The 576716-nt window shown below is 39.9% G+C and overlaps 6 protein-coding genes, 2 long non-coding RNA genes and 1 other non-coding gene across 15 annotated transcripts in view; 6 read left to right on the forward strand and 3 right to left on the reverse strand.

Annotated features, from left to right (window-relative positions):
• The first annotated feature begins 74427 nt into the window (after nt 1-74427).
• On the forward strand, nt 74428-247327 carry Rnf180 (ring finger protein 180). Of its 4 annotated transcripts, none has more exons than XM_076916232.1 (8): nt 74428-74488; nt 99283-99414; nt 118641-118736; nt 120351-121307; nt 124203-124238; nt 195973-196198; nt 216349-216474; nt 246342-247327. In XM_076916232.1, the coding sequence occupies exons 2-8, from the start codon at nt 99283-99285 to the stop codon at nt 246539-246541; spliced, it is 1773 nt and encodes a 590-aa protein (XP_076772347.1). In that variant the 5' UTR covers nt 74428-74488; the 3' UTR covers nt 246542-247327. The 4 variants fall into 4 exon arrangements, with proteins under 4 accessions (XP_076772347.1, XP_076772346.1, XP_076772348.1 ...); XM_076916231.1 differs by lacking the exon at nt 74428-74488 and adding an exon at nt 74518-74686; XM_034523231.2 differs by lacking the exon at nt 74428-74488 and adding an exon at nt 74786-74978.
• LOC117724093 (small nucleolar RNA SNORA17) lies at nt 149558-149683 on the forward strand. The gene has a single exon (XR_004608777.1). It is a non-coding gene; the product is annotated as a small nucleolar RNA SNORA17 (small nucleolar RNA).
• A 3754-nt stretch (nt 247328-251081) lies between the features above and the next one.
• LOC117723670 (mannosylglucosyl-3-phosphoglycerate phosphatase-like) lies at nt 251082-300566 on the reverse strand. The gene is made up of 8 exons (XM_034523232.2): nt 300112-300566; nt 283570-283721; nt 273211-273791; nt 271815-271962; nt 270216-270381; nt 254041-254188; nt 252800-252986; nt 251082-251551 (listed from the first exon to the last, which is right to left on the reverse strand). The coding sequence occupies exons 1-8, from the start codon at nt 300300-300302 to the stop codon at nt 251367-251369; spliced, it is 1758 nt and encodes a 585-aa protein (XP_034379123.1). The 5' UTR covers nt 300303-300566; the 3' UTR covers nt 251082-251366.
• A 23918-nt stretch (nt 300567-324484) lies between these two features.
• Rgs7bp (regulator of G protein signaling 7 binding protein) lies at nt 324485-424765 on the forward strand. Of its 2 annotated transcripts, none has more exons than XM_034523425.2 (6): nt 324485-325350; nt 326281-326447; nt 391182-391312; nt 406816-406963; nt 409888-409958; nt 419254-424765. In XM_034523425.2, the coding sequence occupies exons 1-6, from the start codon at nt 325186-325188 to the stop codon at nt 419343-419345; spliced, it is 774 nt and encodes a 257-aa protein (XP_034379316.1). In that variant the 5' UTR covers nt 324485-325185; the 3' UTR covers nt 419346-424765. The 2 variants fall into 2 exon arrangements, with proteins under 2 accessions (XP_034379316.1, XP_076772349.1); XM_076916234.1 differs by lacking the exon at nt 324485-325350 and adding an exon at nt 325555-325604.
• Nucleotides 424766-448582: 23817 nt separating this feature from the next.
• On the forward strand, nt 448583-454351 carry LOC143435093 (uncharacterized). The gene is made up of 3 exons (XR_013105082.1): nt 448583-448816; nt 452201-452292; nt 452456-454351. It is a non-coding gene; the product is annotated as an uncharacterized LOC143435093 (long non-coding RNA).
• A 32253-nt stretch (nt 454352-486604) lies between these two features.
• LOC143435094 (uncharacterized) lies at nt 486605-506835 on the reverse strand. Its single transcript, XR_013105083.1, has 3 exons — nt 506702-506835; nt 487006-487111; nt 486605-486742 (listed from the first exon to the last, which is right to left on the reverse strand). It is a non-coding gene; the product is annotated as an uncharacterized LOC143435094 (long non-coding RNA).
• Nucleotides 506431-522924, forward strand: Shisal2b (shisa like 2B). Its single transcript, XM_034523651.2, has 3 exons — nt 506431-506921; nt 511607-511764; nt 522728-522924. The coding sequence occupies exons 1-3, from the start codon at nt 506731-506733 to the stop codon at nt 522859-522861; spliced, it is 483 nt and encodes a 160-aa protein (XP_034379542.1). The 5' UTR covers nt 506431-506730; the 3' UTR covers nt 522862-522924.
• A 2668-nt stretch (nt 522925-525592) lies between these two features.
• On the reverse strand, nt 525593-547736 carry Srek1ip1 (SREK1 interacting protein 1). The gene is made up of 5 exons (XM_076916237.1): nt 547547-547736; nt 538228-538275; nt 532790-532933; nt 531066-531138; nt 525593-528147 (listed from the first exon to the last, which is right to left on the reverse strand). The coding sequence occupies exons 1-5, from the start codon at nt 547557-547559 to the stop codon at nt 527964-527966; spliced, it is 462 nt and encodes a 153-aa protein (XP_076772352.1). The 5' UTR covers nt 547560-547736; the 3' UTR covers nt 525593-527963.
• Nucleotides 547737-547958: 222 nt separating this feature from the next.
• The window catches only part of Cwc27 (CWC27 spliceosome associated cyclophilin), a 190297-nt gene continuing 161539 nt past the window's right edge, over nt 547959-576716 (forward strand). For 2 of the 3 annotated variants that reach the window (XM_076916236.1, XM_076916235.1), the window contains exons 1-10: nt 547959-548222; nt 553692-553788; nt 557198-557310; nt 559667-559810; nt 561467-561565; nt 562152-562255; nt 564091-564160; nt 569119-569198; nt 570022-570055; nt 573797-573948. In XM_076916236.1, coding sequence (XP_076772351.1) covers nt 548181-548222; nt 553692-553788; nt 557198-557310; nt 559667-559810; nt 561467-561565; nt 562152-562255; nt 564091-564160; nt 569119-569198; nt 570022-570055; nt 573797-573948 — 935 coding nt within the window. In that variant the 5' untranslated portion in view covers nt 547959-548180. The remainder of the gene's footprint in view (nt 548223-553691; nt 553789-557197; nt 557311-559666; nt 559811-561466; nt 561566-562151; nt 562256-564090; nt 564161-569118; nt 569199-570021; nt 570056-573796; nt 573949-576716) is intronic. The other variant, XM_034523350.2, reaches the window with a different exon arrangement.

The following is a 576716-nucleotide window of genomic DNA, read 5'->3' on the forward strand; positions in this document are numbered from 1 at the left end:
CGTGTCCTTACAGAGAAAATGTACTTGGGAAGAGGAACACATGAGACAGAATAGCTTCCTGTCCTCCTTCCCTTTCCTGAGTCTTCTTCAGAGAAAGTCACGGCCATGAAAGTCGCCTTCCTGCCATGGAACTCTGTTCTGTTGGGCACTGTCATAATGTGGACAGGTACAATGTGTATGTATTCTTTCTTACCGTAATTCATTTGTGATAAAGGATTAAGAGCCATCCACATTGTATATGGCCTACATTAGATTGTCAACATACGCCCTATATATTAGTACATAAATTCTGTGAATATACTATGATTTATTTTCCTGTTGATGGGCATCTATGCTGCTTCCAGTTTGAAATATCTTAAATGAAGCTGGTGTCAATACTGTTACACAAATCCTTTGCTGCACCTCTGATTTAACAGGTCTGCAATAAGGTCAGGAGCGGTGACCTAAGCTTAGATTGTCATGACATATGAGATTTTTTAATCTTCATTTCCACAAAATGTATATTTTCTATATTTTAACATTCCCACCAATTTATGAAAATGTTTGTTATCCCATACCCTTGGCAATATTTCTTTTGATCAGCAATTTAAAGTTCATTCAGTCTAAAATATGTATAGTGGTGTTACATTTTAATTTTTATTTCCATTATAAATAGTGATATTGGCAAAAAAGAACCTAATAAAAGACAGGGGTTGGGGATTTAGCTCAGTGGTAGAGCGCTTGCCTAGCAAGTGCAAGACCTTGGATTCGATCCTCAGCTCTGAAAAAAAAAAAAAAAAAAAAAAACAAAATAAATAATGATATTGAATTGTTTCTTTTACTTTTGAGATCATAATATAATTACATCATTTCCACATTTACTTTTTCCCTTAAAACCCTCCTATATACGCATTCATACTCTCTTTCATACTCACGTTTTCTTTTCATTGTTATGTGTATATATGTGTATGTATATTTTAATTTGTTTACTGATTGCTAACATTCTTCCACTGGGAAACATTTGTTGTTAAGAATCCTCTTTCTAACAACTAAAGAAAGTGTCAATAAAGTGTGGAGGAGACCCAAGAACAAGAGAGACTTTTATCTAGCTATATACTTGACTGAGGACTAAGATCTAGAAGACATGAAGAACTCAAAACACGAAGACTAAATAAAACAAATGACTCACTCAAAAATGGGCTTGGGATCCACACAGGAAGTTCTCAAAGAAAAAATAAAAATGGCTAAGAAACGCTCATCATTCCTAGAAATTGGAAATTTGCAAGTCAAAACATCTTGGAGATTTTATCTTACTCAAAATGGTAAAGGTCAACCAAACAGATAGCAACAAATCCTGAGGGGGCGGAGAATGTAGGGGAAAAGGAACTATCATTCACTGCCCTTCTGGAATATAAGCATGGGTAATTCTCAAAATACTAAAATTAATCATACCATATGATTTACTATATCACTCCTTGGCATATATCCAAAAAACTCAACATCCTATTCCACAGATACTGCTTAAACATGTGCACTGCTGCTCTACTCAAAATAGCTAGGAGATTGAAACAATACAAAAGTCCTTCAACTAATAAATAGATAATGAAAATATGGTACATATACATTACAGAATGTGATTCAGCTGTAAAGAAAAATTAAATCATGAATTTTGAGGTAAATGAATGAAACTAGAAAAGATCATAACAACTGAGGTGACAGAGATCCAGAAAGTCATAAGAAAACATACTGTTAACTATCTACCTAAAATATTTCATATATACATATATACATATACATACATACTTTTTTTTCTTATCTGAGCTGACAAGGCTTTCCCTAGGAGTTATAGACTAACAAAAACCGGATACCACATATGAGAAGCCCTTCTTTGAGTTATTGGTCAAGGTTGTTCAAGAGACTCCTATAACATTCTAGGCTATTGCTATTGCCCCTGGTTGCTCTACAGACATGGAAAGTAAGTCTCTATTGCTAAAGTGACCATGCATTTCATTCACAAGGTCCAGAGGATCAAAGCTGAGTCTGATTTGAAAGCCTCCTTCTTGAGGACTATCTCTTAATGGTGTTAGAAGGCACCAAGCAAGCTTCTAAATGTGGGACAGAACCAACAATGACTAGTGTGGCACAATAACCCTAAGGGCACAAGGTCGGTTATGTTGGACCACTTCCTTTGGGAAAGATGGCAGAGCCTATTTAACTACGTGGGTTGGTGTGTTCCTTTCTTGGCTTTGAGGCTTATCAACTCTAAAAGATATATAAAATTTAGACTCGTTGGTTCTCCGTAACTTGGTAGTGTCCATCAGCTCTCCAATTGGACTAAAGACCTGTTGACCAAGGCAAAGGTCATGCCTAGAACTGGAAACCTAGTCAGCTACTCAGGGCTAGTGAGGTCATGGGTCTTGGAGGAGGATCTACAACCACTTCTTTACCAAAACAGTGTAATCCCTTTACATACACTTTAAATATTTATCTTATACCCACAGGTAAGTGTAGGTCTCATCCCTTCCTCGGGTAAACTTACCTTTGTACCAGTCAGATCATTGCAGAAAAACAGAACAACTCAAAATGTGAATGTGCACAACAGCCCAGTTCCAACGGATGCATCTATAACACAAACCCTTCCCCTTCAGGGCTCAGGGACCATTGCAGAAGAGGAAGGAGGTGGGAAGACTGTGAAAGCCAGAGGAACAAGTAGTTGTTGTGGGATAGTGTTTCCTAGGAATGTCAGGAGCTACACCCATAATACCACACCAGCAAAGGTCCTGAAATGAAATGTGGCATACTAAACGTGGAAGTGGGAAGAGGTTTGAAGTAGACATTTTTAACTATTTGCATGATGACAAACAAAGTTTCTGTAATGAGAAACAAGGAGGCAAATAAGCACTTAGAGACAAGATAAAATTTAAAAAAAAAAAATTCCCATCAGAAAGTGAATGAGAAAGTCTTGGTCTCTGATACTGCAATCCTTAACGTCATCAGCTTCCTTAGATCAGGAGTTTTGCCCTTGAGGCTGGCAAATTCTTAAAATTAATCTCCCCCCTCTGGAAATAAGTCTAGTAGCTTTCTTGCCTTAAATATTCCCTTAAGATGCTTAACCATCTAATTCTCTTTGTCCTTATGAAAAAAGAAACTGAGAACAAATTGGATTTTTTTTATTTTTTTTATTATTGATTAGCTACAAAAGCAATAGGTTTATTGAACTAAATAAACTGCCATCTTTTGCAAATAAGTGATCCGATATAATTGACCTCCCACAAGAACTAACTATTTTGCGTTGTTACTCTGATCTAGAAATCAGGGCCAAAGGATGGACAGCATCAAGGAGCTATCAATGCTTGACAATCATCATAATCAAGTCACATGGAGCAAGCTGAACTGGAATGGGCTGGTATTTTCTTCTTGGGTAGCACTTGTTAATTAGCTTTTCTTTTTGTTAGACCAAGATGTAATATTAAAATAACAGTTTGGTCGTTCTGTAGTCTAATCCCGACGTGACAAGTACATAAGCTTCATTAGCAGGGCTTTCTGTGTTTACTCTTGTGGCCTCATTAGGTCTAAATATTGTCAAGTGTCTACGTATTAAAACAGAAGTTGAAATAATTTATTTTTATTACTTGACTGCATTTCTAAGCATGGGAAATGAGTGCTAATTAGTTAATTATATCAAGACCACGTCTGAGACTAAATCCAATAATGTCCTGTTGTTTTCCACGATCTCTCAGTAGCTTCCCATCTTATCTTAAGCCAAGAAAGCTCCATGTGGTCATTATCTGTGAGGCTCACTATCAAATCACCACACTTTAGAGGTCAAAACCACACATATTTATTTATTACACCTGTGCAGGTCACAAGTCCAATACAGTGTCGTCAAGCTAAAATTAAGCTCTTGATAGTTTTGTGTTTCCTTCTGGATGGTGAAGGGAAAACTCCATTTCCTTGCCATGCCAACAGTGTTGATAGAACTCAGATACTTAGAAAATGGATATTCTCATGTTCTCTCTGTAGGTCACGAATCATTTCTGACTCCTTGAGACTAGTGACATTCCTGGGCTCATAGTCACCTTCTTCCATCTTAAGAGCCTATAACAGAGGCTTAGTCCTTTTGTACTCTGTATCCCTCCTCTATTGTTTCATCTCTCTAACCACAGTCAAGGCAATTTGTCTACTTTTATAGACCCATGTTATTGTGATGACTCTGCTCATCTCAATGCTTTGACCCTAACTGCATCTCTACAGTTCCCTTACTATGTAAGGCAACTTGGGCATAGGTTGGCATGATGAGGGCATCAGCATGGGTTTGCAGATGAGCTGTTCCTCTACCTAGGACATTGCATAAAAGCAGCTTCGTCTTTCAGGGGAAGGGGAATACATGACGAAGAAAGAGTTTTAAACCTCTTAGAAAGCATTCTTCAAACTACTAAGAATATTATATATCATTGAAATGCTATGAGTAACAGAGGAACTGGCTCAGTTGGTAAACTGCCGGCCTTATAAGCATGAGGACCTAAGGTCAGGTCCACAGAACCCATATAAAAGCTGCCTGTGAGGATGCATATGTAATCACAGCGTGGGAGTTGGAGTGGAACAGAGACGAGATTTGTGGAGCTCATCGGGCACCAGTTCATGTGGGTTCAGTGAGAAATTTACCTCAAAATATAAGAAGGCTGGCATTCAAGGAAGCCACCCACTGTCAGTCTCTGGCATCAACACATAAGTACTCATGACATTTCATGCACATGTGCACACTCATAAATACATGAACATATGTCTCCATCCACACATGCATATCTACATATTATGTACACATTACTAAAAAAGATCTTATGAACTTGGCAACTAGCAAACTTCATAAATTTTAAGGTCTTCTGTTGGCAAGACAAGGAATTTGGTTACAAAAGTTTTTTTTACTCAAAATAGTACAAACAACCCACGAAACACATTATTTTGTGCTTAATTTCAATTTGAGACTGATATTCTTTTTATAGACTATATATCTTATCACTATGCCTAAAACCTTTATATCCTTACCATATTAACACAAAAATATACTACCCAAAGACCTTAGATATATATCAAGTATATCACCTTTATTTTACAAGAGAAAGAGAGAGAGAGAGAGAGAGAGAGAGAGAGAGAGAGAGAGAGAGAGACTCATCTTTGAAAACTAACTTCTGTGGATTTTCGTGGTACTTGTGCTGTGAACTATACTAAGTATACAAAAACCTTCTTGTATTATGCCCACACCCCCATAGACTTCTCTTTGGGTTTGTTTGTTTTTGTTTTGCAGCTGATTTGGCTTCCCTAGTCCCCTGGCCAACCAGCTGAGTGTTTTACTACTGTTTTGCACAATCTAGTGCATGTGATCCATGAACCAAACTGATTTTATATGTTTCCTTTTGATACTATGCGTTGTCTTAAATTTTTGAAAACCTACCTTTAATATGCATTTTGAAATGCTTCATCTTCCCTTCTAGCCCACCACCCACCAGTGGTAGTAGAAAAGAAAGGTAATTAGGATACAGGGGAAGTAGACCTGTTTAGAAATTGTTCTTTGGAGCAAATCCCATCTCTGTTGTCAGGAAATCAGCAATTCAGTTCACAGGAGTCAGGAGCAGCAACTTCCACAGATACACCAGCAGTCCGTCTCAGTAGCATCAGGATAGGAAACACAAGTCAGCATCTACGGCACTACCTAGCAGAAACAGTCAGGCCTCAGCCTAATTGGCATGAGTTAGCAGGAGCAATTACACTAGGATAAGTTCTTTGCCGTGCCTCCCTCAACAAAGTGAAGATGAGCAAAAAAGAGAGACAAGGAAGCATTGAAAAGCTATGCAAGCCTCTGTCACTGTCTATTGAGTCCTATGTATACACCCTCCAAATATCATGTGTCCTCCATGCATCTTGCCTCACCACATCTTGCCTTAACACATGAGTCTGTCTCAGCAAAACTCTACATGAGTCTGTATCAGCTGACATCACTCTGCCAATCACCTGGAGTCCGGTGAAGTGACAAGAAGCCACAGAACACCACCAAAAGTATTTTGGTGTGTTTCTCTCTATGGAGTTCAGTTACATAATGCAAGGCAAACCAATACATGTATGTTGTTAATGAAGAATGCTTCATCAGAATTCTTTCACTTGTTTGCTTTAAAAGCATCCTTTCACTTGTTTCCACTTCATCAAAACGTTCCCTCATGTGTTTGCACCAGCAAAACACCATCTGACATAATTGACTCTCCAAAGAAACCAGAAGTTTTCACTTCTATGTGCTTTAGGGACATAACTTCCATCTTTTAGTGGCTCTAATAATCTACGTATGGTGGATTGCTGCTAGCTACTACTAACTTTACAATACTGCCTAAGTCCTCGGGGCATTCTAAGAGTCTTTAATGAAATAAATATAGTTTTTTGAAGGACGCTGAATAACCTTGTGTCAGAATTCTAGGGCTTTCCCCTGACACTCTTCTATTAGACTTGTCATGGTTAAGATAAAGGTTGTATCTTTACTACTATGGATATCTCTAATACCACAGTCCATCTAACCCAAAAAGAAGAACTTGTGCTGTACCATGACCATTTTCTTGCCATGGATGTCACTCAAAATGAGCACTGGTCCTGACATGATTTGTTGCCACAACACTAATGGTCACAGTGCTATTCTGAAGTTGTATTTCAGAGAGCATTACTAAGCATTTTTGGTTCTTTTTACAGAGTAAAATACAAGTCACATCGTTAAAGCTTTAGCTTTGGAGAGAATGTCTCATGAGTCCATGCATTGAGCTCCTAAAACTCACTGGTAACAGCTGCCTGAATGTTGTCGGACTTTCTCCTACCTCATACACATAGGCTTAGTAGTACATCCAGGAGATTCACACCTTATTGTTCATTAGTTTCTTTAATTTATTGCCGGACAATTATTTGATAGAAGCAAAATTCAGAAGAATTTTTAACCTCTCCAGTCCCCTTCAGATTATGTTTACAATGTGTAGAAAAGCTAAAATTTACCTAAAAGTAGAATATAATGTATGCTTTTGATAAAAAATAATAAAATTACTTGTTCTTCTCATAGATATGAAATTAATGAACTCACAATATCCAGAGCTATAAGCTACGTAGTAAAGGTTTCACTGAGAGCTTCTTGGTGATCTGCTTTTATAAGTTTTGGAACATTAAATTAAAACATTGTGTCATTAAGGCCATCATCATTCCTGCATCTTTTTAATTTATGGTGTTAGAAGTTGAATCCAGAGCTATATGTTAAACACACATGACCATCTATACTCTAGTCTTCGTGTGTTCGTTCTTAAAAGGTACACATATGCTATATACACATGCTGTATTTACATTCGTATGAATCCCGTGGCACACTGATGTAATAATAACTTATTGTAGATATGACGTTTTTAGAGATTTAGTTCCTGATTTTAACTTTTCTAATTGTATATTTCCATTAGCATAGAGAAAAATCTCTCTCAAATATTCAAATTTTACAGTCCCATTGGTGAAACAAGTGACTTTTTCAGTGTTCTTTATACTACCAGATGGAAACCTAGCTACATGCTGTACTATCTACAATGGTGACCTGAGTGTATGATATGCTGGCTCAATAGTGGCACAAACATTATGGGAATAACCAATAACTACCTTGTTCAATAACTATCTTATTGAATTTAAGGCCTACTCAATGAGATGGAACTCATGTGTCAGACATCCAAGAATCTGGAATTAGGTCCTAGACCTAGAAGAAAACCAAATACTATTGTTCTGCTAGAGGAACATAGCAGTAAAATATCTCCCAGATATCCCTGGTATTATATGTTCTCATATGGTTGTAATGTCAACCATGTATGAGTTAAACACATGTCCTCTGGGATGGCAACCTCAACCCTAGCGCAGAAAACTTACTAAACAGCTATATTCTTTCACCCCTCTAGGGAAGGAAGACAAGCTGGCAACATTAAAATCCCTACTGTTATATGCAATTCCTATGAAGGACTTGTTGGGAAAGGGTAGGATCATAAAAGACTTCACATCTGATGCACCAGTAATTAAAATGGTACATTATACCAGTTCTGTACACCAGAATGCTGTAAGGCTATTAAAACTATTTTCACAGTTTGGAGAAAAAGGAATAATTCTGAATTTTTACCTGATATATTTCTATGGGAAAGTAGAGCTCCATATCACACCTGCTGGCACAGCAGGCCTAATACAATGTGACATAGAGACAGAAATGACAGCCAGAATTGTGCCTTATTCTCTGGCCAAGATGTCCTAGATTTGCTAAAATTCTGAGCCGTGTAGATCTGGAAAGTTCACAAAGTGCTGACTCCCTGGGGATGCAAATCTTTCAGTTGAGTCACAAAGAACAAACTGATGATCAAGGAATTGGGAAGTTCAGTTGAAGGTCAACTATGCAAAAGTTATCAGAATGGTGTCAAGAGACCCCAAAGTACACTGAAGACTCTCCCCAACTTCAAACACAGATATTTAATTTGGCTTGCATATCTAGCCACTTACACATTTCTCTTTAGAACATTACTCATTTAGAAAAAAATGGGGCAAAATCAAAACAATGTTTAAATATTAATTTAATTACCATAAATGTCAATTCTTGTTCTAACAGTTGATATCTGTTAGTATTTTGCTTCAATTCCAATCCATTGTGAAACTGTGCAAAAGTTGCTGCAATGATATGCAGACAGGTATACACTAATATTAAATATTCAATACAACATCTGTCCATATATAAAGCTACATAATCAATCATTATGGCTCTATTGAGCACAGTGGCTCACATACAAATAAATAAAGCTTACCAAATACTGATAGCCTTCTTAAGCAGTTTTTGGGTAGCTACAACAAGACAAAATGCATCACCTTTAAAAACTGTAGAGAAGTCAGATATATGTGTGTGTGCAAGAGGCAGTATATTAGGTACAGGCTGTATTTCTGGATTACAATCACAGCAAGTTCCTTAGTACTCTGATCATGTTTGGAAATAACCATTAGCAGGGATTGTATGCAACAAAACCTAAATCATCTCTTTATTGCTTCAGGTCTTCAATTGATTATCCTTAAGCAAGTGATTAAGTCCTTTGTTCCTTATCTCCTCCCTTGCGAAATAGGATGAAGATGATGTCTTAATTGGAAAACTGACTTATAAATGGAAACTAAAGGACATGAACTCTGAGCAGACAAAATCATGGCGACCACTTTAATCATATCTGTCTTCAAATATCTGAATGTTTGACAGATGAAAAATAAACTGAAAATATTTTTGACATTTCAATGACATAAGAAGAATATCATTAATGCATAAAAGGCATAGAAAGCTTACTCTTAATTAAGCCAAGGAAGAACTTTAAAGTCATTGAAACTGCCAGGAGTGAACAAGATGCATCAAAAACCAAAAGTGTCCTATCCAGATTCTGCTGTGGATTGGGTGAAAAACAGTGGTAGAGAAACTCTAAGGTTCTTTCCAACTCTTAAGTAACATGATACAATCATACGCATAGTTGCTGAAATATTCAACTGTTCTTGTGCCTTTAAAGATAGTGGTAATTCTTCAAGTCCTCTGTCTGGCATATAAAGGGAAAAGATATAAATTTTTGACCAGCTCCTTGGTTGTTATGGTAACAAGAGAAAGGGACATAGCAGAACAGATTGGCTAGTGATTAGAAAGTTCTTAAATAGCAACTGCTGTAAACGAAGAAAAAGCTGAAAGCAATAGCAGAATCCAAAGAGTGGTATGCTTGACCTGTCATTTTATGATGGACCAGCAACATGAGACATACAACCCATAAAGCAAGACAAAAATGCGAACCTCAATGTCTCCCTAAACAAAAGAAGGTGCACTGGGCATAGTCATGTGTGCAATCTTACAAACAGGGTTATTAAAAGAATTTTCTTTGAATAAATCAATTTATTTTTTAACACAGTGATTCACAAACAGTATCTTTGGATTCCAGTTAAGTTAATATTTAAAGGAGTTGTAGAGAAAACCAGGCAGCGTGCCTGCTGACCATTGCTTCTCATTCTGTTCCCCCAGACCCAATTCCCCATTCTCATCCCCAGCTCTCCAGCAGAAAATATGCTGCAGCCTCCTTTTAATCTCTGGCTCCATCCCCAAAGGACTACAAAGTCCTTTTCCAACCTCCCTTCCCCCAACTCAACCCAGTATCCCAACACCACCAGGCAATCCCTGTGAACACAGCAGCTGAACAGAACAGGAAAACAGACAACACACAGGCATCATGCTCTCTGGAAATCCAGAGAGGAAACAGAAACCAAGGAACAAATCATCCACCCAACAAAGTTAAATCCAAAACTCATCACCTAGAACCAAATGCAAGGATGCCAGCATAAAAACACAAATAACTGAGGAAACAATATGTTTCCACTAAAGTCCAGTTATTTTACTATAGCAGATCTTAAATAGTCCAACATAGCTGAAGCAAACAATAAAGAAGATGAAGGAGGAGGAGAAGGAAGGCATTAAAAACAACCTATGAAGATGATAGAGGTCCTTAAAGAGAAAATTAATAAATCCCTTAAAGAAATGCAGGAAATCACAAACAAACAGTGGAGAGAAATGAACAAAAGTATCCAAGAGCTGACAGTGGAAATAGAATCAATAAAAAAAAAACTGAATTCTGGAAATGAAAAATTTAGAAATTTAAACAAGAACTACAGAGGCAAGCTTCACTAAGAGAATGAAATGGATACATCAGTCAAAGAAAATATTAATTCTAAAAAAAATTCCTGACAAAAACATCTGGGAAATCTGGGACACATGAAAAGACCAGATTTAAAAGTAATGGGGATATGTTTCTGGGTTCCCTGAGGGACAAGCCTGACTGCATAGGGGTTGATGTCAAAAGTATCCCCTCTCCAGGAAAAAGACATCGGGACAGGTATGGCCTTCATGCCTCACTGGACAGTGACAGGAGGACCAGAGCCATTACAAGGTCCCCTTTAATTACTGGAGGTCAGGCCTCTATCCCCACCTTGGCAAGATTAGAATCGCCACAACTCTTCTATATTTGGAGAAGGGAGGAGATGTCAGGGGCAGCCCTGCTTATACACTTAAGGCCTAAAATCAGCCATAAGCCTAAAATCAGCAATAGGCCTGGCATACATGCCTACTAACACAAAGTCTTGGGTCTCTATGGAAAAACACTGAAACAGATGTCTATAAACTATTGTAAACAGGCAGCTTTTGTAGAAATCTAACAGCTTGAGTAGTTATAGACCTTGTAAATAGGCAGCCTTGGTGGATAGTACCAACTTAGATAAGGACAAGTGAAGCATAGGCAGAATCATAGTGACCTGACCCCTGAACCTTCACCCAGCTGATACCCTGTTCTGAAAGATATCTGTACTCCCCCTGAATATCTATGCTCCTGTGTCATCCCCTTCCCCACATCCTGCATTTTTGTGTTTATAACCCCTGTTAAGTAAAAATTATGATTTGATAATAATAAAAAAAGAAGAAGAAAAGAAATGAAAAGAAAAGAAATAACACACAGTGTCCCCCTGGCTCTGCTGACTTAGCTTCTGACAATCCATTTTCTTGTTCTCAGAAATACTTTGAATTATAAAATGTTATTGTGGTTTTTGTTAGTATGCTGGGTAAAATAATTTTTTTTTTATTTCATTTTAAATTTCAAAGTTTGTAGTGACTTAAAATGTCCTTCAACATAATTATAGGTCATATTTATTTTCATATTGTAAAATGCAAGTTAATCTGTTGAACATTTTTTTAAAAAATGGATTCCTTTTTGAGAATTTCATATATGAGCATTGTATTTACATAGTTTTTTTCTTTCTCTCCTTCCTCCCACTCTTCTCAACCCCCAATACTTTTCAAATATATCTTATTTAAGTATTGTTCATATATGTATGTATATATGTATACATGTATATGTATGTATGTATATACAGATATTGATAAATAATGTGTTGGGGGGGAAAAAGTAATGGGGATAGAAGAAGAAGAATCTTAGCTCAAAGGCCCAGAAAATATTTTCAATAAAATCATAGAAGAAATACTGAGCTAGGTGGGTGGACCCATCTCTCAACTGGGGGCCTATCTACTGGTGGTCTCTTCAGCTTCAATCTACCCATTGTTGAGCATTTTGGCTGACATCATCCCCACTGGGTCCTAGGAACCTTCTACATACCTGGTATCTGTGACTTTCTAGTGGTCCCACCCCTCCCCCCATTCCCAAACCCACACTGCTGCATATTTTTATTCATTCTCCCAGCCTTCTGGGCTTCTCACTTGTCTCCCCCTATATAGAATCCTGCCCCCTTTTTCCTTCCCCTCCCCTCTCCCACCCAAGGTCCTTCTCCTCTCTGCCTTTCATGATTATTTTGTTTCCCTTCTAAGTGGGATTGAAGTGTCCACACTTTGGCCTTCCTTCTTGTTAAGCTTCATATGGTCTGATTCTTATTGTGGGTGTTCTGAGTTTTTGTGCTAATATCCACCTATCAGTGAGTACATACTATGTGTGTTCTTTCGTGACTGGGTTACCTCACTCAGGATAATATTTTCTAGTTCTATCCATTTGCCTGCAAAATTTGTTAAGTCCTCATTCCATTGTGTAAATGTACCACATTTTCTGTATAAATCACTTCCATTGAAGGAGAGCTGGGTTCTTTCCAGCTTCTGGTTATTATAAATAAGGCTGTTGTGAACATAGTAGAGCATGTATCCTTGTGATATAGTGGAACATCTTTTGGGTATATGGCCAGGAGTGGCATAGCTGGGTCTTCAGAACTGTTTCCAATGTTCTAAAGAACCACCAGATTGATTTCCAAAATGGTTGTACCAGCTTGCAATCCTACCAACTATGGAGGAGTGTTCCTCTTTCTCCGAATCTGCTGTCACCTGAGTTTTTGATTTTAGCTATTCTGATTGGTGTAAGGTAGGATTTCAGGGTTGTTTTGATTTACATTTCCCTGATGGCTAAGAATGTTGAGCATTTCTTTAGGTGCTTCTCAGTCATTCAAGATTCTTCAGTTGAGAATTCTTTGTTTAGCTCTGAACCCCATTTTTAATTGGGTTATTGGTTTTCTGGAGTCTAACTTCTTGAGCTCTTTGTATATTTTGGATATTAGCCCTCTATGGGATGTAGGATTGGTAAAAATATCTTTCCCAATCTGTAGGTTGCCGTTTTGTCCTATTGACAGTGTTCTTTGCCTTACCAAAGCTTCTCAGTTTTATGAGGTTCCATTTGTCAATTGTTGATCTTACAGCCTGAGCCATTGGTGTTCTGTTCAGGAAATTTTCCCCTGTGCCAATGTGTTTGAGGCTATTTCCCACTTTCCCTTCTATTAGATTCAGCATATTTGGTTTTATTTGTTTCTGTCTAAAGGAAGTGCAGAGACAAAAATGGAGCAGAGACTGAAGAAAAGGCTATCCAGAGACCACCCCAACTTGGGATCCATCCCATGCCAGACACTATTGCTGATATCATGCTGTGCTTTCAGACATGAGCCTGGCATGACTGTCCTCTGAGACAAATTTGACTGAGAAAAAAACATATACTTATAGTCAACCATTGGACTGAGCCTGGGGACCCCAGTGGAAGAACTGAAAGAGATAAAGGGGATTGTAACCCTACAGGAAGAACAAACATATCAACTAACTGGATGCCTCAGAGCTCCCAAGGACTAAGTCCCCAACCAAAAAACATACATGGGCTGACCCATGGCTCCCACATCATATGTAGCAAAGAATTGCCTTGTCTGGCCTCAGTGTGAGGGAATGTGCTTATTCCTGTGGAACCTTGATGCTCCAGAGAAGGGGGATGCAAGGGGGTGAGGTGGGAGTGGTTAGGTGGGTAGTGGGCACCCTTTTGGAGAAAAAGGGGAGGGGAAGTGGGGTGGATTGCTCATGGAAAGGGGACTGGGAAGGGGGACATTTAAAATATAAATAAATAAAATAATTTTAAAAATCATAAAAAAATTCCTAACCTAAAGAAGGTTGTAAAGGTACAAGAAGCATACAGAACACCAAGTAGATTGGACCAGAAAGAAGTCTTTTGTCACATAATAATCAAAGTACTAATTGTACAGAACAAAGAATTAATATTAAAATGTTCAAGGTAAAATGACCAATAGTATATAAGAGCAGACCTTTTAGAATTATACCTGACTTTTCATTGGAGACCCTGAAAGGCAGAAGAGCCTGGACAGATATGCTACATACTCTAAGAGACTACAGATGCCAGCCCAGACTATTATACCCAGAAACACTTTCAATACTCATAAATGGAGAAAATAAGATATTCTATGATAAAACCAAATTTAAGCAACATCTATCTACAAATACAGCCCTACAGAAGGTTCTGGAAGGAAAACTCCAACCTAAGGAGGTTAACTAAACCCAAGAAAGTACAGGGAAATAATGTTATACCCAACAAAATCAAAAGCAGAAACATTCGTACACAAGCACACACACACACACACAACTCCCACCACCACCAACAGCAACAAAATAATTAAATCAACAGTTATTGGTCACTTATGCATCTCGATATCTATGATCGCAGTTTCTTAATAGTAAGACAAAGACTAACAATGAATGTGAAAACAGGACCCATCCTTCTGCTGCATCCAGGAAACACATCTCAATATCAAGAATAGACATTACCTCAAGATAAAGGGCTGGAAAAAATATATTCCAAGTAAATAGATCTAAGAGGCAAGTTGCTTCAGCCATTTTAATATCTAACAAAATATACTTCAAATCAAAACTAATTAGAAAGAGATAGAGAAGAACAGTGCATACTCATGAAAGGAAAAATGTACCAACATGACATTTCAAATCTTATCATCTATGTCCCAAACACAAGGTCACCTACTTTTGTAAAAAAAAAAAAAAATTACTACAGCTTAACTCATATATTGACTCTTACAAGCTGATATTGGAAGACTTCAATTCCTACTCTTAACAATGGACATGTCATCCAGAAAAAAAAAAAAAAAAAAAACTAAACCAAGAAAACCTGGAGCTTACAGGCATTATAAACCAAATGGACCTAACAAATATTTACAGAACATTTCAACCAAACATAAACTCTTTCTCTGAACCTCATGAAACTTTCTCCAACATTGAGGACATACTCAAAATACAAAGCAAGTATCAACAGATAAAAGAAAATTAAAATAACACCCTTCATCCTATCAGATCACCGTGAACTAAAGGTGGATATCAACAACAGAAACAACGGAGAGCTTACAACCTCATGAAAACTGAACTGAATTTAAAAATAGGTTAAGATAGCATTTATTTAAAAAAGAAATTAAAGACTTTCTAGAATTCAATAAAAATTAATCACAACTTACCCAAACTTATGGGATACAATGAAAGCAGTGCTAAGGGGAAAGTTTATATCACAAAGTGCCAAAAAGGGAGAAATCTCATACTAGCAACCTAGGAGCAAACCTGGAGCCTGAAAGCTCTAAAACAAAAAGAAGTAATCAACCCAAGAGTAGTAGAGATCAAGAAATAATCAAACTGGGGTTTGAAATCAATAAAATAGAAACAAAAAATACAAAAAAAAATCAATGAAACAAATAGCTGGTTCTTTGATAACATCAACAAGAAAGTCAAACCTTTAGCCAAACTAGATAAAAGGCAGAGAGAGAGAGAGAGAGAGAGAGAGAGAGAGAGAGAGAGAGAGAAGAGAGAAGAGAGAAGAGAGAAGAGAGAAGAGAGAAGAGAGAAGAGAGAAGAGAGAAGAGAGAAGAGAGAAGAGAGAGAATATTCAAATTCACAAAATCAGAAGTGAAAGGGGGGCATAACAACAGACACTGAGGAAATCCAGAGAATTGACAGCATACTTTAAAAACCTCTCACTCTTTTCTCTGTCCTTGGGCCCCTTTTCATCCTAGTGGGTTGCTTCATCCAGCCTTGATGTAAGGGTTTGTGCCTAGTCATATTTCATCTTGTTGTACAGTGGTCAGTTGATATTCTGGGAGACCTGCTCTTTTCTAATCATAAAAGCAGAAGATATAAGGCATGGAGAGGTGGGGGGCTGAAAGAAGTGGAGGGAGAGAAGACTACAGTCCTTATGTATCATATAGATAGATAGATAGATAGATAGATAGATAGATAGATAGATAGATAGATAGATAAGCAAGCTCATGGCCAGATGGTTTTCGTATAGAATTCCACCAGAATTTCAAAGAAAAGTTAATACCAATACTCCTCAAATTATTCCACAAAATAGAAACTTCATGGTATTGGCATAAAAAACCAGATATATTAATCAACTGAATCTGACTGAAGATCAAGATATAAAACTGCACACCAATGGACACCTGATTTTTTATTTCAAAATCAGAAATACACAGCATCTTTAACAAATGATGCTGGTCAAACTGTATGTCTTCATTTAGAAGAATGGAAATAGATTCATAAGTATCACACTTCAAAAAACTCAAGTCCAGGTGGATCAAAGGCCACAACATAAAACCAGATACACTGAACCTAAGAGAGAAAAAAGTAGGGAAAAACCTTGAATACATTGGCACAGGAGAAGAATTTCCAAAAAGAACACCAATAGTGCAGATACTAAGATTAAAAATAAATGAAACTAAAAAGCTTCTACAAGGTAAAAGACCATCAATAGGACAAGGCAGCAGCCTACAAAGTGGAAAATATTTTTACCAACTTTATTTTCAATAGAGGACTAATATCCAAAATATATTAAGAACTCAAGAAACCAGACATCAAAGAAAATACAACTAATCCAATTAGAAAATAAAGTACAGAGTTAAGAAGAGAATTCTCAATTGAAGAAACTCAATTGGATGAGAAATACTTCAAAAAATGTTCAATACCCTTAGCCATCATAAAAATGCAAGTCAAAACTATGTTGAAATTCCATCTTACACCTGTGATAATGGCGAAGATCAATAATACAAGTGACACTCATGCTGGTAAAGATGTGAAATAAAAGAAAATTTATCCATTGCTGCTGGGAGTGTAAAGTTTTATAGCCACTATGAAAATGTAGCATTTCCTCAGAAGGTTGAGAATCAAACTACTTCAAGATCCCCCTATAGCACTCTTGGATATATACCCAAAATATACTCCAACCTACTACAAGGACACTTGATCAGTCATGTTCACTGATGCTCTACTTGATAACTAGAATATTGTATTAACTAGAAACAACCTAGATGTCCTTCAAAAGAAGTATGGATAGACAAAATGTTCTACATTTACACAAAGAAATATTAATCAGCTGTTTAAAAATGACACCATGAAATCTGATGGCAAATGGAGAGAACTAGAAAATAATCATCATGAGTGAAGTAACCCAAACCCAGAAAAATAAAATGATAAATATGGCATGTATTTGCTTATATGTATGTAGTAATAATCATTAATTAAATGATAACCAAGCTATAATCCATAGACCCAAAGAGGTTAGGTATAGACAAAGGGCCCAGGGTGGACACATGGATTTCCCTGGAGTGAAAAAATTGAATATATTTTACAGGTGGGCTTGGGGGCAGGTGGCACAGGGAAGGGATGGGTGTAATAGAGTAAAGGGAGAAATGAGAATTGAGGGGCATTTGAAGGTTGGTATGGAAACTTAGTACAATGGAAACTTGCTAAAATATATGAAGGTTTCCTCATAATGGGGATATGGAGTCCCTATTGGCCATCTCTTGTTATTAAACAAGGCTTCCAGTACCAGGACTGAGTTACATTCAGTTGAGTTATTGGCCAAGGGGATCACATGAACATTCCCAAACAACTCAGGCTGTTATTAAGACAATGAGTTCCTCCTACACATCACCCTTCCTGTTAAAATAACACTTTTCTCTCAAAATACAATTAGAGCATACTTATTCCTATTTGTACCAGTGAGGTCAAGATAGTCCTAATACCCAGTCCATCATTTTGTTGACTAACCAGAACCTCTGTCATCTCTCTTAACTAAAACACTTAGTTTTGAACCTGGCTTTTTTCTTGGCTTAGAATAAATGTCAGCTGAAAACCTTCCACTCAGATCTTTTCTCTCAAAGGAAATAGCCAGAATTGGCTATGAGACTATAGGTCTTCAACCCTGTCAGAAATCTAGAATGACTGAGTTAACTGAAATTATGGGAAGCACAAAGCATAGCTTCTAAAACTTAGCCAATTTATAGAGACCGCTGAACACCTGAAGGAGCTAAGGGGTAAGGAGTACCGAGAGGAAGAGATGGAGTAAGGAGAGAAGATGAAGGAGAGGAGAAGGAAGGTGATGAGAGAGAGAGAAAGAGAGAGAAAGAGGGGGGCATGGAGGCAGATGTCCACGTGTCTCCGCCAGTCAAAGACAGTTTATATATCTAGGTTGGGTATTGGTTTACACTTCTGATTGAGCATTACCAAACGTATAAAGCCTTTGACTAACACTTAAAAAAAATTGTATAAAAGCAAAAAGGAAAAGGGAGCATGGGATAGGTGTTTTCTAGGGAGGGAAAATGGGGAAAGGGGATGGCATCTGAAGTGTAAATAAAATATAAATTTTTTAAAAAATGAAAAAAACAATAAATAATAAATAATAAAAAAATTTTAAAAAGACAATGAGTTGTTTTCTGCAAACTGACAGGGGGATCCATTTCCAAGGACAACACCCATACAACCCATTAAACATGGTGAAATCCAAGTGGTGCCTGTGTGAAGCTTTCATACCTACATTTTAAAGTCTTTAGTGTGGGAAAGTACTCTGTAGTCTAGCAAAGGAGAAGCATAAACACCAACCCAGCCAAAAACCTTTGACCAAAAATGTCCTGCCAACAAAATATTACATGGCAATGATTGCACAGAACTTGTGGGAGTAGCCAACAAGCATCTGATTTGACTTACGGTCTAGTTTAAGAGATGGAGACCATACATGACACTGCTTGGATGACCAAGAATCAGAAACTGGATACTCCATAGGCCTATGTTAAAACGAAGCACTGCTACTCTAATACAAAGAAAAAAGTATCAATAAAATGACTCCTAATGATATTCTACTACATCATATATCAGTGCCTTAACAGTCACCATCAGAAAAGCTTTCCCTGGCAGAAGATGGGAACAAATGCAGAGACCACAACCAAACATTAAGCAGAGAGAGAGTCTAAAAGGTAAGTGCTCACCAAATCTCTCTCCTCACAGCTCAGGAACCCCACAGAAGAGGAGGCAGAATGAGTGCGAGATCCAGGTGGGATGGAGGACATCAGGAGAAGGAAGCCCTTTAATCAATTAAGCAAGGCTAGTGTGAACTCACAGAGACTGGATCAGCAAGCACAGAACTGACATGGTTCTTCATCAGGTCCTCTGCATGTGTGTTATAGCTACTAGCTCGTGTTTTTATATAACTCCTGACTGTGAGGACCAGTGAGCCTCTGACTCTTGAGTCTTCTCTTAGGACGTGTCTCCTTCTGTTGAGTTGCCTTGTCTAACTTCAATATGATGGCTTTTGCTTTATTTTATTATGTATTTTGCCATGCTTGGTTGTTATCTCTTGGAAGCCTGTTCTTTTCTAATGGGAGTCAGAAAGGAAGTAGATCAGGAGGGGAGGGGAGGAGGAACTTAGAGGGAAGGGAAACTATAATCAAAATATATTGTATGAAAAAGAACCTATTTTTAATAAAAGAAAAAATGAAAACAAAAGAATATATATGTACATACATACACACACATATATATATTATATATATATATATATATATATTATATATATAAATCAAAGGAGTTGAGCATACGTTCAGAAGCCATTTCAAAATCCAAGTATAGTGGCTTGATAGTGCTCTATGAGTGGAGGCTGATGCCCACCCGTGGTGAACAGTGTTCTTGTACAATCATTTCACAATGGATTGGAATTACAACAACTTTCTGCTTAGGAAGAAGAAACACAGGTATCTTTGTTCAGGCAAACACATACATTGGCCAATATAAAACACAAATCTAAATAATGTTTAAATGGGTCAAAGTCATCTGGATGATAGGAAAAAAACAAACTATTTTAACTTAAATAAAAACTAAAATTATGCTCATTTGAACATAATTGTTATTAAGTTCCCGTTTGAATAAACCTTTGTGCATATTTAATTATTTTCTAGATATAAAAAAAGAAACTTAACTAAATTTGAAAATATCCTGAGGCTGAGTAGAATGATTCCTGGATTTACTAAAATCTTATACAAAATTGACGCCCATCTAATTTTGCTCAGGAGCTCATATTCCCAGCAGATTTTTTCAAGGGACTGTGACCCATTACACATATTTATTAGTCCCCATGGCAATCAACTAGCTTCTGAAATGTGTACTGTAAATTCTATACTAAACCCCTAATGTTTCTATAAGGCGTAGGAAAAATGTCTGAGGATAATTGCTAAGAAGTCCAAGCATGATGTGTTTTCCCAGTTAGTCACATATGCTTATAGTGGCCCCAGACAGATATACTCTTCCTCTTAAATTTAGCACAAGGAAGCAGAATTCAAATTGGTTCTTGTTACAACATTACCACTCGCCATCAGGGGCCCCACTTTAAGTACTGAAAAATTGGAAACCACATTTCTGGACAAATTGAATAAGGCCCAAGAAGAAAGTCAATGTATTCTTGCGACTTAATCCTAATAATATAAGATATATCTCTGAGCTAGCTTTTCCTGCAGTTTACCCTCCTCATGGTGTTCAGAAGAGCATATAGATCATTATAAACAGAGGCAGAATGAGAAACCATGAAGAAAAACTTTACATCTGTAAATTTAGATTTATAGACTTTTTGATGAGTCCTCTATTGTTGAAAATATCTATTTTTTTCTCAAATTACGTTAATTCTCCTAGTTACAAAAATGGCTGAGAAAGGCTGGTTGATGTGGGCTCAGCAAAAAGAAAAAAGCGCTTGTCATCAATCCTTATGACCTGAGTTCAGTGCCTGGAATATTCTAGGGGCAAGGAGAGAACTGGTTCCTGCAGGTTGTCTGCTAACCTCCATACAGGTATTTCTGAGTATACTTGATCCTTCTCTCTGTGTGTATGTTTCTCTGGCTCTCCTCTCCTCTCCTCTCCTCTCCTCTCCTCTCCTCTCCTCTCCTCTCCTCTCCTCTCCTCTCCTCTCCTCTCCTCTTCTCTTTTCTTTCTCTCTCCCATTCCCTCCTCTCTGTTTTTCTCTCTCAGGTATACACACACACACACACACACACACACACACACACCACAAAGTAAATGTATAAAAAGAAAACTCTGGGAAATGGAAATAAATCTGTCATGTACCAAGATACTACAATTATCAGAGAAGTATATACTCCTGATGCATATTGATGTTGATAAATGGAGCTGATAAAAATAGTTACCTATTTCTATTTCTATAGTTTCTAACAATAAAAATTCACTTTCAAAATATCTGTGGTCAGTTTCTCCAATCCTTTGAGCGCAGGATAGACTTCTTAACCGTTAAGAATGGCAAGGTTGTTGTCTTTTCTGCCCCAGAATTTTCTGTTCTTGTTTCCAAAAACCTTCTATTAAGAAGCTGGGCTTCCATCCTATGAAAAGCCCAGGCTACAAGGGTTATTCACATAGAAGTTTCACATGCCCCCTAAGGCATGTGATCTCAGTTCCAAGTGTGGGCCACAGGCTCATCTAGCTGACCTTTCTCAGTCTACAGAGCATAATAATTCTGCTTCAATCCATTAAGGTTGAGGTAATTAAGGTAAGGTTGAGTGGGAAGAGATAAAATAATAGGCACATGAAGCAGGGCTTTGTGAACCACTGTCGATCACAGTTTCCTGAAGCTGACCTCTAACTCTTTTAGGAGTGACAGGAAAACATCCTGGACACCAAATTTAACTTGAAGATTAGAGTTAAGGTGAAATAATATTATGGTTAATCCAAACAGTATCACAAGTTCTGTGTTTGTGTATGAGGTGTGTGTGTGTGTGTGTGTGTGTGTGTGTGTGTGTGTGTGTGTGTGTGTGTTGGGTGATGTTGTATGTGTTCCTTGTGGCTTTTGTAAGAATTTTTGAAAAACTTGACAATTTTAAACAGCAGAACTTTACTCTGCAGTCTACACATCTAAAGATAAGGTGTTTTTTTCCCTTTTTTATTGGATACTTTATTTATTTACACTTCAAAAGCTATCCCCTTTCCTGGTTTCCCCCTTGAAAAATCCTGATCTCCTCACCCTGCTTTTATGAGGTTACTCCCCCACCCACTCACTCACTCACTTCTACCTTTCCACCCTAGCATTTCCCTACACTGAGGCATCGAGCCTTGACAGGACCAAGGACGTCTTCTCCCATTGATGCCTAACTACGCCATCCTCTACTACTACATATGCAGCTGGAGCCATGGGTCTCTCTGGTTGGTAGTTTAGTTCCTGGGAGCTCTAGAATATCTGGTTGGTTGATATTGTTGTTCTTCTTAGAGGGTTGCAAACCCTTTCAGCTCCTTTAGTCCTTTCTTTAACTTCTCCATTGGGGACCCCATGCTCAGTTCAATGGTTGTCTGTGAGCATCTGTCTCTGTATTTGTCAGGCTCTGGCAGAGCCTCTCAGGAGACAGCTAAATCAGGCTCCTGTCAGCAAGCACTCTTGGCATCCACAATAGTGTCTGAGCTTGGTTGCAGTATATAGGATTAATCCCCAGGTGAGGCAGTCTCTGGATGGCCTTTCCTTCAGTCTCTGTTCCACACTTTGTCTCCATATTTGCTCCCATGAGTATTTTGTTCCCCTGTCTAAGAAGGACTGAAGCATCCACACTTTGGTCTTCCTTTTTGAGCTTCATGTGGTCTGTGAATTGTGTCTTGGGTGTTTCAAGATTTTGGGCTAATGTCCACTTATCAGTGAGTACATACTATGTATGGTCTTTTGTGGTTGGGTTACCTCACTCAGAATGATATTTTCTAGTTCCATCCATTTGCCTAAGAATTTCATGAATTCATTGTTTTTAATAGCTGAGTAGTACTCCACTGTGTCAATGTACCACATTTTCTGTATTCACTCCTCTGTTGAAGGATATCTGGGTTCTACCCAGCTTCTGGCTATTGCATATAAGGCTACTATGAACATAGTGGAACATATATCCTTGTTATATGTTGGAGCATCTTCTGGGTATATGCCCAAGAATGCTATAGCTGGGTCCTCAGGTAATACTATGTCCTATTTTCTGAGAAACCATCAGACTTATTTCCAGAATGGTTATAGTGGCTTGCAATCCCACCATCAATGAAGGAGTGTTCCTCTTTCTCCACATCTTTGCAGCATCTGCTGTCAACTGAGGTTTTGATCTTAGCCATTCTAACTGGTGTAAAGTGGAATCTCAGAGTTGTTTTGATTTGCATTTCCCTGATGACTAAGGATGTTGAACATTTTCTTTAGTGCTTCTCTGCTATTCGATATTTCTCAGTTGAGAATTCTTTGTTTAGCTCTATACCCCATTTTTAATTGGGTTATTTGGTTCTCTGGTGTCTGATTACTTGAGTTCTTTGTATATATTGGATATTAGCCCTCTATGGGATGTAAGATTAGTAAAGATATTTTCCCAATCTGTAGGTTGCCGATTTGTCTTATTGACAATGTCCTTTGCCTTACAGGAGCTTTGCAATTTTATGAGGTCCCATTTGTCGATTGTTGATCTTAGAGCATAAGCCATTGATGTTCTGTTCAGAAAAATTTCTCCTGTGCTCATGTGTTCAAGGCTCCCACTTTCTTTTCTATTAGTTTCAGTATATCTGGTCAGAGCCATGCTGCTTCACAGGTATGTCCAGCCTGTGATTTATGGGCTCCATGCACCACAAGATAACAATCAGTGTAACCCAACACAAAAATGTACTTAAAATGTTATGAGATTTTTGTGTGATATTTTTGGACCATAACTAAGTCTTAAGCATGAGTGTTTGAGATGACCAATGTCTGTCAGTCTGTCAGAAAGTTGAACAAATGATCAAGTTAGAGACACCCTTTCCTTATCTCAGCCAGGTTTAGTTACTGTGTGCCTTTACTGGTGACTGGTGTCCTTACATATGACTGAATCACTCCAGTCCCCTGGTTTCTTGTTCTCTCTCTCTCTCTCTCTCTCTCTCTCTCTCTCTCTCTCTCTCTCTCTTTCTCTCTCTCCACCTCTCCCTCTCATTCTATCTCCTCAGTCTCTCTTTACTTCAAGATTTCAAGATTCTTAGCTTTATATGTCTACTAAAGACCATTTTCCCATATTCCAGGAATCTGATAGCAAATTAGGCTGCTGTCCTTCTGCTGGTCACATTTGGTGTAGGAATAGGGCTCCCATCACCCTTAAGCATGTGATATATAAACAGTGCTCATCAAAATAAATCAACTGTGCCAATGCACTGGAAAGTTTCAAAAGCAGATGGTAGTTAGTGCTCTAGTGTGAATTTTCCCTGTCTGATTAATGATCAAATCTGATCTCATCTCTAGACCTGCCTTTTCCATTCAGCTCTTGTGCCCGTAGACTACATGACAGAGGATTTTCCATGATCTTACCCAGGTTAAATTCCTCTGATAATGCAGAATGACTTTGTGGTGCTATTTTGGAATTCTTCTAGCAAATCAATTATGTTGGCTACACATTCAGTGATATTCAGCCATTTTCTGACGTTTGTTTGACAAGCTCCATATAATTTCCAAATGTGTGTCATTAATTTCTTCACTTAATTTTTTTTCTTTTACCTTGCTTCAGTATTATCTACTATAATAGCCTAAGCCTCTTTATCTACCCTGCAGTCTCTAAAGGAGAATATCTCAAAGGGAAATCGCATAGCTCAGAAACCCTCACTAAGATATACAAGAACTGGTCAGGTCCAGTGAGAACTATATTTGTCCATAGCATTGGCAGTTGGTGTATCTGCTGATAAATGCACTGAACCCCTCAAGTGTGTTGGTTTGGCAATGGTTACTTGTAGGCTTATGCCTTATAAATTCAATTACTACTGTTTGAAAGTACATAAAATCTAAGCCAAGGATTAATAGATAATGAATTCCCTTTGCCAAGTTACAATCCACTGAGTACTTCCATTGATCAAAAATGTTAGTTAAAAAATTTGTTATTTAACTTGCTCATATGTGTGTTTTTGTGGTGTGTGTGTGTGTGTGTGTGTGTGTGTGTGTGTGTGCATGTGTGTGTGTGTGTATCACTTAAAAGGGGAATTCAAGAGTATATCTATAGCCACAAGTCCGTGGTTTTATGTTAAAACACACTCATAGATGTAAGTCCAGCAAAAAAGAGATCACAAATTTGAGAGAAAATGGACAGAGGAAAAGGAAAGGGTAAAAGTATGCAATTATTTTAATTTCAAAATTTAAAAACTATGTTTTAAAAACAGAGAATAAGGTGTATCATAAAGTGAAAATCCTGTTCCCTAGACTTGGGGAAAAGGGCAAAATGAAAAGATAAATGATAAGTCATGAGGATAATCTTTAATGAACATGATAGCACAAATACCAACAATTATGCACTATTGGTATATTTATCTCTTTCTCTGTCTTTATTTTATTAATTTTGGTTTTGGTTATGGGGTTTAAACCTGGGACTTGTGCATACCACCTACAACACACACACCTTCAGTACCTTTTCAGTCTGTAGACCATTTTAAAGGGGGGATTAATATTGTATTATTCCTTGATTTAGCCAGGGGTAAAATATTGGATCACATAAAATAGTATCTGTCTTTATTCTGTGGCTGTCCTTGGAAATGACAGTCTTCAGCCTTAGATGCAATTGAGTCATAATTTACAATCTATGATAGGTTACTTAAAATGAGAAATAAGATGAAAACAAGAAAACTAGCCTTCCTCCGAATTACTCACTGAGGGACCAAAACTCTGAAAGTGTAAAGAAGGGCAAGCCAAATCTACTTAACATAAAGTAATGAGCGAAACACTGCTTTCAGCATCCCAGTTAATTGTTCAAACTGCTCCTGCAAATTAAATAAATGCATTGTCGCATCTGGTTCTTTAATAATGAAATTCCATTAGTTACTGAGACAAGAGGAAAGACCTCTGCATATCCCTTAGTTGAGTTCACTTGTGGACCAAGCATGAAAACTTTTCCATTCCAATTGCTTAAAAGTCAAGCAATTTATCAAATAATAAATAGCTCATGGAAATGCCAATACCAGTCAACAAAGAACAAGATTTCTGTTGGTTCCAAGAGGAACAGATATTGAGCACAATCTCTGAAAGGGGATTCGCTCCAGAGGAAAGACTACTTTCTCCATAGAAACTGTCAAAAAATCACTGCCATATTGTAACTGAATGTAATAGGTTCACTTCATGGTGAGTGGAAAACCAAGTAAAGCCAAGCAATACAAGAATAAAAACATGTCTGTCGCTTGCAGCAACAAAGGAGGGAAGTGGAGATTATTTTCAATACAGTATTCTTCCCAAGGAAAACAACCAAAAAGATTTTATTGGAAAACCTAGATAGATAGATAGATAGATAGATAGATAGATAGATAGATAGATAGATAGATAGATAGACAGACAGACAGACAGACAGACAGACAGACAGACAGACAGATAGATAGATAGATAGATAGAGGAAAGGTTCATCATCACAAGTAGAGGTGGGCACATACCTGAGCATCCTCACATCTTGTCACATCATATACTCAGATAGCGTGGCAGAAATGAACACTTCTGGGTAAAATCTTGGTACTGTACGGAGCAAAACTACTCTAGGTCACCTAAAAATCATAAGCCTATGGAACTTTCGACTAACTTGGTAAGTTTCTTTTAAGGACCAAGTCAATAACAAAAGTTTTTTTAAATTAAAAAAAAAATAAAGACAATGGGATAAAAACATTGGAGATAATTTGACATAACTGATATTTGAAAGGGCAAAGCAGGTTCATTCCAAGTGTCTGTTTGGACTCTCTCTCTCTAGTATGTGAAACCATAATAGGAAGTACTATAGATATACACATCTTTTTAAAAACCACTTAATGTTAAAAATAATTTCAGGTTTTCTATACTTCATAGTAATTCAAGTATTTGTTATCATTTAATGTTTCTTGCTTTTTCTTTTTTCTCTTTGAAATAATATTCTCTTTTGTACCTAAAATATTATATGCACATAGCTCAATTTTTAGTAATATGGATTTTTAGAATTCATTGTTTTAAAGAATTAAAATCATAAATTTAAAGATTCAAGGCATTTCTTTATATTTCTCATTAATGTGAAGGAATACTTTGTTTTTATCTTTAATCAACTGTGTTAATATACACTAGTGTGCATTAATTAATGAGGGTCAGTGTGATATTTCTACACAAAAACTCAGCATCTCTTACCAAATCCCCCCTCCTCATCCATCCTTTCTAACCTTGTGGCAGGAATTCCCTGCCCATTGTATTTGCAGTACAGCTCTGCCATTAGATAGGGAAGAGGGAGGCGGGGCTAGGGTTGGGAGGAGAGAAGAAGAGAGAGAAGAAGAGAGAAGAGGTGAGATGGCAGCCAATGTACATGTCTCTAGCAGTCTCGAGTAGTTATTCATATCAAAAGGTTAGGTAATTGGGATAACACTTCTAATTGTGTGGCCATCTTGTGGATTGAGTCTTTGCTGATATTAGTTAATCTTTAAGCATTAAGAGTCATTTCTACCGGGTACTGGGAATTGTTATATCTACTGCATGGGGGTGGCAGAGTTGTCCCAGGAGCCATGCCTAGAGTCATGGAAGTCATGGAGCTGATCGGTGGAGGCAACAGCCATGCCAACATCTACTGGGGCCCAGGCTGGTGTCACTGGTCAGTGCCGCCTTTAATGTGGGAACTTAGAGCTGGAACATGGTGGCCAGGCCAGGAGCTAGCCAGACGCTCCTTTTTTTTTTTCTAATATCTCCTGCTACATAACCTCTGTCAATCACTGTTCTGCTTCCAGGCTTGTCTAGACTTGTTGAACAATCAAGTGGGACCCTTAGACCCTGTGGAGAGGACTGAGATGTGTGAAAAAATAAGGAGGCACAGCAAGTCAAGAAGTCTGATCAAGCTGGAGAAATTTTTATTGTTCACACAGGTTATATACTCTAAAAACAGCATATGGGGAGGGGTAGGAAAGGAAAGAGGGCTTTGCAGGTGGAGGAAGCTGGCTGCAGCTGTGGGGTCTAACTAAGTTATTCTTACAAAGCCTTTCTGTTACCAGGGGCTCTAAAAACATCTATCTAGCAGGATGTTGGCTAAATCTAGAGATCAGGAGGAAGGGTTACTAAGTTGGGTTGCCATGAGGCCTTGTTTGAAGTTCTGAGAACTGACAAGTGAATCAAGGAAGGAAAGCAGAAAAAAAATAGATAAAACAGCCAAGAGTGAGTGTTTGCCAAGAGTAAGGCCTTGCCATGGCTTCCCATACAGGCTGACTTCTCTCAGCATAGAGGTGAGAAAACTTACAGTATTTGCCTTTGTGTGTCTGGCTTATTTCACTTAACATAAATTCTTCTGTCCCATCAATTTTGCTACAAACAACAGGATTTCATTCTTCATTTTTAACTCACTCATGTTAATGGGCACCTAGATTACTCCTGTGTCTCACCTACTGTGAATAATTTAGGGGAGCTATGGACTTCTGGATAAGATGGTGCCTATGTGAGACCTGATGAAAGGATTGTGGTAAAAATACAAATTGACTCAAACTCTATTAAATAGGACTAAAGGTAAAAGAATAAAACTTGGTAGGATTTTCCCACAAAGGAAGTACCCAAAGGTGGCCACTAACCTGTGCCCATTGTACCACACTATTCACACTAGGAATCAGCAATAGCCGCAAGGAATGCTAGTCTCTCAGGACACAGGCACAAGAAAAGTGAACTACAGAGACCCTCATCAGACTGTGGAGATGTGGCCATGAGCTGGACACACCATTGGTAGAAACAGCCCCAGCAATCAAACTGTAGAAAAAGACAGAAATATAGCAGGAGAACGTGAGCTAGTGATTGTGGGCTCCTGACCCAAAAATCTTTACTTGGACCAATGTATTGAAATGCTTCCCTTGTATTTTCTTCTGGTAGGATTAGATTCACATCTGATGCTTTGGTCTTTGATGTATTTGGAGCTGTTTTTGTACCTGGTGAAAGATAGTTATCAAGTTTCAGTCTTCTCCGTGTAGACATCCAGTTTACCCAGTTCTTTTTGCTCAAGAATCTACCCTTTACCCAATCAATGATTCTGTTATCTTAATTGTAATTCAGTTAGCTACAAACCTGTGGCCTCTTATTTCTGTAACCTACATTATTACATTGGTCTCTGGGTCTGTTATATGACCATACCGTGCTGTTTGGGTTATCACTGCTCTATGGTCACTTCAAAGATCTCCTGACATTTTGAAGACTGGTTTTCTCCGTTGCTTTGGTATTTGTGGTCTTATAATTCCATATAAATTTCAGAAATATTTTTCCTGGCTCTTAAACACTTCTGGTGACACTTTTGGCATTAATCGATTAATTAACTTACTTTACATCTGTATTGCAGTTTCCCCACAATGCACTCCTACAGGTACTGCTCCCCATCTACTCCTCTTCCTCTTCCTCTTCTCTTCAGAAAAGGGGAGGCTTCTCATGGATATCAACCAGTCCTGGAATATTAAGTTGCAGTGATACTAGGTGCATCCTCTCCTATTGAGCTTAGATGGAGACAGTCCAGGAGGAGAAAAGTGCCCCAAAGGTAGGCAATAGGGTCAGAGACAGATCCTGCTTTTGCTGTGAAGAGTCCCACTTGAAGACAAAACTACACAACTCTTCCATACATGCAGAGGGCCTAGGTAAGTCCCATGCATGTTTCCTGGTTGGTGTTTAGCCTCTGTGAGCTCCCACTGGGCCGGGTTAGTTGATTAGTTCATCCTGTAGGTTTCCCTGTGGTGTCCTTGACACCTCTGGCTCCAACAACCTTTTTTTTTTTCACTCTTCTGCAGGATTCCCCAGCCTCCCCATGGCATTTAGCTGTGAGTACCTGCATCAATCTCTATCAGTTGCTAGGTGAAGCTTCTCTGTTGACAATTATGTTATACTTCTGTCTGCAATTATGCTGTAAGTTTCTCTCCATTTAATTTGATATTGGATACTGGCTTGCTGTATATTGCCTTTATAGTGTATAGGTATGTGCCTTCTAACTCTGATCTCTCCAAGACTTTTATCAATCAGGGTTGTTAGATTTTGTCAATGTTTCTTCAGCATCTAATGAGATGAGCATGTAGTTCTTTCAGTTTGTTTATATAGTGGATGTCACTGACAATTAGATGGAATTAAAATTTGAACCTGTTGATCTTTGTGTTAGTATTGACATTTAACCAGATTCACTAATGTGCTGTCTATAGGAATGAAAAGCCTATTGCTTTCTTCTGTCATCTTCAGTCATTTTTACCAGTGCTTGTCATTTTCATTATAGAGGACTCAGACTTCCTTATTTTTACTTGGAAGTAAAAACTATCTTTACTTCTAGGGTTTTGTTATTGTTTGGCTTGTTGTTGGTGATGACTTGGTTGTTTAGTAGCTATTGTGAATGGAATGGTTTCAATGAATCTTCTCCTCATAGAAAAGTTATTGATTTTCATATGTTAATTCTGTAACCTCCAGTTTCCTTTTTCCTAGCAATGTTTTGTTCTGGCCTTTGGGTTATTTTATATATAGAACCATATCATCTCCACAAAGAAGAAATTGGCTTCCTCTCTTCATATTTGGCTGACTTTTTTATTTCTCCTTTCTAATTGATTGGACCAAAATTTTTAGAACAATATTGGATAAAAGATATAGAGTATAGAGTAGGTTGTTGGGGGCCGACTTTTAGCAGAAAGCGGCTATCAGCTTTGCAGCCATCTTGAGCCATATACCCTGACATGAGACTTGGATTACAATAGCCTACAACAGCTGAGCACACTCCGATAATCTTGGTTTAGATACCTTGGGTGTGTGAGATTAAAGGTGTGTAACTTAAGAATATGACTTAGAAGTGTAGAGATCAGATTTAGAGACAAGACCTAAGGGCATGATTAAAGGTGTGACCAAGAGGCATGGCTTAGAAGTGAGACATATAAGGCAGACAGAAGACAGAGATCTGATAAACAGAGAGGAGAGAGAGAATTAGACAGGAATTAGGGATTAGGTAGCAGGCACTTGGAAGAACTTGGAACTTGGAGGCACTAGGGACTAGGAACTAGTGACTAGGAACTCAAGACTTGGGACTTGGAACTAAGAAGAGAGACTGAAGAATAAACGAGATTGAATCATACCCTGTCTGGTCTCCATTCTTCGAGTCCATCCTCACTCTCTCTCTTGCTGAACCCTGACCCACGGACCAGAGCGGCAGCTTGGGCCTGGATAGAGTGGCCGCCCCAAACATAGGTCGGCCCAGGCCTCAACATTTTGCTCGGGTCACAACATTTTTTTGGCTGCCCGAACGTGGGGCTGATGCGTTTCTCAACAGTAGGTATGCTCCCCTTATCCATGACATTAGCAGAAAAACTAAGGCATGCATTTCGCCTTTCCCTGTAGCAGGATATTCCCCCCACCCCCACCCCCCCGCTACATTTTACAATAAAGCTCAGTAATTTGGGAGGAGCTAATGTGGGAGGAGTAAGGAGAGGAAGAGGAGAAGGAAGAGGAGGAGCTAGGAGGAGAGGGGAGAAATGTGGCAACCATGGAGAACCACACATGGGTCTAGAACAGTCCTGGGTAACAATTTATATCTTAAGGTTAGATATTGGGAAACAACTCTAATTGTGTGGGCATCTTGTTAATTGAGCATTATCAAATATATGTATCAATTGAATAGCCATTAAGTATTAAGAGTATTTATTCTACCAGGAGCCACAGGCATGGCAGGTATTTTCTAGGGTTCAGCCAAGCTTTGTGAAGATAGTGTGGTGGTGAATTGACATAGCCATCTCCCATGCTGGTATCTTGTGGATGCCAGGGCCTGTGCATCTGGCCGGCCTGAGCTAAGGTCTTGAGGGTCTAGTTTTGGTGCACGTGGCCTGAGCTAAGCAGAGCCACTGCCACATAGATAATTGGCCCATGCAGTGGCATTTTATAATTATTAGCCAAAATATTTCCCCATTAAGAATTTTTAAATATTAAGCCATTTTGCCTTTTTTCTATCTGACTTTTGTTACTTCTTTCCCTAAATTTTGGTTTGGATTTCTCACTATTTCCTAAGTCCTTGAAACATGTTTTAAATACTTCAAATGTTTAAACATTTAAAACATTTTCATCTGAAAAAATATTTATTTATTTATTTTTCCCTAATAAAGACTTTACATTTTCAAATTACGAAGTATTTATTGCCTCTTACACAGTCTAGCGAAATCACCATACACTAGTGAAAAGAATAAGAATTCTGAAATCATGAGATGAAATGTTCTGTAAATGTCTATTAACTCCATTTGATTTATAATACAGTTTAAATTTAAAGTTGTTTTGTTTACTCTTTGTTGGAAAATAGGCCCAGTAACAAAATAGCTTGTTGAAACTCACTACTGTTATTACAATGAAAATTATCTCTCTATTTAGGCCTAATAGTGTTTGTTTTCTAAAATTGTCCAGCACTATTTATATATAGATTTATAGTAATTTTATGTCCCAGTTGAATTGAGCTCCTGATCAGTCCATAATGGCTTTCTTGATGTTTTTTTGTGCTTCTTCTTCTTCTTCTTCTTCTTCTTCTTCTTCTTCTTCTTCTTCTTCTTCTTCTTCTTCTTCTTCTTCTTCTTCTTCCCCTTCTCCTCCTCCTCTTCTCCTCTTCCTCTTCCTCCCCTTCTCCTCCTCCACTTCCTTTTTCTCCTCTTCCTTCTCTTCCTCTTTCTCCTCCTCCTTGTTCTTCAAGTTTACTTTGTCAGCTCTCAATACAGTTAATTCTGCTGAATTTACATTTCCATCTACTTGAATATCATTCTGAAGTCATTTTAGTTAATTGGATTTCTTGAAAGCAAGCACCTGGCCTCCTTATTATGTGTTACTATTGCCAGGAGGCTACTATGCATCTCCTCACCCCTAAGATATCAGTGGACTCAGCTTGTTCATCTCAGCCTCCTCACAGATAGGCCTTTGACAAGGTTTACAGTGCTAGGTATATATTCCCTCCCATGGAGCAAGTATAAATTCCAATCAGTAGGTATTTGTTTATCCCAAAAAGTTTTGACACTATTATACCAATGGACATATATTGCATGCAAGGTCAATATTGTTGCACTCAGGGTCCACAGTTGGGTAAGGCAGTTAATGACTACTCTCCCCAGCTGCCTATATATTATTTTGTGGTACTATGAATGCTAACTACCAGGAACAAAACTTCCATGTTCATTTCTTCATGTCCAGCATCTAAACTACTTACTGTCTTTACCAAAAGGTATTACCATCTGGATCGAGAGTAATGAGAACAGCTTACATCATCTGGAGAGCTTCTTACAAACAACTCAGGGGTGTATTTCACATCTGTCACTAGATTTCATTAAAAAAAAATCTATGGGGTATAGGAGCAGGAGGGCCAACCATGGAACACTCATGCAAGGTACCTTTTTTCAAAATATCATCATCACTGTCATCACATCATCACATCATCATCATTATTATTCATATTATTTACTTAGCTTATGAAGAAATGTGTTTCCATTTGGAATTTTGATACATTTTTAAGTTTGGGTGAATCTACTCTTCTCATTCCTTCTTCATACCAATCTTACATTCTCCTTATTCAAAATTTCCATGGCTAATATTTTCATTCTTCTCTCTATTTTTATACCATGTATATTTTAGTATACTTCTTGCTTCATATCTCCCCCTACCTCAAACTATGTTTTTTTTTCTTGCTTCATGGTCTCAACAGACATTCATTTTAACTTACGACATAAAAATGTGATGCTATGATCTATATACACAAGTATACAGAATAATATATCGCGTTTGTTTTTCTAAGTTTGGGTTATCTCATCCAATACAATGTTTTCCAAAATGCTTAAATGTTTATGGTTCACAGTATGAACTATATCTGCAAAAAAATCTCAGTCACATAAAATCATAATGTTCCTTGGCCAGAATCATCTACTGATGCAATCTCTACTAGTAAGCACAGCCAAGCTCTTTTACTACCAGGAAACTAAGACTCATCTTAGTCCTTAGGCAAGAAAACCTAAGCTTAGAATTGCCTTATCTAGAGTCACAGAATATTGATGCACAGACTAGAGAAAAATAAGAGAGTTTACTATAAAGAAAAGATGATATACTTTAAGGATCAAGGTGGACACACCAGGAGAACTGGGTACTTGAAACTTTGTCCATTTAAGTTTTCTTGATGTAGGCATGAGAACTGCATTCTGTCCAATATGACCTTAGCCATGAGCATAAATTTGTTTTCCACTTCTTTAGGAACAACCAAAAAAAAAAAAAAAAAAAAAAAAACTTAATCACAATAATATACTGTTGGTATCAATTGTCCAATCAATTAAAAATAAACTGTATGGACCAAAGCTCAGGATGGGTGTTTGAAATATATAAGCACATTCAAATATATAAGCACATTTGTTACATTTATTCACCTTTTGACTTATGTTCACTTTGGTCCAGGAAAACATAGGTGGTTTATAAGTGTGATCAGTTCATTCTCTGAGTTTAAATAAGGTTTACGCTTTATTTTCAACTGAATAGCAACAAACTTGTCAACATATTACCATGCAAAATTTTAAGGTGACTGTTCTGAAACCTGGCTCCTTTCCTAAGTCCTTAACTCGTCATCTGTTCCAACATATTGAAAAAGAAAATGGCTCCTACCAGTAGGACTTGTTTTCTGAAAGGTTTCAATTATATGTCGCCTTTACTGTATTCAGAGAGCCATCATACCTTTCTGGAGCAGTGCTTGACAGTAACTTTGTTGACGGTGATTTGTTTTGCTTTGTTTGGGGTAGAAATATTTAAGGGGGTGGTGTAGGAAGGAGAAGCGATGGGAGAAGGATAACAAAACTAATGATCCATGAAAGGTCACACGGAAAGCTGATACTCGGCAAGTCAATCAAAAGTTAAAATTAAAAGCCCACACAAAAATATTTTTGAAGGGGGGCATCCCGCACGTGGATAAAGCTGATCACAGAAACTATAATGTTTTAAACATAAAATCCTGAGTTAAATGTGGGCTATTTCTCTATGGATTACTGGTTGAGGGTGGGGGTGGGGATATCCCTGAGGCTCTCAAAACAACACAGGAAAATTCCTCTTCTGTTGATACCCCTACCAGACTAGCTGTCAAGAACCTATTGCTAAAGACAGCACATGACCTGCTCATAGCACAGAAAGTGATCAAGCTGCAACTGGGATGGGAGTTTTCTCCATATTGGCTGGTCCTCATGGTACTAGAAGGTACTATGTGGGCTGCTGAGGAAAGCTGCCAGTGACGGTTTTAGTATGCTGTGGACCTGGGCTCTAATGTGTTCCACTAGCCACCTAATATAAACCCACTTGTTAAGATGTGGAGACTGTATTATGAGGGTAACCAACCCTTTGCTGATTAGATTTAATATCTTCATCACAGAAAAGACTTCATGTCGGGTACTATAAACCTGATCAAAAGCCTGTACCTAGGGAGAGTCTCACTGCTGTTATTTTGTAAAATGGGCTTGATGTGCCTATTAATTTGCTCTAAAGAATTATGTTTATGTCCATGGATTAGCAATCCTAAAAGATCCTAGTCAAAAATATTTGATGGGTTGGGTTGGGTTGGGTTGGGTTGGGTTGGGTTGGTTTGGGTTTGGGTTGGTTTTGGAGTAGTCAGTAGTAAATGAATACTGCTCATCTGTAAACAGCAGGTATATATCACTTCTTCCAATGCTCAGGGAATATCATCAAAGGAGGAACATAGGAGTTGCAGAAGCAAGGCAGGCAGAGGTTGGGGGTGAAAAGGTCCAGAATGGTTGAACTCACAGGAGCTGTTAATTTATGACAAGATTTGCACAAGACTGGAAGAACAACATCCTGTCATGGAGGGGGAGAGGTCTCGTGATGTCTCACCTCTACTGAAGTTTTCATGCAGGTAATGATTGACAGCAAAAGGAGAGCAGGGATTATTCAGTGGTGTAGTCACTGGCAAGGTAGTCATGCTCCTGTAAATGAATAAATGAACCTGCTGAAACTCACTAAGTCACAAGAGAGAGAGAGAGAGAGAGAGAGAGAGAGAGAGAGAGAGAGAGAGGAAGGAAGGGAGGAAAGAAGAGAAAAAAGAAAAAAAGAAAATCATTAGAAGTATAGACTAGCTGGAAACAGGCAGGAAAGAATCAAGGAGACTGAGTAGGGTTGAAGAGGGTAATGAGGCATAAAGGTAACCAACATACATCGCAAAAATGTCATCATGAAATCCATTATTATATATAACGAGTATGTGCAAATGTCAGACTTGAAAAAAACAGCTTTAAACTTCAACAAGAAGCAAACATGTAGATATTAAATTCTCATGTGCAGGAGGAGCACTGATAAGAACAGAGAACAGCAATAGTTGGGACCAAACAACGACCCTGGGGGCTGAGTGACCACTCCCATTGCCACCAGTGAATGTACAGAGGAGAAAGAAAGAAATTAACAGCCTCATCTACTTTTGTTCACCATCTTCTTAAAGATAGTCTCAGGACGCTCCTAAACATTCTGTCTGTAGGGAAAAAGCTACTACCTTTGGGGGTATAGAAGCTGTAATATCTATTACATTTTTTGAAGCATTTAAGTGTGTGTGTGTTCTTTTTGCAAATATAGCAAGCATATTCAATATAGCCAATATTTTCAGTTATTAAATGTGAACTTAAGACCTACACTTGGCTAGAATAAAAAACAAAGGGGTTTTTTACAAATTTGTTTATATTCTGTTTGGGAAATATGTATAATAAAAAATTAACAAGAAACTCCTACAAGGTAAAACAAAAGTATTCATATACACTAGTCCTTCCAAAGACACACTGAACATCAAGTGGTGTAAAGATTATAGAAAGGATCTTAGTTCCACCCTAACCAAGATTACCCCAGCATCCTTAGTCCCACCCTATCTAAGATGCCCCAACATCCTTAGTCCCACCCTAACCAAGATGTTCCAAGATCCTTTCACTCACCTTAATAGTTTTCTTTCCCACTTTCTCATTTTTAGCTCACAACTCAAACCATTACAAACTGGTTTTCATTACTAGTCAGTCAAGAAAAGCTGGCTCAGGATAATCTTTGTGCACTCCAATTTCTATTTTAATCCTGGATCTCTCTCTCTAGAGACCTACTTACCTTGACCTCCCTCAAAATTCTGATGCCCATAAACTTTTTCTAAAACCTAATCTTCCTTATCTACCAACTAAACACACTAGGTATGAAAACCAAACACCTTGGAATAATTGCTAGCACCCAAATCTTAAAACCCAAATCTTATGATAATTGTTCATTAATGAATGTTGACATTTTCCAAATTGTTATTATGTCAAAGATAACCCCTGTTATTGACTCTAATGCTCTATGTGATTTGGGTCCTCTACACCTCTCCACTCTCACTCTGCACACTTTGGTTCCACTTAATGCCTCCCTTCCAGCCACACCAGCTCTCTTTTAACCCACTCCTAGAATAGGACATTTGACAAGCTATTCTTGTCCTAATAAACTTGTTTCTGCTCCCTCAGACAGCTAATATCTTCACATGTTCAATTCTCAGTAATGTCATATAGATAGGACATGGATATGAAAATCATAGCACAGCCTGTAATAAAAAGGGGAGAATTCTAAAAGTCTTGACCTTTGGGCTGATTCATAAAAATAACTAAAGTTCACTTGAAAAAGAAGAAAACATTCTTGGCAAGAGAATGACAAGAAATCAGTGGAATAGTGATTGGAATGCCAACTCCAAATGGAACAAATTTTTGAATTGGAGAATTAAAGGGATCTATCAGCCTACATTCAGCTAGAATAGTAAAACACAGTTCCTATAGAACTGTAGAAGACTCAAGAGCAGACAAAATCGTTAGATTTATTTAGAGTACATGTTTCACTGTCACTACTTACAGAATATAGAGTAAGACCTCATTTCCCTTTCTCACGATCAAGTGTCCTATGAGTCCCAGACTCCAAAATAAATTAGTTGCCTTTAAAACAGATTGCTGTTTGCCTCTGGCAGGGTGTATATACTACAACTCTCATGGAGCCCAGTAGTTTCTGTCATACCCTTAAATGATACTGATGCTAATAATTTAAGGGTCACACTCTGAGGTCACACCCTACCAGACAACCTCACATAATAAGCTAAACATGAAGCCATTCAAAAGATCTTACTCTAAAATGTATGAGGAGGAAAAAACTGAGACACAGCAATACCCCGTGAGTAACCTAAGAAGCATTTCTATTGATCTTAGCAGCATCGTCTTTGTTGTTTCTTGAACTACAATGTTATAATTTCCTAATGTCTCAATTCTTTATGATAGAAAATCACTGAGCCAATTACACCCCAAAGTCCTCCACAGTTCCTGGCTGTTCCAATCCTCTGATTTAGCTTCTGAATTACAGTTTGTTAAGGTTTTTGTCCCAGGGCACTTTACTCTGTGAATAGACATTTTTATACAATTAAGGGGAACAGCCTATGGGACTCCTAAAAGGGCAGGAGTTAGTCAAGAATCGTGTTTATATCAAACAACATGGGATAGTACAAGTTAATCACACAGCGAATGAAGAGTAACTATCAAGTAAATATCACCAGATGTGACTACCTAGAGTAACTTCAGGAACCAATAGAGTAAAAGCAAACCATTGCAGGTAGGAGCAAAATGAAAGGGAGAAACAGGGGTCTTTAATTAGGGTAGGGGAGGAGATAAATATAGAAGACAGGAAAAAGATCTGAAAATGTCATAATCTACTCAAAAAAACCAAGGGTATGTATATAATATGTACTATAGTTACTTATTACTATATGTACATACATAAGTCAGTATATTCATATATAGTTTAATTTAAATGGTTGAATTAGGGGAATGATAAAAGAAGCTGAAGAGAGGACAACCCCATAGAAAGACCAGCAGTCTCAAGTAACCCAGACACTTGGGAGCTCCCAGACACTGAGTCAACAACCAGGCAGTATACACAAGCTGGTCTGGGGCCCCTGACACACATATAGCAGAGGACTACCTGGTCCGGCCTCAGTAGGAGAAGACACGCCCAATGCTCGGGAAACTTAAGGCCCCAGTGAGAAAGGAGGTCTGGTGGGGTGGGAGCATCCTCTCAGAGATGGGGGAGAAGGAATAAGATGAGAAACTATGCGAGGGAGAACTGGGATGGGGGTCAACAGCTGAACTGTAAATAAAATAATAATGATAATGATAATAAAAATAATTTAGAATAGCTCGAAACCTGCACAATCTAGGTGAACAGCTTGTAAATTTTTTTTTGAAAAAAAAAAATTCTCCTATGCAGTTGCAAACCCATTATTCCCTGGGAGTTCTGGGGTGTGTGTGTGTGGGAGGGGGGATTGGTTAGTTGATATTGTTGTTCTTCCTATGGGGTTGCAACTCCCTTTTAAAAAATGTGTAGCCCAGGCCGGCCTCAAACTCATGATCCTCCTGCCTCTGCTTACTTCAGCAAATCCTACAGGTATGTGCCACCACAACCAACCAGACCCCCAAGAGCACCCAGGGACTAAACCACCAACCAAAGAGTACACGTGGAAGAACCCATAGCTTCAGCCTAATATGTAGCAGAGGACAACGTTTTCTGGCATCAACAGGAGAAGAAGTCCTTGGTCCTGTAAAGGCTCCATTCCCCAGTGTAGGGCAATGCCAAGGTAGTGAGGTGGCAGTGGGTGGGTGGGAAGGGGAGCATCCTCATAGAAGCAAGGGAAAGGGGATTGGAGAGGGGAGGGGGGACCTGGAGGGGAAACTAGGAAAGAAGATAACATTTGAAATGTAAATTCATAAAATATCCAATAAAAAAAAAGAAAACACATTTCATTTTGGCTATCTTTCTCCTAGAGCCATAGACTAACAAAAGCCCCAATACCAGACATGAGATTTTGAGTTATTGGTAAGGGAGTCATTTGAGTTATTGATAAGCTAAAAGGCTCCCATAAGTTTATAGGTTATTGCTATTACTTTGGTTTTCATACTCCCATCCCCTCCCCAGAGGTGGAGGATAAGTCCCTATTGCTAAGACACCATTCATGTTAAACACAGAACCCAGAAACTTGAGGAAAATCTGACCTGGAAACTGCTTGTCTGAAAACTCACTGTCCTAGTACCAGAAGGAAACAACCAATAGCCCAACCCACCTATGATGCGTATAAACTACAATACCCAGCTCAGCACAGTGACAGCATGAACATAAAGGTAGCAAACTTACCTTGGCCATAACCAACAGCTCCTTAATTGGATGTAAGGCCTGCTCAACAAGAAGTCATGCCTAGTCCTAGAAACCTAGCCAGGTACCCAAGGCTAATGAAGTCATGGATCTTAAAGGAGAATCTCTAACTGTCACTTTACTAAACCAGCATAATCCCTGACTACATTTTAAATATATTCCTTATTATCTACAGATACGTGTAATTCTTACTAGTGCATCAAGGACACTTATCTTTGTAGCAGACTGAGACGATTATAGAAAACCACACAATGAAAATGCAGAGTTGTGGAGTCCAGTCTCAACCGATGTATCTACAACACAATGTCTGCACCTGAGGTCCAGGACTCATTGTGTAAGAGAAAGTGGAAAGACTATAAAAGTCAGAGAACAGGAAATTTACTATGAGATTGTGTCCCCTTAAAAAAAAAAAAAGTCAGAGAAGATACACTCGTAAAGTCTCACCAACATGGCTGCCTAAATATGACCTGAACAAGTATGACATCAACAAGCATGATAAAATGGAAGCAGGGGGAGCTAAAAGGCTGCAACCCTAGACATGGAACTACAGGCAACTAAGGGATTTTGAGAGTGAAAAAATTATCTTCCCTAGGGCAAAACAGACCAATTGTTTATGCAATATCAAATGGTCAGCCCTGAACACACACACACAAATTAAAGAAAAGTAGGCCCTGAATTTGGAAGAGAGCAAATCAGAGTATTTTCTGAGGTTTGAAGGGTGGAAATGGAAGGGGGAAATGATGTTATTTATTGTAGTATAATCTCAAAAACTACTTTAAAGTCATCAAGACAAAGATGTACAGTTTGCTAAGATTTCGGAATATTCAAATCCTTAAAATCTCAATATTTTGAGGTGCTTTTCTAAATGGTTGTATTTATCTAAACACAATTTGATTTGTGTTACTTTCACTTTGCCAAATATCGAAGACTTTCCTCTTTGCCCAAATTCTTCATTAGCTCAGAATCCCACAATGACATAACTATTCAAGCACTATACAAATTATAAGTGACATGAATAGTATATGTAATATTTATGAGAGTCAATGTATTTTCAAAGAAAACCAGAAAGTCTCAACAAAATTTTACTTAAATAAATTTTCTTTTAGCTTATGTCTGCTCCAATTGGCTGTTGAGGAGCATCAGATCATTTTGTTTTTATACTTACCTATTAGATACTTGGGGCTTACATAATATTCAATATTTTCTCTGTGTGTATTGATTTTCTGTCCCATTAATGCCCTCTAAGTAACTATCTGTACTGTTTACATTAAATTGAGAGATTCTAAAGAAGTGGCATTAAATGTATTACAATTCTAAACTGGTAGAAGTTACTAATGGGCTGGGAGAATGGGTGAGGGAACACAAGATAGATAACAACAGTTCAAGAGATATGGTGTTGAAGTTAATTTTAACAGCTTATATATTAAGAGGGATCCACTTATCTGCCAGTAGAAAGCCGTATGCATTAATTGATCTCTGTTTGTCATGTATGCCTACCTTTAATTGACCCCTTTATCTAATAAGATTTCTTTGTTAGTTTTAAAGTCATTCTCAATGTGTCTTTGTTATTTTCTCCTTAGCCTACAAACAGAATATCTTTTTTCAAATCACACACTCAAAAATATGAGAAGAGGAAGAAAAAGAAGAGGAAGAAGGAGACGGAGAAGGAGAAGAAGGAGAAGGAGAAGGAGAAGGAGAAGGAGAAGGAGAAGGAGAAGGAGAAGGAGAAGGAGAAGGAGAAGGAGAAGGAGGAGAACTAGAACGAGAACAAGAAGAACAAGAACAAGAAGAACAAGAAATAATTTGATCTCTTTGTGAAAATTCTTAGAGATTACAAGTGATATAATTTCACCTAACCTGGGTTGCCCAGAATATGACAACCCTCAAAAGTAAAAGATCTATGGGCCCAAGGTGGTGACTGGAAGCAGAGGCCCAAACACAGGTTAGTATAGTCTCCCTCTCCCTTCCTCCCTGGGCAATTCTTTGTGTAACTGCATTCTCTCCTACCCTAACAGTACTTTCCCCATGGAGCAGAGTCTTGCTCTTTAATAGGAAAAGAAATTCTTCCAATTCTGAAGTAAGAGACTTTGAGGAGTAACCAAATTGACACTGGTCAGATGGTGTGCCTTCCCTTAAAACTAGTCATCAGCAAAGGTGCGTACTATCATTAGTCCAATGTAAGCCCATACAACTCATGCTGACTACGGTGTCTGAAGGGGAAGTCCTAGTTAATAGTTTTCCTGGATGTATTATTGGTAGACACATGAAAAAGTATAGACATTTTCCCAAACAGAAACAATGCATTTGCTACTGTATAGATTACTATTTGAGTGTTAGAAACCACTCCAACTTCAGTGATATAAAACCACTATTAACCTTCTTTCAACCCAAAAATAAATATATGTAGTAAATTTATGGATTAGGACATGATACACTAATGTAATCCTAGAAACTTCAGAATATTTTAAATGTATATCTCTTAATATATAAACATTAATGAAGACTACAAGTAGCAATATGTACAGATTTGATGCCTGGACCTACAGCCTATGTTTTCCTTTCAATCAAAACTAAAATTGGCATCCTGTTGCTATTAATAAAGAAATGATAGCTGCAGAGAGAACACTGGCAGAGCTGGCGGCTACCTAGACATTGTTTACACCATGGTGAACTCAGGGGCAACAAAAACCACCTGTACATGCTCTACTTGGACATGTTCAAAAATGAGGTCAGAGAGTCAAGAATTAGTGGGAACACTGAGACCAAGGGATTTAAAATGGGTTTGTTGTTATTAAATTTAATTTCCAGCCCGTTTTAATTTCCAGCTTTCCTGTTGCTTGCTTATGACCTTCTTATTACCATGTGGAACACAATAAATATTCAAGCATTTCTAAAGAATTATTTCTTGGCTAACCGAATGGGGAAATTTTCACTGGGGTGCCCATGAGAGCTTCAGCTTCCTTCCAGTTTACAAAATGATATTAGCAAATAACTCATTCTACAAATAACAAATGTCTGTTGAATCAATAGACTATCCCAACAAAAAAATAAACCAGGGAGTGGGGCGTTGTTGATGTTGTTGCTATTGCTTGCATGTTTATTTGTCTGTTTGGCTTCCAGTTCCAGAGAGTATAACCCATGGGTCAGGAAAGGCCTGGGGACTCGGGTGTGAGGGTTCATGTGGAGTCATGAAGCAAACATCACATTTTATCCACACATAGGAAGCGGAGAAGAAAGTAAAAAGTAGGACCAGGATACAAAATCTCAAAGCCCATCCCTCAGCCCCAGTTCCACCCCAACCCCATCCAACTAATGTACTTCCTTCAGCAAGACTCTACCTAGTAAGGATTCCACAACCTTCCAAAACAGCATCACCAGCTTGGGATCAAGTATTCAACCACAGGAACCGATAGGGGGTGGTTCTTATTCAAGTTACAAGACCAAGACCAAGACCATTTTAAAGTAATCTAATATATTAAAACAAAAAAAAAAAATAGCCCTTGTGAAGATTAACTCTGTTCATCAGTACCTTACCAATATTAAGAGTTTACTCATTTATGGATCTTATTTAAAACAATAACATTTGAATGGTCTATATTAACTTCCGTTCCTTAGTACTCAGATGTTATACTTCATACCTTTGTAAGGGTAGAAATATTTATCTGATATTTTATATCTACTGTTATTTAATACTTTGTCATTAAGAAAGAAACTGGGGCCGGGCAGTGGTGGCACACGCCTTTAATCCCAGCACTTGGGAGGCAGAGGCAGGGGGATTTCTGAGTTTTAGGCCAGCCTTGTCTTCAGTGTGAGTTCCAGGACAGCCAAGGCTATACAGAGAAACCTTGTCTCAAAAAACAAAACAAAAAAAAAAAAACAAAACCAAAAAAACCCTGGGATAATGGACTGTGACTGTCTTTCGAGTCCTGGCTTGGGCATCTATTAGATAGGTATAAATGCTTTATGAAACTCTAGAACAATAGTTCTCAAACTTCCTAAAGCTACAACCCTTTAATACAGTTAATCATGTTGTGGTGACCCTGAACCATAAAATTATTTTGTTGCTACTTCAAAACTGTAATTTTACTATGTAGAGTGAAAAATTATAAAGGCCATTTTATGAAATATGTGTAGATTTTTCCTCCTTACAGAACTCGGAACTGAAAATAAGTTCAGGCCTTCACATTCCAGGTGAAGGACACTTGCTGGATTACATTCCCCAAGCCTCACCCAAGGTAGGAAGGCATTCCTGACTACAGATAAAGATGTTATCACCTAGGTGGGGCCATAGCCCTATAGCCGGAAAAAGTGACTCTAGATCATTTGGGCTAGATTCTCTGAAATGTTCCACTGTTCTTGGTTACCCCTCCCTTGGTCTTCCCAGTGCTATGTTCAAAATTTGTAAAACAACCAATCATGTGTAAGCGCGCGAAAATGCCTTCCTCCCCCCACCCCATGCTATAAAAGACCCTTTATCCCACCACACGTGGCCAAAAACCCTGCTCTTGGAGCTAAAGAGCTTGTCGTTTTTGACCGCCGGCTCCTCCCCTAATAAACCTCTGCTGATTGCATCCAGGTATGGTTTCTTGTGATTTTTGGGTGGTCGCGATTCCTGAGGCTTGAGGAAGGGTCTCCCGAGTATGGGGGTCTTCAACTACTTTTGTTAATTGTAGTGTAAATATCTGATATGTAAGATACCTGATATGTGACCCCAAAGGGGTTGAGACGCACAGGTTGAGGACCACTTCTCTAGAGGTTAGTATTGAAATGGTTTTTGAACTCTTCTACACATTACAATCACTTAAGATACTGCCTTTGTATTTTTAATTTCTTTTAGCTTTTCCATTTGTAACATAATTAAATCATCCTGACCCGCAGGGGCAAGGTCACATCTACAACAACCAAAGCAGAATGGCTAGGGTTAAGAGCCAATTTCCACCCATTGGGAAACCTCAAGGTCACTCCACAGGGTCAGCCATGAGGTCCTTTCAGCTCTTGAGTTCTATAATTCTGTGGCTTATCACAATGGATGAAGTATTTGAGAAACAGTCAACAAGAAGGAACTATAGAATTTCTTAGAATATGTCTAATCCTCATTTGTACCAGAAATCAAGAAACTCTATCAGATACTTCAAGATCAAATGTGCACTGTAGATGGTGACTGTCCAATAGACGACAAGTTTATCTCATTCTGTGAGATACTCACTGGGGTAAATGAGGGGCAAATAGGCACGGTTATTTTATATTATTCTCCTGCCATCATTGGCTCTCTATATTTCTCTCTTATATCTATCTTCTGCCTAAAGAAATTATTAAGTGGAGTCTATCCAAGGTTCACATAAGATCTTGTGACTTTGTGGACTCTGTAATTTATTTTGCTCTTTTGATAGATAAGGTTGAAAAAAATGTCATTTGGTCTTGTTTTGGGATAATCAGTTAACTAATTGATGAGTCTTTAGTATAGAAAGAATTACTAATAGTGTTAAGACTGCTAAATTACAAGTCAAAAAATGCCTTTTCCTATAAATGCGTAGGGCATACATTATTGTTTAGAGATACACAAACAAACACAAATGCACGCACACACACACTTGCAGACATGCATATATGTACATGCACACAGCCATGTATGCATATGACTTTATTTTTCAGACAGTTATGTAATCTGGCCTTTCTCTTAGGTACTTACTGGTAAATCAATACATTATAATCATATGTAAGCAGACCTAAAGATGTGGATTTATTCACGGTTGATATTTCCATGAGACCTTTAGAGTATATAGTTTCCAGTACAATGTATCTCCAAGCAGGATATAACTGAAATGAATATTCTAGAATTATTTTGAAAATATATATTAAAGTTGCTGTATGCTTAATATGGTGGGTTTCAAGATGAGAGTTTAAATTTAAGGGTAAATGAGCTTCATTAAAAAATAAAAATTTTAAGCTAAAAACTTAAAATGGACTGTATTCAAATGAGTTTGCCCTCTTAAGAATTTTTAAGGAGTTCATGGTGCTACCATAAATCAAAATGTTTGTGTGAGATTAGGAATACTGATAAGAGGAGGCCATAAATGGGTAGAAAAAGAAGATTGTTCAAATACAAGAACAAACAAAGTTTAATTTTTTTTTGTTTCCTAGCCTAGGGTTTATGTATTCTTGCCAGAGCAGCAGAGAGAAAAAATGCTACTCTTGAGAACAGGTGTCGAGGTAGAAATGTGTGCCCACCTTCCAAACAGACAACCACTGTCTCTAAACTAAAAATCACCTAGTTAAAGTTAAAAATGAGAAATCTCAATGAAACCTTTCTCTCTTTCTCTGTTCTGCTATCACAGAAAGTTAATTAAAAAGAAAAAAAGAAGAGCCAAGAGAGAATTTAGGACTCTTCTTCAAGAATACTATACAAAATTAAGAATTCCAAGAAAACCAAACAATATTAAAAGTCAGCATTAATAAGGCTAAGAGATAGCAATGAACACTTTGAGAGCACACCATCTGTCTAAAACAGATTCTGTTTTAGAGAATGCATTCTCATTAGTACCTTTAAGACCCAACATAAACATACAAATCTGTTGTTGCTTTCTCCACTCTTCAAATGCCGAAAACTAGAACAACAGAAACTCAATCACTTGTCCCAAAACACACTTGCCAAGTGATGATACGTGTGAAACAAAATCCCCAGATGAGGAAGGAAGAATGAATTGTAAGCAATTAGGCCTTGGTCACATAGCATCTTGGCTCCCAAAAGACGACAAGTGTTGATCATAGAACTGTTATTACCTGTGGTCATGCAATAGTGATGTTTGCCGAACACAAATTATGAAGACTTGTATCACTCCTGTTAGCAACCATTTATTGAATTTCCTACTCTTACTGAAAGAAAGATGAAAGAAAACCCTGCCACCGTGCAGAATAGACTACTCCAGACCACACGGTTCCAAGGGGCGGGGGGGTAGGTTTATTCAGGGGAAAGGACAAAAGTGGGGAGACAGTGGGGGAGATAAGAAGTTAAAGAGAGCGAGAGTCCGGGGTACTGCCTGTTTTATATGGGCGGTGACGTAGTATCTCCCAGGTACAGGTGAGGGAGCCAGGTGGATTCTGGGAGCGTGTACCTGTTGCCTCAGCAACAATGTGGGAGTCGCCTAAAAGTGATGTCACTGGGTTCGGAGGCTGATACCAACATACCAACACTTACAGTCTCTGATCAGAATGCTAGCCTGTGCTTGCTCATCAAGTATGCACAATGCCTCAACACACACCCCTGAGCTGCAGCCACCCTTTCCCACGTCTCCCTTTTCTTTCCTTTGCCAAAAAGAAATATCTGAAATCACAGAACTTGTCCTTTTGGTGTCACCTTTTGTCTACTGGCTCAAATATGCAGGTCATGAGAGCACAGGACATTTGCCTACTTACTGTGTGCCTCTGAACAATTTTTGACACAGGGAATTTCCATAGAGATCTCTTTATAAACATTTGGCAAAGTACTAGTTTGGATGCCTGCTGTGTTCAATTTGAGCTCCTTGGAACACAGAGGCTTTAAGGTACTTTTCCATTAAAAAAAAATTATTTAGCAGCTAAAGTCTTGCATTATAAATAACCAATGGGAATAAAATTTAGAATGGTTAGCACAAAACACACAAAAGGCACACAAAATTCCTTGGTTCATGTTTGCTTAGAAACAGGTATGGGACTAAAGCAAGGCAGTTCATTGCTGTAATGCTTAATTAAAAGGCTCAACCAACACCAAGGAAGCACACAGCTAATCTCCCAAATAGATTTTCATTTCAAATTAGTACAGGAACCAGGAGGCTCAGCATGAATACATTCACAAAATACTTTGATGTGCGGCTTGTCAATGCGCAACCATGAAGAATGAGAGCTGACAGTTCTTCAAATAAAATGTTTTGGCTGACTGAAATGATGTTAAATAAAATAAAAACCTTCTTACCTATTCTATATGTCCCCAAAAGAATAGGGAGACTTTCCTCACTTTATCTAATGCCATATAGACACAGAACAGCATTAAGCAATAATAATATCCAAATAATATATGTTACATAATAATATGCAAATAACATTATGCGATGTTAATTTATTCATGTAAAAATGCCCCAGCTGAAAAGCCTTTCATTGTGTTCAGAATAAATAGTATTTATTTGTAGGCATAAATTTTTCTCAACCTACTTTAATAAATGTCAGCCTCCCATCTAGCCCATCACTCACCAGAGGTAGTGGAAGATAAAAGTTATTAGGATACAGGGCAAGACCTGGTTAGAAACAGTTCTTTGGAGGCTAGTCAAATACTTGTTGTCAGGATATCAGCAGTTCAGTCCAGTATGAAACTCAAAATACGAAATCAGCAGCTGCAATCCAGTCCAGTTGGCAGTCACTACACATGAACGAGCAAGGGCAGTTCAATCCAGAAAAAAACTGGATTAAACTAAAAGAAAATTTTATGGGTCCCATGAAAAATAGATATTATAGATTCTTTCTCCCTGGCCGAGTAGCTAAAGTTGCCCCTCTGGTTTGCCTACCAGAGGCCAGTTAATCCCTAAACAAAGAATGTAGAGTTACAGGACAATGGGCTACCGAGCCATCCCAGGAATGAAGATAAGAGATAAACATCCGCCTGCAGGTGAAAGATAGAAAAATCATAAGTTGATCCCCTGAACCCTACTCTTAAAAGCAAAGACATAAAAACCTGTAAGTCAAACACTGTGTTGCCTCAGTCCCAGGAAATTAGCTGACCATTTGAACAGATGGCCTTAACTAAACAAACCTTAAGATTCATGGTGTCAGGATGCTATGGGCCCGAGATTAGCTTGGCCGGGCTTTGAACTAACAGCCCTGAGACAGTTGGTGCCAGGATGCTAAAAGTTTGAGATAAGCCTGACCCCCTTGAACTGGAGCTCATGATATATAGTGTGAAACTAGTTCGAAATAGCCAATTATAAAGTGACACACCATCTATCTTAGGAATTTGAGATCAAATGTATCGATGACCTAGTGACCTGTTCCCCTTCCTTCCCCCTTCCCTAACTCCACTCTCAGCCTTCCCCCTTCCCTAACTCCACCCCCACCTGGTTTGTAGATTCCCCCTTAAAAGCTGTAAACTTCTTTTGTTCTTTTGCTGAATTCCGCTGCCCCTCTGCGGGCTGGAAGGAAAGACAGCCCTGGCTAGCCAGTAAACCTCTTGCGATTTGCATCAAGTTGTGTTTCTCGTGAGTGATTTGGGGTGCGTCTGCAGTTCTCCACGGAGGATCGGTGAGGTCCTTTTCATTTGGGTTTTACACAGGAACTGCTCCCTGCCCCCATGGACCGGTTTGGCCAGATGTTCAAAAATTGGAAAACAACCAATTGTGTGTACCCTTGAGAAAGTTTCTCCTTTTCCCCACCCCGAGCTTATATTAACCCTAAACCCTGGAGCCACGAGGTCGATGCCCCTGTCTCCTACATTGAGACACGTGTCGGCCCGGAACGTTCCGCCATTAAACTACCTCGTGTTCTTGCAGCAAGTTGGTCTTCCGTGTGTCCTTTGGGTGCGCGCCATCCTGTGACTCGAGTGGGGTCCCCTTTGGGGGCCTCCCGAGCCTTACAAAACCAAACAGTCGGAGCCACAGAAGTGGCAGGAAGCTACAGGAAACTGACAAGATGTTCTTTGGCAAGTTTATTTCTATGGTGTCACCACAAGCAGAGCTTAGCAGCATGATATGAGGCAAATCAATACATGTGTGCCATTAGTGAAGAATATTGAAGAGGAGCAAAGCAAACCAGTGCCCGAATTCCTACTGTCTGTTGTTGGGTCATATTTATAGCCCTTCTGAACATCATGCATCGTTTCATGTGTTTGCTAAACACAATGTTTTGTGTAAGCAAAACATCCTTTTGCCTGTGTCTGCTTCGGAAAAACATTCTTTTATGTGTGTGCCCCAGCAAAAGATCATTTGACACAACTGACTTTCCAAAGAAATCAGAAGTTTCCACTTCATTGATTCATTTAAGATTTATTTGGAACTTCTGTAGCTGCCTGCAGCTACGAGTACCCGGTTCTCCTGAGAGGAAGCCTGGGAATGAACGGGAATGGAGGGCAAGAGAAACGTGGGGCTGAGACAAAGTATTCTGATCAAGGCCCAAAGTTTATTTTGCTTTCACATATAAAGGGGAAGCCCCGCCCCCCAGAGTCTCTTCTGGGTTCAGCCCAGGGGCTGGGCAAGGAGATAGCAGTCCGGGAAGGTGTCAAGGCTGGCTCAGCAGGCAGTCCATTCTTCTTAGCTCAGGTAGCAGGCTCCAAGGTGCCAAGGCTGGTAATGCAATGCCTCTCCTAGGTCCTACTATTGTTTGGTCTATTGTAGTAAAAGGCTTGCAGGCCTGCTCAGGCTTTGGGGAAGGGCACAGACTTCCTATGTGCCAGCATCTGTCATCAAGCATATAAGTAAAGCACATCCCACCTCCTCTGAGGCAGGGACTGTTTGCTTGCTTGGTAAAAAGTGCTGCAGTTGAGGAATAAAACAAAGCATGATGAAAAGACACAGAAAAGGGAGAGTCAGGAGATGCTCAGAGATATCACGAAGGCTTCTTAAAGGGACCACTCCTTAAATTGAGTCTTAAAAAATATGTAAAGAACATTTGTGGTTGAACATGCAGCTGTGGGAGCCAGGCATGGCAAGTACTCCAGGACACCACCACATTGGCACAAGGATTCATGGTTCTCTGGCTGCCGATAACCACTAATTGTGTCTAAGGGAGAAAACGAAGTGAATGTGATTCATAAAGGAGAGAATGGTGCTGTGTGAAAACTATCGACCACCGAGTGACCTGTGCAAGCTATCGATTCATGATAGTTCAAATAGATTAAAGTAGGGGCCAAAAGCTATCATACACTGCAGTGGAAATGCACCATTGCAATCAAAGTGACTCAGGTTTTACTGAGCATAATTCTATCATATTAAATCAATGTAGGTCGCAAACTAACTATTCCAAGTAAACCCCCACTCTTTTTTCTACCACTCACCCTCTCCCCCTCACCTTCCTACAGACACCTCAAAGCAGCTCCAGCTTTCCGGTTGTTCAGTCATCCCGACATCCTTCACACCTCCTCATCCAATTCACCAGCAAATCTTCTAAAATGTATTACAGATTGGACCATATCTTATTAGTTCCATCCTGCATGCTGGACCTCGACTATTATTGTTTACCTAAGTCTCGTTTCCTTTGCTTGTCTCTTCTCACTCCTGCAGTCTGTTATTCTTACACTCCTCAGAGTGACTGTTTTTAAGTGTATTACACTAGTTTTCTTCTTTGTTCAAAACTCCCCATTCGCTTCCAGTTTGATTCAGATAAATACATACCCATAAATATGTTTCTGTGCTCATCTCTGTGGGTCTGTGCACATATAAAGAAGCATTCATGCATACATGTGGGCCCTTCCACGCGTAGCTCTGTGGCCTATGTCTAACCATGCCTTGTGTGACAGTTTACACTGTTATTGTCTTCAAAGACTTGGCTCACAACCTGTGGTGTTATTAGAAAGTGGTGGGATGTTAAAAGATAGGAATATATAAGAAAAAAGTTAGCCATTAAGGGCATGCCAGCCTTTCCTGCTTCTCTTTGGTTTCTGGCCACCATTAGTAGGGAAGGTTCTTTCAGTTGATGACCTTGTCATCATATAGTACTCTGTGACAGACCCAATAGCAACAGGGCTAAGTGAGCAGGGACTGAGGTGTCTAATACCATGAGCCAAAACAAACATTTTACCTTACTAGGTGATTTATCCCTGGTGTTTATGGCAGTGATGCAGAGATTGCTCACACTGCCCGAGTTTTTCTCCTCCGTTGCTTCAGTGATTTTCACATGCTTGGTATTCCTTCAACATACCACACAGATGCCCACCTGTGTTCACTTTGCAACTTCCATCTTGCCCTTCTGGTTGCAGAGAGATCCTGTCTACGCTATTCTAAAATTTGAATTCTCTCTCTTGCCCTGACTTTATTTCATTTTCATGCACTGCCTGGCTTGTCACATCTTTTCTTCATTTGTGTATTTAACTCTTTCTTCCCAACCGTTTGAAGGGAGAACTGTGTTTTGGCAGTTGCCCTCGATGCTTTGTGTACAGTGCATGCAATGTTTAGCATGTAAGACATGCTCATTGGGTGTTATAATTTGTATGTGTTGAGAGATGATTGGGAGCCAACTGGGTCATTAGGGCTCTGACTTTGTCAGATGATGCATTGATTGTTTAAGTTACTCTCTAAATTCTTCTGCTTCACATTCTAAAATACTCTTCTTGTTGCTCTTGCATAGTTTACTATGGCCGTCCCACCACATATGGATATTGGACAATGCAGATTTGGCTTGTGAATGCCAATTTTTAATCTTTTAACATTATTTTTAATTTTTTAAATTAACTTGCAAAATAATAGGTTCCCATATGGGGTTTTCGTATCATTTCTGTTAGTATTCTGTCTAAACTCCACCTCCCCAGTTACCTGGCAACAGCCAGGTATGCTCCTCCCCACAGTTACCTGGCAACCGCCAGGTAGGCCGATCCACTATAAAAGGGGCTGCTTGCCCCCTCCTCTCTTGCTCTTTTCCTCTTACTCTCTTACCCTCTCTCTCTCTCTCTCTCTCTTACCCTCTCTACCCCCTCCCCCACCTTCCTCTCTCTCCATGTGGTCATGGCCGGCCTCTACTTCTCTTCTCTCTTATCTCTTCCACCTTCCTCTCCCCACCTTTGCCCTATCCCCTGAATAAACCTCCCCCCTCCCTTGGAACCGCGTGGTCTGGAGTGGTCTGTTCGGAGCTGCAGTCGGACTTCTTAAAAGAACTAATAATTTCCATCTTGATCGATTCTCACATTCCTTTTCTCCCCCTTCCTTCCCATTCCTCTTTCTTCACTTCTTTTCAGTACATATTGGTTCTGTATTACTCCTCCCACTTTTTCCCTTTTAAAATATGTCACTGAGTTTAATAAGTGTTGCGCTAGCACAGGTGTGTGGTTATTTAACTTATCAATGGCTTCACCCCTTAAAAACAGTAACTTTCTGTCACTCAATTAGTCATCAACTGACTAAAAACTTAGCTAAGAGAGTGGACTCGGGAGCCCCTCCCCCACCAATGCTGTAATGTGGCTGGGCTCCATCTTGTGCAGGTCTTGTATAGGTAACCACAGACATTGTGAGTCCATGAGTGCAATGGCTGTACCGTGGCCATAAGACAGCACTTTATCACACCTCTCATCCACTAGCTCTTACATGCCTCCTGTCTACAGTAACCACTGACCATAGCAAAAATAAGATTCCTTTGCCAGGACTGAGGGCAGCAGTAACCTACAGTCATAAATGTCCAAGAGGAGAGGGGACAGAACTTATTGGTATAAAGGATAAAAGGAAAAAAACATAAAATAGAAAGGGTTAAATTGGTGTGAAGGAATGGTGGGCAAGGTACACTAGGTAATTCGGGAAGGAATAAGTAACACAAAAGGTATTTAAAAGATTTAAAAGGTAGTTTGACAACATATCTCTTACTGTGTAGATGTTTTGCTTTGTTTTTAAATTCTGCAACACTAAGGATTGAACTCGTGGTTCTCCCTTATGCTAGAAGGTGCTGTATTGTTGAACTATTTCCCTGACTCCTTATTTAGTTTTCCACTTGAGACATAGTCTTACTAAAGTACACAAGCTGTCCTTGAACTCACAATGTAGCCTATATTGAAAGCCTCCTATGTTATCCTCCAAAGTAGCTAGGATTGCAAGCTTGTCGCCATTATTAAGTATATTAATAACACTCAACAAGAGATACCCAATATCACAGCCTCTGTTTCTCCAAATGTTCAACATCTTCCAGGGATAGTATCAAGCAATGAATTCCTTTTCCCAATACCTCATGCATGATGAACTAAAAAGTCTTAGCAACGGTTTAATTGCAGGATGCCAAGAACAATAAATTTTTTCTTATCATCCATGCAATCTCATCACTGTTATCTAACTCCAGAGCAATATAATATAAATGACCTAACAGAGACACCCACCCTTATAAACTAAACATAGTTTAAAACGACATTTTGGTCTGATAAAATGTAAGCAAACAAGGACACGGGCCTTATTCCATTCCCTGGACAAAAACCCTGACATGTTTTCTGGTGAGTTTGCTAAAAGGGAAACAATGCAAGGTTAATATTTTCAGAATATTGTTATAATCAGAATAATTGACTATTTTAATGGCTTCTGGTACTTTAGAAGTCACTAAGGGAAGTCTGAGAAATACAACCATATAGTTTTTAAATATGGTTAAAAAAAAAAAAATCACTGACAAATTGACCCTTAAAGGATGTGGCCCTGGCTAATGACTCACTTTAATTTGATCCCAGAGTGTGTTCTGGGGCTCAACTGAACCACAGGATTGATCTCACCTTGAGATAAGAGATTACATCATGTGACAGTTAGTCACTGGTCAAAGTCTACTCTGCCCTGGGGGAATGCAGTGGGGGTGTGATCTGGGCTCCAGGAAAATGATGCCTATTTTACTGCAGAGTTTGCTTTAGGGAAGAGAAGTGAGTCTCTACTCTATAAGAGAATATGAGCCTGTTGGTTCTTAGGCAACAGAATACCTGTCAGTCAGACCAGACAAGCAGCAACAGCACGTGAGGCATTAAGAGTGTGACTCAGTGACACACTCTTAAACGTTTTTCCCCTTTGCACACAAGCTTCTTTGGAAAGCTAATAAGATTCGCCCAACAAAAAAGTAGACATGCACATGGCTGTTCGTACGTAAAGTTTGGCAGATAAACTAAAGCAAGCATATGTAAACGTACGTTAACTAGTGTGTGACTTGTCCAAATTTATATTTTAAGTTAGAGCAGAGTCAGTTGGCCAAACAACCTGTATTGGTTGCTTTCTATTGCTGCAATAAAACAGCATGACCCAGAGCAGCTTATAGAAGGAAGGGTTTATTTGGGCTTACTCTTCAGAGAGGGTATCAATGGTGGCAAATGATGCACAGCAGCCGGTAATTGGAGCAGGATGCTGACTGGCAATATCTGTCACACAGGAAGCAAAGAGAGCAAAGGACAGGTCAGCAAGACTGCGAGCTCTCAAAGCCTGCCTCCCCTCTGTCCCCCATCCCACACCCCCCCCAATCACATTCTTGCTCCAACAGGGCTCCATGACTTCTTCCAAACAGCATCACCCACAGGAGACCAAGTGCTTAAACGTGTGAGTCGACGGAGCAGATTTCTCATTCAGATAACCAAACAACTCACGTTCTCAACAGAAAAAATATTTGCTGAAAATAGTTTACAACTTGTTAAAATACTTAAAGTATCAGAGCAAGAAGGAATATGAGAGACTCTTGTTACATATTCACTGGTGGGCTAAAGTCATAATCACATGGCTCGATTTTTGCATTTAAATATGCTGTTTGTACTTTCCAAACAATCATATAACACTACGTAGATTGAACTACTGGGGTTAGAGGAAAAGACAAGCAAGAACATAGAAGGGCCTTATTTTCCGAAGCATATACATTAAGGTATTTTTTCCTTCTTATGAATTAGAAGTCTCTAAAGTATGATGTGCAAATGCAGTTTTTAAGGATGTCTGAAAAAAAAATAATTTCTGCCTTCTCATTGGTGGTGTTCTGTATGACATTATAATACAATGTAGTCAATGATAACAAACAAGGAGGCTTTGCTTTTTATGAGCTTTTCGAATAGATCTTATTCTTTTAGATATTGTTTAGTGATAGGATATTAACTAATATTTTCTTTTTATTTCATTACCATTTGTGTGAGCACACACACAAACAAATGCACGCCACATTGTACACGTAGAGGTCAGAGGACAACTCTATGGAAACAGTTCTCTTCTTCCATCTTTATGCGGGCTCCGGAGACTCAGGTCATCAGGCTCACAGGGCAAGCACCTTTCCCTGCTGAGCCATCTTCCCAACAGTTGACTAGTGTTTGAAATGGCTTTTAGTTGTCAAACACCTTGGGAGTCACCATGGAAAGACTAAGGAAGAAGACAATGTGATTTTACAATGTGATAGGTTCCTACCATTAACAAATTGAGCCCTTTGAGATCCTCATGTCTCTAATTTCATACTTGGGCTCAAAGTAAACAATTATTTATTTATTTATTTATTTGTTTATTTATTCTTTTAAATTTACATACATATGTGGAGTAAATTCTGGTCATAACTATCCCCTTCCCCCACCGCTCTTACTGTTCCTCACTCTTACCACTTACCCCACGTTTCTCTCCATTAAGTCCTCACCCCACTTTCACATCTTATGTTTCACCTTGTTTGGTTTTGTAACTCACTGGGTTTAACCGGGACCACTTGAGTGGACATTATCCACTGGAGTCTGAGGAACTCGCCAGTGGCTACATCATGGAAGATAATGACTACCCCTCCAGTAGACCTGGATTGCTATTAGCTCCTAGGTGGATCCTGTGAGCCCTTCTCTTACCTATGACTGAGAGTTTACCAGTCGAGCCTCCTGCGGGTTCTATGGAAACAACTGTAGCTGTTTCGAGTTCTTTGGTGCCACAGACACCCCATGCTCATAAACCGTGGTTCTCTCCACCCATCCCCCATCATTTGGTTCTTAGGTTCTTTCTGTTCCCTCTGCTACTAGGTTCCCAGAGCTGAGGAGGAGCTCATTTGATGATGAACACTCAGCAGTCACTTGTTCTCCACACCACGACAAGTCCTGAATCTCTATATTAATTTATTCACTGAAAAAAAACAACCCCGAAGTGCCTTTAATCAAGGCTAAGAAGAGTACTGATTCACATGGATAGACAGAAAGATTTAGGAGGCAGGTTGACATGTCCATTCAGGTTTTACGCCGAGTGTCAGGACCTCCCCAGCAATGGCCTTTGACGAGGTTCACAGTAGTGGTCATAAACTCCCTCCTATGGAACAGACTTCAGATTCAGGTTTCAAACCTGAATGGTTACCTCCACAATAGTTGTGCCACTGTGGTGCCAGTGTGTACCTCTTGCCTGGCAAGTTAGTATTGTAGCATGCCATGTCTAAAGCTGAAGGATACTGTTGCTGACTTTTCTACTCCAGTGGTCTACATAACTTCCTGCACTGTAAAGGCTAGCTAGCGGGGAGGAAGCTTCTAGCTCAGTTTTATCATGGCTTCTCTGATTATGCAACTGAATACTGTGATGCTCTTAATGATGGTTCTTGCTATTCAGCTTTGATGAATAATCAATTTTAATGGCCATAATCTGTACAGTTTTGGCTGCCACTTGGGATCTTCATGACCATTTCCTAAGGAAGTGTCCCAAACCTGCCACTGGAGTTTTTGTGAATTAGCCCATGGCTTCTGAGATCAACATGCACAATAATTCCATCCAAAATCTTTTTAAAAAATTATATCTTTTAATTGGCTTATAGACTAGTGGGTTTCCTGACTTCTTCAGGAATCTTTAGTTTTAGTTAATCCTTACCCTGCACCCTTTCATCTCTCCCACTCCTACCTTCATCCATGAGTAAGCCTCACCACACCCAGCATTTCCTCCTTCTCTTCTCATAGTACATGTGTTTTACCATGCCCACTGTCTTTGACTCCCGGCTGGTCTTGAACTCACAATCATCCTATATCACTGTCTCAAGTGGTCGGTGTACAGTATATACCAGCATCCCTTGCCTAAACATGCATATTTCCTTACCACCTAGTCACACTATCATGCCATTATTATTTAAAAAATAATTACAATTTTAATGCTGAGATAAACACCTTGGAGTTAAAACGTAAGATACTGTTTGTTGAAAGTACAAAGAGTGCGTTCTTCCACAGCTATCTTCCATTAAGAAAACATGTTTTCTAATACTTTGGAATACATTTTCAAAATGTATTTTCTCTAGCCCAGTGAGCAGTATCTTATCAATTTGATTGTGGCCATTTCATCTCGTCCCCAATTTCTATACCATGTACTTCCTTTTGGCAAAATTTTCTATTTGATTTCTTTTATCTCCCTTTTCTCTTTGTTCTCCTTGGGCTCTTTTTCAATGGCAATGTTAATGCAGAAATGAAAGGTTTCTTCATAGATGCACATCAGAACATGAACAGGATTTGTAAGAGGATTTCCCTTAGCATGCCTTGACCTAAACTATGATAATACCTGTAAAAAGTTAATTTGGAACAAGAAAATCAGTATCAATAAGCCTTTTAAAATATCAAATTCCAGGAGCTGGATAAATTGCTCAGCACTTGGTGGGCCTAGGCTGGCTTCTCAACACTCATATGGTACCTAATAACCATCTACAACTCCCATTATAGGGGCCCCAAACCATCTTCTGGTCTCTGTGGCCACTGCATGCATGTAATACATAGACATACATGTGAGCAAAACACCCATACACATAAAACAAAATAAATAATCTTTAAAATTAAAAAAAAATCTGAATTCTGATTGAATCCACTTATTAATAAAAGCTGGAGCACCATAGAATTACTTGGAACTACTTTATGCATTAATTAGTCTTGTCACCACTGTGACAAATTAGAAATGAGGGATTATTGACCTTGGTTCATGGTATTTTGCCTCCATGCCCTTGAAAAGGGCATCATGGTGTTGGTAATGGTGGTGGTGTGCCACAGAATGGTTATTCACAACACATAGGCCAAGAGAAAAAAGACAAGACAGGGTAGAATGGTGTCACCTTTCACTGGCATGCACCACTGAACTACTTCCTTGGATAAAGCACAACATTACTTGCTATGAACCAAATATTAAGCACATGCCATTATACTTGGGGAAGTTTTATATTCAAACCACAGAAAGGCACTCAAATGGAAGATTAAACTAGTAATGAAACAACAAAGCATCGTATTGCTAGAATTTTGTTTATTTTCAATTTTGATTTACTTTTACCTCTTTATGGGTGTGTTTGTGTGTGTGAGAAAGAATATACACATGTGGGTGCATGTGTGTTTGTATATATGTGTGTGCATGTGTGTGTGTGTGTGTGTGTGTGTGTGTGCCTGTAGACATTCAAATGCCAGGAGGGCATAAGATCCCAGAGAGCTGGAGAAACAGGTGTGTTGTGTGTTCCCATTTTGATATGTGATATTAGATCAGAGCTCGGGTTCCCCTGTCTACACAGCAAGTGCTCTTGACCACTGAGTTGGCTCTCCAGCCCACAATGCTTAACAATAAGCTGTTTCCTGAATTGGATTATATTTTGATTTCTGAAAATTTTTTTCTAATTCTGAGATTTAATAAATCAATAGTTAAAGATGCTGATGACAAACTAAAAATTAACCAGTCACTCACAATGATTATAGTCTCTTCAGTAAACAACAAGAATTGGAAAACAGGTGTGAGAGTACAAGTCCCTGCCATAAATCTGGTTAGCAGATGGAATGAAGACTAGTGTAATGACCACATCTACACAGACGAGACAGTAGGCAGAGATGAGTGTGACTAGCCTGTGCTGTGAAGTCAGTGCCACCCGAGTCCTTTCTTTTTTCAAGGACTTGACGGAAAGAAATACTTACGCAGTGCAGATAAACAAATATTCCCATTACAATTCTGTTTTGATGATCTTGCAATATTAGAAAATAACTGTCTCCAAAACTGCTTTTGCAGGGCACGATGGAGTCTTCAGATCTAGGGCCAGGTTACTCAAGACATCATGACCTTCTGGAATTTGAAGTTTGTGAAGGTGACTATGCAATGTCTTCTGATGATCTGTATGCTTTGGAGACAACTGCTGTAGTGACAATTCTGGAATTTTGTTTTCTTAAAAAAAAAAACATAGAAATACTATAAGAATATGCTTTCATTTTAATCCTAGGAGTGAGGATGTGGGGCTGCTTCGGGCTGTCCACAGCAGCTGACTATGAGGTGCCTTATGCTCTAGCAGAGGTATGGTTTTGCCAGCTGCAGATAGTTTCTGAGATCGTGTGGCACTTGGAATTCTGTGAGCTTTTCTGAGGATACGTAAATGCTAGGGCCCCAAGAGGTGAGGCTGATGGTTGTTGGTCAGTCAGGGGGTTGATTGCAGATTGTTACTAGTTCTGCTCAAAGAAGAAACAGGAAGAAAGAAATTATATTTAGTGATACCTCTCTCACTCTCACTTTCTTGCTCCTGCTCTCGCCTCTCTCTCTCTCTCTCTCTCTCTCTCTCTCTCTCTCTCTCTCTCTCTCTCTCTCTCTCTCTCTCTGTGTGTGTGTTTTCCTATCTAGTGATAGGGGTTAAAACTGGGGAGGGGATAAAGCATTGGAAAAGAAGAACTCACAAAATAACTAAGACCAGCTACACACTAGCAACACCAGTGAAGAACCATTTCTCGAATGTATATTCTACTAATCAAACACCATGGTATCTCTCAAAGTTATGTGTTAATGGCATTTGAGAAATGTGATCTATGCAAAATGGTTGTGCTCTTATGAATGAATTAACATTCATGGATTGCTAACTGATGGCACAGGTGGCATAGTTACAACAGTGAGCTATCTCCGGCATGCTTGCACTGCCTCACCATACATGTCCTTTGTTATACTGAGGAGATACCAGCACCAGAACCTTAGAATTTCCAGTCCCTAGAACTGTATGTCAGATAAACTTCTAACCTTTCTAAATACTTTACTCTGTAATGCGCAGTTACAAACCATCAGACTTACCAAGGCACTGACACACATAACTAGCACACTTTTTCTCCTTGCACAGAACTTGGTTACTGGTGTTCTTCCCTTCTCACTTACCTTTTTCAAGAACTTGATTTTATGCAATAAAACAATGTCAAAACAGAGAAATGTTTATCCATAGCCTGTCAGCCAATTCCTTCCACTTTCTTAATTCTCTGGGTTTCATAGTTCATATCTGCTCCATTTCCACCTGTCCCTGATCTTTCCTTTAGGAAATAGCCTCTCTCTAGAAAAAAAATATTATTTCCATGTGCTCTTCCCTGGGATGGCACAGAGGACTTGAGAAAGTGGCCCAATGTATGTATGTATGTATGTATGTATGTATGTATGTAATGTATGTATGTATGTAATGTATGTATGTATGATTTTATTTGTTTCCATTTTAAATGATATCCTCCTTCCCAGATACCCCTCTACAACCCCCCCCCCATCCAATACCTGTCTCCCTCTCCACTTTGCCTCTATGAGGGTGCTTCTCTACCCATTCCTTCTTCACCTTTCTAGCATCTCCCTACACTGGGGTATCAAGTCTTTCTCCCCTCTCATTGATGTCAGGTAAGGCCATTCTCTGCTGCATATATATCTAGAGTCCCATTTTTTTTCTGCTTAAAAGTAATGGGAGAAACATTATAAATAATCCAGGGTGAAAACAGTCATAATCTCCCATTACCTTAGAAGACAGACACTGGCTCCTGGAGAGAAATCAAGATGTAAAACTGTAAAGAACTGGATAAATATTACATTGTTCTGCAGAAGACAAAGAAGGTGAGAGATGAAAGAACTGGTGGGAAGAGTGAGCTGGGAAGCCAGCAGCCAGAGGAGCTCTGCAGAGATTAGTGACCCACGGAGAACACAGAGGAAAGTCCAGAGGTCGAAGGACACAACCCACGAAGGGATAACCAACTGTGAATTTAATTTCGCTAAGATTTATTACTATTATTATGAGAGGGAGGAAGACAGTGTGTGTGTGTGTATGTGTATGTATGTGTGTGTATGTATGTGTGTGTATGTGTGTGCATGTGTGTCCATGAAAGCTAAAAGATGATGTCACATCCCCTGAAGCTCAAGCTACAGGAGGTTGTGAGGTCCCTAAGGAGGATGCTGGGAACAAAAGCCAGGAGCCATGTCTTCACCCTTATCCTCTAGATTTTTAAAGCAAACTACTATGCATGGCATAATGTGACCATTAAAGAATCCACAAGAACTACAGAATGTGGTGTAGTTGGCATGCTTAATTTCCTGTGAAAATACAGAAAAACCATGGGAAGGGGAAGAAAGTTGGAGTTTGGGAACTAGAAGGGTTCATACAGATCAAGGTTTGAGTTTTAGAGACAGACATTTAAGATAGCATACAGGAAAGGAAGGGCATGGAGCTACACACTTTGTATGAGAAAACTCACAGCTTTGTATGGGGCAGGCACATAATCCTCAACAGGGACTGCCTAGCTTTTCTGAAGAGTGCTAAAAGCATATGGTTGGCTTACAGTCTTCTTCCCTTACTTGTTCTGCAGCGAAACTTAAAACATTTGGTGCCTTGAAAATGTGTTATTTCTTCATTTTTTTTCAATTATATTTTTAGCTATCCAATTTCATCTTGCAGGTGTGTCACATCAAAAGCACGTAGCCAAAATGAGAAATACATATACGCCAAGAAAAAATAAGATAGAATAGCTGGGCTGCTAAATGGAAAACATTCAGATAACCTAGATACAGGGTCTCACCCTGGCTCAGACCGGCCTAGAACTCACTATGTAGCCCTGGCTGGCCTCAAAAGTGCATAGTCTGTCTGCCTTGGCTCCTGACTATTGGAATTACCAGTGTGAGCTATCACATATGGCTCCAACAGCTCTTGCTTAGGACGTATTATCGCCTATCTATTGGTATCAAAATAGGGTAAAAATCAAGGAAGCATCGCATTAAATTTCAGAAAACAGAAAAAATTAAGGCTGGGGTCCTTAGGCTAGTTAAGAACTCAGGCCAAAATGGCTAACACACTCAAATAACAGAACCAGGTTTTAAAATATTGTTAAATTTGTTTCCAAAACAAAACTAATACCATGGTTACCAGCAATGAAAACTGTCAGTCATGTGTTTGGATTCCAGACTTCCTTTGTTTCTTGTCCTGTTGCTGAGATACAAGACTCTGATGAAGTAAACCTAAAGGAGAAAGGTTTACTCTAGCTCAGAGTACAAGGAGCAGCCAAGGCAGCAGGGGCTCGATGCAGTTAGTCACATCACATCTTCTGTCCAGAAGCAGAGAGAAATGAATGAATGGCTATTTTCTGTTCCCTCAACCATTTATATAGTTCAGGATCCCAGCCAGGGAGTGGTGGCACCCACAGCAGCAGGGTCTTCCCTCCTCAACTACTGCAATCAAGATACCTCCACTGGCATCCCTAGAGGCATCTCCCGGGTGAGTCTAGATTCTATTAAGTTGACAACACAGACCTGCTTTTCCACATGCCTGTGTGCCCTCCCTTTTCTACTGCCCTATAAGATCTTAGGCTTCATTTCTACCGTCTAATACGCCATCTTCCTTTTAAAAATCTGGCTCTCTTCCAATGTCCCTTATTTAATTGTAATGCTTCTACAATCTAGTCAGTTATTCAAACCAGAAGCAATGTGGACATCATAGATATCAGCTTTCCAGACCTGGGTCTTTCAAGTATGTAAGCAGCTCTTTTTCTGTCATCACCCCAATATTCTTTCTCCTGACTACTGGAGTAGCCACTAGCTGGTATGCCTGACTCTATCTTTAACTTTACTCCATTAGCTTTCTTCACTTTGGTTGGAATAGTACTTTTAAAACACAAATCCTACTAAGTCCATTAAGTTGCTTATATACTTCAATGGGTTCTTACTACTTTAGACCCAAAGGCAAAATTATCTAGCCTACTTAGTGAAATTCTTAGTACATTGCCAATCTCATATCACAGTATTCTCATTCTGGCTGTGTGTCAGTCTCGTTTATTACACTTATCATTTATGACCCAGCACCAGATCTTGGCATAGTCTCTGTCATCTCTTCAATACTTTTAGCCACACATTTCACCAAATTGCCCACTCTCTTTCTCAGGTACAACCCAATCATGACCATATTACCAAAGGCTCACTGAGATCCCACATTCAAATCTCATGTATTTTCTCTTATTCTCACATTATACATGTTTCCTTGACTTTACATTCATGTGGACAATTATTTGGATAGTTCCTATAATATAATACAGCGTGACTTTCACGGGAATGGAAATCATTCTTGCTTCATTAATCCCCAAATTCTTCGGTACCAGTGCAATATCTGGTAAATATTGACTTAACATATGTTTAATGACAAAAGGTAACTTTCTAGGGATTAATGAAATCCTGTGATTGCTGAAAATCTTAGTAATTCAGTTAATTTTCTCTGAGTAGATAGTATGTCCACTATGATTGAAGAGTATGACTGCCAGGAGAAAACTATTGCAGTGTTAGATAACATAACATGAAGAATCAATTCTTCTCAAGGTTGGGAATCAACCTAACTCAAGACTCAGCTATATCCCTCTGGGCATATACCCAAAAAATGCTCCATCCTACCACATGTGCTCAACCATGTTCATAATATCTAGAAAATGGAAACAACCTAAATTTTCCTCAATAGATGAATGGATAAAGAAAATGTCATATATTTACACAATGGAGTATTACTCAGCTGTTAAAAAGATGACATGAAATTTGCAGGCAAGTGGATGGAACTAGAAAAATTCATCCTGGGTGAGATAACCCAGGAAGATAAATACAGTATGCACTCACTTATATCTGTTTTTTTAGGTATTAAAAAATGAAAGCCAGCTACAATCCAGAGTTGCAGAGAAGTCAGGTCTAGAGGAAGGGACTAGAGAGACACATAGATATACCTGGGAGTGGGAATAGAATAGATTTTATAGGTGGATTGGGGCAGGTCAGGACACAAATGGGAAGATCAGGTAGGGAGGAAAGATGGGGAGAGACAGCTGGAATTTGAGGGCTGGTATTGAAACCTAGTACAACTGAAACATCCTAAAATATAGAAGGCGATCCAAATGAAGCCTCCAAATAAGGAGAAAAATGGAGTCCCACTGCTTATCTTTTGTCACCAAATGAAGCTTTTGATACCTAGACTGGATTATATTCAATTGAGCTGTTGGCCAAAGGGGTCCAGTGGAAATCTCCAAATAACCCAGGCTGTTGCCAAGATAATAGATTGTTCTCCTCAAATGGGTAGCAAATTCTTATTGCTGAAGACAACACCCATACAACTCACTGAACATGGACAAGTCAAGCTGATCCTTACCTAGACCCTTCACTCCCGTCTCCTAGTGTCTTTGGTAATAGGAAGGTCCTCTGCAAGCTACTAAAAGAGAAATGTGAACACCGACCCAGCAAATTAAAGCCTTTAATCTACAATCTGTCCTGCCTGCAAAATATGTTAGGACAATGGTGACACAGAGCTAATTTGGAGTAACCAACCAATAATTGACTTGACTCAAGGTCCACTCAGTGAGATGGACCGCACATCCAACACTTCGTGAGTGACCAAGAACCAGAGACTAGATAGCCCAGAGACCTAGGGTAAAATCAAATACTACTGGTCTAAAAAATTAAAAAGTAACAGTAAAATGACTCCTAATGATATTCTCCTATAATCATTCATCAGTGCCTTACTCAGCCATCATCAGAGAAGCTTCCTCCACAGCAGATGGGAACAAGTACAGAAACCCACAGCCAGATTTTAAGCAGAGAGGGAGAGAGGAAGGGGGGGGGAGGGAGAGTTTAGAACACATGCTCTATTTGTCTGCATCAAATCCCAGCCCTCAGAGCCCAGGCAATCCTAAGAAGGAGGGGGCAGAATGAGTGAAGATACCAGAGGGGATGGAGGATAAGGCCCTCTAAATCAATTCTTTCCTGTCTGAGTTCTCCAGGAAGGAACTATCTTCCTAATGTCTAGTACTGCCCCTCTCCAAATTCCCTATCTTACTGGTTCAAGACACAAAGCCTTATCTAAATCTCGGGGCCTGAGATTCCCTCCTTTTCTCCTATGAGAACATAGTCATACAGGTGACCACTTGTGACTTTTCAACCCCAGATGAAGTAGAAACACAGGTGGCCACTGCCAGCTAGGAAATGTGGCGATTAGTGCTTCCTACTTCTCTGTGACTGTCTGATGATCTCTAACTGCACCTCATACTGGAAATGGACCACAATGATTTATTTCTTAATAAATAAAGCCACTAACGATGGCGGATGATTACTAAGTGGTAAGTATATGCCAGATAACCTTTTAAAGCACTTAACTTGGAAAAAAAAAAATCACCCAGACCTCATAATAACCCTGTAAGTGTCACTGCGATCTCCCTTTGCAGATGAGAACACAGATTATATACTCGAAATGGCAGAGTGGAAGCCAAGTGAAGACATGTTGGCTTCAGAGATCTATGCCTGTGCTATTGTGTGCTTCTTAAGGCAAATCCAGAGGCATTCCTCACTCTTCTTAGCCCCCTGGCTATATTGGATACCATGTGTTATATTTTTACAACTCTCACCGTCCTTTAATACAACTTAATTTTAGCTTAAAAAATATTTTGCCTTGCATCTAGAAGTCACTCTGACGCTAAGGTTCTCAACATTTCTCCTAGTGACTTCACAATTCAAAATATCACCTCTCATGAGGGTACTTACAGAAAACAAAATACTTTCCCCAAAACATAAGGATTGTTGATTTCGAAACAATGTACAGAGGAAGTCTCTGCCCTTCCCAAAGCAGAACAACTGCTCTTCAAAAGAAACCTTCCTGCTTTCTCCTCCCACACTTTACTCTCTTCGAATGGAATATGAAATCAGTTCTGTGCAAGAGAGGTAATGCCTGATTATCACATCAGAGAGAGCAGCACCAGCTGACTCTGTCAGTAGGTTTGATTTCCATGAATTTACCTTCCCATATTTTGTGTCTTTGTTTATTATGATCTAGAGAATGATCTACATTAAGTCATTTTGGTTTTACTTTTGAAAAAGTGAGTTTACTAACTATGCAGTAAGCCAAATAGGAAAAAAAAAAAAAACAACAAATAATATAGATGATTCATTAGATAGATGGATAGATAGATAATAGATAGATAGATGATAGATAAGATAGATGATAGACAGATAGACAGACAGATGGTAGATAGACAGACTGATGATAGAGATAATAGATAGATAGATAGATAGATAGATAGATAGATAGATAATAGACAGACAGACGGACAGACAGCAGAGCATCATCAAATTGGGTGCTCAGAATATCTAACATAAGTGGGAAGCCTACTGGACTTCACAGTAGAGAATACGGGATAGAATGGAGTGTCCCCTCAAGTTTGGCTTCCAAGTGAAAGAATGAGTAACAAACACTATCAAACTGGACGCTGACAACATCCAGCAGAAACTGACTGGGAAAGTTGAGGAAGACAGCCAGAGAACTTGAGTGGGCTGACTTCTGTGGCTGAACTTCCCAAGACGGAACCTTCCATCTTCCAGCTTCTCCTTTTCATGACAGACACTTTTTCTCGTCATGGGATAAACTATAGTAACATCTGCTGAAAATGGTTTTTTTTTTTTTTTTTTTAGCTGCTCTCAAGAGCACAGTGATTTTACTCTTGGGTCCTTAAGCTACACTCCCTTCCTGATCAAAGAGTTAGCTAGTGTCCCATTCCAAGCCAAGGGGCCCTGGAGGGCACTTTGAGACAAATATTCTTGGGTCTGCAATGGAGGTGGTAGCAATCCTACCTCCTGACTCAGCAAACCACTGGTGACAATTTAGGAACAAAATGTCTATTACTCAACTGTTTAAGCCTGGAGCTTTTGTCCTTTGTCACATCTCTAAAATTTATTGTTCTTTGCTGAAACACCATTTAAAACAGGTTCTTACACAACAGTCTTGAATTGCAATTGCCTTTCTCTTAATCTGTACACTGTACCTATAGCTTAACAGGTTTTGTTTGTTTGTTTGTTTTGTTACTCTTCCCTTTGTTTCAAGAATCTGTCCCAAGTGTAAACTTAGGCGTTGGGAAAATCTGTATGTCCTACCCATCAATACCATTACAACAAACTTCTTATTTGGAACTTCCTGCTGTCTGCAAAGCAAGTAAATACCCTGCTAGGGACTCAAATAATATTGATTGTGCCACATTGTGTTAGGCTTATAATGAAAGTATTATTTTTTTCAGCTTTGGCTAAAAAATTTAACAGAAGACAGAGGCTATAAAATTCAAGACAGGGGTTATCCAGGAGCACTGGATAGCACAGTTGCTATCACCTTCAATATCAGCTACCAAGACCCCACTCCAATGAATTCAACCTGTAGTTTCACCAGATATGTTTTTGCTGTTGCTGTTTTTGTTTTTCCAGACAGGGTTTCTCTATGTAACCATGGCATTCTCTCTGCACACCAGGCTGGACTCAAACTCAGAGATCTGCCTGCCTCTTCCTCCCAAATTCTGGGATTAAAGGCCTACCACCACCACCACCACCACCACCACCACTACCACCACCACCACCACCAATACTTGGCCAGAAAATATTAGGTTTCCTTTCATGTCAAGATTCCTTAAACAGTGTAACAACTACTTATAGTAGTTTAGATTTACATTGTATTACAAATTGTTACAAATCTAAAGGTGATTTTAAATTTGTGTGGGATTGGGGCTAGAGAAGTGGTTCAGTGGTTCTGAGCATTTGCTGTGCTCTTGCAGAGAAACTGTCTTTCCAGCATCTACTTCAGGTGATGCACAATCAGCTGTAACTCCTACTTCAGAGGATCTAACATCCTCTCTGGACTCCCTAGGAACCTTGACTCACAAGTGCATACTACCATACACATACACACTATGTATGTATATATGTATGCATGTATGTATATATATGTAAATACATGTATACATACATATATATACATACATGTATATATATGTGTGTGTATATATATGTGTGTGTATATATACACACACACACACATATATATATGTATACATATATAATATTTTTAAAGTCTATGGTGGCAGGCTTGGTGGCATAAGCCTGTAATCTCTACTTTGGAGACTGAGACTGAAGGATTGCATATTAAAGGCCTGTCTAAGCAAATTAGTGAAACTGTCTCAAAATAACACAAGCGAAGAAGGAAACTGGAGTTGTCGCTTGGTGGTAGAATGCTAGCATGTACAGGACTTTAGGTCCAATCTCTAGAACTGTAAAAATTAATAGTATATAGGGGATATATGTGGAGTACATGCAGATACTATACAATCATGTACAAAAGTTTGAGTTTTCCCAGATTTGGATATTTGATGGAGCCCTGGAACACTCTATCCTGGATATTGATGAATGACTATCCAAGGACTATTAGCATATATAAACTTTAGGGTCCTTAAGTAGTCAGCCACTATATTTGATGAGATGTGAGGTTGTCAAATATTTAGATTTCAATAGTCTAATATCTAAAGCGCATTTGCTTAGTCTATGTCTAGTAGTCATAAGGTTGAGTTATTTCTGCCCTTTTGCTAAAGAGTAAGATGTTTCTCCTAAACTATTGGAAAATCAGACTTTGGTGAATTTGTTAAGATTTTTGTCATAATGTTTATTGAAGGAATGTTTATTCATTGTGGGTTAAAAGGGATGAGTGATTGGCACTTGGAATGTTTAGTCCATCATGTCAGGGAAGTCCTGGGAGCAGCCCCTGGAGGCAGCTGGTCACACTGGATGCACAGTAGGGCAGCAGGGTGAATGGGTATGCTCAGCTGACTTTCTTTTTTATGGAATCTGAGACCCCTGCTCAAGGAAAACTCATTCAAGAAGGATCTTATCCTCTCCATTAACCTAATCTAGATAATTCTTCACAGACATGCATGTCCGCTTATTGATTCTAGACTCTACGCTGTCTAGTTGACAATCATCATTAACCATCTATGGAACAACCATGTAGCTAACCAGAAGGTAGCTACATCACCAAAAGTCTCTCACCCCAGCATAGTGACATCATGGGAGCCCCCTGCCCAGCTTGCAAATAATAGTTCCACGGAAGGGTCTGCTGTCCAAGCAATTGTTCTGTGCTTCTCTATCTGGGGAGAGGCCTACTCAATTTTCGTTAGTGTTCTGAGCCTGGTGCGTGGCATTAGCTCCAGAATCTTTTGAACCTTCCTCTTCTTCCAGGAGGAAGTGTGGGAATTCAGAGGAAACAGTTCTTCTAAAATTCAATCTGGGCATCCTGTGCTTAGATCTGAAACTGTCAGTCTATCATTTATGACTATTCTGTGACATCATGGTTGAGCACCTACTTGATTTACATTCCTTAAACAGAAAACATCAAGACATTAGTCTCATTTCTTCTTTCAGGGCTTTTTTTCTTCTTTTTTTCAAGGCCTGCTAGGAATTCTTTGTAAAGAAGGGATTGTCACTTCAGCTAGATAATCCATCTTTACTTCCAGAAGGTGTCTGTGCTCCACCTTTCTGGTTCTTTTACAGGGCTACTTCCACCAGGGAAAGTCTGTCCCTCCTATACTTCAGAATACTTTGAAGTCACCTGTTGTCTCCTCTCTGACTTCACACAGAGAATGGTTTTGTTTCTAAAGACAGATTGAATTTACCTGGGTAATTCACAAAAGAGATCTCTAGCCTTAATTACACGAGTAAAATCCCTTTTGCTTTATAAGACAAGACATTTACAGATCCTAGGACTATGATAGGAACATTGGGTAAGGGGGCTGTCTATTTTGTCTGCCTCGTTTGGGATGTGACTGTCAGTGTCCTTTTGCCATAACCTTTACACCTTGTTACACACCTATACACAGAGTATTGGGAAGATGGTATAAAAGGATATTGAAGACCTTGAAATTGTGAAATATTTGTAGCACCCCATTTCATCAATTTCAATAGCTTGCAAATAACTTCCCACAGAACTTACCTTTTACTGTTGTTTTTAGAAGTCCAGTGCCACTTTGGTTTTTGAGTCTTCACTAATGTTCTACCTTTTTCCCTTTCTGCAAGCTGTTTGGGTTTCTTCAACACATGTTATTTGAAGTTTCACAGTTAATATATTTTGGCTTGGATAACTTCTGTCTACCGAGCTGAGAGCTTGTGCATTGTTGTCCTCCAGCTCTGAGACCCGTCGTCCAGGTTTTTTAATTGTTAATTATTTTTCTCTGTTTGATTTAATGGCTCTAGCTACTTCAAAATTCCTCACTTAGTTGCCCTGGACAAAATCTACAGCACAATACTGAAAAGGAGTACAAAGAATAGATGTTCTGGTCCTATTCCTGACTGTAGTTAAAAGTGGCCACTCTTTTATAAGTAAATACGGAGTTAACAATGGATGTTTCACACATACTCTTTAATATACTGAGAACATGTCTATCAGTTCCTTATGTGTGATCACAAAATTTTGTCAAATGTTTTGAGACAGGATGTGAGAAAGAGGAGACCAAGGCCCCAAGTTTTAGGTGTGTGTGTGTGTGTGTGTGTGTGTGTGTGTGTGTGTGAATGGATTTCTGCTCCCAGCAATAGGCAGTAAGTCTCCATTTCTTTGTGGCTTTTGTCAACAGCACTGCATTTCATTTTCTCTCAAATGTTGCCCATTTCCCCCTACATGTGGCTGGTCTCTGCATACCTGTAAGGCTAGGCTAGTGAGCATGGATATCCTTTGGTAGCTGGTCTGATGCAAACCTGCAGATTTCTATATCCGAGTTACAGCACCAGTGAAGTGTTTATAAAAAGATAAAGAGAGTATGTTCTGTGGGTGTGTAGAGAGGTACAGGGAAGGGGATGTCTCAGTGGGCCCATGTAGAGTCATCTCTTCCCTTGAGGGACCAGTCACACACAGGTATAGTATAGAATAGAGTTTATTGAGGGCATGGGAAGGGGAGCCAGGAGGGTAGTAGAGGCAGAGGCAGAGGCAGAGGCAGAGGCAGAGGCAGAGGCAGAGGCAGAGGCAGAGGCAGAGGCAGAGGCAGAGGCAGAGGCAGAGGCAGAGGCAGAGGCAGAGGCAGAGGCAGAGGCAGAGGCAGAGGCAGAGGCAGAGGCAGAGGCAGAGGCAGAGGCAGAGGCAGAGGCAGAGGCAGAGGCAGAGGCAGAGGCAGAGGCAGAGGCAGAGGCAGAGGCAGAGGCAGAGGCAGAGGCAGAGGCAGAGAGGCAGAGGCAGAGGCAGAGGCAGAGGCAGAGGCAGAGGCAGAGGCAGAGGCAGAGGCAGAGGCAGAGGCAGAGGCAGAGGCAGAGGCAGAGGCAGAGGCAGAGGCAGAGGCAGAGGCAGAGAGAGGCAGAGAGAGGCAGAGAGAGAGAGAGAGAGAGAGAGAGGTAGAGGAGCAGAGAAGCAGAGAAGCAGAGGAGTAGAGAGGTAGAGGCTAGCCATGACCATGTGGAGAGAGGGGGAAAGGAAGGGGGGACAGAGAGGCAAGAGAGTAAGAGATTAAGAGATTAAGAGAGAGGAGAGGGAGCAAGCAGCCCCATTTATAGTGGACCAGGCCTACCTGGCTGTTGCCAGATAACTGTGGGGAGGAGCATACCTGGCTGTTGCCAGGTAACTGTGGAGGTGGACTTTAGACAGAATACTAACATTCCCCCGTTTTGGTTTAATTAAAAAAGAAAAATTAGAAAAAGGTGATGGTGAAGCAGGAATAGGGTCATCGTAATATCTGGATACTTCCTGCTGGCATTGGGGGTGACGTGTCTCTAGGGGGAACACAGAAGAATGGGTATGGGGGTGTTTTTCCGGTCTTAGGAGAGTTGGCTGCTTCTTGCTGTCCAGGGTCTATGGAGCCCATCTGAGGATAGGTCAGAAGGAACAGGTCCAGTAGAGGCAACTGTGTGTGTGACAGGAGATGGAGCATCTGGGGGTTGCTTCTCTGGAGCTGTTCTGGATGTGCCTGGACTTGACAAGGTGTAGGGAATAAGTACATTTGGGGGAAAGAAAATTTTTCTAAGATGTAAATTTGAAACCCAGAGGGATCCCACCCTTTGGAATAGGTAGTAAGTAGAAACTTTAGGCTGATGTACTTATCTGGATGACATCTATTTGGTCCGTGAAAGGTAGATCTGAGTGGGTTTCCTGTAGCTTATAAGTTTACAAAAGAGATAACAACATAAGTTAACAACACGAGCAGTCTTTAAGATGAACCTTTGTTGGATTGTATAGTGGCATGTTTTATTAGGGGTAGGCAAGTTTATAGGAACTCAGATAATATTAGGACAGTGGCATAGCAAGAAGAGGAAATATGAAGCATTTAATTGATGGCAACTGAGTTTCGATAATGAGGTAACAGATAATATCTGTGAAAGCCTAGCTGTCAGTGTAGTCAGAAGTCTGAGAAAGAGTAAACAATAATCTACCAGTTATATATTATTTTAAAAAATGACAGAGTCCACTAGCCAACACCCACTCTTACCCCAAATCAGTAGTTATGCAGAAGAGATCCAATCCCTGCCTGCTATAGAAGGAGTACACAGACATCTTCAGAACAGTAGAAATACAGAGGGAGGGGAAATCACTGGGCAAGACACACTAACCCCCGAAAATCTCCAGTGCCCCATATAGTCAGTGGTCTCCCCAACTCTGGGGTCCCCCTCTACCCAAGAAGTCTGTAATAAATGCTGACAAACACTTCACTTGGCTGTTTTGCTGTCTGTTGACTCTTGAGTAACACAACAGCTTTCCCTTCATCCGTTGAGTATCATTTTTGTTATTGTCCTTTAGTTCATTAACATGGGGTTCTATATTACTTTTTGGTTTGTTGTCATACCAACCTTGGACTTGTGAGGTAAACCATGGCTCATCACATGGCATCAATACCTTTCTAGTTGCTAGGTTCCTTTGCTAGTATTTCATCGAGGATTTTTACTCCCCATGAAACATGGGTATGTTGGTCTTTAATTTTTCTGTGTGACGCCATTAACTTTATTGTGTCCTTCACATTGAGACTTTTTGTTGTTCTGTTTTGGAGGCAGGATCTCATGTTGAAGCCCAGGCTGCCCTTCAACTATGTGTCATTGGTGGGTTTTTAAGTCCTGACAATCCTCCTTTTTTTGGCCTCCTTAATCAGTTTCAGGTTCCCAAGTGTGAGCATCATGCCCCACATTGTTTTTGTCGGTTGCTGTATCACTTCCCAAAAGAGAAATCATTGAAAAGCCAAGATGAGGCACTTCAGGCAGTGAAAGCAAGATATATTTTGGGGGGGGGGGGTTCCTCCTACTTCCATTCCGTATTCCTGAAGCCAGTTTATCAAATATGCTTTGCATATTCGCAATCTTTTGATCAGTTGTTTTAATTGCTCCGAACCTAAAGTTTATAGACTGGCTTGTCAACATTTACTAACACGGGGCCACTTCACTTCCTGAATAGCACTCAGGATTCACCTGGATACCAACTTGCCTCTCAGTTGTAATTTGCCAAGAGTCAGATATCTTTAGCGGCTAATCTCAGTTGCGCATGAGTGGAACAACAGTCACAAGAAGGTAAGCGACAGAGACACATCAGGAGGGAAAACTGAACCCAGGTAGTGGTGGTTCCACCTTTAGAGTCAGGATGAGGATGGGTGGCCCAGACGCCTGCTGATTCTAGCTGGGAACAGCCCCAGTATGTCGCTAGAGTCCGCACTCCTTCAGAGGAGCTAGGTGAAGACCGGGAGACAAGCACAGACTTTTGTTGCTCGGGTAAGGGGTTGAGCGGAGGGGGGGAAACTTTCCCACGGCCCCGCAGGGCCGAGCGAGCGGGGCCTGCGCGGCCGGCGGGTCTACGCGGGGTCAGGCTCGGCGCCGCCCACGCGCGGCTCGTGGGAGAAGGGGAGCGGGCGCGCAGGCGGATGCTGGGCGCCGAAACCCAGGCCACGGGGTCGGGCTGCGGGAGCAGCTCCAGCGCTTTCCGCGGGGTTTGTCTCCTGCCGCTTCCCGTCTCCGGAGCCGGCCTCGCCGTGAGTGCTGGGAGCCGGGCGGGGCGCGGACGCAGGTAAGGACCGATCTGGGCCTGGCGCGGCCCCGGGGCCCGGGCTGGACGCACCGCCGCCTCCCGCCGGCCCCGGGCGACGCTCCGAGGCTCAACTTTCCCACCTGATGCCCGGGCCTGGGCGGCCGCGCGGCTGGCGTGACCGGGGTGGGGGGCTAGAGCCGGGTGGGGCGGTGGCGCCGGGGGCGTGGCGAGGAGCCGGCTGGGTGGGAGCAGGGGCCGAGCTCGGCGGCTCCCCCGCCAGGCTCCAAGCTGCTGGGCGGAGGCGCACACCCCCTTCAGCGCCCGGCTCTGCACCGACCCACTTTCTTTTGTCTGGTGCATTTCAGTCCTGGCGTGCCAGCTGCTTTTGTTGCAGCCCTGAGTCGGGACCGTGCAGACTTTCTGCCCCGGCTGAGGTGGTGAGCGAGCTCTGAAGTACATCTGGACCCCTTGGAGCCAAAGGTCCCCGGGGGTGGAAGTTATTATGAGCATGGTAATTAGCAGTAACATGTGGCTGTTGCCTTGAGCTTTTTCCAGATAACCCTCAGTATTTTTGTAGCTTCTAATAGTTTTAAGTGCACCCGTAAGAGCGTTTATTAGGTAACTTCAAAGGAGCATGGTGTGGGCAGGTTACTTATTATCCCATTTTATAGATCAGACAGCTGGGGAACCCAGGAAGAAAATTGATTCTATCAAAACGAAGCAGGCTTTGTGGAAGCTGGTATTAGAACTTGCCTGACACAGCTTTGCCTGGCTTGATCCCGGTGCTCTCTCAGCCTCAAGCAGAATTTAGTGCTAAAAGAGTGCCAGGTGGGTTTTGTGCTGGCTAGTTTTATGTCAACTTGACACAAGCTTGGGAAAAAGGAAACCTCAACTGAGAAAATGCCACTACTGGATTGGCCTGTGGCAAACCTGGTGCGTTTTCTCTGCCTAAGTGGAACAACACTCTGTTGATGATCGATTGATGTGAGAGGGACCGCGCATTGTGGATGGTGCCACCACTGGGCTGGTGATCCTGATGCTCTAAGAAAACAAACTGAGCCAGCCAAGAGGTGAAAGCTAGTAAGTAGCACTCCTCCATGGCCTGTGCTTCAGTTCCTGCCTCCAGGTTCCAGCCTTGAGTTCCTGCCCTGATCTCTGTGGATGATGGACTACAAGTTGTAAGATTAAATAAACCCTTTTATCCTCGAATAGCTTTTTGGTCATGGTGTTTCATCACAGCAATAGAAACTCTAACTCAGAAGCTTCTCTTTTATTTTACTCTTTGCTTAAAAAAAAAAATCTATCTTTTAAAACAAAGTGGAATTCTTTTAGACTCGTGTAATAGTATCCCTGAAAGTAGTCATTAAAAGTCTGAATAGTTTCCATTGTTGTAAACCATTGTAAGTCTTTATATAGTGCAAAAAACCTTTGTCTTGCCTATCTTTTTCTTTCCCGTATAAGTGTGGTACCCAAAGTGATGCTGATCATGGCACAGATCCCCAGCGTCAATAAATGTAGCATGAGCCAGGCTGCTAGCTTACTATTGAACATTTAGGACAATAGTCATTTCTGTGAAAATCGACTTATACAGTAATTGCATCCATATTAGATTATTTTCTTATCTCCCCACAGCTATCCACAGTTAACCAGTGTCCCTAGGGTTTGCTTTTAAATTGTTTTGTCAATAGATCTTTTATTGCTTCATCTTCCTCTCATTTATGTTCTGGTTTTCAAAAGGAGGGGTTTCTTCTAAAAGTGAAACACACTTTCTATATAGTGTTAGGTAGAACATGTATGAGTGTGTTTAAGGACAATCCTCAAACTCTTTTTAATAAGTACGTCTATATTCCAGGCAGAGATTTTTTTTTCCAGGCAAGTGATGCAGTGAATTAGTAATCATTTTTAATAGACCTCTGTGATCATTTGTGCTACTCAGACCTGAGTGACAGTGCTTTGTTGTCACATGCTGCCTTTTCACCAACAAGCAGAAAGCTAAGCATTTTTTACTTGAATTTTGAAAACTGTCCCACCTCCCCAAAAATTGTACAGGACACTTTACTTAGACTTCCTTTGACCACCTCCACTCTGCTGTCTGTACAAAGCTGTCTGGAAAAAGGGAATAGTTAGAGAGTGAAGTCATAGTTAGGAAATCATTTGAGCTGGGTGGGGAAAGGCTGGTTTTCCTCTTCATAGTGTGACTATGCAGTCATTACATTCTTCTCTCCCCTACACATGCTATATGTTTTAAGCCTTCAAGGAGATGACCACCCAAGGAGGCTAAAAGTTTGCTGGAATAGGGCCACTGCTATTCAAAAATAGTTTGAATCTTTGAGTCATTTTGCAAGCAACCTAAAGCATCGTGATACTTAAGTATTTGCCTTTGTAGTTTGTTAAATCAAGACACTGGCTTGGCCTGAGCACGATTTTCTTTGCTGAGTTTTGAGGAATGGGTTTGGCATGACTGCCAAACTAAGTTCTACCTTCGATAGTCTGTAACTATTCAAGATAGTTAAAGGATTTCCCAATAAATATGAAGGTGATTTAAAAACAAGTTAGGCTTGGGGATGTAGTTTAGCGCAAGCCTATGGCACACGTGAGCTCCCACGTTCAAGCCTCAAAACAGCCTAAATGAAAAATGTTCAGTAATGACATGCTTAGAATGGAGCTGCCTACATCCTTCCTAGAAGGCTGCATTAAAAGGAGAATGCTCACTTGTAGTTAAATTCTGTACCTGTGCACAGCTACATAGTGTCAAACGTTTGGAAAAGAATTAGTTTGCATTGTAACCTGTTGCTTACCTCTGGTTTAGCTCATTGACTTTCTTTTTTTTTTTTTCTTTTTTTTTTAGTTAAAGTAGAATTTGTTTACAGAGATCACGTATCTTACCAGAACAGTGTTAGGTTGAGAGTGTATTTCACATAGAAGCTTGAAATTCATATCAATGAAACTGTAATTTACTGTGTGATAACTTAGGACCAGAGTCTGGTTCTACGTTATACTTTCAGTCTTAAGAGCAAGATGCTTCATATCTCAGGGCCTATCAGAGGGGCTCAGTCTTAAGAGTGGCATCCTGAACACTTTATTTAATACCTCTTAGCAGAGATATTTGTTTTCTTATGTTTTTTCAGGATTTAAATAATGATAAGTATATTGTGTGTATTATATACTGTCTATTTGTGTGGCTGTGACAAAAACAGAGGAAACTAGGTAGTTTACAAAGAGCAGAAATTTCTTACACTTCTAAGAGATGGGAAGGCAAGAGCAGGTGCCAGCAGCTTTGCTGTCTGCTAAGAGTCCGTGTTCCTGCCTCTAAAAGGATGGATGTATCCTTCTGGATAAGGTGGAGGGATAGAAAGGGGCCTGGTCTAGTCCTCTCCAGTCTTGACAAAGTAAGTTGAGGAATTAAAACTCTTCTAAAGCACAAGAGTGAGAAGGAAGTGATGGTAGGACACAGACGGTTCTTCAGTTGGGAGGGCTAGCCCTGTATTAGCTTCTGCTGCATGGTATGGGGTGCTGATAAATACAGACCAAAAAGCTCCATTCTATCCCCGGTGAAGTTCTCCCTACATGACTGGTCATCTTCCACTCTGTAAACTGGACAAATAGCCTTCCTTCGGCCTCTCGGCTACTGCTTCGTAATGTGGGAACTGCTCAATTATTATTAATCTCTTATGCTCCCAGAAAGTTCCAGGAGGCAACCAGGCAGCAGTGGGCTTTGTGTGGGTGACACAGACTATTAGGAGACCAGGTACAGGCAGAGCCCTGGAGATAATATGAAGCTGGTTGTAATTTGGGCTTTTTGTTTGTTTATTTTTGTTTTAAATTGTATCAGTTCTTCTCAGGTGGAAAAGGGTAGGCAACAAAAGGGTACAAGATGTCTCTTGTGGATAACAGAGCAGACATCAGAGAGACAGTTCTAGATGACCTGTTAGATGCAGTAAAAATGGTCTGGCTGTTTTCTGTATCAGGCACCTCCTAGACAAAAGAGCTAGGCAGGTGGGTAGGAAGTGACTGATTTTTTTTCACACATGTTGTCTGATACCAAGTCTGGGCAGATTTCCTTCTCACTGAACTTAAGTACCTATCAAAGTCAAAGAAATCGAGCAAATGAAAAGACATCCTTGGAAATGCTGCAGGACAAAGAAAGATTATCTCAAAAGGATATGGCACTGATTTCATAGCTTGGTTGGTCATGGCTTCTCCAATGACTACTATGTTCTGTATCATTAGTGCTCAGGTTTCCACAAAATGTAGAACCTTTAACTTCTTCATTACTTTTGTAAGCTAGACATTTGGGTATTATTTTAAGATTTTATGTAATTAAAAGATAATTACTTTGAAAAATATTTTTGTTTTGCAAATAAATCAATTTGATTTCACAAGAGCACAGCATGCTCTTTGAGTCCTCCTTTCAGCCCTCATGAGAATGTGTTGACTAAAGATCGTGCTACTTAATAAGAACTAGACTGAAAACAATAGCTAGTTTTTAACAGTAATATTAACCTCTTCATGTTTTATATTTGAGACTTTAGTTTAAAACATATGGAAGACATACCACTTTCTGGCATTGCTAATTGAAAAGAGGAAAAATAGTGTATTTTTTTAATGGAGATTAACAGAATTGTAAACAGCTTTAATACATTCAGTGGCACATAGTCATCAAAACAGAACGTCATGAAACCCGACTTGTGCTATACTGGTGTCTCTAGAAACAGTCTCCGGAGCATGTTTTTGAAGCAAATGAGATCAGCTTCTTTTGGTGACATTTGCTAACTTTTGGTGACATTTGTTAACTTTATTCCGGTGATGCCAACAAATGATGGTAATAAACTGCTCTGAGCAGACTAAGACCAGGATGACTTTGGTTTTGTCCTGCATGTGCTTGCTTGCTGATTCATTCATCAAATATACTTGCCAGCTGTCATATAGGACAGCCAGCTCCCTGTTTCTGTGAGTTCCATCCCTTTAGATTCATTTAGAGTATTTGGGAGAAAGTGTCTATTCTGAACTGGTGCAAACTTTTTCTCATTGTTATTTACTAAAGCTATGTAATTTAACAGTTGTTCACATGACATTTATATTGTTTCATTATTATAGGGAACCTATAATTTATCACATAAAAGAGAATATGTGTAGATTACACATATATGTGATGGCATGCTCTGTGAATTGAGCATCTTAGTGTTTTGGTGCCTGCTGGGGAACCTGAAATTACTTCCCTTCAGATACCAAAAGGTGAAACCACTGGGGAGTCTGCACTTCTGCAGAAAGAGCGAGCATGGAAGCAGCAGTTAGGAATGTGGTCAGTATTTAGAAAAAAAACCAGAAAAGGCATTTGAAGAAACTAAGAGAAAGTCACATGTCAGTTTAGGAATATTTGTTCCCTGAAAGAAAGGGCATTTGAGCAGATTTGGGCCAGGATAACTTTGGTTTTGTCCTTGGAGGCTATGATAGCATTCCAGAGTATAAGCTTTCCAGGGGCCTGGAGTTGCAACACAAAGCAGAGGTGGAGTGGAAGAACAGACAAAAGGGTAAATGGCTGGGCTGCAGAGCAGGTGGCAGCCAAGCAAGGGCAGCTCCTACCTGGTCAGCAGAGAACTAGGAAGTCTCTGGAACAGCAAAAGAATGCAATCCTTTTTGCATCTTTTTTTTTTTTTTTTTTTTTTTTTTGGACATTTTATTTATTTACAATTGAAATGTTACACCCTTTCCTGGTTTCCCTTCTAGGAACCCCTCTCCCATCCCCCTTCCCCTGCTTCTATGAGGGTGTTCCCCCACACTGGGGCATTGAGCCTTCCCAGGACCTAGGGCCTCCCCTCCCATTGATGCCCGACAAGGCCATCCTCTGCTACGTATGCAGCTGGAGCCATGGGTCCGTCCATGGTTGGTGGTTTAATCCCTGAGAACTCTGGAGGGTGTCTAGTTGGTTGATATTGTTGTTCTTCCTATGGGGTTGCAAACCCTTTCAGCTCCTTCAGTCCTTTCTCTAGGTCCTCCATTGGAGACTCCTTGCTTAGTCCAATGGTTGGCTGCGAGCATCTGCCTCTGTATGTCAGGCTCTGGCACAGCCTCTCAGGAGACAGCTATATCAGGCTCCTGTCAGCAAGCACTTCTTGGCATCCACAATAGTGTCTGCATTTGGTGTCTGTATATGGGATGGATCCCCAGGTAGGTCAAGCTCTGGATGGCCTTTCCTTCAGTCTCTGCTCTACACTTTGTATTTGCTCCCGTGAGCATAAAGGACACTTTATATGTTCAGTGTGGAGAATTAAAATGCTTCAGATTTCATAACACAAAGCTTTGATGGCTACAGCCATAATTTCTGACCCAGCACTTAGAAGCTTGCACATTTTATGGGCTGAAATATCATCTTTGATCTGGCAAAGAGGCATCTCCCCCCACCCCCGTACCTCTTTGAAAGTGCTAATGAGGAAACTCTGACTTCTGTCCACCTGGATCTCTACTCCTTATTTCTGCCCTTTCCCCCCAGGACACTGAAAATCCTTTTACTGAAGTTTTCAGGCCAAACTCTGAGAATGGTGGTTATGATTCTGAGTGACTTCATCTGTCATTGAAATTAGTTTTTCTCACAGTGCTTAACAGAAATAGAAACTTCCAGATATTATGATATGAATGAGTAAGCTACTATTAAATACCATCAAGATGCACAGATTAATTTAGAATAAAGGAGGAGAGATCCCTAGGAGCTAAAATCAAGGAATAGAGGAGATGGCTTATAGGACATAGATATATGACATTAAAACTACCTAGATGTGGGCGTGGAGTTGTCTAAGGACTTGCATTTTAATGTTGATGCCTTCAAGAGTTGCAGCCTTGGGTACACATGATGCTGAGACTCCTAAGTGAATCCAGAACAGAAAGGGAACATTCTCATTTGAACAGTCGATTAGGGATAAAAAAGTAATCAACAGACTAAGAGGGATTATAAAGAAGTCTGTGCTGATCTAGTTTTCAAGTGGGAGTTGAGAAAATGTCTCATCTAAATATTCTATTTATCAAGTTTGATTTTAAACCTCTTGTATAAAATTTAAATCTCACATTAAAAAGGTTGTTATGAGTTCTGTATCTATCAGCCATCTTTAATAGTTATTACCCTTCTGTTTCTTCTTTTCTACTGTATATAATTTGCTTCTACATTATTTACTTTGGTCTGAAAAATACTTTAATATTCACCTCCAGTCTGAGGATCTTTAAAGTTCATAGTGACAATGTGGTATGTTATACTCAACAAGATTAACAGTTTTTATTACCATCCACTGTATAGTTTATGTATGATATTCTCCAGTTATGTGTAAATATCTATTTTAGAATGTATTTGTTTGACTAAAGGTTACAACAAGTCTAGACACTGAATTTGATGGCTCTCTTTTCTTCCATCTCTCAATTTTCTTTTTATTGGTGTATTATAAATTTAAATATAATAATTACAAATCTTTGTGGAATTCAAAGTGATAAAGTGATAATTGTGCATATTGTAGATGACATGCAGAATGTGTAGTTATAAATACTATGTATGTGAACATTCACACAATACACTATTGTTAACTGTATTCATGGGACTATATAATAACTGTAAAAATGTATTCTTCCTGTCCATATCCCTTGACCAATAGGTATATCTCAAGTTTCTCTTCCCTTGAAAAAATGTATTCATTGAGAAAAAAAAAAAATCCCAACTCTTTTATCTTTTCAATTTTTCTAGATTCTGGATTTGGGTTGTGTCATTTAACTTCTTCCTGTGTTCATCATATGGTACACAGAGTCATTTACATATATATGCACATGCTTGAGGTGGTTTAGATTTATTTCAGCTTTTAATTTCTAACGATGCTTTATGAATGGTGCTGAAATTTGCCTATTGCACATATAAGTAGGCACGTGATGGTTGATTTTATGACCAAACTGTATCCCTTTGTTGAAGATCCAACTCCTGTTATCTTATAGTTGGATAAAGGACCTTTAAAAAGATAACTACATTGAGATTTGTTTTGTAGAATGGCCCTATTCACATCCAGTGTCTCTACAGAGAAAAGCTGTACAATTACACATCAGGTAACATCACGATGACACCATGTGACATCAGACAGACATTAGTCTGTCGCATGAATGATTGCAAATGAAATTACATTTGATATTTCTGCCTCTTCTTTCATTGCCCCAAAGAAAACATTGGCTGTAGTTCTCTCAACTCAGTAGCATACACTATTCATTGTGTAGCAGACATCTTGTTGTACTGCAAGGTACAAAACAGATGTGGTACTGCTTATGTTCCTTGTTTGGAGTTACAGGTAGAAGGAACAGCAGTGTACAGTAGGGCCTTAGCTGGTGACACAGCGATGCATGCACTAACCAGCAGAGTAGAGAACAGATGATCTGCCCAAAGCCAGAGTGAACAGTAGCAGAGCTAGGAGTCCTAAACACTCTTGAGAGGACGGTGGAATTAACAGGGAAACAAGCTCAGGTTTCCTGCCTTGCCAGTTAGTCTTTGGTCTACTTTTTAAAGAAGGCTCCATTATCTAGAAATACCTTCAGTAACCAAAAATCTTCTGTTCTGTGTTGCAAAAATAAGTCTCTTACAATTATTCTCTTTCTTCTGAGAAGAGCACTGCTAAAGCCAGATTAGTGACTACCTGCTTCTGCCTTCTCACCTGGTTCTCTTTGGCCCATTAGAGATAATCTACTCATCAAATATAAATGTGGCAAGTTTAAATAACTATTAGCTTTCGGCTAAACCCATGCTTCCTATCACTTCTATATCCTTAATATAAAGTGAATGGGATTTAGCCTGTATCTCTCCGATAAATCACCTGAGGGGTCTCTGTGTGTGTGTGTGTGCGTGTGTGTGTGCGTGTGTGTGTGTGTGTGTGTGTGGTGTTAGGGGGCTTCATTTCATGTCATACACGGGCCTTCACTTCACTTGGTTGTTTCCCTGTGAGAGTCTTTAAATTGCCTACTAACTTACAACCTGTATTACCGTTGTATGCTGTCAGAGGACACATCTTGGATATTCTTTGTATTCCTTGACAAGATAATAGTTGCTGAGGAAATATGTATTGGATGGATAATTATTTGTAGCCTAAAAACATCATTTATAATTATCCATTTCCAGATTTTTGAGGAACCTTCATATTGATTTGCATTGTGGCTTCACCAGTTTGCACCCCCACCAGCAATGAATAAGAGTTCTTCTTTCTCCGAATCACTGCATGAATGTACTATCTTTGTTTCTTGATCTTGGCCATTCTGACTTGAGTTAGAATTGTTATGCCCATAGATCAGCAGAGGGTAATTAAAACAGAGTTCACAACTGGACAATGTGCAGTAAGTGAGAGACTGTGGAACACTGAGTTCTCAATGAGACATCCTTCCCCTCAAGGCTCAGAGATCTATGAGAAAGAGAAGGGAAGCTTTTAAGAACAGAGGTGATGGGTGCCTCCAAACAAACATCACCTTCCAAACACAACATGATTGGTATACATATAAAATCACACAGACTGTGACAGAACACACAAGTCCTGCCCAGGTCCAAACCAGACAAACTACCAGCACTGAGAAGGGGTAGTGGACACAAGAAGCTATCTGTCACTGATACATGTGAGTAGGGGGAAATTGGTTTTCTCAAGCTCCATGCTTGGCCAACATAAAAATATACGCCACGATTTGTTTGTGTGCTTTCTGTTTTGTTTTGCTTTATCTTATTGAAGTCTTTGTTTCGATTCTCTTTCTTTTTTTGAGAGACAGAAACAACCTGAGGTTAAGTAAGTAGGGAGGTTAGGAAGATATGGAAGAAGTTGGGTGAGGGGAGAAGAATATGATCAAAATAGATTGTATAAGATAGTTTTAATGAAAAAATAAAATTCATCCAGTAAATGACACAAAATGTTATTTATTTATTTATTTTATTGGATATTTTATTTACATTTCAGATGCCATCCCCTTTCTCCAGTTCCCCTCCCTAGAAAACCCCTATCCCATGCCCCCTTTTCCTTTTTGCTTTTAGACAATTACAAAAATGTTTAATGCCAGTAACAATATGGAATAAATCTAGACTTGGCTACAAAGATTTTATTATAGTATAAATTTAATATCTAAGAAGCAGACTCCATTCATTCTCTTTATAAGCATGGTGTCTTGAGCAGAAGTACAAGCACTGCCGTAATCAATACGTTGTATTCAGTGCTTAAAGCATGGCCTTGTAGCTTCTGAGTTTTCAGACTTCTTGGTAAGACACTTTAACTTTGTTTTGCTCCAGATTTTCTTAATTTTCATTATTCCATTGCTTACGTGTCATATTCATTTAACAAGTACATCCTTTATTTTACATTTATTTGCTCACCTGTTAGTCAAAAGCAATATTTCTTAATTGAAAACATTAAATACTGTGGAAAAGAAAACACAATTTATTCAAATGACAACATTTCAATAAAAACATTTGCAACTGTGCTGGAATTGTGCACAGAATAGTTATGCAATATAGTGCAATTCGTGTTAGAGATTTAGGCAGGCAATGTTTTGATCATTCACAGAAAAGAAATTTAAGAATCCAAAGACACACAGTTTGCATTCTGAGATATTTGCTGTCTTTCAGTTTATGTGACTCTAAACTTGATAGATGTTAATGCTAGATTCTCCTTAATTTTTAAAAATTTGTAACAGTTAATTATCATCAGTAACAAACATTGACAGCAATAAAATGTATTCATTAAAACAAAACTTAAGATATCATATGGTGATGTTATTATTTTGGGTGGGAAATGTCCCCAATTGGCCTACGTATTAAACATATGTCCCCAGCTGGTAGTGCTGTCTGGAGAGGTGGTGGATATTTAGGGGGGTGGGGTATAGCTGGAGTGCACATGAGTACAAGTACATACACACTAGTTTCAAAGACATATTTTAGTACCTCATTAATTTTGTACATCATACTTTCCCTATGTAATATAGTCTATGAAATGTGAGAATATGGTTCATATTCACCTGGTGGCTTCACTCTTCTCTGGGGTCCACTTCTTCTACCAGAGAGTAACAGCAGCTGAAATGAAGAAAACTAATCACAGTGTGGAGTTTGCAAAATGTTTGCATCTCTTCAGTGAAACGTTATAATCTCTAATGGTATCACCTGGTACGAAAAACAGGGGCCTATCAAGACTTAAGTGCCTGAGCTGCAGTGGGGGTGGTTATTATTGAGAAGTAGTTGTCAACTTCAGTTGAAGTTGATACAGTCTGAGACCCCATTGGACAGAGTAGGAAATTCATGAAGTTACAAGTGTCAAGTTCCTATAATTTTTTTCTCATTGTCTTGATTTCATTTCTTGTGGCTGTGATAAAACATTCCAACAAAAGCGACTTAAAGGAGAAAGGGCTTATTTTGGTCCACAGTTTCTGAGAGAGGCAGGGAAGACAAGGCAGAGAAGTCATGACAGGTGCCTGGAAGCATGTGGTAGCAGGAGGAGTAGGCTGGCTGATGATAGTGCATCCACATTCGGAAAGCAAAGAGACCAGGAAGTGGGGTCATACTCTGAAGCCGTCAGGTCTTGTCCTAGTGACCCACTTCCCACATCCAGGATCACCTCTTCCCACCCTTCCCAAACCACACCATCGGAGTGTACAGCACCAAGTGGATAGCACATGAGCTGAGCAGGGAAACCTCACATTCAAAGCACCACACTTGCTAGAGTTGGTTGTGAATTGTATAATGCCTAAGAACTGAGGAATCCCAGGAAGACAGATAAGGCACAGGACAGATGCAGAAGAGGAGCTCTGTGGCAATACTGTAGACTGGGTATGTTTTCTCCTCTACACAAGTGGCGGTACTTTATAAGAAGACATTTTTGACTGTGAATATCCAGGAACCGTTAAAGTTGCCTTCATCAGTTTCAAACCCACAAGTGTTGAAGGCCAACAATTACTAAAGAAGATTAAGGTCTCTGTAATTCAGGATTTAGACATTTTTAGAGTTAATAAATTAGAGGCTTTAGTCACTGAAGCTCCTGTGCCTAGAACTGCAAAACTGGCAGTTTGGAAATAGCCCAATTCGCTCTCCTATCTGTGCAGAAGTATTTGATATCTTTGACTTAGTGGGAGCCAATGTACAGGGGAGCTTAGGTAACAAGCCAGCTTACACTAAATAATTCATGTGCTAAACTATTTATTGAACTAAGTAGGAGCCATAAAGTCTAAAAGAGCCTAGGCATAACTAAGAAGCTACCTCCAGTTCTACCTAGTAGATCAGTTTCAGTTTTGTTAATTTTTTGTTGTGAATTACTTAGGTTGGGGTGCTCTGCACTGCAGTTCTTCTGTGGTCAAAACAGACACCAGGGTTCAAGAGCACGAGCATGGGCTGCCATCTCACTAATTTTTACAAAATGACCTTATCAGTATAGCCCATTCCCAGCAGAATTATTATACATAATGTTCTGTCCAGAAAGCAACCACTGGTTCAGAAGTCTGTTTTTGCAAAGCATCTGTGGACTGCTCCTTAAATTCATGCATCCCATATAGTGAGATCTCAATAGCAATAAAAAAATTATACTTTTTAATATCTACAGAGTAGATACTTTCTCCCATTCATGGAGACCTTCCAATCATACAACTTTTAGGAGATTGAATAGCCTACAGGATAATGCCTACAAATATATCATAGTGCTTGTAAGCAAAGATAAATATATTGATCTGTTTAAAAATAAAAATTGGTCAGCCATGGTTGTGTGCATTTGGAGTCCTGGCTACACTGGAGACTAAGGCAGGAGGCTTGTCTGAGTCCAGAAGTTGAAATCCAGCATAAGCTTGACAGCAAAACAAAGAATGAAAGAAAACCCTCAAAACCCAACAAGGAAAAATAGAAATGGTGTTGCTCTGCAGGACTCTGAACTGAACAAATCACGTGACCGTTTTCTAAGTTACTATGCCTTACTTTTTTTTTTTTTTTAACATATTTACCGATTTCACCTCACTTGATTTCAAACTTAGTTTTAAAGAAGTGTATTGGTAATAAGAAAACCCCAAATTTCTTCATATGGAATTATAACTGAGCCAATGTTGACATTTTTTCCGTAGAGTGAAGTAATAGGGAGGCAGACAAAGAATTCAGCTTCTTTATGGGGGCTGTAATTGCAGGGCTCAGTGTTACAGAAAATTACAGGCTAAGCTGTTCCTAATGTTTTTTCACAGAGACTTATTTGTCCTCTTTAAACATTTTGAAGGATATAATCGGGCAAGGGAATTTGCACAGGCAACACTTTGGGGAGATCTACTTTGTGTTAAGTATCAGTTCTCAAGTTTTATTTCTAAGACCCCTTTAAGCACTGAGGTAATGTTAAGGCGCGGCTTGCCTTTCTCACCACTGCATTCTCACTGGAGACACAAAGGCAGCAGTTGGTAAATAGAACCACAGGCTTGCGGCCTTCCTTTCATTCTCTACTGCCAAGGCATGCAGTTAGTTATGGTTACTGCTGGTTTCACTTATTGTTAATCCTAAGTATGTTTTGTGGTAAAGAAGGTAGGAAGAACTTGCAAAGCCCCTTTGCATTTTACTGCAAGCTGATCAAACTGGAAGAAAAGCCCTGTGTTTCAGTTGAGAGCTACTGTGCAGCCTGCCCATCGTGAAACATGTTTACTAAAATGACCAGCAGGCTGCATGTGCTCAGACACGAACATTCTTCATACTCCTTACATGTCGCAAAATTTGATCTTTTAAGTTAAGATGAGACTCTCAGACAACTTGGATTCATCACTGTGACCTTACGAGCTTTACTGTTGTCCTGTAATTAAAGAGTACTCTCATTGAGGTTGATGATCATTTTCATGAGTGTAACTTTTCAGTATTATGCCACTGATATGTTTAGCATTGGAGAGCTAAAACTCTTAGAATAGTGTTTCCCAAATACGCAATACGTTCAAGAAGCATCAACCATTATACCAGGACCAGGACCGATAGCGATGTAAGCAGGAGCCAGTATATGTGTGAGTATGGGTACTGTGTATTAAGAAGACCATAAGGCTGTGTGGACTGCTACCTGCAGTCTTTGGACAAGATACTTACATCGTTCCCTGACTTGCTTAAGCCAGTACTATAGTGTCTCGGGTGCTGAGCCGGAGGTGGATTTGGGTTTATGTCTAACACATAGGTTGTCCAAGTCTGTTCAAAGACTACCCACTTTGTTAATAAGTTGAGCTTCAGTGTTTCATCCTTCCTTTTAACATGTCATTGGCCAGAAGCCATCTCACTTTTATAAACAGATTGCTAGCAGATAACCATCTGCTGCTTCCCCTTTCAAGTTCAGATAAGTATAAACACAGCTAGACATCTTTCTCTTAGTACCCTCTTCTCCACAGCTGAAGAACTTCAGTTTAGTTCTTCCCACTCACTGGTCAAACACAATTAATAATTAACCTTGGGAACAGAAGTGTAAGGAGCCATGGAGTATGGACTGATCAAACTGAGAAGAATTAGAGACCGTGAAATGGTCTGCCCTAAATGAGACTTATATCACACCCTTATTTCTAAGAGATCATTGTGAAAGATTGTAAGAGCCAGGGCTGGTGGATGACAACAAGGAAACAGTGGTTTTCAAACATAGTAGGGCCTTTATACATATGAATCCACAGCAGTTGTGACCACAAGCCCAGCATGCACAAGCTCAAGCCAGACAAAACTCCAGCCTGGAAAGGTGAGGTAGACATGAGCTCCTACTCTTAGCAATGGAGCTATAGGTAACTGATTGATAGCTGCTGAGAGAGGGGTGGTTCTTGATAAGTCACACATGCTTCAGTGGATGGCTACATAACAGCTGTACTGGCAGCAAAAAAGACACTGGATGGAGTAAAAGCAAAGTAAAACAAAACAAAAACACAAAGTTGAATGAGTAAGGAAGTGGGGCATAGATCTGGGACACTTGGGGGAGGGAAGTCCAAACAAATATAGGCTTCTTATAACTTGACACTTCAGATCAGTGTGTTTATATTATTTATTGAACAGATCATCTGATTCCATGAAAAGACAGAGGGAGTGTGAGGAGCTCTCATCTGTGTATTGTTTGTCTGAATTCAGTAAATATTTGTTGTGAGTTTTTAGGGTCAGATACTGCATTTGATTATGTGTGTGTGGAATGAGTATGCCTTTTAGTAACTCGAATTGGTAAGAAAAGCAGAACTAAGGTGATACTATTTGGCTGCTTCTGTGGAGATGCCCAGAAAGAAGAGGGGCTGAATATTCCTAGAGTCCACTGGCTACATTTGAGATTGACCTCATCCTTAAAGGATAACCACTGTTGTCCCAAGGATGTCGTAGGAAAAGAAGATGCTATAACAGGAAGAGGCTAGGAATTAGAAAACATTGTTTCTAGGGAACTATGCAAGTATTTGTATCCAAAAAACATGGCCAAAAATTATGGGGAAGACAGTAAGAGAGAATTACACAACTCTATCAGAAGAGGTCATTGGTAACAACATGATGACTATAATTTTGACTTCATAGCTTTTGCAGTAATTTTTAATATTTAAAGATAATTTTAAATTGAAGCTTTAATTGCAAGCTGTAGATTCAGAGAGAGGGAAGGTAGACAAGAAGTCCTATCCAAGGAAATCTTGGCAAATATATTGCTAGGAGAGTTGTGACATGATCATCTTTAAAGTCTACCCTAGAACTGTGTAAGCCAGTTACAAAACAAAACTTCTGAAAACAGTCTCACAATGTTTAAGTTTATGATTTTGTGTTGGCCCACAGGTCAAAGCATGGACATATGTGCACCATCCTAGTTGTCATATTTTGCCAGTTGTTTAGCTTTTTGTAACCTTATCACATGTATAGATAAGTTCCACACGGCCAGTCACAATCAGATACTGAAGAGGTCTCTCAAATGACCCTTCGTGCTACCAAAAGAGCCTGTTACAGTTGGGTTTTGTTTGCCTTTTCTTTTACTTTACACATAGTGGGGGCTTAGCCATTCTATTGCTGTGAAGAGACACCATGACCAAGGCAAGTTATAAGAGAAAGCATTGAAATGGAAGCTGGCTTACAGTTTCAGAGGATGAGTCTACATTCATTGTGGTAGAAAACAGGTGGCCTTAGGCATCCACAGCACTGGAGCAGTAGGTGAGAGCTGAGAGAGGGGGAGAAGGAGACTGGGCCTGGCATGAACTCTTGAAACCTCAAAGCCCAGCCCTGGAGGCACACCTCCTCTAACAAGGCAGAATCTCCTAGCCCTTCCTAAACAGTCCACCAACTAGGAACCACACATTTAAGTCTCTGAGCCTATAGGGTTCATTCTCATTCACCACTGTCAGTATCTTCAGCCTGTAACAGATTATCTGTTGAGCTTATTAAATATGCAACTTTCTGCATGTTACCTAGAAACATCAGATTCTCTTTGGTTGTGGCACAGTAACATACAGTTTAATACTATGCTTATATCATATCTGAGAAGGTGACACTGACATCTTAAATGATGAGGAAAGAGCCAGCTCTTCCAAATCCTGGGGTGGGAGATAGAATGGTGCTGCCCAGCAAGACCATGCTCCCAGTCATGTCAGTGAAGCCACACTATAGTAGTAAAAGAACATGCTGGGAGAGACGATTCACCTCTGGTGCAATGCTCACCATGCAAACATGGCTTGAGTTTTGATCCCCACTACCCATGTGAAAGGCCAGACATGGTGGTATATGCTTGTAATCCCAGCCCTGAGGAGACAGAGGCAAAGAAGATCGTGGGGGGTTTTCTGGCTAGTCAGTCCAGCCTAATCACTGAGCTCCAAGTTCAGAGAGAGACTCTGTCTCAAATAATAATAATAATAATAATAATAATAATAATAATAATAATAATAAGGCAAGAGGCAGGTAAGATGTTTCATTAGGTAAGCCATCTCTCTTTATGACTGATAACCTGAATTAAATTCCTTAAAGCCACATGATATAATGAGAGAGCTGACAATATAAAGTTTTACTTTGACTGGAATATGTGCTTTGGTACACACATGTCCACATATGCATGCACATGATAATAAATACTGCCTTAAACAATTAGGCAAAGGGCAATAGAGAAAGAGACCTGATGTTGACCTGTGGTCTCCACACACTCATATACATACCACTCTGCATATACTACATAGACAATCATGAATTCCAACTAGTTGGGAAAAGACAGGTTCAATTAATTTTATAAGATGCTCTACTAGTATATTAAATTTTGATTATATAGGTAACACACATTTAAAAATATATTTCTCATTATTTTTACTATGTCTTCAGAATCTATTGTATGTTGTTAGCCAATATGGATTGGCTACATTTCAAATACTATGTAACCACATCTGATTAAGTAACTATCTGTAGATTTACACACATTTATTCTTAATGAACAGCCAGGACAAACATCTCCCCCAGAGCAGACTCTTAAAAAGATGTTCATGTGACATCTGGACATTGAAAATACTGGCCTACATCTTTGGAACATGATCAAAACTGGATGTATAGATTTAAAAATCATTTATAGGGATGAGTCATCACAATATAATCTTCAGTAGTTGTCACTGAGCACTTGCTGAAATCTATTGGTCTTTATGTGTATGGCACTACACCTTAGGACGTGGGGCAGGTGACTATCTGACAGGGACCTGAGTATCCAGGTTTGGAGACATATAAGCATATGTGAATACTTTCCAACTTGATTCTGGTGTGAGACTTCCCTGAGAATCACAAGATAAAGGAGCTGGGGATACAGGAGGCTAAGGATATGGAGGGGAAAGAGAAGCATTTGGGGAGTTAGACAAGGCTTACTCCAACAATGCAGAAACAAGAAGAGGGAGCTTTTACAGATCACAATCTTTGTCATTGATGTTTTCAATAAAGTGATGTGTGGCTATAGTGGGTTCTGAAGATGAGTCAGTTGATGGAGGCAGAACTATGGCCTGACAGCTGGAAGATCAGAGCTGTGTTAACTGGCAGAGGGTTGTTGAGCCTCCCAGGTGCGTTTGTTGTTGTTGTTTTCTGTGTTTGAAAGCAGTGTCTCTCTACATAGCCCAGGCTGGTCTAGCACTCACCTTGTGACTTAGACTGTCCTCAAACCCTCCATCTGCCTCAGCCTCCCAAGTGGCAGAATTTGATAATTTCTCATCATGCATAACTCACGGCCCTGGCATTCCCCTATACTGGGGCCTTCACAAGATCAAGGTCCTCTCCTCCTATTGATGCCCAATAAGGCTACCCTCTGTTACATATGCAGCTGGAGTCATGGGTTGCTCTATGTATACTCTTTGGTTGGTGGTTTAGTCCCTGAGCTCCGAGGCATCTGGTTTGTTGGTATTGTTGTTGTTCCTATTGGGTTGCAAATGCCTTCAGCTCCCTCAGTCCTTTCTCTAACTCCTCCATTGGGGACCCCATGCTCAGTCCAATGCTTGGCTGCGAGCATTCACCTCTGTATTTGTCAGGCTCTGGCAGAGCCTCTCAAGAGACAGCTGTATCAAGCCCCTATCAGCAAGCACTTCTTGGCAATTTCAATAATGTCTGGGTTTGGTGTTCCAAACATGAATAATATGGGATGGATCCCTGGGTGTGACAGTCTCTGGATGGCCTTTCCTTCAGTCTCTGCTCCACAATTTGTCTCCATATTTCTTTCTAAGAGTATTTGTTTCCCCATCTAAGGACTGAAGCATCTAAACTTTGGTCTTCCTTTTTGAGCTTCATGTGGTCTGTGAATTGTATCTTAGGTATTCCGAGATACGGGGCTAATATCCACTTATCAGAGTGCATATCATGTGTGTTCTTTTGTGACTGAGTTACTTCATTCAGGATGATATTTTGTAGTTCCATCCATTTGCTTAAGAATTTCATGAAGTCATTGTTTCGAATAGCTGAGTAGTACTCCATTGTGTAAATGTACCACGTTTTCTGTATTCATTCCTCTGTTGAAGGACATCTGTATTTTTTTCCTGCTTCTGGCTATTATAAATAAGGCTGCTATGAACATAGCATGTGTCCTTGTTATATGTTAGAGCATCTTTTGGTATATGCTTAGTAGTGGTATAGCTGGGTCCTCAGGTAGTACTATGGCTAGTTTTTTGAGGAATTGCCAGACTGATTTTCAGAGTTGTACCAGCTTTCAATCCCACCAACAATGGAGGAGTGTTTCTCTTTCTCTATATCCTCACCAGCATCTGCTGTCATCTGAGTTTTTGACCTTAGCCATTCTGACTGGTGTGAGGTGGTATCTCAGGGTTGTTTTGATTTGCATTTCCCTGATGACTAAGGATGCTGAACATTTCTTTAGGTGCTTCTCAGCCATTCAAGAGTCCTCAGTTGAGAACTTTTTGTTTAACTCTGAACACTGTTTTAAATAGGCTTATTTGATTCTCTGATGTCTAACTTCTTGAGTTCTTTGAATATATTGAATATTAGCCGTCTATCAGATGTAAAGATCTTTTCCCAGTCTGTTGGTTGTCGTTTTTTCCTATTGACAATGTCCTTTGCCTTACAGAAGCCTTGCAATTTTATGAGGTCCCATTTGTCAATTCTTGATCTTAGAGCATAAGCCATTGGTGTTCTGTTCAGGAACTTTTCCCCTGTGTCCATGTTTTCAAGGCTCTTCCCCACTTTCTCTTCTATTAGTTTAAGTGTATCTTGTTTTATGTGGAGGTCCTTGATCCACTTAGATTTGAGCTTTGTACAAGGTGATAAGAATGGATCAATTTGCATTTTTCTATATACTGCCAGTTCAACCAACACCATTTGTTGAAAATGCTGTCTTTTTTCAACTGGATGGTTTTAGCTACTTTGTCAAAGATTAAGTGACCATAGGTGTGTGGTTTCATTTCTGGGTATTCAGTTCTATTCTGTTGATCTGCCTGCCTGTCTCTGTACCAATACCATGCAGTTTTTTTTTTTTTTTTTTTATCACTATTGCTCTGTAGTACAGCTTGAGGTCAGGGATGCTGATTCTTCCAGAAGTTGTTTTATTGTTGAGAATAGTTTTCGCTATCCTGGGCTTTTTGTTATTCCAAATAAATTTGCAAATTGCTCTTTCTAACTCTATGATGAATTGAGTTAGAATTTTAGTGGGAAGCGAACCGCCGGTGGCTCGGCCCTTAAGGCTCCCGCCCGCAGAGGGCGCCCGTCTCTTGGTCTATTTTGGAGAAGGTACCGTGAGGTAATGAGAAGGTATATTCTTTTGTTTTATGGTGAAATGTTCTATATATATCTGTTAAATCCATTTGGTTCATAACTTCTGTTAATTTCACTGTATCTCTGTTTAGTTTCTGTTTCCATGATCTGTCCATTGATGAGAGTGTTGAAGTCTCCTGCTATTGTTGCGTGAGGTTCAGTGTGTACTTTGAGCTTTAGTAAAGTTTCTTTTATGAATGTGGGTGCCCTTGCATTTGGGCATAGATATTTAGAATTGAGAGTTCATTTTGGTAGATTTTTACCTTTGATGAGTATGGTATCCTTCCATATCTTTTTTGATAACTTTTGGTTGAATGTTGGTTTTATTTCATATTAGAATGGCTATTCCAGCTTGTTTCTTGGGACCATTTGCTTGAAAAAAATTTTTCCAGCCTTTTATTCTTAGGTAATGTCTGTCTTTGTCACTGAGGTGCCTTTCCTGTATGCAACAAAATGCTGGGTCCTGTTTACATATCCAGTGTGTTATTCTATGTGTTTTTACTGGGGAATTGAGTTCATTGATATTAAGAAATATTAAGAAAAAGTGATTGTTGCTTCCTGTTATTTTTGTTGTTAGAGGTGGAATTATGTTTGTGTGGCTATCTTCTTTATGGTTAGTTGATAGAAGATTATTTTCTTGCTTTTTCTAGGGAGTAGTTTCCCTCCTTGTGTTAGAGTTTTCCCTCTAGTATCCTTTCTAGGGCTAAATTTGTGGAAAGATATTGTCTAAATTTGTTTTTGTTTTGGAATATTTTGGTTTCTCCATCTATGGTAATTGAGAGTTTTGCTGGGTATAGTAGTCTGGGCTGGCATTTGTGTTCTGTTAGGGTCTGTATGACATCTCCCCAGGACCTTCTGGCTTTTATAGTCTCTGGTAAGAAGTTTGGTGTAATTCTAATAGGTCTGCCTTTATGTTATTTGATGTTTTTCCCTTACTGTGTTTAATATTCTTTCTTTGCTTTGTGCATTTGGTATTTTGATTATTAGTTGACAGGAGGAATTTCTTTTCTAGAGTTCTGGAGTTCTGCAGGCTTCTTGTATATTCATGGACATCTCTTTCTTTAGGTTAGGGAAGTTTTCTTCTATGATTTTCTTGAAAACATTTACTCTCCCTTTAAGTTGGGAATCTTCACTCTCTTCTATACCTATTATCCTTAGATTTGGTGTCCTGGATTTTTGGGATGTTTTGGGTTAGGAGCTTTTTGCATTTTGCATTTTCTTTGACAGTTGTGTCAATGTTTTCTAATGGTATCTTCTGCACCTGAGAGTCTCTCTTCTATCTCTTGTATTCTGTTGGTGATGCTTTCATCTATGACTCCTGACTGATCTCTTTCCTAGCTTTTCTATCTCCAGGGTTATCTTCATTTGTGATTTCTTTATTGTTTCTATTTCCATTTTTAGATCCTGGATGGTCTTGTTTAATTCCTTCACCTGTTTAATTGTGTTTTCCTGTAATTCTTTAAGGGACTTTTGTGTTTCCTCTTTAAGGGCTTCTACCTGTTTACCTGTGTTCTCCTGTGTTTCTTTCAGGGAGTTATTCATGTCCTTCTTTATCATCATCATGAGATGGGATTTTAGATCTGAATCTTGCTTTTCAGGTGTGTTGGAGTATCCAGGGCTTGCTGTGGTGGAAGAACTGGGTTCTGATGATAAGTAGTATTGATTTCTGTTGCTTATATTCTTGTACTTGCCTCTTGTCATCTGGTTATCTCTAGTGCTACCTGTTCTTGCTGTCTCTGACTGGAGCCTGTTCTTCCTGTGATCCTGGTTGTGTCAGAACTCCTCAGAGTCTAGCTGTGTCTGTGATCCTGTGATCCTGGTGTGACCAAGCTCCTGAGATCCTGCTGTGTCAGAGCTCCTGGAAGTCAAGCTTTCTCTGGGTGTTGCAGGGATGGGTGGGAAGCCACAGCCCTGTGGTTGCTCCTGGCACAGGTACAAGCTGGAAGGAATCTATGCCTCTGGCTGGGCAGGGGTTTGTTTTTTCCTGGTTCCTGTGAGGGTCCCAGTTATGCTGGATGTTGGGAAAGATTTTGTGGCCTCAACTGTGATCTTGAGTGGGTTATGAGCTTCATGTGGTCTCTGAGTTGTATCTTGGACATTTCGAGCTTCTGGGCTAATATCCAACTATCAGTAAGTGCATACCATGTGTGTTCTTTTGTAATTAGGTTACCTCAATCAGAATAATATTTTCTAGTTCATCCATTTACCTAAGAATTTCTCGAATTCATTGTTTTTAATAGCTGAGTAATACTCCATTGTGTAAATGTACCATATTTTTTTGTATCCATTCCTCTGCTGAAGGACATCTGGGTTCTTTGCAGCTTCTGGCTATTATAAATAAGGCTGCTATGAACATAGTGGAACATATGCCCTTGTTATATGTTGGAGCATCTTCTGGGTATATGCCCAGGAGTGGTATAGCTGGGTCCTCAGGTAATGCTATGTCCAATTTTCTGAGGAACCACCAGACTGATTTCCAGAGTGGTTGTACCATCTTGCAATCCCACCAACAATGGAGGAGTGTTCCTCTTTCTCCACATCCTCGCCAGCATCTACTATCACCTGAGTTTTTGATCTTAGCCATTCTGACTGGTGTGAAGTGGAATCTCAGTGTTGTTTTGATTTGCATTTCCCTGATGACTAAGGATGCTGAACATTTCTTAAGGTGCTTCTTGGCCATTCGAGTTTCCTCAGTTGAGAATTCTATGTTTAGCTCTGTACCCCATTTTTAATAGGGTTATTTGGTTGTCTGGAGTCTAATTTCCTGAGTTCTTTGTATATATTGGATATTAGACCTCTATCAGATGCAGGATTGGTAAAGATCTTTTCCCAATCTGTTGGTATCTGTTTTACCATCCCTGACCTTAAACTGTACTAGAGCAATAGTGATTAAAAACAAACAAACAAACAAACAAAAAACCCCTGCATGGTATTGGTACAGAGACAGGCAGGAAGATCAATGGAATAGAATTGAAGATCCAGAAATGAACCCGCACACCTATGGTCACTTAATCTTTGACAAAGGAGGTAAAACCATTCAGTGGAAAAAGGACAGCATCTTCAGCAAATGGTGCTTGTTCAACGGGAGATCAGCATGTAGAAGAATGCAAATTGATCCAGTCTCATCTCCTTGTACAAAGCTCAAGTCCAAGTGGATAAAGGACCTTCACATAAAACCAGATACACAGAAACTAATAGAAGAGAAGGCGGGGAAGACCCTCGAATACCTAGGCACAGGGGGAAAAGCTCCTGAACAGAACACCAATAGCTTATGCTCTAAGGTCGAGAATTGACAAATGGAACCTCATCAAATTGCAAAGCTTCTGTAAGGCAAAGGACACTGTCTATGGGACAAAACAGCATCCTTTTGTGATTCTTAAAAGCACTGTAATGACCTTGTAGATTTTCCCTTGAGCCTTAAAAAATCAATAATGAAAGACATACAGCATTCCAGAAAGAAAATAAGCTTGTAATCACTGCATAATGCATTATTATAATCAGTATTAAATGGAAGTTTCTATGTCTGACATTTTATAAGGCGCTTCTTGCTCAAGACACAGTCACTAGCAGATAAGGTATCTGATTCATCTCACAAAACCCACTGTTGAGGTTATCTCAAAAGCTTCTGTGGGGCTCTTCCATGTAGTAGGACCTGCCCATGGTGTATGATGGGATTTCATAGAACATAGCTTCAGACTCCCGGGTATACTTTGTTCTTGACAGTATCAGTTTGGGACCTCACAGAACACTGCAGCTTACATTCATAATGGGCAATGTGTGAAAATGGGTTTTATTTAGACTACAGAAAAGACATGTCCACTCAAGTGCTCTAGGAAAAGAATTTATCTGTGGAAGACTAAGGGATTCTGACTCACAGGACCAAATTTTTTAAGTGTTTTGGTTATCACCCAAAATACCTTTATCAGTGCTTGGAATGTTGAAATTCCCTACATAGGCTTCATCCTGCCATGGAGCCCTGCAGCTGGCTGTGTCACAGAGCAGCCCCAGACACCAATATTTGGTCAGGACACACGGTAGAGGAGCTAGGTGTCTAATACCACAGTAATAGATGCTTCTTAAACGTCTACATATAACTGCCACTGTAAGGATTTGCAAATCAAAGTTCTCCTATGCAGCCTATTATTCTAACAATCATTATCATTCCCACAGATGAAAAGAAGCAAAGAGTCAACTACGCAGAGCAGTGAGGAGCAAATAGGTGCCCTTCATTGTTGGAGATGTAGAAAATGCATTGCAAGTTCTGATTGCTTCATGAGTCCTCTTGAGACTCAAGTGGTTGAGGTGAGTTTTGCTGACTTCAAGAGTTTTAGACTGTACAAACATTGGAGGCACACCTATTCGTGCACACCTACTCTGCCACACCCGAACATATATCAAATACCTTTTTTGATCTGGTATACTTCAGTGGATGAAATCCTGAAGCTTTTCATGCCAACATTTTATTGGATATAATTTGTATAGATTAAAACTAAACTTGCTTACAGCTTGATAAATTTAATTAATTTTAATATGAATAAGTTCAGGATATAAACATTCCCATGACCTGAGAAGTCTATTTTGCCCTCTTTCAGACAAGGCTCTCCCACTCCAAGGTACACACTACAGAGCTGTCTCTGTAGGCTGACATCATCTATCCTTGCCTCCTTTCAAATGAAATAAAATGGCATGCATTCTGTTTGCTTTGCATCTGCCCCAGTGTCAGATTTCACAGTTTCACTTACATGTGCAGCAGTTTGCTGAATTCTGTGTCACTATGATTGTGACAGTTACCACTGTTTCCTGCTGAAGGACCTCCATACTTACTCGTTTTTCAATAATCTGTGCTTATCATCATCTTAGGCTATGGAAATCTGTGTAAAGCCATCTCTCTTATTTTGTCATTTTTGGAATGTGTTTGTAGATGAGAATCTTAGTCACAGGGCAGATATGCATTAAGTTTTTAAGAAATTGCTAATCGTCTTCCAACGTGAGCATTCCAATAGCAGCGCATGAGGATTCCAGGTGCTATCCTAATTTCATGCCTGCGGTCTGTCCACTCAGGCCAATGAGCAGCAGCACGTCCTTAGAATCAGCTGTTTATTTTTATGGCAACTAATGATGGGGGTACCTTTCCATTGCTAATTGATTCAGAGCCATTCAATAGTCAAATTGTTTATATTTACATTATTTGCATTTTCTATAATTTATTCTTCAGAGTAGCCCTCTGAGGAAGATCATCTGTTACCTCTGCCTTAAGTGTAAGGAGACTGAGACACCAAGGGTAAATAATGAGTCCACAGTTTGTCTAGGCAGTGAGCCTGAACATCCCGGGACACACTGGGATACGGCGTGGAAGGAAGTGATGCAGAGTGAAGACCAGGCTCTAATGCACTGGAGCTTTAAGGTTTACAACAGGCCCATGTAGCCTAGTCTGTTGAGTGCTGTGCTAGGAGTGGGGGCAGACTGCACTGGAACCTGCACCAGTGCCTGGGAAAGAAGCTTCTTAGAAGAGAGACTATAAAAATATATAGACATACATGTGTACACAGATTTTTAGATATTTCAAAAATGCAATTTGTGAACTGTAAAAATTTACTCATTTTAAGAAATATAATCCACTAATCTTTACTTATTCAAATACTACCATCAAACAGTTTAGGAACTAAGACCCAGAAGTTTGTCATGCCCATTTTTCCTGCCACTGTCCCCAGCAGCTTCCAGTCTGCCTTTCCTTTCTGTGAATTATTAGTATAATGTGTATTCACAATTTTAAAAAATGTATGTAAATTTATTAAAAATATGTGTAAACAATTGAAATTATCTTATAGAATAAAATATATTTATATAATAATTAAGCATATGTTAATATTACATATACTAAAATATATCTGGTTATGCTGCTACTGGAGAAACACAAAATATTCAGAAGTAATAAATAAATAATAAAACATTTTAAGATTATGGACAAAAGACACCACCTAGGTAATCTGGCCAGAAAGAATATGAACAGATCATCAAAAACGTAAAGGAACCACATGACTCAACCATCATTAGAACAAATATCTATTGGTCATGTTTATGACAGGTAGATGATGGAAGAGTCAAGCCATTTATTTATTAAATAGTTCTGAAGTGAGTACTGGAGTGTTCCTTAGTTCTCTTTCCTAAACTCCTACAATCTGAAAGCTACCCTGACAACTCTCCCAGCTGCAGTAAACACTGGCCACAGTGTCTTTGTTAAAACCAATGTGCAGCTGTTGGCTCCCACTGAGTCTGTGTAAAGGACTTAGGAGTGTTTATGCCACCTCTACAAAAATTTAGGAGGCTGCTTTCACACAACAGCATCCTCTCGAGTTCTGTGGTTTTCCAGTGTATGCTGAAGGCAATGTCAGGTCATCTAGCTCACCCTACAGCATGTATCACTGATCAACAGTACTCTTTTCAGGCTCTGGCTGTTTCTCTCTTCATTTCCACTAATGGTCCATCCTAGATGTCACATCTGCCTCTCTCGGCACTCTTTCTGTTTGTGATCTTGCATTTTTTACATTGAACTGATATACATTCTGGGCCCTATTCTCTCTTGCTCTGTACACATACTGACAGCTGTCAAATCTATAATCATGGTATCAGCAAAAGTAAACAATGTTGAATAACTCATGAAGGTCACATAGAACACAATGGTGTAAGGATTTCCATCTAGTCAATTTAACCAGTCGTAAGCTTCTCAGGGTCGTATGTTGATGCTGTGGTGGTACTGGATCTGGAGGTGAGGCTTCTAAGATAATTAAGGGGAAATAAGTCATAAGGATAAGAGGAATCCAGCAGGACTGAAGCTTCTAAGGCAAGAGAGACTGTATGAGGGCCAAAGGAAAGGTAGCTGTCTGCAAGATAGGAAGCGCCCTCCCCAGAGCCAGACAGCTGGCACCTGACCTTGAACATTTAGTCTCTAAAACAGTACAAAGGTACATTTCTGTTGTTTGGGTCCTTCTGTTTATGGAGTTTTATCATGTCAGCCTAAGTAGATTGTGCCCCCCACAGGTCCTATTATAGGCACTGGAAATTTGAAGACAAACAGAAGAATGATCTGTCTTTGTGAGGTTTCCAAGATTTATCATTCACTATAGTACTAAGACCATGTTAACATAATCATAGTTCTTTTAGAATTATATATCCATTATAATGAATATCAATAATTTAAATTTCTCCTTTGATATTGGATATTTAATTTTTACAAACCATAAAAATGTTAGATATTATTCACTCAAAGAAGTGTTCAATTATTATCTGTAGAATTGGCAAAGAAAACTTATAGGGCATGGTAAGAGTGGGAGATTGGCAGAGTGCTGGGCCTGTCTGCGAGGAAAAGCTTCTCTTAGGTACTGAGCAAGACAAGGCAGTGCAGGACAAAGAGCACAGAAACCTTCAGCAGCAGCATGGCATGTTCAGAGTTGCTGAGGTGTGTCCACAGAACGTTTTGGCACTCAGGGTTAGATGTGAAGCTGGAAAGATGGGCAGCTACCAGCTTTTATCTCAAACCAAAACGTTTGATCTGTGCCACAGATGAGAAGTCTCTGATAGGGTGTGACTGACTTGGCCTTTGAGTTTTAAAAGGGTCATATTTTTAAGAGTATAAAGCGCAGATGGAGGTATCTCCCTTACCCCCTTGTTCTCCCTCTCCCTTGCTCCACCCTCCAGATCTTTTCATTAGAGCTTTACATTCTTGAAATAACCTTTTCAGGATACACATAAATAAAACAAAACAAAGATAAGGAATCCAAAGAAGTTGGGGTCTTTTAAATTTGTAACCCTTTAAATATTTAATTAAAAACAAGTAACAATGCTAAATGATAGTCTTGCAACAGCGTTTGTCCCTGGGTGTACACAGCTGCAGTAGTTAAACAATTCAGGTTATTTATTTTTAATAAATTTCCTGAGATACTGTTATTGCCTACACTTGAAGACTAAGTTGTAAACATCTGTCAGAATATTATTTAATGATAATAAATCATCAACATTTAAACATTCAAACCATACAGTGTTATTTAAAAAATTGAGTCCCGTACAACAGAGAAAAATAATACACATCCTGTATGGACAACTAAAGCCATCCCATGGTCAGAAAGTAAACTGTAAGAGTGGTGCACTAGTGCCCCCTGCTGCTTGAATAAATTATTTTATGTATAAATGTGGAACTATCTTCCTGCCAGCTCAATATGAAACACACAGCTTAGTTGTGTATTTGTTTTTTCTCTCTGCCCTGTAATATCTCACTCGACATAATCTCTCTAGTAAGATTTTGAATTTTAGTGAAATAACCTTGTCTAGCTTGTAAGTTCCTTATTGGCAATGAGATAATCTAACATGCTGTTAGAAAGGCTTTTAGCTCCCCTGGTCAGGCTCCTTCTGAGTCTGTCATTCTTTTAAGTTTATTATGTGGTTGCTCAGAGTACAGAATAGTGGTCTTCATTATCATGCATGCACACACCACAGTCCTTTTCTTGTACTTGCCCCATCGGTATGCTTTGACTTTTTCCTCACTTTAGTCGACTTTACCTCCTGAAAACAGTCTTCATTCAGCTTCTATGTCACAGAGGAATGTACATGTGCCTGTATGGGCATATGCGAACACACATACACAGATAAACAGACACATGTGCACACACACATGCACACATTACACATATATGCATACATATACACGTGTATGTACACAAGGACATATATGCACACACATGCACACACGTGTACACACACACACACCTCTAAATTTGTTCCTCTAATATGTAAGAATAGCTGTTTAGGCAAACATGTTTGGTTTATATTAATAGTTCTGAAATAAAAGTGGTTTTGTTGGAATGTCACGAAGCAGAAATAGCTAATGGAACTTCCTTTCCCAAATCTACTTTTTCATTTAAACTAGTCTGTTATTTTGGTTAATGTAAAAGTAAATTTTAGGTTTGTTTTTTGGTGAGTGTTGGAGAAAATGTCAACACTTTAAATGTACTCGGGGGGGGGCGGAGATGCAGTACATGATCCTAGAAGCTGTACCATTTACCTGCTGCAGGAGGTAGCAGCTGGAAATTCAGTGTCTGAAAACAGAAACCCTGAAGCTGGACTGACTGGATGCAATCTTCAAATTATCTTTCAGTATGTGACCTTGACAAGTTGCAGAGAAGTGGCTTAAATGTCCTTGTTCTGCCTAAAACAGTTCCTGGGGATATGGAGAGTATAACACAAGTACTTGCTGCTTAATCAGAATCACAAGAACATGCACTGTAAAGCTTCCCCTGTGGACAGCTATGGTTTTGATATTTGATGATATAGGAACAATCAAGAATCATGTACAGACTTAACAGTATGTAGTGGTTTCTCGGGATTATGATCAGTATTATGTGAGGAATATTATTGTCCATTTATAACCTTAGATGAAATAAGAAATTACTATAGTTAAATGACACATGAGCACTTTGTAGCAAAGTTCCTGACACATTAATAAATCTCCTTACTAGGTGTGTGGGGTCAATGCTGTATCCAGTGATTAATAAATATCTTCAAGTTGACCACCATGAACTCCTCACTTTAAAGTTAATAATCTGTCAGTTAAATCTGTCAGTTAAAGTTAATAATTCTTTCTGTCAGCATGGAATTTTTCTTTCATCTGTTCCTTCTCTTCTTTCATTTTATTCTTTTTGCTGATATGTAAACAATCTTGAAAAGCCGGAGCAAATTCTGGACTTCATCATGAAGAGGTGATCATATTTGTCAATTCCAATTTGCTTTAATCTGTATGAGGGTTTTGAGAATTTATTAGCTGTACTGATCTGTACAAGCATCACCATCTAATGGGAGGAGCCCGAGCACTGGGATGTGTCAACCTGCTCTCAAACCTTCACACCTCATCGTTCATTTGTTCCAAAGGCAGAGGATTTAGGGGAAACTCTACTGTTGGCTTTGGCTGAGTCACTTCCAATAGACTTTCCAGAATTGTTATAAGCAGAATAAACTTTGATTTACTGGATTGTAGCCATATAGAAGCAAATGGGTAATAATTCCAATTTTTAAATGAAAACCTTCTTAACAGTGTAGAAAAACAAACAAAATCACATGTGCTGTTATCCATGTACATTTTGATAATCTTCAAAGACAAAAAACCAAAAACAAACAAACAAACAAACTTCCACACCGAAGTGACTGGGGTTGGTAAAGATGACAGTGACTGAAAGTTACATGGCAATGCTGAGCGGGTCCCTTTCTTCATCCAGCATCTACCTGTCCCTGTATTCCAGGCTCTGTCCTATGAACTGAGGGTGAAATGTTTACTAAGTATCCATTCCATGCAGCTTGCCTCTCAGTGAGATTTAGACCTAGCAACTAAAGAAAAGAAAGGTCACTACTTCAAAATTTGCATTGAGAATTTTCAGATTACATATTCTTTCCAGTATGGACAAAATAAAATTATTCTTAAGTTGTTATGATATGGAGAAAATAAAATTACAGTCATCTTTCATATACATGGAAGACTAATTTCCAGACCTCACACAAATGTAAAAATGTACAGATGCTCAGGGCCCATAGGTAAAATGTTTGCATGTAATTTTGTATATCCTCATATATATTTTAAGTTATCACTGGTTGACATATGATATTGTTTAAGAATAATTACTGTTCACGCAGATGCATTTTGTTGTGAATTTTCTGGTTGATTGGATCCCTAGATTTAGAGCCAATATATATATGCAGAGACTAATTTGCATAGAAAATAATAATATATTTGGGAATGTATGTAATTAAAGATGAATTTTTTTCCTGGAAGAATATATTTGTAATAATTATAATCCTATGGATACTAACAGGAACCAGTAGGAATATTTGAAATCTAGAGCAAAGTAAACATTTAGAAACATTTAAACAACTGCCAACATTTTTTTTTTTTGCTTGTGTACTTCAAGACTGACAGTAGCTTTCTCAAACTCCTTAAATATTTTGGTGTTATAAAGGATTCTCAGTTTTATGATTTGTGCAATCATCCTAAACTCCATGTGACTTGGAGGAAGGCAGCCTACAGTGCCTGAACAGTCACTACAAAGCTTTCAACATCAGAGCTCAAAGTGCTGGAAAAGGCAGGTGATACAGGCACACAAAACCAGATTCAAAAATTATGTATTTCAGGATTCTTAACCTCACGGTGTGGAGAATCATTAAGTAATACATTTAGTGTGTAGGCTTCATGGTTAGGAAGAAGTAAAAACTTGAACATCCAGGTGCCTCTCATGCTGGTGACATGAGACCCATGTCCTGGGAAACACCTTTCTGAGATAGCCCTTCAGTAGACTCATGATCTTGACCCAGATTATTTTCTTGAGTGCTACTTGTACTTTCTCCAGAACCTTCCACAGGTTGCTATTTAAGGGCTGCAGAAAGTCACACCTACAGATTTCTTAAAGTTTGAAGTTCTAGAATTATTAGTGATTGAACAATGCTAGAATTTTCCCCAAGGGTCAGGGTGGGCAAGCATGGTGGCACCTATAATTGTATTATGTTACAAGTTTAAGGGAAATGATTCAGATGCTTTCTTGTTTTTATGCAGTTTGCTTGCTATTGAATGAGCAAGTAAGGACCCACTGTGACTTGAAGTGCTGCTCTCAATAAAGTTCCAGCGGTGTTTTCCTGAGATATTTGAAAGAACCTACAGGACTTTCTGCCACAGTGGTTTTAGCCTGTGACCCACCAGCCTGGTGTGGAGGGACGAGCAGGGTATTCAGCAAACCTTATAGGCTGTCAGCTTGGAGAACTTTGCTAGGTCAGTCAGGTCTCAACATTCTCTTCTCATCTTTGGGACTGGATCAGTAAGAGTAACCACTGTTTGGTTACAAAGTCTAAAGAAGAAAACCCAAGTAGGACAGTCTCTACTGCTCCCAGCCCCTGAAACTCCCTTTTCTGTTATCTTTGTTATCTGTGAGAAGTTGGTTCCACATAGATAGCACAGGTGCTCTTGTGCACATGCAGAAGGGCATAGTATTTGCATATAACCTATTTCTATCCTCCTGTGTATAAGATCAACTCCTCAAATTAGTTCTCGGTCCTAATTTTATTGCTCTAATAGGTCTTGCTCTCTCGTAGCAGAATTCTCAATTGCATTTGAACTATTCTAATTGTTAAAGGAAGGAGTTACTTGCTTATCTTTTATGCAGGTTCAGTCCATTGTCGCTGAGTTCTGTGTTCTGGGCCCCTTGGCAGTGGAAGTGTTCTACAGGGGTTCCTCCTATTATAGCAGACAGGCAGACCAGCTGGAACCTTCAAAGTCTTGCCACCATCCAGTAACCTACTTCCTCCTGAAGTTTCCAGTAGTTCCCCCCCCCCCCAAAAAAAAACCCAAGCAAACAAACAAAAAACAAAAACAAAAAAACCCCACCAGCTACAGGGTGCCAGAGTTGAGCATAGAGCCTTAGTGCAGTTTGTGCCCCCCTCAGCCCACGTTCTTTTTGAATGTGAAATATAACCATTCCTTCTCATTAACTCCAAAGTCTTAACTTGGTCCAGCCCACTTCAAATTTCTAAAGCCTAGTCTCATGTAAATAAGATGCAGATGAGGCGCATGCTTTCTCCTCCAGACAGGAGTCTGTGAAATCAGTATATACCCTGGGGTTTCTAAGACACAATGGCCAGACAGGCATAGGAAGGACAGTGTCATTTGAAAATGAGGAAAACAGACTGCTGATCCCACGTAGGTGTGAAATCCAACAGGCTGAAGGTGTTGCCTTTTTACAGGGAAACACTACCTTCATTGACTCTGTGCCCCCAGCGAGGATCCAGAAGCTTCTGCAACCCTTTTAAATCTCTCTATATATGTATGGGTCTGTGGTTTCAAGAGTGAAGCCACTGTGTGGGCTTTTTATATCTGTATAAGTGGTCCAAGAGTGGCCCTACTGTGTGGGATTTTATATCTGTATCGGTGGGCCAAGAGCAGTCCCACTGTGTGGGATTTCATGTCTGTATTAGTGGTCTACGAGTGGCCCCAGCCCCGTAGAATCTGTCTATGATGACTGACAGCACTTCCTCTTAGCAGGTCACATCCTTTGGAATCTAAGTGGAAAAAGCCTTGGATTCTGTGATTACCACACAGACATCAGTGAAGTTTACAGCTTGTACCTTCCAGAGCAGCAACCAGGGCTGCACAAGGGCCCACTGGATCCCTTGCAGCAGAATGTGGGGAGCAGGGACCTGACAACAGCAGACGGACATTTGGGTACTTCAGGTACCCCTCTGGACAGCTTGTCAAGGTCCTAGCTGTTGGCATACAGGCGATTCCACCAGACTCCTTCCAGGACCCTAGCAAGGGCTTACACCATCACCTATGGCCATCACCTGCCCTGGCCAGGTGCTTCAGGTGTGGACTGAGTATAAAAGGACCACAGGGCACTTCAGCTCTCTGTCCCCAGGAATTCCCACTGAGCTTCCTCTCCCCTTTTCTGTTCTTTGTGCCCCGTCCTTTTCTCTGCCCTCATGGCTCTGCTCCTGTCTGCCTGTCTACATGTCCACTCATCTGCTTCTGCCCCTTCCCAGGTCACCACTCCCCTCCCTTCCTCCAGTAACAGATCTTTTGCATGGTTTAATTTCTCAGGGGCACACCTTGGCATGGGTCACCATGGTACCCCCTCACCACATATTTTATAACACTAGCTTGTCTTGAAAACCCTAAGCTGCTTTCAGCATCACTCTGTCATTGTGTGCTGAGGAAAACCCATTTCCCTCTATTCATAACAGTTTCCTTATAAAAGGTTACTTGACCCAATCCACGTCGAAGCAAGGTCCGAGGGTCAGTCAACAGAGGAGAGAGAGATGGGGGGGGAGGGGGAGAAAGGAAGGAGGGAAGGAGGGAGGGAGAGAGAGAGAGAGAGAGAGAGAGAGAGAGAGAGAGAGAGAGGGGAGGGGAGGGGAGGGGAGGGGAGGAGAGGAGAGGAGAAGAGAGAGAGGAGGAGAGGGGAGGGGAGGGGAGGGGAGGGGAGGGGAGGAGAGGAGAGGAGGAGATGGAGGGGCAAGACGCAAAGAATGGAGACAAGACAGGGTGTGTGATCAAGTCCCCCTTTATTGAAAGGAAATCATGGGTACATATAAGCAAAAGCAGGGGAACACAGCTGAAGACAGTTTACCACGTGTGCCTTGCAACTGGGCCACTAAACAACAAAACAAGATATGTGAGAAAAACAAGATGTTTATCAGAGTGTGCTCAATTGTTGTGAGCTGTTGAAAAGCAAGTCTCATGTCAGGGTATATGGCTGGAGATGGCTGCAAAGATGATGGCCGCTTTCTGCTAGGAGTTGGCTCCCAACAGTTACTTAGACACACCTTGGCGATTGCTCCCAAACATGGTTTACAGTTTTTACATGGCTAGGCTGAGTGTTCAAACTCACCCCATTCTGCTTCCCTTGAGTTCTGAGTTTTGCCTGTCAATCGTTTCCTTTTGCTGTAGTCACCGTGTGCAGTTAGAGGGACCCAGGCAGCGTTTTGAATACTTTGAAGCTTACATACTCCCCCCCCCCCCCCCCCCCCCCCCCCCCCCCCCCCCCCCCCCCCCCCCCCCCCCCCCCCCCCCCCCCCCCCCCCCCCCCGCCAAACATCTCAGTTTGTCACACTTTAGGGAAGCTCTGACTTCCCTAAAGTCCTATGACTTGGGGTGGTCAAATTCTTTGGCACCATCCCCCCCCCCCAAGAAGAGCTTTTGGTAGTACTTGTTGGGGTTTTTTAATTTAAAAAATTTTAATTAAAAAATATAACAAATCAAAACAACAACAAAACCAGGCTCCTAATGGAGCCTATATTAGCCTCAGGGACTGTCTTCCTGCCTCAGACACTTCATTGCTGAGACTCCAGGCCCTCTCCACCAGGCCCAATTTACAAAATTACCTTTGCTCCCATTTCCAATGACGTTTGTGCCTTGTTCCTCATTTCAGCCGAGTCCTCATCCAGACGGCCTTGGGACCTGTTTTCTATACCACCTGTTAGCCTGAAGAGAGAGGCCTTGGGCCTTCCTGCAGTTCCTTTCCTTCTGAGCCTTCCCCAGAACTACTTTTACAGTTGATTCACAGTAGTCTAGACCTTTCCAGCATGCCCTTCAAAACTGTTCCAACCTCCACCCGTTACCCAGCTCACATGTTTGTTGATAGCTACACCATTCTTGTCAGGCACCAGGTTTTTATATTGCTTCTGTTTTCTACCATAATATAAAACACCACACAAACACAGTATAACTTAAGGATTCATTTTATTATTTTTAATTATGTGCATGTGTGGGTCTGCATGAGAATATGTACGTGTGAGTACGGTCACCCACTGAGGCCAAAGCCATCAACTCACCCAGATCTGGAGTTGAAGACAGTTGTGAACTGCCGAGCGTGGCTGCTGGCACTCAAATTTGGCCCATCTGTAGGAACAATTCTTTTTATTAATTGGATATTATATTTACATTTCAGATTTTATCCCCTTACCCCATTCCCCCACCCACCCAAGAACCTCCAATCCCATCCCCCTTCCTCCTGCTTCTATGAAGATGTTCTCCCACATACCCCCCCCCCCACTCACACCTCCCCACCCTCGAATTCCCCCCCCACTCAGTGTCCAGCCTTCATGGGATCAAGGATCTCCTCTCCCACCTATGCCTGACAAGGCCATCCTCCCCTACAGATGGAGCGATGGGTCCCTCCCTGTGTGCTCCCAGGCTGGTGGTTTAGACCCTGGGAGCGCTGGTTGGTTGGTATTGTTGCTCTCCCCATGAGGCCACAAACTCTTACAGCTCCTTCAGTCTTCTCTCTAACTCCTCCATTGGGAACCCTTGATCAGATCAATGGTTAGCTGTGAGCACCTGCCTCTGAATATGTCAGACTCTGGCAGACCTCTAAGGAGACAGCTATATCAGGCTCTTGATAGCATACACTTCCTGACATCCACATCAGCATCTATCTTTGGTGACTGCACATGGGTTGGATACCCAGGTGGAATGGTCTCTAGACGGCCCCTCGTTCAGTTTCTGTCCCACACTTTGTCTCCATATTTGCTCCCTTGAGTATTTTGCTACTCCTTCTAAGTAGGACCAAGGCACCTGCAGTTGGTCTTCCTTGTTCATGAGCTTCATGTGGTCTGTGAGTTGAATCTTGGCTATTCTAAGCTTTTGGGCTAATATCCGCTTATCAGTGAGTAAATACCATGTGTCTTCTTTTGTGATTGGGATACCACACTCAGGATGATATTTTTTAGTTCTATCCATTTACCTAAGAATTTCTCAAATTCATTGTTTTTAATAGCTGAGTAATACTCCATTGTGTAAATGTACCATATTTTTTGTATCCATTCCTCTGCTGAAGGACATCTGGGTTCTTTGCAGCTTCTGGCTATTATAAATAAGGCTGCTATGAACATAGTGGAGCATATGCTCTTGTTATATGTTGGAGCATCTTCTGGGTATATGCCCAGGAGTGGTATAGCTGGGTCCTCAGGTAAAGCTATGTCCAATTTTTGCAATTTGATCAGGTCTCATTTGTCAATTCTTGATCTTAGATCTTGATCTTAGAACATAAGCCAGTGTTCTGTTCAGGAACTTTTCCCCTATGCCTTGGTAGTCTAGGGTCTTCCCTACCTTCTCTTCTATTAGTTTCACTGTGTCTGGTTTTATGTGAAGGTCCTTTATCCACTTGGACTTAAGCTTTGTACAAGGAGATAAGAATAGATTAATTTGTATTCTTCTACATGCTGATCTCCAGTTGAGCCAGCACCATTTGTTGAAAATGCTGTCCTTTTTCCACTAAATGGTTTTAGGTCCTTTGTCAAAGTACAACAATGGAGGAGTGTTCCTCTTTCTCTACATCCTCGCCAGCATCTACTATCACCTGAGTTTTTGATCTTAGCCATTCTGACTGGTGTGAGGTGGTATCTCAGGGGTGTTTTGATTTGCATTTCCCTGATGACTAAGGATGTTGAGCATTTCTTAAGGTGCTTCTCAGCCATTTGAGTTTCCTCAGTTGAGAATTCTTTGTTTAGATCTGTACCCCATTTTTAATAGGGTTATTTGGTTGTCTGGAGTCTAACTTCTTGAGTGCTTTGTATATATTGGATATTAGCCTTCTATCGGATCTAGGATTGGTAATGATCTTTTCCCAATCTGTTAGTTGCCATTTGTACTTTGGCAATATGGCCATTTTTATTAAATTAATCCTGCCAATCAATGAGCATGGGAGATCTTTCCATCTTCTGAGATTTTCTTCAATTTCTTTCTTCAGAGATTTCAAGTTCTTGTCATACAGATCTTTCACTTGCTTGGTTAGAGTCACTCCAAGATATTTTATATTATTTGTGACTATTATGAAGTGTGTCATTTCCCTAATTTCTTTCTCAGCCTGTTTATCCTTTGAGTAGAGGAAGGCTACTGATTTGTTTGAGTTGATTTTATATCCAGCCACTTTGCTGAAGTTGTTTATCAGGTTTAGGAGTTCTCTGGTGGAAGTTTTAGGGTCACTTAAGTATACTATCATATCATCTGCAAATAGTGAAATTTTGGCTTCTTCCTTTCCTATTTATATCCCTTTGACTTCTTTTGTTGTCTAATTGCTCTGGCCAGGACTTCCAGTACTATATTAAATAGGTAGGGAGAGAGTGGGTAGCCTTGTCTAGTGCCTGATTTTAGTGGGATTGCTTCAAGTTTCTCTCCATTTAGTTTGATGTTGGCTACTGGCTTGTTGTATATTGCTTTTACTAAGTTCAGATATGGGCCTTGAATTCCTGGACTTTCAAAGACTTTTTACCATGAAAGGATGTTAAATTTTGTCAAATGCTTTCTCAGCATCTAGTAAGATAATCATGTGTTTCTTTTCTTTGAGTTTGTTTATATAGTGGATTACATTGATGGATTTCCAAATATTGAACCATCCCTGCATTCATGGGATAAAGCCTACTTGATCATGATGGGTGTTTTTTTTTTTGATGTGTTCTTGTGAGAATTTTATTGAGTAAGTTTGCATCAATATTGACAAGAGGGATTGGTCTGAAGTTCTCTTTCTTTGTTGGTCTTTGTGAGGTTTAGGTATGAGCATAATTATAGCTTCATAGAATGAATTGGGTAGTGTTCCTTCTGTTTCTATTCTGTGGAATACTTTGAAGATAATTGGTATTAGGTCTTCCTTGAAGGTCTGATAAAACCATCTGGTTCCAGACTTTTTTTGGTGGGGAGACTTTTAATGAATGCTGCTATTTCTTTAGGGGTTATGGGACTGTTTTGGTGGTTTATCTGCTCCAGATTTAATTTTGGTACCTGGTATCTGTCTAGAAAATTGTTTATTTCATCCAGATTTTCCAATTTTGTTGAGTATAGGCCTTTGTAGTAGAATCTGATGATTTTTTTTTTAATTTCCTCAGTCTCTGTTTTTATGTCTCCCTTTTGAGGTCTGATTTTATTAATTTGGATACTGACTTTGTGCCCTCTGGTTAGTCTGGCTAAGGGTTTATCTATCCTGTTGATTTTCTCAAAGAACCAGCTCCTGGTTTTGTTGGTATTTTGTATAGTTCTTTCTGTTTCTACTTGGTTGATTTCAGCCCTGAGTTTGATTATTTCCTGAAGTCTACTCCTCTTGAGTGTATCTGCTTCTTCTTGTTCTAAAGCTTTCAGGTGTGCTGTCAAGTTGTTAGTGTATGCTCTCTCCAGTTTCTTTCTGAAGGCACTTAGGGCTCTTAGCACTGCTTTCATGAAGTACCACAAGTTTTGGTATGATGTGTCCTCATTTTCATTAACTTCTAAAAAGTCTTTACTTTCTTTCTTTATTCAATTCTTGACCAAGTCATCATTTAGTAGAGTGTTGTTCAGTTTCCATGTGTATGTTGGCTTTCCATTGTTTTTGTCATTATTAAGGACCAGCCTTAGTCCATGGTGATCTGATAGGTTGCAAGGGATTATTTCAATCTTTTTGTATCTGTTGAGGCCTGTTTTGTGACCAATTATATGGTCTACTTTGGAGAAGGTAACATGAGGTGCTGAGAAAAAAGTATATTCTTTTGTTTTAGGATGAAATGTTCTTTAGATATCACTTAAATCCATTTGGTTCATAACTTCTGTTAGTTTCTTTGTGTCTCTGTTTAGTTTCTGTTTCCATGATCTGTCCAATGCTGAGAGTGAAGTGTTGAAATCTCCACTATTATTATGTGAGGTACAATGTATGCTTTGGGCGTTAGTAAGGTTTCTTCTATGTATGTGGGTGCCCTTGCATTTGGGGCATAGATTTTCAGAATTGAGAGTTCATCTTGGTAGATTTTTCCTTTGATTAGTATGAAGTGTCCTTCCTTATCTTTTTTGATTACTTTTGGTTGAAAGTAAACTTCATTTGATATTAAAATTGCTACTCCAGCTTGTTTCTTGGGACCATTTACTTGGAAAATTGTTTTCCATTCTTTTACTCTGAGGTAGTGTCTGTCTTTTTCACAAAGAGGTCCATTTCCTATATGCAACAAAATTCTGGGTCCTGTTTATGTATCCAGTCTGATAGTCTACTTTTTTATTGGAGAATTGAGTCCATTGATATTAAGAGATATTAAGTAAAAATGATTGTTTCTTCCTGTTATTTTTGTTATTAAAGGTGGAATTATGTTTGTGTAACTATCCTCTTTTGCAGTTGTTGGAAGATTACTTCTTTGCTTTTTCTAGGTTGTAGTTTCCCTCCTTGTGTTAGTGTTTTCCATCAATTATCCTTTGAAGTGCTGGGAAGATATTGTGTAAATTTGGTTTTGTCATGGAATAACTTGCTTTTTCCATCTATAGTGATTGAGAGTTTTTCTGGATATAGTAGTATGGGCTGGCATTTGTGTTCTCTTAGGGTCTATATGATATCAGTCCAGGATCTTCTGGCTTTTATAGTCTCTGTTGAGAAGTCTGGTGTAATTCTTATAGGTCTGCCTTTATATGTTATTTCACCTTTTTCCCTGGCTGCTTTTAGTATTTTTTCTTTGTTTTGTACATTTGATGTTTTGATTATTATGTGACAGGAGGTATTTCTTTTCTGGTCTAATCTATTTGGAGTTCTGTAGGCTTCTTGTATATTTATGGACATCTCTTTCTTTAGGTTAGGGAAGTTTTTCTCTGTAATTTTGCTGAAGATATTTACTGGCCCTTTAAGTTGGGAATCTTCGCCCTCATCTATACCTATTATCCTTAGGTTTGGTCTTCTCATTGTGTCCTGGATTTCCTGGATGTTTTGGGTTAGGAGCTTTTTGCATTTTGCATTTTCTTTGACAGTTGTGTCAATGTTTTCCATGGTATCTTTTGCACATGAGATTCTCTCTTCTATCTCTTGTATTCTGTTGGTGATGCTTTCGTCTATGACTCCTGACTGATCTCTTTCCTAGCTTTTCTATCTCCAGGGTTGTCTCCCTTTGAGATTTCTTTATTGTTTCTACTTCCATTTTTAGATCCTGGATGAGTTTATTTTCTTCACCTGTTTGGTTGTGTTTTCTTGCAATTCTTTAAGGGATTTTTGTGTTTCCTCTTTAAGGGCTTCTACCTGTTTACCTGTGTTCTGTACTTTCTTAAGGGAGTTATTTATGTCCTTCTTAAAGTCCTCTATCATCATCATGAGAAGTGATTTTTAATTCTTAGTCCTGCTTTTCTGGTGTGATGGGGTGTCCAGGACATTCTATGGTAGGAAAACTGGGTTCTGATGATGCCAAGTAACTTTGGTTTCTGTTGCTTATGTTCTTGTGGTTGCCTTTCGCCATCTGGTTAACTCTAGTGCTGCCTGCACTCACTGTGTCTACTGGAGCCTGTCTTTCCAATTATCTTGCTTGTGTCAAAACTTTTCAGAGTCCAGATATCTCTGTGATCCTGTGATCCTGAGCTCCAGCTGCTCTGAGTGCAGTGGCTCCTCTAGGATGTCTCAGGATATGGTGTCTTCACAGGAGCAGACCAGCTAGGTGTCTGCCCGAACCACAAGGACCAAACAAGGAGCGGAAGGGGAGTGGTATCCCGCAGGGGTGGGTTTTGGGTGCCTTGTGGGTTCTGAGCGCCCCCTGCTCCCAGTTGTAGCTCTAGGGCGTAGGGTAGTGGGAGAGTGTTCTTACCTGCTGCTCCGAGTGCAGTGGCACTTCAAGGATGTCTCAGGGTATGGTATCCTCATGGGAGCAGACCAGCTAGGTGTCTGCCCCAGCCACAAGGACAAAAAGCAAGGGCTGTAGGAGCAATTCTTGTTCACCACTGAGCCATCCTTCCAGCCTGGAGACCTGATGACTTAAAGTGGAAAAAAATCTTAACTCTTCTAGAAGCTAGGAAATACAGTATCCAGGTCCTACACATTTGCCTTTCTACTGAAAACTCCTTTATTTACCTGAAAATTTTGTCAAATTTTAATTTTAAGGTCTGTAATTTGGGGGCTTGAAAGATGGCTCAGTGATTAAGATCACTGGCTGTTCTTCCTGAGGACCTGAGTTCAGTTTCCTGCACCCACATGCCACCTTACAACTGTCTGTAACTCCAGTCTCAGGGGGCCTAACACTCTCACACCAATGCATATAAAATAGAATAAATTATGTTTTTTAAAAATCTAAAATTTTCAGAAGGATAGTTTAGGTCAGGCCTTTAATGGATACTATTGAGAAGATCTCTATTAGTCTGTCATCTGTTTACCCATGTACACCAAAGGGCACATGCTTCTTCCCAGCTAAATGTGGCTAGAGGTTTGTCTTCAAATATAGTTTGGCAGACTCCTCAACAGGACCTGGTTTCTGCAAGTATTTCTGAAACTGGTCTGAGGCTCGGTCCTGGTTCTCCTGCCGCCTGAGTTCTGGGTGTCATGCACAAGCCACAGCTCATTCCTGCTTCTCCTGCCACCTGAGGTCTGGGTGTCAGGCACAAGCTACCACACTGAGCTTGCACATGGTTGTTGATCCCAATAAGACTTAACTAATTAATTAAAATTATTTGATTAAACTGAAAAACCATTGTTCTCTATCTTCCCCATCAGAAAAAATTAAATTTTACCAATTTGCAGTTTACATACTTTTTGGACATGTACCTTGAGGAATCGGGAAATATTATCAGATCAAAATACATAATAACAAACAAAAATTATTCAGGTTTTAAAAATATTTGCAAAAATCAATTTAATTATTAATTTAAGAAATACTCTATCTTTTATATATTACATGGCATGGTAGGAGGATTGATTGGATATGTACCAGCTATACAGTATTGAAACCATTAATGGTCTTCCTTTCTGCCTGTATTTCCCTATGCCATATCAAGAAAACGAACTGGTTTGCATTTCCTTGGCATTCTTTTTGAGGAGCTATTAGAGAGCCACAAGTGAGAGCACTGGAGACGGTTCCTACCATGGTCTCCCCTTTTCTAACTTTTCACTTACTCAGTAATATCCTCCTCATATGTTCATGCATTTCACTGTCCCTATTGCAAGGCTCTCCTCTTTGACATAGAAAACTGGGAAAGCTGCCTTCTACAAGCTGAGCTAGAGTTTAGGCATCATGGTTGAAGTTTCCTTAGACAGCTGACAAGAGAGTGGTTTGGCAATTGTAGAACTATTCAGTGTAAAATCTGACTCTAAGAAGTGGTGTGTAGGTAGGAGCCTTGCACTTTTTCTGTTCCTCTTAACCTACATCTTCATGACCATTCACAGAGTGAAATACAAACCTAGATTTCCTTAGATCCCTTAAAGTTTCCAGGCAGTAGTTTGAAGGAGAGAAACTGAAGCCCAGAGATGTAAATTTACTAGCCTGAGGTCATGCACCTAATCAACATATAAATCTTCACCTTGGTCTGCTGACCAGCTTTCTCACATGATGGGAAGCCATTATGTCACAATTATTTATCACATTCTGCACAGCTACTTTAGACCTCTCTGCTTAAATTTTTGTTGATCTTGTACAGGGGATGTGCTTTTATGGTTACCAACTCTGGAATTTAACATGCCTATCCATTGAGTGTCTACTCTGTGACCCTTTGTGCTCACAGGTAAGGGTGTTCCTTTCCTGCATAAGGAAGATAACTATCACATGAAAGTCTTATAGCCTGTGTTACAGGGAGTCGGGATCTCTTTCCCAGCTTTGATGACTTCAGGACAAAAGGCGGGAGGAGAGCCAGAGGCCTCCGATTCTGCTGGCTTTCAGCATGTCAGATCATGTCATTTCTCTGTCTGCCAATCATGTTTATTGATGGTCTGATAGAGGATATACATGCTTCTTTATTTATTGACAGTAGAATCCAAAGGAAGTCAGAGACTGAAGGATGGAGACAGTTCCTACAAACAACACTATTTAATGTCATACACAGATCTAAAAATGAGGCATTCACTGACAGTTTTTGAATCACAGGTAGTTATTTCCTGAAAAGAAATTTGATCCTAGATTTTGATGATGGAAAGCAAGGAAAGAAGGCAATATATGTTTGATTTATAACCAAAATGGGGTTTTTAATTTATATTCTTTTAATATGGAAATTGAAATAAATTCTGAAATGATAGCTGATAATATCCTTTTTTCCATAACAGGACAGACATGAATCAGTTGATGCTCAAAAGACTTGTCATCTGTGGCACATGAATATAGAAGCCCTTCCAGAGTGGATAAGCTGCCTAGTACAAAAAGTAAGTTAGTTTCTTGGTTCCAGAGTAAAGTTAAGAATCCACACTCTTCAAGCTACTTATGTGCCCTTTTCTTTCTTAGATGAGTTGTTTCGAGACACGGGAGTGATTCTGTTGTTCTCGATTACAGTTGCCAGCTTGTCCGTTCTTTCTGGGGCATTTCAGCACTTTTCTGTACCACTGTGCACCTGATATTTCCAGCCTCTAAATGTGCTCCCTGATACTAACCTGGTTTGTTCCATTTCTGTTGTTCTTTGTTTTCAGTGAGACATTGCCTAGCAACTGGCAACTACCGTCCATCTTCTTGCTGCCTTTCTCTTCCCTCTGCTTTATATGCCTGTTTATGCAGACTCATGCACACAGTATTCCATATCACTGGTAAATATGCATGAGGATACAACAACACAGAAATACATCATAGCACACACACACACACACACATGCATACACACAGAGACACATGCACAAATATGCCTACAGTTAGCTTTCCCTTTTCTCGTTAATTTCTGAAGCATCCAACAGAATGTAAACACTGTAGAGCCAGAACATTTTACTCTTTGCTATGCGGTATGTCCTTTGCATCCAGAATAGGCTGTTATGTCAAGTAAGTGAGATATCTTTATGCTTCCATCATATATACACACATTTAAAGTAAGCTGGATAATTAATGTCTCTTCTGCCATAATGAAAATGGAATTCTGCTCTAAGTGATATTTAATGAAATAGTGTCAGAAAAAGAACTCTTTTGTTAACTGCTTTAGGTATTTTTGTTTATTATGTTCTAGCTATTTTATTTTGAATTCTTAAATTGTCTTGGAAACTATAAGTAATCTGACCTTTGAGAACCTGTAATTAAATTTTTCCACTGAGTAGCTTATGTTTTTGTTTTAAAAGTGCCATGTGGTGGCTCTCACTTGAATCCATGCTTATATTTTGATTTCCTGGGAACATGCTGGCATCCTGCTTCCAAGTGTCCTGAACTTCACAGAATAAATTACATCCCTACAGAGACCCCACTGTCTTTCTTGACAATTTGAAAACCAGTTTATTAATTTCTAAATCGAACATAGAACTACGCCGTCTAAGCCAGGCGATCGATACCTCTCGGATGCGTGTAGACAGCCAGGGGGCTCTTCATTCTGTTGGCTGATAAAGTCTCCTCCCCTGTGCTTGGCATGCAAGAAGTGAATCAGAACAGACACTTTTCTGTGGGATTTTACTTGCAAATGAAGCTCCCTAGACTGATTTGCTTCCTGGTTCCATGGAGTATTTTTTCTTCCCGTTAGTTCACACTGTATCTGTATTCAGCCTATTGTTCAGACACTTTCTTTAGGAATTCTTGGTTGTTCAGATAGGCATGATTTTCAGCATGCATCATTCCAGACGTCTGTAGCTAGTTGCTTATCTCTGTTTACTTGGAAGGTTTGTTTGCATTTGTCGTTCTGTCTACTAATCAGAAAAAAAAAAAAAACAAAACAAAACAGAAAGCTAGCCTTTTCAGTAACAGAAAATATTCATGTGATCGGCTTTTTTTTTTTTTTTTTTTTTTTTTGTAAAATCATTGGCTGGTCACTTCACAATGAAAGCATTGTCTTTATTTCCCTTTACTACCTGTAGGCCCAGTGGACAGTTGGGAAACTGAATTGTCCTTTCTGTGGGGCCCGATTAGGGGGCTTTAATTTTGTCAGCACTCCAAAATGTTCCTGCGGCCAGCTTGCAGCTGTACATCTCTGCAAGAGCCCGACTCGTCAAGCAGCACAGGCAGGCAGCCTAATGAGACCAGCGCAGAAACATTTGCCACATTCGGGAGTTCCGTCAGGTTGTGATAAGGAAACTCTGCTGACAGGTGGTGGCTCCAAAACCAAAAACCATAGGCTTTTAAGCATGGCTCGAAACAATAACGGCCTTGGAAGACTCACAGAAGCGCTCTGCCTGGAGGTGCGAGCGACGTATTTTGAGATGAAGAATGAAAAACTGCTCTTCAAAGCATCAGACCTAAAATGCCAGTCTTTTGTTCCTCAGCCTGACACTGGCAGGTGCGCTTCAAGAGCTTCTCACAGAAAGTCACACAGTTTGGACCTGAACATCAGTGAGAAGCTGATTTTATTACCCACTTTGTATGAAATGCATAGTAAGCCTACTGCCTATCCCTGCCTAAATGAAACAGGGCCCATTGACCTTTCGGGCTTGGCTTTACCATGTAGTAAAAAGAGCTGCTCCTTTCAAAAGCCACCTAGTTTTGATCCTGATATGCTGCTGCACAGACTTTCAGTGGCTCCCCATGAGACCCAGGCACAAAGGGGAAGAGAATTCCAGTGTGGCCTAGAAGCTTCTTCAGTCTACTCAGATCATGCTAATGCTAACAGCCTGCCATTCCTGATGGATCTGCCCTCAGCGGGGAGGAGCATGCTGGAGGCCTCGGACCAAGAAGAACACCTCTCCCCTCTGGACTTCCTGCGCTCGGCCAGCTTCCCCTTGGGCACCATTAACCACAGGCTGAACAACAGAGAGAGGAGCAAGTTGAGGACTCTGAGGAGGCAGCAGCGTCGGCGTGAACGATGGCTACAGAAGCAGGTAAGCACTTTGAAATCAGTTTAGCAAGTGTTCGTAAATACTGGGGCATGCGGAACAGAGTACATATGAATGTATGCATTCTAAAATCATAGTTTTAAGTTAGAGATGATGTGTCACTCTGTGTACACGTAATAATTATGCAGCCATCTTGTGCTTGGCACTATGTATATGTTTAGAATGAGCACTTCGTCTGTGCTTCATCTAGAGCCCCCCTGAAGCTTTCCCCAGTTCTGCTAATATATTAGAAGCCACTTACCTTAGGATTGTGAGACTGGATGATTTGTCCCAGGTATTTTAAATCTATTCCATGTTTGGATTCTTTGCTATGGTTTTATTTCAGGTTGAGTTTAAACGTAAATGTATCTTTCTAAATCTAATCTGATAACAATTCATTCATTTTGTATGGTATTTATTTTAATTTAATATTCAAGATACTGCATTTATATGCTCATATGGTCAGGACATGAATAACTCTACTGAAAGTTGAGACATATCTGAAGAGGAATTTTTTCAGACTGACATTTGTAGCAGAGCTTGATTCTTTAGCATTTGAACTCCTTGTGTGCCCCTGGCAATATTATCGTGGCTCTGTGTATGAAAGCAAACAATAATATTTATCTCCTGTGGCAACCAATTAAAGTCAGTGGGTGACAAGCTGTGGAGTTTGAAAGTTTGGGAGCTAGTATAAACTTTTTTTGAAGATTACCTTTTTTGTTTGTGTATTAGTCAAAGACAGTAGTTCTGATTAGTGTGTTCTACATTAACAACATTCTAAGTAAGACTTAAAGAAAACTGAAGCTGCTCAGGTGGACTCAGTATGATCCTATTCATAGACTCAATAAAATGAAATTACTGCGGAGAGTACTTCAGACAGAGTAAGTAGGATTCCCTTCTTCAGTTACATAGCATAATTGTAGGCATTATCTGTTGCATTTTTGACTTGTTGCTACTAAGAACATCCCAGTTTCTATTATTTGTAAGTGATAGCCACATATGCACTATAGAAATGAGTCTGCTTTTGTACTGTTGCCCATGGTAAGATCTTGTGAAGCTATAAAATTAAAGTGTTTATGGAGAAGTTTATTGGAGATGGTCATTCTTCAGATAGAATACCTTCAAAACAATGTGCAAGGCTCAGAAATAATTCTTTTGCAAGTAAGAAATGTTTTAAAAATTGTGAAAATTTGATTTACTATATATCAATGATATATGCAAATGATACCACAGTTTGGGGAATTGATTTAATTCTTTCTTCTGAAAATCTCAGATATATCATTAATTATTTCTAACATACAATGTTACAGTTTAGAGAGAAGCAAGTACAGAATAAAGGATTGAATTTTTGATAGATGAAAGTATTTCTGTTCATTTGTGCTAGTATGGTCAGCACTGAGGAATCTGAGTCAGACGTGCTACCAGTCAGTGTAGCGACTAACAGAGAGGATCCTAACAGACCTCTCTGGTACACACTTTGCTATAGACAGGCAAGTGCCTAGTATATGTTAAGCAGAAAACCTGTGAATTTATGATGCTCACATACCATTGTCAGAGCTAGAAACAATGATAACTTCATAAAGTGTGTCTCACTGATTCAAACAGAAAGATGGATACTAGCAAGAGTTAATAACTGAGATAAAATAATGGCACAATTTGACAAATCATCTATATTTAATCAAGATTCATTCCATGATCATTAATCAAATGCCTGCTTGAGGTGGCAGGAACTTGAGTAGTGACATCCATACAAACAACTCTGTTTTTCTTCTTTGCTGTGCAGGAAGGAACCCAGAGATGTGGCCTTACTAGGTAACTTTAGCACCTCTGAGCCATGCCCTGGGCCCAGATTCTTCCCTTTCCTTTTTTTTTTTTTTTTTTTTTAAATTAGAAAGTCACATACACAAAATAATGGTTAACATTATTAATAATTAAAACTCATATTTTCAGCGAAGTTAATAGTTTTGCCACTGAGGTTTAAAGAGACTGCCATAGGTACTGCATTGACCCTGTGGACCTCTCTATTGGCATGCTGACAGTCGCCCTCTCAGTCTGTAAATTCAGTGTCTTGCCACTTTTTCGTGTTCATCTTCAGTTTTTCTCAAAAGTGTTTTGGGTTTTTTTTTATCATTGAAATCTTATTAATGATATTTGTCAGAGTTTCAAATAATTGGTTAGGAAAACTAAATTTCTGTCACTTGACATTTTAAATGAAGCATTGTTTAAGCTAGAAATATTTTCATAGCATATACCATGATAGAAACAGTGTTAATATTTTACCCAAAATCTTATAGACTATTGCTTTCAAGAGAGAAACTACAGCCAATTGGATAGAATTGCTGCTCTGTTCAACAAGCGTGTATTGGCATGGTCTTTGGGGAAAGCATGGAACTGTGCTGTATTCAGCTACCAAATGTCCTTCCTTAATTGTCACGTATTAAAGATGTACTTATTCCAGGCATATAGGTCTCTCTGATGAAAATGTGCGTTTAGGCTCGTCTCACACATAGGCTGTGGGCATTCAGAGCAGTCCTTTGTCACGCATGTCTTTACCCATCCTTAATCCACGAGGATTATTAATCTATTCTCTATTTATCTGTTTTAACCTTCAATAATATTATAAAAGTGTGATGTAGAAGTAGAATCACAAAGCATGCACTTTGGAGACTGATGTTGTTTACTAACCAAGCTTGTCTATGATATTCTTCGGTTTACTCCAGGAATCTCTATCTAGAGTGCATTCCTTTCACTGCTCAAGAGTATTCCGTTTTGTGAATGAGCCATGATTTCTCCAGCAGAAAAACATGAGTAGCTTGTCTCAGGTGTTAGCAGCTAGGAGCAGAACTATTGAAAACACTGATGTACATAACTGAATAAATTAATATTTTTTTATTTTTCTAGGGTAAATACTCAGGAGTGGGATTGCTGGATCATATGGTAAGTACATATTTAGTTATACAAGAAACTGTCAGATAGTTTTCCAGGGTGGCTGCACTGTGTTCTGAACAGCTGAGGATGGGATTTCTCACATCTGTGCGTCCTTGAAGCTAGACAGCTGGTGTTTTTTAACTCTTTCTGTTTTGGTCACTCAAATACTGTGTTTACTGGTGTCATGCTTTGGTTGTAATGCACCTGCCCCTTAGATTTTATGTGTATACCATGTTAGGAAGCATTGACAGTATTACTATATTACTAAAAGTCTTAGTATAAAAATTTAAATAAGATTTGTATCAAAGAGAAACTACAGCGAACTTTCAGTAATTCTATTCAACAAACCTGAGTGGCATCTTCTTCAAATGTGTTCAAATATGTTCATTTGTACAATTCTCTATAAGCTTGAGGAGAATTTTATTACAGTTTAAAAGAAAAATATTTGGGGGTGTGCAAGCAGTGAATTTCAGCACAACCTTCATGAGGAAAACAGAGGAAAGAAGGATAAGCCAAAAGTGCTAGGGAAGCCATGCTTGGAGAAGAGGTAGATGGAGAACAGGAAGCTAGGCTATTCTTTTTTCTGATTAATTCAGAAAATTGGCAAGACCTTTGAAGCTGCATGTCTCTGGCTCTGTAACAGGCTGTGCTGAGGGTAGAGAAGAAATAGTGCCTCATTAAAGGGATAATTTTTCCACCTGTCTCTTTAGCAGGGTTTAAGGTGAGTCCACATTCTGAGAAGTTGCTGCCTGTGAGTGGTCGCATGGCCAGGGGACAATTGTATTCTCTTAACTAGAAGGAATTTTTCCCTACTGCTCTTTTGTTGCTACTCTAAGCAAAGCGATAACCCTAACATCATTAAAGAACCAGAGCACGGATCAAAGCCCCCGGCACCCTAGGCATCTCTGGCCTCTGCAGAGGATGGGGCTGCCAAGAACAAGGACATTTCTGGTTTTTATATATGTTTTAATTTGATTATTTCTTTCCCAATCAGTCTTGAGAATTCTTTATATATTTGGTCACAAATCCTACATTGGATATGTGATTTATAGGATAATAATATGTCTTATTCTACCCAGCCTGGTTGTCCTTTCATTTATGCTTCATTCAGTATTTCCCTGGGAAGCAAGCTCTGTGTCTTGAAGTCCAGCTTCTCAAATGTAGTTTTTAATGACTCTGTTTTGGATGTAATTGTATATCTGAAAACTCTGGATAGCTTTAGATTATAAAGACTTTTCCCCCTATGTTTTCTCCTGAAAGTTTTATACTCGTATTAAGAATCATGATTTATGTTTAACTGATTTGTTTAAATATGTCCAAGTGTTGCTTTTAGTAGTGGTTGCTATTGTTTCTGCACCATTGATTGGAAGTACCATCCTTTCTCCATATAAATGGCTTTTGTGGTTTATTGAATATCAGTTGGACATGTATGTAACTTTCTGTTCATTTCCCCTGCATCTCTGTTCTGTGAAAGCTGACCTTTTTCTACCAAAGCTTCATAGTAAACCATAAAGTAAGATTCTGTGACTCTCCCAATTTTGTTGTTCCTTCTAAAATTTAGTTCCTTTGGTTTCACACAGGAAATTTAGGATGAAACTTCACACACACACACACACACACACACAAAAACCTGTTGGTTTGATTGAAGTGCTACATCTAGAGATCAACTTACGGGTCACACAGCGTTTGCTGTAACTCTTCTAGTCCATGAACATAAAAGGCCTCCTACACACACACAGACACACACACACACAGACACACACACACACAGACACACACACACACACAAACACACCAGATCTTCATGTTTTCATTAGTGTTTGTAGATTTCAGTGTTCAGAACTTACAAATGGTTAGACTTACTTTTTATTTTTATTTAAATTATACATTTTTAATGTTTAATACTGTTTTGGTTTTGACTTTGCATCTTGGAATTCAGAGAGTACAGGTACTTTGACATCTCTTGTCAGGTTTATCCTTAATTAATTCGCTTTTAATGCTGCTTATAATTAGAGATTTTTAAAATTCAATTTTCAATTCGGATTTCAATTTCTAGGTATTGGTTGTCATGAGCAGAAATACAATGGTGTTGATCTTAGGTTCCCCATACCTCCTCACGTTCAGAACCTTACCAAAATAATTCAAAGCCAAGGGTGCACATTAAAGAAAGGGAGATACAACCTCATTGCAAACTTCTTGATCCTCTGACTCTTAGATCCACAATGATCTGTGAGCCTAGGTGGGAGGGTTGTATTGTGTCTGTTGGGACATGGCTCTAAAACCCTGCATTTTGATTGTTTGTAGTTTTGTGTCATGGTCTATGTCTGTTGTACAGAGAATAAAAAAAAAAGAATACAGAGGAAGAGGAGACAGAAGAAGAGAAAGAGAAGGAGGAAGAGGAGGAGGAAGAGGAGGAGGAAGAAGAGGAGGAGGGGGAAGAGGAGGAAGAGAATGAGGAGGGGGAGGAGGAGGAGAAAGGGAAACGTGTTGGGACAAAAATCCTCAACAAGCCAGGCTTATGCTCTCATTATCCTTTCTTCCTTGAGTGTCTTAGGATGCTCAATTCCCCAAGGGCAAACTGTGACAAGTATACAGTGCTATGCTTCTAGCAAGTTCATAGCCTTAGTACCTAAGGCTTTCATGAGAGATAGACAGGTACGCATGTATCTTCTACACAAATATGCCAAAACTTCAGATGCCCAAAGGGTAGCAAGCATTCTGCATTAATCACAGCTAAGGATCATTAACACTACACTTATCAACCAACATATTGGGAGGCCTGCAAAATTCAAAATTCAAGCTCTTGCATAGAAAACAAGACTAACCTTGTAAGTTCATATAGGCCTGCTCTGTTAACTGTTATTTGCTTATAGAGTTCTGGGATGAAGTTCAAAGATGAAAAACGCATTTCTCTTCATTACACAACTATGCACGGTTGTAATACATCTCTCCTGATGTTGAATCAATAGCACTGTTCATTGGCTGTTGAGTTGCTGTTCTCAAAAACCTCCACAAATGCAGCAGCCTAGGACAGTGATAGAGGTAGCTTTGTGCAAATGAACCTTTTGTTGAGGTCAAGGTATTGGTGGGGTCCCTGACAGAGTGCTCTTTGCTTGTTAAGTGTTCACAGGCTTTCCTTCATTGGCTTATGGTTTATCTAGCAACATCAGTGCTGCAATCTTCCATTTTTTATTTGCATCTTCTTTCAGACACTTCTTAAAAACTAAAACCATTAAACGTATGTGTATGTGTGTGCATCTGCCTATCACATGTGTATGGATCCTCACAGAAGCCAGAAGAGGGTGTTGCATTCCCTGGAGCTAGAGTTACATGCAGATGTGAGCTGAATAAAGAGAGTGCTGGGAACTGAACTCGGGTCCTCAAGAAGAGCAGCAGCACCCTTACCAGCTGAGCCATCTGCCCAGCCCCTCTCTGACACGTTCCTACATCCCGACTTTACATTGGGAACATTCAGATCATCCAGAGTGACTCTGTCCCCATTTCACTTCATATTCCTTAAAAAAAAAAATCATAATTTCCAGGAATTAGGAGCTAGACATATCCACAGTGGTAACTACTCAGTATTCTGCTTCCCTCGCCTTGCTGTGGACAGATACTTTCCTGAGTGCTTTTATTTCATTTCATCCTGGCCCCATTTTTATGAGGTAATTTCTGTTATTATGAACATTCTGGGCTAGAGAAACTGAGGCTGAAAGAAATTAAATAAGTTCTACAAGCCCACCCATACAAATAAGAGTTTAGCTGCTGGTGAGCTAACCCAGTGGGTGAAGGTATTGGCCATTAAACCTATTGACCTGAATTCTAGTCCATGTACACAAAGGGTAGAAGGAGAGAACTAACTTTGGCAAGCTGTCCTCTGACTTCCACACATATGTGGTGGCATGAACACACAGAACCAAACTAATAAAATGTAAGAATTCTTAAAAAGTTCTTTAACCCCCTTTCTTCTCCCTCCCCCTCTTTTTGAGACAGACTTTCATTCTATAGTTCTGGCTGGCCTGGGCTATGTAAATTAGACGACCATCAAATTTGTACAGATCCACCTGCTCCTGTTGGGATTAAAGGTGTGTTTCATTACACATGGCCTACTTCATCTTTTTTGATGGCTGAGAAAAGCATTTTATTTTCCTATACCTATATTCTTCAGCCATCCTATCCTTCCTTTAAATAATGCTCACTTGCTGGTTTTCTCTGTTGGAAACACCACTCTTTATGGAGACCACAATAATGAATAAAATACCATTCTCCCTGTGGAGACCCAAGGCAATGAGGAAGATATATAGATAGTTAAGGCTGAAATTATACTTACCGTATAACATTGGCCAAGACCTTAGGATGTAGTTGAAAATCCAAGAACACAAATAGATGAAATACCAAAGCTAACTGGGAAGAATATGCAAATATAAGGAAGTTAATTACAGAGGAGGAGGGGATAGTTGATGGCTGATGGGGAAATGGTGATGCAGTTGGCTCTGTGGGTGCCATGAAGCTGCTGGTCCATTCTCAGCACTGCACCCAACTTTACAGCTGAAGTTTGTTGAACGGATGCCCATGGATAAATTGGACTTATGTGTATCTCATGCCTAGCCATGGTGAATGACTTAAGGGAAGAAACTAACTGGTTCTTAACCCTGGCTGCAAGTTGAATTCCCATTAGGAGCCTTAGAAATTACCAGTAATTTTCACTATAAAGATTATGTTTCAGTTAGCCTAGAGAGTGTATATTATCACTTTGCATATTCAGGCTGCTTTCCCGGACTTGGTATTGGCAGGATGAGTTGATTCAGAGCAGGAGGCGCTAGAAAAGTGTGGTTCCAGTGATGACACGGATGACACCGGCATTTCCTAAGCTGTCCTGGAGGCACAGCATGCAGCATTTGCTGTGCTGGCTGATTTATGTGAACCATTAAGTCACCAGACAATAAGGAAGCTCCCAGAAGGGCAGGTTTATCTAAGTGAGCATCTTCCTGCTCAGAAACCGGGGTGGGAAACAACAAAGAACATCAGGAATCTGGATGATCTTCCTGGTGGCAGATGTGTTACGTGCCCTCTCCAAAATTCAGCTGCTGCCAATGAGGCAAGTTTAGAGGTCTCCCCTAGCAGGAGGTTAGGCCATGAGATCTTCCACATTGATACAGTTCTTTAAAAGCGGGTGCACATGCATATATGCTGAGGCAGGAGGATTGTCCATATTTGAGACCAGGCTGGTCTACATAGAAAGCACCAGGCTAATCTAAGGTACACACCTAGACTCTGGTCTTAGAAATAGCTTTTATCCCCAAACATGACCATCCAAATGTGAGCTGAACAAATATGACACCAGTGGTCGTGCCGGACTGGATGAAGAAAAGCCCATGAGGTCCCAACCATACACATAAAGTACAGGCAGCTGTGTAAACCTGGGCATAGGTCCTCTCCAGGGACTCACCCATTTGTTTTCAGTAATGGTCAGTTTTGAAACCATACATACAAGTAATATCATAGTATTCAACAGATTATATTTAGTTATGTGTATGTGTATACAAAAACATCTATGTATGCAATAACAACCAGTGGAAAAAGAGGCCATGAACTTACAGGAAGCAGGGTAGATGTTTAGGGATTTCAGAGGGAAGGAAGGGCAGGAAGGAATATTGTAATGGAATGATGATCTCAAAACTAAACAAATATGTTTTTAAAATCCAGGAAGCAATAAAAATTACACACATACACACACATACATACACATCACACATACCACACACACATACCATACACACACCATATACACACACATACCACCTAACACATACACTACACACACACGCACGCACACGCACACACACACACACACACACACACACACATTTGTTTCTTTCTTTCAGCATTTGGTTAGCTTGTTTTCCAAACCTCCTACTTTCTGCCAAGTGAGGATGAAGGCAGGAGGCCCTCATCAGACCCCAGACCAGTGCCTGGATCAGGACTTCCAGCCCTCTAGAATTATGAGAAATCATGTCTTATTCTTTATAAACCATGCTGTCTCACATACTGTGCTAGCCACACAGGCAGACTAAGACTCTGGATTCTTTGTGAGGTTTGGAAGGCTAGTCAGTGAGCTAGCCCCAGACACTGAAGCTTTATGCTGTTCAATGAGCGGGGCATGCTCATGGCTTCAGCTCTTTTGACCTTGTATGGCTCCGGGAACACTGCCTTATGTTTCCATTCTAAGTCTTTGTATATGGCTTCACTTGCCAAATCAGCCAAAGCAAAAATATGCCCATTTGAGGTTCTCACTCACTGACCTATTTCTCCCCTTATACCTTTAGGAAGTCTGGGTGCCTTCCGGGATAATAGAACACCCTAAAACCATAGAACACCATAGGACACATGAGAGGTGTAAACCTTTTAAAGCCACAGCCATTTTCTGAGAATGCAGCATTGTCTTAATTCAACCCTCTTTAAGCCATGTCTCTTCTGGGAAAAAAGTTGTCACCCACTCTTCTCACAGGTGAAGTCAGCAGGGGAACAGCAACCATGGCCCCTCATTGCCAACATTCTGGGAACATCGCTTTTGGTTGTGTTCAACTGTAGTTGGTATCACCTGGAGATATATATAGAGATAGAGATAGAGATAGAGATAGAGATAGAGATAGAGATAGAGATAGAGATAGAGATAGAGATAGAGATAGAGATAGAGATATCTAGAGATATCTAGAGATATCTATAGATATAGATATATATATCTATAGATATATATATGTATTTTTTTTACAAAAAATATTTTAAAGTTAATTTTTAACCTTAAAAGGAAGATAACCATGTTATACAAACTGCAAAAATAATCCCTAAAGAAATTAAGTGTAAAAATAAGTCATTTAGATGCCAAGTTTAAGAGAGTGATTATCTACCTCTGAAAGATAATCTGGGTTGTGATATAGAGGGCTGAAACTCTTAATCACGTTTTGTTTCCTAATGCTAGGCAGTGCTATCACAGACACCATCTTTCCCATCCATCTTGTTTGTCTGCTGTTTTATAAAGCATTAATTAATCATACAGCTGTAATAACATCATGTCTATTTAGTCATTACTTTGCTGCAGAATGTTAGATCACCTGCTTTTGTTCTCCATGTAAAGCCGAAGGGGAACTATAGATCATCCAGGCAAACACTCTTGTATGGACGGAGCTTAACTTTTTAAAAGTAACTTTGATTCATCCCTTGACAGTTTCGTATAATGTACTTGGATCATATTTAATTCTCATTCTGCTGTCTCATGCTCCTCTCCCTCCCTCAGCACTCAGCCCTCTAATAATGACCTTCTAATATGTCTTCACAATAAAAATAGAATATTTAATGATCCATGATAAAAAATTTTTTACTAAAATAATTGTGAATCTGTGCTACATTTTTAGCTGCAATTCAGCTTTTCAGTTCCATTTGAGTAAAGTTTTAGTTTGTAAAGGCGAAATTAAACACCAGAGGGCACCAAGTCTCTTGGAACAAAACAGACTCATTGCTTTGCATGTAAGACTTTCATGTCCTAGAGTAAACTGTGGAGTGGTGTATTGTAATCTCTTGAAGATTAAAAACGATGAGATTCCATCCTTTGTAAGACAGAGTTTGCAGAGTCAGTTATAAGTCCCTCCGGTAGTATCAGCTAAGATTCTGCCTCTGCTTTTCTTCTCCCATTTTGCAAAGGCATTTGTTGTCCCTTTGCTCAGACGGAAAAAAAAAAAAAAAAAAAAAAAAAAAAGAGTTTCTTTGGGTTAGTGTTTGTAATACTTTTACATATATTTAAGTACATTGTTGGGGTTTTCAGTTTGAGGTATTATTTGCAGTTTCCTGGATAGCAGCCCTACTCCTCAATTCAAAATAAGATCAGTGACAGGCCGTGTGTTTCATTGCAGAGTAAGGTGTGAGAAGAAAGTGAAATAACATGAGACAGGAGGAGCCGTTCCTTTGACATGTGTTCGTCACTATTTATTCATGCACTTGGCAAACCATCCTCCCCCCACTCTTGAATAAAGTGGTGCTTTCATCAGTTTCCATCACAACAGCAAATAGCTTCTTTCCATTCGTTACATATTTGTCCATTAAGCATTTAACACTATTCTTGTGTCATATGTTAAATTAGCTCTAATGATTAGATGTTCCTTTTATCTTCAGTCACAATGACTTATAGTCTGTCTAAGCTGTCTTCTGTGAAGCATCATCATCACCCAGCAGAATAAATACAACACATGTATTTTAAGGTAATAAAACTACTGGCTCCTTCTACATATTTTGAAGGTGAATTTGTTTCTTATTACTGCTATAATGAATTTTAAATTTAAAACAAATTCACTGTTTTAAATACACAAATGAATTTGGCTTCTGGAAGTTAGAAGTCTCAAATGTGTTGAAAGTTGGTCTCATTCTGCAAAAGTAAAGGCATTATCAGGGCTACATTTCCTTACAGAGGATCCAGAGGATACCCGTGTAGAGTATATACGGGTGCCTCTTTGTACCTTTCTAGAATCTGTCTGCATCTTTGCCTATGACCATCACTATCTTCAGACCCAAAAGGCTAGTCTGGCCATTTCTGGTTTTGATTCTTCTCTTTTCACCTTCCCTGTTTGATGACCTGATGATTGCTTTGCCTCTTCCAATTACTCTACAGCAATCTCTTTAAGAGAGGGCAGTTAGCAACCATAATCCAGTCTTTAGTCCTAATTCCCCACTGCCACTTAGTGTGCTCACGGGCTTCAAATATCAGGATATGTGTATTCTCTGTGGGTCCTGTGATAGAATTTTTTCAAGTAAAGAGAGCATTAAAAAGAAGAGCTAGCCATGAATCTTGATGGCTTTTAGATAAATCGGTATTTTTCTCTGAACTTAAAGAGAAGTTTTCTAAGAGTTTCCAGAGCTATGATTCATTAGTTTTATTTTTATCATTACTATGCCAGAAGTGATGAGATTGATCCATCTATACGAATATACCCAAAGCCTGTATACATTTGAGTGGGGGATCTCTAGGTCAAGAAAGACAAGAAAAGGTTTCATGGTCTTTGGATAGAGAAAGCTGCACTAGAAGGCTGCTCATGTAACCAACTAAGTTCCTTGACTTCCTTTCATGATAGACTGTGGGTTACAAGGTAAAATAACCTCTTTCCTCCCCAAGTGGCTTTTGGTCATGGTCTTTTATCACAGCAACAAAAGGCAAACCAGGCCATAGATGCCACGAACTTGCCTAATACTGAGAAAGAGCTCATCCATTTGCTTCGTTAGTTCTATGGGTTCTATCTACATGGGGAGATGAAATCACTACTGCTTGATTTGCAGTTACCCAGTTGCTCATTTAAAGTACTATTGGTCATTTGGATTTGAGAAACTGTTTAGGTCATTAGCCCTGTGTCAGTTTGATCATTTGGTTTTCAGATGTTTAAGTTCTGAAGTTCTTTATATATCCTAGATATTAATCCCTTGTCTGGTGTATAATTGGCAAAGGTTTTTATTCCGATGATTTTTTTCTTTGCTGTGCAGAAGCTTTCCAATTATTTTGTTATCCCATTTGACATTTTTGTCATTATTCCATATGCTATTCAAGTCCTTTTCCAAAAGTCCTTACCTCTGATTGCATCATAAAACATTCGCCTATCTTTTCTTCTAGTGGTTTTAAGGTTTCAGGTCTTACCTTACTCGAGCCTTCTTGAATTTGCTTGTTTGTTTTGCAGAGTCAGAGATAGAGATCTAGTTTCCTTCTTTTATGTATGTATGTATGTATTTTTCCTAATCATTTGTTAAAGAAGCTGTCTCTTTCCCAATGTATACGTGTGCTTTGTTGCTAAGTTTGTGGACCTGTACAGGTTTATTTCTAGGTCTCCTGCTGCATTCCATTGGTCTGCATGCCTGTTCCTATGACTGTACCATGATGCTTTCTTTCTGTTTTTGGTTTTTGTTTTTGTTTTAACCATGGTTCTATGTAGTAAAATTTGGCATCAGGAGCTGTGTTGCATCCAACATTGATCTTTCTGTTAAGGATTCCTTTGGATAATTGGGGTCTTTTGTGTTTCCATATTTTAATTTTGTTTGTTTCTAGCTCTGTGAAGAATGTCATTGCCATTATGCTTATGATAATATAACTATTTTCACAAAACTAATTTTGCCAATCTGTGAACATGGGAAGACATTCTACCTTGTAGCATCTTTTCCACAAGTATTTGAAGGAATTAAAAGGAATTAAAAACAGCATTATCTGACCTAAAGGAATATTTGGTCTATTTAGAGCATTAAACTAGCCAGTTAAACCAACCACCATTTTCCTTTTAACTGAAGTCTAATTCAGAACAAGGCCCTAGCTCTCCTCCCTCCTGTGAAGGCTCTGAGAAGTAGGAAGATGGTTTGAAAACATGTTTGGGACTTATGAATCTTAAGGAAAAAAAAAAACCTAAAGCATATCCCAAACATATAAGTAGAAAAGTACCACATGCTGATAGAAAAGCTACAGGAAGTTATCCAGAAACCCTCTACCAAGATCATTGGCGATGGCGTGAGTAACGAAGAGATGTTTCCATGGAGACAGGACAGACAGCCTCCTGTTAGAAATTGCCATCTGAAGCTTTCATGGCTAGATGGTTTTCCACAGCTTGGCTTCACAGACAGGCTAATTTACTTGTTAGGAGTGGATGCAGCTTGTGACTGTAAATTGAATCCAATGTTCATTGACCATTATGCCAGGGTCCTCAAGAATCAAGTGAGGTTTAATCTGCTTGTAGTCTGTAAGTGAACAGCCATCCTAAATAGCAGTACATCTGTTTACAACATGGCTTATTGAATATTTTATTTCCAATTGTGAGACTTCTCTGGAAAAAAAGAAGGCTTGTTACAAATATTACTCTGCTGTTCATTGACAATTGGCTCTGTCATCTGAAAGCTCTGGTGGTAGTATACAGTAAAAGTTGAGTAGTTGTCATGCCTGCTGCCCCATCAAAAATTCTGCAGTGCATGGATCACGGAGTAGTTCTGACTTTCAAATGTTATTGAAAAGAGGTATTTATTTTGTAAGTCTGGAGCTGCCCTAGATAGTGATTCCTCTGAGAAATCTGGGCAAAGTAAATTGAAAACCTTATGGAAATGATTCACCATTCTAGATTCTGTTAAGAACATTGTGTGATTCATCAGAGGAGGTAAAAGATAACAACAGTAACAGAATCTCAGAAGAAGTCAATTCCAACTCTTGTAGATTATTTTGAAGGCATCAAAACAAAAATGGAAGAACCAACCACAGATGTAATGGAGAATCAGCAAGACAGCTAGACTTAAAAGTGGAACCTGGGGGTTCTCAGTTACTAACATCTCATGGTAAAGCTGCTAAGGAGTTGCTTCTTATGAATGAGCAAAGAAAGTAGGTTTTATGGTGACTACTCATGGTGTCCAGACCATCCACAACAAAGAGTTTAGAGTATCACATAAACCTACTTGGTAAGGCACTGACAAAGTTTGAGAGGATTTAAAAATGACCAAAATAGACACAATGCTGTCAGGCGTAAGCACATGATATAGTTAGGTGTCTTGTAAAGAGAAAAGTCAATCACCCTCCCTGACAATTTCACCATTCCCCCTTTTAATTATTTCTTTGTTTTTAGCAAGTTACTGTTGCCACTTGCATTATCACTAATACCACCCTGTTTAGGAATCCCATGGACACAAAACCCTCTGCCAGCAAAAAGGGATCTGGCTGCTGAAGGTTCACACAATCATTAGCATTAGGAAGGAAGGAAGAAGGGAAGGATGGAAGGAAGGAAGGGAGGAAGGGAGGAAGGGAGGAAGGACGGGAGGGAGGGAGGCAGGGAGGGAGGGAGGGAGGGAGGGATATAGAAGAGAGAGACGTGATATATTTTCATCCATGTTTCCTGAATCACAAGCCCCAGAGTCCTTGTTATATATTTTTAAGATTTATTTTTAAATTATCTGTGTATATGTATATGTGCATATAGGTTTGTTCACATGTGATTAAAAGTGCCCACAGAGCCAAAGAGAAGGTGTTGGATCTCCTGGAACAGGATTACAGGTGGTTGTGAGCCACTCAGCATAGGTGCTGGGAATCGTTCCTCTGTAAGAGCACTACATGCTCTTAATGGCAAAGCCACTTCACCTGTCCCGACCCTTATTGCTATTTTCAAAAATGCTAGAGCAAGGCATGAAGAGAAGGGTCAGCACCTGAGAACACTTGCAGCTCTTACAGAAGACACAAATGTGATTCAAACATCCATGTGGCAGCTCACCATCACATGTAACTCCAGTTCCAGGAGTATAAACATGGTGCACATACATACATACATACATACATACAGGTAAACAATACAAAATTAAAATATGAATTGGAGTCAAAGGGGATGTAGAACACCAGAAGAACATGAGCCACTAAGTCAACTAAGGAAGCCTCATCTGGGCTCACAGTGGCCGAAGCAGCAAGTATGGCATCTGTGTGGGTCTGTACCAGGTCCTCTGTGTTGTTGTTTTAAGAAGAAGTCCGACCGCAGCTCAGAACAGACCACTCCAGACCATGCGGTTCCAAGGGGGAGAAAGTTTATTCAGCGGAAAGGGCAAAGGTGGGGAGAGAAGAGAAGTAGAGGCCGGCCATGACCACGTGGAGAGAGGAAGGGGGGAGGGGACAGAGAGAGGGTGTAAGAGTGGGAGTAAGAGAGAGAGGAGGGGGCAAGCAGCCCCTTTTATAGTGGATCAGGCTACCTGGCGGTTGCCAGGTAACTGTGGGGAGGAGCATACCTGGCTGTTGCCAGGTAACTGGGGATGTGGAGTTTAGACGAAATACTAACACTCTGCATATATGTTATGGCTTTTAGGTTGATGTTTTGTGGAACTGCTTATAGTGGGCATGGATGTGTCTCTGACTCTTTTGCCTGCCCTTGGGATACTTTTCCTCTTATTGGGTTGCCTCATCCAGCCTCAGAATGAGGGCTTTTACCCTGTCTTATTGTATCTTGTCTTGTCCTGTTTGGCTGTTCTCTCTTGGAGGCCTGCTCTTTTCTGAGGGAACTGTGGGAGAATTGGGTAGGGGGGAGGGGGAAGGGAAGGGGGCGGTGAGGACAGGGTTTGCTGGGAGAAGTGAAGGGAGGGGTAATGGTGGTTGGGTGTATGAGAGGAGAATGTATCTTCAATAAAAACAGAGAGGAAGAAATAGAATAAAAGTATTCTTAAAAATACTAAAACGGGTCCTTTTGGCTGGGGCAGACACCTAGCTGGTCTGCTCCTGTGAAGACACCATATCTTGAGACATCCTAGAGGAGCCACTGTATTCAGAGCAACCAGTAAGAAACCTCTCCCACTACCCTACACCCCACAGATACAACTGGGAGCCTGGGGCACTCAGGACCCATCAGCCACCTAAACCCTACCCCTCCAGAATACCACTCCCCTTCTGCTCCTCCCTTGGTCCTTTTGGCTGGGGCAGACACCTAGCTGGTCTGCTCCTGTGAAGACACCATATCCTGAGCCATCCTAGAGGAACCACTGCACTCAGAGCAGCAGGATTTCAGGATCCCAGAGGCGGCCTGCGTCCCAGGAGTTCTTCTACACAGGAGCTCAGGATCACAGGATCACAGAGACATCTGGACTCTGAAAAGTTCTTGTAGGTAAAAAACTGGCTGGGGAACCACAGGGTTCCTCACACCAGGCTGTGGGTAGTTGGCTGGGAATGCTCTGGGTTCCTCCAGCGAGAAGTTAGGCCCGGCTGCTCACTAAAGGCCTCTCCATGGCTCCTCAAGGCACAGCCCCAACACAGGAGGAAGTCCTTGGGTTTCCAAAACCAGTATATTGGCTTGGCAGATGGAGGATGGATCTGGATGTGCGCCCCTAAAACCCAGGGTGGACCTGTGTTAAATAGGGAAGGGAAGTGGGGGGAAGGGGCTGGGAAGGAATGCCTAATTGGCTCCACCCTCTGGCTTTCAGGTACTAATAATTAGTATGTAAATCTCTCTAGGGCCTGGGGCCTGTTTATCATGCCCTCCTGTGTACATGACTGAAGGGTGAAATTGGAATGGAGATTAGACCTCATGTCAGGCCCAAAAAGTTCTGACACAAGCAAGATAAATGGAAAAACTGGCTCCAGTCAGAGACAGTGAGTGCAGGTAGCACTAGAGTTAACCAGATGGTGAAGGGCAAGCACAAGAACATAAGCAACAGAAACCAAAGTTACTTGGCATCAATCAAAACCCAGTTTTCCCACCATAGCAAGCCTTGGACACCCCATCACACCAGGAAAGCAGGATTCAGAATTAAAATCACTTCTCATGATGATGATAGAGGACTTTAAGAAGGACATAAATAACTCCCTTAAGAAAGTACAGAACACAGGTAAACAGGTAGAAGCCCTTAAAGGGGAAACACAACAATCCCTTAAAGGATTGCAAGAAAGCCAGACTTCTCAACAGAGACTATAAAAGCCAGAAGATCCTGGACTGACATACAGACCCTAAGAGAACACAAATGCCAGCCCAGACTACTATACCCAGCAAAACTCTCAATCACTATAGATGGAAAAACCAAGATATTCCATGACAAAACCAAATTTACACAATATCTTCCCAGCACTTCAAAGGATAACTGATGGAAAACTCCAACACAAGGAGGGAAACTACAACCTGGAAAAAGCAAGGAAGTAATCTTCCAACAACCGCAAAAGAGGATAGTTACACAAACATAATTCCACCTCTAATAACAAAAATAACAGGAAGCAACAGTCATTTTTACTTAATATCTCTTAATATCAATGGACTCAATTCTCCAATAAAAAAGTAGACTATCAGACAGGATACATGAACAGGACCCAGAATTTTGCTGCATATAGGAAACGCACCTCTTTGTGAAAAAGACAGACAAGTACCTCAGAGTAAAAGGATGGAAAACAATCTTCCAAGCAAAATGTCCCAAGAGACAAGCTGGAGTAGCAATTCTAATATCAAATGAAATCAAGTTTCAACCAAAAGTTATCAAAAAAAAAATAAGGAAAGTCACTTCATACTAAAAGGAAAAATCTACCAAGATGAACTCTCAATTCTAAACATCTATGCTCCAAATGCAAGGGCACCCACATACATAAAAGAAACTTTACTAAAGCTCAAAGCACACATTGCACCTCACACAGCAATGGACAGATAGATCATAGAAACAGAAACTAAACAGAGACACAATGAAATTAACAGAAGTTATGAACCAAATGGATTTAATGGATATCTGTAGAACATTTCATCCTAAAACAAAAGAATATACCTTTTTTTCAGCACCTCATGGTGCCTTCTCCAAAATAGACCATATAATTGGTCATAAAACAGGATCAACAGATACAAAAGATTAATATAATCCCTTGCACCCTATCAGATCACTATGGAGTAAGGCTGGTCTTTAATAAGGGAATGGGGTAAAGGTATAACATCTGAAATGTAAACAAAGTATCCAATAAAAAAATACTAAAACAGTAATTGCTCCTTGTCTTCCGGTTTTGTCCTTTTGTTCCTGGTCCTTGAGGTAGCCCAGAACAGCTTACCAGCAGCTAAAGTAAAGGTTCTTTCTGCCATGTTATGCTACTCAGGTCCCAGGGAGCAGAATCTATTTTTATTACTATAAACTAAACAAACTGAAAATACATTCTAATCATCTCTGCCTTTCTGTCAGTTTGTTCCATAAAGACATCCTGTGACTTATCATATCTGATAACAAATCATAAGACCCTACATTAGAAGAGGTTCTGCTGTAGGGAATATTTTACAGAGGCCAAGAAAAATCTGGACCCTTCAGCCCAGATTTCCCTGCTCAGTATTTTAGTTTTAGACCGTGGCTTTTCACACTTTTTTCACCTTCAACCCTTTTGGCATGGGAAAATTTTACTTGTCTCTCTCTCTCTCTCTCTCTCTCTCTCTCTCTCTCTATATATATATATATATATATATATATATATATATATATATCTGTGTGTGTGTGTAAATAAATATTTACCAGTAATAAATAATAAAGAAATTTATTTTAAAATAATTTTTGGAATACACATACTTTTCCCATTTTAAGGACAAAATAGTAATTAAATTTGTTTAATTATATATAAGGTATTAAAATTTAAAGTAATTACTTCATATACATATAAATTTATTATTTATTAAGTATGAAAGAAAACACACTAAAGAGATGGATGTGCTTTTACATCTTGAGTAAAATCTGGACTGAATATTTGATTTTTCATGATGTATAACACACTAAACACTTTTCAGAGTTGATTACTATTTTAGTTTGATAATTGCTAGTGTTAAGAACACTACTTTCCATAAATACTTGGTATAAAATAGCACAAGTATGGTCAGGGCCATTTCAGAACTCATTGGAAATACTATGTAAATCCTAATACAAATTCATTTAACATGCTTTTCATAAAATTCAAGTCAGCTATTCAAAAACCAATTTTAAAATTAAGCATTCTAACACAATAAAATCCAAAGAGATATTAATTTTTGGAACTATTCTAGTTAATTCTAATGTATAACCATAATTTAAAACTTTTTTATAAAATTATTTTTATTTATGTATGTGGGTTTCTTGTCTGCATGTATGTATTATACACCACATGCATACATCATCTGCAGGGACCAAAAGTAGGTGTCAAAATCCCTGGAACTGGAGTTACAGATGGTTGTGAGCTACAACATCATGTTGGAACCAAACCAGGGTCTTCTGGTGCAGCCAGTGATCTTAACTGCTGGCACATCTCCCCAGCTCCGGAACAGTTGAGTTGTTTGTTCTAAAGTCATATTACTTATCTCTTAATGTTAATAGACTACATCAGCCAAAGATCAAAGGATAGAAACTGATGAATGATTGTGAACCTTCTTAAATGTAAAGACTGACTTCAAAGTTAATACTTTAACTTTGGAACCAAAGAATGTTAACAATATGGCCAATAGACAGCAATGGTCGTACCAACCAAAAAAACAGAACTTCTGTAAATCATGCTGTGTCCCAGGTACTGCTGTGGTCCCTTTAGCTATGTGACTCAATGTAATCTCAGACATCCCAATAAACTGTTACTCTATTATGGCTATTTTAGATATGAAGTTGGGTGTCTTGTCCTATGTCACCCATCCAGTAGGTAGCTGGATCTGGGAGTCAAACTCATACTGTGAGGCTCTTCACCACTGTGATCTGTCCTGTACTTTCATTGTATCTCATGGTTCTTTTAAGACCTGCTATGGAACCTGATAATGTGTGAGAAAAATAGCATTGCACATCTTAAAGACATGGCGTGTATTGGCAAACTACTATGTGTCTCTGGTTAAGTTTCCCACAATTCAGTGAATCAGCTACTCCATCTAGGTTTTAGTTAAATCTTCAAAAAATATTAAAATATATTTCTTTTAGGCTTGATGGTATGACCAAACTGAAAAATATTTATATAATGTGTACTTTACATAGTGAGATACACAATCATTGAAGCTCTCATTGTCATGAAAAAATATAAAATGAAGAATATTGCCATTTAAGATTTTTTTTTTTTTTTTCGAGACAGGGTTTCTCTGTATACCCCGGGCTGTCCTGGAACTCACTCTGTAGACCAGGCTGGCCTCGAACTCAGAAATCTGCCTGCCTCTGCCTCCCAAGTGCTGGGATTAAAGGCATGCGCCACCACAGCCCAGCTTAAGATTTTCTAGACGGTATTGGCAGGTATATTCTAGTAGCTGTAGGGTTTTGTGGTTAATCAAACAGAAACTTTCAAAGGAGACAATAGAAACCTATAACTTATATAATGTAGATAGAAAGAAATCATATAGACGGTTAATTTGAAATGTTAATACTTTCTGAATCACACAGTTTAGGCAAAGATCTGGAGCTGGTGTGTTACAAAGTTGAGACAACATATGTAGTCACCAGGTCATCTCTAGGACATTCTACTTCAGTGGACTACAAAAAGTTCCTCAGGAATGTCCATTAAGGAAAAACTAAGAGGGTTTCCTGGGATTTTAGTGCCCAGCAATGAGGATGCTCAAGAAACAGTGTGTCTTAGGAAGTGGCTCTAGGGTGATTCTTGATATCTTTGATAAACTGCTTAAGTGTCTACATTACATGAAGCCATGTTGCTCTCTAAGAGCAAGAATGGAAGCTTCTAGTATATGAACATGTTTTTATAGATAGCTGTCTATCAGAGATGAGAGATTAGGGAAGATGTGACATCATCACACCACTACCTGCATGTGCTTTTCCTTTGATGCCACCTCTACACCTTCCTACACCTGCTGCTCTCCCCTGTTGCTTCTGGGATTCCTACCCATGGAAATAGTACCTGGAATTCTTTTCATTTTAACACTTGTTCATGTCTCCCAGGCAGCTTCTCTAGGTAGCCTCTTCTTTCTTCTCAGTCTGCATTAATAGGCAACAGCTCCAAATTTATTCCTTTTTATTTCTTCAACCCAAATCACCTTTTCTATAGTTCCTGCCTGATAATTACACAGATTGCCACTCAAGGACCTTGCTTATCTGGTATTAATTGTATCCAACAATTTCTGTATGTAATTTATAGTCTAGCCAAATTGGATTCCTTTTAAACTTTTTTAAATTTATTCTTCTCTCATACATTATATCCTGACCCCAGTTTCCCCTCCCTCCTCCTCTCCCAGTCCATCACCCCCACTACCTCCTTTGTCTCCTTGTCATCCACTCCTTCTCCATTTCTCTTTTTAAAGGGCAGCCCACCCCCCATGCATAGCAACCAAGCATGGCATATCAAGTCATACCTCCCCTCGTATTAGGGCTAGACTAAGCAACCCAATAGAAGGCAAAGAGTCCCAAAAGTAGGCAAGAGTCAGAGGCAACTCCCACTCCCACTGTTAGGAGTCCCACAGGAATGCCAATCTACACAACCATAACCTATGTTCAGAGGGCTTAGGTCAGACCCATGCAGGCTCCATTGTTGTCTATTCAGTCTCTGTGAGCTCTTATGAGCCCAGGTTGGTTGATTCTGTGGGTTTTCTCGTGGTGTCTTTGACCCCTCTGGCTCCTACAATCCTTCCTTCTCATCTTCTGCAGGAGCTCTACCTATTGGTTGACTATGAGTCTCTGCATTTGTTTCTATCAGTTGCTCGATGAGGCCCCTCTGATGACAACTGAGCTAGGCTCTAATCTATGAGTATAGCAGAATATCATTAGGAATTATTTCATTGACTTTTTTTTTTCTTTTGCCACTCTTGTTTGGTTTTATCCTAGGTCTCTGGGCTATTCAGCCTCTGGGTCCTGAACCTCCATGTAGTAGCATTGGTAGGATCCCTCATATGGCATGAGTCTCAAGCTAGATGAATCACTGGTTGGCCACACCTACAATTTCTGTGCCACCCTTATCCCGGCACATCTTGCAGGCAGAAAAAAAATGTAAGTTGAAGGTTTTGTGGCTGGATTGGTGTCCCAATCCCTCCACTGAAAGTCTTTCCTGGTTGTAGGAGATGGCTGGTTCAGACTCCATCTCTCCCATCACTAAGAGTCTTAGCTGGGGTCACCCTTGTAGATTCTGGGTCACCCTCCATCTTCCCCCCCTCCACCTGATCCGTCCTGTCCCTGTCTCCACCCACACCCAGTCCACCCATGATATCTATTCTATTTCCCCTCCCCAGGCCCTCTTTGAGTCCACTTTGTTACTGAGATTCTCTGGGACTGAGGATTGTAGCATAGTTATCCTTTACTTTACAGCTAATAGCCACTTATAAGTGAGCACATGTTTGTCTTCCTGATACCTATACATTGTACCTATACATTGAATATTTTCACCTCTTAGGTTTCTCCCATGCTTACTTGTCTGGGTAATTCTCTCACACCCAGAGTGTGTTCTTAAAATGCATCTCAAATATTGGTGCCTATATGTATATAAGCATTCTTTCATGACATCTTCATCTCCTGTGTAGATAACAGTAAATTATTGTGTTCTTGGGTATGACTCTCAAATATGTCCTGTTCCCTCTATTATTTATTTCTGTTAAGTAAGGGAGAATTTCTCAAACTAGGTATCTTTCAGCCCTCCTTGGATGTCTAACATAGTGCTTAGGATTTTGACAGCCAAAAGAGAGATGTTACATGAGTGGATACAGTGTGTGGATACAGTGTAGGAACTATTTCCCAACTGTTTGTGAAGGCAACATACCGCATAGTGACAATTTTGATGAATTCATTTATGTACGACATACTTTGTGTTAATCTAGCTTTCAGAAAATTTCAGAATTGTGAGAGTCTTAAAGCATGTGCCATATGACAAGTAAAAAAAAAAATATCCACAGTTTTGAAATGGAAGACGTTCAGGAAAAGAATTTTTTAGTAAGTTAATGGATGGTATGACAATTCTTACACTTATCTCTTCATTTCTATTTCTGATTAGCAATATGTTAGGGAATTATTGAGTGAAAACAGAAAGAAGTTTACCAAATTTTGTTTGGTTTTTGTTCTTGTCTTACTAAAGTTCATAAACTGTTACTTTGTTTCTAACCTGCACCCTGTCCTTTAGCACTGCTTACAGGGTTGTCCATTACCGAGTATTTTTCCAACACCTATGGGCCTGATATAACAGTTTATTTGTTCACCATCCGGTTGGTCAGTAATGTAGACTAGCATATACTGGTCATTCCTTCTTTTGGTCCTACTCATATTACCACCATCAGCTGGTTCAGAAGGTCACAGGTCAGGATAGCAGTATTGCTAGGCAATTTAGCCTCCATTTAACGAAAATGAGAGTGCAGCTGCCTATGTGAATATTGCAGTCACAGACTGTTAAAGTAGGAAAGAGTCACTTCCTGGTCCTCCGGCCCTTACAATCTTTGCACTCCCTCTTGAGAAATATTTCTTGATTCTTAGGCATTTTGCAGATGTATCCATTGGGACTTAGTGCCACAACTTGTATTGTGGTTTTCTGTAATTTATTTCCTCAATTTCAGAGTGAGGTTTCCTCAATGTGGGGTCACTACAACACTTAACTGTGGACGTAAGGCCAAAAACTTAGGGTGCAAGTAGGGATCATTCTGGTGTAATAAAGTGGTTGTAGCTTCTTCTCAAAGCTGACGTCACTAGCCTTGGATAGTTGGTTAGGTTCCCAGTAGCAGGCAGGATTTCTCTCTGGTCGATCAGGTCTTCAGTCCTATTAGAGAGATATTGGTCACCACCAAGGTATGTGAACCACTGCTGTATACTTAGAGTTATTGTATCATCTCATTAGTTGTGGTTCACAGGTGTCATAGCTGCGTAAGACCCTTGTTTGCTTCCCTCCCTTAGAAATTTTCATGGGGCCTCCTGGTAGGTAACATGAAAGCTAGATCTCAGGCAGGAGGTATTTAGGTAGTTCCAACTCAGATTCTTCTGGGCCCTGTGTCTGAAGTGAATGGTGTCTCCAGCAAAAGGAACTTATTTTACACCTTTGGGAGTAACCAAAGACAATAACAATAGCCTGTAATGTTTGAGAATTGAACGTCAGAAGCTATACTTATGAAGTCATACCAGCATGACTGCCTAAACATGACCTAAACAAAAACAACAACAGACCTGCCAAAATGGTTGAAGGGAAAGAGCATGAAGCCTCAACCCTACACAAAGAACTACAGGTAACTAAGGGATGCTGAGAGGAGAAGAAATAGTTTTCCCCAAGGAAGAGCACACCAATTGCTTATCCAATACCAAATGGTCAGCCCTGAAAACATATACATACAGGTAACATTAAGCTGACTGAGCAGCAGGATGGATATATATATATATATGAACATATGTATAGTCGTGTAACAGCAATCAATGAAAAACATTACAGACTTGAAAGAAAACAAGGTAGGCTATAAGGATGGTTTGTGGAGAGAAAAGGGAAGGAGAATTGATATATTATAACCCTCCAAAGAGGAAAAAACTACGAAAAATAACCCAGTATACTAAATTCTCTTTCACATGGAATTGAAACTCCGTGATTCAAATAATTTCCCAGCATTAAAAATTCCCAGAACTGTTTCGGAAAGCAAACTGGGCACAGCTTGCGGCCAGGGAGAGCTGACATAGTGCACTAGGAAAGAAGCCCAGGTAGACAGAATCGGAATTTCTAGTGCTCATACAAGGAACCCAAGCCAGGGGAACCTTGCTTTCTTCTGTTCAGTGCTTTACTCACAGAAAATGAGAAAAAAAATGAGATTCCTGACATGTCTGTTCCTTACGATGTGTCATTTAGTTTATAGAGAATTTTCCCTTTAATTAAAGCCTAAGAATTTCTAGTACTGTTGGTTACAACAGTGTGAAATTACTCTTTTTCTATTTATTTACTGTGCACAGGGTACCACAGTGCATACATGGGGGTTGGTTCTCTCCTTCCACACAGGGATTGAACTCGGGTTTCCAGGTTTAGTGACAAGTTTCTTTACCCACTAAGCTATCGCTCTGGCTCTGCTGTCTTTTCTAAATGACAATTGCCTTTTCTCAGAATACTAATATTACTCAGTATTAATAATTTTTGTCAAAAATATTCCTTGAGTGACTAAGGATGTGACTTAGTTTTGCTTGTCACATAAGCATGAGGACTTGAGTTCACAAGCCCAGCACCTGCATAAGAGCCAGAGAGGAAGAGAGGAGTGGAGACAGATGGGCTCCTGAGGCTCACTTGGCTACCCAGGCTAGCAAATCCACGAACTCTAGGTTCAGGAAGAGACCTGTCTCAAAAAATAAGGAGGAGAGCAATCGAGAAGGGCACCCAATATTGACCTTTGACCTTCACATGCATATGCCTGCTTGTGCATGCCTACCTCGTTGCCCACAGCTCATGAACACATGTCATACACTCACAGACAGACAAGCATGGATACACATACAGACTGACAGAGACACACTCACACACCTTGAAAATGTTGTAATATAGTTTTATGTAACACGCAGACACACACACACACACACACACACACACACGCACGCATGCACACACGCACACACACGCACACACACACACACACACACGCACATATGGCAGGCCATACAGTTATATTACAACCATAAACAAAATTGAGAAGTGAACAACAAAATTTTACAGAGCTTTGGAGTCATCTTAATGTTTTTCTTCGAAACATCTGATCATGCATTTCTATATAACAAAGCACTTTTTCCTATATAACATGGTACATTTTCCACTTAGCAGAAAATACATACAGAACTAAAGACAGTCACCCTCAGGACAGAGTCACCTATAATTTTGAGATGATGATTATTCTGCCGAACTACACAGAACTCCAGAGAAATCTAAGATAGGCAGCACAGCTGGGGAAATCCGTAATATTTTTCCTAGTTGTTCTGTGAAATGTTTAGCACCACTTGCTAGAAGCATGGCAGTCTTTTGTAATTCTATTTTCCATCCTACATGTAATTAATTACCACAGTCATACAGTTGAATATTAAATATTTGATTCCTTCTTCCTTCAACCTGCACTGTTTTCATGTTCAGGGACAAAATTCAAATCTTACTCAATCCTTGAATTGTAGCTGATACATCTGTTATAAGTCATGCTTTAAATCTGTGGCTCTTTGCCTGTGGAGGATGTTGTACAAGTTCATTCACATGTCAGCTCACCATGTCTCCTGTTGTGTCTGTCACCTGCCATCATATCCTTCTCCAAAAAGCTCAGTTTTATCTACATTTCTCTCAGGTCCCTAAAACATACGAATATTTTCCAATATGTAGTTATTTCCCATATTGGTTTATCTACTTTATAGCCTCCATTTAAGAACTGTTTCATCCTTCAAGATTCATTTTAAATATTAAACTTCAAATAACTTACCTAGAAAAATTCACTTGATTCTGACACCTAGACTCTGTAAGATTTGTGTGAGTACTTCAATAAGGTATGATCCACTCAAGCTCAACAAGGTCTGTCATTTCATGTAATATCTGATAGGAAGCAATAAAATCTGAGTTTGAAGATTTTATTAAAAATTGCTTGTGAGTCATACATTCTCAGTAATGGAATCACCATTGAGAACAAGTCAAGTGGAAGGAACCCGTTCTAGAGCACAGAGGAACCTTCTCAAACAGAATCACTCATTTACATTCCCACTGTTCCAAGTGTGGTTCCATACGATCAACTCATTCATTTCAAAACTAGCACTAACTTGAAGGAAAATTTGGGTTTTTTTCTTTGTTTATCAAACTTTTAAAATATTACATTTGGCTTTATGCACTATACTTTTCCTTAAAAACATAAATTAAATGGAAAGCCATTCAGAGTAATTGGGGTTCTAAAAATGTTTGAGGAATAAATATCCCAGACAAAGTAATGTGAGGTTCTCACAAGTTTGCCTTAGGAAATTGGCCAGTGGGCAGCCTGAAGACACACACTCACTGTGAGCATGTGACACAAAGCTGCACCACTCCTGGTGATCAGCCACACCTGTTAGTCACTGTAGAGCAAATGCACTCCCCATGGAGAGAAGCCACACAGCAGGTAGAGTACTAAGTAACACACAGAAGCCACACAGGGTTAACCCTACACATGGTGGTTGATGGGTGTTAGAGGGTTAACCCTATACGTGGTTCGTGGGTGTTAGAGCACAAACACACCCGAACTGCCTTTCTGTCCATGCACACTGTCCTCGTCTGTCTGAACTTAGAACCTCATCGTTTTGCCTACTTTTTTCCAGATTTCCACCACTTAAGCCCCCTACTATTTGCCCTGTGGGCCACTCCCAGTGATTTCTGTCTACAGTCTTTGATAATATTTTTTTACTTCTGTATTCTCATAGGGATGAGCTTCCAGCCTACTTTAAGGATAGATGGGTTGTGCTTTTCAGCTTTCTAATAGATAACTTAAAAAAAAAAAGTATTCAAAAATTAAGCTTAGGTAACTTGTCAGCATGATTTCTTTACTGGTATTTTTGTTCCTTTGAGACAGTTCTAATCCCCTGCCTCAGCTTCCCAAAGGCTGAAATTACAGATGTGAATTTCCACTCCCAGCCAAGTATACTCTTAAACCTTTTTTGAAAATGAACATTATTTTCCCCTTTTATTAAACATAGACTCTTTTTTCATACAATATAATCTGACTACAGTTTCCCCTCCCTCTACTCCTCCCTGTGCCTCCCTCTCTCCTCTCCCCCCAACCACACCCCCTTTCTGTCATTCATTAGAAAAGTCTATGGAGAAGAAAACTGTTGAGCTCTCATGTGTTACTGAAACACTTTAAGATGATATTATGTACAAAGGTGATATTTGAACAACAGGAGGTGTTTATTGTTAAGCCAGCAATACTAAGGGGTTTAATTGTTTGTGGCCCTTAAATAAAAATATGTAAAAAAGTAAAGCTACCCCTGCCCATAGAGGCATTTGCAGGTATGGCTGCTGTGTCACATGTACACCAGTAGGTGGCAGAGAGGAGAGAGACTGTTTACCCTCAGAGACCTATGAATATTTAAATGATAAGTAGCCTAACGTTCCCTGAAAAAAGCAGGCTGAGACAACCATTAGACCAGCACCAGGGAGCCTGAACAGGGAGCTGTCCTGCCAGACCACAAGTCTGGTGCCAAGCAGGGCTTGTGGGTGGGGGACAGACTAAGCTCAGGATGACCCCCGCCTGGCACCATAATGCACAAGCAGGGCATAGCACTCCTGAGACCAGTCCTGACATGACTTCAGACACTGATAGACCCTGGGTGCTGCTAAGAAGAGCGTAAGTAGTGGAGAAATGGAAGGAAATAGAAGGATGTAGGCACAATGAAGAGAGGCAGACCTGGAGACTTGAGCGTAGTAAGGAACACCCTGATGTGAGTAGCTGGGGATGCCACCTGGGACTGTGATGGGTTTCTGGTCTGTGCTGCTACTGGAGATGACCTCTGTGTCCCTGGACCTGAAGGAGCAGGAGTCTGTTACCACCAAAAGACCAGGCTGATGCCCTTAGTCTAGGCTGTAACCCAGAGACATGTTGCTTTCTGAGGGCAGTAACTGGCCCTACCCCTCACCTGGGCATTGGTAGGAAAACTGGCCGAGTTCATGAGAACAGGAGACCTGACCCCACCACTATCAGCTGCAGTAGAGAGATCAACTGGCACATTTCGGGAGTTGTAGGTGAGCTGTCCTGAGGATACTAAGGTGGGAGAGCTGCACCCACCACTCTTCTCCTGTGCAGTAGTGCGGGTGAGAGAGAGATACCCTACTGTCTCTCACCCCTCACCATCTGTGGCAGGCAGGAGACCTGGCCCTAGGGTCATGAGAACCGGAAAGCTGGTCCTGCCCCATGCTCTCCCTGCTGCACTTGGGAGAGCTGGTCCTGCAGCTCAACTGGGAAACACAGTTAAAGCTGACCCTGGTGACGGAGTCCTAGGTGAGCCTTTTCCAGAGGCATGTGGAAGAGCTGGCCCTGCTAGTTATATGCCATACAGTGATATGGGTGAGGGAGACATGCCCCTCTCATCCCTTGCCACCTGCATGCTACAGCACTCAGAGGAGCAGGCCCTGCGCCTCACCTGGGCAGTGTAGCCCTGGATGTGAAGGTTGCAGTGAACAGGCGCAAGGGCATGAGTGTGGGAAAGTCACCCGTGACTCTTGACTGTTAAGTGGTGTCACACTCAAGGGAGAAATTCCCTTCTCCCTTCCCTTGTTGAGAGTAGAAGAACTGAGAATGGCCATGTCTGTCACCAACTGCAACACTTGGGAGAACAGGCCCTGTACCTCCCCTGGGCAGCAGGGCCCAGGGTTTACTGGTGAACCATCCCCGAAGGCAGGAGAGCTGGTTGGCTGACCAGCTCAACTACCTCTGAGACCCAGATTCTTGGTTTTGAATTGACCCACCCCAACATTTACCCCATCAGTGAACTGCTGGAGGTCATGAAAGGACAGGTTCTAACAGATCCAAAGCTGCAGGATCTCCATGGCAACAGGCTATCCAAGAGGAGTCCCAGTGAGGATCCAGTATTGATAGAATAGCAGGAGCCAGAGGCTCGAACCAGAGGCTTCCACGATGAGATTTTTATTTTTTTTTCTCTGTTGGGGGACAGATTGCAAGGGTGAAGGGTGGATACCAGGGGAGGGGGAGAGGAGTGGGATTGGGGTGCATGATGTGAAATTCACAAGAACCAGTACACTTTTAAGAACATGGAAAAAATTAAATATATCTCAGAAAGGTAAAATTTATTATATATAAGTTGTTTAGAAACAACATTTAGAACATTTAGAAGTATTAGCAAGGGACACTTAAATCACTAAGGAATTAGACATAAGAATATTCATGAATTCATTTGTTTCTGTATACACATACTTCTTTATGCAGCTAACAGAAGAACCATTTTCTCCAGTGCTTTCCCACTCACAGATGCCCACACTGGTATTAAGCCACTTGGTTTTAAAAAGAACATTGAGACCATTAAACATCTTGAAGTACAGCTTCGTTATATACAGCAAACTTAATTGTAGGTTTTAAACTTTTGCAGATCACTTTATCTTTTGGGGGGAGGGGCATGTATACATAGCACGTATAGAGGTCAGAGGTCAACCTCATGTCAGTTCTTGTTATATTCCTTTTTTGAGACAGGATGTCTTAGTTGTTGGTACTTTAGTTTCTGTGTTTATATGGACTCTAATCTTGTCAAAGAAGGAGCACTGCTGTGCTCAGATTTGTAGGAACTCTGGAGATCTGAACTCAGGTTTTCATGCTTACACACCAAGCACTGCCCCCATGTCCTCCCAAAACCTGCGCGTCCTTTGATATTATGTGTAGGAGCAGAAGTGAATACAGAACTTTATCTTCACTGCTCTGTAACCTAACAGACCGGGGTTGAAGCACACTTGAAAGAGGCTGTTGTACCTGGCTGTCACACAGCCCCCAAGGACTGGAAGTTGTCTTGACAATCCTTCAACATGGAAGTCTGGCAGTAGATCAAGCCAGCAGCATGCTCTGTGGGAAATAAAGGGCAGAAAAGGGGGAAATCATTTTAAAGGGAGCAAGTATTGTGGGGAGCCTGGAAACAGAAAACCCTGTTGTCACGGGGGGTGGAGGGTGCAGACTGGAGTCAAAAAATGACTGGAGACCTGGAAGAGCAACCAGGGCAATGGCTCTAGGACTTCACTTCCCTAGAACACTGCTAAAAACTAGGGGACAGACATCTAAAAGGCTTAAGCAGCACATTGGGAAGCCTGGCCAGATGGCAGAGAAAGAAACACAGCTCCAGTTACAGTTGTATGACATAGACGGTTGTATTACATAGACATACTACCTAGTGTTACAGCATGTAGATTGGTGTTGCTCTGACCCTAGGGCCTAAAGATGTTCATACATTCAGTATGTCTAAGATTGGCTAAAATAAGAGTCTTTCTGGCCTTGCCATCCTCAGATTTTTGTTGTTATTTGTCTTTCTAGCACAGAGGTACATGTAGCTTAGGCTGGCTGCATTTTAGAGCGATTACTATTCTTGGCACAGTACGGATACCGAGACAAGATTTCTGTGGATTAGAAAATCAGAAAATAGAGCACCAAGGCAGTCTGTGGAGATCTCTAAATAACAGTATCTGTAGAAAGAGACCTTAGTGGAATCAACCTAGAGTGGTTACATCAGTGCCCACTAATGACATTTATTTCAAACCTGAATTACCCAAAAGCACACCATTCAAATGTGTCAAGAGGTAGACAGCAGTGTCTGTGGCGTGCATGTACACACAAGACTCTCAGGAGAACTGGCTGGGCCTCAGCCTGCTGTAATTCACACAAAGTTTGACATTATTAACTGATAATCTGGATTGTTTTAGAAAAACACACTGCACATAAATGGAAACTTGCTCATGTTATCTTGTCAAAGGTGTCACCATTTCCTCAGAAGCAGGGCCTTTGGCTGCCATCCTAGCTTGTTCGTAAGTGGGCATAGCCATGGTAAGAGACAGAGTCCTTTGGAAACAACTTTCCTTTGATGTTTACACAATTTTGTTATGCTCGTTTTCTAAGAGCACAGCCTGAAGTCCACTCTGATGACAGATTCTGAAGTCTATGATCATTTTTCCTGACTGGAAGTACAATGTTGCATGGTAAATATCTCAGCATTGACTCATCATGCTTAAAGGAACATCATAGCAATAAGAAACATTCATAATGGCTATTGTTCTGTCCCACAGCCTGGTGACAACTGTCATCCCTTGCTTTGATTCAGGGAATTTGCCCGAGTACAGGTGGGATGATACTATTTGCCTCTGTGAGATTACCTCACTTAGTAGAATGTCCTCAAGATTTGTCATTTGGTTGTGCTAATGGACCGGGCTATTTATCGTCTGTGCAATATGGCAAAAATAAACAGTATGTCAGTGAACTTTGAGATGTCTTTCAGACCCTGCGTTCATCTCTTTTGGGTATAAATGACCAGAAATGGAGTTGCCAGCTTTCATTCTGTAAACCTTTTTGAGGACCTGCAGTGTCTGTCCCACTCTCCCTGTCACACAGCAGTGTATAAAGCTCAATTTTCTCCACCTGCTGACCAGTATTTGCTGTTCTTTTATAATCGCCACCCAAACAGCAATGGGGTAAAATCTTCCTGGGGCTTTTATTTGCGTTTTCTTGATAGTCAGTACTGGAGATTTTCTCTATGCACTTGCTATTGTATGTCTGTAGAAACAGAAATTGTTTTCTGCCCTTGGTGTGATTAGGTTTCTATTGTTAATTATTGAGGTGTAGGGGCGCCTTACATAATTTATAGATTAGCCTATAGCCAGATGTGTGGTTTGCAGATATTTTCCTATCGCACAGTTTGTCAGCTTGTCTGTTGATTGTTTCCTCTGTTATGTGGATTATTTTCTCTGATTAATTCCACTTATTTGCTTTTGTCTCTGTTGTTGTTGTGACTGTGAAACCATCAGCAAGGAACCCCAATAATTCTGATTATTTTTTTTCTCATTCTTAAAAAGCTGACATTTTAAATTTTTTAGATTGATTTTACAGTGGTGGCAGTTTTTATGGGTGTTGTAGGGGGGTTGTTTGTTTGTTTCATGAGATCATACTGTTGACTTTTCTACCAGTTAAACATAATGGAGGAAGACATATTTTAGGGTCATTTTTTCCTATGTAGTCCAGTTGTCCCACAGCATGGAGTTGTAGGAATTTCATTACTAGTCTACTTTGTACTCTGCTATCCAGAGTGGAGTTCATGGACATAGGACACTTGAGAACTTGCTGGAAATGGCCTGTCGTTATCCCATATCGACCATATCATTATATGTCTGCCTATATGTTGTAGTGTTCATGCTAATATATCTCACAGGTGGCTCATTGGCTATGTGCTGCCTTTGTTTCCTGCTGTTTCTGATCAGTAGACAGCTGACTTTGTTATTGGTAGCAGTAGCTTTTGTTGCATGCTACATTTTTCTCAACCATTTTTGGGGGAACATTGACTGTCTCTCTGTCTCTGTCTCTGTCTCTGTCTCTGTCTCTGTCTCTCTCTCTCTCTCTCTCTCTCTCTCTCTCTCTCTCTCTCTCTCTCTCTGTGTGTGTGTGTGTGTGTGTATGTGTGTGTGTGTGCATGCCTGCCAAATGAAGAATGGAGTGGTCTATCAGGCAATTGTCTCAAAGCATTGTGCCCCAATTGAGTTAAAAGCTGTTTTATTGATTGTGGTATTTTATAGCTAACTGAATTATTAATTTGACTTCATTTGGCAGGTGGAAAGTTTTAAACCCAGAGATCTTGTGACACATCGTGCTCTCTGGCATAGATGTCTTACCTTTCTCCTAAAGATATGCTAGTGCTGGTGAATGTTTTATAATCTACCTGCATGGATACAAATACATAACCATTATCTTTAAAAACAGACATCCTCATTTGAAAATGCTTATTTTGTACAATCTTTTTTCAAGGAAAACAAATATGCACTCTAAATGGGGAGCATAGTGAGAGTGCTGCTTGGCTCCTAAGTATTTGCCAACCAGAACCAAATGCCTTCGTAGGCAGGAAGTGCTCGAGTGCTGTTCACTCATATGCAGGTGTCTGCCGGGGCCGACACTCAGGAGCCAAGCAGATCTGAGTGCGTTTCCTTGGCACATTATTTCTTCTCCATCCCCTCTCCTTGTGCAGGGAGATGGATTCAAATTAAAAGAGACACTATATTTTTCCACATTAACCATCAGTATACCAACACAGCAGCAGCATTTCAGACTCTGCTTTCTATAGGATGGTACCAGTGTTGTATAGTATGGCATATGTAGGAATACTGTACAAATTATATTCTATTTTTAGAGACTTAATAAACATACCAGTATAACAAAAGCTTCCTTGGGTGTGTCTGTCTCGGGGTCTGTTGTCTTCATGCAGCTGAGTATACCCATGAATGCAGACAGACACAAAATTGAATATTTACTTTAAACATTTTGAGATTGGTGTGTGTGTGTGTGTGTGTGTGTGTGTGTGTGTGTGTGTATTATTTGTTGTTATTTGATTTTTTTTTTTTTTTTTTGGTTTTTGAATGTGAGCTTTTTAGATTATGTCAAGCCCCCACAGCAGAAGGTTGAACATATCTGCTGGTGACCTTCAGTAAAGTTGGTGAGTTCTGATTTATCCAGTATTTCTACCACTACGTATGATAAGCCTTCTGAGTCAGTCATATGCATGTTGATCAGAACATATTTTGTTTGTAATAGACTAACATGACTTTGAGGCTCTTCACTCCTAAATGGAGTTATTGTGCATGCCGTCCTGAATTGGTACACCTGAAAAAGCCCGTGGTTTGAATTCCCCAATACAACTGTGACAAAGCTACCTCAGTGTTAATGTGGAACTTGCTATGCAGCCAACGCTAGCCTTCAGCTCACTGAGATTAGAGAAGTGAGGTAGGACATCACTACTTTACAACCTCTTGGCAGTAAGTACTATCGAAAACCTAGCTTTACTGCAGTGCATTGCCTTCTGTGATGCCACCAGTGACCTCCTGTCTCCTCACTGTATGGACCATACCTTCACTGATCCCTTGAACACACTTACTGTGGCTTCTGCCTCCCACCTACACCACTGATATCCTCATTCATTCACATTGCTATCCAAATATCCCTCCTTACCTCGCTTAAAGGACCCAAACATCCTAATGCGTTTCTCCTTAAATCCTAATGATCTGCTATGGTCTTAGTTAAGGGTAAAGCAGTGCTGAGATTTTCTAGAAGTGGTTTCCAGTTCTTCAGTAGAAGAAACCCACGCGTTTCATCCAGGTGACTTCTCCTGTATGCTGACATGTGTTCCTCCCATGTTTTTCCCCTCGCTGTTCCCCTCCTCTCAGCCAACTATCTCTGTGCATTGTCTGCCAGGAGCAAATATAGTTCCACAGAAATCAAAGACATACAGCAGTGCTTCTGGGGTTTCATCTTTTGAATACCTTTTAAAATCATTTTGTTTTTAATTCTCTGTGGAAATAATATTTCTGAAAGAAAAGGCCCCTGAAGAAAGCTCTTGAGCTTGGACTTTTGATAGGAAGGGTTCTGAGGGAATCCAGTGACAAAGGTGTGACATTAGGTATAAAACTAGTTCAATGAATTAAAAATTCATTGGCCATCTTGATCTAAATAGCAAGTTTTAGGCTAGTTGAAGCTACATAGTAAGGCCCTCTTTCAAACAAACAAACTGAGAATGAAAGGTATTCTGATTGTGTTGTAGACATTCACATCTGTTGCACTACATGTTCTGTGTGTCCTCTTACCTGGGGTTTGAGAAGGGACACAAGTGAATGTGAACGTGTGGGAGGCCTGTATCTACCTACTCTGGTCATTGATATTAAAGCAACAGGATAAAGGTCAAATGACAGCTGAAAATCCCCAGGAGTCTAGTGTAGGAGGACATGGGAGGGGTTGGAGAGGGAGAAGGGGCAGTGGGATGAAAACACATTGTACTCACGCATGGCAGTCTCAAAGCTTACACCAAAGTTTAATGGTGCTGATAGGAAGCAGGGCTGGTGGCCGTTTCCTGCCTTGGACCCAGGCTTCGTGCCTTGGATTCAGGCTTGCATTAGCAGCCAGCCCTCTGGCCCTCAGGGTTGTAGCCTCAGACTACATGTTGTGCCAGATTTTCTTGGTTCTGAGGCTTTTAAGACTTTGAGCTCCCTGGTTCTCCAGCAGGCAGATGGCCTACTGTGGGTTTTTGAAGCTTACATAATTGATGAGAGGCAGAGAGAGAAAATGCATAAACAAGAATTAGTGTGGCTACATACCTTTTGAACACCTGAATATCTTCTCAAATTCACTGAAAGTCATTTAGTCAGACTGAGAAGAGATTCAAGATTGAAACAAAAATTAGGGAATTGTGTTTGCTTCATTTCTAGGCAAAGGAAAAGAATTTTAGTATCTGTGAAATTGCTAAGGAAAATATCCAGATATGAAGCATATGGATGATAGCTCCACCTCAGTTGTGTAGCTTTGAGTCAGTTTCTCAGACAAGAAAAATGCATCATTGATGTTCAGGACTCCTCATAAATAGCTAAAGGTCATTTTGAGAAGACTAGAGGAAAGTGACCTCCCTCCCATAGAAATGCCATCCCAGTCTCTCTCATCCCCAGCCAAGGAAATCATGGATACCTTCACAGCCACCAAGGAAATCACGTAAAAGCTTCCAGTGCAACCCTAGGACAACACAGGAAGAAAGGATACACCAGAAAGTGTGTAGACTGGCCTTTTCACGTGTCTTCAAGTTCAGGGTCTTGTAGTTAGTGTTAGCTCTCTGCTGCATTAGTACCAGCCCCATTCCAGTCTGAGACAGAGTGGTATGGAGTGAGCTGACATTTGTGTGGTAGAAAGACCAAGCAAGGAATGTAACGTGCTATTAGATGATGGTGGTGGGCTTTGGACAGTGATTCTCAGGACTGGGAAGATATCCATAGCTACATTTTCCATTCTTGTAGTTTTACTAAGCCCTGACGCCTGAGGTGATACCACTTGGACAACAAAACAATGGGCTTCAGATTTCTACATCAACTTGTTTTCCAGCTCGTACCTCCATTAGACTAAATCCATTGGTCTTTGGCTCTGGTCAGTGCTCCACAGCACAAAACTTCTGACATTTCCTGAAGGCATACTGGCCACAACTGGCCACAACTCATCTGTGCCACTGACATCTCCTTTCTATGAGATTTTCCCAGGGGGTGGGGGGGACTAGTTTATGAAGACTGGGATAGGTGTAGACCTGCTCAGATGAACAGAAATCAATTCATAGTTCAAGGGGTAAAAGCAATCAGGGAAAAACAGTCTTTCTTCAAGTCTTTCTTGAGACAAAACCTGTATCAAAACAAAAGAATGGTCTGAAAAACAAAACCAAATTCTGTATCTCAAGGAAGTAGGTAAACAAGAGAAACTGAGCCCACAGTCAGAAGGAAGTAATAAAGGTGACTATAGAAACTGTTGAAAAAGAGACTAGATCAGCAGTTCTCAGCCTATGGGTCACAACCCCTTTGGGATTGAGTGACACTTTCACTCAATATCAGATATTTACATTATAATTCATGGCAGAAGCAAAATTATGAAGTAGCAATGAAGTAATTTTATTTGGGGGGCTTACCACAATATGAGGGTAATATCAAGGGTCTCAGCATTAGGAAGGTTGAGAACCACTGCTCTAGGGAAATAGTTACAGAGAATCAAAAATGAAGAGGGGATTTTTAAAGCAAATCATTTCTTGGAGAGGAAAAATAATTTAAAATTGGAACTGAAAAGAAGACATAATAGATATAACACAACATTATAAGAAACTTACATATTTTTCTTATATTAAAGTTTTTAGATAACATTTAATAACATCATTTGCCCCTTTCCTTTCCACCCTCTGACCTCTTCTATGCCCTACCCTTCTTTAATTGATTGCCCTTCTCTCTGATTATTATTGTTACATAAATATGCATAAATGTATAATATAACTTACTGAGACCATTTAGAGTACATTGTTTATATAACATTCCAGAGCTCACTACTCTATAAACATTTATATGCCAACATTTGGATAGGTGTCATGAAGTGTACACACTCTTTGATGCATGTACCCTACCAGGACTGGATCATAAAAAAAGAAAATCTAAACAGACTAATGAGAAAGGAGATTAAATTACTTATAAAATGTCTTAGACATAGACAAGACATCTGAACCTAATTGGCCCCACTACTGAATTATTCCAAACACTTAAAGAAGAACCAATGTCAAAAATAATTTAAAAGTAGGGACTATTACATATTCACTTTATAAGGCTAGGTGATACTAAATCAGAAAATACAATGTCTCTCATAAACCCACAGGCAAAATGTTGAGCCGTGAAAGGGTGGCTTGTTTTCTGGTAGAGCACTGACTAAGAAATGGCCAGGGACCCTACAAAGGACGGAATACATTTCGCCAACGCTCCCAGAGTCCAGGCTCCTGACACATGGCAAAGATGTCCATTGACCCGCACCGTCCAGTCACGTAGGGCAATGCCCCTACCAGCCCCTCCACAGGTAGAGGGCTTGACTACAAGCCTCAGGCCCTAGAGAGATTTCCATATTAATGAGATATTTAAAGGCCAGAGGGTGTAGCCAATTATGTATTCCTTTCCCAGACCCTCCTCCCCCCTCCTTCCCTATTTAAGTCAGGTCTGCCCTGACCTAAGTGGGGGATACCTCCAGATCCATCTATATCCCGCCATAAAAATAAACCCTTTTGGAACCATGGACTTTCTCGTGTCTTTTGGGGCCCACCATGAGGAACTGTGGAAAAGGTCTCAACAACCAAGCCATATCTAATCTCCCCTAGAGAACTTCTCTGCATTCCAGCCATGGGGACCACATGGGGGCCAGCCCGCAGCCCCCAGTCTCTGTTTGTCTGCTGCCCCCCAGTGGCGTGGCGTCTTGGGGCTGAGAATAGAGACCACCAGCCTCAAGGTCCACTCAAGAGCCCTGTGCCCCACCTGGCAGTGGTGGCGCACGCCTTTAATCCCAGCACTTGGGAGGCAGAGGCAGGCGGATTTCTGTGTTTGAGGCTAGCCTGGAGAGAGTCCCGGGACAGCCAGGACTACACAGAGAAACGCTGTCTCGAAAAACAAAAACAAAACAAAACAAAACAAAACAAAAAGAGCCCTGTGCCCCCACGGGACTTCAGATTGAGTAAGAACTCCCCACGCCGCACCTGCCCAGTTCCTTCGAGGAGTGAAGTCAGTCAAAGATCCCAAGCTTCTGCTTCTCTCTGGAGGCGTGCCTACACCTGCATGCCCACATGCAAGCTAAGCATCCCCACAGCAAAATACTTAATAAAATACTTGCAATCCATATAAAAACATTTTTAAATTTTTCTTCATGGTCAAGTGGAATTAATGCACTTAACTCAATAAACATAGAATTATAAATGGAATAAAATAAATGCAGATACCAAAAAAAATGACAAAATTCATATGATCTTTTCACTGTATGCAGAAAACTGACCAAGTAAGCATAGTTATTTTAAAGAAACTCTTAACACAGTAGATACAGAGCAAATGTACGTCAGTTTAACACATGCTAGATAATAACCCAGTACCAACATTTGGTAGGTATTATGGTTTGATCCCAGGGCCACATGAATACTAAACTAGCACTGTGTTCAAAATAGCACTGGAGGTTTTGCCCAGAACATTAAAAACACCCTGTTTACAAAGGAGGAAATGAAAGTGTTCTGTTTATAGACTGCTTGATCTTATTCACAGAAAATTTTTTTATGCTACTTTCCCATCTTAAAATAATAATGAACTTTGTAAAATGTTAGGTCACAAACATTAAATGACCAAGGTGTTTCTGTATACTAATAGCAAATCAGCTAAAAACCATCAAGAAAACCTCACTGAAATAGATACAAACAACAAAATGAAATAGTAGGAATAACTTAAGTGAACAGAACCAAGTATTTCTATATCAGTGAAAAAAATGAAAGAATCTACAGATAAAATGGGATGATAACCAATATTCAAAGTCTAGAATGATCAATATTATTAATATGTCTGTACTAACCCAAGTCTTGTACAGCTCAAAGATTCAGTGAGTCCTCGTGATAACAGATAAGCAGCACTAAATTCTGGATATGTACTCGGTGGTATGAGCCAAATACAGGAAATCAAATAGACCTGAACCCCATTTCTACCAGATTCAACTCAAGAGGATAAAAGACTTCACTGTAGGACTTGAGAGTTTGCAACTTCCAAAAGGAAAGAGAAGAAGGCAGGTGTCCTGGCACACCTGTAATCAAGCATTTGGGAAACAGGAAAATGATAAGCTTGAATCCAGGCTGGGCTGCAGGGAAGATGGAAACATAAGGTAAAATCACTGGTGTTCTTCCAGGTGTAACATCTGGATAGAATACTAAAGTGGAGGCAATGGAAACAAAGTATCTGTCATTATTTATATTATTTTATACCAAGCTTGAAAAAGAAATTATTGGTACCATAGAGGAAACAATATGCAGGTGGAACAATAGCCTGTGAATGGGAGAAAATGTTTGCAAACTCCATATGATGAGGTGATATCTGCAGTACCTAAGGAATGTTAACAACTTAATAGCAAAGCCTTCCCATTTAAACAATTGTCAAAATAGGCATTTCTTAGATGAAACGCAAATAGCTAACAAAAATGTGAAAATTGAAAATTGATTAACATAATTATTAAAGAGTCAGAGTAGGCTGCTGTAAATAAATATTACTTTATATCTACTAGATAAAATGTATTAAGTATTGGCAAGGAAGTGGAGAAAAGGACCCTTACAAACTTCTGATGGAAATGTAAATAGTATATCTGTTATATAAAACAGTACAGAAGCCCTCTAAAAATTACAAATAAAACTACCATACTGTCCAGCTCTTGTGTATAACTCAGCAAGTTGCACCAGCATGGCCATATTTATTACAGCACTATTCACAGAAGCCAAGATATGAAATCAGTCAACTTGTTTGTCAATGGCTAGGTGGACACAGAATATTTTGGGGCAAGAAAGATGTCTCAGGAGTTAAGACCCTTGGCTGCTCTTCCAGAGGATCCAGGTTTGAGTCCTGGTGCCCACAGTTAATAGCTGAGTGTAACTCAAGTTTCACAAGATCCAGTGCTCTCTTCTGGCCTACTTGAGCATCAGGCACACACACTGTACATAGACCTATATGGAGATCAAGCACCTGTGCACTTAAATAAGTAAATAATTTTAAAAGTAAATTAAGATAATATATTTTTAATATATATTTTATATATAATATATTCAGCCATTTAAAATTCTCAGTGAAATAAGCTAGACACAAAAAGACAAATACTGTGTGATTTCAATCATGGGGTATCAAAAACAACTGATATCATAGAAGGTATTGAATTGGTAGTATCTGAGTTGTTGTAGGTCCAGAATGTTGAGGAGTCAGTGTATGCATGTTTTCAGGCACAAGAAGTAAGCTAAAGATAGCAATTGCACAACACAGCCACTATAGTTAATATACTGTGTTCTTGAAAAATGCTAGTGTGGATGTAAATCATCCTCAGCACAAATTTGATAGCTACACACTAGCTAGATACAGTCATTCATCAAAGTTTATGTGGTTTATACATGTGTACAATAAATACACAGAATTTCATTTAAAGAATAAAAATAAATGTTAAAAGTGGGGCTTGAGGAAGTGGCAGATATGTAGAAAAGCCATCTGTTTTAGTGCCAGCTGCAGAGTTGTATATACAAAGAATGGTGGTGGGGAAGGCTTCCCTGAATTGAGTAGTCCTAATGTGGAAAGCTTGAAAGTCATATACTGCATCTGAGAGGAGAACAGTGGGCTGAAAGGGGCTGCACGGCATTGCAGACTGGTGGGCTGGTGGCCAGAGGCCTTATAGGTGCGCGAGCTTCATCACTAGATTCTGGGAAATACTGATGAGAACAGGTAGTTCTCTGGGCAAGTTAGTACTTACTGAAGACAATATTGACAGACAACTTCTAGGAGCCCTGCACCGCTACCTCTCTTATCCGCAGATGGTTTCATTCTGGGACCGTGCTCACTAGTAATCAGTCAACACAAATTTGACTCCATGACTTGTTTGTTTGCTTTTGTGTTTGTCTTAAGAGATAAAAAACATGAGGGATGGGTAGGGAAGTAAAGAAAGGTCTGAGGGATTCAGAGGGAGGAAAGAATATGTTACTTTGGTAACATTTTGTAATGCTAAAAAATTATTTTTAAATAAAATAAAATTAGTACAATGTCTCCTGAGGTCTTTCCCATGATGTCCCAAACCCTTCCAGGATTTGTGGCCATGGCTGAAGTAGATTCCTGGCCTCACTGAGATTTTTGGCCTCTTGTGGGCCAACCTGGTGAAATACTGAACCTTATTCTGTCTGTTTCTTGGTCTATTCAGTGACCCAGGGTGAGCTCTGTAAGCACTTCCTGAGGTCATGGTATGAACTTATCTGAGGCCTGAGTTCTCCTTGCTACTGCATGTTAGAGTCAGAGGATAGTTTGGACCAAGCATCCCCAGGACCACTGAGATGACATTTACATGAGAGAAGCCGAGACCTAGAATCTTCGAAATTAAGTGGAGGTAGGAGGGTCAGAAGTCCAAGGTCATCATAAGCTACATAATGTGTTCCAGGCTAGCCTGAGCTATGAGAGTCTGTTTCTAAATGTGTGGGTGTGTGAGTGGAAAGAGAGAGAGAGAGAGAGAGAGAGAGAGAGAGAGAGAGAGAGAGAGAGAGAGAGAGAGAAAGACTTATCCCTTCCCTTAAGAGACTGGTAGACCCATATTAATGATTTATTTTTGTTTAAATTGTAAATACTCATTTTATGCTTTCAGGAGATCAGAATGTTCCCGGCATTTTGTGATATTCTTTTTGTAATATTTTGTATTAAAAAGCATTTATGACAGTTAAGCTACAGAAAATAATAAGTGAGAAGTTGAAGACAAGTGTGAAATTGAAGGAAAATAAGAGAAACTCTAAAGTAGGAGGAAGGTCCCAAGGGAGGGAAAAAAGCCAACTTTCTTCTCTGTTACAGGGCCACAGCACAAACTGGACAGAGATTGACATAATTTCTATTGAGATTGATTTGTTCTCTAGACTGTTATGGGCTGAGCCAATGGAGGGTCTATGTACTGCATGCATGTCCCCCTGACTCAACAGTGGCTATGAGTATGTACAATTCACGTGCTGGGTTGGCTCTGCCTCTGACTCAGGCTGTGTGAGTTCCAACCGTGATTGTTTGGTCACTTGGCTGCCTTTGCGGCTCTCCCACAATGCTGCTGGTTCAGGTGCTGTTACTTAGACTAAGCCGTCTTTGCTCCCACATTTAGGAGTCGCCATGCTCCTAAGAGGTAGCTGTATTTGTTCCTCATTAACTCCTTGTCAGTGCATGGTCTGCAGACTTGGAGGCTTTCTTGGATGCAATCTGTTAAAATTAGTTGCAGATATAACAGAGAAATGGTGCCCAACATATTCTTATTAGGAGGGATCTAATGGAAGCTGGCTAGCCAGCCTACCTACACTGACCTTGCTTTTTAGAGTTTCTGTATCTTATCAGATTTGCTCACCTATCATACCTTTATAAAAGAATAAGGGAAATGAATAGCTGGGTTGGGTGCGGTCAGGAGCTGATACACAGTTACCCTGGACTGTATCAGAAGAGCATCATGACCATCATTGGACCTTGAACTGGAAAAGCATTAGAAAGTGACAATATGTCATAGGTGACATGGTGGACCTTAGAAGCTTCCCTTGAATCCTTGAGAAGACTTAATAAAGATATCTCACAAGCTCCCATCCCATGGGAAGCTACTGACACTTGGTGGATGCTAGGGGAAGGAGAGTTGGTTTTCTCTAGGAATATAGTTCCTGGTAGGTTGACCACACTTCAGACGATGCCCCCAACATATGTGCATGTGAACAGTACAAATTGGACTCAGCAAGGAATAAAAATATTTTAGGATAAATGTTGATACAATGTCAAAAATTAAAAGAAGTAAAATTAAAATAACTAGTAAAACACTATATAAAATCAAGCAAATATTAAAAAATAAACTTTTAAAGAGGACATGAAGTTGTGGGGGATAGGGTTTGAATCTGAGAGGAGTTAACATGATCTATTTTCTGTCTTTGTGTTTGTCTCCTTTATAAACTCAGTGCATTTTAAATTAATTGCCTCCCGGGCAATAACCTTAGAGGTTAAGCAGTTCAGCATGGCTACGAAGGGCCAAGACTTTGGAATCAGGATTCAACAATTCTGTTGAATGTTGGCTCTTTCAGTTATTAGATGACAAGTAACTCAACACCTCTGGATTCTGCGTCCTGATCAGCACATTAGAAGTAGCATTACCCACTTTGAAAGGTTATTTGGGAGCTTACTATTACATAACACACTTTAATTTTAGAATAGACCTTATGTACAGCAATCACTTGATAAACAGCTATTATAATTAAAATTAAATTTTATTCTGTCATAACTTTGCCCCATCACTTGGTTGGGCCATCTCTTCTCAGGACTTCACATATTCTTAATGACTTCACTAATAGTAACATAAAAAGTATAACTGAATATTTAGACATTGGGAGCTTAAAACTAGCCCCAAGTTTTCCACTTTATGGGAGGCATTTTAAATTTAAGTTATATAAAATATGTCAATAATCAAGATTATGAGGGACAGACACTCTTAAGCTTCAAGCCCTCCAGTGCCTTTTAGAGAACTCAAACCTTAGGCCGTCTCCCATTAGCTCTGTTGAGGGAGGTCACTGTGATGGGTTGGGTGCGGTCAGGAGCTGATACACAGTCCCCCCAGACTGTATCAGAAGAACATCATGACCATCATTGGACCTTGAACGGGGAAAGCATTAGAAAGTGACAGTGTGTCAGAGGTGACATGATGGGCCTTAAAAAGCTTCCCTTGAAGTCACTATGATGTAGTAATTGGGTGACTGAGACCTGGTAACAAGATAAAAGTGAAAGGCATAGAAGGGATATTTTACCTGTCATCCATTTCTTTCAGAGACAGGCACACTGATACTGATGATTTGTTTCTGGCAATGTACAGATCTTTGTACAGGAACTGTTTACTTAAGGTCTTCAGTTTTGTTTAAATTGTAAATACTCATTTTATGCTTTAGAGAAATCAGAGAAAGCCTCTGGCATTTTGCAATATTCTTTTTATAATGTTTTATATTAAAAAGCATGCATGACAGTTAAGCTACAGAAAATGAGTTTATCAGTGAACTCTAAAATTAAATTTTGTAGCAACAAACTTACAAGACAAAGCTGTTGTAAACCTATAGGGATGGTTTTTAATATCGCCCATTTTTCTTATGTAATCTTTTTATTAGGCTATGTAATCAAAATAGATGTAACTGATTATAGAGTATGGCAACCTTTAAGCATAAAACAGTGCGTTTCCCCCATATGTAGAAAGCAATGGCAAACATTAATTCTTATGCTTTTCTCCAACCATTAATAATTAAGTGTAATTTCCTGGATTCAGAGGTCCATAAGGGAATACAGAAAGTCATTTGGCCAATATACCTGCGCCTCTTGGTACGATACTTGATATCTCGGTCTGTAGGGAGGAGAGCCCACTTAACAGCCGGCTCCAGTTGTACATTTTCCTATGAATAAATTATGTTCTCCATATTTCTAAAGAAAGGTCATGATTGTCTTAATCAAAACATTTTGAATTTTTTTGAAATATTAATCAGCTTTAAGATAAATTATAATTCCTAGCATTTTTAAAATCTTTAAACTTTACCTGTTTAAAAAGAAAAAAAAGTTGACATTGAGTGAAGCTGAAAACTCATGGTCTATCACACTCATGAAGCTCCTTCCACACAACGTGCTCTGACTAAGGGCTGAGAAATAGAGAACAAGACAGAGTTTGTCCGCTGGGTCCTCAGGGACAGCCGAGGGGGGATAGAGGCTGCGGAACACTGCCATTTAGTGAGGTGACAAAGGAAGGAAAATGGAGGCACAGTGGACTCTGCAGCAGGGAGAAGGCTCAGAAGGGTTTTAGTAGTGGGTATTGACTAGGCGGTTTCATATTGAGGAGAAAACAGGAGCCTGCAGCCTGATGTGCATTCCCCACAGTCTGTTGTAATGTTGGTAGAAAGGTGAATAGGGGGACACTTATGACTGGCAATTCAAATGGAAAATTTTGCAGGGGACACGACCAAATGACCATTTTATTTAAGATTAAGTTAAGATAAAGTTAAGAATAACCTAATAAAGCTGTGCACCTTAAGTTACTCAGGCAGAAACATGAGGCGTGAGTGGGAGGAGGGAAGAGGGAAATAAGGCTTAGAGTATGGGAAAATTACTTAGAGCAGAGGCGCTCAACTCTTCTAATGCTGCGACCTTTTAATACAGTCCCTCATCCTGTGGTGACCCCCCAACCATACAATTATTTTTGTCATTATCTCATAACTATAATTTTGCTATCGTTATAAACCATAGTGTAAATATATGATATGTAGCATATGTATATGTGACCCTGTGACCCCCCCTCAAAGGGGTCATGATCCACTGGTTGAGAATCAATGATTCAGAAGGTTATTATAGACATTCTAGTAAGAAATTTTGAGAGAATAACCAGTAAAATGACATGAAAAACAAGAAATCTGAGAGTGCCCAAGCAGGGCATGGTACAAAACAGTGGTCATAGTTGACAGAGGGAGAAGAATGGGGGCAGGGGGTATTGATAGACCCCTTTAGGGTACTGTCTCCTTAGATCACAGAAGCAGACAGTGGAGCTAGGTTGGGAGCCTGTGGACTTGTGGTTTGGGGCGTGTACAGAGACGGATACAAAGTTTGGTTTTATATTTAAGTACCAGATGCAATTCAGAGAAATCTTTTAGGTAGAAATTGACTAAACACAGGTGACCAGTTCTATGGAAGGAGCCCAGGTAATATGCAAAACAAAGAGTTGTAGACGCACCTTGAGGAAATAAGGCATGGACAAGGCAGAGCCTGACAGAGTGGGCTGAGATTTAAAGTAGGAAGGTGTGTTGTTTTTTGTTTGTTAAGTGATGACAAAAGAGGATGGCAAGGAAGGAGAGGGGCTTGTGTAATAAGGTGTGTTAATGGGCGTGTTCTTGCTTACTTCCCTCCTTGAAGCTTGTTTTTCTGGCAGGTAGATCTGTGACCCAATAGGTAAGGAGGGAGCTGACCAACCCGCTTCCTTGCGTCCTGACAGAGATGCTGCAGGAGCAGTCTCCTGGGGGTGGCTGTAGAAGGAAAGACTTACAGGCCAGACACTGAGAGAGGAAGGTGGAGGCCAGAGAGCACTGGGAAGGCCCAGAATTCGGCAGAGGGCATGATGGGAGGTCTGTGAGAGAACGGTAATGGTGGAGAAAGCACAAGAGACAAGTATGAAGAAGAGCCGAGTGCTTCTCTGGGTTCTTGTTAAGTGGGTTCTGGTGGTTATATTTCTATTTTTTCCAATAATTTATTTTTTATTCACTTTACATTCCAATCACAGACCCCCTCCCTCCTCTCCTGCCAGTCCTGCTCTTACAAATCTCTCCCCTTGTTACCCTCTCTCCTTCTCTGAAGAAAAGAGGAAGCCTTCCTTGTGTACAACTCCACCCTGGGACATCTAGTCCCAGCAGGACTAGACACATCCTCACCCACTGAGCCCAGACAAGACAGTCCAGTTAGGGGAAGGGAGTCCAATGACAAGCAACACAGTCCCTGCTCCAGTTGTTAGGAGACCCACATAAAGACCAAGCTGCACAATGTGCATAGATCTAGCCCATCTATGTTTTGTGTTGCTGCTTCAGTGTCCGTGACCTGCCCCTACCCCAGAGCCCAGGTTAGTTGACTCTGTAGGTCTTCTTGTGGTGTCCTTGACTCAACCCTCCTGCTTCCTCAATTCTATCCCCTACTCTCCCATAAGACTCCCCGAGCTCCCTGATGTTTGGCTGTGGCTCTCTGCATCTGTTTCTATCTGCTGCTGGGCAAAGCCTCTCAGGATACAGTTGTACAGTTGTGTCATTAATAGTGTCAGGGGTTAGCTCTCCCATGGATGGGTCTCAGGTTGGGGCAGTCATTGGTTGGCTGTTTCCTCACTCTCTGCTCCATCTTTATTCCTTTGCATCTTATAAGCAGGACAGATTTTGGGGTTGGAGGTTTCGTGGGTGAGTTGATTCTCCCTCCCTCTATTGGAAGTCCTGTCTGGCTACAGGAGGTAGCCACATTAATCTCCATATCCCCAGCTGCTAGGAGTCTTAGATAGAGTCACCCATAGACTCCTATAGACTTCCCTTCTCAGGCCTCCACCTAGTCCCAGAGATGCCCCTCAGTGATTTCCATTCTCATCCCTACCCCTCTCACACACACTCCTTTCCTCATATCCGATGGCCATTCTTATTCCCTTTCTTACCTTTTCCTCTCAATCTGGTTGTGACATCTATCAGTACCTTCCTGTTCCTCCTACCCTCAGGAGCTAGATTATAGATGATTACTGCTGTGTCTGGCAAGCCTTTCTTCTTTAATGTATGTTTTGGTAGTTCTTAGAGAATTTTATAAAACACATTTTGGTCATTTTTCACTTTTTTTTTTTTACTTACTTATTTTACATCCTGTTCACTGTTCCTCTCCCAGTTACCTCCTCCCACAACCCTTCCCCTCACCCCCTCTCCTTCTCCTCTGAGCTGGTGGAGACCCCCCCCCTGAGTATCCCCCCAACCTGGCACATCAAGTCTGCGAGGCTAGTCACATCTTCTCCCACTGATGCCAAACAGGGCAACCCAGCTTGAAGAACATATACCACATACAGGCAGCAGGTTTTGGGATAGACACCACTACATTGTTCAGGACCCACATGAAGACCAAACTGCACATCTGCTACATATGTGCAGAGATGCCTATATCCAGCATGTGTAAGTTCTTTGGTCGGTGGTTCAGACTCTGAGAGCCCCAAGGGTCCAGGTTAGTTGACTTTGTTAGTCTTCCTGTGGAGTTCCTATCTCATAGCTCTTTGGGGGGCTACAATCCTTCCTCCTATTCTTCCATAAGAATCCCCAGGCTCCATCTATGTTTGACTGTGGGTGTCTGCATTTATTTGAGTCAGCTGCTGGGTGGAGCCTCTCAGAGGACAGCCATGCTAGACTCCTGTCTGCAAGCATCACAGAGTATCATTAGTAGTGTCAGGGATTGGTGCTTGCTCATGGGATGGGTCTCAAGCTGGGCTAGTTATTGGTTGGCCATTCCCTCTGCCCCATCCCTAGTCCCTGCATTTCTTGTAAACAGAATAAATTTTGGGTCAAAAGTGGGTGAGTTGGTTCCCTATGACTCCACTAGGGTTCCTTATAGGAGGTGGCCTCTTCAGGTTCCATATCCCCAATACAGCCAAGGTCACCCACACATTGATTCTTGGGTACCTCCCTTGTCCTAGGTCTCTGTCTTGCCTGGAGATCTCCCCACTTCCCCCAACCCTGCAGTAGTAGATTTCCATTCATTCTCCTGGCCATCTGACCATTCAGCTTTCCTGTTCCTCCTTACTTCTGATCCTGAACATCCCCATTCCACTCCCCCTCTCTTCTCAACCCAGTTCCCTCCCTCCATCTGCCTCTTATGACTATTTTATTCCTCCTTCTAAGTAAGATCAAGCATCCTCACTTGTGCCTTTCTTCTTATTTAGCTTCTTTGGGTCTGTGGAGTGTAGCATGGGTATCCTGTATTTATGGCTAATATCCATATACATGTCTTTTGGGGACTGGATTACCTTACTCAGGATGATATTCCTAGGTTCCACCTATTTGCCTGCAAAATTCATGATGTCTTTGTTTTTAATAGCTGAATAGTATTCCATTGTGTATCCATTCTTTAATTGAGGGACATCTGGGTTGTTTCTAGTTTCTGGCTATTACAAATAAAGCTGCTACGGAAATAGTCAAGCGAGTGTCTTTGTGGAATGATAGAGTATCTTCTGAGTATATGCCCAGGAATGGTATAGCTGGGTCTTGGAGTAGAACTATTCCCAGTTTGCTGAGTAACAACCAAATTGATTTCCAAAGTGGTTGTACAAGTTGCACTCCCACCAGCAATGGAGGAGTGTTCTTCTTGCTCCACATCCTCACCAGCATGTGCTGTCACTTGAGTTTTTGATCTTAGCCATTCTGATGGGTATACGATGGAATCTCAGAATTGTTCTGGTTCCCATTTCACTGATTATTCAGGACTTTAAACATTTCTCTAAGTGCTTCTCAGCCATTTGAGATTCCTCTGTTGAGACTTCTCTGTTTAGCTCTGTACCCCATTTTTATTGGATATTTTATTTTTTTTGCTTTTTAGATGCCATCCCATTTTCCCATTTCCCCTCCCTACAAAACCCCTATCCCATCCCTCCTCCTCCTTTTTGCTTTTATACCATTTTAATTACATGCAAGTATTAAGGTCAGTTCTAGGTTGAAGAACTCGCATATAATAAATGCAAATAGTAAAGGAACGAGCAAGGCAATAAACAAATAGTCAAAGAACAAGCAAGGCAATAAACAAAGTTCCATGAACACTCCTGTGATCATTGTTTCAGGAAGACCAAAATATCTGAGCCTACTTCCCTTTTTAATTGGGCTATTTGACTTGTTGGTATCTAAATCTTCCCCAAGCCATCTGTAACTTCCTTACTTACCAAACCTTATGTATGTTCTTTTTTTAAACCCATCAAATCTGGTTTGTGCTGCCTAAATATGTATGGATACTTGGCCTTCTAGTGGAGCAGTCAGCATCTCAGGGTTATGCTCCTAGAGTAGACAGACTCTCTCAGCAGCTCTCAGTGGCCAATAGCTACTGCTAGGCATGAGACCTCGTGCCCAGCATTTCTCTGTACAGGGGTTTTGTCTTTCTTGGGCTTGCAAAGATTTTGTGCATGATCTCACAGTCATAGGAATTCATAGGTGCAGCTGACCTGCATATTAAACAGATACTGTTTACTTGTAGTCATCCCCTGTCTCTGCTCTTACACTTATTCTGGCCCCTCTTCTATAACAATCACTGAGCCTTGAGATGAGGACATAAGGTATTTATGTTCCATTTAGGGATGAACATTCTGTAGTCTCTTATTCTCTGCACCTTTTCTAGTTCTGAATCTCTGTGTTATTCACCATCAACCACTAATGGAAGTTTTTCTGATGGAAGGTGAAAGATGTATGCATACCCATATTGATGGGCATAATGATAAGTCACTAGGAATCAGGTTAACATCATATTTTTTTGGCGGAATAATAGCAACATGTTCGCTAGAGCCTGTGGCCTGTCGAGCCATAGGCTCTTGGACTGACAATTGTGCTAGAAGTGGATTTGATCTTGTGGGACAGGACTAAAATGCAGTCAGAAAGAGGGTTGTTATTTCCATGATGTTCTTGCCACTGTTGCACTCTTCCACTAATGCATGGGAGCATGGTTTATCAGGATAGTTGTTACCGTACCTTACAAGGGTCACTCCTGGAAAACTCATTATTGCTTTTCTCCTCTGGAAGCATACTCGGTACTTCTGGCACTATGAAAGCTCACCAGTAGGAATGGAGCTTTTAGGTCAGTACCAGCTTGATATCATGGTGTTCTATTACTTGAATATGTGGTATCATCAGCAAAAGGATCTTACTGTCATGTTTTGGAGGGTAACAAAGAATCTTGGCAATAGCCTGTAATATTTGGGGGCCTTTGGGACCTCAGTTGCCAACAACTCCAAAAGAAATAACCCATTATTGGCAGAGGAGTTTTTATTTGATTGCTTGTGGTGGTCGAGCAGGGACAGTATCACTCCATTATCACTCCATTATAGGGTGAATCCATTTTAACTCTTTTGTGTGTGTGTGTGTGTGTGTGCGTGTGCGTGTGTGTGCGTGTGCGTGTGCGCGCGCGCGCGCGCGTTTTCACAGTAGTAAGATTCCATATGACTTTTTCCTGAAAAATCAGTTAGTGTTATTTAATCTCTCTACCATGCCTTCCCTTCTTCTACCCTAATTTAGCCTTTCCTGTTCCATTAATCTGCTTTAACCCTTTATAGCACTGCATTTTGTTCCCCTTTGTTGAATTTCTCTCACCATTGCCCCTCAGCATTTCTTGATGCTGTATGCATTTGAAGTGAAATTCACTTATCTGACTATTCATAGTTGATATTCATTCTTAATAGCTGAATACTATTCCATTGTATAAATATACCACATTTTCATTATCTATTCTTTCTTCATTTGATAGATATATTGGCTGTTTCTATTTCCTACTTATTGTGAGTAGAGTATCAGTAAATATGGATGAACAGATGTCTCTAAAGTCGGTCTTGGATATATGCCCAAGAGTGATATAGCTGACTTACATGGTAGATCTATTTCTAAATTTCTAAAGAACTTCTACACTGATTTCCATAGTGGATTTACTAACTTGCACTCCTACCAGTAATAAATTAGTGTTCCTTTTTTCACATTAACACTAGCTCTTCTGTGGTCATTAGTTTGTTTTGTTTTTTCCTTGGCCATTTTTATTGGAGTAAAATGAAATTTTAAAGCAGTTTTGAGTTAGCTAAAGATGTTGAACATTTTTTATAAAGGTTCTCAACCATTTGTATTTTTCTTTTGAGTCTACTTTTGTCTCTGTTTACTTTCACGTCTCAAGTCTTAATTGTTTTTTTATGTCTTTAGTTGTTTGACTATTCTAGAAAATAATCTTCTGTCAGATATGTAGCTAATAAAAATTTTTGCCAATTGCGTAGGTTGTCTCTTCACTCAAATTATAGTGTCCTTTTCTATACAGAATCTTTTTAGTTTTGTGAGGCACCATTTGTTAATTGCTGGTCTTGATGTCTGTGTTATCAGGACACTGTTTAAGAAAAGCTTTCACTATATCAATGAGTTAAAGGATATTCCATTTATTCTCTATCAGATCTTATGTTGAGGTGTTTAATTCCTATGAAACTGAGTTTTGTTCATGGTGAGAGCTAAGAATATGGTTTCATTCTTCTACATTGCAATCCTGTTTGACCCAAACCATCTGATGAAGATGTCACTTTTCTCCATTGGGTATTGTTGCACTCTTTGTCAAAAGTTAGGTGAACGTAGGTGGATAGATGTATACCTGAGTCCTAAATTATATTTCATTATTAATCGCTTCAAAATATGAACTAAATCTTACCAAGAAACTGAAGTACTGATATGATGAAAACTTTACGACACTGAAAAATGAAATTGAAAATGGGGTCAGAAATATGGAAAGACATTCCATGTGCATGAATTGGTAAGATTAATATAGTGGAAAATGGCCACCCCCTCCCCCCATAGAAGCAATTTACAGATTTTAATGTAATCCAACCAAAATTCCAGTGTAATTCTTTACAGAGATTATAAAGCTAATCTTAAATTTGATATAGTAACACAAAAGACCCACATTGATCCTAGAAAATAAAATAATGGCTGGGAGTATTACCATCCTAGATTTCAAGTTACACTACAGAGCTAAAAACAGCATGGTAGTAGCATAAAAACAGACATACTGACCAGTGATTTAGAGAATTTGTTGTTGTTTTGTGGAAAAGATTAGCTTCAGATAACTACCTTAATTATAGCATGTTAGCTCTATTTCACCAAGGCTTCCTAGAGAACTCGGTCAATATTTTCTGACATTTGCCACAAATGTAATTCATATTTTTAAAATCATTCTAGCTTTATATTTTATCTCACTTTATGGTTGTGAGATTTCTCATAAGATTTTTATAAAAAACCAAACACTGAAGCACAATGGTTCATGTTTGTGGTCCCAATAGTGGGAAGCTCAGTCAAAAAGGGGGGAGGGGTAAAAAAAAAAAAAAAGCAAAGAAAGTCAAACCATGCCACTGACAAAAATGGAATCCTTTAATAATCCTGTTCCTAGCATAATATCTTTACTACTGTTTTGGCATTAGGACCTAATTTTTTACATACCTTATATCAACATAATTTTATATGCACTCAAAATAAATGTATGAACATAGTTCATGTGTCCATATGTACCCAGGTAATTCACATACCATAAATATTTATTCAAATAGTCATTTTGCCTAGTAGTCCTGATTCATAATCCTGTAGACTGTCTTACACACTTAGACCTTGTGGTAGTTTTGCCAGGTAAGTGACCTAAGACACAAATTCTACAGGCTATGAACTATCCATTTTATGATTATGAAATTATTTAACACTCTCCAAATTTAAATTTTGTCTCTAATTCACATTATATTTGCTTTAGAGTTAAAAAGAACAGACATTCATTTGAAGTTAATTATTTCATATTCAAGAAATCAATTAATATCTAGTTAAGAGTCTTGGCCTCACTGTAAGTGATATCTAAGTAAACTTTTAGGTCTGTTTTCAGTTCCTACCTTTGAAAATTATCTTAATTTAACATTGTTAACATATCAGTTCTCTCCAGTATGGTTGCGTCTATGGGCGTCTTCTGTTGACTGCTTCTAAGATGAGATACATTGTTACAGAGTAGAGGCTTGGGATTGGATGAGATACATTGTTACAGAGTAGAGGCTCTGGATTAGATGAGATACATTGTTACAGAGCAGAGGCTCTGGATTAAATGAGATACATTGTTACAAAGAAGAGGCTCTGGATTAGATGAGATACATTGTTACAGAGTAGAGGCTCTGGATTAGATGAGATACATTGTTACAGGGTAAAGGCTCTGGATTAGATGAGATACATTGTTACAGAGTAGAGGCTCTGGATTAGATGAGATACATTGTTACAGAGCAGAGGCTCTGGAATCAAGCCGGTTTAGGGTGGAACACTTATCCTGCAGCTAGCTGGATGGCAAAATCAGAATTTTAGATGTAAAATGGTAGCGACAGGACCTCCCTAAAAGATGTTATGAAGCCTGTATTCGTTGTAAAGAGTAGGCACCCACCCACACTCCTCCTACTCTCCATTTCCTGGTTCCGTCTCCCCTCTCCACACTGCATTATGGGATGAGTTGATCTCAGTTGCCCTCCTCTTCCCCCAGTGTACACTGAATGCAAACTGTGTCAGCAACCAAGTAGGGAAGAGCAGATAGAAACTGTATCCCATTGATTTCATACAGACTTACTTAAGAATATGAAGAAATAGCAGCTTTAGCCCTCTGGTTGTTACAGATCACAAGTCAGTTCCCAGATCTCTTACCATTGTGCTCCTGTCCACAGGCTACTTAGGTAGAACAAACTCTTACTCGCTAATTGTACCATTTTACAAATCCCTAACACCAGTCTGATTTACCCATTAGGTTTCAGAATATTGTAAATAATTTATGTGTCATTTAGAGCATTTTCTTTTCTGGGGGAAAAATAAAAAGGCCTCACTCAGACACAATGAATTTGTTGGCTTCTCCACCCCTTCTATTTATCCCTGAATACACTGTTATCTGATTAAATGTTGTAAACATATGCTCTAAATAGCTGGTTCTTTTGAGCCTTTTATAGGTGATTACCATTTGGAAATGAAGATCATCCAAATGAGGACAAAGGCTGTTTATTCAGAGTTTTTATAGCTGAGACGTCAGCCCATTAACATGTTTGGCAGATGATCAGAGGCAGACAGATGAACAGGAAAGCAGAGAGTCAGAGATGGCCTCAGGTGCACCTTGACTGGAAGCTGCTGGTGTTGACCCAGGAAATCTCTAGGAGGGCTATTGGTAGAAAGAGACATTCTAAGTGATTGGTTAGCGGTATACATCTGCCTGCTTTTGGGTCATTCCTCAATTGGAAATGGGGCCAAAAATCAGGAATGCCTGTCAGTAATCAGTCTGTGCCTTTCCAAGGCCAGTCACCACAGGAATTACTGCTTGGATTTTTGGGCTTGTTGATGTGGGCAGTGTTCCTACTCCTGTCTCTGTTCCTTCAGCTTCTCAGCCATTCCCTTTCAGATATGAAAGTTCTGTAAGATTTGCTCTACTTCAGCATTATTAAGGAAAAGAAATGTGAAGTCATTCATCACATTAAATATGTTCTTTTGGGTCTGGAGAGATGGCTCGGTGGCTCAGGGAGCTTGTCCCTGTTCCAGACAACCCAAGTTTTGTTTTTGACATCCACATTGGTCAGCTTACAAATGCTTGTAATTCTAGTTCCAGAGGATCCAGCACCTTCTTGCCCACTTGGGCACTTGAACACACATGGCATATATACATACATACAGGCACATAGGTTTCACATAAGTAAAAGTAAAAATAGAGCTCTAAAAATATGTTTCTGTTCTTTTATCCTGCAAATATACTTATTAGAAATATTCTAGTAAATGTATTTGATGGTATCACATAAACAAAACAAAATAAAATAACAGAAATTGATATTTAGTGCTGTTTGCTCGAGAGTAGTCCTTATTTTTTCTGAAGAACTCTGATCTCTGCTGGACAAAAACGTCATCTCTATCTATTGACCAGCACAGCAAATATGCTATTGAAAAATGGGGAATTTTTGTCTTATTCTTTTATAGGAGTCTCAGAAGGGAGGAAATTGGTTTTCTGGCCCTGTTGACTCAGAATAGCACACAAAACCACAATCAGATATCATCATTCTGTACCCACATGTTGCTACCAACAGCTTTTGTCAGGGAGCATTGCTTTCAATGGCTCACTGCCTCCAGAAAATGCATTTCCCACATCTCGTGCATGCATACATTGTTCTGAGTCAAGGACATGAATGGGTCATGAAGGAGAAATAAGGAACATGAGATATTGGTGACTCCAAAGTAAGATTGATCACATTGCTTTTCAATTACAAACAGGCTGAATACACAGTATGTAGGGAAATGAGCATATATTTATAAATGATCTCAAATGACAGTGTTGATCTGGTGAGAGAGAAGTTGGGTACAAGGTGATTTATAAAGGCAAGCTTCAAGCAGCATGTCTCACAGAATTCATTCCCATGCGTATTAATGCGATACAAACACAATGAGGAAGATATATTTAGTTTTTCTTATGTCACAGATAAGGGGGCATAAGCAATAGAGTCATTTATCTTGGGTCACTCACCTAACAATGATGGAACAAAGCTTGAACCCAGGAGTCTTGGCCATGTAGTCCTACTGACAGTGAAAGAAAGACCATGGAAATATGTCATGTTGTTGCATAGGCAACATGTGCAGTGTGCTGTTCCCTACCTGGAGATAGACCCTTAGTTAGACTCTCAACTTTTTAGAGAACAGCACAAAATTGCTTTATGGTGTCCCTAAGATGGCATGCTCATTTCTATATACAAGCACAACTGCTAATGACTTTAAAAATCAGAAAGCAATTGCCCCTACCTGTGTGTCAAAAATGGTATGTAATAGATACTGAACTGTTGATAGTCCTCTTTGACATTGGTTAGTGGGATCTCAGTGACTTGCTTACTGGTATTAGATTTGCGTAACTGTTTTCCATTCTAATTTTGGTGTTTTTATATGACTGAAGATTACACTTTTTAGTTAAAATAATTTGTAAGACTTATTGACCAGAAGACAAAGCTATGTTGTTATTGACCTCAGCCAGTATCATCTCTGTTCGCAGAAACTTCTCATGAAGTGTCATTATTTTATATATACCAAATGTTTCTCTCACATTGATTTTACCTTTGGTAAATATTACATCTGAGTAGTAATCTCTGTCATATTACTTACAGGAGATAAGTTACTAAGGAGACACATTATTTTAATCAAATACCTAGGGAGATTAGAGAAGTTCTTAAATCACCCATTTCTTAAAGTTCCTGCCTTCTTCCTTTTTATCACATTCAAAAGTAAGTAAAAGTAGTCAGGGGGAATTAGATTAGTAAAACCATAAGACAGCCAGTGGTCCCAATGCCTGGGCTCTGTGCTGGGTAACGTACAACACCCACTCATTCTGCATTGCCCTTCCCACACTCCAGAAGTGACTATTCAAAAACTAGCATCTATCCTCCTCCATTTGAGCCTACTAAAGAATTTGGAGAAATGTATCTCTTTCCTCCTACTGTGTCTCTGTCTAAACAACTAATTAAGATAAATTTTAAATCTATAGTTTACTGGAAATAGACATTTTAATCATGAAAAAAACTTGATTAATTAATGTCTATCATCAAAGCATTTGGAAAGCTGATCAGGAAGATTGTCATGAGTTCAAGGCCTACCCAGACTACATAGTGAGTTTAAGGCAAGCCTAAGCCATAATGGGAGATCATGTCCCATAAAGCAATAGAAGTAATAAAAACAACTCAGTTAAAATTACATTGTATTGTTTAATCAGTCTACATAGGTGTCTTAGGGTTTACATTGCTGTGAAGACACACCATGACCAAGGCAACACTTATAAAGGACGGTATTTAATTGGGGCTGGCTAACATGTTCAGAGGTTCAGTCCATTATCATCAAGGTGGAAAACACAAACACGGCAGGCAGTATCTTTGTAGACACGGTGCTGGAGAAGAGCTAAGCGTTCTATAACTTATTCTGAATACAACCAGAAGACTCACTCAGGCCAAACGTGAACATATATATGAAACCTCAAAGCTCACCCCTACAGTGATATACCCCCTTCAACAAAGCTACCCATAGGTCAGCAAGGCCACACCTCCTAATAATGCCACTCCCTAGGCCAAGCATATTCAAACACATGAGTCCATGGAGGCCAAATCTTTTCAAACCACTACAACACACAACATTAATTTTCAGAAACACAATGACATTGATATATGAAGTCCTAGAGAATTATCATTTATTTTATAGCTCTCAGGTAGAAAATTTATTTTGACATCAAGTAATTTATATTGAGAATTAAGAATCTTAGCCAGAGTCCCCCAATACTTCTATGTGAGAGACAAGTGCTTCTTATCTTTCCTTTACTCTATTTTCTCTCTCTATTTTCTCCCTAGGCCCGTTTGTGGTCTGTGGATGATACCTCTACCCACTGGAAAATTCCCACAGCCATGTATATGTGTCTGTAGAAGCTGCTACCTCAAATATTTCATTCCCTGGGGTCCCAATCAGTATAAGACTAGGATGTTCATATGATGGACATAAAGTAGCATTAAAAACATTATATTCGATAGACTAGGTCATAAGTACTGGCTCTAAGACTTCTATCTCTGGGATGCTAAAGAAGTATCTGCCTGACAATCAGTTTGGTGGCAGGCAAGATGAGATAGCAGGTGTCAATGAGGTTCTCTTTCTTCATCTTAGTAGAGGACACCCGTGTTCAATTTATTAGAACATGTTGTCCATTTTTTAATTATCTCTATGCAAGTTACATTACAATAAAAAGATCAGTGTGCAAATAAATCTCTCTCAATATCTTCTCCTAATTCCTAGATTTGCCAACAATATCCATGATATAAATGCTCCCACAAAGCCTGATTTCAAACTACTAATGTAAAGTGACAGCTTGAAAAGTGAGGAAGAGATGTGTGCATTTGCTGCTTCCAGTTCACTGTTAGACAAGCATAATATGTACTTAAAAGACAAGTGACAAGTGATGAACATGTTAACTGCAGATTTTGCACGACTTATTCCTTCTTAAATGTTGGGTAGCAGCCATGAAGTAGAAAAAGGAATTGACAAAATGGCTTCACAAAGACAAGAAGCAAAACTAACATTTTAAAAAATGTAAAATAATTCATATTCAGCTTTACAAATTGGAATTTTCATAATCTTGGTTTATGATAAAATGTCATCAGTCAACACTTTTATTTTAAGGTATTTTACTCACAGTAAGTTGTGAAGCATTTGATAAACAACCCTCTGCTCAGCCTAAGAGCTGAAACATTCTTAGTCATGTGTATTTTATACTTTATTTCAGGTTGAATCATATACATGGTACAGTTAATACATTTATTCCTTTTATTTTTGGACTTTACATACACAACTCAGGGTCTGGGATTAGTTGGACTTATTTTTGGTTACTCTGATTGGTCTACACCACTGTTCTAGAATAGTCTCTTCATTTCCTACATGACTTCTCGACCCATTGCTGCTATATTGGGCTTGTTATGCTTTAATTGTATTTGTTTTTTGTTTTGTTTTTTTTTTTTACTTTGGCTCTTTGTGTGTTTTCTTTTTTTTTTATTTAATTGTATTTGTATCTCACAACTTGATGGACTGTAAATGATCCCTGTCACTTTTTCTATCATTCACATTATTTGGCAATCAACAATATAGGTCAAAAGTCAATGCTGTAACGTGTCAGCATCACACAGAAAATAGTGCTAGAGGATTCTGCAGTAGGTACCAGGAAAAGGATTCCTAACAAAGCAGACCCAAAGGCAACACTGAGTTCTTGTTTGAACCTCAGATGGGCTCCAAGATTGCAACAAGTAGCACAATTATAATACACAGGCACCTCTTTTTCTAATTATCATGATACTATATGATTGGATGGAATAAGTATTACTAAGCTAATGAGCCTAGACTATTACAGGCTGTAAACAGCAAAAAACATTTGAGTCCTCATCAAAAAGACTGTTGTTCACTCTTCATAATTACCTCATAAAATTCTTATCTCCTGATTTTCCTGAATTATAGGAAAAGATATAAGATATCCTATCTAATGAAACTTTGAAAGAAAAATGCGCCATTTTAATTAACCTTGCAATAACTATTAATTTTTAAATGACCACCATGTTTATCTCTAGTATCAGTTTTCTGAATTGATTCTTTTAGACTCACAAGGTGATGGGGCAAAACTTCAAGCTGAGCTATTGAACTGATCAAGGGGTTCCCAGTGGAGGAGGTAGAGAGAAGACTGAAGGAGCTGAAAGGGTTTGTAGCCCCATGGGGAAAGCAACAATACCAACCAACCAGAGCTCCCCAGGGTCTAAACCACCAGCCTGGGAGCACATAGGGAGGGACCCATGACTCCACCTGTATATGTAGGGGAGGATGACAGTGTCCTGCATAGGTGGATGAGGAAGTCCTTTGTCCAGTGAAGGCTGAATGCCCCAGTGTGAAGGAAATCGTGGATGGGAAGGTAGGAGGGTAGGTGGGGGGGCATATCCTCATAGAAGTAGGAGGAGAGGGGATGGGATGGGGGGGCTCCTGAGTAGGGGGGAAATGGGGAAAGGGGATTACATCTGAAATGTAAATAAAATATCCAATAACAAAAAACCCTTCAAGCTGTGTCTTTGCTGCTGGCTTGTATCATTTCATCTGTTCATGATTTTAGTTCCTATGTTGTTTTGTGTTTTTCCTACACAGCAATCAAAGGATCATAGCGTTATTTATATGTTGAGCTCAAACCACAGTACTAGTGTTCACAGTGTATCTTCAGACAGCCAGATTAAAACTTCAGAAGCAATGAAATGTTTCAGTCAAGCCTTTACTCCCTGTTTTGATACTCAAGATGTTTCAGTTTGAGGCACTTCATTTTCTACTCAAGATTTCTAAACATCTTACAGAGAATTTGAGTGGGGGAACATGAGCCTCTTTGGATATCTTCTACTGACATTTCTATATCGACATTTTTGATCCTGCCATCTAATTGAATCTTTAACTTTTAAAATCACAGTATCTCTTGTACATGGAGAAAAACATATTAAAGATTTAGAAGTTTACCCTTTAGGTATTGGCTGATTAAGGGCTAGAGACACGGTTCATTGAGTAAGAACACTTGCTGTGGAAACAAGAGGACCCATGTTCAGATCACAGCACCTATGCAAAAGCCAGGACTACTACACATGCCAGGAACCCCAACACGGGGGAGGCTGAGACAGGCACATTCCCAGAGCTCACTAACTCCAGCTTCCCTGTGATACCAAGTCTCAAAAATGTAATATGGAAAACAGTAGAGGAAGATACATTGTCCCTAGGCTCTTGATGGTCATTCATGGGATCACATACCTGCACACTGAGTGTATAACACACACACACACACACACACACACACACACCATACAACACATGAAGAAACTGTTTGAATTATAGAAAGAACAAATGTGTTTCTATCCAAAGCAAAATTTACTATAGCTCTTGCTCATTTTTCTGTAAATTCTGTTGCCAAAAAGTTGGTCCAGTTCCTGTTATCTTATATTTGGACGACAGAAGAGGAGCCTTTGGGAAGGTGGCCTGCTTGTCATCCCTCTCAACTTCTGTCAGATACTTGCAGAGCTGGCAGCAATTCCTTAAACACCCTTCCTCAAATGTTCCTCTCACCAAGCGACACTTCATAAACTGATGGTACATAGCACAGCAGCATCGCTCTCTTATGAGGGAACTGCCAGCTCACAGTCACGTTATCTCTTGGTACTTGCTGTAACAGCTCTGCCATGCAGTACACACCTGTCTGCAGCACTTTCCATGACCAGTCTCGTCCATCCCATTCTTGTCTTGTGTTCTGCTTGCCTTCTTGCTGGCCTGTAACTTCCTTTGATGAGTGGTTGCTGAGATCCCATGTAACGGCAGATTTGCTGCATCTTTCTCTACTCGTTTTTATTTGTTATTTTTTTTTTTTTTTTGGCATGTCTTACTATTTTTATGCTGTCTTAATTTATGTATTCCCCACTTAAACTGATCACATTTTTTTCTATCATAATTTTAAAGAGAAAATATGTGATGCCTTTGTTCTCCCTAAAATTCCCTGTGATGAGTTGTCATGCCAGCTGCAGCCCCCATGTGGCTAATTTGATGTACCTGTTCTGTGTCTCTTTATGACTTCTAAAGCACTGCGGTGTCTTTTCAAGTGTTCTTGTGTGCTCAGGTAAAGGCCTGAAAAGGGTCTGTTTCGTCTGTAATGAAAGAGTAAGTAATTCTCACAGTCCCTCACTGAGGTCCCAGGGTGTTTGTCTGAGGTGAACTGTGCTTCAGATCAGCCCCACTGTGCTAACCTGTGCAGCGCAGACTAGGTTTACATGAGCCTTTGGGACAGTGGGTCGCAGCCTTCCTAATGTTGTAACCAACTCTTCAATACAGGTCCTCATGTTGCAGTGACCCCCAACCATAAAATGGTTTTTGTTGCCAACTGTAATTTTGGTACAGTTATGAATTGTAAATATCTGATATGCAGGATACATGATTGTTCAGTCCCCAAAGGGGTCACAACCACAGGTTGAGAACTACTGCTTTAGAGACTATGATTGGCCCCTAGACCATTCCTGGCTTTATTATCAAACGTCAACATTTATTTTTGAGTTAGGCTGGTTTTCTTGTGAAAACCATGTCACAGGTACTGGCATATATATTAAGTAATGACCTACTATATAAAAATTCAATTTGGAGCACAGAGGCAGCCACCGTTTTCATTTATTGCAGGCATTTCTACAGGAACACTTTAGTCATTTATGGCCTGGCTAAAATCCATGAGTGAGATAAATTCTATGCATAGTTATTGGTAAGAGTTACGTCCTCTCCTCACTTTGTACCACAAAACAAAAAGCAGCTCACGCTTTCTTATTGGGATATGAAAGGATTTATATATTTCACAGCGAGACACAGGAGATATGGATCACTTTAGAATAAATCAATAAACAACTGAGCTTTGCTTGTCTGCAGTTATAATGCTTTCATCTAGGAGTGATGCTGATGATGACCGGGCCTGTCCCAATGGTATGAAGTTAAACCGAGAGCTTTAGCAATGTCAGACTTCACATGAAAAGGCATGGTCGGTCATTGTCCTCAGCCCTTCAGATTGTCAGTAAAAAGTAGGGAGGGGAAAAGGAGCTCAGATGAATAGTGCTGTTTTCCCTTCCTGGTGCAGCCTTGCCGCAGTGAGCAAATTGTAAACTATTTCTAGGTGTCGTGGGCTCTGTGTGCCTAAGACCCTAAAGAGGATGTTTTGCATAAATGAGACCATTTGACTCCTACATTTCCAGAAGATGTATTGATATTATTCTAATTGTGCTGATGGGTAAATGGACTCAGAGATTAAATAATTTGCCTAAGATCAGTCCATCAAGTGAGAAAATGAGGAACTCAGTTTTGCCTTTCTGAAGCAATATACTTTTAAATATTTAAAGCACTTATTTCTATTTCTTACCACTAATGCTTTGGTGGTTTTCTTTTTTCTTCTCCAAATTACATTTTTATTTACTGAGGAAAGCATATAACTCCAAAATCCTTTTCTTATACCATAAATGCATGTGATGCTAAATTTACATAATTTTGATCAATATAAAGATACTAATAAGTTAAGACCAAAAAATAACTGAAGTATTTTTATTTACTTTCTCTACAAAGATACCAACTTACACCTACATGTTCATATCCCAACTCCCAGGAAGCTGAGGCAGGAGGATTTCCATGTGTTTGAGACTATATCTTGGGCATATTGCAAGTTCAAGACCAGCCAGAGCTATGTCCCCAATCTCTGTCTCAAAACAATTTTTAAAAAGGGAAAAAAAGCAACCTGTAAACTTCTTTTAAGGCAATTATACTTTTCTCATTCATACTGGAGTTAAGAGACAAAGACAGGATTAAACCATAAAATACTTAATTTCCAAGAATCAGATATGGGCTGGCACCAAGCCTAACATTTCGAAATTTATCCCTGGGACCCACATGGTGGAAGGAGAGAACCAACTCTGTACCTTGTGTTACACACGTGCCCACATAACACACATAATACACCAAATAAGTAAATATATGCACAAATAAAGATATAAATGCCAAAGGTCACACATCTCATGGGACATTTTATGTGCTTAGTTAAATTTCATATGATTATTGATCACCTGTTCTTGCTGGAATCAATAATAAGTAGGCAAATCAGTAACTACAGATTACAACAAAAACTGATCTTTGGTGTGAACCCTGAATTATTAGATAATTTTACATAAAAAACATGAAGGAAGACTACAAAGACAGCAGTTAGTAGAGGTTGCCATGCAAGCATGAGAACCTGACATTCAGTCCCTCACATCTTCATTATATGCCAGATGCACTAGGGCACCCTAATAATCCTAGCAGTGAGGAGGATACAGGTGTATCCCCGGTGCTTGCTATCCAGGCAGTCTAACTGAATTAGTGAGTCCCAGGTCACAGGGAGAGCCCATGTCTCAAAAACTAATGTGTATAGGACCTGAGGAACTTGAGACTATATCTTGGGCATATTGAGGTTGACATCAGGCCTTTACACAAATGCACTAAACACATATATGTGCCCTCAAACATGTGCTTCCCAGGTTTAAACACTGTTCCTGTTTTTTTCTCAATATAGTGCCTAAAAGGAAAGTTAGATTGTTGGGTGTGGTTATGTACACCTTTGATCTCAGTACTCAGGAGGCAGAAACAGGTAGATCTCTGTAAGTTTGAGGCTAGCTTGGTCTATGTAGTTCCAAGACATCCAGACCTCTGTAGAGAATCCATGTTTTTTTTTTTTTTTTTTGAAAATGAGAAAAGGAGTCTTTAAGACTTAATATTAGTAAACACTAATCATTTTGTGTATATGTAAAATCATGTATAATATATGTTATCATTAAATATTATATGTGTGTGTTATTGTAATTCATTCAACATTGAGCAAGCACTGCCTAATAGGATATGTATTTGGAGTAATGTTTCAGGACTACACAGGAACAATGAGGGACTTATTTTAGAGTTGCCTCTTTTTTCAGTTCAAGGCTTCCAAATTAGAGGGACTAATTCAGCCCATGCCCCAATAATGTACACTAGAGTGCAGATGAACGTTCTGGAGCCTCTTTATCAAAGCCAAAGAGGCCTTTGAGCCACATTGGTCACACCAAACACCCTTCTCACTTGTTACACTCAGAAATAAGAGCTTTGATTTATGTCTGCAGTGTGTGTGTGTGTGTGTGTGTGTGTGTGTGTGTGTGTGTGTGTGAGAGAGAGTCAACCCTTCATCTATCACTTTATTCACCCAGCCCTGAAGTGAGACTTCCTGCACTGAGTACTTCTCCATATTCATCAAAAGTAGGGGTTTGCAGGTGATATAAAAAAACTCTTATAGTTATTTCTTAAAATATGTAATTTTTGATGGCTGTTATGGAAGCTAGCATATGTTAGAACTCCCAAACCATCAAATTTGGAATATATATATGCAAATTTAAAGTCATATTCTAAGACAGAAATATAAATTCTTATGACACAACAATGACATTTGTAAAAGTTTACATTTCTTTAAGAATCATACATTTAACGGATTCTGAAATATGCATATTTAAAATAACTTCCATATGCTGTTTTCTTAATCATTCCTATTTTCTAATAAACTTAATAGCTAAGGTCTTTCCGTGGCATACTATGAATGTTATGTCAGTCTTATAAAATGTAAAGTAGCTTTTGTGAAGAGGTTAAATAATGTAGTGAAAAGAATTTTCTCTGAGTACTAAGCATTTCCTATAGAGCTGGGATTTAAGAACTGTGATTTTAATAATTTTAATTAAATATCTTCCATGCAAGATATAGAAATAATGCATAATATGTATTTGTTTGGTCAAATAACTTCTGTCTGATCATACTTCTTATGTGGGCTAAAAAGTTAATCTTAGTCTATGTAGGGTCAACACTCCATCCCCCTCAGCCTGTGTTTTAAAATTTCTAGTGCTTTCCAAGTATCAGGATGTTGGTAGAAGAGATGAGTAGATGGCCTGACTGATGCCTATTGAATACTCATTCTCCCAGTTCAGTGTAGTACCTTCCTCATGCTGTGGCCAGACAACCCTTACTATCCTCTCAGTGATGCCTGAGAACCATCCTCCGTTATTCCTTACTCCCCTACACATAAAAGAACTCTGGAGCCTTGCTTTCTCTGTAATTCTGAAGATGACACCTTGGGTTTTCCTTGCCTATGCAAGTCTTGGCAGTATTCAACTTAGAACTAGAAGTATGATGATCATGTAGAGATCTACTAATATCTTGCCATAGCACCTCTGTGTAGTGTGTGTTCAGTGCAATGTCTTGCTGTAGCACCTCTGTGTAGTGTGTGTTCAGTGCAATGTCTTGCCATAGCACCTCTGTGTAGTGTATGTTCAGTGCAATGTCTTGCTGTAGCACCTCTGTGTAGTGTGTGTTCAGTGCAATGTCTTGCTGTAGCACCTCTGTGTAGTGTGTGTTCAGTGCAATGTCTTGCCATAGCACCTCTGTATAGTGTGTGTTCAGTGCAATGTCTTGCCGTAGCACCTCTGTGTAGTGTGTGTTCAGTGCAATGTCTTGCTGTAGCACCTCTGTGTAGTGTGTGTTCAGTGCAATGTCTTGCCACAGCCCTACAGCATATTTATCTTGTGTGTGTTGAATGCAAAGGGACAAGAAGAACCTGACAGAGATCCTGCAAATCCACCACTTGTGCTGAGAATAGTACATACACTTTGAAAATAAAATGCTACATGGTTTACCAATTTAACTTCTTTGTTAACTACATCCTGTGTATTATCCATTCCTTGAGACTCCAAAATATTATCTGCTTCTTCCCAAAGAAGAGAGAGGGGTCATGGATTAAAAACTGAAAACAACAACAAAACCCACCTTGGTTCATATGTATATGTTTTGTATATATGGGTAAGGAATGAGGCAAGGGAGGAAGCCTGTAAGCTTTAGAAGAAAAACGACAAGACCAACAGATATTTAGTCTTTGTCATGAGATGTGATATACCGTGACTTAGGAGGAGCTGCACTGATGTTTTCTGGAGCCAACTGATAGATTTTTTTCAGAGGTGGTACTGAGTGGTGTTTATCTCCTAGTAGAATCCCAGTAAGACCTCTTACCTACCTAGTTATTAGAAACAAGACCTTTTATTTATTGATTGATCTTCATAAGAAATTGAATATATCATCTCAAAAAATGTGAGCTTAAGATACAATTTATTTAAGACATTAAAGAAAAAAATCAAAAATGTTCCTTATACACTCAATGTTACATTCACTTACTCAAGTGAAGATTATGTCCGGCTGACTTTTTTAATGTCTTAAATCCCCAGTGCAACAACTCATTTTTCAAGTCCTTGAAATATTCAAATTAATCATTGCCCCTTCCTTGCACTTGGCTCTCACATCCCTTTTTCTTAAAGATTTGATTTTAGGGGTGTGTGTGTGTGTGTGTGTGTGTGTGTTCTGCACACACACACACACACACAGAAAGACAGAGACAGACAGACACAGACACGGAGACAGAGACAGAGAGAGAACAGCTGCCTGCATAGTCCAGAAGAGGGTGTTGGATCTCCTGAAACTGTAATTTCAGGATGTTATGAGCTGCCTGCTGTGAGTGCTAGCAACCAAACTTGTGCCACTGAACACATTGTAAACCATTGAGCTATCTGTAGTCTCTGTGATGTCACTGAGCCTAGTTACAATGGCTGTTTTAAATATTTCATAGGTGTCTCAAGCTGTTATTTATTTTTTTTGGGGGGGGGGGAATCTGCTCCTGGAGATCTCTATGGTCTTTGGAGAGCATTGTGATACCTCAAATCTTCATGTATTCTTTGTGTTCCCAGGAGATATTTGAATCTCTAGCAACTCAGACATCTCTACTTATAGAGTTTCTGACTTAGTAAATGACCTTCTTCTGAATATATGCCTTACAATGTCTATTATACAATATTAGTTTTAGTCTACCTGAGTATATTATGGTCTTTCATAAACTTTGTTATGATTAATGACATTGGGCACAGTGTATACCATGAGGATAGGTGGATTTCTAAGTAGCCCAAATACAGAGAGGTAGCTCATTTCACAGCATGGCAACCATATACATTCTGGGCCATTTCTGGGTCACATGGTATGATACCCTTTCTCAAAGCAAGGCTACTATGCCAATTTCAGGTTATCCACCTTGGTGGGCTACAAGCCTACACAGATTGTGAAATTCATACAGTGCAGATTGCCAGCATCCACGATGAACAGTATCCTGGGCCTTTCTCTGACTCATAGCCCTACAAACAGGAGACTCATTTTACCTCACCCAAAGAACCAGGCTGACAAATACTATGTGTTTTGCTTCTCTTACTATACTGTTGGCTCAGTTTTCTAAATATGAAAACACACCAGTCCCTCTCCTGCTCATCTTTGATGGGTTCCACCAATAAGTCATTTCAGCATGTAGCTATATACCTGTTACTTTGGTTTGTTTTATGAAAGAGGTGGTTTGTGTTGTTTATTCAGCATCTTGAATCTCTCTTTTAACATCTGAAATGTAAATAAAATAACTAATAAAAATTAATTTTAAAAAATTCTGAACTATAAACACAATGTGTTGCAAGTGACATCCTCCATAAAGAAATATTTAGTTGAATATTTATATATTGTATTTTTATATATATAAATATTTAGAAATATTCAGAACCCAAGGGGCATTCAAAGTTTCTAATAATCTTGACACATGCCAGAAAGAATATTTGCAATATTCTGTCTAATCTTAGCTTTTTTTTCTATTTGATTTCCATTATCACATGCATCAGTAAACATACATTATTTTCAACATATGCCACCACTTTAAACATAGCCACAGATACTAGAAGCTTGTCAAACTAATATATGAAGACACATGTTTGTCTCTTACTGACTTTTACCCAAGGGAATTCATAGAGAACACTGCATTTAATCTAGAAAGGGTTTACTGGACGCCACTGTTGACCCCTGGGATTCTGCATTGAAGGGTTGGACAGTTGTACAGCCCATTTGATCTTTGATCCAGATTGGCCTTTGTTTCGTAAACATTTTAAAGTATCTTATTGATTGAGCATGAGAAACAGTTGTCTTCTCTCAATGTTATTAGTTATGGAATTTGTAAATGTGTTCTATTCCTCCTTTCATGATTGGGATCATCTTTTTCCTGAACTTATCTTTTCCTTTTTACCATGTCACATGAGACCCACAGCAACCAAGTCACATTAGTGAGTTCTTCCTAAGTCTGCTTTGCTCATTGTCTGACTCCCAGTTTATCAGAGGTGACAGTTTCTCTCAAATGCATTCCAGGGCATAAATGAGTTGTCACATTCTAGTACCTAAGAGCAGTTTACTCACTCCATGAATGTGCAGCACCTTAGACTGTGTTGTAGCAGTACATCAGTTCCTGAGCCTGCTTTCTGTTCATCACTGCCAGTGTGATAATGGACTGCCCTAATTCCCAGTGGCTACCCACCACAGAATTCTGTCTTCAGTTACCTGTTGTTCTCTGCTGTGTTTTAGTGACATTTCGGTCCTCATATCTAGAATGATAAGGCAGCCACTGTTGGTGACCTGGCAGAATTTTAAACATGACACTATAGAAACTAATTACATATGTTTTTTCATTTTTCTTAGGGCAAAGTAAGTATACAGCCACGCTTGATGTCCATGAGTGGACAGATTAATTTCTTTGTCAGATTAGAAGCATATAACTGGATGTCTGGAAGCCTCTTCTACCCCATCCATGCTGCACTTCCATAAGCTACAATGTAAAGTTCTAGAGTTGTGGGAGTTGGCCAGAACTCAGCAAAATCCATTAAGAGCAGTTGCATAAACATCACCGTCTACTTTCTATGGGGTCATTACATTTACTCACAAATTGTAAGGTATTTAATACTCAGTTTGAAAATCTAAAAGTGAGGGCTAGTGATGTTTTCTGCAGGTAAAGGTGCCTACTACTACTCATGATGACAAGAGTCTTGGAGCCGAGGCAGGCTTCACACAGTGGAAGGAGAGACCCAACTTCTCTACGTGGCCTGCGGCCTGTGGCATACATGTTCTCATACAAAATAAATAGGTTAATATAAAAATTAAACATTTAAAAACATAAAAGCTATTTGAGAAAAAATATTGCATTGATCAATATATCACAGTATAATGTAGATTCACTAAGGAAAAGTGTGTATATTAAAACTAGAACCTAAACTTTTCCTAACTGGGGAAACTATACAACAACCAGCTTAACTATACAGATGGTTTTTTTCATTTTTTAATTAGATATTTTATTTACACTTCAGATGCCATCCCCTTTCCCCATTCCCCCCCCCCTTAGAAAACTCCTATCCCATGCCCCCTTTTCCTTTTTGCATTTATACATTTTTTTAAAAATGTTAATCATAGGCTTTATAAATTTGGTATTGTTCAATCAGAGGTATAACCCGCTACCCAACCTAGATATATCAACTATCTTTGACTGTTGGAGATACATGAATATCTGCCTCCCTGTCTCTCCCCTCTTTCTTTCTTTCATCACCTAGCTTCTCCTCTTTTTCTTCTCCTCCTCTTCTTACTCCTCCTCTTCTCCTTACTCCTCCCACCTTGCTCCTCCTACATATCACCCTTCCTGTTAAAATGAAACTTTTCTCTTAAAATACAATTAGAGCATAAATATGCCGATTTGTACCAGTGAGGTACAAGATAGTCCTAATACCCAGTCCATCGTTTTGTTGGCTAACCAGCACCTCTGTCATCTGTCCTAACTAAAACATTTAGTTCTGAACCTGGCTTTAGGATGAATGTCAGCTGACGACCATCCACTCAAATCTTTTCTCTCAAGGTAAATAGCCAGGATTGGCTATGAGGCTATAAACTATACAGATGTTTGTTTGTTTGTGTGTTCCACTTTTATTTACTTTGTGTGTGCTGTAAGTCAGAAGACAACTTATAGGAGTTGGTTCTCTTTCCACCATGTGGGTCCTAGGGAACCAAACTCAGGTCTCTATGCCTAGTACCTTTACCAGCAGAACCATTTCACCAGCTCAATGGGTTTCCTTTTCAATAGAAGGAAAATCTGTAGAATTTAACAAGTACAATACAAAATACATTTGGGGAAATGAAGTAAATTTAAAATAATAATGATAAACACACGTGTGTGTGTGTGTATGAGACAATATGTATTTATTACCTTGTTTCCACTAAAAAAGTAAAACCAGGCAATAGGTAATGTAATTCAAACTATCTATAAATCACTAATAAAAACTCTCAACCCTGAATCAAAGTATAGGAAATTTTTCACATAGTTCTAGTTACCCCCACCAAAGACTATTTGTAGGCAATAAAAGATAATTCCAGATATTTCCCATCTAGCCTGATCCAAACTTTCAAAAGTCTCAACACAAAACTCTAAATATCTTGCATAGTTATTACTCATTTAGTAATGGTCACTACTTATTTAATTAATTAATTTGGCTTAAAACATGAAACTTGTAGTATTTCACAAACAGTCATGTCTTAAAAAGATTTACCTAAACTATGTTAACATTTGACATAGCTGAGGAAGTGGTTCAGTGTTTAATAACATGTACAGGTCAATTCCCAGTACCCACATCAGTTGGCCTCTACTGCCTGTAGCTCCAGCCTCAGGGCTCTGACAGCTCTGTATTTCTGGTCTACCTGGAAAATGCTGCTGAGAGATCATGGGAAAACAATCCAGAAGGTGTCTTACATATGGCTGCACCCGAGGCTGCTAATGCTTGTGCAAGGAATCCCCACCTTGTATTAAGAACAGAAGGCAGGTTATAGTGGGCTGAAGAGAGGGTAGGAAGTAAGGAAGTAAGAAGCAGAGATTACCTACAACATGGTGAATCTCTTGGAAGTTTCACTATTGAAAGAGAGAAGAGAAAGTCAGCCCGAGCTAAAGAGGCAGGGGTTGGTTTTATTTATTTATTTATTTTCACATTGGTTTGGGTGTGAAGGTTGTGGAATGCACACAGCACATTCACTGAGAGGACTGGGCTAGCTAAGAAGAGGAGTGAGCAGCAGGAGTGAAGGCAACTGTTTGCTCAAATGAAAAATAGAACTGCTCCCAGATAACTTTAAATGCCTTTGTAATAAATGTGAAAGTAAACCAGCCTTGAAGGTTTAAGACTTTTTATCATAAAGATTTCTAATGCATCATGATTTTATCTACAGGCTTAATATAGCTACAGTAAAAATTTCAGCTTTCAAACCATGACATGACAATGTAATTCTAAACTGTACATAGTCATGAAAATTATCAGAAACAACCATAGCACTGTCAAAAGTAACAGTGCTATTATAGGATTTCGACAGATACTGAGTCATACTCTAATGTTGTAGATTATGATTATGGAACAAAACATACAATATATTAGTGGTTTGAAATTTAAAAAAAGAGAAAAGAAAACAAGACAGACTCCTACTGGTAAGGTAACACTTCATTGTAGCACACAAATGGAAATTGTGGGGAAAAAAAAGTGCAAAATCAATTTAGCAAGAGGATGCTACTTGTCTGTAAGGTTCACCATACATAAGAATCATTCTCAGATATATACTATCTTTAAATAATACAAAGTGTAAAATAATGCTAACATAATGACCCTGGAAAGGACAGTAGTTCTTAAATAAATACAAAATGGAAAAAATAAAATAAAAATGTGGTTCAATTAAGAATGCATTCCATCAGAGGATGACACTAGAAGGGGGGAAAAGGCAAACTAGAGGAGGGAAAACCATGTATAACACATTTACTCAGGACCAACAAATAACTTGGTTAAATAAAAATGTACCCATCCCAATAAGAAAAGGCAAAATTCAATTAAAAATAAATTAGCTCAACCTCAGCTGTATTCTTTTATAAAATGAGAATGACCATGGAAAATAAACATATTTAGATAAATAATAGCTTTATACCATGGTGTTATTGCAGCACAAATCACCAGAGGATACTTGGTACTGCAACACAAATACCATAGCCTGGGAAATATATAAGGACAGCGGTGTCTTATACTTTTGCAGGCAGGAAAGCTCACCATGTAGGTCCTAGAAAGGTCAATGTCAAATGAAGGCCCACTCCGCAATGCAATCCTCAGTGACAGAAGAACGGAAGAAGGAAAGAAATGAGTTTCGTTCCCCAGCCTATATCTAGGTTGCTAATCCAGTTCCTGAGAGTTCTGGCCCATGACTTTATCACCTGTGCCTCACACCTTCATGCTGTTGCACTGAGGAATGTTCAGTAGAAGCTTTCAAGAGATGAACATTCAATGAGTAATTGAGGGTTCAGTTGTTGGTTTCTGTTCATTTGTATCTCAAGCCTCTTTTGTTTTCTGTACATATCTACATCTCCCTGTATATTAGAGCTATTTAATAAACCCAAAGTCCATTCAAATATCACTCACTGATCTCACCACTGTGAGGAGAAAAGAAGTAAATTTTGTTTTTCCCTGGACATATCCTAGCTTGAGAAAACCCTCCCCAAGGCTTCACCAGAAATGACAGAGTCTGGGGCGAGAGAAGATGAGAGGAAGTGATGATGAGGAGGGTGGCCATGGTTTTCATCTATTAAATTTGGGCTAAATGTTTGCAGTAGCTCACCTGGTCTAATCCCCACAGCTTCACAGCTTGGGCAACTCTGAGGTAAAACAATAGGGTCTCTTCCTCTACACTTTACACACTGCCTCTCCCAAAGTATTGCATGTGGGAAGAGAAGAGGTTCCTCATATTTCCTAGCCACAAAGCTAATCCCATAATCACCCCACATTTCTTTACCAAGTCTATGTGCCGACATTCCCTTAACTTTGACACTTTCTTGGATTCAAGCCACATAAGATGTAAGGGGAAGATTGGGAAGGGTTCCAGGTACAGTGTGAGCAGGGAGAGACCAATGAACATCGTGAGATGATGCCATGGTAACACTCTGTAACTGATGACAGTCATCATTCTGGTTGAGGGTGGGGAGATGTAATCCAAGTGCTGGTAGATGTAACCCTTAACTAGTACTGGTCAGAATCACAAGTGTACTTAATATGCCTAGGTAAGTATGGTTTGGCGCTTACTTTTATGTAGAAATACGCGAGAATAATTGAGGCCTCTGAATTTTCGTTAGTTTTCTGGTTTTTTTTCTCACTTTAACAGATCACACTTCTATCACTTAGAACATGTTACAGAAACAATACTATAGGCATCTCATAAATATTTTAATTTTAACAAAACATAAAGTCACCTCTCTCAGGGAATCCAGCCTCATCCTAAACTAAGACAATGTTTCCCTTGTGTGTTGCAGACCTTGAGTAATGAGATGAGTACAGATGAGGAGACTGAGTTCCCAGAGGAGAAGGACAGCTACATCTGTGCAGTGTGCCTGGATGTGTACTTCAACCCCTACATGTGCTACCCCTGCCATCACATCTTCTGCGAGCCCTGCCTACGGACTCTAGCCAAAGACAACCCCGCAAGCACTCCATGCCCGCTGTGCCGGACAATTATTTCTAGAGTCTTTCTCCAGACAGGTAATGTTCCCTTTCATTATCATAGTCAGTAATGTTTTCTGATTATCTCTTGGTTTTAACTCCAAAGGCATCATATAAATCATTGTGACATCAGTGAAAATCATCCATGATGATTGTTGCTCTGATTTATAAAACAGCGCTTGCCCAACTAATAGTGCTATCCCAGAACCACAGGTGAAAGCAGAACTTCCTTGCTGACCCCATCTCTGCACTCAGATCCTGCTAAGCACCCCAGCCAGCTATTGTTCCGTCTCTACAGACACCTCCATGGTGACAGGGATTCCATCTGAAGCAAAAGTAAAGACTTTAATAGAAGTTTTATTCCCTGAAATAAATCAAATGGCCCACCACTCATCTGAATGAAGCAGTGAGCTTGGATACCCCAACCTAGCCAGCTGCACAAAGGCTTGCAGTCTCTCTAATCGAACAGTGATGTAAAAGTAAAGGCACGACCCTCTGATCTGCCTAGTGCAAGGAGACTGTTGCAGAATGACTGCACAACTCATGACCAATAGTGTGCTTACCAAGAGTACACAAAACTACCCAGCAGAGACGTGTGTCACCGCCCAAGTCTCTCGGCAGTTACTCCTTCTTTCCTGGGAACAGAACCATCAAAAGATGGAAAGAGGAAACTGCCCTTAAGAGAGCAGAGGTTTACAGGATGCTCCACTCTCTCTACATTGTGACTGGAACATTGATGTGGGAAGAAAGGGTTCTGTTGTCATAGCAGATCTTGACTAGAGTGCCATGAGCTAACAGGTGAGGGAAAGGCATCTTATCCTCAGAGTTACCATCAGCTACCAAGAGCTGGTTTGGATGGGATGCAGCTGTTTCTTATGTCTACGTCACAGACTCTCACTAAACACTGTAGAGTGTTCAGATAGATCTTATCCATGTCTTCTAGGATTTTGTTTAATACAGATAGCAAGTATAAAATGTATTTCCTTCATGCATTAAACCAATAATAACTAAATTCTCTTTTGGTTTGTTTTCAGAATAAAAATTTTACATTTTTGTTTATTTTCAAATAGTTATTCTAAAGTAAGTCATTTTAGTAATATTAACAGTCTCTTTAAGAGGAAACTATGAATGCTTTTGTTCTGTTCATTTATAGACTGAAAAAAATAGAGTGTCCTTCTTACTACTTCAAAATATTTGTGATAATTTATAAGATGTGTCAATGAAATACTAAGGTAAGGGAAATAGAAGTTGAATGGAACACAGACTACATACAGGCCCAGGTGCAGATGCATACGCTGGGGGGTTCTCACAGTAACTACATGTTAACATAAGCTGTGGGGTCCTCACAGTAACTACAGGTTGATGGAGTTTTAAATGTTCTAACACATAACAAAAAATGCAAGTAAGTGTTTGAAGAAGTGATTTTCATGTTCCATTAAAAGGAAAATATGAATTTTTAAGGAAAAGCAAAGGAGTTTCTTCTAGCACTTAGTCCCAAGAAAAACTTCTGCGTGACTTCTCTGGAACATATAAAGAGTAAACAGTGTCCTCAAAAAATCCTCAGAAAACATAGCATCAAGACTTCTCTTTGTTGCTTTTGGTATTTTCAATAAAAACCTGAGGAAATAAGAGTATAAATTCGAGAAAGCCATATTGCTAATTGCTAATATAATATGGCTCAGTTTGCTTGTTAAAAATTTCAGGTAGTAAGCTCAGGCTCACCCGTGTTCATCCATACCATTTCATTACAGCGTTTAATGAATTTCTTACCACAATATTGTATGTCATTGTGTCTCTGTGTGTGTATGTGTGGGGGGGGTGCACATGGGGTGTATGCATGTCTAAACTTTTGTCATTGTTACCCAAAATGTGAGATCATGTGAACAATATTTTTAATTTCTTTCCTTGTTTAACCTAAAGTCCTTGTGTTTCTTATAATGATATCATGTTTTACTTAGCCCATTTACTTTTATGGAATATTTTCACTTTTTTATTTATAATTGTATTACATTAATGGCCCACACGGATAAATGTTTGAATACAGCACAGAGTGCTTCCTTATGATGAACTTCCGGAAGCAGGGGTAGCACTTAAACTCTTGTTTTAATGTAGCCCATGAATTATCAGTAGCAGCAGTGTGTGGGGGCTTGCTGTCTCTGCAACCTTGGTCAACTAGTTTTCTGCTTTAAATTACTGACCATAAGGATTCTTTTATATTTCATGCCACTTTTTGCCATATGTGTCATTTAACTTTATTTTTTGGTTACGATATTTTACCAGTGTGCCAAATATCTAGATTTTGGTTTGGTTTGGTTTTCTCTTTGGTAGTATCAAGTGTTTAACCTTTGTTTGTTAATTCTTGGGTAATAAAAGTCCTACCAACTCTACAAGTTTATAAGCCTTCCTTTTACCTTCCTTTTTTTTTTTAAGTCATATTCTGTTCTCATTTTCCCACCTTTCCTGGGGCGCTTGACTTACCTGAAGATAAAGTACCATTTTGCAATCCATAGGCACAGGTCCCAGCAACACTTAACAAGCCATTCTCTCTGTGCCAATGGAACTGTCTTCCCTTGAAAAGCAGCAATGAGTCCTCGCACAGTCTTCTTGGCAGCCGTTCTTGCTACTGTGTCAGGAGCCATTACCTCACTTCTAATTACTTTAGTATTTATATTTAAAAATTCAGAAAGTATAAATTAATTTGAGGATCAGTGATATTTTAGTGGATATTTTATAATAGTGATTATTATAGTTTGTCACTTTTCAGTAAAGTTCTATAATTCCCTTCTTAAAGGCTCTGCACAGTTTATATCCACTTTATGTATATGTAGTCATTGGTTGCTATTATAGCATTGATTATTTTCTCTTCCTTCAGTTTCTGCTACTTTTATTTATAATGTTAGGAAAAAGTCACCTAGTCTTGGATTTTTCTCTTCTTGTCATCTGACTTAGTGTTAGGAATTATTTAGTAATAAATTAATCATAAAAATTACTTAATGTTATCATTCTGATTGTGACACACTTTTGTTCATGTCCAAAAAGACAAAAGAACAGTTCTTCCAATGTTTTTTCTTCTCATCCCATCGGACAGAACACGCACTCATTTGTGACTGTGGCCAACAAAATAGATTACTAGGAAACACAGGATGGGGCTTGCTATTGCCAGATCTTTCTGTGCCAATGGGGATTGTTATTGCCAAAGGTTAAAGTAGAAAAGCTGTCCTTTATAAACAACTGAAGATACTACACAATAAATAAGGGTCTCTGGTCTCATACTTATGTTTGTCCAGTGGGTAGAAATAAGATATTCATTCCAGATTTATCCCATAAAGTACTCTTTAGTAAAATGATGTCTTTACACTTGAACTATAATTATATGTTCTTGGATAAATCACTTAATGTTAGCTGTGATCTTAGTGCACTACTTAATGCAGATAAAAGTTGAAAGGTTGAAGTAAGATACAATGCACAGAAGAAATGACAGAGGCATCAAGGTATGCTTATACAGACAGGTATGAGGATAGACTGTTAAAAGTTATTTTTAAAAAGTTATATTTGTAATGGTTCTGTCAATTGCTAAGTAGTATCCATAAGCTCCTTCTTTCTTCATAATTTAACCTTAAGCAGTGTGCCCTCCTAACACACACCAATGGGTCTTGGTAGCAAACCCCATCCTGTGTTTCCTAGTAATCTATTTTGTCAGCTACAGTCACAAATGAGTGTGTGCTCTGTCCAATGAGATGAAAAGAAAAGACATTGGAGGAGTTGCTTTTATTCTTTTTGGACATGAGCAAAGGTGTGTAACAGTGTTACCCATGGTAGACATCTTCTGAACAAATGGGGAACCAACCTTAGTATTAAGATTGTAAAATGGATGTCAGAGCTGAGAAAATATGTGAAATGTGATTGTAATGGCATTGTTGAACCACGGAGTCAAACAAGCCTGAAGTCGAGCTTTAGAGTTCCTATTATATGAAATAATACGTTTGCTCATTAGCTAGTGCAATTTTAATAGATTGTCTGTGAAGTTCCAACTAAAAGTAACATAACATGCCAGGTATAATAGTGCAATCTTTTAATCCCAGCACTCAGGAGGTAGAGGCACTAAGATCTTGGGAGTTTGAGGCCAGCCTGGTTTTCAGAAAGAGTTCCATGACAGCAAAGGCTACATAGTAGATCCTGTCTCAAAAGACAAACAAACAAAAAAAAAACAAACCCACAACTGATAAAATTATATTAACTATAAAGATAACCAACTTAAAATTATGGTTTGATACATAAAAATTCATTCAGGGTGAGGAAGACAGTCAATATTACTTTAAATTAATAGAGAAATAGTAAAGTAGATGTGCAAAGTGGTGGTGTGATACCAGTATCTCCAAACCTCTACCTGCACAACCATTTAACTGATAAAAGTATTTTTAAAATTAACCTAAGTACATAGAGCAAGTGAGGAAAGGTTTACTTTAAAATATCTACTAAATTTTGCCATTGTTTGGCTAGGAAGGTGGTCCAGTGGGTTAGGAGAACTTGTAGCTCTTGTAGAAGACCCGGATTCAGTCACCAACACCCAAACTGTGGCTTGTAATCGTCTGTAACTCCAGTTCCAAATAATCAGATACCTTCTTCTGGCCTCCGTAGGAATCAGGTGGAAACACCTGTCCTAGATTAATCCCAGCACTCAGAAAATAGAGTCATAATACATACATATCTAAATAAGGAAACATAAATATAAACATATATAATACAGACAGGAAAATGCAAGTAAATAAATAGATAAATAAATAAATAACCAACAAACCATTGAAGACAGTCAAAGGGAAAAAAAAGCAACAAAAGGTTTTGATAAAGTAGAGTGAGCGTTAAAGATGGATAAGTATTCACTAGGGTACAGCACCCAGGGAGCAAACATTCAAAGGAAATGGATGAATTAGACTTCATCAGAGGTTTAAAAAAAAAAAAAAAAAAAAAGCTTCACTTTAAAGTAAATGCATCACAAATGAGGATCTTCTCACAAACATTCTGACTAATAGACTTGAGGTCCATGTAGAGAGATCCTGTAAGTTCTCAGGAGGTGGGAGTATCTTGACTATTGCAAGGGGATCAAAGAGTCAGTGCATCTACTTTACAATCACTCACACCTCCCAGCCCCTTTCCTGTTCACAAGACACCCTGATCTTGGAAGGAAAGCCCTACCTGTGTTCTAATATTTTTCTCTTCTCAGCCAGCCTTCCCCTTTTAACTCTCCCCCCTAGCTCTGATTCAGCAGAATTCAGTATACATAAGCAGATAAAAGAAATTGAAGTGCATTGAAATCTCTCAACAAACAAGAAAATAATATTTTTAACCTGAGACTTTAAGCATTAAAGACAAATGTGATACTCCATCAGAGATGTGTTAGCTGTCACAATAAGATGCTATTTGCTTCTAGGCAGCAGGGCAGAGGCAGAGGCATCTGTAGCTTTGGGGATAGTCCCAAATAATTCTCAATTATTCTGTGTCTGTCTGACCTTCTAATGTCCTACTAGACTCTATCCAGAACATGCAGCTTATCAGCAAGGCTATCACACTTTTTAATAACCTCTCTTTACTGTGACCATCTGTGATTTGCCTTGGTCATGTCCAAATTTATGAGAAGGTCATTTCAGTTTCTCCAATTCTACACCAGCAATTCTGGTCTATTAATTCTTATGCTGATGTGGTTCTGGTTCTGCTTCTATTTGTTCCTCTGGGATTCCTTTTTTCCAACTCATATTATAGATTGATCTCTGCCTCTGAAACCCATATGGATTCTCTATCAGGAAGACTATGTGACTGTGTCCATTTGTCTTCTAGTGTAGTCACTCCAAAGATTTAATCTATGGAAATGAATATTCTTATTATAAAAACTGAGAATATATACACAATACTTAAAGTGTGGTTTCTCAGAGTTCTGTCATCTTTGTACCCTTTATAAATTTTACTCTGTCCACATATTAAGAGAGATCTTTTTTTCTACTTTTAAGGAATTTTATTACCAACATAATTGTTAAGTATTTATTTTAGCCTCATCCTTAGCAATATGTCTGTGAATTTATGGATTTGATATTCTAGCTTGTATCTTCTAATATACTTTATATACTTTAACATAAGTGGTAGTTATAAATATTCAACCTTATCCAGAATTACTTCAAATGTCATTAATGACATTTGACTCACAAGTATGGAGATTTACCTCTAAAAGAAAACCCCCCAATACACTTAAAACCCCTCCTAGTAGTGAGCTAAGTAGGAGTAACAGATCACCCACTGTGGCATCTTCTGTGATGCCTAGGCTGTGTCTTCCTCCTGAATCAAATAACCATGTCTCCTAAGGCTCTCAAGGAGCTGCAGCTGCTGATGCATAACACTGCATTTCTTCAGTTTCTTGAGCTCTTCTCTAACACTTGATATTTCAACCACTGAAGTGCATTGCTTTGACTGCTTTACAAAATAGTGTAGCATAGTGTGGTGGGTCAGTCCTGTACGCATAATTTGAGAGCCTGAGATAGAAGAATCACTGTGAGTTTCTGGACAGGCTAGACTACACAGTAAGCTTCAGACCCACCTGGGGTACAGAGTAAAACTTTGTCTCAATCACCTGAAATAACTAAATAGCTTAAACAAACACTAAGTGAGAACTTAGAACTAAGTGAGAAAGGAGAATGAAGTAATTTTTTTACATAGAAGACAGAGAATTCTGGATTTTGCTAATGCCAAGGCTTTCTATACTAATTACCTCTGAGAGACTACTAATGTATCCCTTCCCATAGCTTTCAAAAGCATTGTCCCAAAATGTAATTTACAACAGCATATGACAAATGTCACAACACTATGACTACTTAGCATCTTCTCAACAGCATTCTAGGAGTCAGTTACGTTATACTGAGCTCAGTTACGTAGACATCCTTCTGGCTTTTTCACCATGGGCAAAGTCGGTCACCCTGAATAAAGCTGAAAATAGTTTTCCAGAGCTATCAAAGGATTCGGTAATCCAAAATAAATATAATTGTCTGAGGCAAAATGTTTGGTTAAATGTAATATTAAAGAGTCTTTTTCCATTATGTAAGTGTACCACATTTTATTTCTCCGTTTCTCTATTGAGTGATATCTAGGTTGTTTCCTATTTCAGCCTGTCGTGAAGAGAGCAGCACTAACTATGGTGGAGCAAGAGTCTCTGTGATAACATGAAACATGCTCTGCCTATATGTTCAAGCTGGATCCTGTGGCAGGTTCATTTCCAGAGGAAACAGCCACGCTGATTTCCATACTGGCACTCGCTGCAGCAGTGGGGGGTGGGGGTGCCCCTGTATTCCACATCCTCTTCAGAATGAGCCATCACTTGTTTTATTGACCTTAGCCATTCTGACAGGTGTAAGAATCTCCAAGTAGTTTTGATTTGCAGTTCCCTGATGGCTAAGGATGTTAAACATTTCTTCAAGCGTTTCTCAAACATTTGAGGTTTTTTTCTGTTTAGATCTTTACCTCCTTTTTAGTTTGGTTATTTTTTTCTTAATATTTGATTTTTTTGAGTTCTTTATATATTTTGTGTATTAACCCCCCCCCAGTTGATTAGATTAGATCAACTAATTTACCAATTAGTTGGTAAAAATAAAACAAAATATTTCTCACTGTAGTTTGTCATGTCATTCAAATGACAGTATTCTTTGCCATGCAGAATATCCCATTTGGTAATTGTTGATCTTAGTGCCTACAATGTTCTGTTCAAAAGTCTTTTTCTGTTCCAAGGCATTCAAGGCTATCCCTCGATTTCTCTTCTGTCAGGCACAGTGTACCTAGTTTTATGCTGAAGTATTTGATCCATTTGGAGTTGAGTTTTGTGCAAGATGTTAAATATGGCTCTTTGGATTTTTCTTACATACAGCCATCTGTGGGGAGCTGACAGAAGGTGGCTATCATCCTTGTAGCCATCTTGAGCCATATACCCTGATAAGAGACTTGATTACATTAGCCTGCAATAGCTGAGCACACTCTAATAACATCTTGCTTTAGATACCCAGGATCTTCCCTTGGGTGTGTGAGACTTAAAGGTGTGAGACTGAAGGGTGTGACTGAGAGATCAGATTTAGAGACAAGACCTAAGGGCATGATTAAAGGTGTGACTTAGAGGCATGGCTTAGAAGTGAGACATATAAAAGGCGAGAGGCAGACAGGAGAGTTCAGAACAATTTGGAGTAACAGAGAATCAGACAACAGATTATTAGGCACTCGGCAGTACAACTTGGAACTAGGAATTTGGTTAGAGAGTACAACTTGGAGTCAGTTATTAGGCATTAGGTATTAGGCACTTGGCACTTGGAGGAAGAACTTGAAATTAGACATTAGGCACTTAGCACTTGGAGAAAGAAGCTTGGAACTTGGAGGCACTAGAGACTAGGAACTAGGGACTAGGAACTCAAGACTTGGGACTTGGACTAGGAAGAGAGACTGAAGAATAAATAGGATTGAATCACACTCTGTCTGGTCTCCATTCTTCGCATCTGTCCTCACTCTCTCTCTTGCTGAACCCTGACCCATTGACCGGATTGACCGGAGCAACTTGGGGCAGTGCAGGCTCTAACAGTTTAGTCCCCAAGGCTTTTGGCAGTGCGGGTTTCAATATTGACAGAACGGTCCGAGACATTTTGGCCTCCAAATGTGGGGCAGCTCGGGCTGCAACAGCCATCCAGTTTGACTAGTTCCATTTGCTGAAGACACTTTCAAAAGAAAAACATAAACACCAAGCGAGCCACAAACTCATATCTAAAATGATGTGCTACCTGCAAGATATGCAAGAGTAGCTGACCAATCTGTAATGTGCTCCACAGTTTGTGTGTAGTTTGTTTGTTTGTTTGTTTGTTTGTTTTTGTTATAGTTAGTCATTTTTTAAATTTTTTAAATATTTTTTTAATTGTTGGATATTTTATTTACATTTCAGATGTTATCCCCTTACCCCATTTTCCCCCTGCCCAGGAACCCCCTATCCCATCCCCCCTCCTCCTGCTTCTATGAGGATGTGACCCCCACCCCACCCCCACCTTCCCACTCTTGAATTCCCCCCACTCAGTGTCCAGCCTTCATGAGACCAAGGATCTCCTCTCCTACCTATGCCCGACAAGGCCATCCTCCCCTACATATACAGCTGGAATCATGGGTCCCTCCCTATGTGCTCCCAGGCTGGTAGTTTAGACACTGGGGAGCTCTGGTTGTTTGGTATTGTTGCTCTCCTCATGGAGCTGCAAACCCTTTCAGCTCCTTCAGTCTTCTCTCTAACTTCTTCATTGGGAACCTCTCATCAGTTCAGTGGTTAGCTGTGAGCTCTGCCTCTGAATGGTTTGTTTATTTATTAGTTTGTTTTGTTTAGAGGGTGAGTGGTGTTTTGCTTTCTTGGTTTGGAGCAGGTTTTATTGTTCTGGGTTTCTGTTTATTTTTTTGAGAAAGAATTAAAAGTTGGATGGGTGAGGAGGGGTAGAGAATCTGCAAAGACTTAGGGAGGAAAAGAATATAATCAAAATATATTTAAGAAAAAGTCTTTTCCTTTAACTTCCTAACTAAAGGGTTAACGTATCATCATACCAACTCTCTCTATTCTGGTACACCATTACATTTAATTATATTATGAAAACCAAATATTGTGGTGGCAAATGCTAAAAGGAAAATGTAAGCAAAATGAAAAATTTCAACAAAATTTACCTTGCTAATGACAAGAACTCCTAAATATAAAAGTTCTGCTAAACATAAGTTGCTCACGGTGATGACTATGATATAAGGTCTGTGGCTCCATTTTGACAAAATGATAAATAAACGAATATGGACTTATTTTTGTCCCTGTTTTGTGTCTCTTCAGGCTGAATACTCAGCTGCAGAATGGTACTTTCCAAAGCAGATTTAATCATGAGAGAGTGGTTCACAAGGAAAATATGAAAATCAAATTGAAATTCACTTGATGAGCATGTATAGGTTAGGATTTGTCAGAATTGAATGAGAGTCCTGCTGGCTTTTTTTCCCAGCATGCAAATTCCTTTAGACTCCCAGTTAGTGGCAGATTTTCAATTTGCACATAGTAAGAACTCCCAAGGCCTGAAGAACTGGCCCCATGATTATACTGTTCTGTCTTACCTTGTGCATTTCTGTGATTGAAACTGGTTATTTCCCATTGAATTTAGACCTTTACAACAGACCAAGCTTTCTCTACCTTGTTGACACTAAACATTTTGAAGTGTTCTAAATATATGCAAAATGCATTTCAATAGGAGTGTTAGAATCCATTTCAAATGGAACTTTCTCACCCTTCTTGAAGAACTATAAATAATTACTGCCCTGAAGTCCTGAAAATAGCTTGGTAACAGCTTGTGAATTTTCATTGCTTTTCAACAGTGTGTCTCAGTGTCAAACATATTTACCCTTCTCCATTCCTGTGTGAAGGGGGAGGGGACCTCAAATGTGCAATGTGCTTGACATAGCATTTTAACCCAACCTCACCCTTTCCACTGTTAAACAATACAAAGAAAATTGGATTATATGCCCTAGAAATAGTAAAAACATTCCAAGAACACTTCATAAAGCAGTGATTCTCAGCCTTCCCAATAATGTCACCCTTAATACAGTTCCTCATGTTGTGGTGACCCCAACCATAAAATTGTTTTTGTCACTATTTCATAACTGTACTTTTGCTACTGTTATGAATCATTCTGGAAATATCTGGATTTTCCCATGGTCTTAGGTGATCCCTGTGAAAGAGTCATAGCCCAAAGGAATCATGACCCACAGGATGAGACCTGATGCTTATGGTATTAGTAAATCAAAGGAAATAGACTAATGATGAGTTATCAGCAGCTGCAGAGAACTATTTCCTTAGAAATCTTCTTTTTACACCAACAAGCACTCACTGGGATTCTAAATCTGATACTTATTTATGCCTTGAAAATACATAGTAATGTACAGTCTATACATCAATCTCCTGGAACCAAATCATGCCTGTGAATAAGCATACTGGCCCCTGCAGTGATTAGACCTCCACGGAAAGAAGGTACCCTAGTCATGCAATTCCAAACCCTTGGAGAAGTAGCCTGAGTATTAGTGTCACAACTTTTGCGTGCTCCCTTTCTGTCAGGTATTCTTTTGTACTGTGTTCTTGAAAAAAAAAAAGAAAAATTATGTATCACACAAATAGAACTGAGATATGAATTCTGAGAGATAAAGTTTATAATAATAAGAAAAAAGTAGAAATGAATTAATAGAAATAGATTAACAAGAAATTTAATAATCTAAATGAGATACCTAAATACATATCTTGCAGCATTTTAAATAAGAGTCTAATACTAGTAAGTCTATCTAATGGAGTCTGCTTTGCATTTATAACCTTGCCCTCCTCCACATGTCTTAATAAGATTCCAGGGCGACACCAGAATCGGTGTCGTGAGAACCCTTCTTTTACTCGATACAATTGAATACAGGCTCCATAGCTTTAACTTCTACAGTTAGCAAGATGCCAGAAACTATGCTTAACATATATTTGCTTAACAATAATGAAGTGTTTAAATATTAAATTACCAAATACCAAGCCTAGAGCTGAAATCAAAGTGAAAAGCTGGCTGTGTGGCTTAACCCTATACTACCAGCACTTAGTGGGCAGAGGCAGGCAGATCCTATGAGTGTGAGGCTAGCCTGGCCTACAAAACAAGTTTCAGGCCAAACAAGTTTACAGAGTAAGACCCTGATTCTAAAAAACACCATATTGATGTAATCTGTGCTCCGAAATTAGTTTATTACATCTATAGCTGCCCCTTTCTAATTGTTAAGGAAACTCAATCGTAATGGCCTTTATAATGACATAAATTCTGGCTATATGTAATCCTCAAATATATCAAGAAATGACAATTCCTTTATCTTACCTGTCACATTTATCATTCGTGTGTGTGTGTGTGTGTGTGTGTGTGTGTGCGTGTAGGCTACAGATTGATTTTGCATGGCTTCTTCAATTGCTATCCACTTTATTTTTTTGAGACAAGGGCTCTCCTTGAACCTAGAGTTCTCTGATTGGCTGATTGGCCAAGCAGGTGGGCCAGCAAGCCCCAGGGATCCAGCTGTATATCTCTAGCACTGGGATTAAAACCATGTGCTCCTAGATCCAGCTGTTTGTGTGGATGCTGTGGATCAAACGCAAGCATCAATGCTTCCATGACAAATACTTTACTGGCCTCTTTCCCATCCTGTCAGTCTTTGACTTTATGGAAGCGTCTCATGCTACAGTTTCAGTGTTATTGCCAACACATTTAACTTATGACCAAGGCGACTTATACAAGGAAGAGTTTGTTTGGAGCTCACGGTTTCAAAGGTTAGAATCCATGACCATCATGGCAGGGAGCATAGCAGCAGCCAAGCATGGCACTGGGGAAAAGGCAGAGAGAAATGAGAATGATGTGGGCTTTTGAAATCTCCTCTAACAATGCCTTTTAATCCTTCCCAAACAACTCTCCCCACTGAGGACCAAGTACTCAAATATATGAACCCATGGGAGCCATTCTTATTCAAATCAGCACACATGGAAAGAAAGTATTTTACTGACTGTGCCTTCTCCCCAGCCTCTAGTAACTACTGGTTTGTAAATAAAAGCATGACATGCTACAGTTTCCACTGGTATTTCCATGGAGTTTAACTGTCTCATCTGAACAGATGAAAGATTTCAGTATTGTTTAGTACATTCAATAGTATCGTATATTTTATTTGTATTATTATTATTCTTTAATAATTTTTTACAGTCCAGTTATCCCCCTTCCAGTCTGTCCTCCCACAGTTCTTCATCCCACTCCTCTTCTCCCATCTCCAAGAGGATGTCCCCGCCCTACCAGACTTCTCCACTCCCTGGGGCCTTGATTCTCTCAAGGGTTAGGTGCTTCTTTCATTGAGGCCAGACCAGGCAATCCTCTGCTGTATATGTGTCAGGGGCCTCATATGTACTGCCTGGTTGGTGGCTCAGTGTCTGAGAGATCTTGGGGGTCCAGATTAGTTGAAACTGCTGGTCTTCCTATGGGGTCTCCCTCCTCCTCAGCTTCTTCCAGTCTTTCCCTAATTCAACCACAGGGGTCCCTAGCTTATGTCCATTAGTTGGATGTAAGTATCTGCATCTGACTCTTTCAGCTGCTTGTTGGGCCTCTCAGAAGGCAGCCATGCTAGGTTCCTGTCTGTAAGCACACCATATCATCAGTAATAGTGTCAGGCCTCAGAGCCTCCCCTTGAGGTGGGTCACAATTTGGGCCAGTCACTGGACTTCCCTTCCCTCAGTCTCTTCTCCATTTTTGACCCTGTAGTTCTTTTAGACAAGGACAATTCTGGGTCAGAGTTTTTGACTGTGGGATGGCAACTCCACTTGGTGCCCCATCTTTCTACTGGAGGTGGACTCTACAAGTTCCCTCTCCCCACTGTTGGGCATTTCATATAAGGTCCCTCTCTCTGAGTTCTAAGTGTCTCTCACCTTCCAGTCTCTGGTAGATTCTAGAGGGTCCCCCATATCCTACCCCTCGACGTTGCCTGTTTCCATTCTTTCTGCTGTCCCATAAAATACGTTTTTTAAAGGAAAAAAAGGTAGGGCTGTGCTCTCCAATAGGTAGTAGCAGCTGAAAGTAACACAGATGATTCTGTCACTTCTCTCCTGTCTCCGGCTTGTTCTTGGTGGTTTTCACATGTTATTTTAAGAGATATAATGTTGGATGTTCCATTTGTTGTTGCCTCTGCCTGAATTTTCAAGCTTAAATGCCATTGAGATGAAATAATACATATCTATAGGAGAATAGCATCCTTGGATAAGGGTACTACTCAGGTTTATAGAAATGTAAGGTAAGACTTAATACATTTAAATACTATTACAACCAAAAAGAACTTAAGGTCATTCTACCCAGTGGCTATCAACTGTGAATCAGAATCATTCAAGGGACTTGTTAGAGAGAACAGACTTATGGCCTACATACACACAGTGCTGACCCACACTATCTGGATGAACATACCTTTTTAGCAAGTGTCTTAGTGATTTTGACACCTACCCAGGCATTTTGAAAGTGCGTATCTAATACAATATCCTTTAGACAGAATTAGATTTAACTAATCTCTATCCCTAAATACATCATCAAAGTACCGGGCACATAGTAGATCAGAGTAAATTTCTGTTGGAGATTAGGTGGGAAGGAGATATAAAAAGCAGCTTGCTGGCTGACTGAGAACCCCACAGCTAGAAAGCACTAAGCCCAGCTCTATCTTGGCCCAGCAATAATTGTAGCAATGATTTCCTGATCTTCTCTTGTCTGTATGTCTTTCTATTCAAGCATAGCAAATAAAGTCATCCAAAATGATTAGTCTCGCAATATCATGCTGTAGGCACACAGGTACATGTACAGCTTCCATTGCAATAGATCTTGCAAATTATAATAATTGCCAGAATCATACTGTTCTTCATTTGTTTATCCTGAAAGTTATCTAAGTATTTCACTACACTGATTTTTTTAAAGCTGTGTGTTAAGTTCGTTTAAGCCAAAAGTGGAATAGCATTGTGGGGTTCATTTAAATCCAACATAACTCAAACACTAAGCCAATGTAGATGACAAAAATTTATTGTAATCAAGCTGCTACTGACCAATCAGGGCCATATAATGAACTTGAGAGGTGAACTGTGACCCTAAAGAGAAATTGCACAGCATATTTAAAAAATGAGACCACAAATCAAGGAGGAGAGGGGTAGGCCGTAGCATTGTCCAGTCATATTTTGACATAGGGGTTGACCAACAGAGTTTTCACCAATCAGGATAGGAGTAGGTTACTAGGAAGATGAACTTAGTTTGTCCCTACCAGGGGGATGGAGAAGTTATCCTTGATATGCCTGGACTCCAACAAGGACAACAGAAGCTGGTCAGCTATTGGGAAGTCCCCAGCTCCCCTAGGACCTGGGACCTTGAACTTAGTTTCTCACTATGGTTAAAGGGAGTCTGAAAGTGAAGCATTCTGAATGAGTCTCTTGCACTTGATCCAGTAGTCACTCAGGCACCATTACTGATTGTACTTTTCCCATCTCCTCCTAGAAAAAGCTTCTGACTGGCTTTTGCATTTTTTAAATCTTTTTTTTCCAGAGTTCAATTACATTTCCAAGTAAGAGCGAGTGTGTTTGTATCTTTGTTTACTACATCAACATTCTAGAACTTGGTAGAGGGGGTAATAATAAAAGTTCTTGAGTTAACAGCACTCCTCTTCTTAGTTTATGTTGTCTGTATCCAGGAATTTTTATTACCTTACCACCTTGGTCTACTTATGAGGGCATTTAGAATGTTGAGTTATTTTCCCTAATGGTCAATACAATATCACTTATCAGATACTTTATTGTGGGGCAGAAATCTCGAGGGCGGGGGGAAGGGAGGGAGTCCGGCAACAGAGTCTCAGGGCGGTCCGGCACCAGGGCTTCCCACACCACCAGCGGAGGATCCCACATTCACGCAGCTGTCGGTGGGCTGGCCGGGCGGCTGCATCGGCAAGGTTCCAGGGTTCCAAAAGCTGGGAATCAGGCGGAGAGACCATGGACACGTGGAGTCCGGTTTTCCAAAGCTTTTATTGTTCATGGCATGGTGAATGGATGCAGGTGTTGTGTGCTTCCCCCGCCAAAGGCCAGGGGAGACCAGTCTTATAGAGAAGGGAGAAAGGGGAGGGAATAACTTAATTAGCTATGCCCCTGGCCTTTTGATAATTCATTAATATTTAAATCTCTGGAGGTAGAGACTTGTTAATCACGCCCTCTACCTGTCCTACGTGACTGAAGGTAACAGGTTAAATGGAGTTACCTCGTCCAAGGCCCAACATCCCACCCTCTTTTCTTTCATAAAAGGAGGGGCAACTCTGTGTTAATTAGAGATGTGGACCATGTGGAAGTAGTCTGGAGTCCCAGAGCGCGGGGAGATAATATGCCGTCCCTGACAGGCAATGTCCTGTTGGGTCTCCTGGCTATCTCAAACCCAGCGCTCTATCAAGGGGGCCTAGGAACAGGGCTAAACATCCTACCGTCCCTAAAAGGGTCTCCGGGGTTTAAAGCCCGTTCAACCAGGCTATGTCCAAACCATGTCTTCACAGCCCAACATCTCACTGTTTTTAGTGAAAATTTTGGATGAGGTGGTCAAAATAAAACACTATGAAGGCCAGAGGGTGTAGCATAACTAAGTCAAGGGTAATGGGAATTGAGGGTAGGGTTTGGAAGGCAGGGAATCATTGAAACAATTAAATACAGATTGTACAGTTTGAGGGTAATGACATCTGATCAATCTAAATAGACATTATGTTTTCCTCACTAACATGTAACTTTAGCTATGTGACTTTGGCAAAAGAGTTCATTTGTAGCTGGAAGGTCTGGATCTGTCTTCTGTAGTGAGTATCTCTGGGTTCTGGTGTGCATCTCTGGAGCCTGGTGTGGGTCTCTGGATCTCAGCATTTTCTGGGGTCTTCAGTCAGATGAGATGATTGGAAGAAGGCAGCTTGGCAGGTTCCAGGAGGTGGCACTGTCACTGGATCTCGGCGTGTCTCTGGAGTCTGCAGTCAGATGAGGTGGCTGGGAGAAAGCAGCTTGGCATCTCAGGCAGGTTCCAGAAGATGGCGTGGACTCTGTTGGATCTGTGGGTATACCTGTAGGATAATCACAGCTGGGAAGCAGCATCTCCGGCAGGGAGATGTCTGTAGGCTGGATATGGAGCATTAAATTGTTTGGGAACAAGCACCTTATGGCCTGTCGTTAAGATCCTGGAAAAGCAAAGGTGTTTGAGGAAATTTAGTCTTAGAAGGTATCTTGGATAGCTGAGGGAGAAAAACAATGTTAATTTTGTATCTGGGATTGGCAGCAACAGTTTGCCTGTAAAAGAAATTAGTTGTTAATTAAGACTCAAGATATGGTGATCAGCACGTTCACTTAACTGTGGAAGGAAATTAGATGGCTTTTAAACCTTGAAGAAATTATAAAGGTTGAAAAATAATGTCGGACATCTATCACGAGTATTAGAGAGAAAAGGCAGCATTAAAATAGAAAAAATAACAAATTTTTGGTTGAAAAAACACAAGCATTGTTGTTCTTGGTGTTCCTGTTAGGAAGAAAAGGAAACGTTTAAAAAATTTTGGTTGAAAAACATGAACGTTTGTTGCAGGTCCTCCTGTTGGGGAGGAGCAGTAATGGCGGGTTTAGAAGCAGTGGGGGGAGGGGCCTAGCTCTGCCATGTGGCGTCTGGGTGCTCTGGCAGAGAGGTTCTGCATTCCCGCTTTTCTTTTTCTTAACTGGTAAATTTTAAATGTAGATAAAAGTAAAGGCCAACTTTGAAGAAAAGTTTAAGGCAAGCAAGAAGCATTGAGGAGGGCTAAGAGTCAGAAAAAGTGAGAGTCTGTGTCTATGGGAAAGACATGTGGAAGTTGGATTGGAGTCAGCAGCTTTGAAAGAAACTGGCAGGCAGCACAGGGGGCAAGGGGTGCAGGCAGGATTTTATATCTGCTGCTTCAGGCAAGCTGGCTGAGCTAAGTAGCTTTAGTCAGCTGCAAATGACTGAGGGTGAGGGGAAGCATAGGCTGGCTAAGGAACACAGGGCTGGGTAGCAAGCAGGGTTCTGCCCTGTTGCTTCAGGCAAGCAGGCTAAGCCAAATAGCTGTAGCCTGTCGCATATGACGGGGGAGTAGGGAAAGAAGCTACCTGGCAGGGCGCTAGGGGCTAGAGTTTGGAGTTGGCGATTTTGAGAGAAAGAGAGAGAGAGAGAGAGAGAGAGAGAGAGAGAGAGAGAGAGAGAGAGAGAATGGTCTCAGCCGCGAGAAGGAGTCTCTCAGCCAAGGGAGTCTTAGAAAGAGGGTTACAGCAGGTGCTGTGGCTTGAAGGACAGCTATTAGCTGTGAAGGAACTCCCTCTGTGGAGCTGGGGGGATGGGAAGAGTGGGGGGCTAAGAAGCCGCTGCCATCTTGTCCTTGAGCTGGAGAACACATGGGGAGAGAGACCTAGTTCTTTTGTATTAGGCAGGGGTTAGACTATAGCTAAGAATCAGAGAAAGAAAGAGGGGGTAGGGTGGACAGAGAGAGATGTTACTCACGGTTTTTGCAGACACCAGCGGGGGGCATTTGTGGAGCTGGCTCTGCGCACGTTGTCCACCACCTGTGGGAAACAATGTAGGCCTGTGCATGGGTGCACGAGTGTGGGTCTCTGTCGCTGGTCTGCACTGTCCTTTGTCAGAGATAGGGCTATTGTAGAGGAGCAGGGGCTAAGCAGGGCACTCACAGTGCGCAAAGCAGACTCTGCCGTAGGAGTCTCTCGGTGGGAAATCTCCGTTTTGGGCCCAAGCCTCGGAGATGGGTGGGCGCGGCAAAACGGGAGAATGTGGGGGTCGTATGGGCAGCAGATCCATACGCCGAGATTGGCCTCCATCTGTGGTCTTGGAACTCCGGCAGAATGGAGGCAGGGAGCACGTGGGGCGCGCTGAGAGAGGACCAAGAGACTTCACATCTCGCAGGAAGTATATTTGCTTAGCAGATTCAGCCAGGATTTTTCTTGTAGATGCATGGGTGGTCGTGCCCCACATTGGGCGCCATCTGTGGGGCAGAAATCTCACGGGCGGGGGGGGGGGGGGGGAGGGGGGGGTTCCGGCAACAGAGTCTCAGGGCGGTCCGGCACCAGGACTTCCCGCACCACCAGCGGAGGATCCCACATTCACGCAGCTGTCGGTGGGCTGGCCGGGCGGCTGCATCGGCAAGGTTCCAGGGTTCCAAAAGCTGGGAATCAGGCGGAGAGACCATGGACACGTGGAGTCCGGTTTTCCAAAGCTTTTATTGTTCATGGCATGGTGAATGGATGCAGGTGTTATGTGCTTCCCCCGCCAAAGGCCAGGGGAGACCAGTCTTATAGGGAAGGGAGAAAGGGGAGTGAATAACTTAATTAGCTACGCCCCTGGCCTTTTGATAATTCATTAATATTTAAATCTCTGGAGGTAGAGACTTGTTAATCACGCCCTCTACCTGTCCTACGTGACTGAAGATAACAGGTTAAATGGAGTTACCTCATCCAAGGCCCAACACTTTATTTATTGGAAAACTATGCAAATTAAAATCATTAGCCCTGGAGGGTAATGTTAGAAGTCATTGATGACTTCTGTTATCCCTTTCATAAGTGTGAATGGCACAGAGGTGTTAAGATGGTGATAATTCCTCTTCACCAGGAGATAGTTGTCTTGACTGAAGGGCTGTTCACTGGCAATGGACTGAGTAGACTGTTGGAAAACACATGTACATTTCTGCAAGAAACAACACAAAGATCCTCACCCTGAAAGCAGTTAGACTTTTTAAGCACATAAAGGACAAAGAATGAAGGAGCCATAACAAGCCCAGCTTACATAAATATAAAGACTAAAAACGTCTGTTTTCCTAACTCCTGTGCTTGAACGATTGGCCCACAGCTATAGATTCAGGAACAAGCTGGAGTTGCCGCTCTCGTACGCAGCATGAGTTTAAATGTAAACTTGTGAATGAGTTTTGCTTTTGCCTTTCTCGAGCATCAACGTAAGCCAGTGATAGGTCAAATAGAAACAATTGTATGCAACTGGAATAGGCCAAGGCTTAGAAAGACAGGGAAAGAAAGCAAAGAGGTGCCAGGTCATACATGGGGTCATTGGGGATAAAGATGAAGGCAAGCAGTTGATGGAGGCCCTGGCTGTTTCTTGTATTGACTGCCCTCTCCAGTACAAGCCTCTCCAAGGAGAGCTCCTGCTTGGAGAAATCAGACTCTGGCTAGGCCTGCCTGCCCTTGTGTGGCTCTGTGGCTTTCAGGCTGTCTGTGTTTGAAGGGAAGGCCATACATAGCCTCTGGTTGGCCTGTTAGCCCTTTTCTGCTGTCTGTTTATTTCTGTTCTTCAGTGTACAACAGTCCTCTTGACAACAGTCAGTCTGTGCACCATCACCTCATTGTTCAGCATGGCTCCCAATGCTAAACATGTGTTTTGTATATAAGCATAGTTTCAAAGCAGCATCAAATAGGAATCTGGGTGACATACTTGGGATTTTTAAAATTAAATACATTTTTACATTTACAGACTTACAGAGTTTATTATCAAAATCATATGATACTGAATTACATTCTTGCTACTTAATTCACATTAATGATCAAAACACTGTTTTCTTTCATTTTACTCTAGAACTGAACAATGCCACAAAGACATTCTTTACTAAAGAATATTTGAAAATAAAACAAAGCTTTCAGAAATCCAGCTCTGCGAAGTGGCCCTTGCCGAGCTGCAGAAAAGGATTCCATCTCTTTGGAGGTAAGGAAACCAAAGACCACAGCTGTCTGATGGGTCTGTCCCCACAAGGGCTCACAGCTGCTTCCTAACTAGAAGTGCTGCTTGGGCTCAATTTCCACATCGGTCACTTTCAGGAATTTTGGTAATAATGTCTATGTTAAAAGTCCCGAGTACATATGAAGAAAAGGAGGTCTATACCAAAAAATAATTTTCATGTAAAAATTGATATGTACCTAATTATGTGGACATAACAAAAATCAAATAAGCTAATATGGAAGCACAGTATAAATTATAGCTAATGGCACTATATAAACAAAATGCAAGGTAATCTCTGACCTCTGCTTCAGTTTTGAGAATGTGTTATTGCATAGACATGCAATATAAACATGAAATATAATTTAGTCTTTTATAAAACTGTTATCTGACAGAACATGAACTACCATACAGCAATAACAGACCAGAACAGATGCATGCAGAGTTTGTAAGGTTGAGGCAAAAAACAAATTGTATGCAAAATCTATTGCATTTGAAGTGAAGGTTTTGAGCACCCGCTGTAACCCTCCACTGGGCGGCGGCGGCGGCAGCTGCTGCTGCTGCTGCTGCTGCTGCTCCTCCTCCTCCTCCTCCTCCTCCTCCTCCTCCTTCTTCTTCTTCTTCTTCCTTCTCCTTCTCCTCCTTCTCCTCCTCCTTCTCCTTCCTTCTCCTTCTCCTTCTCTTCTCCTTCTCTTCTTCCTTCTCCTTCCTTCTCCTTCTCCTTCTCCTTCTCCTTCTCCTTCTCCTTCTCCTTCTCCTTCTCCTTCTCCTTCTCCTTCTCCTCCTCCTCCTCCTCCTCCTCCTCCTCCTCCTCCTCCTCCTCCTCCTTCCTTCTCCTTCTCCTTCTCCTTCTCCTTCTCCTTCTCCTTCTCCTTCTCCTTCTCCTTCTCCTTCTCCTTCTCCTTCTCCTTTTCTCCTTCTCCTTCTTCTTCTTCTTCAGAATTAAAAAGCATAAAATGAAAGAATAAGAAGTCTTCACATCTAGTTGCTTCTATGGGTGGACAGTACAGCTCAGCCACAGTTTTCTGTACACAGACTGAAGGTCAACTTTCTGACCTGGCTTAGAAGACAGCCCCATAAGGCCCCTCTGTAGACCACAACTTGTTTTTCCACATTGACTGTCTCAGTTCCAAACCATCCCCGGTCTCCCTCTGTATCTTATGCATCTAACTTTTCCTCGGTTTGTCAGACACTGGATAAATAATCAGTTGATTTCCACAAAACTTAATTCTTAATACATTTTTGTGGAGAAACTTCAAAGCAGCTTTATTACATCACCTGACTTAAGAAATACATCACTGCCACCAGTTCGGCCAAGAGATAGAAGAGCTGAGAGGCCAGTAGCCAGCCAAGTACAGCAGCAAGCCAAGAAAAAAGAACCAAACTTTATGTCTCCAGTAGCATAAACAAGAGTCCCAAACCACAGGAAATGCCCATTTATCTTTCCTCTATAGAACAGTGTTGTGTCCAGGACCAGGTAGGACAGAGACAATATGGGAGTTGGCTTGCTGTTGAAAGAGCCCAAGACAAAAGGTTCCAGCAGTTTGTGGATCCTAGGATCAAACAGAGAAAGGAGTTGGGAGGGAAAAATTAGATACTGAGACATAGTAGAAGTAGGGCAAAGTATCTTCAAACTAAGAAAGAAAAGAGAAGGGGAGGGGAGGGGAGGGGAGGGGAGAGGAGGGGAGGGGAAGGGAAGGATTCAACATTCCTGCATGAAAGCATTAGCATCTGGGTCCTGGGACCAGACTGCCAGTCCATACGTAGATTATACTGCACCACTGTCACCAAGCCTCCCACACAAAGAGCAGCTTTCTGCAGCGAATGCAGCAGGCGAATTCTCTGTAATGGCCTAAGGTCAGAACTGAAAATCCCTGCACAGAATCATGAACTGCACCTCTAAACCACAGAGCATCTCCCAAAGCACCTTCTTTATCCTCTTTCCTTAACCTCCTTATCCTGGAAGGGGAGGGGGTGGGGAGGTGGGGCTTTCACCTGTGGGTCTTAGGAATCAAATCCAGGTCCAGGTCGTCATGCTTGGCTGTGGGTGCCTTCAACTGCTGAACCATCTCAGTGACCCATATTTGTCATTTTATGCCAGAATGTATTATGTATATATAGTCAGTGTTATTTATGCTAGCTTTTACACTGTCATTTTACGCCAGAATACGTTATATATACATATATATGTGTGTGTATATTTATATGTGTGTATATATATACATACATATACATATGTATATGTAATGTATATATATATATATATATATATATATATATATAAAATCAGTGTTGTTTATGCTAGCATTGATAACCAATATGTATATTTATTCTAAACTTGCTTTGTCATTCACTCATCATTTGGTTTCTGAAATCGATCCATTTCAGTAACGAGCTCTGTTCCTGAACTGTAGCCAGTTCTGTGGACATAGCAAATGTGCCCATCCTCTAGTGAAGGGACAGTAGAACGCCCAGCGTTTTGTCATTCTTGGCAGCACTGCTATAAATGCCTGCATTCTCCTAGGTCATAAGAGCTCCTCTAGATTAGGGGCTCAGAGCAGCCTGATGGTCACATGACAGTACATCTGCATTCAGTCACCTGCATCAGTGTCCCTATGTGGCTACCCTGGCTTGCCACCATCTCTGTCCGCTGCATTTACAGTTTTCAGTCTTTTAGATTTTATTAGTCTGATACCTATAAAGTAAATTCTCACTGGAAGTTCTGCAGTTTTGTTTATTTTTTTTTTTTTTATTTTATTTGAGTGTTTTGCCTGCATGTGTTGTCTTTGCACCACATGTGTGCCTGGTAGCTGTGGAAACCAGAAAAGAGACTTGGATTCCCTGAAAGTGAAATTGCAGGCAGTTTTGAGCCACCATTTAGTTGATGGGAATGAAAGTCAGGTTATGTGCAAGACCAGCTAGCACTGCATACAAGCTTATGTGCACACTGCATGTAAGCATGTGTGTGCTTGCGCATTGCTGGCACTGGTAACCCAGGCCCTTCTGCATACTAGGCCAATGTCCTACAACTGAGCTACATCATCAGGCCTCTCCCAAGTTTAAATTTGCATTATTATAATTGTTGGTGGAGGCAGGTTACAGCTTTATCCTCTTCCATATTGATCCTTGAGTTTCTTCTTTGAGGTCCTTATTTCCTACTTGTTTACTATTGATTGGTTTTGCAATACTATCTGCTACTTTTTCCACTAATTATATTAATGGGTACAATCATAATCTAGCTTTATGTTTTTCAATTTATTGTATCTTTCAGTGCATTTTAGTTCTTTATTTTTGTCCTTACCTTTTTAGTGTATACTGTTTTTAAAATTACTTTCTTTTCCCTGGATCATTAACATTTTTTTCCTTTAAATGTTTTAGTTTTAAAGAACTAAACTTTTTCTTACAGATAGAAATCCAGTTTTTTATGAGTTTTGATAATCCTTCCTGCCCCCACTTATTAAAAACAATTCATCACTTCTCCACTGGTATGGAATATCATACAAATTTCCGTGTGTGTGGGTTGGTTTCTGGAGCTTGATTGGGATTCGTTTGTCTGTCTGTCCCTATGCCAATATTGTACTGTCTCAAAACTAAAATTATTATGTCTTAATGTTCCCTCTTCTAACTTGTGTTCCTTCAAGAGTTTATTGGCTGTTTTTCATCTTTTGCTCATTCAGATAAACTTTAGAATCATTTTTAAAAGCTCCATGAAAAATTCTGTTAAGCTGGAGGAATAGGGTACTGCTATTAAATACCTAAACTGTGCTTGGGCTATGGTGGAGCACTAACCTAGCACACAAGAGGTGCTAGGTTCAGTCCCCATACTGTGGATGGACAGGTAGGTAGGTAGATAGATAGATAGATAGATAGATAGATAGATAGATAGATAGATAGATAAACAGACACAGATACATTGAAAGGCAACAGCAATAACTTCCTACCCACTAATGCTATGGCCCGTGTCTTCCTATAATCTTCCTGTAATCCATTAGATGACTTTCTTATTTCACTCTCCTGTAATCCGTTAGATGACTTCCTTATTTCACTCTCCTGTATACAGACGACTTCCTCCTGAATGTCCACGTCTTTGGCTTCTCTGTATTTGCTTTATCATTGGTCTCTTCCCTGCTTTTGAGCAAAGGCTCAAAAATGCAGAAAATGGCCAAACTCCTCCCCCAGGCAATGCAGCTCCTCACTGCTAGGCCATGCAGTCTCCTTTCCTTTCAACTCCCTCCTGCCTCCTGTCCCCTTCTTGTCACTCAGCAAGCCCATTGTACTGGGTTTATTTAATATTTACTTTTGTTTATAGTCTTATATAAGGAATAGTACTTTTTCTTCATACACTGTTTTGTTGTTGTTGTTGTTGTTGTTGTTGTTGTTGTTGTTGTTGTTGTTAACAGAAAGGGTGCTGTATTGCATGTTTCCCTGGATGTTCTGAGCCACCCTAGTGTGTTTCAAATGTGTGACTCCTCGTTAGGCCTGTGTTAAAGTGTGCATCTGTCAAGTTCCATCAGTGTATTCACTCACTGGAATCTAGCACTCCCAGCCTGCTGCCACTAAAAATTACACTTCACAGAATATTTTAGCGTAAACAATGAGAGTATTTACTGATGTGTAGACTTGGGAGCAGCAGTCTACATCACAGAGTTCAAATCTGCCTCTGCAAAGAGTGCTGTCAGTCCTCCTGAATGGCCAGGATGATAGCTCTAGCTAGCATTTGAGAAAGCCAGGGACTGGGACAAATGACAGCTGTTGGCAGATGAGGCCTCAGTCATTGCTTTTGTTTGCATTTTGTGATTGCTAACAGTTTGAGAACTGTTAAAGTTTGCCTCTATCTTTGGAGAACTCTTACAACTATTTTGTTTATCTTTCTAAGCAAGCTGGTTTCTTTTGCTTTTGTTGTTGTTGTTGTACTCATTATCAATTTTAATATTCCTCATTGGGTAGACACTACAAATTTATTATCACATTTTATCATTATATAAAAAGTTGTACATGTTACCCTTCATTGTAAGAATTCTTTACTTTGATGTAATTAAATCCATAGTGTTCTATCATTTATGCTGTAGATTTTAATTTTAAAATTCTGTCTCATTTCAAGATCACAGAGATTCTCCCTTAGATATTTTTTCTCTCTTTACTACATTTTTCTTTTTAGCTTTTATGTTTATGCTTTTTTTCTAGAGCTGCCTCTTATACTCTATTTTCAAGGAGTTCACATCATCTTTTAAAGTGATAATCTGTTTCCCCCTAATATTTATTTTACAGTATTATTGGATTTTAAGATTATGAACTGTTGTTTTATAAAAATATAGTTGAATATGAGATAATTTCTTCCTACCTAATAACTTGGCTAAATTTTTTAGTTAAGTCATCAGGCGCTTTCAATAAGACACTTCTATGGTTATCTTTAATAGTGATAGAACATCTTGAAATCTAGTGCACTTACATTTTTCTGTTTTCTTGCCAGATTCTATGATCTGGTACTCCCATCTGATTTTAAACAAAACAAACCAAGAAGAGAAAAAAAATAGTGCACCACCCAGATTTGTAAAGGGCCATGCTAAATATTTACCACAAAGTGTAAGTGTGTTTGGAGCACACACGCCTTGCGAGGAAGGCTGTCATCTCTCCTCTCTCCTGCTTTGCCAATAATGTTGCATGGAGTTTGAATTCTGAGACTTTCATTTGTGCCTGCCTCATGAAACACACACACAGCTTATTAAGGAATGTGTTCATCTTTTCCTATTTTCAAGTTTATTGCAATGAAATTATTTCTATACTTTAATCTCTCTCTCTCTCTCTCTGGTAGCTATATATCTATAGCTAATGCTGTCGTCACATTATTTACAAATGCTTTTTTTGGTTCGTTTAGATTACCACTTCTTACTGAGTTATTGTGTCTTTGCTTTGTCACTTATTGCCTTCTGCCTAACTTTCCCCTGCTCCCGTTGGACTCACTCTTCTTCGTGTTCTTTACTGAGATGATTCAGAAGGCATTAACTTTTAACCTTTTCACTGTATTATTTTAGGGCATAAATTTTACTGTAGTGTAATTTTTGCCCTTCATTCCTAATTACTTTCACCTGAAATCCCATGCACTTAATTGGAATTTTGTACAAAACAGGTTCATATTAGACAAGTTGGATATGGTCTTAGAGTTATACCACACAACTCTGTATCCTGTGCCACCTGTGCTGTGTGAGAAGGCTCCCTAAGAAGTTACAGTCCAGCTTCATTTATGAATTTGGTCTAGAAAGAGAGAGAAATGGGGTAGGAAGAGGGAGCTTGGGAGAGGGAATAAATATTCCTACCTGTAGATCTAAATGTTAATGTTGCAGTGGGAAAATATGACACTGTCGTAAATCTCCTAACCACGGCAACTCACAGCAACTATTTTGAACTCATGCAGCCATAAAATCAGCTCACATTTTCCGTCATTGACACATTTCTTTGTAGCTTATGAAATAGTACGCACTGAGCAAGCAGACATCTTTTTAATCACTTTCTTCTCTCAAACATACACTTTGTGTATTTGTATATATAACTGATAATATTTCCTGAAAAAAAGGGAAATACTCCAGTAAGTGTAAAACAAAAGTTTGCTTTATCAAGTCCAGCTGCACATGGCTGATAGCCATAGATTTCCCGGTGAGGTACCTTCCATTTCTAGGCAATAGTGTCCCACCTTAACAGTGTCCAACTGACAAGGTTTCGGTCATATTAGGCTAGTCCCCAAGAAAACAGATATGGGGGGTGGGGGGGAAGAGATGTTCAAAATGATGCATGTACTTCTGTGTAACATACACACATATTTGGGCAAACAAAAGCTATCTGAGAATTTGTATTAAAATCTCCTCACCACAAAAAATACAAAGAAGCTCCATATTGAATTTTTACTAATTATACTTAAATGAAATAATTTAAAAACAACAAGCTAAAATTTAGGATCCCATGCCCTGATTTTATTGGCCACAATAAAATGTTCACATAAAATGTATGACAGATGTATCCATTTCTCAGGAAAGCCTGGGGAACTGTGCTATTTGGTGATTAGTTGTTCTGAAGGTGTTAGATTGTATCTACAAGAACAAACATGTCCTGGGTAAAACAAAGAAAACCCACACGGAAAAGATTGTTTGTCAGTAATAGAAAACAGCAGCACATGTGCTCGGTCAAAAAAGCATGAGTTTAAACATAGGCTAGAAATCCCCTTCTCAGAGGTGCTTTGTCTTTTAGCTGAAAGGCACAGCTGCCTTTACAGCTACTCTAAACAGCAACAGCCTTATTCATGGGAACACTGTGGTGAAAAACCAGGAATCCCAAAGGTCCCTTCCTTTCCTTTCTATTCTGGTAGAATCCGGTTCTGTTCTTACCAGAATCACATACATTGACATTTTTCCTTAGGAGCCAATACCACAGCAACACCCGCGTCATCATATGCTACTTTAGAAACGAGTCAAGAGATGGATTTCCACTCTTATGTAAAATTCTGATGGGTTAGAGTGGGTAAAGTAGCTTGACAGTCGCTGCATATATAGCCTCAGCTATCACACTTGGAGATAGACATCTAGACTCTGCTTGTCACACGGGTGACAGGGAGGTCAGCACCTTTCGGAGGAAGCCGTTCCATTTTAACAACTCTACAGATGAAAGTCTGCATTGAATTGAAATCTGCTGCCTCACAGCTCCCTTTCTTTGGCTCATCTGTCTCACTGTAATGTTCTCCTATATGACTGTTCTTCCACACACAGACCCATTCAATAGCCCGAGGGTGTTCCTCTGGCTATTCCCACGGATTCCAAGAGCCAGTTTCAGAGATGTCAGAGAGGCAGAAATGATACCAACTGGATACTGATAAACTAACTGTCCACATGAGGCCTGAAAGTGGTAAATGAGTCACAATGCATCCCTCAGAAGAGATGTGAAGGGCTAGCTCACATTTATGCATGTGACTCCCATTCATTTTCAAAGTTCTCATTGTAATTCTTGTATTGGGCCATTAAATGCGCGAACTGTGTATAAAGCTAAATAATTCAACTAGACAGTGAATTTAAAATGAAAGCACTGTTTGTTTGTTTCTATCTTAAGCTTATAAGACATATACATTTTAATATAATTGTACATTTTATATAAATATCTCTTCATAACTACGACTTTGAAATTTTCCAACAAGATTTTAGTCTCTTGACCCTTGTCTCCTTTTTCCTCCTTCCCCTCCCACTTTGTCCACACTCAGTGGACACACTCACTCCTCCCACTTTGTCCACACTCAGTGCACACACTCACCCCTCCCACTTTGTCCACACTCAGTGCACACACTCACAAGTAGTGCACAGCACACGCACTCGGAGAACCCGCCCGTGCTCTGTTTTACATTTATAGAATTTGCACGGATACCTATGAAGTTGCATATTGATAAAAAATGCTGCCTGAATTTTAAAACAGTATATAATGCATATTTGCTTACTTGTGTGTACACTTCAAAAAATATACACGTTAACCACAGACCTCTGGAATTAGCACAGAAAAACAAATTATGATGGGGAAAGTTAGTATTGACCGTGGCCCGTGGTTCATAGTTCTAATACTATGACCTGAACTAATGCTTTCCCTAAGCTCCATGTAGAATCCACACCACATGAAATGGTCAAATGTATAAAATTCTGATGAGTAGGTTATTGAACCTCTGATGAAGGAAAACCAAGGCAAACATGAATTCATCATATTCAAGCTCAAACAATAACTGTTGATACCAATAGGCAATGTTACTTGGCTTAAAAAATACTTTATAAGTATTCAGGTTTTCTAAAGCTTTCCAGTATGAGACTGCCCTACTGCAACAATGAAGGAGATATGCACTGGGAAATATCCGGGGAAACATGCACGTTCCTGGAGGTGGGGCTTCAGTGAGCTGGTTGTGGATGCTGGGACAACCTGACAGTTTCTGGGAGCATGTGCTGTATTTTATGTTGCAGTCATGGTGTGCAGAATACGCACGTGTGTGGTTGTAGGTACTCAGCACTGGCATGTGGAGATAGGCAAGCAGCAGGAAGGTGCCCTGAGGGTACAGATGGGTCTCTGCTCTTGCTACCAGTTATTCTGGGTGTTGTCTTAAGCTTTTACCAGTAATTAGATGAATTATGAAGCGTTATGGAAACGTATGAGCCCCCTTATGTGCTGTGGACCTGTGACATGTTTGAGATGGGTGTGCCCTCTCCTACTCCAGCACTGGAAGAGCAGCAGTCACATGTTCCACAGGAACAAGGACAGCACTGGTAGATGAGGCCTTATTAGAGAGATGTGGGCCCAGCTTATGAACACAAAACCAAGGGCAACTGCAAGCCTCGGGGAAGAGCATGGCAGAAGCTGAGCCCTGCACTGCTGGTAATGAACAGTGGGAACTTGTGTTTCTAAGTAGGATACGGTTAGGGTCAAGGACGTCAAGCCATCGTTCTCAGTGCCAATGCTGAGAAAATGATAAATGCCAAAATACACATTTATAAACAATCCACCAGGGAACTGTGGGGTTCATTATGAGTGGAAGTTCTGGTACAGTGAGAAACACCCCCACATTGAGAGATGACACCCACACCAGAAAATCTAAGGTTGCTTTTTTAAGGTATACATCACTGTGTATATTTTGTGTCTAGGAAATAACTGGGGATCATTCTTGCCACAGGGTGAGAACTCTGTAGCAGTGACACAAGTCTTTGGGGCTTTTGATAACTATATGGACTTTCCCCTCTGACTAGAAACCAGACACAAAGCCAGTTTCCTCACATCTGCTGAGAGCCAGGCCAGCTCTAGAAGCCTGCTCAAAAAGCAAAGTAACTCTCTTCCAGTTTGACAATTTAGGAATCAAATCATCCCTAACCTGCAACAAAAACGCAGTATGAATCCTCCTTAAAGTTTCTCTATGTTGTCAACCTGTGAAGGATGAAAAAGTAAAGAGATGCTTTGCCCTGGAAATCATGACCCTCAGGTGAAAGGAGCTAAAGGGCCCTCAGCTGTCACCCAAACATCTCTGGGACCTGTGCTCAGGAAGAGGTCACAACACAAAGACAGAACATACAAAACAATAAAACAGAACCTAACTGAAGATTCCCTACTGTTCCACGGTTAGAATAAAACCACATTAAAGCAATGAAATCACTGTAAACTCAGTGGAGGTCATGCCCATGAGGTACTGGAAGTCAGGTGCCAACCAAGTCTAATGAAACATCCTACTTCAAGCCCAACTTTGCTTATTAATTAATGGACCAGTGATGAGCAGTTCCACTGCATCTACCTGACAAAAGAAAGGCACAGTTGTCTCTGGAGAAAAATAATACTAATTGATTTCTGTGTGTCTCTATTACAATAAGTAAGACATGAAAGAGCTGGGAGAAAACGACTAACAAAAGAGAAAGCACAAAATTAAAACTGATCCCTAGAGTCCACAGCTGTTGGGATTAGCCAACCAGCACTTTAAGATAACTACTGGGAAATTAACCCTTCCTTACACCATCTCCTGGTAGTTTGCCAACACAAAGGCAAATGGGAACTATGTCTATCCAGGCTGTGTTCTCTAGTCCTTTTAGAAAACACAGTGCTGTTCCTCTGACTGTGTGCTTGCAGATGTATTAGTGTGGTGATGTTGGAGGTGTCAGGAGAATGGGCGCAGGTAAAAAGGAATGCCTCACAAATTTTACCTAGAAGGCTGTTTTTATTGATTTTTCAATTTTTTAATATATAAAGTTTATGAAAAATGTGTTAGGTTGAGCAACAGTATGGATGGTACATAATGTGTTGTTGATGTCCCTAAAGAAATAAGACAGGAAACAGTATCCAACAAACTCAGTGTCAAAAATTTCCAAAACCTGACAAAAGACATCAACATTTGTGGCTAAAATTCAGCAAGCCATACCCAGGGAAGGCATGGTCAAGCTGCCAAAACAGAAAGACAAGAGTCCCAGAACATTCAGCAGTGTTACCCTGTAACAAAGTAAGGAAGTTGACTGACCCCTAAACAGAACCCATTGCCAGAAAACACTGAATAAGATCTTTAATGTGCTATGCCAAATGAGAACAAAACCATACCTGCTGACTGTCCAAGCTGAAGTGAGCACCATTTCAGGTACCCAGCAGACCTGCACTCACCTGCAGGGGCATTCACAGCAGTGGGAGCCACTTCAGCTAGAAGCAGGGGACTTCAGCAGGAGGGAGGAGGAAGCAGAAGGTGGGTTTAAGTATGTGCACAAGTTTCCCCTTTAAATTCAGCTGCAGCAATATCCACTGAGGTGAAAACACTGGAAACCAAACCTATATAGTGACAGCCAAGGCAGTCAGTGAAGTTTAACTGCTGTAATGGTCTCATAAAAAAACCAGTTCACCATACACTGTAGTGAACCAGATTTGCACACTTACTGCCTATAATGATACAAAGAAAAGTGGAGGTAGGCAAGTAGAGCTTTATATTTTATGAGAAGTTTATATGTCCACTCCCAAACCTGTAGCTCCAGTCAGTCAAGCAAGTCTTGGGTAAAAGGCATTCTACCCCGTATCTGAACAGTAGCCTCAGAACTATTACAAGGGAAGTCTGAGAAACTTTCACAGCCAGTAGAGCTAAGGAGACACAATGACTAAATACAATGTGCCATCCAAGCTAAAAGCACGTAACTCTATACCAGCAGACACTAGACTATAGATTATAACAATGACATGGTAATACGGGCCCATTAGTTGTGTCTTGTAGTGCCCAAGAATGAGATATTACTAATAAGGAAAACCAAGTATGGACTAGGTGGGATCTCTGCACTATCTTGTGATCTTTTGTAAACTTGAAGCTGTTCAAAGTTTAATGTTCATTAAAAACCACAGCCAATATGGAGAAACTGGCAATAAAGTGTGATTAACCCATCGGAAAACACTGTAAAACGGTATGGAGAGCAGGAACAGCAAACACGAGCGTCAGATTAGAGGAGCCTATAGGGAGCTATTTATAAGACTATCTCAACAGAAAGGTACAAAAATATTGACAGTAAGCAAACAAAAGGGAACTATGTGCACGTGTGTACAGACACACACACAGAGCAATGTAAGGTTTCCCCAGGGAGAGGAATAGGCAATCTGATAGGCTGAACTTTAAAAATCAGTGGAATAAAACTATGGTTTGGGCCTCTGTTCAATGTCTGCCTCGGAGTAGCATGGTCTTCCGCTTTCCTCCTGTTTCTTATACTGAAGCAGATGCCCTCGTGTGCCCTCCATGGGTCTAAATAAGCCTTTCAAAAGCCAACCCTCGATTCTCATCTTTTTCTGCCTGTCATGGATTTCAGCAATAGAATCCCCTCGTCCACTTTCTCCATGAAGCTGGATTGATTATGAGAACTGGGAGCCTGGTATGTGAGCCTAATCTTACTCTAGACAGAGTCTACAGAGGAAGCAAGAAACCTCTTGCTTTTTATTTACCAAAAGTCTTACATCTGTAGGTCTGCTACTGATTGTCCTTGCTTTAAAGCAATGCTTGTGACTCACTGGGCTAGCAAGCGATTCTATAGGAGATGTAATACAGCCTCTAAAGTGTAGTCTATAGGCGCCTAGGAGCCTCACGGAGAATCATGGAGGATTGTCTGAGTCCACCTGCCTTGTTTTCAGACAGTGAGAGCACGCCATCAGACATGCCCATCTCCAGAAGTCTGTGAAGGTGCTGTCTGGAACGCTACAGGGCATTGTGGAACTCCCCGTATATGGCCACTGTCCACTTTGTCTTTTCCCTGGATACTTCTGTGTTAGCTCCTTGGTCCTGAGGACAACCTCCCCATGATGGAACGTAACTGCCTTTGACAGGGGTGCTCCTTGGCCCACATGCATTGTTATATCACAAAGCATCATGATAACCTGAACCTTTCTACGAGAAGAAAGACAAGCAAGGAAGAGCTAGTCCCTAAAGAAAATGAATTTTAAATGTATTTATTATAGATACATAGAAGAGATGTGGTCTGAAATTTCTTAAGCTATTTATCACTGGAAAATCTATTCAAGATTTAATTAATGACTTGAAAATTGGAATTGCTTTTTAAAGCCTGGGTCACTTCCAACCTGGAACACCCCTGAGACTTCTTCTGACACATGCAAAAAATAAGAAAAAAGTACATTATGAACAATTTGATGTCCTCTATCAAAGTGAAAGTTTGAGCAAGTATTCGATATGCCACTCATGTTATTGCCAAAAGCCCACTTCTGTTCCTGAGCCATTAGTTCTTATACATTTGTGTGTGTGTGTGTGTGTGTGTGTGTGTGTGTGTGTGTGTGTGTGTGTGTGTGTATGTGTGTGTATGTGTTATAAATTTGTTTTAGGACCAATAAAATCCTAAGAGAATTTTTACTAATTTTTTTTCTGGCAGGATATGATTATATTTGTGTAGTTAAGGTATTTTTTTTCAAATGGGATAAAATAATAATCAGCTTATAAGAAATCCTTAGGAAACGTAAAATGTCGGTTTTGTCTCAATCAATACAGTGGACATTTCACTTAATAACATAGATAAAAAGCAAAAGCTCCCAGGATGGAAACCCATCAGCTTTCATGTTCTTAAGCCAGAACCTCCGGAACTGGGCAAAACAAGACAAGTCAACTGATATGAGATAGAACTTTTAATCTCATCTTGGAAATTTTCAGAATTCCCAACTGCCTTTACTTGAAAAGTAAAGTTTTTCTTTGTATGTTGTGTGTGCACACATGTATGGAGGCCAATCTCAAGGTCCCTTTTCCAGGAGCCATCCATCTTGTCCTTTTGAGACAGTATCTGTCACTCAGGCCTGAGCCTGGGGCTCATCCATTAGGCCAAGCTGGCTGGCCACCAAGTCCCCAGGCACTCACTGGTCTCTGCTGCCCCAGTGTGGGGTAACAGCACCATAATTAGCTCTCTACATGGGGAACAGACTCGGGCCTTCATGTTCATGCCACAGCTTAACAATTGAACTGTCTCCCCATACATAGACTTCCCATTCTTTGTCACATGAAGAAACTGAAAAACTAAGGTTTTATTATTTTCTTTGTTGGGAAAAAACTCTCTGATTATGTTTCTATTCTTTCATTACTTAGACTTTAAATGAATCCTAGTCCTTAGGCAAATCTCAGACCAATTAAGTCAAAAATCTCTGGAGATGAATCCCATCTTAGATTTCTGCTGCTGATGTAAACTAGCATGATCTAAAGCAACATTGGGAGGAAAGGTTTATTTCACATATACTTTCCATCAATGTGGGGAAGCCAGAGCAAAGACTAAAGCTGTCAGGAACTTGGAGACAGCACCATGGAGGGGCGCTGTTTATTGGCCCACTTGCATGAATGGCTTGCTCAGCCTGCTTTCTTATACCACCCAAGACACTCACTGCCTGGAGTTAGCACTACCCCACAATGAGTGGATCCATGTACATGAAACATTCATCAAGAAAGTGTCCCACAGGGTCACTTATCAGCCATCTCATGAAGGCATTTTCTAAGTTGAGGTTTCCTCTTCTTTCTCGTATCAAGCTGAGAGAAAAAAAACCCACTAGCCAGAGCAGGTCCCCAAGTCAGTATTACTTAAAGCTCCCTGGGTGAATGCAGGGCAGCAGGATTGGTATACATGACTCTAAAACCAGGACTTGGGACTATGTGACAGAGTAGAATTGGAAAGTCTGAACAAAATGATCTTGAAAGATCCTTTTTGTTTTTTAATCCTCTGACTTTCAGATGGTATCATGTGAATTATTATGAAGAATGAAATTAATCAGAGGGAATATGATGTTGTACAGCAGTCAACAGTGGCTGATCTTACATGAAAATGTTAACTATATACTTATATAGAAGCCTACTACAGTGGTACTTCATAGTCTGTGGGAGTTTCACATTTGTTTTGGTTAGAAAATAGGAATTTAATTAAAAGTGCAATACAATTTTGAGAAATTTGGAATCTCCCAAATTACAGTTTAGTACACACACTGAAAACACCATGCTGGGAAAGAATGTTATGGTATCGGAGGAGTGCTTATTACTGTCAGCAATGCTGTGTCTAATCATTAATTGTACTTTCTCTTTTTTGCATAGAACACTATTTGTGTATTTTTACATTTTAAAAATTTTTGCATTTTTATTAAACATAGTCTTTGATAGTTTAATACATGTGTGTAATACATGGATGTAATATGTGTATGTAATAATTCTGGTCCCATTTACTCCCTATTCCTCCCATATCTCTCTTACCCTTTGCAACCCTTCTGTCTCCCTGCAAATCTCTCTCCTACTTTGTGCATAACCCACTGACTTGAACCAGGGACATCCACATGAGCATGGGATGGATCCCTCCACCGGGGCATAGGAGACTCACGAGGGGCTCTATCACTGAAAGCAGCAGGTCTTCCTCCAGCATCCATCCAACAGGTCCCCATGAGCTCCCAGCCTTGTCACCACCTGCTGCTCTGAGTTCATGGGTTCATTCACCATGTCATGTCTGGAAGACAGTAGAAGAGGGACAGAAAGATCTGTCTGTGCTGAGCCAGATGATAGAGAGGAAGTCTGTGAAGTGCTGTCTGCACTACTAAGCAAAAATCATTAAGACAGAACAAAGTGTCTTAATAAATGGCCATTAGGGTAGTCACAAAAGAGAAAAAAAAGTGCCCCCCCCCAAAAAAAAAGTAACAGGTGTCAAGGAAAGCGAGGCTTCACTTCTCCCTTTGGAAATGTGAGATGTGCAACACCTAAAGAGGCCGCCCCTCCCAGAGCTCTGCGCCAGAGAGCTGCCGCCATGACTTACCACAGGACACTTCCAGGTACTTCCTTTGATTCTGCAGTGACTTATGGCCTAAAACAGAAGAATAACTAAAGGAGAGGTGTACTCTCACAAATTTCAACAACTACTATGGTATGAGCTCATTAAATTTTATAGGGTAGTATGAAAACATTTGAAAGTCCATAGTGTACTTTTTCAGTGAAACTCACAAACAACTCAACACATTAAAACTTGAAGTCTTTACCTTACCGTGTACCTTATGGTTTTCATCACTGAAACATGAAATGTTAAGTGCAGAAAACCCTCACAGGTCTGCTGGAAAGGAAATGGTTTTTATTAACAAGGATTTTATTGTACATCATGCTTTAAGTTTTTTAAGGTTGTACTGTAATAATGATTCCATTAATAAGTAATAAATATCACTATTTGGTAAAAAAAAATGGCTATTTTGGTAATATGAAAAATGATAGTACTGTTACTGGTTAAAATACATGTTCTGCATTTCTGTTGTACCAAAATATTTTAGAGGTGGACTAAGCAGAACCCAAGGTTATGGGTAAATTATGGGTTTTCTGTTACAATTTGAAAATATTTACTTCATGTACCATTCTAACCAAAGAGAACATTAACATATTCCATTTAAGACAGATTTTCTTTTGTTAACTTTTCTGATCTAAATAAGGCCGTAATTTCTCAAAACATTCCAAAAAATTTTGAAATAACTTGAAATTTTGAATCCACACTGAAATAGCTATTATCCTTTTTTAGTTATTTTAGCCCATATTTTTAATGTGGTAAGTTGTCAGAGTTCATACACATCAAAAGAGAGCAGATAAGTAAAAATCACTTTAAATGAAAATTACACACATACACACACATGCACACACACACACATAAACTGATAGCTCTATATGTGGCTCATAAGCGTCTTTTGATAATCTGGCTGTCAAGAGAGCACTGATGTTGAGAATTCTATGCCTGTAGAAAGAGGATATCAGGGAGTAATAATGCTTTGACTCAAAATCTGAAAGAAAAAAAGCATTCTCTCCAACTGGCAAAAACGTTGCATCATAAATTGAGTTGTCATTGAATTAGCAGAGCCTGACTGTTTTAAATATTTCTTGTTAGTTTAGAATTTAAAATACTTAACTAGTGTCAGAAAATCATTGCATACATCAAAACAGGAGAAAATACATTCCTTTTTTACTTTTACCCAGCTATCTAGATTATAAAGCTAAGTGTTACATGATAATCCTGGGGCGAGTTTATCCACCATCCTAATATTTTATATTTATAGATGTAGAATTATAAAAATTATTTTAATTTAAAATGGATCTCACTGCTTTGATGATGCCTTATGTAAGCTATGATATCCAAGATAGATTTGTCAGTAGTAAGCTTTAGTTATAATTTAATGCCCCCATCAGCCATTTTCTGCTTACTTACTCATCTAGTTAAAAAAAATACTGTCAAACAACTGGCCACTCCACTGTTTCCAGAGCTCTGCTTATTTGTCACTGCTCACCAGTGCTGCTAAGGTCCCAGTACTGCCGAACACTGGCACATCCAACCAAACGGAAATGCCCCCCCCCACCCCCCAATATACCCACATGTCTGTACCAACACCTTTGGGTGCAGCTGAGGCCACAGATGGATTAAAACGTAAAGTATGTTACTCGTCCTTTAAAGGTCACAAGAAATTTTAAATAAGACAGATATGTCGGTATGTATTCTATATATACATACACAAAACTGGGGCTAAATACAAATTTGATTTGAAAAAGCAGTGTTTTGAATATTTTTGCATGAGATGTACTGGTATCTTTCTTGTAGCTATATCCCAACTGAAACTACCATTCAAAAGTAATCCATAGTAAGCTAGCCAGACTCAAGCTTAAGACCTTTCTTGATTTTTAATGTGTAAAGTGGAGCCTCCCTGAGAGGTGAATAATTTTCTGAAGGTTACAATGACCCAGAACATTCTGTTCCAACATGCATGGGTTTTTCTTGATAAACTAATTCATAGCACGGTACACTTTGGTGTAATTTGAGTTGAGACCTTGGGCTAAACTTTCTGTCACAATTTCACCAATAAACTTAAAAGTTTAACATATAATTAAGTGGTTATAAGTAGAAAATTTGATAAGATCCACTTTATTCTGTATTCAGTATTAATCAGAGAGAGAAGTAAGCAAGCAATTCTTAGAGGAGAAAGTCATTACGTTTTACTGTGTGAGGAAAGGTCCTCAAGTCTGACTATGAAGTGGTTACATTAAAACCTTCTGAGTTGACACTGTAACTAATGACTGAGTGTCTGCCTAGTGTGTGAAGGCCATAAGTTCAATGCCCAGGATTTCAAAAGTACAAAAAGGAAAAGAATAAATAATAGGCCCACCTATGCGGTATACTTAATAATGTTATGTAAAACAAATAGAAAAACGCTGGAGATATTTATCTAAATCCTATAAAGCAATTGCACTAATTAACACTAACCTCACTCTGTCATTGGTTCACAACCTTCCTGATTCTGTGACCCTTTAATTCTGTTCTTTATGTTTTGGTGATCCCAGCCGTAAAGTTACTTCATTTCTACTTCATAACTGTAATTTTTCTTCTGTTCTGAATCATAATGTAAACATCTGTGTTTTCTGATGGCCTTAGACAATGCCAAAGGGATCACAGCCCACTAGTTGTGAACCATTGCACTAAATGATTTCATAATTTTTATTTCATTTTTTAATAGAAAAAATGTACTTCTGGCATTTATCATGTTTACTCTAGAAGGAAAAATAAAAATAAATTATAGCTAGCATATTGTGGTAAATTTTATACAGATTATAAAATCCTAGATTGTATAGAAATGTAAACATAGTATCATGCTATGTTACCTAGTGGAACAAGAATTATATTACTCCAAAACTAAGGAAAATACTAAAATACATAGACCCACATATATTTCTGGTGTAATATAAAAGTTAAACATTTGGCCCTGCCATAAATTAATTCTTGATGCATTTTAAAAGATTGAAATTATCTAAGTATCTGCTTCAAGCACAATGGAAAACAGCTAAGAAAAAGAAACATTTGATTACAGAACAGAAAACAAAACCCTCCACGTACAGATGACATAGCAGATGTATATACACAGTCCTGGGTAGTTAAAACCTGCAGAAGCTAGCGAACAAATTTACCAAGATCAGTTGTAACTGGGTGTGGTAGCCCAAGCCTGTAATCCTAGCACTCAGGAAACAGAGAAAGGCAGGAGGATTACAGGTTTCTGGCTAGTCTGTTATACTGTGAGGTTTGAGAATGCAAAAAGGTTATTGAAAAAGCTATTCATACAGTAGTATCTAAAGTAATAAAGTACCTGAAAATTACAAGATTGCTGAAAGACATTAAAAATACAAATTAATTAAAAATTATGTGAATGGGTTAAAAATGCTAATATGATATATAAGTACTACCCCAAAGCTAATCAGTCTCAAAGTTTACAAATTCTTACCACAATTTGAGGATTCCTGAGTAAACAAAGAGGGAAAAGGTCTTAAGCCGGTTAGATGGCTTGTGGGACAAAGGTACTTGGTGCCAAGCCTGATGACCTTAATTCAAAGTTCAGTGCCCTGAACCTACATGGTGGGAGGAGAGAACCAGTCCCCAAAAGTTGTCTTCTAACTTCAGTGAATGTGCTCAGCCTTGTGGGTGCACACACGTGCACACAAAATAAAGAAAGAAATAAAGAAAGAAAGAGGAAGCAACTTTAAGTAAAGAAATATAGTATTATCAGTTTCAAAACTTACTATAGAGGTATAGTAATTGAAACAGTATGGTATGGTCATAAGTAAAGATAAATACATTAGTGGAAAAGAGAATCTGAAAACGTGCCATATATCTATAGACAGTTGGTTTTGACTGGGTGCTAAATCCATTCAGCAATGAATAACTTTTTCAGCAAAGTATGCAAATTAATACAACTAATCACCTATGTTATACTACATTAAAGAAAATGAGCTATGCATTGTCTTTGAGCTATCAATGACAAAAGTATAAACAATCACTGTGTGTCCATTAAAAATTAAATTAAATATTATTAAACATTAACTTCAAATGGAGTAACAGCCTGAGAATAAGGCATAAATGTCATATAGTTCTGCAAATAAAGCATAAGGCTGAAGCTCTAAGATCAGGAGACTTCAGATACACACCAAAAGAACAAGCAACAAAAGGTAAAATAAGTAAACGGCACTTCACCACAATTAGAATTATGTATAGATCACATTTATCAAGAAAATAATAAAGGCAATATGAGAAAATATTTGCACACCCCACAAGCAGTTAATATCCGTGATATATAAGGAAATATAACTCAGTAACCAGAAGGTAAAAAATAAATCAGTTTTGAAATAGGTCAAGGATTTGAATCAGCACTTCTCCTAAAGAGCCATGCCAGTGGCTAACTTGTATATTTAAAGCTTCTCACATCATGTATTATTATGGAATTAATTCTGGAATTTGAAGCTACAAGATGATTTGGGCATGGTAGGATGGCAATATCAGTTGTAAAAGAACATAAGAAACCCTGGCAAGGGGGAATCGAAATTCTTGTACCTTGCTAGCAAAGAATAAAATGGTGCAACTCACCATAAAAGCAATTTGGAAGATCCTCAGAAGGCTGGATGCCATGACTCTACAGCTCTACTCCTGCATATACACAACCGAAAGAATCCACACAGGGGCCACAACAAGGTAGCTGCATGACAGTGTTCATTACTCCATTATCCTCAATACCACAACGGTAGTAAGAAACCAAGTACCCCTTTGCAGTTTGATGGATAAACAAAATGTAGCATGGTCACAAATCTCATGATCCCACCCATATATCTTTAACTCTGGGGACTTGAAGATGAAGATGAGGATGAGGATGACATTTGAAATGCAGTTGCCCTAACTTTTCAAGTATATTAAGCAAGCAAGTCTATACCTATTTGTGACTATAAATACCTCACTCCACCTCCACTAAGCCCTACTTCTGTCAGTCAGCCTTCCACACACAGAAATCCTTACATAATGTGAACGATGCAGGGAGGTGAAACCCTTCCCCTGCCCATCACACATGGCAAACGGGGCATGTCTCCTTCTGAGTACTAGTCCCAGGGCTCTGTAAAGAGCTTTTTCCATGAGAACTATAAAATGCCTCTTCAGTTTATTCATAGTAAGATTCCTCCTCTGTCACTGCAGAAATACATTTGAAAGGCTTGATTTGGGACAGGCTTCAGTGAGATGCTAATGGCCTCCCCTGTTCTCTGAGGCTTGTGCTCATGAGCAGGCACCCACCCATTCACACAACAAATACAGAAAGTCACTGAGACCACACTGTAGGCTGCTGACACTGCAGAGAATCCCTCGAAGGAGCTCTTTATAATCCTTGACAGAAAAGATGAAATGGAACCATATTTTGTAAGGGAAAAAGGTCACGCAGCCTTGTTATGTAAGATATGAGAGTCATCATTCAGAGGTAAAATTCTTTTTACAAAATAGAATTTAAAAGAAACAGTCACTTAGGCTTTTGGAAACTTAGTAGTTTTTATACTCCTTCCAAACCTAACAGCAACTTGCAAATGTTTTAAATGGGTCTCTCTTGCTCCTTGATTTCACTGAAGTTCATTTCATTAAGATTGTTTTTCTCAGAAAATAAAACCAGTCAGATTCTGGTAAGTTAGTTCATATTATTTGTTAGAATTCATATTAACACCAAAACACCACTCCCTGGACTGCAGGCTGCTGTGCTCCACGCCAGCCATTAGGACAACCTAGCAGCCTCTGTCTGTCACGTGACTGGCTGCTGCAGTAGAAGAGACCCCCTGCAGCATCTAAAACTGATAAAAAAAAAAAAATCCATCTAGAAGCACCCATTTGTTCTTTGCAGTCATTTTAAAAGTCAAGTGACATACTTGTGCCTGGCTTCCAGTGGTAAAGAAATAAAAATAAACCCTGTACTCAGAACAAGACTAGAATATTCGTGAAGGATCCAAAGTAAATCCTAGCCATGAGAAGTTTAGTTCAGTTTATGTGAATGTATATAATAGGGTAATATTAATTATTACAAATATGACTCAAGACTAGAAAACATTATGTTAAATCAACTGGTGTTAGGTTTTTCCAAAATCTCAGCACAGAAGAGAAGGAGATATGAAGTCGCACCCCAACACAAGAAGCTATTTGTAGCTGCCAGCTGCCAGGAGAGGAGACATCAGTTTTCTTTGCTGCAGCGACAATGGGTACATCAGCCATACTCCAGTGCAGGTTTTGTGCTCAGGAGTGGTTGGCCAACACAGCCAGTTACCATGTTGTTATTTGATGAGAGAGAAATAATATTAGCTAGACAGGGAGTGAGGTGGGGAGAAACCAAGGAAGAGTTGGGGGAAGAAAAATAATATGATCAAAATATGGTGGATGAAATTATTATCAAAGAATATGTTAAAACATTATTTTAGAAAAAGAGCATTGTCTCTGCACCTGGGCCGACTATAAACTCAAGTAGTTTTATGGGATACATTTACTAAACTTTCAAGGATTCTAATTTTATGCAAACTGTTCCCACAGCTAAAAATCGATTACAAGTTTTCGAGTGTCAGAAATGTTAAGCCTTATACAAGTTAACAAGTTATTTAACCAGTTTCATGAATATACTTGAAGTACACAAGACTTCTGGGTAGTGACAGATTAGCCAGAGTGTCAGACTTTGTGAGGGATACCTGAGCCTCCTGCCCACAGGTTATCTCACAAAAGAGCAGACACGGTCCGAATATGTCACGGGGTGAGCGGCATGGGATAGTACTGAGCTTGTGAACCTGTCCTTAGTAACAAGCACTAAGTGTTCTGTGTTCCAAAACTAAGCACACCCACTCTCTGCCTAGCGGGAACACGTTATCTTGCACAACTGTTTACTAAATAAACATCATTGGAGGGATCGGCCAGAATGCAGACAGTATCTCTGCTTTCCAAGTATGTTGACACACAGCAGTAGATAGAGAAACCTCACCTGATCACAAACATATTCTGCGAAAGCTGTAAAGATGTGATACACTAACCAGGCAAAACCAGGAAAGCATTATCAGCAGACATGTTTCCTCTTTAGCATGAAAAGCTACCACATGAAATAGTAATAATGTGAGCCTTTAACAATCAGTACGGTATTGATACTGTGTAGAAAGTTATGATTTACAAATAAAAACATGGGGTTATCGCTTGAGTAGACTTTGAAGTGTTATCCAACATTAAGAACTAGAGAGTATCATGGAAAGTAAAACAAGCCACACAGAGAAAGACAAAATACCATGTTTTCTTTCATAGGTTACCCTGTGTTTTAATTTTTATATATGGAGGATATGGGTAATAAAACAAGAAAAGGACCATGAGAGGGAAAAAAAAAATCTTAAGGCAGGGAGACGGCTCTGTGGATTTATAAAGCACTTGGCACATAAATGCAAGAATCAGAGTTCTGATCCCCAACACCCAACTATGTCCGCAGTACTTGGGGTGAGGGCAGGATCCCAGGACCAAGCAGGATAGCTGACTACCCTGATAATCCTGCTCTGCTTGGTGAGAGACCTTGACTCAGTCAGTGAAGTAGAGAGCACTCAGGGAAGGCACTCAACAGTGACCTTAGGCTTCCACAGCGTGCAAGGCACTTGTGTGCCTACACACATGCAGACAGGCACTCACACACATACTGTAACAGTTAAAAAGAAGTCTCAACTGAGAGAAGTGAAAAAGCAGGCAACAGAATGTGTGCAACAGGAAAACAGAGAGGACTGTTGGTGGGAGGGAGGGAACCAGGGAGAGGTCTGTAACATGGGGCATAGGGTAAGGAACACAGTGGGAAGACTGACAAGAACATCGAATGAAAACTGCATAACATAACCCATTTATAATACATACTAACTTTAACTGCATTAGAAAACTATTCCACACTAGAAAAATCTTGAAGAATCTAGCTGAGTTCATCTTGTTAGCAGATTGAGGTTGGGGAGGAACTGTGTCGACATCCAAATAGACACAGAGATGTTATTTTGAGTTGATAGAGTGTACATGATACTGGCGCCCTGGAGTCGGTGGTTTAAAGCCCTCCGGGGTGCATGAACACGTGTCTCCATCTTGTTTACACTTTAATACAGCATAGCTGAAATACATGCACACATTGGACCCTAGTGTAAACCATGTATTAGGATCAAGTAATTCTCAACCATGGCTGCACATAGAAGTTTATGTTGTTTATGAAAGTGAACTCCAGATTCAGAATCCCCTCACTCCACTGACACCAATCCAGACATATTTCCAGAGTGTCAGGATCATAGATATTAAAGTATGTGTGTTTTCATCACCATGCATTTAGAGACATTGACTTCTAGACGATGTCGTTTATATGGGGGCAAAGCATGGTTCCTGAAACAGAAAAGACTTGTAACTATTACAGTGGTTAGTGGCCCTCAGAAGCAGATCCCTACCAGATGAAATTCTGAGCCTACTATTTAATTCATCTTGCTAAGGAGAAACTAAGGTTTTAAATTTAAATTAATTTAATTTACTGATTAAATTAATTTAAACTAAATCAAACTTTTATCCACTGAGGATGATAATTTCTAAGAAATTCTCAGTGTTCAAGACTGAACTTCTTTATGGCGGGCACCATATCAAAATAGTTTTAGATTTTTGCTAAATTATAATTTATATACTCTCTGTAAGATGTAAATAAATTGGTTTTACCATGTGATATTCTGGCAGTCTTGTTAAGGTTAGCAACTGACTTAGAAAAGAAATCAACGAATCTGAAGAAAAATAGAAACCATTTATAGCTAAGAATAGTGAGATTTCTGATTCAGAAAAAAATGATATACAAAAGGCAGTGCAGGTTCCTCCTCTGTTAAAACCATGAGTTTTACTGAATGTTCTTTGTGGACCAGCCCTATGCTGCTATTAATATGTGTTAGTTCATTTCATCCTTGTACTGGACATGGCATTTGTATTTGTGTAGCCATCATTGTCTAGTGGAGACTGCATTAAACACGGAGGTTTATATTCTGACGTTTTCTAATACGATCTCATAGTTTACTTACTCCTCTGGAATAACAGTATCTGTGAAGTACTTTTTACACCAACTTTGATTCAGAAATGGCCACTTAGAAATTTCAATGAAGGAGTTAGGGAAAGGACAGAAAGAGCTGAAGGGCTTTGCAACCCCATAGGAAGAACAACAACATCAACCAACCAGACCCCCCGGAGCTCCCAGGGACTAAACCACCAACCAAAGAGTACACATGGAGTGATCCATGGCTCCAGCTGCATATGTAGTAGAGGATGGCCTTGTCTGGCATCATTGGGAGGAGAGGCCCTTGATCCTGTGACGGCTCCATGCCCCAATGTAGAAGAATGCCAGGGTGGTGAGGTGGAAGTGAGTGGGTGGGTGGGTGGGTGAGTGAGCACCCTCATAGAAGCAGAGGAAAGATAGGTTTGCAGAGGGGAAACCAGGAAAGGGGATAACATTTGAAATGTAACTGAAGAAAAAAAAAACTTAAAATGAGAGAGAGAGAGAATAAAAGAAATTCCAAGGCTTATAAATTCCCACTCACTCTCCCCTTGATTAAAAAACATTCAAAGAAAATGGAATGAGAGTGGATACTTTTTAACATCAACCCCTATGCAGTCAGGCTTGTCCCTCAGGGAACCCAGAAACATATTTTTAACTTTTATTTATATTCCTTTGCAGTGCTTAGCCTCGCAGCCTAAGCAAGAATTCAGATCACCAGTCAGAGGGGGTTCTGGGTGGCCCCTCTCTGCTTAGTCTAGGGGCTGAAGTCCCCTCTTTTAGGTTGGGTGGAGATGGGACCTGGGAACGCCCTGGATAGAGTAACAACCTCATCTTGAGTCTTGTGGTCCTCCATAGCTAACTTATGATAATGTATCTGAATAGATTTTGCTATCAGATTATCTATCTGGGTATGGCCCTCATGCCTCACTGGACAATGACAGGAGGACCAGAGCCATTACAAGGTCCCCTTTAATTACTGGAGGTCAGGCCTCTATCCCCGCCTTGGCAAGATTAGAATCGCCACAGCCCTTCTATACTTGAAGAAGGGAGGAGATGTCAGGGGCAGCCCGGCTTATACACTGAAGGCCTAAAATCAGCCATAAGCCTAAAATCACCAATAGGCCTGCCATACATGCCTGCTAACACAAAGTCTTGGGTCTCTGTGGAAAAACACTGAAATAGATGGCTATAAGCTATTATAAACAGGCAGCTTTTGTGGAAATCTACCAGCCTGAGTAGTCATAGACCTTGTAAATAGGCAGCCTTGGCGGATAGTACCAACTTAGATAAGGACAAGTGAATCATAGGCAGAGTCATACTGATCTGACCCCTTAACCTTCACCCAGCTGATACCCTATTCTGAAAGATATCTGTACTCCCCCTGAACACCTATGCTCCTGTGTCATCCCCTTCCCCACATCCTGCATTTTTTGTGTTTATAACCCCTATGTTAAAAAATAAAAATTATGATTTGATAATAAAATAAAGATAGAAAAAAAGAAAGAAAATGAAATGAGCCAGCCAGTGGTCACTATCCAGTTCACACATAAAATTATCTCATCTAATCTGGTGCCCTGCATTGTATCTCTCCCACTGTCTCCTCCTGCTCCCTTCCAGAAATGCAGGATGTAGGCACACAGGTGCATGGTAACGCTGATAGGCTGGTAGGGTGGAAGCCAGTATCACAGCACACAGGTCAGCTGAGGCTGCCTGGGAGAGCAACACGTGGACCACTACCCATCATGCATCAGTTCTTGTCCTGTGTCCACTCTTGCTCATGTTTTCTGGCATTAATATCACTAATGCAATGCATATTAATGACATTAGTTATTTGACCAATGTACTTAAGTTTTGACTCACCTACTTGGAATCTGAATAACAGGCAGGCCTATACAGCATCCTTCTGGACCAAGGAAAAGAACCCACATCTTTAATACTAACAGCAATTTCTAAATAGCAGTGTTACTTGACCTCTAGCCTGCATGGGTGAAGAAGCTTGAGAGAGGTAATATAAACTACTTTGAGACTTTCTCCTGGTGTACTTGGATAATATTTGAGTGTGAGAATATGTGCCCCACCTTTTTTTCTTTCTCCTACAGTACTGACTTCAGCTTTGAAAACAGGAAGGCTGCTGAGACTGACATTCTCTTATCTCGTGATAAGGTCCACAGGCTGAGTGCACAGCAGTACAGCTCATCTGAATGAAAAAAGATAACACATATGTGCTTACCCAAAAAACAGAAAAATTAAATTAAGAAATATTTTATGTCTTTGAGAACTTTGTACAGTGTATTTTGACCAAACTCACACCCCCACATCCCTAGTCATTCAGCTTCTTGGCTGTTTTTTTTCTTTTATTTAATTTATTTTACTGGTTATTTATTTACATTTCAAATGTTGAGCCCCTTCCTGATTTTTCCTCCTCAAGCCCCCCATACCAATGCCCCCTTGCCTCTATGAGGGTGTTCTTTCACCTACTCACCCACTCCTGTCTCACTACCCTAACATTCCCTTTATGCTGGGGCATTCAGCCTCCAGAGGACCAAGGGCCTCCCCTCCCATTGGTATCAGATAAGGCCATCCTCTGCTACATATGTATCTGGAGCCATGGACCCATCCATGTATACTCTTTGGTTGGTGGTTTAGTCTCTGGGAGCTCTGAGTGGTTCAGTTAGTTGATATTGTTCTTCCTATGGGGTTGCAATCCCCTTCAGCTCCTTCAGTCCTAACTCTTCCATTCGGGTCCCCAGGCTCAGTCCAGTGGTTGGCTGTGAGTATCTGCATCTGTATTGGCCAGATGTTGGCAGAGCCTCTCAGGGGACAGCTATACCAAGCTCCTGTCAGCAAGTGCTTCTTGGCATCAGCAATAGTGTCTGGGTTTGGTGTCTTCGGATAGGATGGATCCCTAGGTTGAGCAGTCTCTGGATGGCCTTTCCTTCAGTCTCTGCTCCATTTTTTGTCCCTGCATTTCCTTTAGACAGGAGCGATTCTGGTTTTTTTTTTTTTTTTTCTTTTAAGCCCATCAAGTCCAATGTGTTTGTCCAGATAACTCTGGGGACGGGGCCTACTACTCCTGGAGCATGGTTGGCCTCTGAGGATCACCACACTTAAGGAAGACTGGCTGTCTCTCTCCCAGCACTTACTAGCTGCTGCTAGCTGCTGGGATAGGAAAAAATATTTTCATAAAATTTAATGAGGCCTTACACCAGAGTGTGCACATGGCATGTGATGTTAGGGAAGGAAAAGCTAGAAGTTTGACAATCCAGAAAGGCTGACTTCATTACTTTGTTCCGTTTCCACGGGTCACAGGTTGCAATATATTGAAGGTGACACATTCACAAAGGGACTTAAACAGAGTCCTATAAATAAGCCTGTTTGATTGCTAACAATGCAAAAAAATTGACATCATCCCAATTAAGCTCCTTGTAGTCTACAAAAGTTAATAATTAAAATTATCAAATGAAATGATCGGAGGTCAGATAAAGATGATTACAAATTATCTAAAACCTGCCCGAATCTCACTCTAAAGCATACCCTATTTTCCCTTTAACTGGTCCTTTGCGTTTTCAGCCTACATACTACAAATAAGTATATAGCTTAACACAAACAGCAAGCAAGAACTGTTCCCGATTAAAGAGGTTAGGCTTTAAATAGCCATGCCAAGAGCCAGGTGAATTCACCCTTGCTGTCTGAATTAGCACCAAATCTAGAGCAGGCCACTTCACATACTCAGTCGCTACAGATGAAGAAGCAGAGTTTGCTTTGAGCTGGAGCCTCATCTGACCTTGACCACCCATCACTAGCAAGTGCCAGAATTTTTTTTCCATTCAATCAAATAGCATATTTTACTGCCTTCTCTTATAGTAATTAAGCAATAAACAAATAAATAAAGTATGCAGCAGCTAAGCAAAAATAGTTAATAGTGAGGTATAGATCTTTTTAAATGTTCTTTTTTGTAAGCTTAAATATTACAAATTGGCTCTTTAGAGTTTACTTCTCTGTTGCTATGGTAAATAGTGTAAACAGAAGCAACCCGAGGAAGGAAAGGGCTTATTCGGCTTACAGGTTACAGTCCATCACCCAGGAAAGCAATCGGGAACCTGGAGGCTGGAACTGAAGCCCAGCTCGTGGATGAATACTGTGTACTGCTTTACTGCCTCTGGCTTGCTCAGCTGCCTTTCTCATAAAGCTCACACCCGCCCACCATGTGTTGGACTTTCCCACATCAATTATCAATTAAGAAAATACCTCAGAGTGATGGCTACAGACTAATTGATCTAGATGATTTCTCAAGTGATCTTCCCTCTCTACAGGCATGCCAAGCTGCAAGTTAGCCATCACACTGGCCAACCAACAAAAGAACATTTCTGTTGGTCAAGTTGAACTAAGGCACCGGATACTTAGCTAGTAAATGCACCCAGAATTTCCCGAGATGTGGCATTTCTCAGAAATGTATCAAGGGATTATATTTTTTCCACCAGCCAATCCACTAAGAGGGCCCATACTTTGAAGAATATGAAAATCAAAGCTAATATTCTCCGTAGAGTGCCAACATGTTTATCCAACTTACTCAGGGCTAAAGCATGAAATACATTCTCATAGAACTTTGCTCAGATAAAATCATTAAGGTGGAAAGCAGTGTGGAAGTCAGCTGGTATTCCAGGATACAAACAATACTTCCAGCAGCAGGTTGTGGTTACCGGAGCTTAAACTTACAAAAATTTGTATGTGAAAATAATCTTGACAAATTATGTCAGCCGATGCCAATAAGAAGTTTCCAACCCAGTGCTATGAATAATGTGGTCCAGGTCACTGAGCCAAGTGTGTCTGCTGCCCTGCCCTTTATACCCCAAACTGGGATTTCTCACAATTGTTCATTATTGAAAAAACAACTGTCAGATACCACCCAATAAAGAAAGCCGGGATGGGCTTTGTCAAGCACTGAGATACTACTGTAGCTGTTTTTATAATCAAGTGCCTGAGCTGGAAAGTGATTTTCCTCCGCTGTCTCCTAGGATTCCACAGGCATGCAGCCCCAGTGACTCGGAGGCAGTTCCCACACGGTGCCCACAGGATGGACTATCTGCACTTCGAGGATGACAGCCGGGGATGGTGGTTTGACATGGATATGGTGATCATCTATATTTATTCAGTGAACTGGGTCATTGGATTTGTTGTTTTCTGCTTTCTTTGCTATTTTTTCTTTCCGTTTTAGGAATCGGCACACTCCACTATAATTGAACAACCATAAACGTAAACAACAATAGCTTGAATATTTTGGAAGTGTGCTTCAAAGTTTTTATAATGTTGCATTATAAAAATTGTTAGTGTTTATAGAAAGCCTGAGGATAACGGATTTATTTATTAATTTCTTTCATGTAACAACCTAAACTTTATTCAAGAGCTGATCTCCCAGCCATTAGAAACAGTGCACTATTAATTCCATACTTTTTACTTTAGGACTTGGGGCTCTAATTTCACAATGTCATTTTTATACTTACTATGATTGTAAAGACTGAGGTTTTACCTCCATTTAAAAATAGTAAAACATAGATGAATAATTTGGATGGATACCATCATTATTACTAAGACGCTTAGTCAAGCACTATGTATTCTTAGGCAAATGATGTGCGTTAAAGATAGACCATATTCTCTGGGAACTAATCAAGCAGGGTATATTACATTTTGATTTCTGAATATCTCTACTTCTGTCTCCTATTACCAAAAATCTGACTATCCTTTTGTAAAGACTTCATAGCTTTGGTGCAACATTTTTAACTATTGTAAGAACGAACTATTCCATGCAGTATGACTAACACCCAATAGCTATGTTAGAGAGCCATATTAACACTTTCCAATTTCAGAATGAATCACTTGAGGAATAACAAATCTGACTTTTAGTAACCTAACTGATCAATGCATGTCCAAACTGTAATTAACCTGGTGATTCATTTAACTAGAAGGTTGTCAATGTGCAATAAAGAGTGGCTTTTACATTTTTTATTGTTGTTATTTGACTTAATGTGTGGAATTAGGAGTTGCCAAAATAGGGTTATGAATGTATATAAAGAAAAGTGGTATTTTATTCTCTTACAGTAGTTATAGTTACATTCTTTCCAAGAAAAGAAAATCTGCTCACAACAGTGTGAGCAGGAGATGGAGAAGGTATCTGGATTCAAAGTGAAAAAATTAAGCAAAGAGACATAAGCCAATGTGTTCACTCAGACGGGTATTTTTTTTAAATATTAGTTCATTAAAATTAGTTTTTTAAATATTAGCTCATTAATAGTAATGAACTGCTAATCCACCCTTTCTGTCTATCATGCAGTAACCTGACAATAAAAAGTGTGACTTGTGGCACTAATAATACCACCACTGTTCAAAACAGATACGCTGCCCCAATTTAGACTGTAAATTGCCAAAAATAATATAAGTTGCTGATTATTTCAAATAAAAGCATTAGACTGATAGTGCAATTTTCTAAGAAATGTGAAAGTGGTGCAGATTATTCTTCTAATACTTATTTCTGTTTTCACATTTAGAGTTGTGAAAAATATGATCAAATATATCAGACCTTTCAAATCCAGAAAACATAAAATACAATTTACAAAGAGAAGTATGTTTTTGTTTATAAATTAATATCTATAATCACTTGTGTTATTGATAAAAATAATGTGGATCTGGGAAAACATCATTCCTCCCACAGTACATGCATTGGTCAAACAATTGAAAGACACATGGGGACGATATTTTAAGAACCTTGAAACCAACTGTAGCTATTTTCCAAGCAATTCCTGGTTTATATGCCCTAGAAAATAGGTCTTGATTCATTCCTAGATTGTTTTCGAAGTTTTTTATTATATGCAAATTAAAAAATAAGAAACAATAATAATATTCCACAGAAAACATTCATTCACTTTGTCTCTGACACTTTAGTTATTGTTTTATACCTGTGACCTAAATACAAACGTCTACATGCCTGTCATAACACTAAAGTAATTAAATTTAGAAAGCAATTATAAATCTCTAATTTTACTTTAAAATAAGTTTACCTTTTATACAACTGGAGCTAAAAGCTACAAAATACTAAGTATGGTGCTTCCCAGAGCTACCACTTTCTAACAGGCCAGATAGGCCCGTTATGTCACTGAGACACTGAGACACTGAGACCCGGAAGAAGCACGAGAGGACGGAATGTAAGTATGCTCCTGTGTCTTTAGCTTGTCTGTTAAATGCATGGCATGTGTTCCCTTCTATCCCAGTTCAAGCATTTTAGCATCTGCAGGAGATAGAGCACCTGAAATCTTCCAAGCAAGACAATGATCACTTAACCTATCCCAGAAGTTCTCCAACTCCTGCCTTCCTTTTATCTCTAGGTAGAACAGCCAGTCTCCCCTCTGGTAGGTGTTTGCTCCCTTCTGACCTCCAGGAACCCAGCTAAGGGTAGCCTCTCTTCCACACCTCTGGCTGGGTGACTCCATATCCAGTAACATAATGACCTTCCTTCTGCATCCCAGTATACAATAACACCAGGCACATCGGCAGCCATGTTCAACAGGCCATTGTCTCTCTAGCCCCATAAACTTAACACAAAAACTCAGTGTGTTCCTTTTCAGCATCTTTCATATGATCACATAAAATTTCATTTTCCAATAAAGAACTGAAGAAAGGAAAAGAGAAATCCTAAATCTAATGAAATGCAATGTTTGTCCCAGTGATATTAGTTTAAAAGTTCATCACTATGATTTATCACCAACAACAATTTCTGTTTCTACAGAGCTTAATAACTCAGCATCTTAATTTTAAACATGTTTGGATGTTCATAATAATACCTGAACTGAGCTACATCTCTAAATACTTTAAATAATTTATTTTTAATGAGAATTTCATGTATACATATAATGCATTCTGATTAACTCTTAATCCCCATTCCCTTCTTCCAGTTCCTCCTCATCCCTTCAAACGTTTTCATCCCCATTGTTTAAGTCCCTTTAGTGCTAACGCTGTGTGCATGAGTATTGGGCCACTGCATCGTGTCTAGGTTCTCAGGCCTACACTGAAGAATACTGACTCTTCCTCTCCCAGAAGCCATCAGCTGCTCATAGTTCTCAGTTATCGCTGTGAGAGTCTCACCTCCGCCCATGCTGGCATCCTGTCTGGATGGCTCTAGTGTAGAACTTGTCCAGTCGCAGCCTCTGTGATGTCACATGTGCAACAAACCTGTCATGTCAGAAAAACACAGTTTCACTGAAGTCGTGCACGACCTCTATCTCACAATCCCTTTACCGCCTTTGCCATGGTAATTCCTGAGCCTTGAGAGGAAGCAGTATGCTAAAGATGTCCCACTTAGGGCAGAGCACACTGCCTTATTCTCTGTCTTTTAGTCTCTGAACATGGGCCATTTGTGGGCTTTCAATATTAAGCACTATCTACTGCACAAAGAAGTTTCTCAGATGAAGGCTGAGAGAGGCACTAATCTGTGCTTATAAAGGAATTACTTAGGAGGTGGCTTAATACCCATGTCCGTTCATAGAGCAATAGTGGTGGGTTCAGTTTCAGAAATTTCTTGGTTTCTTATTGTTTACATAAAATCAAAATGACTTGTGATGATTAATGTTAGATGTAAATTACATGGGATTTAAAACCATCCTAGAAGCAAATCTCTTGATATGTCTATGAGGAATTTTTCTATAATACATTTCTCAAGTGGGAAGACCCGCCCCCAGTGTGGGTGGCATGATTTCATGGACTGGAGTGCCAAAACAAAATACAAAGGAGAATGGGAGTTGGGAGGAGCACTTGTCTTCTCTCTGCCTCCTGACTATGGTTGCAATGTGACCAACAACCCCCTCAGACTCCTATTACGGTGAACTGTACCCTGGAACCATAAGCCCAGATAAATCCTTCCGTCCTTAAGCTGATTTTCTCAGGGTATTTTAGTCACTGAAGTGAGACAAATAATTTAATCTGTTACTTTTGGGAGCAAATTTATCTACTCTTATCTTCTATTGTCAGAGATAACTAAGAGGTGATGTATGTTCGAAAATTCACTTCTGAACACAGTGAGCGCCCAGCGGAACAGAATGAGCTGGAAGATGAGAGCTGGCTTCCAGCTCCTTCCTTCCGTTACGTAAACTTTCACTTACCTTAGCCGTGTTTCTGTGAAGAGCTTCTGTGACTACTGCCATGCACTAACATAAACGCCAACTGAATGTTCCTTTTACTTCCCACAAATTAAAAGAAGGCATACAGAGTCTTCCAAAAACAGAAGTGATTTTCACCCTAGATACATAGCTCTTAACTGAGAAAATGACAGAAGACTTAAAGATTGGAACTTTTTACTTACAAACATAATTTTTAAAAACGGTCAAAGAAAAGGTAAATTTAGGAAGTATCACCAATGAGTTTATCAATAACAAACCAATTGTGAATTTGGTTGAGTCTGGTTTTAGCTAATTTGTAAGTCTATGTTAAATACTGTAGTACTACTACCCTCTCTCATTTCACTACGGATGAAAGGATGCTTCCGTAGGAACAACTGTGAGTACACTGCGTAAAGCCCATGCGTTCCAGTCATTAATATGAAAGTTCAGTACTTTACCAAGAAGATATGTTCAGGTGCTGTGTTACAGAATTCCAACAAGGTCAAACGAGTTAAAATTAACCAATAGTGAAAGGATACATATATATTCATTCATTCATTTGGACAGAAAGTAAGCACTACTAAGAGAAAAAAGTTACTATACAAATAGAATCTGTGAAGAGGTAAGCATGAATTTCATTTAATAATAAACACTATACTGTCTACACTTTAATCACAAATGTTTGTGTTTCTGGCCCAACACAATGAAGAGTCAAAAGTTACAAGACTTGATAAAAATTTAAATAAAAAGAACATTTAGAGCAATATCCCCAGAATTATCATCAATTCTAGAATGATACAAGCAATCAAGATTCTGTTACCATGCCTAACACTGCTAAAATTGGTCCGATTCATCTGAGCACTAACAAACCACACTAACTACATTACAATATTACAGTTAGTCAGAATCAGAAGTCTCGTGTGCATTGTCACTAATGGTGGGAAAAGTTCTCAGGCCTTGCTGTCTTGCAGTTCTAAGTTGGTGCAAATGTTCTTTCATGTCTGGAGAAATATGGAAGATTCTCCCTTCTATGCCAGGCACTGCGATTACTCCTGATGGTTCATCTGTTTCTTCCTCAAAGGCTAGAAATACAATAGAACCAGTTAAAATACATGCTCACCAAATAGATGTTCTTAAGTCATAACTGAAGCTTTATTAAAGTATACAAATTGAAATTTATAAACAGTAGTGAAATTTTGTTTCTCCATCATCACAGTCAGAATTCATCCATGAATAAAAGTACATTAAACATATTATGAAATTTATAAGCAAAAATGCATCAATTCATTTTGACTTTTAAGATATTTTATACTTAAATAATAAATGCTTGAGGAATTAGATATGCTTACCTTCATTTGGACATTATACAATGTATGCACATATGGTAATATCACATGATACACATGATACAATTTTATGTCAGTTTTTTAAACCTTTAAGGTATTACTACATATTATCTCAAAAGGTTTTACTTGATAATTATATTTTTAAGTTTTTTAGAATTTTGTATGTGAGTACTATATTTACATCATTTTTATCTCTCTTTCCATGGCAACTCCTCTCATCCCACCACCCCCTCTCAAATTCATGATACTTTTAAATTATCATTAAATATATGGCAGGTGGGCTGGTGGGTTTTACAGCTGAGCCTATTTAGTGGGGATCATATGTGACAGCTGTCATTTTGCTTTCCATTTTACATTTTGAAAAATAATTAGACAAAAAGTATGGCCAGTGTATTAAAAGAACTCTTTTGTTTGAAAAAAAAGATAATTCATTTTACTTCCAAAGGGTGTAATTATAACTTCTAGAACTTGGATATATTTAGGAATATAATTATTTATCAAAGAATCAGCCAATTATAAAACTAACTATGATTTGATAAGATTTGCATTGGATTGTTGTTAAAGTGACCTTAGAAAAAGAATTAAGTTTCTAAACTCAATAAGTGGGGATCTGTATGCCAAGGCACAGCATCTATCAAGTAGGACAAGACACAATGTTTAATTGGACAGAAGTAAGCAAATTTGGCAGGTTATAATTTTTTCATCTGGATTAGAAGGTAAATGCTGCAAAAGTAGTTGAAGATTGTGAAGCAGAAACCCCTGAAAAGGACACAGTCTTCTAGACCGACTCTGTTCTCCATAGCTTTGGAAGCCTGTGAGGTCCCTGTGACTATGCTCCCTGGCATCTGCCATGTCACCTTGGAAAATAAAGGTCCATTTTTATTCTCTTCATATGTCCACAGACACCAGGACGCCCACCTACAGACTGGAGTCTAAGAAACAGTTACTCCAGCAGCAGCACATGAAACGCGACCGTCCTGTCACCTGTGAGGGATGGCGACTTGTTTGTCGTCATGATCAAACTCATCCGATGGCCTGAAAGACACTTCTTCCTTCCTTGCAAAATTTTTATTGACTCGAAGTGATTCATGACGATTGTAGACAGCACCTGTGCGGTCTCGGGGTCAAATGTTCTAGGGCAACTTCTAAACATACTGTAGCCGTCCTTCCCCTGAAATGCCAAAGCAGAACTCAGGTTCTAAGCCAGTAGTAATAAATACAGCAGACATAAATTTTAAATTTATCCCAGTGTTGAAAGTAATTCCTTATCTTTGTGCACAATGACATTTTCTTAAACCTGAGTGAATATAATTGTCCTACTCCGTAAATCTAGACACAGAGGCTGTGACCCTGCAGTGGCAGCTCAATTGTTTAAAGGCCTTGGGAATAGGCCTCTACAGTCTCCAGAGGTGGGAATGAAATAGTGTTAACAAAGAGGGCCATTAGAATGATATTGAAGAATCAAATCAGAAGTGTGTGTGTGTGTGTGTGTGTGTGTGTGTGTGTGTGTGTGTGTGTGTGTGTGTATGTGGTTTTTCAAGATCAGGTTTCTCTGTGTAGCCCTGGTGGTCCTGGAACTCATTCTGTAGACCAGGCCAGCCTCAAACTCAGAGATCTGCCTGCTTCTGCATCCCGAGTGCTAGGATTGAAGGCTTATGCCACTACTGTCTGCTCTGATCTGAAATGTACTAAAGGGCTCTCAGAAGTATAACACACAATCAGTGCATCTTACAAAGTTCCTTACACTTGGTACTCCAGACCAAATAGAGGCAAACACACCAAATTCACATGTAAAATCCTTAAAACTTAGTCATCTACATGTCATTCTGAGTAACATAGTAAGATATAAATAATTAAAATATATCTAAAATAGAAATACTAATTGTTTTAGGACTATTTATCACTAAATTTGAGTTTAGCCGTCCATTATAGCACTTTGGCTATACAATTTGGCTACACTTGCTAGTCATTTAGGGAACAGAATTGATATGCATGGATTTTAGAGGGCCTGCATTTTTAAATCTTGATAATAGTAAACAGTGTAATTGTGCTTGTGTACCATGAGATAAAACTAATTCAATTCATGAATCATAAAAATGCAATGGAAACGTATTATTTTCTAAGTGTCTGAATTCATGAAAGGAAACTTAAATGTGTGTGGGCATAAGCATGTTTATTAGCACCAATCAGTTTTCTTAAAACATTTAGAAAGAAACCAGTCTCACATTTGCAATGTATTCCTTAACGGCCAGGAGATAGACTTTCTTTTTCTGTAAGTACTGTCCCTGAACTTTCACAGTGTCTCTTAAGACTCGATGTCCTGGTTCTGCATCTGGATCAAATCCAAATTCTATCCCAGCAACTTGAGGAAACCTGAAATGTAAAAATGACTCCTTCTCACATGGGTCTGCAACATACTAATGAGAAGTGAGAGAATGCCAGACTTGGTTAGCATCTCCCCTTACTCTATGTGACAGGCAGGATGCACACAGGCTATGAGCAATCTGAACAGAACTTGTCAAGTGAACTTTGGTTTCAAAAAGTCAAACACTAAAAGCAACTCTAAGTAATTCTATCCTTATTTCCTTGATGGTAAAGAGAAACTTTGAGAATTTCTGTTCTCCTACAACTCTGAATTCCTGTGAAATCACTGCCTCAATTTCCATCCTGTTACTAAAGGAATACAAAAATAAAATAGACAATATACATGTATCTTCAAAGTGCTGTCTAACTACAGCCCCTCATTAAGCTTCAGAATCACCTGACACTCTATTAATATTTACCATTACTCCCATCTTTAAAAATGACTCTCTGGGATTGGTAACACAGACTGAGGCAGGAGGATCACAAATTCAAGACCAGCATGGATTACAATGTGAATCTGAGGTCCTTCTGGGAAACTTGGTGTGTAGGTCCTGGCTCAAATTAAGTGGTTGGGGGTGGCTGGAGCTATAACTCAGTGCTAAAATGTCCATCTTAAATATATGAGGATAATGAGATTTTTCTAATACAAATCCATGCCGTGAATACTATCATATATTGAGAATCAGCCTTTGAGCTAAGCTAAGTGCGAGTGCTGGTTTACAGAATGGTTCTAAGTAGGAGACAAATGACTCACCCAGCAGATCATTTTAAACAGGCAAGCACTGGCTGGGAGAGGCAGATACAGAGGGACCTAAGCCAGCCTTAACTACTCTTCTGCAGCTGTCCTCTCTGCTCTCCTTAGCCTTTGAAGAAGCTGGAGGTAACCCTGGTGATAATCATTCCCCCTGCCTGCCTCAGTCTACTCCTGCTTTCTTTCCCTTTCATGCTACATCTGTCTGTTCCTTTTAGGTGTGTTGAAAAGCACCACCTGGCCTGTTCTGGTGTACCAATCTGTACCAGGTTCTAGGCAAGCATCATTTCAGTCATAAAACAGTATGATGAATTAGCACAATTAATACTCAGCATAACCGTGCTAGGACTATAAATACAGATATATAGGAATCCCCTAATAGTCCTTCTTCTGAGCTTTGATATAGTGGGAAATCGCTAAGCAAAGCACCAAGACTATTATAATAGGGAATAGTGACCGATGATGACAAGGAGCTGGTGTGGCTAAATAGACACCAACCCTGAAAAGAAGAATGAGGGCTTGATAAGAGCTCAAGGAATCAGAAACAAAGCCAACATTCTTCTCCATCTTCCACCAATTTAAGAGGCAAACAGAGGCAAGAAAGAACAGAGAAAGAGGAAAGGGAGAAGAGAAGGAAAGAAGAAAGTATATTAATTAATAGTAGAAGAAAGGATAAGAGGAGAGGAAGGGGTGACGGAAGAAGGGAGAGAAAGCCTAAGCCATCTTAGGTTCACTAAAGATGTTTACACAATCACAGTTTGCAACCCGTTGTGAGTCAGCCATGAGCAGACCACACCCACCACCCTCTGAGTCCATCACTTCTGTGCGGATGAATGGGACAATAAATCAATAAATGAGGCTTCTGAAAAGTAAACTGTCGGTCATATGTGGTTCCAGAAAAAAATGAGGATCTGAGAGACCATTAAGCTGATAGTAAATTTACTAATTTTTTTAAGCCCAGCAGATGCAGGAAGGAGCATGTAGGTGGAAAATGTCAAAGGTCATCTTGTTCTGTGTGCCAGGAAGGGAGAGGTAACCACTAAAACTCAAACAAGGGTCTTGACCCCCACACTCAGCCCCAGTGCAATATGGCAGTGGTGGCAATAGGCGCCTTAAGAGCCAGAACTGAAAGAGAGCTGACTTGCTTTGTCCATCTGATTGCCAACTCAGTTTGACCCTCAATACAGGGTACTTGAATAAGGCCATAGGACTGCATAGTAACTAAACCTTTCTTTCCGACTAGACCAAAATGATGATCCCCAAGGACTCAAGAGGCTTAAAAGAGATTGACTGTGTTAAAGCTCAAGAAAGCAAACCCATAATGCCACTTGCAACCTATGCTTTTCCTACATTAATGATTACACAAGAGTCACTCTGAAAACTGAACAGATTGACTCGATCTGGAGTCAAAGACTGGCTCCCCTGTAGCACCAAGAAGGATGCTAAGGACTATGAGACTACACATAGACCAACATCTTAACCACAGCCCACACGACAGGGCTGAACCCAGGGGCCAGAGGCTAACCTGGTTACTGCCTACTGAACGACACTGTTAACACTGTCTAGAGAACTGAAGCAAGACCCGAGGCTCACAAAATAGTACTCGAAATGTCTGGAGGAAAGTCCAAAAATATTCCGGAAAAGAAGAGAAACCAGGGAAACACCAAAGCTCAGGGAGACAGGAAGCCAATGCTGAGATAAGACATACACTGAAACTTTTGGGAATATAAAGCAACTATTAGAAACATACTCAGGCAAGCAATCAAACCATTCTTGAAACCAATGGAATAGTAGAAAACATCTGCTCCAAAATATAACATAAAAGAGAATCAGGAACTGAGGAGATGACTCCAGCCACACAATCTTGAGGGCCTGAATTCTATCCCTAGACCTCAGAGCCCATAACATCAGCAAGTATGTGTAACCCAAGTACTTTGGGGAATAGACAGGTAGATCACTGAAGTTCACTGACTAACCAAACCAGTGATCTCCAGGATCAATGAGGGACCCTGTCTCACAAAATGAGATGGACAGTGACCAAGATGGACTTTGAGCATTGACCTCTGGCCTCTGCATACATGCACACCTCAAAACACCCCCCTGACACACACCACACATACCTAAGGAGGATAAATCCAATAAAATTTTGACTTGAAAATAAAATTAAAATTCACTGGGCAGCCTCAATAGCAGAATATAGATTAATGTTAAAAGTCATGAACTAGAAAAAATACTGATAAAGAATTTTTAATCTTTTTACCAGAGAGGAAAATATTAAATAAATAATAATTAATGAGGTTTCTTGTATCTTTAAGACTAGAACCCAAGATCTAACTATGTCATCTAAATTTCAGAAATTAAATAAAATTAAATTAATTAAACAGTGAAGGAGAATCTCACAAATTCAATGGAAGACATCAACAAAATCTAAGCAGAAGCAAAAAAATCTGAGCAACACAGAACCAGATGCATTAGAAATTACCACTGAAAATAGAACACAGGAGCAACTAGAGAAGACAATGCTTTGCAAATAAATGAAAAATAATATGAAAGAATTTATTCAGTCCAATGGGGAATGATAACAAAACGTAACAGAAATAGAAAATAGCTGGGAAAAATAGAGTGTTCTCTTGAATTCTTTAATGTTTAATGTTTGAAATGAAAATTTAAAAAACTGTGTGGAATAGCTTCTACAGACAGACCACAGCTTTCTTAGGGGACCCACATGGAGACTGAGCTGCGTGTCTGCTACATATGTACCAGGAGCCTTGGTCTAACCCATATACGTTCTCTGGTTGGAGGCTCAGTCTCTGAGAGCCCCCCAAAGGTCCAGGTTAGTTGACTCTGTTGGTCTTCCTGTGGAGTCCTATCTCCTTCAGGGTCCTGAATCCTTCCCCCAACTTTTCCATAAGAGGTCCAAAGCTCCATCCAATGTTTGGCAGTGGGTCTCTGCATCTGTCTCAGTCAGCTGTGGGGTGGAGCCTCTCAGAGGACAGTTATGCTAAGTTCTTGTCTGCAAGCATAACAGATTATCATTAATAGTATCAGGAATTGGTGTTTGCCCATGAATAGGTCTCAAGTTGGGCCAGTTATCCCTACACTGGGAATCCTACCTGGCTACAGGTGGCCTCTTCAGGTCCCATATCCCCACTGGTATGCTTCTCAGCTAAGGTAAACCACATTGACTCCTGGGAGCCTCCCCTATCCCAGGTCTCTGGCACATCCTACAGATGTTTCCCACCCCCTAAGCATCCATTTATTCTCCTGGCCCTCTGACCCTCTCTCCTATCTCTCCCTACACCTGATACTGACCCTCCCCATGACCCCTATCCCCTCTCCACCCAGATCCCTCCCTCCATCTGTCTCCTATGACTATTTTATTCCCCTTTCTAAGTGAGAGTCAAGCATCCTCTCTTAGGCTTTCTTTCATGTCTAGCTTCTTTGGGTCTGTGGAGTGTAGCATGGGTATCCTGTACTTTACAGCCAGTATCCACTCATCAGTGAGGACATACCATGCATATCCTTTTGGGGATGGGTTACCACACTTGGGATATTTTCTAGTTCCATCCATTTGCCTACAAAATTCATGATGTCCTTGTTTTTAATGGTATTTCATTATGTTAAGAACCACATTTTCTGTACTCATTCTTCTGTTAAGGGACATCTGAGTTGCTTCCAGTTTTTGGCTATTACAAACAAAGCTGCAATGAACACAGTGGAGCACATGCCCTTGTGGTACGGTGGAGTATATGCCCAAGAGCAGTATAGATGGGTCTTCGGGTAGAAGTATTCCCAATTTTCTGAGAAACTGCCAGATTGCTTTCCCAAGTGGTTGTACAAGTGTACACTGGACCAGCAATGAAGAAGTGTTCCCCTCACTCCATTTTGATCTTAGGTGTGAGATGGGATCTCAGGGTTGTTTTGATTTGCATTTCCCTAATGACAAAGGATGCTGAACATTTCTTTACATGCTTCTCGGCCATTCAAGATTATTCAATTGAGAGTCTCTGTTTAGTTTTGTATTCCTTTTAAAAATTGGGTTATTTGGTTTGGTGTCTAACTTTTTGAGTTCTATGTATATTTTGGATATTAGCCATCTGCTGGATTCTCAACTGGGCTGCACTGTCTGGCCTCAGAGGGAGGCCAGACAAGATCAGATATATGGGCATCTACCATGAGAACAACAAAATGGGGTGACAAATCTGTGGTGACAGACAAAGGGCATGCTAGACAAAAGTCACAGAACACAAAATGAATGAAAAAACAGAATCAAATACAAAATAAATACTAAATATTTAAACATGCAAAAACAAAAATAATTTAGTAGAGTCAGAAGGTTTTAACTCACAAATAGAGAAATTATGAAACTAAATATAACCCACAAAGTGTATTCTATAAGTTTCTAATTTAAAGAACAATGACTGGCATAATTTAAAAATAACTGAATACACAAAAACAAACAATGCAAAGACAAATCAAAGAAAACAACTGGGTATATTATGCTCACAGTATATTTCAGAGCAAAGAGATGAGGAGACAAAGTAGGAAAAGGGAATACTATTTTTTTCATAGAATAGGCAGCTATGTATCTTAGGCTTCACAAGCCTCTGTTACACAAATCTAACTCATTATAAATTAAGTCACAGAAAACACCTAAATGAATATGTCTGGCTAAGAGAAAGCAAAATTTATTTACAATAATAAAGAGACAACTGATCTAAACAACAACAAAAAATACTATAGTTTTTTGACCCTTAATCCTTTACCTTATATAATTAGTGGCCAACTAGTTGATATGGCACAACACTGAATATATATGTACCTAAGAACAAAGCTTCAAATACCTACCCAAATTGAACCAAAACCTAAACAACGGAAAAAGAAACCCAAGTCACGACTAAATGAAGCAGTCCACATTCCTTACTAAATGTTATAGTTGCTAGAAAACTTGCAAGCATTTAGAGGAACAGAAATATTCACCACCAATTTTTGAAAGTATATATTAGAGTATACATGAAAATTTAGCCAAGACCGTGAAACAAATGCTCTAATATTAAAGAATGGAAATCCTACAAAATATGATTTCTGGGTAGAAACTAGAAACCAATGGCAAAGGTAACAAGAAAATCTTAGAAACTTAAATGTGTATTTATAAATAACCCATGGATAATGAAGAAACTATCAAAGAAAATTTAAGTGTTCTGAGCTAAAAGGGGTAAGAATACAATATATCAGCAATCTGTATAATGACACTAAAATAATGCTTATAGAGAAATTTGTAACACTGAATGTTTGTGTTAGAAAAAAAAAATGAGCCTTATATAACTGTCTCCAGAAAGGCTCTGCTAGAGCCTTACCAATACAGATGCGGATGCTTACAGCCAACCATTGGACTGAACATGGAGACCCCAATGGAGAAGTTAGGGGAAGGACTGAAGGAGCTGAAGGGGTTTGCAACCCCATAGGAAGAACAACAATATCAACCAACCAGACCCCCTAGAGCTCCCAGGGACTAAACCACCAACCAAAGAGTACACATGGAGGGACCCATGGCTCCAGCTGCATATGCAGCAGAGGATGGCCTTGTCGGGCATCAGTGGGAGGAGAGCCCCTTGGTCCTGTGAAGACTGAATTCCCCAGTGTAGGGAAATGACAGGGCGGTGAGGTGGGAATGGGTAGGTAGGTGGGGGAGCACCCTCATAGAGGCAGGGGAAGAGGGGATGGAATATGGGGTTTCTGGAGGAAAAACCAGGAAAGGGGATAACATTTGAAATGCAAATAAATAAAATATCTAATAAAAAAGAAAACAATGATCTCAAAGCTGTACTACCAGGAGAACAATAGAAAGGGGGTGACTAATCTGAGGTGACAGGGGAAGATTATGCTAGGCAGAAGCCACAGGCTATTGGAGACACAGGTTTGAGACAGCCTGTGCATCAGGAGGTAAAAGATGGTTTTCTTACTAAACGAGAGAGCAAAAGTACAGATTACATATGACAGGTGGCTTGGGTTTGAGCTAATTTGAGAATATGCCTCCAAAGTACTTAAGATCATTTGCTGTGGGCTACAGGGAACTCTTATGTAATTTTAAGCAGAAGCATTCCATGAACTACTTGTGTTTTTGGAAAAATAACTGGTACATTAATATGTGGGGAGTGCAGTTCCATGGAAGGTCTACTGGAAATAGACACAGAGATGTTTCTCAGGTATAATTAACTAATCAAATTTCAGATGGAAGTTGATTAGTTTACATGCAGAGGTATTGTCAGAAACTTGATTAAATTTAGATGCAAAGGTATTCTGAAATATCTTTAAATTACATAAGAAAAAATATCAACACTTGGGATCAATTAAACTACTCTCCAAATTATATATCAGGCTCAGCAGACTCTGACTAGTATTGCTTATCTTATATGTCTATCTGTTAACGTCCATTTCATGTTCAGGGCCTAATAATTCATCTCTCCATATATATACCTATTTATTTCCCTGAAAATCATTTTTTCTACCTCTAATTCCATTTATAAGCAGGCTAAAAATCATTGTCTCATCATTGAATTTGCCCACAGGCAGACAAGGCTTTATCATACTGTCCTGGTTAGTTTTTTGTTGACTTGACACAGACTACGGTCATCTGGTAAGAAGAACCTCAACTGAGATTGGTCTGTGAGTGAGCCTGTAGGGCATTTTCTTGATTGATGATTGGTGTGAGAGACTCAACTTACTGTGGGCAGTAACACCCACCCCTGGACTGATGGGCCAGGATGCTATATAAGAAGGCAGGCTAAGCAAGCTATGAGGAGCAAGTCAGCTAGAGGTATTCCTCCATAGCTTGCCTCCAGGTTTCTGCTGAGAGTTTCTGCCCTAATTATCCCCTCAGGGATGAATACACAATGAATGAACTCTTTCCTCCCCAGACTGCTTCTGGTCATGCTGCTTTTTTTATATCATGGCAATAGGAACTCTGAGATACATGTTAATTATAAGAATATGATGGAGCTGAAGACAAATTTGGGGTAAATTTACTTGCCTTGAATTGAGAAAGAAAACACTGGAAGAATGAAGGGGCATTGTTCAGATGAAGACAAGTAAGAAGTTTCATCAACTGTTTTCCAATAATAACAATCTTATCTTATTAATGTCATTTAACTTGAAATTTTATTTCTGCATCAATAAATAAAACCATATCATTTAGCGTGTACTATATGATGTTTTAAAGTAAATGCACTTGGCAGAGTATGCAAATTGACATGTATTACCCCACATAGTCACTGTGTATTAAGCACAGTCAACTTTCATCATTCTTTAAGAATACAATGTATCCTAATTAATTGTGGTCATCATGCTATACGATAAGTCTCTGGAACTATTCCTCCTATCAACTGTAATCTTATAACCCTGGACTAATATTTCTGCACTCCAGCTCTGGCAATCTCCATTCCACTCCATAAATAAGGTAAGATTTTGAGGCTCCCTCTGTAAGAACATGTAAGTCAGTAAGAATGTTTTTAAGAACCACCTTTACCAAAGGGTAAAGACAGAGATGCATCTGAAGAAGAGAGACAAATGGCCAATAAGCAAATGAAGAGCTGGTCAACATCGACAGCCCTCAGAGAGATGCCAACCAGCATCACAAGCCCCTGCTTCATGTTAACTGGGACAGATAGCAGGGAAGGGAAGAAGTATTGGCAGGGAAGTGGAGAAACTGAAGCCTCTAGGTGACATCCTGCTGGGACAATGTTAAAGCAGTGCAGTCACTTTGGAAAACAGCCTGTCAGGTTCCATATGACTCAGCACTTTGAATCCGACATGTACTGGATACCTGAGAGCCCAACCAACCTTACACATGGATTTTCAAAGCAGCAGTGTTTATAATGGTAGAAAGATTTGAAGTGTCCATCAACTGATAGATGGGTGAGTGTTATTATCCACCCATGAGGTGTTACTCAGCGATAATAGAGATAAGTACTGATGCAGACTACAACATGGATGAACCTTGAAAACATGCTCAGTGAAAGAAGCTCTTAAAGGGGTCACATTACAGGACTGGCTGCTGTAAGTGACATACCAGGTAACCAGGGAGATTAAAGGAGACTATGCTTGCTCAGAGCTGAGGCTTGGGAAGAAAGCAAAGCAAAAGTGACTGGCAATGAGCAGTTCCTTTGGAGAGTGATGAAATGTTCTTGAATTGATTCTGACAATAACTGTACAACCCCAAAAAGCTAGGAAACAACTGTACAGATTGAGCGAATGAATAATATAGTATGTTAATGTTCATATACATATTTTAACCAAATTTGACATAGTAATTTATGAAAGCAAAAAGTGTTTCTCTGACTTCTTTCTCCAGAGGATTTCTTTCATATTTTTTCAGCTTATATTCTTGCCACTATAGTACCCTAGGTGTAATATGACAATACCTAGATTATAATATTCTCAGATACCTGCTTTAAGGCTATGACACAAAGTAAAGGCACCCACGCATCTAAGTCTACTCCCCTAGCCTCATCTAACTAAGAATTCGAGTGAGATCTGGATATGAAAGCTAAACAGCAAAGCAGTACTTTATTTTCAAATAATCTAAAGGAAGTGAAAAACTGGGTTTAGGTACTTAAATACTGAAATTCAGTAATACATAAACATACGTGCATGTAACTAAAAATAATACTGATTTTTTAATAATGGCTTGCTTTTTAGGTACCAATATTTTGTCACTCTCAAAATCCTTTAGTAAAAATAAGAATTAGACTTGTGGCTGGGGCAGACACCCAGCTGGTCTGCTCCTGTGAAGACACCATATCCCGAGACATCCTAGAGGAGCAACAGAACTCAGAGCAGTGGACACCATATCTGAGACATCCTAGAAGAGCCACTGCACTCAGAGCAGTGGACACCATATCTGAGACATCCTAGAGGAGCCACTGAACTCAGAGCAGGGGGCACCCATATCCTGAGACATCCTAGAGGAGCCACTGCACTCAGAGCAGGGGGCACCCATATCCCGAGACATCCTAGAGGAGCCACTACACTCAGAGTAGTGGACACCTACCTGGTCTGCTCCCGTAAAGACACCTTATCCTGAGATATCCTAGAGGAGACACTGCACCCAGAGCAGCAGACACCTAGCTGGTCTGCTACCGTGAAGACACCATATCGTGAGACATCCTAGAGGAGCCACTGTACTTAGAGCAGCTAGAGCTCAGAATAACAGGATCACAGAGACATCTGGACCCTAAGGAGTTCTGAAACAAGCAAGGCAGGTTCCAGTCAGAGATAGTGCAGGTAGCACTAGAGTTAACCAGACTGCGAAAGGAAAGCATAAGAATGTAAGCAATAGAAACAAAAGTTACTTGGCATCATCAGAACCCAGTTCTCCCACCATAGCAAGCCCTGAACACCCCATCACATCGGAAAAGCAGGACTAAGAATTAAAAATCACTTCTCATGATAATGGTAGAGGAATTTAAGAAGGACATAAATAACACTCTCAAAGACTTTGAGGAGAACACAGGTAAACAGGTAGAAGCCCTTGAAGAGGAAACACAAAAATCCCTTAAAGAATTGCAAGAAAACACAACCAAACAGGTGAAGGAATTAAACAAAACCGTTCATGATCTAAAAATGGAAGTAGAAACAATAAAGAAGTCTCAAAGGGAGACCACCCTGGAGATAAAAAAAAAAAAAACCTAGGAAAAAGATCAGGAGTCATAGACGCAAGTATCATCAACAGAATACAAGAGATAGAAGAGAGAATCTCATGTGCAGAAGATACCATGGAAAACATTGACACAACTGTCAAAGAAAATGCAAATGCAAAATGCAAAAAGCTCCTAACCCAAAACATCCAGGAAGTCCAGGACAAAATGAGAAGACCAAACCTAAGGATAATAGGTATAGATGAGGGTGAAGATTCCCAACTTAAAGGGCCAGTAAATACCTTCAACAAAATTATAGAAGAAAACTTCCCTAACCTAAAGAAAGAGGTGTCCATGAATATACGAGAAGCCTACAGAACTCCAAATAGACTAGACCAGAAAAGAAATACTTCCTGTCACATAATAATCAAAACATCAAATGAACAAAGCAAAGATAAAAATACTAAAAGTAAAAGAAAAAGTTAAAGTACCATATAAAGGCAGACCTATAAGAATTGCACCAGACTTCTCATCAGAGACTATAAAAGCCAGAAGATGCTGAACTGATATCATACAGACCCTAAGAGAAGACAAATGCCAGCCCAGACTACTATACCCAGTAAAACTCTCAATAACTATTGATGGAGAAACCAAGATATTCCATGACAAAACCAAATATATACTATATCTTCCTACAAATCTAGCAATTCAAAGAATAATTGATGGAAAACTCCAACACAAAGAGGGAAACTACAACCTAGAAAAAGCAAAGAAGTAATCTTCCAACAACCGCAAAAGAGGATAGTTACACAAACATAATTCCACATCTAATAACAAAAATAACAAGAAGAAACAATCATTTTCCTTAATATCTCTTAATATCAATGGACTCAATTCTCCAATAAAAAGACATAGACTATAGGACTAGATACATAAACAGGACCCAGAATTTTGCTGCATAGGTGAAACATACCTCTGTGAAAAAGACAGACACTACCTCAGAGTAAAAGGATGGAAAACAATCTTCCAAGCAAATGGTCCCAAGTAACAAGCTGGAGTAGCAATTCTAATATCAAATAAAATCGATTTTCAATCAAAAGTAATCAAAAAAGATAAGGAAGGACACTTCATACTCATCAAAGGAAAAATCTACCAAGATGAAATCTCAATTCTGAACATCTATGCCCCAAATGCAAGGGCACCCACATACATAAAAGAAACCTTACTAAAGCTCAAAGCATACATTGTACCTCACACAATAATAGTGGTGGATTTCAACACTCCACTCTCAGTAATGGACAGATCATGGAAACAGAAACTAAACAGAGACACAATGAAACTAGCAGAAGTTATGAACCAAATGGATTTAAGTGATATCTATAGAACATTTCATCCTAAAACAAAAGAATGTACCTTCTTCTCAGCACCTCATGGTATCTTCTCCAAAGTAGACCATATAATTGGTCACAAAACAGGCCTCAACAGATACAAAAAGATTGAAATAATCCCTTGCACCCTATCAGACCACCACGGACATTTTGTCTTTAATAATGACAAAAACAATGGAAAGCCCACATACACGTGGAAACTGAACAACGCTCTACTCAATGATGTCTTGGTCAAGAATGAAATAAAGAAAGAAATTAAAGACTTCTTTAGAATTTAATGAAAATGAGGACACATCATACCAAAACTTGTGGGACTCCATGAAAGCAGTGCTAAGAGGAAAACTCATAGCCCTAAGAGCCTTCAAAAAGAAAGTGGAGAGAGCACACACTAACAACCTGAAAGCTTTAGAACAAAAAGCAATTACAACCAAGAGGAGTAGATGGCAGGAAATAATCAAACTCAGGGCTGAAATCAACTAAGTTGAAACAGAAAGAACTATACAAAATATCAACAAAACCAGGAACTGTTCCTTTGAGAAAATCAACAAGATAGATAAACCCTTAGCCAGACTAACCAGAGGGCACAGAGACAGTGTCCAAATTAATAAAATCAGAACTGAAAAGGGAGACATAACAACAGAAACTGAGAAAATTAAAAAAGTCATCAGATCCTACTACAAAGGCTTATACTCAACAAAATTGGAAAATCTGGATGAAATGGACAATTTTCTAGACAGATACCAGGTACCAAAATTAAATCAGGAGCAGATAAACCATCTCAACAGACCCATAACCCCTAAAGAAATAGAAGCAGTCATTTAAAGTCTCCCCACCAAAAAAAGTCTAGGACCAGATGGTTTTAGTGCAGAATCTTATCAGACCTTCCAGGAAGACCTAATACCAATTCTCTTCAAACTATTCCACAGAATAGAAACAGAATTAGCAGTACCCAATTCATTCTATGAAGCTACAATCATGCTCACACCTAAACCTCACAAAGACCCAACAAAGAAAGAGAACTTCAGACCAATCTCTCTTATGAATATCGATGCAAAAATACTCAATAAAATCCTTGCAAACCAAATCCAAGAACACATCAAAACAATCATTCATCATGATCAAGAAGGCTTTATCACAGGAAGGCAGGGATGGTTCAACATTTGGAAATCCATCAATGTAATCCACTACATTAAAAACTCAAAGAAAAAAAAACCACATGATGATCTCACTAGATGCTGAGAAAGCATTTGACAAAATTCAACATCCCTTCATGTTAAAAGACTTGGAAAGATCAGGAATTCAAGGCCCATACCTAAACATTGTAAAAGCAATATACAGCAAGCCAGTAGCCAACATCAAACTTAATGGAGAGAAACTTGAAGCAATTCCACTAAGATCAGGCACTAGACAAGGCTGCCCACTCTCTCCCTACCTAATCAATATAATACTGGAAGTCCTAGCCAGAGCGATTAGACAACAAAAGGAAGTCAAAGGGATACAAAGAGGAAAGGAAGAAGTCAAAATTTCACTATTTGCAGATGATATGATAGTGTACTTAAGTGACCCTAAAACTTCTATCAGAGAACTCCTAAACCTGATAAACAACTTCAGCAAAGTGGCTGGATATAAAATCAACTCAAACAAATCAGTAGCCTTCCTCTACTCAAAGGATAAACAGACTGAGAAAGAAATTAGGGAAATGACACCCTTCACAATAGTCACAAATAATATAAAATATCTTGGAGTGAATCTAACCAAACAAGTGAAAGATCTGTATGACAAGAACTTCAAGTCTCTGAAGAAAGAAATCGAAGATCTCAGAAGATGGAAAGATCTCCAATGCTCCTGGATTGGCAGGATTAATTTAGTAAAAATGGCCATCTTGCCAAAAGCAATCTACAGATTCAATGCAATCCCCATCAAAATTCCAAATCAATTCTTCATAGAGATAGAGCAATTTGCAAATTCATTTGGAATAACAACAACAAAACAAAACAAAAAAAAAAACAGGATAGAGAGAACTATTGTCAACAATAAAAGAACTTCTGGGGGAAATCACCATCCCTGACCTCAAACTGTACTGCAGAGCAATACTGATTAAAAAAAAAAAAAAAAAAAAAAAAAAACAAAAAACACTGTATGGTATTAGTAGAGAGACAGGCAGGAAGATCAATAGAATAGAACTGAATCCAGAAATCAGAAATGAATCCACACACCTATGGTCACTTGATCTTTGACAAAGGAGCTAAAATTGTCCAGTGGAAAAAGGACAGCATTTTCAACAAATGGTGCTGGCTCAACTGGAGGACAACATGTAGAAGAATGCAAATCGATCCATTCTTATCTCCTTGTACAAAGCTCAAGTCCAAGTGGATGAAGGACCTTCACATAAAACCAGATAAACTGAAACTAATAGAAGAGAAGATGGGGAAGACCCTCAAATACCTAGGCACAGGGAAAAGTTCCTGAACAGAACACCAATGGCTTATGCTCTAAGATCAAGAATTGACAAATGGGACCTCATAAAATTGCAAAGCTTCTATAAGGCAAGGGACACTGTCAATAAGACAAAATGGCAACCAACAGATTGGGCAAAGATCATTACCAATCCTACATGCAATAGAGGGCTATTATCCAATATAAAAAAAAAAAAAAAAACTCAAGAAATTAGACTCCAGACAACCAAATAACCCTATTAAAAATGGGGTACAGAGCAAAACAAAGAATTCTCAAATGAGGAAACTCGAATGGCTATGAAGCACCTTAAGAAATGCTCAACATCCTTAGTCATTAGGGAAATGCAAATCAAAACAACCCTGAGATACCACCTCACACCAGTCAGAATGGCTAAGATCAAAAATTCAGGTGATAGTAGATGCTGGTGAGGATGGTGGGATTGCAAGATGGTGCAACTACTCTGGAAATCAGTCTGGCGGTTCTTCAGAAAATTGGACATAGCATTACCTGAGGACCCAGCTATACCACTCCTGGGCATATGCCCAGAAGATGCTCCAACATATAACAAGGACATATGTTCCACTATGTTCATAGCAGCCTTATTTATAATAGCCAGAAGCTGGAAAGAACCCAGATGTCCTTCAACAGAGGAATGGATACAAAAAAATGTGGTACATTTACACAATGGAGTATTACTCAACTATTAAAAATAATGAATTCGAGAAATTCTTAGGTAAATGGATGGAACTAGAAAATACCATCCTGATTGAGGTAACCCAATCACAAAAGAACACACATGGTATTCACTCACTGATAATTGGATATTAGCCCAAAAGCCTGAAATAGCCAAGATTCAACTCACAGACCACATGAAGCTCATGAAGAAGGAAGACCAAGTGTGGGTGATTGATCCTACTTAGAAGGAGTAACAAAAATACTCAAGGGAGCAAATATGGAAACAAAATGTGAGACAGAAACTGAAGGAGGGGCTGTCTGGAGACCATTCCTCCTGGGTATCCTTCCCACGTGCAATCACCAAAGATAGATGCTGTTGTGGATGTCAGGAAGTGCATGCTGACAAGAGCCTGATATAGCTGTCTCCTTAGAGGTCTGCCAGAGTCTGACATATTCAGAGGCAGATGCTCACAGCTAACCACTGATCTGATCATGGGTTCCCAATGGGCAAGTTAGAGAGAAGACTGAAGGAGCTGAAAGGGTTTGAGGACCCATGAGGAGAAACAATACCAACCAACCATAGCTCCCAGGGTGTAAACCACCAGCCTGGGAGCACATAAGGAGGAACCCATGGCCCCAGCTGTATATGTAGGGGAGGATGGCCATATCAGGCATAGGTGGGAGAGGAGATCCTTGGTCCCATGAAGGATGAACACCAAGTTGGGGGGGGGGAAGTCGAGGGTGGGGAGGTGGGAGTGTGGGGGGAGGTGGGGGCACATCCTCATAGAAGCATGAGGAGGGGGGATGGTATAGGGGGTTCCTGGGTGGTGGGGGGAATAGGGTAAGGAGATAAAATCTGAAATGTAAATATAATATCCAATAAAAAATAAAAATTAGAGATTCTTTTAAATTATACTTACATGTTAACATTAACATTTTACAGATTTTAAATTTAAATTGTAAAATGTTAAACAGTTTTTAACTTTGTCGTTGTGCAGTCTCATTGTAAAACTGAAGTATATCACTTAGTAACAACCTGTGAGCATACCTCCCAGATCACTCAGTAACAACCTGTGAGCATACCTCCCGTCCACTTACGTATATCACTTAATAACAACGTGTGTGCATACCTCCCGTCCAGAGCTGGGTACTTGTAAACCCCGTTTTCCAGTGCTTGCAGCAGCTGCTCACCCGTTGCTCTGATAACTAGAACTGGGTCCACTATTGGAAGTATGGCCAGGAGATCATACAGAGTGAAATTCCCTGGCGGGTGTATCCTGTTAGATCTGAGAGTGCCTACAGTGTTCAAAAGAGGGAGAATGCTTTAGTTTTTCTCCATCTAGCACAACTTAGATGACTTAGTGTTACATAGAGACTCAAACTCTTCCATCCCTAGTACAGAGACCCTAATCTGGTTTCTAATGTCTGCCTCACATTTACTTCCAGTTTAATTTTACATATAATATATTCATTAGAAGATCTGATTTTGTGTTAACTACAGTGTTCTTCATAACAAAAAGTTGTAATATTACAACTGGAAAGCCTCTGCCCTCTCTCCCCACGTCCACAGATCCAGGCCTATGAATTGCAGAACAGAGATCTTGACAGGAAGCAACTACAAAAGATTTCACTCTCGGGAAATGTTTTCATGAACAGTTCTAAACCACTCATATGTAAAGTTAAGACCATTTGTATCATCCATGAAAAACAGAATTCTAAAACATTTATCATTAGGATGTTAAGTGGGGTTACACTGTAAACTTTGGGGAGCAGAAGGCAGAAGCTGAAATTGGATCAATCCAAAGGCCTGCTACACACCAGGCCAGGACTCTTCCATGGAGCTCCACCCTACATTCTAAACTGTGGAAAATCAGGGACCCAGTCTCTGCAGTTAGATAATGCCTCTCAGTTACAGCATATGAACTCAAGTTGGTTTTAGAAGATTGTTTTTAGTTTTCTATAGATCTTGAAGTCCTAAAACTCTTAAGTCTACCAACTTCAGACAAAAATGGAGAGGCTAAGAGAAGCCTCCCCGTTAGTCCAACAGAAAACCCTTACTTACCTTTTCCTTATTAACGTGGTAGGAAGGCAAGACTGGTCAGAAAGCAAGAACTTCAGGTGAAAGGCTTAAATCTATTGCTTTTCCTTTAGTAACAGTACAACAGGTGTAAAGCAGATGAATGACAGGTGATATCTTCATAGAAATTTCATTGACAAGTCAAAAATCTACAAACCTGATACTTTAAGTTACAAATAAACTGAACTCCAGAATCTGGTTCCAAATACCCAATCATGACAGAAGATAGGTAGCTGAACTCATGAAATTAATAAAGTTTCTAAATAAGACTTTATAAATCTTAAAAATGCCTACTATTACTACACGCTCTGGAAACCTGGGTTTGGCCATTTGATCTCCTCTTTAACACTCAGATCACCTGAATTAAGGAGTGCCACGTCGACATGTGTGCTCAGATCACCTGAATTAAGGAGTGCCACATCGGCATGTGTGCTCAGATCACCTGAGTTAAGGAGTGCCACGTCGACATGTGTGCTCAGATCACCTGAATTAAGAAGTGCCACGTCGACATGTGTGCTCAGATCACCTGAATTAAGGAGTGCCACGTCGGCATGTGTGCTCAGATCACCTGAGTTAAGGAGTGCCACGTCGACATGTGTGCTCAGATCACCTGAATTAAGGAGTGCCATGTTGGCATGTGTGCTCAGATCACCTGAGTTAAGGAGGGCCACGTCGGCACGTGTGGCCTCTAACATCGCATTTGCCACCAGGTTTCCAAGGTTGCTCTCACATCTTCTTACAGTAATTTCACGGCCATCCAATTCCACGTCAATGGGGCAGAGAACTTCTTCTAACATATACTAAAAGAAGAGAAATAGCTTTCTAAAGTCAATATTCCTTGTGTTTTATCAATTTTAAAATTAATTTTTTTCTACTTGATCACTTATTTTTTCCTTCAAGTTAAAAATCCAAAGAATCTACTGAAACTCTTATTTCCCATATCACAATACCAAAGGAATACCAAAGTACTAAATGCCCAACAGTGATTCACTTTTAGACTATGTAATAAGCCATGTTACCATACAGTTCTAACGCTAGGATAGAGAATCCTAGCCTTTTAGGGCCAGAAACCTGTTATAAAAATACTCAATATATATGACAAGCTGACCCAACAAGAAATAGTTAATTACTTCCAACTGAAACATAACAGAAGCCTCTGCTTCTACAGAATTAACACATGTGCCAAAGGTTATATTAAATAATAAATGCATAGATATCAATATAGCATGGCTTATGTTTCACAAATCCCTCATAAAAGTAACACACAGGCATGCATGCACATACACACACACACACACACACACACACACTTTTAAGTAGCTAAAGTCTGCCCAACATGCTTGGGGCCTTAAGACAAAGGCAATGCTTAAGTGGCCAGATGACAAAGGCTTAAGGTGGAAAGGCATATTTTTAACACAAATTGTTACAAAAATCACCTGTGATTTTGTACTAACCTAGTGCTTAACAAAAATATCAAGCTCTTTATTAAAGACATAAATACTTGAAAAATTTGAGTACAGAAAATATTTTATTGATATCAGTTAAACAGAAACATTACAGTGGGTCTAAATTCCTTTTATTATTTATTTCCATTTCCAAGATAATTCATTATTAAAATATAAATACTGTGAAATCAAGAAAACTCTGAGATCCAAATAATTTATAAATATGCGAAGTGAAAAAAACATCATTTCAAATATGAAATGCTCAACATGTATTGGCTAAATAACCAATTATATTTCTCTACAGTAACAGTTTTGATGCTCAAGTCTAATGAAGTTATAAAAATAAAATTAATAAGCTCTTTAACAAGGTTATAATATAGAGAATATTAGAAATAAATCTAATTTATTAAATGCCTATTATTATTATTTAAAAAGTGAATGTGTAAATTTAAAAAGATAGAAACTATCACCAATTTATTGTGACTGAAGATGCAGTTTAGTGTTTCTCATCAATCCCAGGCTATGATGTGGTCTACAATGCTGTCTAAAATGTCCGTGTGATCAACCCACACGTCGCTGAACAATACAACAATCCTTACCCACCTGTATGTTTTGAGTAAAATCTCTTACTATTGCTTTGATATATGAATCTTCTTCCAAATAGCTCAAAATGTCTACTTTCTCAAATACATACTGGAACGAGGCATCAAACAGCCGTATATCTATTTTTGTCAGATTTTTAAAATCAGATCCACTTTTGACAATCCAAGTCTCATTCACTTTCTTGATCCCATATTCGTGGTCATGGCCGCCCAGAATCAAATCGAGCCCTTCTGCATGCTGGGCAAGCCTCGTGTCATTTTTCCACTTCATATGCGTCATGGCAATCACAAGATCAGCCCCTTCGGCTCTAAGCTCCACCGCTAGCTCATTAGCAGCCTCCACGTAATCTTTATAGTTTACGTTGGCCTTATTAACTGTGGCCAGAGTATCCAGCCAGTCTTCTTCAACTAGTCCCATCAAGCCAATTTTCCGATTGTTCCAATTAACTATCTTTTTGACTGTACCATGTCCAAGAGGTTCAGATGTAAATCTGTCATGGACGTTACTGAGGAACCATGTAAAGTGCATTTGTTTCATATACTCTTCCAAAATATCAATGCCAAAATCAAACTCATGGTTTCCTAAAAATTAAAAAAAAAATCACATGAAAAGTTAAGTTTAAATCACAAGAATGTTTTTCCAGTCCCAGCTTCCAGTAAGTGCAAGACGATATGTTAAGAGCAAGAATTTTTAACACATGTCTGTTTAATTAGCCCAGCTTTCACTTACAAATGCCATGATTTATAGAGGCCTTCAGCTATGTCTCTTTGCAATCCAGAAAGCACTGTAGCCCCTAAGAAAATCTTAAGCAGTTTGGAAAAGCAGCCTTGCAATATAGAAAAATGCAATGGTATGACCAATAACTGCTCAATGATGCCCTAATTGAAATATTATTTTAGTGCATGTGAGCATGCAGACATACTACATAAAAATACACATATTTTACTCCTAATTGAAAATTTCATAAAATTCAATCACACTATGATAAGAAGAAAGTCCTGGTTTTTCTCTACTGTATTTTGTAAGAGCTGTGTTTGTCACAAATGTAAATAAGTAGTGATTAGGAGAATAAAAGTCAGAGTCGGTGGTACAAGCCTGCAGTCCCGGCTGTTTGGAGGCTGAGTCAGGAGAATCACATGGTCAAAGCCTGTGTTATAAACTAAGTTCATGGCGGGTTTGTCAATTTAGTGATAGCTGTCTCAGAAAGGGAAAGCAAGCTGGGACACAGCACAGCCATGCAGCATGGGCCTAGCACACAGAAGGAAAATTCAACATGAGTGAACTCCCTAGGGAGTGCCCGGAGTTACTACTGAAGTTTATACCTGTGACAGATTCCTTTCTAAGTGAAAATTTAAGTAAGATAAAAATTTCCCATGAACTTACATCTCATCATTGCATATTTAAAAGCACCAGATTTACATAAAGCACAATATTTTAAGAGTATAGTAAAACATTTATAGCACTTTAAAATTAACCAATGTGACATACAACCAACAATTGGGCAGAACATTACAAGTAAGTTGGCACCTTTCCTCTGAAACAATACATTGAGATATTATGGCATCTTACCCATCCTTTAGAAAATCATAGGCCAAAGTGGATGTTCTTCGCCTTTTATACTTTTACAAGGCTTTTATAATTAGCTGAAGGTTTTGGTCATTGAAAACCTTTGCATATCTATTACTTCCCACATGGTTTAGGGAGAATTTCTTTGCTGGAATTCTCATATGGAATGATGATGTACAGATTATTTTTTTTAAAGTCTAAGAATCCAACATGTTCCCAAATCTGAAATGTTTTGAGAACCACAAATAAGTAAGGGGTTCTATACCTGACAGTGACAGGTCACTCACTTTTAAAAATAAAGAGAAGTAAAACATTGCTTGGAATTCCCTTCAAACTATTATCAAGAAAGAAATAGAATGTAAATAATTTCAGCTTGGACTTGCATTCCATTTCCAAGATAACTCATTATTAAAATGTAAATACTATAACATAAAAAAGACTCTGAGATCCAAATCACTTCTGGTCCCAAACATTTTGAATATGAAATGTTCAGCCTGTATTAGGTAAATAACCAGTTATATTTCCCTACAATAACACTTTTGATGCTCACAAGTCTTATGAAGTAATGTTATGACAATAAAATTAATAATCCTTATAGTATAGACAAGCTACAGTGTGGGAAGTGGCTCCGCTCTCACCATTACAAGGTGGCGCTTGGCATAGGCATTGCTTGAGAGAAAAGACAACTCCATATATGGAGTTGTATGCACTGAGAGGTGTGGTTACCCGATCACCCCACCTTGCATCATTGAGAATGGCCAATCTCCAGTGACTTCGTGGCAGCTGCTGATAGGATTAAGGCAATGCTTATAAGGGGATGCAGGGGGAAAAGAGGAGAGAGAGAAGAAGCTCGCTGTACAGGGATAGCTGAATAAACTGCTTGAAGAAGAACACAGTTGCCGTTGCCTTATTCCACAGGTCGGACGTGGGTAGCGACACTACAGAAATCATTTCTCCTATAAACTAAAAAAAAAAAAAAAAAACAGCAGGAAACTGATATTTAAAACAATATGCCATTTACACTGGTATACCTCCAAATAAAATACTTAGGAATAAATCTAACAAAATGCATAAATATACATGTGTGTTTGTTCATAAGCTTTACTCCACTAAAACTGAACATTTCTGTTACTAAAAGACACTGTCAAAAGAATTAAAAGGCAAGCCAACAAATGGAAAGAAAATATGCCTATGTGTGCGCGCACACACACACAGAGAGAGACAGAGACAGAGAGAGAGAGAGAGAGAGAGAGAGAGAGAGAGAGAGAGAGAGAGAGAGAGAGAGAATAAAAGTTTTATGAAAAAAATCAAGGAATGCACTAAATAGAAAGATACCGTGTATTGGTGGACGAAAAAGCACAATATTTTCCATGTTAATTCTTTCCAACTGCTGTACAGATCCAATGCCCTCCTAACCAAGATCTCTACTTAAGAAAGTCATTCCATAAGTATTAGCAAACTAATTCTAATGGTTACATGGAGAAGACCCAGAATACACACCACAATGTTAATGGGGGAAAAAAAAAAAAAAACGAGGGCTGACTTAACTAACTTGAAGACTTAGTAAAATCGACAGTGTTCACAACAGGGTCTCAGTAATTCAAGAAACAGACAAGTAATCAAATCAAATCAGTCACCAGCAGGATGGAAAGATTCACATAACTACACAGAGTTTTGACCATGGAGTAAAGACAATTCAGTGGAGAAGGATTATCTCCTTCAATCTGTATTCAAGGTAGTTTTAACTCCATAGGCACATTTAAAAAAAACAAATAAATCTAGAAAGACTAGCCAATACCAGTGACCTCTAGACTTCACTGAGAGACCCTGGCAACCTACATATGAGAGAGGCTACCCCATTCTTAAAGAATTTTGGAGGCAAGAATACTGAACCTGTACACAAAGACCATATGTTTTATTAAAACGATTTTTAAAATCTTGTAATCATAACAATAATACCATGCAAACTGCTACCATTATGGCCAACCTGACTGCATTTGGAATCATTTAGGAGATGCTTAGACATGGCTCTGGACATATCCGTAAGGCTGTCTCTAGAAATAATTAACTAAGGGGAAGACACACCTTAAATATGACTGCATCATATCATGAGCTGGGTGTCTGAGTAGGGGTGAGATGGCAGAGTCCTGAGGGTCCCCTCTCTCTGCTTCCTGATCCATCTAGAAGCATCCAAACATCTCAGTTGCCACAGAGTTGCCCAACACCATGCCTTTCTACCATGATGGACTGACTACCTCCTCTCCAACCACAAGCTAAGCTCAGTCCTCCACGCCTTACATTGCTGCTTGTCAAGTGTTTGGTCACAGCCCCAAGAAAAATAACTAAGACACCATGCACAGATCTAAATGCTGCGGAGCACTCCTCTGTGTCAGGCACTGTTCTTGGTCTTAGACACAATATATGTGAAACAGATAACGCCTTTGGGTCCTTGTAGAATGAGGAGAGACAAATAATAAGTGAAGTGCATCCTCACATCTATTAGAATGGCTGCCAAGGATCTGAGGAGGAGGAAGCTCCATGTGCTGTCAGTACTCATTGTAGAAAACAGTGAGAGAGAGAGAGAGAGAGAGAGAGAGAGAGAGAGAGAGAGAGAGAGAGAGAGAAAGGAAGGAAGGAGGGAGAGAGGGAGAGAGGGAGAGAGAGAGGGAGAGAGGGAGAGAGGGAGGGAGGGAGGGAGGGAGGGAGAGAGGGAGGGAGAGAGGGAGAGAGGGAGGAAGAGGGGGAGAGGGAGAGAGAAGGAGAGAAGAGTACCAAGTTCCAACTGAACTTGAGCTGTGCCACATGTGTACACTAGTCCACAGCAATGTGACAGCTCAAAATGACTGATGGGACATCTCAAATTCACCAAAGTACTGCATGAAATAAAGAATATGTCAGTTGATTGTAAGTTTTTACTCTACATTGTATATTTCTGCCACACTGTATATTTATACTTACTTATAACATTGCATTATACTCATGTTTGCAAGTAATTATAACACCAATTTAAATACTAATTTTAAAAGTAAATAAAATACATATAGTAATTTTTATTTAAACTATGCACTATAGAAACTTAGTTTTTAATGACAAGAACACTAAAACTAAGGAAGATCAGATTTAGCATTCAATTGCTTTATATTTAATTTGTACATCAGACTTCTAATGCAGCTGAAGAGCAGTGTATCAGTAGATATAGACCAGAGGATCAGTATAGATACAAAATCAGCCATCAGGAATTCACATACCAAGGCCATAACTGAAAATCAAGAAAAATGACATCAGCCACATTTTTAAAAGATGAAAAGCTGCTTTTACTTTTTTCTGCTTTGCTTACTTATATTTATGTCTGGTTTTCAATTTTATTTATGTATGCATATATGCATGTTTGTATCATGAAGTCCAGAAGAGGGTGACTGATATCTGAGCTGGAGACACAAGCTTGCTATGTGGGTGCTGGGATTTGAACATTAGTTTTCATGTTTGTGCAAAACACGTGTAGCAGCTAAGCCATCTCTCCAGTGCCTGGAAGTTTCTTTTAGAAAGATATTTCTTATAAGCTGACCAGACTCCTAAATATATGATCACTTCCACTCATGCCTGGGAAGTACAAATCCCTCTTTCTGTGCCTAACCACAGCCATTAAAAGCCAGAAGTACCCCCAGCTGGAAGAAAGGAGAGCAAGAGCCAAGCCAGCTCTGAACAGCCTGATACAAGAACAAACAAAGCCCATCATACCACTAAAACATGCTGAGATAAATGCTTTTATTTTTTTATTGAATATTTTATTTACATTTCAGATGTTATCCCCTTACACCATTCACCCCCCCCTCCCGTACATGCTCAGGAACCCCCATCACATCCCCCCTCCTTGTGCTTCTATGAGGATGTGCCTCCACGCACCCACCCCCACTCCCACCTCCCCACCCTCGAATTCCCCCCCACTTGGTGTCCAGCCTTCATGGAATCAAGGATCTCCTCTCCCACTTATGCCTGACAAGGCCATCCTCTCCTACATATACAGCTGAAGACATGGGTCCCTTCCCTGTGTGCTCCCAGGCTGGTGGTTTAGACCCTGGGAGCTCTGGTTGGTTGGAATTGTTGCTCTCCTCATGGGGCCACAAACTCTTTCAGCTCCTTCAGTCTTCTCTCTAACTCCTCCATTGGGAAACCCATGATCAGTTCAATGGTTAGTTGTGAGCATCTGCCTCTGAATATGTCAGACTCTGGCAGACCTCTAAGGAGACAGCTATATCAGGCTCTTGTCAGCATGCACTTCCTGACATCCACATCAGCCTCTACCTTTGGTGACTGCACATGGGATGGATACCCAGGTAGAATGGTCTCCAGACAGCCCCTCCTTCAGTTTCTGTCCCACACATTGTCTCCATATTTGCTCCCTTGAGTATTTTGTTACTCCTTCTAAGTAGGATCAATGCACCCACACTTGGTCTTCCTTTTTCATGAACTTCATGTGGTCAGTGAGTTGAATCTTGGGTATTACAAGCTTCTGGGCTAATATCCAATTATCAGTGAGTGAATACCATGTGTGATCTTTTGTGATTGTGTTACCTCAATCAGGATGGTATTTTCTAGTTCCATCCATTTACCTAAGAATTTCTCGAATTCATTATTTTTAATAGCTGAGTAATACTCCATTGTGTAAATGTACCACATTTTTTTGTATCCATTCCTCTGTTGAAGGACATCTGGGTTCTTTCCAGCTTCTGGCTATTATAAATAAGACTGCTATGAACATAGTGGAGCATATGTCCTTGTTATATGTTGGAGCATCTTCTGGGTATATGCCCAGGAGTGGTATAGCTGGGTCCTCAGGTAATGCTATGTCCAATTTTCTGAAGAACTGCCAGACTGATTTCCAGAGTGGTTGTACCAGGTTGCAATCCCACCAACAATGGAGGAGTGTTCCTCTTTCTCCACATCCTTGCCAGCATCTACTATCACCTGAGTTTTGGATCTTAGCTATTCTGACTGGTGTGAGATGGTATCTCAGGGTTATTTTGATTTGCATTCCCTGATGACTAAGGATATTGAGCATTTCTTAAGGTGCTTTTCGGCCATTTGAGTTTCCTCAGTTGAGAATTCTTTGTTTAGCTCTGTGCCCCATTTTTAATAGGATTATTTGGTTGTCTGGAGTCTAATTTCTTGAGTTTTTTGTATATATTGGATAATAGCCCTCTATTGCATGTAGGATTGGTAATGATCTTTTCCCAATCTGTTGGTTGCCGTTTTGTCTTATTGATAGTGTCCTTTGCCTTACAGAAGCTTTGCAATTTTATGAGGTCCCATTTGTCAATTCTTGATCTTAGAGCATAAGCCATTGGTGTTCTGTTCAGGAACTTTTCCCTGTGCCTAGGTATTTGAGGGTCTTCCCCATCTTCTCTTCTATTAGTTTCAGTGTATCTGGTTTTATGTGAAGGTCCTTTAGCCACTTGGACTTGAGCTTTGTACAAGGGGATAGGAATGGATTGATTTGCATTCTTCTACATGCTGACCTCCAGTTGATCCAGCACCATTTGTTGAAAATGCTGTCCTTTTACCACTGGATGGTTTTAGCTCCTTTGTCAAAGATCAAGTGACCATAGGTGTGTGGGTTCATTTCTGGATCTTCAATTTTATTCCATTGATCTTCCTTCCTGTCTCTGTACTAATACCATGCAGTTTTTTAAATCACTACTGCTCTGTAGTACAGTTTGAGGTCAGGGATGGTGATTCCCCCAGAAGTTCTTTTATTGTTGAAAATATTTTTTGCTATTTTGGATTTTTTGTTATTGCAAATGAATTTGAGAATTTCTCTTTCTAACTCTGTGAAGAATTGAGTTGGGATTTTGATGGGGATTGCACTGAATCTGTAGATTGCTTTTGGCAGGATGGCCATTTTTACTAAGTTAATCCTGCCAATCCATGAGCATGGCAGATCTTTCCATCTTCTGAGATCTTCTTCAATTTCTTTCTTCAGAGACTTGGAAGTTCTTGTCATACAGATCTTTCACTTGCTTGGTTAGATTCACACCAAGATATTTAATTCCCCAGAGGAAGACTCAGTTTCCTAGTTACCTGTAGCCCATAAAACAGTCCCAACCCCAACTTCCCATCATCAGTTTATCCTGAGTCACACTGGTACACCACAGACAGAAGATTCTCTGATTTTCCCTTTTATTGAAAATAGTTTATTTTCTAGTACAATATATCCTGATTATAGTTTTCTCTCCCTCTATACCTCCAAGGTCCTCCCTAACTCTCCACCCCTCCCTACCTGATCCACTCCTTTTCTGTCTCTCATTCAAAAGGAAAAAACTTCCAAGTGAAAACAACTAAACATGACACAATAAAATAAATCAAAACCATCATACTGAAGATGGACATGGAAACCCAAGAGGAGGAGGAAAAGTCTCAAGAGCATGCACAAGTATCAGAGACCCACTCCTCAGACTTAGGAGTTCCATATAAGCACTAATCTAATAGCTATAATGTATACTCAGAGGACCTGGTGCCGACCCATGTAGACCATGTGCTTGCTGCTTCAGTCTCTACGAGCTCATATATATCTTGGTTAGCTGACTCAGAGAGTCATGTTCTCTGGTGCCCTCCATGCCCAACAAAAAGAAGATTCTTTTTTTTTTCTCGATCTTTTATTTATTTAAATTTCAGATGTTATTCCCTTTCCCCATTTCCTCCCCCCTCCATTAACCCCCATCCCATCCCCCCTCCTCCTTTTTTGCTTTTATACCGTTTAAATTACATGCAAGCATTAAGGTCAGTTCTAGGTTGAGAAACTAGCATTACAATAGATGCCAAAAGTCAAGGAACAAGCAAGACAATAAACCCAGATAGTCAAAGAACAAGCAATATGATGAACAGAGTCCAGTGATCACCCCCGTGTCACTGTTTCTAAGGGCTTATCAGGATGACCAAAATATCTGAGCCTACTTCCCTGTCCTAGTCCAAAGTTATTTTCATGCCTGAAGAGCAATTGAGACTTTTTGTCAACAATTTATTGCAGAGATTCCTTATAAGCCTCAAGGACAAGGTATTGTGGAAGGGGGCCATGGAACTTTAAAACAATATCTTCATAAAATTAAAAAGAGGGAGGTATATCCCCATACACCACAAATTTATTTAAATCATGCTATTTTTATTTTTAAAAATTTTTTTTAAAAAATTGAATGCCAAGAAACTTTCTGCTGAGTGTCTATGGCCCTAGGCACACTTATGCTTAGGTGAAAAGGAAGGATCCACTTACTGGCATATGACATGATCCCAACCAGGTATCTAATATGGGGAAGAGGGCATATTTGTGTTTTTTCTGCAGGATGCTGAAAGGAGCATGGTGGCTGCCAGAGTGACTGGTGAGACATGCTGTTGCTGAGACAAAGAATGATGCTGACCTGTGAGCTCCATGAGTGCCCTGACATGTGTGACTGGGGAGCTGTATTGGACTTATGTTCCTGACCCACCTTTGCTTGACTATATTCCAGATGGGACAAGCTGCCTTGCCTCAAGTTTTTAGACCTTGTGAGACAGAGACTCAAAAAGAGAAGTTATAATGACTCTTGTATTTTTCTTAAAGGTGACCAGTTATTCAGACTCAATCATGTACTGGTCTAGAAATCAATCCAATATTGGAAATAACAGTCTTCATTTGGAAGGCTGGATCTGGACACTTTCAGAAACATATTTGGAAGTTAGCTGCAGTTCTCTATGATATTATGTTACCAAGCGATAAAGTTGGGACAGCATCTGGATTTCAAACAAGTGCTAGTGCATGTGTTAAAGCTCTTTTAATTTTCAAGTTAAAATTACTTTTGTCTCTTCTACAGTATTTATTGTAAGTTGCATTGACTGTATACTTTCTAATTGTGTTAGTGTATTGAAACCTGGCATGTCTGTTACAACTGTCCATCAATCAAGAGGAAGATTCTTAAAGCAGCAAGACTTCCAAGTCCAGGAACAGCTGTCTCACAATAGACACAAACTAGTAATATAAGTTTATCTTTTGAGATTACACTTCTACCATTTCTCCCTTGCCTTTCCTCTTTCCCAATCCTCTCATGTACTTTCCACTTGATCTCTTTCAAATTCATGGTCTCTTTTTTAGTGTGTGTGTGTGTGTGTGTGTGTGTGTGTGCGCGCGCGCGCGCGCACACATGTACGCACACGCATGCGCATGTTCCTAAGTATATAATTACAACCTGCTCCATTTCAACAAAATAAACTGGAGATACCTCATCTACATGTGGGAGAGCCTGAGGCACTGTTCCTCGTGACTGATGGCCATAGACTTCTTTGTGAGAGGGGCTGTGGAAGGCTGAAGCTAAATAAAAAGAACCAGGGCCCGGAAGTAGAGCCGAACACCTGCCGTCCAATAAGGGTCCGAGGTTCTAGGTCTATGCTCGACCAAGCACCCAGCTGCTTCTCACGGCCCGCCACCCAACATCTTTTTTTTTTTCATCTCTCAGTGACAATGTGATGAGACACAACCTATTGTTCAAAGCTATGGTCTTACTCTAGTGACACGTCTCACGTTCAGACAGGCATAACTAAAAATCACCATAGAAAGTCAAAATTTGTTGAGTACAAGTGTTCAAGTTCATTGTGCAATCCTGATAATTGCTTCTGAGTACCTTCATTGTGCAATCCTGATAATTGCTTCTGAGTACCTATAAGTTGATAAATAGGATTGATTATTTAACTGTTATTGTTTGGCATCAAATAACCTAGTTTTATATAAATCGCTTTTAAAACTTCAAATACTAAAAACGTATTACTTACCAAAAACTGCAAAATGTACTCCCAATTCATTTAATATAGAGATCATATGCTTTCCTTTTGTTATCGTACTTAAGATGGAAGGATTTAAGCAGTCGCCACTGAAAATCAAGAGTGGATTCAGGATGCTGAATCTTTTCACAGCTGTGGCAAACCTACAAGAACAATGTCCTGTGTTATCACTGAATGCCTAAGGAACACAAAGGCAATGTCTCAAATAGCAACCTGACTTTTCCTTAAAATCAGCACAACTAAAATATGAAGATATAGAAACATGATTTTAATAAGATTATTTCTCATAGCTAAGATATCTCAGTAGCATATTTGCATTCTGAAAAAGACAAGCTAGGCTCCCCACTCAAAATAAAAAAAAAAAAAACCCTACATTTAAATTAAAAATGTATTATGCCTCAAAAGATATCCTCAAAATACAATGTGAAATTATTTTAAAGAAAACACTTTAAAACATGTCATAATATTGAAACTATTCCACAAAATGCATATTTGTAAATACAAGTTATGCCCGCTGTGAGCATAGAGAAAGATGTGTATGCAGGCTGGACCTAGGCCTCCCCACCCATATGTAGCAGATGTGCAGCTTGGTCTTCATGTGGGTCCAGAACAACCAGAGCAGGGGATATCCCAAAATCTGTTGCCTGTAAGTGGGATATGTTCTTCTAACTGGGCTGCCTTGTCTGACCTCAGTGGGAGAGAAAGTGCCTAGCTCTGCAGAGACTTTAAGTGCTAAGGTGGGGGTGGGTACCCAAGAAGGATCCCACACACTCAGAGGAGAAAGGGAAGGAAGATGGGAGGACTGTGGGAGGGGTGAGGGGGCAGTGAGCAGGATGTAAAGTGAATAAATACAAAAGGAATAATTTTTAAAAAGATAAAAGAATGTATATGATGCTGAACTAAGTTGTTTCATATAAATTTATTGCATGAAGTTTAATATAAGATAATGCTTCTTTGTGGCCTTGAAACTAATGTCCTGAAGTTAGGCAAATCCACTCAACCCTACAGTGTCTTCCATTCTGCTGTGCTCCCTTGATATATTCTCTCTCTCTCTCTCTCTCTCTCTCTCTCTCTCTCTCTCTCTCTCTCTGTCTCCTTGTTTTACTCCTTTGTTTTACCTAATTTATATTGATTTCTTTTCCAGTTTTGCCACTTGTTCTTTTCCTGTCACAATATTCTCTTTTTCCTTACTTTTTTACTTAACATTTTTCTTTTCTGTTTATCTTGTCCCAGCTTTATTTCATTCATTTGACCTAATTAATGTTAACTTCATAGTTTATTTTATCTTAATCTTGCAATTTTATTTTCTATGGTTATTGATGGTACAGACATTGGTTTTAATGAGTTCTGCTTTGTTTCAGCATTATTGTTATGGCAGTTGGTTTTCTCCTGAGTGGTACTGAAAATTAATCCCTAGAGAAAGCTACCAGTAAAGGAGACCCTCAAATGAAATGAGAAACAGTCATTCCAAAAGATGAACAAATTACTATGTAAAACCACAAAAAAATAAGAAAATTGGAAACATGGCTCTTCTAAAAGTTCACAGCTCTTCAATTGACTGAATCCAAACCTAGAATAATGACTAATGTGCCAGAGAATTCAAAGTTTTAGTTTTAAAAATGACAGCTGACTTCAGTGAAGATTTAAGTAAATTAATAAAAGTGAATAAGGCTATATTTAAAAAAAAAGGAGTTGAGAACATCAAGTTGGATGAGATAATCAACAACTTGCAGAAGAAATTCAACGAAGACATGGAACAAATATAGATATCTAGACTGAGGATAAGGTTAAGGTTTTCTTACATTCAGGAGAAACATATGCAAATTTCTGGGACAGGACTCAGAGACCAAGCCTACAAATATGTGATGTTAGAAATGGGCATCAAAATAGAGAGTAAAGGCAGAAGAAACTTACTCAATGAAATCAGAGTAGAACCTTTTCCAACTCTAGGTAATCAAGTGGACGTTCAAGTCCACAAGGAAAACAGGCAGGATTGGAACAGAAGTTTTCCACGTGCTATGATACCTAAGTGCCAAGAGTACAGAAGAAAGAAATGATATTAAAAGCTTAAAACAGAAGTTCTGGGTTGCTTAAAAATACACAAGCCAATCAGATTAACAACAGACCATCAAAAGAAACCCTAAGGACCAAGAAAACATGGGTGGTAGTATTTCAAACCCTGAAACATGACAAACTACCTACTGAGGTTATTTTATCAAAGTCACCCTTTAATACTGAAGGAGAAATTAAGAACTTCCACAATAAACATAAACTCAAGTAAGCCATGACACCCAAGCCTGGACTGCACAGCATTTCCAAAAAAATCCTAGACATGGTAAGAGGAAGAAAGATACATACAACCCGTGAGATCTTGGGGCAGAATAAATCACATAAGGGGGAAGGTAAATAAATAATAAATAGAAAGATTAAAATTATTAAGAATAAATTACCATATCTCTAAGATGAATGGAAAAGTTACTACTTGCTTACCAATACTGAATGTAAACAGTCTTAACTCCCCAGTTAAGATTCAGACTGGACAAATAAATTTGAAGTAAGATACAATTGTCTCTTGTCTACAAGAAATGCATTTCACAGGCAAAACATAAAGACAGAATGAAAATCAAAGGCTGGAAGATAAAAGTCCAATAAATGGACTCTAAAAGCAACTAAGAGTAGCACCATCTGATCAGGCAAAGCAGACTGTAAGCCAAAGTTAGTCAACAGGAGTAAATAACATCACTATTTATTAGTAAATAAAACAGTGCATCAAGAATATGTAACAATTATCAATAATATGCTGTGATTGTTGATATGCCCAATTTATAAAATAAGCACTACTGGATATTAATGAACAGATCTAGACAGAGCAATCAATCTCCACTCTCATCAATGGATCACCTAGACACGATTAAATAAAGAGGACAAAAAAATAGCCAGCGAGTAAAATGCTTGTTGCAGAAGCATAACAACCTCAGTTTGGTTGCCTAGCACCCACTGGAAGCCAGGCATGGCCATGTGCATCTGTAACCCCAGGACATACAGAAACAGGGTGTTCTGGGGGTTGCTAGGCAACCACTCTGGAAGAAAGGTCAGCTCAGTGTCTAGTGAGAGACCCTGTATCAAAAAATAAGGCGATGACACTTTTTTAATGACACTAACTCTACCTCTGGCATGAATGGGTGCATACACCATAAACACATGTGAAAACATGAATGCAACACACATGTAATGTGTTAAAAATAAAATTAAAAGCTTCAGAGCCAAAACAGCATCACAAATCAAAATGATACAACAGGCATCTATAGAACCTTCCAATCAGTTCAGATTGTTATCAGCAGCTCATGAAACTCTCTAAAATAGTACCATTTTATGCCCTAAACCAAGTCTTGCCAAACACAAAAATTTAAAAAATTATATCAGATCAGATCACAATGCGATCAAATTAGAAATCAATAGCAAGATAATCAAAAAAACACTATACATTGAATGACATGCTTTGGAATGACCAAAAGGTCATTGGAGAGATACCAAGAATACCAAGGATTGGTAAGATAGATTTGGTTCTTTAGAAATAAAAAGACAAGCCTCTAGTGAAAACAGTATAAATGATCCAAATTAATAAAATTGGAGATTAAAGAGATATATGAGATGAGATCACAATGGGATCAATTAACAAAATCAGAGATTTTATTATAACAGATACCACTGAAATACAGACATCATTAGGGACTGTGTTGACACATACTCAAATGAATTGGGAAACCTAGAAGAAATGTATAATATTTTAGATATGTATGACCGACCAAAATTAACCAGATGGAAGCAGAACAGACATATATTGAGCAGTAAGACTCAAACAGTAATGAAGTTTATCTTAAGAGAATAGAAAGACAGCCCCAGGACTGGTTGGACAGACTGATGAATTCTATCTGACATTTAAAGAACACCAAGGGCTCCTCAAATTCTTCTACAAAATAAAAAGTGAATGCTTATAAGCTTCATTCTCCAAAGCCAGTATCACCTATAAAAACCAGGTAATAAGTTACTTGCAAAGCTAATTCAACAGCACATTAAAGAAATTATATATAGCATCATCAAACTGCTTTCATATCAGTGATGCAAGAACAGTTAATGAAACAAACACAGACATGACACCACGAACCAAAATCATATGTTCAGAATGCACAAGAAAAGGACCCACCATTGACAAAATCAACACCTCTCGTAACAAAGGCTCTGAGGAATTTAAAAATAGATAGACAATGGTTACATATATCAAACCTATAGCCCACATCATACTGAATGGATAGAAACTGAAAGTATTGGTTCTAAACTCCAGAATGTGTACTTGTTCCCCTCTTGTTCAATATAGTACTTGAATTCTTAGCTAGAGTAGTAAGACAAAATAAACAGGAATAATTTCAATTAGCCCTATGCTTGGAAGACATGATCCTATACTCAAAAGCCTATCTAAAGACTCTAACAAAATACTCTTAGATCTGACAAGTATTTAGATCATAGTATGAGGATTCGAAGTCAGCACACAAAATGGAGTAGCTTTTCTCTATATCAGGCACTAATCTACTAACAAATAAGACAAACAACCCGACTCACAAACACTGTGAGTGTTCGGCCACACATGGAATATCTGTATGAGAGATTTCCCTCAAGGCTCGGGAAACATCACAGGAGAGGTTGTAGAGAGAATGTAAGAGACAGAAATTGGGAAGTAGTGCTGAGACATGACTGTTATGCAAATCAACCTCTTCGGATTTTAGAGGAAATGCTTTCTGGTTTTACACCAGTATCACATTATTTTTATTATGGCTCCATAATATATCTTGAGATCTGGAATGGTGATCCATTGACCATTGTTCTTTTTGCCCACGATCTTATTGACTATTGTGGTTCCATATTAATTTTAAGACAGGTTTTTCTACTTCTATGAAGAGTGAGAAGGAAATTGTAATTGGGATTGTATTGGATCTGTAAATGGCTTTTGGTAGAATGGTCATTTTCACAATAATAAGTCTACCGATCCATAAGCAAGAGATGTCTTTCCATGTTCAAGCCTCTCTCTCTCTCTCTCTCTCTCTCTCTCTCTCTCTCTCTCTCTCTCTCTCTCTCTCTCTCTCCTCTTAAGGTTTTCATTGCAGCAGTCTGGCATCTTGTTGGGTGGGTTTATTACAAAATGTTATTTTCCTTGAGGCTATTATGAATGGAAGTATATCTGTGATATTATTCCTGACATTTGTTGTTGTATAGAAGAGCTATTGATTTGTACAAGTTGATTCTGTTTCCTATCATGTTGCTGCATTCATCATGTCTAGTTTTCTGGTGAAATTTTTAGGATCTTTTATGTATAATATCATGTCCTCTGTAAATAGGAATCATTTGATTTCTTTCCCTATTTTTATCCCTTTAATTTCCTTCTTTTTCCTTCTTACTCCAACTAGTTCTTCAACACACTGTTGGACAGGAGCTGGAGCAGTGGGCAGCCCTGTCTCACTCCAGATTTCAGCGGGATTGCTGCGTGTCTTTCCCCACTTACAGTGATGTTGGCTGTTGGCGTCCCATATGCACTATTTATTGTGTGAGGTGTGCTTCTCCTAGTCCAGCTCTTTATGGACTTTATCACAAAGTTATGTTGGATTTTTTCAAAGGGTTTTCTGCATCTATTGAGATTACATGTGATTTCTATCAGTAAGATCAATTGTGTTATTTATTGCATTTACTGATTTACATAAAGTCAACTTGGTCAACATGGATAATCTTATGTCAGGCTGTTGGGGAGACAATTATTTTACTGAGCACTTTTGAAACTGATATCCAACATCAAGTGGTCAGCCCTGAAAGCATACAAGTAACTGGTAGTTGTATTTATATATTTAGGAATACACACACACACACACACACACACATCCATAGGTGTCAGTTTTATGTATATGCAATCAAAGAAAAGTAGTCACCTCAAAGAGAAAAAATGTTTTAAAAAGATAAAGTTGGGAGGGTGCAAACTGGTAGATAGGTAGAGTTGGAGAAAATGAGAGGTAGGTATATTTCACTATATTCATGTATAAATTTTAAAATTAAAAGGGAGCTGGAAGGATGCCTATGCAGTTAAAAGCACTGCCTGCTCCTTCAGAGGACCCAGGTTCAGTTCCTAGCACCCACATAATAGTTAATAACCATGTGTAACTCCAATTCCAGTCCACGTGCTGAATACATGTGGTACATAAACATATATCAAAGCAAAACACCCATACACATAAAATGAAAATAATAAAACCTCAAAAATTGTTAATCAAGCTGTGATGCCACATGACTTTAATCTCTGTTCTCAAGAGGAAGAAGCAGGAAGATCTCTGTGAGTTCAAGGCGCGCCTAGTCTAAATAACAAGTTCTGTGCCAGTCAGAGTTACCTATCAAGATAGCCTCAATAAATAAATTTTTAAAATAAAAATAAAAGGCCCAGTGATATTACTTTAGAATCATATATTTATATGATGCAGCCAAGCTTCTATCTTGCAGAAAGCGAGAAAACAAATGTCAGCTAATGTTAAAATAAAGCAGGAAAAAAATACAAGTAAAGACAAACAAGCTACATTTTCATTCACTGAGAAATTTACAAAGTTGATATACCCTAGCAAGATTGAGAAAAATATCATTATAAATAGCAAAATCAAAAGGAAGCAACACTACAGGTCCTATATAAGTACTCTGCTGATAATAAATATGAAAAATACAACATACCAAACTGACACAAAGATATTTTTAAAATCTGACTTCTTTTATCACTACTAAAAAAAATTTGAAACATACTTTAGAACTTTTCAACAAAAACTTCAATCCTAGATATTCTTTCAAAGACTCTTAAAGAAATAACACTATTATTATACAAACTCTTTCAGAGAAGAGAAAAAGAGTAATATCTTCCAATTAATATTATGTCAGCATTATCTTCACTCCATAGTTATAGATCAATATTCTGTGCAAACATACAGACATAAGTCTTAAACTAAAGTTTAACTAATTGAATTAAGTAACATATAAAAAGATTAAAACATCATGACCAAGCAGAATTTATTCAATGTCATGCCTTACAACTCTCTTTTTAAAATTATGCAGAAAATTTCAACATCTGGCCATAATTTTGAAATTATATACAAACTAGGAATATAACATTTTAGTCTAGAAAACTTTAAGGTAATAAATTAACCACATGAATTTCCATATAAAAATTTATGTGAAGATCCAAGTACTGGAGAACAATTAGAGGATTTCTACTGTTGAACATGAAGATTTATGATAAAGTTGTGGTGACTAATATAGTGTATGATTTTCTTAGATTAGTGGGGAAGTATAATCCAGGAACAGATGCATACATAAACAGTCACTTGATTAATTAATACACACACATCCCTGAAATTTAGTACTAAAAGGGGCATCTTTTTCAATGAAAACTATATATAAATATATAAAAATGGTGCTACTAAATGTAATATTTAAATATATATAATTATACAAATGATACAAGCATAGAAGATGAATATCTTCTCAATCATACATGAAAGCTAAGTGGTTACTGCTCTAAAGGTGGTCGAACCTGGAAGAATGAAGCCTAACTATGAGCTGGACTAAGGTCTCATGCAATAGCCTACTTTATTCAGAGCATCAGACAATTTATACTCTTAGGGCTAAGAAGAACCACATGAATGAAGTATATAATCATACGCACAAGCCACAAGTGGCAAAAACATGTTTTTCCATAGATGCATAAAAACAAATAACAATATAATTTATAATCAAAAGTAAATTCACTTGTATCTGCTATACCTGGAAGGGGCATGAAGCACATTCCAAGAAAAATTCCATTTTTGAAGAAACTAGGATCACAAGATTCTGTTTTGTCTTGTTTTCTTGGAGTCTCTCATAAGCACTCAGAATTCCTCCCACGTGATGATGCTAATCTTAGACCATGTTTGACATTTGAGGATTGTTAAAATGGATCAGTAGGTCAAAGTACTTGCTGCCAAGTCTAACTATTAGACATCAGTTCCAGGACCCCACATAGTGGAGGAAGAAAACTATCTCAAGTTATCCTAAGCCCCCTCCCACACACACAGACAGACTCAAGTGCACATGCACACATACACGGAGACATACACATATGCACATGCTCACATGGACAAATAAACAAATGATGCATAAATGTAATAAAAATGAATCACAGATATAATTTTAAAAACAAAATAATACATCATTTAGATGAAATCATACAAGAATATCTTCATGACTTTGAAGCAATGGTTTCTGACACAGACCAGAAAAAAAACACAAATCACTAAATAAAAAAAAATGGTAAATAAAACAGTTTAAATTAAAAACTTTTACTAATTGAAATATACCATTAGAAAAAAATTTTTAAAAAACACTGACTAAATATGTGGAAAGCATATATTTTACAATGCAATTGAATCTAAAATAAATTAACAACCATTACAAATCAACTTCACAAAGACAATTCAGTTTTTTAATTGGGAAAAAAATACCATGGACTTGGTCATGGTGGCACACACCCCTATTGCAAGCAGTAAGGAAGGCTGGAACTAGGCTATGCAATTCAGTGAGATGCTGTCTCAAAGTAACTAAAAGAAGAAATAAAAATTAAATTTAAAAATAAAATAGCAAAAATCAACTAAGAAACAGGTACAACTGGCCCATAATTGTATTAAAATATTCCCTATCATTACTCAACAAGAAATTCAAATTAAACCTACAATTGTATGTTATGACACACCTACCAGTATGATAAAAATAGACAATACTAAAACACCAAGAAAATAGAATAATCAAAAATTTTATATACCGCTGATGGTACAACTATTTTGAGAAAACGTTTGGCAGCACTTAGTAAAGCTACACATATGTCTGTATATGACACAGAAAATTCACTTCTGGGCATGCACTCAAGAAAAATGATTGCTTCTAGCTACCAAAAAAATTATGTAAGAATGCTAATAGTGATTTCATAATAGCAAATATTAGAAACCATCCAAACATCCTTCAACATTAGAACAGATGAGTAAGTTATGGTATAGTTCACACATTAGAACATAGTTCAGTAAAAAAAAGAACATATTATTGCTACATACAACAGTTTGACTGAATCTCAAATGTGTAAAAAAAAAAAAAAAAAAAGCCACATAAATGAGTTGTGTATGTATACTCTCTGTAGGATTGGAGTGGAGGATGAATGCCCGCCCCTCTTGCCACTGCTGGAATGAGGGGTCCGGGGATTACTAGAAATGTTCATATTTTGATTATTTAAAAACCATATGGAACCCTAGACTTACAAAATTGTAACAATCAGTAAGTCTAGTCAATAACTTGCTTTTAAAAGTTAAAAAGTGGAAATAACACATATGCTTATGCAAGTCAACAGAATACATGAATACAAAGACTGAGCAGTATATGAGTTCAAAGGATTCCATGAAATAACAACTGTATCCAGAAAGAAAGTAGACGTCACAAGATTCCATCTCCGTTTTAAGAATGCAGTAAGCTGGGGGCTGGAGAGATGGCTCAGTGGTTAAGAGCATTGATTGCTCTTCCAGAGGTCCTGAGTTCAATTCCCAGCAACCACATGGTGGCTCACAACCATCTGTAATGGGATCTCACGACCTCTTCTGGTGTGTCTGAAGATAGCAACAGTGTACTCACATATAAAATAAATACATTAAAAGAAACATTTAAAAAAAAAAAAAAGAATGAAGTAAGCAAATAAGGAAAACTTCAGGAGCAAAACTACAAAAGTTTTAAGAACTTCAGTGGATGTGATAACTGATGTGTTCGTGTTGACACGGTATAAATAAGCACTTGCTTATTACTTTGCCTTTTCAGACTAGTAGCAGGGGTGCCTATAAAAATTCATTTTTCAGGTCCTATCCCATGCCTACATAATCTGAAACACTGAGATAAGATACAAAGACATGTGTTTAACAACTCCTTTGGACAATTTTGATGCTTATTTGAGAAATAGGCTGGAGAGATGGATCAATGGTCAAAGCACTGGCTGCTCTTTGAAAGAACTTGGGTTTACTAGCACCCACACGGTGTCTCACAACAGTCTAACTAGCACCCACACGGTGTCTCACAACAGTCTAACTCAAGGCTCAGGGGATCTAACACTCTCTTCTGGCCTTCTTGGGCACAAGGCATGCATGTAGACAAAACACCCATACACTTTTAATTAAGTTGAGAAATAACATTACAAAGTAAACTAGACTTTAAATCTATAAACATATACCATGACTGGACTTTTATTCATTATAGATATCTTATAAATTATTGAGATAAAAATCAAAAGAGGACTAGGAGTTCTAATAAAGACTTTGAGGGAGAAGCTGGTAAGCTGATTGTAGGCCTATTCAAGGAGACATCAAAATGAGTATCCTCAGTAGGCAGATGGAAATATAGGTCTAGAAAGGAGGTTAGATCCGAATTATAGATCCACAAATAGAACAGATGAAGTAGTTAAAGCCAAATGAATTTACAAACTGCTTTATACTACTAGGTCTTAGAGAAACAAAGATTATAAATGTTTGATATTGATGTCAAAAATGTACAATATAGACAGAAGTTCTCAAATTTTCAATCTCAAGATTCCCCTTTCCAGTGCCCCTAAAAGCGAAGAAATTAACATATGCACCTACTAACTAAAAAACAACAAAGACCTAGTACATGTATTTTTATAAAGAATATATTTGCAAACACAGATGGCACATTTGTGCAAACCTCATGTCTAGCTAAGTAAAGAACGGTGAGGTCCTGTCTCCTGTTTCAATTTCTGTTTCCATTTACTGGAATAGGCTGCTTTGTATGTAGTATATTTAAAAACTCTGGCCTTGCACAGATAACTAGGAAAATATTTCAATAAACTTTCTGAATATTTTACTTTACTACTATTCTAAATTTCTGTAAGACAGTTCCCAAAATAGTTTTCAATGTGATGTCAAGTCATATAAATTAACTTATCAAACTTTATACCCTCAGAACAAAATAAAAATGAACAAAGCAACAGACATCCAGCAAGACCGCAAGGAACATGGCTGGGGCTGTTATTTTCTCATATAGGAATCTCGTGGAAATCTCCAAGGTGCTCGGACTATGGTTTGGGAACTGCTATTTATATTTGCAACACAGGTAATGGTTCAAACCTCAGAACTAAACAAGCATGTGCCCCACATGGTACACATTCTGTCTAATTACTTTCTGCCTATTCTTTAATCTGCACCTTAACCTAGAGACGCGTTCCTATTACTGTGCAGCAAGCACATGCCCTATTAGCCATTGTTGTCTTTCTCCAGTGTTCATGAAACCCACTATATAGATGTTTACACCTCTGAATTTTTGCTCTTGCAACTTCATCCTAAAACAATTTCGTTGTCGACAAATAACTCACGCTATCTCATTTCATTCAAGTATCTCCTCAAATATCCCTTGACCATGAGGTCTTATTTATTTTTATTATATTTTATTTATTTTTGTGTCCATATGGAGGTGCTCATGCCACAGGGTACATGTATAGGTCAAGAGACAACTTTCAAGCTCTGATTTTCTTCTTCCATCATCAAGTTCTCAGGAATGAACTCAGACTGCCATGCTTGGCAGCAAGCACTTTTATCCACTGAGCCATCTCACCAGCCCAAGTAAGGTCTTATTTCAATAAGTTGTTTTAAAATGGCAAGCATCCTAACTTCAACTCTTGACACTTCTTAGTCTCCTTGTTCTGTATCATCTTTCTCTACAGCATTTGTTGCCATCCAGCAAAAGACATAATTCCTTTTTGTAACTATCTGTTTTTCCATCTGAAACCTCCCATGAGGGTGAGGTCCTTTTTTTTTTTTTTTTTTTTTTTTTTTCATTGTTGCCTTTCTCCGGTGTTCATGAAACCCTATTACACTATTGCTACTCAGAACAGTGCCTAGTGTTACACCTGGAATGTTTTAGATGAGTTACATCAACAACTCATGTTCTTTACTGGACACTATATGCCAGACAGGCCACATCTTAGAAATGAGTATTTGTTGAACCACATGCACACGAAGTACACATCTGTCTCTGTAAGCATAGATTGACAACTGAACTTCAGAATGTAACATTTAAGGGACAAAGAAGTTATGACATCTTCAAGCTAGAAATTCTGTTCATAGTCTTATAACCAAATGACCTAGAGTTGTCGCCAGTCTACATCAGCATCTCTTCTTCAAGAAACTTCTTTTCTAGGAACAACAGTTAAAATGAAAATGTTCCCACAGGTACTGATCACAGAACATCCACCTTCGGGGTTTTGTTTTCTGTTTCCTTCATCACCATAGTAGTTCCAGAAATCAGATGGGTACACACTGTCCCTCCAAAGCCCTGTCACTAATGTGCTCTACTCACTGGTGTCCTTTCATCTGGTCTCTGAGATTAACCGACATTTCAATGACATTAGAATTCTGTAATCTACTGAGCTTCACCCAAGATACTAGCATTCTCATTAACATGGCTGATAAGTATATTACTGGTATGCTTGAAAAGAAACATGGGAGTTGGAAGTGCTGCAGGAAAATCACTGAGAGCCTCTGTCAAGCTACAAAATCCATTAAAAAAAAAAAAACAAAAACAAACAGCAACAACACAAATATTTTCCAAATACCATCCTGCCATCAGACATATGTGTTCAGTGGTCAACATGAGGCTTTCCCATGGTCCTCTACAAAATTTTGAAAGGCATCTTTGCTGAGACCGAATTGTTTCCAGCCCTGTACCTATTTGGAAACAGGCTCAATGCAAATGATATACTCAAGCTATGTTAGATGAGATGACAGAATGAGGCCTAATTCAATGACTTTATCCTCATAAGCAAACAGAAGAGTTAGGGGTTGGGGGGAAAGGAGGAGTGAGGAGCTAGGGACAAGAAAAGGGAAAGGGTGGTGTGGGTGGCAGGGAGAAAGGAAGGGAGAGGAAAGACGGGGGGGGGGGGGGGAGTAATGGCCATGTGAAGACAGATCCAGAAATTGAGTAATGCATTTATACATATTACCAAGGATTGCTGCCCTCAACAGAAACTAGGAGAGAGAGCCCATAAAAGAACCAACTCTACCAGCCCTTTAATTTGCAGTTCTTCCAGACAAACATTTTCTTTTGCTGATTTAAACTGCCCGTTTTACAATACTTTCACTTGTCAGTCCTAGAAAACTAATGCAATACTGATATAAGTAAATAATTAGGTGAAACATATCTTCCACTAGGGAATAATTCAAAGGATTTATAAAGTTACTTTGCCATGAAGGGGGTGAAGTGTAAGCCCCTGTTCCTTAAATGTGAGCTCACAAAATGACCTCATTGCACACAGAGAGATGTATGAAGTGCACTTCAGAGTGGAATATTTTCACAAAAGTCCATGTCTGCAATATGCAATGTAAACAAGACGCAGACCTGAAACGATGTAATTTAAAAATGGAATTGTATTTCTGTGGTTTTCTTCCAGATGATTGATAGATAGATAGATAGATAGACAGACAGACAGACAGACAGACAGACAGACAGACAGATAGATAGATTATTTCAGTATAATCATAAGAAAAACATATAAATTTAAAATAAAGGACATTTTTAAAAACACCTAACTGATATTCCTTTAAAATATCAAGAGCATTAAAAACAAAGGTTATCTAGAGAAACTGCCACAATCAAAAGCAGTCTAAAGGATGAGAAAGAGCAAACACAGTGTGGTCTCTCCTACATGGAATCCAGAAAGACAACAAGAATAACATATAAATACTAAGGGTGTCTAGATAAAATATAGATGTTGATTAATAATGTATACATTTCTCTTTATTAGTTGCAACAAATGCCCTCAGTGCTAATGTAAAATGTAAGTAATAGAAACATGTGTGATGTCTTTGTAATATTTCATATCTTTATGTAAGTCTAAAATAGTCTTGAATATTCATTAAAAATAAAATAACTCAAGGCCCAAAACCAAGAGAATTCACTTTGCCACTCCCTTTGTGCTCCCACTGTGTCCCATCATGTTTTACATTATGTTGAAAAGTCACCATTCAGCACCATTCTATCAGTTCAGACTGTAGTGCTATTTACCACGATCATTCATTCAGAGATGTTATATTTTCATTGTTCACTATATACAATTATGGGGGCTCAGAGTGATAATAAAGACAAATTTCCTATTGACCCTTCTATTTTCTGATGTAACTGTGTTTCTTTTCTCATTGCTATGACCAAACATTTGTTTAAAAAAAGAAAACTTACAGGGGGATATAGAAATACAGTTCATAGTGGCCAAGAAGGGGTGGTAGTAGGAGTAAGTTGTCAATGAGGCCAACCAAGAAATATGGAAACGCCATTTCTCAGCTTGGTGTCTCTTTTCCCCTGTTTTATCATTCAAGGATCCTGGCCATGGAACAGTGCTGTTCCTACTCAGAGTGGGACCTTGCTTCTCAGTTGAACTTCTCTGGAAGCAACCTCACAGATACCCAAGGGTTTGTTTCACTAATGTCCTCAAATGTTGCTTAATTCAGTCAAACTGGCAGTATACATTAACTACCACAGAGGTTTTGGAAACTTCTGGCATGATCTTTTGCACACAGGATCAATTATGGGTGCCATGGCGTCTTAGACTAAACACTTGTCAATCAAAGAATATGGGCAGATTGTAAGCATGGGTATATAGTAAAGAGAAATTAGCCTACACTTTTGAGGAGACAGTAAACATCTTCCCCAATGACCAGTAACAATAAAAAATGGACTCTATTAAGAAGTCACAGGACTTGAAAAATAATAATTTCTTCCAAAAATACAGAAGAGCAATATATGTACAGAAGAATTTAGAGGGGACTAAAATAATTGGAAAATGAATGAATAGCTGGGAGATGTTATTCACCCAAGTATTTGATAGTCACTTCTACCTACACAGACATCAAGCATCTCAAAGAAAATATCCTTTCCAGCATCGATTCCTCAAACCAACTACACTTTCAGAAATCATTTCAAAACTCTTGATCCTTGGTATTAAACAACAAACCAACCCTAGGTAACTTCTCTTCTTCGAGCTGCCCTCCAGTGCTCTCCTCTACCCTGTATTACGGTACATACACAAACTCTCATATGCTACACAGTAACCATTTCTTAAACACTATTTTGTCTTCCAAATCCAACTGTTCTTTTGATTCCTATTCCCCTACATTATTAACTTGTAACGATACTCACACAAAGGGCCTCCACCTGATTTCTCCTGATTTTTAATCTCTTCTCTTCAAAAGCACCTTTTCCTCAAACACGTCTTGGGGCACATCACAAATGCCTTTCTGACAGTCTGCAGTAATGTATAGGACTTTTGTAACTCCGAGACAAGCATTCAACATATTCCAGCACACCAGGGTTAATATAACTACAGCTTTACACCGGCATCACACCGCTCTGCCTTCCCATCATTATACTTCCACATTTCCCAATAACTTGGCACCCTTGAATCACTGAGTGCAAGCACATGCATTGAGCCCACCCTCCTAACCTAAAACATAAAGGGAGAAATAAAGTCCATCTTGGTGTTTAAAGCAATTTGCCACATAAAACCCACATAAAACAAAAACCCAGCAAGAAAAATAAAATTAAAACTATATGGGAACTGAGGCCCTACAAACCCCAATCCTAAATCGGTCCCCATCTCCACACTTATTCACATCTTACTTTCTTTAAATCCCTTCCTTCTTTACCTCCTGTAGGGTCATGGATTTGTAAATCTTGGCAAAATAAAGAGATAAAAGAATAATTTGGTACCTGACAAGTAATAGTTACAGCTGTTTCATTGAGAACTTATATTTTCATAATACAGAAAAAAAGAGAAAAAATCATCTAATACAAATTTCTTTCCATAGATGCTTCGCATAATTTACCTCACTTAACTGCAAGAAAAACAACTCTGAGCCGGGTGGTGGTGGCAGCTGGTGGCAGCGTGCGCCTTTAATCCCAGCACTTGGGAGGCAGAGGCAGGCAGATTTCTGAGTTCGAGGCCAGCCTGGTCTACAGAGTGAGTTCCAGGACAGCCAGGGCTACACAGAGAAACCCTGTCTCGAAAAACAAAAACAAACAAACAAAAAACAACAACAAAAAAAAAACTGCTTAAAAACTGATGAAACGGGATCAAGAAGTGTTGTCTTAGGCCAAGATCATACAATGGTTAGGAGAAATGGCTGAAGCTGAATTCAGTTTGAATTAAAAGCCCATAGATCTCACTTAAAGTTTCTAATCCCCTTGTACAGATAGAATACTAGGCCCAGTTCCCCCTCCCCCTCAAAACCACTGGAGTTACTACCTAAGTCCACAAGGGAGATTGAACAGTGGCCCCAGAGGGTTAGCACAAAAGCCTCCCTGCTGGCTTCCAAGCCTTCTTGCAGGTTTCCAAGGTCGCCACCCTCCATTCCCCCTCCAGAGTCTGACAAGAAAGATGGTGGCCCACACCTAGCAGCGCCTCCTACAGGCTCTTCAGTACTCGAGTCCACATCGTAAACATCGTTGAAATGAAGGATGGTCAAGTTATAGGAGTCCATGTCTCCTGACTGGTTCCCCTGAGTTTTGAGGGAGAGTTCTTCACCCAGCTTTGCAGGCTGAGGGGGTGCCAGAGCTGGTGCGTCTTCCTCATGGGCCTCCATTTCTTAGGCACCGTGTAGGGCGCCTCTCTCAGAGCCTGGGCAACCCTGTTTCGCATGCGCAGGATATCAACTCTAGCAAGCACAGATGACAGAGGGAGCATGCGCGGGATGGCAGCCGGAGCATGCACATCACTTGCTGGGCCTGAGCGGTGAGTTGAGGCCTCAGTTTCTCCTGTGGTCCTTAGCCCCTCATGCCCTATGCTTGCCTGACTGTACCTAGGACAAGATGTGGCTGCCGAGTTGCCTGACAGCCGTTGAGAACCCAACGGAAACCCTGATGCTCCTTGCTTCTTTGGCAAAATGAGGTCATAGCTGTAGGAACATTCTCAACACTTGGTTCTTTCAAATCTTGCTTAATAAATATTTTTCTACTGCAGTTTCCACCCCCTTTTTTCAGCAAAATAAGACACCTGTTAAGGACCTCAAGTGTATCTTTTTTAACACCAAAATTATTGATTCCTTTCTGTCCGAGGCGTCCTGAGTATACATTAATAACTGATCCCAGACACTTGCGCCTGGCGCTGATTCCAGAAAAAGCAAAACAGAACTGGTCTTTATCCTGGGGGACTCTGCATCATTTCACCTTGCCTCAGCCGTTTGGGTTTTTTTGTTGTTGTTTTTTTTTCAGACTTTGCTGTAATCTTTGGGGCCCCTTTCTGTCTCTCTCATAATCCAAATGTCATTCCCTTCTTTCAGTTTTATTTGTCAGGCAATTCACAACTTGTTTTCTGATTTACCACATGAGTCTTCATTTGTAGCTTTTTTAAACATCTAACATTCTGACCCTGAAATGCTGTTCTGTGGACTCTGACATATTTTTGTGTGTGAAAGAACCGAGCAAGTTAAAAAAACAAAAAAAAAAAAAACAAACAAAAAAAAAAAAACAAAAAAAAAAAAAACAAAAAAAAAACAAAAAAACCTAATGCTTCTATTGAATTACATTGTACGCAGTTATTGTGGCCTGATGGAATCCATCCAGGCGATCAATAAGGTACCCCAGAGTGCTGCAACCCCTTGGAACATTGCCAGCCAGACATTTGCTCAATTGAACTTGGATTAAATGGATACATCAAGAATATAAAGTGCCAACTTTGAAAAAATAAGAAAAATAAAACTTGTACAAATAAATGAACTTAAAGGATTGGGTAGTGGCTAAAACTCCCTCCTGTAAATCTAGAGGCCAACAATATTTGTACAAAGGCAGGCCAGTCTATTTTGTAAAGTTTGTATAAACAAAATTCCAAGCCAGGCAACAAAAAAGGATAAACCCATAAACTTACTGTAAACATGAGTATAAGCAAGTTTAAAGCTAAATTTAATAGTATATTTTAAAATGGTAAACATTGCTTAGTTTATTTCAACAATCATAATAATTTGCAACGACAAAAATCTATCAATGTTATTTACTGTAAAATATCTTAAAATAGAAAATCAAGTTATTATTAATGGCAAATTGTACAAGAAATATTTGGCAAAGTTAAGCAATTATTATTTAAAAACTTGTAGCTAATTTAAAAACTTGTAGCTACCTAAAGAATGAAATAATCTTTCTTGTTTTGTTAAGGCAACAACAAAATTCTACAAAACTAGCTTTAAATATGTTCCCATAAAACCAGCAATAAATTAATAAGCCTGGCCCTATCACCACCTCTGTTTTAACAGATCATGGGCATTAAAACATTTAAATTAATAGAAAAAAATTATGTCATATAAATATCCAACAAAGGATTAATATCTAGAATTCATAAACATATAGATACTCAAAAACTAAGCAAGAAAAAAAATTGGTCCAAAAATCGGCTAATGGACTTTCAAAAGAAAGAATTCAAATAGCTAATAAGTGTTCAATATCTTTACCCATAAAAGAAATAGAAATTAAAATATTCTGCAATTTCATATAATTCCGGTCAGAATGACTATCATCAAGAACGAATGACAGCAAATGTGGATGAGGAGGTGGGGAAAGATGCTCTAACACACTATTGATGGGAAAGTAATGAGGTGTGGCTACTATAAAAATCAGATTTTAAAAATATAATTAGTTAACATTCTTGTTATTTACATATGATTTAATTTTATATGTAGAAAATACCAAGGTAAAAGGCGAAAGATTTATACGATCTGAAGAGAAACCAGAATATGTTCCTAACAGCCTTATTTATAATAGCCAGAAGCTGTAAAGAACCCAGATGTTCTTCAACAGAGGAATGGATACAAAAAATGTGGTACATTTACACAATGGAATATTACTCAGCTATTAAAAACAATGAATTCATGAAATTCTTAGGCAAATAGACGGAACTAGAAAATATCATCCTGAGTGAGGTAACCCAATCGCAAAAGAACACACATAGTATGCACTCACTGATAATTGAAAATTAGCCTAAAAGCTCGAAATACCCAAGATACAACTCACAGACCACATGAAGCTCATGAAAAAGGAAGACCAAAGTGTGAGTGCTTCAGTCATTCTTAGAAGGAGTAACAAAATACTCATGGGAGCAAATATGGAGACAAAGTGTGGGACAAAAACTGAAGGAGAGATCGTCCGCAGACTGCTCCACCTGGGTATCCATCCCATGTGCAGTCACCAAAGGCAGACATTGATGTGGATTCCAGAAAGTGCATGCTGACAGGAGCTGGATACAGCTGCCTCCTTTAGAGGTCTGCCAGAGCCTGACATATACAGAGGAGGATGCTCACAGCTAACCATTGGACTGATCATGGGGTTCCCAATGGAGGAGTTAGAGAGAAGACTGGTTTGTGGCCCCATGGGGACAGCAATAATACCAACCAACCAGAGCTCCCAGGGTCTAAACCACCAGCCTGGGAGCACATAGGGAGGGACCCATGGCTCTAGCTGTATAGGTAAGGGAGGATGGCATTGTCGGACATAGGTGAGAGAGGAAGTCCTTGGACCTGTGAAGGCTGGATACCCCAGTGTGGAGGAAATTGTGGGTGGAGAGGTGGGAGTGGGTGGGCGGGTCGGGCACATCATCATAGAAGCAGGAGGAGAGGGGATGGAATAGGGAGTTTCTGTTAACATCTGAAGTGTAAATAAAATATCCAATAAAAAATTAACTTCAAAGAAAAAGACAATATCAAGGTATTCAACACTAATAAATAAACCATGTCCTTTGTATCTTCACAATAATTCTATAAATCTAAAAAATTTTTAATTAGAAGTTTGTTTTGAAAATCAAACACATATATGTTTTTGAATTCATAAACTAGTTCAGTAAAACCATGCTACACAGGACTATGTACAGAAGTTTACCATAATACTTTACTATCAACTGTCAATGTGAAAATCAGTAAGAAAATTCAAGTCAAAATAGGACTCAAAAGAACACAACTATGTACAAATAACTTTAAAAGAACTGGCTGCTTTGTACGTCAAAAATCACAACACGGTGTTGCTGCTGGATAAAATGAGGATGTAAATAAATGGAAAGATATTCTGTGTGCGGACTTGAAAGTTTAATATTTTTAAGGCTATTTAAATTGATCCATAAATTAAAATTCAATACAATCTCAACAATTGATGGTTTTATATAGAAATTAGAAAACATTTTAAAATTGTTAAGAAATAAGAAAGAACTGAAATTAGAAACAAAGCAAGGCCTTTTATTTTCAATTCATTCTCTCTAATTCTATTAGCATATTAGAATATTTTCTCTAATTCTTTGTTAAGTTTTTGGTCTCTGATAACCAACATCTGAACTCACTTGAGACCATATTATGACTGACTCCCACCTTTCCCTGTGAAACAGCCCATTCCTGTTTCTTTGCATGTCTAATAATATGAGGTTGAAAACTAGAGATTATATTAATGTTGCAATGTCTTAGAATTATCCTGTATTGATGTGAAAATTGCCCTTTTGCCTTACTGGCTACTCTGTTTGGGTTGAAATTGCAGTTTGTCGTCCCTCTGTTAGGTAACTTCTGATGTATCGTCTTATGGTTTGCACTGACCACCAAATCATTAGCCTTGGTATTGGTGTATACCAATGTAGAGCTCAACCAGAGAGTTAGACAGTCATCACACCAATGTGTGAGAGCTCAACCTAGACTTGACTTTTCTCTAAGCACACATCAGCAATTTCCAGATACTCCATCCTCCTCAGATACTGCCTTTCTTAAAAACATAGAAGTTCAGAAATGTAAGCGCTCTTCATATGTAGATGTGGGACCTTACTCTTTGCTGTTATTCCATGAAGAATTTTCTCTTTAATTTTCCCATTACTTTCTTAGCCATGAAGTAATAGGACACCTTGAGTTGATAAGGCTGTGGTTTATAGTTATGGTTTTCTAATTAAATGCACCCTACATCTGGAGAAATCCATCAGGCAAACTTTTCTCAAAATAAGCCACAATTTCACAATCTTTACTCCTTCTTGGTGTAATTTTTTTTCAAGGAAAAAAAAAACTTTCCTCCATTTTCTGTTTCAAATGCTTTCTGTTGTTTTCAATTTATTGCATTTTAAAATGCCCCATTATAGTTAGTTACCATTTATTATACATGTCAAAAAATCCATCTCACTTCATTTACTAGAAATTTGACATTTTCTTTAAAATTTCCCCGTAGTTGGAAGTTCTTTTAAAATCCATTAGTGATACACTGCTTTCTTGACTCAATAGTAAATAACATATTTAAATTCCCTTATTGAGGTTCATGACATGAGAGAAAACGGCCAGTTTTCTCTGAATGGGCTCAGGAGATTTAAATCATATAGAGAATATAAAAATAAAATAAAACCAACATAGAGCATGATATATGATTTAGCATTTTTGGATAATATCAGTAATTAATTATTGCCGTCGCTACTGGCTTGTATTCATTGAGGCATATCTACATCTACCTGCCCCTATTTCTCAGCTTTTCAAAGCAGTGTCTGAGGTTTGAGGAGTGGATTATTATCAATTTACTCTATGTAACTTCTTGAAGGATATGTTAAGAACCAGTTGCCATATCACTTACATTTGGCTTTGCCTGGGGATGGTTTCAGTGCTTGTCTTCGTTATTTTTGCATTATAATTTGTCACCCTACTCACATCTGTGTTTTAACATCTACACTTCAATTGCACAATACTGACATCAATACTGTCTCACTCCAGATGAGGTAGATAAGCAGAGAGGCCAGAATGAGTCATGCCTCACTTCCTCATATTTTCCATAGTTTTGCAGTATTCTTATCTTTGTTTTTCAAAATCATTAACAAGAATGTATGCTACTATATTTAAATGTTTTTACTTCATCTATGAAAGCCACCTTAAATGGAATAAATTTAAAATTTTGACTCTATAACCTCCCTTGTCTTTTAGTATTTAACACTGTAAAAGAGAAATCTAAAGTCATATTTTTGTTATTTGAAAACAAATGGTCTATTTCCCCAATATTTGGATTTACCGTGTTTCTTTCTTTTTTCCAACTCTAATATTTGAACACTTTTTGCCAGCATGTGAGTGGGTACAGAATTCTGTTCAATCATATTTACCTGGGATGCAATGACCTTTTCAATACCCATACACAGAAGACAGCTTTGAGAGCCTATACTAAAGAAATCACTAGTACTTTTAATGGTGCAATAGCTGGAAGGAAGCATTTGTTTAAAGTTGTGGGTAGGGATTCTCCGACACTCTTTTGACCTCTGTCTCTAAATAAGGGAGTTTCTACCTTTGATATACAAAAACTTTTAAAAGGCAAGTGGCAAGAATAGTGGTTGGTTTTTACGAGAATTTTAGTTCCTAAAGAAAAAAAAAAAAAACAATGTTTCCCATTCCTTCACATGTGTGCATTCTCCATATCTTGTTCAGAAGTGACAGTTACTCCTGACCAGGCAAAGGGATGGGACATTTATCAGCTGGTAACGGTCATTCTATCTGACTGAAGATGTGGAGACTTTCACCATATGGGCTAGGATACTGACTTAGCTGCCCATCCCTGTTTCTCTCTCACTGCAGTCATATGACATTTTAATGTTTCCCAGTGTCTTCCAAACAAAAATGTTAAATGTATTGAAAATTATGGAAGCTCAGAATAAAAGGTAATAATGACAAGTTTTTCTTACTATATATTATCAAATGCATATAAATTTATTTAAAGGAAATTAATTTGGCAGTGAGGGATATAATACAACAGAAAAAAAGGAAAAAAGCAATAGTGAAGCCAGTTATTAAGCTACGTAATATCCCAAGTGGAGTAGATACCCCGCTGTGTTCCTAATAACCACTATGAAATTTGAGGAGTTTGATGTTGGTGGTGGTTGTTTGGTTGGTTGGTTGGTTGGTTGGTTGGTTGGTGTTGGTTTTGGTTTTTGTTGTTTGTTTTTTGTTTTGTTCTGTTTTGTTTTTTAGATCAGAGCATTACTTTGCAAACAGGACTGACTAGAAGAAAAAATCTGAACTATTCAAGGTAACAGGAATTTCAGTCTCTAATGGAAACACCAAAAGCCCTGAGAGTACCATCTCGCTCTGACTCTACAGAGCCTTTCCTATTTGGAATGATGTACCCTGGGTATGTATCCTTTTCTCAGCTTTGCCAGTATGCTTTGTCTGCGGCTTCTACTGAAACCTCCAGTCCATTTGACTGAATGCTTCCTAGCCAACTGCAGCTCTGGCTTAAATGTGGTCTGTGTCACACCACACTAGCCGTTTGCCAACCACTACTTTGCTGACCTTTTTTTTTTTCTCTTGGCCTCACTAACCTTGTCTGGAACAGCCACTTCTCCAGCAAAACTGGGTTCCTTTAAGGACATTTGTGGGCCTGCCAAGTATGCTGAAACATACTGAAGCAATCCTGTAGGAACAGGCTGTCTACAGAGCCTGAACCTGAGCTGTCCTTTGACCTATGTGTGTGCCCTGACGTATTCTGGCTACTTACTACCCAGTCTTTCCCTCTTTAGCTCCTCCCTTCCTCCACTCTCTCTTGTTCTCTCTCTCTCTCCCTCTCTTCCTCCCTGCCCCTCTCCCCCTTTCTCATAGCCCATACAATTATCATACATGTAAGAATAAGTCCTTCCTATCCTAGCCTCAATCTTCTCTTCTTATAAATTTACTACTAAGTCTTGTACATCTTCCAGTAGACAACTCTATACATGGACCTTCCTGAGAAATCATACAATGCTTTGGTGTCTATGTGTGAGTAGAATTTTTATGAAAATGTTGTCTATCAATCTGCAGATTGTTCATTTTGCTTTCTCAAAACTGAGTTCAAAGAGGCATCAGCATTAATATCCATCTACCTCTATATTGTAATTCTGCATATTATTCTAGAGTAATAAATACAGTTATTGAAACTGTTTCCCCATTTCAGATATTTAGATTATTTCTAGTGTTTAATAGTATATTCATACTACTTCAGTGGAAATGTTAAGATGTTTGTCCTCTTTTACTTCATCTGAGAATATATATAATACTTAGGAAAGATATAGTAAGGAATGAAGTTGCTGAGTCATGAAGTGGTGGATTTACAACATTTATTTATTTTTATTTTGAAATGCTGAGGATAGAACCTAGGATCTTGCACATACAAAGCCAACATTGCTTCTTATCACAGAGTGAGTTCACCTCCAGCCCGAATTTACATATTAAAGATGCTTCAGAATTTCTTTCCAGATTATACGCAGGCTGACTATTTATAAAAGTGCTTGGTTACCCATACCTGGACAGGTTGACATCATTATACTCTTCAGTGTGTTCTCACATGACTTTCTTGTTTTGAGTCTGTATTCTTACCTCTTAGTCTTCTGGTTTCTCTTTCTAAGCCTCAGGTTTTTGTGTTCTTAACAGAGAAGCTGTATGGATGAATATGTGCTGATATTCACAGAGAGAGACCAACAGACAGATACACATGCAAACATGCCCCTCAGCTCTCGTCATCCAAAAAGTTTACTCAAATCTGTCATGAGCAGAAGCAGCCTATTTCTGAAGAGTAGACTTCTAAATTGCTCACAGTAAGACAGGAGAGCAGTGTGGAAGACGACTCAGAGCTGGGCCTGGTGGCTCAGACTTTATGATCCCAGCCATGTAGGAAGCCGAAGCAGGAACCTACGAGTTCAAGAAAGCCATCCTAAACTACAAGAGAATTCATGGACAATCCGAGCATCTCATTGAGTCCATGTCTTAAATTAAAAAGTGAAGAAGAATTAGGGATACAACTGAGTGTCAGAAGCATGTGTGGTGTCTTTGTTCCCAGATTCTGGGATTCAGTTCCCAGAACCACAAATGAAGGCATTAAAACAAAAGGAAAGACAGAAAATAAGAAAGGAAATGAAAGCAATGAATTCTAAATTCTTTTTTTTTCATTTTTTTATTGGATATTTTATTTACACTTCAGATGCCATCCCCTTTCCCCATCCCCCCCTTAGAAAACCCCTATCCCATGCCCCCTTTTCCTTTTTGCACTTATACATTTTTTAAAAATGTTTAATCAAAGGCTTTATAAGTTTGGTAATGCTCAATCAGAGGTGTAACCCACTACCCAACCTAGATATATCAACTATCTTTGTCTGGTGGAGACACATGAACATCTGCCTCCCTGTCTCCCCCCTCTTTCTCTCTCTCATCACCTAGCTTCTCCTCTCCTTCTTCTAAAGCCAAGGAAAAAGCCAGGTTCAGAACTAAGTGTTTTAGTTAGGAGAGATGACAGAGGTTCTGGTTAGTCAACAAAATGATGGACTGGGTATTAGGACTATCTTGTACCTCACTGGTACAAATTGGCATAATTATGCTCTAATTGTATTTTGAGAGAAAAGTTTTATTTTAACAGGAAGGGTGATATGTAGGAGGAGCTAAGGTGGGAGGAGTACCGAGAGGAAGAGAAGGAGTAAGGAGAGGAGGAGAGCAAAGGGGAGACTTCTAAGGTGGAAGAGTCCTCTGCACTCCATGGTGAGGAGGACATTGGGCTTCTGCTCCCCGAGGGGACTAGAAAGCAAGGGGGCCCTTCTAAGAGACTGCGAGATGCACGGTTAAGTATCAGACTAGGACACAGTCCAAACCCTGCCCTTGGCTTGTTCTGTCCTCTCATCACTTCTGTGGAAATTAGAGGACGCTGTCTGATGCCTCTGTTCTGGATGTCTGGCAGAAGCAGAAAATGTCTACTTCCAGTCTGGCAGCAAATGTAGTCTCAGGACCACTTACTTTTCCAGTTGCCAGTGGAGAGTCCACCACCAGCTTCTCAAGTGTGTTACATGTGACATAGTAATTGAGGCCACTATCTTCATCACGGTAATTCTTCATCTTCAAATGATTATATCAAGTCAGGTTTCAGATTCAGGCAGAAGGAACTCAGTGCCTTTGCCCTTCTTCAAGGATGTGCACAGTACTTTGTGTCCTTTCCATGCACTTGAGAGTCAGTTTCCGTAACAGCCTCTCGATATTAACCAGGATGAAGTAAAAGAACGTATCTTTAGTGTAACTTCATAGCATGTACAGCTTATACCTTTAGGGACTAATTGCAACTTTTAAAGTCAAATGGCTGCTTTAATAATCAATGTTGACTTTTATAATCTGAATGCAAGGTACAAAATCTTTTTTACATGACAACATTAACAAGAGAAAAGATGTAACAATATGGTATTGATTATGTTTAAGAAAAATGCAAAATGGGAAAGTAAAGATTGATTACAAAAATGCTCATAAGTGCCTCTGGCTTATCAATACTTGACTATATTTTGTGTACATTTAAAGGAATAACTGCTTTTTTATACATTTAAGTTTTCAAATTACTCTATAATTATAATTGCAATGAAAATTATCAACAGATAATCCATGTAAACTGAGAATTCTACCCAGCAAGATGAAGTAACTGAATCTGACTTAGTCCATGAATATATTAGAGTCACAAATTAACATTTGTAGAAAATAGATAATCCTCCATTGAAAGACTAAAATAGATTACAGTGAATTTTACTGCTAAATAGCATTTTGTGTGTGTGTGTGTGTGTGTGTGTGTGATAAAGGCAGGTTATCATTGATAAATCTTAACTGATATCTGGCATTTTCAGGAGACTAGGTTATACAATATAAATGAACTCAAGAAATGAGTTGTGTTTCCCACTTCTGGAGTCCTGAGACAGATATCAAATTAAGATGAAGATGTGCACTGTCATCTTGCATGTCTCCTGAAGCATGATAAACAAGGACTAGTGTGAGAAGAGCTAGCCCTTTAAGGATGTCTGTGGTGATTCCTCTGAAGAGACTGGGTAAATGTGGTCCAAATGAGCCCTCTCTGCTCTACATTGAAATGTTGTTTGTCTTGGTCTTGTGCAGGTCTATGTAGGCAGCCACAGCTGCTGTGATGTCATGACTTCAGTCTCCCTGTCATGTCCATGTTCCCTGACCGCTGGCTCTTACTGCCTTTCTCCACCCTCTTTCTTGACAGTCAGAAGCCTCTGTGTGTGTGTGAGAGAGAGAGCGAGAGACAGAGACAGAGAGAGAGACAGAGAGAGAGAGAGACAGAGAGAGAGAGAGACAGAGAGAGACAGAGACAGAGAGAGACAGAGACAGAGAGAGATGCAGATGTTCCATTTGTGCCTGAGGACGCCACTGACATTTATTCCGTGCCCTTTGATCCATTGTTTCTTTATTTAACAGCTGTCCATTACACAAAGAGAGTTCTCTAATGAGGTTTGAGAGCTGCATTAATCCATGGGTAGAAAGATATTAATTTATAGGTCAACTTCAAATGTACATTTATCAGAGTAATAGTGTTAGGTTCACCTCTGGGGCCTGTGAACTCTCAACCATAGGTTCTTAGACAGATTTATAGTACAAGACACATAATTCCTCCTGAGGAGCCAGCCTCGAATCTAATCAGAGAGAGGTTGGCTGCCCTATAATACTCCTGTTACTACTGTACCCATGGGCAGAACCTGGCACACTGGCTATTGTTGTAATTCGCAGGGTTATTGTGGATATATTTGTTAGTGACTCCTCTGACTTCCTGAAGCCAATAGACCGCTTTTTGGTACTTAGAAAGAAAGCAGATTTATACATTTTCTTACTGAACTACAATACGAAGAATCTGAGACAATATTTATGTTGACTACCTTGGTTTAGAATTTTATGGTGTTAAAACATCACATTATACTTGATATAAATATACAATTTGTATGCTGGAAGAATGGAGAAAATTTTTTTCAGTATGTAGGCACTGGTAAGTTGCCCATATTCTTGTTAAAAATGCTCCCATAAGCCCTAATGAACACATAATTAATACCTTTCTCTCTCTCTCTCTCTCTCTCTCTCTCTCTCTCTCTCTCTCACACACACACACACACACACACACACACACACACACACACAGAGAGAGAGAGAGAGAGAGAGAGAGAGAGAGAGAGAGAGAGAGAGAGAGAGAGACAAAACAATAGAATCAGAGAACCTGGGAAGAGGAAGAGGACCCGTGGAAATGGGAGGGGACAAGAGAAAGTACTGAGAGTAAATGTGGTTGAAATAGAGAGTGCATACATGAAAATGTCATAACTAACTCCATCATTGCATATAATACGGAACACTTTTGAATGATCTATGAAATTCCAAGCCCGTACTATTTGAATACTACTTTCTTTTAATTTTAACAAGAACACTATGGCTATATGAGAGGGTGCCAGTGGTACTAATGATTTACAAGGGCTTTCTGTGCTGTTTTTTTAAACTCTCTGCAAATCTAAAATTATTCCAAAGCAAAAGGCTATTTGCAAAACAAACAAACAAACAAACAAACAAAACCCCAGCATGACTCATTTACCTAGTATCTGCTGAGTGCTGTGGACACAAAGACAAATGAGACAGGTCTTGCTGAAAAGGACTCCAGTCCCCACCCCACCAGAAATGGCAAACAGCATTATGCATTATCTGTGAGAGGAGTTTATTGGGGGTGAGTCCCTCAGCAACCAGGAGACAAGGAAGCAAGTTGAGAAGAACTCAAAAAGGTTCTGGAGTCATAGAGGAGTTGATTACAATTTGGAGTGGGACTCCATTTTCCAGAAGAATCTAATGATCTGAAAAAAAAAAAAAAAAAAAAAGAATTGAAGCAGAAATGCAGTGACACTAACCATGCCAATTAGGTTTGGGAACAGTGAACAGTTGTAACGCAATGACCTCATTGGTGTATAAATCTATCCACTCCAGGCTTAAAGTTTTGGGCAACAACACTGGTTTTGGGTCTGGAGCATTTTGTGGTCCGATCTGCATTAGAGGAGAGTGTTTAGGAGCTATAAGTAGAGCTGGGTTGGCTTGTGACATGCACACTGACTTCCATGACTGTGGACTGGAGACGAGGAAGACCCATATTTTGTTACTGAATGAATAGTGGATGGATGGGATGTGAACGCTTCAAGAAGGGAGGTGTCAAGTTGTTGAAATTACAAAAATAAAATAGGGAAATTTGAGGGATTCTGGAGAATGTAGATTGGCCTTAGACAAGGAGAGAAGAATAAGGAAAACACTCGAGGCAAGGGAATTGGGAAGAATCACAGCATACGAGGAGGTTCAAATACACACAGTATGTTTGGGGAACGGCAAATGTATTGGTTGGCTAGACTGGAGAGTTTACATAATCAAAGCGCAATCAAGGAGATGGTAAAAGTGTTTGGGAGCCAGTTTGCAAATGATCTTGAAATAGCAGGCCAAGTGTTTTGGACTGCTTCTCTAAACAATAGAAAAAAAAAATGACTGGAAATTTTAGAAGTGGAAATGTAGCAATATTCTTGAGGTGCACCACGTATGGAATGGAGAAAGTGGAGTCTGGAGTGGAAAAGACTATTGCCTTAACAAAAAGGAAGCTGGAATAGAGAAAGGAAGGAAGGAAGGAAGGAAGGAAGGAAGGGAGGGAGGGAGGGAGGGAGGGAGGGAGGGAGGGAGGGGGGGGAGGGAGGGAGGGAGGGAGGGAGGGAGGGAGGGAGGGAAGGAGGGAGGCAGGGAGGGATGGAAGACAGACAGACAGACAGACAGACAGACAAAGGAAATATATGTGGTAGGTGATGGAGACTTTTCAAAGGAAGACTTTGTCAGGGCTTTGATGGGGAAAGACGGACTTGTGAAGGTTTATGCACTTTTATATTTAGGAGGCTGAATTTCATCTGCAATATCTAAATCCAGAGAGGATGGTTGGGTAGAAAAAAAAAAACTTAGCTGAGTGTATATAGATTAATATGGTGTGATAGTGAGACTTCCGATTATACACGACACATCTGAAATATTAGGAGAAGGAGGGGCTCTAAACTGAGTATCTGGGAATCTTTTCAGCGAAAGTGATGGTGTAAGCCTTTAGCTTCTTCAGGAGTCTGTGTAGAGCAGCAGTTCTCTGAGCAGCCATGCAACGCTGTCATCATAAATGTGGTGGTGGTTCTGCTTCTTCTCAACTTCTTTCGCTGTGGGAGCTGTTTTGCTTCCTTTACGGAATTCTGGTCAGCGGAAATACAGATATGGAGTGCCACTTTGAACACAATAGAGAATGGCCTGAACAGAGTCGGGACAATCAAGGCCATCATCCCTTCAAAAATCCACTTATTGTTTAGCATGCAGATGAAGGCTAAGAGGTCTTAACTCCTTACTCTGGAATTAGTAACAAGGTAGATGGGAGGAGCCAGAAGGGGCTTTATGTACAAAATATAGAGAGAGCCTGCTTGGCAACCAAGCCAAAGGAAGCAGTGACAGGGTTCCAATGACATCGCATTGTTTGAATTCTTCAGAGTAGACATTTTTAAATTTAGTCCATTCAAATAATTGCCACATACCATCAAAGCATACTAAGGTTGAGCTGGAGAAGGGAGGAGCCATGGCTGTAGCTGCCCGATTGAAACAGGCCGAGTCATCTTGCGCATCCAGCATCTGATCATCTTTAAAGAAAAAGATGGAGTTGTTTTTATTTTCTGTGTATAGGTGGTTTTGCCTGAATGTATGTTTGTGCATCGTGTGCATGCAGTGCTCACGGAGGCCAGAAGAGGGTGGTGGATCCTCTAGAGCTGCCATAGGTCCTGGGAACCAAACCTTGTTCTCTGTAAGAGCAGCAAGTGCTCCGAACTTCTGGGCCATCTCTCCAGCCCAGCCTGTCTACGTCTGTACTGATGGGACTGTTCAGTGTCTTGAGTATAGACAGCGTTGACTACGTAGACTCTCTGTGTGATAAAATTATGCAGAATTGTAACTAATGCAGTGAGAAACAAATTGGCACTGGAAACATAAATAAGACAGAGTTGTTGAGTTCTATAAATTTCAATTAGTGTGTTTCAATTTAAGTAGTTGGGTTTCACAGCTAAGTTATACTTACGTCAAAGCATCTGATATGAAAAAAATAAGATGTTTTCACAAACAGGTAAACTACAGATAAACCCCTATTTTATTAACCAAACTATTTTATAGTGTAAATGGATAGAATAAGTTTAATTTTGATAAGGAAAGTATAACAAAGGAAAATTGTAGTTCAATATCAGTTTTAAGCATATATATATCAAAACCCTAAACAAAACACAAACAATGACAATCTACGTAGAAAAATACTACTATAGCATTACCAATCTGTGTTTGTACCTTGTATAAGAGGTAAGTTGTTTGAGTTGTTCGTAGTCCTAACTAGCTTAGAACTAACTATGTAGACCAGGCTTGCCTTGAATTTATTCTGAGATAACAAGTGCACATCACGATGCTGGCTTCTTGTTTTTTCTTCCTTCCTTCCTTCCTTCCTTCCTTCCTTCCTTCCTTCCTTCTTCCTTCTTTCTTTCCTTCTTTCCATTCTTTTAAGAAACAGTGTGTGTCACCTTCAAATTCATCTTCCCAGTTAATCCTAGAACTTGTAATCCTCCTGCATCAACTTCCTGTGTGTTAGTTAATATTACAACATGTATAACAATGCCTAGCTTTAAAGGTTGAGTCAATATAAGAAAGAAATCATTTTTCATATCATCATCTTAATTGAGGCAAGAATTGCATGACAGTTTTTTTTTTTTAAATCCTTTTTTTGTCATACTAGGGATCAAACTCAGAATCTGCCACAAGTTAGGCAAGTACTATACCACCGTGATTTATCTCCAACCCTGGTTTTATAGAATAAAATCACTCATGACATTGATAGCAATTGAATACAAATGCTTTATGAGTTAATCCAGAAGAAAAAAATGTCAGTCCTTATACAAGGCATCTACTGAATATTAGAGGACATGATACCTTTAACGATGAAGCACTGAAGATGTCACCTTTAAGATGTATAAAACTACAAGACTGCCTGCTGCTACTTGCATGAATAATACATTTGAGATGCTAGCCAGCATGACACTAAAATAAGGCACACAGAGCAGATATGTGAAAGGAATCAGCGTATGGATGCATTTGTGTCATCTAGAAATAAAGTTAAAGGTAGAAAAAAATAAGGATGTGTGGAGTTAAAATTAGAAGGAAATAAATATTATCATTATAATCTTGGTACCTAAGAAGCACCCAGAGGCAGTCTCAAACTGTTCTTTCTGTCTTTGTTTCCTTCTGAGGGTTTGTGTCATGTGAAACTATAGAAAATGCATTTAGCCTGTGTTTCTCCTATGATTGCTTTTATGACAATGTACTCAGACTTTTTCAAGACAATAAGAAGATAAAAGTGGGAAATAGGAAAGGCTCTATAGAGTCAGAGCTAATATTAGGGAGAATTGTCAGTGGGCTTTTGTTGGTTCCATGAGAGACTGAAATTCCTGTTACCTTGGATAGTTCAGATTTCTCTCCTAGTCAGTCCTGTTTGCAAAGTAATGTTCTGACCTTTAAAAAAAACAAAAATAAACAAACAAAAACGCATTTTTAGTGGTTCTAAGGAACAGAGGTGGGTATCGACTCCACTTGGGTTATTATATAGCTTAATAACTGGCTTCACTGTTGCTTTTTATTTTCCATTTTTCTGATGTATGATATCTCTCACTGCCAAATTAATTTTCTTTAAATAACACTGGTCTCTTATTAATTTACTTAGTTGAAAAATGGCAACAGTCCTCTTCTGAACTCTCTTAACCCGGTGTCAGGATCAAACTGTTCTGATCTGAAAGTTCTTACTGCCACCAACTCCCTCCCTCCCCTCCATTATACTTCCGGTCATCGATTGCTCAGCACTCTGAAGCTCGGCCTTCAAGGCCTTGTCCACAGACACATGGAAGGTCAATGGTAGAAGAAACATTAGTCCTTTGGGTATATCACTTTTCCCAGTGTGGCCTCAAATCATGAGCATTCTTGTCATCCAAAGTAAATTATTACAGTTTCTTTGCTGCTCAAATCAAAGAAGGCAGATTGTTTATCCTGCTCTGGGGACCTCACTCCCAACGCTTCCACAAGAGCCTCCCTTTATAACATTACTTACATCCTGACTCCTGTGCTAAGCCACTCTCTGCTATTAAATGCCTCCCCTCAAAAGCTCTCCCACTCTCCTCAACTGTCCAGATCCTGCCCATTCTCTCATTCTGATCATTATCTAGGGTTGCCTTTTTCACTAACGTCATCCAGAGATCTAGCCCATCTCTAAATCTCTACAGTGTTTATATATAACAGAATGTTATTATACAATTTCTGGTTCTTGGTGGCTTCTTGTATTTGTTTCCTCTTTCAAATATAAGAGGAAAAAATATATTCCTTAGAAAAAAGAATCTTACCTTACTTTATTTTCTTTTGTATTTTCCTTGATCATACTGAGCATTCAGTAAGTATCACACAGTGAACTGATTAGAAGTATCCTTTGCCTTTGAATAATGGTTCTTTAAGTATTGGGTAGCACAGACTCCTGATTGGCCATGACAGCATCTCCAATCCAACTGACTTCATTTAAAATGCCTTCTTTTTGTTGTTCAGCTAGCTGAATCAGTAATATAGTTTAGCCTATGTAGTGCTGGATCTGCACACTTAGATCATATTTTAGCAATATCTTTGTCTATCTCTCCCTTGATTAAATATGAGACAGTGTGGAACCATGGGTAACAAAGGCAGCCAAGAGCAACTGTTTTGTATTTATCCTGGTTTTAGTGGAAATGAACCATTTATTATGTGGTTCATTATTATTCACTAAATTCTTCATAATGACAATATCAGATCATCAAGTACGACTAAAACATAGTAATAATGAGATTATTCCCTGCATATCTCCCTAGCTTCTAGAACTCAGCACCTTGGTACTTTCACTCTGCCTCTATCACAGATCTTATCATTTCACCCACTTTGACCTGTTTTTTGACCTTTAACCTCCAGGTGAAAACCTGCCTTCAGCATCTCTTTCCATGAAAGGCCAGGCTAGCCCACAGCTCTCTCCTCCCATGGTTCTCTAAAGCAGCGATCAGAAGAAGCCTCCCCGTTGTTCATGCTCACGCTAAGCTCATGCTCTCTGATAGTCTTCTAGTTTGGATTTCAAGTCAAAATGAATTCTCTTAAGCCTCAGGAGAGAGGGGACAGGCGATGTAAGGTGTGTCTTATACTGAGGTGAATCTATGGGGCGACCTTTGTCAAAGCCTTATAACCTGTAGTGGACTCATCATCACAGAGCTGTCCAGTCTGGGTTTAGGTAAATAGAAAATGTGTCCTTCTTGCTGAGATTTTCAACTGCACTTTACCCTTCTGTTTGGAAGTCAGACAGCCCTAGGAATATAAATTCATGCTGTTTTGAGTGTGGGGGAAGGTGAGGGAACTAAGCCTGCCTGCTGCTATTCTGATTACAACATTTGTAGCTAGGAGAGACAGCTCTGGAATGGATGCTATTTTTCCCCCTTTCAGGAAAATGTCTTGTATCAGGGAAAGGCAAAGGGCACGGGCAAGTGATAATTTCTGCTTAATCCCCAGCAGGTGTGCAAGTCTGTATGTAGTCCTTAAGATATGGCATGGCAGTTGACTCTTTTATGCCTTCTTTTCCTCTTGTCTCCACCTCCTGCATGGAAACGGGGTAATGCAATTATGTCGCCTTTTTTTTTTTTCCTTTTAATTTGCTGAAATTATTTCTAGGCAGAATGTGGAGGGTAGAAACCAGATGGCTGTAGCTGGAGTAGAAAGATGCTACTGAAGAGCTGTAAGTACTCAACTCTGGTGGATGTCTCTATCTTCTTTCAAAGAAAGGGGGTGAGATTCCAGAAGAATGCCAACATTAGCAGCACACGGAGTCAGTGCCCTGTTCCTTTACTCTCCTCTATTCTATCAACCATGTATTACAACAGAGTATCTTCATTGTGGCAGGTGGAGAGACTGGTATGAGGATACATTAATGGCAGCAAGTGGGGTTTAGTTGAGGAATTCACAAATGAGCATTACCTAAGTCTTTTCAGAGTCCCTTGGTCTCTCTGTCGCCCCATTCCTCACCATTACAACTTCATCAACCCCTAAGTCCCAATTGTGTGATGTAGATATTCTTCAGCCCTTCCTCCCTACACACATGAAACAGAGAGCACACTGAGACTTCAGAGAGAGGAAGATTCCAGGAGCTGACTGAAGGCTAATCTATTATCTTCTTAAGTTTGGGGAGAGATAGGCAACAAGTGAGCCCTTTTACACTGAGCTGCCTGAGGCAGCAGTCCACAGAGAGGGGGAAGAAGATTGGGAAATCCTCTAGTATCCGTCGCAAAAAAACATGTAGTCTCCTATAGAATAACAAGATGAACTTGGGTATTTATTCAGATCTCTAACTAGTAGGTTTTGATTTTCCTCCACAACCAAATAAATAATGTCTTTTCTAATATCATACTGAAAACAACTCAAACCATTATGATATCAAATACCTGGAGTTGACCCTAGAGTCAACAGGTATAAGAGCTTCATTCTTCAAGACTGTCAGTAGAAAGTTCTGGGTGTACAGGTTACCCACTCTTCTGTCCGAGTGGAGCATGAATTCAAAAATTCCCACAAGTTTCCCTCTCAAATTGAAATTTTATGACAAGAACCCACAGAACCCAAGAACACATTTCAGTTATTACAGTTTATTAAAGCATATGTGATCCTGGAACACCAAACAGAAGAGAAACACACACACATTTGGAATCAGGGAAATGGCTCAGCATGTAAAAATACCTGTCATGCCTGAGAACCTGAAGTCCATCCTTGGGATCCACATGGTGGAAGGAGAAAAGAAATGACTCCTAAAATGTCCTCTGACCTCCATATGCACTATGCCCCTTACTCCCTTCACAAATAAATAAAAAATAAATTAAAAAGTTTAAACAGTCTTCAGAGTTATTCCAGATCACTTGAGACTTTTGAAAACTCATATGGAAACCTGTTCCCTAAAATATACGCATATACATAAATAAAAAGAGTTTAAATGGAGTTACCCTAACATGGAGGGAGGTACCTCTCCTAGACTGCAAAGGCTATCGAATGAAATGCTCGCTGTTGGGAGTAGCTTACTTCTTTTGGAGTTGTTAGTCAGTGGGGTCCCATAGACACACCTCCAAATAAACTATAGGCTATTATCTCTAACTTTGGTCACCCTCCAGAACTTGATGGTGAGACCCTATTGCTCATGCCTCTTGGCTGGCTTCTCTTTTTTTTTTCTTATTTATTTATTTATTTATTTATTTATATTTTATTTACATTTCAGATGCCATCCCGTTTCCCCATTTCCCCTCCCTAGAAAACCCCTATCCCATGCCCCCTTTTCCTTTTTGCTTTTATACATTTTTTAAAATGTTAATAAAGGCTTTATATGTTTGGTAATGCTCAATCAGAAATGTAACCCAATACCCAACCTAGATATATAAACTATCTTTGACTGGTGGAGACACATGAAGCCTCCATGCCTCCCCCCTCTCTTTCTCTCTCTTTCTCTCTCTCATCACCTAGCTTCACCCTTCCTGTTAAAATAAAACTTTTCTCTCAAAATGCAATTAGAGCATAGTTATTCCTAATTGTACCAGTGAGGTACAAGATAGTCCTAATACCCAGTCCATCATTTTGTTGACTAACCAGAACCTCTGTCATCTGTCCTAACTAAAGCACTTAGTTTTGAACCTGGCTTTTTTTCTTGGCTTTAGAATGAATGTCAGCTGAAAAACATTCACTCAGATCTTTTCTCTCAAAGTAAATAGCCAGGATTGGCTATGAGACTATAGGTCTTCAACCCCATCAGAAATCTAGAATGACTGAGTTAACTGAAATTATGGGAAGCACTAACCATAGCTTCTAAAACTTAGCCGATTTATAGAGGCCGCTGAACACCTGGAAAGCCCCTATACTACCAAACATTGGAGCATCAAATCTTCAGCCTTCTGGACCAGAATCATCTGACAGACCTTAATGATGCAGAATTATTAAGGGCTGATTACTCTTTCTAGGCAGATATAATCAGTCAACTATTCTGCAAGTGTGTCCTTTTCTGGACAGTAATTTGTCTGTAGATGGTAAGAGGCAATTCTTGCCTAGTGGCTGTCACCGCACAACTGGAGTAACTCCAAGGATGCTCAATTTCTTCTTAGAATCCACGACAGGAAGCTGTCAGGAGCAGACAGGTCTCTAATCAAAATGAACATTAATATAGAAATATTTGTAACGTCAATTCTATGGACTTCTGACGTTTTGAAAACCAACTCTCCATGTAAGGTAACCTGGACTGTTGTCTATTAACTCCTCTCAGCTATTTCTAAATAAAATATGGAAAATACCCTAACAATAAACTCAAAGCCATGAATTTGCTGTAGTCCCTTAACTCATAGGCTAACCATCCCAAATCAGTTAAAAAGTTAAAGAGGGACTAGGTCTAAGCCTTGTATTCCTAAATGTGTTATACAGGCAGAATGCCCATGAGATATCAATATTCATCTCACTTTTATATCAATAAGAAGCTCATACAAATGAAAACCTTAAATTTGAAATCAAAGTAAATTTTGTTCCATTTAAGAAATTATAACTTCAACTTGATATTAATTATACAGATTTCTACCAATAGGTTATGGCTATGCAATAAGTCCTAGCTAATCCTCCCTGTTCCAACAAAACCACTACTTTTCCCTAGAAAGACAGACCAATATTAACCACCTTAGCCCCCAAGCCCAGGGAATAGGGGTGCTGACTCTTCTTTAACTTCTTCAAGCTGATTAAGGGCTTTGAGATATTAGAAGAGGGGTGGGGGGAAGAGTAAATTGATAAGCCTCTGATGCTGTGCCTTCACTGCATCCAGATGGAATTCCAGGACATCGGAGGTTTGGGCAGGTCTGCTCAGTATGCTTGATGAGTAGATGCACCAAGGCTGTGTATTCTGCTGCTCTGCTGTCTGTGCCCTCCCTAAGGTGCCTCCAGACTCAGTTTCCAGAGGGGAGCAGATCGGCTGGGAGACTGCTCCACCGGCTGGCTTCTTATGCTGAATGATGTTATCTAAAATACCAAATGCAAAACATAGTCGCCTATGGACCCTGTGGTCTATCATAAAACTGGTGAGTGGCACACATGTGATGGGAGTAATCAACCATTTTCTGATTGAATTTATGACCTGCTTCATAAAATGGAACTCATATCTGGTATTTAAAAGGCCGAGATCCCATGGCTAAGTAGGTCATGGGCTCTAGGGAAGAGCCTACTACAATTATTTTGCTAAATGGACAAAGAATTAAGCCAACTCCTAATGACTTATCATTATACCCATAGATAAGCGCATCTTTCAACTCTCATTAAAGTAGCTTCTGTTAATCTCAGTGATTCAAAGGGAAAGACCACTGACCCAAATCATGGCCAAATTAATTAAAGCAAGCAGTCAGTTAAAGCAAGCTTTTTTCATTCATGTACACAAGCTGTCTTTCCCTAAAGTTGAGTTTCAAGAGATCAGCACTGGACATAGATAAGAATTTTCACAGTCCAGGAGAAGGGGGTTTCCCAATGGAGAATTTGGCTGGCAAATAGGTAGGGTACACAGGCTGAACATAAGCATAACAAGTTCGTCATAACAACCTCCTGACAATAAACAAAGACGTGGTTGCAAGGTGGTCAAAACAGGGTAGTCATAACAAGGTGGTCATAATAACCTTTGAAACAAAGGCATGGCTGCAGTTTCCTGGAACAGCAGTACAGAACCATTTTGTAGTTAAGGCTACAGGTGGAGCATAACCTAACCCTTGAGTAACAGACTTAATCATAAACAGGAATGAAACTAGTTTGTCTTTACTATAACAAATAGCTTTCGAAACGAAGGTGGAAGTAGGCTAGTTACTCATTTCTCTGTGGTGGATATCAGTTAGACACAGAAACCACTGGTCACTAAGCAAAGAATGAGAGGCCACAGAGTGTTTAATCCTAAATGGGACATCTGTATTGAATACCCTTGTCTCCACAGCTAAGGAATCCTGACTAGGGAATGGAAACATTGTTAAGAGCCAGAGGCAGTGGATTAATTCAAAGAAACAATGTGTTCCAGAAACAACAGCACAGTTCTGTATATGAACTCACAGCGGTTTTAGTAGGAAGTCGTAGTTGAATACAACCTTAGCAAGATCAACCTAGTCAAAAACTCTTCACAGACAGAAAAGGGGATCAGGAAGTCCTACTCCTAGCTAAAGGGCTATTGACACTAGATGGCTTTTGGTAAGTTTCTTCAAGGATGCAGCCCTCCAGAGTCTAACCATGATGCAGAGATGGTCCTATACTCATACACACAGGGCAGGATAAAGTGGTCTCAGTGGATTTAGAAAGAAGACATAAATTGTGGGAGGGAATAGTAATGTAAGATAGCACAGGAACCACAGAGGAAGTACTGGGAAAATGTTAAATGCATGTATGGAATTCTGAAACAATATATACATATGCTTTTTAGAAGAACAAGGTAGAAGATGCAGCTTTGATGTCCTGTCTGTGCTGGGCATGGCATCCTTCCTCTTGGCACCTGAATGTTGTTCCTAAGGTGGAAATTGGAGGTGACACTTGGGTGTGGGGGCGGGGGGACTCTCACAGATTTCTTGACATGACTCGGTAAAGAAATGGTCACTGATGGTAAATTCCCTTCAGCCCTCACCCTTTCTGGAAGCTGGGAGTAGGGCCGAAAGTCCTGAGCTACTTCAGGATTTTTTTGTTGTTGTCTTTTGTTTTATTTTGGTTTTTTTGTTTTTTTGTTTTTTGTTTTTGTTTTTGTTGTTGTTGTTTGTTTTGTTTTTTGCAACAAGACATTCCCACCACCTCTTTCACTCAGACAGTACAATGGTTTCAGAGGGGCTGTGTCAAGACCAGAAACAACAGTCTAATGTGCTTCTCCGTTATCCCACACTATCTCAATGTGTTTATCTGACCATTTAAAAGAAAATCTAACGGAGGCCGTGGGGGTGGGGTACATAGGAAGACTTGGAGGAGGTAAGATGAAGGGTGAAAATTATGCAATTATATTTAAATTTCAAAAAAGAAAACAATCTAGAGGTACTTCTAATTCCCACTTAAAAGTGTTGGCTCCCTGGCCATTGCTGGCTCCCCTTTCTATGGACTCACCACATTCACCCAAGACTTTGACCAAGAACCGCTGATTTGTTTTGCCAGAGTTGCTCAGCCCAGAGCTACTTACCAGGGGAACTAGTTTACCTTAGCACTCCTCTCCTGGAACAAGTGTTCAGGGCAACAGAGTTGAAAAAAGGGCCTTACCACTCCCTCTTCCTTCCAGGAGAATTTTACAAAGTCACTGGTCAGGGAAAAACTGATTGGCTGGGAACCTAAGCCCACCCCTTTCTGAAGACACCTGCCCCGCTTCCCATTGGCTTGAGACTCGGATCTCCTGTAGGGAGAGAGGGTCATTTTTGAGTGTTGCCAAAGATCTGTTGGCTTTTACTTCCTGTAGTCTCTGCTGGTAAACTCTTGCAGGTTTGTGTTGCAGAGCAACACAACCACCTGACGTGGTGAGGATAAGTACCAACTTGAGTGAATGCCACTGTGCCTTCACCTCCTTGCCCCTCCCAGGAACAAAGATCAAACAAAACCAACTCAGTAAAACGGAGCTGTCCTTGGACTCTCTCAAGAGATCTCCCTTTCGAAACAAAATACCTCACTCCCTCCTATGGCCCCCAAAAGTCTCCTCTCAGATGATGACGGCCTTAAGCCCCAATCGGTTTATTTGAAATCCATGTTTAGGTCCCAACATGTGGCAATGTGCTCCACTCTGATGACACTTTTCGTTTCTAATAATAGAGCAGATGAAGTAATATTGCAATTGATGTTCCCGGGAATTTGATTGGATAAGTGCATAAACTGTGGAGGGGAAGGAGATTGTAGGGACGGATCACATTAGTATTCCTGTCCTATCAATGTGCGGGGCCACAACCAACGTCAGCCGGACCGACTCCGTGCGTCTGCCAGTCCCGCCACGGATTCATCTGGGATTCTCACACAGCCAAGCTCATGGAGACTGAGGGATCAAGGCGGCCCGATTAGCGCCAATCGCCTGCTGCGGAACAGCTCGCCCCTTCTAGGTCTGGCGAGCGTGGAGGGAGGGGAGAGGCGAGCCGCGCGCGCCGCTGCGGGAAGACACCGAAGCAAGAGCGACACCCCCTCCCGCACCCCCCTCCCCCGCAGCGCAGGCTTTGAACGCCGCTTCCTCCCCCTTCTGAATGGAAACTCGGAGCCGCCCGGTGGCGCGTTCCTCCTCGCTCAGCCTGTCAATCCATGCCGAGAGGAAGGCGGTGCAAGCCCGCGCCAGCAGCGTCCAGCTCCCGGGACAGGGCCGGCAATGCTGCTGAGCAGAACTTGATCGCGTCTCTCCATCGCTGCTAGCGGAAGCGATGCTGCACCGCACAGGCAGCGCTTCCCCGGCTCTCCTTCAAGCTGAAGGTTACCCACCCGCGCAGCCAGCCGCAACCTTGTGAGCCGCGCGCGCCTCAGGTCCGGGCTCTGGCTGCTCCGCGGCGGCGTGCAGGGGCAACCACCGGGCCGCCCGCTCCGGGGCGCACTGCACCAGCGGCTTCGGCTTCGTGGATGTGTATGCATGAGTTCTGCACCGAATGGGCGCAAAAAGCGCCCCAGCCGGTCCACCCGCTCCTCGATCTTCCAGATCAGCAAGCCTCCGCTGCAGAGCGGGGATTGGGAGCGCAGGGGCAGCGGCTCCGAAAGCGCCCACAAAACCCAACGAGCCCTGGACGACTGCAAGATGGTGGGTGAAAACAAAACTGCACCTTTTTTTTTTTTTTTTTTTTTGGAAGGAAGAGGGGGTTGGGGGAATCGTGTATCTTAATCTTTTGCTTGAGTGCCAGCCACTCCCCACCCTCAGCCTCCCCATGCCGATCACGTGCACGATGTACTATTTTTAAATCTGCACTCCCCCAGATGCGGGGTGACACCCAGGTCGAAATGGCCCTGCTGAAACAAGAGTCATGGGGTCTGGATCCTGGGAGTCTGGGGCTATAGGTGATGCTCCCACCCCTGAAAGAATGGTAGACGCTGCCAAAGAGGGTGAAGTGGCTGGTTCACCAGGGAGAGAGGGTGGGGGTGCGGGTTTGTGGTGACACAGTAACAAACAAACGCAAACAGAGCGCAGGAGCGCTGCAGAGACTATGAAATGTCCCAGAACCGAGGACAGGACATGCATGCCAGTCTTTCTGTTAGGGTCCAAGCCACAGCGTTCAGTGGTCCGGCAAGAAGTGAAAGGTTTGCCTGTTGTGTCCTACTTGTGGCTTGATCTTGTTTGTTTGTTTTTTGTTTGCTTGTTTTTCTGTGCCACTTCAAATCCATACACTAGCAGTAGAGGAAAGCATCTATTCAGAGCCCAGCATCTCTCTCTCGTGGCCTGGGAGGGGCTTGACAGCCCCAAAGATGTTCCTGTTCTTCAGAAACCAAGTCTAAATGTGGAGGCAACTGGGAAGGCAAATGGAGCCTCCATGGCTAGCTTGCAGAGGGAAAATGAACATTTACCTTGGATAAAGAGACTTTGTCATCCTCATACCTTAATCTTTAAACAGCCCTAAAGCTCCTTAGCTGAAGATTTGGGGTGCCAGCCCAGAAGTCAGTGAAATAAGTATATATATATATCACAGTAGTTAAGTTTCTGATAAGTGTTGGTGAAAGAAACTGCCTTGTTTTCCAGCTTGTCCAAGAGTTCAATACGCAAGTGGCCCTGTATCGAGAGTTGGTCATTTCTATTGGGGATGTCTCGGTCAGCTGCCCCTCTCTGCGAGCGGAAATGCACAAGACAAGAACCAAAGGCTGTGAAATGGCCCGTCAGGCACACCAAAAGCTGGCTGCCATCTCAGGGTAGGAGACTCTTGACTTTATGTGGTAATTTGTGTACATGATACATGGATGCTGGCAAAATTCTGTGGTGACTGAGGCCTCAGAATGATCTCTACAAATCTGAGATTTGTAACCCATCATTCTCAGATGGATGAGATCATACAAGCCGCAACTATGTGAGCTGTGTTATTGGGATGATACACAGCTAAACAGGCAGACAGGCAGGCAGGCAGGCAGACAGAAATGCATGCACATGTGTGGTTTTACTCACCAACTGACTTTTAAAAAGTTAACTTTCAGGTAATTAACTGGAATTGGGAGCTTAAATTTTTGGTGAGGGTAATGCTTGTGCATTAAAGTTACTTTGTTCTGTTTGAAGATGATTTTGTAATCTGCTGCTGGACAAAAACCTGTGCTAGAGAAAGACAAGTCTTTGCTAAATCTCAGATTTAACAAACTATTTGTGCCATGTGATACATTCCTATGGTGCTGCTTAAAGTCAGTAAAATAAGATCTTGGGTAACAATTACATCCTTTTACTAGATGTGAAGGGGAAATTTTTACTCAGGTAAAGGTGGGTTTTTCGTCCTCTGTGGATATTGACAAATTTGAGCTAACAGCAGCTACATTATCCCCCACCCCTCATTTTTATTTATTTATTTATCATATTTATGGATTTCCAAATCCCTAGAAAGTGGTAATAAAGTACATGAAAACTGCTTTTCTGAGATCCTATCTATTCCATCTGGACCTCAGTATTGACCAGTCGTTTGCCAACAGTTGCTTTTGTCAAACCAGGAGGTTCTAGAGGCTCTGGGAGGATCCTCACAGACATTAACGCTTGGCCCAGACTGGATCAAGCCTTTATCCAGTGTGTGTGTGTGTGTGTGTGTGTGTGTGTGTGTGTGTGTGTGTGTGTCTTTATCATAAGACAAGTGTGGATAAGTCTACTCACCTGATCACTTAGATCACTTAGAAAATAAACCTAATTTCTCTCCTTCCCATCTTCAATGCCAATAACATACAATAACATGACTGGGCTATAAAGTTGAGAAAAATCATGTCACTTCTTTTAGGAACTTGTTTGTGTTTGACAATGGAAATTTTATTTCATGAGAAAGATAAAATTTCCCTTATTTACTTGGAGCAAGATCCCCCAAATATCATGCAAACCTATTTTATTTAGAAGTAAAATTGAGAAGCTTTAGCCTTTTCTATCCTGCTGTATTTAACAGGAAGTAAACTTGGAAGTGGGGGAGAAGGTATTTGAAGATGTGGAGTGTGGAGTCATGAGTTGAAAGCAGAGTAACACTGTCTGGGCAGGAGAGCTCGGAGCTGAAAGTGAGCATGTCTAGGAATTAAAGATGAACTCATATCCAGACCCCCTTTTAGACAAAACTCAAAATGAGAATATGTTCCAATCAGAGATGGGAAATGGAAAAATGATCAGGCATTCAAGTCAGTTGACTTTGCTGTACTCAGGAGCTGAGTTCTCCAAATCCGAATCCAGTCTGAAGGCACTGGATACCTATAGAGAGCTGAGGATACGAAGTGGGTGGGATTTACTGGGAGCTTGGCAAGCCTTTGCTGCTTGCTTACCTCTTCATCTGGGGTCGATGCTAATGAAGGCAGTGTTATAAGAATTGACAGAGGATAACAGTATTCCTTGATGTCCGTAAACAAAAAAGTCTAGCATATGATTTGATACACACCCCCTTTAAATAAATAATTAAATGCAATTTGATGTTCCTTATAAGAGGTGACAGTGATATAATTGAAGGGAATCCCTTCAGCGCCTCACCATCTGGACTCCAACTAATGAAGGACGTGGTTCCTGTCGGCAGAATTCTGTGTCTGATGTTGCTTTATGATGTGACTCTCATTTCAAGCTTGATGTGAAGACTGGGAAGGAGGCTGTAAGATTCACTTCATAGCTTAAAGCAGGAGTTGAGAAATACACACACTGCTGGGCAAAGTAGAAACACTGAGCTTACCAAGTGTCTATTGTCTGCTGCCATAACTCAGCTAATTCACAGAACAGTTGCCCGAGAGGATTGTTAACACTGATCTACAGCTATATCTCAGTGGTATTTGGGAGTTCTGCGAAGACTCAGCTAAAAGGTGCCACAGACAGACTTGATTGAAACCCACATCTCTGAAATCCATACATAATTCTGCCATATAATGGGGTGATATTATTTTTATTATTGCTAAAATATGGGTGAACTTAAAAAAAGAATAGGCTAACTAAAAGAAGTCATAAACTATCACATTCTTTGATTTTTGTTTATATTAAATGTGTTTCCTTCAGAAATGGTAAATCTATAGAGACAGAAAGTAAATTAATGATTGCCTAAGTCTTCCCAATATAATAGGAATGTTCCAGAATTGAACAGTGGTGACCTGTCTAGAACTTTGTATTTACTAAAGGTCATTGAACTTCCCTCTGAAAGTTAATGTGTCTGTTACATGAGGACAATAAAGGATAACCCAGTAAGTTCTCTTTTAAAATGTCACCACCATCAGCATGATTAACGCTTGATTATTTGTTGGCATCATTCTTTTTCTACTCACATAGCTTATAATGAAGTAATATACATTGTAGGAAAGAACAAAAAACTTAACTCGCTCTAGGCATTTGTCACGATGCCTGTCTGATAACTATCATCAAACACTAATGCTCCTCTATTTGTAGGAATACAGAAACAGGGCAGGACTTCCAAAATAAGTCATTTCTTTCTTACAGTGCACACCACCTCTTCCTAGGCCATGGGTGAGTTTGGGGCCAGAGGAAGGAGACACGGTAAAAAGCAGACAGGGACAAAGAACATGAAGCAAGATGGGAAGGCAAAAGGACAAAAGTAATTTAGAATGACACCACAGATACTTTATGACTCTCATCCCTGACTAATTGAAGCCTTCTGGGGATGAGAGTGTTCTCACTGGCTGGTTCTGGATAGGAAAGTCACTGTTACCAACGCTGTCTCACACTGTGTTTGGATCAGCAGCTGGCCCAGCATGCCCTTTGTTTTCAAAGTATAAGGTTCTTCAGAACTGACCTAGATAGGGGACTGCAAACCCTCCTCTGACAGAAGTGTCAAGCTATTATGTCTCCACAACCCAGATCCTTTCCTAAATGGTGCACCCAGGGGGGCAGAGAGACTTAAAGATGAATTGTGAAAATGGTCCACAAACTTCTTCAAATATGAAATATGAAAAACTGTTTTATTAGACAGGTCACAATAGCATTGGTATGCATTGTTTGAGGTGTGTGTGTGTGTGTGTGTGTGTGTGTGTGTGTGTGTGTGTATGTTTGTGTGTGTCTCTGTGTGTTTCTGTGTGTGTGTTCATGCATACATGTCAGAGGAAGACAACAATCTAGACCCTGTCTCACTGGAATTCCTTTCCAACTGACTTCTGAAACACCTTAAAGAATTCTTGGGGCTCTTTGGGAGTTTATATTGACGATTCTGAGAGTCAATAGAGTCTCAAGGGACTTTGGATGCAACAGACCAGAGTGCAAATGGAGACTTGGGAGTCAGATAGACTTGGGATGCTTATTATATTTTAAATTTTTTGTAGAATTTATGTTCTATACCTCATTCACTCCTTTATCTATCAATTCCTTGTCAGGCTTAGTCCGGAGCAGTCGAGAAAACTGTGTGGGCTCGGTATATAGAGCAGGAACCATGCGTGTCCCCATCAGAGGGCACTTTGAGACTACAAGTCAGTCTCTTTGTCTTGTTCTGGTGCTGATCCCGTCAACCAGACTCCTTTCTTGGAAAGAAAACAGGGGTGCACGCAGGAAGCCAACACCTTCCAGGAAGCTGCTGGACTGCTGTGACTAGTGGGCTGGCTGGTCGTCTTCCCAGCACTTTGTCTATGGTATCTGTGCTGGGCTGAGTCCTCCTCTCACCTAGACCTTATTGTAATGGCTCCTGGAGAGTCCAAGGGACAAAGAGAGTAGGGAAGATCTTATAAAGAGGTGTGAGTGGGCTAAAGTGAAGGGCAGGCTGGACAAGAGCTTTGACTCTGAAATAGATTAGATCTGAATAAACTCCTGCCTTCACCTCACCTCTCACTACGGATGCATGTGTAAGCTAATAAGCAAATTGCTTCACAGTGTGACAAATGGTCATCTGGTTCTGTGCCTAAGAACACAGTCGTGGAAACCAGACTGTCAGCCCTGCTATTTGCAAATGGTGTGACCTTGGACAGAAGGATTATGACCTTCTGCCTCACTTTCTTAAGGCAAATAAAGACCAAGTCTCATGGCATTATGAAGAAACCGACTATCATATAGCAAGTGCTGTTAATACGTGCAGGTCAGTGTTTTTATAACTACTAAAACAGTTGAAAACGCATGGTCAGAAAACACTTATTTAAATTTTTATATTAATCTATCAAATAGTTTTCAAATAAATGCTTTAGCTGGAATAAATTTTGTTTGCTTTTCATTTTTACATTATCTTCTGAGGTATTTTCTATATTGAAAATGCCCCTAGAGAGCCATCTAATGTCCTGTTCGTGAACACTTAACAAATGAAGTGGAGATGTAACAGCTCGAAGGTCAATGTAGAATTATTTTATTTATGTAAGTCAGCCTAGATCATTCCTAAGGCTTACAAAACCTTTACCCTGGCTCTTTACGGCCTGTCTGACATTGAACAGTTCTGCTGGTTTCACTGCACACCTCAGTGAGAGGGCTGAATGGCTCCTCGGCTTCCTGCCTTCACTAGTCCAGCATTCCCCATTAGCCGATGTAGAATCACGAATGTTTGTTTATGAAGCTGAGCTATGAAAACCGGAAGCGTAACAGAGGGTTCAGTGATGAAAACCTCAAAGTCATTGTTGGGAATCTGAACAGATACTCCATTCACCAAAAGCATCTTAATTTCCTGGTGGCCTTCTGCTTCAGTGTGCAGAATATCACAGAGACCCGTTGCAGCAGGTTCTGGGAGTTTCCCTCCAGTCACATTTCCCCTAGTGTTTTGCTTCTCCTTCCCCTTCGATGTGTTTCAGCTCTGTTTGCTGTTTACTCCGGTTTTTGCTTTGTAAATCTCTACTTTTCCAGCCCCACTTCTACCTGATTCTGTTCTATCTGTTTGTTCTGCCTGTTCAGAAATTGGGCTGTGTGAGGGAGAGGAGTGTGCGGAGTGAGAAGAGCAGTCTATTCATGGTGTCCCTTCTGACACCCTGGCTGAGGCAGCAGCAGTTCTGTGGGGTAGAAGACGAGCTGGCTGACACGGATTCCTTCCCACAGCTTTCTCTGAGCCTCACGATGGAGGCTGTACTAGGTGGGCTGTGGCAGCCCCAACTGTCAGCCAAACAGACCTGTGGTTGGCAGGCATGCGGGTACATCCACTCCGACCTTTATCCTCCCTTCCTTATAGAGAATTGAGCTCTTGCTGTCCCAGTACCGGAATACAAGTTATGAATATGGTACTCAGGAAGATAATGACGGCACCACAGTTCTGAAGCCGATGGCTAAGGCTGTAATTTAAAAGTGCCATAGACTAGGTGCTCAAGCAGCAGGAATGTGTTGTCTCAGAGTTGTGAAGGTGAGGAGGCCAAGCTGGGCAATGGAGCAACGTTAGCCATGCGGGAGACTTTACCCGGCATCTTCCTTAGCTTCTGGAGGTTGGCTAGCAGTCTCAGATGTTCTTTGGTTTGTTGAAATGACTCTGCCTTCACCTTCACTTGGTATTTCCCTGGGAGTATGCCTGCATCTAGATTTCTCCTTCTTGCAAGGACAGCAATCATATTGATTAGAAGTCCATTCCAACCAGGAGTCCAGAGTGGTCTTACTTAACTCGCTATACCTGCAGGACACTGTTTCCCCAAACAGATCACATTCTGGAGTATTCAGGGGTACGACTTCAATTTATAAATTTGAAGAGGACATAATGAAACACACAGCAAGCATTTTGATTTATTGCTCTGTCTAAAGGGGAGGTGGGCAGCCAAGGTAGAGTTTTGTTCAGAACTTTCTACATCCCCTCTGCTTTCACAAAATAGCAACCCAAGACCAAATGTTTTATATTTGCACAGCATGGCTAACGTTTTGTTTTATATGATGTAACTGTTGGTATATGACGGTAAACCAAAACACAACCAGAGAGACAATACAGGGCAGAGTAGAAAAGAGATCACTCAGCAGTACTTCTGTGCAACAAAACTTACACTCTCACACAGGAAGATGAATAAGCAGTGGTCCCTTAGTGGTGTCTATATTGTTACTTAGGGGCTATAGGCATCACCCCCAGCAAGTGACAAGGGACTGACAAACACCAGGTTGAAGAGAGCTCTTGCTTGATTGGTTTGCTTGCTTGCTTGATTGATTGATTGATTGATTTCTCTATATGTCTCAGGCCTCCTTCAAACTTTCTGTCTTCCTACCTCAGTCTCCCAAGTATTGGGTTTATAATTCTGTCCCACAATGTCCTGCTTGAAAGAGACCATTACTAGCAACTAAACTCAACGTGACAAGTGATCTCCCACTACCTGAGAAATTCCTCCATTTTACCTTTTAAACAGATCTTGTGTTGGTCACCTTGTTAGAGTCTTCTTAATAAATGTTCCAATTAGAAAGAAGATTGAATCTAAAATGAACCTTAGACAATTTACCATTGCTTCATTATTTAAACAATAAAGTTCTGGAGAGCATGGTCATGTTTCTTCCGCATCGGCAACACAAGTAGCAAGTGCAGTGGCTCTGTGTGTCATGGATTTTTATTAAGTTTAAGACAAATTTTGAACTCTTATCTTGACTTTAGTGAGCATGGAGAGATTAGTCTGCATGTGTGAGGCTTCTACCAGAGTTGACATATTTTTCTGTTTAAAAATTTAAAACTAATATACTGACTTGAGAAGCATGCCCATGAAGCAGTCCCAGGACTTACTCCTTCATTATTAAAATAAAGCAGTGTTTATCTTAGAATTATGGGCAAGGTAATATTTAATTTAGGTTATTACACAAAACTTGGCTTGTTGTTTTCTTTCAGACAGTAAATAATCACTAGTCCCTGAGATGACCTTTTAGAATTGTTCTTTAAACCCTTGGTTCTGGAGAGCATGGCTATGCTGCATGCTAGGGAGAGACTAGGTCATGGCATGGCCGAACTGCTCACTCAATTGCATGATTTTTTTCTCTACTTTGGAAGATAAGATTATGTGGGTAAACACACATCAAGACTACAGATTGTTATTGAATGTTTCCCTCAACTACCGTGCACCTTATTTTTAGAAAGACAGGGCTTCTCGGTGAACTTGGAGCTGGCTGATTTATCAGGACTGTCTAGGCAGCAAGGCCCAGGATCCCCAGGCTACCCTCCTCTTACCCAACACTGTAATAGCAATGCCGTAACACCTTGCCCAGCTCTGCACTATGAGTGCCTGAGTCTGAACATGGGTCCTCATTTTTACTGATGGGTATCTCTGCAACCTCCATGAAATGTGTGTGTGTGTGTGTGTGTGTGTGTGTGTGTGTGTGTGTGTGTGTATTTATATGTGTCCCAAATAAGAAGAACCACATGAAAAATTTAGTTGCTTATATCCAGTTATATACAGATATAAACATATGTATGTCCACAAAGATAACTTATTTATGAGATCAGATATTGTTAGATAAAGTATCTAAGCCTTTAAATTGAATTGTTTTACAAATATTTTTTGACCAATGGGAGACCCTATATGTAATCAGATTTTTAAAAAACCAACATTAACAGACACATATTAAACTAAGAATGAATAGTAAGGTCACAGATTAAAAGTTTTCACAATATAGTGTGTTCTCCAGGTCACTAATGCTGTATTGAAGTTACCTTTCTCCTCGGCCTCCTGCAGTGTTTTATCATTTTCAGTGTGTGATGAGCCTCCTTTTTTCAATGTATCTGTAACCATTCTCTGAAGTCTGAAATGTATCTATCTAGGACATCACTTACTGAGCTCAGAAATGTATCTACCTAAATGTCTCCTGCTCTGTAACATTACCAGTTCTGTGAAATCACCTGCTCTGTAACATCACTTCCTTAGTGACATCACCTACTCTGTGACATCACCTGCTCCTAGCCTCCCAACAGCCTGCCTGCCTTCAGTCCTTCACCTCTTATCTTCAGCTTATTCACCAGCTCCAGACTAATCCTCTCTAAATGCTCTTCTGATCTTTGTTATTTCTTCGCTTTTAAGATTTCCAAAGATCCTCCACTGCCTAAAGCAGTATTTTTCAGTTGTGATCCTTGGACCGTCCGTATGGAAATTGCCTGCCTACAGGTCTAAAAAAAAAAAAAATCTAAAGATTCTGGGCATGAGGCCTGGAAGTCCAGACAGTTAACAAGCATCACCATATTTCCCTGGAGACTCTGGAACATACTACACAGAGACCTACCGGCCTCACACAGTGATTCTCAGCCTGGGCTACCCCAGAGGAGATATCACAGATGCAGCTTTAAACATTTGTAGCTCCTGACTTTCATGCCTAGAATTTCTGATTTAGTAGGTGTTAGATGCAGCCTAGGCATTGGGTTTGGTGGTAGTAGTAGTAGTTGTTGTTGTTGTAGTTTTTATTTTTAAAATCTTCCTACAAGAGCATCTGAAGGGATTTTGTTACATACACACACACACACACACACACACACACACACACACAACCTTCAAAGAGTCAAAGAAGAATTTATTTAAAGACACCAGAAAAGCCTTAGAATGGGCAGTTCAGAAGTTCAGAATCAGGTAGGCTTGTGAAGCCTCAGCTCTACCCTAATTCCTAGTTCATGGTGTTCGCCCTCAACTTCATTTTATGATTCAAGAGTGTGATAGGAATCTCAGCCTTGGACCCCAGGAAGAAAGGCAGAGAAAGCTCTGGAGCCTTTAAGGAGTTTTAAGCAGAGTTTTGTCTTTATCTAGAACTTCCTAAAATGATCACATAGTCCCTGCATACTCTCTCTGCCTGGACAATGCATGCTTTTCTATTCTTTTCTTAAATAAAATAAAGATATTACTAATTTAAAAGTCAGATGGAGGTCAGAAAATAACTAAATGTTTTCTGGCACAGAACACAACATACTTCTTGGCCTAATATTTTACAACTTCTAAACATTTTTGTATTCTGTAGGACATACAACAGGAGAACCATATCCCATCACTCCCCACACACAGTCTCTGTATGAAGAAGCATGTACAGCCAAAAGGGAAAGAAGTCACTTTCTGGTCACTTTTCTGAATGTTAACATTATAATTCTAGTCTCATTCCGGCCTGTCGGGCTCCTTATACTGAACACATGAGCTCCTCTCCCCTGACCCCTCAAAAAAAATTAAGATTTTTCTGTCTTTTAGAAACATAAAAATATAAACTTCAAAAACCATTTTGGAGGGAAAGTTATGCAAATTGCCTTTGAAATGATCTAAGGATAATTTTCATAAGACAGGATGTGAAATAAGATAAGGCCTCGGGAAATATTGATGATGGTCCTGCCAAGAAGTTAGTTTTTAATTCTTTACCTGATACTGAGAGGGACTCAGAAACAAAGACAAATCTTTTAAATCTCCTTTAGTAAATGGAAGAACCAGGTTCGTTAAATAAACTAAGATGAACTGTTACAAGTGGCAGAAGCCAGACAACATAAGAAGGTCAAAGGTCAAGGTCATGAGTTCCTTAAAGGACATTGAACTTCAAATGCAATGTGCTATGTAAACAACATGTAGAGTTAAGTCATAACCACGTTTACCCAATAATTTTCTAAATTATAATCTACTGTGTATGATAATCTCTTCCATGGGAAGACATTATTGTCTAACCACAAAGTCAGGGCCCCCAGGAGCCACATATTCTTCCAACCACTATGACAAATAAATAGATGAGGTCTTTGCATTCACACTGTGAGACTAGGGAGAGCAAGGAATGCAAATTAGAAGAGCATTTCAGATAGTGATCAATGCAGTGGCAGAATCAAAACAAGATTGTAACATTAAAGAGTTAGAGATGAAAGGCACAGAGCTACTTTCAGACAGTATGGTCAGAGTTGCTTCCGAGGGGATGTTCTTCCTTGATACCTGACCTTCAGAAGGAAACAGTCCCGAGATTATCTGAGCAAAAAGCATTTCAAGGCATAAGAAAAAGCAACCATAATTGTCTTAAGAATGACCTAGTCTTGGCATGTCTACAAAACAAGTAAGACTGTATTATAAATTCAGAATTATCTTTAGCTGTTAAGTAACACAGATATCAGTAATTTAGTCCTTCAGGCCTTTTCCTCCCAAAGTTTGTACCTCTGGAAATTGTATCTGCATCTAGGAAAGTTAGTCAGAAAATGAAGATATTAGTTGATTACATGTGTCCCTGTGTCAAAGACTTTTACAGAAGACTCATACAGCAACATACATGAATACCTCCTTGGCCAGAATCATGACAATTTCAAATTTCATGCACACATCTTTCTTTATGCAACTGTCCAGGAAGAATAAACATCCCTGGTTTATCAGCCAAAGGGATTCTTCCCTGATGTCAAGGGTAGGATGTATTATTATTTATTATTATTATTATTATTATTATTATTATTATTATTATTATTATTGCCTGTTGTATTTATGTTTGTATGTGTGTGTACATGTGTGTGTGCATGTCTGTGATATGTATGTGTATATGTATGTGAATGAGTGTCTTAAATGTGTGTGTGTGCATGTGTGACTGCAGGTACATGCAAGTCTTGGTGCACATGTGACGGGCCATCATCTTCCATCTTGTTTGAGACAGGATTGCACATGCCAGGCTGGCTGGCCCATAAGCTTCAGGACTTTCTCCTGTCTCTGCTTCCCATCTTTCCACAATAACACTGGGATTACAGGCGTGAACTATCTCGTTTGACTTTACATGGGATCTGGAATCCCAATCTGGCTCTTCCCACCTTTATGAGAGGTACTGTATTCACTGAGCCCCAGCCCCATCCCCAGGGGAAGAAATTCAGCAAAACTGGTGGAAAGGAAAAGTGAGGAGCTTGTAAGTTCTTGACATTCCTGCCTCCTCCCTGCACATTTGGGGCAGATGGTATACTAGGCTGCGGGAGTATAAAGATGAATGAAGCATAGTCCCATCTTTGAGGGGAAATGCCTAGCATTAGTATAGAAATTGACTTATAACAGATTATTGCGAAACAGTGGGGTTGGCGCTGCAGTAGGAACTTCCAGAGGTCGCAGTCAAGTCTTAAAGGAAGCAGCAGTCAGTTTGGATTGGCAGGCGCTGGCTAATGAAAGAAAAGGATGCTCTGGGAGGCAAGCAGAAATGCCTTTTCTCTTTTCCTTTTGTGGCCTCGTGCATTATGCCATAGGAAAGCTCGGGTGGTGCTGTCCGGTCTGTAACTCAAAGGAAATAGAATAGTTTATTTTTACTTACTCAATTTTTTTATGGGAATCTCAGTATAACGTCTAGGCTGGCCTGGAGCTCCTGGGCTGAAACAATTCCTCAGTTTACCAAGTAGCAGAAGCTACATGCATAAGCCATCATACCCGGTCAGTGATCGGAATGCAGATGTGCTAAGAGATGGAAAGCTGCTGTTTCTCTCTCAGTTATTCTACCGCATGCCCTACACCATTTACACATATTGTTTCCTGATTTAATCAGTTCAGGTGAACTAATATTTGTTTGTAATTTAGCAAATTAATAGTTTTTAAGCCTGGTATGCTGAGTGGGAAGTGGTTTTACCTGTGTGTAGTAGACCAGCCATCTCTCCACAGTGACCTGCTCAGAGAAGTAGCTCAGTAGTGTGGGGGCACTGGGGTTATTGCAGCAGTTTGAGGGTGCCAGGGCTAAGATCCTTCAGGTTTAATGTAGAAGAACTTGCCCTGTTGGTCCAAGATGGCAACCCTATCCAGTGCAAGCAAGATTCGGGGCTATCTCTGAATTTTAGCTGAGGCAGATGGGCAAGCTTTTCTGGGTGCCCAAAATGTCAGATTTTTAATCTCCATTTTGTAATAAACTGGCATTCTGAAATGTAGATTGTGTAGCCTATTGGGGTTTGAACCCTGGTCTCTCTGGTGCTAGTTTCTCTATTTTTGTCCCTACAAATAAATGTTTTCTCTCCTGATCTCAAGGCTGCACTATTTCAGAATCTTTCTTCCCTGGACACACTTCCAGTTGAGAATCTATTTCACCAGGCACATTGCTGATGTGAGGCTTTTAAAGTTTCCTCAGAAGAGAAAAACAGAAAGAAAGAAAACTAACAAAATGGCGGGTGACTGAAGCTGTCAGGACCATAAAAATGGATGTTGGCTCTGCATTCCCAAAGCTTCAGCACTTTTCTCTGGACCCCAAATTTTCCAGAATTTTTCCCCCTCATAATCATGTTTATTCAAATTGTTCCATCTGGCATCTTTTCTCTTGGCTGATCAACTATGCAAGTCCTAAAAATGACCCTGTAGGATGAGACTTTGATCCAACTCTAAATTCTAGGTCATTTAAGGAAGAAGCCTGATTCATTCCAGTGCAAAGCATTTTAGCTAAAACTGGACAGTCCATCAGTAGAACAACATTGTCAACCCAGCTCCTTTGCAGGACATCAACGGCCACAGGAATAAAGTGGAAATGGTGCCAAGTGTGGGTAGGGCATAAAAACCCAGCTTCCTGCTGGTAACAGGAAGTCTTGCAAGACTTCCTTTCCTGCCATCCACTCACTGTGGAAGGATGTGGCCCCTCTGTTTTCATTCATATGGCCATCATTAATCAACAGAACATTTCTCACTTGCATCTTGAATATATATCAGTTCCTAATTTTTCTCTGCCACAAACAGTTACATTGGTCTTACAAGGAACATATCATCCCCTTTATTCTTACCAAAAGATTCCTTATTTAGGAAGAATTTAAGGAGAAATGGAGATTCAATTCTAAAATTGTCCCTAATATACAGTAAGCACTTTATATGTACATCTTATTTGGGGAGTTATGTCATGATTCCTATTTAGTAAAATGCATTCTACTCTATTTCATGCTTTCCTTCTGTACCATGAAGTACTTGGGACATGCACAGACTAAGAGGCCAATATGTGCAGAGTGAGACAATGGTCCATTTGTCATCTTAATCTCAAGTTCCTGTCCTATCGGTACTTTACTAGCTGTTACAGAACTCCATTTGTTTTGCCATTATGACCCTCACCTGGTCTTGACAATTCTCATGAATGGCAGACTATATAGACAGGCATCCTCGTGAGGATGGTCCCCAAGTTCTTCCTCTCTAAATGATGAAGATGAGGAAGCAAATGGCCAGAATCTCCTGCGACTGATTTGGAGATGGGTATTTGGGTGAGAGCAGCTGTTGTCTCCACAAGAAAAGTGTTCCTGGTACTGTAGGATGGGTGGAGCCTCTGCTTCCATTGCGTGGGTTCTTCTAATCACCACAAACGACTCAGAACAAATTTGGGGAGCTCACCTGGAATGTTTGAAAAGCCCCCACTGTGTGCACAAGCTGGTGGGGGAGAATTGAGATCCCTGCCAATTGACATTGCTTAGGATTTGACAAGCATCCCTCTCTTCTAACCTGGGTGATGTCTGCAATTCCTGTCCTAGGCTTAAGCCCCAATGGCAGCATTGTAGAAGCCAGCCATGGACCATCAATGAATGATGAGGAAATCGCTCAGATTATTACAAGCCACAGCATTAACCATCAGGCAGCATCACTCTACAGTGTTCCTTCCATAAAACAAGCCGTACCAATTGTTTTTATATTCATAGAGTCAATCTCTTCTTTTCTGAGGCTGAAGTATGTTTTAAGCTACCAAATCTGTTCAGACTTTGAGTGGCTTTAAATGATTCCCTAAGTCTTCCTGGTAGTTATTGTCCAGGTACCACTGCAGCTCCCATGGGAGAATGTAAGGCAAGTTCAGGTGTCTATTTAAGGTCTTGTAGAAGAAGCAAGGCCATCTTGGTTCATTCCAGGAGACGCTGGCTCATCGCTTCAGCTTTACAAAAGGCGTTCTCCTGCCTGTGAGGAAGAAACTCTGTGGGATGTGAGGGGGAGCAAGGCAAAGAAGGAGAATGATTCAGATGAAAAGAAGAAAGAAAACGGGAAGGAGGGCCGGATTTGCTCTCTGGGAATTGTGCTGACTAAAGGGTTGGACTGCCAAGAGAGGAAGGATGAAGATGAAAGAAATCAAAAGGGACAGAATATCTGGGCACAGGGGAAGTACTGGATGCAAGCAGGATCTCCAAACTCAGATGAGGGTAAGCGATGAGATCACGTGTCATTATACCCAGAGTGGGTGGCAGCCACCAGACCTCTTTGATTGCTAGTTTCCATGTGAATTGAGAACAAAATTTCTGTGGTTTTGTTTCTCTCTTTTCTTTCATTTTGTCTTTTTTTTTTTATCATAGCATATAAACCCTAGGGCCTCACATATGCTAGGTGAGGCTCAACCACTGATCTACATCCCCAGAGCTCACGTTTTTTTATTGTAAGACCAGATCCACCTCTCAGCCCTGTTTAATGGCCCAGGGAAGGCTTGAATTTTTTTCTTTGTGCCTCACTTTCCCAAGTAGCTGGAATAAACAATACTGGATTGCTAAGTCTAGCAAGTTGGTTTTTCCTGAGACACCAGCAGCTACCTCAGTGGTTAGGAGTACTTGTGAGTTCAGTTCCCAGCACCCAGGTTGGGTGGCTGGCAAGCATCTGTGACTCCAGTTCCAGGGGATCCAGTACCCTCTTCTAGCCCCCCCCCATGGATACCTACACTCATATGCACACTAACATAGACAAACACATGTATACCTGAATAAAAATAAAAGAAATATTTTAAGAAGAGAGTCTAAACTTCAGATCTCTGTGTGAGATACCGTGAATTTTATGTGTTAAGTAACAACATTGTCCCCAGAGCAGGAGGCTCTCAGACACATGATACTTTTTCCCTTTCTGTTTGCCTGAGACATGTGGAGAAATGCCTGCTCTGTGTACATTTTTGTGACTTTTATCACCTTAAGCTCTTTATTGTTGTCACAGTGATCCTTTACGGGGGACAAAACTTGTCAATATCTGTCACTTCATCAAAAAAAAAACCTGCCAAATAAATTTTTAAAAGGAGTGGAGAGGGATATATCTTTGGTTTTGAGTAATTAGCTAATGAAAACCAAGCCTATTTAATTAGCTTTGGAAACTTGTTAAACACTCCTGGAATTGACCCTAAGAGAATAAATGGCAGGTACTTATCTATCTTTCCTAAAGTCAAAAGAAGAAAACTGTTTAATTATTGTAGAGCTTAGACATCATCTTGCATTAAACAGGAGCCAAAAATCACATTATGATCAAGATCAAGACACATAGCATGTCAAATATGAAAATTCGATTTCTGTATACATGCCAAATACTGGATGTATATATTTTAACTCATCTAAATGAGACCCTAAGGGGAAATGTTTTTAAACCTGATTTCTTTATATTTACATGACTTAATAGCTAGAAGGATTTAACTGAAAGAGAATAAATATCTTGTGTGCAATAGTGACAAGTTTCAATCTATATGAAACAGTTATGGCTGGTTTTGCACAGGTATTTCTGCATTCAGCAGAGTGTTCAATTCACTCCATGAAGAGCTTCTGCTAATAGGTGTGAGACCTGTGCTATACATTTCCTTTCCAGTAGTCAATTTACCCTGAATTCTATGACTCAAGATTATATGTAGCTTAGGGGATCAACCATCCATCCTTCACTTGCTCCTCCCCCAGCTTTCCACCCGCCTTGTCCAATAAAAAGTGTGTAGCTGTGTTAAGGCTGTAGACCAGCAGTCCTCAACCTTCCTAATGCTGTGACCCTTTAATACAGTTCCTCATGTGATGGCGACTCCCATCCATAAAATTATTTTGCTGCTACATCAAAACTGTAATTTTTCTACTGTTAATAGATTGTAATGTAAATAGCTGTATGTTTCCAATGATCTTAGGTGGACCCTGTGAAAGGCTCATTAGACCCAATCCCCCCAAAAGGGGTCGAGACACACAGGTTGAGAACTACTGCTGTCGAGGAAAAAAGTTAGGCCTAGAGAGGCACGTGTGACCTGCAAAAGAGAAAGCGATTAGAGGAGACCTTTGTACACTTAGGAAAGCTGGCTCAATTGAGTAACCTGTAAGTTCATGAAACTAAAATGCAGTAAATTATATCATAAGTTACTTTCTTTCAGTAGTTCCTTCTTATTATGGATTCTGTGTCTGTGTCTGTAATCAGCATAAGTATTTCATGGGCCAATATTCTATTGTTAATACAATTATACTTCTGGCCATCTTAATGTCAGTCATTCCTCCCCAACTCCTAAAATTTCAGGGCTCCGAAACTGTTCTTATTAGTATTTCATATCATATTAGTCACCAAAGAAATACTGCACAGGAGCCTACTTACCAGTCTGCAAACACAGCTACCACACAGCATCATTGAGCCATAATCTCATGGCCCTGCTTCAGCTTGGTTTATCTGTGTTAACTGAACACAAGGTCTCTTGGCTCAGCTCCCATAGTCTATGTCCCAGACAATAAAAATTCCCAGAGAAAAGTTTTCCTCCCTCTCCTGAGAAAAATGGGTTGTTATCAAGCCTGTCCACAGATGTAAGTCAAGTTGACAGGGGTAGCAAAAGAGCTACAGATAAAGAAATGTGCCCATGACTAGAACCATCTCCATCTCGTTGCAGTCTGCTGAGTTAAGTGGAGAATAAGCAGCTGCTGACCTTCCACCTCTTTCTAGGCATCCCATGAATTCCTTTCACCCACACTGTCATTATTTGGGTTGTTTGTTGTTTGAACCTACAACTACAGAGATAGTGGGTACCAGGTGATATCCTTGGTTTCTGAGAGACCTACTGGGCCCTGAGAGGTCACTTATCCTTTGTTGAGTATATAGACCCCACAATAATTATCCTCTTGCTTCTCCAGAGACAGTACTTCCATAAAAATATTCTTAGTCCTCTTTGCACCTCTATGAGCTAGAAATCAACTTCATTTTACTTACAAGGAAACTGAAGCTCAGAAGGCAAACAAGGACACATACTTTCAGCTCTACAACATGGGCATCTGGAATGGGAAAGCTGGCATCTAATGTCCATCTTATAGCCTTGCCCATCACTCTACAGGGACCCTTTATGTCATTGTCTTTAAGGAATTTCTGAGTTAAGATTAAGCAGATTCTCCTATCACTTGGAGTAGATAGCTATTTTTATTTTCCCCCATATTTTCCCCTTCAATAGTTCTGATAGATTGTACAGATCTGAAGAACCCTGCTAATAGAGGGGACATTAAGAAGTTCCAGAATCCTCAAAGGATAAAGAATATAGCTTTCACTGAGATTTCTAAAGAGAAGATTCTGAGTAGAGCATGGGACCTGGACTCCTCCCATCTGGAGCCTTGAAAGGGAACACATCAGTATGAACTGAACACTGCATCAGCAAACCCAGAATTTTATAGTCCAGGATACTTTGCCTCCTTAGTCTTCTACAGATAAGTGAAAGTCAAGTGGTCCTTCCTAGCTTGAAATCTCTAGCTTAGAAATATTATGGATAAAGCATCACTTTCCTCTAACCTTGGTACACAAAACATTTTCCATCCCACTACAACCAGGGAGGGCTAATAGTCTCAATGGACAAGTTCTACTCCAAACAACAGTTGTGTGGACAATTAGAATTTTAAGGTATGGATGTTCCAGCCAGTTAAGTGGGCATCTAATGGGGTCCAATTAGACCCCTAGCAGTACTGAACAGAAATACAAATGTTGGATTTCTGGAGATGTCTTCTTGATGGGCCACTTGAAGCTAAGCCTGAAGGAGGGGCTAGAGTTCTTGAGATCTGAGGACTAATGCTGAGGGGGTTGTAGATTTGTGTCTAAGTAGAAAGCCTGGGCCACTCCAGTTTCCCACAAATTACAGCTCCTTATTTGCTCTTCAATCTTTCCTCAGTACTAGCTCTAAAACAAGCATTCGAAGCTCTCTAAAACCTGAGCAATTACAAAAATACACTTTATAACCAGCTTTCAAGACCAAATACACCATGAAAATTGACTAAGAAGTCACCAGAGCAATATACCTGGGTGCTGTCAGATTAAGACAGAGTAATTGCAGGATATTTTGAGAGTCTCTGTTATCCGGGTCTCTCTTCAGTTTCCAAAAGCTAATGTTGAGAGAGTCCCAGTACATATGTCTGAGAGGCCTTGACTCCAACAGCAGCTTGGTGAACACAGTGGGCCCCAGGGGAGCTTTTAAAAATAATGATTCCTGAGCTCCACCCAGATCAATCAAAGCAGAACATCTTGGGGTGAGATGAGGACTCGGCATGTAGGGAAAAAAAATTCTCTGCCAGTGAGTTGAGAACCTCAATAGGAATTAAGAACCTCTGGTGGAGAGCAAAGACCCTATTTATAGTCTCTGCAAAACGTTTTAACCAAGTAAACTCTGGCCACTCAGAGTATCGGATTTCCTATCACCTCTAAGTTTACCAGGGGCTACAAAAATATGTATGTACATTACAGTGTGACTTATAGAGTGAAGTTAGCAAATGGTCTGAATGTGTAATCAGGAATTAATTTAAGTTTCTAACACTAAATAAACAAATGGCATTAAATATAACAGATTATAAATCAGCTTTGCTCTGATTCTAGTTTTGAAACAAAATATGGATTATATATAGATGGATCAATAGATAGATATGATATGATATGATATGATATGATATGATATAGGTGTAGGGGGTAGGTGTGCAAGGATATTCACAAAAATCTTTACAGGTTTCCCTCTCTAAAAACTGACTTTTTTTTTTTGGTGTCTGTGTTTTTAATTCTGTATTAAATATTAAGGGGGAAAACCCTACTCACTGTTATCAAGACCTGAACATTCATGTTAGTTCAAGTTGCAGAAATTTTCAAAACTAATTAATTTGTGCATGCAGGTCTTTATCTATGTGTATTTGTGTTCTTTCCACTGCTGGGGATGAAGGTGAGCCTCAAGTGTTCTCAGCAAACACTCCACCACTCAGACCCCAAATTTTAGCTCTTCTATGTGTTATGCAGAAGCTACATACCCTGCCACTTCTCTTGTCCTCCGCATTCTTATAAAGATTCGCTAGCCTTAGACACAGTCCTCTCTCTGGAAACTGGAGATCAAGAGACAAGTGGGAGGATGAAGGTCTGTCTCCTGTTCTAGGTCCTGGCAGAGCTGCCCTCATTTTATTTTGAGAGAATAATGACAGCAGAAGCAAGGGTGAGGAAGTCACAGGGCCAGAGAGCTAGGAGAAAAGGCTCCTGGTCCATTCTCTTTCCCTAGAGCATCTTGTCATACTTACTGCCTGGTGTGTTCATTGTTACGGAGATAAAACAACAGGCATCAGTGAGAGAGGTTAGGACTCATTCAGGCACACAACTGCTAAATACATTTCCACGTAATGCTAAATACATTGCTCACCTCTGGGAAGTAAATGGCAAGCCAGTTAGTTAACAGAGAGTTATCTTCTGCACACCTCAGTTTCTTCCCAAATGAGGATAACAACAGTAACAGCTGCCCTGAGAATGGACTGGTGTGATGTAGTTATAGAATTAAGCAAGACCGAAAGCATATATAACACATGCTCAGCAGGTGCCACCTACTATTGTTATTCCAGTACTCTGTGGCTAAAACACCTGGGGCATTGAAAACATTTTCATTTCCAGAAGCCAGAAAAAGAGAAGTACACACAGATGAATATTTGAAAGTAATATTTTACTTAGAAGAATCTAACTTTTATAAATAATTGTTTTTTTATTTTACAAATATTGATTTTTGTTTTCCCTGTATGTATGTCTGCATGAGGGTATCTTATCCCCTGGAACTGGAGTTACAGACAGTTGTAAGTTCCATGTGGTCTACTAGGAATTGAACCCAGGTCCTCAGAAAAAGTAGCTAATGTTCTTGACCACTGAGCCATCTCTCCAGCCCTAAGAATCTAACATTTTACCATTTCAGTACTTTAAAAAGGAGTGGGGGAAAGGATTGCCTTAAGTGTTAAAAAAAATATTTCTTTGAGGTCTGGCATCAAGAATAGAATATTTCATTTTCGAAAGAATGACTTAGAGAAACTATGAACTATTGACAAAGATTACAGCACTAGAAAATGACTTCAGGTTAAAGGCTTCTCTGTCATAAACATGACTGAAGTGATTGGGCAAGGCTCGGGAGATGACTGTCAGTAATATGCCTGCCATGCATGCACGGGAACCTGAGTTTAATATTCTGCAATTTCAAAGCAATGGAAAAAGAGACAGGAGGATTGCTGGGCCTTATTGGCCACAAGCCTAGCTCTAGTTTCGGTGAGAAACCTGTCTCAAGGGATTAAGATTGAAAGAAAGAGAACAGGACTACTCAAAGTTCTCCTCTGGCCTTTATATACAAATAGGAGCATGTAACTGCATATGTACTATGTATGTATCACACATGTATTTACATACCCACAGAAAAAGAAAAGGTGTTTGATTTTTTTAAGTTACTAGGCCTCTAGAAATGCTTTCCTAATAATGTAATAAATGCAAATATTATAAAGACTCCATCTTTACTTTTAGGCTCATGGTTCAAGAGCTCCAGGACTCAGGGAAGAAACCAGGGTGGGGGGGGGGGAACTAAACTATTAATAATTCCAGTTCATGGACTTTACTATAATAACTGGGTTATGAGATCAAGCATAGGCCAGTAGTTCCAAAAGTGATGGTGCCCATTAGAGCAGACTCACCTTTCCAGTGAGTGAGTTCCAACTTCTGAGGCTGATTTGCTTAATCTGGGACATGTCCTGAACTCTAGAATTTTTAAAATATTCCCTGAGGTGATTCAAGTGTGTGGACAAGTCTAAGAACAAGTAGCAAAGACAGCAGATCCATTTGAACTGGCATAGCCATCAAGGAGAGATTTCTTCCTCTTTCCTCAAGATGTTCCCAGAGAGGAGGAGCAGAAAGCAGCCCAACTTTTTTCCTTCTCTCTGCCCCTTTTTTCCCCTATTCTGTGTGGGAAAAATTACCTCAACCCAGGAAACACACTATGTCATCCAAAGCAATGGCTGTGAGCCTTGCTTTGCCAGCATCATGCTACCTCCTGTTCTCAGCATCCCTTAAACAATGCCAGAATCACATCTAACGACTAAAGGTCCACCTAAAACCCTCTGAAAGCAAGTCTTTAATTTTTTTTTTTTTTTTTTAGCAATGTGAATTTTAACGTTTTAGTTCCTAGTAAATAAAACTGCAGGCTTTTCTAATATTATTTACTTTAATTTTTTTTCTTTTTTGTTTATTTATTTTTATTGGATATTTTATTTATTTATTTACATTTCAGATGTTATCCCCTTTCCCCATTACTCCCCCTCCCCAATAAACCCCCCATCCCATCCCTCCTCCTTCTCCTTTTTGCTTTTATACTATTTTAAGTACATGCAAGTATTAAGGTCAGTTCTAGGTTGAGGAACTAGCAATACAGTAGATGCAAATAGCCAAGGAACAAGCAAGACAATAAACACAAATAGTCAAAGAACAAGTAAGGCAATAAACAAAGTCCCATGGTTACTCCCGTGATCACTGGCTTATCAGGATGTCGAAAATATCTGAGCCTACTTCCCTGTCCTATCCCAAAATCATTTTCATGCCTGAAGCCTACTTCTTTGTTCTAGCCTAAGATTTAGATTCCTGCCTGAAATTACTTCTTTGTTCTAGCCTAATGTCAGATTCTTGCCTGAAGCCCATTTCCTTGTCCTTGGCCAATTTCAGATTCCTGCCAAGCAGCCTCAAAAGCTCTCCACATCTTTCCCTTTTTTATTTCATTAATAAGACTGAGCCTGTCTTAAGTCATTCTGACAGGAATGTCTTCCTTACCTGTCATGGAATATGCATTATCTGAAGCAATGCACTTCTGTCTTAGGTTAGTAAGGCTCTGTGAAGAATCTTACCCTTCCTTGGCTTGCCTGCCTGTTAAATTAATAACTCTGTCTGGGGGTTGATTTTCATTTTCAAGTCATGTGCTTTGGCTGCTACATGTTGATGTTGTTAAAGACAAGCTTTCACGCGAGGGGCAGGAATAAAAGTATTCCCTGGACAAAAAGAGCTGGCATGATCAAGCTATATATGCCATTCAGGATGCTTGACCAAAATGGAAATACTGACCTGAAACCATAGATAATTTTATCAGCAATATCTGCAGCATCAAAGCTCAGCAAAGCAGCATTTTTAAAATTCACAATCTCACTATGCAAAGTTAACATCCAGATAGGTGTTAGAATTATGCCAAATACCCTGCAAGTGTCTTTAATCTTTTTCCTAATTATAATGACTATCATTGTAAATTTTAGAAGTAACACAACTCCATTGGGATTTGGCATGACACTCGAGATGGCTCCTTACTCTTAAACTCTGAACCTCCTTTTAATAATTTGAATAGGATAAAGAGCATCAGTTCAATGTTCCAAATGCCTATCTAAATCCTCTTGTATATTCAACACATTAGTAACATTTTTTTTGCTAAATGATTAACAAGATTAACTGTCTTTAACTTCTTGCTTCAAAGCAATTGCAGAAGCAGTGATGCTAGCAATTAACATAATTAAAGCTGTTATACCAGCAATAATCAAGTCCACTACCCTCTTGCTTCTGCTTAAAGCCTGACTCACTTCTTCTAGTACTTGCAAGCTTTTTTAGAAAACCAAGGTTCTGTAATGCTCGAGGCAATAAGACAAAAGCTGGTTGATAGACCCCCCATAACAGACATGCCAGTTTCAACACAATAACACAATTAGAACGTGTACAATCAATGCAACTTACAATAAATACTATAGAAGAAACAAAAGTAATTTTAACTTGAAAATTAAAAGAGCCTTAACACATGCACTAACACTTGTTTGAAATCCAGATCCTGTCACAACTTTATCTCTTGGTAACATAATATCATAGAGAACTGCAGCTAACTTCCAAGTATGTCTCTGAAAATGTCCAGATCTAGCCTTCCAAATGAAGACTGTTATTTCCAATATTGGATTGATTTCTAGACCAGTTCATGATTGAGTTCGAATAATTGGTCACATTTAAGAAATATACAAGAGTCATTATAACTTCTCTTTTTGATTTTCTGTCCCACAAGGTCTAAAAACTTGAGGCAAGGCAGTTTGTCCCATCTGGGATATAGGAAAGCAAAGGTTTGTCAGGAACATATGTCCAATACAGCTTCCCAGTCACTATTGTCTTTAGTTTTATATTATATGACATTACCAGACCAAGACCAAACAAAAATTTCAGCCAGAAGCCAACATGTTTGAATGGTCACTTAGAAGGATCACCAAGAAAATGAGCTGGAATTTGTTCTTGTCATTGTTTTGTTTGATGTTGAGGTCAAACACAGTGCTCTAACCCAGAGCTACATGCCCAGCCCTAGAAGTTAAGTTTTGAATGCAGCTCCCTTTGCCTGGATTTCCATGTCGACCAGTAAGAAAGTGAAGTAAGCTGGGTCAAGTACAAACTTAGCTTTTGAATTGAGAAATGAGAAAGGCATCTGCTTCTATTTTTTCAACAGTTAGAGTTCTATTGCTTTCAGTGGGAGCAATGATCTCAGGTTTGGTTTAATGCTAGTTTAAAGCCAAAGGCATTGTGCCCTCCTAGGTTCTATCTGAAGAGAGAGCAAGACTGTATAATGGATGTGGATGATGTAGGATGGGAGATGACATAGGAGAGGACTTGCTGGCATGAAATGATAAAAATGGAGCTTCAATATGTAAAAACACTTTCATGATAAAAATAATCTTACATTATCCTTTGGACGTACCTGCATGATATTTTTATTTCTATCTATAAGTAAAGAAAGGAAGCCAGTAGAGATGAAGTGTCTTGCCCAAGGTCACATAGTCTATAAATGGTAAGGTCAGTGTTTGAACACACATCCCTCTGATTCAAAGACCACCAGACTCTCAATTGTACCACCACTGGAAGAATATAAATAGTATCTGGATGTTGTTCAAACTTATTAGACAATTGTAATTTTTTGTTTTCTCTTAATTTTCAATACTACTGCCAGACTTAATTCTGTTTATTGCTCAATAAATGAGGAAATGTGTCAGGTTCTTTTTTTTCTCAAGCAAGAATAGCTGACTGTATTATCTTAAGCAAATAGGAGAAGTGATTGAAAGGTAACAGTAGGACCATACGAGTGAATGTGAAGCAGGAAAAATGCCTTGGAAAACAGACACGAACCAAGAGACTGTACAGGCTCCCAGGCTCCCAGACTACATAGCATGTAACAGAAGAGAGATGACTGGAGTATTGCCCCACCCAGTGCTCTAGTGAGCACTAATGCTCCAAATGAGACTCAAACCTCCCTTCCCTTTGGGCCACTCACCTCAGCTTCCAAAGGAGCTCAGGGAAAACAGTAGGAATCAATTCGTTGAATGCAGCATTCTAGCTTCTGGGAGGAGAGACAGAGACAGAGACACAGAGAGACAAGAAAGAGAATATGACTCTTACCTGCCCTCTGTAGTGATACCATGAACCCTCAAGGCCACTAGCAGTGAGATGATTCAGAATGAGAAATGTTGGGTAACCAACAGAACATCTCTTGAGAAACAACACTGGTTTAAGAAGGTGTACATTCAAATAGTCTTTCTGTAGTTCTACAAAGTCTTATCAGAAAGGAGTCCAAGAAACTTTGAATTCTATTTTATAAAGAATATTTTATTCATTTTTTTAATTTAAAAAAAATCACTGGTTAATAACTAAGTCATTGGAGACAATGGTCAATGTGCACTTGGAGAGGAACACAAAATCCCACCCCTGCAGAGTCCATGTGTCATCCTCCACATGAGGAAGCCAGTGGGATTATACAGTCAGTAGTTTTCTTAACCAGCTCCATAAGCCCGAACACACAACAGAGTCCTAGCTGCTCCAGCCAAAGTCTAGAAACACACGGCTTGTTCGTCTATTCGGCTCTTCCTTGTTTAGCCTCGTCTGTTGTACTTTCCTCTGTGTTAGCCAGGATGTTTTCAACACCTGTTCCTTAAAATATGAAGACAACCAAATGTGTAAATCCAGATCCCTTCCCCCCCCAAAAAAATCTTCATTATGTATGTGTGTGGTGGGCTCATCCACGTACGTTTGAAAATTTGTATGTTACTTTGCAAGAATTATAGTCAAGATTTCAAAGTGCATGCAGAATTTAGTTAATTTAGACAGAAACCTTTGTTGGAGTGCCAGAGACATGACTCTACGTCAACAGTGTTCAATTATGTCATTCATTTGGAAAGTCACCCCCTGCTGTGTCACAGTTGCCCCTTCTCTCTCCTGTGTGTGCTCATGCACACACACACTCACACAGTCACACACTCTCACACACTCTCACACACATAGTCACACACAGTCTCTCTCTCTCTCTCTCTCTCTCTCTCTCTCTCTCTCTCTCTCACAGATTCAGACACATAGTCACACACAGTCTCTCTCTCTCTCTCTCTCTCTCTCTCTCTCTCTCTCTCTCTCTCTCTTACACACACACACACACACACACACACACACAGAGAGATTCAGACACATAGTCACATACAGTCTCTCTCTCACTCTCTCACACACACACACAGATTCAGACACATAGTCACACACAGTCTCTCTCTCTCTCTCTCTCTCTCTCTCTCTCTCTCTCTCTCACACACACACACACAGATTCAGACACATAGTCACACACAGTCTCTCTCTCTCTCTCTCTCTCTCTCTCACACACACACACACACACACAGATTCAGACACATAGTCACACACAGTCTCTCTCTCTCTCTCTCTCTCTCTCTCTCTCTCTCTCTCTCACACACACACACACACACAGATTCAGACACATAGTCACACACTCACATAAACACACAAACATAGCAAATGTTCTTTGTTGCATGGCAATAAAAACCCATCTTTAAATAAAACCTTAGGTCTTAAGAGAGATTTTGTCTTATAAATCTTGTTTTGCAAAAACATAAAAAACTCACCAAGGTGAGAGTTGGACTCGGAGTTGGGCTAATGTAGGTAGTGAAACCCAAGCAAGAGCTGTATACGAGAAGAGCTGGACTGGCTTAATGCTGCCACCCTGCTTGAAATCTTCTCCTAAACAAAGCCAGCACAGCCACGAGTTGTTGTAATATCCTTTCCCCCTGGAGCCAAAGCAGCGCCTGGGTTGTATCAATTCACTGTCTGTTTTCATAAACCCAAGCAGAATCTGGTCCTGGAACAATGAGGCTTAATCACAAAGCTTGGAGAGGCAGAATTCACTCTTTGGAAGTATTCATTCTTGGGAGAAATTGTGTAAATACCTTCTCAAGTGTCAAAATAATAACTTTTTGTCTCTGAAAGTTGAATGTAGGGGTATCATTGTTTGCTTTTTTAGGTATTTGGAAGACCATTTCCATTGAAAAAACAAGCAAAAGAATGATCTAGGCTCTTCTTTCACAAAGAACAGACACAGGCTGCTCAAAAACCAGCGTAAATAATGAACAGATTCTTGAAATCCTTCAGTTTCTGGGAGCTATTCTTTTTTCTTTCTTCAAGACAAGATCCTATTCTGTAGCCCAGGCTGGTCTTGAACTCATTTTAATGAGTTAACTTTTTGCCTTGGCATCACAGCTGCTGAACATAATGGTATGAACCATTATATTCCCACTGGACCCTATCACCATCATCATCATCATCATCATCACCATAACCATCTACATCATTATTATTTGCTTTTGTATATCTGTACTATATATATTTACATTTTGTCCTCTTCTGCAAGCCCATCCTGTGCCAGCCTTCATACTGTTCCCTCTGAGATTCATGACATCTTTTTCTTTAGTTACTACTGTTACACAATACACACACACACACACACACACACACACGGATAAGTCCATTTGGTGTTGAGAGTGTGTATGTGTGTGTGTGTGTGTGTGTGTGTGTGTGTGTGTTTAGGACTGACCACTTGGTATCTGACAACCAACTAGAGGACTCATTCCCAGGATAGATCAATCCTCCCTCTCTCAGCATTTGTTAATTGCCTATGGCTCTTCATCCAGGAGTGTGTGTGCAGCAAAGGGTAAGGGTTCCTCATGAGTTTTCTCCATCCATGTTGACATGTTAACTGGTGTCAGGTTTTTAAGTTCTGATTAGGAAACCACATTGTTGACAGTTCATGGGTGCAGCTACACCTACCATATCTAAAAGACACAGCCTCTCAGCAGCTATTCTGGTTCTCTGTCTCTTACAATCTTTCCTCTCCCTTTCCAAAATGTCCCCGAGCCTTAGATTTGGGGGCTATCTTATAGATCTATCTAGTAGGACTAGGCTACTCTTATTTCAAGAAGGAGTGGTGATTAAACTCAAAGCCCACCACATTTTCATCCCTAGGGGATACTTCAACATTTAATATCTTCCCAAACTAGCATGAGGCAATTCCCTTCCTTTTTGAGGGAGCCCAGTGTCCTGCATCTCCCTTTGCCTTGTATTCTCACAAAGCTAACTTGGGTACCAGCGTTCTTTGCTTCATGTTCCCTGTTGAATCTGACAGCACTTCAATCTGAAGCACTGATGTGCTGATTCCTGTCCCCTCCACTGTTTTTCTTCTCTGTGTCTCTGGTCCTCTCTGCTCACAGCTTCATCTACTGATGTAAGTATGGATCCCAACATTTTGCCTCCATTTTCTGGGCCACTGCTCACATGAGACTACTACAACCTGTTAGTCCTCCTTTCTACCCGGGATCGTCTAAGTCAGTGGTTCTCAACCTGTGGGTTGTGACCCTTCTGGCAAACCTTTATCTCCAAAAATATTTACATTGCAATTCATAGCAGCAGTAAAATTCAGTTATGAAGTATCAATGAAAATAATTTTATGGTCAGGGGTCAGGGTCACCACAGCATGAGGAACTGTATTAAAGGGTTGTGTTGCAGGTTATTTGGTCACACTGTGTACTTTGAGATTGTGTTGTTTACAAAAAAATCTGTTTCTAGTTGTGGTGTGACTTAACCTTAGCACACACTTTTAGTCTCTCTGGCTGGAATACAGACATGCCCTTAGTATATACCCTTAATCCCAAACAGTGAAGGGAAAGTTGGATTGTAGGAGGAAGCATCCATGTTTGAAAGTGATATCTAAATGAGTGGCAGACAAAGTGACAAATCAGAGAAAGATTTGACAGAATAGGTTATGCCCAACTCTCAAGACAGAGGAAAGGAAAACCACTTAAGAGAGCAGTGCAGGGGTGGGGGAAGAGGAAGAAGGGCAGTTTTACTGGAGCAGTTGTACAGAGACAGGTTGCAGAGAGAGAAGGAGCTAGATACAGGTGAAGACAGAGTGAGCCAGAGAATGAGAAGAGCCAGAAGATTAGAGTATATTAGCAGAGTTAGTATGAAACCAAGCAGAGCAATTCAAGAGAAGCCCAGAGAAGCCAGATTGAATCAGTCAGCTTGGAGAGGATTTTTTTTCAGAACAGCTGAGTTGAACCAGCCAGAGACCAAAAAGAACAAGAAAGCATGAGCTTATTCAGCAGTAAGTCTCAACCACTGAAAACATTCTAGGCCTAGATTAGATTGCATGGAGGCTAAAAGCTTCCAGTATAAAGCCTAGGTTAGCAAACTGAGGCAGTAAGCCAGAGACAATAATCACATCAGACAAATAAAGTTACTTTTATAGGGGTTCAGCATTAGGAAGATTGAGAAGGATATCACTGTTCTAAGTGATGTCTCTGAGAACTCTTTCATCTACTGGCATGGCCCAATGCACAACTAGATCCTTGACTGAACTCCACAGATGTCCCCTTCGTTTCTTTTTTACTCAAATCTGTACTTGGCTTCTTGTTACTTCTGAAATATCACCAGTCTCTTTCTGGCTGTCTCCACAGAGCCTTCCCAGCTTTGAGGAGATTGATGCAATTGGTAATTGTGATGCTGAAATTCAGTCATGATGTTATTAGGCTTTATCTTACCCTATTCTCTGCACTGAATAAGGAAGCCTATGATACATAGTCCTTAGAAAGGTAACTATTTTCCAGATTCCAGGGGATTTGGAAAATGAATTTCCTGAGGTCCAACACCCTTACAATATCCCCTATGATAGACATTAGAAATACGCTAGGAAATAAAGCAAATGTGATTTCTTATTATGTAATGTGTATCTGCCAGAAGAGACTTAGAGTAGATAGAAAACAAGAGTACTGGATGCTATTAGAGTCACATGGAACGCTATTAAAATTCTGACACCCAGGACATATCCAGAATTAATTATATCAACATCCCTAGAGTGGGAGTCAATCACTCTGGGAGATTCTTTGATCAACTTTGAGCCCCACTGTCAGAAACCATGGCAGAACCAGAATTAAACAAAAGACCAAACTGATAACTTTTCCTTCCATAGATAAACTTCCATACTATAAGAGGTCTAAAATTTAAAAACCATTTCTTATACATTTAAAGCTTTATGTTGTTTTGTATTTACAAGTTTTGGAGTTACTATGATCTCTTCTTCTACCCAGTGTCTATTTGTGAATCATAATTACCCATTAAACAGAAATGTATTAAACATCTCCTATGCACCAAGTCTCTGGAGAAGTGCTGCAGGAAAGCAGGAAATAAGTAAAGCTGGTGTGGTTTGCTGTGATACAGTTCAGATCTCCCTCTGCAGATGTGCTAAGAAAACAAGCAAGGTAATACAGAAATGTTATGTGTACAAAGACAATAATATAAAAAGGATCACATCTGGGAACAAGAAAGAGCAGCTGACTTAGTCAAGCAGGAAAGTCCTCTAAGAAAGCTTAACATTGTCATGTGAGCTCAATAAACAAAAGGGGGGCTAGGCATGTGACCATCTTGAGCAGAACATACCAGCAGAGAAGCAACTGCAAAGGCCCTGAGGCAGGGGCAAATTTAGCAGCTTCTGGAGCCTGACAGACTAGACTGAAAGGTCAGGACAAGACAAGGTCAGAGGGCAATAGAAGTCAACCCAGCAGCTCCATGTTGGGCCACAGAGAAAAATGGATCTGATTTAAGGAGCAATGAAAATCCAGGAGAGGTAGGGAGTTATAATTCTGAAGTGTGTAGAGAGACTTATGGGTCAGGAGAGGAGTTTGCAGCTTAGGACAGTAATAGCTTATTTTAAGCGTGTTATTTCAGAGGTAAGGCCAGCAGGACTTGCAGATGAATTAGGGTTGGAAGGGAGATGGAGCCAGCCATGATAGAGAGAGAGAGAGAGAGAGAGAGAGAGAGAGAGAGAGAGAGAGAAACAAAGAAACAAAGAAACAAAGAAACAAAGAAACAAAGAAACAAAGAAACAAAGAAAGAAAAATGAGTCCTTTTTGATTTGGCCTAGGCACCTGAGCTAATGGAGATATCATGCTTTTAAGTGGGATGGGCTATGTAAAACACACTTCAGAGAATGAGAAAGAAAAACTCAAAACCTGTGCTAGATTACAATAAGAGATCCTTTAGCCATCCATCAATATCTATTGGACATTAATGCCTATTAGGACAACTCTGAAGCTCAGATGAGAGGTTGAGGCTATAGAATCAGAATTGGAAAATGTTGTCGTGAAGGTTGTATTTGCAACTTTAGGTTCAAGTGGCTTCATCTAAGAAGATAGTACAGACAGGAAATGGAAGAACACCAAGGACTGAGCATGGAGGCACTCCCAAAGCTTGTAAGAACCATCTTATAAAAGAGACTGGGAAGGAGTCAGGGATCTGGAACTACAAGACTCTCAGAGAAAAAGTGTATTGAAATGGAGGTTATGGAGTGCTTTCCCAGGATACACCAAGCCCTGGTTTTGATCCTCTGTACCACAACAAAACAGGGCATGATGGTATGCATCAGACCATCAGAAGCTACATAGGTAGCTCTCCTGGCTACATCACGAGTTCAAGACTAGCCTGGCATACATGAGTCCCAGTATCAAAAAAGAATTATGGAGACTGCAATAATGATGACAAATGCAGCTAAAATAGCCAACAAGATGAAGACATAGGAAACGGTGGATTTTGTGAAAGGCGTTCTTGGTAAACAGGACATGAGCAGTTGTTGGAGACATAAATCCAGATTTGAGAGCTGAGTAATTACGGAAACTGGGCAAGCAGAGACTGAGCTGTCGGTGTGCCTACAGAGATGTTATGTTATTCCTGGAAGCCTGGGCTCATTCCTTACCCTGATTTTAAGCTTTGAACCAACAGATCTGCTCCAATGTGCACATTTTTCTTGTCCTTAGATGTCTGCTCTCAAGTTAAATATCATACACCTGGGGCGCTCGGTGCATCCTTTGCTTTATCAACCAGCAGAAACTTGAATGGATACTTGAGATGGGATGAGCTCTGTGCTCTCCCCGTGTATACATAACCACCAGCAGGCTGCTTCTTAGAAGCTGCATCTTTCTAGCTAACCATAAGAGTCAAAGAGAAAAATATATAGCCACTTTAAAAGAGCAAAAACTAATTGTCAGGAAGACTTTCCCACATAGAAAAGCTGCAGTTGTAAGCAGTGCAAAGTCCAGGCTCCTCACATGCTATTCATTGGCTCTTACAGTAAGGATAAATTCATCTGGCTCTTAGCTGAGTGAGATCCATCCTCTCCTCCTGGGCGTATAGGACGACACAGATCCTCCTTCATGGATAGCTAACGTTCCTATCAGTGTATTTGAGATGACAGCTCCAAGGGCCAGATGCGTGTTTGGCCAGATGGTGTTAGAAGAAAAGTTTTTAAAAATTTAAAAATATGAGTTTAAAAAGACAGAAATCTCCTCTTTTGGAAGAGAGTTTGGGGAATAGAAACGGATAACACAAGTCTTAGAAAGAACCAAGAGCCCTTTGGAGTAAAGAAGTAACTGAAATAAGTAACGGTGAAGGGAACTAGTAAAGCCTGATTTACAGTGAAAACCTCAGACTCACACTTGTCTTGTTCTGCATGGCAGGACTTTCAGAACTGGATGGAGTCTTGAGTGTATTTGGGAAGGAACAACCTGTAGCCATAAGGAAAGGATGATGGATCTGAGTTTGGGCATAAACCTCAGTTGAAAGCAGGAAGAGAGAGCCACAGTGAGGAGGCTGGAATATAGAGAGTACTCTGTGAGGGACTGTGAGAAACACAGTAGGCACAAAGCATCCTAGATGGAAGGAAGAGAGAGAAGAAGAAATTGTGTCACCGATGTAATTATATTCCTTCTGGCTTCATTGCTAGCACTCACAGTACAAATCCAGCTGGGCCTCGTCATAGCACTAGCTGTTGTTTTGTAGGATGAAAGTCTTGACCTTATTCACGTGTTCTTGTGGTTCAGCTTGGTGTGTATATTACACGCCTCACTTCTCAAAGTGTATCTAAACATATATGTACACTGTCCGTGACAAATCTTCTAGTTGCTGTAAAGACCTGTATTCATCTTAGTCATGGGATTAAGCAACACTCCATGCTCTCTGTGAATCCTAGTGAATCATGACCAGGTTAGGAAGCTACTTCTAGACCAGAACTGGAGTTTGGCCCCACCCCCACGAGTCTATGACTATCAAGAGTCAATTATGTACATTTCTAAACCTGTTTATTCTGTGATTTTGCTTGAAGATGTCATTGAAATAGGAGGCCCATTGGAACTGTTAGTATAAACACTACTGAGCAGGATAGTAAAAAATCACTATCAAATTTGATGTGGACAATAGAACTATAAAAGGCTATAAAAATCAATGTAAAAGTCAAGAGGGATTGTTACACTTTGTGTGCAACACAACGACTTTAAATTTTTGCTGTACTTAGAGAAAGTGCAAGTGGAAATTGAAGCTGATATATTATTCTGAGTGCCAGGTGCAGAACTCCAGTAGATGGCTCCACACTAAGAAAAGGCCTCAGGTTATTACCGCAAGACATGACTGTGTATCTGCCTACCAGCTCAGGATAGTTACTGCTAGCTTATTACGCATCCAGTTAGCAGTCTCAAAGACAAATGGTGAGAAGGCGTCTGTTGTTTCTGCTAGGGATGGTCATTTTTTGGATCTTTCAAGCTTTAGTTCCTTGCAGAAGCTTGAGTAGAATTATTGCTACTCAAGAAAGATGACGTAGGAACATGATGAGTTCCAGACTCTGTCACTAGCTAGACCGAGACAAAGTTCCAGAAAGCTGTCCCTCTGAGCAACTTACTGTACTTCACCACCGAAACTCCATTAGAGAAATGTGATGTTAGTGATGGGCTCTTGACTTTGAATGAGGATCCAAGTGAGCAATGCTTGTGCCTTGTTTATTAAGCTGTCATCAAAGCCTTCCATTGTGTGATCTGCAACCTAGTACATGAAGAACCCTGTGATAATTGTTCTCAGTCTGAAATGTCACCTCAGGCAGTCACAGAGAAACACTGGAACAGTTGAAGAGGGCCTCAGAAAGAAGATGAGGAAAGGAATCATAGACTTGGAGATAACGAATGTCTCCACCGATTAAACGTAAAGCTCCACACGCACTGCTTTCATTTATTTTCTTATGGGTTTGTGGGATTTTAAAAGCTGTAGGGATTTAAAAGTAAGTATCCAATTTTTATCGAATTAGCTTAAGACACTATGGACAACTTTAATTAACATCATCACAAACACTGAACATTTTATAAAGCTTAATTTTTTTCAGATTCAAAACTTGTCATTTCTCAAACGTTTATCTTTTGATCTCTGTCTCCTATAATTTTAATTCTTTCAACTTCAACTTAGAGTAATAAAAATAAAACGATATGAAGACTACTTTTGAAAAAGGGGAGAAAAATGAAGTAGGAAAACTATAGTAGATAATGAAAAGGAATTCTATGCTTCTACGTTAGCAAAGTGCTACTATGAAATTGCTATAGCATCAAAAATAATCTAGATTAATGTAAACCCGCCCCATCCATATTCTAGTGGCATTCTGCACAGAAGAGGGAAAAGAAAACCAATCCCACAATTCATATGCAAACACAAAATATAGCAGATAATGAAAGCCATCCTAACCAAGAAGAGGACCACCACTGCTGCCAGACTCCCTGGCTCTAAATCAAGCTAGAGGGGCATATTGAGTGAGAAATCATAATGCAAAAGCAGACACTTAGCCCAATTAGAAAGCAATGAGGACACAGAAATAAACCCATGGTCACTCAAAATCTGGCAAAAGTGTCAAAGCATACACATCGGGAGTGGCATCACTTGACAAATGCTTCTTCCAAAATCTGAATACCAACCTGTAGAGAAATGGAGTTATCTCACTCTTAACAAAAGTCAATTCAAAATTGATCAAGGACATTAAATTAAAACCCGAGAAACTGAAACTGCTGCCAGAGAACATTTCAAAATATAGATGTAGGCAACAACGCTCTAAATAGGATCCCAAAAGCACAGAAAATAGCTTCAAGATGGATAAACAGGAAAAGATGCAATTATAAAACTACTGCAGAGCAGACTGAACAGGCAGCTAACAAAATGAAGGAATGCCATCGCTGGTTCATACTTCAGTCAGGAGGTAAGATGAAACATATACAGAGAATTGCAGAAATTAGATTAAGAAAAAGAAGAAGAAGCTATCAATCAACGAATGGACAAAGGAATGGAGCAGAGAGGACAACAAAAGCTGGTGAGTGTGTGGGGAGTGAGGGACCCTGTTTGACTCACTGGTGGGAGTGTAAATGGGGGGGGGCTACTCTATGGGAATCAGTTTGGAGACTTCTCCAAAGAGTAAAAATAATAGAATTACTGTAGTTGGTGTTTGCTACTGTGTGGGTTCTTCTTTTTCCCACCCTTTATCCCCTGGGTTTCACCCCCTTTCACTAGACAGAAGAGAGGCGGGCAGAGAGAGATCACTGAATCTAATTTCTTTCTTCTTTTGTTTCTTCCTTAAGCATGACTAGGACAAACAGCAACCAATGATCAGGTTTATAAAGACAAATATGACATGCTCTTTTTCAAATGTACATCATACATATGTGTGTGTGTGTGTACTATGTATATATATGTACTTTATATATATAAAGTACATATATATACATACTTTGATGTAGTTGTATGTGTGTACATAATATATATATGGGATGTGGATTATGAAAATGGAAAGAAGGCAACCATGAGAGAAGAATAAAGGCGCTGAAGAAGCGAGAGGTAGTAGAACACATATGACAGGAAGTGGGGTGGGTAATAATGGGAGTGAAAAGATGCATAGATAAAAAGGGCATAGGAAAGAGGGGGGGAGAATAGGCTCAAGAAAAAGAAATAGTGCATGAAAAATCTATAATGAAACTAATTATTTTCATATGCTAATTTAAAACGGAAAAAACATACAAATTTAAGGCCAGGCTTGTTGGTTGGTGCCTACAATTCCAGTGCTAAGAGGCAGAAGCAGGAGAATGGTGAGCTGAGAGCATGAACTATGCAGCAAGTTCCAGGGCCAGTCCACCCTTGACTTTACACAGAGCACAGTGTATACGTAGGGCTATTGTAAACACGGATGCGTAGCATTTGGTTTTCGTAAGATTGTCCTTTCTCTACTGAATTGGTTCTCGCTGCTTTTCTAAAATTCTAAAGTTACTGGTTTCAGTTTCAGAACAGTTGAACAACTCAGGAGAGTAAAGAAGATGCAGTCTGGCTCATAACATCAACACAGACAAGATTAATAATTGATTATAGGTTGATAGTTTCTTACCTTTAATAAGGTTCTTGTGAATTAATATTTTCACTGTAAACCATTCATTGCAAAAAATTTTAGAAGTTACAGGAAAAAGCATAAAGAAGAAAAATGAACTGTATCTTCATACTTATGTATTCTGTTCTTTGTTTCTCCTTATATGTGAGCAAATGCACCTGCCACTTATAATTCTTGCTTCTTAACACTGTGATGAATAACTTCCCACATCCTTAAACTTGAGACCACTTAAATGCTTTTTGAGAATAATTGACCCAATCCTTTGTCGGGAATTTTATTTTCACTTTTTCAAGTATAAATAACGCTTTCAAATATTTCCACACGGACTTGTAATTATTTCTGCTGATGTCTATAACATCAATTCTAATGAAATGCATGTCAAATATCTTTTAAGTATTGACTTGCAAAGTATACTGTGTTCTGTGGTTTAGGCACTCTGGGATGCAGACACTGCGGTGGAACTGAAAACCCAAGTCACGTATTGGGGGCAACACTTGTGACAGAACAGAATGTGCAGCTTTCAGTGTTACTGGACCTTGTGAAAGTGTGTTTGTATGCAGGCAGGAGTAGGTGGGTAACTAGAGCATAAAGAAAGGGCTATAGACCCCTGAAAACACCACTACCAAGGCTCCTGAAGCCCCAGCATGCCTATTGAGAGAGGCCAAAGGAAAGGGCCCAGCACCGGGTCTGGAGAATTCTAGATCTCAAAGAGGCAGTAAGCTCTAGATAGTCTGTTCCCTTCTGCATGACTGTCACAGAGGGAGCGAGGGTGGCTGCCATGCAGGACCTTGTTCATGTTTGTGGCATTTCTCATTATCTCTAACTGCCGCCGGGGTAGCACACAGAAATTCTGTTTCCTTTTTGAAACCTTTATTTTAGTTTTCCTTGATTCATAAGATAGTTATGCATGCATTCATTGACACTTTTTGTATTTCAACATTTGACATTTACTTTTATCCTTTCCCATGCTTTTTTCCCAAAAAGTTTTAACCCTTAGTATGTTGCTGAACACATCTCCCTCAAAAGTGTCGCAAATACATTCCCTCCTGTTGCCTATCTGTTCTGTTTCAATTATCAGTCTGGTATTTGGTTTTACTTAATGTTATATTTGTTTTTATTTTATATATAATCTTAGGTAGAAATCCATTTATTTCTAACTATTAAATAAATTTCTACAACACTGCCTTTAAAAACTATTCTATGTTTGATCTACTTCTTATTTATCAGCTTCTTATTTCTTGTGTATGTTTAACTGTGTTGATTGAAAAGTCAAAAGCTCAAAGTAAACTCATGAGCATCATCCATGTTGTCCAACTCCATTCTGTACTGATGAGTACAGGGTACCAACAAGAATCTAATGCAGATGAGGCACTCTCCGAGATGGTGACAGACTCTATCAGTTAACTCTGACCTTTCCTTTTCTATTAGGATGTGTTTGGGTTTCACACTTAACAGCTGAGTTCTGAACAGTTCCTGAGAACATGATGTTCTTTTAAAAAGAAAATCCACTTTGGTTTTGAGTTTTATGCTTTTTCTAGTTAGACAGAAAATGGTTCCATGAGAATCTACCAACCTCCACCCAGCCATGTCTCATAAATCCATACACTGCAGGTTTATTTACAATACACAGTCTAGACAGAACATACCAGTCCTGCCAGAGCCAAACATTTTAAATGAGGGCTCTGGTATCTTTCCACCAGTAAATACTATTAGCATATTTACAAGGAGCCTGTTGAGGCCAATCATCTCCAGCTACAGAGAACAACTCTGGGGTTGCTATTAACTCTTTCTTCCCCATGTGGACACTACTTTATCCTCCAACAATTGGAGACATCCGTGATCTTGTTCTATGTCTTTGATCCGTCTCTCCCAGCATCACAAACGGAACGAGTTCTATGTCTAATATTCACCAGTTTTGTCTTGTTTTCTTAAGGATTTTTTTTTTTTTATTTTATACCTGGGGGTACACTGTCAGTCTTCAGACACACCAGAAGAGGGCATCAGATCCCAATCAAAGATGGTTGTGAGCCACCATGTGGTTGCTGGGAATTGAACTCAGACCTCTAGAAGAGCAGTCAGTGCTCTTAACTGCTAAGCCATCTCTTCAGCCTCCTCACCACTATATTTTTTAATAATAATGGATTAAAAGAATAAATGTAGGAGTTGAGGATACAGTTCAGTGGTAGTGTTTGCCTCACATGTGTGGTACCTTGGGTTCAATGCCCAGCACCTAGGAAGGAAGGGAGAGAGGGAAAGAGGGAGGAAGGAACGGATGGATGGATGGATGGATGGATGGATGGATGGATGGATGGACAGAAGAGAAAGCTAAATAGGAAGTTGTTGAACACATGATACTTGTTTCTTCTACATAGATGATTTCCGTTGTTCCCACACAACTCAGTCAATAGTCAGTGTTATGAAGAAACTCATTTGCACTTGATCTTCCATGTGAAGTCTCTTTGCTAATGTATTCTCAATCTACTGAACTGTAAGAGAAGGCATGTCTATATTTTGTAAGTTATACAGTACTGATATTTCATATTTAAATACAAATGCTCAAAGTACATATGACATACGCAGGAGAGCAGACACAGAAAGTGGATTTAAGGGAAGAAGAGAAACAATATAAACAAATTTTGTTTAAAAATGATAATCATTATTAATCTTTTGTATGCTAATGAAAAAAATAAAGTACATCTAAAAGTGAAAAATATTCTTTAAAAATCTAAGCAAAGTATTCTCCATTCTCTTTGCATAAAAAACATTCATATAAAAAGAATAATATGGACAAATTTGCAAAGAAATAATTTAATTAAAATGGAAGGTTTGCTCTACCTAAGGTGGGCAGTGATGTTATCCTGACCTCCATAATATAGTAAGACTAGAAAGAGACAGAAAAAAGTGTGTGAAACACTAAAGACAACAATAGCAAGGGTGCATCTAAGAAAAGACATGGGTGGGTGGGATAAACTAAGGATAATGGATAAAACTTTGGCTTGGTCTTCTGAGTGAATGTTGATGCCATTCATTGAGGTAGGATGTACATGAGGAGAAGATGTCGGGTGGGAACAATAACATAAAGTTTGGATATGTGTGGGGAATCAGAGTAGACCTGCTTAATAGGCTGCTGAATAAATCAGCTAGGCTGATTCCAGCTAGGCTGGAGATAAATCTTGCAGGAATTAATGGGCGTATAGGGAGGTGGGCAGCATGGGGGAAGAAGGTCTGAGTGGGAGGTGAGGAGCACTAGAGACCAGATAGGTATCAGGAGATGGAGGAAGCTGCAAAGGAGAATAGTAGGTGATTGCCTGGCAGACAGGAGGGAAAACAGGAAAATCAGCATCGGGGAAACAATGAAGGGGAAGATTTTCAAGGAGGAAGAGGAGGTCAAAAGTATGAAATGGTCCAGACAAGTCATAAAAAACCTGAAAAGTGTTCATCAAATTTAATAGCGATGATATTAGGGATCTTAGAACAGCTTGTTTTAGGGGAAGACTAAGGACGATGTTTGAGGTGAGACGAGGTTAGAGAGTGATCACAGACATCTTTGAAAGAACTTTGTAAGGGCAAGGACAGAGAGATACTATGAAGTCACTAAGGGCCAAGGACAGAGAGATCTATGATGTCAATAAGGACAGAGGCAGGTACTTCGGGGTACCTAAGGGCTAACGATTTTATTTTAACATAGAGAAGCTTGAATGTATGCATTCTAACTTTCATTAAGCTAAAACTGTCAGTAGCAGATTTTTTTTCTCTTATAAAGTAGGATGCACATACAGCAAGGTGTGTATACTAATTTAAACACGCAGTCACTTAATTCTTAATTATATACACAGCTGCATAATCGCCACCCATTTTCCTATTGGATGGCACTCAGCCGGTTTGTTCATGCCTTTTCTGAGTGAACCTTAATCCCTATAGATAAATAACTCTGGTCTCCCTTGATGAAAAGCAGTTTGCCAGATTTTAAACTTCATGCAAATGAAATCATTCAGGATATATACGAGATTAGTTCATGTGTTGCAAATAGAAGCTTTTTCTTTATTGTTGTAAACTATTTCTTTGTGTTCATCCATTGCCCTATCAGATGACATTAAAGTTGTTTCCAGTTTGGAGCTACTATGAATGCTAGCACCATTCTTATTTCTGTCTTTTGGTGGGCAGAGTTCCTCAGATGTGTTGGGTAAACATCTAAGAATAAAATACTGGGTTACTGGTTACATGCATTATCTTGAATAAATGCAACTTATTTTCAAAGGAAGAATGGTATTAATTGAACTCCCAGATCAACAGGATCAGTCTTCTAACAGGCTTCATGTTACCACTTTATAATTGTAGCTTCTTGGTGAGCAGACATTTGGAAATCAGAATGATTGAGACTATAAATCACAGCTTCTCACTCATTACTTATACACATTTCAAAGTTTTCTCCCTTAAAGCATTTCCCATCATTATCTACCATCCTTTGGTAAACCAAATCTGACATTAAAAAACACATCAACAAATTCAGTCTTATGATAAAGAATAATTAAATTCTCCTTTATAGTTAGCTGAATTGAAACATGACGTTCAGGAAAGCCTTAACAGGAAGAGCTGTATCCCTGATTATGAATGTGTAGGGAATGGTGCACTCGATGTATCAGCAGAGAGGCAAGTTGGTCTCTGTGGTATTGGAAACCCCTGCCTGATTACTCCAACTCACATTGGATGCGAGCAGTGGGCTTAGAGACAATGATTCATTTTCCTCTCCTCGTTTTTATTTTGATGAGCTGTATTACAGTCTCTACCATTTTGAAAAATGCTAATGGCTCTTTGAGAGGGAATAAGGAACTAGAATAAGATGTTAACATTACATTGGATATGATTATTATTATATTTTCACCCATGGTCTTTCCCTGTTTCCGATGCAGTTTCCATTGATACAATATCCAAGGCATGAAAAAAAAATATATAACGATGTGGTGTACCCCTCAGATTATTTATATTACGTATGCTTGTGATCAATATTTATTCATGTTAACACTGTGCACAAAGTTTCTCATCAACACTAATTCCTTACCATTTACTTCTAAGCAGTCACTTCAAATACTTAGGAATCTGAATCTGTTCACTCACTTCATCAAAAGGATTCACTATAAATTTAAGTGCAATTCCTGAAAGAATGAATTAAGAGACAGCAGAGTTATATGTCTGTATGATTTGATGTGGAGGGGATTTCTCGAGATAATGTTGGAACCAGCAATCATAAGGAAGACAGTTGACACAGTTGCCCATATAATTTAAGGTTTCTGCATGAAACTCACGTGGCGCCACACGGAAATATAAGTTCAGAATTTGAAACACTTTTTTGAGCAACTCATCTGTTCTCTTTTAAAATGTCCATGTTGTGGAAGAGAAAAGCAATGGTAGTTTTAGATTAAAAGCAGATAGAAAAAACATAGAATTGTGTGATTTTTAAGTAATTCCTGGTTGGTTGATTGGTTGGTTGGTTGGTTGGTTGGTTGTGTTGTGTTGTTTTTGCTTTGGGTTTGTTTTGTTTTTTTTAAAGATGTTTACTGAGAAATTTAAATCATATAGAATATTTTCTGTCCATATTGCAAATTTAAAGATAAACATTAAGAAAAAATATCAAGCATTTCAAAATAAGCTAATGACTTGCTTTAAAACTTTTACAACTACTTCCAAAAAGCAGCCTCGAAGATAAAATTTTTAAAAGACTTGTAATCTCAATTCATTAAAGAAAATGCAAAATGTAAAATGACAAGACCATTTAAGGAAATTTCTCTGCTTACGGGCAACCAAGGCAATGGGACTTAGATTACAAAATGCAGAGCTTTGAAAAGTTACCTCATCTCAGAAATGCTTGGTAGAGAATACATTAGGTTTGATGTCTATGTAGTAAGATTTTACCAAAAACCTTAACAATATTTCTGCCTTTGATTTAAAAATTCCAGTTGAAATGATCCATCCTAAGGAAATAACCATAAGGCTGAAACAATTCATGGATGAGTTTTCTGTAAAACGGAATGTTGACAGTCTAGTAACATAAAATATATTCATGATACAGCACCATCTAAACAATAGTGGCAAACAGTACTTATGATATGGTATTGTTTATTCTAAGATTATCACTTTTATAAGTTATACATTCACTTAGGAAAACATCTAGAATAGAATAAAAGGTGAGTGTTACTCTGTGGACTCATAGCTTCATTCTCCCTCTAACTAGGTGTATTTCCCCACACATATATTGTAGTTTCTTACTGAGGAAAACAGTACTTTCCTTAAAACAGCAAGGTCTTAGGTGACTCTGAGGTCTTGGAACCACCTTGAATGCCACTCGTGCTAAATTTCTGTCTGATTTAAATCTCCACCTAGAAATGTGAAGTACGTTCCCAGATGTCTGAGATGGCTGGTCGCTCACTTTTCTGATGAAACAGAGAAGGCCAGGGTGCTGATATGCTAGAGGCTAGTCCCTTCCTGTTAGAGGAGGCTCTGCCATGACGTGGGCCTGTCTTTCCTCATGGACCCTTAGGAGCTTTCTGGAAGCAGTTATGTATGGAAAACGCCGTGCTAACAAGGTCGGGTGTGGTTGCTTTCTTTTTCGTGGGGACAGACTAATAACATACCAGTGTGAGTGCCCTGTTGGATAAACATTGGTGTTTTTAAAAGAATTTTCAGACAAAATAATTGTTAGTTTTAATTAAGTTATACAAGCTTTATAAATCCATGTTGACACCATAATCATACAGCCTGCAGTCCACCTTCTATCGCTATCAGCTGCCTAGCACCGTTCTCCACAGCATCTCTGCCACCCTGGTCCTCGTAGGCTCTACTCTAGGGCAGGTACTGGGTTTACTTAGCTTTAGCTTCCACTGAATTGCGATGTTTGTACACATTTTATTCACTTTTTGTTTGTTTGTTTGTTTGTTTGTTTTTCGAGACAGGGTTTCTCTGTGTAGCCCTGGCTGTCCTGGAACTCACTCTGTAGACCAGGCTGGCCTCGAACTCAGAAATCCACCTGCCTCTGCCTCCCAAGTGCTGGGATTAAAGATGTGCACCACCATGGCCTGGCTCATTTTATTCACTTTTAAGAAACAGACTTTTTTAAAGAACACGCCCTTCCCTTTTCTATAGGATGGCTCTGTTTTCTTTGGCTGCCATAATGAAGAGTCATAGGTGTATAAGCAACACAACCCAAATTTGTTTTCTCACCACTCTATAACCTAGAAGCCCAATGCTCAGTGCTTGAGGGGCTGGAAGGGTTACCTTTCTAGGGTAAAGGAGGGCAGCTTCTTGCCATCTTTAAAATTCTCTGTTGTCTTACCTTAAAGGGATGCTGATCCCATTGGAGCAAAGGCTCCATCCCCTGTTCTAACATGGGGGGTTTAATTGGGGAATTTGGCTTCAAAATATGAATGATAGAGAGATGATAAAAAGCTTCAGCCCATAACACAGGATGTTCCTCACTCTGTAAAATAAATGCATTTTGAGTATATGAATAAAAAGTGGCCTGTGCTATAAAAATTGTATTTTCTAAAGCTTTGAAACCAAAATAAAACCATAGCATTGATTTCAAAATTAAATGCTGACTGAACTGATAAAATCCATTGAAACCCTAACCCATACAACCTAGTTTCTGAAAGTAGCCTTCTGTCTGTCATCCTTTTTCATAAATGTACCCTTTTCTAGGGGTTGGAAAGAACATAAGAACCAGCAGGCCAGGAGAACGCCTGCCTATAAAATGTCTCCTGGACAAGGCCAAGCCAATGCATGATTGCACAGAAGCTACATGCGATGGGTTGTTGGCCACTGGTCATGTATTGGAAATGGCTCACAAGGCCCTACAGCTTCTACCTTTTAAACTGACCTATGATGGAGTCTCGTGAAGTAGTAGTTAGTCATTTTCATCCATATACCTACTAAAAAGCCCACCAGGTACTAGTCAACAATTCCAAAGCCATATTTATACAGACAATCCTGGTAAAACTCAGTGTAGTTTGTTGTTGTTTTGTTTTTGTTTGTTTGTTTGTTTTTGTGTTCTAACACATCTCCCCTCCCACAGTTCCTCATGCCACTCCTTCTCCCCCTAGCCTCAGAGAAGGTGTCTTCCCCACACCAGGCCTTCCCCTTTCCTGAGGCCTCAAGTCTCTTGAGGATTAGGCACATCTTCCACCGAGGCCAGACCAGGCAGTTCTCTGCTACATATATATGCTATATATGTGCCACGGGCCTTGGCACCTGATTGGTGCCTCAGTTTCTGGGAGCTCCCTGGGGTCCAGGTTAGTTGAGACTGCTGGTCTTCCTATGGGTTGCTCTCCCCTTCAACTTCTTCAGTCCTTCCCCTAATTCAACCATTGGGGTCCCCGACTTCAGTCCAATGGTTGGGTGTGTCTGCATCTGTCTCAGTCAGCTGCTGGTAGAGTCTCTCAAAGGACAGCAATGCTAGGTTCCTGTCTTCAGTCTCTTACTCATTTTTGTCCCTGCAGTTCTTGTTTTATAAATATGAATTAAGAAAGAAACTTGTCGATGCGGGTGTGTAGGGAATTAGAGAGACTGGGAGGTCATAGTAATTAGAATTAACTCAGTAAATGTATGAAATTGTCAAAAAAGAAATTCAATTAAAAGGTTATTTTTTAAATAAATCACCCTTCTGCCAACAAAACATTAAAATGAATGTATTTACTCTCTGTAGAAGCATTGTCTTAAGGATGTCTTTACAGGAGCCAACCATCATCAGGCCCATAGAATGTGCTTCAGTGTATTTTTAGACATGAACTATTCAGAAAAAAAATATTTCAGATCAGCATTTCAACAACAAGACTGGAAGGATTTTTCTATGCATCCTCTGATCATTCACTAAAAGACTATTCATTTTTCTAAATTTTATTTTAAGTACTGTATCTTCATCTTTTTAACTTTTTAACTTTCTAACGTAATCTGTTGTAAATACTGTATTTTTATTATATGTTAAACATATATTTAGCCCATTGCATAATTATATATATTGCATATAATACATTAAAATTTAATCTGCTGTAAATTAGTTCATGTTTTTTTATAGTCAATCTAAAATCTGTTGCTTATTAAATTTTGAGATAATTTTCCAGTTGTTTCAATTAGGTATCATCTGGTTTTTGTACAGTTTCTCTTAAACGTGTATTTGTTGGTCAGACATAGTGGCAAGTATCTATAATCTAAGCATTTAGGAAACAGAGGCTGGATGATTACAGCAAGTTCAAGTCCAGCCTGGTATATAGAATGGGTTCCAGACAACCCAAGGCAACACAGCAAGACTTGTGTATTTCTACCATTATTCAGAAAGCAAAACCAACCAAGTTTATTGACTTCACACTTCATACTTTACAAGCTTGACTAGCCTGTGGATCTGTGACTTTATCAGATCCTTTAGAAAAAGATAAAGCAACTGTTTACTTGTTATGTAGTCTAAAGTAAATTCCTTCCACCACTTAGTTAAGTAATGACTTTTGAGAATCACCAATGTTGGTTATGTATTCAACTACAAACAACCTAGAAAACTGTATGCCTTAACTATTTTTTTCAAAATAATATTTTAAAGTGAATATGGGAAAAATTCCCTTTGTATTATTTTAAGAAATACTTGCTCCATTTTCTTCTATGATTCTAACTATTTCCCCCATGTTTTCTGCTTAACGTTTTAAAATGTGAAGAGTCTTTAGACGACATGAACTGCTTTTGACATTGTCTTTTAAGTAGCTCATTGTCTAGTTTTATTCTTGGGAATTGTCTTCTGTCTCTGGACTAATTTATCTATAGAGTATATTTTTTCTTTGCTCTTATAGAACCAAGGGTTTAGAATATGGTTGACTCAACATCTTTAACCCATCTTCCTTTATAATTGCATCTGTACACAATGCAATAGCTTGACCTGGTACAGCACAATTTGGAATATGATGTTTGTGACATCAACTCCTAAGGTCTAGAAAAAACTTAGATTATGATTTTCTGGATTTATTAAACTTTGCTTATTTTCTTTCTGTGGCATCTTGTCAGCCAGCTTAAGGGCTTGGGTTCTGTTCTGAAATAACAGGATGCAATTGTAGATGTTCAGACAAAGCAAAAACGTAACATTCTTCTCTAAAAGTGTGATCTGTACACATTTTTTAAGGTCATGATTCCTCTTTTCCATCATTTCATAATGGCTTCATGGAAGAAGTGATGTTGGACTCATACTTTAACCTGCAGCACATTCAATGTCAGTCTTGATGAATGAAACTCTAGTGTTCTGGTTTTTAATTCTGTCTTCTGTGGTTTTATGGTTAATCTGTCATATGATTAAGTGTTATTTATTTATGTGAGCCTTATTTCTCCTTTCCATCCTTTATTTCTTGCCCAAAATGCTACCCACCATTCTTCTGATAGGCCTGCACCCTCTGAGTCCTACAGCATCAAAGGTGTGCATCCCAGGTCAATGTTCTTACAGTCATGATCTTACTAGCATCTGTATCTTCCATGATTTATCCCAATTTCAGATTTTTCACCTTTCAATTTTCAACACTGTCTATACAATAAGATGTAAGATTATTAGCATTCTTTTCAGAAAATTAAAATAATCTAAAACCATGAATCATATAAAGTGCAAAGAAAAGTAAGCATAGCCCTCAAACCCAAATTTAAAAGAATCAAGTATGAGGCACACACTTGTGACCTCATCAGCACTCTGGAAGTGGGACAGGAGGATCGTGAGTTCAAGGGCTGCCTGAGCTACATAGTGAAGGGAAAAAGAGAAAGAAAGGGGTAGGGAGGGACAGAAGGGGGATGGCATGATGCCAAGCTCCTGGAAGGACTGTGATAGCTCCGCTGATAAGGGCTGTGGAGTTGAGCAAGGGGAATGATGTAATTCTATTACTACCAAAACTATATTTTAGAAAGATTCTGACTCAAAACCAGGACCTTTAATGTGCTACATGCTTAGTGAAAAGAAAGCCCAGGGTGGGGAAGAAAAAAAAAGTGATCATTAAAAGAAAAAAACAGTGATCATTAAAATTAAAGTCTAACGGATGGATTATACACAGCCAAATGGAGTGAACTGAAAGGTGGATTAAAGAAAATTCTCACAATCCAACAAAGATAAATGTGTAGAAAATATAATAAAAGAACATAAGAAGACATTCACACTGACATGAGGAGATCAACATATTCCTAAGACGTTTACAAAAGCTAGGGTATGTGTCTGATTCTGCCTCCTCAGAAACTATAATAAAACCAGATATGGTGGCATACACCTAGAATCCCATCAGTAGGAGGTAGAGGTGGGAGGATTACAAATTCAAGGTCTACTTGGGCTATGTCATAAAATCCAGACTCAAATAAAAAAGAGATAGGCAGACGGACGGACGGACAGAGGGAAAAAGGAAACATAATCACACTCATCGTAGTCTGAAAGCAGCACGCCTCGGGGATCTGCAAATAAAGTCCTGCTGAGTGTGAGAGAATGACAGGGACAGAATCTTGAAACACACAGGGAAAGAATCTAGCAAAGACAAGGGGGGTGGGGGGGAAGCATACAAAACGGGCAGGAAAAGTTAACCTTCTGAGAGCGTCTGTTGATGCCATCACTTGATAATAACCTGGAGGAAACATGTCTTAAATTATTAAAGACACAGAAGATGGGTTGAAAATGAGACCAAATGGCAAATGTAAAAATACAAAGCATATTCGAAAAAGGACTCAAATAAGTTTCAAGAATGGCAAAAACAGAATGTGATCAGTAAAATTAAAGTCTAATGGGCAGATTATACACAGCCAAGTAAACCGGAATATGGAGCTAAAGAAAGTGCTCACAATACAGCAAAGATAAATGTACAAAATATTGAAAGAGAGGGTGAGAAGATATGCACGCTGGCATAAGAAGATTCCTAAGGCGTTTATGAAAGCTAAAAGAGAAAAGACCGCATCTGAACAGGAAGCCGAACACAAGTGTTTCCACGACGAAACAGAAGCCAGATGACAACGACCTATTTATTAGACACCTGGCACTCAGTAAATGCTCAAGAAGCCTTGCAGCATCTCCCGGTTGAGCATCGCTGGTGAACGAAGCCAGCTGTCTTCTCCCTGTTCAGTCCAGGGTATGTCTTTTGTGTCACTTTAAGTAGTTTAGTTTTTCTGTGCTTGAACATTCTGATCTTAACTAAACAGACAGAAAACTGTAACACAGAAGGCTTGAAATAAAAGGAAAAAAATCTGAAGAAGGAAACACCAGGCAAATGAGTATGGTACAGGAGAACTGGGAGTTTACATCTATTTGCGCACATGTGCTGCTAAAGACATTGAAAGTTGAGTCTATGCAATTAAAATAGGAAACTCGGTTCCTGTCTCACACTAGCTATTTTGAGGGTTCAGAGCATCATAGTGCCTACCAACCTGCTGGGCACAAAAGAATAATTTCACCCTTATTGTGGAAATGTGCTGAACTGTGCTGCTCTGGGGTGAACAGAGGAGCTGAACTGAAATGTTCTGAGTATACACTACAAGAGATTTCAAAATGGCCTCTAGTCATTGTGGTGAGTTAGCTTTCCAATGACAGGCACATTGCTTCATTTTCACCTACAGATTCACTATTTAATCTTCTTCTAATCCCGTGGGAATGAAATAGCATATCTCACTTAATTAAATTTGCATATTCCTGACAACTAGAGGTTGAGAATTTTTAATGTACTAGTATTTCACAGTTCTTATCCTGTGGCTGTCCTGATTATGTCTTTGTTCTACATTGCCAGATTGAAATAATTTAAAATGGAAAGTGATTGTGATATACTGAGAAGTAAGATAAAAACAATTTCTATGCCTCCCGCTCCCCAAAACTGGCCTACATTGACATTAATTAAATGAAAGAAAATGTTCATATGCTTAAATTCTGAATGATTATGATAGTTTAGCAGTGGGATCTGAACTAATTTATTTTTCTTTTAAAAATGATTTTAATGTTGCCATAATACCATTTTCTCATCTTCAAAGGTCAAAACAAATGCAATTATACTTGGGACTTAGGAAATGGTCCTACAGCTTCCGACTCCTCATCTCCTCCTCATCTCCTCCTCATCTCCTCCATCTCCCCCTTGGCTCCATGGAGACCGGCTGCTTCTTTTCCTTTATCCCTGCTATTATTTTTGTTTGACGTTGTTCCCTTCTGGTAGAACACTGTGTACTTGACCTTAAAAAAAATCTTTGTATGTTTCTGTGTATGAAAAGCAAAACAGAGTAATAAGGAGAAAAACACTTCAGGATTTGTATGTTTAATTAGACTGTGTTTGAGTTGCAGAAGAGACGGTGTTTTGTACTTCCTAACAGGACGAAAGGAATTTGTGGACATTGCTGGATATTTTGCCTACTTGTATTTTGGAAATGGAGTTTAAGTCCACACTGATGGTTGGACTTAAAATAGTCAACCGAGAATAGAAATAATAATCTTTAAAAGTATAATTTATGAGACAGAGAGAGAGAGAGAGAGAGAGAGAGAGAGAGAGAGAGAGAGAGAGAAATTATAGTGTTGAAGTTAAATAGAAATCTGAAGTAGAGTGATTGGTTACCAAGTAAGGGCACTTGTCACCAGGCTTAATGACCTGACTGTAATCCCTGGGACCCATATAGTGGAAAGAGAGACCTGACTCTCCAAATACGTTCTTTCGCCCTACACATCATGACATGTATGTGTACACCTATGAATACACACACACACACACACACACACACAGGCACAAACACTAGCACACAAGCACACACCATAAAGTATGTATAATTTAAAAATTAAATAAGAACTCTAAATTCTTAGAACAGACTGCATTTGGAGTGCATTTTGTAAGATACTTCCCTGTAGGCCAGCAGCCAGCACATGCAAACCTTCACTGTAACAATGTAGTCAAGCTTCCTCCCGCAGATCTGTTCCCTATTCTGTATATTGTTGGCAAGGTTTCCTGCTATTGTCTCTTGTACTTCCTTCATGGATCTTCTTTTCCAAATTACCTGCTACTCTCTGCTGAATGCTGTTTCTCCACCCTGGTACAAATGTTCTCAGCAGCGGGTGCAGAAAATGCAGCCAGGAGTTTTACCTTGAAAAAAAAATGACAGAAGCTATCTTTACACCTTTTTCAAGGAGACTGCAAGCCCCAGCTGACACTGCGGCCTGAAGTTCTTAGCACTTCTATCAGCTATGGGCACACTGGCTATGTGCATCTCTGAAATTGTCGTAGTATGAGCCAGAATGTGCCATTGTGTGCCCTCTGCCTTTCCCAGTTGCTTCCAAATGAACACAACACCCCTGCAAATGATTTGTCTCGAGCAGGAGGCAGCTTGCCTCTGTTTCTGTGGCTCTTGCCCTTGCCAAGGATGCTGACACTTTTCAGTCATCTCGCCATCATGGCTTTCCTTATTACCTATATTCACTTGTCAAGTGGATCTAGCTGCACTTTTTTTTTTTGATTGACAACATGGTGTCAGTTCATATTACGATAATTTTGACATGCGTTCAAGGACAAGAAAGGAAAGCCAAACTTTTAAAACAAGACTTTTGATTTTTTTAATTAGGATAAAAGTATCCCCTGTAAAAGCGGAAAGTGCAAACCACATAAGACTTGCTAACTGAGTGCACAGTCTCCAGGGGGCCTGCAATAACCTGCCAAGAAACTCTTGGCTTCTCAGCAGTTCTTGTCATGTGGGATGTCGTATCGCTGTGGTCCTAGAGCCTCCTATAGTCCTCCATCTGCTTAACTTTGAGCTTAGGTGTGGATTTGGATCTACTTCTAAGGTTTCTGTAATGTGTGTCTCAAATGATAACTGAAAACATTTTTCTCTCCCTGTGTTCACTTGGAATGCTCCTGCGTGTTCACAGGATCCTCTGCTGAGTGGAACGAGCTTGAAGATTCCGAGTTATGCATTGGGTCTATAGGGTCATCTGCTTTAAATACCAACTTCACCACTGCATTCGTCACTGCTTCCTCCACGGATGCCTGGTGCCGTCTGATCCTCCATAATTCCCTTCTAAGCATAAATAACTCCACTGCCACATTGTATTCCAGACTGATATCCTAACATTAATATGTAGGAAATAAAAGAATAGGACAGAATGGAGGAGGCCACAGGAGGAAAGAAAAGTAATGAAAGAAATTAGGAGAAAGAGGGAGAAAGGGTCTCCTAGAAGAGGTGAGAACCTGCAAAACAAGCTCTACCCAAGTAGTTATATGTAAGCACCGAGCCTCCCTCTGGAGCTGTTTGTTTGCTTGTTTGTTGACTGCTGTTTGTCTCGTTGGATTACACCTGCAGTCACTTGTTATTTATGCAAATCAAGCATATACTTGAGATTTTAAAAAGAAATAATCTGTCAATTGAAAATGATGAAAGCCATCCCCCGCCGCCAACCTCACCCCCAATCCCCACCCCAGAATGAACAGATGCCCTTTTAGAAAACTGGATGGGCCAGGATATTCTGGAAGCAATTTGCATATTTCAGACATCATGATCTGACACATTTGAGTTCTAATAGATATAAAGTCACTTGTATAGAACATTAATCTCATACTATTGCCCTACCAGAAAATCACACAGCCTATTTTACCTTTAATTTTATATTAATTTAAAAAAAAAAAAACACTGGGGAGATGACTCATTAGTAGTTACCTGAGGACCTAAGCTTAGATCTCCAGCATGCACTGCACACACACACACACACACACACACACACACACACACACACAAAGAGGCTTAAGGGTGCATGGTGCAGGGAACTCCAGTCCACCACTGAAAAGACAGAGATAAGTAGATTCATGGAGCCCGCTAGCTTAGCAGAATGATTGGGCTCTAGGTTCAGTGAGAGATTCTGTCTCCAAAAAATAAGATATAATGTGATAGAGAAAGATAACCAATGTAGACCCCTAGCTTTCGGGTGAGCACACACATGTACACCTGAATGAACATGTGTATGTGCACACATACATCATGAAATTCTTATTTTAATCCTATCTAGCATTTCAGTTTAATATGTCCACCAAGGTTATGGTTATAATAAGTTAACTCAAAGCTTCTCCAAATATGGGTCCTAAATAAACTGGGACTTCAATAGAGATTAAGTAATCAGTCTCCACCACAAAACCCACCAAAGCCCAGGAAGATGGCCTAGTGCTCTATGGCTTGATAAGCCCTCCAATGACTAGATGCACACTGAAGTTTGAAAGCCTCCAACCAAAGCCTTTGGACTTCAAAGGGATGGAGGCTAAATGACCTGGTAGAAAATAGTGTAACGTCATATTTCATATTCGTTTCATTTTTGTGTATTTAAAATATATCATGACTAACAAATCTATTGTGTATGTTAAAAGTGCATGTTTATTTTTTTGGATATATGTGGAATAGAAAGGTTGGATACTGTTTCTCTAACATTTGAAGACTCTTACTCTACAAAACCAACTGGTCTATTAGCCACCAACATGTCTATGCTTTCATTAATTTATTTGTTTCACTTGTTGCTTCTGCAATGCTTTGCAAATCATTTTCAATACACCTTGCTCCTCATGTACAGAGAATGCTCACATTCCTAGAAGAATGGTAAGAAAGGAACATTACGCTGCATCCCTTCCTTACACTGTAGCAAGGCCGTTTTCTTTCCCCTTTCAATGCATTTGTGTGCCAGTGTGCAGAACAGGATCCAGACAGTAGGAAGGAGACTTCTTCCCCCAATCTCATTGTGTCCTTTTTCCTTTCTTCAATTTCTGAAGAGTGGAGAGCCCCAATCTCCTCAGTAGTGTCTCTCAGTCTCTTATACACACCCACTTGCATTAGCCTGGTGGGCCTCTTACATCAGACATGTGAGCAGATGGGCCTCTTACGTCAGACCTGTGAGCAGAAAATATTATTTTATACATGCTCTAAATGGAGAAGTAGATGAACTTAGAGTAAAACTGATTTTTGATCCAAACTGTGTAGGGATTTAGCAAGGATAAGGTAAAAAAAAAATAATTTCTTTATAGATCAATATTTTTCCTAACACCTGCTGCTGGTAACTCTGAGTAATTCCAAAACACGCATATAAGAACAGTCCCATCCTATGTACCTGTCCTGGTAATATCGTATAGGAGCTAAAAACACACATGGGCTTCAATCTTGTCTCTTCGTTTATTTCTGGGGTAACCTTCATCAAGTCCCCTTTTAGGCCTCACTATACATGGAGACTAAGAATTGCTACCACTTCATAGACTCAACAGGGGAGGGAGCCAAGGGGACAGTGTCTGGATTGTAGTAAATTCTCAATAAATATTACATTGTGATTTGCTAATGCTGAAGAGATTGCCAAAATGTAATAAGACAGGATCCTATCCCAAGTCCCTCATCTGGGAACTCACCCACTTTTTTGATTTTTGTTTTGTTTTACAGGCTGAGTGCTAATGAACTTGCATAACCTGTCGTGCATTGAAAATCAAAAGCAATGTCTTTCCCCAGGGTAGACACTGACCTAAACATTTGCCACTAGCTCCCTCCTCGTGCTCTTGTGTCTGTCTGAGTGAAGAGCTATTTCTGTTCTTGAGCTAACTGTTGGCAAAGATGCCTATGGAGCATTACATTTTATCCTTAGGAAAGAAAGGAAAATCGTGTGTCACACTCCACGGTGGAGCTGGTTAGTTGAAAATTTGCTGGCAGTAAAATGATGTCGCATCAAGGAAAGAAGGAAGGACTTCAAGCTTGCTATAAACGCTCCGAAAACAATCGATTTGCCTTAGAAGAAGGTCTAGAACACCCTATCATCAAATCAAAAGGCCTCGGGTAATGATAATTTTCATGAACTCTTAAGAGTGCTTCAAAACAAGTCGTGAGAAACCCACCGAATGTTGTTTGAATCCATTATTTAGTTAGAGGGAGCCTGTAATACAAGTGTAAGGAAGGCTAGACTAATGAGCAGAATTGCCTGCTGGGAATTCTCCCCTTGGTTTTGTTGTTGTTGTTGTTTTTTTGGTTTGATTTGGTATGGGTTTTTTTTGGGTTTTTTTGTTGTTTTTTTTGTTTTGTTTTGTTTTGTTTTTTTGGTTGGTTGGTTGGTTGGTTTTTTTTTTTTTTTTTTTTTTTTTTTTTTTTTTTTTTTTTTTTTTTTTTTTTTTTTTTTTTTTTTTGTCTATGATCCCTTAGGCCCCACACAGTATTTCATCCGAGTCTTTTCAAATAAAGTTATAAAATAGTTATGACAGTGCTGCTGAGGTATTTGAAGTACTCCAGACCCCTTAGGTTTCCTGTAGAGGCTGCAAAGTAAGCTTTCTCATGTTACCTCTACCCCAAGAGCCATGACTGAGTGCATTCAGGTTACTGTTACTTTCTTTCACCAGCTACCCCTCTCGGAGGGCACTACATGGACCCCATGGACTCATTTTCATAGACCACCCTGTTCAGTGCCGTTTCCACCAGTGGCTTTGTTAGAGATACAGGTGTCCTAACAATGTGCTTCTCCTTTGAAGAGTTTCTATTCTATTTGTGATGGACAGTTTTCAAGTTTGAAGTTGGTTTTTTTTTTTTTCCTGGATTTTTGGGTCCAGTGGTTTGCATGAATGTTGCCCACTTCCCATTGCATGTACAAGCTTGCTGATTAACCCTGCCTTCCTTTCTTCCACCCTGCCTCTTTTCTGTGGGCCGATCCCTGGACGTTTAGCAAGCCGATACATTCTTTCTTCCAAATGTGTTTACTTTGCCAGAAATGCTTCTTTGGTATCTTTCATGGAGATATTTACTCTGATGAAGGCAGAGTCTCAAGCTCCTTGTCTGTGGTTCCAAACATGCCTGCCTGCTTCTCCTTTGACTGTTTGTCTGTCTGATCTACCTCAAAGAGCTGTACTCCACACAGAGGGCCCACACCGATGAACACCCACGCCAATGTCTTGATGGAGCAACCATCACTAGTCAAATGAGCTCATCACTTCATCTTCCAACTTCGAAGTAGAGAATTAAAACAGATAAAGTTGTACAGGTTATTTTAAAGTGAGAGGCTGAGTAACAGGCCTGAGGCTATGGTGCAGTCCCTAACCCCAGAGCTCTCACGCGCTGTTCTGTGCTTGCCCTGTTCTTCTTCGTGGGGAACCCAATGTGCAGCCAGTTTGTAACCAGTATGTGTGTATCTCCCTCAGCTCTGTTTACAGAGCTACTGAAGACAGGCATTCATTTCTTTCACCAGCTACCCCTTTATTCTTTATTCTTCAAAAACCTTTATTTGTTTTTCTTTAAATACTTACTTCTTCATTAAGCAATAAACATTGTTTCTTTTTTCTTCTTAGACTAAGATCAGGTTTTACTTTGCTATCCCTCAATTATGTGGTTCATTTCACCATTCAGATTCATGACTTAGCTCAAGAGCCTTTGAAGCTCTTAAATTATTACCTAGGCATGATTCATAATTTATTGGGAAAGCACAGATTGTTGTGAAATTTTTATACATGCTTAAATAATTACCATTTCTAGATCTCCAATTTTATTTCATATCAAGGAAAGTGGTCTTATCTAGGAAATTTGACTCCACTATTTCTGTTTATTGAGCTCTTCTGGAAGCGTGTCTCTCACAGATGGCCGTCAACTTGCAGTGGGGATACATCTTAATAAACCCATCATAAATTGAAAAGTTATGAAGAGCAAATGCCCTTGGCACAGCTCATCCGAACACGGTGCCCCAGCAGTACAGCACACTGTAAACTATTTCTCATCTACCCTCTGGATCTTGGAGCTGATACTAACTGGAGCTCTTTGCTGCCACCTCCATTGTTAGCCTTGAAAAAAAAAGAAGAAACATCAACTTCAAAGCATGCTTCTACTTAATGGTTGTCTACACCAGCTGAGTGGCTAATGTGGATTCAGAAACAGGAGGTTGAGCAGGGACAGACAAGCAAAGCAAGTTTCTAGTCAGCCTGGAACATCACAGAGTTCATAGTCTCTGCATCGAATCTAGAACCATTCAGTTTTGGGATTTTCATGAGTGAATGTACTGGGAATTGATTGTCTGCTGAGGCTTCCAAGCATAATTCCATTTGCCCTGCTACCAAGTAGGCATGGTTATCCCAGCACAATAGATAAGGAAAACCAACCTCAGAAAACTCTGGAAGTGGTTAAAAAAAATCATCTTTTTATCTTCCTCTTATGAAAATGGAATGTGGGTGTGTATATGGGGCAAGGAATCTAACCTGAGCCTTATGAATGCTAGACTATTCTTTAAAACTGAGTTGCATACAAATTCCAATTTTTTTAAAGATTTTATTCATATATGTATATATATACATGAATATATATATACATATACATATATATATACATGTGTGTATGTGTGTATAAAATGTATACACTGAAGCTGTCTTTAGACAAACCAGAATAGGGCATTGGACCCCATTACAGATGGTTGTGAGCCACCATGTGGTCACTGGGAATTGAACTCAGGACCTCTGAAAGAGCAGTCAGTGCTCTTAATGGCTGAGCCATCTCTCCAGCCCCCAAATTTTATTTTTTTAAGAAAATGAAGAAGAGTACACAATTTAAAAAAAAAGCAATCTATAATGATAGAACTGAGTTGGTGATGGCATCAGACTGACATGTGACTTCTTACTGTGCCTAGCCACTACCTTTGTAAGCCGCCTGAGAAATGGTTTTGTTTTGTTTTGTTTTTTAAAATCTGTGGTGTAGCCGACAATCTAGTAAATGCTCTGGATTACAGGCCCTTGAAGTAAACTTCCAAGCCTTTATAATCCAGTGAAGAAGCTCATGGTAGAATATATTTTCCATGTATATAGATCTTGTATTTGCATAAGAAATTTACATTGTTATACAAAATAGCTCTCACATCTATCCAGAAATGCACATTTCCATATTGGGCATAAAATGTCATCTTTTGATGGTTATGCAAAAAAATGTAAATTAACATCACATGCCTCAGCAAAGACACAGTAATACCACAGAATATTTTTTTCACTTGTTTATTGTGTGCGAGTGTGATATTGGGTGAAGAGAGTGTGTGCAGAGGTCAGGGGACAATTGTTGGGAGTCTATTGTCTTCCACTGTGTAGATCCCTGGGATGGAACTCAGGTTATCAGGTTCGGCAGCAGAACATTTAACCACTGAACCACCTCACACACAAAAGTTTACTGAGTACAGTACTTACAGACATCTCGGCGCTGGGTAGAATGTGAAGCAGAAAGGGGGGCTGTAAAATAAAAAATGCAAATAACAAAACCAAAACCTTCACTGAGTTTTCTCTGCATTCTTTATAGAAATTAAAGCGAGAACTCTGGCACAGAGTAGAAGCCGTAAGTATCGGCTGCCGTCATTAAATGGGAAAAGCAGACTCCTCTTTTCTATCTCATCCTAAGCCCTTTAGATGAGATTTTCTGGTTTCATCCTTTAGTGAGTCTAGAAAATGTTATTTCGATCTTTATGTGATATGTGTTTTGGACTCTTAATGTTCTTCAAACCTTTCGATCAGCGCTGTAGCTAAAACTCTCACAGGTAACAAGGCCATGAAAACAGACAACCAAAAAGATTCGATAATTAGTTCTTCCATGACGATACACAATTAACTATGAAAGTGTTGATTGCCATTTTGTGATGTCAGAAATTATTTATTTTGTTTTTATCTAAAGCTCTCTTCAGCATTAACAGACTAGGTTAAGCTCACTGAGCCCGGTTACCAGAGTCCATGTGAAAACTTCTGACTGTTTCGGACAGTGTTAATGGACTCCATAGCGTCACTAAGCACCAGCTCAGAGGTCTATACACTGTTTAGACAAACCTCAACGGTTTAATACACTGAGCCCTAAAACCTCGGGGATTGAGGTAGAAATTAATTGTATGCTGCAAACACACGTCCAGATTTTGAATATGCCATTTAATAAATGTGATTCTTTCCAGAGAAATACACAGAATGATGACTATTGGTATCAGCTTAAAGATCATTGAAATCAGGAGAAAACAGTTGGCCTCTGAGTTGGAAGATCTTGATTATACATGTGTACACATTTATATACATATCATTACATATACATACATTTAAATCTTTATATTTAAATATTTTTAAATATATTTATAAGTAAATATATTTAAATATAAATATAAATATTATTTAAATATAAATATTTATTTAAATAAATATTATTTTAAATATTTATATTTAAATATTTAAACATTTTATAAGTATTTGAATATGTTTAAAAATAAATCAATTCTAGCTATTTATATTGATTTATGTTTTTATATTATATATTCAGTAAGAATAGAGCTGTGTTCTCATCATGTAATCTATGGTGCTTTATCCACTCCCACCATCTTAAGAACACAAAATCAGATTCCCGCAGCCACAAGCATCTGCTAGCTGTAAGAATTATAAGACCTAGCAAGACCAGGATCTACAGAGCTATTTTCAGACTCCATATAATTCCTTGCCAGAGACCATAAGGGGGAAAATGCTAAGAAAATCAGAGGGGAAAATGGAGAGGCCAAGAAACTCCCAAGCCAAAAAAGGGTATAGGGGAGGGAAAGCAGCCAACACAGAAGAAGAAACACATTTTATTTTGAGGACCAAAGAATGTCTTGGGAACGTCAGAGTATCTTGGCCTGTAAGCCTGAACTTCAGGACAGACGCTCCTGTAAAAGAACCAGAAGCTGGGGTATGTAGCCAGTAAAGTTCCTCAACCTCTCAGGTCTGGAAAAATCCCCAGAAGGCCCAGCAGAAGGACTGTAGCAGTGGTTTCTCAATATGTGGGTCATGACCCCTTGAGTCACATGTCAGATATCCTGTGTATTATATATTTACATTACGATTCATAACAATAGCAAACTCACAGTTGTGAAGTATCAATGAAATCATTTTATGGTTGGGGTAGCCACCACAACATGAGGAACTGTAGTAAAAGGTTTCAACACTGGGAAGGTTGAGAACCACAGCTCGACAGTGTCTACACCTAGTCCTAACTCTCATTCTTACCATGAAAGTAACATTTTTTGGTAAGTAAAAGATAAGGTACAATTCAATAGTAATATTTTAATTTTGTTTCAACATAGGTATTATTATGTCAGAATAGTGATGGCTACTTGTTTTAAATACAGCTTTAAAGATAGAAATACACTTTAAAGATAGAAAAGCCAAACATAACACTTGTTAATGCTACTCATTATTTACTTGTGAGTTCTGCAAAGTATCATGAAGAAACAGCCAAGGTTCTGGCAAAAGCGGGGCAAAAAGGAACAAGAAGGCAGGGCTGGGCTGAAGCTACACAGGGTGCCGCCCCTCAGAGCCCCGGTGTTTTACATAAAGGATCCCAAGTTGCTCCCAGAAGATAACAGGATTGCAAGGCAAGTTCTCTCTTGCCTTTAAAAGTCAAGTCTCATTTGTGAGTGACTTTAATCGCTTCAGGGCAGAGCTTGATCCAGGCTCAGCTCACTGAGGAGGAAGTCACAGAGCCAGCCATATGTTCCCACGTAATAGCATGCTGTGACGTGAGAGGAGAGGCTTCAATTGCTTTTGCAAAGGCTCCTGGGGACACCAAGCTTGCAAAGACTCTATGAAGAAAATACAGGTTTCCACCTAACGCACAGGTTCATGGGAATTCTCAGGAGGAAGCTTGTGAGCAAAAGGGAGACAGACAGTCTGATGTGGGAAATTTTCTTGTTTCCGTCCTTCTGAATAACTGGCTTTCTCTCTTTTATGGAGGCCTCTATTGTGTATAAAGCGATACAGTCATTGGATAGGTTTCTGGCTTCTATTTTGTGTTTCTGATCTCGGATAGGCTCTGTAATTACCTTCAAGAATTTGAAACATAAAATAATTACTGGATCATACACTGTTCTCTAGTGATTTCAGTATCTAGCTTTTGATGATATAGACTTGGGGGACCATGTTGAGAAATAGCCGTCACTAAGCTGTGTGATGGTTAGGGTCACACTAAACTTAGGCATATCCTTGAAAAGAAATTCATTGGTAAAAAAAACCAGGGGTGGGTATTTGGAGAGATATCCTGAAGAGCCCTCTTCTTCGTTAAGTCATTTATCCTGTCTCCTCACTATTTGGAAAATAAAACAGAGTCCCATCCCCTCCTCTTGTCCCACTCAGTTTCCTGAGATGTTCTCTGCTATTTGGCTTAACAATCAAAAGCGGAATTAATTTCGGAAGGCTATCTTTGCTCTGGTGGAAGTTCTGCTTCTCATCTGTGCCAGGTGATACCCAAGTGTTTATCTGTCCTCGATAAAATCTGTGACATACTGAGTGGTTGTCAGTGTGTCACCTTCTCACCTCATGGCTCCTCTGTCCAATGGCAGGTTTCCTTAACCAAAGCCATGGTGGGAACTCCATGGAAACAAAGACTATTTGGGGACAACCTAAGGAACACAATTAAGTAAGCATAACCTTGGTGGAAGATGGATTGCAGCGGGCTTCTGACAACCGTTCACTCTTTCCTTGTTTTCCCACGAATAGTCTCACTGGATCCCCGCAGTGACCTTGAGTTGCTTTCCACAGTCACTCCTTTGTTTCACAGTGAAGATACCAGTCTCAGAGAAATTAACATGATTTCCCTACGATCAAAATTCTACAAGGCAGAGGTATATGTCCATCTATTTTTTGACTCCCACTCTCCTGTGTTTGTCTTCATGCCTTCACTTCCATGAAAAAAATCATTATGTTAGGGACACACTACCAAGACAACAAACATTTCGCTCACTTTTCAAAAGTTATTAGTGATTGCAGAGACCACCAATGTCTAGTAACTTTAGCAAAAAAAAAAGAACAGATAAATTTAGGGCCAAGATGTATCCTCACCCAAATGCCCAGCATAACTCCTGAGCTTAACCTTAACAGCCGTAATGCTTCCCAGTTGTTTGGTTCCATTTACACCATGTGACTATTTGGACACTGGGAAATACTCAGCAAAGTACATGCCCACCACCAGCTAAAGCCCACAACTAATGTTTTATTCTGTATATATTGTTTTGTTGCACACCTAGCTGTCAGTTCATCCCTCTGTCCAGCCAACAATTAATAAAGCTTTTCTGAAAATTGCAAGCATCAGCCAACTTTACTCCTAAATAAGTCAACACAAATTTTGGGAACAGGTCAGTGTGAAAGCACCAACTGCATATAGTAAATACACTAATATTAAGTGTGCTGCTCAGCAGATTTTGTCAACTGTGAACATCATTTCTCTCACACTGGAGGAATGGAGTCTCAGCCTGCTCTGGGCTGCTGTGCCTTCGTCCCTCATTTTAGGACATGTCACCACCTCTTACTTTTCTTTGTACATCTTCAGGTGAATGGAGACTTACTTTGCTTTTTCCTGTAAGAATTTCCTGTCAAAATAATATTTCTAACATACATTCATGTTTTGAGTACAAAAAGTTAGCTACCTTTAATTGTCTAGTATAATGATACCTTGTAGAAATATACTATATCCTTTAACCATGTTTTTTTTCTTGATAGACAATTAATTAGGCTATCTCCAGTTTGGGGGTTCTTCCAAATAAATTCTACAAGCATTTTTGTATGGATCTATCTGTGGGTGTTTTCATCAGTCTTGGGCAAATACTTAGAAATGGAACTGCCAGGCCACTGGATAAGTGTATGTTTAGTTTTATATGAAATTGCCAGAGTTTTCTCCAAAGAAAGTGGGCCATTTTAACTCCTACTAACAGTACACCAGAGTCTCTGTTGCCTTGCTGTTGCTAGCTGTCTTTAAGGTTATCAGAATGTTTTTCATTTTAGTCATTCCAGACAGTCTTCATCATATTCCTTTCATTTATAAAGCTAGGGCCTTCACAGTTGAGAGTTTCCATTTTCAAAAGATGCCTTGAGTGGTATCGGCTTTCAAGTCCTCATGAGACTAGAACACTCAAGCCTTCTTTAGTGAACTTAGGAGTTCATTGAAAGCAGAGTTTAGTTTGGGATTTATTTTAAATGGTTCTGGGTTTCACTTGAGCTCCAAAATTGGAGTTCTTGATATTTTGTTGGAACTAATATCTTAGGGGTTTTTTTTCTAGATCATATTGAGGCCTTCTGATTAATCAAAATGATCTGTTTGTCTCTTGGCTTAAATTCAGTAAGGAAAAAATATTACAATATATTCATTAATTCATAAAGTTTCTTTGGATGAATTATGTGGGCATCACCAGAGGAGGTGATTCTCATGACTGAAACTGATTTCAGGAAGTGAGTTGTTTGGAGTTAGCAAGAGCAATATTGGGAAAGTTACAACCGAGGTAACTCATGGGGTTCACAGGTCTCATTTTAATGTCAATGTTTCCTTAGGTTTTGTCATTTATCCTTAAGAATTTTCAAGCATATAAATTGTTTTTTGTTTGGATTTTGCTTTCTTTTGTTAGTTTATGTTTATTTTCAGTTATTTATTCTATTTCTCGCCATGTTCCATAATTCAACTTTTGTTTTTTATGAAAATAACCTAAGAACATTTCATGCTTTTCATGAAATGAGATGTTCCGTTTCTTCCCTGTCATCCCTGTACCGGGGAGGCAGAAGAAGAAGGGTAAAGAGTTCAAGTCCAGCTTTAGCTACAGAAAGTCTGAGGCCAGCCTGGGCTAAGTAGGACCCTGTTTAGTTGTTGATACTGTATTTAATTTACTGTTTGCAATACTAGTCACATTGTCACCCCTGGAGAATGTGTCTGTTTGTGCATTTTCAGGAAGAGCACTAGCCATGTGCTTAAGATGGGAGGAATAGCTAGAGCAGAAGCCGTGGCTCTAACACGCAAGGAATAAACGGCTCACGGGCAGAAGCTACTGCACTCTACTCTAGGCATTGCAGAACAGAAACACAATGATGCCTTAGCTTTTCAACTGCTTTTTAGGGCATTCTGTGAGATATGAAAGGATAATATATGAGGATTTGTATGCTTTTTAACCAAGATATTCATAGTGAAGTTTTAGCAAAGGTTAATTTTATCAGGCAGGTTGTTTTTCTGCCAGACTTGCTCAACTCCCTCCCATATTTGTGAAGGGCACAAAATGATCCCAGTTTCTAGAACGCCTTCATGAATTTGAGACACTGTCAGATTATCCCCTTGGAAACAATTTGATTTAAACATCCTGGTCTCTGTTCTGACTTGCCTTTCCTCAAACAATAACACATTGCTTTTCTTTCTAGTTGCAAAATAATAAAATGTGCCAGTTCAAAAAATATGTAATATGGTAGTATTTCTGGAAATAACAAATCCCCCACCCAGGGCATGTTTTTGCTCCTTTAAATATAAGAAGATCTGCGGCTTGGAGTGACATTGTGTTGGCCAGTTGTCTCTGTCATAAGTGTGCACAACATATGACAGAGTTACCATAAGGTTTGTTTCTTTTCCTGTTTTTCTTTAATCTGCATATGAGCCACCACGAACAATGTCATAAATAGATAAAAACAGGCAGCTGTGATAGAGATGGTTAAACAACATAAAAAATATATCTGTTTACCTTTGAGTGTTCTCCTTCTGCCTTGCCTTTAGAATAAGATAAATAGCACACCAGGATAACTTTTTTCTTCTCTTTGGGGAACATTTGAGGTATTTCTTCAGAATTTGGTAGCATCAATAAGAAATGGGACACACAGAAATTTCTAAAGATTAAAGATGATATAAAATTTTGTGTGTGTGTGTGTGTGTGTGTGTGTGTGTGTGCGTGTGCATGTGCGTGTGTGTGTGTGTGGTGTGTGATGTGAGGCAGGGGTATATGTTTAGATGGAGTGGGGTGGAATGGGGCGGGGTGGGGTGGGGGAACCTCTTAACTTGAAGGTGAAAGATACCTGAGGTTTCTGTGGGAGTTCACCTGCTTCAGACACTGGTTGGTCTAAAGCTGGCTGCATGTGAGGCTGATTAGACAGAAGCAAGATGGTGTTTTTAACTTCCAGATAAAGCCAAATTTTGCACAGCAGTTCTGGGATGCAGTTTGTTCTATTTGACCCTGAAAGACCCAGGATAACTGTGCAGGCGTCACTGTATGGAGGCTGAGATTTTTGCATTTTTCTGAGTTATATAAGCCATATGGTTAGATAAACTCTTGTTCACTGGTGAAATAGTATTGAAAATGAAAACTAATGTTCACTGTCAAGTTCTTGGTACATAAGGTTTTTTTAAAAAACTTAAAAACAAAGTGACTAGTTTTTTAACCTGATAATTACCCTGCAAGTTTGCCACCGGCCCACTTTACAGAGAAATCAAGTTTAAATGAGACAGTATTTAATTAGATTTCATTCCATTTTAAATGAGCAAAGACAGAAATAAGGATAACTCATTGAGAATTAACAGAATTCACCTTTGGGCTTTTTTTTTTTTTTTTTTACCTCAAATTGATCTGTAAACTTACACTTTCGGTTTATAGCACTCAAAATATGCTATTCTGGTTGCTTATAAAATAGTTTTATTTTATCCACATATGAATTCTCTCTTTCAAAAACCAAAAATGATCACTCCATGTTTTTATCATATTTACATATGAATTTTAAAAAGAAAAACTCCAGGACTTTAGGTTATAATTTCAAACGTAAGTCCATGTAGACTTAGATTGCCCAGCATAGCTATTGTAACTTCATTACTTTTCTCTTTTTTCATAAAATATTTATTTTTATCATTAAAAACATTTGGATTTTCATAAGTTATGCATAGCAAACAATAAAATAATATATCTTAGATTAAAACAAAAACCTCAATTTAAAAAAATAACAATTTGAAAATTGGCTCTCTAATCACATCAGGCTGGGGCCCTGATATTAAAGATGCTTTCTAAATGTTAATTGAATAGCCTGTCTAGAAACGGGGGTTTTCGATCCCTCTTTGAAGCTAGGAGATTATTATGCTTTAAGTGTATTTTGGAAATTTCTTCCTACGGCTAAATTGAAAATGTCTGATATTCTCAATTACTTCAAGCGTTTATGATTCTAAGCTCCCAGCAGAAGCCGCTGCCAAGGCAGGGAGGGTGAGCGCTGTTACTCAGAAGGACACTTATGTAAGAACCATCAGGGTGGTTGCTTACTGGCTTGAAAGCGTGAAACCCTGTATTTCAGGCTCCAGGCTTTAAGGAGTTTTTATTGAGCATTTTCTCTTCTCAGAGCTGAGACAAATGGCTGATAACCAAGTCCTGAGACTGTCCACAGCTTTTCTCTTTCATTCTACTGCAGCCCGGAAGATGGTGAGATCCATCCCGAAATCTGCCGGCTTTACATCCAGCTGCAGTGTTGCCTAGAGATGTACACGACGGAGATGCTGAAATCCATTTGTCTGCTGGGGTCTCTTCAATTTCATCGAAAAGGTACACACCAATAGGATGCCAGAAACACAGAGAAAGAGTACTCAAAGCTGACTTCATGCCAAGTGTCCATGTATAGGCCCAGGAACACAAGCAGAAGGAGTTTAAATCTTCAAACTAAACGCATGAGGATTAAAACCATGGTAAAAAACGGTCCTTCAATAAATGTACCGTTTCACTGCCTCATGAATGTGACTTTCACTAGAATCTACAAAGGCTGCAAAGTTATGCAAAGATCTTAGTAGAGTAGTAAATGTTCTCCGAGAGCCCAGTTTCTCTAAATGAAATGCTGTAAGGAGGTAAATTGCATACTGTGTCCCAGTGACTTCCAAACAGGAGGGAACTCAATGGATTATATATAGGGAGGCGTGAGCAGCGGCGAATCACACTCCCTGCCTTAAACTATAAATGGAATGGAGTGACTTCAGCAATGGAAGTATCTGGTGGCTACAGCTTCAGCGTGGCTTGATCGTACTTATGACTCGAGTTCCAAGTGGGGCTGTCTTTGTCGACTGCCCTCTCAAGTTTCCTTCCCGCACATTAGCAAACTGACCACCACAGCCCTGGTCATCCTCTATATACACCATTTGACTCATAACAGAGGGAAAACTTCTTTCAATTATGAGACAAAAGATCTGGCCTTCAATCTAGCAGAAATCCCTTCTTTCTTGAGTCATGGATGGCTGGAATCCCACTGACTGACTGACTTAAGCATGCAAGGCCAGTCCATGGAGCTAGGAATGGACTCCATTCCATCCAACCTGTAAATATGCAACATGATAGAAAGAAGTAGACAGGAGGGCTGCTTGACTTCCATCGCTAAAGTATTTGACTTATATTTTCCTTCTAATTCATCGAAGAAGAATTCCTTGGAAACCCCCTGAGTGTGAACTTCCCATACTTTGAGTCAGCAAATTGGGAACTGAGAACAGATAGGAAGTGATCTGTACCAATGATTTCAATTTGAAGATAAGGAAGTTCAGTGAGCTGCCTGGGGGGAAACCTCAGACACTGAAGCAGTTAAAGATTTGAAATCAAATGAGTGTTTCCGTTTGCTGACAACAAGATGACAATTTAGTAGTGAAAATCAAATTTTGCATATGCATACAACAGAACTAAAAACAGGAGTTTTTCTGCAGTGTTCCCAAGACAGGACAGTGTTTTTCTCAATGCATGAGTATTATTTCTTTTTCCTTCATCTTTCTAAAGGCTGATCTTTCAGGGATTGTCATCTTCATTTCTATGGTTAGCAACAGAGGGTACATTTGGACAAATCATCCTCATGACACTTCTGATGCCTTATCTAAGAGTTGATTACTCAGACACATGGCAATAAAAAATAGGTCTCACATTCACACATACACATGCAGGGCAATGTTGTCATTCTTTGCATTGTTTGGGTAGGTTGGTGTCTTAGTCACTATTCTGTTGCTATGAGGAGAAACCATGGCCAAAGCAACTCTTATAAAGAAAGCATATCATGACCTTGCTTCCAGTTTTAGAGGTTTTGTCCATTATCATCAAGACAGGGAGCATGGCGGTAGAGAAGTAGTTGAGATTTACATCCTGATCTGTAGCCAGAGAGAGAAAGAGACACTGGATCTGGCATGGACTTTTAAAACCTCCTTTTAAGCCCTCCTCCAGTTGACACACCTCCTTCAACAAGGCCACACCTCCTAATCCTTTCGAATAGTAATACTCCCATCCACATGACAACACATTCAAATATAGGAGCCTATTAGGAACATTCTTATCCAAACCAAAAATGATGGTCTTGTTTTCCAAATCTGCCTTGGTTACACTTCTATGGGCTCCCACTCCTGGTTTTAGTCCTTGTTTTTGGCCTTTCATAATTGACTTTCTTTTTTAGGTAGAATATCATGTAACCCAGACTGGCCTCCAGCTCCTTTGTAGCTGAGAAGGACCTTGTGCTTCTGAATCTCCTGCCAGAGGCACACCTCTACCTGTGTTCCATGTGATGGGAGGGCTTCAGTTCAGGACTTCGTGTATACCAGATGAGCACTCTAACAGCCGAGCTACAAGCTCTGCCCCACAATTAACTTTTGAAAAAAAAAAAAGACACTCTAACAGCCGAGCTACAAGCTCTGCCCCACAATTAACTTTTTAAAAAAAAAAAAAAAAGACTCTTCTCTGTTCATTCTTTTCTTTAAATTAAAAGGGATCTCTTACTCAGGTTATTCCTTTGCATGTGTTCTTCAGAACAAAGAAAAGGCATGTCATCTCATATCTGAACAGTCCTTTGCTCTTCCTCGCCTCCTGTCTATTGTCAGTCTATGTAGCTTCTCTTTCTGACTTTTCCTTTTAAAATACATACATACATACATACATACATACATACATACATAAGACTGGGGATATAGCTCAGTGGTCAAGCTCTTGCCTAGACTTAGGTTCTAGTCAGAGAACTACAAATGAATTAATGAATTAATTAATCAATAGTAGCTTGAGTTGGCATTGAACTCATAGCAATCGACTTACCTTAGTCTCTACAGTGCTGAGATTACAAGCCCCAGCAACTTGCCATTCTTACTTAAGACAGCACTGAAACTTCTAATACCTACAATCATCATGCTGTTAAGAAAAAAAAGAATATTCCCTAAGTCCCAAGGAGTCCACAAAAACACTCCTAGAAATAATGACTGTGTTTCAGCAGGGTCAAGAAGTACAAAGTCAGCCTCCAAAAGCAATATTTCTTTACAGTAGCCATGAACACAAACACCAAAATTAAAAATATGGTGTAATTATCATCAATTGTGTTTATTTGTACATTTATTACATCTAAAAATCTTACCAGGATCTGTGGCTGAAATTATAAAGTGAATGAAATCAAAGAACACCTAAATTGATCCCTACATTCAATGAAATTTCTATTAAACTCTCAGCAAGTTTATCTGTGGATGTAAACAAGCTTATTTTAAAATTTACAAGTAGGAGCTAGCAGCAGGATAGTTTAGTGGATAGAGGTGTATCCTACCAAACCTGTCTACCTGAGTTAGCTTTCCAGAACCCATACATTGGAAGTAGTGAACCAATTCACAATGGCTGTAACTATATGCACAAGACCTGCACAATATCAAGCCAGCCCAAGTCCCTGAATGAATAGAGGAAAAGCCCATGAATTCCAACCCTAGGTGAAGAGTTATTGGCAATTGGGGACTGCTAGGAGAGTCTGTGGCCTCTGAGAGGCTACCCGTGCTCCAGCAGATGGTACTACATCCAGGCACATGCTGGCAGCATGAGATGGAATTCACGGGCCTTAGTAGGAGATCACATGAGACAGTAAGGGAAAGGTCGTGGGGAATAATAGAGGGGGAATTGGTAGGAAGGGAAGACAGATGAGAAACCCTCAAACAATAAAACAACAAAGCAAATAATGGCATAAGTGTTTAGGAGGCAGAATCAGGTTACAGCAAGGTCATCCTATTACAAAGCAAGGCCTTGGAGGAGGGGCTAATATATGAAAAAATGCTCAATACTATAAGCTATCAAGAAAATTTCAGCTAAAACTGCAACGAGATTCCATTATACTGATCAGAATAACCAGGATATAGAATCAGCCTAGGTGCCCATCAGTCAATGAATAGATAATGAAAATGGTGTATACATAGACAATAATGCTCTGATCAGTCATAAAGAGTAAAAGCATGTCGTATGAAGACAAAAAATATGGCGCTGGAAATCATCACTTTTAAAATAAACTAGACCCAGAAAGAAAATAGGAAATAAACAGGCACACAAAGAAACCCACATCTTCTGCTCTAATGTCTAACCTTCTATGCATGACTCCTAAACAGAAAACACCGGATAGTGTCTTAGATTTTCTTTTATATGTAATGTTAAATCTCCTTGTGGATTTCTGATTGCTCTTAAAGTCATTATTACCTAGAGTTGAATCCTTTTAAAATACAGAGTAGACTGGATGGTGGTGGTGGCGCACGCCTTTAATCCCAGCACTCGGGAGGCAGAGGCAGGCAGATTTCTGAGTTCTAGGACAGCCTGGTCTACAGAGTGAGTTCCAGGCTAAGGCTACATATACAAAGAAACCCAAAAATACAAAACATAAAATACAGAGTGGTGGGTGCTAGTGGCACAGCTGAGTGCATTTGGTGACATCTGTAACAACAGCCTGTGCATGTTTACTCCTTTTGGAAGGATGTACATTCTTTCTCACATGGCACGTGTATAGTGTTCTCACTCTCCTAAAATGCCTCTTATATTCACACATGCAAGAACTATCATTGTCTTGATACCAGTAGAGTTAAGGCAATGATAGGAAGTGTTCTCTTTTTTATGACAAATTCCCATTTATTCTTAAAAAATAGAACTATGTTCATTTAAATCCTATGTTGAAGATAAGTCACTAGGCACCAAGGAAAATGTCATTAAACCAGAGAAATTGCAACACTAGAAACATATGCATGAAAGTATGTATTTCCTGGAAATTTTTCGAATGCAAAATAAAACACTACCAGCATTTAAATAAGGGATGGAATGATTCCATTCAAGAAAGCGTTTTAAAGTCTCCCATCCTATGTCTGCATAACGTGTCCTTTCTATCTCTTCTTTCCATTAATCCCCGTGTTAAACCTAAGGAATTAATTTACATTGCTATTTTGGACTTCTGACTTGTTTATACTGTGTATAAAGTCTCATTCCTGCTACTAAAATAACACAGAAAATGTCAGCTGGTGTCGCTGGGTTTTGTTCTTTCTTGCATGCCGTTGGTAGCTGTAGAGTAGCCTGAGTACCCAGAAAACCTCCAGCCAGTACACAGTATGCATAGAAAGTCTGCCGTGGGCTCTCTCGGTGTCGTGGGTTAAGAAAAAGAGAAATATTTAACCCCAATGGCCATAGATGCCGGAATGAATTGAAGACAAAAATGTTTCACAGACTATAGCACATGAGTGTTAAGCTTTAAGAGAAGAATTGAGAATACTAAGACAAATATGTTCCTGAAATTTGGAATCAATATTGTAAAAGTAGAGTGAAAGAGGTCAGCTGTAGAATGAGGAAAGAGGAGGTAAGAAATGTGGGAGACATGTGTGGCCAGGTCTGCTCTACTGGAGCTTCAAATTGAGATATGTAGGGAGACATGTGGATAGATCTGAAGGAGTCATGGAGTGGAAACTGCAGTGTCGATGCTTACAGAGTCTAGGCGGGGTCTGAGAAGTCACAGGAAAAGGATCAAGAGGCCATTTTTTCCCCAGGACTGATACATATGCATTACATTTTACATATCATTTATATGTCACATAGCAGCAAGGAAGGACTATTTATTTATCTAACTCTGAGAGGTAAGATGGCAGATGACTTTTCCAAGACCTATTGTTTAGCCAGACAGTGGTAAATTCTCATTGCAGCTTTAGGCCAGGGAATGATCTGGACAGAGAACGCCCACTAGGCTTCTTAATGCCCCTTTATTATGTTCCTGCACCTTTCCAGCACTAGGCATTGAACCCAGGGCCTTCATAAGCTATGCAAACACCCCACTAACGTGTGACATGCCCCAACGCCACTAATTAGTACCTTACCTTACCTCTTCTCCTGTCCATGCCACCTCTGTCTCTCTCTCTCTCTCTCTCTCTATCTATCTATCTATCTATCTATCTATCTATCTATCTACCTATCTATCTTAGGTAGTCCTCAGAGTCTCCAGGGGACACCTTATAGTACTCACACTATCTTCCTACTCAGAACCTCTACATGATTTGTTTCTTTTAATGTTATAATAGAAGTGGGTGTTCTCATAATCTTTAGGTGAGCTCCTTTCTTTTCCCTCTGTGTAGATGCTGAAGGTTGAGGATTGTACTCTTCTCCGGCTTTTCATTTCTGTCAAGGAAAGGAAATGCCATTGTAATTGAGTTTCTAAACAGCTTTATACAAGAGCCCCCTGCCAATGTTGAGCTAGGTTTAAATACTGAAACTAAATTCTTCCATAGCAATCTGCACGTGTAGCTTATCTTTATGTCTGTGCATGACCCTAGCTCTACCTGAGGCCCGTATACTGTTGCATTTCTCTCTTGGGTTTTTTTTTATTATTATTATTGTATGGAGTCATCAGAGTGAAGTTTACTCTTTAGAGAAAAGGGGCATGCAAGGTCATTTCAAGAGCTGAGAGTATGGCATATTTTTCCTACTGGGAAAGTACGCTCCAAATCACTTTAGAGCTCCCGCAGCGAGCTTGCATTTAATAGTGGAGATTGTCTTCCTCCAATTAAGCAAATTCTGTGCCCTTAGTCTCAACAGCATTCCAGTGGATCTTCTTGTTTTTCTATGCTCTTTGTATATAAATTTTTGCTACCTCATATGTCTGATTGGCGCAAGGCCTTTGGAAATATTTTATGCTTTCTAAGATTATGTTTTTGCCAAAGAAATGAAGAAAAATATCCCTAAAATGATTTCCTTTCTTCATAGCCAACAAAATTAAAGTAAATTACAGCAACTCGAGGTAAAAACCTACATTTAATAAACATTATTGGGTTATAGCAGGTAGAGCATGGCTCTGGAGAGCTGCGTTTCTATAGGAAGATGACAGATGGGAATAATTTTAGTCGTTTTGTACTTTGATATTGGAACACTTTTAAGTTGTAAATCCCATCTCTGCTGCTAGTGAAAAATGCTCGTCCTCATCCCCACATACCTACATAGGTTAGGAGTCTGTTCGTACTACTGACTGCAGGCATTGTGCTGACCGCTAATGCCTGCTTCCTGCTACTGTAGAAAATGTGCGTGCGAGTTTCGTTCATTCTGACAGCAGAAAGCGGAGGCAGGCTGCTAAGGGAACTGTAAGCTCTTGCTTTTTTGACCACCATTTTTTCTCACTTTCTCTTCCCCATTCAATCAGCCATGAGAAACTTGCCCTGAAAAGGGTTCCTTTGTGTGAACTTAGTTTTTTTCAGCCTTGTCTCACATTGTGCTGTTAGCCAGCTCTGACTCTACTTGCCTCTCAGCCTCAGCTGAGAGTGTTCCCGGGTCACGTGAAGGCCAGCCACATCCACACCAACAGCACCACCCTCCCCCTACTCCCATCTTTTTAGGAAAGGATGGATTCTTCCACTGGAATGTACTGTCATGGTAAATTTAGATTTCAAAATATGTAGAAATGTCATCACAAAAAGGGAAAGGGGGAAATGTTAAAAATTGAAAAATCTTTTATTCAGAACTTGATTGGAACTCTGTGAACTGATTACTCGAGATGTACTAATGGAAATTAATGGCCCAGATGCAGGATGAACCAGGACAGGAATGGGTTACAGGCAGGAGCGAGTCCAGTGTATTCAGAATCTTGCTAAGAAATGCAAAGAAAATGGTCCACACAAATGAACGAAACAAGCAATAAAAAGACAAAAATAGAATTTAGCCACAAGTCAATTCTTTATTTTCCAGTATAAGAAAGAGCAATTGATACTGAAATAGAACATCAAGTTAGAAGCAATGAAGCAAAATAAACCCTAAAATAGAAAACTGTGATTGAGATTCTAAGAGGAAAACATGAATTCATTCTTTAAGCAAATATTCACTGTTCGTCTATCATATATGAGGTACTGCTCTGGGATCTGACAACCTGCAGTGGCAGAGGATTTAAGGATCCTGTTCTCAAGGAGTATGTATTCTAGAGGGAAGGAAGGGGAGATGAGGGAGGGAAGAAGGAAGAGAGGGGGAGGGAGGAAGAGGGAGGAAGGAGGAAGAGAGGGGGGAGGGAGGAAGAGAAGGAGGAGCCAGGGAGGGAGGGAGGGAAAGAAAGGATGAATGGGAGGGAGGGAGGAGCAGAAAAATAGACAATCAAATGTTCTAAAACTCCCAAATATACAGATAAATTGAAATTGAATACACAATGTAATAAGACGGGATGGAATAGCCACTTTAGGTGGAGTAGCCAAAGTTCTCTGAGGACATTTCATTGAATCGGACCTGAAAGGAAACAACTCTACCACAAACACAAAAGAGTTCTAACCAAGAACCTTGTTCTGTTTAAAGAATATACACATACAGATTCTATAATTCCAGTGGTTGCCTAAAAACATCCATTACTCTATTCATGTCTGTCTACTCCATATGATTGAACTTCATATAGTAAGGCACTGTCTGGTTCATCCTGACACCCATTGTGGTAAAGTTGCTGTTACTCATATTGGAAATGCATCTTGCACACTGCTCTGCCCTGATTTAAAGGCTGGAGATAGTGCAAAGCCTCATTCCTACACATGTGTTTTCAATCGTTTTCTCTCCTGTGTCCTGGGGAAACCTGGTTCTTTTGCTTCCTCACACAGCTACATAGGGCCAGTATGAGAGCTGCTACTTTGGGGTCGCTGATGGCACCATAGTGACACAATGAAGACAGAAGAGGACAGTGAGCATTGAAGCAGGAGGATGGTGCCTCATCACATCCAGATTCTAGGGCAATGAAGGAGCCCCATGTTTAGTATAATCATTATCATCTGCCACATGCTTTGTGGTACAATGAATACCTACTTATCATCATCAGAAAAGCCTTGAAATTATTTTTTAACATAGATAGCCAACTTACAGAGTGACTATAACCAATTTCCACTCTCAAGTGCATGCTTGCTAAAGCAAGAGAGGGTGCAGGTAGGATACTTAGCAAACCTGTATTTACTTAGTTCTCTGCACAGTGCAGAGTCAGAAAAGCTGAGCCACTCGGAATAGGCAGCTGTGCCTCTGATGTAAGCTGTATTCATTTTGTTCTTCCCATTCAGTCAGAACAAAGGCTGTCCTGAAAGCCTCTTCTCTAAGGACTGTCCCAACATATGATGTGTCTGAGCACACACGGCATAGGAAGCATGCCTCTTCCATCCAGGAAAAAACAGGGCAGGGATACAATATGAGCTCCAGGAAGAATGGTTTGTTTTGATTCCTGCACAGAAGTACCCACTAAGTAATATCGACTTGCTGGTCCTTGGAGGCTGGATTAAGGACCTGTGAGGAAGCCTGTCAGTGGCAGTATGCCCTCTGACTGTTACTGGGTGGCTGAAGAAAAAAAAGAAAAGTAAGAATGGAAAACAAAGCATGGGGAAAGGGGTCATATATAAAAATACATATATTTTCTTATAAGGACTTTAGTACAAAGAGAAAAGAAGAAAAGAGATCTCTAGAGTAAGTGTGACCAAAAAAAGCCCCACCCAGTCTTCTGGCCAATGCCTAGAATTTGTGAGGCTGAAGGATCTGTGGCTCTCCTGAGATGCTTTTATACCTGATCTGGCCTTCTTCATCCTGAGAGACTGACCATTTGTAATGAATGTGAGAATATCCAGCCGTCCTTTCCATGGCTGGTTTCTCTTGATTTCCCCTCAAACATCCCTCGTATGTTATCTATAAACAGGCTAAAAATACATGTGAATTCCCAAGGAGCTGAAAGCAAAAGTCTTTGCAAGACTCTAAGGAAAGTGACCGAAACTTTAGTGCCCTAGTTCTAAACAGTGATGCAACTATCTGAGCATGGTTTCAAGGCACTCTGCAGGCTCTCTCATCCTCATTCCCATCCCCTCCCCCAAGCAAATATTTGCTCACTGAGGCCTGAAATTGATTTTCAGGGGATAGGACTTTTCATTTCATAATAGGAAATGATTTTGGATGCACAGTCACTCTCTTAGGCAAAGCAAAATATGGTTTTGAAGCCACCATTTGGAAGCACACTGATCCCTTTCCTAAGAGCAGGACGGGGAGCCCAACCAGGTATTATATAAAAAGTCCTCCATTCCAAGACCAGGTCAGCAAAGGACGGAAGCTGGGGTCAAGACCTCAAATGGGTTACTGATCGGGTGTGTAGGGTACTATCTTTTCTGCTAGTATTTCAAGTAGCTCAAAAGAACGTCTACAAACTGACCCTTCTCTAGTCTCGCAGACCACCAGCGATACCCCATACTTGCTTGCCCCTGTACCCAACTCTAACACATACAAAGTAGCTTAAACTACTTTGTAGAACCTCAGTGGACAGCTTTTCTGCATATCCTTCTGCCTGGGAAAATATATGTCAAGTTCTATCCAACTTGACACTGATCCCGGCCCATCCCCGAACTTTATTTAGGATCATAATTTAGATGTGACTTCCTGCAGAAATCTACTCCTGACACCCTACATCTGGGCTGGTTCTTGTCCTTCAATCATTCCCTTGGTGCCGGAAATGGCACATACATAAAGATTGACATTTATTTTTCCCCTTCCCCTTCTCCCTCTTGCTCCAGGCCCCCAACTCGCTCATATGAGGACATCAGATCTCATTATGGATGGTTGTGAGTCAACATGTTGTTGCTGGGATTTGAACTCATAACCTCCAGAAGAGCAGTCAGTGCTGTTAACCACTGAGCCATCTCACAAACCCCAAGGTTGACATTTATTACCTGTTTTCTTTTCTGTTGTTCTTTGTAGATTTTGGTGATCTTGAGTATATTCCCAGCATCTAACATAGAACTTGGAGCAAAGATTCAAGTAATGCTTACTGAATAAGTAGATGAATTTCTTGCATTCTCCGTCTCATGTCAACAGAAAGGGGATGTAATTAGAAAGGAAAACATAACAGAAATGTTGACCTAAACTTAAGGATATTTCACTTCCTTAATTAAAATAATTTTTTCATCGAAATCATAGAAAAATATATTAGAAAAAATAAAGCCATATTAGCTTGTCAGGGTGGAGTAACTGCTTTATGAAATAATGCTGTATCTCAATAGGTTAGAACAATAAGTTTACTCATTTATGGCATAATCCAATGATGTCAGAGTTAGGGTGGAACATTGATCCAGCTTTCAGAAAGCATGGGACTTCTGTAGGAGGCTATTCGGGAAGGAGTCTGAAGAGTCCATTGTCCATAACTGTCACATGGCTCTTTCCAACTGTAGAGGAAAGGAGTAGAGGCTGGAAAGCACAGAACATCTCCCATAACTCTAAAAAACAGACAAGGCATAACTAAGCAGACCAAAAAGGTTAAAGGATTTCTTCAAACTGACAAGCAATTCAGATTGAATTTCATAGGAATAAAAGAACAGAGGAAACCAGGCAGATTTTAAAAAAAAAGAAAAGAAAAGAAAAAAGAGGCCAGGAAGAAACAAAAAGAATTCAAAGGATAGAGAAATTCTTTTAAAAGAAAGAAATCAAATCCAGAAACATTTCAAACCCAGGCAACAAATTTAAACCATAGGAAGAGTTTCTATAATGGTTGGAGTTAGTATTTGAAACTGCACTTAGAGTTGGGCTACCACCAACTCCCGCAGAAGCTACGAGGGTCCATCTTGGGAAGCAAAGCAGAATAGAGTGTGAGATAATACTAGGCCTGCACAAAGACAGCAATGAGACAAAAAGAAAGTGAGTTGGGATTACAGTCAGCGCATCAGAGCGGGGAGTTAAACTTCTTAGCTGTTCACTGGAAATCAGGGATTTCAAGCAGGAAACTCAGCAGGAGTAACACCTGCCAGGAAACCCAGGAAGTGAAACCTTTGCACTGGGAAGTCTTGCACCCATAAAAAGGATTGCAAAGGCATATTGTCCAGCCACACAGCCTGCTCATCCTCCATGGTTGCTCGGACACTGCTGGGAGAAGTGGTAGAGAGGCTCAAGAACATATCTGAACAGACATCCAGGAAGAACCAAGTTTTCAAGAAAAATCAACATTACTAAAGAAAGATACCAAATGTAATAAATAAGCAACATTGGAAAAAGAGCTCTCATGATGATCAAAGTTTAAAATTTGTATAATCATCATATGCAAAGATATTCATGAGTCTGCCGTACTCCTCAAACAAGAGTTATCTATACCAAGTTGGTAACAGAGTGAGGCAGGATCTCTTTCTGAACCTGGTCCTTAGTGATTGGGCTAGTCTCTTATAACCAACTTGCCCCTGCATCTCCCATCTCCATCGCCTCAGGACTAGGAGTACAGTCACCAAACTCACCCAACTTTACATGGGTTTTGGAGTGAGCCAAGCTCAAGTCCTCACACTTAAATGGCAAGTCCTAGACCTTGAAATATTTTATTTAAAACTACTATGCTATCTCAATTAATTGCCTGATAGGTTATAGAAACAAAGAGAAAGGGGTGACTGTAACAGGAAAAGTCATCGGTCACCATCTTAGCCATGTTAACATCGAGAACAGTGGATCATATAACATATGCATTTTCCAGGGTGACTAATCAAGGACCCAGTATCACGTGTGCAATATTCTTGCTGAAAATGGTTATTACTCACCTAGACATGGGGCAATCATCAGACAGATCCAGATAAAAAGAAAGGCATTCTATAAAACAACTTCTGTGAACTCAATTCAAAAAGATTCATGAGATATAAACAAAGAAAGTTTTAGAGTAGATAAAGGGAATGCACAGAAACATGAAAGTAAATGGAGAACATTTACTTAACATTTATTAAGGAGAACATTGTTCAAACCATTGAACAAGTGTGCTACAGACTGCATTTGGTGTATTGAGTTGTATTCAACCAAAGTTTTCGAATTATTTGATATGATCATTGTTTGGGGTTAATATAATAAAACATCTTTATTCTTTCTTCCTCTCTATTTTTGTGTGTTTGGTGTGTGTCTGTTGTATTCACGTATGTATAATACACAGGTGTAGTGTGTACACCTGTCTAATCAGAGGCTGGTAAAGAATGTTGAGTGCCTTCCCATGTCACTGTGTGCCTTATTTACTTGGCACACTCTGTCTCTCACTGAGCCCAAACTCACTGCTTATAGGAGGCTGGCCAGGCATAGAGCTTCCAGGATCTGTCTACCTATTCCTCCAAGTGCTGGGGATATAGGCATGATCAGCATGTTACTGCTTACCCACTGAACCATTGTCCATCCATAGCATCCTTCTTCATTAGGTAATACACACTCAAGTATTTGTGACTCTGTATTAGCAAGGCATGCAACTTACATTTAAATGGTTTGTCACAAATATATGTAAATTTCATACAGAATTTTAGATGCCCTCTTAAAGGGAATCTTTCAAAATAAAGGGTAAATCCTAATCAAGTGTCAAAAAAAAGATAACATAAAAAAGAATTCATGCAGAGACATATTTAGAAGACATTTTAGGATTCAAAAGTTTAAAGATTATACCCTACAACTTTTCAGAGATCCATAAATAGACCACATACAAAAGCCGTCACTAGTTATAAATAGAAGTTGAGAGAACAATGCCATCTGAGTTCTCAGAGAAACTTCGTTTGAACATAAATCTCTGTGTGTAGCCAATAAGACTTCAACACATGCACAGTAGGAGAGGGAGAGGGAAAGGATGCGTATTTTGAGGCACATAAAGGCTAAGAACCTTTGTTCCACAGATCTCCTCTTAAATAATCTATTAAAGGCACATTCCACACATGTCTTCATCTTATGTAGCCTTCAAAATTTAAAAAGTAGAGGGCTTTTCCCAGAAGTGTCCCTTGGCCCTCTCCCAAATCACCCAGTTCAAGTCCACGAATGAATTCTGCCCAGAGGTGGGTAGCAACTGGACAACTGTACTTGTTCCAGGAGGCAAACACACATGTCTTTAAGAAGCCATTGCCCTCCGACTGTGACATGATAACCTGCTAGATTATGTGCTTAATAACTTTCCACCCAACAGCATACCATAAAATTGAAAAAAAAAAAAAAAATGGGTCCTCAGACAAGCTACATCCCCCAGGATAGACACGCATAAAGCACACTGCCAAGGATCAAAACTTCCCATCAGACAACCTGTCCTTATGGTCTGGCTCACTTCTCCAGGGTTCCTTGCTGGTGTGCTTTGAGGAATGGTACACAGCTCCCACTTCATGGTGTGTCCGTTTCTCCTTGTATTGCTAACTTAGGGGTCGGAAGACGAAGAGCTGCCACCAGTTCCTATAGGACAGTTAGATTTTTCCCGTGAGTAGCCAGTCTTTTCAAAAGTTTGTGGGTTTGTTCATTTGTTGCCAGCATTGTTAAGACTGAGCTAAGAGCTTCTATGTCATAAATGTTCAATGATAGACACCAGTTGCAATTTCTCTAGAATTATGTCTACATACTAAAAATAAAGTTAAGTAAAAGTATAAAACACAAGATATACCTTTTCTCCAAACTGCATAACGTTAAGCAACAGCTTTGCCGTTATTTATATGGTTTTTGCTAATGTCTGCTGGTAGCTTGTGACTGCAGATTTAGCACTCAGCAAGCTGAGAGAGGAGGATTACCATGAGTTTGAGGCCAGCCTGAGCTACATACTGCCCATACATCCAGGGCTATATAACAAGATCTTGTCTAAAGGAGAAGGGAAGGGAGAGAAGGAAAAGAGAGAGGAGATCGAAAGAACAGCAAGGAGGAAGAAGAGGAGGAGGAAAAACCAGTCTTTCTCTGTTTTTTCTCACACAAACATACACGCACACACATGCAGACACACACACATGCAAATACACAGGCACATGCACATACACACAAAGATATATGCATACACACATACACAGTATCAAGCCTAGTGTTCGGAACTTAGCTGATACTCAAGAAATATTTCTATGGGAACATAACTGAAGAAGCAAATAAACAAATAACAAAGATGGAGAAGGTGAAAGCCTAGTTCTCTGACCTTGTGGGTCATTTCTACACTCTGTGGTTATAAATATTTTCAAGGTAAAATAGAAGATTATGACAGAGTATGTACCTAGACCAAGAACTGTGATCCTCAATTTAATCTCATATCACTTTATGGTTGAACCAATGTTTAGTGTTGTTAGGGAATTTATTTATTTGAGACCCGCCACACAAGCACAAGTCTTAGTCAAGGCTAGGCAGTGCTTTGCCATGAACAATCACTCAGGATAAGGCCTTTCACATGGCCTTTCCGCTGATGAGTCTTTGCCACGTCAACACAGGATTGTTGCATCACAAGGCTGGCTTTTCTTCACATAGACTGCTGTGTTGAAGGAGATTGGAGAGCCAAGGAAACAGAAAGCAGGTCCATGCTCTGCAGTAGCCTGAGAAAGTCAGTGTCCAGGATCAGAGAGAACAGCAGGAGGCTCCCACTCACCCTGCTGTGTGTCACCTGCTCCTGACCCTGACACTCACTCCTGGCTCTGAGAGCAAATCCCAGCTCATGTTCACAGGCTAAATCCCTGCTCCCACGAGGGTGATCTAAGTCACTCATGCCAGGTTACAAAGCAACTCTTCATCAAAGGTTGGGCTCTTAACTTCGTTTTGACCTTTTGGTGGTATTAACCTCAACTATCATTCCAGAATGTTGTAAGAGCATACTATACACACACACACACACACACACACACACACACACACACACACGCATGCACATGCATATATACACACATATACACATGCACATTTACACAAAGATACATACACACATACATAAATACACACAGTCGCTTCATACCACAGACAGACATTGAGTTTAATGAAGCGTTTGACTCAAAGCATAGCAGTCTTTATGACATCCTAAGTAGAGAAATTACATTGCTGATTTCTTACCCCCTTCCTCTTACCAAATACCTTCCCTTTAGGAAAAGAAGCTAGTGGGGGAGTGAAGAGTTTGGACAGCAAAACTGAGGAGAATGCTGAAACACCTGCCCTGGAGGACTCCTTGTCATCCCCTCTAGATAGCCAGCAGCAGTCCTGGCAGGTCGCCACAGATATTGAAAACACTGAAAGGTAAGTGGGGATGTCCCCTGAATGGATGCTGACCTTCTTCCGGTCCATGTTCTTAGGGTTGTCTATTTCAGGTTCAGGAGAAACGGGTTCTTTATAATCTGACAGAGCAGCTAGGCTGGCAGGAACTTGGAGTCTACCTAATCTGCAGAGGAAAGCCTGGGGAGAGAGCAAGGTGTTAGTCGGGTTTCTATCACTATGACAAATTGATGAAAAAATAGCTCAGAGGTGAAGGATTTGTTTGGGCTCCTGACTTCTGGAGATGTAGTCTATAAGCAGCTGGCTCCATTGCCTTTAAGCCTGAGTTGATACGGTAGAGCCCAAAACAGAAGACACTACTCACCTCCTGACTACCAGGAAGCAGAGGGAAAGCAGAAGGGGGTGGAGGCAAGATGTGTCCTTCAAAGGCATACACCCAGTGACACATGACCACCTCTTCCTTTTGCTTCATCTGCATGCCATGCCCTTGAAAGTTCGTCAGCCTCACACCCTTGGACTCCATCCTGAATGTTCCAAGGGTCCTTCTATCCCTTCCCCAGCTGTGCCCCACTTCCTAGTTTTCCTACCTCCCCAAAATGCCATCAAATAATTGATCCGTCAGTGCACTAACCTGCCAATTAAGTCAGAGCCCTCATGGTCTGACCTCTTAGCGGTACCTCCCATTGGGACCAAGCCTTCAACACATAAACTTTGGGGACCATTTAATGCTCAAGCCGCATAAGAAGTCTACACCCGATAGCAGACTGTAGCAGATCTACAGCACTGTCAGGCTCCTAGACCTCTGCGTATCTCCCTCATCCAAGGCGTCACATCTCCATGGAAACTGAGAACAAGCCAAGAATGGTAGTGCACAGCTGTAATTCCGGTATTGGGGAGGTCCTATCTCAAAATGAGAAGGGAAAAAAAAGGAAACAGAGCACTTCAGAGAGAAAAAGGCAGAGCTGTTACTATTATCATCACCATTCACCCATTGGCCAGTTACTAAATTACCCTTTTGTTTAAGGAAAAAGAATCATTATTATCCAGATACTTCCAACAGACTCTTAGACGTGAGGTATTTGGAATACCCTGCTTAGCATTTTGACCCATTCACGGATTTTCACAGCACCCAGTCTTCTTTCTCTCCAGGAATATAGCTGATGGTATCTTACTAGTCAGAAGGAGTTCACACACTGACCTCTGCAGCTTACTGCTAGAGAGGGACTTCCTTCAGAATGGACAAAACATCTACAATGATTCTATTTTGTTGGGGAAAGAAAGCACTGATAATACAAGAACGAGAATCATCCCACCAACATGGTGAAAACACTGCTCTGCAGAGCTAACAGATGAGGCCCATATGTAGCCTCCACACTAACGCCTGACCCTTTGCCCTGAATGTTCTCAGAGCTGGCACAAAGCAGCTGAATGAACCTGGGATAATTCTACTCTCTGTTTTTCTCTCTGTGTGTGTGGAGTTGAGTCACTGACATGATAATGAACATTTTAATTTTTGTATTTTTAGAAATGGAAAACACAATGGCATTTATAGCCACTGTGGCTCGACTTTCGGCTTGTAAAATAATTCTAAAGCTAATTACCAAATTTCCTTGTTTATAGGAAACTGGTGCATCCGTGGTAATTGTGTGCTATTAATATGACTTGCATAGGCTTCGATATCCAATAATTCAAACAATAAAGTGTGTTTGTCTCCATTTTATAGAAGTATGAACAAATAATGAGTTATGTATCTTAATTTATGAAATAAAAAATTCTTTATTCTGCTCCCAGGGAAAGGAGGGACAGTGTCAGAATGCCATGGTCAGAACAAAAGGCATCTGCAAAACTATTTCCTCTTCATACACGTCTGACAACAGTTAGACCCACACCTCATGCTTTAAGAAATCAATCAAACGTGGCAATAAGTCTCGAATAGGATAGCCTGCCATGTTGGCAAAGTTGCTGGACAGAATTTAAGTCCAGACTTTGGCCAAAGGAGACAGGCAAGCCTGAGGGAAGCAGGCAGCAAGAAATGCAGGCAGGGATGAACTTCTTTTGTATTCCCGTTCTCTGTGTCCAGTATTCAGTGCGCCGTAAACTGGGCTGGCATTTAACTCCTTAGCAGAGCTCTTGTGAAGTCACTGGCAGCTGACCATTCCAGAAACCAACCCAAGCAGGTTCTCTTCTTGGATACAGGGGGAGCATAGGTAATCATCCAGGACAAGGTGATAACGGAGCTTCATTCCAGCAGTATGCACTTAGTTCTTCCCCTCCCATCAAGTCATCAGCGGCCTCTCTTCCAGCATCTCTACTATGAAGAAGAGCTCATCTCTAGAGACCTCAGAATGTGTCCCTTGTCAAGTCTGATGGGACAAGCTCATCCCAGCACTCAGGAGGCTAAAGTAGGAAAGCCAGAAACTCAAAGCAAAGACTTTGAGTGTAGTTCACTAATAAAAAACCTCCCTGGTATTCACAAGGTCCTGGGTTTGATGCCTAGTTCCACACAACAACCACACAGCTATAACAATTTATTGCTCTGCTATCATTCAGTTCTGTTCATGGCAGACAGCAGGGAATCCGCACCAAGCACAGCCATCTGACCATAGCCCCAGTGATGCATCCTGAATCCTGACTTTCCCCAGGAGTCCATTGTTCCAGTTGTGTATCCTTGGCCTCTCCCTGTAGATCCATAGTACTGTCCTCATTAAAAACGCTCTCCACTGAATTCAGCCAAGTCCGACCAAAAGCAGAGATGCAGAGGGCTGGAGCCAAATCCTATCTGATATTCTTTCTTGTAAAAGCAAAATAAATTCAGTATGTATCTATTAGAAACAAGAACTGGTAAAATTCCATGCGGAATCCCACCTTTCATTCATCCCATAGAACATACTGCTTGAGGCTTCATTTGGAAAACATACAGCTAATTTTTCTTTCTATCAACTTTGCAGAGACATGAGAGAAATGAAAAACCTTCTTAGCAAACTCAGGGAAACGATGCCTTTACCACTGAAAAATCAAGGTGAGTCCTGGGATTTCTCTTTGAGACAGACCATGTTCGACTTGGAAGTTGCTTCTCAGAAAGGCAGTGCCAGGGTTTCCCACAAAAAGAGGGAACCTTCTTAGAGAGAGTGGGTGAGGCTGTAGTCTTGGTGAGTGAGTTTCCTCTAATGGAGACAGAGATACACTCTCCTGAAAAGAGAATGCTCACATCCCTGCCAGACCTGTCATGTGCCATGGAAAGAGCCACACCAGGGATACCTCTACAAGAGGACAAAGAACGTGGCTTTCATCCGCACAAGGTTTATAGACTACTGTAAAAATATCCCTCCATTTACATACTTAATTACATAAAAGAATAATAGAATCAATTCATATTGGGGATTACTGTCCTGAGTACTTCACATGTATCAGCTATGTTGGCTTATATAATTACTAAATTTTGTTTGTTTGCTTCTCCCATACTAGGGGTCAAAGCTAGGGCCTTACATGTTAGGCAAGCAGGCTACCACTTAGCTAAATTTCCAGTCTCCTACTAAAATCTAATAATGATTTAGGGAGATTCTATTAGAGTTTTCCTAATTTACAGAGAACTGAGATTCGGAGGTTAGGTTTTTCAAAGTCATATGGATTATAGTAGAATGACTGTGCTATGGATTTGAACTCAGGTAGACCATCTCCAGAGGATGTAAAAGAATCCAACCTGACAAAGACCTGTGAAGGGATATTCACCAGAATGAGAAATGGTCTTGATTTTGTTAACTATTGGATGCCCTGTATCTGGAGCCTAGAACACAGTTAGAATAACACCTGGCACAAACAATAAACATTTGTTAAATCTTTGCAGGACTGTAGGACTGAAAATGTGCACACAAGTGAATAATAAGTGCTTTGCATTAAGCAGACTTAGCTAGAGCAGCCATGAGTGAAGCATTCGCTTCAGAAAGTGGTACTAAGAGGATGGGAAAGGCTCTTTAGAGGCAAGGGGAAAAAACCTCCTGTTTCCACCGAAGAAAGCCTGTGCAGGAGAGAGGGCAGTATACTGTCTGCCTGGGAGCAAGGGAAGCTGAGTGAGGAGGAGGGAGAAGGAGGAGGACTTGGCAGCAAAGCTGAAGAGCCTTTTGGCTCAGAGCATATCAGCAGAAGGTGGAGAGGTGGAGGCAGGCGAGAACACCAGACAAAGGCTGAGATGCCGCATGAGTGACACTGTGCTGGAGGCCTGGGTCAGAATATGAGGCAGGGGAGGAGGGAGGCAGGACAGGTAATTCCAAGTAAGCTTGTAGAATCTTCTCACAGAGGCCAAGCCCACCCCCCGAAACCAGTCAGTGTGCTTCAGAGTCCCAGGAGAAAATAGATGTGTAGCAATAGGAGAGTTCTCTGACTACACATACAAAGCTGCTGCCTTGACGCACCTATGGGTGTAAGATGAAGGGCTTCAAGTAAAGCTAGGCTTGAGGTCAGAGTCTGGCTCTGCCATTGTCCAACCACGTGACCCTGAGCAAGTAGCTAGACTTCCGGAAATTTCAGAAAGTGAGGAGATAATGTCGCATACTTCAGACGGTGGCTTGAGGCAGTACACACCACATGTCTCTCGTCAATCATACAAAGAGCAAAGCAACTGAAAATTGACTTCAAGGGGATGTTTGTTGAGTAGCATATGGGAGAGATGAAATAAAGTTTTGAAAAGAACCTAGGACCACTCTGCTATCATGTTTGGAAACTGTTGTTAGCATTTAGTAGCTGGTCCACACAGACTTGCTCAGAACTCCAAAGCAACAGCAAGTAGAGCTCATCCTGCAAAGATCATGTGTCATGCCCATGTCCAGTCAGTCTTGAGGTCAGAGAATAGGCCTCTGGGACTTGAAATTTGTAACACACATTAGGATCAATGGGTTTGTCAATCTCCCCTATGGACACTACCCCACCCTCTTACTGAAGCTAGCATTCAGTTTTCCAGGGTGCCCAGTCTGAATTTTGTGAGTGCCACGAAATTTGTATTTTCATAAAACTTCTTTCCACATCTATTGCCAGTCCACGTCCACGCATCCACGGTGGGACTGTGTGTTAACAGAGAAACAGAAATGTCATTTTAATTAGGTAATTTTCAAAATCACAGAAGGTATAATAGAAATATTTTTGTGTTTTATAAATGGAAAACTTACTGGGACTTTTCAATGGATTTGTACAATAAAAGAACAACGAGAGCTGATGCTTTTTAGTGAAAACATAAAAGGGAAGAAATCACCCGAGTAAATAATCCGAGGTCTTAAATCATGAGTCCATCTGGAAAATAAAAGCACAATGATTTATTCAGAAGTTGGTTCAGTCTCATTCTAATAATAAAAAGAATCGTTGAAATGAAGAGCTTTTGGAAATCCAGGCGCCTCATTTTGAGGAGAAATGCAAACACTTAGCAAGGTGGCCTCCACTCACAGTGTGCTGTCACTGTGCCAGCAGTGGGCAGAGAGCTGGGAGAACCAGAGGAAGAGGGCAGACAGGCCCCGAGGGAAGGATCAACAATCTCCAGGGACAGTTTTTGACAGACACATATGGCAGTGCCATTCAATTCATTTTGGAAATCATCCAGATTTTTCCCTCTGACCTCGTAGACTGAGATAGCCACAGAGCCTCCCCAAACTAGTAGTCTGTGCGCTATGCAGGTCTGACTTAAGGTGTGCAGAGAATGGGGTAGTATGTGGAAAATTTATTCCAGTTCTTTCACGTAGACCCTTGTTCTCAAAAGCTGATCCTAACTGGTTGAAAACCCATTATAGAAAGCCATCTGTTTCTTCTCTGGCTTATCTCCTTTCTGTTTTTATTCTATTTGCATGTGTGTTAGAAACAGAAAGGGGGAGAAAGATGTCACTCATGGTCCTGGCTTCTTGCATTTGGCCTGCTGACCATGGGGAAGCCCTGACAGCTCAGACGCTCCTCTTCTCCAGGATCTATTTCAGTTCTTCCTTTGGAACTGGTCCAGGGTTCATTTCAACACTGGAAATACATCTCTCCCACTTGCTACTCAACAAACATTCACTTGAAGTTGATTTTTAGTAAGAAAGAAAGCAGAGTGGCCAAGGGCGGGGATTGAGATCATCACTGAAGTGCCTACATTTTGGGCATTGCCTGTCAGTGCCTTTTCGGCCTGAGCTTGGAGATGCGGGTATCCAGAAGGAGAGTAAGCGACCCTTGTTCTGTGGTACCTCCGCGGTGAGCTGCAGGCAATGTCTCCTGGCTCCAGGCCTGCTGTCCCTTCCTCTGCTCCAGTGCCCCTCCTGCCCTCCATTCTGGGTCATTGATGGTGCTGCAGGGAGCTTCATTAATTATGATCAGCTTGCTGTGTCAAATGGATTACAAATGGAGCCACCTGTGGAGAGCCCACAAGGTTACTGACAAAGGCTCAAAGGAGATTGGAAAGTGAAGGACAATGCGTGCTGTTATAAAACAAAACAAACCAACAGAAATAGATTAAGCCTGAAAGACAGTTTCACCTTTGCTACAATTCTGACTTAATGAGGTCTGTGGGATGTGTTGGTATCTTTTGCTCATTTGTGGAATCCAAGAGTTGATAGCATGCCTTGGAATCCATAGGAACTGAATCTGCCCTAGAATGGAATTCAGTTAGGGGGCAAGAGCTGTGTTCCAGATGAGACATGCTTCAGATATTGTGTAATGCCAAGGAACTAGGGAGGAAGATATGACAGGTCAGATATGATTCATAAGGGAGAAAGCAGAATCAAGGGTGAATCTGGGTTCAGTCTTGACTAGTAGAATAAATAGTGCTATCAATCATTAAGCTGAGAAAAGAAAAGGCAAGAGGCAAGAGGTAGAACAGGACTATAGTTTTAGACATGGAGGAGCCCTGGGGATAGTATCCAATGGTTAGTAGCATTGAGGGAAGACATGAGGATGCTCTGGAATGCAAAACTGTAAGGCTTGAATCGAAAGAAGACCAGTCCACAAAGAGCTCCCAAGAGGAAAACCCAAAGAGCATTGCAAAAACAAACCAAGATGTTTGCGAGGAAGGAACAGTTAGTTATGTCGGGCGATTGAGCTGGGTAAACGCCGCACAGTCCAAAGGCTTCAGCAGAACGGTAGTCACTGGTGGTGATGGTAAAAGCTGCTGACTTGGCATTTGGGACAGGAGAGCCTGGCTGGGGAGGGTTGTTCAGTGAGTCAGACACAGAGAGCTGGGACAGCAAGGATAAATATATGAAGACTTCATAAATGGTTGGTTTTGGCAACGGTGGGAAGATTGATGGGACTAGAGGGAACGAATCTGCCCAGGCAATTGCCGATAGAACGATGGGAATGGGGTGGAGGCAGAGGCATGGAGGAGTCAGAAAATGCACAGAAATAAGTAGCTGAGGCTAATCTCAAGAAGGAGAGTTCCAATCAGCCAGGGAGGGAAGGCTGTGGAGCAAAGGAAGTATATGTAAAAGCAAAGAAAAGACAGTGTGTAATTTTAGTTGGTAATTTTATGTAGTTTTTGTTTGTACTGTTCGCTTCTTCATAACCCTTTCAGTCCACCCTGACTAGACTGTTTATTTGAGCCTGACCTTACTTACCAGCCATTGGTGCCTTTTTGTCTGGTTCACACTATCTCCTTCATTCAGAATGCCTCCCCCTTCAGCAAACACTCAAGTGAATGGTCACCCAGGCCTACATGAGTCTTCCATGAATGACGCCTTTAAGTGGGAGTGACACCTCTGCCCCTCTCCTCGGGAAGTCTCATAGCACTGTGCTTGGATCTTGCTCATGCTTTTGCAGATGCAGTCTCACAGCTAGACAAGAAAAGTCCTTTGAGGTCATGTTTCTTTCAAACCCCATTTTGGTATTAGCCAAACTACCCAGCACAGGATGTATTAGTTACTTACCTCATTGCTGCAATAAAAGTACCTCACAAAACAACTGAAAGAAGAAAGGAAGCATTTCTGTTGGCTTATAGGACATCAAGTCTATCATAGCAGATAAGTATAACAGTAGGGAAAGCTTTGGGGGAACGGAGGACATGTATAGAGAGCCAGGGCACATTTAGGCAACTTTCAAACCTAGGCAGGTACTGGTCAAACTGTTTCCATAGAGAGCATGGGTATGACACTCATCTCACTTACTCAGTCCAGGACCTTATGGAGGATTACCGTCTGCCTTTAGGGTAGCTCTCTCGCTAGAACTAACCCCATTTACAAAGCCCCTTACTAGCACAGCCAGAGATTTCTTTTCTTGATGATTCTACATTCCACTAAGTTGATGAACAAATTAAGCATCATGTAAGAGCTTTGCACTCAGTAGGTCCTCTGTTCACTTAGTGATTCTCAAAGTCTGCCCTTATGACTCGTAACATCAGTACCTCTAGGAACACTTAAGACACGCTGCTCTTCTAGTTCCACATCAGACCAGTATACTGGTCAAGAAACTGGGGGTTGGGGTGGGAGGTTGAAGTCAATTATCTGTGCATTGAAAGGGCTTGGATGATGCTAATACAGCTGTCATTTGAGAGCCACTAAGTCCTCTAAAATGTGTTCCCCCTCTCTATCTGCCTCATTATATGTGATATATAATTTATTATATAATATACATTATATAGTTGTTATATAATATATAGGTAATTATTATATGATACATAATTATACATATGTATATATACACATATGTATATGTGTGTATATATGCACATATATACATACAGATATGTGTGTATATATGCATGCATATATATTCATATATAAAGAAGGGGGCAATAGAAGAGTTATTTTAAAGACAACAGCATCCATCTGACCACTTCTCTTAACTATGTCTGAGAACACAACTCTAACTCAGATTATTATTTGAAACTTCTCAGTTTTCTGTTCCTCTCTTTTTCTCAAAACATCATTTGTATAACAAATATTAGCAACAGAAAACTGAGTAATGGAGCAATAACCTCATGTTTCCTAAGCCACCCTAGTCCTTGGACTGACTGATGGTGACTGTTCCTGCCCCACTTCACGTCCACACCCTTCACTTACTTTCTCCTTGATGTTTCTTCATTTTCTTTCCCATCTTTCTTTTTCATTCTTCAAGCTGTCTTTGTTATGTCTTTTTGAAATTGTGTGCTTTGGGGAAAACATAATTTATAGAAGCCTTTAAAAGCCACATTCAAACATGCATTTATAGTAAAAACCAACAATTTCCTAACGAGTTCACTAGACTTGCCCAGAGAATTTAAAGGGAGTCAGGGAATATTCCACTTCGTTCATGTTCTTTCAACAGCCCTTCCAAAATCAGAAGCGGGATGTCAGTTCATGCTGCAAGATATCTTTGCCTGGAGTTGAGTTAGCATCAAACCATCCTAGACATCTTTGCTGTTTGATGGATTTTAGAACTTACTATAGCTGTTGTCATCCTTTAGCTGTTCCAGATCTGTGCAAGGATTTCCAAGCTCTTGTTTCTCCTCTGCCCAAGGTGATGCTGAGACAAGCTGTGGTCTAGGCAAAGGAGGGACAAATGCACACCAACGATACCCAAGCCAGTCCTCATCCTCAGTAGCAGCACGGCCTCTACCTAATGTCAGCATTTTCCCACTCATCCTAGACTATGTCCACTTGTAAGTGACACACATGCATGTGTGCAAACATCTATGCAGCATAGATATCCTGCATATATACATGTATGTATATCCTATATGAAACACACACATGCCTACAAGGAAGGGTAAAAAAGGCTCTTCCATAGAAAGGGCTTTTTATTTACTGTAATAAAAACAAGAGTAAACAAGAGTCATGGTGAAAATCTCATCTCTCCTTGTGACACCTCCTCTGTGCTTTTAACATAAAAAAGATAGCGGGACATCCCTGTGCTAACAGTAGGTGCAGACATTTCCTTTATAAAATGTACAGCAAACATTTCCTTATGTGGTGGGAATAACATGTAAGAAAGGAAAGGAGATGTAGAAATTAAATGGTAGATCTTACAAGTCTGAGAGAGAGAGAGAGAGAGAGAGAGAGGAGGTGGGAGGGAGGAAGGGAGACAGGGAGGGAGAGAGAGGAAGGAGGGAGGAGAGAAAGAAGAAGGAGGTGGGAGAGAGAGAGAGAGAGAGAGAGAGAGAGAGAGAGAGAGAGAGAGAGAGAGAGAATCTTTCTCATCTATAAATATCTTCCTAGTTTTGATGACTCTCTTCCAAAAAGCACTGCATTGTTGGTGAACTTGAATTTCAGGAAGTGCTGTTGTTACCTAAATCTCTAAGGAGACTGTGAGCTGCCCTTCAGAACCTGTCCAGTCAGACTGAGTTCATTGACCATTTGGTAGTTAAAATAAGTCCCAGAAATGATGAAAACCTGAGTTATGTATTTATGTATGATTCCTTTCTGTTCTAAAAATATGATTCGCCTGAGATAGCTCCTCTGCACAGCGATGCCTGTGCTTAGGTACAGGGCCTGGCATTTCCTCCAGGGTCTTCACTCTTTTGAAACAAGTTAAATATAGAAGAAAGAGGTTGTAGTCTTAGCCCTCAAAATACAGTTGCCTGGATAATTTTGAATAATTGTTTCACAATTAAAAGAATATAAATGGACCTGGTTTTGTCCAGGCCTGAAGAATCTGAATTTTAGAGGAGTGTTTTAGTCGCTGGAGACAAGAAAGGGGGCCAGCCATGTTAGAGTCATTTGCTGTGCACAGCTGGATGTCTGGTGTTTCTTTTGGCTTAAACATGCTTCTCAGGGTACAGCTAAATATATCACAAATTGAACCAGTGCCATGGCCCCTGTCAGTTTGGGTGGTCAGTACTCATTTGCTAGAAGTATGACATATTGACACATTGGAGACTTTAGGGAAGATGAGGGGACTTGGGTACCTGCACAAAACAGTTTTATAAGAGACTCGGGAAGCCAGGGTTTATTTTTGTCCAGAACATCTAGGCTCTGTAATGAAGAAAAACAAACCTCAGCTACAAACCAGTTCCCTTCATGTATTGTGCCTCCCTCCTTGCATCCATGCCTTCATCTAACTTTGAAGAATGGCCCTGCTGAGGTTCTATTTCCTTTAAAGTTGGACGTGGGAAAGGGGAATCTCTCAACCCCATTGTGAAAAGCCACCTGGCAGTCATCCCTGCCAATCATCCGGTTTGTCACACCAAGATCTGTGCTAGCTCTGCCCCTGCTGGCAGTTCCCGGCTTATACTGTCTCTAGCCTCTGAGACCCATGCTGGCCAATTCTGCTCTCCCCGGACCTTCCTGTCACCTTCTCTTCTAGACTGCAGTAGGTTTTAAAAACCCAGCTCAGAAAGGCAAGTCAGTCTTCTGGATCCTTTCTTCCTCTGATTATTATTATGCTAAAATTTTGATCCCCAAAGTGCTGCTTCAATACTTATCAACCTGACCATACACGCACGCACTCACGCACACACACACACACACACACACACACACACACACACACACACACATAGAGAGGTAGGGTGGCCTTCTTGGAGGAACTGCTCCCATGCTCCCACCTTGATGATAATGGACTAAACCTCTGAACCTGTAAGCCAGCCCCAATTAAATGTTGTCCTTTAAATGAGTTGCCTTGGTCATGGTGTCTCTTTTCACAACAATAAAACTGTAACTAAGACAATGTGTGACCAAATATGTATATGGAAAGAGACTACAAAATATAGCTAAAAAACTTCTCCCTAAGATAAGAAGGAAATTGAATGGCACCAAGAAAATTGTCCCATGTAACGGAAAATAGTCACTAATTATCTATTTAACTGAGGCGCTCGGCTGCCGTCAGAGTGAACTGCTTTTAAGTTATTTCATTTCATCTTCACTTAAGGTAAGCATCATTTGCAATTAATTTTGATGTCCCAAATTTACACTTGGGGACATCAGAGTTTAGTGAGGTTGAGTGACAGATGAAGGTCACGGAAGGCGGGCTTAGAAGACAAGACAAGCTTACTTGGAGGGCGGGGGAGAAACAGTTTCTATTAAGGTGTGTACAACATCTCCCAACTGAAAAACTGTCTCCAAGCAGTTTCAATTTAATTGTAACCAGTGATTGTCAGCCTTGGAATATTTTGTCCCAGGCCACATTTGGACAGATCTGGGAATGTTTTTGGTTGCACCTAGTGAAGGCCAAGGCCACTGATGAAGTCCCTCAGAAAGAGAGGATAGACTCTAACAACAAAGGGTTAATGAAGTCCTCTGATGCCTGAGACAGCCTCTAACAACACAGCATTGTCTGGCCCAAATGGCTGAGATTTAAACTGTGATAGACAACATGATGGCTTCTTAAAGCCACTTCATAATGAGCAGGTTGTCTTCTCTGTAACTCACGTCTATGCACACTCTGTCCCATCACAGATGACAGCAGCCTTCTGAATCTAACTCCCTACCCCATGGTCAGAAGACGGAAGAGAAGGTTCTTTGGGTTATGTTGTCTTGTCTCAAGCTAGGTGGTTCCCCCAGAAACTCACCACCGAGATCACCTGAAAAACACCACAGAACCGGAAGACCTCCACACAGCGGGACACCGACACCGAGAACGGTTTTGGCCATGTTTTCTACACTTCCTTATTACTTTTATCTGCCTCTCCCTGCCCTTTTCAATGATTTCACACTTGAAAGCAGCTGCCATCAAGAAAAAAAGAAAGAAAGACCAGACTCAAAGAGGCGCAGCCTGTTTTTAAAGGGATTTTTTTAAAAGTTGACATTGTGCATGTCTGCTCTGAACCATGCCGTGACAGATGCAAGAATTATGATTTTTAAATTATTTAAAGGTTTTTTTAAATGTATTATACAGAAAAGAATATTTCACATATAATAGTATATCTGTAACTCTTGCTGATATCATGTTAACAATTTATCAGATATAAAAAATGACTCTAAATATAGAAATCTATTTAAAACAGCAAAACTGTTCAAGAATCCAATCTGTGAGTATCATTAGAAATATTATAACCAAACACACGCCACCTCATGTGTTGCTTTCTCTGCACTCACATTTAGTCTTCCATTCTGTCAGAATTTGTAAGTGTCAATGTAAAAAAAAAAAAATCTTAATTTATAATGCAACAGCATCATATATGAAAATACATTTTGTAAATACACAGTAATCCTACTATCTTTGAACAATGCATATGGGCAACTAACTTTCTTTTAATCCAATGGTGTCTTTTTAAGTTCTTGGAAAATGAAGTTATCCAGTTAAAAAATGGTGTAGTAACATATACAATTACCCACAGATGTAAAATTGTTTGAATTGAAACCTGAAGCATGGGTCCACACATCAGCATAGTGTTAAACCTTATAGGGCATGCTGGAATTAGCTCAGATCATAAAACTATTGAACATTTTACATTATTAATGAAAAAAGATGTTTTAGTTAAGCTTGGCTTGTCTCATTTTAGATGACTATGCAGATATGACTTTTCCAATGTGTACTCTGTGTCCTGTCTTATGCTTGGACTCTTGCGAACAGGACACATCAAGCAATACTGTATTTTAGAAAAGAGGGAGCCACACGCTGTGTTGTTCTGCTCATGGCTCTGCTGCGCTCTTTTTTTCCACAGACTTGTAATATGCTACAAATCCTGTTTTATTTCCCCCTGTCCTTCCTTTGACCTTTTTCCTGGATGAAATTTCCCAGGAGTCTTTGCACTTTTGTTCCCTGCTCTGAAAGATCTCCAAGTCAGACCAGAGGCACAGGTGTCCAATCTTAAGAGGGACAGACTAGCTGCCTTCAGGTGGCTTTAATCCCAGCCCTGAGGAGGCACTTATATGTATATTAATATTCTGGCCTAAAAAATAAATATTTCAAAGCCTTTCACTTTATGGAAGATGGAGAAAGTGTGAATAATTATTGTATTAGGTTGAATTCTATGAAATGGCTGCTATTTGACTGTTTTGATCTATATTTAAACAAAAAAAAAAAGCAATTTCCCAGAGTTCAACCTAAAATCTACAAAGGTGATCATTCAGCACTTGGAATTGTCTCCTATCTAAATGTATCAAAAGTGAAAGAATTCAGGGATAGAAGAGGTCTCCAAAGTCTATCTTGGTCTGCATTTCAATTCCACTAGTCAGTGTTGGCCATGTTCTTGGTACACCCCACCCCACTCCCAACTATGCTGCACTAAGCTGGTCGCTGATGTACTGTTACTAGTATGCGTGGATTCAGTAAGAGAGGGACTTTTGGCAAGTTATATGAGACGATTATAACTTTCTGAATGGAATGTTCATGAAACAATGACAAGAATGTGTTAAAGACTCCTTACAAGGAACTACTCCCAACTCTCCTGACCTGCTATCTTGAATAAGGCTTACTCTTCTCTCCTGATTGCAGGTCATTTCAAATGAGATAAGTTCCAAGGTTATCTCATTTCTTGTTTATGAGCTATTATTTCTAAATTGGCATGATCTCAGCTCCTGTCTCTGTTATCTCCCACACTCTGACTGGACTGAACCCTTAACTTCAGCCTCGTTCCTAACAATCCATGCAAATGTACTAACTGATATAAGCCTGAGGCACCCAGCACGCTCTTGTGGGTGCCTGGCCTAAACCTCTCCTGCTTGGTTCATTTGTGCTAGCTCTCTCCTTAGTCTCAGCGTGACGACAACACCGTCTGTGCAATTGTCCTTTGTACAACTGAAGACTGTTAAAAAAAAATAAAAATTCAGGTCTCACCTCCATGTCTAAGAAGGCCGTGATAGCTCTTCATGGAGACGGGAATTTGTCTAATTACCTAGCCAGACTTTCCATATCTGAGGTAATAGAGTTAACCACCTTGTGTTTTATTCAGTGCCTGGTTCCCAGCCTTTGCTCAGTTTTATAGTTCCCATAGATAGACACACTCCAAGATTTACAGATGTTCTTTCAGTAGCAGGACCTCAAGCAGCATTAATAATCAAGGTTCTGAGAACTATGTTGGCTCATGGTTGCCCTGGGCAATTCACCACCTCCCCTTAGATATGACAAGTGCATCCGGTAGGAGCTGCCCCTCTCTCCTGTCACCCACCAAAGGACTTCCTCAGGTGTGAGTCCATGAGATAAAGTTCTGCTGCCTCTGCTCCCTGCAGGAAATGTTCTTTGCACTTAACAAAAGCAGCCAGCTGTTCTGTAGGGGTCTGAGCAAAACGCTGAGTATTCTCTCACAAACCCATGTGTACAAACAGGAAAAAAAAAATGACACTTAATGTGACACACACTCATTTTTACCGCCATACTTTTTATATTCTATTTTAGGTTTTCCTGCAAATCATAATGAATATATGGTTTTTTTTTTTCTTTTTTTGTGGGAAACCTGAAAAACATCACCATGTAGAAAGAACGTAAACATCATGTTAACTCTACGGCAAATGTATTGTTTAAAATCACAGTTCTGGGCTCTAAATCAGTTGGGGCTGAGCTCAAAGACTCTTTGGGGGAAAACACATGAAGTAACCTTAAGGCCTAAGTATCACTTTAAAGTCTGACCACTGATGTTTGGTGTCTAGACACAGAATCACTGCAAACTACACTGTGCGCCATTCACTAATGGGGTACAAAGCAAACTGGAGAAGCAGTGGGGCCCTAATTGATGGTGGGGGGGGGTATTCTCAAGCTCTGCTTAACAGGTTGTGTTCCTTCCTACTCTTGTGAAACGTTAAGATGCCCAGAGTTAGGCAATGCTGCCACCTAGTGGAAGCTGAGCTCCAGAAAGACCAAAGCAAATACACAAAAGCATCTTACTTATTCATGCCAAGGGGCCCGATTAACAAGGACCCCATGACGACTTCCAGACTGTGAACGTCTCAGGGTTGAGAGAATTAAGAATTATTGTGCAGCTTAAATCCCTTCCCCACATGTCCATGCCTAAGCAATATCTGTGTTTTCCTTTTGTTCTAGAATATCACCACAGAAAATGCTTACCTTTCCCGTAACTATAGGTCATACTATGTTGGCCTCACAGTAAATTCTCACAAGCAGCTACATCATCCACAATAGATCAATAACCTAAAACAGCTGAGAGTGCTACACTGCGGATCTGAGAGAAGTCTGGGTGATTACGTTATGTAGGGATAACAAATTAACCTCTCCTGGGTGCCATTTTAGGTCTATAGTTTAATCAAAATACATTCTAGATGAAACAAGTATTTACATGTTAAAACATAAGAATGAATGACAACAATAGAAACTACTTGTCATCGGATTAATGAAGATGTTTAGTGTGGGGAAGCAAAGCCTTTCTAAGCATAATACCAAAGGCAGGAGTGAAAAAGGAAAGATGGATGGACTGATAGCAATTTTAAAAAGAATGTAAAACTCCTATACAGTAAATGATAAACCAAATTAAAAGAAAATAATATTTACAATGCATTCAAGAAAGAGATTAGGCCTCTACTATGTGAAGGACTTCTGCACTGTGGAAAACAAGTTTGCTTTACAAGACTTGTGCTTTCCCCGTTACTGCTTGGATGATTGTCTGTCTGTCCCACTAAATTGAAAGTATAAAAGGCAACAATCACATACACTTTGCTTAACATTGCTTTCTCAGCTCCTAACACAGTGCTGTACACAAACCAAATACCGAAAACGTAGTCGTTGAATGAGTAGACAGTGAGTGGATGGCATAAATAATATTTTGTGACTCAGAGAAAAAAAAATCAAACTTTCCAGTTTGCGGTCAGGATTCAAGGTAGTAATGCACCACACAGTAAAATGATCCACTGATAACACTGAACATATTTCAATAGACTTAGTGGCCAAAACTTCAGATACAAACAACTCAGAGAGAGTTACATGTGCATATATAAGCTTCCAGGAACATTGAGGAAGTTTGAGATATAAACATTCTCTTATAGTCAACAGGAGTATAAATTGATCTGACCTTTCTGGGAAATATTTAGGCACTATGTGTTTTTCATACATGCCTAGTAACTTCACACTAAAGAAATTCTCTTCTTAAAAGCTCAGCAATAGGCCAGCAAGACAGATCAGCATAAAAAGACCCTTACTGACAAGCAAGTTACATCACCTAGATTCACATGGTAGGAGGAAACTGTTTCCTCCTATGGGTTGGCCTCTAATCTCCACATGCACTCTGTGACATATGTGTGTCTATACATACACACACACACACACACACACACACAAACTATACAAGTAATTATATTATTTAATGTTAAGCAAAAACATGAGCTGAGATGCATTTATTCATTGTTTTAAAAGTCATACAAGAAAGGACATTGTGTAAATATGCCTACATTATATGTTTAGATGTGGTATATCCTTTCAATGGATACTGTGCACCGATTGAGAATGCACGCCATGTGTATTTATTGAAATGTGCACTTTATGTTGTTAAACTGAGAAAAGCAGGTCATAGGGGAGTTTCTCGAGAACCACCCTCTTACCAACATACTTACACATGTGTGCATTAAAGGGTCTGAAAGACCGTTTGCCTACAGGACAGCAGTATTTCTCTCTGGGGGTGAGATTTGGAGCAATCGTATTTTCTTTTTGCATATCTGTGATTTCTGACTTTTTCACAATGAGCATGTAGTATCTGTATAAGTTTTTCAGGGAATAAACAATGACACTGACAACATATATTAAATGAAAAAACATGTTATAAAACAGTATGTATAGTATGATACAATATTTGTAAAAAAAAGAAAATCACATATAAATATATCTATGTATGTATATATATGCATAAGAAAGCTAGAAGGCCATACACTACAATGTTAATAGCAGTTATCCCTGGGTAGTGGGATTATGGGTGATTATTTTTCTTTTTGCTTTTCTGTGTTTTTCTAATTTTTCTACAATGAACATGTATTACTTGTGTAATAAAAAACTAATAATAAAAGTTTAAAAAATATATAAAGAAGACATTATAAGTCATCACTTGTCCTTTTTCTCTTTTCCCATCTTTGTTTGGCTTACTCCTTGTCAAAATGTGAGCCGTGGGATATGGGAGGGCATGCCGGGGCAACAGAAGATGGAGGAGAAGTTGGGGGGGTAGAGGAAAGAGAGAGGGGGAGGGAGGCAGGAAAAGATGAGAGAAAGAAAACTACACTGCGAAATCAACAGAGGAAAAATTAAAGGTGCTTCAGAAACGGTTTCCCTAGTAGCAACTTCCAATCAATATCTGTTCCCCCTTTCCCTTAGTAACAGAACAAAAATTTGGGAATTTCTGAGAGTTTTTTCTATGACCATCTCACAGAAAGGCTGCCTTTTCCTGGTATTCATGGGTCTGAGCACAGCTCCAAAGCTGTTGTCAAGCAACAGGATGCAGCAAGAGCCCGTCACTTTCTACAGAAGTGGGAGCCTGCTACTCCCAAGAGATGCCCTTTACACTGTTGGCATGAATCTCCTCTTTCACGCCCACTGGAAAGAGTGTGCAGCCAAACACTCACCTAGATTCAGAGACTCGACCACATCAGGATCACAGAAGTTTGTTTCTTTGTTCCATCTTTTCTTTAGATTTTCTTTTCGGTACTCGGCTTTGCCAGCAGAGTGCTCCACGACTGAGCTACACCTCCGGCACGCTTTCTACTTCTTCCTAAGTCGAGTCTTTGTGTCTGGGCCTCCCAAGTGACTAGTAGTAGAAGCCCAAGTCTCCAGGCTCGGCCTCAGAAGTTTCTTAACAGGCTAAGACCACTTGCATCCGTACTATTTCCCATGGACATCAGTCAATCAAGTCACTCTGTCTTAAGACATTATTAATAAAGTGAACTTGTGTATAGAAGAGCCTGCTTATTAAACATTCAGTTTCCTCAGAATAAGGAGTGGGTAATACTAAAATCACCTGAAGTTCTGCCACATAACAATATAATTATCTGCTTAGGACCAAAGTTCTATTATTAGAAAAATAAATAAATAGAAACCTTTGAATGATGCTGTTGGAGGCTAGAAAGGGCATCAGAGGCTTTTTTCTACTGTTTTTTTTTTTCTTTAACAAAGGAATGAAGCTTAACAGGGTGCAAACCTTGCTTAGTGTCAGAGTAAGCCTCAACTATCAATTCGGAACAACTCAGAGGGGGACCTCAACTGGAAAATTGTGTCTATTGGATTGGCCTCTGCGCATGTCAGGGAGGCAATTTATTAATTGCTAATTGATTTTGGAGGACTCAGCCTGCTGTGGCAGGTAGGCCTGAGTTGTATAAGAAAGGTAGCTAAGCAGGGTGGAGGGAGCAAGCCAATAAGTGGTATTTCTCTCTAATTTTTGCTTCAAATCCCCACCTTGTCTTCCTGGATAGCTTCCCTAGAGATGGAAGCACCATTACCCCATGGGTTTTGGTCAGCATTTTATCGCTTCATCAGGAAGAAAACCAGAACATTCAGTACACATGAGGCCTGGACTTAAGGCTGGCATTAGAGGGGAAGAAGGGGAGTCAAAGGAAAGTGAGAAGGAAGAAGAAAATATGAAAGTAAATCCATTCCAGTGAAAAGGCTCAACACAACTCCTTCCTCTCAATGTATGCAAAAATCAATCCCACGTCAGTTCCTCACTGAACATTAAAGAAATCTAGTGATGCTCCCGACAGACAGCCTGAAGCCATCTTCACATCTTGCGGCTGTGCCTTCAATTCCCTGGATCTTAGGGGGAAAAAAATGAACGTGCTGGTGTGCTTTACCACAGTAGGCAGTTCAGATTTCTCATGCAATAAACAGGTCGGCAAAGAAAGGAGTCTGCTCTTTGATGGGGTGATTGACCCCAGTCCTCATGATGAGTGTGTATAAGGGTGGCTACTGAACCACGGAGAGAACGTAGAGGAGTGTTTGGCACCTAGGAAGCACTTTAGAAAACTGTTGGCATCTACTGTCCTATAACATCCGTGTGTAATGTGACACAGTAATTCCATGCTGGTGTCTAAGGCCATCAGAATTAAATCTGTTAATATTGTCAGAGACAGGAGGAGTGCTACATTGCCATTATTTCTATTAGCCAAAACCTGTGAGTTATTCCGAGACCCCCCCATAAGTAAACAGTGATGCCTCATACGACTGCATGCTATGAGGCAGCAAAAGAAGCAAACTCATTATGGTACATACAGCATACAGGCTTACAAAAGAACATAGGCGCTGGGGGCTGGAGAGATGGCTCAGCAGTTAAAAAACACTGACAGCTTTTCCAGAGCTGTGGTGGTTTAAATATACTTGGCCCAGGGAGTGGCACTATTAGGAGGTGTGGCCTTGTTGGAGTGGGTGTTGTCTTGTTAGAGTAGGTGTGGCCTTGTTGGAGGAAGTATGTCACTGTGGGGGTGGGCTTTGAGACCCTCCTCCTAGCTGTCTGAGGACAGTCTTCTCCTAGCTGCCTTCAGAACAAGATGTAGAACTCTCAGCTCTTCCAGCACCATGCCTGCCTGGATGCTGCCACGCTTTCTGCCATAATAATGGATTGAACCTGTAAGCCAGCCCCAATTAAATGTTGTCCTTTATAAGAGTTGCCATGGTCATGGTGTCTCTTCACAGCAATGAAACCCTAAGACAAGGACCTAGGTTCAATTCCCAGTACCACACAACAGCTCACAGTTGTCTGTAACTCCAGTCCCAGCAGTTCTAATGCCTGCTTCTCTCTTCGGTGGATGCTGCATGCATGTGGTGCACGTATATACCTGCAGACAAAACGATTTTACCTATAATATAAAAGTAAATAAGTCTCAAAAACAATACAGTCACTTGAATGCTGAACTGAGGAAGACTAAATGACAGAAAATGCTACTACCGTCAGCAACCACCAATGCCCAGCAGCTGAGGGACGGGCGCCAAGGTGTCAGGAAACACTGACAGGCCTCACCGAATCACTGCAGTTCCTCCTTGCACTGATTAGATGCACTCGCTCTTTAAGATGCAATTACCCATCTAGGTTTAGCTGCTTCTTGGGTCTGTTGTGACAGTTCTTGAAGAAAGATACAAAAGAGAGCAATCCTTAGCCCCAATACACATAATCGGTCCCAAGATCATATAGCTACTATGTGTTGTCTCCCTCTTCCACTCAGTCTAGATTCACCTTGTCCTGTCATGTCTGGGCTCTGGGACCCTAGTTACCACACCATTATGCTTTTCTGCTCTCCATTAAACGTGAGCATGGCCATATGAACAAATGATCCCATGGGCCCCCTATGTGCCGAGCGTACTCCTCTATGTCCTGGTTATAGTTAGGTAGCCACCCCTACCCCTGTCATGAGGACTGGGGTCAATCACCAGTTGCTTGGCATGAGGAATGTAAATCTATTGGCCATGGCTTCAAGCACATGGAGACTCTTGTTACCTCCTCTCTAGTATCCAGGACGTTAGACAAATAGATTCTAAAGACGTAGGAAGAAACATGGATTCTTCAGTGAGTCAAAAGCCTCTACTGCCTCCAGCCCTCGCCCTTTAGATCCATGTGTTCCCTACTAGACACAGCCATAGAGTGGGATTTGGCAAGGATGCAAAACTTCACGAAGGACATTGATGGTGAAAGGTCTCCTTTAAGAGGTATGTCATTACAGTTCAGAGAGAGGGGTGGGTTCAGGGAGTAAAATTAACACTCAAGCTCAGAGTCTGTCAGAGAGCAGCAGAGTGAAGGGAAGGCTTCAATCCATTCAGAGAGAGCCGAGTTAGATCTTTTTAAAGGCCCTTGAGAGGAAGGAGAAAGACTAATTTCATCTGATCAGACTTAGAGACATTATGTTTGGAGGAGCGGTGTGTTTGGTTTGGGGTTTTCCGTTTGCTTGCTTCTTTCTTTAAATTTCTGGATGAAGCAGGTAGCAGATCCCAAGGGAAGGTGTTCCTAGAAAGAAAGACGACTAGAAGAACAATGCACCTAGCCACTGTGCAGCCCTTCTCCATTTGGGGATTGCTATTTGGAAATGCACTGTCTCCAGAGGGAACTGGGTCTGTGTGGCAGCTCAGGCGACAGACGGCTGGTGGTCTGTATTACTCCACTAGATGGCGCTTCTGCAGATGCCACCAGTGGCTGGAAACAGGAGCTGCAGCAGTTCTCCTGGGTAAGCACCCTGTGCTGAGGGAGGAGAGGGTCTCTGAAGTCCTGTGCAGGATCCCGTGTCAGTAGCTGAGACCCTGAGTCCAGGGAGAGTGCAGCTGGTTGAAGTCCTGCAGATAGTAAAGGCAGCGTCTTCAGAACACAAGTTAATTCCAGTCAGGGCAGGTGTCTTCATTTCCCAAGTTGCTTCTTTGTGTCAAAGACACTACAGTTGACGTCTGTATTCTGCAGCCTGGTGGTATATAGCAAATAGCCACACAGTGGCTTAAAACAAACCATGGTGTGTTAACTTTCCTAGAGCATAAATCCATTTCAGTGTTCTTAAGTCAAAGGATCCATAGACCCAAAGCCTATGGAACTAAATATATTTCCTTTACAGGTTCTAAAAGCCTTCAACATTCCTTGGCTTGTGGCCCCTTCTTGTTCAGAGGAATGTGCTGCCTCTGGAAACCGAAGAAGCCCATCAGATTTCATATTTCCTTCTTACTAACAGGAGGAACAAGGGACATTCACTTACTTTCACTTCTGGGAGAATATCCCAGCATTCCACAGACCACTGGATGCCAAATGACCGGCATAGCAGATGTTTACAGTGGTTACTCTGCAGGTAAGGAGCTGAAGGTCATGCATCTCACCCAAAAATTCAGAGCACTTCCGGCTCATCACGTCCACTTAACACAACATCCAGCTAAGAGATAAATGTGACCTTCTCTAGAAAATCATTCAGATTGACAGACCCGGATTGTGCCACTATGAAGCATAGTGAGATTTTCCAGAGATGGAGAAGCACTGTCCGAAAAGATCTTCTGAAGACATAGACTTATACACCTGAGGTATGCTGCCCATTTTTAAAAAAAAAAAAAAAGTTTCAATATAGAGTGCTGTCAGCATGAAACCAGCTAGAGGTCAATAAGCTGGGTTCCAAAATGTTCCCTGAGCACAGCCACACATGGGGCTTGACTGGTATGTGCTGTCGCCACTATTAGACAAGGGACCATAGCATTGTGTGTGTCAGAGAGCACACACACTTACCAGTTGTAAAAAGTCAAGCCTGTGCTTTTAGGAGTTTCTGCTTCAGCTACTTTCAGGAAACCTTCTGCAGAGAGGACTCTTAAAGCCCATTTGTTTGCTGATGAGAAGATAAAGACAATGATTCTTACTAAGGACCCACAGGAATTTCAGAATCCTGAGCCTCTTCAAAATTCTCATAGTTGTCCTATAAAAATCATATTATCATACAAGAGGGTAGGATGTGTGTAACTGGACTAGATCCTGTTTAACTCCGTCGTAGACAGATCTCACTGGTACACCAGTTCCCACTGGGATTTCTTGGATCAGCTGGTAGCAATGTACCTGCAGCCCCTGCTACAATCCATCAAAGGAAGCCTGTATCTCCACCTTCCCCCTTGTGTAGCAATGATTTGGTCTTCTCACTGAGAATAGAAGGTTACTGGAATGTTCACTAAGTCTTTCCCCCAAGTACATTACCCCTTCCTCTCCAGGCTAAGGACCAAAGTACATGGATTCCATTGATAGGTTTGAGAATTGGAGAAAGACGTCTCATAAGGCAGCTCCCACACTGTGAGTTGAGTCTGCTTCCAAACCCTGTTTGCACAGAAGAACAATATTAGGACATCAATGTCAGCTCAGATTCTGTCCTGAGGTCACTGAGAGATAGAAAAATCCCCCTTTTCCTATTTTATGGTTTCCAGAATAAATGGCTCTTTGGGAAAGGACTCAGGGGAGGGAGGTCACTGCTATATAAACTGTGAGTCTTGTGGGGACCATGTAGCTTCTCTTTCCATGGAGGACTTCGGGGTCTGATACAGGCTCATGGGTACAACTGGACAAAGGCTTGTGATGTCAGCTTTCCACTCAGCTAGTTTTAACCTTTCCAAATTGCCCTGCCCACTATTCTGCTTATGTGGCTGCCATGATCATCATCCACTGCCTCAAATGATCCTCCGGGTCTGTCGCTCTTGGTATATGTGAGTGTTAATGTCCATTATGGGAGTTAAGTTCACATTTCTTCTACAAGTTAGGTACTCTCACTCAGTGTTTGCTAACAACTCAAGATGCTACTACCGTCCTCATCATTCTTAGGAGATCAGTCATACCCAAGCTACAGAGATAGACACCTCTATGTTCCCCTCCTCCTCTTCCTCTTCCTCTTCCTCCTCCTCTTCCTCCTCTTCCTCCTCCTCTTCCTCCTCCTCATCTTCCTTCTCCTCCTTTTCCTCCTCTTCCTCATCTTCCTCCTCCTCCTTTTCCTCCTCTTCCTCTTCCTCCTCTTCTTCTTCCTCCTCTTCCTCCTCCTCTTCCTCCTCCTCCTTTTCCTCCTCTTCCTCTTCCTCCTCCTTCTCCTTCTCCTCCTCCTCCTTTTCCTCCTTCTCCTGCTGTTGCTGCTGCTGCTGCTGATGATGATGATGATGATGATGATGCAGCTTCTTCCTCCCTCACACATTTTTTATTACATGGGAAAATAAAGTGTCCTCTGGGCACTCCCAGGGTGGGCTTTCTAATGTCATAGCAAAATCATTTTCAGCAATCTCATCTACCTGAACCTTTCAGTCCCTTCTGTTGTGCTTTGCTATGGTATTTCTGGAATACCAACTATGACTACCTAGCCCATCATTTTCTTCAAGCTTCTACGTACTGTAGGAATAAAACATTGAAATCACCTTCCATGGCCTTAACTAAAGCACTAAACCCTGTATCATGGAAGGCTGTTGCCACATTTCTCTGTCTATTTGATCTCTCCTTCATCTACCTCAATAAGAATCCATTCCTGGATATGCTTTTCTGGTCTCTGGTGGGTATGTGTAAGCCATCTCTTTGGAGAACAGCTCATCACTTTCCTTTAGAAACATAACAGATGCTCATTGTTGGCCTGACCCCAGTTATTGATCCCACAGCCTGAACAAACGCATATGGAAATACCTGGAGGAAGGTGCTCTGAGTCTCATTAGACACATTTATTGCCTTCCAATGGGTACATATGAACTTAATCTCCCACAAGGTGAGGGGATGTATCTACAGGCCCCAAGGACTTAGGAGAACCTGGAAGCTCAAAATACTCACCTGAAAGACCCAGTGGTTTCTTTTCCAGCTTTCCAGCTTTAACTGGGCCCCAACTCTGGTACTGGGAAGCCAGCCTGTCCTGAACTCTGCCGTTCTCACAGTTAAGCATGGTGTCTTGTCTTCAGGTGTGTGTGCCATCCAGCTACAGAAAATGAAGCTCTCTAGATTCTTCCCAAGATGTCCACTGACTCTCACACCTCACTTTTAATGATGATGGATGAGTGGCTGGATGGGTGGATGGATGGATGGATGGATGGGTGGATGGATGGATGGATGGATGGATGGATGGATGGGTGGGTGGATGGATGGGTGGATGGATGAATGGGTGGGTGGGTGGATGGATGGATGGATGGATCAATTGCCTTGAGCCTGTCATTGTTCCTCATCAGCACCCAGTTCCACAGCCTGCCTTATTGCTATTCCCATGCCAGAGCCAAAGCACTTTTTTTCTGTATCCTTCTCAGATATTCCAGAAAGGAATACCATGGCAGTTCAATGCTATAACACGGTAGTGTTCAGTCTTCACCTACTGTTAAGATCAGGGATCTTATCACCATTTGTCTGATGAATAATTCTATCCTTAGAATCATCATCCTAGGACCGACCCTTCTTGTATCCAGTGTGTTCTACTGATCTTTGTTAAAACAGATAAGAAGTGAAGAATTATATCAATGTTTTGTTTGCTTTGTTTTGACTTAAGCTGAGAAAATGCAGATTTTTTTTAAAAGAAAAATCAAGAACTGCCAAGAGTGGGAGGGATTTCAAGAGAGGAATACCCTCAATGTATGTGTGTGGTGTGTTTTGTTTTGTTTTGTTTGTTTTGTTTTGTTTTGTTTTTTTACAGAAATGAAGGTACAAATGTGGTACTGAAAAAAAAAAAAACAGATGAGAGTTCAAGACATTGTGTGTGGGCCACCTACATATGGCGTCACCATGAGGAGCAGTGGGGTTTGAGACGGCTAGGGGTGGGGCTGAGCCGGAGGGGTCCTCTGGGGTTTAAAGCTTAGGGGAGATGAGAAGAGTTAAGGTATTTGTAAGAAAGAAAGATGACAATGGTAAAGCCGGGGCCTGGTGGAAAGGTGTTCATCAAAGAGCAATGTATTAAATGCACACCAAAAAGCAGAACCTGTCAGCTCTCATAATGGACACACCAGGCTTGTGATTACTTAAACACTGAATGGCAGACACATGTAAGCGAATACAAGGCTCTAGGACAGAGAGGCCCATGTAATCAAGTACTTACCTGCAGGTTTACTGTAAGGGGAGCAGCTAAATGGAAAGGTAGGGGAAGAAGGAAAGAGGAAAAACAGCAGGGCAGGCTTGGGTCCTGATAGGTCTGACTTAATAGTAAGAAGAAAATGCAGAAAAGTCCTGCAAAGCTAAGGATGGCACTCCGTGGTGCGGCGCGTTCCTAATGTAAAAAGGAAGCCTTGGTTTGGTGCAGGGCTTGGCATGGTGGGTAGGGCGGGGAAGATGGAATAATCTATACAGATTTATTTTTTAATGAATGTCCCTCATAATAATCATTAAATTGGAATCGCTAAAGGTGAGATTTAGTCCTCAAGTTATTTTGTTTGGTTTGGGCTTTTTTATATTTTGGGTTTGTTTGTTTGTTTGTTTGTTTGTTTGTTGTTTGCTTATTTTTAACAGGATCTTATTCTAGCTCAGGCTGCTCTGAAACATACTAGGTAGCCAGACTAGGCTCAAATTCACAGCAACTCTTCTGCTTCACCCTCTCAAAGGCTGGGATTGCAGATGTGAGTCACGATGCTTTGCTAGTCTTTTTTAATCTGTATGGCCAGGTCTGGGAGTTACTAACAGGTCAAGACAGAAGGCACAAGGATGGGTAGTGTGGATACAAACTGCAGACAGTCTACTCAATGCACTGGCAAGAAGGTGAGGTAATTCACCCAGTTTTCTCTATGAAATAAGGGACGCAGTACCAGCTGAAGGGTGCTGTGGGTTTGAAGAGAGGATTAGGGTATGAAATCATCTTCACAAATAGAAAACCAAATGTCCTTGTGAAATGTAACGGAATTGCAGGGGTTTGGCGAGGGCACTTGAGACAGACAGGGACAGATGCAATGTGACACTCCATAGCTCAGCCACATCCACCCAGGCATAGGCATGGAGTAGGTGGGAGTGTACTTTCCTGACATCTGGAAATGGTACCACCATTTGACTCCTGAGTAGATTTACAAAGCTGGAGGAAGCTGCCTTTGGAAAGGCATGACCTTTCCTGTCTCTAAGACACCCCAGGCTTCTCTAGTGTCCAACAGTATTTTTTTTTTTTAAAGAACCGCTAGTAAACCCAAGCAAAATTCTAATTTGAAAGGTCAAGAGAGGAAATACAATCTAGACAGTGCCTCACCATGTAAAACTGTGCAAAGCCTAGCACAATCCTAACGTGCATCTGAGTACACTACTCGTCAACACAGTCAATCACCATATAAGCCTATCACACCGTAGAGTTACCCTCACACCCTTTAAATCAGTATTCCACTTAAAGCATCAGTGCTATCTTTTCTGTCCCCATGGACAGTGGTTGTACCACCTCACACTCCCAACAGAAATGGAAGTGCCTTTGACAATTAAATGTTAGTGGAGTTGACAAAGAATGTGGCTGAAGACTTTAAAAAGCCTCTTGTCTACACTAGATCTAACTAGTCAAGCCGTGGTTCAACCACTTGGTGCAATATCTGAAAGGTGCCTGAGCTGTCTGCTGTAGCACACAGTACGACCCACTTAGCAGCTTCTACATCTAAAAGACATTTGTTTTGAGATAAAATTGAGTTTGTCCTAAGAGGATCTTCTGCCATAACACCAGATTTTCTTCTCTTTTTTTTCCTTCTTTTAAAATTTTTTTATTGGATATTTTGTTTATTTACATTTCAAATGTTATCCCCTTTCCCAGTTTCCCTTCTGGAAGCTCCCTATCCCATCCTCTCTCCCCCTGCTTCTGTGACAGTGTTCCCCCACCTACTCCCGCCTCCCTGACAGATTTTCTAAAGCTATTTGTCAAACTATTAGAGGCTTTCTTCAGGTGGCAGGGATGAACTATTAGGACTTTCTTCCTTAGCCAGGCCAAGGGATGAATTAAGTGTTTCTAATCATAGCGTCTAAGTTATATGAATTCACACATTCCCTCCCACAGCCAAATCTTAGAGATAAATCCAGTTTTGATAACAAGCTCCCAACCCAACAGGTTCCAAAGACTTACACTTGGACCATGCTGACAACCAGCCCCTTCTACCACCACAGGGCACTCAAGTGACTTCCCGTGCAGGAAGTGACTCTCCCCTGATGGTCAGCCACGGCCTAAGAGAGCAGAGTCTAAGGTCAAGGGCTGGGCCGGAGATCTTTTATCCTGGGGGGCAGCTTGTGTATCTTGACAGGAGGTAACCCTAAAGAGAGGAGTGTGGTCGAACTGGGGAAAAGAAGAGAGTTGGAGAGAACGTCAGTCATTACCTCCAAGTTTGTTAGAGAAAAAAAAAAAAGTTCAATGATATTTGTTAAACTATGGTAAGGTCGGCCTTATTCGGGACCTACAGGTGAGTGTAGGAGCCTCTACAATAGAACTTAGCATGGGAATAGAAGATTGGACTCAGTTCCTTACACAAGGACAGGTTTTTATCTCTAGTGAAGGAGGAGCTGGGGAAGGAAGTCAGTAGACAGAAAATTACTAACAGCTACCGTCAGGGCTGGGGAAAATTCTGTTTAATCGAACCTACTGAGATTCTTGCTAGAGACAGGTCGATGTGATCAGACATTCAAAACTGGTGGGTTTGATCAGCTATTGAAAGTGATGCATTGTAAACATCAGAAGGTTTGGGGTGACGCTGGATGTTTGTAAGGGGGGGGGGGGTGTGTACCAATGCACCGAGGAGAAAGTTCAGAAGCCTGACTGAAGTTGGACTAGGCAAAGGATCTTTGTCGTGCTCTCAGTGTCTTTGACTTCCTGTAAAAGATGAAGTTAGAAAGCACAACCATTGACCTTTGCTTTGCAGCCTGTCTTTTCTTCTCCCCAGCACGCACACACTCCCCGCTCAGTACTGATTATGTTACTCAAATCCGTCAGCAAAACAGATGCTCAGCCCCCTCTGTAGGTACAATTTACACAGCCTGAGGAATACGGGCAGATTTGTCTAAATTTTCCTCCAGTTTCAGTCTCTTGAGTGGTCCTGCCCCATCAGGGTGTAATAAGTCAGGGAGGCAAGCACTCGCATTCCCAAGAGAATGTGAAGGAAGCAGCTAGGACTGAGTCTCTAATCTCTTACTGCAGAAACAGAACCAAGGATCAGACAAGAACCAGCTCTGACACAAGTTTCCTGTGTCCGTCCACATGTTCACTCGCTCGCATAGGGACACCCGGATCTATGCACAGCCCAGCTCCCGCTGGGCTTTCCTTTTTGCCAAGGATTGACTATCTCTCTTCCTCCACGTAGCTTCTTGAATTTAAATCAGCTGTTCTTCTCATTACTAAATCCCCTGACTGAATTAACCTCTAAGGAAGCCGACCGGAAGCCATCTGCAAGGACCGACTTCTAATGTCCCTTCCAGCTTTACCAGAAACCATTCCGGCAGCCAGCGCTTCTATAAGCACAGCTCCTTGAGAAGTATTTGTTACTGTAGACTTGTTCCTTTCACTTGCTGGTAGATTTGTAGTGAGGCCTTCAGATTCTATGGAGCAGGAGCCATAGATAGTGACCATTACACAGCCACTTGACAGATAACCAACCATTCTGGGACTTGAAAACTGATTACCTTAACACAAGTGCAGTTCCAAGTTCAGCCGAAAGATGGCAGTACAGCACTTTGTGCTTCATTGTCTCTGCAACTATTTCTAATTCTGCTAAATTATAAAACATTGAAGAAAAGCTTTATCATGAGAGAACGGAAAATACAATTTTTGTTTTCTGCTATTCCATTATTGCGACAGGAATGTCTGTATGTAAATGGTTCGCATATTCAAAATATTTTTAAAGCATGCAAAATATCCTAACTCATTGTAACTTAATACTGACACTATCCTATGTAAGGGCTATTTTCATTTTGTATATCAGTAAGTCCTGAAATTAATCAAACACTAATTCAAAGCTATCCATCTAGCCAATAGGTGGAGCTGGTTTCCAAAAACACAAAATTCTTTCCAACACATATCTGTTTAACAAAGAAAGCAATTATCTACATTTTCCAGTTTTTAAATTTCACAGAGATTTATGAACCAGCAAATATTTGGGATTAAAATCACAGAATTTGGAACTAAAGCTTTCTGATAAGTATGGTGACCTGCTAAGCCTGCTTGGCTAGCAACTTTGCCAGTCTTCATTTGGAACATTTCTGGGGAATTTATTTTTACTTTTATTTTCTTAGTTCCTGGAGAGCCCCTCGGTCCCAAGTACAACAGGGCAGGTGGTTGATGCAAGCCCTGAGTGACATGTTCATTGGTCACATGTCACTGTGACCCTGTGGCTCTGTAAAAATTCTAGCTGCTAGTGGCACTAGCAACTACCTTTTGCTTAACAGATTTGAGAGTTTCAGTAACTCAGCTTAGTGTTGTGTCTGATGCCAGGCTCTGCAGCTCAGCCCATTTGAACACCATTTCCCAATCTCGGTTTGCTTCAAGCTCAGTGGTTTTACAATTCTCTTCAAAGGCAGCTCTCCCAAAGGGGCAACAAAGCACAGAAGCTGGAGACAGCGTGCTGGGAAGAGGGCCTTTCTCTCCTCGAGGCTAACACAGCAAAGCGAGTCTTTTCCAAATCTCAGGGACTTCTGTTCTTCATGAGTGTGGTGGGTATGACAGGGACATGGCAGTTGTTCCTTTCATCACCATGGAAAGCATCCTGACAGCTGAAGAGTAAAATACCCCTAGGCTTACAGAAGCAAAGTGGAGGCTCTGAGGAATTGAAGTAAAAAGAAGATCCGTGCTTGCCCAGATGGCGCGGACACAGATGTCGGGAAATGGCTCTGGACACAATTGCCTATCTGCCGCTGAAATTCTACCTCAGTCTGTCAGACTCCAGAAACAAAATTACTAATTAAATGTGCTGGCAACCCTGATGAAACTCATTCGGTCTTCAAAAATAGCAGAGAAAAAAAAGAAAGAAAGAAAAACAAGACGTAAAATAGAAGACTGATTGAGAAGGAGCAGGATGGGGAAGAAACAAGAGAGGACTGCAGGGATGGATATGCTCAAATAGTTATTTATATATGTGAAAATCTTATGAGGCCCGTTATGCATAATTAATATCTACTGATTAAAAAAAAGGATAAAAAGAAAAGTAAGGAGACTAGATGGAAAACAGATTGAAATAAAAAGCCAACTCCCTCATTTAAAATAAAAAAACTTAATATTTAAAACCTTAATATTTGTGGCCTATACAACACCTAAAATTAAAAATATCTGAGAATCACAATCTGCAAATGAACAGCACTTCTTGAATAACATCTCTGAGGGATTGGTTGCTATAAACAGTTAAAGTAGCTTCACAAATGTACTCAGGTGGTGGTTTCCGCTCTAATCTCCTTTCGGACATGTCTTATTCTCTTTAGTCTCTCTTCAGTGTCACCTTCTGGAAAAGCTGCCTCTCAGAGGTTTCTCCTCAGTCTCTCCCCCACAAGAGCATCACCACCTAAACCCCACGGGGAGCTGGTTATCTGAGCTCTGACATAACATGTGCCTTCCTGTCTGTTGTACTGTGGCCTCAGCTCAAGTCTGTGGCTAATGAACCTGTGTGGGATCTCTACAGTGTGACTGGAGACTCTTGTCCCATTTGATTTGGTTCCAGTTGACTCTCCCCCAGGAAACTGTCTAAAACAGCACTTCTCAACCAGTAGGTTGAGACTCCTTAGGAGGTCAAATGACCCTTTCGTGGGTGTGGGGTCACCTATGACCATTGGAAAACACCGTTATTTTATTACCTTTCACAACAGCAGTGTTGGGAGTCACGGTAACATGAGGAACTGTATTATTAAAGAATCAGCGCATTAGGGAGGGTGAGAACCACTGTCCTAAAATCCAGCTGTCATCCTTGCTTGCTCCCTGGAATAAGGCAGTTCCACAGGTTGCAGATCTATCTTAGGTGAGGACAGGATAGACTAGAAAGAAAACAATCCAAATGAAATACTGTTTACTTTTTCTTCCTTCTCCCCAGTCAATTCAGTTCTCAGGCAGGGAGCCACTCTGTCATTCTATCTCTCACTGAAAGGAGGAAGGAATGAGAAAGCCCCCTCCAGGTGAAGGGAAGTTCTAACAAGCCAGTGGAGATGGCAATTGGCCCCTTCAGCCTCCAGGAGATTTTGAAGGGGAAAAATAAAATTCAAGAAGCCGAAGCCGAGCCGTGTGTCTGCTGCCTGCCTTTTGGACTAAAATCACTGGAGAGAAAGACAAGCTAGCCAGGGTGGAGGGGAAGTTACAACCTTCCAAGAGGTACCCGCTGAAACTTGCTTTGTGCAATTCCTGGAGGCAACCATCCCTAAACAATTCTAAGTATCTACTTCCGAATTAAAATGGTAACAGAGATAAATCATTGCATGAAACTTCCTGTCCTACAGGACTCAGACAGACTGGATAGAGAAGAGAGGCACTTATAAGAAAGATTACTTTAATTGTTAAAAAAAAAATCAAATAGCTACACTACATTTTCACTTTTGTTGATACGATGAATAAATGTGTTGTTCTGCTATAGTAAATAGAAAGATGTTTTGTGTGTTGATAACTCAGCAAATAGATCTATGATAAATTACTTAATTAGCTAATTGCTCATCCATAAATCACTTTTTGGGTAAGCCGGTGTTTAGCAAATTGTTTTTTTCAGCAAATTGGCCTTTTGATAAATTGCTTTCCCGTGAATTGATCTGTTTTAGCCCACTGGTAAGAGAATGCAGACTCAGGGTCCCCACCATTTGGTCTCTAGGTAAACCTTGCAGCTCAGATTTTGCATTGGCTGGGAACACTTCAGGATACACCTAGATTGTTTTTAGATCAACACCTGCAGCTTCTGTTTTGGCAAAAGCATGAAGTCTAATGGAGCCACGCATGATGAAGCACAGATCGGAAAGGAGCCGCTCTCCACACGCAGCTCCAGTCTTTCCAAAACACCTCTAGGCAGCGCCAGAATGCAGAGGGGAAAGAAAACGGAGTGAGATAGAGTTATGGGGAAAAACCAGGAGAAAAGGGATGATACAAAGAAGCCCAAGGCAACCTGAGCTGATGATGGAAAACCCACAGGGAGAGTGCAAGTCTTGCTCATTTAAAGCTTGCCTTCCTTGAGCTCACTGTAGATGAGTCTCTACTTTAAATCACTTTGTATTTTTCTACAGCACAAAAGGCTTGCTCATGGTGTGGTGGTTTGAACATGCTTGGCCCAGGGAGTGGCACTATTAGGAGGCATGGCCTTGTTGGAATAGGTGTGGCCTTGTTGGAATAGGTGTGGCCTTGTTGGAATGGGTGTGGCCTTGTTGGAATGGGTGTGGCCTTGTTGGAGTAGGTGTGGCCTTGTTGGAATGGGTGTGGCCTTGTTGGAATAGGTGTGGCCTTGTTGGAATGGGTGTGGCCTTGTTGGAATAGGTGTGGCCTTGTTGGAGAAAGAGCATCACTGTAGGGGAAGGCTTAGAGATCATCCTCCTAGGCTCCTGGCTTTCTTTGGATGAAGATATAGAACTCTCAGCTCCTCCAGTGCGGTGCTTCCTGCCTTGATGATAATGGACTGAACCTCAGAACCTGTAGGCCAGCCCCAAGTAAATGTTGTCCTTTATAAGAATTGCCTCGGTCGTGGTGTCTCTCTTCACAGAAATGGAAACCATAATTAAAACGTGTGGCTATACTTGTGTTGTATGGCATGCTTTTTAAATATTCTTGTGTAAGTTTAAACTCTGTGTCCTCAGAGACATTGGTCATAGAATGTCCTTAAACTCCACTCCCACCCCCAGCCCCGCCCCATGCCGCACTCCACAGTGTCTTCTCCACTTGGTTCATTTGGTTTTATCTTATGAATCCTGCACTCCCAACCCTGTGTTCAACTTATTGTTTCTCAGGCTGCTCTGACATCAACAACCACACGGAATCAGCAGGTATCAGCTACCTCAGCCCACACTGACACCTCTACATTCTGGAAACTACAAACACTAATGATAGCCTGTATTCCTCATTTGTGTTTCGATTCCACACACCTCGTATTTGATTTATTTTATCTGTGTGTCATGCCAAAGACCATGATCTTCTAATCTTGAGGTGCTCCCCTTAGATGTTCTTATATTTCAGCATCTTGTCTTTGATGAGGACATACCCATATCCTCTCTGACAAAGGTTTATGGAACTGGACGAAGTTTTCTTCCGTAATTTAAACACATTGCTCTCATGTAAGGAAATAATTTGCTTGCTCGTATGCTTAAAATAGACACCACAACAAACCATTTAGCCGAAAGAATGCTTTCAAAGGGATTTTGAAATGATGGGGAAATGTGGTATTCAGAAATGGGACTAAATTGGTTTTATTAAAAAACAACTTTGGAACATAATATTCTTACCAGTTTGTTGGACACAGAACACAGGTCTAGAGTGGTAGGTGTTTTTAGAACAAACATAAATTTAGTATTATGTTATACAATAAACTTTGGTTCCAAATGAAATATTAAATACAAATACTTTATCCCATCTCAGTAGGGAGAAACTTGACAACATTCAAAGCAAGAAATCAAGAGTCTGTCTATGTGGCATGGAAGCTCATGAGCTAAGATTGGGTTTGCTTTATCTTTTGTTTTATTTTGTTGAAAAGATGGATGTTGTATTGGGATGATTGAGAGAGAGAATATATAGTAATGAATAAAAACTGGAAAATAAAATATTTTTTGTAAAATCCCCTTGTATAGATTTGTCTATTTTTATTCTTTTGCTTTGTCTGTTGAGATAAATCTTTTGCTCAAAGACTCATTGTAAACCCCAAGTTGACTGAGCTTCAATGGTACTGAGACTGCAGGCACCCGCAGCCATACCCAGGGAAGGCCATCTTGAAATAGTAGGTACCCAGGGTTCCTTAAGTAAACTTAAGGCATCAGCTAGCAATTATAGTTAATGTACACCTCAGGGATACAGCTACTACATTAAGAGGCTTCCTTTTGCTTTATTGAGATTTTTAACCTTTAAGTTACAGAATTTTCTTTGGAAACCTCAACCAAAGATATGGAGAAATAAATTTAACAGTAAAAGAAATAGAACCAAAGAAGGAGACAAACTATTTTGTAAATACTGTCTTATCTATATGACTATAATGAATGCATTTGATGCATTTATGTCAAAATGTTTGCAGTATGCATTTAGAAACCTGGATACAAGTAGCAGAAGAGACAGAAGGCTAAAAACTGGAACTTTGGAGATGGACCAGGATTGGAACCACAGACTGTTATTTTTCACTGTAATACTATAATACTAATTGACTTTTTAATTATCCATTTATTGCTACAAAACAATAAATGTTTTACAACAGTGTGAGACAGTTATGCTGCCCGCAGCCTCTTGGCTGGTGATCTTGACTATAGGCCAGAGGTGGTTTGACACTCTTGTTGAATACAAAAAAAGACTTGTGTCTTTTCTCTGAGGCTACTTTATTTTTATAGTCCAAAGACGTTGTCTGAAGGAAGTCTACAGTCGTCCAACCAATGAGTTCGTTGTGTAAGCATATTTTGGGAGGTATGGGGATTATCTGTAGAATTAAACAAGTTTGGCCTCTTGAGAGTTGGTGGGAAGATGCAAAAGAGCAAACTGCCGCTTGCCATCACAAGCCCGTTTTTATCATGCAGACAGATTCCTAGGAGAACTTGAAAAGGTAAAGCCCTTTTTCCCATGGTAACCCATCAAGAATCCCTTCCAAGATGTAAATAACAACATCCCACAGGACCAGGGCCATTTTTATCTTTGCTTCTCCCACATAACAGCATGTGTTGCTTTGGCCATACCAGACCATCAGGTCGCTACAACAAAGCACTGTAGATGAAGAAAGAGGCTTAGAAATAACAGAACTTTCCCCTCAGAGTTGTGGAGGCTGAAATTTCAGGGCAAGAGAACAACATGGCCAGGTCCAGATGAAAGGCCTCTCCTGGACTGCAGACCACAGGGCTGAGAAACATGGTTGGAGAAGAGAGCATACACTCTCCTCTCCTCCTCCCCCTCTTGTCTCCCTGTGTAGACTATAGACTAAGCTGGCCTCAAACTCACAAAGATTCTCTTGCCTCTGCCTCCAAATGCTGGATTTAAGTGCATGCACCACTATGCCCAGATCAAACAATCTCTTCATCTGAAGACATTGATCCCTTTCTTAAAGACTCCATTTTCACTACCCAAGCACTTTCCAAAGGCCTGGCCTCTTATATCATGACACTGAAGTCAGAACTTCAGTGTGAATGCTGAAGGAAGCAAACCCATCTTCCCACAGGCTCTGCCTATGCTTCGACACTTCTCTAAATCCACATGTCAGGAAGTGGTCTCTTTACATGGCTTCCAGTTGTCTTTTGATGCCTCTTAATCCCTGCTCTGCTTCCCACTCATACAGTAACAGATGTAACAGTGTGTACCTAATGTTCTTAGTCAACCTAATTCAATAAATCTTTATAGTATAGGGCACTGTGCAATGTAACATGAGCTTATAAAAAGTAAGTCCTACCTTTAGTTGCCAAATCCAGGAAGGATAATAAGAAAAAATATAAAAGAATTCCATATTGAATACACATAGCAATTTTATTCATTACGGAAAACCATAAACTACTAAAAATAAAACGACAAATTCAGAGTAAGCAGGCAACTTTCAAATTTACTCTTTTCCCAATTTTCATGGATATAGCTCCTCAATGGAGTGACTGCTTGAGTTTATAGTTGTTTTTCCCTTTGTCAACGTTGAGTTATAACAATTACCTTAATAAATATATTTTAGGATCTAAGACTCACTCCAGCATCCATGTAGTATATATTTGATTTGGGGTGATAAAATATATGCTAAAGGCCTGGATCTGTTAATTTTAACAATTGCATGAGCTTCCCATTTTGAAAAGCAGACAACAGTAAGGCCTGAGGAGTTTATGGAAGCAGAGGCATCAGGGACAAAAGGAAAAAAGCCTAAATTTTCAATAAGCTACTCAGCTCTGTGGTGAATGCTAACGGCTGTTGAGAGAGGAATGGACTCTGTAGACCAGAATTGGTTAAGTGACACACCGGGCTGCTGCATAACTTGTCAGTTTAGGAGCCTGTAGTCCTCCCCACGCATTCCAATTTTATATTTCACTAATTGATTTTTTAGCACTCAAAATAACAGGGTTTCATGATGACACTTCCGTTTATGTACCGCATGCCATTTTGATTGTGTCCAACCTCCCGTTCCCACCTCTCACTCCCCTTTCTCCCTCCCACTGCTCCTCTTCCTCTCCAGAGAGTGGGTGGGCTTTGACTCCAGGGTTGTTGCCTGGGTCCACATCCGGCCCCTGGGCTTCCTAAGACGAGATCCCCTCAGCATGTCTTACATCAGTTGTTCTGTTGACTGGTGAAGATAGCAGGGCCATAGTGAATATTAGATCACTCAGTATGAACAGAGAACTCATGCATTCATACATGCTATGCTGTTGTTTCATTTGGAAAACATATGAAGCCGTTATGAAATCATTCCCCCAAATCAGGCTTGGTCTGACCCAATGATGGACTTCCCTTGATGTGGTTAGGGAAACCTCTTGAAATTCTTCCAATCAACTGTCTCTGTCTTAATTTACATTTTCCAAGATGGTTCAACAATAGGAAGCACAGCCCAACTGAATGCTAAGAGGTCTTCAAACAGTAAGCTACAGAGGGCTCAGGGATCAAAGAGCTCATGGTGACCAGGAGGAGGTTGGTAGAGTCCTTGTGAGGTAAGCATTTGACACAGGCCATGAGGAAGTCATCAGGCCTTAGAGGACTGGGGAAACGAGGATGGTCTGTCCTCCCAGGAAACCATTTTTTAGTTACCAGGATGTGCTTGTTCTTTGTTTATCCCAGGGTACACTTTCTAAAAGCACTTAATCTTCCCAAGGCCAGCACTAATAGGCCCTGATGTTGTCTATTATGGGAGGAAACAAAAAAGACAGAAAGCCAAAGAAAGGTTATATAACCATGCTGCAAATTTAAATGCTTTCTGTTCCGTTTTACCAGAATCTCATCAAAGACTGTGAGGTCACGAGGGAGAGAGAGAGAGAGAGAGAGAGAGAGAGAGAGAGAGAGAGAGAGAGAGTAAGTACTGTGCATGTGTATAAGTGTGCATATCTTGGGGGGCGGCGGTGCTGTGTGTGTTTCAATGTCTGTGTGTCTGTCTGTTTACATGCCAGCCTTTGTCTTCTTGCTTCTGGGTCATCTTTTCCGGGTTTACTTAGAGGGGAAGAGCACTTGTCACATACCTACCTTGAATCCACTTCACACCAGGGCTGCTTCTCTCTGCCTCTGAGTTTCTCCAGGGAAAATCCTTTGCATTTCTATGAGCTGATGCCAGGACCCTTGCCCTATTGACCCTTTGAAAAGATATTGCGGGGTCAGCACAAAGGCGAGTGTGGGACGAGAGTTCCTGACACAAATTGTTTTCACCTCCGCCACAATCACCACTGGTTTGTTCTGGCAAATTAAATTCACACAATTGGAAGCCTCTGAAGAACAGAACAGCACCGTTTATGATTATTAAGCACTCTCACTATTTGATAACTCATCCATTGGTAATTTTCTCGAATCTTCAGATCAGAGTTTTCACATTTGCCCAGTCCCTGTACACTTCCTGGCTCAGCATAAAGTGTGTGCTCACCTTTATCCAGGTCAGCTTTATGTTGCATCCCTCTCTTTAATGTGAGCCTTGTCCTTAAGATGGCTCTTTCAGTCCTCTACAGTTCTTAAGGCTTTTCCCTAAACAAAGACTTTCTTTTTCTCCTAAAACTGTTCTAGTGCCAGGTGCTAAATGGTCCACATATGTGATGAGATGGGGAAGTATCCTCTGAGGACAACTGTAATTGACTGGATCAGCCAGGTAGTTGTTCTCCACTGGGGAACAGGCAAAGCTGCAGACATAAGCAGGCAGAAGGCCATCTTTGTTTACTCAGGATAATGTGAGATGCTTCATTCTGAGGTGGGGATTAATATTTAAGCAGTTGACTGAGAGAATGGCCTCAGGCAAAACCAATAAAGAAGTAAGGAAAGCAAGATGGAAGAGGTAGAAGCCAGTGGTAGGGGGGGAGGTGTAGAAATGAAAAATTCAGCCATTACTCGATCCAACAGGGAAGTCTAGAGGGAGAATAACATCACAGAGCTGACTTTACTGGAAACGACCCACGAAGCCATTGTCCTCCTGTGCAAAACATTGTGAGCAGCTCGTCTTGATGGCACAGAACAATTCTTGCTAGTATGTGCTGAGATCGGTCACCAACTAACAAGCAGATGCTCCAGATGCGGTGTGCACCAGCCCGGCGACGGAGAGGAAACGGGATGACAATGTCCAACACTCCTGTGAGCATAGGGTTCCAGTGTCTAGATTTAGAGCTGAACACATTAAGAAAACATCAAATACACAACAAACTGCATTCCACCAAAGTCGCTTTCTCTTACGTTTTTCCTCTAAATTAATTCAGGTCGGAATTATTAGTCCTTCATATCTATATTGTATTGTGTTTTAACTTTCTCTTACTATAAACATTTGCTCTTCTCAAATGAGAATGCCAAGTGCCACTTGTTTGCCCAGAAGGAAGGATGAAAGACTCATTATCAATTTCTGACAGATAAAATAAGTTCATATCTGGAGGCAGACATGTGATCTAGGCATTTCTGGGTTCTGACTGGCTGGACTGCTTGTGGTCAGATTGATCCCAACTCTGAAAGCAGGATATGAGGGCATATTTGCAAACATTTTATTGCTCCTTCAAAAGAAATCAGAGTTCTGTCTACTTAATGGCAGCTTTTCTTCTAAGAGAATGTTTGACAGTGTCCTATTCATCTGATAATTACAGATAAAACAATCCTAATACACAATAGTTTTGTATAACAACAGCAAGAAGAATAAAAAAGATGCACATGATTGTAGTGCAGAGAATTAGAGTCAAGATTTGTCAGTTGCAAAACCACAACTGAACTAATTCTGAGAGAAACTCAAGGTGATTTCAAGGACATGAAAACTCCACAGATGGCCAGGACTAGAAATGACAGATGGCTAGACTGTCAAGTCTCCATTTCTTAGACTTGGTGTGGCTCTATCATCCTGGATTCTACATCCTACCCAAACCACCATGCTCTCCTGGGCTTCTTCATCTCCTCACCTCACACATAGCTGTGAGACCAACTCCATGTTAGGCTACTAAAACCTGAAATGCCCTACTGAGATTTTCAATTCAAATTCTTGAGAAAGAGAACCTGATTGCATAAGGTGACTCCTTCCAGGTCACTAGACTCTGAAAAGAGTGAGGAAAATCCTGTTGTCTACTGTCTGCTCAGCAGATCTGAAGCAAGGGAGAATCGGATACCATGGATAGAATGCATTGGTACGTATGGTACATAGAGTTTACAGCAATTGTATGTGTTAACCACCAGTGTCTGAATGCCTCTGCGGGGTGCAAAGAAAAGTTTGTTCTGCTATATCCTGTGATTGAGACTTAAAGTCCTTGAACAAATGGATCTGATATTTAATTCACCTCAGATCTATTCTCAGATCACCATATACATATTATATGGGTGGGGTGAACAGGCTACCATGAGAACAGCTGGAAGAAGTTGAAGCTTTGGTCTATATCTCTGCTGTACAGGTGGCATTAAATGATACAGGTGGCATTAAAAAATTAAGGGAAGAGCCCACAATTTTCTCTAAATGTCATTTTTATTTTAGGACTGCTGATGTTGAAACTAAGATGTTGGATTCCCGTCAGCTCAGGTCTTCTTGGTCTCAACCAAATTTCTGAAGCTCCAAGATGGTGTCTTGTGGCACTCTTAATCATATGACTTTGAGGAGCAATGTTCTAATCCACGTTACATAGAGTAAGTGTATCTAGAAAACAATTAGAAGGGCCTACCTCCTCCAAAATAGCTCAGGCAAAGAAGCCAATAGCAATACTTGAAATTTCATCATTTAAAAACAAAACCCATCCACACCTTCATGGCTTTCTAAATTGTGTTTTCCATTGAGAGAAATAGTGCATCTTGGAAAATGCTTTGCTCTATGGCCACAGTAAGAAAGGCTCAAGATGATGCTGGTGTCATATCTCAAAAAGTAAAACAGTATTAAAAAAATAAAACAAAACCAATGGAGTCATGCCCATGAGACATGTGAAATAACTTACAATGAGTTTCATTGGCCAAATCTGGAATAAGTTGAACATTATAGAAGAATGACAACTGTTGGTTATAACATCCAATAGTTGGCAGCTATTCTTCAGAGAGAAGAAATAATATTTTTAAAGAATATAGTTAATAAATATAGATTAAAATGATAGAAGAAAGAAACCACCATGTGGCAACTCAATTCCCAATATCACAGTTGTTGAGACAAGGACTCTCGGTGGATTCCAAAAGCACCAAGTGCAAACACATCAGATAAAAAATCTCCAGTTCCGTACTGTTATGGTCAATCTCAATGTTCCATTTGATGGCATATGAAATCACTCGGCAAACTGGCCTCTCAGTGAACCTGTGTGACATTAACTTGATTAGGTTCATTGAGGTAGAAAAGCCTGTTCATTTCCTGGCCTGAGAGCCCAGACTTTATAAAACAAAGAAAGCAAGCTAAACTCGAGAATTCAATGCTCTTTGCTTCTTGACCGCAGATGCAATGTGACCATCTGCTCTAAGCTCCTTCGTCAATGACCTCTCTGCCGTGATGGACTTTCCTGGAACTGTGAGTGAAAGTAACCCTTTTCCCTCTTAAGTTGCTTTTGTCAGAGAATTTAATCACTGCAAGAGGAAAAGTAATTAAAACCCTTCCTAATCAAAAGTAGAAACACCTGGTATTCAGCACCATAAATGATCGAATTATCATTATCAATAACAAGACAAGCTTGTTTTGTGTTGGGATGGCTAATCTTGTCAGCTTGCTTGGAATTAGAATCACTATGGCAACATGAATGCATCCATGAGGATGTTTCCTGAACATTTTAACAGAAGAGGGAAGAACCACCCTGAATGTAGGCAGCACTGTCCCATGGGCTTCAGGCCCAGACTGAATAAAAGCATGCTGATCAATAGGATTCATCTCGTTCTGTTCACTGATTATGGACAATGGGTGATCAGGGCCTCACACACCTGCCTCCAAGCCTTCCTTGCTGTGATGAACTGTACAGTCAAATCAGAGCCAAAACAATACCCTCCTTCTCCCCCTCCCTTTTGGTTTTTTGAGACAGAGTTGTAAACCAGGCTGGCCTCGAACTTGGAGATCCACCTGCCTCTGGGCCCTGAGTGCTAGGATTAAAGGTGTGCGCCACCATTACCCCACCTAGAAACTCTTCCTTTCTTAAGTTGCTTTCTTAAGTTGTAATGATAGAACAATGAGAAATAATGAGCATACGTATGTGTCTTGGCATAGTGCATAATAATATATGAAATGTTTAATATTTATCTGAAGTTGACCAGGCCTGAAGATTTGACTTACAGTATCTATTAAGGAACAAGTTAAATTATACTATATTCTCAATTCAGCTTGCTTTGTTCCTTTGATGAGCTATGAAAAGATATTCTGGAAGTTTAATAAACAAACAGGAAATAAACAAGATGGTGGTTGTGTGTTTTAAACTAGAGATAAAACAGATGACTGAAATGTCTGGTCCTTGCCTAAGTCCTGGAAGTTTTCTTTCCTGATACAGGATTTCCTTGTTTATCCCAGCTGTCCTGGAACTTAATCTAGACCAGGCTGGCCTTGAATTCAGATATCCACTTGCCTCTGCCTCCTGAGTGCTAGGATGAAAGGCATGTGCCACCATTGCCCGCTAAGTGCTGAGATTTTAAAGGTATAAAGGATATTTAGAAAAACATTAGAAATATTTAAATATAGACTAGAGACTAGATAGCATTGTGGAGTTATCTACTTTCTGAGGACTGTGTTCCTGAGAGTTAATACTTATTCCATCTGTTATACTGAAGCGTTCAAGTGTGTGTATGTGTCTGGAATACAGTTAAAAAAACAATACAGTGAGATGTGGGGTAATGGAGAGAAGGGGATAGAAGGAGGGAGAGAGGGAGGGATGAACGGTGGGAAGCAGGGAGGGAGGGAGTGAAGGAAGGAGAGAGAGGGAGAGAGGAAGGTAAGAAAGGAAGGAGAAAGAGAGAGGCAAAAATGCTCACACTTGCTGGCCAGATACAGTACACACAGAACCCTCATTTACTATCCTTTCTACTTTCCCACAGTTTTAAGTCTTAAAATAATGTAGTAAAATAAGAGAAAGAAGCATTTTAAGTATAACATAGAATGAAAATCTCATGAAACAGTCTTGAATGTAGGATTCTACGCCAAAAAGGAAAGTATGATCATATGTGTGCTGCTTCCAGACTTAAAAATTAATTTTTTGTCTTAAAATATGTCTGTAAACTATTTGACATTGCTCTCTTGAACAAGAGCCAGTTTTATGATTTGTTTGTAAACAATAAGAAAGCAATGGTGTATGATTTCTGAAGCTCCTCCATCTTTCTATTCAATCCCCCCAGTGGCTGTCCTATGGTCCTGTTGACCTCTTGTTGAGATCTTCAGTGCACCTTTAAAAAAAATAAAAAAACCATATGCTCCACTATGTTCATAGCAGCCTTATTTATAATAGCCAGAAGCTGGAAAGAACCCAGATGTCCTTCAACACAGGAATGGATACAAAAAATGTGGTACATTTACACAATGGAGTACTATTCAACTATTAAAAACAATGACTTCATGAAATTCTTAGGCAAGTGGATGGAACTAGAGAATGTCATCCTGAGTGAGGTAACCCAGTCACAAAAGAACACACATGATATGCATTCACTGATAAGTGGATATTAGACCAAAAGCTCACAATACTCAAGATACAACTCACAGACCACATGAAGCTCAAGAAAAAGGAAGACAAAAGTGTGGATGCTTCAGTTCTTCTTAGAAGGGGGAACAAAATACTCATGGGAGCAAATATGGAGACAAAGTGTGGGACAGAAACTGAAGGAGAGGTCGTTCGCAGACTGTTCCACCTGGGTATCCATCCCATGTGCAGTCACCAAGTGCAGACACTTGTGGATGCCAAGAAGTGCATGCTGACAGTAGCTTGATATGGCTGTCTCCTGAGAGACTCTTTCAGGGACTGACAAATACAGAGGCAGATGCTTGAAGCCAATCATTGGACTGAGCACAGAGTCCCCATTGGAGAATTAGAGAAAGAACTGAAGGAGCTGAAGGGGTTTGTAACCCCATAGGAAGTAGAACAGTATCAACCAACCAGACTCCCCAGAGTTCCCAGGGATTAAACCACCAACCAAAGAGTACACATGGAGGGACCCATGGCTCCAGCAAATATGGAGCAGAGTATGGCCTTGTCAGACATCAATGAGAGGAGAGGCCTTTGTGAAGGTTTGATGCCCCAGTGTAGGGGAATGCCAGGGTGGAGAGGTAGGAGTGGGTGGGTGGTGGATGGGTGGGGGAGCACCCTCATAGAAGCAGGGGTGGGGGATGGGATAAAGGGTTTCTGGAGGGAAAACCAGGAAAGGAGACAACATTTGAAATGTAAATAAATAAAATATATTAAAAAAAGAAAGAAAGAAAATCTCTAAGGGGCTGTAGTCATGAGTCAGAGCTGAGGAGTGCTTACTGCTCTTGCAGAGGGCCTGGGTTTGGTTCTCAGTCCCCACACACAGACTCAGAGCCTCCTGTACCTCCAGTTCCAGGGATCTGACATCTTCTGGCCTCACCAGCACCAAGCACTCACAGGGTGCTCGTACATACACTCAGGGACACACACACACACACACACACACACACACACACACAACTGTTTTCAAAAGAAACTCTAAGTTACAACCCCCAACCCTAAGCTGGGCTATTTATGAAGTCTTAATCATAGAAAATGTTGACTTCATGTTGTTCTTTGTAAGCTGCTATGGTTTGGGATAATTGTCACATATAAAAAGTATCTGTCATTGGACACATTAAAAAATACACTTTTTAATGGTTTATCCTAAGGGACTTTCAGACAAGGATACAAGAACACATGTGAAAAAGATGCTCTTGTGGTACCGTGAGGTAAGGAATCAATCTACATTCCCAATAATGCAGGTGTCAACTACAGCTCGTACAGGCAATGAAATGGCACATGGCCACTGAAGAAAATACCCAACTATTCTGGGGATGACTCTTGATATTTAAAGGTGAGATGCTGAGAAGCAGGTAAGCATCTCCTCATTGGCAGAGTTTACTAACTGGCCTGACTCTCCTTGTGGAGTTCAAATCCAGTGGTCCACAAGTCTCAGTGGTTCACCCCCCACCTTTCACACTGCTGCTCTATTTCCTAAAGCCCATGTGTTTTCCCAGGGAAGAATGTGTCAAGCCCCCACCCTGTAGGAGTGAATCTGGCTATACTGAGAATCAAAAGACAAAGCATCTGGAATCCTACCCATCCTGTATAGGTCGCAGGAATTAACTCTCACCCTCACCTACCCCTATTCAACACCTCAACAAAATCATCCTCCAGTCTTCCATCAGGGTGAGTAGACACGACTGTCCTACTAGACCCTCCATTTCTGTAAGGATCAGTTTACAAGTTCTGATCCCAGCAACCCCATGAGTGGACCAAGCTGGTGATGACTGGGGAAAGAGGCCCTGAGATGACAGGAAGAGGAGACCTCACCACCCCTGACTGAATGCAGCCACAGGGACAGCCTCGGAGAACAACAGAAGGACCATGTCTTAGTAAGGGTCTCATGGCTGTGAAGAGACACCATGACAAGGCAACTCTTATAAAATAAAACATTTAATTGGGACTGGCTTAGAGTTTCAGAGGTTCAGTTCATTATCATTATGGTGGGAAGCGTGGCAGCATGCGGGCAGACTGTATGCTGGAGGAGCTGAGAGTTCTACATTTTGATCCAAAGGCAACAGGGGACTGTCTCCCTCAAGCAGCCAAGAGGAGACTGGTCCACACTGGGCAGAGCCTGAGCACTAGGGCTGCAGAAGGGTATTTTGGTTCTAGGGTTGGCCTGGGCCTGGAACCCATGCCCAGAAACTCATGCCCCCAGAACCCAGGGCCCTGACATGAGGTCTAATCTCCATTTAACCTTCCCCGTTCAGTCACGTGGGACACAGGTAGAGGGCGTGGCTAACAGGCTTCAGCCTTGAGATTTACATATTAATGAGTTATCTAAAAGCCAGGGGGGCATAGCTAATTAAGTTATTCCTTCCCCTCAGCCCCCTCCCTATTTAAGTCAGCTCTCCCCTGGCTTAAGGGGGTGGCGCCTACATCCAGACCCTTCCACCACGCCATGAACAATAAAAGCTTTGGATCTCTTGGACTCCACGTGTCTTCCGGGCCTGCCGCCAGGTTTCCAGCCTTCGGAACCTTAGACCTTCTTGTGTATGTGGGAACCAGACCCGCTAGCTGCGTGGAACGCCCTGCCTCGCACGAGTTTGTCCTACACTAGGAGACCTGAAAGCCTACCTACACAGTGACCAACTTCTTCCAACAAGGCCACGCCTCCTAAAAATGCCACTCCCTTTGGGCCAAGCATTCAAACACATGAGTCTATGGGATCACACCTATTCAAACCACCACAGACCACTTGGTCACATTATAAGAAAACCATGAACTCCTGCTGCTCTAATCTAGCATTGGGATGTTTTGTTTCACAGAACTACATAACCAGCGTAGCTGGGAAGCGGCAGTTAGCTGTGAGGAGCTAGGAAGGTGAACTAGGTCCATACTGTATCAGCTTGGGGCCTAAACTTTATTTTTTTCAGATTTTTTTTTTTTTTATTACCCACCAAGATGTTTTAAATTCCCAATTTCTAAGCATTTTCTATAATCTGAGAATTGGATTGCTAAACATGAGTTTAAATCTTACAAAATCCATTTTACCATGCAAGATAATGTAATTTTAGGCTGCAATTATTAACATACAGACAGCCTTGGTAATGTGGCACAGGGCATTGCTCTACCCACTTCACATCCCAAATTAAATCTTTATTCAGACAACTATGACTTTCATTGGAGACTTCTAGTCTTCCCCAAACAGAACGAATACAGGCTTGTATCTGTTTATTCTTTCTTTTTATTCCTTTAAGAGTCAGGATCTTGGGCTGGAGAGATGGCTCAGTGGTTAAGAGCACTGGCTGCTCTTCCAGAGGTCCTGAGTTCAATTCCCAGCAACCACATGGTGGTTCACAACCATCTGTGATGGGATCAGATGCTCCCTTCTGGTGTGTCAGAAGACAGTTACAGTGTACTCATATACATTAAATAAATAAGTCTTTAAAAAAAAAAAAAAAAAGCCAAACAACAACAACAAAAAGAGTCCTGAACTCATGGACTCAGTTGTCTTGCCTTGATCTCCCAAGTAGATGGCACTACAGGCATTCACTGCTGTAACCAATCATCAATGAGGTCTTTGGTGTTGTGAATGGTTATGATTTTTAGAATCAGAAAACTTGAACTTTCCCCCATTGTTGACATGGTTTTCTTATCAATTCTGCAGTATTTTGAAGTGAGAAATCTCCTGTGAAATGGTGGTAGTTCTGTCTGCTCCCCCAACTTTCCACTTCCCTCCTTCTGGACATGCAGGAGGACAGTTTACCCCACCACGCCAGTTTCCCATGGATGCTGTAATGAATCTCTGCCAACCTGGTGGTTTCAAATCATTCACATGTGTCCCTCTAGTTCCATAGGTCAGAAGTCTGTATCCCTGGGGTAAAAATCAATGCGGTAACATTTTTATCAAAGGTTCTAAAAAAGAGCTTTACTCTCTTTGGCTCTTTAGTGCAGAGTGAATATTTTGTGAACAGTAGAAATTTTGTTCTCCGTCCTGTGGAGGCTGAGATCCAGAATCAAGGTAGCAGCATAGTGGACATGTGGGAAAGGCTCGTTCTAAGTCTCAAGGGTAGCTCATTGCTTCTGTGTCCTTTGAGAAGACAAAGCTGTTTGCCCACAGAGCAGAGATGGGAGGTTGGCCAGCTTTTTAAAGTTCCTCTCCAGGCTGGAGAGATGGCTCAGTGGTTAAGAGCACTGACTGCTCTTCCAGAGGTCCTGAGTTCAATTCCCAGCAACCACATGGTGACTCACAACCATCTGTAATGGGATTCGATGCCACTCTTCTGGTGTGTCTGAAGACAATTACAGTGTACATATATAAAATAAATATTTAAAAAAAAAAAGTTCCTCTCCTATGTGTATAAATCCATTTGTGAGGAAAGGTCTCTCTCCTGGCCTAATCATTGACTAAAGGCCGTTCCACTTAACCCTGTCACTTTGGGATTTTAATTCCAGCCTACAAATTTTGGAGGGGCATATTCATTCAAGCTATAGCTGGAAGAACCATTTCCTTAGAGATTTTGTTGTTGTTTGTTTTGTTTTGTTTTCTCCTTGTAAGACCCTCTATGATCATACTGAGCTCAGCTGAATCATTCAAGATAATAGTCCTAGTTGACTGATTAGCAACCGTAATATCTATCTGTAGCTTTAATCCCTTTGTCAATGTGGTCCAGCATAGTCCTGGGTTCCAGTGATTGGGATATGGGCAACCTTGCAGAGAAAGGGCAGGAATGGCCATGTGATTTCCCTTGCCCGGTGAAAAATAAATGAAAGTGACATTTGTTGCTTTTTAGCAGAAACTTGAACATAATTTACCCCGACCGTTCCTGCTGCTACAATGGTCACAGAGCATTTGTTGATGAAGTCTTACTTTACTGAGCAAGCATGGCGAACAGAGACTCACTACCAACTTTCAACAGACAATATTTTTTGGGGGGTGGGGGCTTATTTGATAACCACACATAAAGAGGTATGTTAGTCACATTTACAACCCTGTGGCCAAATAGTTGAGAAAATCAACTTCAGAGAAGAAAGATTTATTTGGTTCTTAACCTGTTGGGCCCATTGCTTTGAGGCCTGTGGCAAAGCAAAATCATCATGGCCAAGGGGCATGAAGGTGAGGGAGTGTTGCTGGGAAGCTGTTTACCTCAGAGTAGCCTGAGGGAGATGAAGAAGACAGGAGCCAGGGTCTTTAAACATAGGCTCAAATGGCCTATTTTCTAGGTAGGCTGCCCTCCTATGTCATCAATAATGTCATCAAATTATAATTCTAGTGATGGTTCTCTGCACTGCTTGGTCTCAGCCTTCATGACCCAGCCACTTCTCAAAAGTTCTTAAGTTTGCCACGGCTTGCACCAATGTATTGAACCCATGACTCGTGTGGGTATACTTCGTATGCGATTGTGTCTCTTAATACTAACACTGAAGTGGTACCTCCCTGTACTTTTATTTGCATGTCCTTAATGAATTGATGCTGTCAATTGTATTTCCATGTACTTATTGGTTATTTGTATTATGTTAAAAAAATAATAAATCTGTTTTTTTTTTTTAACTCCTGGCCATTGAGTTCTTAACAGCCACAACTTTGAGACTAATTATTTATTATTAAATGCCTAGGTCATAAACTTTGGTTCATTCCCTAACAAACCCTTAACTTATTTAACCATGTAAATTATCCTATGTCTACCACTTGGTTACCTGCTCGTCAGTCCCTGCCCGCTCCTTCCTTCCCATCTCCCTGAGTTTATCTACCTTCTGGTTTACATATGTCTCCCCAGTCCATCCTTTCAAATCTCTCCCCATGTCTTGTTTTCTCCTCTCCATTTCCCAGAATCCTCTCTCTTCCTGCCAGTGTTCCACCTCCTATTTCCTGCCTCAGCTCATTGGCCGTTAGCTTTTCTAGTGACAGGCGATGCTTGTGAGAGATTCTACAGTATTGCTTCTTTAGAAAAGTGTTCATGGAGTTCTTTGCCCATCTTTTGCCTATTACTCATGGTTTGACTGGGTTTTAAGAGCTCTTTACACATTTGGATACTCAGACTACCCTTTTCCCATACTGAGGATTGAACCTATGACTTCATACATGCTGAGCTATGCTCTGCCACTGAGCTACAAACCAAATCAGGAATTTATAAATTCTTATAAGATTTGTGATTTGCAAATATATTATTCCATTTCATAGATTAGATTGCTAACATTTTGGTAGTGGTTTTTTTTTTTTTTTTTTTTATTCTTAAAAGCATTGTCCATAATTTAAATAGAGTTGAGTATCTATTTTTCTTTTTTATTATTTTATTATTTTTTATTTTGTTGTTGTTTTAGTTTTTGGGGTTTTTTTGTTTTGTTTTTTTGTTTTGTTTTGTTTTTGTTTTTTGGGGGCCAGGGTTTCTCTGTGGTTTTTGTTTTTCAAGACAGGGTTTCTATGTATATAGTCCTGGCTGTCCTGGAACTCACTCTATAGACCAGGCTGTCCTCGAACTCAGAAACCCATCTGCCTCTGCCTCCCAAGTGCTGGGATTAACAAGTGCTGGAATTAAAGGTGAGTACCACCACTGCCTGGCTTTATTTCTTTAATCCCCCTTATCAAGCCAAGAGCTTCATGGATGTTATGGATTTCAAGTGAATCAATGCTGAACCACTGAGCTAAACCATGAGCCCATGTTTAAAGTTATATTTTGAGCTATTTTATTTCTGAGACGAGGTCTTGCATATTCCCAGACTTAACTTGAGCAGCCACTCCTTCCACCACGCTGAGTGGGAGGGGCCACAAGTGTGAATGGGAATCTCCCATTTACGTCTGACCTTTCTTGCTTCCAAGTAAAGGTTTTGGAAGCTACAACCTTATTCTTTATTATGCCCTTCAAATATGGATGCATTTACTTAGTTCTACATTTTTTATTCTTTTTTTTTAATATAGACTTGTTTCAATTTCTATAAAGTTTCTTAGAACATATAAAAAAATAACATGGAAATTCTTTGCCCACTGTTTAATATGTATTTATAATAAGTATATAAATAAAGGCAAAGAAGCTACTTTTTTTAGTACAGTCTGTATAACAATTATTTGGAATGTATTAGGTTTTCTACTGTGCCCAATGTTGTGAGAAAATAATACCAGAAATGCAAACTTTTAAGATATTTCTCTTTTCATTTACTAAGGATCTTCATCCAGAAAAAATAAAAATAGTTTAGCAAAGTGACCCACAGTCACGGAGACGCCATTTGCAGTGTTTAACCTGATACATTAAGACTCTTGCCCATCATCGTATTTTGTACATTCTGTTAACAAAAAGTGACGGAGGTAACACTGAAAATAGATATGGAGCCTCTTATGCCAGACGTCATCTAACCAGACCAAAGCTTTAGGAAACAGAGAGATCCCAAAATAGATGTTTTGTTTTGTTTTTTTTCCCCTGAAAACAGGAGAGTCTAGTCTATCTGCGTCAGTGTTATAAGAAAGATCTTTCTACTATAACCTTACAAAGAAAAAAAAGAAAGGAAGAAGTCTGACCTACTGTTAACCATTCAGGCTATTTTTGTGTTGTTCTGTCTCCCTATTTCCACCACACAAAACCAACTGTGCTGCCTTTGCTGCCGCCCAGTGGGGGCTCTCACTCGGTTCTGTAGAGTGAAGGGTGCTCCTGGCATGAACCACGACTAAAAGGCCATTACACTCATAAGTAAATTAGTTGTAATTTTGTCTTTTAATACTATTATTAACTACATTTTTGTTTCTTTGTTGATTCCCATTTGGGAATTTGAGTGATTTTTTTCCTTCCTCTAATAGTGATATGTCTATTTTTTGGGTAGTGGTCTTTAACTTATTATTAACAGTTGAGTTTACTTACTCTTCTTGATTTTTTTAACTTATCAGTATCTATATTTTAATCCCATGAGCAAATGCCTTCCTCAGGTTTCATGTCTCTGTCTCATCCCTTGCCTGTCATGATGCTTCCCAGAGCTTCAGTTTTGCTTTAGCATAAATAGATATTTCAAGTTGTCTCAGTGAGTTTTCAGTCATTCATCCTCCTATGTCTCCTCCCTACATGCCAGATGGTGTTACATGTTTTCCTGGTGGTATTTTCATTAAGAGTCTTTGTGTAGCATAGCTTCTGAGGTGTGCACACACGTGAGAACTATCATTATCATTATTATGCTTACAAATTTGATTTAAAATGTGGCTAGATAAAAAAATTCTAGTTTTTTTTGGACTTTTCTTTATAACAAAATTACTTTCTCACATTTGCATTGCAAGCTGTAGATGGGAAATTTGGTTATTACGATTTTTACTTCTTTGTGATCTGTCCTTCCTTCTATAGGCTTTGTCTTTGACCCTCCCACCCTCATTTCTTCCTCCTTCTCTCATGCTTTTGAGCATGTAACCAAGGCTTTCATGAGTGCCAGGCAGGAGTCTATCACAAACCTGTTTCTCTAGCCCATCCTTTTCCCCTGTGTTTTGGTTAAGTCTGGATAGTTTTTTCTTAACCTAATTTTTTAAAAATTGAGAACATCATACACAGTACTATGCTTACACCATTTCTAACCCCTTTCTTCCCTCCAACTCCTCCATCTGCCTAACCTCGGATTCATGACTTCCTCTTTATTATTGTTTTTTTCCAGTTCCATCTATTCACCTGTAATTTATTATTTTGATTTTTCTGTACAGATGGATAGAATTCCACTGTGCAAGTGTAATAGATTTTCATTATCAAGTCGTCAGTTGAAAGACATGTGTCCCTTTCTGTCGTGCCTAGAGCATCAGTGAACACGGCTGAGCAAGTATCTGTTGATCGGGATGTCAAGTCCTTAGGCTGTGTGCCAGGCAGTGGTTAGCTGAGTCACGAGGCAGATCTGCTTTGTGCTCTTTGAGAATTCTCCACACCAACTGCCTTTTCTGTCTAGTCTTTTGTCCTATCTCGATTTACATATCCCTTTCTTCTCTCTCTCTCTCTCTCTCTCTCTCTCTCTCTCTCTCTCTCTCTCTCTCTCTCTCTCTCCTATTGGGCCTTGCTATTTCCTGGCAATTGTTTCTGCTCCTCTATATTTCTTAAGGGTCCCTTTTCTGTTTTTAGAGCTTTGACCCTTTTTGTAGCTTCTGGGAAAGTTCTCAGTCACCACTTCATTGCCTCGAGTTCTTCAGCCTTGTTTCTCTGTCTATCCCATTCGTTTTTTTTTTTTGTTTTGTTTTGTTTTGTTTTGTTTTGTTTTTTTGTTTTTTTTTTTGTTTTTTTTTTTTTTTTTTGTTTTTCGAGACAGGGTTTCTCTGTGTAGCCCTGGCTGTCCTGGAACTCACTCGGTAGACCAGGCTGGTCTCGAACTCAGAAATCAGCCTGCCTCTGCCTCCCAAGTGCTGGGATTAAAGGCGTGCGCCACCACTGCCCGGCCTGTCTATCCCATTCTTACACCTTGAAATTTTGTTTTTATTCTGCTAGCAGATAACTACCTTTAGTTCATTTGTTGTCTTTGCTTTACCATTGATGCTTTCAGCTATTTGTTATTTTGCCCTTTGCACTCATGTGCAATGCTCTGGTATCACCTGTGATAATATGCACATGAATGCCAACATCTGTCCTTCCAGCTGTGTTCAAAGACTGGAGAGAGGATACTAGAGAACTTAAACACAGCAGACATCTACTAGTCCCTTTCAGCTACACCAAGGCTTGATTTCCCTTTGCATTTAGGGTACAGGGATGTGGCAACAGGGACTTTCTATGACTTGTTTAATTACTTATCTCTTACTGTGATGACCAAGGAAAGCAATGAAGAGAAAGCCTTTAGGCCTATAGTTTTGGAGAGTTAGAGTCCTTGACCATTATGGCAGGAAACATGGCAGCATGCAGGGAGGCATGGTGCTCAATCAGTAGCTGAGAGTTTACATCTTGATTTACAAGCAGGAGATAGCTGAGAGTGGAGTGGGCTTTTGAAAACACAAAGCCTAATCCACAGTGGCACACGAAGTCATATCTCCTCATCCTTCCCATACAGTTCCACTGACCTAGGGCCTGAGCATTGAAATATTTGAACTTTTGGTGGGGCCATTCTTACTCAAGCCACCACAGTCCCTAGTGGTTTGAGAGAGTGATGTTGTGAGGCTGATAATGGCCTTTTTTTCCAGCAGGACTTGACTGTTGGCCTCATTCTGTCCTCTGGGTACCAAGTTAAAGATGAAAGGCAAATGATCATTGTCGAAAGAGAACCCAGAACAACTAAGGGAGCTAGTCTCAAGCCTCTCCTGCCATCATCAGCACAGGGGGAGCCTAAACCATTGAACTCTGTGCATTAGGATGCACTGCAGGCATCCCAGAGACTTTTTTACACAGGGTGATAGTTGGAATGGCTAATGGCATCCTTCTTTTCTTACAGTTGCTCCACACTCACAATGGAGGATAGTAGACTACTAACAGGTCAGTTTGTCATCTTGGCCCAAAGCATCAGATATCTTTATTGTCCTGCATCTCTGCTGTGATTGGCAGGGTCAGTACAGAGCAGTAGTTTCTACAATCATTAGCATGTGCAACAGTGTCCATTACTTAGTATGCTTATCCACAATTATTATATATATTTCTAACTTAATAGAAAGAAGTGCATCTTGCTAGCTGATTTGCATGCATTTGTTCACTAATGAGACTGAATGTTTTCTCATGCTTATTGAGTGAATTGCCTCCCCTTCTCATGAGAATTGTCATGGCATTTGCTCATTAGCTATTTCAGGATTAGGGTTTTTCCACTCATTTATTCAGTCTTCTGTAATTTATTTTGATTTAAAGTTTGTTCATGGAAGATCCTGGACAGCAGCTCCGCCCCCAATCTCACATAACCCAGAGGAAGCGGGCCTTCCAGGAGCTCTAACCCAGGCAGTACCTTAGGTAAGGAGACAGCAACACCCACCCCAAACAGGGAGTAACTGGGACACACTAGAACCCAGGAATTCACTCCTGGCTTGGAGAACTGGTTCCTTCTGGTCTGGGCCCTGAGCACTGAGCAGATCTTGGGCCCCAGCTCTAACCCCAGTAGTAACACCCATCCCATATAGTTCTGAAACAACTAAGATAATAGGAAAGACAGGCTCCAGTTAGAGACAGGGCAGCAGCACTAAGGAGATCCAGATGGCTAAAGGCAAGCACAAGAACATAAGCATTAGCAACCCAGGGTACTTGGCATCATTAGAACCTAGTTCTCCCACACAAGAAAGTCCTGAATTCCCCATATCACTAGGAAAGCAAGATTCAGATTTAAAATCACTTCTAATGATGATGATAGAGGACTTTAAGAAGGACATAAGTAACACTCGCAAAGAATTTGAGGTAAACAGGTAAACAGGTAGAAGCCCTTAAAGAGGAAACACAAAAATCCCTTAAAGAATCACAAGAGAACACAATGAAACAGGTAAAGAAATTGAACAAAACCATCCCGGACATAAAAATGGAAGTAGAAACAATAAAGAAATCTCAAAGGGAGACTACCCTGGAGATAGAAAACCTAAGAAAGAAATCAGGAATCATAGACACAAGCATCACCAACAGAATACAAGAGATAGAAGAGAGAATCTCAGGTGCAGAAGATACCATTGTAAATATTAACACAACTGTCAAAGAAAATGCAAAATGCAAAAAGTTCTTAAAGTTTGTTCATTTATTTTGATTGGCAATTAGTGTTTTTCATAAAGCATGCTGTAAAGAATCTTTACTGTAAGATGAATAAAGACATGATGAAACCCAGGGAAACGGCTCCTCTGAGATCTCCATAAGAAAAACAAACAAACAAATGAAACCAAGTCTGTGTTACTATTTATTTGAATCAGAACCTGTCAATACACTGTGATTTTGCCTATTGTTTTCTAAGCCTATTTCTTTTAAAAAGTATCTTTAAGCTGCCTTTGAGCTGTTAAATTATCTTATTCTGATTTTTAAGCTTTGATATTTTATTGGTCAATCTTTTAATCCATCTGAGATGGATTTTAGGGGGATAAGGGGAAAAAGTTGAAAATGCAAAAATTACAAATTGACTTTCAAAATAGACTTTCTTTATACCTTTTATCCAACGAAATTATTGCTAGAGTGGATGGCAGAAGACCATGAATTCAGGCATTGCAAGGAAGATAAATACTCCGTTGTCAAAAACAGATTGCTCAGCCAAGAGAGAATAATGACAAAAGGGAGCTCATAAAATGTCCCTATCTGGAAGCTGTTTGGGTTTTATTTTTGCTTGTCTAAACGCTTGATTGTTGGGGGAGAGAGAAGCAAACGGAAATGGAAAAGGGTAGTTTACCCTTTAACTCTAAATCTTACTGCAAATTGCCTCTGAATACAAGAGCTACCTTGAATTGCCACAGCTGAAACAGCCTAGAAGGGACCACAGAGAGTTTTGGGGTGAACCGAAGCATGATTGTGAGGCTTTGCTGAACTGATTATCCTTTTATTTCCTGAATAAAGTCAATGCCTCTGACTCACTTCATCCATTCTGCTGTTTCCTTTGAGTCAAATAGTAACCGATATCGCCTATTGTTTACAAGTCACGCTTAACTCTCCTCACCTTCCAGCGACCTCCAGCCATCCCTGATACTTGCCTCTGGCTTCTCAGCAGTCATTGTAAACAAGGGGCTGGGGGTTGGGGGGGAGCGATAATCGTGTGAATCACTTTCTGCTAATTGTCTGGAAAACTAAGTTTAGCGCGCGCACACACACACACACACACACACACACACACACACACACACACCGCTGTGTGCTTTCTCCCTGAGGAAATCATTTGCATTATTGAATGACACGGCCCTTGCCTTCACTCCGTGGAAAGTATTTATCAAAATGCTTTCCAACTTCACACCTGGGTAGCTCTCCGGTTGAGCCTTTTGCTCATTAATTGTCAGATAACTTGAACTGAGTCACTTTCCTTCCTGTGCCTTAACATTTCATTTGCTGCGACACCCCGCTCCTAGCTATTTAAGGATTAGACTACTGACAGCCTATTAGTATAAATATTTGAGGATCACAGCTAAATTTCCCAGTTGCAAAGGAGAGGCTAGAGAAGAAAGAAGAAATGGAATTTGAACCTGTCAACAAAAAGGGCGAGAGAAGTGGCTAGTGTTTGGAGAGTTATTGTCTAGCCTTCATTTTATATGTCCATTTGTTACTATGGCCTTTCTTTTTATTCCTCCTCCTCTTCCTCTTCCTCCTTCTCTCCTTCCTTCTTCCCCTCTCCCCTCCTTCTTCTTCCTACAGCACGATCTAACTTTGTAGGTATTCTTTAAATAAGTAAGTGGGTAAAATGGAGCATTTCAAATTATATATGTCCCCAACACTAACGAAGAATACATGGCCATGTAGAATCAGCACATGATTGCAACTAATTGGAAGGAAGCACGTCTAATCACTAAACAGATCCATGGCTCATTTGAAAAGGAAATGTAATACTGCTTTATAACTTTAAAAATCTAATACCGTGAGAAAGCAATTAAGAGAAGCTCAGCGCACTTTGATTTATTTTGGCCTGTTTCCTTACTCTGTTAGAAACAGTTGATTAATATTCTTGTTAGACATTTACAATTCAGATTGAATGAAGAAAACAGCATATTTTCCTATTTCAAGCTCTTTCTTCTTCTTCTTCTTCTTCTTCTTCTTCTTCTTCTTCTTCTTCTTCTTCTTTTTCTTCTCCTCCTTCTCCTCCTCTTCCTCCTTCTCCCTCCTCCTCCTCCTTTTCTTCCTCACCTTCCTCCTCTTCCTCCTCCTTCTCCCTCCTCCTCCTCCTCTTCCTCCTCCTTCTCCTTCTTTGTTTTGAAAACTATCCTTCTGCCTACTTTGGACTAGAAAGAATGTATCAGAAAACGCTGCTGTTGGCTCTACCTCTTTGAAATGTAAAAGTTGAGCCTTTCTCCCAGTCTTTAGTGCTGGCACTTTGACCCATGCAACCTGTTCTATCAGATCCTCCTATGCTTGAGCTGGTCCCTCACCTTACAGCCTTGCCCCCTCCCCTGTACTCCAGTACAGCTGCCAGAGCAAATCTGTAGAAAGATTTCAGCATTCTGTTTGGATTAACTCACACTTGTAACTCACCATAAAAGCCAACTCCGTACCCAGGTCTAAGAACTCAGACCTATCTCTGGACACATCATGTGCTGTTGTTCCTTCCAATAATGGCAGTGCTCACCTCTGGACCTCTACACTGGCCCTTTCTCTACACAGGATGCCCTTCCCCCAGGTGTCTGCCTGGCTCATTCCTCCAGCTCTATTCACATGCCCCCCTTACAGTGAGACCTGCCTTGAACCCCTAATTAAATGCTGTGGACTGTGGGCCTCCGTTACTCTTCCCGTTTCCATTTTCCAGGGCACTCTTATTTTCTGGCATACTGTCAGTTTACTGATGTCTATCATCTGTGCTTTCCTGCTAGAATCTGACAGAGCCTGGGCTCAGGGATCTGCATTGGGTTTTGTTCTGAGACAGCATTTTTGCAGCTCAAGCTGCCCTTGGATTTACTGTGTGGCTGACAACAACCTTAAATATTTGCTCCTCTTGTCTTCACCGCCGAGGGACTGGGATTAGGATGTACAGTTCCACACCTAGTTCTATGTGATGCTGAGGATATAACCCAGTGCTTCCTGCATGGTCGGGACATACTCTACCAACTGAGCCACCCCACCAGCCCTGAGATCCCCGTGCTCTTTGTACACAGATACATGCCAAGCACCTTCAACCCTGCTTGGCACATGGTAGGAATATAATAACACATGTTTTATTAAAACTGAATTTGTTCAATACCACTTGGAAGATAGATATATTTTTTTTTTTGCATCTGCTATGCACCAGGCTGCAATCTAGTGCCTAAATATTAAAGAATAAAGAAGACCTGTCCTCCCATTCGTGAAGCATAAAGAATACTGGAGAGCAGAATCCACCTGAGGAGTTTCGACAACTGTTTTCATGGTAGTCAGAGTGTTGTTGGAAAATACACATTGGAATCACACTGAGGCTTGGGACTTAGAAAACGCCTCCCTAAGGAAATGGCTTAAGTTAAAATCAGAATAAAATAGAAATGGAAGTGGGAAGAACCTGGAGAGCATCCTAGACTGAGAGAGCAGACAGGGATGGCATCAACCAATCATGTGCAGGAGTAGTGACTCATTTATGGCTGGGAGAAGAAAGAGGAAAACCAGAGGCGATCACACTTAAAGCAAATTGAACGAACTAGGTCAGGTGGCAGGGACTGATAGGGCAGCAAGGCTGAGAGTGTGCTGGGCAAATGCGCCAATGTCAGCTGAAATCCAAGGGAGGGAGAATGTATACGTGTACCATACCTTAGGTGACTGAGTTTGCCTGGAGCATAGGGCTGAGCTCCTAAGGGGAGTGCTGAGAGAAGAAAGGTAGTTGGAGCAGACATAATGAGAAAGTCTGGGAAGGTTTTGTGCAGAATATCATGTCACCATCTTATTTAATTGTGGCACGTTGACTCCAAGAACTGACAACACGGTATCAGAGAATCTGCTGACTTTGATCCCCCAACCTAGACGGTCCCAGACATTGTTTTTATAAAGGAATGAAAGACAAAATCTTAGTCGTTAAAATTCAGAGGAGTCAAATGAAGCCAAGAATTTCAGTTCACTTCACAGTGAGAAATAGAGCCAGCACAGGGACTACAAAAATTTACACTGAGAAACCAGAGCTCTGTCTGACAGCCATGGTTGGGGGTCCTCAGTCTCATTGCCTGAACTCTCTCTCTCTCTCTCTCTCTCTCTCTCTCTCTCTCTCTCTCTCTCTCTCTCCCTCTCTCTCTTTGGATCTGTGAATGCACCCAAAGGTTCCAGAAGGGAGAGTTTCTGTAACCTTGACAAAGCACTGCTTTTAAGTGGTGTTGCCTGAATGTTTGTTTGTTTGTTTTTTCTTCTCATAAAGGATTCCCATAGCTTTTTTCAGTGAACAAAGTTGCTCTCATTTTCAAGTTCTTAAGATGAAGAAGGTATTGAATGAACCCAAGGGAAACAAGCTGGGAAATGGAAAGGCCACTTAGCTTCTGTGATACCAGTATGAGGACAGTGGGGCGGGGAGAGACAAGCGAAGATCCAGGGAATGGAAGATCAAAACAATGGTATTTGTCCAAATTGTTCTGTCAAAAGATTTTACAGAGAAAAAAAAAATTAAAATTGTTGGGGGGAGAAAAAAATTCATAAAGCATCATACCATACCTTGGGAAATTATATAGGAAATGATTTTTAATACATGAATTCTCTGGCAATTGAATCACGGCTTTTGCTTTATGACAGGTTTGTATGGGTTTTATTTTTCTACACAACTCTGAATTTATCATTTTTGTGTTACTAAAAAAATATGTAGGTATGTGTGTATGTACATGTGTGTGAGAGAGCGGGCGGGTCAATTAAAGATAGAGACACACAGATCAATTGGAGTACTATGACACTGGACAGAACAGAAAATCAAGATATCAATAAATAAATTTGGGGAGCTCTAACAAATCCTCACATAATGCAGGTGTAGATCACACATACAGGTTGGAGATATTTCTGAATCACTCAAAGTCAAGATGACTGCTACCTGGTGGCAGTGAATAGGCCTGGGTCCCATGATTTCCTTTGTGCATGCAGGCAGGGCCTGGAGAAAAAAAAAATGTCATCACGACTTTTAAAATAACCATTGAAATGAGCATCTCTAAACTGTTCAGCCTTTTCAGCAAAGAAACATAATCACTCAATTGATAAAAGTGTGCCTGGAGATGGGGGGTGACAAGCTGTTTTTGAGATCCCTTTCATTTGATTCCTGTGTACAGGGGTAAGGCACCATCAGACTATGATCTAAATAGCCATCCCACCGAGTTCAGTCAGAACACACACTTCTTCAGTTTCAAATCTTCTTCTTAGTAGTGTTAGCTTTCTGTCTAAACTCCACCCCCACAGTTACCTGGCAACAGCCAGGTAGGCCTGGCCCACTATAAAAGGGGCTGCTTGCCCCCTCCTCTCTCTCTTGATCTCTTGCTTCTCTCTTGCCTCTTGTCTCCCTGTCCCCTCACTCCTTCCCCCTTCCCTTCCCACTCTCTCCACGTGCTCATGGCCAGCCTCTACTTCTCTACTCTCTTTCTCCCTCTCTCTCTCCCTCTCCTTCTCTCTCTCTCTCTCTGCCTCTCTATCTCTTTCTGCCCCTCTCTCTCCCTCTACTACCCTCCTGGCTCCTCTCCCCATACCCTGAATAAACTCTATTCTATACTATACCTGTGTGTGGCTGGTCCCTCAGGGGGAAGACATGCCTCTGCATTGCCCACTGAGACATCCCATTCCCCTACCTCTCCACACACCCACAGAACATACTTTCTTTATCTCTTTATCTTTTTATAAACACATCAAGTAGTTTTACTGTTTAGATTTTGTGGCAACTGTCTAGATTGTCACTAAACTGAAGTAAACCCAATTGAAAAGTTTTTAAGAGGTGAATTACAACTATCTGAAAATCTCAGAGAACAGAATATCTGTCAAGTCTTAAACACAACGACTTTAAATTGTTGGTTCATCTTTTTTTTTTAAAAAAAAAGTCTGTTTTCTGGAGGTGTAGAGTGAAAAATTGTAAAAATCATTTTATAAAATGTGTACAGGCTTTTCTTTAGGCCTCACTTTAAAGGACATAGAAAATTTTCTCTGAAGCAAGCTAAAAATGTAGACTGGCCGGTTTCAGGAACCAGCTAACCACAAAGGGAAGAGAGGAATGCAAGTTATCTAGGTGGTGCTGAGAAACTAGTGACCACGATGGCAGGGCAGGGCCGTGTCCGGAACAACAGAGAAATAGTTGAGCAAGTGACAAGGCAAGGCCACAGTGAAATGGCAAGACCACAGTTTTGAGAATGAGTATACAGAGTGTTTTCCACATGACCCTGACTCACTTGGGTTGGGTTCCTCTGGAATTTTCCGCCATTTTTATGTTATGTTTCCTTGGTAACCTCCTCACCCCTCTTGGTTTGTGGTTCTGCTCTATATAAACCCTCCACTCCCAGCCCACGAGGTCGACACTCCTCTGCCCCTATGTGGGTCACAAGTTTCGGCCTCAGTCAACTGATCCCGAAATATACCTCTTGCTGTTGCATCAAGAATGGTGTTTTGTGAGTTTTTAGGTGGCCGAGGCTTGGGGGAAGTCCTCCCTTCGTGGGGGTGGAGGTGGGTCTTACAGAGGCCCTGGGGATTTTGCCAAAGTGATACAGTAGGCCTTGGGGGACTGAATGCTCATGAAACACAACCTGAGATGCACATACCTACAGGGACTGGACTCAACTAGTCTCAAGGGAATCTGGAGACAAAACACTGAGAGAAGCAGACCATGAGTCACTTATTGTGTCCCTTTCTCTCCACTGGCCACATTTTGCTGTGCTGTTAAAGCATATCCCCTGAATCCCCTGACAACAGATACCAGTTTCTCTGAGGCTCCTGGAGGTGAGACCTAGCTGAGGCTGGAGATCTGTGCTCTGTGTCTCTCCTTCTGTACTTTACAAATTCTCTGAGGCAGAGTCCAGAGGGTAAGCTGGAATACTTGATTCTTAGACATTCAGAGCTGCCCCCCCAAGTCTCACTGATCCAAGCCAGTCTCCTGCTTGAAGTGGAGATGTCCCTCAAAGGCCCACGTGGAAGGTTTGCTCTCCAGCTTACTGCTACTGGGAGCCACTGCTAACTTAAAGAGATGAGAAGGAGAGCTTATCCTCGGTCATTGAGAGCCTATTTCTGAAGGAATGAGAACCCTGGCCCTTTGTCTTCTTCTCGGTGTCTTGCTAGCCATAAGGGCTTTGGCTCAAACTCACACTTCTACTCTGGTCTTCACTTTACCACAGAGCCTAAAGCAGTAGGGCTGAAACCTTCCCAACTGTGAGCCAAAGGACCTCTTTTGGTTTTTTTTTGTTTGTTTGTATTATTTTGTCTCTGTTTTTTTTGTTTGTTTGTTTTGTTTTGTTTTTTTGCTTTTTTGTTTTTTTTGTTTGTTTGTTTGTTTTTTTTGTTTTTCCTCTACAAATTGATTTTCTCAGCTGTTTGCCATAGTGGCCAAAAGGTAACACAATAATCAGCAAAACATTCTCCACAAAACACTGATACTGTATAGAGGGGAAGACAGATTTTAAAGTCTACAGTGCAGTCTCCCCAAGCCATTTCTCTGAAAGTCACCTCCATAGGTGTAGGGCTTTGGCATAAGTGTTCATTGAGCTGACAGAACATGAACCAGTCACCTAAAAATCATTTACCACAATCAGAAAACGATGTGTTACCATTTGAAAGTGTTACTAAAAGAGTTAAAAAAGTTTAAACCTTCTATAGATGGAGTCAAGAGTGCAGATCAGCTTGTTCTGCGCTCTGGGTCCTAAGAAACTAGCTATCCACAAGACAAAATAAATAAGATAAGAGTTCAGAGCTGGGAGTTCAGGACAGCGTGACCAAGGAACTAAAAACTGACCATAAGATAGATTGAATAGGGTTTGAGCTGAGAGTTCAAGTTAGCATGCCTGTGCACCCTGGATACTAGCAGAGTTTGAGTTGTGCACTCTGGATACCAGGAGAGTTTGAGTTGGGAGTTCTCAGCGTGCCTGTACATCCTGGATACCAGGAACTTGGCTGATAGGCTCTTAGAGAATAGCCTGTTCCTTGTACCCTGTCACAGACTGAATAATGGGCTGGGACATTACTAGTGTAAGGCCCCCAAGAAGGGAGGACCTCACCCAAGCCTCGGGAATTCGAGGCCACCCAGTGACTCACAAGACACTGAACTTGATGCAATCACCAAGAGGTATATTTCGATCAACACGTTGAGGTCAAGACCCATGACCCACACCGGGGCAGTGGGGTTTGACCCCGGGGCTTTGGAGACAGAGAGAATTTAAAGCCAAAAACCACAACTGGGGGGGGGGAACCACAACCCAGGGGGAGTGAAGGAGGGTTATTGGAGAGTACCTGTGGAAAGTTCCAGCCCATTATTCAGTTTGTGACAGAGTCCAAGGAACAGTCATGGAGAACATTTTGTATAGGCTATTCTTTAAGAGCTTATTCATAATCAACCATCTATCTTGTGGTCAGCCAAGTTCCGGAAACACAGAGCTCACAACCAAGCTGACCTGCACTCTTGGTTCTGCTCTGCCTGCTAGGAGTTTTTGAAAATTTTTAACCCTTTCACTAGGAAAGTGGACCTACCTTATATTCGGCACACTGCCTTCAAAATGCCCCCCTTTGGTGGACCCTGACTGCTGGTGTTTCTACCCTGAGCATTCCCCTCTCTTTGACTGTGGAGTGGCTGTAATGATTCCCTTCTCAAAAACAGATGATGTTAAAGTGATGGATGTCACTTCTGAGATTAGAATATGAAAAGGCCATTACAGTCCTCTGTTTCCCTGTCTTCCTGCCACCCTTTGTCTCTGTCTCTGCCTTTCTACCCCCACTCCCACATAACCTTTGTTATGTGGAAATTTCTCCATAGGAGAGCAAATTTCCTGTGTTTCAAGAGACCAAAGGCAAAGGATTAATATCTGTAACCAATGAAAGACACCAGGAACTATGTGAGTGCAGCCTTGAGAAGGTCACAATCCTGACCAAGACCTTGATCACAGCCTTTAGAAACACTTCCAAGCCAGAGGTGCCCAACTAGGGTACTCTCACACAAAGAAACTCTGAGATATTGTTGCTGTAAGCTCAGTGTTGGGATAACTTGTTATGTGCTAATAGGTAATTCCTTACTATTAAAGTATGAATAATAAAGTTGGCTAGTGTTTTTGATAATTTCCTAACTTACTAAAGTAAATACTGTTATTAAGAAGTAACACCTGAGTCTAAGGAAGAAACAAAACCAAATATCTAAAATATGTGTACCTAAGTTTAATAACTAAGAACGATATATTTCTGCTCCATCTATAAGAAATTGTATTTTATTATGGTTTTCAAGAATAGCAATTATTACAGACAAAGCACACTGGAACTGGATCTTGCTTTGCCTGTGGGGAGAAACTCAGTGTTCACTCCAAAGCTTGAGAAAGACAGATCCAGAGCGAGAAACAATAGTGACAGACCAACAGTCAGAAAATTGCCGATATTCTTTACAATTTAGCTAGACTATAGCATTTATGAACTTTTCTTAGTATTTCACTCCTTTTTATATAAAATTGAGTAAAATTACCTGAATTGGGCACACACTGGTTGCAAATCTTCCAAACTTATTTTTTAGTTAATGTAGTGGTTTGTTTGGCCCAGGGAGTGGCCATATTTGGATGTGTGGCCTTATTGAAGTAGGTGTGGCCTCATTGGAGGAAGTGTGTCACTATGGAGGTGAGCTTTAAGACTCTTATCCTAGCTGCCTGAAACCTTCTGTTTGCCTTCAGAACAAGATGTAGAACTCTCAGCTCCTCCTGCACTATACCTGCCTGGCTGCTGCCATGCTCCCACCTTGATGATAGTGGACTGAACATCTGAACCTGTAAGCCAGCCCCAATTAAATGTTGTCCTTTTTTAGAGTTGCCTTGGTCATGGTGTCTCTTCACAGAAATAAAACCCTAAGACAGTAATTACATACAAGTGAACTTGGTTGATTGATCGATGGTCTTGTCTTTGTTTTAAGGCTGCTCCTGGGTTTCCCCAGATTCTATATGGTCTGAGGTTCAGTCATTCACATCACTAAATGACCTCTTCAACTTCACCTTTTGGTACACTGTTGTGAATTTTTCTTCACCTTGTCTTGGCTACAAAGTATGCCGACACATTGTCAGGGCTTGTTAAGTGTCGATCCATTTGATTCTGTGATGGAAAAAAATGAAAAGACTGGAAACCAAGGATAGCCTGCCAGGTGGCAATCACCATTTGCAGAAATTTCTCTCCAGTCCTTAGTGTGTGAACTGTGAGGGCTGAACCATGAATCTGAGGCTCTCTCCCCACAGTGCCTGTGAGGACTTAGCCTGTCCCCTACCTGTTCTGAAGAACATGTGTAAATAATGAGCTTTATTTAACTAACTACCTTTGGTAATTCTCTCCATGGTTCATGGTACAAGCTCCTCTCCTTCCTGAGTACTGATAATTTCTCATTAGGGTTGCCTCACATAAAAATTATGTTTACGAGTGTTTTAGGGTTTTACGGCTGTGAACAGACACCATGACCAAGACAAGTCTTATAAAGGACAACATTTACTTGGGCTGGCTTACAGGTTCAGAGGTTTAGTCCATTATCATCAAGGTGGGAGCAGAGTAGCATCTAGGCAGGCATGATTCAGACAGAGCTGAGAGTTCCACATCTTCATCTGAAGGCTGCTAGTGGAAGACTGACTTCTGGGCGGCTAGGATGAGGGTTTAAGCCCCCACACACATTGACACACCTAATCCAACAAGGCCACACCTCCTAATAGTGCCACTCCCTGAACCAAGCATATACAAACCACCACAGAGAGAAAGTTAATTTGTTCTTAAGAAAAGAATGGTGTTCTTAGCAACCAAAAGACCAATTTTTTAAAAGACCAATAAAAGCAATAGATGAGAGAATTTCTATATGAAGTCTACAGGTTAAATTTGCAACAGTGGGATCTTGCACAGCATCCACTATTGCTGTAGCTGACATCTTACAGAAAGTATGACTTTGTGTTCAAATGTGTTCAGATGATTTGTGAAATTATTCCTTTGTCCTATTCATTGAATTCCTTTCCATTTCTGCATGCACTAATCTGTCCGCTGCAGCCACCATGCAAGAAAAATAGATTTCCCTTTGCCTAAGGTATTCCCCTAACTCCAGGCACTTGCACTTTTTTTCAAAGTTCATCTTACACAGAACCAAATGAAACCTTGTTCAAAGAGTCCCTCAGACTACAGTTCACATCAGTAGTCTCAGCCAATTAATCAGAACACAGAAGCAAATATCACGGTAAAGGCTAATTCCATGCATCGACTTCAGCTGTGCTGTGGTAAAACATTATTCTAGTAGTAATCACACTCCTGAGACTTTCCACATGCACATTAATAAGCTTGCATGTATTCTCTCTTGAGAATTTCAAGTCAACATTAGTGTGGTGTTTCTGTGAATCAGCAGATTTTAAGTGAAATAAATTAACCTCCATAATGTTGGTCATCTTCACATGATAGCTGAAAGCCTAAACAGAAGACACCTCTCTCCTCAATGAAGAGAGACCCCTTTAGTATCCCTGAGCTTCAAGCCTGCCAGCCTATTCCAGGGGTTTTGACTTTTCCAAGCTTCCACAGTTACATAAACCAAGTTCTTTTTTTAAATTAAAAAATATTTTTGAGAATTTTATGCATGAGTGTTGTATTTATATCCTTTCCAAACCCTTCCTTTCTTCTTTCTAACTTTTCACATGTTGCCCTGACTCCCTGTCAAATCCATGACCTCTTTGTCTTTAATTATTGTCACTACACACACACACACACACACACACACATACACACACACATCCTACTGAGTTGCTCTTGTATGTGACTGTTGGATTGGGTAACCTATCAAGAAACTTGTCCCAAGAAAAGACTGATCCTCCCTCTCAGCAGCCACTAATTACCTGCATCTCCCCATCTATAGGCAGGCCATGTGAGATTTCCCTGATGTGAAATGCTACCAGGTTAACTGGTATTGTCACTGTGTTTAGGTGACCACAGTTTTGAGTCATGGGTGTAGCTTCCTTACCATATACAGAAGATACTGTCTTACAGCAGACATCCTGACCCTCTGTCTCTTACAACCTCTATGCTCTCTTTTCTTTGATATCCCCTGAGCCTAGGTATAGGAGTTGGGTTGTATACATAGCAATTAGAGTTGGACACTCCATAGCTGGTTGTTCTCTGCATTTTAACCAGATGTAGATTTCTGTAATGTTCTCTGTCTGCTGAAAAAAAAAATAACAAGAATGAGAACTGCAATAGTTTGTGGGTATAAGTATGAAATGGTGTTAGAAACGATACTCGTTTAAATGGCAGTAGTAGACTCTACCCCAGGGTCCATGATCTTAGCAGCTACAGGGAGTTGGGTAGTTTTACAGTACTGGGCACAAATTCTCTCCTATTGAATGGCCTGAAGTCCAATTAAACAGCTATTGTTTGCCTTCACAGTGATAAAAGCACCACTATCTCACCCTTGAGGACATCTTGCTGGCCTGGTTCTTGTTTTGGTTTGTAGGCCTTAAAACTGGGTATGACTATTGATTTTTTTTTCTCTTGGCAGCTTGTATAGCATCTTCAGGAACTATGAGAACTAGTTCTCGGGGAAGCAGCTTCCAGGTTACTTCTAGCTCAATTTCTTCTTTCTTTCTTTTGGAATTCTGTGTTAGCCCCATGATTGCATTTTGGGAGGAGATAACATGCTTTGTTTTATAGGTTCATATCTGGAAAATAGCTTTTCCTTAGCACGAATCATACCTTTGGTTTCACCCACACCTGAGTTCAATGATATTTAGATGATGTGTGAGATTTTGTTAAGGCTGAAATGCCATTTTGGGGATAGGCTAGTGCAATTTGCAAGTAAAAGTAGCAATTTTTGTGCTGGCAGAGATCAGGGTACTATATATAAGCTAAATATTCTTATGTTAAAGCTTTAAATTCCTTGTATGTGGCATGTGACTGAATACTTTTTTTAAAGAGGGAATTAGATTCAATGAAGTCAAGGGGGTAAAACTTAATCTAACACGACTGCTGTCTTTATAAGGATAAGAGATTGAGGGATAAGGAAATGTGGAAAAAAGGCACAAGTGTCTTAGTTAGGGATTTACTGCTGTGAACAGACACCATGACCAAGGCAAGTCTTATAAAGGACAACATTTAATTGGGGCTGGCTTGTAGGTTCAGAGGTTCAGTCCATTATCATCAAGGTGGGAGCATGGCAGCATCCAGGCAGACATGGTACTGAAGAAGCTGAAAGGTCTACACCTTCATCCAAAGGAAATGAGGAACAGACTGTTTCCAGGCAGCTAGGAGAAGGGCCTTAAAGCCCACCCTCACAATGACACACTTCCTCCAGCAAGGCCACACCACCTCCTAATAGTGTCACTCTCTGGGCCAAGCATATTCAAACCATCACAAGGAAAGAAGATATCTACAAGATGGGTCAAAATGAAATAGATACAGCTGGTACCTTAATCCTGAGCTTCTCCATGAACAGAGAGAAAATAATTTCAGTTATTTAAGCCACTCACTCCACAGTATTTTTGTGGCAGTCTCAATAAACTAAGACAGTGAGCTTTAGAGAAATCCAGGCCTTAGTATCTGCTGGCTTCAACCACTGGAAGGGCTGCTAGAGAGAGTGTGATTGCCACTTGAAAGCTGACCTGTATCCGGAAGATCTATTAGTCAGAGTCTTGCAATCTCTGGGATGAGAACTCTTCTCCTAGCTAGATGCCAAGTTCTTTCTTTAAAAAATAAGCAAAACAGTTTACCAACTAGCTGTCACACATGTAAGGAATGAAGCAGAGACAGTAAGGAGAAAATATAAGATAACACTGCTTTTGCCAGACATTGGACCACTTCGCTCATGCTATGATTCATGTTAATAAAGATTGCAGTGGATCTGCATTGAGCCAACTCAGTCAATGTAAAAAACATTTTGACAATTCATTTTTCCTGTACAATCCCAGCTTGTTATGAGCCACCAGACATGTTTTGCATTAGATTTGGAACACTGAAGCAGAGTAGCAACCATCTTTTGTCGTCTGTGTTCTTGATTATGGGGCAAGGCATGAAGCACTGTTGTAGCTTACATCCGTATCATCCATTATTCAGCTTCTCATCTTAATACACTGGGAGCAGCTGGCCCTGTTTCATACTCAACATGGGATCTCTGATGTCACCTTCTTCAAACCTTGATTCAGATATATATTTAGCTCTCTGTCTACAGGGTCTGTGTTAGACTTTGTTCTTCACAGAAACGGAATCAATAGTATAGATGAATAGATAAGTGGATAGATAGATAGATAGATAGATAGATAGATAAGAGGTAGACAGAGAGACAAATACTGGAGCATGTAATTTAATTATAAAGCTAAATCTCATACTCTGATAACTGTAAGCTAGAGACCTAGGAACATGTGCTGCCCTTCCAGTGTATGGCTGAACACTTGAGAACCAGGAGATTCAATGGTCTGAGTTCTAGTCTGTGGTAGGAGAGTCAGATATTCCAAGTCAAGCAATCAGGCTGAGAACCAATTCTTCCTTCTTCCCTCTTCCTGTTTTATTCAAACCATCAGTGAACTGGATAACACAACACCCTAGAAGAGTGTCTTATTCAAGCTACTTATTCAAATATTACCATCACTGAGAAACACTCTCACAGGTATAATAAAAAAAAATAATGTTTAACCAGATATCTGGGATTCTCATTATCTATTCAAGTTTATGTGTAAAGTTAACCACTGGATACAGCTCAGTAGTAGAGTGTAATCCTAGCATGTACAAGACCCTAGGCTTAACCCTTAACACTTCTCTCCTTCAAACAGAAAATTAGCTAATCTTATCACGAAAGCTGGAAACAACATCAGTGAGTGGCATACACAGGCTCTAGTCTGATCCCAAGTGTTCTACGAATTCTCTACAGTTCCATTTTGTCCTGCCTCTACCACTTCACGTCCAGATAATGGCCTTCCCTGCTGAATTCAGGCTGCATGTCCAGAGAAAGGAGCTCACCTCCTATAAGCTGTCGAGCCAGATCCCACAACTGTGAAAGCCCTGATCCTTTCAGCAGCCCCCTTTAAAAAGAATAATCTAGCGGCCCTGCTTTCTGTCAACACTCTAATCGATACACTGATGTTCGTAGAGACAGGGCTAGCTTAATTTATAATCAACCTGCAATTTGTCAGGAATTGCTACACAAGAATGACTAGAGATCATTAAATCGAGGAACCAGAAATCCATAGAGTGTGTTTCGTTGCTCCTGCTCTGGCACCGACAGAGCTACTGCTAATCAGTCTGTGTCTTTTTTCCTATTGAACAAGAAATACCTCAGAATTTTTCTAATTATAGTGTCCTAGATAATGTTCAAATTTTTATCATGTTTAGCATCTTAGTTGAAATCTGTCTCTGGTAGTAAACACAACAAATTCACATACTTACATTTTATTTTTAAAGCCCTCAAATTCTAGTGTCAGAATCAAAGATCCTTGTGGCAATCATCATAATTAATTTCCTCCACAATAATGAGCTTTTAAAACCAATTAGAGCAAAATATAAAAAGAAAAGGAATAACTTTTTTAACATACCTTGGTTCTTATAGACCATGGCATACCCCTCCCAAAGGCACCTAACCACCGACCCTGTGAATACTATCTTATTTTGTAAGAGACACATTTGGATATATAACTGAATTAAGAAACAGGAGATGGGGAAAGCAGCTGGATTTTTCATACCAGTCCTAGATCTAGTGGCATTATCTATTAAAAGAAAGACGGAAGGGGACTTGAGATAGACAGAAAAGAAAAGAAACAACAAACAGAGACGCCAGTGTGACCATGCTGTTTTATCTCTTATTCATCCCCTGGGGTAAGGAGACATTCCTCTAGGATGACAGAGGTGTCGAACACACAGTACCTAACACTGAACAGAAGAGATCAACTGCAGGTTAGGTGTCATGTAAATTCCCAGCCTGGGAAAGAAAATATGTGACATTCAAGGTCACATAGGGATGGCACTTGGTAACAAAATGAACAAACAGAAACTGGGGAGCACATTGGACTATGAAGAGGATTAGTGAACCACACAATGGTTCCAGCGAAACGATGTGATTGGCTCCCTGTGCCTGGGACTTTCTACAGATCTGTCTGGAGAACATCACTGCTGAGGCAGATTAGAGAGGAATTGCAGTTCAACCACAGGAGGCTCTTTTGCTTTTGTCTAATCGATGTCAAGGCAGCATGTGAAATTGAGACTCGTTTCTAGGCATTGTATCGTATCTATTGCTCCCCAGACCTGCAGAGGCAAAAGAACAAAGTCCCCTTTACAGCTTCCAGTGTGTGGCCCTGTTGAAGCCGAATCTGTGGAGCTCTAGCCTGCGTATTATTCTAATAGAATAACTTTCTCTTGTGTTTTAATACTTGTTACAACAACTGCAGGAAACTCTCTATTGCTGCCTCAAAACCAAAGCAGCTATGACATTCCTTGTTGTGAAATCCAGCCCGACTTGTGCGAAGATGATATACTTATGGTATTGTGGAAAAAGGCGGAGCCACTGTCTCTTAAGAAAACAAAGCAAACAAAATCCAGAGGCTTACCTGTGTCTATTCCTAAAATTATAGGAATAACTATTTCTATCTCATTAGCTACAATTAATCTGTACCACTAAAAAGTCCAAAGTGTATAAACTTGAGACTATTCCATAAAAAATCCTATGCTTTTGCCTTTTAAGGTGTATATTCCAATTGTTTTAATATATTCAAAACTTATCAAGTTTAAATAAGTTCTAATTGTTTAGTGTGTGTGTGTGTGTGTGTGTGTGCCTGTGTGCACACACGTGAACATGTGCATGTTACTGCATGTATGTATGTGGAGGTCAGAGAGCAATTTGTGTGCACCATTCTCTTCTCTTACAGGATCCTAGGGATCAAACTCGAGTTGGTAGTCTTGGCGGCAAGTGCCTGTCCCTACTGAGACATCTCTCCGGCCCATCACTTATCACTGCTTTTGTTTTGTTTCTATTTTTATAAATGAATATTTTCGATGGTATAAAATTTGAGTTATTGATTTTTTTAAAGTCTCTTTGTAGGTGGAGATAGAAGACCCCTCAAGACTTATTTTTTTTATTTTTACTTATGCATATGTGTTTGTGCATATGGATACACACATGTATGGTTTTCTGTGGAGTCCAGGAAAGGGCATCAGGGTCCCTTGAGCTAGTTACAGGTGGATGTGAGCCATGGATCTGGGTCCTGGAAACTGAACTTCAGTTCTCAGATAGAGCAGCAAGCATGCTAACAGCTGAGCCACTTTTTCAGCCCCTAGAAGACCATTAGAAATTTCATTTAAATCAAGTATTTATAAGAGATGAGTTGTTTTCATAGCATTTTAACAGCTTGATGTTTTTATTATGCTGTGCCCAAGATTTCATAACTTATTTCATGTTTATGTGCATGGTTTCTCATTACAGTGCACTTCCTACAACTATTTAGTGATTCAGTTTATTAAATCAGGAATTAAAATGTGGCAGTCTCTTATTTACAATATGTATGTGTGCCACCAACCCAACTCATTATAAAAGTTACCCCCCCCCCCTTGTGTCTGTCTGTCTCCATCTCTGTCTCTCACTCCCTATGTCCCCCCTTCTCCTTCAGACAGAGTCTCATGGAAGTCAAGGCTGCCCTCAAAAATTGCTTTGACTCTTATGACGTTGAAATTTTGATTAATCATCCAGCCTTTGCCTCTGACATGCTGAAATCATAGCATGCACCATCATGCCCAGAGAGTGCAGTGCTGGATATTGATCCTACAATCTCAGGTACCCTAGGCAAACACTCTACCAACTGAGCTACTTCCCCGGCCTCATGCTCTTTATAGTTTCCTATTTGTGAGGTGTTTTTTTTGTTGTTGTTGTTTTTGTTTCGTTTGAATCTTAAGTTCTTTGAGAATTTATTTCATTAGACTAATATCTGTAAAAATTGAAACCTGAATACAAAATAGTTTTAATTATTGCATATTTGATATGGAGTATTTAATTATTAAATATTTCTCCCATTCTTATGCATTTTTACACTTCAGTTATGAAGAATGTTCAAATTAGAAAGTTTCAAATTAGTAATTTTGTGAATTACTCTCAAGCTAATGACTGCTATTGCCTTTTTACTATTGTATTTTTTTATTTGCAGTATGAAAGGGAAATTTTTCATGTTTTCATACATACATATAGACCTTCCCAACTAACTTTATGAATAGTATTTACCTGTTTTTATAATTGTAAAAATTATTTTTAGCAACTTTATTGAAAAGTGGTGTACCCTCCATGCAATTTTACCTGATTAAAATAAAAATTCAATTTTTGTTTGCATTAGGTTTTAAACTCATGCTTAATTCCTATTGTTGTGCCAGGAAGTGTCTGTGAACCTCAAAATACCACCAAGCAGCTGACTCTGATGTAATCACATTAGGGTCTCTTTATTACAAACTTGAGTTTGGGCTTACCCACCGCCGGCTCACAGGACGGTTTGGAGAAGCAGCCCCAAAATCTTATCCAGACAAAGTTTTATAAAAAATGGAAGCAGGTAAGGGGGTGTCCACTCTGGCAAATATTTAAATGAATGACTATTGTAAGCCAACAGGTTGGTGTTCTGAGGCAAGACCATATACAATCACAAATGGTCTGAAAGTACATCTGAAACAATCAGACTAATCTTTGATTAACTGTTCCTAGCTAGTAGCTAGAGAATAACTCTGGCCAAGGACAAGCTGTGGGGTCCTACCTGGGACCTGGGTTTAGCTGCCAGTCAAGTTCTCAGGCTTTGTTTTTCCTCTGTTAAGACGGAGACCAGTTCCAAGATGGAGTAGGTTTGGTCTCTCACTATATAGTAACCCCATTAAATATGGCCATTTCAATGATTAGTGCATGGATAATCAGGACTCATATCATGGGAACATAAACACCTATAGTTTAGAGTCTACAAACACGCTACCTACAGGATGACATGGCATTTAGTGAACACACAGACGTCTGCAGCTCATCAAAAGTTGAAGTTCACCCAGGATCTTAGTGGTTCTCAACCTGTGGGTTGTAACCCCTTTGAAGGTCACACATTCTGCACATCATATATTTACATTCTAATTCATAACAGGAGCAAAATTACAGTTATGAAGTAGTAGCAAAAACAATTTTATGGCTGAGGGTCACCACAACATGAGGAACTGTTTTAAAGCATTGCAGCATTAGGAAGGCTGAGAACCATTGGGCTATAGGCAGAACTTAACCTTAACTTCAAGAAAAGGTCCAGGCTGAAGACAGGAAAAGTGACAGTTCAGCACAGTGACTTTAGATATATAGACTCCATCACTTAGTCCACAGCATCAGATGCCAAGGACCCAGATAACACATGCACTTGTGTTTACATACATATACATGTGCACACCCAGTTAGAAAAATTAGAAGGTTCTTTTCTGGAAAAAGCTGAATTACACAGAAACAAAGGCTGCCCCAAATTACATTTGAAGACTTTCTAATAGAAATCTGATAAGTCATCTACTGCACAGAGATTCAGTTCAGAACTTTGTACTTCACATTTCTGTTTGAATACAATCAAGTATTGTCAGACATTTAAGAACAGCTCTAATGTAAAATAGAGAAGCTAAAACACACAAAACTTAGGAGGAATAGCATAGCTAATAACATGCAAAAAGGAACAAAAAACCTTCAAAGAGAGTAGACTATTACAGAGAAAAAAAATCACATTAGATGATTTGCACTGTTGGTGGCCATAACTGGTTATAAGTACAAGTTATTGTCAACTACAGTGTAATTATACATCACAACTACTATAAAGTAAAGGTAAACTACATAAGAAACAACAATATTGGGATGGAAAGGGTGAAGAAAGCTTGTAAGAGATAAATCATCTGCATCATAAGCAAGGCCACTGGCAGCACCTCAAGCCAATAAGTCAGTAACACATACGCGTGCAGATGCCCACAGCCCAGTGACATTTCCGTCAGTGATGGATTACAACAGTAATCCCCGGAGACACAATGGAGCTGGAGAATCTACCACCTAGCATTGCTATAGCTGTCATAATGTAACAGTGCAAGACATCGCCCACATGCTCGTGGTGATGCTGGCATACGTGGGTGTCCTGTTGTATAAAAGCATGGTATTCAGCCATGCGTAGCTGCTGATTCTTGGTGGGGATCGTAAATGGGTGTGTGACTGGCTCGCATATTTACTGTACTATATTTTCTATCATTGTTTTAGATATAAGCACTTTCAGTTATTAAAACAAGCATTTACTGCAAAATGGTATGCAGGGGTGTGCTGGTAGCAGCCTCACATACTTTTGCTTACTGTGTCTCAATCATATAATTTCCTCTAGTGATGCATTTAATCTCACACTGACCTAAATAAAGCCCCAAAGCAAAGTACGAACTGCCAATGTTGCCAGTAAGGCCAAGGCAAGTGATTGATCAAGAAACAAAAGTTAAAGTCTACCAAACTGGATAATAAGAAATGCTCTCCCAGGCATGCCTGTCCCATCACTAGCTACTTCCTCTAAATATTAGAGCTAAATAATTGAATCTATTTTTTTTTTTCAAAAAAGAGGATCACGATGTACCTATGTCAGATGTGGGGAGCTAGTCCTTTCAATTGGAGGACAGGCAGAGTGCCCCTCTCAGTGTTGTGGAGATCGATGACAACCAGAGTAAAAAGCGGGATTGTGTTAGGATAGGTGTGAGAACCAGAGAGGAGATGGGTTGAAAGGCTGCTGCTTTTCACTGACTTCTAACGCTGTTTGAATTTTTAATTAGCCATTCGTGTTACTTTGATAAGGAATAGGAATTAATTTAAAGAAGTAAACTCTGGAAATAGGATTTTAGCTAGCATCCCTTGGCTCGTTTCCAAAATTACGTTCAGTTTCAAAGGGAGGTAGCAGGGCTGGGAGAACAATCTTACACAAGTTTTAAGTAAACCAGTTACATCCTGAGATGGAAACAGAGCAACTTCTGAGAAAATAAACTTTGAAGTTTAAAAACAAAACCAGAAAACATTCCCACTACAAGGAGGAAAGGATGGTGGGTTATGACAGCCATTTTCTCAGCCTGTGTGCAGGGATAAACTCTAGGCTGCGGGGACAGTGGAGGAGCTCCTGATGCCTCTCAGAGGCATGGCTCCACCTCGCTCTAATTCCCCACTCCATTCCAGTTTGCTTTCCTCCCTTCCCACCTTCAAGTGTTTGCCCCTCCTTCCCTTCTTCCCTCCTTTCCTCTCTCCCTCCCTCTCTCCCCTTTTCCTTCCTTCTTTCCATCCTTTCTTCTGTACTGAATTTATTAATTTGTGTGTGTGTGTGTGTGTGTGTTAGGGATGAGTTGCTTATGTGTGCCACGGTGCATGTGTAGAAGTCAGACGCCAACTCTGGGGAATCAGTTCTCTCCTTCCACCAAGCGGGTCCCAGGGCTTAGACTCAGGGTGCCAGGCTTGGAGACAGGCATCTGTACCCTGAGCCACCTCTTGGACTCCAAAAGACTTCTTTTGTTGACTGTAAGTCATTGCATTGCATAACTAGGCGATGAGTGGAATCAGCATTTAGAAATTCTCTGTGTAACCAGCAAACATAATTAAAGAGACAGAAGACAAAAAGACTACTTAGCTTTCTCCCATGGTTGGGTCTGGTCTAAGTATAGATAAAATCTACTAGAAAAGAAGATTCCAGTGAGCAGGCATGTCTTCCCATGTGCTGGGGCTGGGGAATGTTATCAGGTCACTTTCTTGAAGGAACACATGGATCCGCCCACCCTGTTGGTCTTCTCAGGCCAGCCCACCAAATGTGCTCTTAATTGGGTGGGTGGGGGCACATTTTCTATCCATTCTTTTAAGTGGGAATAAAGCTTTAGATAGTTACCTTTAGTTCTGGAAAGTGGCTTTTTGGACTTTCTGTATCATGTTCTTGCATCTATGACTTAGCCCTTAGTCTACCTTGCAGAAACAAAGTCCCTCAGGCGTAAGTTTCATCATTTAATTAGGTTCTGTACATCTTTAACAAAACACCTGGCCACATTAATTTATAAGTTTTAGGCTTTTGGAATGAAAAAAAAAAATGTTTTCCGTGGTGTTGGACAGAACTGAGTAATTTTCACAGGAGAATGAGAATAAAGAAGACATGTGCCAGGCAGTGGTGGCGCATGCCTTTAATCCCAGCACTTGGGAGGCAGAGGCAGGCAGATTTCTGAGTTCGAGGTCAGCCTGGTCTACAGAGTGAGTTCCAGGACATCCAGGGCTACTCAGAGAAACCTTGCCTTGAAAAACAAACAAACAAACAAACAAAAAAGACATGCTATTTTATGTGAAACAAAGTTTCTAATATTTACAATAACTTTATCTGATTCTCTTTCACTATCCCTCTCCCCTTCCTTTCCATCTCCCACTCCTCCTTCCCATCACCTGCTCCCCCATCTCTGCTTTAGGGTTTATAATATCAGTAGAGTCACCTTCTTCCCTCTCTTATTCCACAACAACTGAGGTCAGCATGCTGTCAGTCCTGTTGCTGCAGTCCTTAGAGCTCCCTGTACTGAGCATGCACTTCCATGTAGTGGCCAGTCAGCTTGTAATTGGTTGAACAACCAGGCCTCTGCCTTGTTCCTTGTAGGCCTCTTGTACTTGGTTTCGGAGTAGATAGCTACAGGGGAAAAAAAAAAAAAAACCCAACTATGATAACTTCAGTAATCAAGGAGGTGGCTGTTGCTAAGCAACAATGGAAACCAGGTGCCTTGTGCTTGGGTTTGGCAGTGTGCTACAAATAAAAAAGACCTGCCAGTTATTCCTTGTCCTCAGGGTATCAGTTCAACATGCAGACGCAGGGTGGATCCTATGTGAAGATCCAGCACCGGCATCTGGCTTCTCCTACCTCCAGGCCCAATTTGCAGCTCGCCACTCCTTTCTTTGATGCTTTATTCTGACAATGGCGTGCTTATACCTGAGCAACTTATTCCCAGGAGCATTCTCCTCCACCTACTGACACAATTTCCTTCCTAGGTCTCGGCTTCTTATTTGGGCAATTAGATGTTCTGCTTTACTCTCCTTAGGGATCCTAACCTTCCACCACAGACAAATATCTTGGTATTGTACCGCCTGCTGTTTCTTTCACTGGTACCAGAAGTCCAGGATATTTGATAGTCTCCCTGGTCCAGATGAATAGTACCATCTCCTGGCTTCTTCCTGAGTTCCGGCCTAAACTTTTGTTCCGACTGCCTAAGGGACCTACCCCAGGGTCCATCCCTCAGTCTCCTTCTCACCCCTCCCACCCCCGCTATGCTCTTCCTGCATATGCCATATGTCCATAGTTGTGAGTCTCTGAAGAGTCCTGGAGTATATGTAAGTCCTATCATAATCCTCAACTCTGATACGTTTTTTATTCATTCTGTGCTTTGTTGTCCTTGTTTGGTCCTTTGTTCTGGCCAGAAATCCTCCTCCAGTGCTTTAGCATAGCTCAAAACAGGGTCCAGAATACATGTGAATAATCAGAAGGCTTCTAATTTATAATTGGGCTTTGCTCCTTCAGAGAATCTGAAATGGAGCTAAAGAGAAAGCTCAGTGGTGACGCATGATTGCTGTGCTCTTCCGGGAGGTCCTGATTTCAGTTCCCAGCATCCATGTCAGTGCTCGTGGCTGCCTGAACTTTGGCTTCAGGAGATCCAACACACTCTCCTAGCCTCTTTGGGTATACACTCACGGACACACTCATACACACATACGCACATGTGGACTTCAAAAAAAAATAAACCTTTAAGAAAAATCTATCCCTTTTCATTTTATCACAATAGTTTAAAACTGTTTCCAATATTTTACTTAATAAAATAACACTAAATAAAAATAATACATATATTTTTGAAAGGGAATAAAACTATCATTAGTCCCAGTTGGCAGTATAACTATTTAAAATGATTAAAAGAAAATCTATTGAAATATATTAATTAATATGCATTTGCAAGGGCAGCCAATTACAAATATAGAGAAACTTAGTTAAGTTGCTAAGTGAAGTCTATTCTAAAGGCAATAATTGAGTGTACAGGAACATACTTTACAGCATTCGTGTTATAAGTTGTAACTGGGCCCTCATGTCAGCCTACACAAAGCGCACTCGATGCAAACACATCAGAAGTACCATTTGCCATTCACCAGGTTTGTCTGCACTGGTTCTGTGAGGAAAAGAAATTTGAGTTTTAATTAGTAATCCCAGGAACAAATGGAATCCCCATGCTTTATCAGTTGAAAACGAAACTGTTAATTTCTAAGGGTCTGTGGACTCAGGGAGATCCTGTAAGGGTACGAAGAGTCAGCTAGAGCTGGGCTGAGTGGAAGAGTTGGCGGTATACTGACCTCAGTTGTTCCTGTTCAGAGCATAAGGGTGGGGAGTTCAGTTGGTGATGAGCAGAGAGCAGAGGAGATGGTGTTGTCATACCTGGGCTGCCACTGTGGTTGCTAAAGACTGGTGGGCTGGGGCAGGGAAAGCTCAGCGGAAACGTGGTAAACCAGCATGCACAAGGTCTTGGGTTCAATCCTTAGTGCTGTGAATAAACAAGCAAATATATAAAAACACGCACACATGCACATGCACACATACACATGCACACGCACACATGCACACGCACACATGCACACGCACACATGCACACACCACAGGAACATCACCTATTTTGCCTGTAGGAAAGTTTGCTGTATCAAAGCTAGGACATAACAAACCCCCAGAAAGGACTAAGAATATAAACAAAAGAGATGTAAAGAATGAGAAAACCTGTGGGATTTTTCTGCCTGGACATTTCCTATTCTTCACTTGTGTGCATGGTCATGACATTGCAGTATGAGGCAGGGAAGGTAAATCAGTGTCTCTACCTGAATTATGTAGACTGAATTAAGGATGGACACTTCCTCCCTAGGCGCTGAATTCTAGGACTGGAACAAATAAGTGCAAAACGTAAGATTTCAGAATTGGCCATAAAACAGAAATTCTAGCAGAGACAGAGAGGAGTCAACTTGTTTGTTTATTTATTCAGGAAGTGAGTTGTGGGAAGCAAGGGAGTTAACACTGAGTGTTCACAATGTGCTGCCTGGGGCATCGCTGAGAAGAGCAGAGCGTAGTTTTCAAGAAGGGTGATGCAGTCTGTGGGGAACCACTTGGCTGTGATGATTAATCTGGCATGATGTGGATGGAGTCAGAGATAAAAGGCTACTTTGGCATTTGGGATATCAACAAGGGCGTGCAATTTTATAATAAGAAGGTTCTTCGGCTTTGCTGAATGATGCAGACCTAAGAGAATCTCAGTGGGTCACTTCTGAGAAGCCACAGCTTGTACTCTGTGTTCATATAGAAAACCTTGGGCTCCCTGTCTGATGACCCAGCATGTTCTGAATGAAAGACCAAGGATAGTCCTAATAACCAAATGTGCTGAAGCCAGGCATGGTGGCACACGCCTTCATCCCAGGGCTTGGAAGGCAGAGACAGTCAGACCTCTGAGTCTGAGGCTAGAGCGGTCTGCAGAGGGATATCCAGGACAGTGAGAACTACACAGGAAACTGTCTCAAAAAAAAATTGGGAAACTTTTTGACAGACAAAAAATCTGTAATCTGTAGGGTGGGTTAAGCACCTTTCATAACATTATAGAGAATTGGGTGGGTAGTTGTTAAAACATCCATGGTCAAACTTTGTGACTTAATTGATGTATTCTAGCTTATAAAATCGTGATGTTTTGTTATCTTAAAAGACACATTATCACCCACATTATCCATAATAACACACTTTACTGACAAGCCCACAGAACAATAATATAATCAAGATGAATACTGTTATATCTCGCAAAAATAAAGCCAAACTGTAATTAAGAAGTGGCGAGTCAAGTGGAATATAATATCGCTATGCTTGTGTGCTTTAAAAGTACTACAGATGCAATCATTTTTACTTCTCCAACGTGATAACTTTGTGCTTACAAAAATCATCGTCAAAATAAAAGTCTACAGTACTCTCAACTAACGTGGCACACACACACACACACACACACACACACACACACATACACACACACCACACACAAAACTCATGAAAAAACTAGCTCTGTATATCAGTAGGTGTTTTCCAGAGAACAAGAACTTATTGGAGATATATGTATATAAGGAGAAATCATTGTAGAAAGATATTTATTATGAAGGCTTTGCTGAGGCTTACATGATTATGAAAGGGTCTCATCATTGCTATCTATAATGCTGCAAAAACCTAAGCCAGAGAACCCAGTTGAGGCAATGCTGAAATCCTAGCCCATATCCAAAGGTCCAGGAGCAATGATGCTCAAGGTAGGAGAATGGGATGTCCCAGCTCAGGAGGAAATCTGCCTTCCTCCATATTCTTTATCCAGGTATTCAGTGGATAGTAGGGGGTGCTTCTTGTACTGGTGTTATGAGGACTATGGAAAATAACCTCCTTTACTGACCCCTCAGATTCAAATGCTAACCTCTTCTTCAAACACCCACAGTGTTTTATTATCAGCACTCCACACATCAATTAGCCTAGCTAATTAAATTAATTATCAAATTATATTTTATATTTATAATCTGAAAACAAAGTTAAGAGATGCTTACTCCAAATACATGTCCCCATCTCGAGTCAGCTTCTCCTAACAATCCATAAAGAACACTGGAAAATTGTGGTTTTTCTAGCACCTGGGTTATGTTCAGAAACTATGATGGTTTGAATACCTATGAACCCCATAAATTCATGTTTGAATGCTTGGCCCATATGAAGTGACACTATTAGGAGGTGTGGCATTGTTGGAGTAGGTGTGGCCTTGTTGGAGGAAGTGTGTCACTGTGGAGGCAGGCTTGAAGGTCTCACATATGCTCAAACTATACCCAGTGAGGCACAGTCTACTGCTGCCTATGAATCAAGATGTAGAACTCTCAGCTCCTCCCCCAAGACAGCCTGTGTGCTGCCATGCTTCTCACCATGATAATGGACTAAACTTCTGAATCTGTAAGCCAACCCCAATTAAATGGTTTTCCTTATAAAAGTTGCCTTGGTCATGGTATCTCTTCATAGCAATAAACCCCCAAATAAAGACAGAGACTTCTATCAAAACCAACCAAGCAAGCACAGAGCACAAAGCAGAGGTGTCCAATATGTCAGAATTAATCTGTTGTATTGATGGCCAGTATTCAATTATTCAGGAGCAACAGAAGCCATTCCCATGATTATGAAAGATCCATTGAAAATCTGTGAAAGACAGGGACCCAGAATTAAGGCCACAGTCAGTATACTTGACACCAGACCAATCTTTTTTTCCTTCTACTCTTTTACTTCTTTGAGACAAACTGTTCTTTGAATTACCCATATAACAGGGATTGCTCTCTTCATGTACTCCTTAACTTTCAAACGATTACCAAGTACAAATACAAATATCTAATATAAAATGCACTATATAAATAAAGTCAATTACTTCACACATGAACTAAAATGCACAGACTAAAGAGGAATGTTATACATTTCAATTTGCACTCTGGTGCATAGTTTTTCATTTTAAACAAGAATAAGATTCCAAAGTGCCATAGAGAATTAATAAATCAAGGTAACTAAAGCTCTTATATCTAAGTATAACATAGATAATCAATGTATTAGCATTCATTCTTTGGTACTGTTTAAATGAAAGTATATGTAATAACACAGAACTTCATTTAAACAATTTTTAGTATTTCATAGTTTATTGCTAAATAAATACATATAATTGATCTGTGGAGTGTAGAATAGGGAAGATTAAGAAAATAATTTAATAACATGTTTTTATAGTTACAGAGCAAGCAGAAGAAAAAGTTATTAAACAATACATAATAAATGTGCTAATTTAGGCTCACATATGTACTGGCATCTAGAAATATAAAAGATTTTTTTTTGAGAGTCAGAATATGTTTCATTGACACTGTTAAAAACTGTGAAACGTGGTGTCTTAGCTTCATTTCTGTTACTGTGATAAAACATCTTGACATAAAGCAACTTAGGGGGAAAGGGTTTATTTTCACTCACAGTCACCATTGCAGAGGAATCAAAGTAACAGGAACTTAAAGCAGCCAGTCACATTGCATTATATGCACTGTCAAGATCAGAGAGAAATGAATGCCTACTACTCAGATCATCTTCTCTACTCTAATATAGTCCAGGACCCAAACCTAGGGAATGGTACCAACCTCAGTTGACTGGGTCTTCCCACATCAGTTAACATAACCAAGACAGTTTACCATAAACTAGCCCAAAGAGCAGCTCCATCAGGACAATTCCTCATTGAGAATTTAATGTTAATTAGCAAAACCAATCACCACACATAGCTATACACAGTAAGAAAGCAAAGTAGGGTCAAGAAGCTGGAAGTATCACTCAGCAGTTAAGAGAACTCACTGCATAGTTAGGAGGACCAGAGTCTGGACACCAGCACTCATATGACAAGTCAGAATTATAACCCCTAAAGTAAAAACTTAAGGGTTCTTTTGAAAGTCTGTTGGACGGTATTTTGCTGGGGCAAACTCATGAAGAAACATTTGGTTAAAGTGGATACAAGTGTGAAAGGCTAAGACAGACTTGTGAAGGAACATTTCCCTGAAGCAGACACAGGCGAGAGATGTTCTGCTAAAGCAAACACATGCAAGGCCACGTGATGACGGATTCTTTGCTAAGAATGCACATGTACTGGTCCACCTTACATTGCATAGCTGAGCTGCATTTGTCTGAACTCCATACAGAAAATTGCACCAAAAAAAAAAAAAAAAAATTCTGGTGGCGTACTGCAGTTTCTTGCAACTGTCACAGACTTGGGCTGGTTGGCAGAGTGATGTCAGCTGAGACAGACACATGTCTGAGGCAAGTGACCCATGGGACATGAGATGTTTGGAGAGAGTATAAAAGGACTGGAGGGACAGTGACAGGGACTGAGCCAGGCTTGCTTATAAAACTAGCTGTTCAGTGCTTGTAGCTCTGAGTCTTCACTGATCTTCACCCCTGAGAGACACAGCTGAGAACTTCTCCTGGCATTGCTCCTGGTCTCTCCTGCTGGCTAGTACTGAGGCCAAGGCCTGGCTGTCTCTGTTAGCTAGTGCCACCACTGCTGATTTGCTATCCTTACTCTACCAACCTGGATTGCTGATGTATCCTTAAGGTGTTTGCAGTGAATCAAGCTGTCATTGCTAACCTGTGAACTGAACTGCTCATTTCCAGACAACACAGAGGGGTTCCAAAAAATCTTTCTAAACCGGTCCACTTCCCCCACCCCCATCCCCAAATCCTTTCTTTCTCACTGCCTCTGGTGGGTGGTGGGCTAAAAGGGAGGGTAACGCATTTAAAAACCATCCTTAAAAATAGGATTTTAGCGGGCTGGAAAGATGGCTCAGTGGTTAAGAGCACTGACTGCTCTGCTAGAGGTCCTGAGTTCAATTCCCAGCAACCACATGGTGGCTCACAACCATCTGTAATGGGCTCTGATGCACTCTTCTAGTGTGTCTGAAGACAGCTACAGTGTACTCATATAAGTAAAAAACAAATAAATCTTTTTAAAAAATGGGATTTTAAAAAATTAAAGTTACAACCCCAGCTCTGAGAGATGGACACAGGAAGATAGGTAGGGCTTGCTGGTTTTCAGCCTGAGAAAATACAAGCCTTAAGTTTAAGGGAGCCTCTTTCTCAAAGGAAGAGGCAAAGAGTGAGAGAAGAAGACATCTGGGTCCCTTTTCTGGTCTCTCTTAACATACAGATAGACACACACACAAACTCACACACACACACACACAAATAAATAAAATAAATAAATATTAAACACATCCCTTTTGAAATCAGTGCTATTATTGTTTTAATGACAAAAAAACGCATGCTCTTACTCTTATACCCGAGGCAAGCTGTCCCACCAGACCTTTTGGATTATTCAGAACTTATTTTGAATTGCAAAGTCTTCCCAGGACATATTTATTCCCCAAGTATAACTGAGATTAAATTTCCTACCCCTCAGATTGATATTTAGTTTCAGATTTTATTTGGAATTTTAGAGATTGTATTGTATAGCTATTGTGCCTGTGTACATGATATGTGTGGGGCCGTGCATGCTGCAGTGTGCATCTGGAATCAGAGAACTGCTTTCTGATGTTGCTTTGCTCCCTCCAAATTCTCAGAACGTGGGTTCTGCGAACTAAATTTAGGTCTCCAAACCTGACAACAAGAGCTTTCACCTACTGACCCATTTCACTGGTCATAATTTCTTTTTTGAATTTTAAAAGATGGTTAGCTTTATTTTCTCCATCTGTTGTAAGGTAAGTTTGTGTTAGTAAATAATGATGTTGCCATAACCTATGTAACATGCCACATGTTTAAATGCTTGTATTTCCACATGAAAAAAATCTAAGCATGTCTAGACTTTTTAAAACTATAAAATATCAAAAAAAATTGTCAAAAGTTGAAAAACAAAATAAATAAATCATAGAATTTTGGGATATATTTTATAAAAAGTTCTTCTTTCCAAAAAAGTAAAGCCGTATACACATATGATAAGCCTTGTTTTCCTTTGTCAACTGGGTAGTCACCAAATGTGTTCCAGACTTGGAAATTACTCAGCTTACGCTCCCTCAGGTTACTGCACCCTAAGAAGAAAATGGTGTCTCACAAATGGTAATTGAAAACCTCTCTTGTTTTTTCTCCACCTGCTATTACAGCACTTCAATCACTTTCCATATACCTAATTAGCCATGTTTATTTATAGATGAATCTAGAGGGGCGGCTGACATTGGCAGACAAATAATCCCTCTTAGCCTCTATTAGCTGAGAGAGCTTTACCCTCCCCTGAACTCATGGAGCCCAGGAAGGCCACCTAAGCTATTGCCATAGCTGTTGACTGTATGGAAGACATGATGTCACCTGCATAGATGCTGCCATCCATCAATATTCCTATCAGCACTGGTGCTGTTACCAGTTCCACAGTTGTCTTGAACTGAGAAACCTCCAGGGACATTTGAATATTGGTAGCAGTGCTTGAGACTGCAACCAAAGTTAAGACCATACATACTTTATTCCATGAAGATCACATGAAGCAAGATTTCCCAGGACTCGTGAGGATCTGAGAAGGCCAAGGGGTGATCTGAGCCCCAGAATATAAAAAGCATGACCATTTCTTTTAACACACGAACTTGTAGACCAGCAGGACCCATCTCCTTGCAGTTTTCAGACCACAACCTGACAGAAGTAAAGGCAGATATCTCTGACTAGATACCAGTTAAGACTAGCTTTTTTTCTGGTCATAGAGCATATAACTTGGTGAACTGACTATAAATTTTATCTTTGATTACTGGGTCATTTGAGCTATATTACAACCAACTGACTGGATCTGTGACATTCCTTCTAAGCACAGTAACTATTCTAATAGTCACTACTTAATCCTCTCCCATATTAACAATGACTAGTAATTAGAGACTGGTATAGAGTAACTCACCACTCTCCTCTTACCCAGATGTAATTTTTGTTCTTAGCATCTAGTGAAAAGAATATAAAGACATTGCTAGATTGAGGGTGAGTCTGCCGAAAGGTTACTAAATAAGTGAGGCTTATTCAGTACACATTAAGTGTACTTAGAGGCTGTGCCAAAAATCCAGTCATTTGGCTGCTATGTAGTTAACCTTTACCAGGTACTAATTTTTGAGAAAGATGCATTGAAGTTGTGTGTATGAGTTTTCCTCCATGTATGTATGTGCACTGTGTGCCTATCTGGTGCTCACTGAGGCCAGAGGACACCATCTGAGAGCCCCTGAAACTAGTGTCACAGACAGTAGTGAGCTGCCCTGTGTGTCCTGGAAACTGAACCTAGGTCTTTTGTGAGAGCAGCTCGTTCTCTTAACGGTTGTTCTGCCTTCCAACTGTACCCCTTTTTGTTTTATTTTTTTTGTTTGTTCTTTTGTGGGGTGTTAGAATGGGAGTGTTTGATTTTGTGAAGTCCTTAAAGAGATGTGAAAATATATTGTTTTAGTTAAGTCATAAGTATTTGATGGCGTGACATGGCTGGGTTTGATGCTCATTTTCTTCCTTTTACTGGTGACAGCAACAACTTCCTAATACCATGCTATTTGTCTTCATATTCACTTATTCTACATATGAGGGCATACACTCTCAAGCATCTTGATGAGGTGATGCTTTGTCCCAAAGGGGAATGCTATAGATCATCCATGCCCATTGCATCTTGTGCCTCTTTAACTTAGTCTTGTGCCAAATCCTCTGGTGGGTGTGCTTAGGCCTGACACTACTTTCTACTTTGGACTGTGAATTTGGAATGTGGTTGAGATAATGCCCTGTGTCTTCAGGAGGGAAGTCTATTCTTAGGATAAGGACAAGGATCTGAAGCTGCTTTTCAGAATCCCATCCCAACAAGTCCATCTAGAGCAATGGTTCCCAGCCTGTGGGCTGCAACCCCTTTGAGGGTGAATATGAAAATAGGGGTCACCTAAGACTATAAGAAAACACAGATATTAACATTATGATTCATAACAGTAACAAAATTACACTTATGAAATGATAATGAAATAAAAGATATATATGTCTATATATACATATAGACATATATATGTATATATAGACATATATATACACATATATACACACACATTTATATATATATATATATATATATATATATATATATATATAGAGAGAGAGAGAGAGAGAGAGAGAGAGAGAAAGCATTAGAAAGGTTGAGAACCACTTATCTAGGGGCTCAGGATACTGAGAGAAATATTTTTACTTTCAATAGCAAGAATAAGAATATAATTATGAATTTTATATATAATTTTGTAAGCATAAAATATTTATTAAAAATGACTCCTAATAGCATATTGCTATATCCGTAGATCAGTGTTTCACTCACTGCTTATCAAGCTTCTTGCAGTAGTTTGGAACTACCACAGAGACCCACAACAATAGGTCTGCACAACAATGTGCAGCCAGTGAGTGACTTTGGAGCATTCAGTCCTGGATGAGCTACCTCCATCATACCCATCCCCTCAAGGCGCAGGGATCTTTGCAGAACAGGAGGCAGAAAGATCCTTGGAGCCTAAGGTTGTGGATGACTCCAAGGAAACAGTGTCTTCCAGACACAACAGGATTGGTACACAAAGGAACTCCCAGGACTGGGACAGCGTGCTGAAGACCTGCACAGGTTGAAGCCAGATAAGATCCCACTGCTGAGAATGAGAGTGAACACAAAGCCCCAGCCCTAACCAAGAAACTGTATATAATTGATACCTGCTGGGAATGGGAAAACCAAGTTTCTCCAATGAAGTGTCACTGGCTACATCAATCAACACATGCCCAAGAGCAGTTGACCAACACACACAAGATTCTATTTTGTTTGGTTTCTTTTGGTCCTGTGTGTGTGTGCTTTTTCTTTTGGTATTTTTGTCTAACCAGTTTTTCTCTTTTTTGTTTGTTTTAACTTTGCGTTTTTGGTTTGTTTTTGTTTGTTTGGAACAGGTCACATAAAGTTGGGTGTGTAGGGAGCTGGGAGGATCTTGAGGAGGGGAAAGAATATGATCAAAATATATTCATAGAAAAACGTTTCTAAGCATTCATTTCCTTACATAATGGCTCTGCCAAGTATTTTCAGTATGTGATGAGCAAAAATGATAAAAGAAAGTACTGTAGGGCTGGAAAGATGGCTCAGTGGTTAAGAGAACTGTCTGTTCTTCCAGGGGTCCTGAGTTCATTTCCCAGCAACCACATGGTGGCTCACAACCATTTGTAATAGGATCTGATGCTGTACTCTGATGTATCTGAAGACAGTGACAGTGCACTCATATACATAAAATAAAATAAAAAAAGAAGAAAGTTTTGTATTAAAATATTGGTTGTTGTAAAATGGAAATCCAGTCCTGCACACACAAAATAACTATGTTCATGATTTATAGAATTTCCATTAGTAGATGGTTCAAATGCTGGTGCCGAGCTTATTTTGTATGAATGTTTTTAGAGGATACCATATGTAGATCCGTTTATAATCTTTATCTAGTTTTGAAGTTGAGCAGTAATATATGCAGAAAAGGATTTTCAAACTGGTTCCTCTGCTTCTGTTTTTTCAGAAATGCTCTGAATCGTCAGTTACTTAAGGAATAGTTGTTATATGTAAAGAATCCATGTGTGAGGTCAAAAAAAGCAGATTAGAATAAAATTCTCTGATACATATAAACCTATTGAAATTATATTATCTTATGTAAGTGTGATGGTTGTTGCTTCCCACTAAATAATTCATTTGATTTAATTTTCAAATATTACTATAAACAATTGTTTTGTTTCAGTACTAACCTTAATATTGTTACAAGTTTTATAAAATATATTGATTTCTTTGAATTAAAAGAGAAAACATTTATATACAGTGCAAATACATCTATGGACATACAATACATACTTTAAAAAAGCATAAAGATGGATCTTCTCACAAATCATCGGAGGTGCCAAGGAGCAGAAAATGGAGTTAAGGCAATGTTGGTGTCAGGCTGAAAATGAAAGCTAGACAGAGGTATCAGGATCTTTCTCCTCCCATTACTAGCTAGACAACCTCACTAGTCTGTGAACTTTAGGGAAAAAAAAAAAAAAACTCCCTGTGTCTCAATTTGATTGTCTTTGAAAAGAAAATGATCAGCTCCTACTTCAAATAACATTATACGATGTAAGTGAGGTAACCTGTGACATGTTCCTGACAGCACCTGGCATGCCGGGTGATCCAGAGACGGTGATCATTAGCAGCAGTCTTGTCTGTATGTGGTGTGAGTCAGAAGGAACAGAGAGCTGCTCTGCTGTCCTCTGATAATGAGGGAACGTTGTAAGTCCACACACAGGAATAAGGATGATCAGTAATGGATAACGTCTGAAACGTGTGGCTGATTTCCCCCAGCATGCTCAAAGTCTGCAGGTTCCATCTGCCACCTGTGCACATTATATTAGCAGTGTTCTATGGCCTGGTATCTGATGACTGTTGCGGCTGACTTCTGAATGTCAGCTATAAAACTTAGTCACATGGCTCTCGCCTAATGAGTGATACATGGCTCTCGCTGTGGTCGTTTGCAGTGGCACCTAAGCTCCGAGTCTCTAAGTTGAAGCTTTCAAACCAGGCTTTAAAAAGCAAGAGTTACCAGGCTTAGCGTGGTAGTTTCTGCTCCAACTTCTAAATAAGGTTGTCATACGTTGGCCTACCTAGTACGACCTTTCTCTTCTTGTAGCTTGTCCATGGCTGAATGTTAGAAAGATACCATGTTTGTTAGAATCCCCCAGTTGGTTGAGATGATGGCTCACTATGTTTTAATGTCTCATGAAATCTTCATGAACAACCCAAGCATAATTGTTAAGAATGCATGAATTAAAGTTCATGGAGGTGGAATAAATATTTTATGAATGGACTTTTCACTACATCTTTTCATGTAAATTAGTCTTTTGGTTTTGAGACATCTTTAAAGGAAATTGTCTCTACTTCCTTTTGGCAGCTAATAGGCTTTTACCAATTTTTAATGCAAAGTTTATCATGACAAAAAATGTTAACATGGCTACCATTCTCAACCATGCCCCATGTCCTTCTTAATTCTTAGCCCCTCTCAAAAACTGAAGTGGACTTTTTGTTTTTCTACGTGTAGGATGAGATTGGTTGACAAAAGGTAAAGTGTTTCATTTAAATTTTTAGTCTATGGCATTTCCTATCTTGGGAAGCCACAATGATCTTGGCCCATTGTGACACCGAGCACCATTAAATGTTAAGTTCTGTGGTTCCAAATTGCTGTTGGTTCGAAGAATGTCTTGATGCTCTTACAGCTTGCCTTTGATTTTAGCCCTTTCTTTCTATTTGTCAGGGATACAGGATCACCTTCCTTTTTACTGTCTTGTCACCAACCATTCCAACTTGTTAGTCATGTGTTTGGGAAAAGGCTGTATGGTCTTTCTGGCTCCACTCAGTGTCTAAGACATCCTGTTTCCTCTGCTTACATCACACAGCCTCCCTTCATCCTCTTTCCTGCAGTGCAGCCCTCCCCAGTGATACAGCAAGAATTGTCACATATGTTGTGTGTCCTGCATGTTGGAGTGGGTTTTCTGATGATGCTTCTACTCATGCATGAAATTCATCACTCATGCTGGTAAGGAAGCCTAATACCAAGATACATTTGGGTGTTGTTTCTTTGGTCTGTTTTTTTTTTTTTTTTTTTAACTTGGCTAACCATTCCCCCTCCCTTTTAAAAAATAGATTATTTTATCAAACAGTATATCATGATTGCAGTTTTCCTTCCATCTATCCACCCTGGTTTCTTCCCACCTCCTCTTTTGCTCTATTTTTAGTGCCCTATTTGAGGCAAATAAAAATTTGTTCATATCTTCTTAGAAAAAGACATAAAACAAAATAAATGGATATGTATTTTGAGGTTCTTTGGTTCTAAGTTCGTGTTTCTAAAGAGTAAATGGGAGCGGTTATGTGGACATTAAATGGAACTTATTGATGAGACACTCATAGGAATGTAGGAATGTCTGTCACTGACAGGACACTCGAGGGAGTTTAAATAGGGAAAGTATTTATTTTGCTCATGGTTTCAACAGAGTAAAGTTCAAGAATTCTTGAGCCCAGACACTTAAGCAGAACATCATGGCAGTAGACACACGTGGCTGAGGAGGTTTCTTCACCTCATGCTACAAAAGAAGCAGAGCGAGGGAGAAGGTCAGAGCCACTCTGAAGATGTGAAGGCATCTTCCCAGTCACCTACTTCTTCCTGAAGCTTCTAGCACTTCCCATAACATTACTATCTGTGTGTCCTAGTTAGGGTTCTATTGCTATGTAGACACAACATGACCAAAGCAGCTCTTATAAAGGAAAATGTTTCATTGGGGCCGGCTTAGAGTTAAGAGTCCAGTATTGTCATGGTGGTAAGCATGGTTGCATGCAGGCAGACATGGTGCTGGAGAAGGAGCCAAGAATTCCACACCTTAACTCTCAGGTGGCAGGAGACTGTGTACCACACTGGGCATAGCTTATGCATATGAGACCTGAAAGTCTGCCTCCACAGTGACATACTTCCTCCAACAAGGACACACCTACTCCAACAAGGTCACACCTCCTAATAGTGCCCTATGGCCAATAATTCAAACACATGGATCTATGAGGGCCCATTCCTATTTAAACCACCAATCGGGGGACCAAATAATTGAATATATGAGCCCGTGGGAGAGATGTCATATTCAGATCATACATTCACTTCCATTTTGTTGCCACTCTAAAGAACACAGTTCTGTCAAGGGACAGAGTGAGTTAACCATATCAGCAGCAAAGATCCATCACTGTGCTGTCTATGTACACTGGGCTCACTCTCTTTTCTGTTCTCAGGCTCCTTTTGTTGCAAACAAATCATTTACTCTTTGTTTTTCTCCATGTTTACTCATATGATGTCTAATAATGTATAAGCCATATGTCCAGTTCTTTCCTCTTTTCATATACATATATATACTATGTATGTATGTATGTATGTATGTATGTATGTATTTCTGAATTCTACTTTATCTTCCAGTTGTGCAGTTTTATTAGTTACAAGAATTTCCATGGAGAGAAAAATTAAAAAACAAAACAAGAACAACAAAACATGTCTTGGCTTTGAAAATTGCATACAATTTATATAAAAAGAAAAAAAATTACAGCATTCCTTGGATAGAAAAGCAGATATGAAGTTATTTCTGGGACAGAAAGAAGCCTGACTCACCACCAGTACTGCACATTAGAGGAAAAAAAAAAACCAAAGCTGAGAAAGTAGAGTTACTGTAAGCCTTGGAAATAAGGACCTGTGTTAGTTAGGGTTTCATTGCTGTGAAGGGACACCATGACCAAGGCAACTCCTATAAAGGACAACATTAATTGGGGCTGGCTTACAGCTTCAGAGGTTCAGTTCATTGTCATCATGGCGGGAACCATTGCAGCATCCAGGCAGACATGCTGCTGGAAGAGCCAAGAGTTCTACATCTTGATCCAAAGCAGTAGCAAGAGACTTTCTTCTGTACTGAGTGGAGTTTGGGCATAGGATCTCAAAACCCACCCCTACAGTGACGCACTTCCTTCAATAATGCCACACTCACTCCATCAAGGCCACACCCTTCCCGTGGGCCAGGCATGCACAAACCACCACAGGAACCACTAAAGGTGCTGAGCAAAGTACTCATAAGAAGGTCTCCACTTTTTCTACAGCCAAGTTTGCTTCAACGAGCCCTTGTCTCCTTCAGCCTACTAGCCAGCTAAGTCTTATCTCTAGTCTTCCTTATTTGTTTTTATCATGGACTCTTGGGTAAACCTTGTTGGCTGAAAATTAGCAGGCAGGAGCAGCTTTCGCTGCTGTAGCATGCTAGTTTCTGTTGTCTTCACAAGAAATCACATCAATAGCCCATGACACTGCCAGACTCAAGGTCCTTCACTTGTAATAATATTTCAAATGTCTTCCTTTGCTATCTTAGAATAAAATTCATATATAGTAATGCTGCATTCACCTAAAACTGTTGCAGATCGACTTGTGCCCTCCTCATACCCTAAAAATGTGTATGTTAACGTCCTAACTGCTACTACCTAGGAGTATTTCAGGAGATGGACCTTTAAAGTGGTCATTTAGCTAAAACGGGGCCATTTAGATGGACTATAATCCAATGAAATAGATGTCCTGGTTTAAAATCGGAAATCTAGACGTAGACATGCACAAGGAGAGACGCTGTAGATTATACATAGTAAAAGATCATCTACAAGCCGGGGAACTAGGCCTGGCACACATCTTCCCTCAAAACTTGCAGAGGAAGCAACCCCACTGACACCTTCACCTTCTCCAATCATAACAAAATAATCATCTTTTTTCAAAAGACTGGGTGTGTTGTACTTTATTATGACAGATCTAGCAAAGGAGTACACTAACTATACATAATTATCTTCCTATAATAGAAAGAAGAAATGAATGTCATTTACAGTAAAATCCTCATTTGTATATGAAAATGTGAGAGTACAGCTTACAGCTTACTAAAAGCTGTAATACTTACTCATGAACTCTCTGTGCAACGGCTATAAACCATGGTTGACGGACAGTGTGCATACAGCCTGCCCTGGTGGGCAGTATTGGCAATGCAAACACAAAACCTTGAACAGTCTTACTTCTGGTACACAATTTTCCTGAAAGAGAAAACAACTCTTGGCAAAGTCCCAACCCAAACAAAGAACCATCTTCCCTTAATTTACAAAGCAGTTGCCTTCCTGGAAAATTCAAATGTGTGTCGTGTTTATTTGTAACACAGGGCTGAGTCCTGGGCACAGATCATTATAAATGGGCTTTTAACCTGAATGATGTCTTACAGAACACGTGGAAGTCACAGACAGGGCTCATCTTCCCTTAGTTCTGCACAATGTGAAGCTGTCCTGCATCTCTGTGTCATTGCGCCCTGTTCATTAGGATACCTTGTTATCAGACCACCCCAAACATCTTAGCTCCAAAGTACTCCCTAATGGGGAAGTACCCCTCTTGCTGAAACATACTGAGATTCAAGGAGAAAAATAGTGTACTTTATGACTTTTGGGTGTTTTGCCAGTCACATTGTACTACTCCATGTCAGAACTTCTGCCAGGGGAGCCTCACATCTGGGACCACAAAGCAATGTCAAAACCAATGATCCAATGTTCTGTTGGTGTTTTTAGTGGCACTTGGGGACAGAACCTAGAACACTACATTGTGTTAGGTAAACATTCCGCCATTGACTTACGCCCCAGGCCACTTTAAAAAACACATTGTTCATTTGCTTGTTTAGTGTGTGTGTGTGTGTGTGTGTGTGTGTGGTGTTTGTGTGTGTGCATCTATCTGTGTATATGATATATGATATATGATATGGTGGTGGTGGGTGTGCCACAGTACATGTATGAAGGTCATAAGACAACTTTGTAGAACCAATTCTCTTTCCACCTTTACAAGGGACCTGAGCATTGAATGTAGGTAATTAGGTTTCTACAGCAGGTGTTTTTATCCTCTTCCAACCCTTCTCCCACTTTAAAAAAATGTTTTATTTTGAGACAGAGTCCTAATAAATTGTTCAGACAAGTAATGAGCTTTCAGTCTTTCTACCTTGGCTCCCAGAGTAGCTGGGATTGCAGACTTGGAGCATCAGGCCAAGTTAGCGTTTTCTTTATAAATTTTTCTTGTGTATTACATTATTTGTTATGTATATTGTTAATTATTATTGTTGTTATAAAACACCATGATCAAGGCATCTTATGAAAGAGAGTGTTTAGTTGGCCTTATGGTCAGAGTCCACAGGTGAGAACTCACATCCTGGTGTACAAGCAGGAGACAGAGATCGTTATCTGGGAATAGTGTGTCCTTTTGGAACCTTAAATGAATCCCCAGCAACCCTCCTCCAACAAGTTCACTCTTCCTGATCCTTCCCAAATGGTCACCAACTAGGGACCAAGTTTTCAATGTCTAAGACTTATTGGGGGGAGGCATTTCACTCAACCCACCACCACCACCGCTGCTGCCACCGACACTGTCACCATCACCACCACCACATCATCATCATCGTCAATGGTGGTGGTGGAGCCAAGACCTTTTGAGCCTAGACAATCGCTTTACTACCAGCTATATCCATGGCCCTCTCTAGTTTGCGGCAGGGTCTTGAACCTATATATCTCAGGCAGCCTTGAAATCATGATCCTTAGTTCTGGGGGTGCAACTCAGGTTGCTATGTCCAGCTGGTATGTTTCTAAGCTGGTTTGGAGGCACAGTCTTGACACTGCTACTGAATCCTGTGTTAAAAAGCTGCTCTTTTGGCTTAAACTTTGGCTTGTCCCTGCTGGCTGGAGTCTGGCAGCTGCCTGTTTTGTATTTTGTCTGTATCTAAGGGATGTGTGGGCAAAGGTTGTTCCTGTGGTGCTTGTGTTAATGAGAATCTCCTGACCAGTTCTGCTGGACCAGTTCTGCTGTTCTTTCTTCTCCTTCTGTACTGAACACTCATTGCCGACAGTTTATGCCAGAATGCTGTGTCATCTAAGACTGAGGTCTGGCAGTGTACATGCTCCTCATGCCATCCTGCAGGCCTCCAAGCTCTGTCCCCACAATCTTCATTCTCCATCTTATACTGAGCAAGCACCCACATGTCAGTTCATCTGATTTTCCCTCCTTCAATAGAACATGCCCGTTGATTAAGGAGCATGTGGTGGTTTGCATATGCTTGGCCCAGGGAATGGCACTACTAGGAGGTGTGGCCTTGTTGGAGTAGGTGTGTCACTGTGGCGTGGCCTTTAATACCCTCATCCTAGCTGCCTGGAAGGCAGTCTTCTCCTAGCAGCCTTTAGACAAAGATGTAGAACTCTCAGCTCCTCCTGCGCCATATCTGCCTGGACGATGCCATGCTCCCACCTTGATGATAATGGACTGAACCTCTGAACCTGTAAGCCAGCCCCAATTAAACATTGTCCTTATAAGAGTTGCCTTGGTCATGGTGTCTGTTGACAGCAGTAAAACCCTAAAACAGATTATTATTTTATTATTTCAACACTCCCTCCTCAGACTTTGCCCTGAAAACATCCTGAGGTGTGAGGCAGAAACTTTTTATTGCATCAACAGTTACCAACTACTCATCAATGGAGCATTCTGGGAGTCTTTACTAATTAACTTTGTTATGTGAACATTATAGAGTGTATTTACACAAATTAAGATTGCTATAATGTTACTAGGCAATAAAATTGCGCAGGACTCCCCTACATCCTGTATATGTAGTCCATTATTGATTGTCATGTTGTTATGTGGTGCCTCTGTGGCAGAAACCAATGAGAGGGCTGTAGATACAGCTCAGTTGGTAAAGTTCTTGCCTAGCATTCAGGAAGCTCTGTGTTCAATCCCCAACACTAGATACCCATGCAAATGATTCTAGATACATGTACAAATGACATAGAAGTGCATGCCTGCCATCCCAACACTGGGGAGAAGACAGGAGTTATCAGAAGGTCAACATTACCGTTGGTGACATAGCAAGTTCAAAGCCTCAAAACTAAATTTATTTGAAGGCACATTTACCAGAAAGGAACATTTTTGGTCTTGAGTCAAGAGTAGAAAGGTGCAAGAAAGAACTCAAATAAAAATCACAAAGCCATCAACACTTAGTCAAACCTCTGCTTTGTGCTCCCTTCTGCCTTGTTTTTCTCTTTTTTGCCCACTTTCTTTTGCCTTCCTGTACATGTGATGGAACTGCAGTTCTATGACAGACCAAGCCCAGACCTTCCTAAATTGGGTCTAATCTCTGGCTGAGTCTGTGGCATGCTAGAAACCAGATTGAATTCCCATCTCTAGACAAGAAAATAAACAAAAGAATACGACACAATGGGTCCTGGCCATAGATATGACATACTGCACGACGGTGGTGTCTACGTGGAGACAGGTGAGGGAAGCCTTGTGAGGATCCTCCAACCCATACTCCTCCGCCCTGTGGAAAACATAGCTACTGTGCAGCCTGTGCGAGGGTTCACATGGAGTCCGGCTGGTTCTGAGCTGAGAATGTAAAGCTGAGAATCCAGGGAAGCCATGGGTGGTATCAGAACATGGATGGGGAAGAGAGAATGGGGTAACAGGACAGCTGACGTACAGTCTAGCTTCGAAGGTCACAGGAATATTCAGCTTAGTACTGATCTGTGTACGTCAGGGAGGCAGCTGTCTGAGGCTGGGAAAAGAAACCCTGAAACGAGTAGAGAGAACAATCCTCAGAGTTCCTACAGGTCTGGAGATGGTGGGGGCTGCCACTACCGGTAAGCTTTGCGATTCCCGACGTACGGAGTAGAATATTCAGAAAGTATTGGTCTCCGTAGGGAAAAATTTAGTCCCCGGGTCCATGCTGGTCCTGCCTAACAAAGCTTAAAAACAAATTGGAAAGAATCAAACTGTCTCCAAGTAACTGCGTCCCAGAGCATAGCTCAGGAATATCTATAAGAATATGAAAATATCCAGCACACAAGTTCTTCTTTTTTTTTTTTTTTTTTTTTGGTTTTTCAAGACAGGGTTTCTCTGTATAGCCTTGGCTGTCCTGGAACTCACTTTGTAGACCAGGCTGACCTCGAATTCAGAAATCTGCCTGCCTCTGCCTCCCAAGTGCTGGGATTAAAGGCGTGTGTCACCACCGCCCGGCTAGCACACAAGTTCTTGACGTCTGCCTTCCAATCAAGCCTTTGGCCAAAAGAGAGGAAGCAGAACTTGAGAAGGAAGAGTGCTCTGCCCTGGAAATTCTGCGAGCGCTAGCTTCGAGTTGAAGCTATTGTTATTTTTGTTCTCACCCCCCTCGGTATTGTTTGACTTGCTACAACAAGCACACATCACTACTGTTATTTCAAAAGACTGGACAAATCACTTAGGAAAATGACAATCAAAGGGAAAAGTGGTTTCTGCACTTCAGAAGTGATTGAAAGTCCTTCCCTTTCTGCTTCACGTTCTAGAAGATTCTCTCTTTTCCACCATCTCTTGCCTTTCCTCCCTTTTCCATGTAGTTTGGGTGACCGCGGGGATGCCGCTGTATGTTTTTAAAACACCCGCAGTTAGGTTTTCTGAGAGAATGTTGTTACTTGACTTTGAGCACCCTGTGCTCTCACTAAAGCTAATCTAAGGCCCTTTTGCTAGCCTGCTCCCCAGACGGGATCAGAGTAGTCCACCCAGGTAAAGCCTCCGCGAGCCAGACTCTATTCTGGGCAACAAAGATGACACTTTGGCTGTACCTGTGTAAACTGCACCCATGCCTACCTCCGCTGTTCTCTCTAAAGAGATCCTTCTGATATGGAGTGAAGACTACCACAGGTTGTGAATGAAGTGAATGAAAGTGGAAGGGAATCCGCAGAGAGCAAAGAAAACAGTCGGGGCTCTGGAGTGGGAGAAGAGGCAGAGGGCTGGGCCATCAGAGAAAGGGACCACTCAGAGACGAGACCCAGCGGTGAGAGCAGAGCGCTCCAGCACCGCGTGGACAGCGGGAGGTAGAGCAGAGAGGGCTCAGAGGCTGAGTGCCTGGCACTCGGACCCCAGATCGCAGGAGGCGCCCAGAGTCGCCGGGGGCTTAGGACGAGCGCAGTCCGAGCGCACATCGCACGCACCTCGGGGTCCTTGCGCACGACCGTCCGCGATGAGCGAGAGCAGCCGCCTGTGCTCGGGCTACTACAGCCTCAACCGCAGCTTCGTGGAGCCCTTCCTGTGCCCGCGGCGTGGTGACGGGGCCGCGCTGCTCTACTGCTGCGGCTTCGCAGACCTCAAGTACTGCTGCAGCGAGCCGGGCAGCTACTTCCCCTACAAGCACAGCTACATGTGGAGCCTCAGGTGGGCAGGGCATGGCATGGCATGGCATGGCAGGGCAGGGCAGGGCAGGGCAGGGCAGGGCAGGGCAGGGCAGGGCAGGGCAGGGCAGGGCAGGGCAGGGCAACCTCCTCCTAGACCTGGGAAAGTGACCAATGACACAAAGCTGGAATCAGGGAAGTCAACCAGCACCCGCTGGTTTCAGGTCCTGTGCCTTGAATTGTAACTCTTCAGGGACCCCTGGAGACAAGTGGGCACCCTGTATACATCCCAGCCTACCCCAGGGACCACTGCTTGCTCAATGAGCTGGAGGCTCTACTGACAAGCCTGGAGGTTTTAATTCCTCTTTTAATTCCTCTTTAGGTATTTGTTCATTTAGTACATTTGCATTGCATGCGCACCCTGGCTTGAGTAAGTACATACAACTGGGCTTTACAACTTGCTCTTCTCAGAGGTTTGGACACTGACACTGCCCAGCCGGACTTAAGGGTCAAGCATGGAAGAAAGAGCTTGGTTTGCTCTGCTTACACACATAGTGAGGCCTTTCTGGACACCGTTCCCCTGCACCTGAACTGTTTGCCCATGGCTTGATGTCCAGAGGCTTTACTTTCAAAGACAAGCCTTTCTTGCTTCTTTATCCTATAGTGGGATTTTTCCTTATTTCTGTTCCTCTTTATGCATGTTTTCATGGTGAAATGTTCCCCCTCAAAGCCTGCAAAGTTTGAAACTTTAAACTTGATTCTTTTCTTTTGTCTACAGAATGAATGGAATCTTAATATTTTAGAAGTGTGTGTGTGTATGTGTGTGTGTTGTGTAAGAGAGAGGGGGAGGCAGGGAGAGACAGACACACACACATACACACACACAGAGAGAGAGAGAGAGAGGGAGAGAGAGAGAGAGAGAGAGAGAGAAGAGTACAGTACTATCACCCCACTCTCTCATTATAATCCAGAATTTGGCACACATGTCAGATCAATAGCAAACTTATTTCTTGAGGCAGTAAAACAAGAACTATTTTTCTTTATTTCGAACTTCAGTGAAGTCTCAAAAGGCACGCCTTCCTCCCAGGAAGTTCCCTGACCAAGTTATGCTGAAGTAGGACAACTTATCTCATCTTCCATAGATTATCTGGGGGAGGGAAGTGATGGACTGCCCTGTTATCTGGCCTTTTCCAGGCATGCTCAGTCATTCATCTGTGTGTGTTTGAAGGCATTGATGAGGGTAAAATTAGTGCCAACCGAGCCTGGCAATTCCCAAATCAAACTCTATTGGAAATGGTGCCTAAGATCTTTAGATCTATAAATGCCACAGTGACAAGTAGAAGGGGCCACAAAACCTTCCTGAGGTTTGTGAGAACACAAAGGGGTGAGAAGCCTGCTGGGTCTACCTTCATCAGGACAAAATGGACAGTTAGCCCAGTGTCGGGGGAAATAGGAGAATCACTTTAACTGAGGGCATCAGTTGGCAACATTGAACCAGGGGTTCCTGTGAATTGCTGAGCTTTGGAAACACCACAGGAGGGTAAATTTATGAAAGCTTCATTTCTCTTCTATTCTTTGTTCTTCGGTCCTAATTTAAAATACTCCAACTGCGAAACATATTACAGAAGTCACTAGCTTTGGATCTGAGATTCCACAGCTGCTAGGGACAGGCAGCCAGAGGTACCTTGAGGGGAGGGAAGGTGCTAAGGTTGTGTGGATGTGCTGGCAGCTTCTGACACTTTCTAACAGCTGGGAAAACATCCTCTGTGGAATGCTAGGAAGACGGACAATTCTCCCTTTCCAGTGTCTGCCCCTTTCTTCTCTTCCCTCCTCTTCTAAGCCCCTAAATTCAAAGGGTCTACTTCAGTAACCTTTCCCAGGACTTCAGAAAATGAGGTTTATTTAGCAGGGTCATTCATGGATGGATGCTGAATAAGTGTTTGTTGACACGACCAACTTCAGAGACTCCTGGATCTCCATCTTTACATGAAGGTCTCTAAGGACAAAGCAATGCGTCTGTGATATGGAGCCATGACACTGCAGCAAAGTTAACATGCCTTTTGGCTTTCCTCCACACTGTGTAGTCCTAAAACCTTGTACATTAAATATTTATGGTGTATATGCTCAGTTTTATTAGGTTGGCACATTTTAATTTATTAAGTCACTTGTAACTTTGAAAATTATTTTTCAGCAACTGGGTTTCTCATTTCAGAAATCTGTCCAGATGCATCATCTATCTGCTTTGTGCACAAAATAATACTAAATGGATTACATTCTTACATGTCTGTATAGGAAAGTGAACCTAACCCTCCCTGACACAGTCTGCAGAATACAAGGTGCAAGGGTGTTTTTTCTCTAATCCTATTAGAGCAAAGGGCAACCAGCATGGCAGCCTCCAGGTTCAAATGTATCACTCTGTTTAGACTCTGACATACAATTCCCCAGTTTTCCCTATATGCAGGGCTGTTTGGGACAGTTAATAAATCAAGCATGAGAATTTGGGACTTTGTATCCATGTTGTCTGCAGCTTGGGTGACAAACTCTTGTGTGCAAGCATGTTTTATTTCATCAGATCAACTGAGAGTGGAGTAAACAGCCTGTCGCCTTCAATACTGTTCCTTCTCCCAAAGGAGTGACACTCCCGGTGTCCCCAATCAAATTCCCCCTTTCCTTCCTTTTGCTAAAGTCAAGCTTGCCAGAGGCCTAATTCCTAAGAGAAAGCAGAAGCCTGAAGACAATCCAGGAAGATAATGAAGACTGGGATCATTATTTCTCAGTGATGTGCATTCCAAATTGCTACAGGCAGATCAATCATAAGTTAATTAGTATTTACTTTCATCTGTTGAATATTTTCTACAAACTAAACACCTGTAAATACTTAAAATGTTCACAACTGGCTGAAGTCTGCTCTTGAATAACCTAACATCTAATTATGGCTGTTTACACATGACTCAATGCTGTGTACAGTTCGGCATGATGCTGCCTTTTCAAATTCCCTCTCTTATTTGATAGTACTAAGTGCACACGTTTATTAAAAAAAAAAAAAAAAAAAAAAAAAAAAAAAAAAAAAAAAAAAAAAAAAAACCTGCTACTTTAGGTGTCTGGCCATATGTGTAACCACATATTGAATTATTACAAAAAAGTTGCAGAGAAAATGACAATTGAGTGCACATTTGACTTTTGGAGAAAGGGACATGGGCTTCTTTCCTGGTGCTAGACAGGAAAATCTCAGACTTGAATTTCAGATACATTCTGAAACCAGTTTTCTTTTAACAAAACTTTCTTTTCTTTTCAATAGTTGTGGCTTTGTATATAAAGTCCTGCATGGCAATGGAAGGGATAATGTGACATGGTTCCTATCCCTGGAGCAGAGCCAGCAAGGCATGGGGCTCCATGAGTGTTGATGGTTGCTATGTGTGAGGCTTGTTTGTATAATTAATGAACATAATTTACTTTATATTCCTCCTTCAGGAAATATTTTCCCTGCAAAAGTTATTGAGGAATGTTCTCCCTGCTAAAATTAATGAATCCATGATAATCAGAGACAGCATGAGTCCAAGAGGCAAGAGTATGTCTGATGTCCTCAGCAAAAATGGCAAATGCTGAGACTTTAAGGACAACCCTTAAGGCTGTGGGAAAGAACTCTGAAAAACATGAGTTTAAAAAGATATAACCAGGATTTCTCAACTATGCAAAATATAAGGATGCAATATAAATTATATGAGGGGCTTTCTGGAACTAGAAGAACAGAGTCAGCTTCACTATGAGCCAACTTATCAGAAAGATATTAAGGTAGGAGATAAAGAGATTTGGGGAGTGGTGATCATGGGGAAGATCCCACCCAGCTAAGTTTATTGTTTGTGCTTACAAAAGCTGGCAGATTCCTGAGTTCAAGGTCAGCCTGGGACAGAGATAGTTTAGGCCCAGGATGGTGAGATGATGATCTCAGAGTCAGACCTCACCAGGATAGCTTATTGTCTGTGTATACTAAGTTAGGCAGATCTCTGAATTTATAACCGTTTTTAAAAACATACTTGCTGTCTTTTTCTAAGAATCAAGGGGATAAGGTCATAAATTGTTGATAATCAAAAGGAAAATTGGGGTGGACAATTGAATTGATATGTAAATAAAAGCCTGGTCTTTGATCTTTGAGAGATGAGCTATCTTTATGAGCCATCTGGAGAGCCAGCAGGAGCAAAACACAAGGCTGTCAGCTTGTACCCATGATTGACTTTGAGTTGTTCACGACTCCTAAACACTCCTTTCCTTAGAAGCCCTCTTCAAGCTAAGGCTGGCCCTTGGAAGTATATTAATAAATGGTAACTTTCATATCTCTAAGAGAAAAGTTTTATATCTTTGATATATATGTTTTCTGACTCTTTTGGAAGAATTTTCCTGTTTATCTTTTGCTTGCAAAATTGCTCTTTCTAAGGTGTGGTATTTATTTGATTAACTTGATTTATTGGACTGAGATATTTATGAAGATTCATATGACCTTTGACCTATCTCATAGATGTCACACTAAGATTAACATACAAATTTTAAAGATACTTAAATACAATAGACAAAATATAACAAGAATTCAAGATGAAAATTTCAATCATGTATAGTTTATGGTAAGACAGACTTTGGTTATGAATTAATGAGAGCAAGAATGAACAGTGAATTCTTTGGTCCAGCTTGAGTGCATAGCAGTTTAGATGACATGACTTCTTTCTGTTTCCCCAGCATTGGTGCTCTGATTGGATTGGGAATCGCTGCTCTTGTCTTACTTGCCTTTGTCATCAGTGTCTGTGTCCTTTGCTACTTATTTCTGTACACAAAACCTCAAAGATTAGACAATGGCCTTAAACTTCAGCACCTAGAGGCATCTTCTGTCCTAGAAGGTAAGCCAAATCTGTTATTTGTAGTTAACTACCTGTACCATAGCCATAGCCAAAAGAATAACTCTTAGTTGGACACACTATTAAAAAACAAATGTTGTTTAAAGATTCACCTTACAATGTATCTTTGCAAGAGTTCACATCCAATCAGCTTTGAGTGACAGGATACTTTAGAGAAATGGTCTTCACCGGAAACTAGCAGACTATAAATGCCCTCAGGGGAAGTGAGTCAGTGGGCCAGTAAATTCAATTTGATATATTTAATTCCTACTTAGTTATCAACACTTAATCCTCTTGTAACATTTAAAGTTTGGTGCTCTTGTGGAGCCAAGGAAATCAAATACACAAAACAACAAAATGCCCAATAGGATGCTCTTGATGTTGTATTCTAGACTAGTTAGTCAGTTGTCCAACTGGCACCTAGTATGAAGAATAAGGGAGAATCTAAAAGAATTCAGAGGTGCTCAAAAAAAACCCTGAAAAACAAATAGAATGTTCTCTGCTGTTGAGTAACCTATAAACTAATCAATTCTATTGGTATATGTGTATGTGCACAGTGTAACTATAAAGTAGAAAGAAACTTTTAGGTGTAATTTACACAGAGAGTCCTCTGAGTTTTCTTATTGTCTCATTTATAAAGTAGTATACAGATATCACTTGTTGTCATTATAAGATATCAAAATTTTGTGAAAACTGATTTTTATTAGGGTATTAGAAAACAGTAATCATAAATGTTGACATGTGTGCATTCAGAATATATATTAAAGAACATGTAGGTAACAATATATATTTAAGATCTGTGTTGCCATATTTAGACTAGCATAAAGTGTTTATTACTTCCATTTAAAAGAGAAAAGAAAAATCTTTTTTAAATTATTAAGAACTTCTCTGCTCCTAGGCTGTATTTTAGTTGAAGATAGAATCTGTCATGTTTATAAATTACCTGCCTTGTGACCTTATCAAATTTGTCACCATCATCATGTACCTGCATTAGATCTAGTCTCCTCTGGGGACAAAGAGAAGACTCTGGTCCCAGCTTTGGTATCCTCTTGTCATAGTACAGTAAGATGGATCCCTCTGGAGTTCTCTTCCCAAAGTACTGGGATCAAGGGACCAAACTGACAGGCTCAGAGCTGAATTTAGTCCAGGCAACTTTGACCCAGTTTCTCCACGAGCACAATCATGTGATTGATTGGTGGTTATCACATAAACAGACTGTAAAGCTAATTATTGTCTCATTTGCTTAGATGATTTTAAACCATGGTTCCAACTGTATTTCTATGCCTAAGAATCACCTAGGGATCTTGTTACCAGCATAGCTTCTCAACCCCTCGATCCTCCTCTCCCTCTTCTCCTGCCTGTCCACAGAACAGTCATAATGAGCCTGTTAAAATCTAATTAAATTTGCACCCTTCAAATGCAAATGTTTTTCCAGCTCTTTCAAGGATACAACTCTTTGCTGTGACCTCTTGTGGTCAGCCCTCTAGGTCTTTCTCTTTCTAATCCCCTTTGCCAACCCACCTTGGCCCCTTTGCCATTCTTTGAGATTCTCAGTCAGGGCCCAGGTGCTTGCTACCACCATTTCCTCGGACTGCTTTGTGACTTAGTGTCTTTAACTCTTTCCTGAGGCGTTCTCTTCCTCCTTACCCGCATTCTTAAGTCCACTTCCATTCTTCCTAGTCAATTTCCCCCCAAGCATTTACCACTAACATGAAATACAGTTGACTTACCTAATATCTATTTATTTATCTTTTTGTTATCTATAACTTTTCTACACTCTGACTAAAACCCGAGTTCCAGCAAAGTAGTATTCTTTGTCACAGTTATTCACTGTGATGTGTCTGATGCTTATAATGTTCAAACATTTCTGGAATCAATTGACGTGACTAGTCCTGCATCTTTACTGATCTCAGGAATGTATTTCCTGAAACACAGATCAGGTCTAGGCATTGCTGCAAGTCACCAGGCATACATTGAGTGTGTCTTCTATATAATACTCTGTGATAAATAAAAGTGGTTACTTTTTCAGATTTAGCTCAAGGATGATTGCAAAACTCTATCTCATGTTTGCTCTGTGAACCCAGAAGCAGAATTATTGGCATGTCAATTCAGATTTGGCATGTTTTTTGCTGTTTAGTGGATGAAGCCTTTTAAAGCACTTTTTTATAAAGTTAGAAAGTTATAAAGTTAGATGAGACTGCTTTCTTGCAATGAAATATCCCCACTTTGTTCTTCACAAAAACATATGTACCAAGGTAGGAAAGTTAATTTAATAGACCTTTCCTGAGCCTGGCATATATATATATATATATATATATATATATATATATATATATATATGTGTGTGTGTGTGTGTGTGTGTGTGTGTGTGTGTGTGTGTGTGTGTGTGTATGTATGTATATGTATTATATATTAGAAAACAGCATATAGAATGTAAAGTAGCCAGTTCCTTACCATTGCTTTCAAAAGTGGTAATTAATTTTGGTCCTGTGAGTTGATTTTTTTTTTTTTTTTTTTAGTCACACTGCAGAGCACAAAAAAACCAAAATAGGTAATCCATACGCTGTTGGAAATGGGTTCCTCCTGAACTCTTTGAAGTGAAAATTAAACTTTATTAAATATTAGTGTTCCATTTCAGTGTTTCCACCACCTAGCAAGTGATACCATTGTTCAAGCTATGGGAAAGACAAGCTAACAGTATTATTACATTTAAGGAAAGTGTTAAAGGTTGCAAACATAGGACATGTTTGCATGATTAATTAGGTGTGTAAACAGTACATCTGAGGAAAGTTGATTTCACCCATTAGAACCTTTTTTCAACATTATCTCTTAAAAATTTATCTCATATTATTTTAATTTCTTAAAATTATTTCTTTTATTTTCTGAGATTAAAATTACATAATCTCCTCTTCCCTTTCTTCCCACATATTCCTCCTTGTTATCTTTCAAATTCATGTCCCTTTTCTTCATTGATTGTTCTTACAATGTTGTTACATACACATACACACACACACACACACACACACGTCTCTAAATATATAAGTACAACCTGCTTAACCTGTATAATTTTACATGTATGTATGTTTTCAGGGATGACCATTTGGCATAAGACAACCAATTGGTGTGTTCTTCCCTGGAGAAGACTATTTAGAGTAATTTTCATAATGGAGATTGTTTTCATTACAGGCCACTTGAATGACTATGTGTTCTTGCACATATTACAATGGATACAGAGCTCTGAATATTTTCTTTTCGTATAGATGATGTCAGTGTAGTGTAGGTCTAAAATAGGCTAATCATAGATTACTGCCAGGATTTTTCCTCAGCCTATTTTTATTTCATTGTATTTCAATTTTAAATGTATACAGCTTAGGGCTTTACAGCCTTTGAACTAATCTTGAAAAGGCAGGAAAGGTCTCTTCTGGCCATGGCTACAGATGTTAATGGCATAAACTTTGCTGCCCATGCTGTACAGAGCACCTCTTGCCGAGCAGTTGGTGGGCATTTAAGTTGTGTCTTGTAACTCTTCTCTTCTTTTAACACCTTTATGTTTGGGGTTACACACCTTTCAAATGCCAACATTTGGAAGAGTACTGTGGCTTGTAGTGGTTTTGCCTCAGACACGAAGTCCCCAAGCAAAAGATGGCTGTGTGCAGACAGTCCTGAGGGTGAGGGCTTATCTAAGGCTGTGGGAGAATAATCATGGTTAATGGTGGCTCAGTCAGAGATGATGCCGTAGTCTGCACGTTTACAATGTTTCCATAGTGAGGTTCTCACGGGCATATCCAGCGTTCTCAGGGTAGAGTGGGAAAGGTCTGCACAAGCCTCGTGAGCTTCCACACTGAATTGTCTCTCATTTTGCTTTTAAATGTGATGGGAATTTTCAACTGACTGCACAGTGCGATGCTTGTTCTGCTCTGATAATGACATCTGTGACCCACATCCAAGTAAAACCGCTGCTTCAGGAAGATAAAGCAAAACACCCTGAGGCTCTGAGTGGGTCCTGTAGAGGTGAGGGATGATCAATGTCAGGGACTCAAGAGAAGTGGTGTTTCTGATGAAAATTAGAAAGTCACTGTTAAGAAAACGACCAGGAAGAAATAATACAATTATAGAACCAACAAACACCCTCAAGCTGGAATTTGGTGCTTGCCTTGGAAAGGTGGAAAATAGAAACGAAAAAAGAGTAGGTAAATTAGCAGTGAGACACAGCTACCTAGGTGAAAAACAAAACTGCATATACACTACCGAGAAAGTAAATTGGAAACAAAATCACAGAATCATTTACTGTGCCCATGTGCAAATTGAGTCTTAGATGGACTTGAAAATGGTCTTGTGTTTCTTCTTAGAAGATGCTCTTGGTTCCTAGTTTTTCTCTCTGCTCATGTTCATTGTAGAAACACTGAGAAACAAACAAATGCTCTCAGCACAAAGGTGGAAGATGTCAGCACTGCAGCCAGTATCCTTCAGGGAGATTTTTCTATATATCCATATATCACATAAGATGAAATGAGAAGGAGGGGGTGTGGCAGCCTATGTCTGTGATCCCAGCACTCAGAAGGGCAAGGCAGGATGGGCACAAGTTTGGGGCAAGCCTAGGTCTGTCTGTTTATCTATCATCTGTCTATCTATCTATCTATCTATCTATCTATCTATCTATCTATCTATCATGTCTGTCTCTGCCCTTCCTGTTCCCTCCTCCCTCTCCCTTTAAGAAAACAAAACAGAATAGCTGTACCTTTCTTTGCCAATAAATGACTGCTCTGTCATCATTTAACCCATTTCTTACTTCAGACAGTGCTGTAATTTTTGCTGTTGGTATCATTTCATTCTTAGAGAGAAGAGTTCCAAAGAGTCTATAAAGCATTTGTATATCTCTCGGCTATCATTTGTACTTTCTGCATATTTTCCAAGTGGCATGACTTTTAAACTGTAAAATCCATAGCCCTCCCTAAGAACAGAGATCCTTCCTCCTGCGTGAACCCTGCCCACATATCCAAGCCAGCCACAACACTCATGCAGCAATGCACACTCAGGTGTATATTAATGTTTTCTAATCTCAATAGCTAATTTTTCTAATCTTGGATCTGGCCCAGAATTATATTTGTATAGTTTTATTTCTTCTTTCCTTAATCCTTAATCTTCAGCCTTTCTTTTTTCTTTTATGGCCCCTAGCAGTTTTTCTCTTTTTGAAGAGAAAAAGGCAGATATTTCGTGCAGTGTTCCTCAATTTCTGTTTGTCTGTTTTCTCTTTTACAGGAACACACAGAAGTTATAGTTGGCCTACTTATTAGTGCTATTAACTTGATTGCAGTGAGTTATCTGAAACCATGAAATTATCCTGTTCCTCTGTAAATTCTCATTCAGTCACTGCTTTTTTTGACAACTGTTATTATATTTGTAAATGACAACTTTCCAACCTCTTACAGCTTTAACATTTGTTTCACTGCTCCACTGTTCATCTTAGTCCTTTATGCCACCGAAACAAAATAGTTTATACTGTAAAACTTATAAAGAAAAGAAGTTACTGTTTACAATCCCAGAGGCTGGGAAGTCTAAGATTAAGACGGCAGTGGATTTGGCACTGGGTGGGAGCTGCCATCTGCTTCTGAGATAGTGCATGCCATGATGCTGAGTCCCCTTGTGGAGCAAGGAGACAGTGGGCAAGAAGAAGCTAGCTAGTTCCCTCCATCCTTTCTGTAGGAAGGCTAACTCTACCCAGAAAGGGCAAAGCTCTCACCATCTAACCACCTCCTAAGCTCTCAACTGTACTATAACTTGTCAGTTTGATTTCATTTGACTTGTAGAAGAGCACATGAACTCTAACCATAGGATTGCGGTTGTCTATTCATTATAATATCAGCATGGACTGGTGGATTTTAAAATATTATTGTATATTCTGATTCATGAATGACCTTATAATGGTCAGTGGACACCTTTTAATTCATTTTCTTACTCGCATGTATGTGTGTGCAGTGTATGCACATTGCATGCAGAAGCCAGAGGTAGACATCTACTGTGTCCTGCTATGTCAGCTTCTGCCTTACTTCCTTGGATAATAGTATGTCACTGATGCTACAGCTAGGCAGCATGCTGGCCAGGAGGCTCAAGTGATCCTCCAGCTCTATCCTCTCTAGTGCTGAGAGCACAGGCATACGCAGGACCTTGGCTTATGTGAACACTGGGGTCCAAACTCACATCCTCATGATTGTATAGAAAGCACTCCTAGCCACTGGATCATCTCTCCTTCCACTGAGCAAACTCTTTTAAACTGTATCCCATGCCCACTTGAAGTTTGCCCATTATTTTGGGAGCACCTTTTTCCCCCCTCCAGGAAATTCGGTATTTTCCCTACCATTTCTTCATGAACACACACACACAGACACAGACACAGACACAGACACAGACACACAGACACACAGACACACACACACACACACACACACACACACACACACACACACACACACACATTCACTTGGTAACTATGTTTAGAAACCAAGTATAGATTGTAGAAAGAACAATTTAAGCTCATCCCTGACTAGCTTACAAATAAATGAGACTCAGGTTATAGTTACGTTATTTGGCTTTGACAATTACTGGGGTTCACCCCTAATCTACTCTTCTAACTGCAGGCCTGGTTACCTCCCCAGGTGTACCCCAGATACTTGCTGTTTCTCCTGGCCATGTGTTCATGGTTCTTCTCCCCTCAGGTTCCTCCGCCCTCCCCTTTTATCCAGCCCTTCTCTTCCAACCAGGTCACTCCAAACCCATCTACCTGTAATCCTTCCAGTAATTGGCTGTAACCAATTTTATTTAACCAATAGTTTTAAATCAAGGAACAAGGTTTGCACGACAAAAGTATAGAATTTAGCATTACAATACATAGCATCAGACCAAACTTCAGCAGTAGATACACCATATTTAATTAACTTACCAACTTCTACTTTCACCAATGTATCTTACAGATACATTGAACACTTAAATATTTTTCTTAGCATAAATCCTTAGAAGAAACACCTACTCTGAGTGTTCACATATCAAAAGCTGTAGGTATATTTACTACCTTCCCTCGAGAAAGTTACAACTTCATATTTACTTACTTTTCCACAATTTCTATGGCCTTTGGGATTATTATTTAAAAATATCTATTTTAGTAATTTAATAAAAATTAGAATTTTTTTCAAATTTATTTAATCAGACATTTTAAATTTTTTTTGTAGTGCACTACTTACTTTTTATACATTTTCTATGAGGGTATTTATTTTTTCATAGATTGCAGGGTTTTTTTCTACTGTTTTTATGTATTTAAAGCTTTAATAATGCTCCAGAAGTGAAGTAGGAAATCTGCCCTTTTTTATTTTCCAGATGAATCAGTTGTCCAATATCTATTCCTCAACATATCTTTCCATTGTCAACCTAAATGGTCATTTGTCACAAACTGTTACATGTACTAAGGTCTGTTTTTAGATTGTGCTCTATTGAATTATTCATTCTGATTATTCTTGTTGTGATAGACTTTAAAATTACTGTTGTTACATTATTTTAACATCAAGACCCTATCTCCTTCCTGTCGTTAAGTTTCTTTTAAGAACATCTTGGCTTTTTGTATGTAATGCTTCTTAAGTTTCCAAGTGAACTTTTGAATCACACTCTAAAATTTGGAAACAAACAGAAAAGTGATATTTTGATGGTTTTATAGTAAATTTATAGTTAACTTTGGGAGCCACTTTGCTAAATGCTTAATACTCAGAAAAAAATGCTGAAAACCCATTAAATTGGACTGATGACTCTATTTGGCACTATTTTATTTCACAAAAGCTTTTAGAGAATTCAGTGTGGTATTCATAGAAAAAAGAATAATTTAGATTCACTATCATAAAAAAAAACCACTCACTCATGGAGTCTCTTGGAAAGAGACTCAATTGATGACAAACTTCCTTGATCAGGTTAGCCTGCAGATGTATCTCTGAGAAACTGTCTTGGTTAACAATTGCTGTGGGAGGGCACAGCCCACTGTTGGCGGCACCATCCCTAGGCAGGTCAGCCTGGGCCATATGAGATAGTGGAGCATATGGGAGTAAGTGAGCCAGCAAGCAGCCTTACTTCATAGATTCTGCCTTGAGTTCCTACACTGACTTCCCTCAGCGATGAAACTGTAACCTGTAAATATGAACTAAGTAAATGCTTTTATTCTCAAGTTGCTTTTGGTCAGGGTGTTTATCACAGCAACGGAAAACAAAGTAGGTCAGCAGGTAAAGGCACTGGCTGCTGAGCCCGAGGACCTGATAGATCTCAGAATACATACAGTGGGAGGAGAGACACATATTTCACAAGTTTGCCTCTGTTTTCCACATACATACCTGTGAAACAGACACACAAATGTAAATTTTAAAGAATGTTTAAGCTTCTCCTGGGTTCTAGAAAGGATCTTTCAATTTAAAACAGCAATCAGAGAGTTCCTAAGGCTGTTTTAGTTAGCCTGTAGAAAACCAAATCACTTAACAAACAGTCAGTATAGCAAAGCATTTGCGAGTGATAAATGTGCCTTTTAGAGTACAAGGTCAAACAGCCAAAGCTGAAGCTGAAACAGGAAGCAAAATAGAAGTCAGTCTTTCAGCATTAAATACTTACTTAAATATTTAGTAAATATTAAGCCAGACATGGTGGTGCATGCTTTTCATCCCACAAAGCTGAGGCAGGAGGATCCTGAGTTCCAGGCCCAAGCCAGCCTAGGTCATAGTGAGGCTGTTTCAAAAAAAAATCAAACACCACCACAAAACAACAATAAAATGAGCCAGGCAGTGGTGGTGCATGCCTTTAATCCCAGCACTTGGGAGGCAGAGACAAGCAGATCTCTGAGTTTGAGGCCAGCCTGGTCTACAGACTGAGTTCCAGGATAGCCCAGGCTAATCTGAGAAACCCTGTTTCAAAAAAACCAAAAAGAGAAGAGAAAAACAACAACAACTTGACTTTGAGTGTAGCTTCAAGATTGTTTTCCAAAGCTATCCAGCTAGATCAGCAGCTGGAAGCTGTTTAGGGATCCAGGGTGGCAGGACAGATGTTAAGTTATATTAAGCAGGATCAATAATGGCAAGAAAGCTCCATCACAGTTCTGCCAGGTAGGTGTGGCCTGGAGACAAAGACCTGCCATGTTATTTTCCTGTTTTGAGATGGCCGTCAAGACCCAAGTTCACAATTACACAATTACAAGGTAAGTTGGTCTGAAGTAAACCCAAGTTTAACTATTATCAGAACAAGCAGGTTGGCATAGTTGCAAAAAAGAGCAGGTAGGATAATTTCATTTTATAAGCTAGATTTAAATTTGGCCAAAGGCCAGAAGCTTTAAGTGCCAGCCTACGATGTCCAGGATTAAAGGAAGGCTAAGATTTATGTATAACAGCCAGACTAAAATAAAGTAAGGACAGGCACATGAGAGTTCAGTACAAGGGACTGAGGGAAGAGTTGTGCTGGTGGGTCTCTGGCAATTTGTACTCAGCTAAAGAAGCAGGAATTAATAAGAAAAACTCTCTCTGTGTGGTAAATCCTCTGCGGTTCAATGGCATCACAGATTTCTTACTTAAAATCAAGTCCGTGTTGTAGCTTTATGATAGAAGGTTTTATCCCTACTTAGCTGGATAAGAAATTAGTTTCTATGATAGGAAAACTAGGAAAAGCAGGTTTGCTGAGGTGAGGGCTTCTCTTACAATGGTCCCCAGGAGAAGGTAGGGGACTCTACTCTCACTGGGGCTCTACCAGCTGTCTTCTGTATCTCCAATTACCTTAAACTGCTGGAGGGAATCCATTGGGAGTGCTTTGGGATTTTTCCCTGGAGTAGATTCTGGAGCGTTCATCAGGTGTTTACAACCAATCTTTTCTCATTCAAATAGGAAATTGTTTTGCTAAGGGTAATCACTTTGGTATTTGAAGCCAACCTAGGAAATAGTCTTGATAAGCTAAGGGCTTTGGAAGGATCTGGAAGCCAAGTAGATAATGAGCCAGGACTGGGAAATCAGAGCTTTTACAAGCACTGTGGACCAGCGCATAATTTTTCACACTAGAATGTGTTTTCATGGCATGCAAAAGTCAGAGAGCGGTAGGCAGTTTCGATGAAATTCTTCCAGCTTTTGCCACAGATGTGTATAATGGAAATGAAAGCTGCCAGAACAGAGACAACTCCAAGCATACAAATGGCTAGGTTAGCAAATAACACCCGAGGTTCCCCTTTGCTATAGAGAACACAAAACCTGTATGTGCTGAAGCAGAGAGAGGTCTTGAAAGTTTAATTCAAATATTATAATTGTAAGTATGTGAGCATCGCTTAGGAAACACGCAGGAGTCAATAAATCAACGTTAGGTTTGAAGTTTTCCGAACCCTCCCCCCAAACTGAAACAGTAACAATCCACAGAAGGACAACCCACTTCTTCCTTTGTTAGCTCAAGGGCTAGGGAAGTGAAGACCACATTCCTCAGCCCTTGCTTAGGATGGATTTATATGCAGTGTGTGAACTGGGTTATGGAATGAACGTGTTCTTTAAAAAACAAAAACAAAAAAAAAAACAAACAAAAACCCAACTCACATCCGAAGTGCAAAGCCTTCAGAGTCTTGAAATGATCACGATTAGCTGGAATGTAGGTCTGTTTACTATTTATCTGTAGGTTAGGGAGTCACACTTTGAGTGACCCTGAAATTGTTACCACCTTGTGAACTGTGTGCTCTCTCACAGAGGCACGGAGAAAGAATATGGCAATCAAACTTCTACCCCTACGATGGAATCGCTCCCTTCACTTTCAGAACGAATGGCTCAAAACCGTCCTGAATGGACTTGGTTCTCTCTCCTCTATGTAATACCCCAGGACTTCCTATTTTCCATACTATTATAACAATTCATGCACAAACTTTGAAAAGACAAATTTTATGTCATTAGTTTGACTAATTATTTCATTTGGTCTTGTGTATTTCCAGGCAACGTAAATAGGAAAGCCAAAGGCCTCATTTCAAACGCAGCATCAAATTCAACAAATGAGACCTTCTATGAAGCTGATGACGTGACTCAGGAAAAAACAATGGATGCAACACAAATCAATATTGCCTGTTAAGATCCCTGTTCTGAAAGCTCACCAGAGACATGGAGCACTAAGAATAAAGAAGGCAAATATATATATATATATATATATATATATATATATATATATATATATACATATATATATACATATATATGTATATATATATATAATAAGGAATGCAAAAATAAATAAATAAAAATAAAGAATGCAGACTGGAGAGACAGCTCAGTGGTTAAGAGCACTGACTGCTCTTCCAGAGGTCCTGAGTTCAATTCCCAGCAACCACATGGTGGCTCACAACCATCTGTAATGGGATATCTGATGCCCTCTTCTGGTGTGTCTGAAGACAGCCATAGTGTACTCAGATAGATAAATAAATAAATAAGAATGAATTTTATTTGTGGATTTGTTTTTTTAAATTTTTTTTGTTTTTTTAAATACAAAGTCTATCTACACAGCCTTGATCATTCTGCTTCATCAACTGACACAAAACGTTCAAAGCAAGGCGAACAAGCCTTCTTGTGGCTCAGCTTATACATTGAAAAACATACTTTAAATGATTAAAGGTGTGACTTAGAGGCATGGCTTAGAAGTGAGACATATAAAAGGCTAGAGGCAGACAAAAGAGTTCAGAACAATTTGGAGTAAGAGAGAATCAGACACTTCAGAGAGTACAACTTGGAGAAAAACTTGGAGTTAGGTATTAGGTATTTGGCACTTGGAAGAAGAAACTTGGAACTTGGAGGCACTAGGGACTAGGAACTCAAGACTTGGGACTTGGAGAGAAGAAGAGAGACTGAAGAATAAACGGGATTGAATCACACTCTGTCTGGTCTCCATTCCTCGTGTCCGTCCTTTCTCTCTCTCTTGCTGAACCCCAACCCGAAGACCGGAGCTGCTTGGGGCAGTGCAGGCTAACAAGTTAGTCCCCAAGGCTTTTGGCAGTGCGGGTTCCAACATTGACAGAATGGTCTGAGACATTTTGGCCCCCAAACGTGGGGCAGCTCGGGCCGTGACAGCTGACATCTTTGAAACCTCACTTGCAGAGGTAACTCACTTCTAGGCTACCCAAGGATGTGTCTCTCTGTAACTCTGAAATGATGATGCTTCAAAAATTGATCAGAATATTAAAAGCAAGAAGCCTTACTTCATTAAAGCACAGTCTATATATTAAAAAATATATTTGGGTTTCATCAATACTAACACAGGGAGAGTGTTAAGCCTGTTCAAAATAAGATGAAGCAAGTCCCATTTTGAAAAAAATGTACATGGGTATACATTCTGAGATTTATCTGATGGTCAGTAAGACATTTTTATTTTTGGTTCTAAGAAATACAAACTATTATGTAATTTATAAACAACAGAGCATAAAATGCTCAAAGTATCTTCTATGTAGACTATTAACGACACCATTTTCATCTTTTAAAAACTGTAGAACAGGATTATAAAACAGATGAGACCAAACCCAAGTAAACAGCATTTTCTTCCTTAAAACTCTGTAACATCTCATGGCTTAGAGTTAAGTGTAAGCTTGCAAATATGCAGCCTCATGGTGCCTAAGGCCTCCTTCCCTTGGCTGCAGGAATCTGAAACGGTGTCTCCTCAGTTTTTACGCTCTGAATTACACAGACTTACAAGCCACACCAAGCACCCATTCTTTCAGGCACCACTGTCCATTCCCAGCTCACCGGCCTCTTTCTTGCCAGCATCCACTCAAGTCAAGAAGCATCCAGACTCCTCTCATCAACGCTAGGAACGTACAATTCAGGTGTTATGTTTGCTCAGTGGCTCCTCTAACTGCTGCCAACTAGTTAGGTAGCATCTGTAATTCTTTACATGAACCATCCCAGTCTGCATGGGTGTGGTTCCCGTGGTCCTCCCACCAGCCAGAAAGCAAGCTCTGCAGGGAAGCAGGCCGGCAGTCTACAGCCACTAGTAAGAACTCTGCCACCTACTTCAAGGCTGAGGATAGCCTAGAATCTTATAACTTTAGACAGAGTTGTAAATACAGACGGACACAGTTGCCCAAGCCATCATTTATCAGCGCCCTGGCCTCCAAGAACTAAATGGGTAAGATGAGATGTACTTAATATAAGGAACTAAGAAAAACCTGAGAGCTTGTAGACAACAGACAATGAGAAAAACAAAAGGCGGGGGGGGGGGGGGGGGAAACCGGGGGAGCAGACCTGTCAGTTTAAAAACAGCAGCTCCAAAGTGCTCAGATAATTTAGCTGCAGACAGAAATCTTGTAAATTTACAGACGTGTAACCTTGTCTGTATTTGGTGAAAAAGGCATATAATTGGGCTGTAACAGAATGCATCCAATACCATTTATCTATTTAAATTGATATGTTTACCTGCTATAATAATAAATGCAACCTTTACAGAATGCTGGCCATATCTGTAGTACCTGCTTTAAAAAGATGTTGCTTGAATTTCACTGGAATATTACTGATACTCAGATATATTAAGGGCTACAGGTGACCTGAGAAAACACAGTATAATATTTCATAGGCAAGAGACACCAAGGCCCTGAGAAGCTAATGACTTTGCTGGGGGCTCCACAGGGGAGGGAGAGATAGAATGTGCTCAGGGTGGTGTGGCCAAAGGCTGCAGAGGCGAGAGGAGATGGAGTTCGGGCTGGCTGGTTGAGGCTCAGGCTGCGGTGACAATAACAGCACTTTGGGACAGTTATTACTAAACGAACTTTTCTGTTTCTTTCATATTGTCTACAAAGAAATTTCATGAATCTCACTCCAACAACAAGAACAACTTTTTGCTTTAGTGAAATGACTTTACTCAGATATTTCATAAGGTATGCTAGTATTATAAGAAAATTTATTAATAATTTTAGGATTATTTCTGGGGGAAATGACTAGTCCATTAAAATCTTTTATTTTCTGTAGCAGATTACGGAGTGAGAAGCTGACTGTGTGACACTTCTGGATCATTGGCTTTGTCACAACTGGAGGGAAAAATAACCCTTATATGTCAATTTATATTTTCTTACAATTAACAGAAATAAAATTTGTAAATAAGATAAACTATTCATTTACATCTGTCATTGATAATAATGTTACACACGCAATGGGATGAGGCCATTTATGTAGCATTTGCTATGTCTTTTTAACCTTGAACTTTAAAAATACTCAAATTTACAGGCATGTGTGTATCTTTGTGAGTATCTTCATGGGCACCACACAAGTCAGATGAAGGCATCGGGTCCCTCGGAGCTGGAGTAACAGGGTTGTAGGTGCTCATGAATCTCCCACTGAGGATGCTGAGAACTGAGCTAAGGTTTCCCTAAGAGCAGCAGGAGCATTTAACTGTGGAGTAACTTTCCAGCTCCCTGCTATTTTTAAAAAATATTTAAAAAATGACATTTATTTTTATTAATCCAGATAACCGCTTATTAATTCAGATAACTGAACTTTCACAAACTTAGCATAAACAAAACAAATCCTTAAAAATCTCAAAGTTCTGTGCTTTAGTTCAAACAACTGATAAAACTCTAAAATTACTTTTTTATGGGCCAGGAGAGTAGCCAGTTAGTGGAAGAGCTGAAGATATGTGTACTTCATGGGAGCAGTGTAGGAAAGGGTGTGGGGGGTAACTTCTGTGCAACCTGAGCAGAGATGAGGGTACATTAAGGGACTTCCTAGGACTATCCCTGAGTCAATCAGGGAATGCCAGTTTGGGTGCTGAGTAAGGGAAAAACTGGTAAAGCTCTTTGGCCTACAAGGCCAAGTGTGCGTATCTGATTTTATGGCCATAAATTTGCCCGCAGCCACATGTGTCCTTCCCAATCTGAAGATAAGTATTAAGTGCACCACAGCAAGGTGCTCAGAAACTCTGGGTCTGTTCTATCATAACAGTTGGTGTTCAGTGCTTTTATGGCATAATAAGCTAACTTGTTGGTATTAGGGATCATTAAATGTTAAACTCCTCTACACTGATAACCATGAAGTTAAAAATGTAAGAAACAGTTAAATCTACTAATATGTCCTTGAAAAGGCTTATTTATATACAAATTTCATTATTATACAAAGACTTTCATGATGCTACCTCCAAGTCTTCAATTTTAAAAAGTACAGAATGAAAATCTTAATTTAAAAAATTTCACAGTGCTACGAAGATCTGTGACTGAAATGAAAGAGGAAATATCAACATCGATTAGCCATGAAACCAGAAGTCCAGTGTGAAACCCACTCTAAAACCATTTCAGAAAAAATAAATATATATGCAAACATTCATAAAAACTGCCATAATATGCATGTATGTAAGCATCATAAGCACTAGATATAATAAAAGTCAGTTTTAATGAGGATTTTGCTGCTACCACACAAAGAGCTCTGTGTTTGAGGCATCATCACCTAAGACATGCCAATATGGCACATTTGTAAATCAACCCAGGATCTGCCCTAACAATCTCGACCAGTGCAGAATCTCCCTGACAGACTTTCTAGTAAGCTAGATGATTGTTTTTTTAAAAAAGGGATGTTTTAATTGTTATAAAAACATGGAAGGCAGTGCCAGAAACATGCATTTCATAAAACGGCGACACTGTTATAAATACTTTCATTATTATCTTCCTATAGACCCCATTCATTTAAAAACTTACTATTTCAGATCCGTAAAGTGGTTTTATCCTCAATGATGTTATTTAAAAAGCCTAGAGATTTAAAAAGAACAGCGAAGACCTTCCCTATCTCTACATGTTGCAGAGTACATAAAGCTATTCTGTATCAAGAGCAAATCACGACCGCCTAAGCAGCTTTGGCACTGGAAGGCGGACGCAACTCAGGAGCTGCTATGTACATTATTCCTTTGATTGCAGGAAAGCCACGTGCTGATTAACTTACCAAGAGACCGCACTGGCCTAAGACACCGAAACACAAATAGCCAAAATGATGTGCTTTCTATGTACACAATCTATACGTGAGGCACAGCTGTCAAGTAAGGAGATGGGTTTAATACAGATGGGCAGAGATAAGGGCCCCAATAGGTGAAAAATGTCCTTATAGAAGAGGCTGGGGTTTTCTGTGAAGCGTAATTACATAGCAATTCTAAGGACAGTTCAATAGTTAAAATGACTGAATTCTTCAATTTCCTGAGTTAGGCCCAAGACTTTGTTACTTTTTGGTGAATTCAGAACGGTTAGGGGAAGAACGCTTTTCCTTTTTTCTCTTCTTTTTTTCCTTTTTGTGATGTTTTCCTTTTTTTGATTTGTTCTTTTTTTCCTTTTTCTTTTCTTTTTTCTGATACTTCTGCTTCTTTTGTTTTGCAGAGGCTTCTTCAGTGGTGCTGGAGTAAGACCTGTGGGCAAGAACACACTGTGACTGGCCTCAAGTCATGGGGGAGGAAGAGTAAACACAGTCGCTTTCTATTCTCTTTAAATGCAGAATTCAATTTTTCACTGCTTGGTCACAGATGCTGATAAAGCTACAATTTCCATTCTGCTTAACACTAGAGAACTAAGGTATTTTTCTGGGGCTTGCATACTGTGCTGCCTGCCCTTCAGAATCTTCCAGGGGAAACTGAAGCAGAGCTCACTGACCTCATGCACACAACCCACTTGTGTATGTAATAACTTGTTAGCATGTTCTCCTAAGTCACAAAAGGATGCAATTATGGCTCAATATAAAAAGGATCCTAATTATTCCTCAGGATGAATGGGTAAGAGCTAAAAATTAACAAAATAAAAGCTCTTCTGTAATTCCTGTGATTTTTCATGATAATGAGTGTGATCCTCCTGCTTGCCGAGTGACAGCAATGAGCACTTGTATTTCCAAGTGATTCTTATTAGTTACAGAAAGGGAGCTTTTGAAATGAATACTTGCATGTAGGTGAATGAGGATGATTTATCATTATATTTTTCTACTATTTTAACATGAAATTGAGAGGGAACACCCATAGAATTTCCTTCCTTGATATGTGCATTTGGAGTTAGGGTGGGGATTAAAAAAAAATCAAAAAAGTCATCTTTTCAGATCTCACGTAAAGTACAACATTTTAAACATTCTAAACGCAGAAAATATATGTGACAACACAGAAGCTGAGTTAATTTAAAATGCAGTAGGCATCTTAAAAGTTAGTTCATGCTGGGCGGTGGTGGCGCACGCCTTTAATCCCAGCACTTGGGAGGGAGAGGCAGGCGGATTTCTGAGTTTGAGGCCAGCCTGGTCTACAGAGTGAGTCCCAGGACAGCCAGGGCTACACAGAGAAACCTTGTCTCGAAAAACCAAAAAAAAAAAAAAAAAAAAAAGTTAGTTCATTTAAGTAATATTATGTGGACTGAGTAGGTTGTATTTGTATATTTAGGAGTTTATCATCTGTCTGTCTGTTTATCTATCTATCTACCTATCTATCATCTATCTATCCATCCATCCATCCATAAATATTTCAAAGTTTTAAAAAAAGAAGTCAGAGATTTGAAAGCAGGTAGAGGGGTATATGGAAGGGTTGGAGGGGAAAAAGGGAAGGGGAAATTATGTAATATATTATGTGGTTTGAATATGCTTGGCTCAGGGAGTGGCACTATTTGGAGGTGTGGCCTTGTTGGAATAGGTGTGTCACAGTGGGCATGGGCTTTAAGACTCTTGTCCTAGTTGCCTGGAAGTCAGTCTTCTCCTAGCTGCCTTTGGAACAAGAAGTAGAACTCTCAGCTCCTCCTGCACTATGCCTGCCTGGATGCTGCCATGCTCCTGCCTTGATGATAATGAACCGAATCTCTGAATCTGTAAGCCAGTGCCAATTAAATGTTGTCCTTTATAAGAGTTGCTTTGGTCACAGCAATGAAACCCTAACTAAGACATATGCCTTAATTTAAAAACTTTTTATGTTAGCTCAGCAATCTAAATATTAGGACTATAACCCAATTAAGAAACTTCAGAACAGATATAGGGGCAAAAGTAAATTCATAAGCCTGCAGGGTTCAGGAATCCTTGTCCCTAGGAGTGGCTTGGGTGAGCCCCTAACCCCAAGCTTCCCCTCACTTCCTTCTTTTTATCTTGCTGGTCTACTTATTTGCACACACACAGCTTCTTCTATGCCTGTGCATTGTTTCCTTAGCTTTTTGGTCCTGGATTTTCAGGTTTAAGGTAAAACTAGGTTTGAACATAGCACTATTAGGTGGCTATCTCTACATGCATGGAGAAGTTTGGGTTTTAGGGCATAAGGTCTTTGAGGCTTGGCATAGACAGGTCTGAAAACACACACACACACACACACACACACACACACACACACACACAGCACCACCACCACCACCATATATATTATGTGTGGTGTGTGTGTCCCCATATGCACACAGAATATATCAGAACCTGGAACACAGTATAGCCTCATGTTTCCTGTAAGCAATTCAGCCTGCTGTGATAGCACAAATAAGAACATACTAGTCAGACATCTGAGCTCTGCGCTGCCAGGGTAGATTATTCGATTCCCAACACTTGAAAGTGAGCTAACATTTACAATTCACAAGTTTTCTGATGTATTAAAATATACATAATCGAGTATGTTATAAAATTATAAAGTGAAACACTTGATTTTTAAAAAAAAAATTCTAGGAGAATAAAGTCCAAACCAGCTCTTACTATGATCAAATGCTCAAAAACATGTCTACTTATTTTAGTATAAATGAGACTGTACTTAAAAACCAGGGGAGGTTCTCTTACTGAATTTGACCAATTTCTTTAATCTGTCATTAAAAGTCTTACCAGTAAAATATTCAAAAATGGCTAGTGAGGGTTGTGAAAGATCTGAAGAAAGTCTGGGCTTATGAAATCTGGGCTATTAAATCCCACTAGTAAATTAATTTATTAGTCATGGCAATGATAGCAGACTATAGATATTTAGAATCTAATTTCAAAGTGAGCACAATCTATATTTGAAGAATTTAGATGTGTACCCAATTAAGATCAGCTCTAGTTACAAAGGTTATATCCAGAATACAAATGTATAAAATGTATAAAAGGGAAGGGGTGTGGCCACTGTTCACCTTGATTGGCTCCAGAGAACATGTGACTGAGCAATGACTTCATTTCTGATTCCTATTTTCTAATGTAGAGGGCTTTGCTCTTTGCTATTTTACTAAACTAAACACCTCATCCTCATAAAGAAAACATTAATAGTAAATTGACTGGACTCTATGAAAAATAAAATCTTTAATCCTTCCTGGATTAACAGCTTCTGTTTTTTTTTCCCCAACAAGTAAATAATCCATTAAAATGTACCTTTTTCTTTTTTTTTTCAATTTAATTTTTTCTCTGCTTTTTTCCTTTTTCTTCTCCTCTTCTTCATTTATTCCTATAAGGAAGAAGATGGAAGGGGGAGAAACCAGGTCACTATAAGTCTATGTCCTAGAAGGCTGTGTGCGCACGCATGGATTTTAGTTTATAGTTAGAAGAACAAAGTCAACAAAAACAGGAATAAGAAGTAATAGCACCCAAAGGCCTCCAGGGTGACCTCCTTCATGGATGGTAAGGATAATATAATGGTGACCCCTTCAACTAGGAAACCCCAGAGAACCCCGTTAGTGCATAAACTATGTCTTAACAAACTTAAGGATGAGACTCTATTGAGCGCCTTGCTGATTGCAACGGTATAAAACTAGAAATTAGTACCAAGAGGAAAGCTGGGACACTTACAAAGTCAAACAACACACCCATGACCCAACTTCTGTGTCACAGAAGAGGAGCCAAAGAAACGTGAACATGAAGAGTACAGCATTAAATGGGTCTCAGGAAGAGCAGCCAAGGAGGGAAGCCTATGGTATTAAGCATCTGAGATAGCCCAAAAAGTAAGAATCCGAGACAGCCCTGCTGGCCTCCTCACACTGAGCCGCTTCTCTTACCTCGAGTGGGAATAATACAGACTTACTGTTTAAAGCTCTCTAAAAACTAGGACTGGAGAGATGGCTTAGTGGTTAAGGGCACTGGGTCCTGAGTTCAATTCCCAGAAACCACATGGAGGTTCACAACCATCTATAATGTGATCTGATGCCTTCTTCTGACATACAGGTGCACATGCAGACAGATATATACATAAAGTAAATAAATCTTTTTTAAAAATCTCTCTGAAAATCTAAAACACAATAAGTTTAATATTTATAATACTCTCACTTTAAATAAGTTATATTTTAGTTCTATATACTAGTTACTTAGAGAACATGAAGTTTACAAGCATACAACTTCATGTTTATCCCATTACAATAACAAGGCTTTTGTATACAAGACTGTACAAATTGAGAGATGCTTCTTTTAGCTGGATATTGTTTTGAAGTAGTATAAAAGCTTCTTATATTCATTTTTAAAATGATTTTAAATGTTGTTTTTACTTATGTGAGTGTGTACCTGTTTGCTTCATGTGTGTAAGTGCTATAGAAGCCAGAGGAGGGCGGACGATCCCCTGGGGCTGGACTTACAAGCAGCTGTGAGTTTCCTGAGGTGAGAGCTGAACTCAGTTCCCCTGGAACCACAGCAAGCTCTCTTAACTGCTGAGCCATCTCTCCAACCATACTTAGATAAATCTTGCTTAGAATATGTTCAAAAGCAGAAAAGAAATTCCTGAGGCTGATATATTGGTAGTTTTAGAATTCTTGCTTACCTAGGATTCTTTGTGTACTTAATATTGCTAGTAAGTCTGTATTGTCTAAATTCTCTGGTATTTGTTAGCGGCACCTGACAATCCGATGATGTTTCTGTTATACCAGTCTAACAGGCGACAGATGAGGAAAAAGCAAAATGCCAACTCAGAGACTGAGTTGGACTCAGTCTCTGACTTGCTTCCTGGTCTCATAACTGATTACTAATCTTATGTCAATGACTTCCATCAAAGCGGATGTTCTCACCTAGGCTGTAGCCTTTGCATGCAATAGGAAAGACACCTCTGTGATGAGCACAGTTACGTAATCGTGCTGTGACTCAGAAGAGGACAATGGAGAGAAGCCACGGCTTACTTTTCTCCTGCAGAGCCTGCAGCTTGTTCAGCTCCTCGTTTTCTTCGTCACTGTCCTCGCTACTTGTGCTGCTGACGTCCAACACAATGTCCCTTTTGGGGTCTACTCGGAGAAAATTGCGGCACTCGAAAGTCAGATGACCAGCTAATAAAGAAAACAAGAGACAAGAAGGGAAAAAAACTACATCCATATCTGGGCTCTTTGTTTTGGAACTCCACAGCAGGCAACTGAGTACGAGTTCAGTAACACGACCAAAGCCTAATTTGTATTCTGTTGCGGGTGGTTTGGTACTATTCCCTATGATTTTTTTGTGTGAATACATGCTTCTAAAAGAACTTTCCCCTTCTTCATTGGAACTTCTAATTCAAGAAACACTGTGGGGCACTTGTCATTCATTTCAGAACACTGAATCAACATTTTCTCTTTCGATAAGCACGAATTATTTTACAATATTTAGATTAGGGTAACTAACAACAAACTCTCATATATGAAACTTTATATTTTATTCCCTCCTTGCAGCTTTTCCTCCTCGGCTTGACTACTAACTCATGTGGTTACATCTTTCGTCTAAGTAAAGTCGCCATAACGAGTAAGCATCAACAGAACTAAAAATACTTCTTAAAAGGATCCAAAAATTAATATTTAAATTCTGATAACAGTTTGCCTAAAATTCTTCCAGTAAGAAAGTTTCAATAATTGTTCACTGTGATGATTATCACTGATTTGTCTTGAGAGGATCGAGGCTCACCTGAAGATAAGCCTCTTGTACGCTTTGAGGGTTTAGATTAGGTTAGTGGAAGTGGGCAGCAGCAATCCTTGGGCTGCGTCCTGGACTGAACAAAGAGTGGGGCAAACAGGCTGCTTCAGTGGGAAACGCCATTTGCTATGACTAGTAGAGCCTGAGGACGTAAGTTCCATCCCTGGGACCCACAAAGAGGAAGAAGAGAACAATCTCAACTTTTCCTCTGATATTCACATGTTGCCATGGCACATGAGTAAACACACACACACACACACACACACACACACACACACACACACACACAAAAGCAGAAAGTTAGCTTAGCAACGATATTCCTGACTGTGGGTAGAATATGACCAGCTGCCTCAAGCACTGGCTGTCATGTCTTCTCTGCCATGATGAACTATACCTTGAAACTGTGAGCCTAAAGAAACTCTTCTTCCTGTAAGTATGCTTCCTGTCTGGGACTCTGTCATAGCAACTAGTAGGGAAAGCATTTACTGTATATTTTAGAATTCACTATTACAAATGCCATCACAAGAACTAATAGAACTATTGTCTGTATCATGCCATCCATATGTTGACATTTTTTTTCAATTTTCAATATTTTAAAATGTTTGCACTTGGAATATTTTAAGGCAAGTGCTTGCAGGTACTTGAGCGTATGCGCGTGTGTGGTTACAGAGCTGGGATTACAGGTGTGGTTCACTATGCCTGTGGTTTATGTGATGCTACGGGTTGAACTCACAACGTAGTGCATGCCAGGCAAATGAACTACTAACTGAGCTACAGCATCAGCCTCTATAAGACTGCTTTTTAATAGCAATTTCTTAGCACTAGAAAAATAGTTCCTGTCCCCATGTGAACTGTATAGTGCATTCCTTACACTTATAAGGTAAACATTGGGATGCCAAGTGCTGATTGTTCTTTTCCTTGTAATTGCTATTTTATAGGTTCTCAAACATGAGTGGTCTTGCTGATTTCTCTAAACAGTTAAGTAAAGTTTTCCTAACTTCTGTCTCACAGGTAGGGCAGGGATCCTGGCTTTATGTAAGAGGCTCTGTTCTAGGCATCCCGCCACAGTCGGGACTCTAGAGCTTAAATGCACAAAGCCCTCATGGCACTCAGTCAGCGTGTAACTCACTGTGCGTTCCCTTTAAGACCCTTTGCATCCCAGCAGCGAGGTGGGCTGCCTTGCCTTCTTCTGAGCTAGGTGTCTTGGTTTGGTTCTGTTATTATTACATTATTTTCCTCCAGTGCAATGCACTTAGCACAGAAAGAGGGCTTTCCATTGTGGCCTGGCTTACCATCAGGACCAACATTCCCGATGCAATCGTATTTTAGTCAAAATAGCTTTATACCCAAATGCCTGGCACTGAAATCAACACGTAAGACAAATGCTTAGGAGTCCCCACAACTGGTCTGGCTTCACATTAATGACAGTGATATGGTAAATTACATATGAAATTGCAATGGAGTTTGGTTTTTTGTCTGTTGCTGTTGTTTTTCTTATTGGGTTTAAGTGAAAGACGCTTGGGATATTGTTGTGTCCCCAACCATTTGTCTCCTTGTGGCTTCTTTTCTAAATAGACTCTCAGACAATGAATGGTAAAGAGTTATTAGAATGTAAGGGGCTGGGGGGTTAGCTCAGTGACAAAGCGCTAGCCATGCAAGTGTGAGGATCAGCGTTTGGAGCCCTATAACACTATAGCCCCTGCTAAAAAAACAAAACAAAACAAAAAAACAAAAAACAAAACCAAAAAAAAACCAAAGGTCAGGTGGGCACTGTAGTCCCAGTCCCTGGAATGCAGAGCCAGGGGACCCCTGGGGCAAGCTGGTAGAGTAGAGTACCCAAGTCATCAAATTCTGGGTTAGTGAGAGGCCGAGTTCAGTATGACACACTCCAAACATGGGTGTACCTTCCTGTAAGTTGTTGGGATGTGATACAGGGGAAAAAGGATGACAGCCATATAGAACTTCTCTCTCCACCTCCTGTCTGTGGTGAGGGGAACACACATATCCTCCATCTTACTCTGCCTTAAGGTGGGCCCAGACACAACAGAGCAGACCACAATAGTTAGGAGCCCAGGAGACCGTGAGCTAAAGATAAGCAATTCTGTTAAGCTCCCATTCTGTTGTCACCTCAGGCATTTTGTTACAGTGACTAGAAAAGGAAAGATGCAATGGCTAACTGAATTCTGAGTGCCCAGTCTCAGTGGGAGGACAGCAGTTAGCTGAAGCAAGTGACCTCCTACACAGGAAGTAATAGCACAGGCCCTCACCTTGCATGAGTGTGCAAAACCACACTCAAAGAGGATCAACAGATACAAAATGTAAGACCCCAAACCACCAAGCTTTCAGAATAAAGCATAAAGGTAAGTCATTGCTGTTTTAGATTTGCCAATAGACTCTTAAATGTGATGTCAAAAGTGTAAAGCACCAAAAGAAAAAATGATAAATTTTATCAATCTTAAAAAAAAAAATTTTTTTTAAAGAAGAACATTACCAGGAAATCGAAAAATAACTTAGAGAATGAGAAAAATACTTTTAAGTCCTATATCTGATAGTGTTATGTCTGCTAACTGCATGTAAGGAACAACTGAAACTCAATGAAAACATGACATAGTCTTTAAAAAATGGCAAGACAAACAAGTATCTTCAGAAAAGAAATACAAATGGCCAAAAAGCATATGACCAGTTGTTCCAAATTATTACAGAGACACAAACCAAAATAACAATGAAATACAACTTCACATCTATCAGTATGGTTTATATTCTACCTACAACACTTCACACAGCAAATGTGTAACTTTCATTCCAACCGACAAGTAGTTCTTCACTCGCTGGATACTAACTGAGTATCATAGAATTAAATTCATTCCTGAATTTTAGTTATTCTTGTTATGTGCGCGTGTGTTTGTGTATAAGGGGCATGCATCTGCACCGAGGTATACATATAAAGGTCAGAGGGCAACTGTGCAGGGTCAGGTCTTTCCTTCTGCTTTATATGCAGTGTGGGGACGGTCAGATTGTTAAACTTGTAGGGGAGCATGTTATCCACCAAGACATCTTGCTGACCCAGTTCAGACACCTTCCAGGCTTAGGACAGCCTGTGTTCAGTTTCACTAGGTTCCTCAACTTCAGATGTCAATCACAAATCTAGCCTACTCACACAGCCTGGCCAACTATACAGTCACAGGGTTTCCAAGCGTTCCTCAAACCTGATAGTTTCGCTCTAATGGTTCACGGAGTGAAAGGAAGCAGATAACTTACCATCTGTCCTTTATTATGAAGCACTCAGCTCACAAGCAGCTAAACAGAAGAGATGCACAGGGAAATATCTGGGTGTGTCTGTGGGGAGTGGCCCTTCTCTGGGTGTGCTATCTCCCCAGAACCTCTGCGTATTTATCAGTCCAAAAGCTCTTAGAATCCTGTAGTTTAGGGTTGACTATGGATTCTCACCCTACAGGCATGGCTAATTAAATTGCTGATGGGTGACTGATGTCACCAGTATGAATGAACTCTCCCTTCCCTGGAGGGTTGGTTTCAACCTTCTAAATATCCATGTGGTCTTCCAGTGCAGAAGCTAGCTTCCTCCTGGCTGCTGGCAGAAGACAGCTTCCTTTTGGCTGCCTTTGGATCAAAATGTAGAACTCTTGGCTCCTCCACCGCCATGTCTGCCTATAACAACCATGCTTCCCGACATGATGATCATGGACTGAACTTCTCAAACTGCAAGCCAGTCCCAATTAAATATTTTATATATAAGAGTTGCCTTGCTCATGTTTCTCTTCACAGCAATAAAGCCCTATCAAGACAGTACTATAACTGTCAATTTACAGAAAGAAAACCAAAGTGCAGAATGAGTACGCCACATGTCAACTACTGCACATCTAGTAAGGGCTGAGGTGTGTACCCAAATCATCTGTTGCTAGAACCACCAGAGTAAATACTCATAAAAATGAAGATCAGGAAACTTTTGTAGAGTTTAATTGTAGTCTGTGGTATTTATTAGTAAGTTATTTTTCTAATAACAAAGATCACAAATCAATTTCTTGGTATTCTTTGGAATCTTTGTTAAATCACTTGTATTTGTTAGAAAATAATCCTTTAATGAACTGGAATATCCTAACAGTTCAGTGTAGCTGGCACGGATGTCAATCAACTTTAGAGACAACAAGTGCTTCCAGGATAAATATTTATTGGTGAGGCCTGTAGAGCTGCTGGACCTAACCTCCAGGACTGCTGTTTACAGAATATAATCACATTTGTGATACAGTATGTAATTACACAGGCTTAGGCGTACCTTCTAGTTCTATTAGATTAATCACACTGGACTTATCATTGAACTCAACAGTTTTTTGCCTATAAGCAGAAATTCTGGGACCAATCACACCCTTATACAAAGACAAGTGCTCTAAACTGCCTAGCCATCTCTCCAGGACCACCTATTCTTCTTTATACATAGTCTTTTACTTTTGTATTTTCAATTATTTTAGTTCTGTTTTCTCCAGTCTATAGCCGACCCCTAATATTTCACAGCATCCCAGCTAGTTACCACAGAGTCCAATACAAACCCTGGGAAGGGCTCAGGACCACCCCCAGACCGTCAGGAAGCTGAGTCATCCAGCCTCTAGGAAGCAATGGCAGGAGAAGACAATCACAGTAGACAGAATGTTGCTTTCAGCACACTTACGGTAGCCACATTTTCTGCAGCCTGCTCGGACATTGTCCTTGTTGCAACCTGAAATACAATCGGAGAACATTTGGGGAAATACATGTGAGTGAGAATAAGGACTTTATCATATAGTAAAAACCTAAGATAACATTTTGTACTAAAATTCCTGGAAAAAAAAATCTCTAATCTTAGCAACACTACTCTATTATTTTGATGAACTAGTCAACTCACTGAAAGTGAATTTGCCAAAATCATTTGACCAATATTTTAAGAACATATTTTTTTCTAATTTAACAGGAACACAGCATTATAACTGAAAATTTAAACATTTTAGGACTCCCACAACATGGGGGAAGAAATGGTAGGATACTATGGCTTAATGTTGAAATGTAATTAATTTACTTGTGTAAATTAATTAAGGTGCAACTAATTTTTTTTTGTCTTTCAGAAAAAACAATTCCACCTTTCTCAAACAAAGTGGGTGAAATTCCATCCATAAAATTCACTGTGATTCTAAGGTATCATTACAAGAAAAAAAATCACTTTAATTCAGCACTTGTACTTTGAGACATGAAAACAAAGTAGTCAGAATCCCAATTTGATAAAAGTCTACAAATATTCACAATATTTCTGTGTGCTCAGTACATAGGTATTGAAGATATAAACACGAGGAATGAAAGAAAACTGATCTTTAAAATTGCGAAAATATACACACCAAAGAAGAGGATTTTAATCACTTCACATGTCCAATTCAGCAGCGTGGAGAGGAGCTGCAGCGGGGCACGGTTCTCAACTGCTGTCCTTCTCTGGGTGATTTTTATCAAGAAGAGTAACTCCACCCACCAAACATATGCATGTTTCACAAATCTCAGCCACTCTAGTCTACTTTCTATTAGTCTGTCTGAACGGACTATTTGTCCTTTGTAAAAGTCTGACACAATGTTTTCAAGAATCATGCATAGGATAATATGCACCAGAATTGTATTTTTTTTTTTTTATTCCATTTGAATATTCCATGGAATGTTACAGTGAATCTTATCTTCTACCAGTGGTTTCTGAGAGGCAACGAGAGGGCCATGGAGCACCTTTCCATTCTCTGACGAAGGGGTGTAACTTTCTAAATCCTTCAAATGGAGTTATCATTCCCAATGTAAGATTATACAGTAAACGTAGAGAATGGATAGAAAAGATCAGTAATTGTAAATGAAAATAATTTTTAAACTATTTCTTTACCATGATAAAACTGAAACACTAGTTATTTCTTCTGACTTCTAGTTTGGGGGAAAAATACACTTAAGGAATTGCTCTCTTAATCCCTGCGGCTGACAACTTCAGAGAACAGTATGAGAACACACAGAGCATGCCCCTGACATCAGAGCCTTCTAGGAAATCCGACAGCACAGAGGTTTGTGACATTTCCCCACCATCAGCCAGTCTCTGAGTGACAGCCAGCCTTTGAGTGACAGCTAGCCTCTGAGGGACAGCTAGCATCTTTCCGGTATCACCCCGTGACACCTTCCTAAGAACTCACTAGTTGCAGTTCTTCTGAAGCCAGCTTTTACCTCAAATTCTAGTGTCATTTTCAAGTATTTCCATATTTAAATCAGAAAAGGCATTCCTGCTGAGATGCTTGTGTGCTGGTCCTTTCCCTTTAGACTCTGTGTCTCTCCTTTGCCCCATAAGAACTCACCGGTCACAGTTTGTGGGATTCACTGTGGAATAAAACTGGATTAATCTAATCTAAGGTTTCTCCATTATGAAAATAACTGCACATTGACAAAAAAAAAAAAGCTCAGAGAATATGGGTCAGTGTTAAGTTTGTTTCCATAGAAACCACAGATTTTGAATAAACTGCTTCATGCGCCATTATTACTTCTGCAACAGACTAACAGTAACAGATAGGTGTAAAACTGCCTTATCTCAGCCTGTGCTAGAAATGAACTCACTTATAGCAAGAGAGACTGATGCAAATTCATTCTTCAAGTGCTTCCTAGTTTTGGAAGTAACAAAACATGAAATTTCTCTCAGATTACCTTAACAGAGACAAAACTTTCTATGACAAAAAACCTAACCAGATCTCCCTGTGAGCTGCTTCCTCACAGGCCTTCAGCTAAATTAAGATCCCAACCTCATTTGTAGTTATTTGTAAGATGCCTAATGAAAAGTTTCTACGTGGGCCTTTGAGACCAAGACAAAAAAGATCTGAAAAAAAGTGATATAATCATAGCTCACTCTGATGTCAAAATCTAGCATCTGTAACCTCAACATTTGGCAGGAGGATCATGAGTTCAAGGCTAATCTGGCCTGCATACACGGAGGCCAGTTTGTGCTACATGAGACCCTACATGAGAGAGGGGGCAGGGTCCATTTTCCAAGGCACTGATGCCAGTGGCAGGTGCTCAGTTTGCTTTGCTTCACCTTTTCTGAGCATCACTGGAGAGGATTTTCTTAGATTCTCCTTGGCATCTTTCCTTTGCAGCTTAATCATTAGTTTCTGTTGTCCAGACACTCGCTGGTGCAGTGGTACTGAAAACTCCTTGTGAACCCGATTAGCGAAGCTGCACTGTGAGGCCCCTTCCCGGAGCAGAGATCCACTCTCCCTCCCATGTGCAGCTGCTTGATGTTCCTAGTTTACTCAGCACTACGCTGGCTTACACTGGCCAGTGATGCCTGTCCCTTTCAAGTGCTCCTTTATCATCAGGACCTACTATCTGAAGGTCACTATAGAAACATAAAATAGGGCCAGGCCATGTGTGTGTTGGGGGAGGGATAAAAGACAGCGGGCAAATTCAGAATACACTTGAAAGCTTGTGAAACAATATTTGTAACTTGCAGGAAAGACAAACGGAACACTCCTCAACACATCCTGAGAAAAAGACCAATGGCTACTGGGGAAAAGGCAGGGAAGGGGGCAAACAGTGGGCCAGAGTATGGAAAAAGAAATAGGAATTACTCTAAAACATATAGAAGAGGCCCACTTTTCTTTATATGTGAAATACCCATTAAAAAATGGTACCAGGATTCTACTTTCACTTATCAGAGGAGCACAGGTTGAAAACCATGAAGAGCCCATTGAATGGACATGCTCTGGAAGGGTCAGTGGGATGCAAATTAGCACCACACCAAGTCAACCACAAGGCCTTAATCCAGCAACCCACGCCTGGGGTTCATTCACACAAATGCAAACCAACTACGTATAAAAGAATCACAGCAACATAGTTTGTAACTTGAAGAACAGAAAGAGTTTAAATATAAGTAGAATACTATATAAAATATGGTCTGACTAAAATGAGGCCAGTGTTTAATGAAAGGTAACAATCTCTAACATACAGAGAGGAAGCTCTAGCAGAATGATCTGTGTTTTGTACTTAAATACAAGAAAATTGAACTTTACTTCGCTTTCTATTTCTTCTATAGTCTATCATACACACACACAAATTCTTTAAACTAAACATTTTTATTTGCAGGCCTTTTAATATATGTAAATTATATTTTAGTAAAGCAGTTGGCACGGAAAAAAGAAACAGCAGGAAGAGAGAAAAGGGTTAGTCAAGAATGAAGCTGAGGCAGGAGGATCCCAAGCTGTGGGGGGTTACATAGTAGAAACATTGTTTCAAACACTGGAACAGAAGGGCTGAAAGAAAGGGAGGGAGGAAACGGGAAGAGATTCTCTTGGTTGCTCCCTCAAAATAAGGAAAAAACACCACATTTAACATAAATACAGCTACTTAGAAGGTACATTGCCAAGCATACCCAAGACAAATATTAATTAATTTTGAGTGAGGATGTACAGAACTGGCTGGCCAGTAACCTACTCTGTAGGCCGTTCTGACTTCTAAGGTATAGCGCTGCTCATGCCTCTAGCTCTCCAGTACTGAGATTCTAGGCATGTACCCTACACTAGGCTCAAAGTCGACATTCAGCCATGGAAAACTGTCAGGTCCCAACCCTACAAGACCGCAGACCGGGCTCTGTCAGCACAGGCTGGACATTCAAACATTCCTCGGAAACCTTGTTTCTACTTGCCAGAAAAAGCCATTACTTATCCGCTCCTATAGGGAGTAGTCCCCCCAACCCCAATATTTACTCCAACAAGCCTCCCCTCCCACAGATCAGGGCCCCATACTAGTTTCCAGGCTGTTACAGCTAACCTGCCCACCTTCCCCGCGCTCCCTCCACCCCCGCCCAAATATAACCCCTTATAACTCCACCCATTTTTGCTGCCTTCTCTGCTTCCCTCATCTTTGGCAAGTGCCAGTAGGCTTCTCTCTCCACCTTTTCTCTCTGTCCGAGAGGTAGCCCCGGCAGACTCTCCCAGATGCCTCTGGCTATTCTCTCTCTCTTATCTCTAAAAACCTTCCCCCTTTATCACAGAGCAGCCATTTAGGTGGTTTCTTTACTGAGCCCCTCAAATACAGTATCAGTGATGAGTAGAACTTAGTTTCCTATTTTTATTGTCTGCCTGATACTTTGTAGAAATAATCATTTAATTTCAAAAGGAAACAGTTAAAGCAACTATGCTTTCTCTGTATCACTTAGCAACTGTATCACTTCTGCCACAGGGTAATCTTATTACCTCTTAAGTTAACATACTTTGGTTCTCCTCCAGTAAAACAGTAATTTATTGAAGTTTCTCTCTCTCTCTCTCTCTCTCTCTCTCTCTCTCTCTCTCTCTCTCTCTTTCTCTCTTTAGATATAGCAGTACATACATTCTGTCCTGTGAAAAGTTGAATGCAAAAATCAAACTCGTGTTTAAACCCTTCTACTGGTTGATACTAATAGTTGTAGATATACCCTCTTTAGGATCTTACATGGAAGAATGAAACTAAAATAGAAAAAAAAATACAGAAATTAGAAATTTCTCACAAATTTAAAATGTAGGCTAACTGAATTTTTTGAAAGAGGTCCTGTTATTTAGTTTAAAATGTCTTCTTAAGCATTTGAACTCTGAGACAGATAAAACCAGTTAGAGTCCCTTAAACTACTGATATGAAATAGCTAATTTAGACAAACACATAAAATTCTTCCATTTACCTCCCAAAATAATCTGTGAGCAAAAGCCAAGCTGAGTATGTGCCACCCACTAATCAGAGACTGCAGCTGGAGCAGCTTGAGGCCTGCCAGCTGGATTATGAATTTCAGGCAGAGCTGAGCTACACTGAGCAAGAGTTACAGGGAGAAGTTAGAGAGATCTCCAAGTCTCCTTCCAAAACATGCTGCAACTGTCTCTAAGTAAGATAAGAACAGCAGCCTGTGGTCTTTCCCAAACCTAAGACCCCTAACTTCCCTTTTTGATCTGCTCCAACTCAATGAGATCTTAACTGGGGAGCCCAGGTACCCATAAGTCCTGGGTTTATAATCTATTGTCTGATGAAGCAGAATCAAGACTTCCAGCACTGAATTGTGGTTGAGATAAATGAGCTATAAATCCTGTAAATGGGTATACCTCTGAACTGGTATTAGAAAAGCCATAAACATGAATGAAGTCCCTTGTTACAAGAAGCTACATTGTACTAGATTCCCTAAGGTAGTGTACACATAGCTGTACAGCAGGATAGACTGTGCTGGCCAACCTGAGAAACAACATATAGCTTTGCTCATAAGCATAAAAAAATGGCAGACAGCTGAAACTCCAAGGCAGGTGTGCAATGGTCCTCAAGATAAGAACACCAATAATGAAGAGATGAAAAAGACACACAGCCCAGGTGAAAAACATTCGAGAGGTCAGAAAAGAGCAGAACTCAGGTGTTTAGTAGTTTTTTGTTTTTTGTTTTTTTTTTTCCCCTTCATTGGAGAACACATAAGGAGGACAGGAAAAGGTAGAAAAGAATTGGTCATGTTCAGGCTACTCACATCATTCTTGCAGAGAAGGGAACTTGAATATTTTAGAAGCCTGAAGGAATTCAAGATGCTGTCCCCTTACTTATGGGGACAAGGAAAGCACCTATGAAAGGTTAAATGGCTTAAAGAGAATCACACAATCCACAGACAGCTGTCTGTCCCGACCCCCCTCCCACCCCCCACCCCACCCACCCCCCGCCCAGGGGAATGATAGAATCAGACTCGATTCATGAACATTATTCCAGCAGCCATGTGTGAGAGAAAAGAAGTCCCTGTAGTGTGGCTGAGGAATGAGGAAAATCAGCTGTGGTTCGACTTCCCACTTCTGTATTATGTAGATGCTTCGGCAATGTGCTGAAGGGATGTGAGCCTGAAATGCTGACTCAGCCCTTGTCATCCTCTACCCTGGCGACACAGACTTCACTGAGAGACAGAAAAAGGTCAGCTTCTGCACACGTGGCCACTTGGGCCAGGTCAACTCTTGACGGAGAATGGTGATTTACTGACACAACTTCAACAGCTGAGCTAAACGGAACAACTGTGAGCAAAGAAATGTTCCAAAGAAAGTAAACTTCACTGAATCCTATGCTCAGTGCCATTTGTCAAATGACTAAGTGTCTAAGATTTTTTTCCTAAGGTCTTCAGTAGCTCATTGTTACCTACATAATGGTTTAAGCTGGCATACAATGTGTATGTGGGGGGGGGGAACGGTGGTGGAAGCACGTGACCACCGCAGCAGACAAGGCTGGTGGTTTGTGAAAAGCAACCTCATTACTCTATAGTTATACCTTATAATAACCAGGAGCAGAATCACCCCAAGCTGAATCCATCACACCTAAAATAAAGGAGCATGACACAGTTCTTGTCCTTCTTGACGATCTCCTCAATGGAGGCCTATTTTCTTTCCATGCAGAGTCTGGATCGATCATCCAAGAAATTATCTTAATACCTTCTGTGTCTGCATTTTCTAAAGCAGTTGCATTGTGCATTTGTGCCACCTGTCAAGCCTATTATCTTGATTTTTTTTTTTTTTGGTGGGTTTAAGCAGTTTATGTAAGTCGTTCCATCTACTTAATGACACAATTTATTATTACGCTTTGAAACATTATTTTGAATTGAAAGGTTAACATCTTTTATTTTTTTTAAACTGGTCTCAAGTTTAAGAGCATTTCAAACAAAGCTAGAAGAAAGGTCGCTTTTGTCCCTTTTCTTAAGGAGCACATCCTCATTTCTAAAGTTTTAAGGTGTTGTCTCCTGGTGTGCTAAAACCACACGGGTGCTCCAGCGCCTGCTCAAATAATGAACAGTGACAGCAGGCCAACTCTGGGTGCAATTGTGTGATGCAGATGTCACCAGAGCCTCGGGAAATGCCTATGCAAGTACTATGCACGCTCATCTTTCTCTGTGATCCCCTTAAATGGTGTCATTCCTAGGCTCCAGTCAGGTCTTCTCTTCACACATTACCCATTGTGTCTATACAGTCCCACATGCTTTATCCCTTTATCCCTATAGTAAGTGCTAGTTTTGACTCTGGCTTCTTGCCTAGTATCTGTTTATTCCCATGCTGTCTATTGGCCACTTCAATTCCTGTGTCAGACCTAACTCAACACAAGCTTCAGACTAACCTCACTGCCGGCTCTCAACTCTGATTTTGAGGGATGTCTTCCTAGTTATGAGGCCTTCTCAATGAGCTAATGTCAAGAACCAGGCTAATTTCATTCCCCACCCCATCAGAGCAATCAATTCTTAGTAATTCTACCAGTACCACCACATCTCCAAGTTAGATGCTTCTCTTAATTAGACCACATCCTCAATGGTAACATAGCTCACCAGAATCACCCTTAAGTACCAACATTTCTCTAAGTTAACTAACTCTCCTCTAGGGTACTGTATCCTAAAATGTAAGTTTTCTTAAATCTGTTAAGTGGTTTCCTACTGTCTATTAACATCTTAACACTTTGTTTTTGCTTGTAAGGTCCTTCAGTCTCCGGAAATCTATTGTGCCGTGGATATGTTGGAGAATGCATTTGCATGCATGGTGGCGAAGGGCTCAGATAACCTACATTAGCTCTTGTAATAGGCAAGTCACTTGATTTCTCCATCTGTGAAGTGAGACTAGCAACAGCTATCTCACAGCAGTGGTTATTAAAGGAAGAAAAAAAATTACAATGTTTGACATAGCATCAGATACATGGGTTACATAGTAAAAGTTGGATACTTTGATTTATCTCTTTTAGTTAATTTCTCATTTCTCTCAGGTCAGCTAATGGTTAGCCACAGTAGGTATCTTCCATCTCCTCTTCTACTTCTGTATCCTTGCTCTCTCCCTGCAGGTTCCCTGCCCTCTCACATTTCTTTAGCCCTCATCTGGAACATCCTTTTTGTCCTGGCTGTATCCTGTTAGGTGTCCGAACTGTTTTTGCTTGCCGCAGCAATAGTTTTACCTTCTGTAAATTCCTCCCTTTCTCTGTTGAGCAAGAGAGCAAGGGTGTCTATCATGCTCACTGCCACACACTCAATAAAAAAATGTACAGTCACTTCTCTTCTCCCAGTTCCTGGTGTGCTCCTCTGCAAACGGCCGAAGTTAGGAAAGCAGAAGTTAGGAAAGCAGCCCTACCCCCACCCTGCAACAGCTATCTCTAGAATAAAGTTCAGAAAAGGCTACCACGGAACAAAGACAGGGGTCAAACAGTAGCGGGAAGGGGCAGTTTTAAGCAAAGTTGGGGCTTCATAAATATTTTCAGTGTCTTTCCTCCAGTACTATGCAATGTGAATCTCCGAGATGTAAGGCGGGTATATCTCTTAAAAACACCTGCCTGGGTTTTGCAGAAATACATTCTGACAAAGCCGGCTTGGGGAAGTTCTTGCGGCTCCCTAGTAAACTGGAGCAGCAAACAAAAACATCCCCGGAGCTCAGTTTGCCGTTTCTGAACGCAAAAGTGGAGCCTACAAAGAATCTTAGATATAATTCAAAAAAGCACCTTCTTGAAACTGTTAGGGAAACTGCGGCCCAGAAAGGCACAACCACCGGCCTACAGCCACACTGTAACTACAGACTGGAAGAGCTAGAACAAACCCTAGGTGCGCTTCTTGACTTGGTGATTTTCAGTACAATGTGTATAAGCCACATGGATTCGGCAAACGTTCACATTTTGAATTTTATTTTGAAATCCTGTGAAAGTTACAGTCTTCTGGGCAACTTGTCCCCTTAGGCCTACAGTTCTCATTGTCACCAAGTCCCTTGTCCCTCTTACAATACACTTTCCCTGTAATCCTGTGCAATTTGGCTTGTCCATGAATGACAGAGATGATCTTTCCCTGTTTTTCCCACCCCTCTTTGAACTTGCAGGGTAAACTTTTTTCATGTAAACCAACCAATTCTAAATTTTTAAGGCCTTCGCAAGAATCCCCAAGTGCTCCCTGCCACCCCCGTGCCCTGGACTCCCCTGCTCGCCTCATTCCTCTGGAATGAGAGAGCCCTGCGGTTGATCTTCACCTGGGACTGCCATGATGCAGGTGAGTGGGGTCGCCGGAGTCCTGGGCTTTAGAGATCGCGTTAGGTTCAGGTCCGTTGCGAGGACAACGCACACTCAGCGGGATCTCTCCCACCCGGCCACTACAACTTCATAGGGCAGGGGAAGGCCGGATGCACATCCAGGTTGGCGGAACTAAGTGGCTAGGGATGCAGTTTCCAGGGGTGTCCTACCGCGAAACACACGTGGTCGGAACCATTTCGGCCAGCCTCGGGAGGTGAGTGCTATCTGCAAAACACCTGACCTGGACGCAGCACCTGGATTTACAGGTTGTCCCTCTAGCTAGTATTATAAATGACACGACAAATTCCCTAAAGTTGCAGAGGTCTTATAGTCTTTTCTAGTTCCCTGAAGGACAGGGAAGTCCCCCCTCCCGGAGTTAGCGGTGCTCCGGTCCGGGAGCAACATGGCGGCGTCCATGAGGGGCTGGTTTGGGGAGTAAGTAGTGCTTTTAGTACGGCTGTCTTGTCCGATTCTGACTGAGTGAAGTTTTCCCCAAGTACCCAGGTAAAGAATTGTGTAACAGGTGGCCATCGCCGGAGACCCTCCATCCGCTCGCGGCCACACTAAGGAACGGAGTCCTGAGCACTGAGGAAGATGAGTAACATCTACATCCAGGAGCCGCCCACGAATGGGAAGGTGAGAGCCTCACCACCTGGACACCCTAACTGAGAGCACCCTGATTGGGGGCGGGAAGGGAGGGGCAGGTGTTGGGGATCTTAGCGTTGGAAAGACCAAAAGAACCGTCCGCCACACCCTGCTTATGCCCAGTGTTGCATTTATGTTATTTATGGTGACATGTCTCAGCATATTTTTGTAAGAGTTCTTGAGCAACTTCTCCCTTTCTCTCTCTTTTTTTTTGTTTTGTTTTGTTTTTTGTTTTTCGAGACTGGGTTTCTCTGTGTAGTCCTGGCTGTCCTGGAACTCACTCTGTAGACCAGGCTGGCCTCGAACTCAGAAATCCGCCTGCCTCTGCCTCCCAAGTGCTGGGATTAAAGGCACTTAATCCCACCACCCGGGCACCACCGCCCGGCCTTGAGCAACTTCTCTATTTGCTAGTCTTCTGACCCCTTAACTTCCTTGATTCAATTCACGTGAGCGCCTTCTAGTGTCTGTTGTTTTAAAGACTTAACGTTAAGATTGTTCATTTTTGGTTGTTGTTTGACTTGGAGATCGTGCATTCTCTACAATTATTTATTGAAGGCCTTCTTGGCACCAAGCACTTTACTAGGTGCTGATGATACAAAGGTTGTTATTCCACCTCTACACACACACACACACACACACACACACACACACACACACACTCACACTCACACACACTCTCACACTCTTGTCCCTGTCTCAGGATTACAGAAGTGCATCGACACACCTGCCTTTGGTTGGTAGGTGTTGAAGAAGAGATTATATTGCCTTGATAGTATGATGGAGTGAAAAACAGGAAAGGATTGGGAAAAACAAATTGGAGGGGATATCTTTTGAGATAATTGTCCGGTTAGAAGTGGTGGGGGAGTGAGGAATATTGCAGTCTAGGAATGGAGATGGATTCCTGGATAGGTTTCATGCTGAGCTATATTTCTAGAGGACAGTACTGATTCTAATTAACAAATGCTTGTAGAGATAAAAATAGACGGAGCATTCTGCAATGCAGCACCTTCATGTGTGCTGTCCATTTTCCTAGTACGCTGTTTTACTGTTCAAAAGCCACTCTTAACAAAGAAGTCTATCAAATAACAAATCTCAGTGATGCCCTGGGTCTCAGCAATTTCTGAGTATTTAACAGTATCTTATTTTTCTTTCTCTCCTATATAGAATGCAAACACTATAGAGGTGAAGACAAGCATCTAGAATAGTGGTTCTCAACCTGTTTCATGACCCCACGGGTTGAATAACCCTTTTACAGGGTTGAATGTCAGATATCCTGCATATCAGATATTTATATTAAGGTTTATAACAGTAGCAAGATTACAGTTATAAAGTAGCAATGGAAATAATTTTATGGTTGAGGGCCATTACAACATGAGGAACTGTATTACAGGGTCACAGAATTAGGAAGGCTGAGAACTACTGACCTAGAACATTGCTTCATATATCATAGATGGAGTTCATACATTGTGAAAGAGTAGCTAGGCGGATGAGTTAATACTGTTTCCCTTTTGAGAGGTGTTAAGCATAGGTCAGGGTGAAGTTAAACTGTTACTACTCATGGGCAGATTTAGTTGTTTGACTCTAATGACTTTTTTTTTTTTTTTAAGAAATAAAACAGGGTTTCATATGAGTCCTTGGCTATGCTGGAACTGGTTGTTTACTGTAGGAAATGATTTGATATATTCATAGAGAAAAAGCACTTCTGAACAGGAGCTCATTCATTCAACAAATATTTAAAAAATTGTGTATGTATATGTGAGGGGTGTATGTGTGTGTGTCTTGTTTCATGCTGGTCCTACTGTATACATGCAAAGGTTCGGAGTATAACTTTAGGTGCTGGCCCTTGTCCACTTAGTTTAAGGAAGTGTCTTTTGGTTGTGCGATGTTGCCTGTGCTGGCCTAGCTGTCCTGGAAGCTTCTGGATAACATCATCTCCTCAGCTCACCATAGAGTACTGGGACTAAAGACACATGTTACAGAACCCACATTAAAAACGAAAGAAAGAAATCACATAGAATCCAGGCACTTGTCAGTCATTTTTTTTCTTTTCTTTTCTTTCTTTCTTTTTTTTTTTTTTTTTTTTGAGACAGGGTTTCTCTGTGTAGCTCTGGCTGTCCTGGAACTCACTCTGTAGACCAGGCTGGCCTCGAACTCAGAAATCCGCCTGCCTCAGCCTTCCAAGTGCTGGGATTAAAGGCGTGCACCACCGCTGCCTGGTGTCATTTTTTATATTATGATCTAAGTTTTAATGATTAGTTACATGGTCCTATGGTACCTACATTAACTAAGCCAGCTTTCACAAATGTCATTTTAAAGATAACATTAATACTATAGAAACTTGGCCAGGAGTAATGGTGCTTATCTGAATCACAGCACTTGGCAGGCAGAGACAGGCTGATGTCTGAGTACAGACCCACCCTGATCTACAAAGCAAGTTCTAGGGCAACCAGGGTTAGACAAAGAAACCCTGTTTTGAAAACAAGCAAACAAATGTAAAAACTTGCTAGGTGTGGTAGTACCAGAACTCAGGAGGCAGAGGTAGATGGATCTTTGTGTTCAAGGTCAGGCTGGTCTGCAAACAACAACAAAACAAACACGATGTAAAAATATAAGAAAAAAAAAATATAAAAATGGTAGCACTGAAGCATAGAAAGCATGGGAAATCTATCAAATAGTTTGAAGTTATGAAAGTTGTTGGGAATACATGTTGCCATTATTTATTATTGTTATCAATGAGCTTTGTATGAAATATTTGTTTTGTCTTGAAATATTTGTCACTAAGATTATAAAGCCATTGTTTTTGGTCTACTGAGGTTTTAAAAACATTTTAAACCTAAATATATAGAACTAGAAAACAGACTTTTGATTTTAATGAAACATATTTGGTGAAAGAAATCTGATATAAAAGAGCACATTTTGTATGATTCCATTCATATGAAGTGTTCATACAGACAGAAAATAAATTAGTGGTTGCCAAAGGTGAGGATAGCGGGAATAGAGGGACTGAAAAAGGGTCAAGGCTTTATTCCAGGGACATGAGATGTTTTGGAAATAGTGGCAGTGGCTGCCAAATTCTAAAACCCAGTGAACTCTTTAACGGATGACATTGATATGTAGATTATATCTCAATAAATATTATTCATCTTTTGCTATGTTTTTACAAAATTAAAATCAGTACTACTTTTAAATATGGTCTTGTAACATCACAAAATTCTTTAAAAGTTTGCTAAGAAGAAAAGCCTAGGTTCCCCTAATAGTGCTTCATTTCAAGCATATAAGAGACAGTGAAGTAGGTCAGGACTTAAGGAAAGTCAGGAAATAGTGCTTAGTGTCATTTCAGGTTCATGCTGAGATGGAATTATCCTGCTTCAGTTTGTAGTCTCTTTCATACAAAAAAAACCAAATAAAATCAATTAAGTAAAAAATGTAATAAAGGAAAAGTAATCGAGACAAGATCTCACTTAGCTGACCTGGGGCTTGCTCTGCAGACCAGGCGGGCCTAGAACACCTAGAGATATGCCTGCCTCTGTCTCTTGAGTGTTCACATTAAAGGCACATACTACCATGCTTGGCTTTTTTATGTTTCTTTATAGATTAATGAAACTGTAGTTATTTTCACTTCTCTCATTTTCCTAATTCTTGCAGAGTAGTTGTAAAAGAACTGCGTGTTGCCAGAAAAGACCCCTAAAGATGCAATGCATTCATCAGTGTTACATAATTTATGATAGCCTTTCCTAGGCTTCTAAAATAAAGTAGCAGAAATGTACAAGCTGATGGGAGAGGAGAGGAGTTACCTTTCTCATCTTGCTGTTGAAAAGCATTCTCACTGGGCGATGATGGCACACTTTTTTAAACCCAGCGCTCAGGAGTGCTCTGAGTTCGAGGCCAGCTTGTTCTACAGAGTGAGTTCTAGGACAGCTAGTGCTTTACAGAGAAACCCTGTCACAAAAAACAAAATGAAGGGAAATGAAATGAAAAGCATTCTCATTCAATTTACACCTTCTAGGGCATCCTTAAAAGACAGGACTTTTCTGAATGATTTTTAAACTTCCCTCATTTCCAAAACCGTATTTGTGACAAGGCAAAGGAGTTTTAGGAGGAAAAAAGTGTGACTTATATACATACAGACTTCTCATGAGGATCAGTTTGGTTTTAGTTATTCTACTGTCTTTATTTGCAAGAACATTCTGTGTGGTGGCCACAGATTGTTAATACTAGTCAACTTTTGTACAGTAGGGATGGGAAAGAAAAGTTGATACTGGAGACTCCAGCTGTACCATGATGTTCACACTAGGATCTAACATTCTTTCTTGTTATTTGTAGTTATTGAGCCAGTTGTTGTATAAGCTGTTTAACCCTTTGGGCTTAGTGGAGGTTCTGGTTGCTATAAAGCGTCTGGTTCTACGAAGGAGTAACTACTGCTATGATCCAGTAAAAAGGAGACTGTTAAATGATCCTACCTATTATAGAGATGATGACTTTTAAAACATAACCGTTTTAGCAAGTCACAACCAGATTTAGATATTCCTGTGGACTAGGACTTGAGCTAAGTTGGTAGACTACTTGCCTACTACTAGCGTACACAAAGCACTGGGTTCAGTCTCCAGCATGGCATGAACAAGGCATGGGGACACATGCCTGTCATCCAGGTACTTTGGGAGATCGAAGCAGGAAGATCAGGAGTCGGGTGAGCTTGAGGCCAGGTTGGACCATAAGGCTATCAGCCTTTTAACTAAAAAGCCAGAGACAAACTATCAAGGAGCTGGGGAGATGGCTCATTTGATAAAGTGTTTTATGTGTAAACATGAAGAGCTGGATTCCCACTATCCTCATGAAAAGTTGGGCATGGTTGCATAAATCTGAAATCCCAGAGTAGAGGCCATGGAGTGGCAAAGGCAGGTGGACCACTAAACTTGCTCACCAGTCAGTCTAGTTGAGTTGGTCCAGGTTCAGTAGAACTGTATAAAAAATAAGGTGAAGAACTATGGAGAAAGATACCCAGTGCTGACCACTGGCTTCTGTATGCACCTGTACACATGCAAACAGAGAATAAATATTTATTCAAATTAGGGATAGCATGATTTTAATGTGAAAGTACAGTTCAAAATATCAACTGAATGATTAATTATCTAATAATGTCATAATTCAGTGGGTTCATTAACTTCTTAATTTCATAGTTTGCTAACCAGTTTTATTGGAAATAATGCAGTTGAGTTTGCACTTTTTTAAATGAGTGGAGTTTGTTTTCTGTGATTAGAAAGGGTAGGTACTTTTTTGAAAATAGTGTGTTGAATCACTTGATGATGATTGGACTACAGTGAGTATTTGTTCAGAATAACAACAAACCCAAGCTGAGTTTGTAATATTTCTAAAATTGAAAATGTTACTTGTTAGTGTTGCAAGTTGAATAATCAATCAAGGAAAATGAATACTTAATATGATGTCTTGTTCTGTCTATAGGTTTTATTGAAAACTACGGCTGGAGATATTGACATAGAGTTGTGGTCAAAAGAAGCCCCTAAAGCATGCAGAAATTTCATTCAGCTTTGTTTGGAGGGTCAGTATTACCTTCACTAACATTCTGGAAAGAAACTTGCCTTAGTAGGGCATTGTTGGGCATGTGTGTTGGGCAAGTGTGTTGGGCATGTGTGTTGGGCATGCTGGGCTGCCCCCTGTAATTCTGGCACTTGGAAGGTTGATGTAGACACATTTTGAGTTTCAGACTAGCCGAGGCAACACAGTGAGACTGTCTGAATAAAACCCTGGAGGGGTGAGCTTTTTAAAGAATGAGAAGAATAAACTACAATGTGTTTTTTGCATTGAGTCAGGAGTTATCCAGAGGTAACAAGTAATCAGTTGGTATTAGAGACATTGAGCAGTTTGTAAGGAAATAGACTGAAGGAATGACAACTTTTCTTCAGGTACACTGTAACTTGTTGTACTTTTAACAGAGACAAGGTGTATCTGGTGTTCATCTCCTCTACCTGCTGCTCATGCCGTCGTTCCTTCCTTAAATATGGATAGTCATTCCCTAAGCATGCCTCTCATTCTGTTACCCTCTCCACTCTCATGCTGTCTCTAGCCAAGTGGTTACTGTTTTCAGAACTGTATTCACTTCTTCCCTTCCTTCTTGTGCCTGATTGATCTAATGGTGTAATGATTGTCTCTGCTGGAAACTTGTATTAGCTACCACTAAACCACATTTCAGCTTCTTTCCCAGATGGTCTGGACCCCATCTCCATGACTGTAGTTGCCTCCTGTCTGGTCTTCTCTGTTATTTCTTTGCCTTCTGGCCATGCACATGATATTTGAGTCTTTAAGGACCTGGCTTGTAGCTTTCCATTCTTTTCCATTCCACTAGTCATGTGCTTTCAGTCAGCCATTCTCTACTTCCTAAACATTCCATTTCCTTTTCCACATATCCTCATATTAATTTTCCTTTTTTTTTTTTGATGTTTCTCACCCTCTTTTTATTAAAGTAGAGAAAATTTTTATCATTTTGTTCAAAGTCTGTTTTTCCATAAAGCTTAACACCTGGCATGATTCATTATCACTTTGAGTCATAATGTGATGATTTTCTTTTATACGAAGCTTTGCAAAACTTTATATTCACTTAGAATTGTTTGTTCTTGAATATTTGTTTATGCAGCTTTACATTTTGTATAGTTTTCACAGATTCTTGTTGGCTTCTAGAATGTACTACATATGACTTTAGATGCCTCCAGTGGTGGCAAATCATTGTCTTCCAGTTAGATCTGATTTTTAGAGACAGTGTTTTTTGTGGTATCAGAAACAAGGTATTTAAGAATACAGAGTGTCTTGTTGTATGATATGGACAAAGCTCTCCAAATAGAAATTAGATCAATATATCATGGCAGGGGAAAGTTTAAGGAAATAATGATAAAAGAATCCAATCCCTCAGATGAGACAAAGAAAATAGGTCTGCAAAGACCATTATTAATAATTGCTATGGCAGGCAGGAAGGAAATAAAATCAGACAGGTAGTTCAGTTAGAGAAGCCTCGAATAACTGTCAACAAAGCTAAGAAACACATGAAACAAAGAAAAGTTTGACTTCTGGTAATAAGTTTAAAGAAGCTCAAATTTTACAGGAAAGTGAAATTACAAAAACACTAGAAAGGATGAATGGTAAATTACAATCTGTGGACCAGGTGAATAAAGAAACAGAAAGAATCTGAACAGAATACAGCAATAAATAAGCATGGGTTCCGTTGGATGCTGACAAAGCTTACCTGCATCAAAAAGAAAAAAAAAACACTCTCCCATTTTTATAAGAAGACCAGTAGATAGAAGAAAGGAATGGAAATTCTATAGAAATAGAAATAACCAGAGCGATTTTCTTAATGATTAAAGAGGTAAGAATTTAATGAAATTATTCACTTAATGAAATTAAAAACCTGATAAGACTGATGGAGAGATGGCTCAGCACTTAAGCTCTTAAGTCTGCTTAAGACTTAAGACTGGCTGCTCTGTCAGAGGCTGGGGGCTCAATTCCAAGCACTTGAACGACAATTCACAACCGTCAGTAACTCTACTTCTGGAAGATCCAGTGCCTCCTTCTGGTCTTCTTGGTCCCCAAGCATGAACGTGGTCTGCAGACATCCGTGCAGGCAAAGCATGCACACACTTATAAAGAGATAGGTGTCTCTTAGGTGAGTAAAATAATGTAGACAACTCCGTTTAATCTTCAGAGTATATGATTGGAACAAGTTACGATGTTTTTGAGTCTTATAATACACCTTTCAGTATGACAACAGCAGCAACACTGTGTAGTTCTCAGAGTTAAAAGCAAGTGACTGAAAGCATGGAAAGGAGGAGCTCAGTCTCAGATGTGACCTCTTTCAACAGGCTTTCTTGTTGAAAGATGGTCATAGCCTTTGAAAAACCCAAAGATCTATAATACAGATTTAATCTTGGACTTATTGTTCTATAGATAGGTAAACATTTAAAGAATATAATCTTTGAAAGTTGTCAGTTCAAAACAGTATACAACTGTTAAAAAGAAGGAAAAGAAATGAAGCAAAAGGCAACTGATTTTCAGTTTTCTTTGGGGATTTCCTACAACTCAATGGGTCGCTGTGCTTCTGTCATACCTCATTAATGTTTTCCTTCTCAATGATTCTGGTCTCAGAAAACATTCTAGAGGAGACCACATATCGTTTGTGCTGCATAGTTGTGACTAGAAATTATATTTTTATATATAAGTAATTTCTGAAAAGCACTTAGAAAGTGAATGAATATTTAATTAGACTAAAATATGTTATTTTACTTACTGAACATTTTTTTTAAAAAAAAGGAGACTTCACAGACAGTGCTAGAACTTTAATAACTTCAAAGTTAATAACTTTCCTATCTGCGGGTTTGTATTTTTTGTGCATTAGTAAGTTAATCAGGAGAAATGGAAGGGGCAAGAAATGAGCTATCACCTCTACTTAGGCTTCTCAGGCTCAGCAATGTTGGCCATTGGGATTGGCTATTCTTTGTTGTAGAAACAATCCTTTGGGCTTTAGGATGCTTAGCGGTATTCTTGCCATCTTGTACAAGATGCCAGTAGTATTTCCCAGTTTCCCCAGTTTTGATAACCAAAAATATTTCAAGATGTTGATAAATACCCCTGGGATTCAGAATTGCTACTCCTCCCTTTTCCCCAGTTGAGAGACATTGGTGTGTATTAAACTTCTTTTTATTTTAAAAACAATAGTTCATAAGGTGGGAATTCCAGAGATTAAAAACAAATAGACAAACCCCCCAAAACTAAACCACCATTGTTTCTGTAGACACATATAGTGTTTGAAAATTAAATGTTTTATAAGAAGTGGAGAGGAAACATTTTAGTTTAAAAGCCAAATTAGCATACTGAAAATTAAATCTTGTGACTCTGTTTGTATATTGACTATGGTAACTAAAGTGATACTAAGTTCTAGAAATTGATATATTGTTTTTCAGCCTACTATGACAACACCATTTTTCATAGAGTTGTACCTGGCTTCATAGTCCAAGGTGGAGATCCCACAGGCACTGGGACCGGTGGAGAATCTATCTATGGAGCTCCGTTCAAGGTCAGATGAATTTACTGTATTCTAGGTCAGATAGTGTCCCACAAGAATGTTTCGTGTAATATACAAAATCAATGGAGAGGAAAGTTATTCAGAGATAAGAGCAAATACTACCTACCAAGCAGTCTTTCTGATTTATTTTATGGCAAGCCTTTATGCTAGATTAAATTAAGTTAGAACTAGAGGTTGTAATGAGGAAGAGAGAGTAGGGGATAGAGCGGGCTTCAGAAAGAAGTTCATACAGCGTATTTCCTGATACTTGGCTGTGTCTGGTCTCAGCAGCCAATTTTTAGAACATTGGATGTGCTATTTTAGGTTAAAACAATTTGATTTAAATGCTATATGGGATTTTCAGTAGTTTGCTTGAGCTGCTACAGGAGACTGGAGGTTAAATAAGAATTTATTTTGTGGACTTGTGGAGAACAATTTCTCCAGTCCTGGCCTGTGGTTTCTTGACTGCCAGCATAAAGTTAAAATACTTGGGAAATTAGGAACAAAAATGGGCTCAACTGTAGCAAAAATTGTATGTGTTATTAGTCTAATTATAACAATGCTAGCTACCTTCTTTGAATGAATTAGTGTTAGTTGTTCTTAAAATCAGGAAATGTTTGAAAACTTCATATTTATTCTAGTGGGAAAGAGTACCTGGAATTTTCTTTCATCTTTTCATGGGTCTGTGGGATTTTTTAAATTGTTTTACAGTTTCCAAGGAGGGTCCTGTCTTGTTGCCCTAGCTGCAGTTGTAATGCAGTACAGACTGGCCTTGGATTTGTGACTCTTCCTGCCTGAGCCTTCTGAGGGCTCAGATTGCTGGCATATACCACAGTCCCGCACCACAATGTGATTGAGATTATTCAAAAGAACAGTGGAACTTGTTGGGTTTTTTTTTTTTTTTTTTTTTTTTTTTTTTTTTTTTTTTTTTTCCAGTGTTGTATTTCAGATGACAGTGGCCCTGGAAAGTAGGAAATGATATTTAAACATCTCAGGTGTGACTGTTAATTAGATCTAATAATTTTAGGACCTCCATGGTATAGAAAGTCTTCCTTATCCTGTTAGTTCTGTTATCTATCCTATCTTCTCTTTTTTGCTATTTTAAAATACTGCAGTTATAGTAACTTCTTTCATAAATCATTTTAAACATGGTGTCTTAGTTAGGGTTACTATTGCTGTGATCAAACACCATTACCAAAAGCTACTTAGGGAGGAAAGAGTTGATTTCACCTGTAGTTTGTCATTGAAAGCAGCGAGGTCAGGAACACACACTGGGCAGGAACCTGGAGGCGGAGGCCACGGTGGGATGCTGCTTACTGGCTTGCTTCCCATGGCTTGCTCAGCCTGCTTTCTTATAGAACCTGGATCACCAGCCCAGGGATGGCACCACCCACAATGGGCTGGGCCTTCTCCGGTCAAACACCAACCAAGAAGATGCCTTACATCCTGATCTTATGGAGGCATTTTCTTAATTGAGGTTCCCTCCTCTCAGATGATGTTAGCTTGTGTCAGCACATAAGGTAGAGAAATACCACAGATTAGGGGAATTTGAACAACAGAAATGTTTTACAGTTCTTCTGAACCCCAGAAGGCAAAAGTCAATGTGTTTACCTATCTGGTTCCTGGTGAGATGTACTGAGTTTGGCTCCTAAGACTAATATAGTAAAGAGAAACAGCCTCTGATGCTTAAAAGGCAGTGGTTGTGTTAGATAGATGTGTCATAGATGATTCCAGTGTCCAGTCTGAGGTGAAATTCTGAGTAGCTCTCAGAACACAGCAAGCAACTGAGGAACAGTGGCCCCTGCACTGTTATAATCTGCCAAGTCAGACTCATGCCATCTCTGAGAAGAGTCAACTCAGGATGATTTAGGACCTTAAAAAACCCAGTGAAATCACATCAATACACTTATGGTAGATTCTCTGAATTGAAAAGCAAGAAGAAACCCATTGCATCATGACATGTGGAAGATGGGAAGGAGCAATAGCTGATGGCTTTACGGTGCTCCAAGAATGGTTTCTCGGAAAAGCTGGGCAGTTTTAAGGGTTTGGAGGACTCTGAAGGTGAGTAGGGAAATGAGACTTAGACTCTGACTCCCTTTGAGCATCCATCCTTCCTCTGTGTGTACATAGACTTCCATAAAACAGCTATGAGCTGAATATATTTAGAAGATACAAGATGCAGAATTCAGGTTTAAGAGCATTGAACAGATTGGAAATTTGGATTTGATTGTACTTCAAAATCAGTTAAATAAAGCTTCAGCATTTTTGATTAGAAAATGTCTGAGCCTTGCTGGTCTGCTGCGTAGCTGATTGAATATGAAGGGACTTATGACTGAGAACAGTCACTAAATCTCTTTCATTCTTGCAGGATGAGTTTCACTCACGGTTGCGTTTTAATAGGAGAGGACTGGTTGCCATGGCAAATGCCGGCCCACATGATAATGGCAGCCAGTTTTTCTTTACTTTGGGTCGAGCAGATGAACTTAACAATAAGCACACCATCTTTGGAAAGGTTAGTATCCATATCTTAAGTATATGGTTTGGTTTATTTATTTATTTTTTTTGTTATTCTTTAAGCTTCTGTGATACATACAATTAACTTATATAATGGTTGCCTTTGAAATGTTGTACTGGTTTACTTACTATTTTCAAAAATGACAGAGGATGTTTCTATATGAGTATGAGGAACTGTAAAGAGCTACCTGAACTGTGTGTGCTTCAAGTCAGTTATTTGTCATGGTCTCAATATATGTTCTTTAAGTCATAGTAATAATAGCTACATATGGCCACTTAGCCAGTGTTGTTTTATACATTTTCTTTCTTTTCTTTTTTTGGGGGGAGGTGGGGCTAGCCACGGGGAGCAGGACGGCTTTCTGTGTAGCCCTGGCTATCCTGGAACTTGTTTTGTGGACCAAGCTGGTCTTGAACTCAGAGATCCTCCTGCCTCTGCCTCCAGAGTGGTAGGCATTGCATTATGCCTGGGTATTTTACATTTTTAAAAATACACTTAGCCAAAAATATTTTGTAGTTTAAAGTTTACCAATGATGAACTTTCTTAAATTTAAAGTGGAAGTTGTGTTAGTATTTATAATTTTACCAGAAGTGTTACTTTGGATAGTGTCCATTTAATCCTGCCTACATTTAACAGCAAACAAGGGAGGTAATCTTCTCATAGAATTTTTAGCAGTTCTCTTTAAAGAGGGATCTTGAGTCTTCTCATCCTCTTTTCTTCTCATCTCAGTATCCCTGATTTAATTCTCAGACACAGTAGACATGAATAGCTTTTTAGCCCCCTCTGCTGGTTCAGTGAGAATTGCTTCCTTACAATTTAGTACAGTTTTACAACTGAACCTCTGAAATCTGCATCATCCCAAACCATAGAGATGTAACCTTGTTGCATATTTCTTAAATGTATACATTAAAAAATAGACATTGTCCTTCTTTGGCTGCATTCCTTTTTATTTTTTTTGGCTGCATTCCTAACCCAGGGTTTTCTGGTAATCATGGACTTTTCCTGCTTGTTTTTTGTTTTGCTTGTTTGTTTTTAAGCCAGATATGAATTGAGGTCTGATCTTGTACTATGTTTACAGTGTCTGTTATATAATCCAGGTTTGAGAGACGGTATGTAGCATAGCAGTCATAAGTGGAGATGCTCCCACTGTTGGGACTGTAATTTCTTTGAGCTTCTATCCTCATATCTGTATAAGAAGGTTAATGTAATTCTCACTTCTGGGGTATTTGTGTAAATTAAATTAGGCAGTAATCTGCACAGTATTTATCATACTGTTAATACTTAAGCTGCTTTAAGTCCAAGTTTGTTTGTGATATTTGAATGAACTGTCACTCTGCAAGAAGGTTGATACTGTGTGTCTGTTTTTAGTAACTGACATTATATACACTGGAAACATCAAAAAAGGTTTACTAAGAGATTGAGCCAAAAAAAAAAAAAAAAAAAAATTGAGTGCAGCTGTGTCTTCCAGCCTTGAATCAAGCATGCTTCACTATCATTGTTAACTGTACCTATTCTTAGTTAAATATAAAGTTCTCCTTTAATTATTTAAAAACACTTTTTTCAGAAATTATTTAAAGTATTTTCAAAATTCTTTTGTTTATTTAAAAGATGAACACAGATGTTTGCGATCACATTTCATGTTTTTATATGTGGTAGGTTACAGGAGATACAGTGTACAACATGCTACGCCTTACAGAAGTAGATATTGATGATGAAGAAAGACCCCGCAATCCACATAGAATCAAGAGTTGTGAGGTAGGAACATGGCTGTGTAGCACCATTTAAGAGGCACCGGTAAACCGTTAGATAAAGGCTTTATACTAAACACCATGGCTCATCTCTGTCTATTTAATGAAGTACAATTTCTGATGCAGATTTTTTTTTAATTAAAGACTTTAGATTCCAATATGAAACTTTAGATGATAATCTAAAGAATGAAAAGTTTAAGTCATAATGAATCGGGTTGTGAATTAAAGGAATTAGGTTTCTTTGCTCAAAGAATAGGATTTTAGGTAAATTAAGAGTTATCTTTTATTGAGGAAGTGAAGTAATCCTTAAGAGCATTTGATACTGAGTTCAAATGTCTGGGTTGAGCCTTTATTTTTTTCCTTCTGTAATTAGGTATCAGGTAGAGTGTCTTTTACTTGAAAAGAACATAATATTTTAGGGCAATCAATGAGGCAACTGAAAGTGTGTTGTTGATCTCTGTGGCACTGTACTGATAAAGTTTAAGTAGGGAAGAAGTAGATGCTAATGTCAGAACACTTCAGTATCATTTTTCACTTTTTTGTAAAATAAAAAATATCCTGGAATAATATCTTCAAAATACTTCTTTTCATAGGTTTTGTTTAATCCTTTTGATGACATCATTCCAAGGGAAATTAAAAAGCCCAAAAAAGACAAGCCAGAGGAAGAAGTCAAGAAACTGAAACCCAAAGGCACAAAGTAATCATAATAGAAAGGTTTTTCTTCAACTTTAATAACTTATTTAGTCAGGTTTTTTTTGAATTATTGTTTACTAAAGAGGGGAATATCATTTTGAACCTGAGCGCTAACAGAATTATGAGCATGTTTGTTTTAAAGGGAATATTTTTTACATTTAATGACATTATATAACTTAAATGAAAAAAATACCATCTTATATGGCCATATAACATACGTTAATAAAGAAATACTTAGTATTCACTATAGCTTATAACTTATATCTGGGTTATTGAGAAATATTTACTCATTTGTAAGTTAGTATATCCTTAATGTAAAGAATTTGGGGAGGTGAGAACACTATAAAGGATACTTTGAATGTGTGTTATAGGATTGCATACTTTATTTAATCTACTTTGGTGGTATTCTTTATAAATATTTTTTAAAAATCTATTTCCTTCACTATTTTGTTTTTCTTAAAGATATTGTCTTAAAATAGTAATTTATTTTTAATAAAGTTTAGTAGTTTATGCCAATATTGTTTACATTATTTTTTCTGTTTTATTAAAAGTAGTAGAGTAAGATTTTAACTTACCATTTTGCTGAATTGCACCATCCTATTTCAGTATTAGATTCAAACAATTCTGTGTATGGACCTGCCACACCCAGTTCTTAAGCAAAGTTTATCAGTCTCTCTGAGCTTTGTTTGCCTTCTGGCAAATACAGGGGCAGTTGTAGTAAGCACAATGCCTGGTTGTCAGGAGGGTTAACTGAGAAGGGTACATATAACACACAGAAGTATAGGTGCTTAGTGCATACTGGGCTCCAACAAGGTCAGTACATTCAATTGCATTAATAAATTGACAGGTACCTTAACAAACAGTACCTGTCTTGTGGCAAAATCACTTTTTGTATCAGTATGATTTTCTTTGATTCTATGATTGGTTTCTTATTCCGATTCACTGTTGCTGAAAGGTCATTGTTACCGTGTTAGGATACAGTGTTTCCATGTTACCATTTAGCTTGAAGATAAGTCTGAGTTCTTTGTGTGTTTCCTATTGTTTGCATTCAGAGCAAATGTGTTAGGGATGGATGTCATGTGGTCATTGCTTGTAGATTTTTAAAAAATTACTCAGTTGTTGCCAAATGTTTTACTTTTTCTAAAACTCGAGAGAGTACTTTAATAGCTTACAATTTATCTTACCTGAGTTTCTGTTGTTGTTTAGTTCGAAAGATCTGGGACATTTTCTACCCATCAACTTTTTATGTTTCTTAGTTTTAAAATATTAAAGTATTAAAATAAAATAAAATATTTTAAAATATTAAAATAAAATAAAATATTTTAAAATATTAAAATAAAATAAAATATATAATTTTTAAAAAAAATTATTTATTTTATGTATTAGTACATTGTTGCTGTCTTCCAGACACACCAGAAGAGGGCATCAGATCCCATTACAGATAGTTGTGGTTGCTGGGAGTTGAACTCAGGACCTCTGGAAGAGCAGTCAGTACTTTTAACTGCTGAACCATCTCTCCAGCCCCTCAGGGTTCTATATTTATTAATGTTTATTTTCCTCCCAGCTTTGATAACTACCAAAAGCTCATTTCTGTCATGTGTCAGCGAGTTCATTATGTTGATACTTGGAGTAAATCTATGGTCATCAGTTGTGGGTATTAGGTGAAATAGTGGTCTGAGGACAGGCCCTTTGCTCCATGATCCTGGAACCTTCCTACTGAAGACTAATACTGTGTAAACAGGGTATATTTTTTCTTAGAAAACTTTGCTATTGCTTGAAAGTGAGATATTTATGAATTTTGTCTAACATTTCTCTTGAATTTTCTTTCTATTTTGATAGAAATTTTAGTTTACTTTCTTTTGGAGAAGAAGCTGAGGAGGAGGAGGAGGAAGTGAACCGAGTCAGTCAGGTAGCCTCTCATTTGCCCTTCGCATTTCTCTGTCTTCTGCTCTCCCGGAGCCACACCTTTGCCGTTTTGCCTGCATGGTGACTGTGCACCCAGTGCTTGTGGGTCATCTGTGCAGGTTCTAAGTTGATTTCCTCTCAAAGAAGCATTGTTTGTATTTATTTATTTCTAATCTTTGTATATTTTTTTTGTCAGTTGAAACCAGTCTTAAAGTATTTTGAATGGGGTTCAAATTTATAAATTCAGAATTTAGTTACTATTTCTTTTATTTTGCTATATGACAGTGTTTATCATTATTATAATAGCAGTCAATGACTCAGTTACTTAATATTCATTTTAATGTTACTTCCATATATTGAGTTTGCTTCATTAATTCTCAGTTTCTATTATATCCCTTAGAGATAAGTATTGTTAATCTTATTTATATAAATGCTTAGATTTATTCATAAGGAAAGCAAGGTAGACAATAATGCCTGTGGATTATAATTATAATTGTTCAAAGTCTTATACCTAGTAAGAAGCAACAGCTGGAATTAACTATGTGTCTAACTGTAGAATCTTGTATTGTATATTGCCCCATGACTTTTTATTTCATCATTCCTTTCCATAGACAGTTCTGAGTCTCATCATAAAATATCTGAAAACTCTATGGGAACATTTTGTCTACATTTGGAGTAGATTGTGATATTTGTACCCAAAGAAAATGACCTGTAAAGTCTTTTGCTAGCGAACTGGTGGTGGTGGTGGCGCAGTCCATAAGGCGTCCGCCTGCAGAGGGCGCAGGCTGCGCTCTCTCTCTGAAAGCTCTCGCTTGTCTCCTCCCATGTCTCGTGGGAAAAAAAAAAAAAGTTTTAAAGTCTTTTGGTTCCAAATGTATGAGCTGCATTTTTTCCCTGGAAGAGAATGAGCACTGAGACTGTTGAATTCTATCACTGTTGAATTCTTGTGGAGTTTGTAGTAGAGAACTGGCAGTATCGCCCCATAGGGCTCTGTGTGGATCACCTCCAAATGCTAGAGACGTATTTATTTAACACCCAACATACCATCTTTTCTAGATGTTTTTTCCAGTGTTTGTAGATCTGTTCTGAGTGTAATCTAATGTCTGTTGTTCATGTTACCCTGCAATTCTTTAAAACAGCTTTTTTTTGGGGGGGGGGGGGGGCTTTATTACAAAGGAAGGATGTGACTCTACTCTCACTGCATATCACTCCAGCACTGTACTGTATATATTCTTTGCTTTAATGGCTGAATAAAGTTCTGGGCTGTGAGCTCATTGGCAGTAGATTCTGTTCATCTCTGAATTGACCATACAGTACCAGGAGCTTAGTTAGAATCAGTGACGTTGCGATCCTACAGACCCACTGAGCCTACTTCCCACTCATTCTGTGATCTTCAACGAGGGCTTTTACACTAAGATTTTCTTTGTGTAACATAAAAGTAATATGTACCTGCTAGGGTTGTGACTAGAGATACTTTGATACATTATATGATCCTGAAAGAGGCCATTAAAGGTTGTGTCTTAAAATAAGGCAGTATATTATCTGTTATAATTGGTATTTTATTTTTGAGCTTGAAACCTGAATGACTTCTAATGTGATCACAGTTATAGATAGAAGCTGCCCATCTCTTGTCCAAGCAGCATGGAGAGCTGCGGAGAAACTCAGGAGAGTCCTTCCTGAGAAGCAGCCTGAGCAAGCTTGGAGAGCATGTGTTGCTTCCACCTGGTGACTTGCAGCTCCTTCCAGCCCACTTACCTGTTCTGTTACTGTATAATACAAGTGGGCTGTTAAGTTTGAAAAAACAAAACAACAAAGACAGTTTGAAATTTACTGACTTAGAGGACAGAAATTGCTCAAAAATCTGGAGAAAAGCCAAATTTAATTTTGTGTTTATTTCGTTCATGTGCAGTTATTTTCAGACCATAATCTTACCTCAAATTCATTTTCCTTCTTTTTGGTAAAATGAAACCTTGATAAGAAAAAAGAGTAGGCTGAATATTAGAAGTGGTTTTAAAATTTACTCTTATTTCTAAGTGTTGAAATAACCAGAGCCAAAGCCAAGTGAGTCCTTCTTTAGTGACAGAACAATCTGCAGTTCAAATGTGCTTGCATGAAATTAAATATGTTTAAAAGGCTTAAAAATAATTGTTTCATTATTCACTTGCTTATCGGGTTTCTTTTTTCAATGACTCCACAGTGGTAAGCGTTATTCCAGAACTAGATGGCAAGTTAATAATTGTTAAGGTCTGAACTGAGGCTTTACTGTATGTGGGAGAAGAAACCCGAGTCCCTCTGGTTTGTGGATTATCAGTGTGAGGTTACACACACTCTTTCACCTCACTCCTCTATGCCTGACAAGGTGTCTCTCCCACGTGGATTAGCTTTTCTTCATTGTTTCAGTATCTGTTCACTACCTGATGAAAACCTCTTTGAAATCATAGAATTTTATAGCTCCAAGGGATCTAGTCCAACTTCCTTTCTTTATGGCTGCGGAAACTGAGACCCGGGTTAAGTGACTTGCCAGACTGACCTGTTTCCTTTCAGATTGGATTGCATGATAGAAGGATGCCGTAATAACCATATCTTAGGCTCAGAAAAGCCTCCTGTTGACTTTCTCAATGATATTCTTATGGTGCATGAAGAAATGCAATCTGGGAGATAACACTGTCAGGTGGTCATAGCTAATTGAATACTTTTGCCGAAAGGATGTTTTCTTGTTAATCTGTGGCTGATTTTTTTTTTTTTTTTTAAATTTAACTCTAAGTCAAAACATAATAGGGATACTTGAAAATTCTGTATGTTAGTCCAATAAGTCCAAAATATGTAGAACAAGACAAAACAGTCTGTATATCTTAAACTACACTGTGGACAGCCAGGCATGGTTTTCATATTGCTTCTCATTCTGGGAATTCTTACACACATTTGCTCTTAAGGCCTTCACTTGCTTAGATGAGGTCCACTTACACTATGAAAATCATCCCAAAGACTACTGATCTAAGTTAATCATCTACAAAAATTACACCGTCTAGACCAGTGTTGCCTAAAACACTGGGCAACACTGCCTGGAAAGGTCACCACATGAATGAACTGTCATACAGTTAGAGGTTGTGGACCAGTGTCCCTCTCTGTCAACATGACCCTTAGCTCTTTCTGTCTTTTTTCCTTCCCTCCTGTACTCTATCTGGTTTCTTCTATTTTGCTGCCTCCGTGTTTTTTAGTTTCACTTAGTATTCATTTTTAAATATGCTCAGGGTTAGTTTTGACTTTCTTGCAAAGCTCCTTATGTAGAACTCACCAAGTATATTTAGTCTTGTTTTCAGCATCTAAACCCTTTAGCCAAATAATGACCTTAAAATAGGTCATTCAGGAAGAATTAGCATTAAAGAGAGTTAGACTTCTATCCCAGTGTCTCAGACTCTTCTAATTTTTCCATTCTTCCCAGTTACTTTCTCTGCTTCAGTAGTTTACTGTACTGGGAAGGGGTATATGTTTAGAATCTACTTTTGATCTTCTATCTTTATGCCAACTCAATTTAAAAAGTTAAGGAAAACCTAGAGTGGGAATGGTTGTTATTCAGCTTAATTTACATCTTTTTCCTGTTTTCAAGTCTTACTTTAAATCACTGTGAAACAAATTAATTCTTTTTTCTTTTAGCTGTCTAAAGTGAGTTTTCATTTGAGAGCTCAGCAAGAACTTCATTTCTTTTTCCTTCCTTTTTTTTTGTCTTTTAAAAATTTTAACTTTTAGACACAGGGTCTTGCTAAATAGCCCTGGCTAGACTCAAATATGCAGTCTTCCTGTTTTAAGTCTTGAAGGTTAGGATTACAGCATGAAACACTGCACCTGGGAAGAACTTTTTTTTTTAAGTAATATATTTAAATCGGCATATAGAAATTATATATATTGTGTACAACATATACATATACAGTAGAATGTCTGACTTAAGCTAGTTAGCATACACTCATTTCACATACCATATACAAGCTGTTGTAAGAACATTTAAAATCTTTCTGTAGGGCTGGAGAGATGGCTAAGTGGTTCTAAGCACTTGTCCAGAAGACCCAGCTTTGGCTCCCAGCAGTCACGTGGCAATTCACAGTTGTCTGTAACTCTAGTTCCAGGTGCTCTATTCTGATCTTGAGGGATCCAGGCATGAATGTGGTACACATGCATACAAACAGGCAAAACATTTATACATATCAAATAAATAATTAAAAACATAAGTAAAAATAAAATTGGTGATTTTCAGGAGTACGAGAACTCACTTTTATAAATTAACATTATTAATAAATAATATATAGCTGCAGTGGACCTTAATTACAGTCTTGTTCCTGCTCTTTGTCAGTGTAATTTTCATTGTTTGTCTTGTCGATTAAGAGGTTGACATAGAGGGTCCGAGGCCAACTCTGGATGTGGTGTGTTACTGTATATTGAAAGGTAGTAGTGTGCATTTATCTCAATTTATTCTTGTTTGTATCTGTGGGTTGTAGAAGTTAATCAGTTGTATGTGAATCGTAGACATTCAGAGCTGGCATGCCACAGACTTACTTTTAACAATGTGACTTTTTCTTGGGAAAAAATGATCCCCAAAAGTACTTTTTTGGGCCATGAGTGGTGCTGCAAGCCTAAAATCCCAGCACGAGAGATGCTGACATAGAAAGATCTTGAGTTCCAGGTCAATCTGGGCTGCATAGAGAACTCAAGGCCATCTTAGGCTAGAACTAGATGGAGATACTGTGTCTTATAAAACAAACAGATAAAACTTAATAATTAAAATAAGCAAGTAAAAATGCTATTTTCTATTAATAGAAGTATTTCTATTTTCAAAGCTTTGATTATATTCAGAAACTCGTCTTTTACTAATCATACTGTGTGTTTACTAAATTTCATGTAACTTTGTTAACATCTTTTTGGAAGACCTTTCATTTCCTACTCACAGCCATATTGTCTGTTCCTTCCCAGAGCATGAAGGGGAGAAGTAAAAGCAGCCATGACCTGCTCAAGGACGATCCACATCTTAGCTCTGTCCCAGCTGTTGAAAGGTCAGTGCGGTGCTGCCGTTACCTGAGTTCCTGCTTTCAGGCTTCTTCTCATTCACTTGGTTTGTCAACAGTCAGAACTCATAAATTAACTTTCTTAAGCCCAGCCAAAGCAACAATATATTTGATAAGTGATTACCAGAAACTGTTTATTGTAATAATTTCATGTTTAACTTCATATTGCATTGCTAACTGTCTTTGGAGTTGTTTTGTTTGGTATTATGACCAACCACGGGAGTGCATGGTTACTGGAAGAAGTTACCACATTCTGGGCACATGTGCTGTGTACAAATTCTCACAACTTTTAGCCTTGATAGAAATCTGTCTTCATTGTCTTTGTTGCCTCTGTTTGAGAGGTTGGAGGTGAATTATTGTTAAATGTATTAATTACAAGAAATATTGGCCTGTTTCTCACACAGAGGTAAAATACTGTTGTACTGAGGTTAATTCATCTTTAAAAATCTTATTTCAAAATACTGTTCTCTTAGTATCCTTTAACTTGTAGGACTTGTCTCTTAGCTAGAACCTTTTAAGCTATAGAAAAATTGTTTTTTGTAGATTGAACAGGCTTGATAGTGGTCATTTGAATTAAAAAAAAAAAAATCCGAGGAGTTCTTGTATCTGCTAATAGAGCAGCATGTTTCTTCCTCTGTCTATAAAAGGCGGCTCTGTTTGAGCGTGTTCTCGTCTGTTGTACAGTGCCATTCTGAGAACGCTGTGGTGAAAAAAAGAACATTCTAGAAAACTAGTCTACACTTTAGATAATTAAATCATTTGTTAGTTTCACTTTGGAGCTAAAATGTATTTGTTTTACTTATTTTTGTAGTGAAAAAGATGATGCAACAGGAGATTTAGAAGATGTGAGTATTCGTTTTAGTATTAATACAGCTTGAACAATTTATAAATAGGTCAAAGTTCTGCAAACAAATTACTTTTTAAACAAAACATATAAGTGTAATTGCAATTTTTTAAATGAAAATAATTTATTTTACTATTAGAATATTCACTGCCAAGTAGATTTGTATATTTCCCTACAGAATTGCAATCTTCTATGTGAATTTCTGCTTTGCTTTTTCTCTCTCTCACATAACATTATGTGACTAGCCTAAGTTTAAATGCTATAACTTTATTATGTTAAAAGTTTAAATGTGATGAGTGAACATCCTGCATGCTATATGGGAAGTACATAGAGAAGTTGTTTGTAACAGTATATTCCTTTTTTATACATATTCTAGAAGATTCTCTTTTAAGGTTGTACCTTTATTACTAGCTAGCAATGTTAAGAACAGAAAGGAAGGCCAGTGAGATAGCTCAGTGGTAAAGGTGCTTACTCTGGATCCTAAGGACAGGAGCTCAGTCTCCCTACCCACAGAGGAGAATGAGAGAACTGACTCCTCCACATTCAAGCTGAGGCAAGAATGCGTTTACACACACACGCACGCACGCCCGCACGCACGCACGCACGCACGTACGCACACATAATATATGTAGGCATAATGATTTTGTACCCAGTGTAAAGTTTACCCTTGGGTTATTCAAATGCTGATTTCTCTGCCCTCATATCTTATTTCAATCTGGATATGGCATTGTAATGCTTATACTAAGAAAATCTTCTGCCTCAAGTTTATGTAAACAATTCTTACCATTCATTATGTGACTAAATGCTGATCACCCAATGCTTGGGCAGAATAGAGAATGGGTGGGATATTCACTAACTATCTACTAGGGAGAGGAAGGAGAGGGAGATTCAGATGCATCTGAAGGGTAGAGGAATTGGAGCCATGCAGAAGGCATCCTAAGAGTTAGATCAATAATCATATGCAAGCATCATGGGCTGGAGCTGGGAGGTAGCCAGGTTAGCAGACAAGGTTAAAGTACATCATTTAACTACTCAGCTACTAAAATGAAGTTTTAAATAAATCTTGGTTTCTCTGTGAAGTTATTGGAGATTAACATAAGGTATAATTCACTGTTTATATTAAGAATAATTCATTTACCAATATATAGTAAAAAAATTTAAAAACATAAGGAAGATTTTCTGTATCATATGAATAATATTTCTTTCAAATTATATAAATACTATGTTAGGATAAAACCTATTAATGTATACATTGCATAATTCAAAAGAAAGTATGTAATTTAGTATGTACAGAGATTTACCTATTTCTGTATCAAAGAGTGGGATTAGCTATAGCAGAGAGAGTGAATATTTGATTTTGTGAGAAAAGCCTTCCTGAAAGAGAGAAAACTGTTGTGCTTTATAGGAGACTAGACATTAACTTGGTCCCAGCAGAGGCGATGGTGAATGTGGAGAGCACAGCATACTCTAGAGCTAAGCACAGGTTAGAGTTTTTTTCAGGAAACGCAAGCTGAGCTTTAAAGTCTGGAGAAACTTGCTGTGGGAGCGGTGAGAGGAGTGGATATAAAGGATCTACCAGTGCCAGTGTGTCCTAGTGGGACAGTTGGACATGTTCCAAGAGCCAACTGCAGGTGACCAGGGCAGTGACAGGGAGAGTGAGATGGGAAAGGAGGGGTGGAGAGGCTAGCAGGCATACCCAGTGCCATAGCCACGGTCAGGAGTTGGTCTCATCTTAAACATAATGAATAACAATTGGAGGATATTGGTTAGGAAGAAAGGTGCTGTGGGCAACTTTGCATTTTAGAGATATCATCATTGGCAACATTACAGATGACAGACGAAGCAGACCAGGGTAAAGGGAGCTATGGGGAAGTTCTGAAGGAGCAATGCTTTGAGGACGGAGCTGACCAAGGAGTCTAAGATATCCACAAGTTTCTGGCTTAGTGGCTTTGTTAGCAAGGTACCAGAGAGAACAGACTTGAGGTTGGGTGGTAGATGAAAATTAACAATTTGTGTATTTTGAGATGCGTTATCTTGAAGCATCTGGTTACAATAATATGGGCTAGGATATGGGTTTGCTTCTAAGTTTATGGGTAGAGTGAGGTCAGTTAAGGCTCTAACCACCTTTAGATCCCAAAGCTCAGGGATGATTTAATCTATGATCCTTTACCCAGAAAGTGTCCTACACTCATAAACAGAATCTTAGGATTTTGCAAAGGATTTGTTTTATTTCTGCTGAGGTCCAAACATGGCAGGTCTGTGCTTAAGAACAACTTAAATATCTTGCCAAAGGTGTGAAGTTTTTATCCGTAGAGATTATTGGTTCATGAAGTCTGCAACAAGACTTGTACCTATAAATAATCAAGTAATAATCTGATTGATTCTGTACTGACACTCTTCACATATGAAAATCAATATATAAATGTATATTCATATGTGGGGTTTTTGTTGGTTTTGTTTTGTTTTTGAGACAGGATTTCAACTGTATAGTTCTGGCTGGCCTAGAACTTGCTCTGTAGATCAAGCTGGCTTCCAACTCTTAGAGAAAGGATTGCCTCTGCCCTCTGCCCTCTGCCCTCTGCCCTCTGCCCTCTGCCCTCTGCCCTCTGCCCTCTGCCCTCTGCCCTCTGCCCTCTGCCCTCTGCCCTCTGCTTCCCAACTGCTAGGATTAAAGTTGGGTGCCATTATGCCTGGGTGGATTTTGTGTTTTTAACAAATAACTATCCAGGGAATCTGAGAACCAGTCTTTGAAAATCACTACTGTGAGGTTCCTAATCCTCAAGTCAGGACTGTCTCCCTGTGGCTCAGCAGTCCAAAGAATCACAGGAAGTAAAGCACACCTTTGCTGTAGTTCTTCTTTTTCCCCCTCTCTCCTCCAGCATTGCTGGGAGATATTTGAAAAATAAATAGAAAATAGTAAGTCAACTGGCCAGACCATTAGCTGTCATGGTGCATTCTTCTTAATTGTCTGAGAAACAAAATCCATGTAAACAGTGAGTGCTATGGAAAGACGAGGAAAGGGGAATATGAGGTGGGAAGGTTTTATTTCTTCGTAGTAGTTATAAAAATTCTGTGTTAGTACTACAGTCAAGAAATACATCACTAAGGGGGCAGGACAGGAAGAAAGCAAACGTTTGGGTATCTAGGATAATAGTGTTTCAGGTTAAAGGAAATGATTCGGAGGAGGTTATGCCAGGAAGAAGGTAGACAGCTCAGGTGAGTTAGGGCTCTGCAAAGCTTTCAGGAGACTAGTGCTTACTGTCTTAGATTATAGGAGCCTAAGGGGGTTTGGTTTGGTTTTGCTGGTGTGTGGAGCATTCTGGTTCTGGTGGGTGTTATCCCAAGGTGCTTAAGTCTCAACTTCTTCAGTACAGTGCCACCCTCCCCACCCCCCACATCTTCTTGAATCAGTTCCTGGTTGATCTGGTTGATGTTGTGCTGGTCAGCTGCCTCCAGAAGCACGTTTCTGCTGGAATAAGGATAGCACTGTGTAGACACAGAACCCTGGGTGATACAAAGGGAGTGCTGCAGAAGAGCTGGGAGTGAAGGGAGCTCATATTCTTGGGGTATGTCGGATTTGCCTAGAGCAGAATTCAGGGGTTCTCCCAAAGGGAGAAGAGTCCACAACACCTTACTGGTTCAAAACTAAACAGACCTGGCCTAGAACTCAGCAAGCGTTTCAGATGATGACTCTCTCAGGGAAACACAATGCCTGGACAGGACTCACTTTCAGCTTTTACAGGATGGTGAAGATGACAGTGCAGAGTGTGATGGATACATGGAGGATGATGAGAAGAACCTGATGAGAGAAAGAATTGCAAAACGGTTAAAGAAAGATGCAGGTGCCAATGTGAAGTCACCTGGAGATGGGGAGAAGAAACCCGTGAGCCGAAGGTGAGTCAGGCATGATGCTCTGGGTATCTGTGCTCTCCCCTTCTTATGCCTCTCTTCATCTGGGACTGAGTACTCTACTCACTAAATTGTAAACTCACAATTGCATAATACTTGTGAACATTAATGGTCCAGTGGTAACAACCAGTCTCTTTGTGGCCTAAAAGAGTCCAGAATCAAAGTAAAGTTAATGTACAGTAAACAGTATGAATATGTGAAATTGTGTTTACTAATACCAATGAGAACATTTGTATAAGAGAGACATCCTCAAAAATTTAGATGAGTAAAATTTTTCAAAATGGTGAATAAAATGGACTGAAACTGTTCTTAGACATCTTTTCAAGTCTGATTGACTAAAAACCACATGCCTGCCTGATCATTGGCATTCTGAAGTAAGTTTCAGTAAGTGCAGCAAGTTCTTTCTTGTGTTAAATTTTGTTGGATTTTATGACTTAACATTTTACTTTTTTGAAATTTGACTCAGTTTAAAACATCTCTCCCTTTCTATATGACTTTTTATTACAATCTAGGGTATACATCTTAAATATCACTGTATTACAAAATCACGGGATGACTTTTCTTCAGTTGATCTGTACAATACAATAGAAGTTTATAAATAACTTTGTGTGCACGTTTCTCAGCCTCATGTGGGAAGCTTAAGAATCCAGGCATTTGCTTTGCATTGGTCCCTCAATGTTTGCTTTAATTAACCAAAATTAAAAGTGAGCCCCAGCACTTTGTACTGATGACATAATGGTTGCTGTCAGAAATAGAAGTTAGAAGTTACTTTATTCCTCTTCTTTGCAGCAGATTTTCCTGAAATTCAAATAATCACTATTGAATAATTTTTATCTTCCCTCTATTCTTTAAGGCATATACTTTTTAATTCTTTTTTTATGAATTAAAACAATTTTTGTTGTTATTTTTTTAGATTAGGCTTATAATACATTTTTTTCTGTAAAAAAAAATTAGTAGGCAAAGCTAACAGTAATATTTTTTTTTTTTTAAATTGTGTATATAGCTAAGTATGTATGTATGGGTATTTCTTAAATTCTGAACTCTATCTTGTTGGCTTCAATATAATTTAAAATACTTATATGCCGTGTAACTAACATAAATTATAATTTAATATAACTAAATTTTCTATAAGAACTAATTAAGGCTTATTTTTAATGCACTTCTTATAAGTGACTAAAAATGGTTGTCTCATATGACTATACCAAATATGCAGTTTTCAGTATTGTGTTCATCCTTGCCATAAAGGGCTATCTTTCAAAAATTGTCATTTGTGGTGTGGTCATGATGCTCAAACATGACAAGAATGGCTAGTGTAGGAGTATGACCTTGATCATAAGGATGCTGGGAGCCACTGAAATTGTAATAGGTAAATGATGAATTGAGATTATAGTTAATGAGGAGACTGATAGGTGGTAGTCTGTGGTAGCTAAAAAAAACGATGAAAGTTCTGACTTAGAAAAATATTTCTACTGTTCATGGTTTGTAGATGCTATAGTCAAAGAGTGGAGTGCTAACCAATTTGATTTGTGCTGATTTCATTATAGACCGTACATTACCTCCCCAAAGCTTAGTCACCACACAGCATCATATTGGGGTTTAGACATGCAGCGTCGGACATTAGAGGGCCACTGATATTTGGTAAAGAGAGAGAGGACTGATGGACTTTTGTCAGTGTCTGAGCGCAAGAGGTGGTGGCCACCTAAACAGGTTCTGTCACTCCTAAAGGGAGCCTTACACGAGGGTGAAGTGTGAATCAGGGGCATGTCCCTCCTGTCGTCTGCAGGTTAATGCTTATGATGACTTTTTAAGAAGTGACATCCTAGAAAATATCTAGTTACAAGTTTACCTTTGACCTACTGTAGCAGCTTTAAATTCTAAACTGTCCTGTTTATGAGTACTTTGTACATTCTCAGCATTAGGGGAAAAACCTTTTTAAAAGTATTTGTAAGCCTACTAAGGAAAGTAAATTTAGAAAAATTAATTCTCTAAAGGTAGTTTTAGATCTTCGGTAAGGACTTTCCACGGTAGAAGGAGAAAACCGATACCCATAAGTTGTCCTCTGACTTCCGTATTTGTCGAGGTCATTTTAAATAAATATGTTTACTTTTTAAGTTTTGAGTAAATATATATACATTATGAATATTTATTCATTTTTATTTTTTAAGTAAAGTAATTGGTAAATATTCCTAGAAAATATGAAGTAAACATTTATTTCTAACTACTTTATTCACTCAAAAGTTTACTGTTTATATCCTCATTCCTGTCTCAGAAGAGACTCTATGACTAAATAAACTAATCAGAATTCTTGTTACAGGTTCATAAAAAGCATAAATTCTCATTTCTTCTCATGTGTACCCAAGGCTGGATAAAAGTTTAAAATCTCTATTTTCTCTCCTGTCAGCCCACGGCTAGGTGATGGAAACGAAAGTTTTAGCCTAAAGCTTAATGTAATGAATCGTGTTTGCCTGTAGGTGGCACTCAGTGGTTACAAGTTAGTCATGTAAAAGCCATGCTACTTTTTATTTCTATTGTTTGTGTACTGATTCAAATTAAATAGTTAAGCATTAACATTAGATGGAACAAGTAGACTAGTAAAATATCATTTGTTGTGATGATTGCAATCACTATGAAATTACTGTCTTTTATTGTGTAATTTTTGTTATGCAATAATAGTACCAAGTAGTAAAACACAAATATTAAAGATGAAGATGAAGACTTTATGAATTGGTTAAGCTTTAAATTATGAAACACAT

Source organism: Arvicanthis niloticus, chromosome 19 (assembly GCF_011762505.2).
Source record: "Arvicanthis niloticus isolate mArvNil1 chromosome 19, mArvNil1.pat.X, whole genome shotgun sequence".
Classification (NCBI taxonomy): Eukaryota; Metazoa; Chordata; class Mammalia; order Rodentia; family Muridae; genus Arvicanthis; species Arvicanthis niloticus.

Excerpts from the sequence above, each read along its gene's own strand:
- Shisal2b (XM_034523651.2), top strand. The coding sequence starts at position 506,731 with ATGAGCGAGAGCAGCCGCCTGTGCTCGGGCTACTACAGCCTCAACCGC. Across the intron at positions 506,922-511,606 it reads AGCTACATGTGGAGCCTCAG|CATTGGTGCTCTGATTGGAT; the intron begins GTGGGCAGGGCA and ends CTGTTTCCCCAG. Across the intron at positions 511,765-522,727 it reads GGCATCTTCTGTCCTAGAAG|GCAACGTAAATAGGAAAGCC; the intron begins GTAAGCCAAATC and ends GTGTATTTCCAG.
- Rgs7bp (XM_034523425.2), top strand. The coding sequence starts at position 325,186 with ATGAGTTCTGCACCGAATGGGCGCAAAAAGCGCCCCAGCCGGTCCACC. Across the intron at positions 326,448-391,181 it reads AAGCTGGCTGCCATCTCAGG|CCCGGAAGATGGTGAGATCC; the intron begins GTAGGAGACTCT and ends ATTCTACTGCAG. Across the intron at positions 409,959-419,253 it reads TTTACCACTGAAAAATCAAG|ATGACAGCAGCCTTCTGAAT; the intron begins GTGAGTCCTGGG and ends GTCCCATCACAG.
- LOC117723670 (XM_034523232.2), bottom strand. The coding sequence starts at position 300,302 with ATGGAGGCCCATGAGGAAGACGCACCAGCTCTGGCACCCCCTCAGCCT. Across the intron at positions 273,792-283,569 it reads AGTACATTTTGCAGTTTTTG|GAAACCATGAGTTTGATTTT; the intron begins GTAAGTAATACG and ends TTTAATTTTTAG. Across the intron at positions 252,987-254,040 it reads TTAAGGAATACATTGCAAAT|GGGAAGGACGGCTACAGTAT; the intron begins GTGAGACTGGTT and ends TTGGCATTTCAG.
- Rnf180 (XM_076916232.1), top strand. The coding sequence starts at position 99,283 with ATGAAAAGAAGCAAAGAGTCAACTACGCAGAGCAGTGAGGAGCAAATA. Across the intron at positions 196,199-216,348 it reads TAGAGTCTTTCTCCAGACAG|AACTGAACAATGCCACAAAG; the intron begins GTAATGTTCCCT and ends ATTTTACTCTAG. Across the intron at positions 216,475-246,341 it reads AGGATTCCATCTCTTTGGAG|GATTCCACAGGCATGCAGCC; the intron begins GTAAGGAAACCA and ends GCTGTCTCCTAG.
- Srek1ip1 (XM_076916237.1), bottom strand. Across the intron at positions 532,934-538,227 it reads CTGCAGAAAATGTGGCTACC|CTGGTCATCTGACTTTCGAG; the intron begins GTAAGTGTGCTG and ends TTTCTTTATTAG. Across the intron at positions 531,139-532,789 it reads GCAGGCTCTGCAGGAGAAAA|GAATAAATGAAGAAGAGGAG; the intron begins GTAAGCCGTGGC and ends TCTTCCTTATAG.